This window comes from Corythoichthys intestinalis, chromosome 14 (assembly GCF_030265065.1).
Source record: "Corythoichthys intestinalis isolate RoL2023-P3 chromosome 14, ASM3026506v1, whole genome shotgun sequence".
Lineage (NCBI taxonomy): Eukaryota > Metazoa > Chordata > Actinopteri > Syngnathiformes > Syngnathidae > Corythoichthys > Corythoichthys intestinalis.
The window spans coordinates 7,848,100-8,407,018 of NC_080408.1; the positions used below are offsets into that span (position 1 = coordinate 7,848,100).

General features: G+C 39.5%; 5 protein-coding genes across 8 annotated transcripts; 4 read left to right on the forward strand and 1 right to left on the reverse strand.

Moving 5' to 3' along the window:
* The first annotated feature begins 7,822 nt into the window (after positions 1–7,822).
* Positions 7,823–35,520, forward strand: LOC130929855 (vimentin A2-like). 2 transcript variants are annotated; one of them, XM_057857448.1, is made up of 9 exons: positions 7,823–8,420; positions 12,036–12,096; positions 19,929–20,024; positions 23,217–23,381; positions 25,253–25,378; positions 25,457–25,677; positions 29,202–29,245; positions 29,316–29,398; positions 32,508–35,520. In XM_057857448.1, the coding sequence occupies exons 1-9, from the start codon at positions 7,882–7,884 to the stop codon at positions 32,547–32,549; spliced, it is 1,377 nt and encodes a 458-aa protein (XP_057713431.1). In that variant the 5' UTR covers positions 7,823–7,881; the 3' UTR covers positions 32,550–35,520. The 2 variants fall into 2 exon arrangements, with proteins under 2 accessions (XP_057713431.1, XP_057713430.1); XM_057857447.1 differs by having other exon boundaries at positions 7,826–8,420; positions 29,313–29,398.
* A 4,804-nt stretch (positions 35,521–40,324) lies between these two features.
* Positions 40,325–346,529, forward strand: LOC130929512 (dual specificity calcium/calmodulin-dependent 3',5'-cyclic nucleotide phosphodiesterase 1C). 3 transcript variants are annotated; one of them, XM_057856685.1, is made up of 18 exons: positions 40,325–48,294; positions 112,713–112,763; positions 118,830–118,995; positions 267,909–268,022; positions 271,905–272,087; positions 277,130–277,196; positions 277,335–277,451; positions 285,340–285,480; positions 301,624–301,724; positions 308,308–308,436; positions 311,719–311,820; positions 318,994–319,114; positions 324,347–324,428; positions 326,973–327,093; positions 332,354–332,529; positions 335,147–335,353; positions 339,937–339,999; positions 340,481–346,529. In XM_057856685.1, the coding sequence occupies exons 1-18, from the start codon at positions 47,988–47,990 to the stop codon at positions 340,498–340,500; spliced, it is 2,268 nt and encodes a 755-aa protein (XP_057712668.1). In that variant the 5' UTR covers positions 40,325–47,987; the 3' UTR covers positions 340,501–346,529. The 3 variants fall into 3 exon arrangements, with proteins under 3 accessions (XP_057712668.1, XP_057712670.1, XP_057712671.1); XM_057856687.1 differs by lacking the exon at positions 40,325–48,294 and adding an exon at positions 94,156–94,521; XM_057856688.1 differs by lacking the exons at positions 40,325–48,294; positions 112,713–112,763; positions 118,830–118,995 and adding exons at positions 157,146–158,051; positions 186,013–186,039.
* Positions 346,530–386,465: 39,936 nt separating this feature from the next.
* On the forward strand, positions 386,466–388,617 carry LOC130930094 (neurogenic differentiation factor 6-B-like). The gene is made up of 2 exons (XM_057857817.1): positions 386,466–386,609; positions 386,782–388,617. The coding sequence occupies exon 2, from the start codon at positions 386,787–386,789 to the stop codon at positions 387,831–387,833; it is 1,047 nt and encodes a 348-aa protein (XP_057713800.1). The 5' UTR covers positions 386,466–386,609; positions 386,782–386,786; the 3' UTR covers positions 387,834–388,617.
* Positions 388,618–443,204: 54,587 nt separating this feature from the next.
* On the reverse strand, positions 443,205–444,281 carry LOC130929903 (chemokine XC receptor 1-like). Its single transcript, XM_057857522.1, has one exon. The coding sequence runs from the start codon at positions 444,279–444,281 to the stop codon at positions 443,205–443,207; it is 1,077 nt and encodes a 358-aa protein (XP_057713505.1).
* A 5,911-nt stretch (positions 444,282–450,192) lies between these two features.
* fyco1b (FYVE and coiled-coil domain autophagy adaptor 1b) lies at positions 450,193–492,986 on the forward strand. Its single transcript, XM_057857929.1, has 18 exons — positions 450,193–450,422; positions 450,700–450,775; positions 454,414–454,520; positions 455,589–455,714; positions 457,198–457,304; positions 457,947–458,090; positions 464,946–465,024; positions 465,106–467,520; positions 467,606–467,698; positions 469,388–469,506; positions 469,761–469,928; positions 473,145–473,285; positions 476,419–476,627; positions 476,705–476,840; positions 479,353–479,460; positions 479,843–480,053; positions 483,098–483,207; positions 483,280–492,986. Exons 1-18 carry the CDS (start codon positions 450,420–450,422, stop codon positions 483,335–483,337), a joined length of 4,410 nt encoding a protein of 1,469 aa, XP_057713912.1. The 5' UTR covers positions 450,193–450,419; the 3' UTR covers positions 483,338–492,986.
* Positions 492,987–558,919: the final 65,933 nt, after the last annotated feature.

Below are 558,919 nucleotides of genomic sequence, written 5' to 3' on the forward strand. Positions count from 1 at the left end.
TTGGGCAACACGGACTTTCAACTCCCTCCACAGATTTTCTATGGGGTTGAGATCTGGAGACTGGCTAGGCCACTCCAGGACCTTGAAATGCTTCTTACGAAGCCACTCCTTTGTTGCCCTGGCTGTGTGTTTGGGTTCATTGTCACGCTAAAAGACCCAGCAACGTCTCATCTTCAATGCCCTTGCTGGTGGAAGGAGATTTTGACTCAAAATCTCTCGATACATGGCCCCATTCATTATTTCCTTTACACAGATCAGTCGTCCAGGTCCCTTTGCAGACAAACAGCCCCAAAGCATGATGTTTCCACTCCCATGCTTCACAGTGGGTATGGTACAATTCAGTATTCTTTCTCCCCCAAACAGGAGAACCTGTGTTTCTACTAGAGCTGAAACGAATACTCGAGCAACTCGAGTAACTCGAGTTTAAAAACTGATCCGAGTAATTTTATTCACCTCGAGTAATCGTTTATTTTGACAGCTCTAAGCATCACGTTTTGCTCGGACTACTTTTAATGCGGGACAACGCGCTAATGTCACGTGCTTAGAGGAAGAAGCAAAAAAAAAAAAAAAAAACTTACTGCAGCCGACAACCGCTACAAGCGACGCCGACGTTGCTAAATACTAGCCCGCACATGCTACGTTAGTTGCAGCTATCGTCTGATGAGTCTCATAGAGATCACATGTATGTTGAACTAGATGCACAATGACAGACTAGGCTGCGTCTGGGCAGCGTTAGCAAACCGCCGCCATCTTAAAGCAGTAGAGCGCTAAGCGCTAATAAAGAGCGCTAAGCGCTAATATATAAGATTAACGTTACTGTCACTACTAGCTCATCTTACATTAGCCCTGCGGAGGGCTAGGTTTCAATTAACTACCACCACTTTCGATGCGTGGCTAACGTGTCTTACATACAGGCTTTAACATAACATAGTGTTGTGGAGTGATGAGGGTGTCAAATAAAAACTCAATAATGCTAACTATCAATTTTAGCTCAGTAGTCATTGCTGGATAAAACACCAAGTAGCAGTAGCACTGGTCCCTAATGTGCTCCAATACAGCCTGTATCATACATTTATTTTGAACGCTGCAAAAACTTAAAAACTTATCAGGACTTACAGTTTAGACTAACTTAAAACTTAACTAGAACTTAAAAATGGCTTGACACAAATAGAAATTCAATTGAAAAACGTGGGAAAAAATCCTAACTTTTAAGTGATGTGTGTTATCAAATGTAAAGGCATTTTTAGGTGTGTATATATATATATATTTTTTTTAAAATAAGATCTAAAGGTTTTTTGAGTGACAGCAGTGAATTAGTCTTTTTTTTTTTTTTTTTTAATTCTAGTTACATCTGAGATGCAATTGTTGGCTGTTTTCAACAATATACATAAAAAATAAAGACATTGATTGACTGAATTAGTCTTTTTTTTTTTTTTTTTAATTCTAGTTACATCTGAGATGCAATTGTTGGCTGTTTTCAACAATATACATAAAAAATAAAGACATTGATTGACTGAAAATGATAAAATGTCTTGTTTTTTCATGTATATCTATAATTGCTCTTCACCTAAAAATGAATTTGTTTTATCCGATTACTCGATTAATCGATAGAATTTTCAGTCGATTACTCGAATACTAAAATATTCGATAGCTGCAGCCCTAGTTTCTACCAAAAAGTTCTATTTTGGTTTCATCTGCCCATAACACATTCTCCCAGTCCTCTTCTGGATCATCCAAATGCTCTCTAGCGAAACGCAGACGGGCCTGGACGTGTATTGGCTTCAGCAGGGGGACACGTCTGGCAGTGCAGGATTTGAGTCCCTGGCGGTGCATTGTGTTACTGATAGTAGCCTTTGTTACTGTGGTCCCAGCTCTCTGTAGGTCATTCACTAGATCCCCCCGTGTGGTTCTATACCTCTAGTAGTCTTTGTTACTGTGGTCCCAGCTCTCTGTAGGTCATTCACTAGATCCCCCCGTGTGGTTCTGGGATTTTTGCTCTCCGTTCTTGTTATCATTTTGACGCCACGGTGTGGGGAGGGAGTTGAAAGTCCGTGTTGCCCAACGACAGCCCTAAAACATCACTGCTCTAGAGGAGATCTGCATGGTTGAATGGGCCAAAATACCAGCAACAGTGTGTGAAAAGCTTGTGAAGAGTTACAGAAAACGTTTGGCCTCCATTATTGCCAACAAAGCATTGAGATGAACTTTTGGTATTGACCAAATACTTATTTTCCACCATGATTTGCAAATAAGTTCTTTAAAAATGAAACAATGTGATTTTATGTTTTTTTTTTTCCACATTCTGTCTCTCATGGTTGAGGTTTACCCATGTTGACAATTACAGGCCTCTCTAATATTTTCAAGTGGGAGAACTTGCACAATTAGTGGTTGACTAAATACTTATTTGCCCCACTGTATTTATATATTAACTTTATATTATCACACCCATAGTATGAAGAGCGCAAGTTGGCGTTAACGGCCGACTAGATCCAGGTGGCTATGTAAATTCTAGACAAAATTACAGCTTCATTCTTCTAAAATGTTGAATTTATGTAAAGTCAAGTTTGTGTACGTGGTGCTTCCACTACAGTCCTACCCATACCAAAGCCCTTTACAGAAAATATAACATATAAATAACAAGACAAAAAGCAAGTGATTTTATTTATGTAAAATTATGACAATTCTCTGAACAATTCTTTTCTTCAACCTTAGGCAGAAAAATAGTGTAAAATTTCACTGCACCCACCTTTTTTTCTTAAAAATGTGTGCCAATTATACAAAATATGACTTGATTCTTTTGTAGATAGTCTCTTTCTTTGAAAATTTGTTTTTCTATTGTATATATTTTGGCAATCTTCAGAAAAGTTTCATTTGAGTCTCATGAAATGAAGTCATTTGATAGTTTTTGTAAAATTTCGACTTTGCATTTAAAATTACAGCTTTTATTATAATGTTTTTTTTTTTTTTACTGATATATGACTTATGATGCAAACAACTACAGTGCAGTGAACACAGGGGCTTACCATCAGGAAAAAACAAGCTATTGCCTCAGGTAGTGGGATTGCTTGTCTGATAAAAGCTATATAATTAGTCTTCTTTGATTAACAGCACTTTTTAAAAAGCCTTTATTCACACAGTTGAGAAAAAACCCCATCAAAATTCTACCATGATGTCATATAATAATGTACCAAATTCCTAACTGGTCGTGCTCTGCTTTGATGAAATTAATAAAAAAAAAAAAAAAAAGCAAATCAAAGACACACATTGGCGCATTGTGAAGAAAATGGTAATTGCCCATATATTGCACAGAAGTGTTCATTTGAAAATGAGAACGATTGGCTGATAGTTATAGGAAACCTGTTGTATATTGATATTTATGTTTCCTACTTTGATTGTACATTGTTTAAGGAGCAGTGTTGTTAATTTTACTTTAAAAAAGTAATTCATTACAGTTAAAAATTACTTCTCCCAAAAAGTAATTGCGTTAGTAACACCTGAATGTAAGAGTAATTAGTTACTTGTCAAAGTAACTAGTGATAATTTTCATGTTTTTTTTTTTTTCTCAAAAAAAAAAAAAAAAAAAAAAAAAAAAAAAAAAAAAAAAAAAGGTCACACAATGTAAAGTTTAAAGCGTTTTGGGGACAATTGGCCCTAGCCCAATTCTTTACCCTCCACTTAACTAGACACAAGGGTATTGCGATAACTAGATAGTAACCTTTGCGATGTGTGGAAGTCATTCAAAGTTGTGAATCAACCGTTAAAGTTGTAAAATTAGTAAGTAAAATTGCTCCCGTTATTGCATTAGTTCCCTTCTGTCTACTTTCAACACGTGTAAGTTTTAAAACTGTTTCATCATTAAAGGATAGATTTAAGTCAAGATTTTGCCGATTTAGGAGCATTTTAGATAAAAAAATAGGAATAAAAAAAAAGTTACTTAGGTTCGCTAGGAAGGATCTCTACAACAGAGCCTTCCTGAGAGGTATACTGCTTTAAGATGGCGGCTGTTTACTAACGCATGTAGTCCTTAAAACATGTTGCCAATGCAGCTGTGCCTGTCATTTGCATTTAGTTCTATAATGTGTGATATCTACGTATCGCAAGGTTCCCAGCGCCTTTGGAAACGCAACAGCCCCACAATCTTGGTCTCATCTGACCAAAGCACACGGTCCCAGCCTGGGAGCTGAGCCTGGGAGCTGAGCTTTTTGGCAACAAACACTCTAATACCCCTTTCCCACTGGCAAAAAAACCCCGTGTCAACCCGCTAACAATCGGCTTTTGGTGGCAGTGGGAAAGGTGCAGCGACCCGTGTCAATCAACCCGCCAAGTGACCCGCGTTAAAATCACCTCGGCTCTGATCGCCATGCAGTGTGAAAGCAAAACCCCGGGTCAACAGTCAACACCCTAATTTACGTGGCGACGTAGGCTAGTACGTGATGCGTCATAACAAAAAACTAAAACCATGTGCTCTAGCCCGGATCCACATACGGTGAACAGTCGCTGTAGCAGCGTTAGCAATAGCCATAACAGATGAAACAAAGGCTCTTCTCCTCCTTCTGTGACGTACACGACTCCTTTCAATTTCAAACCAAAATTTACGTCGCCTACGTTGCCTCAGCACAAGAACAGTGTTGATCCTTTGTTGCATTTCGACCATTTTGCGGGCAGTAAAAAAGCATGAAAACAGAGAAAACAAACGGAAAGGAGGCTTCCATGTTGCTTTGCATTGTTAACTTCCTTGAACTGAATGAATTCGGTTGCACTTGTCGAAGCGCATCTTAGCGTGTTGACGTCACGCACCTTACGCACGGCTGAGGAGGGGTGGGGGTTAGACGGGTGAAAAAAAAAAAAGACACGGCTTTTTTCGTCAATGGGAAAGGTGCCAAATGCCAATTGCTAGTGGGATGCATCGGCTTGGAAAAACGCGCGTTGACCCACTAGTTTCAGTGGGAAAGGGGTATAAGTGGGTCTGGCGTGCCACGAAAGATGCGCATGCTGAAAAGCACCTCATACCCACTGTGAAGTATGGGGGTGGGTCAGTGATGCTGTGGGGCTGTATGGCTTCCAAAGGCCCTGGGAACCTTGTTAGGGTGCATGGCATCATGAATGCTTTGAAATACCAGGACATTTTAAATGAAAATCTGTTGCCCTCTGCCCGAAAGCTGAAGATCGGTCGTCACTGGGTCTTTCAGCAAGACAATGACCCTAAGCATATGGTCAAATCTACACAGAAATGGTTCACCAGACACAAAATCAAGCTCCTCCCATGGCCATCTCAGTCCCCAGACCTTGTTTTGTTGGCAAAAGGGGGTTGTACAAAGGATTAACACCAGGGGTGCTAATAATTGTGACACACATTATTTGATGTCAAATAATTATTTCTTTATGTGTAGAGGCGCGCGAAATTTCCGATTCTGAGATTATTCGCGATTCGGCCGTGGAAGATTCGAGAACGATTCACAAAAATCCATATTCCGATTATTGAATTATACAAGGTAAAGCAGACCTAAAACACAGTCAGCGCAGTCTTTGGGACGCAATGAGAAACGGACCGAGAGTAAATATCATGTTCAACTCATGCCGCTAGATAAAAAAAACAATAATACCTGACTGCGGCCGACAGCTGCTTCAAACAACGCCCAGTTGCTAGTTGCTACAAACATACGGCCACATACGGCTATAGTAGATATCACATATATGCAGAACTAGATGCAAAATGACAGACGACGGCACCGGTAGAATATGTAAAAAGAACTAGATGCACAATGACAGACTTGCCGTTTAGGAGTTGCCGCGTTGTTAACAGCCGCCATCTTAAAGCAGTGGACTTCTCTAGAAGGCTCTGCTGTAGCGAACCTAATTAACTTTTTATCTAAAATACTTCTAAATCGGCAAAATCTTAACTTGAATCCATCTTTAAATGATGAAACAGTTTTAAAACTTTGACTTGTCAAAAGTAGACAGAATGGAAATTATGGAATAACGGGAGAATTTTAACAACTTTAACGGTTGATTCACATCATTAAATTAATTGAATGTAGTTTAAAGTTGCTGATACAGACTGGGACTTGAGTATTTTATTTACTGTTTTAAACTGTTAACATTATACTGAAATATTAGTTTGGTGTAGCCTGAGAGGATTTTTGAACAATTTTGAAACTAATGTACAAAACATTAAAAGCACGGGGGTGGGGGGGGGGGGCGGGTAACATTAATAATCGATTTATAATCGAATCAGAGCCTCTGAATCGTAATCGTAATCGAATCGTTAGGTGCCAAAAGACTTCCACCTCTATTTATGTGGGATTTTCCCCCCACTGAATAAATGCACTTGTATTGAATGTTGGATTTTTCTCTTTTTTTCCATTAGGGTCCCATATTATTTGAATTAAAAAAAAATATTAGAAGCTAAAAAACTTTTCTCAAACAAAATAATAATTAAATGGTGACGGTTATTGGGCCGGCCGGTTACCGGCCGGCTCTTCCAATGAGGTGTCACTTATTTTTTCAGGGAGTTGGCAACCCTACTTTTAAATCTCGCGAGAAATGACGAGACTGTTGCAATTGGTTGGAAAGGCACGTTAACATTATGTTGCATCAACATGATCTAATCTAGCTACTCATTCATTGTTCATGTTTATGTATGGACTGCATGATTTAATCATGCTCACCTTGGAAACATGATGTGTTCTTGCTGAAAATGCACATTGTCTTTTAGTAAACATTACAACTAGAGATGTCCCGATCGATCGATGGGGTCCGATCACGTCATTTTCAAAGTATCGGAATCGTCAAAAAAATATCGGCCATGCCTTTTTTAAAAAAAAAAATTTTTTTTTTTTTTTATTAAATCATTTTCTAATTGTATTTAACATTACAGACATAATATGTTACACTTATCCAGAGTCTTTAGTCTAGGCTTGAGGTAGGGTTATCAAATTTATCCCAATAACGGCAGCAATTAATTTTTGAAAAAATGTATCATATTAAAATATTTAACGCAATTAATGCATGCGCTGCACGACCCACTCACGCACCCATCTGAAATGGCGCCACTTTGCCTATATAGAGAGCTAAAAGGCAGCGTGAATTGAGTAGAGTGAATTTTGGCAGCCTTTGGAACCTTATTTTAATTAGCTAAAGCCTTACAATCCCTCTCCCTACGATTAGAAATATCATGGGAAGAAATGTGGGGAAGCAAGGTAGCATCGGGAAATATCAGGATCGGCAGATACTCAAACTAAAACGATCGGGATCGGATCGGGAGAAAAAAACCTGATCGGAACAACCCTAATTACAACCTACCGGAGTCATTTTTTGAGTGTCTGATAATAAAACCGAGGAACCACAATAGGTTACCTAAAAAAAACATTGTCACTTTAATGTCCATACTGTTCAATTATGAATGTGTTCAAAGTCAAATAAAATCAAAACAACTTTTATTTATTTAGACCAAATCACCACAACAGTTATCTCAAGGAGAAAACAAAACATGTTTTAAAGTGCAGTAGCCCTACGCTGGATTTCGACCTACTTGAGCATTGTAGCTTCCCCCCCCAGGTAAAAGTAATGCTCTCCCACACCTGGCATCCTGGTAACACCACTGTTGAGGGCCCATGACTGGGTTTGACTAAATCCGCCCCTGGTTGCACATTTGCTCGTCTATTAAGCTGCTTGAAAAAATGAGGGGGGGGGGGGGCTGAATGCAGATCTAGAAAGGAGGGGGGGATAGGAGGCTTGGTTCTATGACGTGATAGAGCGCTTTTACTGTCGCTCCAAACCACGTCGCCTCATCTGCATAGGGAAACTATAAATGCGCAGGCGCGAGTGGGATGATGCGGTTTCGTTGGGACGCGCGTGCAGCATCAAACTCGGGACAGCAGCATGTCTACTTACAGATCTCCTCATAGCTCCTATAGGAAGATGTTCGGCGGAGATAGAACCACGGTGAGAAGCAGCTACTCCAGCCGCCAGTATTCCGCGCCCATGCGCACTACCCGGGTTCTGTCCTACGGAGCCCCGGGGGGCTCTGGCGGCATGGTGTACGCCACCAAGACGCAGCGTTTGCGCAGTAGCAACGCGGCTATGCCCCGGCTCGCCTCGGAGCAGCTGGACTTTTCGCTGTCCGACGCTATCAACAGCGAATTCATCGCCAACCGCACCAGCGAGAAGGCGCAAATGCAGTCACTCAACGACCGCTTCGCAAGCTACATCGAGAAGGTGCGCTTCTTGGAGCAGCAGAATAAGATCCTGCTGGCCGAGCTGGAGCAGCTCCGAGGCAAGGGCACGTCGCGAGTCGGCGACCTGTACGAGGACCAGATGCGAGAGCTCAGGCGCCAGGTGGACCAGCTGAGCAACGAGAAGGCCCGAGTGGAGGTCCACCGGGACAACCTGGCCGATGACATTGGGAGGCTCCGAGATAAGTAAGTTTTGGGGGTAGGAGGCTCACTCAAATGTTCCATTCATTAGGTACACTTGAAAGCAGCTATTATCATATCTGGACAGTTACAAGGACAACTTACCACCATCATGACCAACATTAAAGTACACGAGTAGGCCATCATAAACAAGGCAAAAGTATCATTTATCCAGGGGCGTCACTAGGTTTTAAGAACGGGGGGGGCTTAGCCCCCAGGAGATGATTTATGATCATATATAAGTTAATAATCATACGTTACATAATTATTAGGGCTGTCAAACGATTAAAATTTTTAATTGAGTTAATTACAGCTTAAAAATTAATTAATCGTAATTAATCGCAATTCAAACCATCTATAAAATATGCCATATTTTTCTGTAAATTATTTTTGGAATGGAAAAATAAGACACAAAATGGATATATTCATTCAACATACGGTACATAAGTACTGTATTTGCTTATTATAACAAATCAACAAGATGGCATTAACATTAACATTCTGTTAAAGCGATCCATGGATAGAAAGATTTGTAGTTCTTAAAAGAAAAATGTTAGTAAAAGTTATAGAAATTTTATATTAAAACCCCTCTTAATGTTTTCGTTTTAATAAAATAAGTAAAATTTTAAATAAAAAAATTAACTAGTAGCCCGCCATTGTTGATGTCAATAATTACTTACACAATGCTCATGGGTGCTGAAGCCTATAAAATCAGTAGCACCCAAGCGCCAGCAGAGGGCATCAAAACTCCATAAAACACAATTAACAAGTACTCACATTTAATCTGTCTGAGCGGGACATGTGCGTTAATTGCGTCAAATATTTTAACGTGATTAATTTAAAAAATTAATTAACGCCCGTTAACGCGATCATTTTGACAGCCCTAATTAAAGCCCCTGTTAATGTTTTCGTTTTAATAAAATTTGTAAAGTTTTCGATCAAAAAATAAACTACTAGCCCGCCATTGTTGATGTCAATAATTACACAATGCTCATGGGTGCTTAAGTTCATAAAATCAGTCGCACCCAAGCGCCAGCAGAGGGCGACAAAACTCCAAAAAACACAAGTTAACAAGTGAAGATTGCAATGTGCTGTCATTTTAATCTGTGTGAGCGGGGCATGTGCGTAAATTGCTTCAAATATTTTAACGTGATTATTAAAAAAAAAAAAAATTACCGCCCGTTAACGCGATAATTTTGACAGCCCTAATAATTAGATTTAAACTAATATTCTGGCAACTTCATAGTGACAATGTGAATATGTCAGCATTTTTTGGTAATTTTTTTTTCAAATAAAACTACACCAAATTATTTAGGAGGGGCTTGAGAATATTTTTTTTTGGGGGGGGGGGGGGGGGGCTGATGACGACGCCACTGATTATCTCTCTGTATTTTTTTCAGCAGCTTGAACATTTATTTATAAAGCATCATAGTGACCTTGTTAGCACATGAATCTTGCTTTTCTGTTTTTCTCCCATATACTTGGGATACCACCCACATCAAATTCATACAGTACTTTGTTGAGTCACGTGTATTGCATCGTTCATGGCTTTCATAGGTGAGGATGATGATGCAACACAGGCGTTTGCTTGTGACTTAAGAGATGTTTTAGGGCAATCTGTGCCACTTTAAACTGCTCCTGTCTGTTAATGTGAGAGGACAATAGTATATTATTCATTCATGTGATTAATGCTTGTAAATGAAGACAAACAGCCTAAAACGTATACATTCCTTTGTGCATGGAAAATTATGGTGTCCAGGCCTGTTAAAATATTGTAGTGTGGTAGGCCTAATTGTTCTTTATTCCTTAAAAAAAACAAAAACAAGAAATTTATTGGGAACATCCCTATTGGATCTCTTATTACCGTCATTGGCAGCCAATGAGTTAATTTATAAAATAAAATGAAAGCCGTTATAACAGTGGAATGTTGTGAAACTGTTTACTTAAATGCTAATGTGCCAAAGGTAATTTGTGATCAGTGTAAAAAAAGTTAATTACAGTAACTCTGCTACAGTGGGGCAAATAAGTATTTAGTCAACCACCAATTGTGCAAGTTCTCCTACTTGAAAAGATTAGAGAGGCCTGTAATTGTCAACATGGGTAAACCTCAACCATGAGAGACAAAATGTGGGGAAAAAAAACAGAAAATCACATTGTTTGATTTTTAAAGAATTTATTTGCAAATCATGGTGGAAAATAAGTATTTGGTCAATACCAAAAGTTCATCTCAATACTTTGTTATGTACCCTTTGTTGGCGATAATGGAGGCCAAACGTTTTCTGTAACTGTTCACTCTTCGCTTGGTGTAAAGAAATCAACTGTGGGAGCAATTGTTAGAAAATGGAAGACATACAAGACCACTGATAATCTCCCTCGATCTGGGGCTCCATGCAAGATCTCACCCCGTGGCTTCAAAATGATAACAAGAACGGTGAGCAAAAATCCCAAAACCACATGGGGGGAGCTAGTGAATGGCCTACAGAGAGCTGGGACCACAGTAACAAAGGCTACTATCAGTAACACAATGCGCCGCCAGGGACTGAAATCCTGCACTGCCAGACGTGTCCCCTTGCTGAAGAAAGTACACATCCAGGCCCATCTGCGGTTCACTAGAGAGCATTTGGATGATCCAGAAGAGGACCTCCGCCCTGATGAACTCGTCTGTGCCCTTGAGCAAGACACTGAACCCCATTTTGCTCCTGGTGCTGCGTCACCAGTAGATGGATGGCGAGATAGTGTAAAGCGCTTTGAGTGCCTTGAAAGGTGGAAAAGCGCTATATAAGTATAACACCATTTACCATCTCGTGTTTGGAGGAGAAAGAATACTGAATTGCATCCAAAGAACTCCATACTCACTGTGAAGCATGGGGGTGGAAACATCATCCTTTGGGGCTGTTTTTCTGCAAAGGGAACAGGGCGACTTATCTGTTTAAAGGAAAGAATGAATGGGGCCATGTATCGAGAGATTTTAAGTGAAAATCCCCTTCCATCAGCAAGGGCAACAATGGAGTGGCTTCGTGAGAAGCATTTTAAGGTGGCCTACCCAGTCTCCAGATCTCAACCCCATAGAAAATCTGTGGAGGGGGTTGAAAATCCGTGTTGCCCAATGACAGCCCCAAAACATCACTGCTCTAGAGGAGATCTGCATGGAGGAATGGGCCAAAATACCAACAACAGTGAGTGAAAAGCTTGTGAAGAGTTACTGAAAATGTTTGGCCTCCGTTATTGCCAAAAAAAAAAAGGGTACATAACAAAGTGTTGAGATGAACTTTTGGTATTGGCCAAATACTTATTGTCCACCATGATTTGCAAATAAATTCTTTAAAAATCAAACAATGTGATTTTCTTTTTTTTTTTTTTTTTTTCACATTCCGTCTCTCATGGTTGAGGTTTACCCATGTTGACAATTACAGGCCTCTCTAATATTTTCAAGTGGGAGAACTTGCACAACTAGTGGTTGACTAAATACTTATTTGCCCCACTGCACCCTTGAACAAAGCTTAATTTGCTAATTCGCTGGAGCTCTCGTGAGGATAAGCAGTAATGAAGATGAACTAATGAAATGAGTTACAAGCTTGAACCTATCCAACGTCTGGCTTAATGTATTGTCTTTCTTCCCAGGTTGCAGGATGAGATGTCACAGAGAGAAGAGGCTGAAGCTAACCTGCAGAGCTTCCGGCAGGTAACAGTATGATCTGACACGACACACTTCGCCACACCTGTTTCAGTAATAGTTTATTTAAAAGTATAATTTTGAGACGTTTGTCTTCTGAAGTTACACGGTGGGGCGATTTAAACCTAATGCTAAGATCCTGAATAATCACGAGTCTCTCATTCATCCCTATGACTCTCTTTTCTCCCTGGCTAGACAGGAATGTGTCCCTGTTGTGGTACAACAGCGGATTGTAGCCATGATCCCAAATAGCCAGAGAGCAGGGCCTGCTAGGACAAGACAAGCTTGGACGCTTGGTTGGTTGAGTTGTGTTCAATCAGGCTTGCAAGGAGAAAGATCTTTCTAAGTCTGACTGGTCACACTGAATAAGCCGGTTTCTGACAACAACAGTGTTGGCTCCATGTGGTTATCAGAGCGAGAGGACAAGCCACCGTGAGATCCGGCCGCCTGGCAACGGCAGCCTTTTCGTGTTGGGGATTAATGTCAAATCAAAGGCATGATGACGATGACGAGTACAAGCCACAACATTAGGTTATTTTCATTGACAGATGCTCAAAATGATGGTACAAGTTGGACGTCCCATTATGTTGCGTTGGCAAAAAAAATGCTTTGGATGTTGTGGTTCTGTCCTAGTTTTCATACTGATGGATTTTCAGACCAAGGTGGTGGTGATATTTTTTAAAAAGCAGGATTAGAGAATGTGATTCCAACTATAGGTGGATGACACCCCACTGGAAAGTTGTGGTTTTCGTCCTGGTTGGGGGACAGAAGTCCTGCTCTAGAAGTCCCGCTTTCCACCCTCAACAGGGTTCTTAAGGGTGCATGGGAGTTTGTCCAATTACCGTCATTTTCGCACTATAAGGCGCACCTGACTATAAGCCGCCACCCACCAAATTTGGCACTGTTGGAATTTAGTCCCCCTGGCCAAAGCTGCACGGAAATGGGGGCAGCCGAACGGAAATGGTGCTCCGCTGTTTACCGCCCCCGCGAGCCAAACCGGGAGGAAGCAAAACTCCGCGCGTTCCTGTGTTAACCCTATGTACTGACTCTATGTTCCAAAAGTTTGAAGAAGACTCACCGAAAGCAGGTTGACAATTTATTCGTCGACAATGGTCAAAAAACAAGGCAAAAACAGACGACGGAGGGACAATTCTGGATCCAAAACAAGGCTACATAGAAATTGTTTCAGAGCAGCAAATCTGTGTTATCTCAGTGTCCAGTGTTTTTTAAGTCCGTGGTGAAGTAGGCCGGGCCAAAGGTGTGTCCGGGCATTGCTTTTGGGACCTTCCTTCTGGGGCCGGATTTGGGCGGTTTAGGTTCGTGCGCGGATGGGATGTGGTTCCCACAGCGACTGACGCTGGTCTTGATGTCCCAAGCGCCCACTATCAACTCTGTTACCCGGGCTGGCGCGACTTGTTTTAGGACAAAGCGCGCTGGTCTTTGTCCTTGTTCATTGTCGGGAGAACTGATTGCCAGAGTTGGTGCGTCAACCTTGCTCGTGACGCACACGTTGGGCTTCTGTGATAAGATGGCGTTGTGTATCTATTCTGCTTCTTTAAACTATGGTGTGCTATTTATTTTATATTAGGTGTGTTAGTCCTACAGTAAGTATGAGAAATAATACTGTTCCCTAATTAATTATATTACGTGTGTTCGAGTAATGCAAACAGTTAGACGGTACTTACGAGAAACTGTATCATTTTTTAATGTTCCCCTCATGAGCTCAGATAAGGTTATTCACTTTACTGTGTCAAGGGCATGGAGTGAAGTCTGCCTAAACTATAGTTAGATGAATGTGTTAGACTAATGTAAACAATTATATGGTGTTTGTGAGAACGGTACCTATTCCCTTCAGCACCAAAACTGCATTTGTTCATAGATAAGCCGCACAGGACTATAAGCTGCAGCTGTCCTCACTGTATTATTGGATATTCACACCAAAAGATATTAACTGGTAACATAAGCGGCTCGGACAATGAAAGAATGATACTATTTGACAGCGGCATCACATGACTGTCATAAGACCTAAAAAACCACCATTAAGCTTTGAACCAATTGGCTGCAAAACTTTATTGCTTCAAAAAGCTTCATTGGTTATCACTGCTCCCTTGAGAGAGACAGTAAACCTCTGCTGCCACCTGCTGTCAACACTGTTATTATCCAACATGCCTCCTAGCATGCATTGCAGCACTGCAGATGTAAATAACAATTAAAATTTATGTGCTCCGGTAATTATTTCTTCAGTTACTGTTCCGATTGTTTCATCATTTTTTAGAAAGGCTGTCAAACGATTTAAATTTTTAATCGAGTTTATTACAGCTTCAAAATTAATCGTAATTAATAGCAATTCAAACCATCTATAAAATATGCCAAATTTTTCTGTAAAATATTGTTGGAATGGAAAGATAAGACACAAGATGGATATATACATTCAACATATGGTACATATGTACTATATTTGTTATAACAATAAATCAACAAGATGGCATTAACATTATTAACATTCTGTTAAAGCGATCCATGGATAGAAAGACTTGTAGTTCTTAAAAGATAAATGTTAGTACAAGTTATAAATTGTATTAAAACCCCTCTTAATGTTTTTGTTTTAATAGAATTTGTAAAATTTTAATCAAAAAATAAACTAGTAGCCCACCATTGTTGATGTCAATAATTACACAATGCTCATGGATGCTTAAGCCCATAAAATCAGTCGCACCCAAGCGCCAGCAGAGGGCGACAAAACTCCAAAAAACACAAGTAACAAGTTGGCATTGCACTGTCTGTCATTTTAATCTGTTTGAGCAGGTCATGTGCGTTAATTACGTCAAATATTTTAACGTGATTAATTTAAAAAATTACCGCCCGTTAATGCGATAATTTTGACAGCCCTAGTTTCAAGTTTTTGTGTGTAACGTTTGGCATTTCTATCTATTCAGGTTAAGAAATGCCGTTCACTTCAAAAGAAAAGGCGTTTTGATAAGACATTTTGCAGGCAGCGCTCATGTTGCACATTTATGAAAATCTGCCATAGAACCAACAAATATTTGTACTTTTCTTTGTATATTCAACCAATAAAACCTATGACCTTCAACATAAAGTGTATACAGTTTTATTAAGATCCATCAACTAGCAGGGGCAATTAGAATGGGGTCAACCATATTGGAACACCCTGTAAATGCTTAACAAACTGTTAACAAATACTTCACAAATCAACAATAAATCATTTATTCAACAGTTACTAATGATCTATTAACTAGTAAAACGGATAGTTATCATAAAGTGTTACCAACTTTTTTTTTTAAACCAAGTGTTAAATTGTTTAGTTAAAAAAAAAAAAAAAAAACGTTTTCATTTTGATGCATTCTCTTCTTGTTGGAGTAGATATATTAAACAGTTGTGGATAAAGAGCTCACTTTTTTAGGTAAAAGTACAGAAAAATGGGCAAAACAAACCTACTTAGGTACAAGTATCTAAGAAAAAATTGACTCAAGTACAAAAATACTGGCTTTAAAATTTACAAGTAAAAAGTAAAAGTATTTTCTCCGAATACAAAAATGTGATGAGAGATCTGAGCATATGTTCAAAGAAATAAACAGAAAATTCCCTGACAGCTCAATTTTATTTAAAACTGTGCAGAATGGAAAAATCAAGGGGAAAAAATGACTGTACTGTAAACAGAAGCTTAACAAGTTCACAACTATCAGGTGCATCCCCCACCTACTGCACAAGAGTGTGCAGAACCCATCTGAAGGCGCGCTGCTCTCACTGTTGGTTTTTATTTGTTTTGCTGCCTCTAGTGGTCAGTTGAGGTATATTTGCACCGGGCTTGTCGATTGAGCCGGAGGCATGAAAACAAAACTATTACTTCACTGTGAGAAAAAACCCCAAAAGTAACGTGTAACACAAGCGACAATTTGAAAAGTAGTGAAGTAAAAAGTACAGATAGGTGCTGTAAAATGTAGTCAGGTAAAAAGTACTAGTACTGCAACGATGAATCAATTAACTCGAGTAATTTGATAAGACAAAAGTTTCGAATCAAATTTTGTAAATAAATTCTTTAAAAATCAAACAATGTGATTTTCTGTTTTTTTTCCCACATTCTGTCTCTCATGGTCGAGGTTTACCCATGTTGACAATTACTGGCCTCTCTAATATTTCAAAGTGGGAGAACTTTCATAATTAGTGGTTGACTAAATACTTATTTGCCCCACTGTATATCCCCGGCCTCAGGTGGAAGGAATCGTTGCTTTTTTGAAAGCATATACTTTTCCGAAAGAAAATAAAATCTTTGCGCTTTTAGTATTGCGAATCAAAAAGAGTAATCCATTTTAAAAATAGATTGGTCACTAATTTGTAAAACTTGACGACAAACTCACTTTGGACTGATGAATAATCGAGAAAAAAATTAGATTGACCAAATTTAGGCATGAAGTTAAAACACTTCTACAGTGGATGCTTGCGTGGGCAGACCATACACTACCTTACATAAGAATGACAGGAAGGAACTTGGTGTGACATGCCAACAATGAGGGGTTTGCTGCCTGCACGTTGGCCCGCTCAGTCAGGCAGACAGTCACCCTCCGAGCCCACGAAACGTTTGGGATACCAGGGCTGAATAGCGCGCTTTGTTTGCGGCATTAGCGGAGGGCAAAGCCGCTTCATTTGCTGATACCTCATTTGATGGCCTGCCAACGTCCAGAGGACAAAGCTTGGCAGTGTGGCGTCACCACAACAATTCCGAAACCAACACTAATTGATAATAGGCAATGGTTTAATCCTCAGTTGAGATCCGCAAGGGCAACATAAAATAAGCTAATTTAATAAGTATTTTACGCCGATGTGAACTAAGGGTGGGAACCACTGGGTACCTCACGGTACGATTTGCGATACAACGCTCACGATAACGATGATCTCACAGTATGGTGACATAACAATGATTCAACATTATTCTACAACAAACTCATGTCGTTTCCTGGTCATTTTCGGTCACCTCCTTTTCCTTTTGGGGAATTTACGATACACTTCTTGTTGATTTTGAGTTACTGAAAAGGACCTGACTAAAGAATGTCCCCAAATAATTAGGAAGTGACTCAAAATCAATAGGAAGTAACTAGTACTGCAACGATTCATCGATTAACACTAGAAAACCCAGTCGAGGCCGACTTGGCCTTTCCCAAGACGAACACTCCTAATATTCCCTCGCAATGGCCGATTTGGCCTCTCCTCCGTGACTCCTATGATAGTTTGTGCCAGTTCAAGTCAAGCTACATTTATTTAATTACATTTATTTATGAAGTTTGACACTTTGTACACATTTTTTAATTCACTTCTCCTATACTCCACACATAACGACAAAAAGAATGGCCCAAATGTGTACATTGTTTTGAAGAAAAAAAAAAAAAGCGTTTTAGAACTGGAATTTGATTGTAAAGCAGGAATTGTGTCTATAGTTTAGAAGGACTGAATCAGGGGCATGGAGTATGGATTGTGGTCATTGTGTCTGAAAATGTATGACTAGTGGTTGCATTTCCATATGAACGGCTGTTGTCTGTCCGACAACGACTTGCCAATTTAAAAGCACTTGGGTCATTTTTGCCACCTCTGGGTTTTCCGGGGGAGAGGCCATATCGGCCATTGTTTGGGAATTGTAGGAGTACCAGAATTCTCTGGGACTTCTAGTAGGGTTGTTCCAATCATGTTTTTTTGCTCCAGATCCGATCCCGATCGTTTTAGTTTGAGTATCTGCAGATCCCGATATGTCCCGATCCGAGTGCTTTTTTTTTTTGCTCCCGATTCAATTCCAATCATTCCCGATAATTTTTCCCGATCATATACATTTTGGCAATGCATTAAGAAAAAAATGAATAAAACTCGGACGAATATATACATTCAACATACAGTACATAAGTACTGTATTTGTTTATTATGACAATAAATCCTCAAGATGGCATTTACATTTTTAACATTCTTTCTGTGAGAGGGATCCACGGATAGAAAGACTTGTAATTCTTAAAGGATAAATGTGACTTTGTATATTGTGACTAAATATTGCCATCTAGTGTATTTGTTGAGCTTTCAGTAAATGATACTGTAGCCATCCATGCCCAAATGCATGATGGGAAGTGCAACCATGACTGTGCGTAGTGCTACCAATTGATACATCTTCTCTGCGTTGGGAAATAAATACGGTGTTAAGAAAAAGATCAATTACTACCTTGCTTCCCCACATTGCTTCCCACGATATTTCTAATCGTAGGGAGAGGGATTGTAAGGCTTTAGCCAACTTCAAAAAGGCTCCAAAGGCTGCCAAAATTCACTCTACTCATCTTACGCTGCCTTTTAGCTCTCTATATAGGTAAAACGGCCCCATTACAGATTGAGCGCGACAATTCGTGAGTGGGTCGTGCAGCGCATACATTAACTGCGTAAAATATTTTATCGTGATACATTTTTTAAAAAATTAATTACCGCCGTTATCGGGATAAATTCGATAACCCTACCTTAAACCTAAACTAAAGACTCTGGATGAGTGTAACATATTATGTCTGTAACGTTAAATACAATTAGAAAACGATTTAATAAAAAAAAAAATATATATATAAAAAGGCATGTCCGATATTTTTTTGCCGATTCCGATACTTTGAAAATGACGTGATCGGACCCGATCGATCGGCATCATCTCTAACTTCTAGTGTTAACTCGAGTATTCGATTAGAAAAAAAATATTCAAATTAAATTTTGTTGCTTCGAGTATTCGTTTAATTGAAGTGGCATTGTAATGGTTTATTTTGAAAGTGTTCGGTCTGCCTCATTTCACATGGCTTAATCCAGCTGCTGCCTGGTAAGACCAACGTAAGCTAAGTTTTTGTTTAAGCTAATGTTTTTTTAATGCATTTGTAATTTAGTTTAGAGCTATATTGCCTGAACCATTTGTTAAGAGCATTGTAAAAAAAAAAAAAAAAGTTAGCATTTTATAGCATTTAAGCTAGCGGACTTTTGCTCAGCAAGTTAGCAAATTGTTCTTTTGTTGTAGTTAGATCCTTATTTATTAATTTTTTTACCGTTTGAGGCTCAGCTCAGGTATCTTAATTTTTTATGTTCCTTATCCGATTACTCGATTATTCGAACTAACTAGTTCATCGATTAATCGACTACTAAAATAATCGATAGCTGCAGCCCTATAAGTAACCTGTAAATGCCCTAAAATGAATAGGTAGTGACCTGTAAATGGCGACAAAACAATAGTTGTGAATGCTCTGGTTCCAGTGCCATTGTCGCCGCTAGTGTCCAATCCAGTCAACATCAATGCCAGCCAGTGAGCTAACATAGGCACTATTCAAATGGAAGATTTTGGTAGCAACCTGTTGGTTCTTCTTTAAAGTGACACTTTTTAAAAAAGATATACCGATTCTTGGTGGGAACATATTAAGAACCTTTAGGGCTACAAATTATTGCAATATATTACCTTTTTGATATATTGTCTGAACCCAAATGTGAACAATGATGAAACATGGCAACTTTGTAAAATGAAGATCTGACTTAAAGACTTGTAGGCTCTAAAGAGCCACAATTGTTCTCTTTTACTAAAATGTTATTAGAAACACATAAAATATTGCTATTGATTTAAAAAATCTATAATATTTAGTACATGTTTTGACCTACAGAGTGCGCCGTGGTTTTATACCTGCAATGGACGCTCGGGGTGATGACGTAGATTGTCACTGTCACTCGACGATATTATATATGTTATATTCAGGAAATTACGGTATTTAAGAAACATTTTTTTTTACAATTCATGTCATATTTAAAAGTTCTCTAAGTCTGTGGGTGTCATGGTGCAGGATGTGGACAATGCTGCTCTGACCAGATTGGACCTGGAGAGGAAGGTGGAGTCCCTCCAGGAGGAAATCGACTTCCTCAAGAAGCTACATGATGAGGTAAGCGTGATTTTTGTGTAACTACTGAGGAAATGCTCATATGTGGTACTATAAAAGGATCTAGTGTTTATCTTCGGAGAATTCAAATCACTGCAGGAATAGAAATTGTAATGTGATATTTGGACTAGTGATGTCAAACGATTAAAAAGTTTAATCTTGTTAATCATATGTCAATTGTGTGATTAATCATGATTAATCACATTTGCCTCGGGATGAATTAAGTTGCTCTTCAGGAAAAAAAAATCTAGGAAAATACTATAATTGACTTAAAATTTGTTTTAAGATGAAATGTATAATGTGTGAATGAATTAATAATTAACCAAATAGAGTTTTAAACTTTTATTTAACAACTCAGCTCGTATAAAATAAAAAATAAAATAAATTGTCGGTATTATACAGCAAAGAGTTTTCACAGATTAAAGTACCTCAGACTAACAATGTGGCTCAAGTACCGTTTGGCATATTACCCAAAATTGACTGCCAATTTAAAGAGCAGACAAGCACATTACAGTAACAATAGCTAGTGTTTCAAAAAATGTGTAAACAACTTGTCTGTTAAATTGAACATTTCACACAAATAAATGCAGCATTTGCAGTTTTACACTAAATGGCCTGAAAGCTGTGTGAGATATTAAAAAAAAAAAAAAAAAAATTCACACACTTAACTGAAAAACATTACACTAAACTGTGTGCAAAGGTGTTTAGAAACACTGCTTAAGTTAGCCATACTCTTATTTTTTTTTTAACCAACTTCTCAGGCAAACTAGCTTGTTGACATTTTCAGATAACTGAGCAGACCTTTTCTTTTGAACAATGTACCCTGTCAAAGAAAACAGTCTCTCGCAAGGAACGGTTGTGGCAGGTGTGACCAGATACTTTTTTTGCAAGGTGGGCCAGCTAACTGTGGGCACTATTGTGTGCAGACCACCACTGTAGTGGACATGAGTCCATGCTGGCACTGCCTTGTACCTGTCTAGTGGTTTGTCATTGGTTGTTGTTGTTTGTTGTCATTGGATTTTCAAGGCCCTCGTCTTCGACTATGTTAAAGGGTCTACACTCTACAGTCTCTGGCTACCCATGTAGCGATAGCAGTAGTCAACCTACTTGGTTTCTTTTTGTTGACAAGTCCGAGTCCGCACTCTGCCAGTGTAGCTTGATGACTGCTGCTTGTTTCCACAGTGTTAGCGTCATTGCTAACACTAGCGAAGATATGCTTTGCCCGAAGGTGGTACTTTAGGCTGGTTGAGCTTCGATCGAAGGACAGTTCATCACAGCAGTATGTGCACACAACTTTGGTTTTATCCAGGTTTCCATTAGGCAGCTTTTTAAAACGGAATTCGGTCATCATCCTCACTCATCGTTGCTGGCATTATGTCCTGCATTGCCGAGCGGAGAATGTAAACATCAGCGTGTGGGACTACAGGAGGCAGTTGTGGCCAAGCTTAGTGTGAGCGGTAAATTGCGTTATTTTTTTTTATGCGTTAATATTTCCAGATTAATCATGGTCGTTAACGCGTTATTGTTGACAGGCCTAATTTGGACATAATGTGGACTGCAGGACAATGTTTTTGTTAGCCTTTTTATTTTTCGTCTTGGTATTAGTATTTAGGACGAAAATGCTTATTAGTCTTATTATACTTATTAGTCTTAGCGTTATTTAGTTACTTCAAAATGTGTTCGTGTTCATCTAGTTTTAGTCAACGATTACTGAAAATGTTTTTGTCTGTAAAATTCAAAAGTTTTAGTCTAAAAATAAAAGATTTCCAACAATTTCAAAAGAACATTGACAAACGAGCACATATTATAGCATCTACAAGGACAACGCCAACTTGATGATGATGATATACACTCAGAAGTATTTTTTAAAAAATTGTGGGAAAGCTTAAGCTGACACTCGACTCGCTAATGCGGATGCTATGCTAATGCTACGAGTTACATTTAGTGTGTGATGATCACTCAGCACAGACGTTTAAAGGCTAAAGTAACATTGCATATTCTTTCTTGCCAAGATAAGAAAACAAATCTTACCATTTGTTTCAAAACAAGCAAGCCAGTGTGGACACTGGTGAGTGGGGGGCGCAGCCCGTCACGGGTGACACACCTAAACACTGTTACGATTAGGGGTGTGACAATATATCGAAATGGTGATATGTCGTGATACTTTGTATCCCAAAAGGTTATTGATATGCTCCTGCCAAGAATCGAAATATCATTCTAAAAAGGTGTCAATGTCTAAAAAAAAAATTTAAAATGAACCAACAAGTTGCTACCAAAATCTTCCACCATAATTGTGTCTCAATTAACTCTAAGGCTGCATCGACGATGCTTGACGCCCAATCCATTTAGAATGGCGGACAGTCATTCTGTTCGATTTTCAGGGCATTTAGAGGTCACTTGCTGTTCGTTTTTGGGCATTTACAGGTAATTTCCTGTTGAGTTTTAGTCACTGCCTATTCATTTGGCTGATTCCCAGGTCACTTCCTGTTCTGTAACTCAAAATAAACAGGAAGTGACCCATAAAATACCCCAAAATCAACAGGAGGTAACTGAAAATCAACAGGTAAATGACCTTTAATGGCCCAAAATTACCTCATTGCCTGGCATTGGCTGCCACTGACGGCCATAGATGTTCAATCCGTTTGAAGTGGGAGGGATGGCAGCGAATGAACGAATGTTCATTCGCTGCCACCCTCCCAGTTCAAAAGGATTGGACATCTACTAGTGATAACGTCATTCCAGTTCCAAGCAGAAGCTTGTTTTTCTGTTTATTAGTTGTTTGGAGAATATCATAGAATGATTTCCTGACCAATGTATCGATAATCGTTGTATCGCCATATCGTCAGATCATCGTTATCGTGAGCTTTGTATCGCAAATCGTATCGTATTGTGAGGTACCAAGAGGCTCCCACTCCTAGTTACGATGCAGGCCAACTACACATACAATAAGAATATGTCACACATTGTTAGAGTATGACGGAAATTTGCTCATTTCCGTCTTGTTCTCGTCTTGTCAGACGAAAACTAGCATTCATCTCGTTACGTTCTAGTCTCCCAAGACAGGTTTTTAGTTATCGTCCGTCATCATGAAAAAATTGTTAGTCGACGAAATAGTTTGGAAATGTCATGATTGACGAAAACAACAACGCTGCAGGAATACAAATTCTAATGTGATATTTGGACATACTGTGGCAGGAAATGCTGGAGCTGCAGACCCAGATCCACATGCAGCAGCACGTGCAAGTGGACATGGAAGTGGCCAAGCCGGACCTGACAGCTGCTCTGAGGGACGTACGCTTGCAGTACGAGAATCTGGCCTCCAAGAACATCCAGGAGTCTGAGGATTGGTACAAGTCCAAGGTTGGGATTTTAAGCTAAGCAGCTGGACTGTGTTTACACCTCCAAAACATTTTTCATTTTAGAGAATTCTCCTAATTTTACAAGATCAAAATTATATACTGGTACAATACTTAATCAAAATTTTTCCTTTTTTGAGAATTGTTATTTTACTCAAATACAGTATATTAATTATTACAAAGGTTGAAACTATTCTATTAAAGTTGCTGTATTTTTCGGACTAGTACAGTGCCCTCCATAATTATTGGCACCCCTGAAAAAGAAAAAATTTAAATTAAAAAATTTTTTTTTTAAAAATTCAAATAATATGGGACCTTAATGGAAAAAAAGAGAAAAATCCAACCTTCAATACAAGTGCATTCATTCAGTGGGGAAAAAATCCCACATAAAGAAAAAAGTATTTGACATCAAATAATGTGTGTCACAATTATTAGCACCCCTGTTGGTAATACTTTGTACAACCCCCTTTTGCCAACAAAACAAGGTCTGGGGACTGAGATGGCCATGGGAGGAGCTTGATTTTGTGTCTGGTGAACCATTTCTGTGTAGATTTGGCCATATGTTTAGGGTCATTGTCTTGCTGAAAGACCCAGTGTTGACCCATCTTCAGCTTTCGGGCTGAGGGCAACAGATTTTGATTTGAAATGTCCTGGTATTTCAAAGCATTCATGATGCCATGCGCCCTGAAAAGGTTCCCAGGGCCTTTGGAAGCGACCCATCCCCATACTTCGCAGTGGGTATGAGGTGCTTTTCAGCATGCACATCTTTCGTGGCAAGCCAGACCCACTTAGAGTCTGCGAGTAAATAATTTTTTGAAGTCGTTTTTTTTTTTTTTTTTTTAAACTAAATATTAGACATCAAGTAATGATTCTAAGCTAAAAATGACATTTTGAATAATAAATATAATTAATTACCTTTGTTTTATGGCTGGGTTGCAACAAAAGCGGTTGCGCGACGTCTGTAAACGGGGGTTTCCAGGGTAAAACGGACACATTAAAAATAGCTCGGGGGCTTAATGCGCCATGAATCTGCTATGGCAGCATATATTGTTCTATCAAACACAACAGTGCTTAAAATACATCTGTTTATTTTAAAGAGTGCAAGAGCAGAAACTGCTTTTTCAGCCTTGTCTGTGTTTCCCGCCATATCGTATCCTAGAATTGTTGTAAAAGAATAGTCAAATTAGCAATTTTGAAGTATAAGAAGTTGCAATCAACCAAACATTTTTCCCAAAAAGTTGTATACAGAACAGGTCATAATTTTGTATGAACAAAGACCTACTATTAAAGTTGCACATTTTTTGATAATTGACACCTATAAAAAAAAAAGTCAATTTAAAGCACATTTTTTGATAATTAACAGCTATAAAAAGTCAATTTACAAGAACAGTGATATTTTCCAGCACATCAGTGAACTTTTCTTCTGATTAAAGAATTACTGTAAGCATTTTACCAAAAATATTTCAGTTGAGAATTGCTGTAGTTTTACAAGATTTTCTCCAGAATTTATATCTAATGAGGATAGTCATTCTAGGAGTCATTAGTATTATAAACTATAGTCATTTTTATAAGAGTTAAATTATTTTTGGAAAAAATAAACTGCTTTACACCATTCATAATGCCGTTTCTTGTGATACAAACGCTTGGTTCTTTAGCATTTGAACTGATGATCATGCGGGTCAATGTAGTCTCACCACAGAGGACAATGCAGAAAAGCTAGTTTCTGCTGCCCTCTGTGGGTCATAGATATTACTGCAGTTTAAACAGCTCTCTCCCTAAGCGTAAAAGCAGTTTTTCCTCACACTAATTGATGTCTATTTTTCCATTATGACCACATTTACTGTCTCTCAACTGACTCACATTATTTACTCTCAGTTTGCAGACCTCACTGAAGCGGCCGCCCGCAACAATGATGCTCTGAGGCAGGCCAAGCAGGAGGCCAATGACTACAGACGCCAGGTTCAGGCCCTCACCTGTGAAGTGGACGCCCTAAAAGGAACCGTGAGTGCCCATATACTATGGCCTTGGGAGGTAACGGCGGAAGATCCTCAACCCCAACGCTCAATCGCTTGTCCCCAGAATGAGTCGATGGAGCGGCAGATGCGAGAGATGGAGGAGAACTTCTCTACTGAAATGGCCGGCTATCAGGATACCATTGCTCGCCTGGAGGACGACATTCACAACATGAAGGACGAGATGGCTCGCCACCTTCGGGAGTATCAGGATCTCCTCAATGTCAAGATGGCTCTTGACATCGAGATCGCCACCTACAGGAAACTGCTGGAAGGAGAGGAGAGCAGGTGATGTTGATTTCACTATTTCATCTGTATAAAGTCGGAAAAAAAATCAACAATTGAATATTTGTTTTATTTTGGAGCAAAAAAAGGACACTAACATTATACACTCACCGGCCACTTTATTAGGTACACCTGTCCAACTGCTCGGTAACACTTAATTTCTAATCAGCCAATCACATGGCGGCAACTCAGTGTATATAGGCATGTAGACATGGTGCAGTTCAAACTGAGCATCAGTATAGGGAAGAAAGGTGATTTGAGTGACTTTGAACGTGACATGGTTGTTGGTGCCTGAAGGGCTGGTCTGAGTATTTCAGAAACTGCTGATCTACTTGGATTTTCACGCACAACCATCTCTAGGGTTTACAGAGAATGGTCCGAAAAAGAAAAAATATCAATTGAGCGGCAGTTCTGTGGGCGGAAATGCCTTGTTGATGCCAGAGGTCAGAGGAGAATGGCCAGACTGGTTCAAGCTGATAGAAAGGCAACAGTTACTCAAATAAACCGCCTGTTACAACCAAGGTAGGCAGAAGAGCATCGCTGATTGCACAGTACGTCGAACTTTGAGGCAATGGGCTACAGCAGTAGAAGACCACGCCGGGTGCCACTCCTTTCAGCTAAGAACAGGAAACTGAGGCTACAATTTGCACATGCTCATCGAAATTGGACAATAGAAGATTGGAAAAACGTTGCCTGGTCTGATGAGTCTCGATTTCTGCTGCGACATTCGGATGGTAGGGTCACAATTTGGCGTCAACAACATGAAAGCATGGATCCATCCTGCCTTGTATCAACGGTTCAGGCTGGTGGTGGTGGTGTAATGGTGTGGGGAATTTTTTTTTGGCACTCTTTGGGCCCTTTGGTACCAATTGAGCATCGTTGGAACACCACAGCCTACCTGAGTATTGTTGCTGACCATGTCCATCCCTTTATGACCACAATGTACCCAACTTGTGATGGCTACTTTCAGCAGGATAATGTGCCATGTCATAAAGCTGGAATCATCTCAGACTGGTTTCTTGAACATGACAATGAGTTCACTGTACTCAAATGGCCTCCACAGTCACCAGATCTCCATCCAATAGAGCAGCTTTGGGATGTGGTGGAACGGGAGATTCGCATCATGGATGTGCAGCCGACAAATCTACACCAACTGTGTGATGCCATCATGTCAATATGGACCAAACTCTCTGAGGAATGCTTGCAGCACCTTGTTGAATCGATGCCACAAAGAATTGAGGCAGTTCTGAAGGCAAAAGGGGGTCCAACCCGTTACTAGCATGGTGTACCTAATAAAGTGGCCGGTGAGTGTATATGTTAGTATAAAACATAGTTTATTTTATACAAAATGTATTTCTCACCAAACGTGTTCATTTTTCCTTATGTTCAGCTATTTTTGGACAATTTCCACTTTTATTATTTTCAAACATCCGGCAGTTTTCGCTTATCGGTCTTAATATTTATTTACTTCTGTTTTTGTTACTTGTATCCAAATTTCGTATGCATTTTCTGCAATATTGTAGTATTTACCCTTAAAATGTCTTGAATATTTTTTTGTCTAAACAATGTGAATCTGTTTTTTGATTTCTTATTTTGTCCCTTATCTGAATAGCATTGATAAAATATGTGTTATTTTAATTAGAGATGTCCCGACCCGATATTTGGATTGGATCAGACGCCGATATGGGCAAAAAAATGCGCATCGGTATCGGATCGGAACACGGAAAAATTCCGATCCAGACTTCCGATCCAGTTTTTTTTTTTAGAAATCCGGTCCAGGTTTTCCAGTGCACCGATTTACATAATCCATTCCAGTTTTTGCTTCGGTTTCCCTAAAACCCGGTCCGCATTTTACGGGACACCTTCAATACACTACATTTACATTACCGTCTCCCAATTTACCGATAGACTTTATCGGTATAAATGTCAGCTGTGTGGGATCATTTCACCTTAAAGGACTACAAGACGACGAGGCAGAGTGCAACATATGCCACAATAAAGTCAAGCGTAGTGGTAAAGCTGTAAGAAGTTTTAATACAACCAAGCTAATCAAGCATTTAGCGAAATACCACCACAAACAATATGAAGAGTATGTTAAGAAAACCGAAGACAAAAGGAAAGGTCCTACACAACTAACACTGGCAGAAACTTTTGCTATGCGTGACAAACTGGCACCCAATAGTCCCAAAGCCCAGGGAATAACGAGTCATTGCCAAAGAATTACTTCTGGATGACGAGCCATTATCTCTCGTGAGTAAAGACGAACCATCCAACACTTAGGCCACGGTACAACATGCCCAGCCGTCATTACATCCTTGAGCGATTCGGCCATGAAATATGTCAAGTAAAGCGGAACTAATACACAGCGCGGTCTTCGGGACGCAATGTGGCCAGTTTCTCAGCTGACAGCCGCTACAAACTACGTCAACGTCGTTTTACTGGAGATAATAGATATAATATGTATATAGAACTAGATGCAAAACGACAGACTCGACTGCGTTAGCAACATTGAAGTATTGAAAACCAGATGCATTCGTAAACAGCCGCCATCTTAAAGCAGAAGACTTCCCTAGTAGGCTGTTGTGAACCTTCCAAGCAAACCTAATTAACTTTTTATCTAAAATACTAAATCGGCAAAATCTTGACTTGAATCTATCTTCAAAACAGTTTTAAAACTTTCACATGTCGAAAGTAGAAAGGAAATTATGGAATAACGGGAGCAATTTTAACAACTTTAACAGTTGATTTGCAAAATTAAATGAATTGAATGTAGTTTAAAGCTGCTGATACAGAATGGGGACTTGAGTATTTCATTTACTGTTTTAAAATGTTAACTTGATCCTGAAATAGTTGTTTATTTAAACCTGAGAGGCTTTTTATACAATTTTTGTAACTAATGCAAGAAACATTAAAAGCCTCTAATAGCTTGGGGGATTTGTGGGATTTTCCACTGAGGTTGTTGGTGTGTTTTGCTTTTTTAAGACAGTTTACAATATTATTTGCACGTTTTACTGACTGACTATGCCATTTCTGTTTGTTATTTATAATGTTTTGTGTTTGTCACTGAATAAACAGGTCAGTTTCTTGTTACGAACTGTTGAGTGTTATTCAAACTCACCTAATTCAGCTGGCCAGTTGTTATCAAGAGTACTAAAACCTTTTTCAACATGAGTCTGACAACTAAGTAAGGAGGTTAAATAACTTTAAACTTTAACACATGCTCAGATAGGTCGGTATCGGTATCGGCCAGTATCGGTATCGGATCGGAAGTGCAAAACAATATCGGTATCGGATTGGAAGTGCAAAAACCTGGATCGGGACATCCCTAATTTTAATTAAGTTGTATTTTTCAATAATTATTTGATCATATTTTGTGTGATTTCATATCTTTTGAATTTTTCTGCTTTTAATTTGTGGTTTTATATTAATATTGTGTTATTTTCCCTAATATTTTGGAATCATTTTAATTTGTGAGCGCAGAATAGTAATTGCTTTCAGTAGTATTCTCATTGTTGAGCACTTTACAGAATCTCCACCCCAATGCCAAACTTCTCAGCTCTCAACCTGAGAGGTAAGTTTAGTTTTACATTTTTTTTTAACCACAAAAATGACATAAATCAACTTTACAATTTTTCCAGAAGCCATGGTGGAATACAAACCTCAAGTGGAAACTGCAACCACCAAGAAGGTTCTCATCAAGACCATCGAGACCAGAGATGGTCAGGTACAAGGCCCGCAAATTATTCGTAATGACTTCGTATAGGGTGACCCCAAAAAAAGGGAACTTTTTAACTATACCATAAAACTAAAAGTAATGGAAGAAAATATTTTATTCATAGTACTTGAAACCTTCAAACATGCCATTTAAGAAAAAAAAAAAAAAAAACATTCTTGAAATCTACTGTTGAGATTCCTCATTGACCGCTGCAACATCTCAGCTGGGATACCGTGAATTTCATCCGGAATTCACTATGGTTACTTAAATTACACAGTTGCTTAAGGTACTTGCTTAAGGTCACCGTCTTGCTGTGCTGCCACTTGCTTATGTCGGCACTTCAATAATTACCGTAATTTTCAGACTATAAGCCGCTACTTTTTTTCCCCTCATTTTGAATCCTGCAGCTTATGGTTCAGTTCGGCTTATTTTTGATTTATTTGGGTTAATAGGTAACACTTTATTTGACAGCGGCGTCATAAGACTCATTATCAGATAGATAACATTAAATGTCATCCGGTAAATTATGTCACTAACTCCATTTACAGTATGTCCAGCTCGGATCTTCAACATCCATTCAAAATGGAGATAATTTGCCAGATGACAGAAAATGACATCTGTCATAAGCATTCATTAATGCTCATGGCAGTGTCATGTCATAATTATGAGCCAAATAAAGTGTTACCAAGTGCAGTGCCCTCCATAATTATTGGCACCCCTGGTTAAGATGTTTTTTAGCTTCTAATAATTTTTTTTTTTTTTAATTTAATATGGGACCTTAATGGAAAAAAAGAGAAAAATCCAACCTTCAATACAAGTGCATTTATTCAGTGGGGAAAAATCCCACATAAAGAAATAATTATTCGACATCAAATAATGTGTGTCACAATTATTAGCACCCCTGGTGTTAATACTTTGTACAACCCCCTTTTGGCAACAAAACAAGGACTGGGCACTGAGATGGCCATGGGAGGAGCTTGATTTTGTGTCTGGTGAACCATTTCTGTGTAGATTTGGCCATATGTTTAAGGTCATTGTCTTGCTGAAAGACCCAGTGACGACCCATCTTCAGCTTTCGGGCAGAGGGCAACAGATTTTGATTTAAAATGTCCTGGCAATTCAAAGCATTCATGATGCCATGCACCCTAACAAGGTTCCCAGGGCCTTTGGAAGCGAAACAGCCCCACAGCATCACTGACCCACCCCCATACTTCACAGTGGGTATGAGGTGCTTTTCAGCATGCGCATCTTTCGTGGCACGCCAGACCCACTTAGAGCGTTTGTTTCCAAAAAGCTCAATCTTGGTCTCATCTGACCAAAGCACACGGTCCCAGTTGAAGTCATTATGGAAAGAACAGTTGAAGCCTGGGACCGTGTGCTTGGGTCAGATGAGACCAAGATTGAGCTTTTGGCAACAAACACTCTAAGTGGGTCTGGCGTGCCACGAAAGATGCGCATGCTGAAAAGCACCTGTTTTCTGAAATTTCCAGGTTCGCGGTGAATCAGTAACAGGCACACTTTTGCTAAACTAGACGATGTTTATTGATTAGAAAATGCAGAATAAATGAGATTTATTGATCACAATCCCACAAAAGCAAGCGAACAGATATCAAAAACAAGCAAACAAATGGTAACCTGATGCTAGATTTGAGTTTGAGATTTGAGTCCCCGCGTTACGTTACAGCACAACTAGTTGTCCCTTAGAAATGAAAATCGCTTACCGTGACAAACGAGTGGGAAGCCAACAACACTCCAGTAAAGCGGCAAAGGGACAAAGGCCAGGCGATCCATACGTGACCCGCTGGTAGACCTCACTGGTCGCCCGGAAATGTTGAGAGGCCAACTTCCGCCCCCGAGCGGCACGGCCCCGTCCAATCACAAACATTTAAGCTACTTTTGGTTCAGCCCCCTTGAAAAAGGGCTTTTCACATGGGACAAATGAGCTGTACTGCAACAGATGCCAACAAGTGGTAAATATTATGGGTGCAAAACAAGTTATCTCTATGGGACCCAGGCGTGTAACTATGGGACCCAGGCGTGTAGTAAAACAATACTCTGGTGCAAAACAAGTTATCTTGTGAGATTCTCAAGTGCGTCTCCTAACTATGGGAACAAGGTGAAAAACAATAGAAGTTGTTACAATCTGTCACAGAAGCAATCATACGTCACAAAAGCATAATGTAATATTTTCCCCAATCAGCACCTCATACCCACTGTGAAGTCTGGGGATGGGTCAGTAATGCTGTGGGGCTGTTTCACTTCCAAAGGCCCTGGGAACCTTGTTAGGGTGCATGGCATCATGAATGCTTTGAAAAACCAGTACATTTTAAATCAAAATCTGTTGCCCTCTGCCCGAAAGCTGAAGATGGGTCGTCACTGGGTCTTTCAGCAAGACAATGACCCTAAACATAAGGCCAAATCTACACAGAAATAGTTCACCAGACACAAAATCAAGCTCCTTCCATGGCCATCTCAGTCCCCAGACCTTGTTTTGTTGGCAAAAGGGGGTTGTACAAAGGATTAACACCAGGGGTGCTAATAATTGTGACACACATTATTTGATGTCAAATAATTATTTCTTTATGTGGGATTTTATCCCCACTGAATAAATGCACTTGTATTGAAGGTTGGATTTGTCTCTTTTTTCCATTTGGGTCCCATATTATTGGAATAGAAAAGAAAAAAAAAAAAAAAAAAAAAAACAGAAGCTAAAAAACACATCTTAACCAGGGGCGCCAATAATTATGGAGGGCACTTTACATCTAAAATAGACATTGATTGACTGAAAGTGGTTCAATATTAGATGAAATGTCTTGTTTTCTCATGTATATTTATAATTGCTCTTAACCTAAAAAAAAAAAAAAAAAAATGCTTTATCCGATTACTCCATTAATCGATAGAATTTTCAGTCGATTACTCGATTACTAAAATATTCGATAGCTGCAGCCCTAGAATACAGTATATACTTTCTTCCATCAGCCTTGATTTTTTTATTGTAGTGCTAAAAAGTTCCCTTTTTTTGGGGGGGGGGGGGGGGTCACCCTGTATGTAGTGTAACTTTACATTCATTGTAATGGTTCTCTTTTAAGGCGATTGATTGTAATGGTTCTCTTTTAAGGTAATTAACGAGTCGACCCAGAACCACGATGACATGGAGTAATAAGGCCCTTGTCGAAAACAACACACACAAGCAATACGACAATAGTCACTGGCTCTACACTCAAAGACACACATAGCTTCAAAAAGTGCCTTTTTCAATGTAATGATTCGGTATGCTAGTTAGTTTAAAAACACAATGTATCTAGCTTGCATTTGTGTTGTTTTTTGTTGTTGTTGAAGAAACAATAGTTAACTATTATAACACAACTTTTTGATAGATTCAAAAGTAGGGATGGGAATCGAAACCCGATTCCAATTCCGAACCGGTTCCTAGTGTTTCGAGGCCTCGACATCACAATGAAAAAGCCTTAACGATCTCTTTCACGATTCCTAAAGACACATATTGCGTCGTGACGTGTCTTGTTGTCCAGACGTATCAAACTAGCATGGCGCCAAGAACCACTCGCTCCAAAGTTTGGCTACACTTCACCAGGAAAGAGGGTGAAAATAAAAGGTTAGGATGGTTTAGCACAACGTGGCAGGCGTAAACATAACAATGACAGCACGTAGGTTCAAACGCTTGAAAGTGTGTCTTCACTTCACGAGGAAAAATTTGAACAAAGCGACTTACAGTCATTGCAAGGTGGAGATAAGTGCGTCGGGAGGGAATACGACTGTAGTGTCCTCACCAAGACGCCAAGTCTCAGTCCTGGCTTTACAGCGGGCTAAACTCCCAAATGACAATGCAGAAGACATTGGTATAATTTGCTGACTTTATTCAACCATCACTTGAAGAATGAAACTAAAAATAGATATGAAACAAATCAATTTCATCCCAAATAACAAACAGGTTTGCATCAACGTAAATATGCGATGATTAGCTGCTAATACAATAACAACACAAATGGTTAGCATACGTTCGCTAGAGTTAGCACATCGTTCAAACCACTACACAACTGGATTTAAGTATTCGATCGCGAGTGGAAACACACAACAACAACACAAAAGATGATACATACAGGCGTTGCCTCGAGATATTTTACAAACATTACAAACTCACTCGCTTGGATGCAGCACTTCTTCGCGTGTAAGTGCCCTCTTCACACGAGCGCGTTCTTCTTCATGTGAGGAAGCACAAGGGCGCCCCCACTTGAGCGTGAAAGCACCATAAAAACTAAATGCATTTCAATATAATGGTAAATAATACACTTAAACACATGGGTCCCCAAACTACGGCCCCCGGGCCGGATAGGGCCCGCCTCCAAATTTGGTCCGGCCCCCTGAACAATACCAGAGAGCATTTTGATTTTTTTTTTTCTCAATAGTGTTATTTATTTCCTGGCCTTTTTCTGTGAGGAAGTCGGAGAGGGCTATTTAATTAATAGTGTTATTATTATTTATTACTATTATATTATTATTTTTATTTTATTTACTTTTGTTCCATGAAGGTTCCAGAAAGGGTTATTTGATTGTGGCTTTCTGAAAAACAAATAATTTTTCACTAGGGTTGTTCCGATCATGTTTTTTTGCTCCCGATCCGATCCCGATCATTTTAGTTTGAGTATCTGCCGATCCCGATATTTCCCGATCCGATTGCTTTTTTTTTGGCTCCCAATTCAATTCCAATCATTCCCGATAATTTTTCCCGATCATATACATTTTGGCAATGCATTAAGAAAAAAATGAATAAAACTCGGACAAATATATACATTCAACATACAGTACATAAGAACTGTATTTGTTAATTATGACAATAAATCCTCAAGATGGCATTTACATTATTAACATTGTTTCTGTGAGAGGGAGCCACGGATAGAAAGACTTGTGACTTTGTATATTGTGACTAAATATTGCCATCTAGTGTATTTGTTGAGCTTTCAGTAAATGATACTGTAGCCATGCCCAAATGCAGGATGGGAAGTGGAACCATGACTGTGCGTAGTGCTACCAATTGATATATGTTCTCTGCGTTGGGAAATAACATAAGGTGTTCAGAAAAAGATCAATTGCTACCTTGCTTCCCCACATTGCCTCCCATGATATTTCTAATCAAAGGGAGAGGGATTGTAAGGCTAGCCAATTAAAAAAAGGCTCCAAAGGCTGCCAAAATTCACTCTACTCATTTTACGCTGCCTTTTATCTCTCTAGATAGGTAAAATGGCGCCATTACAGATTGAGCGCGATAATGCGTGTGTGGGTCATGCAGTGCATGCATTAATTGCGTTAAATATTTTAACGTGATACATTTTTTTAAAAATTTAGTAGCGCCGTTATCGGGATAAATTTGATAACCCTACCTTTAGCCTAAACTAAAGACTCTGGATGAGTGTAACATATTATGTCTGTCACGTTAAATACAATTAGAAAACAATTTAATAAAAAAAAAAAAAATATATATATATATATATTAAAAAAAGGCATGGCCGATATTTTTTTGCTGATTCCGATACTCTGAAAATGACGTGATCGGACCCGATCGATTGGGATGCCGATCGATCGGGACATCTCTATTTTATACATTTAGGCACTCCTGCAATCGTCACACTTTTTCTGTTACAAACTGACCCCGGCCCCTCATCAGAGAAGGGAAAAGTTATGTGGCCCTCACAGGAAAAAGTTTGGGGACCCTTGCTTTAACACATATTACAAAAGGCAGAACAACGACCTACATGCCAATATATACCAATATTTATTTCTATTAAAAAAATGTTTCAGTAAAATGTTACACATTCTTGTGCATTTGCCACTTATTGCCACAGTTAACATTGAGGCTTTGGGCCTCTTTTGACCTCGTTGTGAGTTTGTAAGGTTGTGACTTCTGATTAAACAAACTCGATGCCAATCAAAATGATTGTTCTTCTTTTCCCCCAAATTAGAATCGATAAGAGAATCGAATCGTTAAGCAATATCGATAATGGAATCGGAATCGTAAAAATTGTATCAATTCCCATCCCTATTCAAAAGGCACATGGTCAGATGCTAAACATGGTTACCACTGTCCTCTTTGCAGCAATAAACTAATGAAACTGTGAGCGACGTGTGATGCTTTTGTGGTTGCTCTTTCATTGTCAAATGCTAAGAATAAATGTACCAGTCATCGAACCCATTGACGTTTTCCAAGAAAGTGTCCCTAATGGACTCCTCCCTCTCTCATTAACACCTGTTTTCCCCACAGTGTCATGTCAAAATGTGTTAAACAACTTAGTAATGATGATCACACAGGTGTGAATGCCTGATAAAAAGCTATGGAGCAAGCAATTAAAAAAACAACCTGGAAATGTTGCAGGTTGGTTCTCGGTTAATTGCTTTTTAAACCATTTAAGATGGATTTGTTATCTAAAAAGTAGGGCTGTCAAATGATGAAAAATTTCAATCGAGTTAATCACAGCTTCAAATTTTTTCTGTAAACTATTGTTGGAATAGAAAGACAAGACGGATGTATACATTCAACATACTGTACATAAGTACTGTATTTGTTTATTATAACAATAAATCCACAAGATGGCATGAACATTATAAACTTTCTTTCTGTGAAAAAGATCCACGGAGAGAAAGACTTGTAATTCTTAAAAGATAAATGTGAGTACAAGTTACAGTAATTTTGATAGTTTGTATATTGTGACTAAATATTGCCATCTAGTGTATTTGTTGAGCTAAACGAAATGTTTGAATAGTTTGTGAGTATTAGCTACTTTGATTGGGAATGCCAGTTCTCTTTGCATTGAGCGCTTTTCTTTTGGTGAACATTATTTTTTTAAGAGATAGGAATATTATTTTTGTTCTTTCCATAATGATACTGTAGCGACTTAACTGTTCTTAACTGCCCAAATGCATGATGGGAAGTTGGGAAACCATGACTGTCAGTGGTGGCTGCCAATGGTATATCTTCTCTGCGTCGTGTACAATACAAGGTGTTAAGAAAAAGATAATATCCTGTCATTCCTGTAATGCCAACTTGTTGACTCACTTATAACATTGTTTTCGATTTAAATGGCATGTTCGAGTCAATCCAATTTGACTGGGAAGGTTGGCAACGATCGATCACTGCCAAACCTTCAAAATCCAATCTGATTGAACCTCTATCGCAGCCAATGGCAGTGAAACATGATCATTCAATCTCAGCCATTCCATTGCAAATGGATTTGAAGTATATCACGATCAATGTGTAATTTAATAGTTTTAGTTCTATCCTTTTCATGCGCAAGTTTTACGTTCATATTGGACCTTGGGATTGGACCTTGGTCTCAAACGTGTGTCCCAAGGGCCAATTGAGGCCCGCGGGACAGTATTTTGAAGCCCCCTTTGACATCCAATTGTAGTATTTGTGTTGCCCGGTGTTCCGCTAAAATGTCCTACATCGGCGAGACGTCCTACAACAGGCGAAATTCAAAATGTAAAAAATACAAAATGTAAATAATCGAAAAAAGAAAAATTATTAATAAAGAGTAGCTCAGTGTTTCCCCTAGGATTTTTTGAAGCTGTGGTGGTGGGCTGCATCGGAGTCGGACAGCCTCACCATGTCGTGCCACAGCGAATTTTTTTTTCTTCATTTTTTCCCCCAAGAAGAACCATAACAAAGATATATTTGAAATATTTCATTAGCCAGGCTAATGTTGTACCTCTCAGCTACAGTACATGTATGTAAAATGCGTAGCTGATTACAGCTACGTTACCCGATGTACTAATGCGACTTTTTTTCTCGTGGCAATAGTACGACTTACATCTCGTAGTGACTCAGGGTTGGCAACCCAAACTGTTGAAAGAGCCATATTTGACCCCCAAAAAAACAAAAAAAAAACTGATACAGTATGTCTGGAGCCACAAAAAATTAAAAGCCTTTTACAAGCCTTATAATTATCGATACTAGCTATATTAGCCTACTATAGAAATAGCCTTCATGATTAAATGTTTGTTTTCCCTGCAGTGGATCCTATAGAGAATGACGCACCACGTGACTACTCTGTTGTACTATGCCACCACAAGTTTAACTTCATTACAATATTAATGAATTGAAAGAATGTTTGTGTCATGTTTGTCCTCCTAGAAATCCTATTAAAACAAAAAAATATATTTCCCTCCCCCATCTTTTTCCATTTAAAAAAAAAAAAAAAAAAAGCTCCGAAGCATCGCTAAAGAGCCGCATGCGGCCCGAGAGCCGCGGGTTGCAGACCACCGTCGTAGTCCTCCTTTTTCCTTTTATTTGACCCTCATAAGTACTACATTACCACAACAATAACAGTCCTTCTGTCAACTGACCCATTTAGAGCACTGGGGGAATTCTAATAGCCGTGTAAAGAGTTTTACTTGATTCGGTGAGAAGGTGAATAGTTTTTTCCCCGTTGTTCGTAAACTAAATTTCCACACAAAGGCACGTCGAGGTACCATTAACTTAGCAAGGAGAGGTATGAGAGTCATTTTTCGAGTGTCCCAGAGCTCGCGAAATTTGGGTGGGGGGGCGCATTTATCAAAGTTTCGTCAGCCGTAATTGTCTGAAGTTGGCGCGCCGGTGTTGTGCCGAAAAATAGCCACTCCACGTGAAATGTCCCCCCTGACGGGAGCGCCCACACGTCACTCGTACAAACAGCCTTTTCTTACCAATCGATGGACACAGAAACGACGTTCTTGTACCGTGAATATGTATCATTTTACTCTGCTTGAACTGATGAATCGTTTACTACTGTGACCAACGCTCTGAAAATAGAGCAAGGCTTTATTTTGGGCCCCGCCTCTCCGCAGTCTCTCAGCGCAAGTTAGTCAAAGTTTGCTTTCCGTCCAAGACGGCCGTCCACCGCTCACTTTCGCCGAAAAGTCCGATCCAAATTATTGTAATGCCCCGGATATGGGCAAGAAGGAGAGAAGTCTGGATTTGCTTACCCACTTTATTGTGGTAACAATAATAAAGAAAAACAATAACAAAATAACAGCGGGCTGCTACAACATGCGACCGCTATCTCTCGCTATCTCGCTCGTTCTCCCATTCTTACTACTCGTTCCCCTTGCGTCTCTTAAGGGGGGGCCTGCATAGTTACGAACATTAGGCTACAATACACAATGAATAGGTGTCCGCTGAACTCCTCCCACTCGGCTGCCGCTAGTTTGAAGCGGCCTTAAAAATTTTTTTTAATTTAAATAAATAAATAAAATACATCTCATTTGCCAGGCGTGGCGGCTTTCATTTTAGTGTGGCGGTGCGCCACAATCTGTTGAATATAGGGGAATCCCTGTAGCTTGTATTTTGCCGTTTTTTTTTTGTTTCGCGTCTTTAACAATAGACATCCAATCCACTTTCAGCCCCTGCCAATTGGACGTCTCTTTTACCAACTACCAGTGGCGTCGTTAGGCCTATTTTAGGGGGGCTTATTTGGTGTTTTATTAAAAAATATATATATATATACAAAAAATGCTGATATATTCACTATAAAGTTGCCAGAATATTAGTTATACAAACTGTCGTTACTAACTTAAATATAATAACAAACCTGTCAGTTTCCCTTACAATACTTCATATAGTAAGGTAGAGAGCCCCTTCAGTGCGTCGCTATCCAATCCATTCCACATGTTAATATAGAGAACGCCCACATCTCTGAAAATCCAGTCCGCGTTTTCCCTGTGACCGACCTTGCTCACAGTCGGTCTCTGCGCACGTCTTACTTTCGTTTCTGGGTCAAAAGTTACATCCCAGCTCTCAAAGAACATTGCTACTTAGCTGCTGCTAGCTAGTTCGTCTGAAATGCATTGTGAAGGTTCTAGTAGAGTTAGGTGTGCACTCTTGCTGTGGCTATCTTTGTGGTGACTTCCTACTGGAGCATCAGCTGTGTTTCTCACTTTACGCATTATGATAAATATTGATTGAGTACAGGAGATGAGCTAATTCAGGTATGATTATCATTAGCGGATAGTCATAATAATACACTAATATAATAACTCCACCACCTTTATCACTAGAAGGAACCAGGGGTTTTGGTGCTCCCTAATATTACCAAGGGTGTCCCATTTTGGGAAACCCTGGGATCCGCCGCCAAGCCGAGCCTAGCCTTTGTTTTGTAAATGGGGCCATTACTTATGCACCACCGGCCGCATCCCATTTCTATTTTTCTTCCCTCACCCCTTGGCCCTTAAGTGCACTTGTGCGTTTAGCAAAACTGAAAAACAAAACAAACATTACAAATGAAGAAACACAATGAACAATGAACTAGGATTACAATTACTGGTGTCGATTTTTTATTTATTACACCCCTAAATAGTGCACTTTTTATCGTGATTAATCTTTTTTAACTATTACTTTTCTGACTGAAGAAAACACATTGAGAGTAGATAATACTGGTTGTCAGCTGTTAGAGTATTATTTGGATGTATCAAGGTTGTTTTATTTAATTTAAGCAAAGCAAACAAAATAAACGCTTGTAATTAACGGAAGGGTCCACAACACATGCACATAGATGTGGAGCGCTAGTTCAGTTTAATTTAATTTGGTTTCAAATTCAATGTAATATTTACACCATTGTATGAAACCTGAATGATAGTTTGTTTCTGAACCAAGAGTGGTATTTACTAGTCTTGCATATTTTTTTCCAGCCATTTCATGTGAGGTGCTTTTTTTGTTACCACTGTTGCTTGGTGTGCTTAGTTCTAGTATTTCTGAATATCTTTGTATATCAATGTATATCCACAGCATAATGTTAACTGATCTTTTCAAAAATGTTTTTTAACATGTAGAGGGTATTCAAACAAATACATCCGAATAAAGTAGAATTATTATAATACTGTTAAAAAATCCTCAGAAGTTTAGCAGTTTATTGTCAAGTAAGAAGTAACAGTGTCTGAAAGTAGCCTGACGCCCAACTCCCTTCCACAGCTAATGGCTGAAATTTTTTTTTGATTAGAAATTACTCACAGCTTTGAGGTTGATAAATTTGTGGCTAGATTTGTTTATTTATTGGTCAAGCCAAACAAAAAAGTTGAATCAAAATATACTTTTTCAATCGAGAAAAAAAAAGTCACTTGAATGAAAGCAAAATGTGTTTGAATGCGAAAGTAAGGGCGAAACCTTGGTCATGCTGCTTTTTCTTTACTGGCAAATTCAGCCATTAGCTGTGGAAGGGGGTTGGGGGAAAATGTTCACCCATTATCTGTGGAAGGGGGTTGGGCGTCAGGCTACTTTCAGACACTGTTACTTCTTACTTGACAATAAACTGCTAAACTTCTGAGGATTTTTTAACAGTATTATAATAATTCTAATTTATTCGGATGTATTTGTTTGAATACCCTCAACATGTTAAAAAGCATTTTTGAAAAGATCAGTTAACAATATGCTGCGAATATACATTGATTTACATAGATAATTCAGAAATACTACAACTAAGCACACCAAGCAACAGTGGTAACAAGAAAAGCAAAAGAGCTGGCCACATCACACATCAATGCGAAGGAGTCACGCAAAGAGAACGAGCTTTGTCAGGAGCCCCTCACACCCAGTTCCAGTAAAAGAGCCAAGTGTCGAGTTGAATGCTCACGCAACCAGCAGATGTGTTCACTGCTACAGGTACACCTGTGGCAAATGCAAGAATGAGCTAGCAATGGAGTGCCAACCCTGTTATGACAGCCCAGACAATACGCAACCACCACCGCTGAGACAACATGTATTTTGCATGATGACTACAATGAAAACTATGGACAAAAAAAATTGTTGTGTTGGCATATTTTGCTTTTGATAGACGTTTTTATCTCCAGGGTGTCCCCAAATGGGACACCCATGGTACTTCTAGTGTTATTGACCTGTAGTAGTCAGAGCAGAGGGGCAAAGAGGGTGAGGGGGAAGAGACCTCTACTAGAAAGTGGAGAAAGCCAAGATGTTTATACATAGCATATACACACACATATACAGTACTGGCCAAAAGTTTGGACACACCTTCTCACTGGTGCAATTTATTTATTTTCATGACTATATACATTTGTAAATTCTCACTGAAGGTAATAAAACTTTGAATGCATATGTGTGGAGTTATGTACTTAGCAAAAAAAGGTGGAATAATTAAAACCATGTATAATATTCAACTATCCTCAAAGTAGCCACCCTTTGCTCTGACTACTTTTTTGCACACTCCTGCCATTCTCTCGATGAGCTTCTTCAGAGAGTCACCTAGGATGTTTTTTTTTTTAATTCAAAGGTATGCCTTTTCAGGGTTAATTAGTTGAATTTATTGCAATGGGGTTGTAACCTTCATTTGTGTTGTATAGAATGAGGTGTGTCCAAACTTTTGGCCTGTACTGTATGTAAATATGTTATGTATAATGTTTGGATATATGTTTTTGTGTATGTGTGTAAGGGAAATTAGACTGACCCAGATATTACTTATATTCAAGTAACTATTTCTCAGGGTTTGAAATTACAGCCATTCGTGTTACACGTGTGCCCGAAATGTTATTTGTGCGACTTACAAATATTTGGGAACAAACTATTACTGTGTTGTAAGTCAAAGTCGTGGCATTAGTCTCTTTACATGGCGACTCTGCAACACAAAGACGCAATGACTGAGCAGCGGAATCGCCTCGCGTGCATATGGTGTCGGCGAAGACGAAAAATTCTGAATCCTGCCTCCAAGGTGGAAGAATTCAATTGCGGGGGGTTGAGGGGGGCTTACTCTGCATGAATATCAAAAGCTCCCGCGGCGCAAGACCCCGCCGATAACGTCAGCACTCGTACAAGTCACATTGGGCGTGCGCAGCGGTGCTACTAAATTTTAATATTTTTAAATTAAATCTGTTGATTATTTCCATTTTTTGTGCCTTTTTGAACAAAAGAAAAATGCCATTGCTTCGAGTGGGCGGGCATTTTTTTTTTTTTGGAGCTTGTTGGGGCAAAGTGCATCATTCGCTGTCGCCTTGTAAATCTGTACTGCCCTCTAGTGCCTGGCATGAATACTACATCGTTTTCATGCGGAATTTCAACATTGTTCGAATGGAGACGGGCCCATATAAATGCAAATTTGAAATTTTTCGTATTCTCGGAGAGTCACCATGTAAACGGTCCCATAGTTTTGTGCTTGGATGCTACGTTCACTTACATCATGTGTACTCCCGGGGGCTAAGCCCTCCTGTTCTTAAAACTTAGTGACACCCCTGCTAACTACTATAACACTTTTAGCCTAACTGTGACCTGAGCTGACAGTGAATTAGTTAAGTTATTGATAACTATTGAATAGAGGTCAACTGTACCTGAAACAGCTAATATTTGTTCAAGTATAAATGTATTTTCCAACTTTTTCATTCTCATTCATTCAAGGGCTCCGTAAATAGACTATATCCTACCTATTTAACAAACTACTGCACTCAATTTGAGGCAATACAAAGTCTCGCGATCATAAGCGGATTTTAGGGGGGGCCCCTCTGGTGTCCGAAAATTGTCATTGCATGTAATTGACTTTCCTATATAGATAAAAGTTGCAAAGCAATAAAACTGCAACAAAAATGAATGAAATGAACAAGACGGTTACTTGCATTGCATATAATAAAAAAAAAAAAGACATTTGAAAAAAAAAAAATTTGAAAAATGATTTTTTTCTTTGACCGAATTTTTTTTTTTTTTTTTGATTGATTGAAGCAACCGTTTTGGGGGATTGAATGATTTAGACACAAATGTCCTGATCATAATATTGCCCAAACACAAAAATGATTCCTTCAATCAAAGAAAACTTTTTCAATGAAAAATTAAGTGTTCAAATGCAAATTTTTCAATCTCAAATATTTTTTTTCGCATTCAACAACTTTTTCTATGCTTCAATAAAAAAAAAAAAAAACGATTTCAATTAAAAATAGATAAATAAAAAAATAATAATAATACAATAGAAGTAATATAGCGTTCACATGCATTTTTAAAGAGTTTTTTTAAAATTCATTTTTGCATTCAAACACATTGAGTTTCCAATTTATTTTTGCATTCACTTTTTTTTTTTTTTTTTTAATTGAAGCGACATTTTTTTTGGTTGAATAATAAAGACACAAATCTACCTCCATATGGCTCCGCCCAGAGGATACAATTTTTGACTGGGATAACTACATTGGCACGACACCGGCGTACCATATTCAATGGATGAGGATCTTGGCGAAAAGTATTGCCTAAGCAGCCTGATTTAGAATTCCCCTCAAGAATGATGGGCACCAAAAGACGCTCATTGTCAACTGATTATTATAAATATTCTTGTAAGTTAATTTTATTGCCGACACTGCGTTTCGGGGTCATCAACATGTTGTGCCCCCCCTGCCCAAGTGGCGCCGTGGTTGGCCACCCCACTGGCCACCCCACTTGCCGGTATATTGTTAGATTGTTGTAGCATCAGTTATGCATTTCATCTCAAATAATGCATTTATTTTGTTTTGTTAAATGTAGGGCTGTCAAATTTATCGCATTAACAGGCAGTAAATAAATTTTTAAAATTAATCACATGAAAATATTTATCGCAATTAACGCATTCGCAGTATGACCCATTCACGCATTGCCTCAAACGGTCTACAATGGCGTCGTTTTACTTCTATACAGATATGAGGCAGTGTTAAGTGAGTGGAGTAGATAAAAGCGTTTATTGGGGCCGTGCATTTAATTGGCAAAAGCTTTGTCATCTCTCCCACAGCAACTATAAATATTGTGGGAAGCGACGTGGGGAAGAATGACAGGAGTCGATCTTTGCCTTAACACCTTGTAGTGTACCCAACGCAGAGAAGATATAGCATTTGCAGCCACCACACAGTCATGGTTGCACCACTTCCCATCATGCATTTGGGCAGAACAGTTAAGTCGCTACAGTATCATTTACTGAAAGCTCAACAAATACACTAGATGGCAATATTTAGTCACAATATACAAACTCACATTTATCCTTTAAGAATTACAAGTCTTTCTATCTGTGGATCCCTTTCACAAAGAGAATGTTAATCATGTTAATGCCATCTTGTGGATTTATTGTTATAATAAACAAATACAGTACTTATGTACAGTATGTTGAATGTATATATCCGTCTTATCTTTCCATTCCAACAATAATTTACAGAAAAATTTGGCATATTTTAGAGATGGTTTGAATTGCGATTAATTATGATTAATAAATTTTTAAGCTGTGATTAACTTGATTAAAAATTTTAATCGTTTGACAGCCCTAGTTAAATGTACACCTTATGTCCAAGGGTGAAGAAAGTGGGCCTTAACGGTCAGGAACGCAGTTCCGGTATAAGATTCAGGGGTGGAACGCAGTTCTGGTATAAAGTGCTTTGATTCCGAAAATATGACGGCAACTGTCAAAACGCTATGTTTAAAAAAAAAATGGAACAACAACAAGCAATGCAACAGAAAATCAAATCTTTAAGAGCAAAGAAAGAGTTGCATGCATTTCATCTCCAAGAAGAAAACAATCTACCAACATCAGATTTACATACACAAGTGTTAACAACAAGCATAATAAAGTGCTTAGCGTAATCCGTTTCCACCTATATTTATTATTTATTTTATTCCACGGACGGCATGGAGGTTTCCCCAGCTGCTGCAGTTGAGTCTGACGATGATGAGTCACGTCAATGTACGAATGCACGCAGCAAAGCAAAACGCCTGGACTCATTTATCCGTTCAATTGGCTGACATACTGACATGTGATCACCAGAGATGGTTAGCTCTGATTGGTTCAAATGTGCATGTTTTCTGATTGGTTCAAATGTGCATGTTTTCTGAAACAGTACCCAAAAAAAAAAAAAAAAAAAAAAAAATGGAACAACAACAAGCAATGCAACAGAAAATCAAATCTTTAAGAGCAAAGAAAGTGTTAAGTTGGCTTATTTATTATATTTTGTTTTATTTGCTCTGATGGGGAGGTTCAGAACATCTTAGCTGTCAATGTGCACTTTAGACTATTTGTTCATTTACATTAGGCTACTTATTCATTTCCTTATGATTTAAGAAGTCAAGTCAGTTAAGCGCAATTTTCAAAATACCTTCCATTTCACTCTGCATAATATAAGTCATTTGTACTTATTTTTCTGAATGTATGTTACTTATATCTTTATTATTAAAAAACAACAAAAAGTAAGTGTTTACATTATCTTCAATTTTAATATCCATCCTATGTTCTTAAGTAGATAAAATTGAGATTTGGCATTTAGTATGTGAGGAAATGAGGGAAAATAAAAAAATAGGAGATGGAGGTTGGGGTTATAGCTGTTTTTGTTAACTTTTATTTTGGAAATCATTGGAAAAAATACAATTTTGAAGGGAAATCAATTTTTGTATGTGTTACCCCCCCCCCCCCCCCCCCAAAAAAAAATAAAATAAAATAAAATAAAAAAATAAAATTTCTGGCTCCGTGGCGACCTTCACGTTGGGGACTTCCGGCAAGAAATTCAAACCACTTTCACCCCTGCTTATGCCTAATATATACATAACACAATAAAACAGAATTGTTGTGGAACTCAAAATGTTGACTGGACAGTTACGGACTATGCACATTAAATCTTTAGTCACATCAAGTATTACACAATACACCAAAGTATATCAGTAGCCATGTCCTTAAGTCTTTCTGATCGTTTTCCCCTGACCTTTTTACTAAGCTTGAGAATGATAAACCGATACGACCGGATATCCGGTTTTACAGGTGAGAGATACAGATGTATCAATAGTAAAGTTACCATTCGACAGTAATTAGCCATTAAATATTCAATGAACCGATAGTAGAAATAGAATTCGGCTATCGTGAGCACAAGAATCGGCTTCTAATGCCTAGCTCAATGCATTGCTTAATATTTTACTTCACATGCTGCGCTTGTGTCATTCACCACACAGCGCACTTGGATCGAGACCGCATGCATGATATAATATGGACAAGCACTACTCACGGTCGTGGTTGCCTCAACTTCCCATGCATTTCGGCAGAACCGCTACTAGACGCCGTCATTACCCAATCGTCACGTGCATGTCATAACAACGCGAGAGCTAACGAAACCGCTAATGCACGCTCCGTAGCATTTTCTTCACAGCCGAAAACGAAACTAGTAGTGGCAACGAAGCAACATGCTAAAACAATGGACAGTGTGATCACCGATGCCAGCGACGTGCAGCGATTGATTTTCAACGCAACCAGGAAAACGAAAGTCCGACTTTGAAGTGATGAAGGCAGCCAGATATGTTTGCATGGGACTGAGCTTGTGTGAAGCGGTACAGAGATCTTGAGTTTTTAATCCTGAAAAATAACCCACTACAATGGTGGAAAGGGTGGCATATTGTCTCCACGAAACGCAGTCTACTTAAACATGAAGATGTGAATTAGTTGATCTTCCTCAAGAAAAATCTGCCCTTCAAAAACGATATGGACAGTGATGAGGAATAAAAAATGAGGAAGCACAGGCATAATTGAATGACTTTGCTGTGTATTAGGTTAAAGTAATGATTATTGACCTGTCTAAAATGCCTTGTTTTTATTCCCCCAATTATACCAGTCGCAAAGCATAATTCATTATTTATTTATGATAACACTAGCAGGTTTAATTTTTTTTTTTCTAGAGCTGCCCGCATATAATTAATATTTTTTGTTTGTAAGATGTTTACGTTGAAAGTTTGCACTTAAATTACTTACCTCTTGTGTTCAAAACACCAGGAAATACAGTAATTGAATTACTGCACTTAATTGTTGTCTGTCACTGGAGTTTTATTATCAATCCCATCCAACAAAATGACGGTCATATAGTAAGCCTTAATTTTTTTTTTTTGGATAAAAAAATTTAAACATAACATTGGTATGAAATTTTGTTTATTTTACTATTAGAAATGTGGTCTTTTTTATGTTTAAAATATTGTACGAACACACAACAAATGTTTACTATCGTATTGTTTTCACTCTGTATCGAACCGTATCGTTTTTAAACTGTATCGAATCGCATCGAATCACTCGGCCATAAAAATGTATCGTTTTTGAATCGAATCGTAACCTGTATCTAGATACATATCGAATCGGCTTCATGCCAGAGATTCCCAACCCTACTTTTTACTGCAATAATATAATGAAAACCTGAAATTATAGCTTTTAGTTTTGTCCACCAGAAGATTTTAAGTGGCCCCATCTAGCCACCCCTATGAAAAATTTCTGGAGGCGCCACTGAAATCAAAACTCCGCCTATGCTCGTGATGTCTACCTAAAAGGCGACTCACAGGTGTCTAATGAAGTTGTTTGTTCATGTTAATTATGACACTTACTGGTGAATAAAATTGACTTGCTTTCGGAGCGGGATGCCCCCTTGAGAGCGGGGTTGTTGACGGGGCAACTTTCTCCGCGAGTGACGCGTATGCGACGGAAAAGCACAACGAGGGAGTCGCCGACATGACCCTGCTGAACTTGCTTTAAAACGCGCGCCGCCGCCATTAGCGAAATATCACGGTAGAGATTTTGACTCACCTCTCAGGGAAATAATTGAACGTCAGGTGTTTTAGCGAAAGCTGGGCATCCTTTTTCTTTCCCACCCCCCGGCGATGGGATCCGTGACTTCCGCCCTGACGAGGACACGCCACGCGCTGGTCAAAGTGGGCTCGGAGCCGCAGAGTCACGAAGCGGAGAGGAGCCACTCGGCGCTGGAGTCCGCCAGGAAAAGGAATCACAAGCCGTCCGGCTTAGCCGCTCGACAGACTTCCCGGCAGTTGTTCGCGGAAGTCCTGAGCCGACAGGACTCGGACGAAGTCAAGAAGTCAGCCGAGGTCCACTCGAGCAAACCGAGTCGTGAGTTGGAACGATGCCCACCTGTTGCCCATCAAAGGTCGCCTCATCGTTCTCGACGCAGGGGTGGGCAAACTTTTGCTTGTTTAAAATAAGCACCTATTTATTATTATTATTTTTTAAAAATCTTAATAATAGTACCTGTTCCAATTAATTAAATCACAATTTAATGAACAGAATTATGAAATTAACAAAATGTAAAATGATTATTTTTATACTTAATTCACGGAGAAAGACGTAACTTCTTAATTAAAACAATAGGGTCATTTGGAAAAAAAAAAAAAAAGGGTACATTTGTGTCCCCAGCATTAATAAAGCAACACTAGGTAACTTTTCAACCGTTAAAAAATCTTTTCATAACATTTGTGATATGTCGATCAGTGTTGGGCACGTTACTTTAAAAAAGTAATTAGTTACATTACTCACTACTTCTTCCAAAAAGTAACTGAGTTAGTAACTGAATTACTCTATAGTAAAAGTAACTAGTTACCAGGGAAAGTAACTATTTCCGTTACTTTAAAAACTTGTTGTATGTCAAAGAATTTGAAATTTTCTGAGCAGTATTCGAGTCAGTGGAATAGAGAAGAACAGACAGGTAGTTAACTTGTTAGGTGCTTCAGCAGATTTGAATTGCTTACCACAGATGTCGACAAAAGCTTTGCCCCGGGACATAAATTACACATTACATGCAGGTTCTTTCCTTTAATTTCGATAAACTTAAAATCGTGTCTATATCTCCACATCTTAAAGGACAATTTTTCTTCTGACTGCTCTGTCATCCCGATTCCCGACCCTGTGCATCTGTTTTGTGTGTGTGTGTGTTTGCCGCACGCGCTGTTCCGGTTTGCTCGTGAAATCACTGGCTCTGATTGGCTTACTACGACACATGACTCTAACCCTCACCAATCACAATCACTTCCATCGCATCTCTCGAGGGGCTGCATTCAGGTAGGCTAGTTTCCCGACAATTCACGTCACCTTCAAAGCGTCTGCCGTCCTCAAGATGGAAGCAGAATTATTGCTGGCTGACAGTGGGAGATTGGAATGAGGCTAGCATCAGGTGTAGCAAACACAGAAACGTTACCAAACTTTGGAAAGCATTGTCCAATTGAATGAGCAGGGACAAACAGCTTGGAGTCAGAAGTACGTGCGCTATTCTCGAACCTGAACGCACCCAAAGTCTTGGATGACAAATCAACAGAGCAGAGAGTCGACTCGACACGGCTGGTAGTTTCTTCATTTTATTCAGAGTAAGTAACGCACCGCTTTTGACCTTCAGTAATGGTAACTGCGTTGTAACGGCGGAAAAAGTAATTAGTTAGATTACCCCGTTACTGAAAAAATAACGCCGTTACGTAACGGCGTGATTTATAACGGCGTTACTCCCAACACTGATGTCGATTGACACCTAGTTGAATGACACCTCTTTTAAATGTTGAGGGGGTCTGTATTGCTTTCACCGACACTAATTAACTTTGAGGAGGGTGGCAGCAACCTTTCCACTCACACAAAAAAAAACTACAAATGTGCTGACTGCGATACGGCATATTTACAGCGAACGCTTTCGCGAGAATTCTACAAAGAGGGCAGAGCAACAAGAGACAAAAAGTTTTGTCTTGGGGGTAAAAAACAGGGAGGCTACCAAGGATAAAAGGATGTTTAAAAATAAACATTGACCTGGCTTTCACTCGCTGGTGTGACAACCCCCCCATCCCGAACTCAGGGGAGGGGGGGTTGTAGCCACACTAAGCCACACGGTTGCTAACCGTCACATGCTATTGTTTAGCCATAACTGGATTTATTACCTTATTACAATTCATCCTTCACACAGACGCTGGAAACAAGAAATGCTGTTTAATCCATCTGCAGGCGATCGGGAGATCGGGATTTTACGACAGTTTGCGCGTGTGTGCTGGTCCTTCCTCAAGGCAAAACACTACCGCTTTTGTCCACCGGCGTCGCTAAAACCGACCAAAACTGAAAGGTTACCTAGTGTTGCTTTATGCTGTATTTTCACAAAAGTTGGACAAATACTCATTCAAGTTATTTTTGGGGTGTATTATCAATTGCTATCTATTATAAGTTCAAGGATACAGACTCCTAAATTCATTAAAAAATATATTTTTTTTTAAAAATAAGGTTGTTGTGGAATTTTTCTGTGTCCATATTGTGTTTCGTTCAAATTCAGTCTATAAAATAACAAATATAAGTAGAAAAAAATTCCAAAATAATTATGATTTCATTGTCCTGGATACACTATCTTTAATCACGTGTTGCTTTTAAATTAAAATGTATTACTTAAATTTAAAAAAATTTTTTTTTTCAGTTCCTCCTTAGTATCACTGTCCACTCTTGTGTTAGTATCCCTTTAAGAAAAGAAAATACCCCATTTAATAATGACATCACTCATCTGCGATAACATCACACCAATTCGCGGGAAATTCAGCTGTGGTAAGCAGTTTTCTTTTAAATTGAAATTTTTACTTATTTTAAATCAGATTTTGCAGTTTCATAAAGTCTGTTCAATGTGGTTTATCAAACGGGTCCACTCTGTCAAAGCTATCTACCAACAAATTAATTGAATCATTTCAAAAGCTTAATTTAGAAAATTATAGATTTCTCATGAAGTATCCAAAGTCTTGTTAGCCAATAAAGGTAGTCCCCGGGTTACGACGTACTTGACTTACGTGATTTCGACTTTATGACACCGGAGTCTGGTCCGGCATGTTGTCTCCAGCCGTTTTTTTTTTTTTTAGTCACATAAACGGTACCTTATTGTACCTCAGAGTTCAATGCTAAGAATGCTAAAGTATTTAGAATTCTCATAGCAAATCGCTCACACATAACTCCACAAACTGTAGCTGTAAACTTAATTACAAATGCATTCACAAACATATATGAGCTGAAACAACTTACAGCCTTATATGGGCCAAACCAGAACAGAGCTCGTTCATAACCCGGGGACTACCTGTATGCTAGTTGAGCTAGGCTGAGGGCTTACTTTAGCACAAAATCTCCCCTCTGTTAGCGTCTACTTTGTTACGTCCAAATGGCACTTTATTAAAAAATACCCTAAAATAAACATGTTTATGAACACATTTGGGTATTAAGGGATAAGCAAAGGTGTGTCACAGGGCATGTTTTGCTACAAATCCTGTTTAACGTTGACTATCGTAAAACCAGTGTTGTCAGTAACGCGTTAGTAACGCGTAACTGTAATCTGATTATTTTTCAGTAACGAGTAATCTAACGCGTTCATTTTTCTACACCAGTAATCTGATTAAAGTTAGTTTCCTTAGTGTTTCTGCGTTACTATTTTATCATTGCCTCATAACGTACGTAGAATGAAGAATATTGTAGTCATGTACGAAGAGCATTTTGAATAGAAAATGCTAAAATAAAAGGTTCGCGGTATGTGTTTCCATGACAATCCCTTAGCTATTTCCTGTTTTGGTCTCGCGTCATGTGTTGTGGGACTGAGGCGGGTGGACATTCGCGCCGAGTGTTGAGCTGTTGCGAGGGAATGTTGATCTGTGGTTATCCATGAATGAAGGTGAGTATTTTTCCTTCATTCTGGAGCGTATCAGCAAAAGGTTGGACCCCCTACATGCGCGGCCGTTTCGTAGCTTTGCCGTATCAACGACGGGCAGTCGTCGCTCCAAGTTTGCAAGCTTTGTTTACATCATATGCGTGTTGCACATTTATGCCGTGAGGTGATGTGTTCGTTTAGCATCTGTGGGATGTGTTGTAAGTCTGATTGAGTGTAAAGTGCTTAGTTGCCGCCACGTTTTGTGGCCCAATTGACCGCGTGTGTGTTGAGAGGAGTACTTTCGGGTTGTGCATGGCGTCCCTCAGGGTTGTGCACGCGCATCCGCGCCCGCCACCACCTTTGCAATTTTGTGCAGTCAGTTTGCATTGTTTTACATTGGCACTGATATGCTGTTAACCATAACCCGAAATTCAGAAGTCTTGACATTAGGCTCAATCTTAGAGTTAGCGGGGTTTAATTGGTCGGTGGAGTTGATTTCAACAAATTTCAAGCAGTTTGTCAGATATTTATTAGTTTCAGGGCTCCGGAGTGGCTGAGATAGCGCGAAATTCTGATATTCCCCTTTAAATTCAATCATTGGAAAATCAATTACATGTGATGACATTTTTCTGTTGTCATTCTTATGTTGAGGCGGCTAAGGGAGAAAAATGGGCAAAAAGTAACTGATAGATTACTTTTAAAGTAACTTAGTTACTTTGATAATGAAGTAATCAGTAAATAGATTACTTTTTTGAGGCGTAATCAGTAATTAAATTACTTTTTCAAGTAATCTGTGACAACACTGAGTAAAACACATGGCCGATAAAGACTATTTTCAAATTCCCAGTGCTTAAAACACACATGCAAAAAAAAAAAAAAAAAGAGTGTATAATGGTAAAATGGTGACAGTAGAGCCAAACAACCAGTATCTTGTTGTTGCTAAAATGATCCCATAGTGTAACTATTACGATTGATCTTGCTCGTGGTGTGCCCATTGTTTCCTAGTTCCTTCCCCAGTTGTTTAAGCCCTTCTTGCTGCTGTCGCTCTTCAACTAATCTTCGACCCTCAACGCTGTCTCTCCATCTCAACCCAAATGGCCCAGATAGATTCTGTTTAAGCGTTTTTCTGTAGAAGTTTTGTTTTCTTCTTTCAGTATTTGCTAATATTTGGAGAAATTGGTTTTAAATGTAATGCTCTAGCTTAAAGCGGTAGTTTTAGTCAAATACTGTATATGAGAAAGAGGTTAATGTATTTCTGAATCGGCATTGAAAACTGTTATAATTTGGGCAATCATTAGAATACTTTGCAATTAAAATGTGTAAAATGAACATTCGTTTTTGTCCTCAGAAGTGTTGTGTGAGTGTCAAACTGGGCACGTGCGAAGTAATTCCATCTCATGATGAGAAGCATCCTTTTAGCGTCGGCATAGCAACAAAGTGTTTGTTTGCGACACAAGGTATTAAAGAAGTACATCATCGGCTGCATTGAATGCAAAGCTTCATTTGCTACAAGACATGATGTGGCCTTTTTTGCGTGTGGCTTCAGATTATTTTGGGGCTGTCAAACGATTAAAATTTTTAATCGAGTTCATCACAGCTTAAAAATTAATTGTAATTGCTATTCAAACCATCTATAAATATCTATAAAATATGCCATTTTTTTGTAAATTATTGTTGGAATGGAAAGATAAGACAAGACGGATATATACATTCAACATACTGTACATAAGTACTGTATTTGTTTATTATAACAATAAATCAACAAGATGGCATTAACATTACCATTCTGTTGAAGCGATCCATGGATAAAAAGTTTTGTAGTTCTTAAAAGATAAATTTTAGTACAAGTTATAGAAATTTTACATTAAAACCCCTGTTAATGTTTTCATTTGAATAAAATCTGTAAAATTTTCAATCAAAAAAATAAACTAGTAGCTCACCATTATTGATGTCAATAATTACACAATGCTCATGGTGCATAAAATCAGTCGCACCCAAGCGCCAGCAGAGGGAGACAAAAAACAGAAGTAATAAGTGGACATGACACTGCTGTCATTTTAATCTGTTTGAGCGGGGCTTGTGCGTTAATTGCGTCAAATATTTTAACGTGATTAATTAAAAAAATTAATTACCGCCGGTTAACGCGATCATTTTGACAGCCTGAGATAATTTCTTCTGTTGATTCAGTCTTTTCATCAGTTGGATGGTCACATATGCAGCAGTACTAATGTTAGTGTTATGCAGTGTTGTTAATCTTACTGAAAAAAAGTAATTAATTATAGTTACAAATTACTTCTCCCCAAAAGTAATTGCGTTAGTAACTCAATTACCTGAATGTAAGAGTAATTAGTTACTTGGCAAAGTAATTGGTGATAATTACTTTTTTTTTCCCTCCAAAAAAAAAAAACAAAAAAAAACATTGGCCACATTATGTGAAGTTTTTTGTGAAGGTATTTGGTAAAATTTGCCCGAGCCCAATTCTTTACCCTAATTTACCCTTTACCCTGAATCAACTGTTAAAAGTTGTTAAAATTGCTCCCATTATTGCATTAGTTCCCTTCTCTCTACTTTCGACATATGAAAGTTTTAAAACTGTTTCATCATTTAAAGATAGATTCAAGTCAAGATTTTGCCGATTTAGAAGTATTTTAGATAAAAAGTTACTTGGGTTCGCTAGGAAGGTTCTCTACAACAGAGCCGTCCTAAAAAGTACTGCTTTAAGATGGCGCTGTCTACTAACGCATTTAGTGCCATGTCTGTCATTTTGCATCTAGTTATATCTATATACAGTACATGTGATATATACCATATCTACCATAACATGCGGGCGCAGTTTGTAGGCTATCGGCTACAACATGTATTATTGGAGCTACCTAGCATCGCGTTTGCTCGGCGTCACAACTTTCTAGCCTCCTCCCCACTCCTGCTCTGCTCTGTCGTCTCGGTGAGTCCGTCTCCCTCAGACTTTTCGACCAATATAGTAACGCATAGTAACGCATGCCTTTCCGTCCTCAGTAACGGTAACGGCGTTGCTAAGATGAGAAAAGTAATTAATTAGATTACCCACTACTGAAAAAAATAACGCCGTTAGTAACGCCGTTATATTGTAACGCCGTTATTAACAACACTGGTGTTATGTAGTGTAAATAAAACTGGGTTGTTTCACATTTGTAAATTTGAATGAAATCCTGGTTTGTTTGTAAAATATAGTGTTGTTGCATGATTAACATTCCTTATGCTGTTTAACTACTGAATGTATGTAAAGGTATTATATGCTTGTGTTTTTGATCTAGCGATATTTAATAGTAGCATTAGGGCTGCAACTACCGAATATTTATTAATAATTGATTAAACGATTATCGGATAAGTTTCACTTGTTCAACTACCTTCACAGTTTAACTTGAAGTTGTTTTCGTCATGTTGTAGTAACATTGAAGACAAAATCCAATTTCAAAGCACACTCTCTTGTATGACAATTTACAGTTTGAATGGGAGTTTATGATGAGACTCTAAGCTGTTCTACGAATGGGTTCATGTGTGTGGTTTCTTTATTTTAAAAAAAATAAATAAAACTTTCAACTTTACTATCTAACAATAACTCAAGCGCCAATATGCTGCTCCAAAACACAATACAAACGGACGCTTAGAACACTGATTAGCTGATCACTAACTATATTAGCGTTCCATGCTAAGTTTTAACGTCTCTTCAACATAGAATACAAACAATGCAAATAGCTTCATTGTGGTTAATGCTGGTGCCGCTGTCAAATAAAGGGTTCCCGGTTAATATCTTATGGTCTAAACATCCCGTGAAGACAGTTGGGGCCTATGGTCCAGTACTGCTTATCTGTGAACAGATGCCATTTTCGTGTCACATTTTGTGGGTGGCGGCTTATAGTCAGGTGCGAAAATTACGGTATAATTTCAAGAATTAGACAAGTTTAAGGTTAAGAAGGTCCTAAATGATTAATTGGTTATCAATCATTTGCTAATCGATTTGTTGTTCCACCTCTAAATAGCATCATCTTTTACATTTAGAAAGCTCATATAGTGCAGGTTATTTAAAAGGGCCAACATTCTCTCTGAGTGGCAATGCTTGACAAAGAAGCACTTACATGTTTTTGTTGTTTACTCATCAGCTGAAGGTCATGTAGAGGTTTCCCTTCAAATGAAAGCATCACAATTATCGAGTGCCAAAACTGTTATCATGGAAACAGGAAGAGGACCTTCACAGGAGACGAGCCCAAGAGCTCAGCTCCTTTGCACTACACTTATTACTTTGCAATAGAAGACACCTTTTGACACGACGATTCACATATGTTTTTCTCCCATATGCAGCTGTTGTGCTATTTCCGGTGGCAAGCTGGTTGCATGCTTGTATCCGCAGATGAGAGAAAATGTTCACTTCAGAGGTTGGGTTTTGCATATTCTCCTTGAAAGTAGCTATTCACCTGATGAATGCCGCACTCCTTTTGAAGGCCAACCTCAATCGATCGTAAAAAAGCGAGACTGGAATTTGCTAAAACATAGGACATTTTCCCTGAGACTTGGTGGCTTGTCAACATGCGGTTTGGCAAATTCCAGTCTCAGGCCATGTCTACATGTAGCAGGGTATTTGGCAAAAAGAAGAACTTTTCCCACGGTTCAGACTACAATCCACAAGCATACAGACATTTAAACGAGGGTTCTTGAAAACTGCGCCCAGAGTGAAGATTTTTTGCCATATGGACATTGATAACCGAAGATTTAACTGTGGAAACGTCACAGACTGCAACAAACTTTGTCCCTACGTCACACATGAGAGCAATGTTTACATTTGGAGTAAATTAGACAAGTGCTTTTTTGCTTCCATTTATTTACAAAATCTTGCAGTGCTTCGTATTGAAGAACACATGCGAAGGATGGAGGGTATTATGGACAATAATTTTACGTGAATTATGTACCGTATTGGTTCGAATACAAGATGGGCCTGATTATAAAACAACCCCCTCTTTTTCAAGACTCAAGTTTGAAAAAAGACTTTTTGAACACCAAATTAATTCTTATACAGAAAATAATTATAGTACATCCAAAACAAATGATTATAACAATATACAGTGGGGCAAATAAGTATTTAGTCAACCACTAATTGTGCAAGTTCTCCCACTTAAAAATATTAGAGAGGCCTGTAATTGTCAATATGGTTAAACCTCAACCATGAGAGACAGAATGTGGGAAGAAAAAAAAAACAGAAAATCACATTGTTTGATTTTTAAATAATTTATTTGCAAATCATGGTGGAAAATAAGTATTTGGTCAACACCAAAAGTTCATCTCAATACTTTGTTATGTATCCTTTGTTGGCAATAACAGAGGCCAAACGTTTTCTGTAACTCTTCACAAGCTTTTCACACACTGTTGCTGGTATTTTGGCCCATTCCTCCATGCAGGTCTCCTCTTGAGCAGTGATACTTTGGGGCTGTCGTTGGGGAGCACGGACTTTCTAGATACTCTACTACTCTAGATATAATACTACGGGATAGATTAGAATGTTGTCATAGAAATCCATTGATTGACCACCAGTCCCATTGGCAGCAAAACAGCCCCACAGCATAATACTACCACCACCGTGCTTGACGGTAGGCATGGTGTACTTGGGGTTAAAGGCCTCACCTTTTCTCCTCCAAACATAGTGCTGGGCATTGTGGCCAAACAGCTCAATTTTTGTTTCGTCTGACCACAGAACTTTCCTCCAGAAGGTCTTATCTTTGTCCATGTGATCAGCAGCAAACTTCAGTCGAGCCTTAAGGTGCCACTTTTGGAGCAAGGGCTTCCTTCTTGCACGGCAGCCTCTCAGTCCATGGAGCAAAACACGCTTGACTGTGGACACTGACACTTGTGTTCCAGCAGCTTCTAATTCTTGGCAAATCTGCTTTTTGGTGATTTTTTTCGGTTGAATCTTCACCCTCCTGACCAATTTTCTCTCAGCAGCAGGTTATAGCTTGCGTTTTCTTCCTAATCGTGGCAGTGACAAAACAGTGCCATGCACTTTATACTTACAAACAATTGTTTGCACTGTTGCTCTTGGGACCTGCAGCTGCTTTGAAATGGCTCCAAGTGACTTTCCTGACTTGTTCAAGTCAACCATTGTTCAAGTCAATAATCACTCACAAGAAATTGCTAATTCGTGTTGCTGTATGTATATTTTTGACCCAGCAGATTTGATCACTTTTTCTGTTAACCCATAATAAAGAAAATAGAACCAAACTTCATGAATATTTTTTGTGACAAAGAAGTATCTGTTCCAATCACTCTATCGGAGAAAAATCCGAGTTGTAGAAATAACTGGAAACTCAAGAGAGCCATGACATTATGTTCCTCACAATTGTATGTAAACTTTTGACCACAACTGTAGAGTTGGTATAATTTGCTACTTAATGCGTCGTATATGTTCTGATTTCAGGATTAGAGATTTAGACTTGTATATGTTAAATTATCATGTACTGTGTTTAATTCGAGATGTCTCTGGTTGCACTATGAAATGCACTTTTCCGCACATGCCGTGTGTCCATCTGACTTTGTCACCTTTTTCACCCCTAACCAGTTTGCATGCCTGGTTGTGGTGCATATTTAGTCAATGACCTTTACATGCGACATTTAAACTTTTGTCTACAAAAAATTAAGTTGTTGTTTTCCTTCTGCTTGTTTACAATGAATTCACTCAATGGTTTGTCGCAACCTCCAACGCCCTCAGGTCCAAAGGGGAAAGCCTCTCCCCAGATGAGTCCTAAAATACAGTCTCCGCATTGGTGTTTCCATGACTATCGCATCGTAGACTCCCGATGAGTTCATCCTCTCCTGAGAGCGGTGATGTTCTTGTGTATTGAGTGAGGTGTCTACTTCCTTAAGCTTGGTGTCAGACAGTCTCTGTGGTGTTGTTCTATCTCGACATGAGACACTGTTCACTGATTTTGTGACTGTTTATGCAAGATGTTTTTTTTTTTTTTTTTTTAACAATTTTGGTGTTTTGAAGAACAAATCTAGGTTCTCGCCAGTGGCGGATGTTGGTCTTTCAGTGAGGGGAAGCTCAAAGTTTGCAAAGTGTATGTTGGTGCTTTGTGACGGTGGAGAGGCTCAGCGGCACCCGCTGCTCAGTAGGGAAAGAAACAAGAGTGCCGAAAGTCAAGTCTCCAAACTACAATGGAGGATTGGGGCCAAATAAAGCAGAAGGAAAAAAAAGGAATACAAGATTAAAGTCGTACTGGTACTACGAGAAAACACGTCTTATTATTACATAGGGTAATACACGCTACACACTTTATGTACATGTATCGTAGCTGAGAGCTATGACGAAGCATCAATATAAAGCCGTTTATTGATTATAATTTGATGTACTACATTAGCCAAAAGATAAATGATTTCCTTATTTTTGAAGCAGATTCTAAAATATAGACTCAGGAGATGCACAATGTTGTTCGAATTCGCTATGACATCACTTACGTCGTAAAGCTACTATGTACCTGGGAGCTATGACAAAGCCTATTAATCATTCTTCATTCAATTCATTCATTCATTCAACTTTTTTGATTCAAGTAATGTTGATTTGTGTTCGGGCCACATTTTTGCTATGAAATTTGTGTCTTTATTATTAAAAAAACTAAGTTTCTTCAAAAAAATATATATTTTCCAAGAGAAAAATCACCTCAATCAAAAAAAATTTTCATAGAATTTTTTTTTTTCATATATATATTTTTTTGAAAATTTTATGCAAAGCGAATGACCGTCTAAGGTACTCAAAAAATAATTTTGATAAAAATAGATGTTTTTGTTCATTTCATTCATTTTTGTTGCAGTTTTCTTGCTTTACAACTTATATATATATATATATATATATATATATAAAGGAAAGTCAATTACATGCAATGACACTTTTCGGCCACTGGATTTTAAGGGGGGGCCAGTGGGGCCAGGCCCCCCCGACCTCCCTTAAAATCCGCTCATTTCCCTTTACAGTGAAGATAAGTTAAAATCTCAAAAGTGACTTGCAAGTATAAAAGTATCAAATCTAAATACATATAAATGTGTATGAGATAGTCCTATGTTCAGGCAGTGCATATAATCGAAGTGAAGTAGCAGCAGTTTGACAGTGAAGGCATTGAATATTGCACGTTAATATTGAACGTAGTAGGTATTGCACATATAATATTGCATGTAAATGAATAGTGGACATTGGGTAATGTGGTTTTAATATGGCAGTTCTGGGTGGAGATGGCTTTAGCAATTAATAGAAAATACTGGTAGCAATTGTTTTTTTTCTCTTCGCACATAAGATATGCATGTTTTTATTTGCATTTTTCATTTTACTCTGTTGTGAATTGAAGTATCAAACTCTCTCTTTTTTTTTTTTTAAGCGAAGCATTAAACCCCTACATTTTGTTAACAAGCAACTTCTACTCAGCAAGTTTTTTTTTTTCTTGATAAATTAAAAAACACCAGAATTTGCAGTTACTTTGCAGTGTTTGAAGTCTCTATGGGAGAAGGCATCTGCTCATTAGTCAGACGGTTTTGGCGTCATCCAAACGTGACGGATTAACATGCATTTTAAGTCTGCCCGGGAAGCAAGCGTGTGATGTTTTGGCAGACTCCCTCTTCCAAGAAAGTATTTTCATTTTTATTTTTCTCTTTAGCCAAGACTGCCGAGTCTCAGTGTCTTTTTGAGCATGCTGGTCATTTGCAAAAAAATTCATAAGCCATCCTTGACATTTGTTTGGCAATGTTTCCATCAGGATGTTGCTGCTTCTGGTGCCACACGTGGCTGCTTGTCAGATATTTCCCTAAGGCTCCTAACATTACCTTTTTAAGGGTGCCTCTAATGAGCATTTAGCAGGGGAAAAGGAAGTTGCCCGGTCTCTTGGTGTCTTAATTACACGACTGTGTCACTGTGGTGACAGCGGTGTGGGGACTTAAAAGACTTGTGCCATTCCACCATTTTAGAGGAACCTCTAATAAGCTTATTTTTGCTATTTGATTGTTTTTATCATGTTAAGTCATTTACTCTTGTGATGCTTTACAAACTTTCAGTTGATTCATGGATGTATCACGTTCAAAACCTTTACCTTTTAATACATTTTTTTTTAGCATTTTCATCCTCCCAAAACTATCCATGCATCTACGAAAACACACAAACTGAGTGATATATGCCATATTTAACCCCTTGTGGCTGTCCTGAAGTAACACGCGTTATGTCTGCACGGCCCTGCTATCTCCTAGCAACAGGGATGTTGCCCCCTCCGTAATGACCCTGAGGGAAAAAAAAAAGATATTGAAAAGGATTTGGCAGATGTACAGCTGCATGCGACACCTCTGAGCAAGTTTCATATTTCTTTGAAAATGGACTGAAGCGCTAAAGGCAATTAATGAGGCAGGAAGCACCACTGTCTATAAGCAAGTTTATTTTAAAGATGTAATACTGTATGCAATACTGCATTATGAAGAAATTGTTATTGTCTACTTAAATGCCTGTAATAACTGTAGGTCAGAGTCTCAAACAGCAGTCTCAATTATATTTAGACATGTCCAAAGTCCGGGCCGGGGGCCAAATGCGGCCCATGATCAAATTTCATCTGGCCCCCAGCCTCTGTCATAAAATCAATAACGTCTGGTAAGCCTGTCGCAATATGCAATAATTCCATTTATCGCACGATAAATAAAAATGAAGGCGGTAATTTTTCCGCTGCGATTTATCGCCTCGCATGCCAGTGCGTGCGCGCGTGCGGCAGACGTGCTGTTAAAAGTTTTGATTCCTTGTTACCAACTGTGCAAAATGCATCTTCATTCCAGGTCTGGCAAAAAATAGCGCCGGAGCCAATAGTTCCCATTATATCCAATTGTTCAATGTATACCGGCCGCGCCAGTGCTCCTGATTGACTGCGGACCATCTCAGGCGTGCAGGTGTTGTTGACGTGTGGGCGCTCCCGTCAGGGATGACATTTCACGCGGGGCGGCTATTTTTCGGCACAACACCAGATATTTGAGTGGCAAATTAAGAGCGCTGTGCTTCAAACTCGTCCTGTTTATGAAAGTCGATTGTCATATGCTGGTGTTGTGTAGTAATGAGCAGACATGACTTCAGCGGCGCTTGCTAACTTTTTTAATGTGCGCACACACTAGATATCATGAAATGGCAAACTAGATGTGCTACGTTCCATGCCATTGGCTACGTGAGCCCAGAGTGATTATGGGACACGTAGTCCATATACTACATCGATGAATTCTAAACTGTCATGACTGAATGGAAGTTAAGAAGGCCAAATCAATCCATACCAGTGACTATAAATAATGTTGCAAATATTGTTAATTCAGCACGTGACACAGATGGATTCGGACCACAAATAGGATGTCTTGCTCATGTAGTAAACCTAGCTGCTAAGAGAGCTGTAGCAATCAACAGTGTGCCCTGCCTCACTTTACAAACAGTAAAGATTGTTCTCAGCACTTTTATACAATTTTTTTTCAGATCAGTAAAAAGTAAGCACATAAATATTATGCACTAAAAGGCATGTTTATATGTGCAATTTAATTTTTGCTCGTTAGCAAAAAAAAAAAAAAAAAAAAGTAACAAAAAATATAATTGTTATTTTTTTTACAGAGCATTAAATGTATTGAATCGGATCGAAAATCGTGTCCCCCATATCAAAAATTATACCGGACCATGACTTAACTGTATCGTTGCATCCCTATGGAACACCATTGCAGAAGCTATGACGGGAAAAGTTTTCATTTGCCTAAATGCTTAAGTTATTAAGTGCAATTTTTTTTTTTTTAAAAACACATTTTATTTATTCTGTTTCTGTGCGGTATCAATATTGTTGTTTTTTACTTAAGAGGTATGGTCTATTGTTTTTAGTTGTGATTTCTTAAAAAGTATTTTTCAGTTTAAGAGTAAATATTTATCGCGTTTAAATGGGTGTACTTGATCTATTAATATACACAGTATTCTCAGTGTGTTATTGTAAATTGGTTAAAAAAAAAAGGGGGGGGGGCGCAATAATTTCGCATATCGCAATAATTTATGAGAATAATTATCGCACACTAAAATTTGTTATCGTGACAGGCCTAGTCAGCAGTACTGCTACCAGCATATGAAGTAGCTTACACACTAAATGCTGCTCCTCATTTACCCACTAAAAGGCAGCAGCACTCTAAGCAAGATTACCCCGTGTGACCCTTTACTCCCAATTTTCTAAAATGGCGACAATCGACAAAAGAAAGTTGACTGCGACGGCCGACGCTTCAAGGATAGGTGAAAATTGGACTATTTCTTTGCTAAAATACGCAACAACTGTGTCTGCCTCATTTGCAAGAGACAGTCGCTGTTTATAAAAAGTTCAATGTGAGGCGATATTACCAAACAAGACATGCTTACATGTACGACAAGATTACAGGGAAGATATTTAGCGAGAAATTGAAGCAACTTAAAGCTAGTTTAATTTCACAGCAGAAGTATTTTGCAAGAGCCCGAGAGTCGAAAGAGAATGCCACTAAGGCTAGTTGCGAGATCGTTGAAATTATTAATAAAAAAAAAAAATAAAAAAGAAAATGTGACACACTGAATGGCTTGCTAAAATTTGCTTAAATATATTGTTCTACGTAAAGGACGTCAGCCAAGGTCGGCCCCCCTCATTTTTACCACACCAAATCTGGCCCCCTATGCAAAAAGTTTGGACACCCCTGCGTTAGGCCAGCGAAGACATAAATGTTTCGTGCCTGGAGGTTTTAGCGTCTAATGACCACTCAGCACAGACTTTTAACTCATTCACTCCCAGCCATTTTCACCGGAGCAACCCCTTTCGCTCCGGGCCGTTTTACTGGATTTCGACTGATTTTGCAAGGCCCGCAGAAAATATTGTTCAATTGCCATATAAACACGGTACCCACCAAAAGAAAGATTAGACTCTCTTCTGTCAGCAGGAAAAAAAAGTTAGTTCATATCTCTTTCCATTATTTAGAAATCAGCATTAGAAAATAGCTTAGGTAGAGCAATTTTCCAATTTTTGATGAAAAAAAAACAGAGAAATTGAGCTTTTTGTAAAAGCATACATTTCAAACAAAACTTAGACTTTAACACAGCTATTTTTTGCTTATGTGACATCCCAAACATCTGAATAATGTTTTCCTTCTACAAAATAACATAAAGAACAAGAAAAATAGAGCTTTTGATAGCAAAGTAACAATTTGTTTACACATAACTAAACTATTGAACTGAGAGATGACGCTGTTGTGGCCGCGGCTGCATCAGCAGACAGGATGAATTTTTCCCTGATAGATCAACAAGATATATTTTTTTGAATTTTTCTTTTCCAGTGACCACTACCTCATAACAGAATTCACCTAGGGAACTGGTGTGGGGCATGTGCCTTGTGTTTTTACATCGTTCTCCACATTTTTCTCACGCTGCTTACTTCTTCCAACTTCCGTTTCCTGACTATTTCTCTTCGTTCATTTCCTTTCATGGTCCGATATGAGTTCTTACCAAATGCACTACTGCCCTCCAGTGGCCACTTTTATTGCTTTAAAATGGATTTTGAGCGTTGTGCTTTGGAGCAAAGTTGCATCAGAACCTAGAGATGTCTCTTGTGAAAACCCCCCACAAAAGACGTATAAATACGTTTTTGGGACACTGAAACAATTAAAAATAAAATGTATTTATATGTTTTTGGGAGCAAATGAGTTAAAGACTAAAGCAGCATTGAATATTCTGTCTTGCCAATTGGTCTTTAAGTCTTCTTAGGCAGTAGGTTCACTTATTTTCCCCCCTTCTGTCATTGTTTGCATGCTATCCTCATTAAAATACAAAAACCTATAAATATTTGGGTGTTTTTAGTTAAAGTAGACACTGTTTTTACATCTGTGTGATTTTGAAAAAGATCAGATCACATTTGATGGTGATTTTATGCAGAAATGTGAAAAATTCCAAAAGCTTCAGACTTTAAACTTTTTCATACCACTGTACAATATGAAAATGTCCCGCATTGTCAACATATGAGTGAAACTGTCGCATTTTCCTATCATTGTCGTCTCAAAGAAAAAAAATGGCATTTGTCTTGTTGCGTTCTAGTCTCCCAAGCCACGTTTTAAGTTCGTCATTGTCATGAAAAATTTGTTCGTCAACGAAATATTTTAGTTATCCTCACTGTTGACGAAAACAACACTGACAGGAAGCGACCAATAATTGCCCAATAAGTGACCCAATACCAAGAGTAACCCTAAAATATTTAGGAAGTGTCTTTGCATAAAAGCTACCATCGCAGTTTCTCCAGAAATGGCATCTTTTTAGTTTGTTCCTAAAGTCTCTTAGAATACTTGCATCACATTCAGATAGTTGTGCCAGCGCACTACAGTAATGTGGTTACTAGGGTTGTTCCGATCATGTTTTTTTGCTCCCGATCCGATCCCGATCATTTTAGTTTGAGTATCTGCCGATCCCGATATTTCCCGATCCGATTGCTTTTTTTTTTTTTTGCTCCCAATTCAATTCCAATCATTCCCGATAATTTTTCCGGATCATATACATTTTGGCAATGCATTAAGAAAAAAATGAAATAAAACTCGGACGAATATATACATTCAACATACAGTACATGAGTACTGTATTTGTTTATTATGACAATAAATCCTCAAGATGGCATTTACATTATTAACATTCTTTCTGTGAGAGGGATCCACAGATAGAAAGACTTGTGACCTTGTACATTGTGACTAAATATTGCCATCTAGTGTATTTGTTGAGCTTTCATTAAATGATACTGAAGGCCATGCCCAAATGCATGATGGGAATTGGAACCATGTCTGTGCGTAGTGCTACCAATGGATATATCTTCTCTGCGTTTGGAAATAACATAAGGTGTTAAGAAAAAGATAAATTGCTACCTTGCTTCCCCACATTGCTTCCCATGATATTTCTAATCGAAGGGAGAGGGATTGTAAGGCTTTAACCAATTAAAATAAGGTTCCTAAGGCTGCCAAAATTCACTCATTTTACGTTGCCTTTTAGCTCTCTATGTAGGCAAAACGGCGCCATTACAGACGGAGCGTGACAATGCGTGAGTGGGTCGTGCAGCGCATGCATTAATTGCGTTAAATATTTTAACGAGATACATTTTTTAAAAAATTTATTACCGCCGTTATTGGGATAAATTTGATAACCCTACCTTAAGCCTAAACTAAAGACTCTGGATAAGTGTAACATTAAATACAATTAGAAAACTATTTAATTAAAAAATATATATATATATATATTAAAAAAAGGCATGGCCGATATTTTTTTGCCGATTCCGATACTTTGAAAATGATGTGATCGGACCCGATCGCCGATCGATCAGGACATCTCAAGTGGTTACATATTTTACAAAGACTAAAAGTTAAGAATGAAACATGTACAGTGCCTTGCAAAAGTATTCGGCCCCCTTGAACCTTGCAACCTTTCGCCACATTTCAGGCTTCAAAAATAAAGATATAAAATTTTAATTTTTTTGTCAAGAATCAACAACAAGTGGGACACAATCATGAAGTGGAACAAAATTTATTGGATAATTTAAACTTTTTTAACAAATAAAAAACTGAAAAGTGGGGCGTGCAATATTATTCGGCCCCCTTGCGTTAATACTTTGTAGCGCCACCTTTTGCTCCAATTACAGCTGCAAGTCGCTTGGGGTATGTTTCTATCAGTTTTGCACATCGAGAGACTGACATTCTTGCCCATTCTTCCTTGCAAAACAGCTCGAGCTCAGTGAGGTTGGATGGAGAGTGTTTGTGAACAGCAGTCTTCAGCTCTTTCCACAGATTCTCCATTGGATTCAGGTCTGGACTTTGACTTGGCCATTCTAACACCTGGATACGTTTATTTTTGAACCATTCCATTGTAGATTTGGCATTATGTTTTGGATCATTGTCCTGTTGGAAGATAAATCTCCGTCCCAGTCTCAGGTCTTGTGCAGATACCAACAGGTTTTCTTCCAGAATGTTCCTGTATTTGGCTGCATCCATCTTCCCGTCAATTTTAACCATCTTCTGTCAGGGACGCGGGCAGGCAGGCAGGTTGTGTGGACCCAATTGCAGGGAAACAAAAGCGGCAAGGCAGGTGAACTCAAAAAACGTTTAATGATATCTAACAAAAACACAAAGTACAACTGAAAGCACTGAGGATCAAAAGGGCAAGATTCAAACAAAACTTACTTAAATCGGAGGGACTGGTACACGAGGGCTTGGACCGGACTTGAAATTGACGTAGACATAGACGTAGACAATGACGCAACAAGGGGTGACAAGGAACTGGGTCATTATATACACACACGCAGACAAGGGGTAACGAGACGAGGAACAGCTGGGTAACACAGGTGGATGCAGATTGCAAGATACGCTGGGAGAACACACACAGGTGAAATCAATGGGTAATCACAGAGACAAGTCACACTAGGAAAAACCCAACACAAAACCTAACAGTACCCCCCCTCAAAGGACGGATCCCAGACGTCCTGAAGAAACAAAAAGTCAGAAGGTTGCTCGGGGGAGGGAGCAACACCAGCCCGTCAGGGCCATTCAGGCGGGCGTCCAGGACGCCAGACATGGGTTGACCGCAAGGGTCGATCTGGAGGGCGTCCAGGGCGCCAGACGTTGGGCGACCGCACGGGCCGATCAGGTGGGCGTCCCAGACGAGGCAGTGCTCGGTCTTTCATGCCGCCAAGCCGTGGCAAGAAGCGGGGAGCAGCATCGTCGGGGCGAGGGCCAGGAACTTCGGCGTCTGCTGGCGGGACAGCAGCGGTGTCGTCTGCTGGCGGGACAGCAGCGGAGTCGTCTGCTGGCGGGACAGCAGCGGAGTCGTCTGCTGGCGGGACAGCAGCGGAGTCGTCTGCTGGCGGGACAGCAGCGGAGTCGTCTGCGTCTGCTGGCGGGACAGCGCCTGAGTCGTTGTCGTCGTCGTCTGCCGGCGTGACAGCAGCGGAGTCGTCGTCGTCTGCCGGCGTGACAGCAGCGGAGTCGTCGTCGTCTGCCGGCGTGACAGCAGCGGAGTCGTCGTCGTCTGCCGGCGTGACAGCAGCGGAGTCGTCGTCGTCTGCCGGCGTGACAGCAGCGGAGTCGTCGTCGTCTGCCGGCGGGACAGCAGCGGAGTCGTCGTCGTCTGCCGGCGGGACAGCAGCGGAGTCGTCGTCGTCTGCCGGCGGGACAGCAGCGGAGTCGTCGTCGTCTGCCGGCGGGACAGCAGCGGAGTCGTCGTCGTCTGCCGGCGGGACAGCAGCGGAGTCGTCGTCGTCTGCCGGCGGGACAGCAGCGGAGTCGTCGTCGTCTGCCGGCGGGACAGCAGCGGAGTCGTCGTCGTCTGCCGGCGGGACAGCAGCGGAGTCGTCGTCGTCTGCCGGCGGGACAGCAGCGGAGTCGTCGTCGTCTGCCGGCGGGACAGCAGCGGAGTCGCAGGAGTCTGCTGGCGGGACAGCGGCGTAGTCGCAGGAGTCTGCTGGCGGGACAGCGGCGGAGTCGTCGTCGTCGTCTGCTGGCGGGACAGCGGCGGAGTCGTCGTCGTCGTCTGCTGGCGGGACAGCGGCGGAGTCGTCGTCGTCGTCTGCTGGCGGGACAGCGGCGGAGTCATCGTCGTCGTCTGCTGGCGGGACAGCAGCGGAGTCGTCGTCGTCGTCTGCTGGCGGGACAGCAGCGCAGTCGTCGTCGTCTGCTGCTGGCGGGACAGCAGTGCAGTCGTCGTCGTCTGCTGGCGGGACAGCAGCGCAGTCGTCGTCGTCTGCTGGCGGGACAGCAGCGCAGTCGTCGTCGTCGTCGTCTGCTGGCGGGACAGCAGCGCAGTCGTTGTCGTCGTCTGCTGGCGGGACAGCAGCGCTGTCGTCGTCGTCTGCTGGCGGGACAGCAGCGGAGTCGTCGTCGTCGTCGTCTGCTGGCGGGACAGCAGCGGAGTCGTCGTCGTCGTCGTCTGCTGGCGGGACAGCAGCGGAGTCGCAGGGGAAAACAGGAGTGGTCGGCGCGGGCAAAAGACTGCAGGGAGTCGGCGCGGGCACTGGAACGAAGGTCAGACGGCGAGGTGCCGGGACAGGGAGTAGGCGACGAGGCGCCGGGACGGGCACCTCGGGCAGCTTGGACGTTGGCGCGGGCACTGGACTGCGTGGAGTCAGCGCGGGCACTGGAACGGAGGCCAGACGGCGAGGTGCCGGGACAGGGACTAGGCGACGAGGCACCGGGAGGGGCACCTCGGGCAGCTTGGACGTCGGCGCAGGCACTGGACTGCGGGGAGTCGGCGCGGGCACTGGAACGGAGGCCAGACGGCGAGGTGCCGGGACAGGGACTAGGCGACGAGGCGCCGGGACGGGCACCTCGGGCAGCTTGGACGTCGGCGCGGGCACTGGACTGCGGGGAGTCGGCGCGGGCACTGGAACGGAGGCCAGACGGCGAGGTGCCGGGACAGGGACTAGGCGACGAGGCGCCGGGACGGGCACCTCGGGCAGCTTGGACGTCGGCGCGGGCACTGGACTGCGGGGAGTCGGCGCGGGCACTGGAACGGAGGCCAGACGGCGAGGTGCCGGGACAGGGACTAGGCGACGAGGCGCCGGGACTGGCACCTCGGGCAGCTTGGACGTCGGCGCGGGCACTTGACCGCGGGGAGTCGGCGCTGGAGGAACTTGACTGCGGGGAGTCGGCGCTGGAGGAACTTGACTGCGGGGAGTCGGCGCTGGAGGAACTTGACTGCGGGGAGCCGGCGCTGGAGGAACTTGACTGCGGGGAGCCGGCGCTGGAGGAACTTGACTGCGGGGAGCCGGCGCTGGAGGAACTTGACTGCGGGGAGTCGGGGCGGGAACCTGACTGCGGGGAGCCGGCGCGGGAAGAACTTGACTGCAGGGAGCCGGCGCGGGAAGAACTTGACTGCAGGGAGCCGGCGCGGGAAGAACTTGACTGCGGGGAGTCGGCGCGGAAGGAACCGCCGCACGCCGTCGGCGTTGATGACCACGCCGAGGCCTTTGGTGAGCGCCTTCAGGTGGCAGGGGCGGCAGAACGGCCTCATTAGGCTGCCTTGTCCCAGGGCGACCCCGCAGACCACCCCGGGGGGGTCCCCGATAGATGGCCCAACGGGACCCCAGGTAGGAGTCTCTGGCCAGGAGCTCTGAACGGGACACAGTGGTAGGGGGGTAGAAAGAAAAACGATCAGAGGAAACAGAGGCTGTGAAATCAAAATCCGGGTCAGAGTCAGAATCAGAAAATAGGAGATCGTATAAATTATGATCCTCCTCAAAATCAGAAAAATCAGAGTCTAACAAAATGTGCTGTGGTCGGGTTCGGGTTGATGGCCGTCGGCGTGCCTGCCGAAAATGAGTTTTTCCCGCTGGGTCCACAGTTTGTTGCGTCATTCTGTCAGGGACGCGGGCAGGCAGGCAGGTTGTGTGGACCCAATTGCAGGGAAACAAAAGCGGCAAGGCAGGTGAACTCAAAAAACGTTTAATGATATCTAACAAAAACACAAAGTACAACTGAAAGCACTGAGGATCAAAAGGGCAAGATTCAAACAAAACTTACTTAAATCGGAGGGACTGGTACACGAGGGCTTGGACCGGACTTGAAATTGACGTAGACATAGACGTAGACAATGACGCAACAAGGGGTGACAAGGAACTGGGTCATTATATACACACACGCAGACAAGGGGTAACGAGACGAGGAACAGCTGGGTAACACAGGTGGATGCAGATTGCAAGATACGCTGGGAGAACACACACAGGTGAAATCAATGGGTAATCACAGAGACAAGTCACACTAGGAAAAACCCAACACAAAACCTAACATCTTCCCTGTCCCTGCTGAAGAAAAGCAGGCCCAAACCATGATGATGCCACCACCATGTTTGACAGTGGGGATGGTGTGTTCAGGGTGATGAGCTGTGTTGCTTTTACGCCAAACATATCGTTTTGCATTGTGGCCAAAAAGTTCAATTTTGGTTTCATCTGACCAGAGCACCTTTTACCACATGTTTGGTGTGTCTCCCAGGCGGCTTGTGGCAAACTTTAGACGAGACTTTTTATGGATATCTTTGAGAAATGGCTTTCTTCATGCCACTCTTCCATAAAGGCCAGATTTGTGCAGTGTACGACTGATTGTTGTCCTATGAACAGACTCGCCCACCTCAGCTGTAGATCTCTGCAGTTCATCCAGAGTGATCATGGGCCTCTTGGCTGCATCTCTGATCAGTTTTCTCCTTGTTTGAGAAGAAAGTTTGGAAGGACGGCCGGGTCTTGGTAGATTTGCAGTGGTCTGATGCTCCTTCCATTTCAATATGATGGCTTGCACAGTGCTCCTTGAGATGTTTAAAGCTTGGGAAATCTTTTTGTATCCAAATCCGGCTTTAAACTTCTCCACAACAGTATCTCGGACCTGCCTGGTGTGTTCCTTGGTTTTCATAATGCTCTCTGCACTTTAAACAGAACCCTGAGACTATCACAGAGCAGGTGCATTTATACGGAGACTTGATTACACACAGGTAGATTCTATTTATCATCATCGGTCATTTAGGACAACATTGGATCATTCAGAGATCCTCACTGAACTTCTGGAGTGAGTTTGCTGCACTGAAAGTAAAGGGGCCGAATAATATTGCACGCCCCACTTTTCAGTTTTTTATTTGTTAAAAAAGTTTAAATTATCCAATAAATGTTGTTCCACTTCACGATTGTGTCCCACGTGTTGTTGATTCTTGACAAAAAAATTAAATTTCATATCTTTATGTTTGAAGCCTGAAATGTGGCGAAAGGTTGCAAGATTCAAGGGGGCCGAATACTTTTGCAAGGCACTGTATATTTTTGAAAATTACCGTAATTTAGCACTATAAGGAACACCTTACTATAAGCCGCCACCCACCAAATTTTACACGAAAACAGCACTTGGGCATAGATAAACCGCATTGGACTATAAGCCGCAGCTGTCCTCACTGTATTATGGGATATTTACACCAAAAGATATCAATCGGTAACACTTTATTTGACAGCGATATCACAAGACTGTCATTAGAACAAATGAACCACCTTGAAGCTTTGAACCAATTGGCTGCAAAGCTTAATTGCTTCAAAAAGCTTCATTTGGCCATTCTCTTGGAGGAGCAGGAAACCTCTGCTGTCAAGACTGCTGTCGTCCAACACCCCTGCTAGTATGCATTGCAGCATTACAGATGTAAATAACAAAATTCGTGTTCTATGCTAATTATTTCTTCAGTTACTGTTCTAGTTGTTTCTTTAATTGCTATTTATTAGGGCTGTCAAAATTATCGCGTTAACGCGCGGTAATTAATTTTTAAAATTAATCACGTTAAAATATTTGACGCAATTAACGCACATGTCCCGCTCAGAAAGTATTCTGCCTTTTGGTAAGTTTTACAGCAAGACATTTTGTGCTGTCCAACAGCGAACTCTTGTGGTCGCTTTGCGACATGGTGTGTTTTCTTTCCAGTTAATTATGGCTGCACGACGTCTCGGGCTGATAATGTTGTGCTTATATGATCCTTGGACAAGATTTGTCCGTAAGTGTGGTTGTTGTAAAGAATGTACATACTATGTTAGTAAGCGAAATGTTATATTTTTTGTATGAGACGCTTTTTGTTTATGTTGAGTGAACCTGTATAGCGTGCTAAGCTAACGTTGTTGCTAATGCAATGCTTGTGTACTTTTTTTTTGTAGTTTTATGACGGTCTAAAGAGGACAATGGTTTGAGGACATTTTATTAATAAATCAGATGAAAAAGGAAGAAGTCTAATTATTAAGGCGTCGTTCACTAGCTGTCTAGCTTTGGAAAAAGTAGACGCTTCGGAGTGAGGACAGCATAGACCAGGGGTGTCCAAACTTTTTGCAAAGGGGGCCAGATTTGGTGTGGTAAAAATGTGGGGGGCCGACCTCGGCTGACGTCCTTTACGTAGAACAATATATTCAAGCAAATTTTAGCAAGCCATTCTGTGTGTCACATTTACTTTATAATTTTTTTAAATCAATAATTTCAACTATCTCGCAACTAGCCTTTGTGGCGTTCTTTCGATTCTCGGGCTCTTGCAAAATACTGCTGCTGTGAAATTAAACTAGCTTGAAGTTGCTTCAATTTCTCGCTGCGTATCTTCCCTGTCGTACATGTCAGCGTGTCTTGTTTGGTAATATCGCCTCACATTGAACTCTCTAAAAACAGCGACTATCTCTTTGCAAATGAGGCAGACACAAATGTTGCGTATTTTAGTGAAAAAAATAGTCCATTTCCACCAATCCTTGAAGCGTTGGCCGTCGCAGTCAACTTTCTTTTTTTTGTTGTTGATTGTCGCCATTTTAGAAAATTGGAAGTCAAGGGTCACACGGAGCAATGTTGCTTAGAGTACTGCTGCCTTTTAGTGGGTAAATGAGGAGCAGCATTTAGTATGGAAGCTACTTCATTTTCTGGTAGCAGTACTGTTGACCAATTTATTAAGTCTGTGTGCGGGCCAGACGTTATTGATCTTATGACAGAGGCTGGGGGCCGGATGAAATTTGACCACGGGCCGCATTTGGCCTCTGGGCCGCACTTTGGACATGCCTGGCATAGACAGATTTAAATGACAGTAGAGTGAAATGCCCACTACAGTCCTTTTGTACCGTATCTTGAATGTATATATCCATCTTGTGTCTTATCTTTCCATTCCAACAATTTATTTGACAGAATATATATATAATTTACAGAAAAATATGGCATATTTTATAGATGGTTTGAATTGCGATTAATTGCGATTAATTACGATTAATTAATTTTTAAGCTGTAATTAACTCGATTAAAAATTTTAATCGTTTGACAGCCCTACTATTTATTAAAATTTGGTAACTCTTTATTTGACAGTGGCGCCATAAGACTGTCACAAGACCATCGTAATTATGACATGACACTGCCATGATCATTAATGAATGCTTATGACTGATGTCATTTTGTTTCATCCGGCAAATGATCTCCCATTTGAATGGATGTAAAAGATCCAAGCTGGACATAAATGTGACATAAAGTGACATAATTTGTGACATCATTAATAAAGTGTTACCTATTAACCCAAATAAATCAACAAATAAGCCGCACTGGACTATAACACGCAGGATTCAAAATGAGGGGAAAAAAGTAGCGGCTTACATTCCGAAAATCACGGTAAATAATTGAAATGCGCAACATGAGTGGCTTCTAACTTGGGGAAGCCGCAGCCCTACAGTGCAGAGCAGGGAGCATTCAAAACGACAACACAAACTTCTATTTTCTTTTCTTTTTTTGTGTGTACTACATCAGTGAGCCGCAGAATTACACTTGCCAATTAGTGTAGCGGGTCTGATAGCTGTTATTTCACACTTGATGGGTGGGCAGGCACTCAAGTCTCCAACTATTAGTATAAAAGCAATTACCAAGTCCATTTTCAAGGTAAAAACAAAGGTAGTGTCTTTCTACAGAGGAAAATGAACACATGCTCTTGTACTAATCTAATAAAGAAATCTGTATTGTAATAAAATAATCAGGCGTGAAAATCTCTCAGCTTTCGGCAAGGGTTGGGGGGTTACACTGTTATGGCCTTTCTCTTCAATGCCAAGCATGGCTGCACGTGGGCCGTGAATGAACACCTAAAGCGCCGTCGCCCAGTTGTAATTTTGGAAGACTACAGGAGACAATTACTATAAAATGACGAGCTGTCAAATGACTTTGTAAACGCTGTCTTTATTTTCGGCTAAACAAAATACGTATCATGAACGATACAGCTCAGATGGGGATGCGAGCTCCCACAATGGCCTAATCGTACTGCTGTGTATCTGCTTAGCTGCCGTAAAGCAAGTGTCATGAGTGTTGCAAATGTAAACAAAGTGCTGCACAAAGGATACATGACAAGTGCAAGCTGGCAGATTGTAAGTCCATCTAACTTACGACATGTTTTATTGAAGTTGCTAAGCCTGTCGCGATATGCAATGAGTTCATTTATCGCACAGTAAATAAAAATGAGGGCATTAATTTTTACAGCTGGATTTTATCCCCACGCGCGCGTGCCTGCTGATGGCATATAAGACTCCAGTTCTTTTCACAGATGTTTATTGGTCATCAACAAGCCGTAGAATTAAAGTTCAGACATACAAAATAAGGAAACACATCTATATGAAACACTGTAAAAGTGAGCATTGCTAAATTGAAGCCAATGGGGAAAAAAAGACAACCTACTTTAGCCTGCTATAAAACATTGGCAGTCTTCTCCAAAATTCAAACTTGTGGTTAAAAGGTCACACTTCAAACATGAAAAATCGCTGATTAACAGCATTTGCAAACGAAAAAAAAAAAAGAAATAAAATAAATTGTTTACTGACACCACATGCAATGGCAAACAGAGCTTTTTTTGCAGAGTGTAAAGCTTCATGTTAGCGGTTAATCGAACGTACTTCCGGTGAACATTTCAAAATAAAATTACAGTGGGGCAAATAAGTATTTAGTCAAACACTAATTGTGCAAGTTCTCCCACTTGAAAATATTAGCGAGGCCGTTCGACATGGGTAAACCTCAACCATGAGAGACAGAATGTGGGAAAACCCAGAAAATCACATTTTTTGATTTTTAAAGAATTTATTTGCAAATCATGGTGGAAAATAAGTTTTTGGTCAATACCAAAAATTAATCTCAATACTTTGTTGTGTACCCTTTGTTGGCAACAATGGAGGCCAAACGTTTTCTGTAACTCTTCACAAGCTTTTCACACTCTGTTGCTAGTATTTTGACCCATTCCTCCATGCAGATCTCCTCTAGAGCAGTGATGTTTTGGGGCTGTCATTGGGCAACGCAAACTTTCAACTCCCCCCACAGATTTTCTCGGGGGTTGAGATCTGGAGACTAGCTATGCCACTCCAGGACCTTGAAATGCTTCTTATGAAGCCACTCTTTTGTTGCCCTGGCTATGTGTGTGGGATCATTGTCATGCTGAAAGACCCAGCCACCTCTCATCTTCCATGCCCTTGCTGATGGAAGGAGATTTTCACTCAAAATCTCTCGATACATGGCCCCATTCTTTCTTTCCTTCACACAGATCAGTCGTCCTGGTCCCTATGCAGAAAAACAGCCCCAAAGCATGACGTTTCCACCCCCGTGCTTCACAGTGGGTATGGTGCAATTCAGTATTCTTTTTCCTCCAAACACCAGAACCTGTGTTTCTACCAAAAAGTTGTATTTTTGGTTTCATCTGACCAAAACACATTCTCCCAGTCCTCTTCTGAATCATCCAAATGCTCTCTAGCGAACCGCAGACGGGCCTGGACGTGTACTTTCTTCAGCAGGGGAACACGTCTGGCAGTGCAGGATTTGAGTCCCTGGCGGCGCATTGTGTTACTGATAGTAGCCTTTGCTACTGTGGACCCAGCTCTCTGTAGGTCATTCACTAGGTCCCCCGTGTGGTTCTGGGATTTTTGCTCACCGTTCTTGTTATCATTTTGACGCCACGGGGTGAGGAGGGAGTTGAAAGTCCGTGTTGCCCAACAACAGCCCCAAAACATCACTGCTCTAAAGGAGATCTGCATGGAGGAATGGTCCAAAATACCAGCAACAGTGTGTGAAAAGCTTGTGAAGAGTTACAGAAAACGTTTGGGCTCGGTTATTGCCAACAAAGGGTAAATAACAAAGTATTGAGATGAACTTTTGGTATTGACCAAATACTTATTTTCCACCATGATTTGCAAATAAATTCTTTAAAAATCAAACAATGTGATTTTCTGTTTTTTAACACATTCTGTCTCTTATGGTTGAGGTTTACCCATGTTGACAGTTACAGGCCTCTCTAATATTTTCAAGTGGGAGAACTTGCACAATTAGTGGTTGACTAAATACTTATTTACCCCACTGTATGTCATGTTATAAGTAACGATTTCTGGAGTTAATCCTACGTAATTCAGAATTCAGATTCTACACTAAGAGTAGCTGTAAAATGACACCCTTTATGAAAAATCTGATTGGCAATGGTTATAATACTATTATATATAGTATAATACAATAATATTAACGCGAGATTTGTTTTGTTTTGAATCATGTTGGAAAGGCGAAGTCAGTGTTCTGAATCTGTTTACATTCCATTCTTTTGCACTAGTTAATGCTATGAGAATTTGACCTCATTGTTTATTTGTGATTTATTATTGTTATTTACATGTTTATTTGTACTTTAATAAAGAATTTATTTTCCAAAATGGTTTTGTGAATGAATAAGCATCAAAATTTTCATTGCTAAATTAGTTTAAAAAAAAAAAAGGGGGGGGGGGGTATTATTAGATCAGTCGACTAATCGTAAAAATATTCGGCTGACTAATTGGGAGAAAATTAGTCATTTGGGACAGCCCTAGTTGTAAAGTGTACCGGAACATATTTCCTCCACCCCTTTCTCACCTTTTTTACCCCTGATCCATATTATCCATCCTAACTGCTTAATGATGACATACTTCTCCAACTGTGTATTATGTACTTCTCCAACATTTGATGGCTTTTGACTTTTTTTTTTTTTTTTTTAATATGATCACAGTCCAATGTTAATCCACATCACACAGAACTAAAGTGTGATAAAAACAAAACCCTCTGAGTTGAGTATGTTACGTAACGCCCTCTGCAACTTGTGCACTATGCCATAACAGGGTTTCTACAGGTATTAGCAAATCTCATTTAATGCTTTTTAATGCCACTTTAAACTACCGTAATGCTCACCCCAAATTTACTTGTAAAATCTAGGGAAAATTATTGTACCCGTATATTAGGGTGACCATATTATGATTTCCAAAAAAGAGGACATTTGGCCCGGCCTCAAGATACTTGAATTTTACTCTAAGTTCACTCAAAGATGCCTATATCACTTCAATATATTTAAAGTGTGCCTCCTCCGTCTGGACAGAAAAACTCTGTTTTATAAAAGAAAAAAAGTATATATCCATATAGTATATGTTATATACTATATGGAAAAAAGTTTTTTACTCAACAGGCTTTATTCTTACTAAAAAACAAACAATAAAAATGGGGGAAAAAAACACGGATTAAATAATGACAAAAAAAATATCACGCAGTCCAGTGGAAATATCGTACAGTCAATACAGACACACAGTAGGCTATGTGCCATATAAATATTTTTCATTTACTATCACGACAATTGTTATTCTCATCCAATGTTCTAGATTGCACGCAAACAATAACCAAAATAAACAGACAAACTATTGAACCAGAATGTTTCCAAACACAGCAGTTCAAAACTACATTTCCCATAATGCCGAGCCCGGCTTAACTCACTGATAGCTACCCTATTACCGAGTAACGGGAGATGAGGCAAAATCGGACTCTGCTATAAAATTTTACAATCATCGGCAACGCAATGATGCGACACCAAACAGGATTTTACAGTCACGCCAGTACAAAGCTCCGACAGAAGTCAACAGTTGCCATTATATACGTGTTTATCGTTAAAAAAAAACTTAACAACTGGGAAGAACGCAGAACAATGAATCCAAGACTAATACAACATACTGCATCTCTTTGTACACATACAACCCAATATACAACAGAAGACACATGAGCGACATTAACAAGAGTTAAACTTACAGAAAGGTGTACGGAGCACTAGAAACGTCTCTTAGAACTACTCCTTATTGTAGTCTGTAACTGTCTGTTTTAGTGTTCTCTTGCCAAACCGTCAACCCAGTAGATGGCGGTAGTGCCCCATAATACAAAGGTTAAACTGTACTCCTTCTCCCGCCCCTACTAGTAGGAGCCACGTCAACACGGGCAAGCGCTGCCCCCCATCGGCCGGAGGGATTCTCTTCAAATTGGTCCCGTGAAAAATCATAAAAACCCGGACATTTTCATGAATTTATAAAACCCGGCCGGATGACGAGGACACGACGTGAAAGGTGGACATGTCCGGGCAAAAGAGGACGTTTGGTCACCCTACCGTATATAACGCGCACCCTAATTTTAGCACCAATAAATAGAAGAATACAAGAAAACAGAGCTCGTGTACGGATACAGAAATGTCATTTTACTGACTGGTGAAACACAGCACAAGCATAGCACATTGGTTGTTCAAAACATTACCATAAACTGACAATATGTACGGTAATAATATGATTTGACAAATTCTCCAACTTACCAGAATCTAGGAGAAAACAAAACAGATGTGAGTTTTCTTTTAAGGCTGCTGTATAACATGCTCGTTTCATCATGATGAATCAGTTTCTTCCACGGATTGATACGGTAAAATGAAAGTGAGAACGTAAGTCGGAAAACCGAGAGAGCTCGTAGCTGTCGACACGACAGTAACAATAGGAACTATCGTTATTTGGGTTTGAGTTTCCCGAGGGACAGCTATAGTTGACGGACACACACAGGAAGTCTGTGTTGTTACGTTTGTTATGGTCAGAGTTGCGGAGCTGCAATAAACGTTGACTCAAATGAGTTCAAGAAACTAAATTCTTTGCTTTATGAAGAGTGACAAAAGCAGAATTTAACACAGACGAAATCATTCGGCCGATCAGAATGAAGTGTTACCGAAACAAAATGGTGACGTCACGTACCGTAATGGTCGGCAATGGATCGCCGCATACGTTTCTTAAAAACAAAGTGGCCGTGTCAATAAAAATAAAAATCTGTTTACATACAGTATATATATATATTATATATATATATATATATATATAATATATATATATACATGGTTTATTGTTTTCTTGCCATTTCATTATGGCTGCACGACGTCTCGGGCTGATAATGTTGTGCTTATATGATCCTTGGACAAGATTTGTCCGTAACTATGGTTGTTGTAAAGAATGTACATATTATGTTAGTAAGCGAAATGTTCTATTTTGTGTATGAGACGCTTTTTGTCTATGTTTAGTGAACCTGTATAGCGTGCTAAGCTAACGTTGTTGCTAATGCAATGCTTGTGTACTTTTATTTAGTAGTTTTATGACGGTCTAAAGAGGACAATGGTTTGAGGCCATTTTATTAATAAATCAGATGAAAAAGGAAGAAGTGTAATTATTAAGGCGTCGTTCACTAGCTGTCTAGCTTTGGAAAAAGTAGACGCTTCGGAGTGAGGACAGCATAGACAGATTTAAATGACAGTAGAGTGAAATGCCCACTACAGTCCTTATGTACCGTATGTTGAATGTATAGATCCATCTTGTGTCTTATCTTTCCATTCCAACAATTTATTTTACAGAATATATATATAATTTACAGAAAAATATGGCATATTTTATAGATGGTTTGAATTGCGATTAATTACGATTAATTTTTTAAGCTGTAATTAACTCGATTAAAAATTTAAATTGTTTGACAGCCCTAATATATATATATATATATATTCTGTATACGTATTTCTGTCTCCATCCACGTACCTGTTTATAATGCGCACCATGAATTTACAAGTTGATTTTGGGGAAAAAAAGTCTGCGTTTTATTCAGGAAATTACGGTATTATAGCAGAGAAGACAGCAGTAAATCAACAAAGACAAGTCAACTTTGCCCCGATCTACCACTCAAGAGATCTTATGGCCTCAAAAAGTGGGTTACGATTGCATATTAGTTTGAAAATCGACCGGATCCACCGTATTTTCACACGAGTGACTTCCGGTCTGCCCGATCCTAGGTAGTAGTATTGACGCAGGAGGGCCGCGTCTCGTGTCAAATAATAATCTCTGCCGTTCTTTTTGCGTGCGTCGCGTTGAACCGGTTCTGGGACGCGTTGAACACGCGGCCGCACTGCGACTGGTGTGCATTGGCTGATTGACTTTAACGCCCGTGTTTCACTTTGTTCTCGCGGCGGCCATGTTGTCGCGCCGTTGACGTTTCTGGGTTATATACTGTCCTACCGTGTTGGTCCTCGTTATAGTAGAGAAGACGGAGTAAATATAATCTACACAAAGAAACTGCAACCCTATTGACTCTAGGGCTGCAGCTATCGAATATTTTAGTAATCGAGTAATCGACTGAAAATTCTATCGATTAATCGAGTAATCGGATAAAACAAATATATTTTTAGGTGAAGAGCAATTATAAATATACATGAGAAAACAAGACATTTCATCTAATCTTGAACCATTTTCAGTCAATCAATGTCTTTATTTTCGATGTATATTGTTGAAAACAGCCAACAATTGCATCTCAGATATAAATAGAATTTAAAAAGACTAATTCACTGCTTTCACTCAAAAAACTTTTAGATCTTATTAAAAAAAAAAAAAAAATATATATATATATATATATATATATATATATATATATCTTACCTAAAAATGCCGTTACGCTTGATAACACACATCACTTAAAAGTTAGGATTTTTTCCCACGTGTTTCAATTGAATTTCTCTTTGTGTCAAGCCAGATTTAAGTTCTAGTTAAGTTTTAAGTTGGTCTAAACTGTAAGTCCTGATAGGATTTTGAGTTTTTGCAGTGTTCAAAATAAATGTATGATGCAGGCTTTTTTGGAGCACATTAGGGACCAGTGCTACTTGGTGTTTTATCCAGCAATGACTACTGAGCTAAAACTGATAGGTAGCGTGATTAAGTTTTTATTTTACACCCTCATCACTCCACAATGCTATGTTATGTTAAAGCCTGTATGTAAGACACGTTAGCCACGCATCGACAGTGGTCATAATTAATTGAAACCTAGCACTCCGCAGGGCTAACGTTACGTGACCTAGTAGCGACAGTAACGTTAATCTTATTTATTAGCGCTTAGAGCTCTTTATTAGCGCTTAGCGCTCTACTGCTTTAAGATGGCGGCTGTTAACTAACGCTGCCCAGACGCGGCCGAGTCTGTGATTTCGCATCTCGTTCAACATACATGTGATCTCTATGAGACGCATCAGACGCTACGTTTTACCAACGTAGCATCGTGCGGGCTAGTATTTAGCAACGTCGGCGTCGTTTGTGGCGGCTGTCGGCTGCAGTAAGTTTTTTTTTTTCCCCTTCTTCCTCTCCGCACGTGACAGCGCGTTGTCCCGCATTAAAAGTAGTCCGAGCAAAACGTGGTGCTTAGAGCTGTCAAAATAAACGATTACTCGAGGTGAATAAAATTACTCGGATCAGTTTTTAAACTCGAGTTACTCGAGTTGCTCGAGTACTCGTTTCAGCTCTAATTGACTCACAGCCTCGAAAAGTAAGGGTTACATTACGTCAGAAACTCGTTCGGTACGCCTCTGTTCCGACTCAAGCACGAAACGGTTCAATACAAATACATGTACCGTTACACCCTTAATAAATAAGTCGTTTACATGATTTTTAAAGCCTCAAACATTTAATATAATGCTTTTTAAGGCCTGAATTTTGACAGAATCCATTTAATGCCTTTATATACTTTTTAATGACTTGCACAAACCCTGCTTAAGCATTGATTGGGATCATGTACAGCAAATGTAATGGAAATGTACTAGAACAAAATGTTATGTTATAGCAGAAAAACTGGAATCGAATTCCCTATCAATTTTCTTCAAAGTGTAATGGCCCAGTAGCGTTGCATGATGACAAGGTGATAAAATGAGGATGATCACACATGGACTATCATTGGAGGCTGGGAGCTTTCAGAGCCTTAGTGGTGCTGGGTGTCAAAATGAGCCAGAGGATAATTATCTAACAAGTGGCAGTCATAATGTGTATCCTGGAGATGTGGTGGCATACTCTGGCTTATAGTTGTAATTGGATAGATGTCTTTATTGTGATGGATATCCATTTCCGGAGACACAAGCATACAGGCATCACCCAGTGTCTAAGGGACAGTTATGTCTTATGATTGCACCCCCTGTCTGACACCTTGCATATTGTACAATAACAGGTTATCACTCAGAAGACACTTACCACACCGTGCCTCTGCTCTGTGTGTGTTAGCATCAGAAATTTTTCGGAGGAGATTCATACACCACAGAGGGTCCCAAAATTGAGTTTTTAATGTTTATTTTAGAAAGACACTTCTACATCTACACCTGCTATTGCAAGCAATGTGTGCTGAAGAGACATCTTTACATTTTTACTTTCTCAACATGGACTATAAAGGTTGTAAGTAAAGATGTGGTCCGATGACGTCATTTTCAAAGTATCGGAATCGGCAAAAAAATATCGGACATGCCTTTTTTTAATATACTGTATATGTTTTTTATTTAAATCGTTTTCTAATTGTATTTAACATTACAGACAAAATGTCTTACACTCATCTAGAGTAGTTTTGGCTTAAAGTAGGGCTATCAAATTTATTGCGCTGACGGCGGTAATTAATTTTTTTAAATTAATCACGTTAATATTTTTGACCCAATTAACACACATGCCCCGCATGCCACTTGTTACTTGCGTTTTTGGGAGTTTTGTCGCCCTCTGCTGGCGCTTGGGTGCGGTTTAGGGTTAGGCGCTGCACGACTCACTCACGTATTGTCGCGCTCAATCTTTAAAGACGCCGTTTTACCTATAGATAGCGGTAAAAGGCAGCGTATAATGAGCAGCAAGAATTTTGACAGCCTTTGGAGCCATTGTTTATGTGATTAAAGCCTTACAATACCTCTCTCAGCGATTAGAAATATCATGGGAGGCAATGTGGGGAAGAAAGATAGTAGTTGATCATTTTCTTAACACCCTATGTTCTTTCCCAACGCAGAGAAGATATATCAATTGGTGCCCCTACGCACAGTCATGGTTGCACTTCCCATCATGCATTTGGGCAGAAGTTAAATGGCTGCAGTATCATTTACTGAAAGCTCAACAAATACACTAGATGGCAATACTTAGTCACAATATACAAAGTCACATTTATCCTTTAAGAATTACAAGTCTTTCTATCCGTGGATCCCTCTCACAGAAAGAATGTTAATAATGTAAATGTCATCTTGAGGATTTATTGTCATAATAAACAAATACAGTACTTATGTACTGTTTGTTGAATGTGTATATTCGTCCGAGTTTTATTCATTTTTTTCTTAATGCATTGCCAAAATGTATATGATCGGGAAAAATTATCAGGAATGATTGGAATTGAATCGGGAGCAAAAAAAAAAGGAAAAGCAATCGGATCGGGAAATATCGGGATCGGCAGATACTCAAACTAAAATGATCGGATCGGGAGCAAAAAAACATGATCGGAACAACCCTAGTTGGAAGCTTGTTAAATTGCTGGACATTTTCGCTGTGGTGTGCTGGGGTGGTGGTCTTAAAACTGTTGAGATGGTCTGACCCGGTAAACCTGGGGGTTTCTGAAGCGGCACCTTTCAAACTCAATTTCTCGAGCCATCGTAGAACATTTTGGAAGATATTTGAGTGCTTGTGAGAAGGCATGATATTTTATTTCTGCCTCATCGTAAAAACACAAAACTGGGATAACATTTAAAAGATTGTAGAAAACTGGAAAATTGGTCTTGAAAGTCCTTAATTTTAAATTCTTAAATTTGGCCATGAAAAAGGTGTACGAACCCTAAGTGAGAATAAAGACTGAAGGATTCAAAGAGAGAAGTTGGAAGTAAGAGACCCTTGTTACCAACTGCATGGGTGGAAATTGAAAAATCTGCATTACATTGCAGTTTTTTTTCTAGCCGAGATTTATAAATCTATACTTGGCTATACATTTTGCCAGTAAAAACAGGTAGTGCCCGGATAACGCGATTTCCACTTTACGACGCCGGAGTCTCAAGGCTTTTTTTTTTTTTTTTCATATGTCACGTAACTGTTTTCTACCTCACAATAGCAATAGCAATATTTTTGACTTTATTAAACATGAGGTTGTTCAGCTTGACTGACAGCAAACAAGGTAATTGTGTTTTTTTTAAGCTTTTTACTTCCTACAGTTTTGAAAATTTATAAATCTCGAACACCCATACAGTGGGGCAAATAAGTATTTAGTCAACCACTAATTGTGCAAGTTCTCCCACTTGAAAATATTAGAGAGGCCTGCAATTGTCAACATGGGTAAACCTAAACCATGAGAGACAGAATGTGGACAAAAAAACAACTACAGAAAATCCCATTGTTTGATTTTTAAAGAATTTATTTGCAAATCATGGTGGAAAAAAAGTATTTGGTCAATGCCAAAAGTTCATCTCAATACTTTGTTATGTACCCTTTGTTGGCAATAATAGGCCAAACGTTTTCTGTAACTCTTCACAAGCTTTTCACACACTGTTGCTGGTATTTTGGCCCATTCCCCATGCAGATCTCCTCTAGAGCAGTGATGTTTTGGGGCTGTCGTTGGCCAACACGGACTTTCAACTCCCTCCACAGATTCTCTATGGGGTGGAGATCTGGAGACTAGCTAAGCCACTCCAGGACCTTGAAATGCTTCTTACGAAGCCACTCCTTTGTTGCCCTGGCTGTGTGTTTGGGAGCATTGTCAAGCTGAAAGACCCAGCCACGACTCATCTTCACTGCCCTTGCTGATGGAAGGAGATTTTCACTCAAAATCTCTCGATACGTGGCCCCAATCATTCTTTCCTTTACACAGATCAGTCGTCCTGGTCCCTTTGCAGAAAAACAGCCCCAAAGCATGATGTTTCCAGCCCCATGCTTCACAGTGGGTATGGTTTTCATCGGATGCAATTCAGTATTCTTTCTCCTCCAAACACGAGAACCTGTGTTTCTACCAAAAAGTTATATTTTGGTTTCATCTGACCTTAACACATTCTCCCAGTCCTCTTCTGGATCATCCAAATGCTCTCTAGCGAACCGCAGACGGGCCTGGACGTGTACAGGCTTCAGCGGGGGGACATGTCTGGCAGTGCAGGATTTGAGTCCCTGGCGGCGCATTGTGTTACTGATAGTAGCCTTTGTTACTGTGGTCCCAGCTCTCTGTAGGTCATTCACTAGGTCCCCCCCGTGTGGTTCTGGGATTTTGGCTCACCGTTCTTGTTATCATTTTGACGCCACGGGTGGAGCTCTTGCATGGAGCCCCAGAGCGAGGGAGATTATCAGTGGTCTTCCATTTTCTAATAATTGCTCCCACACAGAGGTTGCGCTAGACTTTTTTGTTGTCTGTCATTTTGACTGACAGGGTCATAAAAATCCGGTCATAATCTATTTTTACCCGTCACTTAAATTTTTAAAATGAGAATAATGACATATTCAATAGCAGTGTTGGTCAAAAGCGGTGCGTTACTCAACTCTGAATAAATTGAAGAAACTACCAGCCATGTTGTGTCTACTCTCTGCTCTGTTGATTTGTCATCCAAGACTCGGGGTGCGTTCAGATTTGAGAATAGCGCACGTACTTCTGACTCCAAGCTGTTTGTCCCTGCTCATTCAATTAGGCTACGTTCATACTACAGGTCTTAATGCACAAATCCGATTTTTTGTCATTTCCGTTTTTTTGGCGTGCCCGTTCAGACTGCTTTTGTCCATTGAGACCATTCAAGTATTACGCATGCGCTCTAATTCGCAGTCCGACACGCGCCGGTGCGCAGAAGCATCAAAACAAATGACACACGTCATCCGTCATTCCAGGGATATCATATTTTGCTTTTCAAAAGGAGGAGACAAATAACAGACATAAATAATCCCCGTTTAGGCTTATATTCACAGTTTATATGGATCGATAGCATGCACGCACTGTCCGTGCATGTCACACACACACACATACGGGCAGTTTGCCCCGACTCTCTAAGACGGGCTGCAGCCAGACCCCTCTCCCGACTCTCGGCCGTGTACGAAATGTTGAAATATAGCTCACATAGAGCAGAGAGAAAACCGATCATTCTCATGCTCATCCTCAACCCATTTTAATTTTTTTATGACTGTTGTCAAGCCCGGCCCTTCCCCAAAAGCTGTGTTCACTGCAAGCTAGGCGCTAATAACGCACAGCTGAAATCGGATTTGGGACACTGGACGGTACAGACCGCCGCGAAAGTCTGGGAAAAATGTGGCCCAGATCGAATTTGAACCACATACAAAAATGACCCAGATCGGATTTGAAATGGTCCACTTCTATGCGACTTGTCCCGTTCAGACCGCCAAATTAATGCCTGACTCGAGTCGGAAAAACACGAAAAAATTGGATTCGTGCATTAAGACCTGTAGAATGAACGTAGCCTTAGACAATGCTCTCAAAGCTTCCTAACGTTTCCGTGTTTGCTACACCTGAATGCTTGTTCGGACATTTTTCCGAGTAAGGCCAACGACGTCATGCATCAAGAGAGACAATAGCTAATTAATATGCTCACTCGCCATCCTGTGGTCTGGGGTGTGAATTGCAACCTGTCAAAATGACGGATGGACTTCAGTTTTTTCCGTCACCGTTTTGAAAAACCGGTCAACAACGGAAAATATTCGGTTAACGCGACCCCTGCTCCCACAGTTGATTTCTTTACACCAAGCGATTTACCTATTGCAGATTCAGTCTTCCCAGCCTGGTGCAGGTCTACAATTTTGTCTCTGGTGTCCTACGACAGCTCTTTGGTCTTGGCCATAGTGGAGTTTGGAGTGTGACTGACTGAGATTGTGGACAGGTGTCTTTTATACCGTTAATGAGTTAAAACAGGTGCCATTAATACAGGTAGCGAGTGGAGCCTCATTAGACCTCGTTAGAAGAAGTTAGACCTCTCTGACAGCCAGAAATCTTGCTCTTTTGTAGGTGACCAAATTAGGAGTGGGAACCTCAGGGCACCTCACGATACGATACGATACGATTCGCGATACAAGGCTCACGATAACGATTATATCACGATACATCGATTATCGATATATTGGTCAGAAATTGGATACATGACATTCTATGATACAACTGTTGAAAAAAAAAAAAAGCTATTTAAAAATAGAAAAAATACTGTTTAAGTCATTTATTAAACAGTGACACCTTTTCTGTGCAACATTGCTGTAAAATATAAATCTACTGCAGATTGTGCCCCTGCACATATAGAGGAAACCAACCACGATCACTGATATCGCTTGGAGAGATCATGATGAATGGCACCCTTAATTTCATTAAAGTTTTAAATCTTTAAAAAAAAAAATAAATAAAAAGTGCCGTAGGTGACAGCAGTTGAGCTTGGAGTGGGGCAATGATAAAATTGGTGGGTCTTTTCTTCGTATATGACCTTTGTTGCTTGGTTTGAGCACTTCCGCTATCTGCTTCAGCATTTAAGATGTCAGACTTGCTCAGTCACAGTCTTCCTCACCTTAAAAACAACAAAATAAAACAAAAAATATTAGCTACTTCATAGCGTTTGAGTTGAAATCCCGATTTTTGTTGTTGTTGGAAGTATTGAATTTAAAAAAATATGAATTGAATGTATAGAAATTAAAAATTCAATAATTACCTATTTTTAATATGTAGGCTACATTAATTATCATGCACATCACTTTATATATCTTGGAACCTATTCAAACCATTTTTATAGCTTATTGTATCAAAATGACAGTAATAACAGTTTGTGTAGTAAACTAGATAGAAATTTGTTCTCAAATAATATCAAATAAATGGGTAAATTCATGTGGGCTTGTTCGATATTCATTTTCATCCAGTTTAGGGTCCTGGTTTATTTTATATCATTCAACACCAAATGTCATCAAAATAATACATGTAAATTAAAAAGTCAATTACATTGCAAAACTTTCTTACCTCAAGTGATGAAAGCGAAGCTCACAAACTCCCGTGTCCACTACGTCACCAGCTCCCAGTGAAACTTATTTTTCTTAGACAATTCTTGCATACAGCAAAGTCCTTGTTCCCCTTACTTCCTTTCTTGTTGGTGTAAAATGTAAAGTGTGTCCCCATGTGTGATTTGTAGCAATATTTTTCTCATTTTTTCCTCCACCGTTCTCACGGAGCTTTTTTATTTTTTCAACCCACTTGGAGCTTCCTCTCTTCTTCTCTAGACAACTTGTGCGCACTTTACCCTCACCGCCACTCCCGAGCGCTCCTAGTGGACCGCCAAGGAATTGCTCAACAAACATTGAGCAGTTTTCAGCATCCATACTCCATTGTATGGTCAATATGTTAAATAAAAGTATCGATTCTTGGCGGGAGCATATCGATAACCCATCAGGTTGCAAAATATCGCGATATATCGCTGTATTGAGATATTGTCACACTCTTAGACCAAATACTTATTTTCCAATGTAATTAGGAAATCTTTAAAAATTAAACAATGTCATTTCTGTTTTTTTTCCCACATTCTGTCTCATGGTTGAGATTTAACCATGTTGACATTTACAGACCTCTCTAATCTTTTCAAGTTGGAGAACTTGGACAATTGGAGGTTGACTAAATACTTATTTGCCCCACTGTATGTACCGTATTTTTCGAACTATAAGTCGCGTTTTTTTTTCATATTTTGGCTGGGGGTGCGACTTATACTCAGGAGCGACTTATGTGTGGAATTATTAACACATTATGATATAATTTCACATGTTATTTTGGTGTTTTGCAGTGACACTGATGGTTTTGTAAAGTTGTTAGCATGTTCTTATGCTATAGTTATCTGAATAACTCTTTATAGCTATGGCCACGTTCGCGTTCTGCCTTTGGCAGTGTATGTTCAATTGTATTATTGACTTTTTTCTCTTGAAATGGATGCATTTAATTTGTGGCGCTTTCACGCCCACGTGAGGGCGCACTTGCACTTGTTTACGTGACACGCCAGAAGAAGACGAACAGCTACGTAGCTCTGAGTGAGTGAGTGGGCGAGTTAGCTAGAGAGTAGACGGATGCGAACCTACTTTCATTGTTCATGCTTTTAAATCATCTCTACAGAAGCAACGCCTGCGTGTATCATCTTTTCTGTTGTTGTGTGTTTTTCATCCGCGATCGGACACTTAGAGCCAGTTGTGTGGTTGTTTGAACGATGTGCTAATGATAGCGAACGCATGCTAACCTGTTACTTATTACCAATAGTACCTAATTATCATTTATTTACGTTGATGCGAACCTGTTTTCTATCGAGGACCAAATTGATTCAGCAAATTATACGGACGTCCAGCATTGTCTTTTGGGAGTTCGCTGGATAGCTAGGACAGGCCGTAGCGTAGGACAGTATATTCACATTTCGTTGGTCATGCACTGTACACTGTACATTTATTTAGCATGTTGTTCTCTATTGTATTTTTATGTTAAATTGCCTTTCAAGATGACATGTCTGTTCTCTGTGTTGGATTTTATCAAGTAAATTTCCCCCAAAAATTCGACTTATACTCCGGTGCGACTTGTATATGTTTTTTTTCTCTTCATTGGGCATTTTATGGCTGGATCGACTTATACTCAGAAGCGACTTGTAGTCCGAAAAATACGGTACTTAGCGTTCCGGCACCTTACGATTTACAAATTAAGCACTGAGTAAACTAGATCGTTGGCCTTCGCCACAAAACAGAAGAATTATTTTATTCTTCAGTCTACACTGACTGTTCGTGTGCAGTGTTGGTGTTTTAGTTAGCAACAAAGAGAATCAGAGAGTAACTCTTGTGAAAAATAGCTTCCACTGTATGGGCTGAGATAATTACCTGCTGCGTTTCGTGATGGGTGTCTATTTGAGGGGACGTTTATCTCAAGTGGATGACGCACCTGGTGACCCCAGCATTTATTATAGGGAACATAGCCTCCATTGAAGGAAACAATACGTAACTAGCCCTGCAAGCAGGACTCAACGGGCCCTCGGGAGTCCTGTGTTGATTCCTCCAATTTGTTTTCGGTGATTTTTTGGGGGGATCATTAGGGTTTTTTTTCCCTTCAAAGAGGAGTCGGTCTCGTAAAAAAGGCAATTTCCTGATCCCAGCAGGGGGCGCCAGGCCTAATAGGTGATATTTCAATGAAGTCGAGTTCAGGCTGGGATACATCACGTACATGCCAAATATGAACAAGATTGAACGTAGTATGGGGGAGTTATTAGTCATTTTCTGAATTTGGTGTTTTGTCAAATAATGTCCAACTTTGGTATCCCATCGACTTTGGCACGATGAAAAATATATCGTATCTTTTTTTCTCCTACAGATGAAGTAGCAGAGTGTGAAGCAACAGCCTTAATGAGTCAAAGCAGTTCTTCACTGCTGTCGTCAGATGAACCAATTTATCCCTAATATATTTCATTGAAAAGTACATAGTATTTTTTTCTCCCACAGGAGAAGTAGTTTTATCCCTAATATATTTCATTAAAAAATACAAAGTATTTTTTCTCCCACAGAAGAAGTAGCAGAGTGTGAACCCTAAGCCCTAACCCTAAACCCTAACACACACAAAAAAAAACGCCCCTCACAGGTCAGTCATGAATGAAAACTCACCATTTTGATATGTGCAAATTTTGATATGTGCAAATTTTGGTGAGTTTTCGAGCATGTTCAGGACTTCAAATTGGCCATTTTTATTTGCCCTGAAGAAGCCCCAACCCTAACCCTAATCCCCAAATAAACCCGACTGGTACTCGGCCCAGGTCAGGCCCGTGAATGAAAACTCACCATTTTGATAACATCTCATGTGTCTCATGAAGAGTCCCACCAATTTTGAGGAGGATCCAACTAACTGCCTTGGCGCAATGGTCTCAAACGTGCACCCTGGTTTTCGACAAAAATGGCATGTTTTTCGATATTCAATCCAAAATACCCGATTTCCTGTTGGGTTTGGAATGTGGGTGCAAGAGACTTTTAAAAGCATTTTTGCACAAGGTATTGACTCTGCAAATTTCATGGCTCTACGTTGAAAAAACCTAAATGGAGAGGCCTTTGTTTAAAAATTCCAGGGGGTGCCAATAAGCCATTTTTTGACATTTTTTCACAACGTTGCCAAATCATCGAAATTTTTGCGAATCCGCATGTTTGTGCAAATTTTGGTGGGTTTTTGAGCATTTTAAGACCTCCAAATGGGCAATTTTCATTTGCCATGAAAAAAGAATAATAACCAGGCGTAATGGGTGATATTTCAATGAAGTCGAGTTCAGGCTGGGATACATCACGTACATGCCAAATATGAAAAAGATTGAACGTTGTATGGGGGAGTTATTAGTCATTTTCTGAATTTGGTATTTTGTCAAAAAAAAATGTCCGACTTTGGCACCCCATCGACTTCAGCACGATGAAAAATACACCGTATCTTTTTTTCTCCTACAGATGAAGTAGCAGAGTGTGAAGCAACAGCCTTAATGACTCAAAGTAGTTCTTCACTGCAGTCATCAGATGAACCAATTTATCCCTAATATATGTCATTGAAGAGTACATAGTATTTTTTTCCCCACAGAACTAGTTTTATCCCTAATATATTTCATTTAAAAGTACAAAGTATTTTTTTCTCCCACAGAAGAAGTAGCAGAGTGTGAACCCTAAGCCCTAACCCTAAACCCTATCATTGGTGAGTTTTCGAGCATGTTCAGAACTTCAAATTGGCCATTTTCATTTGCCCTGAAGAAGCCCTAACCCCAAATAAGCCCGACAAGTTATCAAAACTGACCATTTTGATAACTTAACATCTCATATGTCTCATGAAGAGTCTCACCAATTTTGAGGAGGATCCAACTAACTGCCTCGGCGCAAAGGTCTCAAACGTGCACCCTGGTTTTCGACAGAAATGGCATGTTTTTCAATATTCAATTCAAAATACCCGATTTCCTGTTGGGTTTGGAATATGGGTGCAAGAGACTTTTTAAAGCATTTTTACTAGGGCTGTCAAAATTATCGCGTTAACGCGCGGTAATTAATTTTTTAAATTAATCACGTTAAAATATTTGACGCAATTAATGCACATGTCCCGCTCAGACAGTATTCTGCCTTTTGGTAAGTTTTACAGCAAGGTTTTTTGTGCTGTCTAACAGCGAACTCTTGTGGTCGCTTTGCGACATGGTTTATTGCTTTCTTGCCAGTTCAATATGGCTGCACGACGTCTCGGGCTGACGCCTACGTTGTAATGTTGTGCTTATATGATCCTTGGACAAGACTTGTCCGTAAGTATGGTTGTTGTAAAGAATGTACATATTATGTTAGGAAGCGAAATGTTATATTTTTTGTATGAGACGCTTTTTGTTTGTTCAGTGAACCTGTATAGCGTGCTAAGCTAACGTTGTTGCTAATGCAATGCTTGTGTACTTTTTTTTTGTAATTTCACTACGGTCTAAAGAGGACAGTGGTTTGAGGCCATTTTATTAATAAATCAGATGAAAAAGGAAGAAGTCTGATTATTAAGGCGTCGTTCACTAGCTGTCTAGCTTTGGAAAAAGTAGACGCTTCGGAGTGAGGACAGCATAGACAGATTTAAATGACAGTAGAGTGAAATGCCCACTACAGTCCTTATGTACCGGATGTTGAATGCATATATCCATCTTGTGTTTTATCTTTCCATTCCAACAAATTATTTTACAGAATATGTATATAATTTACAGAAAAATATGGCATATTTTATAGATGGTTTTAATTGCGATTAATTGTGATTAATTACGATTAATTAATTTTTAAGCTGTAATTAACTCGATTAAAAATTTTAATCGTTTGACAGCCCTAATTTTTACACAAGGTATTGACTCTGCAAATTTCATCGCTCTACGTTGAAAAAACCTAAATGGAGAGGCCTTTTTTAAAAATTCCAGGGGGCACCAATAAGCCATTTTTTGACATTTTTTCACAACGTTGCCAAATTATCGAATTTTTTTCGAATCCGCATGTTTGTGCAAGTTTTGGTGAGTTTTTGAACATGTTAAGACCTCCAAATGGGCCATTTTCATTTGCCATGAAAAAAAGAAAAATAATACTCCTTTGCAGAACAATAGGGCTTTCGCACCTGTTGGTGCTTGGGCCCTAATAATTTGTTTTTCTGCTCGTATTACATTATAGTATATAATGCTCCAAAAAATTGCATTCCTTAATACGAAGTGACATTTAAGAAATGCCACGTGATGTTTTAAAAATCAGCGCTTGATTACACGTGATTGGACTAAGAAATGAATGAGAGGGGAGCGCTAAATGTCAGGTGGCATTAATAAGGAGAACATCCATTTGCTTATACCGTGCGTGTGTTCACTTTCACATAATAGTCAAAAAGTAATAAAGAAAACCCTGCCCTAGCTCTGACGTGAATTCATTAGGATGGCTTTTGTGTACTCATACAAATACTACATAACCACTGGAGCGGGAACACTCTGTCTATTCCTCGGAACAAAGCTTTTGTGCAAGTGTGTGTGTGTCTTCATGTGTGCTCATAATGGGCTTCGGCGTTCTGCGCCTGGTAAATAAGCGTCTACAAAATGAAAAGGTAGCGGCATTGATTTAATGACTCGTCGGCACTCGATGCACAAAATCACTCTTGTAAAGCAAAACCAGCATATATTCCAACCAGAGTTTGTCATGCCAACTCTGAGCCTCCGATGCTGAAAATTCTTCCTAGTAGGAGGAGTCATGTGCTTTTAAATATCTCTAGAGATGTCCTCCCTTCCCACCTCCCACTATACACCTACCATACCTCTTAGGGGTAGAGAGAGAGAAAGCGAGAGAAAAAATCTAGAGAGAGTCAAGAGCCATAAGTTGAAATGAGCTTGGTTAGGTGTGAGAGAGCTTCAAGAGGAAGAGAGAAGATAAAGTCAGGGGGACGGGAAGTGTCAGCAATACGAGGTTCTGTGTCTGGGAAGGTTCTCTACCAGCTCTGAGCATCAAGGGGGTGTGACGACCATCCCCTCGAAAAGGATAGTCACTAAACTGAAGGAAAAGATTCAACAACTAAAAGAGCTGATTAGAGGCGCCCACGTGCCCGAGCCATGGAGGCGAACTCTAAAAAGCATCGCTTCCGAAAGGGTCGCAGCGCCACTTTCAGCATCGACGGTTTCAACATCACCATAGGTAAGACTTTGCGTGCATGTCACATTTGAGCTCTGCCGCACAACTCGGCGCATTAGTCTAGTCGACTGAAGTTGATACTTGCCGCTGCACTGCAAGTCCTCCATGGAAACAAGCGTGCTATCAAACCGCTGCTGACGTCACCTGGGAATCATGCTATTGTCCTGACAACCTAAGTGTGGATGAACTTATGTGCTTGGGGGAAAACAACTGGAGAAAATTAAGAAACAAGCCAATGCAAAGATGTTGTGAAATAAAGCATCAGTTCTAAAAGGGGTGGTTTTCCAGTTTTGTTAAGTGGCTTTGCCATCGTACAATGGAATTGCTGAAAAATCTTCCAAGTTACTTTGTGGGAAAAAGTAAGTTTTGTGCACTGGTGTCTAGGGGTGTAACGGTACACAAAAATCTTGGTTCGGTACGTACCTCGGTTTTGAGGTTACGGTTCGGTTCATTTTCGGTACAGTAAGAATGCAAAACAATAAATGTGCTAGTTGTTTATTACACACCTGTGTGCTTTCAACAATAGGAACATTAGCGTATACAAAGCTAGAATTCTGCTCAAAAAGTGGCGGATATGTAAAGATAATCCAACAACAATTTGCCTTTCAGACCCCGCATATTGGTCAGCTTTCTTTCTGAAAGAAATAAAAAAAGAAGTCCTGTGCTTAAGAGAAAAAAAATCACAATGACAAAGATTTTAACATGTATTTTACAAATGAAATGCCTCAATGAATCTTTTTTCTTATGAACGGTTTTCAAACGCTTTATTGGTGGATTTTCTCAAGTTAAAGCGCCACACAGAAATTAATAAATGTAATTGTGCAAGCAGGATCTGTGTATTATTCTTATTATTTAATTACAGGTGTTTTAGCTCATTTCAATTTATTTTATTTAAACGGGCTATTATTTATTTTATTATGTGTTTATATTTTACAAATGTGATTTAGTATTCATTTATATTGTATATTTTATGTTGTATAACTTTAGTTCCTATGTGAATATTAGTTCCTACTTGTTTTGTTGTGGTAGGAGGGTTTTGTATTGAACACTGGGCCGTGTTGGTTATTATTATAGCAGAGAAGACAGCAGTAAATACACAAAGACAAGTCAACTGTTCCCCGATGTATCAATCAAGAGATTTGGTGGACTCAAAAAGTGGGTTACGATTGCATATTAGTTTGAAAATCGACCGGATCCACCGTATTTTTACACGAGTGACTTCCGGTCTGCCCGATCCTAGCTACCGGTAGTAGTATTGACGCACCTCGCGTGAAATAGTAAACTCTGCCAGTCTTTTCGCGTGCGTCGTGTTGAGCTGCTTCTGGGACGCATCTAACACGCAGCCACACTGCGACTGGTGTGCATTGACTGATTGACTTTAAAGCCCGCGTTTCACTGTGTTCTTGCGGCGGCCACATTGTGGCGCCGTTGACGTTTCTGGGTTATACTGTCCTACTGTGTTGGTCCACATTATAGTAGAGAAAACGGAGTAAATATAATCTACACAAAGACACTGTAACCCGATCGACTCACAGCCTCGAAAAGTAAGGGTTACATTACGTCAGAAACTCGTTCGGTACGCCTCCGTTCCGAACCGAGCACCACGTACCGAAACGGTTCAATACAAATACATGTACCCTTACACCCTTACTGGTGTCAGAAAATCAATTTATCAAATGACCAGTTTTGAAAATAGGCTGTGCAATCAACCAGAAATAATTTGGCATTCAGTGTTCAGTTTTTGAGGAAAGGTTGTCGCAGGATGACTTGTGGCAGTTTTATCATTACAGTGTGCCTGCTCACAATACCCTGAGCATCCTGCTGTTTTTAATCAACTGGAGAAACCAGCCTAAATATTTGACTTGTCTTTTGGAGACTTTAACCTTTTTTTTCTCGATTCTTCAATTTTTCTAAGCTTAAAGGGGAAGTTCAGAATTTTTGACATCAGGATTAATCTTTGAGTTAGCGACACTAGAACTACCAAGAGTGGATCAGTTGATACAAATCCCTTTTGTATCCAGAAAAAGGTCATCTCATCCTAACCAAAATATCTTTTGTGAGCATTGAGGTCCTCATTAGTTATTCCCATTTACACTCGCAAAACCACAGGGTTGGATTGCTCTAATTATCATCTTGAGTGTTTGCAGATCAGGGCTGCCTTGGCCTTGTCGGGCAGTGGACCGCTCAGGGAGGCAATCGGGCGGACAACCATTTTTACATATTCCAAAAGCTGCAGTTTGCCTACAGCAGGGGTCCCCAACCTTTTTTGCACCACGGACCGGTGTTATTTGGGTCTTTTTTTCACGGACCGGTGTTCTGAGAAATTTTGCAACCCATCAAAAATTGCAACGATGCAGTTCTTCGCATGCGCGTAACGTTAACCATAGCTGCAAAATGCGCAAATGCAGCGATTCCAAAGTAAACACTACAAACTTTCTTGAAAGAAAGGAATATTCTCCTCTGGATTGGAATGTTCTCCTCAGATACATCATGCCATCTAAGCTGCACACAACAACTGCACACCGCTCTCACCATTAACGACTTCACCTTGTCGTTAAACATTAAGAAGCCCGCTTCACAAAGATACGATTATGGAAATTGTAGCAAGGTTTTCAAAGCTCTCGTAGCGATGTCAGGATATTCCAGAATGACTTTAATCCAGAACCTCGGTAGAGTTGTTGTCTCAAATGTACGTTTAATAAGGTCGCCGTCATTTGCGAGCTCTACAAGTTGATCTTCCTGTTGCACAGATATGCTCGAATCACTCGGTTTATTCACAAATGGGTCACAAATCCACTCCTTCGCCGTTCATGGGTCTTCGAGGTTGTAGGCTCGTCATGTGCCCTTTTCGCCGTAAAAATATCTCCAAAGACGTCTGTTTTCCAGTCATCTTCGCTCGTGTTGGGGCTAATTATTTCCGGGAACAAATGTGCTGCGCCTGCGGCCTAGCAATATGTTATTATCGAGGACAAGCGCACATAGATATATTATATGCACAAACAAGATGTACTGCTTGCAGTCCAATCAGTGGATTTCTATGACGAATTTCTAATCTATCCCGTAGTATTGTATCTAGAGTAGACAGGGATATTGGTGTGTTAAGCAGGAGCACAGGGTTAATTCAGCCAGAATGCGGTCGTTATTAAATTATTTCTATGCGGCCCGGGAGCAAATGTGCCACGGACCGGTACCGGTCCACAGCCCGGCAGATGGGGACCTACAGTCGGCCTACAGTACAAGGGACGGTGTAATAAAGAACAAAACATTTTTTATGTGGTGACATTTGACACTTCGCCGTTTTCCAAGGGCTTGGTGTTGGAGGTTGTTGCCGAAGCAATTTTTCCTTGTGCGTCTTCTTTTCGCCCACATGAGAGTGAGCCAATTCCTTTGGAAGACCCACCAAGAAGTCCACCCATCTCTCTTGCCTTCCAGTGCATGCCTGATACAACACATATGCATTCAGTGCTGCCATGTCAATCATATAGAGCACGGCGACTGGCCATCTCCGTGTTTGACAAAGCCAAGAAAGTCCTGGATTTGCAAATATTCAAGGTGCTAATTGCAGCTATCCAGAGTGAAACCACCCCTTCACACCTAGATCGCTTGATTGCTTCTTCTTCCTGCCACTGACGAGGGCGGACGTGTTTTTCCTCCCAGCTGCTGCTTGCTGTTTTCTTCTTCTTTGTCAGTCTGTTGGTCTAATTTTTTTCCTCTGTAGATAAACCGCGCTGGACTCTCATACAAAATTGATCTGATTAGTTGGTCTATTAGCGCAACTGACAAGATTTTCTCAAGATGACAAGGTGCTCCAGAAGAGCCGTCTTGCCCAGACAGGACCTTCGCCGCTGGTTAAGTGAGAGATTTATGGGATCATTGGAAACCAGCGAGTCTTACTGTCCTGTCCGTGGAAGATATCGAGGATATTTGGCTGTTTGGCGTGACGGTTTTAGGGTTCCTTCTGTTTGGCTTTGGAGGTGCCCTGCTCTGCCGGAAAGTTTCCAAGACAGCAGCTTTCAAGGAAATCAACAAATTGACCATGGATCAAACGGTGCGTTTCAAGACATTGGAAGATCGTGTCGAGGCTCGGACCGAGAACTGGCTCTGTGGACTCAAGGTTCGGTTCGAGGACGGATGGAGAAAAGTGGATACTATCTTTCGCCAGGTGACGGAACTGTCGAGGCAGACCGTGACTAATGGCAATGACTTAAGGGACCTGAGATCTCGCCTACGCCATGAGGAGTGCGAATTTGACTGAAGACCAGCAGTATCTGGGCATATTAAATTCCTTATTCTGCTTGATTTGATTATAATTTTCCTTTCCCGAACACCCTTGTGAGAGCTGGTGTCAATGACAAATAAAATCTCTGAATCTGAATGGTCTATTTTTTGACAAAGCCAATTAGTCAGTTTGGTATCTGGGTCATTTAACGCCTTTCTGGTCTTTCTTCATAGCCCAAAAAACCCGGGACTTCCAGTGTTAATTAGTAGGTGGAGTTGATTTCAACAAATTCTTTGTAGTTTGTTAGTTATTTGTTAGTTTCACATCTCCGGAGTGGCTAAGCTAGCGCGAGTCAATTGGGCTGACTTAGCATGCCAATAAAAAACAAGATATGCACATATGAAAATCATGGATGGCCCATGCAATCAATAGTGTTGGCTCTGTTTTCAGGATAAAGTTATTAAAACTTACCATTGCCTGTCAATAATTGCAGTATGAACAGCATCATTAGTAATCCAGCAGCTCTGCACAGGAGCAGAGCGGAGTGATATCACATTGGTTTTTTCCACTGCTGATTTTATATGTAAATTACCAGTTTATATTGTTCCTCATTCTTCATAGGGAATTTGTTGAAACTTGGCTTTGCCCATTTCTTCTGTCTGTTTCCACACCCTCTAAATGCACATTTTGCCATGTTGCCGGCTGCCAGTCAACTGGTACCATCCGAGTGGGATAAATCCGACTTTCCCGAAGCACTTCTATCGTGTTTTTATCATGCATCTAAAAAAATTAGTCCTGCAGAATAAAATGAATTACGGCAGTTTCGTGTGACACTGTTTTGGTTGCAATTGGAACAATGATCTGCATTTTTAATTTATTTGACTATGTTGGATCTGTTTGTAGATCTGTATTGTTTTTTTATTGCCATGGTAAGTCAGCCCATTTGATTCGCGCTAGCTTAGCCACCCCCGACACCTGATTCTAACAAATAACTTATAAACTGCACCGAATTTGTTGAAATCAACTCCACCAGCTAATTAATTCAGTCTGGGCACCGCATATGGTATCCCATTCATATAGTACTGATGTATTCCAAGTTTGAACCTCTCCGTTGTTACCCCCTCTTTCACCTTAAGGTAACACTTTATAATAACAATCCGTTTTACTAGTTAATAGATCATTAGTAAACTGTTGATAAATGATTTATTGTTGATTTGTGAAGTATTTGTTAACAGTTTGTAAAGCATTTACAGGGTGTTCTTAACCCGAAACACAGCTTGTGTAGAAACGTTTCAAGTTTTTGTGTGTAACGTTTAGCATTTCTATCTTTTCAGGTTAAGAAATGCCGTTCACTTCAAAAGAATAGGCATTTTGATGAGGCATTTCTCAGGCAGCGCTCATGATGCACATTTATGAAAATCTGCCATAGAACCAACACATATTTGTACTTTTCTTTGTATATTTAACCAATAAAACTTATGACTTTCAACATAAAGTGTATATAGTTTTATTTAGGGCTGTCAAAATTATTTAATAAATAAAATAATTAAAAAATTATAGCGGACAGCCGGAAGCCAGATCAATTAAGACACCACTTAAAGACATTAGACCCCAATCTCATTGATAAGCCGCTTGATTGTTTTTTAGCGAAAACGGGGCGAATATTGCCAACAATCGTCCCGCTTTGTCCGTTTTATATCAGTAAACCAGTGAGCACTGTTAGCATGCTCAGTGCTAAATAACCCCACACCTTTGCAAATGAGGTGATACTGTGAGCAGCGAAAATAAAAAATGTCCAAACCTTCTGTCCAAAGACACTCTTCCTTTTGTCCAAAGACACTTTTTTTTTTTTTTTTTTTTTTCTATTCAGTTTTGTTTTTTTCGGTCAAATTTTTTGGCATATTGTCTTCATGAGTTAATGTTTCTTATCAATTTGATTTAAAAAAAATTATTTACTGATTTTATTACATTTTATTTTTCAGTATCTAATGGTCAAAAATGTACCTCGAGTGTGTTTTTACAATTTGGATGTGACTTTTTTTTTTAATTCAGGCAAATTGATGCGCGTTAAGGCTTTTCTGTTACAAACAAAACATTGTTAATAATTTTATACTTTATTCTAAGTTCATTTATATTACAATGTTTTCTTTAGTAGAAAAAAGGACACAATGTTAGGCAGATGCGTACTTATAATAATAATTTTATAGACAAATGATACTATTTACACTGGCGGCAGAGAGTTTGGGGGGGGCGCGAAATATTTACGTCTTCCTTGGGGGGGCGTACCAGAAAATAATTGAGAAGCTCTGCTCTAGAGGAAGTGACGTCGGTTCACTCATGCGCATCAGCAATCCATCGCGATTCGGTAGCCCGTCATGATCGGGCAGTCTGCATTTAAAATTTTATGAAATCTTTACTTGATCTATACTGACAACTCTAATCGATGCCAGGGTGTTCACATGAAACGCATCTCTATTTACATACTTCATCTAAATGTGCTTTACATGATTAACTCATTCAGTGTCAAGATGTGTCTTTTATGTTTTGTTTTTTTCTCCGAGAGTGGGGTTTAGGAATGTACTATGTCTCAAGCTGCTGTACTGTGAAGTACAAGTTTGTAGACTAGGTTAAAAGCTATTTCATGCATCATGCTACACTCCTCACCTCCTCATTCATATGCAGCTTCCCGTCAGACCAAACTTTCACAGTGTCAGAGTTCCACTGGTGTTTAGGCCTGTCTAAAACTACAAAACCAGGTTGCTACAATTTATGAAGAAATAACAAAATCCAATTTACCTTCACTTTTTGGCTTACAGTGTACAGTCCTCTTAAAATCTGATCATTAATATAATAATTTTAGGGCTGTCAAACAAGTAAAATTTTTAATAGAGTTAATCACAGCTTAAAAATAAATTAATCGCAATTCAAACCATCTCTAAAATACATAAGCGGATTTTAAGGGGAGGCTAAGGGGGCCAGGCCCCCCCCAGTGGCCAAAAATTGTCATTGCATGAAATTGACTTTCCTACATATATAAAAGTTGTAAAGCAATAAAACTACAACAAAAATGAAATGAACACAATTTTTAAAAAATTTTTTATAATGGTTCCAAATTATTTTTCGAACAGATCATGTGACTGGCACCTTAGACGGTCATTTGCTTTGCATATAATTTTCCCAAAAATAAAAAAAATTCAATATCAAATATTTTTTCGCATTCAAAAACGTTTTCTATGATTGAAATTTTTCTTTTTTGATTAGTTTTTTGAAAATATATAGGTTTTTTGAAGCAACTTATTTTTTGATTGAATAATAAAGACAAAAACATCCTAGCCAAAATGTGGCCCAAACACAAACCAACATTACTTCAATCAAAAAAGTTGCTTTAATAAAAAATAAAAAAAAGTCAAAGAAAAATAGCTTTCACATGCATTTTTTTGTTTCAAATTTATTTTTGCGTTTAAACACTTTTTTTTTTTTAAATTGAAGCCACTTTTTTTTAATTGAAAATATATATTTTGATTAAAGCTACTTTTTTTTTTTTTTTTTGATTGAAGCAACTTTTTTTGATTGAATAATAAAGACACAAATTTACTTCCATATGGCTCCGCCCAGGGGATACAATTTTTGACTGGGGTAACTACATTGGCACAACACCGGCGGACATACCATATTCAATGGATGACGATCTTGGCGAAAAGTATTGCCAAAGCAGCCTGATTTAGAATTCCCCTCAAGAATGATGGGAAACAAAAAACACTCATTGTCAACTTATTATTATAAATATTCTTGTAAGTCATTTTTATTGCTGACACTGCGTTTTGGGGTCATCAACATGTTGTGCCCCCCTTGCCCCAAAAGTCAAACTCCGCCTATGCTAAAATATGCCATATTTTTCTGTAAATTATTTTTGGAATGATAAGATAAGACAAATACTTGTTCTCCCCACTGCATATACATTCAACATACTGTACATAAGTACTGTATTTGTTTATTATATCAATAAATCCACAAGATGGCATTTACATTATTAACATTCTTTCTGTAAAAGGGATCCACGGATAGAAAGACTTGTAATTCTTAAATGATAAATGTGAGTACAAGTTATAGTAATTTTATATTAAAACCCCTCTGTATGTTTTCGTATTCATAAAATTTGTAAAATTTTCCAGTCAAAAAATAAACTAATAGCTCGCCATTGTGGAAGGTAGTGATTGAAATACACCACAAGGTGTCAAGGGCGAGTTTTAAATTAATTAGAGATCTAGCCAAGTTTTTCTAGTGCGTTTTGCCCCTCGACTGACGCCGTAGTTTCCGGGTTCATTGTACCTTACGTTCATTTGAGGGTTGACTTCACAACGTACGAGACCTGTGATAGTTTGTATATTGTGACTAAATATTGCCATCTACTGTGTTTGTTGAGCTAAACAAAATGTTTGAATAGAGTTTGACCAAAGTCTGAGTATTATTTTGCATAGCTATTTTGATTGGGAATGCCAGTTCTCTTTGAGACATAGGAATACTATTTTTGTTGTGCTTTCAGTAAATGATACTGTAGCGACTTAACTGTTCTGCCCAAATGCATGATGGGAAGTTGGGCAACCATGACTGTCAATGGTGGCTGCAAATGGTATATCTTCTCTGCGTGTTGTGTTCAATACAGGGTGTTAAGAAAAAGATTATCTCCTGTCATTTTACCCCACGTCACTGGCCACAATACTTATAATTACGGTTGTTCTGATCATGTTTTTTTGCTCCCGATCTGATCCCGATCGTTTTAGTTTGAGTATCTGCCGATCCCGATATTTCCAGATCCGATTGATTTTTAAATTTTTTTTGCTCCCGATTCAATTCCAATCATTCCCGATAATTTTTCCCGATCATTTACATTTTGGCAATGCATTAAGAAAAAAATGAATAAAACTCGGACGGATATATACATTCAACATACAGAACATAAGTACTGTATTTGTTTATTATGACAATACATCCTCAAGATGGCATTTAGATTATTAACATTCTTTCTGTGAGAGGGATCCACGGATAGAAAGACTTGTAATTCTTAAAGGATAAATGTGACTTTGTATATTGTGACTAAATATTGCCATCTAGTGTATTTGTTGAGCTTTCAGTAAATGATACTGTAGCCATTTAACGTCTGCCCAAATGCATGATGGGAAGTGCAACCATGACTGTGCGTCGTGGTACCAATTGATATATCTTCTCTGCGTTGGGAAATAACATAGGGTGTTAAGAAAAAGATCAACTACTACCTTTCTTCCCCACATTGCTTCCCACGATTATTCTAATTGCTGGGAGAGGGATTGTAAGGCTTTAGCCATTTAAAAAAAGGCTCCAAAGGCTGCCAAAATTCACTCTTCTCATTTTACGCTGCCTTTTAGCGCGATAAACTGTATGGGTAAAACGGCGCCATTATAGAATGAACGCGACAATGCGTGAGTGGGTCGTGCAGCGCATGCGTTAATTGCGTTAAATATTGTAACGTGATAAATGTACAAAATTTTATTCTCGCCGTTAACGCGATAAATTTGATAACCCTACCTTAAGCTTAAACTAAAGACTCTGGAAGAGTGTAACACATTATGTCTGTAACGTTAAATAGATTGAATTAAAAAAAATAAAAAAATTAAAAAAGGCCTGTCCGATACTTTTTTGCCGATTCCGATACTTTGAAAATGACGTGATCGGACCCGATCGATCGGGACATCTCGAGTTATAATTGTTGTGGAAGAGATGCCAAAGCTTATTCCAATAAATAGCGCGACTCCAAAGAATGCCTGAGTTCACTCCTCTCACTTGTCTCTGCCTCTTAGCTCTCAATATACATAAAACGGCGCCATTGTAGTCTGCTTGCGGCAATGCATGAGTGTGTCGTCCCGTGCATGCGTTAAATATTTTAACGTGATTAATTTTTAAAAAGTGACAGCCCTAATATCATTTACATTGAAATGTTTTTATTTTATTTCGTTTGTGCTTCCTGTTGTTAAATGAAGGGATAGTTTTGAAACTTTTTGTTCGCTGTGGCCCTGTAAGGGAACGCAGTCGAGCCACCTTTACAAGAGCTTGCTCGCACGTGGGAAGAGAGCAAAATAAGTATCCAAAGCTGGAAAGGCAACCTGGTAGCCCTGTTTTTAACTCAAAGGGAGCATGAAGAGAAAGTATCGAAAGTTCCGGGTGTTGTTCTCCTGAAAATTCGAATGGCTCAACTGAGTCAATACGTCCTCATTTACTGCTCGAGTGCACTGGAAGAGAAATGAAGAAGCGTTGGGAGATTGCCGCCGAAGAAAGACTATTCGCCTCAAACTCCAGGTCTCACAAGTACAGTTGTCATGTCCCTGAAAAATAAATAAGGGACTCCTCACTTGTCAAGCTGGCCGGCCTGATAACTGTCACCCTTTAAGTTTTATTTTTTTGTACATGAAAAGTGATTTTTTTTTTACATTGACAGAACATATAAATATAATAACAATTCGTGAAATTAAAGTACACATAGAAGAACAAGAAATCAAATGATTATCATTTTGAACATGCTTTTTACTCAAGCTTCACTCAAACGTCTTATTTCTCACATTCTTGTGTTGTCTTCCGTTATCATCATGGCAAGCGACACTACCTCGACCAATGAGAAGAGTGGGATTCCGTTTTGCCATTGTTTTGTCAGCTCATTGGACGAAAAGCGGGAAAGGTGGGGAATGTGTTTCTCTACATAAGCATGTTTTTTTGCTCCCGATCCGATCCCGATCCTTTTTAGTTTGAGTATCTGCCGATCCCGATATTTCCCGATCTGATTGCTTTTTTTTTTGCTCCCGATTCAATTCCAATCATTCCCGATAATTTTTCCCAATCATATACATTTTGGCAATGCATTAAGAAAAAAATGAATAAAACTCGGACGAATATATACATTCAACATACAGTACATAAATACTGTATTCGTTTATTATGACAATAAATCCTCAAGATGGCATTTACATTATTAACATTATTTCTGTGAGAGGGATCCACGGATAGAAAGACTTGTAATTCTTAAAGGATAAATGTGACTTTGTATTTTGTGACTAAATATTGCCATCGAGTGTATTTGTTGAGCAGTAGCCATTTAACTGTTCTGCCCAAATGCATGATGGGAAGTGCAAACATGACTGTGCGTAGTCGTACCAATTGATATATCTTCTCTGCGTTGGGAAATAAAATAGGGTGTTAAGAAAAAGATCAATTACTACCTTTCTTCCCCACATTGCTTCCCACGATATTTCTAACCATAGGGAGAGGGATTGTAGGGCTTTAGCCAATTAAAAAACGGCTCCAAAGGCTGCCAAAATTCACTGTACTCATTTTACGCTGCCTTTTAGCTCTGTATATAGGTAAAACGACGCCATTACAGATTGAACGCGACAATGCGTGAGTGGGTCGTGCAGTGCATGCGTTAATTGCATTAAATATTTTAATGTGATACATTTAAAAAAAATTAATGACTGCCATTTACGGGATAAATTTGATAACCCTACCTTAAGCCTGAACTAAAGACTCTGGATGAGTGTAACATATTATGTCTGTAACGTTAAATACAATTAGAAAACGATTTAATTAAAATATGTATATATATATATATTAAAAAAAGGCATGTCCGATATTTTTTTGCCGATTCCGATACTTTGAAAATGACGTGATCGGACCCGATCGATCGGATAAGCACCGTACAAATATTCGATTGTTCTACAAATAAGACACTATTTTCGAGTTGCATAATACGGGACAAAGCGCGTCCCTTGAAAGCTTAATATGGGACGTGTAGTTTGTTTCTGAATATGGGATGTTTCCATTTTTCAAATGACTGTTGGCAACCCTACTGACAAGCCATCAAGTTTTTGCGAGTTGATGGGCTCTTGTAAATTGACTCTGTTTGCATGAGAGTAGATCTCAAAATCTTGTCACATGCAGCCTACAATTCAAGGCCAGCTCTTGCAAGCATATGTAGTTGTCATGGCGACCCAGAAGAATCACAATCATTGGCTACACTGGACTGGGGTTTGCGCTGCCTGTATAGTGTTTTTTGCCAATCACCTCAACTGAAGCGTGACTGCGAAGCACCACTCCCTCATTGTCCCTTACGTTCAGTGCTGTATTACACATGGAGTCCAGCCACTGATGTTTAGACTCCCAACTGTGTTGTTCTGTCTTGAAACAAGCTTGTTACCGCGGCAGTGTCTCTACTGATGAGTTTTTCTTTTTTCTGTGTTTATATCAAGTGTGTTTAATATTTCATTCTTATTTTCCCGACACAACACAGTGAGCCTGTTTTCTTTCCCACATCAATATAAGCAGTACTGTACAAGCATATAAGCGGCTTGCTTTTCATTTATTCGCGCATCTTCGCAGTCCTTTAAACAGTGTGGACGCTGTGCGTCTCCAGATTTGAGAGTGCATTGTTCCACGACAGTGAAACGAGACGAGTCGTTGTTTAAAGGCTGGGATTATCCCGCCCTTCAGGCGCTGTGCATCTCTAGGGGTTTATGGGCAGTGGGCGGGGCTCGGCTGGCCTGGACGCTCTGCTTCTCTGCATGATGATTGGATTATCTGTCTGAGGCTGAATCCATAAGCGGATTTTAAGGGGGCCAGGCCCCCCTGATGGCCGATAAGGGTCATTGCATGTAATTGACTTTCCAATAAAAAAGTTGTAAAGCAATAAAACTGCTACAAAAATGAATGAAATGAACAAAACATTTTTTTTATAATGGGACAATTTTGTGACCAGCACCTTAGACAGTTTTGCTTTGCATGTAATTAAAAAAAAAAAAAAAATCGGGGAGGGCAATTTTATTTTTCAAATTATTTTTTTCTTTGATTGAAAATATTTTTTTTCATTGAAGGAACTTTTTTTGGGATTGAATAATTTAGACACAAACCTCCTACCTATAATATGGCCTAAACACAAAAAGGATTGCTTGAACCAAAGAAAAAAATTTCAATCTAAAATATTTTTTCGCATTCAAAAACTTTTTCTATGATTGAAATTTTTCTTTTTTTCATTCAAGTGATTTTTCTTTTGGAAAATTATATATATTTTTTGAAGCAACTTGTATTTTGATTGAATAATAAAGAGAAACATGTCCTAACCAAAATGTGGCCCAAACACATATCAACATTACCTCAATCAAAAAAGTTGCTTCAATCCCAAAAAAAAAAAAAAATCTTATCAAAGAAAATTCGCTTTCACGTGCATTTTTTTTTAGCTCTTTGAGTTTCAAATTTATTTTTGCATTCAAACATTTTTTTTTTTTTTTGGATTGAAGTGACTTTTTTTTGGGTTGAAAATATATATTTTGATTGAAGCTACTTTTTTTGGATTGAATAATAAAGGACAAATCTACCTCCATATGGCTCCGCCCAGGGGATACAATTTTTGACTGGGGTAACTACATTGGCACGACACCGGCAGGTCTACCATATTCAATGGATGACTATCTTGGCGAAAAGTATTGCCTAAGCAGCCTGATTTAGAATTCCCCTCAAGAATGATGGGAAACAAAAGCACTTATTGTCAACTTATTATTATAAATATTCTTGTAAGTTAATTTCATTACTGACACTGCATTTCGGGATCATCAACATGTTGTGCCCCCCCCGCCCCAAAAGTCAAACTCCTTCTATGGGTGAATCCCTTTTTGATTGCCAGCGAAATGAGCGAATCAGTGATTATGTCATATTAACGTCCACGGGAGGTATTTTTAAATTTTCATTCCGATGTTCTGAGTTGAACCGAACTTTCATAATCGTCCTAGCGACACTTGCTTTGTTAAAAAAAAAAAAAAAAAAAAACAAGCAAAAAATTTAGCTTCAATTTCTAGTGTTTTTTTTTTTTTTTTTTTTTTTTTTTTTTTTTTTTTTTTTTTTTTGTAGCTGCCTGCGTTTGGAGACTTCTGGCACTGTAGTTTCTTTCCCTCCCGAGCAACGGGTGCCGCTGAGACCCTCCACTGTGACAAAGCACTCACAGGTTGACACGCTTTGAGCTTCCTCTCATTGAAAGACAAGAATGCGCCTGGTCCTGTAATTTTCGGACTATTAAGGCGCACCTGATTAAAAGCTGCCACCCACCAAATTTGACATGAAAATGGTATTTGTTCATAGATAATCTGCAATCGACTATAAACCGCAGTTGTGCTCACTGTACTATGGGATATTTACACCAAAATATATGAAATGGTAAAAATGTATTTGTCAGTGGCAAAATAAGACTAAGACCAAATGAACCACCATGAAGCTTTGAACCAATTGGCTGCAAAGCTTAATTGCTTCAATGGCCATGGGGAAGACAGTCAACCTCTGCTGCCACCTGCTGTCGACACTGTTGTCGTCTAACATGCCTCCCAGCATCCATCGAAGCGCTACAGATGTAAATTACAATCAAAATTCATGTTCTGTGCCGATTATTTCTTTAGTTACTGTTCCATTTGTTTCATTAATTGCTACCTTTGGTATTTGGTAACACTTTATTTGACTGGTGTGCCATAAAACTGTCATAAGACCATCATAATTATGACATGACCATGCCATGACCATTAATGAATGCTTATGACAAATGTAATTTTGTGTCATTTGGCAAATTATCTCACTTTTGAATGGATGTAAAAGATCCGAGCTGGACATAAATTGTGTGAGTGAAATAATTTGCCGGATGATACTTATTGACATCTGTCATAAGAATGCATTAATGCCCATGATAGTGTCATGCCATATGCCATTTTATGACACCGCCGTCAAATAAAGTGTTACCTATTAACCCAAATAAATCAACAAATAAGCCGCACTGGACTATAAGCCGCAGGATTCAAAATGAGGGGAAAAAGTAGCGGCTTATAGTCATAAAATTACGGAAAATATGTACTATGTATGTACGTATGTATATATACATATATCTATATATATACACACACACACACCCATATACACATATATATATATATATATATATATATATATATATATATATATATATATATATATTTAATCCTGTCCTACTCAGTTGCTTAGATAAAATGATAAATCTGTTTATTTGGAGATTATTTTGTGAGCTACAGTTACACGCAAAACTCTTGGAGTCCGAAATATAATTTTGACAGGGACAAGTTTGAAAAGCCCGTTTTCGAGTGCCCCAAAGTTTCCTGTAGGACACTCTAAATGTGCCATTTGTCAAGGTATAGGGTGACCCCCAAAAACTGATTTGGAAAAGCCAATAAAAACGTATTATCTACCATCTACAGTGGGGCAAATAAGTATTTAGTCAACCACTAATTGTGCAAGTTCTCCCACTTGGAAATATTAGAGAGGCTTGTAATTGTCAACATGGGTAAACCTCAACCATGAGAGACAGAATGTGGGGAAAAAAACAGAAAATCACATAGTTTGATTTTTAAAGAATTTATTTGCAAATCATGGTGGAAAATAAGTATTTGGTCAATACCAAAAGTTCATCTCAATGCTTTGTTATGTACCCTTTGTTAGCAATAAGGGAGGCCAAACGTTTTCTGTAGCTCTTCACAAGCTTTTCACACACTGTTGCTGGTATTTTGGCCCATTCCTCCATGCAGATCTCCTCTAGAGCAGTGATGTTTTGGGGCTGTCGTTGGGCAACACGGACTTTCAACTCCCTCCACAGATTTTCTATGGGGTTGCGATCTGGAGACTGGCTAGGCCACTCCAGGACCTTGAAATGCTTCTTACGAAGCCACTCCTTTGTTGCCCTGGCTGTGTGTTTGGGATCATTGTCATGCTGAAAGACCCAGCCGCGTCTCATTTTCAATGCCCTTGCTGATGGAAGGACATTTTCACTCAAAATCTCTCGATACATGGCCCCATTCATTCTTTCCTTTACACAGATCAGTGGTCCTGGTCCCTTTGCAGAAAAACAGCCCCAAAGCATGATGTTTCCACCTCCATGCTTCACAGTGGGTATGGTGTTCTTCAGATGCAATTCAGTATTCTTTCTCCTCCAAACACGAGAACCTGTGTTTCTACCAAAAAGTTCTATTTTGGTTTAATCTGACCATAACACATTCTCCTAGTCCTCTTCTGGCTCATCCAAATGCTCTCTAGCGAACCGCAGACGGGCCTGGACGTGTACTGGCGTCAGCAGGGGGACACGTCTGGCAGTGCAGGATTTGAGTCCCTGGCGGTGCATTGTGTTACTGTGGTCCCAGCTCTCTGTAGGTCATTCACTAGGTCCCCCGATGCGGTTCTGGGATTTTTGCTCACCGTTCTTGTTATCAGGTCGATCCCCAGATCGAGGGAGATTATCAGTGGTTTTGTATGTCTTCCATTTTCTAATAATTGCTCCCACGGTTGATTTCTTTACACCAAGCGTTTTACCGATTGCAGATTCAGTCTTCCCAGCCTGGTGCAGGTCTACAATTTTGTGTTTGGTGTCCTTCGACAGCTCTTTGGTCTTGACCATAGTGGAGTTTGGAGTGTAACTGACTGAGTTGTGGACAGGTGTCTTTTATACCGATAATGAGTTAAAACAGGTGCCATTAATACAGGTAACGAGTGGAGCCTCGTTAGACCTCGTTAGAAGAAGCGAGACCTCTTTGACAGCCAGAAATCTTGTTGTTTGTAGGTGACCAAATACTTATTTTCCACCATGATTTGCAAATGAATTCTTTAAAAATCAAACAATGTGATTTTATGTTTTTTTTTTTTTTTTTCCACATTCTGTCTCTCATGGTTGAGGTTTACCCATGTTTTCAATTACAGGCCTCTCTAATATTTTCAAGTGGGAGAACTTGCACAATTAGTGGTTGACTAAATACCTATTTGCCCCACTGTACCTGTTGATTTTCAGTTACTTTCTTTTAGTTTTTGGGTATTTTATGGGTCTCTTCCTGTTTATTTTGAGTTACAGAACAAGAAATGACCTGGGAATCATCCAAATGAATAGGCAATGACTCAAACTCAACAGAAAATGACCTGTAAATGCCCTGAAAATCGGACAGAATGACTGTGTATGCTCTGGTTTCGAATGAACGAACGTTCCCAGTCTAAATGGATTGGGCGTCGAGCACCGTCAATGCAGCCTTAGAGTTAACTGAGACACTATTATGGTGGAAGATTTTGGTAGCAATTTGTTGGTTCATTTTTTTTGGTTTTCTTTTTTTTTTTTTTTTTTTTTGACATTGACACTTTTTCAAAACGATATCTCGATTCTTGGCAGGAGCATATCGATAACCTTTTGGGATACAAAGTATCACGATACATCACCATTTCGATATTTTGTCACACCCCTCCTATCATTGCGCCTTGGTGTCGCGGCGTCACCATGTAAACGGCCCCTAAGATATTTGCGGTTTACATACTTAAACACTTTTGACTGTCTTGACCTTTGAACTGTCTTTTACAAGAAAGTCGTTTGCACTCGGTGTTGTCTTTCCCTTTAAAAATGTTTCTATGTTTGGTTTCAGTGTAATTTCAATGTTTCTTCACCTCTCACTCTGAATTTATTCTTTCCTAGGCTCAATGATACATGCACACATACACATAAACAAAAACGCTCACTGCCCCTTGCCAAAAGAATGCACAATCCCCTTTCCAAAAAGACTCAAATAGCCTGTAGATATGTTGTAATAAAGCACACCTGAACTGCTAGGTTTATCTTCATATGAAGCTGGCTCACTTTCCAGCTAACCACATCACCATGGTTACTTAAGCCTCTAGCGTGGCCTGCTCTGTAATAGGTTAGGATAGGAAACAAGACTTAGAAGGACATTAAAGGGCAGCTCATTAGTTTTCCTCAATGAACTGTTGGATTGTTTAAACATAAGAACTTCACTTTGAGCCATGGTTTCTATGACACAGCAGATCTTTGTCAGGTTTCTTATGAATCATTCTTTTTGTTTTTTCATCGCCCCCGTCCACTTACTTGTGTTTACTCACCTGGCTGTATCCATTTCTTGTCTTCCAGTGGCAAATGAAGACGGTGAAAGCTCAAGTCGACCACAGGCCAGTTTTGCACGTAAGTATATGAAAGGCATAACCGTCCAGATTGTTATCAGTAAAGTTACGAAGTCTAAAAGCCAGCATTTGTGATGACATGAGGATGTGTTTGCGTCATGACATGGCTAACTTGCACATTTGCAACAACACTATTCATGCTGAAAAATACAGTGCCTTGCAAAAGTATTCGGCCCCCTTGAATCTTGCAACCTTTCGCCACATTTCAGGCTTCAAACATAAAGATATGAAATTTAATTTTTTTGTCAAGAATCAACAACAAGTGGGACACAATCGTGAAGTGGAACAACATTTATTGGATAATTTAAACTTTTTTAACAAATAAAAAACTGAAAAGTGGGGCGTGCAATATTATTCGACCCCTTTACTTTCAGTGCAGCAAACTCACTCCAGAAGTTCAGTGAGGATCTCTGAATGATCCAATGTTGTCCTAAATGACCGATGATGATAAATAGAATCCAACTGTGTGTAATCAAGTCTCCGTATAAATGCACCTGCTCTGTGATAGTCCCAGGGTTCTGTTTAAAGTGCAGAGAAAACCAAGGAACACACCTCACTGAGCTCGAGCTGTTTTGCAAGGAAGAATGGGCAAGAATGTCAGTCTCTCGATGTGCAAAACTGATAGAAACATACCCCAAGCGACTTGCAGCTGTAATTGGAGCAAAAGGTGGCGCTACAAAGTATTAACGCAAGGGGGCCGAATAATATTGCACGCCCCCCTTTTCAGTTTTTTATTTGTTAAAAAAGTTTAAATTATCCAATAAATTTTGTTCCACTTCACGATTGTGTCCCACTTGTTGTTGATTCTTGACAAAAAATTAAAATTTTATATCTTTATGTTTGAAGCCTGAAATGTGGCGAAAGGTTGCAAGGTTCAAGGGGGCCGAATACTTTTGCAAGGCACTGTACATTAAGCTTTCAGAGCAATATTCATACAGTGGTATGAAGAGGTATCTGAACCTTTTGGAATTTCTCACATTTCTGCATAAAATCACAGTCAAATGTGATCTGATCTTTGTCAGAACCACACAGATGAAAATACAGTGTCTGCTATAACTAAAACCTCCCAAACATTTATAGGGTTTTATGTTTTAATGAGGATAGCATGCAAACAATGACAGAAGGGGGACAAATAAGTAAGTGAACCCTTTGCCTAAGGAGACTTAAAGAGCAATTGAAACCAATTTTTACCAAACCTTTTAAGTCAGGTGTGTGCCCAATCACTGATGAGTGGTTTAAAGCTGCCCTGCCCACTATAAAACACGCACCTGGTAAGAATTGTCTTGATAAGAAGCATTTTCTGATGTGCATCATGCCTCAGTCAAAAGAGCTGTCTGAAGACCTGTGATCAAGGATTGTTTATTTGTATAAAGCTGGGAAAAACAAAACAATCTCTAAAAGTCATCAATTGACAGTCAGAGAAGTTGTCTACAAATGGAGCGAGTTTGGCACTGTTGCTTCTCTCCCAAAGACTGGCCATCCACCAAAAATGATGCCAAGAGTTCAGTGCAGAATACTCAGAGAGGTAAAAAAGAACCCTAGAGTGTCTGCTAAAGACTTACAGAAATCACTGGCACAGTCCAATATCTCTGTACAAACGCCAACTATATGAAAAACTATGGCCAAGAATGGTGTGCATTGAAGGACTCTACGGAGGAAGCCACTGCTGTCTAAAAAAAAAACATCATTCCTCGTTTAATGTTCGCAAAAAGGCACTTGGTCGATGCACAGAAGTTTTGGCAAAATATTTTGTGGACTGATGAAACCAAAGTTGAATTGTTTTTGAGTAACACACAGCATCATATGTGGAGGCAAAATGGAACCACTCACCAACATCCACACCTCATCAGCACCGTGGAGCATGGTGGAGGGAGCATCATGATTTGGGGCTGTTTTGCTTCCTCAGGGCCTGGACAACTTGCAATCATTAATAGAAGAATGATTTCAAAAGTTTTGCAGAAAAACCTGAGGCCGTCTGTCAGACAGTTGAAGCTAAAAAGAGGATGGATGATACAACAAGACAATGATCCAATACACAGAAGTAAATCAACTTCAGAATGGTTTCAGAAGAACAAAATACGCGTTCTGGAGTGGCCAAGTCAAAGTCCAGACTTGAACCCTATTTAGATGCTGTGGCATGACCTAAAGACAGAGATTCATGCCAGACATCCCAGGAATTTGACTGAACTACAGCAGTTTTGTAAATAAGAATGTGCCAAGATTAGTCCTCATCGATGTGCCAGACTGATCTGCAGCTACAGGAAGCGTCTGGTTGAAGTTATTGCTGCCAAAGGGGGGGGGCAAAAAATATTGAATGTGATAGTTCACTCAGTTATTTTCCCCCTAGTGTCATTGTTTGCCTGCTATCCTCATTAAAATGTGAAAACCTATCAATGTTTGGTTGGTTTTAGTTAAAGCAGACACTGTTTTTACATCTGTGTGATTTTGAAAAAGATCAGCTCACATTTGGGGGTGATTTTATGCAGAAATGTGAGAAATACCAAAAGATTCAGATAATTTTTCATAACACTGTTTGTTGCCATCGAAGCAGCGTAATTTTCGGGGACATCTCGGCCTATTTCAGCAGGATAATCCTGAGCCACTTTCTGCTTGTGTTTGAGTGTGCCAGCTAAAATTGCCTGCTAGAAGTACATACTGTATTTGAAAATGCTTAAACATATGGCCATGCTCTGGACTATGGTGCAACTGAAGTTATAGATATAAAATGTGAATGAATGTTCAAGGGAACCACGAACAGAAAGAGTTGTAGTTCTTAACAGATTAATGTTAGTATGAGTTATAATTGATATTCAAACCCCTCTTAATGTTTTCGTTTTTATAAAATTTGAAAAATTACTTTAACTAGTAGGTTGCCATTGTTGTTGACGACGCAATGCATTCTAGGTGGTAACGTCACTGGGCAGTGCTGCCGTACTTCCACAGTGTTACTCGTTAGCAACATAAACATCGTCAGTTCTGCCCTTTCAATTTGAACCCGAAAGGAAAAGCGATGAGCAGGATAGCACAGTTAATATTTCATAATGATTTCATTAGTCATGATTTCCCTTATAAAGCAATCCCAACCCACAATGTCTGTGCGGTTAAACCTGAAAGGGAAACACAACTGTGAAAAGAAAGTGGGGCTGGCTTGACCACGGAATTAGAAAAGGCAGCTTGTTCGGCGGTACTCCCCGACTGCTTCCCCGGCGAGCTCTCCTGTCCGTAGCAGGGGAACGAGCTATAAGTTGCTCGCCGCCGGGTGGTTTGCCGATCGGTCAAGACCATCAACAACCCCGCTGTCGTGTGAAATGATCCGGGCTAGTCATGTGTGATTTTTCGCTTCGAAGACTTTGAAACATTACTCGGTTCGGGTTAGCATGTCGGCTAGCTGTCACGCCTCTTGGTTTGTTTACATTCTCCGAAGCTGGGGAACGGAAGTGACAGTGAAGCCCGACTAACTATGGTGGCATAAAATATCGTTCGTGAGGTGAGAGACTAAAGGTGAAGTCGATAGTTTTGACCATTATGGAGTAATTTTGCCATGTTGTACTGAATAAATGCATTTTTATTATTTCATATTCCATTCAGCACAAGACTGTTATTTGTCATGATTGTTACCACTTATTTTCAGTGGGGCAAACACGTATTTAGTCAACCACTAATTGTGCAAGTTCTTCCACTTTAAAATATTAGAGAGGCCTGTAATTGTCAACATGGGTAAACCTCAACCATGAGAGACAGGACGTGGAGAAAAACCCAGAAAATAACATTGTTTGATTTTTAAAGAATTTATTTGCAAATCATGGTGGAAAATAAGTATTTGGTCAATACCAAAAGTTCATCTCAATACTTTGTTATGTACCCTTTGTTGGCAATAACGGAGGTCAAACGTTTTCTGTAACTCTTCACCAGCTTTTCACACACTGTTGCTGGTATTTTGGCCCATTCCTCCATGCAGATCTCCTCTAGAGCAGTGATGTTTTGGGGCTGTCGTTGGGCAACACGGACTTTCAACTCCCTCCTCACCCCGTGGCGTCAAAATGATAACAAGAATGGTGAGCAAAAATCCCAGAACCACACGGGGGGACCTAGTGAATGACCTACAGAGAGCTGGGACCACAGTAACAAAGGCTACTATCAGTAACACAATGCGCCGCCAGGGACTGCTGGGGAAAGTACACGTCCAGGCTCATTTGCGGTTCGCTAGAGAGCATTTGGAAAATCCAGAAGAGGACTGGGAGAATGTGTTAGATGAAAACAAAATAGAACTTTTTGGTTGAAACACAGGTTCTCGTGTTTGGAAGAAAAAGAATACTGAATTGCACCATACCCACTGTGAAGCATGGGGGTGGAAACATCATGCTTTGGGGCTGTTTTTCTGCAAAGGGACGAGGACGACTGATCCATGTAAAGGAAAGAATGAATGGGGCGACGTATCGAGAGATTTTGAGTTAAAATCTCCTTCCATCAGCAAGGGCATTGAAAATGAGACGTGGCTGGGTCTTTCAGCACGACAATGATCCCAAACACACAGCCAGGGCAACAAAGGAGTGGCTTCGTAAGAAGCATTTCAAGGTCCTGGAATGGCCTAGCCAGTCTCCAGATCTCAACCCCATAGAAAATCTGTGTAGGGAGTTGAAAGTCAGTGTTGCCCAACGACAGCCCCAAGATACTGCTCTTGAGGAAATCTGCATTGTGGAATGGGCCAAAATACCAGCAACAGTGTGTGAAAAGCTTGTGAAGAGTTACAGAAAACGTTTGGCCTCCGTTATTGCCAACAAATGGTACATAACAAAGTATTGAGATGAACTTTTAGTATGACAAAATACTTATTTTCCACCATGATTTGCAAATAAATTCTTTAAAAATCAATCAATGTGATTTTCTGGGATTTTTTCCACATTCTGTCTCTCGTGGTTGAGGTTTACCCATGTTGACAAATACAGGCCTCTCTAATATTTTCAAGAGGGAGATCTTGCACAATTAGTGGTTGACTAAATACTTATTTTCCCCAATGAATTTTAGTCCAAGAGAACAAATGGGGTTTATTAGAGCCTACATGTCTTTAAGATCGAGGATCCCTTTAAGTCCAATGGTCCCACAGTTGTCGGACTTGTTTTGGCCAATCTCGGGGTGAACGGGAACTTTTTGAAACTCAAAAAGGCTCACATGCCTCTTCCTGGTGCAGCAACAAAACCCTGCAGCACATTTGGCTGTAAAGATGCGAAATTAATCGGCTGAATCCGCAGTCCATCTGCATGCTATAAAGCAATGCTGTATTGTGAGATGCTGACCCGGTTGACGTCACATTAGCCTTCCTCCTCAATCCAGGAAGTCACTCATTTTCATGGCGCGGATTCCGAAAATTGAATAAATAAAACGATCGCTTCCACACACATCCAAGTGCTCCATTTCATTCAGGAGCATAAAATACTGCGTGAAATATGAAATAAACATGCTTTTTGCTGTCATAGGCACTTTAAACATGGACTAAAACTAGACTAAATTAGTCTTAAATTTTCCTCAACAAAAACGTGACGAAGACCAACACATTGAAGACCAACACATTTTTAAAAGAGTAAAATATCACTGGCTAATAAGTATTATCGTCCAAAAGACTAAGACGAAAATTAAAAGGGCTGCCAAAAACGACAGAGTAATATTTTTTTATTACATTAGCTGACTGATTGGTGAAACGTATTATCTTAGCTTACGTTTTAGGTTTTACAAAAATAGTAATTTTGCAGTCAAACAAATTTACATCAGATCGAGGTATTTTAATTCTTGTTGATCATTCTTTGTGACACGCCACTTTGGCTCAAAATTGATTCAAGTTGCATTTACCTGAGAAAGACTGATTTCCTTAGAGATTCATGCTCTACCAACCAAACTCATTTTAAGCAAAGAAAGTGTTTTTTTAGTGTGATTTAGTGTCACTGGCTGTGTTACATCATATACCCACATGATGGCAGTATGAGAATGCTCCTTCAGGCCACCTTTTTGTCGTTTGACTTATTTCCATTAAACAAACAGAAGCTTGTTTTTACATCTCTTTTTGTGTCTGCAGGTTCCAAGTCTCAGAGTGCTTTATGGAATGCTATCACAGCAGGGATTGGTATCAAAGGCAAAGAGCAGAGACCCCCTCAGAATGACCCCCGGAGTCCTGCGGAGATTCTTGCAGATGAGCTCCCCCTGACAGACGAGGCAGATGCCACAGAGAAGACAGCCATCAGGTTTGATACTTGTTAGGCAGCTTTCTCCGCCAAAGTGAAATGATGTGAAAAAATATTCTCGAAACATCAGCTCAGTGGGCATCCGAACACCTCACTTTCTGTGTGTTTTTTTTTAATGATGTTGCCTTAAAGTTGACAGCTGAGGAACACTGCTTGTCCTCGTTAGAGTAATTTGCATCATTTCCTGACCAAGTTTGGATGATGCCAGCCAGTCCGAAGGCACATATTAAACAAACAACCGTTTGTACTGACATTCACACCTAAGGAACATTTTGTATTTGATTTTAAAAAAGACCTTCCATGGGGTGTTGAGGAATGGGATCACCCTATAATTAGAACACACCTTCTGGTCCCTGTTTTCAAAAAGGCAGAGGTGTGTCAACCAAGACAACCCCACAACATTCAGAGCCTTTTTAAACTCTGGGGGGGGGGATCTTATCCATCGCTGGGGCCTTGCCACCGTGGAGATTTTTTTTTAACCCATCAATGACTTGAGTTCAACCCGAGATATACAGTGCCTTGCAAAAGTATTCGGCCCCCTTGAATCTTGCAACCTTTTGCCACATTTCAGGCTTCAAACATAAAGATATGAAATTTAATTTTTTTGTCAAGAATCAACAACAAGTGGGACACAATCGTGAAGTGGAACAACATTTATTGGATAATTTAAACTTTTTTAACAAATAAAAAACTGAAAAGTGGGGCGTGCAATATTATTCGGCCCCTTTACTTTCAGTGCAGCAAACTCACTCCAGAAGTTCAGTGAGGATCTCTGAATGATCCAATGTTGTCCTAAATGACCGATGATGATAAATAGAATCCACCTGTGTGTAATCAAGTCTCCGTATAAATGCACCTGCTCTGTGACAGTCTCAGGGTTCTGTTTAAAGTGCAGAGAGCATTATGAAAACCAAGGAACACACCAGGCAGGTCCGAGATACTGTTGTGGAGAAGTTTAAAGCCGGATTTGGATACAAAAAGATTTCCCAAGCTTTAAACATCTCAAGGAGCACTGTGCAAACCATCATATTGAAATGGAAGGAGCATCAGACCACTGCAAATCTACCAAGACCCGGCCGTCCTTCCAAACTTTCTTCTCAAACAAGGAGAAAACTGATCAGAGATGCAGCCAAGAGGCCCATGATCACTCTGGATGAACTGCAGAGATCTACAGCTGAGGTGGGAGAGTCTGTCCATAGGACAACAATCAGTCGTACACTGCACAAATCTGGCCTTTATGGAAGAGTGGCAAGAAGAAAGCCATTTCTCAAAGATATCCATAAAAAGTCTCGTTTAAAGTTTGCCACAAGCCACCTGGGAGACACACCAAACATGTGGAAGAAGGTGCTCTGGTCAGATGAAACCAAAATTGAACTTTTTGGCCACAATGCAAAACGATATGTTTGGTGTAAAAGCAACACAGCTCATCACCCTGAACACACCATCCCCACTGTCAAACATGGTGGTGGCAGCATCATGGTTTGGGCCTGCTTTTCTTCAGCAGGGACAGGGAAGATGGTTAAAATTGACGGGAAGATGGATGCAGCCAAATACAGGAACATTCTGGAAGAAAACCTGTTGGTATCTGCACAAGACCTGAGACTGGGACGGAGATTTATCTTCCAACAGGAAAATGATTGATTCTTGACAAAAAATTAAAATTGTATATCTTTATGTTTGATGCCTGAAATGTGGCGAAAGGTTGCAAGGTTCAAGGGGGCCGAATACTTTTGCAAGGCACTGTATATATAAAATGCAGACCCATAGAAATGTAGTCCAGTCAATACACATACACACAGTAGGCTACGTGCCAACTAAACATTTTTTTAAATTACTATCACGACAATTGTCCTTGACAAATTGTTATTCCCATTCAATTGATGTTCTCATTCAATGTTCTAGATTGCACACAAACAAAAACCGAAATAAACTGACAAACTATTCAATCAGCATGTTTCCAAACGTAGCAGTTCAAAACTACGTTTCCCATAATGCCTAGCGCGGTTTAGCTTACTGATAGCGAGCTGAGGCAAAAATCAAACTTTTCTATAAAAGTTCACAATCATCGGTCAAAGCTCCGACAGAAGTCAATAGTTGCCATCATATATGTATTTATCATTAAAAAAAAAAAGATTAAAAAAAAACTTCAGGCATTGTGGCCAAATCGTCAACCCAGTAGATGGCGGTAATGCCTCATGATAGGGGTAAACTGCCAACAAAAACAAGAAGAACTACTACTTCCCTCCATTCTCGTAGGAGCCATGTCAACTGCTGCCACCCAGCGGTCGGAGGGATTCTCTTCAAATTGGTCCCGTGAAAAATCATAAAAAAATAATAAAAGCCGGACATTTTTATGAATTTATAAAACCCGCCCGGACCATGAGGACACTACGTGAAAGTAGGACTTGTCCGGGCAAAAGAGAACGTTTGGTCACCCTATTATATGACTTGAACAATGTACAACATTACAAATATCAACATGCCCACTTTGCAAAAATTGTAACACAAATGACTTATTGCAAGGGGGCTTGAACAGTACACTTTAAACAGAGGACCGAGTATCAGACAACTCATTGTTAATGGCTGTTGTGACATGATTACTCAACACAAGTGTTTACTTTAAGGTTTCAGGTTTTTTTTTTTCCCCAGAGCATTTTCCGAAATTCATGCACGCACACAAGCACCCCCCCACACACACATTAAGCTATACTGCTCTAACTCTTATGCAATTAAATATTTAAAGTTTTATGATGGCAGTAATGACATTGAATAAAGCAAGCACATACAGAAAAACAGCTGTGGCCATTAAACGGTCATATTATAGGCTCGCCTGGTATACCAGACTCACCGCTGTTCCAGCGATTGAGTCTGGCGACCGTCCGGCGGATCAAATTCCGAGGGCGGAGCAAGCCACAGCAAACAGACAGCGGAGTGGACCAATCAGCGAAGGGCAGACATGACGTTGTTAAAGCGACAAGTAATTAGCGTGAGAGGAGAATGGAGAAGTTTATTCAACATGGCTAGCGCGAGCCATGTTGACTGTTGTCAGTGACTTGTTTCGATGTGTTTTTGGTAATTTAAAACTGGTTTTACCGCGGATTTGAACACATTCTTGGCTCTCCCGTTCGCCATCTGTGTTGTTGTAGAGGCGAATTTCGGCACGCAAGAGTGACTTTACTTGTTAAGAACACGTCACACAAATTGACGAATCTGATTGGACGGTTGATTTTGTTACTTGCTCGAGAGGCCGTTAATGGGCTGGGTCCCAGACTATTACTCACAGTGTTTGAAAAATACAGGGAGAATAGTCTGGTTGTGCCAGGCAAATTATAGGCTACACTCTTGGATTTTACTTTATGCTGAATGCTTTACCATCATTAAAAGCTATCAGAGATATCACAAACACATACAAAATAAGGCCACATACTGATTGCGAGATGCAGTCCGTGCCCAATCCACTCATTTAGTTTAGCCGCTTTGACAAGGTTAGAGCCGCTGTCACGTGCTGATGGCGACTTCACGTCCCAGGCAGAGAGCATTTTTTTTTTTCAGGGCCTGAGCGGTCATTTCACCGTTTGTTCGTCCGAGAAATAGGCTGTATCCAGCAGCTCCCATGTGATGATGTTGTCTATTAAATGGACCGTCAAACTGACGCAGGGCTCCATGGTTTGTCGTCCTTTTCGAATCCAAATTTTTTTTTGTTCCAGCCAGCCGGCGTTGAGTTCTTTCTTAGCACCAACACAACACAATGAGCATTCACAGCGACCAGTGGCTGTTTTACTATTATCCGACTCTGTCACGTTCACTTCTAGCGTTAGCCGCTAGCGTTAGCATACCAGACTGCTGTTTGTTTGATTTCCTAATAGCCACGTGACTTGCTGTGACTGCTTTCTTAAGGGGAAATGAGCATAGCTGAACAACACATAGTCAAAGTGGTCTGAAAAGACTTCATTTTTTTCGTTTCATTAAAAAAATGATTTTACCGACATGGTGGAAATTACGTCTGTCATCGTGAACCATCTCGGTAATGGTACATTTTTGGTAAACCGCCCGGCTCTACCTCAGAGGCTGTGCTTCCTCATGGGAAGATTTGTGGTTGGAGTTGATGATGTCTTCAAAGTATTTGGCCCACTGAGTCACAATATCCGGGGTCAAGGTCAGCAGTGCCCCATCCACACTATAGAAAGTGTAAGTGGTGCACTGCTTCCCTTCCCTGAGACGCTGGATGGTGGGCCAGAATTTCTTTCAAGCCGTCCGGAAGTCATTCTCCATGGACTTACCCAACTTCTCCCATACCCGGACATTTACCTTAGTGACCACCACAGCTGCATGCCGCTTGGCTAGCCGGTACCCGTCAGCTGTCTCTGGAGTCCCGCAGGTCAAAAAGGACTCCTTCTTCAGCTTTACTGCATCCCTCATTAATGTTGTCCAACAGTGGGCTCTTGGATTGACACCATGGTAGGCACAGACCACCTATCAGCCACAACTCAGTCAGCAGCCTCAGCAATAGAGGTGCGGAACATTGTCCACTCAGACTCAATGCGCCCTGCCTCACGCTGGACTTGGGCGAAGCTCTGCCAGAGATGGGAGTTGAAGTTCCATCTGACAGGGGACTCAGTTAGGCATTCCCAGCAGACACTCACAAATAAGCTCAACAACAGTCAGGACCCATCCTCCCAACAAAAGGCGAAGGGAGGCTACCCTCTCGTCTACCGGGGTGAACCAAAGCCCGAGCTGTGCGTAGTGGTGAGCCCGACTAAATCTAGTCGGAACTTCTCAACCTCGCACACTAGCTCAGGGTCCTTCCCAACCAAATAGGTGACATTCCATACCCCAAAAGCCAGCTTCTTCCTGTGCACCCAACCTCTTTGGATCCTCCGTCAGGGTAGGGGATCCCACCTTGTCTCTTCGGGTTGTGCCTGGGTGGGCCCCATATGTGTAGGCCACCCGGCAATCACCGTCATGCCCCACCTCCAGGCCTGGCTCCAGAGAGGGGCCCTAGTGACCCATGTCCGGCCAAGTGAAAATAAAGTACGTTGTTATTCCTCATTGTAAGAGGTCTTTTGAGCCATTCTTTGTGTGGTCCTCCACCTTGGACTTGTTTGCCATGGTTGACCCTACAAGGATCACAAAGCCCCAGATAACATGGCTCCTAGGATCATTGGGACACCTATCCACGATAAGATTATGACTCATCGATTCCGTTTCGCACAAAAATATACACACAAAGCAAACCGACAGGTGTCACAGAACAAGGCTCTTATGCAAAGATATTTTTGCACACCTTTTAACCATCTACTATTTTCAATTTATTTACTGGCCCAAATAAATGATAAAACTCCAAACACACTTTGAGCTGCCAACTTTCGAGGTTTTATGAGGCTGGTGTGGCTCAGTGATAGAGTAGTTATCCCCCAGCCCAGAGGTTGTGGGTTCGATTCTCAGCCCTGATGAACTCGTCTAAGTGTCCTTGAGCAAGATTCTGAACCCCACGTTGCTCATGGTCCTGCGTCACCAGTAGGTGGATGGCAAGATGGTGTAAAGTGCTTTGAGGGCCTTGAAAGGTGGAAAGGCGCTATAACAGTATAACACCATAACACCATATGATGTACTAACCACTAGTCTGTCATCACTTCGCAACCACCAATGTAGCAAGAGGGGTAATACATGCACCTGTCAAGCAGAAATGTTACTAATCCTGCATGTAGGGGACTGATGCTCCCTTCCCCCGTTCCGTTTCTCATTGCTAATCTCACACCCAGTTGTTAGCGAACCATGGAAGAGATTTTTAAATGTACTTTTCAAGAGGTGGGTGTTCGGAAATAGATTCTACAAAGCACCTGACTAGCTTTGGGTGTGCAGAGCAAATAGACATCTCATCAGTCACGCTTCCTGCCTCTCTGGTTAGGTGTCAGTCTTTTGTCATTTGTTTCTTGGATATACCTTACAGTTTCTTTATACTTGTACAACTTAGAAACCTTGCTTGAACAGATAATTCATTCACTGCCATTGATAGTAATAGAAGTCAAATCCATTTGAACTCATGTTTCAGTGCAATTGATGAATGATCTCCGCCACCCCTCCCATTCAAAAATGGATTGGATGTCTATTACCGTCAATGACAGCCAATGAGTTAATAAAAGATATGTTTAGTCATTTGCTTACTCCATCGTTTGCTACCGACAATTTACTTCACAAGTTCCACTGTATATATTTTAAGGGTGCAATGATCCTTAGGGCAGTCACGTGACACTTGAGTGCATTCACTTGAGGGATAATGGCTAGAGGAGTAGCATACTTAAACGGGTTTCATTAGCATAGGGTCATTGTACCATAGTTACAGTGTGCACACTCAGTTAGTGTCTGTGATTGGCATTCTGTGCTCATTTTGTGTGAATTTTACAGCGAATTATGAATAAAGGGGCCGCCATTTGAAGATCCATCCTCACTCTATGAAGATGATCTGACATTTTATCCTTGCTGCATACACACGCACACAACTGTGCTAATTGCATATATGAACGCTGACCTCAAGGGATGCGGCCGAGATTGATTCCACCTTGATAACAAGGACTTCAAATGTCTATTAACATAATGTCTTGTCACTTTTGGAATATTGAACCGTTTTACCCGTCTGATTCCAATTAACCTTGATGGCTCCGGAGAAAAAAATTGCCGCAGGTGGCGAGCGGCGAGCATTTCCAGGCGTATCGGTGAAATGCATTAGGGTGATTGTTTGCAAGATTTGAATTGGAGATGAACACATTCTGTTTTCTTATCCTTCTACAATATCAGTTTTTGTCTGGCAATGCTAATAATCAGTCTTTGTGATGCAAACCTTTATATCACAGAGAAGATTTTAAAAAATGTTTCTAGGACTGAGACTTCAACTTCATTTTAGGACATTGACTGTTTACAATCACCACTGAAGAAACTCTGAAGATACACGACTGCAGTAGCCAGATCATCCTTGCAGATCGGAGCCTTGCTGTGGGCCATATATTTCAATTTCCACCACAGGTTATCAATAGGGTTGAGATCTGGGCTATTTGCAGGCCACGCCATTGACTGGATGAGTCTTTCTCCAAGGAATGCTTTAAAACTTTTAGCTCTGTGGCATGATGCATTGTCATCATGGAAAATGATAAACATATTTTCAATTGAAGGGATAAGAAAGCTGTCTAAAATTTCAATGTAAACTTGTGTATTTATTGAAGATTTAACCACTGCCATCTCCCTAGTGCCTCTGCCTGACATGCAGCCCTATATCATCACAGACTGAGGGAATTCTGATGTTTTCTTCAGGCAGTCATCTTTGTAAATCTCACTGGAACAGCACCAAACAAAAGTTCCAGCATTATCACTGTAATCAAAGAGAGTTGGCACCAAATTGATAAAAAATACTCATCAAGTCCATGCCTTGGACTCTACAAGCTCTCACAAAAGCCAGAGGTGGTGCTACTAAATACTAGAGATGTGTTTTGATTGTTTTTTCTTTGTTAGTTTCTAATGATTCCACATTTTTCTCCTCAGAATGGAGTGATTCCATATAGGCATGTGCCGGTCTGAGATTTTGACGGTACGATAACCGTGGGCAAAAATACCGCGGTTTCACGGTATCACGGTATTGCAATTATAGCTCCAAAATGTCTTATTTTGAGATGCATGGGTTAAAAAAAATAATAATAAAAAATTCCATTGAACAGGATTTTTAAAAAAAATTCAGAACATAGTTGCAAATTGGAACATGAATATATTGTTAAAATTATTAAAATTATCAATAAAAAAAAAACAAATATTTTAAATAAAATTGAAATAAATATAACTTATAGACTATACCCAGAGCTACAGCTCAAGTTGCTCAAGATTAGAGCAAGAACAAAATAATTTCCATAAAAAAGTAAAAACACTTCTGAATAAATTTTTTTTAAAATTCTACTGAATGGCTTTTTTATTGAGGGTGGAAAAGCTCAAGTGAAGATTTGCCATTTTCAGCCACTGTGTCAGCTCTAGTCTACATGATGTCATGCCTATGTGTTAAAAAACAAAGAATTCATAAGTTTATAAGTTAAAAATGTATAAGTTAGTTTAAAGTGTAAATATTGTTGTGGAAAGATTTCATCTGAACAAACAAACAAACAAAAAACATTGGGAGTGAGACCCATCCTTGATCCAGCGAACGTGGATTTGTACTTAGGGCAAGAGCATCTTTCGCAATTAGCGATCTTTGATGCTATCCCATTTTCCCCTTCATTCAAGCGAATCAAGCTTGTTTTCTCACTCTGCGGCTGTAACACTCGACAAAGTTGCTCTCCCAGCTAAGCCTAGACTAACATTCGTCTTTGTAAGCTTTAGTTTGTATATTGAATTTGAAAGGAAAATGTGTGTTTTGTTTTTGGCAAACTTTTCATGGTGCTGATCTGTTGAAGCTACTCACACATGGAAAAATACAATTGTACAATGTTTTTAATATATTCATTTTGTGTATTCCACTTACTATGAGAGCTCAATAAATTGAAGAAAAGTACGCCTTATGTTTGGAGTATTTGTTTTTGGGTTCACTGGCTGTCTAGCCGATAGCATCACTTTCACACACAGCAACAAACGGGAGGGTGAGCGCTGCCGCGCCAAGCCACTGCTAGCTGCATTTTTGACACATGAAAAATAGCGAATACCGTACTACGGTCTGACAGAAAATTTTAGTGGCTTTGAAACCGCGACGTTTTCACACCACGGTAAACCGTGAAACCGGTAACCGGCACATGCCTAATTCCATATGTATTTCCCCGCACTTGCTCTATAAAATTAACATTTACTGACCACCACAATGTTTTTTATTCATTTCTTTTAGTGTTTCTGAATGCTAAAGAGTTGCCTTTTTCGAACTAATTCATTATTTTTTTCAAGCTTTTTATCTGAGTTTGTTCTACATGATAAAATGCCTTTGTGAGTGCTCGTCCGAGACGGGTGATTCCATGCTGTTTGCCAGGGGTTGTATTGCTATATCCAGTAAGTAATTCACTGTGAATAGGGCTTAATTTGTTCAAACTACTGCTCACATTGCAGCTGCTAAAAATGTTGAATAGTTGCCCTCGCCGCATGTTCAAGTGCATCAGTGAGAGTGAGTCACCGTAAACAATATGGAGCCATTAGTGTCTTAACACTCGCTGACTCATCTACCCAACTGGTGTCGTGCTCCTCTTGCCTTTTATGTTTTAAAGAGCTGGGCAGTGATTTGATGGCCTTTTGCTAAGGGTGATTTTTTTATTTGAATGGCTTTGGAGTATGTACAACAAGTGACCCACTGTGCGCGGCACTATTTCACAACAACTGGAGGAGGTGTTTGCAGTGTTAGTGTTTGAGTATGAAATAATATTTACAATCGATAATATTGTATTATTTTTTATTATTATATTATTATTATTATTATTAATATTTCAAATAATATTTATAATCGATATTTCACAAAACGAGCAGCAATAGCAAAATGAACAGGATGAGACGAGAGTAGCGGTCATGTGTCAAGTTCACTAGTGACAGCTCTCTGCTGCTTTGCTGATGGAGCAGGAGAGTGTTTGATGTCAACAAATGTTTGCAGATCTTCACGGTAAACTATTGTGTGATCCAACTTATTCCGATATTATTATGGAGATAGTTAGCATCCAGAGCTATCGTGTGCTTTACATATGATTCGGGTATACAGTGAAACACAGCAGTTTGATTATTTTTTTGCAGATATCCCGTACATCACAGCACACGGAAATGCCAGTGTCGAGAAAATGCTGGCTTACCTTAATTTTCGCCCGTAAAAACGCTGTCCAGATTGATGATCATCCTGCTGGTGTTCTCAGATTCATCAAACGTATCAGATGTTGCTCCCGAAGCTTGCGTGGCGGTGAATAAGCGACACGAAAAACGAATGAATACATGTATTACACTTAGCTTGATTGCTGGCTATTCGTATCATTTTCTGCCCAACAGATAATAATGACGCCTTATTATGCACATTGAGAAATAAGAGGACTGTCGTGTACTTTATTTGTACTGAAAACACGTGAAACACATTGTGAGCAAACATGATTCTCTTTTTATTCCACTCCGCACTGGCGCTACATTAAGGGAGCGTTCAAGACCACACTTTTGGCAACATTAAGAAACACCACAAGGACCATGTTATTTTTTTCCCACATCAATAGTAGGTGTATTCATCAATCATCGATCAATCAGTAACTCAACTCCTCAGATGAAAAACAACAAACAGTCCGCAAATGTGGAAGCAAGGCTTGACCACAAAGCAGACAACAATATCAGAGGGGTTGCGTACAAGGGTTTAGTGAACACACACACAAAAAATACGTGATCGCGAAAAGGGAGGCAAAAAAAAAGGGGTCAGTGACAGCAGGTCGGGATTAAAAAAAAAAAAAAAAAAAAAAAGAGGCAAAAACACGGTAAGAGTCTGTAAAAGCAAGGCAAAAGCAAATAACTGACTCAAATACCTGCATATTGTAGGGGATTCCAAAAACCATGGCAGCAGAGAAATGAAAAAACCAAGGCAAAGATGCAACTCGCAATGAAGGCGTCAAGAATACAAACTGTCAAATGGCAGCAAGTCAATCTCGGCAAGCCGCCTAGGATCGGCTTAAAGATACTGCTGATTAGCTGGAATTGAATGCGGGCACGACGTTAGGATCTCATCCAACAGCTCTGTAACAAAATCATGCCAGTCATCATACTAGCTACGCTTGCTAGCTAGCACAGCTATTTTTCCAGTCCAGCCCAACCGCGTCATCACTCACAGCGTGCATTGCACGTGTAAAACATGGCGCCCTCTGCAGGTCAAAACATGTACTAAATATTATAGATTTTTAAATCAATGGCAGTAACATATATGTTTCTCATAACATATTTTAGTAATAGAGAACAGTTGTGGCTAATTAGAGCCTACATGTCTTTAGGACCGAAGTTCCATTTAAGTCCTCACACATCAATAAATGATCATCATATTTGGATTGTAAAATTCACTGTATCCAATGATGACGATAAAGTGTTAAAAATTGATGAATGGTTGTTAAATCTGTTTGTACTGGCTCAATTTCAGGACCTAATGTGAACTGAAACATGAACTTAATAACAAAGTTACCTCCCTTTCAGCCTGTTTCTGTCATCATTAAATTCTTGATTTTGCCTATTTAAGTTCACTATCCTGGACAAAAATAATTCCAGTAACTTCCCAGTACAGGTGCATGATAATTATCGGTCCGATAATAGGAATTATGACGTCATCCCAATAAATCCAATAACATTATATATTATCAGGCCTATCGATATTAATTTTGGCACGGTGTCGGTGGATTGGGATGTGTGCGTTTGAGTTGTTTCATGGACCAAGACCACAAAAGTCTCCTCTTGCACCAAATGTTTAATCTGCTGACAAAGCACAATACCTGTTGGGTTTATATTTGTTTTAGTTCAGCGCTTATTGTTCACGGGAACACATCATCAATAATATTTACTTTTATTTTATTTATTTGAAAAAATAAATATGGGCACTCTATTTGAAGTCAAAACTGTTCTTGTCTTTGTTTTTTTTCATTATAATAACGTTCATGTCATCATGAAAATTCTGGTTAGCTCCAGTGGTGAAAGTGGGCCGAAACGCACCGGATCGGCGTTCCGCCATGAGATACGATGTCGGAACGCCGTTCCGGCATACGGTGCTTTGATCCCGAAAATATGACAGCAACTGTCAAAACCCAATGTTTAAAAAAAAAATTACAAAAATAAAAAAAACTGCCTCGCTGCCACACACGTATCTCCAACAATCTACTAATGTCAGATTTACATACACAAGTGTTAACAATACAAGCCTAATAAAGAGCTTGCTTAGCGTCATCCATTTCCACTGATTTTTATTATTCATTTATTCTACGTAGTTCTCCCCAGCGTCTCTCTCTACCTGACAAGTCGCATTGCCTATAGCCCTTTTCACATATATTACCAGGGAATTTCCCGTATCAGGTAATGCAGGATTTACTCTCGTCATTGCTTTCATGCGTGATAAGATTCCGAGAATGAAGCCGGTTGGACGCTTTCACAGACTTGTCCTGTGTTGCCCACTGGCACTCTCTGTGCGTGGAAGGGTGCTGGGCGATTTTATAACCTGGACATTACGTCATTTTTGGTCAGCATTGTCACAATGTTGGTCAAATCCTGTCATGTTTTGTTCCGGAGGGAGCGTTCCCAGACGTGTAACTGCAAACCAATTTAAAGTCATCAAGAGGTAAGATCGGGCCTAAAAAAATCCAGCCCGACCCGACCCGGGTCCGCTGGTATTAATGCACGACCCGCCCGAGCTCAATCAATTAACTTGATTTGCAGGCCCGAAAAAACCCCAAAATGTTATGTTTTATTTGTAGGCCCGAGCCCGGAAAAAACCCCCCGAAATGTTACATTTTATTCGTAGGCCCAAGCACGAGAAAAAAATTTGTGAGGAGGAGAGGGAAGGGATGCTCCAGTCAGACCTGGACAGATCACTGCTTGCTGCCTGGAAAAACGACTAGTTGCGTTTTGCGAGATCACATTTGGTGACAATGCCTGTGCATTAAAGCCTGTCTTTTGTAAAGAATTCTCAGTTGGCAGAAAAAAACCGCAACTTTTCTTAATGTTTAAATAGTCTACATATTTTTATGATTATTTTAAATGCATTTACACAACGAAATAACGCTGGAAAAGTTTGTTAAATGTAAATAAACAGATGCGGTTTTGCATCGCAGAGGAGAAAGAGTAAAAAGAGGGCGGATGCCACGCTCTGTCTCTGCAATGACTATACAGCGCCTTGTCTTTTTTATCCAAATTATTTATTTGATAACAAGTATTCCTTTGTTTAACATCCATACATCGTTTTGGTATACGTATATAAATATATATTTATTTTAAAAATTTAGCGAGAACCCCGGCCCGACCCGAATGTAATAATTGACATTTTAATTTCGTTATGTTTTCAGTTTAATTTAGCCATTTCCAGATTGCCCTGTTTATAGCCCTGCTTTCACACACACCAGGAGAAAACCAACGCAGGCATGGTGAGAACATGCAAACTTCACACTGGAAGGCCGGAGCCCGGGATTGAACCCTTGATATCAGAACTGTGAGGGGAACGTGCTAACCACTGTGAAACCTGTTGTGTTTTATGGTGTGGTATATTTATAGCTGTGCCAAAAGTTCTTGCATTTTGGTGGTTTTAGGAGGTTTGAGCTGCCCCACACACACACACACACAAACAGGAAAAAAAAAGGGGCTCTGTGCTGAACTTTATGTTAGGGAGTTCCGGAAAGAAATTCTAGCCACTTTCACCCCTGGTTAGGTCAAAGGCAAGTCTATGCTGAATCCACCAGTAGTATTTTTGGCCTACACGTGTTCAAAAACCCATGTTGATATACATTTAAAAAAAAAAAAAAATATATATATATATATATATATATATATATATATATGTATATATATATATATATGTATATACAGTGCCTTGCAAAAGTATTCGGCCCCCTTGAACCTTGCAACCTTTCGCCACATTTCAGGCTTCAAACATAAAGATATAAAATTTTAATTTTTTGTCAAGAATCAACAACAAGTGGGACACAATCGTGAAGTGGAACAAAATTTATTGGATAATTTAAACTTTTTTAACAAATAAAAAACTAAAAAGTGGGGCGTGCAATATTATTCGGCCCCCTTGCGTTAATACTTTGTAGCGCCACCTTTTGCTCCAATTACAGCTGCAAGTCGCTTGGGGTATGTTTCTATCAGTTTTGCACATCGAGAGACTGACATTCTTGCCCATTCTTCCTTGCAAAACAGCTCGAGCTCCGTGAGGTTGGATGGAGAGTGTTTGTGAACAGCAGTCTTCAGCTCTTTCCACAGATTCTCGATTGGATTCAGGTCTGGACTTTGACTTGGCTATTCTAACACCTGGATACGTTTATTTTTTAACCATTCCATTGTAGATTTGGCTTTATGTTTTGGATCATTGTCCTGTTGGAAGATAAATCTCTGTCCCAGTCTCAGGTCTTGTGCAGATACCAACAGGTTTTCTTCCAGAATGTTCCTGTATTTGGCTGCATCCATCTTCCCGTCAATTTTAACCATCTTCCCTGTCCCTGCTGAAGAAAAGCAGGCCCAAACCATGATGCTGCCACCACCATGTTTGACAGTGGGGATGGTGTGTTCAGGGTGATGAGCTGTGTTGCTTTTACGCCAAACATATCGTTTTGCATTGTGGCCAAAAAGTTCAATTTTGGTTTCATCTGACCAGAGCACCTTCTTCCACATGTTTGGTGTGTCTCCCAGGTGGCTTGTGGCAAACTTTAAACGAGACTTTTTATGGATATCTTTGAGAAATGGCTTTCTTCTTGCCACTCTTCCATAAAGGCCAGATTTGTGCAGTGTACGACTGATTGTTGTCCTATGGACAGACTCTCCCACCTCAGCTGTAGATCTCTGCAGTTCATCCAGAGTGATCATGAGCCTCTTGGCTGCATCTGTGATCAGTTTTCTCCTTGTTTGAGAAGAAAGTTTGGAAGGACGGCCGGGTCTTGGTAGATTTGCAGTGGTCTGATGCGCCTTCCATTTCAATATGATGGCTTGCACAGTGCTCCTTGAGATGTTTAAAGCTTGGGAAATCTTTTTGTATCCAAATCCGGCTTTAAACTTCTCCACAACAGTATCTCGGACCTGCCTGGTGTGTTCCTTGGTTTTCATAATGCTCTCTGCACTTTAAACAGAACCCTGAGACTATCACAAAGCAGGTGCATATATACGGAGACTTGATTACACACAGGTGGATTCTATTTATCATCATCGGTCATTTAGGACAACATTGGATCATTCAGAGATCCTCACTGAACTTCTGGAGTGAGTTTGCTGCACTGAAAGTAAAGGGGCCGAATAACATTGCACGCCCCACTTTTCAGTTTTTTGTTAAAAAAGTTTAAATTATCCAATAAATGTTGTTCCACTTCACGATTGTGTCCCACTTGTTGTTGATTCTTGACAAAAAAATTAAATTTCATATCTTTATGTTTGAAGCCTGAAATGTGGCGAAAGGTTGCAAGATTCAAGGGGGCTGAATACTTTTGCAAGGCACTGTATATATATTATCGGTTATAGTATCGGTATCGCCTTGAGGAGCAGGAAGTTATCGATATCGGTTTCAAAAAATGGATATCGTGCACCCCTGCTTCCCAGTCTAACCTAAATCCTGTCCATTTTAGATTTCTAGATCTGCGATTTGTTTAAAACGAACAAAGGTTTGTTTCTTGGTGTCTTTGTTTTAATTGGACCTCACCAAAAGTCCATTTATCCTGCAAGTGATGGATTGAATCAATGTCACATGAACAACAATATCGAATTCAAAACATCGTCGAATCTTTGGCCCGAAATTCACACGGCCATATGTTTGACTTTGGAGGCCCGATGTGATTTATCCACCAGCTAATTGGATGCTATGCACTGCAGTTGATTAAAGCGGTCGTCTCTGTGGCAGCTCCCGGTTTCGTTGGCCGACCCCTCCTTTGGCTACCACTGCTTTCATCACGAACCGACTAATGAGTCTCTACTTGTGTGAGAATGCGAATGTGTGCGTGAGTGACTGAGTGCTTGGACATCGACCGACTGCAACGCCATCTCGTCGTTCTGATGTTAAAAACCACCTGCCTTAGGCGGCGTCATTTTGGCTATGGCTTTTAATACATTTGCGCTACATTAACTGACTGTGTTGCTGTGTCGAGCTGCCAAAAATCACCGTACTCACTATTGTTTTGTTTTACATAAATTTCATCAATGCTGTTAGAGAAAGGCTTTTAACCTTAGCTTAGATCAATATGTTTGTCCTGTGTATGTAGCCTCTAAAGCCCCACTAATTACATTTTGGTAACAGATTGAAAATACACATCAGTGAAGCCTTATTGGAGTGTTGAGATTATTTATAAGCATCCTGTTGTTGGCAAACATACAATACAAAGCACACTGATAATCAGTAGCTCTATCAGAGGGATTGCTCCTAAAACTGCAAGGGATAGATACTCGGCTTCCCTCAAAATGTTAGAGCCGTTTCATGTACCATTAATGTACAAGTAAACGTTAAATCAGAAACAATGTAAGGAAAGCATAAAATGAGTTAACATGTTGTGCAATTTCTTTGCAATAATGCTGCAGCTCTACTGTAGTTGTCTCCCAACTTAAAAAGTTTGTGTTTGATCCTGAGCTCTTTTTTGTTTTTTTACCAAGTTAGAATGTCTTTGAGTGAGATACTAAACACTAGGTTATGAGTTAGTGAGTGAGGAAACACTTTAAAGGTGGAAGTTCACGATACAATTCAGAATATTTAACACTTACCTAACACTTATCCAGTGTTTTTTTTTTTTTTTTTTTTTTAAGTTCTTATGGTTTCTTATTGAATTCTGGTTTGGTTGTGTAAAGGTTAATACAATCTGGTCATGGTATTCTTCCTACTCCATTCACTGTGCCCTTGCTACTGCCTTTTATTAAACTTTGCTGAGCTGCCTAACCATTATTATTGTGCATTGAAGTGCATTGAGTACATTTCAGCAACAGAATGTTAACCCAATTATCATTTTTGTGAATTTAAAAATGTGAGGCAACAAATTGATTTCATTATTTTTTTCGACCCATGATACATTTCCTCATATTGGGGACACTATAGTTGAGCATCCATCATCCTGGGCAGAGAGGCATTTCAGGTGAAAGGTGTAAATCTGCAGGGATCTTTGTCACTTTTACATGTTTTGAGTTACCACCATTGCTCAGCTTGCCAAAACCTTGACCCTGAAATGAACTCTGATGAAAGAAAATGGATGAGAGTTTCTCCCCGTGAGGGCCATAAGGGTTGACGACATATATATGAGTCAGGTTGGGAAGTGTTGCTTGGTTCTGGTTCTAAATTACTAGGGCACAAACCAATGACAGTTAAGACACCTGCTGAGTGATGCCATTTATAGGTTGCATTAATCTAAACCAGTGCAATAGAGGAAGACCTACAGTATGACTGCTACTTGTATTGAATGAACTGTTTTTGGAAATTTCTTTTCAATCTGGGATGCAGTTTTTTTGTCATTCTTTTACAATACATACTGGTTTTAAGGGTAAAATTTTAGTTTGCAGCTATTACGAGTATAGCTAGATGTGGTTGAGTTATCACAGTATAATACAGTGTAGCATAGTATAGCGTTGTATAAAAGAGCTTTACCTACACCCAGACGATTGCACGAGACACTATGATCAGCGTCACAGCTAAGTCCCGAGTCTGTTCTGGGCAAGTCGAGTCGAGTCACGAGGTCACGTCGAGTCGAGTCACGAGGTCACGTCGAGTCGAGTCACGAGGTCACGTCGAGTCGAGTCACGAGGTCACGTCGAGTCGAGTCACGAGGTCACGTCGAGTCGGGTCACGAGGACTAGTCGAGTCGGGTCACGAGGACTAGTCGAGTCGGGTCACGAGGACTAGTCGAGTCGGGTCACGAGGACTAGTCGAGTCGGGTCACGAGGTCGAGACACGAGGTCGAGTCACGAGGTCACGTCGAGTCACGAGGTCACGTCGAGTCACGAGGTCACGTCGAGTCACGAGGTTACGTCAATTCGAGTCACGAGGTTACGTCGATTCGAGTCACGAGGTTACGTCGAGTCACGAGGTTACGTCGAGTCACGAGGTCACGTTGAGTCACGAAGTCGAGTCACGGAGTCGAGTCACGAGGACAAGTCGAGTCGGGTCACGAGGTCATGTCGAGTCGGGTCACGAGGTCATCTCGAGTCGGGTCACGAGGTCATCTCGAGTCGGGTCACGAGGTCATCTCGAGTCACGAGGTCATCTCGAGTCACGAAGTCATGCGGAGTCACGAGGTCGAGTCAGGAGAATTGTCGAGTCTAGACACGGGGTCACGTCGAGCCACTAGGTCATGTAAGGTCGAGTCACAAGGTCATGTTGAGTCGGGTCACGAGGTCATGTCGAGTCGGGTCACGAGGTCGAGACACGAGGTCGAGTCACGAGGTTACGTCGAGTCACGAGGTCACGTTGAGTCACGAAGTCGAGTCACGGAGTCGAGTCACGAGGACAAGTCGAGTCGGGTCACGAGGACAAGTCGAGTCGGGTCACGAGGTCACGTCGAGTCGGGTCACGAGAACTAGTCGAGTCGGGTCACGAGGTCATGTCGAGTCGGGTCACGAGGTCGAGAGACGAGGTCGAGTCACGAGGTCAAGTCGAGTCACGAGGTCAAGTCGAGTCACGAGGTTACGTCGATTCGAGTCACGAGGTTACGTCGATTCGAGTCACGAGGTTACGTCGAGTCACGAGGTTACGTCGAGTCACGAGGTCACGTTGAGTCACGAAGTCGAGTCACGGAGTCGAGTCACGAGGACAAGTCGAGTCGGGTCACGAGGTCATGTCGAGTCGGGTCACGAGGTCATCTCGAGTCGGGTCACGAGGTCATCTCGAGTCACGAGGTCATCTCGAGTCACGAAGTCATGCGGAGTCACGAGGTCGAGTCAGGAGAATTGTCGAGTCTAGACACGGGGTCACGTCGAGCCACTAGGTCATGTAAGGTCGAGTCACAAGGTCATGTTGAGTCGATTCACCAGGTCATGTCGAGTCGAGTCACAGGTTAGTCAAGGCATTCACCATTGTTCCTCAGCCCACCAGCAAAGCGCCCAGGTTCATCTTTGAGGGAAACCTTACTATCAATGCCCATTAAAAAAAATAATAAAAATTTTGCTGTTGTACCTTAAATTTTCCAAATATTGGCGTTGCCTGGTCTTGCATGCTGCCTTTCTCTGTTTTCCATTTGAATGGAAGTTTTTATAGGGAAAATTAATCATCAATTAACCTTGGGAACAGGCACTGCTAAACTAGCAATGGTGTGGCTGCCATCTCAGTCTGCACTCAATTGATTTCCATGATGTTCTATGAGGGTGAGGCGAGTACGCCCAATGCGACTAAGAAGATCACTGGCAGATGGGAACCAATCTACGATCCAAGTTTTTCGAGTCAGCCTGCTGAGTCTCAAGTCATTGTCTCAAGAGTCGAGTCAAGTCTCGAGTTATTGCTTCACAAGTAGAGTCGAGTCTAGAGTCACGGACCCTCCCAGCTCAAGCAAGTCAAGTCTGAGTCTGTGTTTTTTTTTTTCTTCGAGTCCGAGTCAAGTTGTGAATCATAAAATTTGGGATGCGAGTCCACTCGGGTCAGAGTCCCTGTGACTCAAGTCCAATTGTCTATAGCATAGCATAATTATTTTGGTGTTCAAAAAGTTGTTTTTCAAACTTGAGTCTTGAAAAAGAGGGGGTCGTCTTATAATCAGGGCCGTCTTGTATTCAGGCCAATACGGTAATATAATGTAATATAATAGAATAACACTTAATTAAATAGATAATAGCCACATAACCCTCTCTGGATTCTTCACAGTACAATACGGTAATATAATGTAAAATATAATAATAATAAATAATAATAACACTACTAATTAAATAGATAATAGCCAAATAACTTCCCTGGATTCTTCACAGAAAAATGCCAGGAAATAAATAACACTATTGAGAAAAAAAAAAAAAGAATCAAAATGCTCTCTGGTATTGTTCAGGGGGCCGGACCAAATTTGGAGGTGGGCCGTATCCGGTCCGCGGGCCGTAGTTTGGGGACCACTGTTATAAACCTACGTATACTATTATACTATAATTTACCTATAACTTTAAAATGTGCATACTGTTTTTAAGCCGACATTTTAAACACTGATCAAAAACACAAAGGAAATCTACTGCACTTTTTCTGATGATGGACGGCAAAAATAATGGGACTTCGGACCCTCGTTTTGATCAATTATGGAAAATTACTACTACCACCCCACCCCACAGTATTGCATCTAGTTCCCCTTTCCCACCAATAGAACAAGTGAGCGTTCCGTGCTAGTGCTGTACTTTGTCAGTTCGTATCACATGCTTCCCAAGAGCAGGTTTGGTTTTCCATCGGCGGAGTTAAGTTGGAGCTCAAACACTACATATTATATACATATAAATATTTTAAGTGAAAGTTTCTGAGGTGTAAGTTTATTTAAATTTGATTCTTTGACCAATTTTTTTTTTTTTTTAAGTCAATCCTTGTGGCAGCACAACAAAACAAGTCCTGCCACAAAAATGGAAAGTGATTGCTACATTTAAAAAAGAAATAGTGTCCCTGTTTTTTGATATATATTTTTTTTGTTTTACCTCCATTCTCTTAAACATCCTGTAACTGGATGCTCAAGAACTACCCTTATGCAGGAAGAGATGTGACGTCAAGATGGGAAATTACATTTTATGACGGATACCAAAATGAGACTATTACTGGCACCCGCAATTACTATTTCGATGCATAGATATCCTTATCGACTTGCTTGGAAATTTTAATGACATCTGAATTTTTTATGTACCTCCAAATGGCTGCCGCCCGCTAATGTCGTGATTATGTTACGAGAGCTTTAAGGCGCCGGGGTGCAGTGACCAGAATAGCTTCGACGAGTGCGATTGTCACGATGACGGAGCTCAGTGACGTTTTGAGCTTTTGTCACAGTCGTTTGAGAAATTCGTTTTGGGACGTCTTGATTGTTTAGACAGTTTTTTCTCCGAACCAGCAAACCAACTTTGACAGGCATTTACAAAGTAATTCGGTAGGCAAAGCCTTAGAAATGAAATGAAATGCAATGAAATCATGTAAATTCCACTGTGTCATAATAACTCACTCAGATGTATGTCTCCCCAGAAGGCCAAACTTTGATTCATCTTGCACTGTGTTTTGTTTATACACTGTTGTATAGTTCAATCTTCATTTCACTTTCACTTTGCTTGAAAGTATTTGATTTACAATTAAAGCCAGAGGCAAAAATGAAACGATCCAAGTAAACACAGCCAAGTGTTTAGTCATTTATTTATTTTTGTACAATATCTCAATTAGCTGCATCATTACAGTTGTCCTGGGGAGATTTCGAAACTCATGCAACTCTTAGTGGTCCAGATAGAGGAAAAAAATGGCTGCCATGTTACATTTGAGGTTCCACGCTGAAATGTCTGCTAAGAGCTGAATATGCTTAAAAGGACAGAGAACACCTTTATTTTGTAATCCCAGTGAAAAGAATATTTCTTAGCTGACTGAAGAAAACACATAATTTCATTTTCTGATGTGTAATAGTGGGGAAAAATATTTTTAAAAGCCAATATTTCCATGAGGTAGCAGCTCAGACATTTTATAATTGTTGGCATTATTTTGGCCAATAAAGTGCGGGTATCCCGGATTGCCTGTCCATAGACTTCAATATCAGTTGATTGGACACGGGGCCGATCCGTAGGGGGCCTATTTTCAAAAACTTAAAATTCAAATATTTTCAAAACCAAAGCCACTAGCGACTTAAAAGTAAAACGGGAACCTCCCTTAGGCATATTTGAGACTCCATGAGCAGCGACATCAAAAAATTCAGTCGTTCCCTAATAAAATCCAAATTTAAAATTTTTTTTTTTATATAAGTGTAACAAAACCTAAAATTAGGGTTGTTCCGATCATGTTTTTTTGCTCCCGATCGTTTTAGTTTGAGTATCTGCCGATCCCGATATTTCCCGATCCAATTGCTTTTTTTTTTTTGTGCTCCCGATTCAATTCCAATCATTCCCGATAATTTTTCCTGATCATATACATTTTGGCAATGCATTAAGAAAAAAATGAATAAAACTCGGACGAATATATACATTCAACATACAGTACAAAAGTACTGTATTTGTTTATTATGGCAATAAATCCTCAAGATGGCATTTACATTATTAACATTCTGTCTGTGAGAGGGATCCACGGATAGAAAGACTTGTAATTCTTAAAGGATAAATTTGACTTAGTATATTATGACTAAATATTGCCATCTAGTATGTATTTGTTGAGCTTTCAGTAAATGATACTGTAGCCATTTAACTGTTCTGCCCAAATGCATGATGGGAAGTGCAACCATGACTGTGCGTAGTGGCACCAATTGATGTATCTTCTCTGCGTTGAGAAATAACATAGGAGATCAACTATTACATTTCTTCCCCACAAGCTTCCCATGATATTTCTAATTGTTGAGAGAGGGACTGTAAGGCTTTAGCCAATTAAAACAAGGCTCCAAAGGCTGCCAAAAATCACTACTCATTATACGCTGCCTTTTAGCTCTATATTTAGGTAAGACGGCGCCATTATAGATTGAACGCGACAATGCGTGAGTGGGTCGTGCAGCGCATGCATTAATTACGTTAAATATTTTTAACGTGATTGATTTAAAATAAAATTAATTACCGCCATTAACGCGACAAATTTGATAGCCTTACTTTAACCCAAAACTAAAGACTCTGGATGAGTGTAAGACATTTTGTCTGTAACGTTAAATACAATTAGAAAATGATTTAATTAATAAATATACGTATGTAAAAAGGCATGTCCGATATTTTTTTTGCCGATTCCGATACTTTGAAAATGACGTGATCCCGATGCCGATCGATCGGGACATCTTTACTTAAAATGGCTATGAAATTCTAAAATTTTACGCTAGATGCACACAAATCACCAAATTCAGAGATAATCACCTATATTTTGAGGCTCAATAGCAGTATTTAACATATCATATACGTTTTTGCCCAAAATAGCAACTTAATATTTTCTTAATTTAAGTTTCAACAGCTAATAAATCACTCAATTTTCACATCAGAAGCTTAATACTTGAGGAAAGCATGTTGAATCATCTTAATTTTATTCAACAAAAGCAAAGTTTTCATTTTTCTACATACAGTCACAACTTAGTTAGGTTGAATTCCGCTATTGTGTGGAGATACAAAGTCAAACATGGCGGCTGTCACGAAACAAAGAGCTTTTTCAGTTGAAAATTCTAATAAATGCTTAAATTGCAAAATTTCTATAGATATGAACATAAAACAGTCTAGATTCTTAGTTTAAAGCAAAAACGGGCAGCTATCGTCCTTTTTATGTAAATATTTCAAGCAAAACTTACAGTATTGTGTAATCCAACATGGCGGCTGTCAAGAAACAAAGAGCTTTTTAAGTTGAAAATTCTTATAAATTCATGCTTAAATCGTGAAATTTTTATAGAAATGAATGTAAAACGGTCTTGATTCTTCATTAAAAGCAAACAACGGGCAGTTATCGTTCATTTCACGTGAAAATTTCAAGCAAAAGTTACAGTATTGTGTAATCCAACATGGCGACCGTCATGAAACAAAGAGCTTTTTAAGTTGAAAATTCTTATAAATTCATGCTTAAATCGTGAAAATTTTATAGAAATGAATGTAAAACAGTCTAGATTTTTCATTAAAAGCAAAAAACGGGCAGTTATCGTTCATTTCACGTGAAAATTTCAAGCAAAAGTTACAGTATTGTGTAATCCAGCATGGCGGCTGTCACGAAACAAAGAGCTTTTTAAGTTGAAAATTCTTGTAAATAAATGCTTAAATCGCGGAATTTATACAGATATGAATGTAAAACAGTTTAGATTCTAGGTTAAAAGCAAAAAAGGGGCAGTTATCGTTTATTTTACGTAAATATTTCAAGCAAAAGTTACGGTATAGTGTAATCCAACATGGCGGCCGTCACGAAAAAAAGAGCTTTTTAAGTTGAAAATTCTTATAAATAAATGGTTAAATCGCAAAATTTCTAGAGATATGAACGTAAAACAGTCTAGATTATTGGTTAAAAGCCCAAAAAAAAAAAAAAAAAAAAACGGGCAGTTTTCATTCACTTTACGTAAATATTTCAAGCTAAAGTTGGGCTCATTTTTTCCATTCCTTTCATTATACACACGTTTCAAAGTGCATGCATGGTGCACAAAATATAATAATTACATTGAATCCTCGACCAAATCAATCGTGAGAGACTCCTGCCTGCTTGTATATGTGAAAGAAGTTTTATTCATGCTTATAAAACACATAACTGGTGTGATGCTATATTCATTTGTGAGACTGTATCAAAGCATAATACATGGCTGTGTTTGTATGCTCCAAACATTCCTTTGAACATCCACAATGGGTGTCTGTGGACCCCCTTATCAGATATGACTCACTCTCTACCAGCCGGGACCAGTGCTCATGGTCTCAGCTCAAAGATGTTTTTGTATGGAAAAATACCCAGGTTTGCGAGATGATGAGTTTCGTTTCTTAGTAAGTTTCGTTTCGCGGTGAGCTTCAGCACCGCCCTTTCAGTGATATATACAGACTTGCTCGATGTTGCCTCTTTGTACCTCTGGATGATCACAGCTCCTGGCTGAATCACATCATTTTATACCCTTGATATACATCTTGTTTATAAACCAATCCTTGTTCGGTCTAATTCTCTCATTGAGCTATCGAGTTGACACTTGTCTTGGAGTTCAAAGTTCAATTTCCATGACAGTATGCAGTAAAACATTCGTCCTATTTCCACTTAAATCCGGCGTTAGAACGCAGCGTGTTTGAGTTTATCACAGTGAAAGCCAACTCAAGTTCTGCCTGGGTCCGGCCCCCTACAGGAAGGCGTGACGCAATCTCTGTGGGAGCTGTCTTGTCAACTGATGGTGGAGTCTATGGCCTGTCATTCCTAGTTACATCAGTAGAACCCATTTTCCCATGCACCGTACTCAAGTCTATGAGCATGGTTAAGTTAGTCGATGTAAACAGATAAACGCAACAATGTGAGAACATTTGAAGACAGATGGTATTGGTTAACGCAAGCAACACTAGGTAACTTCAGTTTTGGTCGATTTTAGCGACGCCAGTGGACAAAAGCGGTAGTGTTTTGCCTTAAGGAAAACTGTGTTTCCCATGCGGACCAGTGCACCTACGCACAATGTCGTAAAATCATGATCTTCCGGTAGCCTGCAGATGGAATAAACAACATTTCTGTTTCCAGTGGCTGTGTGAAGGACGAATAGATAAAATAAAATACATTTAAAAAAACAAAAAAATGTAAAAAGATAAAACATAATGAATCCAGTTGTGGCTAAACAGTAGCATTTGACGGTTAGCAACTGTGTGGCTAAGCCCCCCACCCCACCCAAACTCGTCAGCACCGACCAGTTCGGTTGGCGTGTTGTCACGCCAATGAGTCAAAGCCAGGCCAAAGTTTATTCTTGAGTATCTTTTTATCCTGGTAGCCTTTTTTTTCCCTCCTCGGACAAAACTTTTTGTCTCTTTTGTTGCTCTGCCATCTTTGCAGAATTTGCATGAAACCGTAATAAAAAATCAAGCAATCAAGGAATGTATATTGTGTGTACATGTATGCGCTACAACGCGCTCAACTTTTGTTCTGAATTAGCTTATGGTTGTGGTTATTATGGTTACGATGTGGCTCGCTTTTCATTCATTCAAGCAGCTTCAGTCTTTTAAACCAGTGATCCCCATCCCCCGGGCCGCGGACCGGTGCTGGTCCATGGCACATTTGCTACCAGGCTGCAGAGAAATCATTAATTTGTTAATGACCGCAATCTGGCATGTGCCTCTTGACACATCAATATGCCTGTTTACTCGACTAATCCGAGTTGAGTTTTGTGTATGTTGCCCTCTATGGTTGGCCACCATTACTGGAGTGTTTGCACACCTATAGCAGCCTAGCGTGGCAGCGTCAGTCAATGTAAACGGGAAAGTTCGCTGCCTTGGCTGGCTGAATCAATCTCGCTTGCTTGGTTAAAAACAACCAGCGAAAAATTGAGCTTCTACTTCTGGTGTTTTTTTTAATGGCGTACCGCAAGCAACACGTCTCTTCCACTCATTAATATTCATGACATTAGCTACTGTTGCTAAGTTGGGACAAGCCACCGTTTGTCCCTAATAGGAAATGAATGGAAATCGTGTATGAAGGAAATGTTTACAGAGCTAAACCTACCAATTCTCTCCGAAAATGATGTCCCTGTTGCCAAATTCACTGGCAAAGATGTCGAAGAACATAAAAATGTTCTGTTAGAGATGGCTTGAGTGTCGAAGGCTGAAAAAGACGGAAAAAAACGAGCCGACCTAAGCATAGCCTTAGCATTTTTATTGACGCGACTGACAATGACATTCTCCTGTTTCAACAAGCTATCCTTTACCATCAGCCCTGTCTTTCTTCTATGTCCTCTGGTTGTCCTACTTCTCTTACCGTTCTTGGGGGTAATTTAGTTAGCTTTGTGTAGCGATCGCAAATGCTACTCTGTGACTGCCAACAAACACTTTTAATTTTTTCTATTGTTAACAAATCTTAATTCTATAACTTATTTACACTTCCCCCTTACTAATGTTGTTTTTTTACAACAGAAAATGTAACAGTGGCAGTCAGACACCATTTTAATTCTTCTTTGGTCATTCATTGTCAGACAGAAGCACCATTTCATCCCAAATGACGCCAGGCTATTGTTGGATTTAACTCGGCTGTCAGGAGGTGGGCGGGGTCGCCACTGACCAGTAACGCTATGGTAACGCATATTTAAACACACCGGGGTTTGATTGCAGTACAAATCAGCAGTGCTCGTCACCAGCATGACCACACTGGTAAGCCACTTTAAGTTCATGAATTAGATTCATGCCATTTGTTTTAGATGCCTGCTTGATTGATCACTCCTTTTCAATATCTACTTTGCTTAGTGTGCGTGACACTACATTGATAGTTCACTGTTGTTAGAGCCACGTGAGAATGTAAAAATATAAAAATGGCTTACCTCTTTGTCCTCTGAAAGACCATGCCAACCCAACATAATGTTTACTGCATATGAAACGTGAATGGATTCGCCGAGCTGTTGTTAAAGTCCGCGCAAGTTGATCCAGTCTTCACATTTTTTCCTCCCGAGTTTTTGGTTTCCGGAAACGTATGAAGAAAACATCCTTCATGTGTCGTAATGTCTAGAGTTGTTTTTACAAGTTACAAAAAAGCAATCCGTGATCGGCCTGTTCATTTTTGAAAAATTACCGGAGAAAAGTAGCACAAATTACGCTGTGTCTATGCGAGGGCGAGTCTATAATGTCCCACTTCGGCTTTACTTCTGCTTTACGATGCGACGTCACGGTCTAAAAATAGCCTGCGTGCGGTACGCCATTTCACGATAGTATGTGTAGTTCCGCTGACAGCCACCAGTCTGTGCTATTGTACGGTGTTTGCTTGTATTTCCTATTATTTTTGACTACGGAGTTCATTATAAATGGTAGATGAATTTTCTTTTATGACAAGCGAACTACATGTACGTAAATCACATATGTAAATATGTTTGATGATGTTATATGATAAGTTTAACATGATTATCATCATGTATTTATACTATACATTCATGTTTACATATCATATATTTAACATGAGAAATACCCGGTAATAATTACTGGTGACAATAGTAATACGTAATCCTAAAATCAATGTGTTGTAGTAGTAAAATCATACTATGTTATGAATATATTGTAGTTTATATCAGTTATAATAATAATAAGTGAAGTTGTGCTTATTTGTTGCATTTTATTTAATTTTGTATCTTTTTTTTTTTTTTTTACATTTTGTTTATTGTACTCAAGTTTTACTTTAGGTTATTACCTGCTGTGTGCTGCTGTGCCCAATAAAGTATGAAAAGTGTGCGTAGCGAGTAATCCTTTTTGTGCTGAGTGACGAACCCTATTCAGACAGCCATGAAAAACGGAATAAACTGAACAACTATGTACTATGGATTATGGAATATGCACATTAAATCATTAGTAAAATAAAATATTACACAATACACCAAAGTATATCAGTAACCGTTTCCTTAAGTCTTTCTGTTAGTTTTCCCCTGAACTTTTTACTGCAATAATATAATGAAAACCTGAAATTATGGCTTTTAGTTTTGGTGTGCCATCCCAAGATTTTAAGTGACCCCATCTGGCCACCCCATGAAAAATTTCTGGAGGTGCCACTGCGGTTAATGGGAACCAGAACCCGCCGCGATGAGAGAAAACCGCTAACTTGCGCACCCCCCCTCAATTTTTTTTTTTGTTTGTTGTGCGTGTTCAATGTATTTATTCAGATTTGACATTGGAAAAAGTTACATATAAGACATGTTTTTTCCCTTTTTTCCCCCCAAAGTTTAACTATGAAAAATGTATGTATATACGTATATGAATAAATGTTTTTTTAAGATCTTCAAATGTAATAATTATGACAATTTTAAAAATGTTACTGTCCCACCGAATTATTTTTAAACAACAAAGTAGTAGGAAAATGCTTGGCTTTATTAAATGCTTCATATTGAGTCTACTCAAACCCTCTCAAGCTGCTCACTTAGTTAAACGATGATTGACGCATGCGCACTTTTTCTATGATTGATTTTTTTTTTTTTTTTAAGTGGTTTTTCTTTTGAAAAATTTTTGTTTGTTTGTTTGAAGCAACTTATTTTTTTGGATGAATAATAAAGACACAAATGTCCTAGCCAAAATGTGGCCCAAACAAAAAACATTTCTTCAATCAAAAAAGTTGTTTCAATCAAAAAAAAAAAAACATTTCAAAGAAAAATAATTTTCAAATGCTTTTTTTTTTGGTCTCAAACTTATTTTTGTATTCAAACATTTTTTTCAATTGAAGTGACTTTTTTATTGAAAATATATATTTTGATTGTAGCAACTTTTTTGGGATTGAATAGTAAAGACACACATCTACAGTATGAGCACCTGCCCCTCCACTGGTCTCTGCACGGCCCTGGAAATGCACTAAAAGGATAGTTTTTACTCTATTGGGCTAGTGTGATATAATCTGGCAATTTTAATTGCCTTTTACATCTATAGCGTTGCAATACTTTTTGCTCGCAATCAGGGGTGTGACTTTGGTGTGCAAATTCAAGGGATGGTTGAAATTTTATTTTGTGCGTGAGAGACTGAGACGACACAACTGAGTCAGGTGACCACGCCATATGCTGCACATTTCAAATATAAATCATTTTTAGCTTCCTAAGCAATCTTGATTTGTTATAATGAAGTTGAGGTGCACAAACGTTGTGACCTTTGCAACAAATTCCTCAGCAGAATGTTTATTTGAACTTGTGGCCTTCCAATCCCGGGTGACGCAGTATTCCACTTTTGGGGAAATTTCAAGTGATTTATTTTGGAGCAATACCAATGCGACATATTCCAGATTGAGGCAAAAGAGTTTCAAATATGCGGGGGGGGGGTTATATTGAAAATAAGGCTGCAGCTAATGATTATTTCAGTAGTCGATTAATCGATTAGTTAGTTCAAATAATCGAGTAATCGGATAAAGAACATGAAAAAAATAAAATACCTGAGCTGAGCCTCAAACAGTATTAAAAGGGAAAAAAAAAGAGGATCTATGTACAACAAAAGAACAATTGGCTAGCTTACATAGCAGAAGTCCGCTAGTTTTAAATGCTATAAAATGCAAACTTTTTTTTTTTTTTTTACACAATGCTCTTAAAAAATGGTTCGGGCACATATTCCCACAAAAAACGACTAAATATGCCCGTAAACTAAATTATTAATGCATAAAAAACATTAGCTGAAACAAAAACAGGGAGTAGTTGGATTCAGCCATGTGAAATAACGCAGACCAGAGGGCAATGTATCCACCCTAATCAATAAAACTAAATGCAAACACTTTGAAAATAAACCATTACAACGCCACTTTAATTAAACGAATACTCGAAGAAATAAAATATGATTTTTTTTTTTCTAATCGAATACTCGAGTTAATCGATTAATCGTTGCAGCACTAATTGAAAATATAGATTGTAACAAGCTATTGTGGCAAAAGCGTACAGGTTCAACACTTACAGCCAAGCAAAGGGTTGGGAAACTAAAGTGTCGGTTCACAAAATGTTACATGAAGAAATAAAAACAAAATATGTTCAATGCTCTTATTAGGGCTACTTAAAAAGAGGAAGCATTGCTTTATTGTTAGCACACTCAAAGAATGGACTGCGAACGAAGTCATGAAGTGAAATAACTTGAGGTCCGAATGAAACACTTGTACAGTGGTATGAAAAAGTATCTGAACCTTTTGGAATTTCTCACATTTGTGCGTAAAATCACCATCAAATGTGATCTGATCTTTGTCAAAATCACACAGATGAAAAAACTGCCGGCTTTGACTAAAACCTCACAAGCATTTATAGGTTTTCATATCTTATTGAGGATAGTATGCAATGACAGAAGGGGGAAAAAAGAGGTAAGTGAGCCATCACATTTAATATTTTGTTGCCCCTCATTTTGGCAGCAATAACTTTTCAACCAGACGCTTCCTGTAGCTGCAAATCGATCAGGACTAATCTTGGCCCATTCTTCTCTCCAAAACTGCTGTAGTTCAGTCAGTCCTCGGATGTCTGGCGCTAATCGCTGTCTTTAGGTCATGCACAGCATCTCAATGTTGTTCGAGTCTGGCCTTTGACTTGGCCACTCCAGAATGTGTATTTTCTTCTTCTGAAACCATACTGAAGTTGATTTACATCTATGTTTTGCATCATTGTCTTGTTGAAGCATCCATTCTCTTTTTAGCTTCAACTGTCTGATAGACGGCCTCAGGTTTTCCTGCAAAAATCCTGATAAACTTTAAAATTAATTCTTCAATTAATGATTGCAAGTTGTCCAGGCCCTGAGGGAGCAAAACAGCCCCAAATCATGATGCTCCCTCAACCATGCTTCATGGTGGGGATGAAGTGTTGATGTTGGTGAGCTTTTCCATTTTTCCTCCACACATGGCGTTGTGTGCTACTCCCAAACAGTTCAATTTTGGTTTCATCAGTCCACAACATATTTTGCCAAAACTTCTGTGGAGTGTCCAAGTGCCTTTTTACGAACATTAAACAAGCAACAATGTTTTTTGTTTAGACAGCAGTGGTTTCCTCTGTGGAGTCCTCCCATGAACACCATTCTTGGCCATAGTTTTACTTACAGTTTATGTGTGCACAGAGATAATGGACTGTGCCAGTGATTTCTGTAAGTCTTGAGGGTTCTTTTAACCTCTCTGGGTATTCTGGACTAAACTCTTCGCGCCATCTTTGGTGGATGGCCACTCCTTGGGAGAGAAGCAACAGTGCCAAACTCTCTCCATTTGTAGGCAACTTCTCTGACTGTCGATTGACGACTTATAGAGATGGTTTTGTATCCTTTTCCAGTTTTATAAAAATCAATAGTCCTTGATAGCAGGTCTTCAGACAGCTCTTTTGACCGAGCCATGATGCACATCCGGCAATGCTTCTTATCAAGACAATTCTTACCAGCTGTGTGTTTTATGGTGGGCAAGGCAGCTTTTTAAACCACTCATCAGTGATTGGGCACACACCTGACTTAATTTGTTTGGTAAAAATTGGTTTCAGTGTACCTTTAAGTCTCCTTAGGCAGAGGGTTCACTTACTTATTTTCCCCCTTCTGTCATTGTTTGCACGCTATCCTCATTAAAATATGAAAACCAATAAATGTTTGGGTGGTTTTAGTGACAGCAGACTGTTTTTTTCATCTGTGTGATTTTGACAAAGATCAGATCACCGTTGATGGTGATTGTATGCAGAAATGTAATTCCAAAAGGTTCAGATACTATTTAATACCACTGTGGATGTTAAAGACGTTATAGTGATGACATCCTTGTAAGATATAATATTGGATAACAGTAACTACAACTTTGATATCCAGTTTTACAAATGCCCTTGCTCCGACTAAGGCATTTAGGCAAGACGGCTCATTAGTTCGCCTCTGGCGTTAGCTAAATCTTATCATAAAACATGAAACAGTCCTTCTCAAAATACTGTCTTGCATTAGCTGTGTTGTACAAGGCAGTCTGAATGGAGACCGCTACTTTTAATGCTATGTCAAAATCATGTTTCTGTTCATTGTTGTCACTTATCTATCCCGAACCCCCAAAAAGCCTTTCATACATAAAAATAAAGGAAGATCATACATAAACAACAAATAGGCACCCTATCCTGACTCTTTCACATTTTATATTTTTGCAATCAGATTGAGATGATAACGCGCCACAATGCCACTTGAGTTTGGGCCGCCCATGTGGGATGTTGAAACACTCTCATTGGATCAGCATAATCTCGGTCAAATCAGCGCCAACGCCACCATCTGCATGTTATTTAATCCTGCTTGGCCCGGTGTTTAATATGCGGTGCTGCAAATGTATTATCTGTATGTTCAGATGACATCATTTAAACAGGTGATCTGTGATTACATCATTTCACCGTCAATCCATAGCATGCTTGTTTATTTTCTCCCTGCTGTGCTTGGAAAACTTTCACATATTATTATTTGCTTTATTTTATTTATATTTTTTTCCCCTGATGTAGTCTCTGCCACTTTTTCTTATTTTACATTTATTTCATTGGTTGTCATCCAGCCCAATGACAATAATTCAATTCCTGTTTCTTATTGTGGAATACATACATCATAACATATTGAATTGATTGAAAGACTTGAATCGAATCATAGCAGACTTACTGTCAGCAAATATCATCATGTTGTCCAAAGGATCAATATCATATTGTGTCATCGTGAAATTGGTGATTTACACCCCTAGTATATACTGAAGCAGGAGTTGATAAAGGCTATAATGCTACCCAAGGGGTTTGAAGTATTTTTTAAGATGCAGACTTTTGTCCATGAAAACATGCGAAGCAGTGAAAGTGAGCAAAATGTAGCGAGAAAGAAGTGAAGATTAAATGGACCGAATGTAACCCCCCCCCCCCCCCCCCCCATAACTATTTAATTCTTAACATTCTTTTTAGAGAAATTACAAAATAAAAGCAATTGAGTTATATTTGGTTTGAGATATGACCTTGGTCACGGAACGAATTAAAATTAATCTAATTCATTTTAATTTCATTTGAAACTTAGCCTACAGTACCGAGACTATACAGTACCCAGACTATGTGCCATACAATTGCACGAGTCACTATGAGCAGAGTCACAGGTACGTCCAGAGTCTTACCTGTTGTGATCAAGTCGAGTCGTGTCACGAGGTCGAGTAATGAGGTCTAGTCAAGTCACGAGGTCAAGTCAACTCGAGACACGAGGTCGGGTCGAGTCACGAGGTCTAAATCACGGGGTCGAGTTGAGTCATGAGGTCAGGTCTAGAGTCACAAGGTCTAGTCGAGTCACGAGGTCTAGTCTAATCACGAGGTTGAGTCACTAGGTCGAGTCATGAGGTTGAGTCACGAGGTTGAGTCACGAGGTCTAGTCGAGTCACGAGGTCTGGTCAAGTCACGAGGTCTGGTCAAGTCACGAGGTCGAGTCGAATTGAGACACGAGGTCGGGTCGAGTCACAAGGTCGAGTCACGAGGTCGAGTCGAGTCATGAGGTTGAAATCACGGGGTCGAGTCGAGTCACGAGGTTGAGTCAGGTCACGAGGTTGAGTCAAGTCACGAGGTTGAGTCGAGTCATGAGGTTGAGTCAAGTCATTTGGTCTAGTCAAGCCGAGTCACGGTCGAGTCACGAGGTCAAGTCTAGTCGAGTCACGAGGTCTAGTCGAATCGAGTTACAAGGTCGTCATGAAGTCTAATCGAGTCGAGTCATGAAGTCGAGTCAAGTCACGAGGTCGAGTCACGAGGTTGAGTCACCAGGTCAAGTCACGAGGTCGAGTCACGAGGTTGAGTCACCAGGTCAATTCACGAGGTCTGGTCGAGTCACGAGGTCGCGTGGAGTCACGAGGTATGGTCGAGTCACAAGGTCTGGTCGAGTCACGAGGTCTGGTCGAGTCGAGTCACGAGGTCGAGTCGAGTCACGAGGTACGGTCGGGTCGCGAGGTATGGTCGAGTCACGAGGTCTGGTCGAGTTGAGTCATGAGGTCTAGTCGAGTCGAGTCACAAGGTTGAGTCTAGTCACAAGGTCGAGTCTCGTTGAGTCACGAGGTCGATCAGTCACGAGGTCGAGTCTCGTCGAGTTGCAAGGTCGAATCACGGTCGAATCGAGTCACACGGTCGAGTCGAGTCACGAAGTCAACTTGAGTCTAGTCACGAGGTCGAGTTGAGTCACGAGGCCGAGTCGAGTCACGAGGTCAGTCAAAGGCTTCACCATTGTTCCCAGCCCACCCACAAAGCACTCATTTTTATCTTTGATGGAAACCTTACTGTGGTTCAATGTAAAGAAAAAGAAAAAAGTATACAGTATAGTCTGCAGGAAATTTGATAGTTGTTTTTATCGCCATAATGTTCCGTTAGGGCTTTGCTAGCACGGCCAGGGCGATCAAGTGGATCACTGACATTTGGCAACCAATTTATGATCCAAGTTTTTTTGAGTTGGCTTGTAGAGTCTCGAGTCATTGTCTCACGTATCAAGTTGAGTCGAGTCTTGAGTAATTGCCTCAGAAGTCTAGTCAGGTCCCGAGTTCTGACATCCCCAGCTCAAGCGAGTCAAATCTGAGTCTGCGTTTTTTTTAGTTGAGTTGCGAGGTTGCGACTCAAATCAGAGTCCCTGTGACCTGAGTCCTATTATCTGTTGTTTATGCAATATTTGCACAGTTAGATGATAGCATTTTTGCACTGTTACATCACTATCTATGCACAACCTGTCATTTGCACTATCCCATCAAGCCAGCTGTCTGCCTCCTTGTATGAGTACTGTAAATTGTCATACACACACTGTTGCGCTGTTATATTACAGCTACATCACTACTTGCTGCTTGTCACTTATTCCCAATCTGTGTACACTGTAACCTGTGTTTTTATATTAGCCTGATTGTACTTTTGCTTTTAAATTATATGGTGCACATTAGGAGTGGGAACCTCTTGATACCTCACGATACGATACGATTTGCGATACAAAGCTCACGATAACGATGATCTGACGATAAGGCGATACAACGATTATCGATACATTGGTCAGGAAATCATTCTAGGATAGTACAAACAACTAATAAACAGAAAAAAAGTTACTGCTGTGAATTAGAATGAGTTTATCACTAGTAGACGTCCAATCCATTTGAACTGGGAGGGTGGCAGCGAATGAACATTCGTTCATTCGCTGCCATCCCTCCCACTTCAAACGGATTGAACGTCTATGGCTGTCGGTGGCAGTCAATGCCAGGCAGTTAGGTAATTTTGGGCCATTTAAGGTCTCACTGGAACAGGTTCTTCAGGCAACAATCTTTGTAAATCTCACTGGGATGGCACCAAACAAAAGTTCCAGCATCATCACCTTGTCAAGAGTCAAGAATCTGCATTGGACAAGGAGTCAAGAATCTGCATTGGACAAGATGTCAAGAGCCAAGAATCTGCATTGGACAAGGTGATGATGCTGGAACTTTTGTTTGGTGCCATTCCAGTGAGATTTACAAAGATGGTTGCCTGAAGAAGACATCAAAATTCCCTCAGTCCTTGATGATGTAGGGCTGCATGTTAGGCAAAGGCACTGGGGAGATGGCTGTGGTTAAATCTTCAATAAATTTCAAGAGTTTACATTGGAATTTTAGACATTTTAGATTTCTTATCCCTTCAATTGAAAATGTCATTTTCCAAGATGACAATGCATCATACCACAGAGCTAAAACCGTTAAAGCAGTCCTTGGAGAAAGACTTATCCAGTCAATGTCATGGCCTACAAATAACCCAGATCCCAACCCTATTGATAACCTGTGGTGGAAACATGAACACCTTTTTGAACGACATCTCGATTCTTGGCTGGAGCATGTCGATAACCTTTTGGGATACAAAGTATCACGATATATCACCATTTCGATATTTTGTCACACCTCTAGCGCACATTGTGACTAAGCTTTAAAGAGCATACGACACGAGAAAAAAAGTCTTAAATGGCATTATTATGTGAATTAGAATCGTATTTTGAGACGATTTGACTATATACAATAATTTAGCAAAGCGCAGATGACGAGAAATTAGTCTTTTAATCTGCCGGTTAGCCACGCCTACCATTATAGGGCTTTAGCGTCCCCAACAAGTGGATGACATCAGCGGGAGACTGGGTTCATCCGTTTTACTATTCAGCCCATTGAGGGGGAATTATTCAGAACGAGGAAAATGTGACGAAGAGAGCCGCAAAATGTCATTGTTTCAGTCTCTCTACTCCAATAATTTTACAGGATATTTTTTTTATCGAAGTATTTTTCCCCAATAGCTATATAAATGGCTTGAGAAGGACCAGTCAGCCCGTCGAGGGGGAACTATTCACAACGAGGAAAACGTGATGAAGAGAGCTGCAAAATGTCATTATTTCTGTCTCTTTACTTCAATATTCTTTTTATCCAAGTATTTTCCCAAATTGCTAAATAAATGGCATGGTCATGACAAATAACAGTCTTGTGCTAAATGGAATATGAAAAATAAAAATGCATTTATTCAGGACGACATGGCAAAATTACTCCATAATGGTCAGAACTATCGACTTCACCTTTATTGTCGCACCTGCGAAACCATATTTTATGACACCTAAATCGGACATATGTCCATGTGTCATTTCCCTTCCCCGGCTTCGGAGAATGTAAAATAAACCAAAAGGCGTGACAACTAGCTGACATGCTAACCCGAACCGAGTGATGTTTCAAAGTCTTCGATTCGTAAAATCACACATAACTAGCCTGGATTATTTGACATGACGACTGTGTTGTCGATTGTCTTCGCGGACCAGCAAACCGCCCGGCAGAGAGTAATTTATAGCTAGTTCCCCGGAGGAGGGCGGCTGCAGTTGTTCTGCTGCTAACGTGCAACTAATGTGCATGAGGAGAGCTTTTTACATGCCCATCAATGATCAAACGTAAGTAGTCCTTTTTATTTAAAGAAAGTTTGTTGTGTTTACTTTGTAAACGCTGTATTAATATTTGACATAATACTAAACAAGATGTTTACTCACTTCCTCGTAAGTGCAATGCTCCCACTGTAGTCGAGCTTGTTTTGGCCAATATCCACGGTGAATGGGAACCTTTTGAAACTCCAAAAACGCGCATACGCCTCTCCCTCATACAGAATGATTTTTTTGCAGCCGTTTGGCTGGCGTGATGCGAAAAATAAACGTATTAATCCCCAAAATCATCTGAATCCTTCGTCCTCATACACAACAGTACGCTGTATAGTGAAGAGGATGCCTTCTACCGTACACGTCACAGCGCCCTCCTCCTCAATGCAAGACCGAAGCCGTAAGTCACTCATTTTCATGGAGCGGGATTCAAAAAACTAAATGAATATAGTAGGGCTGTCAAAATTATCGCGTTAACGCGCGGTAATTAATTTTTTAAATTAATCACGTTAAAATATTTGACGCAATTAACGCACATGTCCCGCTCAGAAAGTATTCTGCCTTTTGGGAAGTTTTACAGCAAAGCTTTTTATGCTGTCCAACAGCGAACTCTTGTGGTCGCTTTGCGACATGGTTTATTGTTTTCTTACCAGTTCATTATGGCTGCACGACGTCTCGGGCTGATAATGTTGTGCTTATATGATCCTTGGACAAGATTTGTCCGTAAGTATGGTTGTTGTAAAGAATGTACATATTATGTTAGTAAGCGAAATGTTATATTTTTTGTATGAGACGCTTTTTGTTTATGTTTAGTGAACCTGTATAGCGTGCTAAGCTAACGTTGATGCTAATGCAATGCTTGTGTACTTTTATTTTGTAGTTTTACGACGGTCTAAAGAGGACAATGGTTTGAGGCCATTTTATTAATAAATCAGATGAAAAAGGAAGAAGAATTATTAAGGCGTCGTTCACTAGCTGTCTAGCTTTGGAAAAAGACGCTTCGGAGTGAGGACAGCATAGACAGATTTAAATGACAGTAGAGTGAAATGCCCACTACAGTCCTTATGTACCGTATGTTGAATGTATATATCCATCTTGTGTCTTATCTTTCCATTCCAACAATTTGTTTTACAGAATATATTTATAATTTACAGAAAAATATGGCATATTTTATAGACGGTTTGAATTGCGATTAATTGCGATTAATTACGATTAATTTTTAGGCTGTAATTAACTCGATTAAAAATTTTAATCATTTGACAGCCCTAGAATATAGCGATTGCTTCCACACACATCCAAGCGGTCCATATCATTCAGGAGCATAAAATACATGCTTATTCGTGTGACATGCACTTTAAATCCCGTTGTACAGTGACAATAAGGGTTTTCTGTTTTATTCTACTTTATTCGATTCTAAACTTCTAAATTTGGATATTGCGACTTTTTATGACATCTGTTATGCTGTGAGATTTTTGCTCCTGCAAAATATGATCCTTGGCTAGATGAAAGTTTGTAAACAATAGCCTTGGGTATGTACTCTGATTAATATTTCAAATAACAAATTACTCTTCTATTTTTCTCCCTGGGGGAAACCCATTCATTTCTTACTACGACTTTAAAGAGTTGTTTTTGTTGTCATCCTGTGAAAAATGTCCTAATAATCCCCTTCGTTCAATACCATCATCCACTCTTATTTATCCCCTCTCCATCCTTGTCTGCCATGGTTTCCAGCGGATGAAACGGAACATGGTTTCTCATTATCAGTCGTGACTCCTCCCTCCCTCTTTGACTGCCGCTGTTCCTCCCCTCTCTCCCTTGTGTGTGTAAAGAGCTCGGCAGTAGTGTGCGTTAATCCCGGATTGCGCTGCCCTGCCGTCTGCATCCCGTCGTTGCTCTGCGAGCGTGGAATGGCTCCAGGACTCCTGTACTCACGCAGCGTTCCGGACAGTTTGGAAAGCGTGCAACTGCTTCTGCATTTTAGACTCTCTCTCAGAATTTAACAAGAGAGGACAGGAGAGATTAAAAAAAAAAAAAAAAAAAGAAAAGGAAAAAAAAAAAAAAGGGGGACGGAATCATGACATCGCAGCAGTGGGCGCCAGTGTGACTAAAAAGAGGCTACCTTGGATCACACTTTGCCATCTTGCCCTCTCTGGCACGTGAGGGATTAAACTTTTTCTTCTTGTCCGCTGATCTCCCGCTGGCACGAGTGTCGTCACTCGTGAGTGAGTGTGTGTGTGTGACATGGAGTCTCCCACCAAAGAAATCGAGGAGTTTGAAAGCACGGCCCTCAAGTACCTCCAGCCGGAACAAATTGAGAAAATTTGGCTCAGGCTCAGAGGACTGTGAGTATAGCCACTTTTACTCTTGTCAACAAGTGTGCGAGTGTGTGTCAGTGACGTATGAGTGATGCTAGACGGAGCTTACGAATCATAACAATTGAGATGAATAATGGAGTGTGTTTGGTGTGCTTCAGCAAAGGTAGACAGAAGGAAATATGGGGACTTTAGGAATAACCTCGGGGATGCTGAGAAGGTTGTTGATGCAAAAATCCCCAAACAAAGGGATTGCTTAAGAGGTGTAGATGTGTTTAAAGTATCTTAGCTGATACCCTCTTACTGTAAACCTTGAACAAAATGGCTACTCCAACATTCACTTTTACATCCAGGTAGTCCATGAGGTTACAAACGAGTTCCGTTCCTACGCTGACGACGTAACCCGAATTTCCTCATAAATCAGAATACACCCTTTAACTACCCCTAAATACCCCTATCTTTAAAAAATAACTAAACAAAAACATGTAATATTCGTCATATTAATAGAATAAAGTAAAAAAATAAGATACTGCACTTACCATCAATGCTGAGAGGTGGCTGGATGTGACACTATCTCCTTTCAGACATATGCTGAACTCCCGTTAATTCCCGGAATTTAAACAGGTAGCCCTTACAGCAGTACTTCTCAAATAGTGGGGCGCGCCCCCCCAGGGGGGCACAGAGTGATGCCAAGGGTGGCGCGTGTGACCTCGGGGAACATTCTTTTTTTTTCTTCTTTTTTTGCCGTACTAGAATAAAGTGTACTTGCACCAGGGGTCGTGTTAACCGAATATTTTCCGTCGTTGACCGGTTTTTTAAAACGGTGACGGAAAAAACTGAAGTCCATCCGTCATTTTGACAGGTTGCAATTCACACCCCAGACCACAGGGTGGCGATTGAGCATATTAATTAGCTATTGTCTCTCTTGATGCATGACGTCGTTGGCCTTACTCGGAAAAATGTCAAGGCAACTGAGCGTCCGAACTAAGGCTACGTTCATACTACAGGTCTTAATGCACGAATCCGATTTTTTCGTGTTTTTCCGACTCGAGTGAGGCATTAACTTGACGGTCTGAACGTGACAAGTCGCATAGAACGGGACCATTTCAAATCCGATCTGGGTCACTTTCGTATGTGGTCTAAATCCAATCTGGGCCACATTTTTCCAGACTGTCGCGGCGGTCTGTACTGTCCAGTCCCGCAAATCGGATTTAATGCAGCAATTACGTCATCAAAAAGCGAGAGACGGTACGGTAGCTACTGTAGCGATGCAGCAGTGCGTTATTAGCGCCTAGCTTGCCTTGAACACGGCTTTTTAGGAAGGGTTGGACTTGACAACGGTCATAAAAAAATAAAAATAGGTTTGAGGATAAGCCTGACAATGATCGGTTTTCTCTCTGCTCCATATAAACAATATTTCAACATTGCTTACACGGCCGAGAGTCGGGGCAAACTGCCCGTATGTGTGTGTGACATGCACGAACAGTGCGTGCATGCTATCGATCCATATACTTTGAATATAAGCCTAAACGGGGTTTATACAGTGCCTTGCAAAAGTATTCGGCCCCCTTGAACCTTGCAACCTTTCGCCACATTTCAGGCTTCAAACATAAAGATATGAAATTTCATTTTTTTGTCAAGAATCAACAACAAGTGGGACACAATCGTGAAGTGGAACAACATTTATTGGATAATTTAAACTTTTTTAACAAATAAAAAACTGAAAAGTGGGGCGTGCAATATTATTCGGCCCCTTTACTTTCAGTGCAGCAAACTCACTCCAGAAGTTCAGTGAGGATCTCTGAATGATCCAATATTGTCCTAAATGGCCGATGATGATAAATAGAATCCAAATGTGTGTAATCAAGTCTCCGTATAAATGCACCTGCTCTGTGATAGTCTCAGGGTTCTGTTTAAAGTGCAGAGAGCATTATGAAAACCAAGGAACACACCAGGCAGGTCCGAGATACTGTTGTGGAGAAGTTTAAAGCCGGATTTGGATACAAAAAGATTTCCCAAGCTTTAAACATCTCAAGGAGCACTGTGCAAGCCATCATATTGAAATGGAAGGAGCATCAGACCACTGCAAATCTACCAAGACCCGGCCGTCCTTCCAAACTTTCTTCTCAAACAAGGAGAAAACTGATCAGAGATGCAGCCAAGAGGCCCATGATCACTCTGGATGAACTGCAGAGATCTACTGCTGAGGTGGGAGAGTCTGTCCATAGGACAACAATCAGTCGTACACTGCACAAATCTGGCCTTTATGGAAGAGTGGCAAGAAGAAAGCCATTTCTCAAAGATATCCATAAAAAGTCTTGTTTAAAGTTTGCCACAAGCCACCTGGGAGACACGCCAAACATGTGGAAGAAGGTGCTCTGGTCAGATTATTGATGACAGGGAAGATTGTTAAAATTGACAGGAAGATGGATGCAGCCAAATACAGGAACATTCTGGAAGAAAACCTGTTGGTATCTGCACAAGACCTGAGACTGGGACGGAGATTTATCTTCCAACAGGACAATGATCCAAAACATAAAGCCAAATCTACAATGGAATGGTTCAAAAATAAACGTATCCAGGTGTTAGAATGGCCAAGTCAAAGTCCAGACCTGAATCCAATCGAGAATCTGTGGAAAGAGCTGAAGACTGCTGTTCACAAACACTCTCCATCCAACCTCACTGAGCTCGAGCTGTTTTGCAAGGAAGAATGGGCAAGAATGTCAGTCTCTCGATGTGCAAAACTGATAGAAATATACCCCCTAGCGACTTGCAGCTGTAATTGGAGCAAAAGGTGGCGCTACAAAGTATTAACGCAAGGGGGCCAAATAATATTGCACGCCCCACTTTTCAGTTTTTTATTTGTTAAAAAAGTTTAAAATTTTGTTCCACTTCACGATTGTGTCCCACTTGTTGTTGATTCTTGACAAAAAATTAAAATTTTATATCTTTATGTTTGAAGCCTGAAATGTGGCGAAAGGTTGCAAGGTTCAAGGGGGCCGAATACTTTTGCAAGGCACTGTATATGCATGTTATTTGTGTCCTCTTTTTAACAGCAACAAGCCTATGGCTACGTTTATACTACAGGTCTTAATGCACGAATCCGTTTTTTTGTCATATCTGCGCACTAATTCGCAGTCCGACATGCGCTGAGCAAGACGACCCGCATGCGTGGAACCATCAAAACAAATGACCATACGATCACACATGCTGGCTGTCATCCGTCATTCCAGGGAAATCATATTTTGCTTATTAAAAAGTGGACACAAATAACAGGCATGAATAATCCCTGTACAGGTTTATATTCAAAGTATATGGATCGATAGCATGCACGCACTGTTCGTGCATGTCACACACACATACGAGCAGTTTGCCCCGACTCTCGGCCGTGTAAGCAATGTTGAAATATTGCTTATATGGAGCAGAGAGAAAACCGATCATTCTCAGGCTTATGCTCAAACCCCTTTTTTTTTTTTTTTTTTAATGACTTGTCAAGTCCGACCCTTCCTAAAAAGCCGTGTTCAAGGCAAGCTAGGCGCTAATAACGCACAGCTGCTTGATGTGTGATGGCGTGGTGTGGATTCTCTGTTAAGCTTGTTCGGACAGAATATTAATTAAAGATGAATGAAAACTAAATACTATTGAATATGTCATTATTAACATTTTAAAAATTTAAGTGACGGGTAAAAATAGATTATGACCGGATTTTTATGACCCTGTGAGTCAAAACGACAGACAATGAAAAAGTCTAGCGCAACCTCTGACTTGCGCATCCACTCAGTGGGTGGCAGTGGCGCTCTCATTTTCAAAGTGCGCGCAGTATTTTTGAAGTAAGCAAGAGCACTCAGCACATGGAAGAGACTCACGAAGAGCTGGAGACCTGTGCGCCGTTTTCGAAAGCCGTTTTCCGGCCGGACTCACGCAGTGACCCACTGTCTTCTCCGGTTCTCACGTGTCCGCCCGAGAAGTGCCATTTTCAGCTTGGGATCGTCACGACGACCGCCCTCACCTACGGTTCTCCCTCGGCCGCCGAGAGTGCGCTTTTTTCAGGCTGTTTGCCTTTTGGCTTTGACATTTAATACAGTGCTAGACGAGGAAAGACCACTGTTTACTGTGTCTAAAAATGATTATAGCGGACAGCCGGAAGCCAAATCAATTAAGACGGCACTTAAAGACATTAGACCCCAATCTCATTGATAAACCGCTTGGTTGTTTTTCAGCGAAAACGTGCCGAATATTGCCAACAATCGTCCCGCTTTGTCAGTGTTATATCAGTAAACCAGAGAGCACTGTTAGCATGCTCAGTGCAAAATAACCCCACACCATTGCAAACTGGAGGTGATTCTGGGAGCAGCGAAAATAAAAACTGTCCTTCTGTCCAAAGACATTTTTTTTCTTCTTCTATTCAGTTTTGTTTTTTCGGTCAAATTTTTTGGCATATTGTCCTCATGAAATTTGTTATTATTTACTGATTTCATTTTTCAGTATCAAATGGTCAAAAATGTACCTTGAGTGTATTTTTACAGTTTGGATGTGACGTTTTTTTTTTTAATTCAGGCAAATTGACGCGCGTTAAGTCTTTTCTGTTACAAACAAAACAATGTTGATAAAGTTATACTTTATAAGTTCATCTCTGTTATTTTCTCTAATAGAAAAAAAGGATACAATGTGAGGCAGAGGCGTACTTATAATAGTAAAATTATAGACAAATGATACTATTTACAGTGGCGGCAGAGTTTGGGGGGGCGCGAAACATGTATGTCTTCCTTGGGGGGGCGTAACAGAAAATAATTGAGAAGCACTGCCTTACAGTATCTCTAAAAGTAGTTTCCAGGGTTGACTGACACAGATATTAACTGGGTCGTGTCCTAGTATAATAATAATAATCATTATTATTATTATGATTAACCAGGACGCAACATGTATGAAAGCAGCCGGTTAATTTCTGGGTGACAGCACGAAGGCTGATGACGTATACAGTGATCTCTCATTTTTCGTGGTTAATGAGGACCAGAACCCGCCGCGATAAGTGAAAAAACGCGAAGTAGCCCCCCGCAAAAAAAAGTGTTTTCAATGTGTTTATTCAAATTTTAGCATTGGAAAGAGATACAGATTAAGATGTGGGTTTTGTTTGTTTACTTTTTTTCCCAAAAGTATAATTAGGAAAAAAAAAACTTTTATGGATATATGTATTTTAATAAATGGTTGACACAGTGGCCGAGTGGTTAGCACGTCCGCCTCACAGTTCTGAGATCATGGGTTCATGTTCTCCCCGTGCCTGCGTGGGTTTTCTCCAGGGACTCCGGTTTCCTCCCACATCCCTAAAACGTGTGGTAGGCTGATTGAACACTATAAATTGTCCGTAAGTATGAGTGTGTGTGCGTGAATGGTTGTATGTCTCTTGTATTGCGCCCTGCGATTGGCTTACAACCAATTCAGGGTGTACCCCGTCTACTGCCCGTAGTTAGGTGGGATAGGCTCCCGCACCCCTGTGATCCACGTAAGCAAAAGCATTATGGAAAATGAATGGAAGAATGAATGGTTTTCAAGCTCTTCAAATGTAATAATTATGATGTTTTAATCATGTTACTGTCCCACCAAATTGTTTTTAAAGAATAAAGTAGAAAAATGATTGTTTTTATTAAATGCTCCATTGAATCAGTCCACTCAAATCTGCTCAAGATGCTCGCTTACACACAATGAGTTGCCACAGCAACTGTTTAACAAGTTAAACGATGATTGACGCATGCAGCGCTTTGAAGCTTTGGCTTCCAAGCATCTGTAGCAACATCAAGCTTAACATCTGTCAATCATCGTTGATTTTGATAAGCAACTCCATTGCTTGACCAACAAAGAGCAGCAGGAGGGAAAGTGAGACTACGTCATAGGCTCTGGATGGCTCATCTGTTTTATTTATTTGAAAAAAAATCAGTGGTGGACTGAAGGAGTCGAGGAAGAAACAGTCCAGCGTCCTACTTTGGAAATGCGTGGTTTATTTTGTTACGTATGCTGACCAAAAATGACGTAATGTCCGGATTATAAAATCCTGTCCTCCCGCTCTCTCCGCATAGAGAGCGCTGAGACTGAAAGTGTCCAACCCGGGTAATTCTCGGTAAATCTCCCCATGTCTGAAAACCATGACACGGGTAAATCCTGCGTCACATTTCACGGTAATTTAGCGAGATTAAAGTCTGAATGGGGCTAGTGTTATGCGACAAAAACACAAAAAAAGTACTGAAGACCAAATGGCAGACGAGACTCTTGCGGCGTAAAGTCGAAATAATGTAAGTCGGGTATATCGTAACCCGGGGACAACCTGTATTTCCCATTGTACTGTATATCTGACGCCAGGGTTGGGGTTCGAGCATCGACGGGATCCAGGACTAACGCCCCGGTTCTCCCTGAACCGTTCGAATTTTTAAAATTTTGATTCCAAGTTTTGATGACCTGACCGCCGACCGAAAGAAATATTTGCGGAATAACACGAAGGTGAAACCACATGAAGACTTGCGGCGTTATGAGCAAATCAAATAAAGTGGCTAATTTACCCTGGCACAAAAACGTGTTACTTCGGTTTTCATAAATGACAACAAAGTAACAGAATAAACACACCGAAATGATATCAAACCCTCTGTTTAAACGTGCAAACTTACATATTTTGTTTTATCAAGGGTTCCCAATGATGTGTAGTGTCTGTACACCACGATTCGTTTCCAGTTAAAGTAATAATTCTTTTTGCCTGTTGCTTCCAGTTAGTCACCACACGGGGAAGTCAAGCGCACATAGCAAAACCAAAAGAAAACTGTTGAGTCCTGAGTTTCAATAATGACATCTTGTGGACGGATGAACAATATATCAGTTTAGAAAGAAATTAAACTTAAAAAGTAGTCAATTTAAGATCAAGGGACAGAACACTCCCTGCCTGACATCTGCAAGATGTCAGCCCTTAACTAACTTGTAGAAAAAAAAACACCTAAAACAAACGATGCAATACAATAAATTCCTGCAGCATAAGACACTCTAAAACATAGGCAAAAGAATATCTGTAAACGTTTTCTCTTTGAGCTTTTGAAAAATAAACTTCTTTGTGAAAGTGCACTCCTGTGGAAAGAAACTTCATTATTCAAGTTCAAAGATTGATATTTATATACCAATCATATACCAAATATTAGAAATAGCCATGTTACAAATTCATAGCAAAGTTAAATGAAAGTTCATATAATTTAAAAAATAATCAAGAAGTTAAGAACTTAATATAAACTATGCAATTTTTTGGACCCTGCCTATTAAAAGAATCTGAATCGAGAATCGTTTGGAGCCGGAATCGAAATGTGGAATCAGGTTCGGAACCGTTCAAATTAAAATGATGCCCAACCCTTGTTGTAATATAAACTAAGATTAGTGCAGTCATGGTCTTTAGTAAGCAGGCCAGTGTTTCCAATTATTTATTTATTTTCATTTTTTCCCCCAAGCGAGAGCATCTATCATTCTCACAAATACAACTTGCATGCTGTGCAACGACTACAGAGGTAGTGAGACCTACAGTTTTCGGGAGCAGCCGCAGAGTTGATAAATAAATTTCACGTGTCACTGGAGTGAAGTATGTGAAAATAACTTAATGATGCACGTTGATACGACACACATAAAGGCAACTTAAAAAAAAAATGTCATTAGTTAGTTACAGTATATGAACTTACGATCTGCCAGCTTGTTGTCTCCTGTCGTCTTCCGAAATTACAAACGGGTGATGGCGCTTCAGGTGTTCATTCACGGCTGAAGTGCTGCCGCGGTATTCAAGCTTGACAATGCAGACTGCACACGACAGTGTACCCTCCTTTGTTTCTTTGAAATAAGTCCATGCTTTGGCCACTCTTGTGCGCTTTTTTGGTTTCGTACCACTTTCCACGCTTGAATCCCGAGCGTCCGCCATTCTCAACTTTCCATGCATATATTTTTTTTAACCCTTCATTAACCGTCGGCGGGATGGTGTGCTCGTCAACCAGTGTTGTTAATAACGGCGTTACTAACGGCGTTATTTTTTTCATTCGTGAGTAATCTTAATTAATTACTTTTCTCATCTTGGCAACGCCGTTACCGTTACTGAGGATGGAAAGGCGTGCGTTACTATATTGGTTGAATGACGCGAGAAAAGTGGAGACGGACTCACCGAGACGACAGAGCACAGCAGGAGTGTGGAGGAGCCAAAGAAGTTGTGACGCCGAGCAAACGCGATGCTAGGTGGCTCCGATAATACCTGACTGTAGCCGATAGCCTACAAACTACGCCCACATGATATGGTAGACATGGTAGATATCACATATATATAGGACTAGATTCGAAATGACAGACACAGCGGCATTAGCAACATGTACAGGAAAGGAACTAGATGCATTAGTAAACAGCCGCCATCTTAAAGCAGTAGATTTCTTTGGAAGGCTCTGTTGCAGAGAACTTTCCTAGCGAACCTAAGTAACTTTTTTTTTATCTAAAATACTTATCGGCAAAGTCTTGACTTGAATCTATCTTTAAATGATGAAACAATTATAAATGTCAAAAGTCGACAGAAGGGAACTAATGCAATCATGGGAGCAATTTTACTTTTAACGGTTGATTCAGGGTAAAGGGTAAATTAGGGTAAAGAATTGGGTTAGGGCCAATTGTCCCAGAAACCTTTTAAACTTCACAAAGTGCGACCTATGTTTTTTTTTTTTGAGGGGGAAAAAAAAAAACATGAAAATTATCACCAGTTACTTTGCCAAGTAACTAATTACCCTTACATTCAGGTAACTGGGTTACTAACGCAATTACTTTTTGGGAGAAGTAATTTGTAACTGTAATTAATTAATTTTTTAAAGTAAGATTAACAACACTGTCGTCAACATATTTACGTCATCGATGACATCGACTACGTCAACTAGTCGGGTCAGCTCTGGTTTATATACTAACTTTTTAGTGGGGGACGATTGCGTTTTGAACAAAGGGATAGAAAAATGCAACACTGGGCACTTAGGGTGTAACGGTACATGTAATAGTATTGAACCGTTTCAGTGCGTGGTAGTCGGTTCGGAAAGGATGCGTACCGAACGGGTTTCTGACGTAATGTAACCCATTCTTTTCGAGGCTGTGAGTCGATCGGGTTACAGTTTCTTTGTGTAGATTACAGTGCCTTGCAAAAGTATTCGGCCCCCTTGAATTTTGCAACCTTTCGCTACATTTCAGGCTTCACACATAAAGATATGAAATTTAATTTTTTTGTCAAGAATCAACAACAAGTGGGACACAATCGTGAAGTGGAACAACATTTATTGGATAATTAAACTTTTTTAACAAATAAAAGACTGAAAAGTGGGGCGTGCAATATTATTCGGCCCCTTTACTTTCAGTGCAGCAAACTCACTCCAGAAGTTCAGTGAGGATCTCCGAATGATCCAATGTTGTCCTAAATGACCGATGATGATAAATAGAATCCACCTTTGTGTAATCAAGTCTCCGTATAAATGCACCTGCTCTGTGATAGTCTCAGGGTTCTGTTTAAAGTGCAGAGAGCATTATGAAAACCAAGGAACACACCAGGCAGGTCCGAGATACTGTTGTGGAGAAGTTTAAAGCCGGATTTGGATACAAAAAGATTTCCCAAGCTTTAAACATCTCAAGGAGCACTGTGCAAGCCATCATATTGAAATGGAAGGAGCATCAGACCACTGCAAATCTACCAAGACCCGGCCGTCCTTCCAAACTTTCTTCTCAAACAAGGAGAAAACTGATCAGAGATGCAGCCAAGAGGCCCATGATCACTCTGGATGAACTGCAGAGATCTACAGCTGAGGTGGGAGAGTCTGTCCATAGGACAACAATCAGTCGTAAACTGCACAAATCTGGCCTTTATGGAAGAGTGGCAAGAAGAAAGCCATTTCTCAAAGATATCCATAAAAAGTCTCGTTTAAAGTTTGCCACAAGCCACCTGGGAGACACACCAAACATGTGGAAGAAGGTGCTCTGGTCAGATGAAACCAAAATTGAACTTTTTGGCCACAATGCAAAACGATATGTTTGGCGTAAAGGCAACACAGCTCATCACCCTGAACACACCATCCCCACTGTCAAACATGGTGGTGGCAGCATCATGGTTTGGGCCTGCTTTTCTTCAGCAGGTACAGGGAAGATGGTTAAAATTGACGGGAAGATGAATGCAGCCAAATACAGGAACATTCTGGAAGAAAACCTGTTGGTATCTGCACAAGACCTGAGACTGGGAAGGAGATTTATCTTCCAACAGGACAATGATCCAAAACATAAAGCCAAATCTACAATGGAATGGTTCAAAAATAAACGTATCCAGGTGTTAGAATGGCCAAGTCAAAGTCCAGACCTGAATCCAATCGAGAATCTGTGGAAAGAGCTGAAGACTGCTGTTCACAAACACTCTCCATCCAACCTCACTGAGCTCGAGCTGTTTCGCAAGGAAGAATGGGCAAGAATGTCAGTCTCTCGATGTGCAAAACTGATAGAAACATACCCCAAGCGACTTGCAGCTGTAATTGGAGAAAAAGGTGGCGCTACAAAGTATTAATGCAAGGGGGCCGAATAATATTGCACGCCCCACTTTTCAGTTTTTTATTTGTTAAAAAAGTTTAAATTATCCAATAAATTTTGTTCCACTTCACGATTGTGTCCCACTTGTTGTTGATTCTTGACAAAAAAAATAAAATTTTATATCTTTATATTTGAAGCCTGAAATGTGGCGAAAGGTTGCAAGGTTCAAGGGGGCCGAATACTTTTGCAAGGCACTGTATATTTAATCCGTCTTCTCTACTATAATGAGGACCAACACGGTAGGACAGTCCAGAAACGTCAACGGCGCAACAACGCGGCCGCCGCGAGAACGCAGTGAAATGCAGGCGTTAGAGTCGATCAGCCAATGCACACCAGTCGCAGTGCGGCCGTGTGTTAGATGTGTCCCAGAAGCAGCTCAACACTACGCACGTGAAAAAAAACGGCAGAGTTTATTATTTGACGCGAGACGCGACCCTCCTGTGTGAATACTACTAGCTAGGATCGGGCCGGAAGTCACTCGTGTAATAATACGGTGGATCCGGGCGATTTTCAAACTAATATGCAATCGTAACTTACTTTCTGAGTCCATCAGATCTCTTGAGTGGTAGATCGGGGCACAGTTGACTTGTCTTTGTTGATTTACTGCTGTCTTCTCTGCTATAATAACAACCAACACGGCCCCGTGGGCAATAGAAAACCCTCCTACCACAACAAAACAAGTCGGAACTAATATTCACATAGGAACTAAAGTTATACAACATAAAATATACAATATAAATGGATACTGCATGACATTTGTAAAATATAAACACATAATAAAATAAATAATTGCCCATTTAGACAAAATAAATTGAAATGTACTAAAATACCTGTAATTAAATAATAAGAATAATACACACATCTTGCTAACACAATTAAATGTATTAATTTGTGTGGCGCCTAAACTTGAGAAAATCCACCAATAAAGCTTTTGAAAGCCGTTCATAAGAAAAAAAATGTTTCATTGACGCATTTCATTTGTAAAATACATGTTAAAATCTTTGTCATTGGGATTGCTTTTCTCTTTTGCACAGGACTTCTTTTTCTTCTTCTTTCAGAAAGAAAGTTTTGGATGTTGGATTATCTTTAATTACCTGCTACTTTTTGAGCAGAATTCTAGCTTTGTATAGGCGAATGTTCCTAGTGTTGAAAGCACAAAAGTGTTTAATAAACAACTAGCACATTTATATTTAGCATTTGGTTTTTTTACTGTACCGAAAATGAACCGAACCGTGACCTCATAACCGAGGTACGTACCGAACCGAGATTTTTGTGTACAGTTACACCCCTACTGGGCACTTATTATTATTATTATTATTACCCACAAAATGCTGTCCTAAATTAACTCCTTCACTCCCAGCCATTTTCACCGGTGCAACCCCCTTCACTCCCGGCCATTTTACTGGATTTTGACTGATTTTGCAAGGCCAACAGAAAATTCTGTTCTATTGCTATATAAACATGGAACCCACCAAAAGAAAGATTAGACTCTTCTCTTTCATCAGGAAAAAAAAGTTAGGTCATATCTTTTTCCATTCTTTAGTAATCAGCCTTAGAAAATAGCTTAGTTGGAGCAATTTTCCAATTTCTGATGAAAAAACAAGAAATTGAGCTTTTTGTAAAAGCATACATTTCAAACATAACTTTGACTTTAACACAGCTATTTTTTGCTTTGGTGACATCCCAAACATCTGAATGTTTTCCTTCTACAAAATAACATAGACAACAAGACAAATAGAGCTTTTGATAGCAAAGTAAATTTATTTGCACATGTCTGGAGTGTTTGGCTAGGAGATGTTGTTGCCGCCGCGGCTGTCTCGGCGGACAGGGTGGGCTTTTCCCTCGTCATCACCTCTAGTGTCTCACCAAGACGGATTTTTTTTGTCTTTCTTTTGTGGTGACCACTGCCTCGTGGCGGAGTTCGCCTGGGGAACTTGTAGGGGGGTTAGGGTTCAGGTTCCTGGGGGGGAACTGGTTTGGCCGTGCATGTTTCCGGTTGAGTCGCGGGACACTGGAGGGTACGGGGGATGCGAGCGGCCGAGCATGGCGCCACAGGCTCTGCTCGGCGAGCAACACGGACTCAATGGCATCGTACTCTGCAGTAGTGGTCGCGGTCGTTCTGCTCGGTTGTCCGCCACCTGGCATCCTGGACGCCCTCCTGGTCATCGCACTTGGTCGTTCGTCGCCTGGCGTCCCGAACGTCCTCCCAATCGTCCTGCTGGGACTTCCCGCACCTGGCGTCCTGGTCGTCTATTCGGTCGTCTTCCGCCTGCGCCGCGTGCCGTTGAGTCGGGTTGTGGGTCTTACCAAATGCGCTACTGCCCTCCAGTGGCCAGTTTTATTGCTTTAAAATGGATTTTCAGCATTGTGCTTTGGAGCAAAGTTGCAACAGAACCTAAAAAAAACATAAAAGACGAATAAATATGTTTTTGGGACACTGAAACAATTAAAAATAGAATGTATTCATACGTTTTTGGGAGCAAATGAGTTAAAAAAAAAATCCATGGCTTGATTTTGCACGGTTCCATGTCAGTTGTTGTGACACAGAATAGCAACACAGGCCAAAAACAGCTTTATAAACAGCCGCTATACTGTTATGCGATTGCGACGCAGGAAATTTTACTGACTGCTTATTCAGTTCGCCTTCACCCTTGTCTCTTTTGGTGCTATTTTTTCTCTTAATAACACAAGAGAAGCTCTATGAGCGCTGACATTTTTACAAGATATTTTAAAACCATTGCGTGAGCGCCAACCAATCAACACCTTCACTGACCTCTCTTGGCTCCCAGAACGCATCGTCACGTTGTACCGCTGAGATTGAGTGGCAATTAGCTTTTATGTACTTTTCGCTCTTGTCATTGCGACCCAGCAACAAGGGCTGTTTAGCTTTTGTATTGCTATAAGTTATCACGCTAAAAGTCATGTTGTTTATTGTATTTTAATCCTTTTATGTGGATTAGACTGTCTATTCAGGGCCCTTCAGTGACCTCGAACATCCCCTGCCACGTTGAGATTCCTCAGCTCAGTTCCATTTTGTCACCGTCCCAAATTTGCCTTCACAACCATCCAGATATTTGACATTTGACAGTCAGCCCTGATATTGACCTACAGGAGTCCTCTGAGTGTCAGAGATTAAATTAGCCTCTATCTGATGTAAGGGTGTTGACTGTGATTGGCATGGAAGCAGTTGACCCTACGCACTCGGCTAGTTATGTTGACGCGAAACCACATTAACTGAGACGGAGTACAGAACAAGACCAATGGGTTGCGCTAACTGATTGCTGGCTATTTTTAGTCACAACTGGTCTTAATAAAGCTCGGGTGCCTAAGATAAAATACAATTGAGTCAGACAGACAAGTAGACATGCTGCGTGCTGTCCCAGTTTAAAACCAGTTTTTTTCACGCAGGTTTTTTGTGTGTGAAAATACAATAGGATAAACCAGAAAATACAGCTTGCGTCCACACTACTTTCCTTTAACGTGGTTTGCAGGGGCAGTCCTGTCTAATGCTGACCAATGTCTTTAGGGCCAGTGCCAAGTACGACTTCCATTACGTACCTTGTGGTAGGTTATGGGGTTACAATGAATTGGTTCAAACCGCAGGTCTTAAAGGGATCCTCTGTTTTCAAGACAAGTAATTCTTAAAAGATGAAAATGTTTGTATGAGTTGTAGTAATTTGATATTAAAACCCCTCTTAATGTTTTTGTTTTAATAAAGTTTGTAAAATTATTTTAAGTGATAAGTCGCCATTCTTGTTACGTCGCTGTGCGTGACATCACTGGTCCCGTTGCCGAAATTCCAGCGTGTCACTCGTTAGCTTTCCCAACATGTCGTCAGTTCTACCCTTCCTATTTGAACCAGATCTGAAAAGTGAAGAGCAGGACAGCACTGTCGGTCAATCACAAGACGAGCTTCAGGGAAAAATGCGTGCAGCAAATACCTGATAAGACAAAAGTTGGGCAAAACTGGTGATGCGAGAGTTTACGATGTTTGGAACTCCGGTTGGGAGCGAGAGTGTACGCTGTCCGGTTTTATTAGCAGATATTCAAGGTAAGCATTTTGCGTTTTCAAACTTATCCCAATATAATTATGTAGATTGTTAGCATCCAGAGCTGTTGTATGCTTTACATACAGTACACGCCAAAGAGCACACCTTGTGTAATCCATGTCATGTACATTGCAACGCGTGGTAGCTAGGATACGTGTATAAAAGTACCAAAAAGGGGAGAAGCTTCCACTATGCACATTTATTCACAAAAAAATAATATTTCCACTTTGACCACTCTTCACTCGGGAGCTCAGCAGTAAGCAAACACGCGTTCCCTGACGAACTCCAACATTGTTGTGAGGTCCACGTCAGAGTCACTGTCGTCACTGTAGCGTGCCATAGTGCTTTGATTATTTAGTATGATTTGGGGAAAACTCCCACGAAGAATAGTCAACATAAAAGATAGCAATAGTAATCCAAATCCGCGTTTTTTACTCACTCAAAATCCAGGAATTAGACCAATCCCACGGCAATGTCGTAGCCGTCGGTTCCACAAAATAGACTGACCCGAAAAGCCGCTGTGGGACCGACGCATCAAAAAAATGGACAGATCCGAAACCAATATTGCAGACGTGGTGGGACCGTCGGATCCAGAAAATAGACAGATCCCTTACTTGACTGAGGATCCAGGAAAAATGTTCGGGCGCCAGTTGTAACGAGTGGTGGGTAGGGTACGTGCATACAGGGACCAAAAAGGGGGAGAAGCTTCCACTTATGCACATTTATTCACTAAAAATAATAATTCAACCTTGACCACTCACTTCACTCCCCTTGTTTCCATTTGACTGGAAATTGCCTCCAAAAGCAGCACATCGTGGCATTTTACTTGGCGAGTTTAGGCAGCAATAAGCAAGTGTTGAACACGCTACACATTTGGAAAGATACCAATGACGTCATCACTGCGAGCCCGCAAACCATGGCGCCAACTAATGGTCAAAATATGGACTAAATATTATAAAATATTGCCATTGATTTAACATTTTATGTGTTTCTAACAACATATTTTAGTACAAGAGAACAATTGTGGGTTATTAGAGCATGCATGTATTTAAGTTAGAGGATCACTTTAATGCATAAATTCATGTTTCATGTTTTTCAGACTCGAGTGAGAAATTAACTTGATGAACTTGAAATCGCATAGAAGTGAACCATTTTGAAACCGATCTACAGTAGGTCACCTTGATGTGTGGCTTTAAATCCGATCCGCGGCAACATTTTTCCAGAACTTGACTGCGGTTTGAACTCTCAAGTCTCCCTAAACGCGCGATGAAGTAGACACAGCTGCCAATTCTCAACAAAACGACATGAAAAAAATCCTCCTCCAACTCTAGACGTCTGTGCAAGCATTCGGCTACTTCCATAGCTCAAGAGTTTTAACTCAAATCCCTGAAAGCGACATCATAGAGCTCTATGTTTATGACACTAGCATATTTTGGTGCCTCTTTCTTGTGACGTGTTTTTTAGGGGTTTGCCATGTTGGGCACCCCACGATTCAATTCAATTACGATTCAGAGTGCTACGATTCGATTATTGAACGATGATCACGGTATTGACGATGATCATGGCTATCACGGTTATCGCGATTATCACAATTATCGATGCATCATATATTACTAATTCACTCATTTGGTCCCAAATACGTATAAATACGTTCTATTTTTAATTGTTTCAGTGACCCAAAGACGTATTTATACATCTCTGGCTTCTGATTCAATTGAGCCCAGGGCCTTTGGAAGCGACCCACCCCCATACTTCACAGTGGGTATGAGGTGCTTTTCAGCATGCGCATCTTTCGTGGCACGCCAGACCCACTTAGAGTGTTTGTTGCCAAAAAGCTCAATCTTGGTCTCATCTGACCAAAGCAAACGGTCCGGGCTCTGGGAACCTTGTTAGGGTGCATTGCATCATGAATGCTTTGAAATACCAGCACATTTTAAATCAAAATCTGTTGCCCTCTGTCCGAAAGCTGAAGATGGGTCGTCACTGGGTCTTTCAGCAAGACAATGACCTTAAACATATGGCCAAATCTACACAGAAATGGTTCACCAGACACAAAATCAAGCTCCTCCCATGACCATCTCAGTCCCCAGACCTTGTTTGGTTGGCAAAAGGGGCTTGTACAAAGTATTAACACCAGGGGTGCTAATAATTGTGACACACATTATTTGATGTCAAATAATTATTTCTTTATGTGGGATTTTTTCCCCACTGAATAAATGCACTTGTATTGAAGGTTGGATTTTTCTCTTTTTTCCATTAAGGTCCCATATTATTTGAATTAAAAAAAATATACATTAGAAGCTAAAAAACACTTACCTGGTACACCAGATTCACCGCTGTTCCAGCTATTGAGTCTGGCCACCATTCAGCAGATACAATTTCCAGGGCGGAGCAAGCCACAGCAAACAGACAGCGGAGTGGACCAATCAGCGACGGGCAGACGTGACGTTAGTAAAACGACGAGGGCAGGACGAGGGACTTGCGCGCGAAAGGAAACATACGAGGAGAGCGGAGTTTATTCGACATACAGTGCCTTGCAAAAGTATTCGGCCCCCTTGAACCTTTCGTCACATTTCAGGCTTCAAACATAAAGATATAAAATTTTAATTTTTTGTCAAGAATCAACAACCAGTGGGACACAATCGTGAAGTGGAACAAAATTTATTGGATAATTTAAACTTTTTTAACAAATAAAAAACTGAAAAGTGGAGCGTGCAATATTATTCGGCCCCCTTGCGTTAATACTTTGTAGCGCCACCTTTTGCTACAATTACAGCTGCAAGTCACTTGGGGTATGTTTCTATCAGTTTTGCACATCGAGAGACTGACATTCTTGCCCATTCTTCCTTGCAAAACAGCTCGAGTTCAGTGAGGTTGGATGGAGAGTGTTTGTGAACAGCAGTCTTCAGCTCTTTCCACAGATTCTCGATTGGATTCAGGTCTGGACTTTGACTTGGCCATTCTAACACCTGGATATGTTTATTTTTTAACCATTCCATTGTAGATTTGGCTTTATGTTTTGGATCATTGTCCTGTTGGAAGATAAATCTCCGTCCCAGTCTCAGGTCTTGTGCAGATACCAACAGGTTTTCTTCCAGAATGTTCCTGTATTTGGCTGCATCCATTTTCCCCTCAATTTTAACCATCTTCCCTGTCCCTGCTGTAGAAAAGCAGGCCCAAACCATGATGCTGCCACCACCATGTTTGACAGTGGGGATGGTGTGTTCAGGGTGATGAGCTGTGTTGCTTTTACGCCAAACATATCGTTTTGCATTGTGGCCAAAAAGTTCAATTTTGGTTTCATCTGACCAGTGCACCTTCTTCCACATGTTTGGTGTGTTTCCCAGGTGGCTTGTTGCAAACTTTAAACGAGGCTTTTTATGGATATCTTTGAGAAATGGCTTTCTTCTTGCCACTCTTCCATAAAGGCCAGATTTGTGCAGTGTACGACTGATTGTTGTCCTATGGACAGACTCTCCCACCTCAGCTGTAGATCTCTGCAGTTCATCCAGAGTGATCATGGGCCTCTTGGCTGCATCTCTGATCAGTTTTCTCCTTGTTTGAGAAGAAAGTTTGGAAGGACGGCCGGGTCTTGGTAGATTTGCAGTGGTCTGATGCTCCTTCCATTTCAATATGATGGCTTGCAGAGTGCTCCTTGAGATGTTTAAAGCTTGGGAAATCTTTTTGTATCCAAATCCGGCTTTAAACTTCTCCACAACAGTATCTCGGACCTGCCTGGTGTGTTCCTTGGTTTTCATAATGCTCTCTGCACTTTAAACAGAACCCTGAGACTATCACAGAGCAGGTGCATTTATACGGAGACTTGATTACACACAGGTGGATTCTATTTTTCATCATCGGTCATTTAGGACAACATTGGATCATTCAGAGATCCTCACTGAACTTCTGGAGTGAGTTTGCTGCACTGAAAGTATAGGGGCCGAATAACATTGCACGCCCCACTTTTCAGTTTTTTATTTGTTAAAAAAGTTTAAATTATCCAATAAATGTTGTTCCACTTCACGATTGTGTCCCACTTGTTGTTGATTCTTGACAAAAAAATTAAATTTCATATCTTTATGTTTGAGTCCTGAAATGTGGCGAAAGGTTGCAAGATTCAAGGGGGCCGAATACTTTTGCAAGGCACTGTAGCTAGCGCGAGACAGACTGTTGTCAATGACTCGTGTCGATGTGTTTTTGGTAATTTCAAACTGATTTTACCGTGGATTGGAACATATTCTCGGCTCTGCTGTTCACCATCTGTGTTGTTGTGAAGACGACTTCCGACGCGCAAGAGTGACGTTGCTCGTTAAGAACACGTCACGCAAATAAACGAATCTGATTTGTCTATTGATTTTGTACCTGCTCGAGAGGCCGTTAATGGGATGGTTTCCAGACTTTTATCTCAGTGTTTGAAAAATACAGAGAGAAAAGTCTGGCCGTGCCAGGCAAAAAAACCACATCTTAACCAGGGGTGCCAATGATTATGGAGGGCACTGTAACCTATAGTGTTTCTACATCGCTTTAAATTGAACCATGACTTTTTTCTTTTTAAACTGTCTCTAACGCTGATTTAAACCTGTTTGATGTGTGTATCCCACTCAAAATGGGTTCAAAATATGGAAGAGCTTACAAATTCACTTAAAAAATAGTTTAAGAATCATCTTAATCTTAGAATTGGGCTAATTTTGGTGTGTCCCTTGTCTTTCATGGTGACATTTACCATATGTGCAGTCTACTGCCATACAACTGCGTGACTGGCATGGCTGTCACAACACTGAATATCCCACAGGGTGCACAAATCACCCGTAGATGGACGGCAAGTGTGCTGGCTTTCGACACTTCTTGTCCTTGCTCTGCAATTACGCAACGTCAAGCCATGCGACATTCCCTTAACAAAGGCACAAGCGACGTGTCGTGTGTTTTACCACACTACCACCTCTTGAAAAATTGTCCCTTTGTGTTTGCATGGTTTCCAATGGAGTTCCATGAATAAATTAAATGTCCGCCACGTCTTGACTTCGCTGCCGCATGCCCTTATTAATGGAAATCGATGAATTATTTAATTACTTTATCAAGAGTTTATCACGTAGAGCTCCCTGAAGGGAAAGGCGACTTTAGCTGAAGGTGGAAAGGTGGACCACCTGACGACAACATTAATTTATAATTTGGAAGCAGTGTCCTAAAAATGCAGCTAATAATTTGACATGAAATTTACAAGTCTGGTTATTCTACCGTATTTTTCGGACTGTAAGTCACACTTGCTAAAAAATGTGCAATTAAGATGGAAAAAAACATAAATAGTCGCACCGGAGTCGAATTTGCATTTTTGGTGGATATTTGATCAAATCCAACACCAAGAACCAGGGGCGCCATATAGGGGTGAAAAGTGATACTGATTCTAAGGGCCCATGCCCTGATGGGGGCCCACAAAGAAAATTAGAACATTAGGTAATCGTTTGAAAATTTAAATATTAATCATTATAATTTTAATAGGAATAAAACGAAGGGAGCATATGTATTACCACCCCAACGCGCCCCCCACCCCCTGTATTTTCATTAAATGATTTGGTCCGCCCTTCCTTCGATCAGACCGGGAGCAGCGGTGCGCATTTACACTGAGAGGGGCACCAGTCAATGAGTGCGCAGTAGTGCAGAAATATTTTCAAAACAAAAATTGGGTTTTCAAAAGAGGAAAGAAAACAAAACGAGATGGGTAGAAAAGGCCAGCAGGATGTGACAAAGTACATCACAAAGGAAGGTTGGTGTCTTGTGTCAGGGTAGTGCTGAAAATTAACCTGTTATCTTAGCGCCGAAGCGAGGTCCCAGCTCACTCCGTAAGAAATACGGGATTTTCCCGGCCTCAATGAGCGACATGCACCTATTCGAAAACATGAATTCCAAATAATGACAGCATTTTTGGTGTCCTACAGATATTGAAAGTTGGTGTGGAAATGTTGTTTATTAAAATCGGCTTGAATCCATGTTGTCAAGAATATATTGAATTTAGTTTGTCATCAATTGAATTTAGTTTGTTAACAAGGGAGCTAGTGCTGCAACGATTAATCGGTTAACTCGAGTATTCGATTAGAAAAACAAAGATTCAAATTAAATTATGCTGCTTCGACTATTCGTTTAATTAAAGAGGCGTTGTAGTTTGCTTTGAAAGTGTTTGCAGTCAATTTTATTGATTTGGGTGGATACACTGCCCTCTAGTCTGCCTCATTTCACGTGGCTGAATCAAGCTGGTCCCTGTTAAGACCAACATAAGTTTTTGTTTGAGGTAATGTTTTTTTAATGCATTTATCCATTTAGTTTATTGGAATATTCTGCCGTTTTTTGTGGGATATGCGTCTGAACAATTTAAGAGCCTTGAAAAAAATAAAAAACGTTAGCATTTTATAGCATTTAAAGAGCATACGACACGAGAAAAAAAGTCTTAAATGGCATTATTATGTGAATTAGAATCATATTTTGAGACAATTCGACTATATACAACAATTTAGCAAAGCACAGATGACGAGAAATTAGTCTTTTAATCTGCCGGTTAGCCACGGCTACCATTTTAGGACTTTAGCGTCCCCAACAGGTGGATGACGTCAGCGGTAGACTGGGCTCATCGATTTTACTATTCAGCCCATTGAGGGGGAATTATTCAGAACGAGGAAAACGCGACGAATTAAGCCGCAAAATGTCATTGTTTCAGTCTCTCTACTCCAATATTTTTACAGGATATTCTTTTTATCCAAGTATTTTTCCCCAATAGATATATAAATGGCTTGAGAAGGACCAGTCAGCCCGTCAAGGGGGAACTATTCACAACGAGGAAAACGCGACGAAGAGAGTGGCAAAATGTCATTGTTTCTGTCTCTTTACTTCAATATTTTTACAGGATATTCTTTTTATCCAAGTATTTTCCCCAATTGCTAAATAAATGGCATGGTCATGACAAATAACAGTCTTGTGCTGAATGGAATATGAAATAATAAAAATGCATTTATTCAGGACGACACGGGAAAATTACTCCATAATGTTCAAAACTGTCGACTTCACCTTCACTGTCGCACCTCCCGAACGATATTTTATGACACCTAAATCGGACATATGTCATTTCCCTTCCCCGGCTTCGGAGAATGTAAACAAACCAGAAGGCGTGACAGCTAGCCGACATGCTAACCCGAACCGAGTGATGTTTCAAAGCGGAAAATCACACATAACTATCCTGGATTATTTGACATGACGACCCGGTTGTCGATTGTTTTCACGGATCGGCAAACCGCCCGGCGGAGAGCAATTTACAGTTCGTTCCCCGGAGGAGGGTGGTTGGAGTTGTTGTGCAGCTAACGTGCTGCTGCTAATGAGCATTAGGAGAGCTTTTTACATGCCTATCAATGATCAAACGTAAGTAGTCCTTCATTTAAAGGAAGTTTGTAGTGTTTACTTTGTAATCGCTGTATTCGTATTTGACATAATACAAAACAAGATGTTTACTCACTTCCTCGTAAGTCCAATGGTCCCACAGTAAATATCCACGGTGAATGGGAACCTTTTGAAACTCCAAAAAGGCGCATACGCCTCTCCCTCATACAGAATGATTTTTCTGCAGCCGTTTGGATGGCGTGATGCGAAAAATAAACGTGGTAATCCGCAAAATCAGCTGAATCCTTCGTCCTCATACACAACAGTACACTGTAGCGTGAAGAGGACGTCTTCTACCGTACACGTCACAGCGCCCTCCTCCTCAATGCAAGACCGAAGCCGGAAGTCACTCATTTTCATGGCGCGGGATTAGAAAAACTAAATAAAAATAGCGATCGCTTCCACACACATCCAAGCGGCCCATATCATTCAGGGGCATAAAATACCGCGTGTATTATGAAATAAACATGCTTTTTCGTGTCACATGCACTTTAAGCTAGCGAAGTTTTGCTATGTAGTTGGCCAATTGTTCTTTTATTGTGCATAGATGCTCATTTATTTATTTTTTTATACCCTTTTAGGCTCACCTCTGGTATTTAAATTTTTGTTCCCTATCCGATTACTCGATTATTCGAACTAACTGGTTCATCGAATAATCGATAGCTGCAGCCATAAAGGGACCTCGCTTGAGAGCTGTAGCCTATAGTGGAGATCGCGAGTTTCCAGATGAGGCTAAGCGTACTCCATAATGAAATACTGTAATTGTTTGCTAGCTAGTGTTTGCCCCACTTTTAGCTTACATTTAATCAGTACAGCAGGCAAACCCTTAGCAGTCTCAACATACTAAAACAGTTGTATACTGTAATGCACACTGTAGTATATTTAAATTCAAACAAAACATTCTAAGTCATTCATTATGGTATTTGCTTTGAGAATATTTCTAATAAAAATATATTTAGATTGTAAAAGATGGCCTTCAGTACATTTCTTATAGATTATATCAGTCTATTCATAATTGCTTTATACGCTGTATGTTTACATAAATATATTTTCATCTTAAATTAATGCAGAAAATGTACAAATTAGTGTGTAAAGATTCACCAGAATGCAGGAAATTACATAGTTGATTCTCTAAATGTGTGTGTGTCCCCCGGCACTGGTGTTGGGGCCCAAAGTGATATATTTTCATGGGACCCAAAATCCCTGGCAGCGCCCCTGCCAAGAACGGACATGTATGTCATCTTGAAAGGCAATTTAAAATAAAAATAGTAGGGATGTACCTGAAGCAAAATTCTTGGCCGAAACCGAATATTGGAAACACTTGGCCGAAAAACAGAAAGGCCGAAAAAATACACATGCATATAATTCCATTTATATTTCAATAATTTTTTTTTTTTTTTAATCATTATTTTCTGATGACTGCCCTTTGCCTTGGCATTGGTTCTACAACTCTGGAGGCTCGAGAAATTTAGTTTGAAACGTGCTGATTCTGAAATCCCATGGGAGGGCGCAAGGTGGTTCTAGGATTTTTCTCAAATGGGCCAAGAAGGGGCTCCGTGTAATCCTCCGGGGCCAAGTGTCGCTGCCATTTTTGTTCAATGTTTGTTTTGTTCAACAAGGCAGTACACAGATTACCCAGCATGACCCTGAAAAACATACGCACCTGACTATAAGCCGCCAGCCACCAAATTTGACATGAAAACGGCATTTGTTCATAGATAAGCCACAATTGTCCCATTGTATTATGGGATATTTACACCAAAAGATATTAACTGGTAACACTTCATATGACAATGGCACCATAAGACTGTCATGAGACCAAATGAACCACCATTAAGCTTTGAACCAATTGGCTGCAAAGCCTTATTGTCACTAAAAGCTTCATTTGGCCATAACTGCTTCCTTGGGGTAGACAGTCAACCTCTGCTGCCACCTGCTATCAACACTGTTGTCATCCAACATTCCTCCTAGCATGCATGGCGGCGCTACAGATGTAAATAACAGTCATGTTCTGTGCTAATTATTTCTTCAGTTACTGTTCCAGTTGTTTCATTAATTGCTAGTTATGGGATTTGGTAACATTTTCTTGGATAGTGGTGCCATAATACTGTCATAAAACAGTCATAATTATTACACGACACTGTCATAAGCATTAATGAATGCTTATAAAAGATGTTGGTTAATGTTATCCAGCAAATTATCTCACTTTTGACTGGACGTAAAAGATCTGAGCTGGACATAAATGGATTTAGTGACATAATATGCCACATGACACATATTGACATCTGTTATAAGCATTCAGTAATACCCATGATAGTGTCATGTCATAGTTATGATGTTCTTATGAGTCTTATGATGCCACTGTTAAATAAGGTGTTACCTATTAACCCAAATAAATCAACAAATAAGCCACACTGGACTATAAGCAGCAGGATTCAAAATGAGGGAAAAAAGTAGCGGCTTATAGTCCGAAAACTATTGGTAAACACCGGTCAAGTTTGTAATAATTCGAATTTAATCAATGTGTGCAAGTAGGGATGGAATGACATGGAACAATAAATATATTCACTTTTCTGACAAGCGATTTTAACTCATTCACTCCCAGCAATTTTCACCGGTGCAACCCCATTCACCCCTGGCCGTTTTACTGGATTTAGACTGATTTTGCAAGGCCCAAAGAAAATTCTGTTCTATTGTTATATAAACATGGAACCCACTAAAAGACAGATTAGACTCTCTTCTTTATGCAGGAAAAAAAGTTAGCTCATATCTTTTTCCATTTTTTAGAAATCAGCATTAGAAAATAGCTTAATTTGAGCAATTTTCCCATTTCTGATAAAAAAAACAGAGAAATTGCGCTTTTTGTAAAAGCATACATTTCAAACATAACTTTGACTTTAACACAGCTATTTTTTGCTTTTGTGACATCCCAAACATCTGAATAATGTTTTCCCTCGACAAAATAACAAACAACAAGACAAATAAAGCTTTTGATAGCAAAGTAATTTATTTACACATAACTAAATTATTGAACTGAGAGATGACGCTGTTGTGGTGCGACAGCCGGGGTAAACTTTTCCCTCATCACCGCCTGTCTCATCAAGATGGATTTTTTTTAGTCATTCTTTTGTGGTGACCACTGCCTCGTGGCGTACTTCGTCTGGGGATTTGTGTGGGGCATGTCGTGTTCCTGGGGGGCAACTGGTATGGACGTGCGCGTTTCCGGCTGAGTCACGGGACACTGGAGGGTAGCGGGGCACGTGAGTGGCTGAGCACACCGGCGCGGGCTCTGCTCGGCGAGCAGCACGGACTCAACGGCATCGTCCTCTGTACTGGTACTCCCGGTCATTCTGCTCCGTCGTCCAGCGCCTGGCATCTCGGATGTCCTCCCTGTTGTTCTGCTCGGTCGTCCGCCGCATGGCATCCTGGACATCCTCCTGGTCGTCGCACTTGGTCGTTCGTCGCCTGGCGTCCTGGACATCCTCCTGGTCGTCCATTCAGTCTTCTTCCGCTGGTGGCCCGGCTATTCGTTCCGTTGAATCGGGTTGCGGGTCTGCTAAATGTCATTGTTTCTGTCTCTTTACTTCAATATTTTGACAGGATATTCTTTTTATCCAAGTATTTTCCCCAACTGCTAAATAAATGCCATGGTCATGACAAATAACAGTCTGAAATAATAAAAATGCACTTATTCAGGATGACATGGCAAAATTACTCCATAATGGTCAAAACTGTCGACTTCACCTTTACTGTCGCACCTCCCGAACGATATTTTATGACACCTAAATCGGACATATGTCATTTCCCTTCCCCGGCTTCGGAGATTGTAAACAAACCAAGAGGCGTGACAGCTAGCCGACATGCTAACCCGAACTTCAAAGTCTTCGAAGTGGAAAATCACACATAACTAGCCCGGATTATTTGACATGATGACTGGGTTGTCGATTGTCTTTGCGGATCGGCAAACCGCCCGGCGGAGAGCAATTTACAGCTCGTTCCCCGTAAGAGGGCGGCTGCAGTTGTTGTGCAGCTAACGTGCAGCTAATGTGCATGAGGAGAGCTTTTTACATGCCTATCAATGATCAAACGTTAGTCCTTTATTTAAAGAAAGTTTGTAGTGTTTACTTTGTAATCGCTGTATTCGTATTTGACATAATACAAAACAAGATGTTTACTCACTTCCTCGCAAGTCCAGTGGTCCCACAGTAGTAGGGCTTATTTTGGCCAATATCCACGGTGAATGGGAACCTTTTGAAACTCTAAAAAGGTGCACATGCCTCTCCCTCATACAGCAAGATTTTTCTGCAGCCATTTAGCTGGCGTGATGCGAAAAATTAACGTATTAATCCGAAAAACCAGCTGCATCCTTAGTCCTCATACACAACAGTAGGCTGTATAGTAAAGAGGAGTTGTTCTCCCGTACACGCCACAGCGCCCTCCTCCTCAATGCAAGACCGAAGCCGGAAGTCACTCATTTTCATGGCGCGGGATTAAAAAAACTAAATATACATAGCGATCGCTTCCACACACATCCAAGCGGTCCATATCATTCAGGAACATAAAATTCCGCATGTATTATGAAATAAACATGCTTTTTCGTGTCACATGCACTTTGAGAACATGCTAACAGATTTACAAAACCATCAGTGTCGCTCCAAATCACTAAATCCAATAAAATCTTCATCCTTGGTGTGGCTTTTAAACAACTCCGTCAACTCCGAAGGTAGAAGCTTCGGCGCTTACTCTGCTACGTGGCTTCTGTCAGACTCATCGTCAATCCATCCAATGACTTCCCAGAAAGTTAGAAGAGTAACTTCTGCATTTCTCCAGTCCCTTACAAGTTTTTCCCTAACTCCAAACTTTCTTTCTGATGCTCGAGTAGCATTTCAGCTGCATATTTCACTACTTTTCGTTGTTATTTTGTTCAGTCCTCTTCAGTTGTTTTTGCTTTTAGAAGTTACCGCCAATGTTAAATCGCGGGCCTTGAGCAGCCTCTTGTGGTTTAGTGCGAAAATAATCTGTGGAATTAATTTGAAGCGTAAATCGCTCCTGTGTATAAGTCACACCCCTGTCCAAACTATGAAAAAAACTCTTTTAGAGAAATACGTTACATTTTAACCTATATTCTGCAGATTGATGACAGTTTTGGAAGCTGGGATGAAGGTCATATCTTCTGTTTATCCATTTAGTCACCCCATTCTTTCAATATTATTTAACCTCTGTCACAACTCAAACAAGGTTTGCATCCATAAACCCGACAGTCGTTTTAATCGCTGGATGCCGGCCAGATCATTGAAAATTTTTATTTTTATGGAGTTCTTCAGATATACTGAGAAGGACTGAGAAACAAATCAAACTAAGTGCCGTCAATTGTGCCTGAGCGGAATTTCAATCCACGCCTGCGTGTTTTCGGACTGAAGTGCCCCCCCCCAACGTACCAGATGAAGAGTGCCTTAAGTGTGTGTATGCATTTGGTTTTTAGAGGAACGCTGTAGGCTCCAGGTGGAGTCGTGGGTGTTTGTTTTCGGCCAAATGTTAGCATAAGTGATAGTAGGTGTGTGTGGGCTCCCTTGTATTAAAGTAGGTAGGATGTCAGAGGGTGGAGTGGATGTGTGCATGTGTTTGTGTGAGTGAATGCTCATCTTTTATTCATGTTTTTCTCCTAAATCATCTGCCTAAGTAATTGCTAAGTTAACAGCGCCTACTTGATGGCTTATGCTATTTCTGTTATGTAAATAAATTCATCTCAATAAATGCCATGAAGAATTGCCTTTGTATTCTTAGAATGAATCTTTTGTCTGTGTTTGCAGTTATTGTTTGGTTATTGAATTGTGTTATAGATATTTTTTATGTAGACTTAAATAGAATTTCACTAAGTTAGATTCATTTTTCAGTCAATACAAATGTAACCTGATGTTTATCTCTGGCAGGCGGAAGTATAAGAAGACATCCCAAAGGTAAGACTTTGATGAAGGGACATGGCAGGTTGTCCTCGCTTTCCAAATTACTTTCCCTACACAACATTCATCACTTAGTTATCAAGAAATACTCGGGCAACAGTTTTTTTCTCTCATGTCTGTACAATTTCTTCTAAAACACAATGTTACAAATCTATTACAATTATCTTGTATTTTTGTTGTAATTAGTAAAAATTAGGGCTTTCAAAATTATCGCGTTAACGGGCGTTAATTAATTTTTTAAATTAATCACATTAAAATATTTGACGCATTTAACGCACATGCCCCGCTCAAACAGATTAAAATGACAGCAAAGTGTCATTTCTACTTGTTACTTGTGTTTTTTTGGTGTTTTGCCGCCCTCTGCTGGTGCTTGGATGCGACTGATTTTATGGGTGTCAGCACCATGAGCATTGTGTAATTATTGACATCAACAATGGCGACTAGTTTATTTTTTGACTGAAAATTTTACAAACTTTATTAAAACGAAAACATTCAGAGGGGTTTTATTATAAAATTTCTAGAACTTGTACTAACATTTATCTTTTAAAAACTACAAGTCTTTCTATCCATTCATCGCTTTAACAGAATGTTAGTAATGTTAATGCCATCTTGTTGATTTATTATTATAATAAACAAATACATTACTTACGTATGTACAGTATGTTGAATGTATATATCCGTCTTGTGTCTTATGTTTCCATTCCAACAATAATATACAGAAAAATATGGCATATTTTATAGATGGTTTCAATTGCGATTAATTACAATTAATTAATTTTTAAGCTGTGATTTACTTAATTAAAAATTTTAATCGTTTGACAGCCCTAGTAAAAAGTATACCTCCCTGAAGGAATCTGACCTTTAACCCAGATTGCCGTAATCACGCCAGCCGAACCGCCGGACCCGCGCTGCTGGCGCAGCTCCAACTGTTAGGGGTGCGTGAGCAGGAGGGGATCCCAGTGCAGACAAACTGGTTGTGGCGAGTAATATTTTATTTGCGAGCACCAGAAAGAGCGTGACGGGTAGAAGTTGCTTTGCTTGGGGTAGCTGAGCCGGCGTGAGACGTGGAAGCTCGGGAGGAGGCAGGCGTGAAAACTTGGAAGGAGGCAGGCGTAGAGTCCGACAGGGAGCGCGCAAAAGACAGGACCTGGGGCAAGAGCAAAACAGTCGTGAGCCGGGAATCAGGGAAATCATATAAGAATGCGAGAAGCAACTGACGGCGAAACCAGACGAGTTGATCGGGCGACGAGGTGGCGGCGTCCACTGGCTTTTATGGATGGTTGATTGGCATTGCTAGCACCTGTGGCCGCTCCACCCGTCTGTCGTCCAACCTGCAATCAATAAAAACATGCACACCTGCCTGAGGTGGGCCGGTCTCAGAAGGAAGGGGAAGAGGACCTAACACCAACGACCCCGGCCGGCGAAATCCGGCGAAAAGGCCAAACTCCGCGCGGTCACTGTAGTCTTAAGCCCTTGTACTGACTCAATTTTGAAAGCTGGAAAAAGGCTTCGAAATACAAGTTGACAATTTATTCAGGTCGACAATGATCAAACGGCAAGGCAAAACAGCAACAGACCCAGGCGAGGAAGCAGACTGGTTCCAGGGTCACCATATAACAAGTCGACAAAAGATTCCTGTGAAAAGTGATTACGATTAGTTAAATATTCAGTCTTTTTGGAGGCTCTCGCTGGGCGGGCTTTTTGCAGGAAGAAGGGTGTGTTTGGGTCTTCTTCTGTTGCAGATTTGGTCAAGTTCGGCATTTTTAGGTATATCTATATTAGGGCTGCAGCTATCGAATATTTTAGTAATCGAGTAATCGACTGAAAATTCTATCGATTAATCGAGTAATCGGATAAAACAAATATATTTTGTACATGAGAAAACAAGACATTTTATCATTTTCAGTCAATCAATGTCTTTATTTTTGATGTATATTGTTGAAAACAGCCAACAATGAAAACAACAAAAACAACACAACAAAAACAGATGTAACTAGAATTTTAAAAAATGACTAATTCACTGCTTTCACTCAAAAAACCTTTAGATCTTATTTTAAAAAAGTATATACACCTAAAAATGCGTTTACGCTTGATAACACACATCACTTAAAAGTTAGGATTTTTTCCCTCGTTTTTCAATTGAATTTCTATTTGTGTCAAGCCATTTTTAAGTTCTAGTTAAGTTTTAAGTTAGTCTAAACTGTAAGTCCTGATAGGATTTTGAGTTTTTCACTGTTCAAAATAAATGTATGATACAGGCACATTAGGGACTAGTCCTACTTGGTGTTTTATCCAGCAATGACTACTGAGCTAAAATTGATAGTTAGCATTATTGAGTTTTTATTTGACACCCTCATCACTCCACAACGCTATGTTATGTTAGAGCCTGTATGTAAGACACGTTAGCCACGCATCGAAAGTGGTCTTAATTAATTGAAACCTAGCCCTCCGCAGGGCTAACGTAAGGTGAGCTAGTAGTGACAGTAACGTTAATCTTATATATTAGCGCTTAGCGCTCTTTATTAGCGCTTAGTGCTCTACTGCTTTAAGATGGTGGCTGTTTGCTAACGGAGCCCAGACGGGGCCGAGTCTGTCATTTCGCATCTAGTTCAACATACATGTGATCTCTATGAGACTCATTGGACGCTACCTGCAACTGACGTAGCATGTGCGGGCTAGTATTTAGCAACGTCGGCGTCGTTTGTAACGGTTGTCGGCTGCAGTAAGTTATTTTTTTTGCTTCTTCCTCTACGCACGTGACATCAGCGCGTTGTCCCGCATTAAAAGTAGTCCGAGCAAAACGTGATGCTTAGAGCTGTCAAAATAAACGATTACTCGAGGTGAATAAAATTACTCGGATCAGTTTTTAAACTCGAGTTACTCGAGTTGCTCGAGTATTCGTTTCAGCTCTAATATATATATATATATATATATATTAGATATATTTTTATTTTATTTTTTTGTGTGTGTGTGTGTTTTTTTGTTTTGTTTTTTTTGTTTAATAAGATCTAAATGTTTTTTGAGTGAAAGCAGTGAATTAGTCTTTTTTTTTTTTTTAATTCTCGTTACATCTGAGATGCAATTGTTGGCTGTTTTCAACAATATACATCGAAAATAAAGATATTGATTGACTGAAAATGGTTCAAAATTAGATGAAATGTCTTGTTTTCTCATGGATATTTATAATTGCTCTTCACCTAAAAATATATTTGTTTTATCCGATTACTCGATTAATCGATAGAATTTTCAGTCGATTACTCGATTACTAAAATATTCGATAGCTGCAGCCCTACATTAGAGTAATACAAACACTCAAACAGTAAACAGTAGGCATCATGAATGCTTTGAAATACCAGGACATTTTAAAATTAAATCTGTTGCCCGAAAGCTGAAGACGGGTCGTCAATGGGTCTTTTAACAAGACAATGACCCTAAACATATTGCCAAATCTACACAGGAATGGTTCACCAGACACAAAATCAAGCTCCTCCCAAGGCCATCTCAGTCCCCAGACCTTATTTTGTTGGCAAAAGGGGGTTGTACAAAGTATTAAGACCAGGGGTGCTCATAATTGTGACACACATTATTTGATGTCAAATTATTTTTTCTTTATGTGGGATTTTTTCCCCACTGAATGAATGCACTTGTATTGAAGGTTGGATTTTTCTCTTTTTTTCCATTAAGGTCCCATAGTATTGGAATAAAAAAAAAAAAATCTTTTTCAGAGGTGCCAATAATTATGGAGGGCACTGTACATGTCGGTTCGCCCTCCTCTAAGCTGTGGCCGTCTTTAACTTTTCTGTAGCTGAAGTATTCTCATACCAGCGATTTCATTTTCTTCGATGGGGGAAAAAGTGTAGCATCGTGTAGCACAGCTGACACCTAATACATTAGGGACGGTATCAATCAAGACGGAAAATTTTTGCAGTTTTGAAACCTTGATGTTTTCATACCACGGTATGGGTATACTTTGCAATTGGTAATCGGCACATGGCTGGTTGCAATGTTATGAAAAAGGTCTCGGACAGGTTATCACGTGAAAAGCTGTAGGGCAATGAGATTAATCGTTTGTTACAACAAATTCTTAATCCTTGGTAATGTATGACAACAGCAAGTGCTCCCCGATGATCTGTGTTAAACGGATGCTCCTTCCTCATGTTGGTCGTTAATACTGTGCTGTTAGCTGTGTCAAATACACCTGGACATCCTTGAGTGCATTCAGAATCACTCTGTCTTCTCCCCGTGCCTCCGTTCAATTTCCCTCGTGATGGATGACTCCTTGTTGGGCAGACGTTAATAGGCTGTATTTATCTATGTGCCAAAGTCGACCTCACCCAAGCCTGACAACAAATAACTCTCGTGCCACGTTATCGACGTCAATCTGAAACTTTCATTTATTTACCCCCTCCTGTTGGAAATGCTCTGGGGAAATCATGCCCTCTATTTACTTGACTTAAATGCATTGAGTTGCAAGCAGAATTGTGAAGGTTTTAATTAATGCCACAGAATGGGTGGCTAATGGATATTTAAGTATCATTTATAAAGACTGTGTCTTTATTGATCTCAAACAAGCCATCGGAGGCCATTATTCTTTACAAGCCTCTCTAGCGATTATTTGCTCAGAGCAAATTGCATGGATTGAGGACCCTTTTCAAGTTGGGATGTTTTAATACTCCACAATACGTTGCGTTACAGGGCCTGCGACACCATAAAAAAAATCTTAAATAGCATTAATAATATGTTTAAAAAATTCATATTTTGAGACGATTCAACTTTATACAACAATTGGGCAAAGTGCAGATGACAAGAAATGAGTCTTTCAATCTGCCGTTTAGCTACTCCTGTCATTATGGCGCTCAGGCACCTCCATCTGGGTGATTATGTCAGCGGAGTAACAATTTCTGCTGATTTAGAATTCGGAGGAGGAAGATTCAGAACGAGGAAAACGGACAGAGAGCAGCAAAATGTCATCATTGTTTTTATCCCTACTACAATATTTTTACAGGATAATCTTTTTATGTAAGTATTTTCCCCAATTGTTAAATAATGTTAATGGTCATAACTAATAGCAGTCTTGTGCTAAATGCAGTGCTTAATTTGTAAATCATAAGGTGCCAGAACGCAAAGTACATATGACAGCGCAGGGATGGCGAGACGGGCACAGGTCCCGAAACATACGCAGAAAATGGTGCTGAAAACGACATGCAAATGCCCACCTGCCATTTTACAAGCCTCAATTGCAGATAATATCCATGGTATAAAAGTTATGACGACAATTTACATATATTTAGGCTATACTCTGCACAGCACGGGCAATTGCCCACATAACCACAGGTGGGGCTTACAGTAACGTACAGTCTAAAAAAATTATTATTTTTTTAAATCAGACATTACAATAAATGACACAAACCCATTCTTGTTATAGTTTCATCCCCCCGTCTTCTTTGGCCACAAAGTTCCCACCGCCTTACAAATTGTGCTGCCCGAACCAGAATTTCCCGTAAGGGTACTGGTCTGTTGCTCTGGCTGTTGGCGGTCCTCCTGGCTGACTGTTGGCACTGTAACTGGCCCCACAACATGCAATTCTTGGGATTTGTTCTGTATATGAATTTATGCATATTATTATTTTATTTTATACTGTAATGTCCGTAACTACGCATTGTCCCTTAAGAGACGCTGGGACTGGAGAGCTGTGAGGTAGTAGGAAGCAAGGGGGGGACAGGCAGGAAGCAAAAGTTCGCGGTCGAATGTGGTGGCAGTCCACTGTTATTTTATTATTTTCTTATGGTTGCCACGATAAAGTGGAGAAAGTCATCAACGACTCCGGTGGGAGGGAGGTGCGGGATCTTGTTCTGGCAAGATCCGGCACAAGTTAACCCCTGGCTAAATGGAATACGAAATATTAAAAAGGAATTTATTCAGTACGACAGGGCTAAATTACTGCATAATGGTCAAAACTGCCGACTTCTTAAACCTCCCGAACGGCATTTTATACCACCGGAGTTAGTCCGGTTTTTGTCATTTCCCGTCCTCAGTTTCGGAGAGGGAGGAAAGAGCGTAAATGGGACATCAGTTGACCATTGCGGGGCATTGCTGCCACCTGCTGATCAGAATAATTCGCTGCATCTATTTTTGTTACAGTAGTTTGGTTCATTCGCTTACACATTGCAGTGACTAGTGGTAGCATTGACAATCATGAGTGCTTTCTGATATGTTTCCACCTCAGAAATATATGTCTGCAAGTATTTTATGTTTACTATAACATATGGATGTGCAATATACAGTATGTTTACTTCTGTGGTAAAGGGTCATATGTACAGAACTTCATAAGTTGTTGTTTTATAGAAGCCAGCCAATGCTTTAGTAGCTCAAGCTATTGTGCTATGCTATACATATAATAGTTGTGTATATAAGTGTCTTGTGCTGTTTGTTGTATATTGAATATTGAATATGTGTGGCACGCCAGACCCACTTAGAGTATTTGTTGCCAAAAAGCTCAATCTTGGTCTCATCTGACCAAAGCACACGGTCCCAATTGAAGCCTGGGACCATGTGTATTTTTGTGTGAGAATGCCACGAAAGATGCGCATGCTGAAAAGCACCTCATACCCACTGTGAAGTATGGGGGTGGGTCAGTGATGCTGTGGGGCTGTTTCGCTTCCAAAGGCCCTGGGAACCTTGTTAAGGTGCATGGCATCATGAATGCTTTGAAATACCAGGACATTTTAAATCTAAATCTGTTGCCCTCTGCCCGAAAGCTGAAGATGGGTCGTCACTGGGTCTTTCAGCAAGACAATGACCCTAAACATGTGGCCAAATCTACACAGAAATGGTTCACCAGACACAAAATCAAGCTCCTACCATGGCCATCTCAGTCCCCAGACCTTGTTTTGTTGGCAAAAGGGGGTTGTACAAAGTATTAACACCAGGGGTGCTAATAATTGTGACACACATTATTTGATGTCAAATAATTTTTTCTTTACGTGGGATTTTTTCCCCTCTGAATGAATGCACTTGTATTGAAGGTTGGATTTTTCTCTCTTTTTCCATTAAGGTCCCATATTATTTGAATTAAAAAAGAAATATTAGAAGCTAAAAAACACATCTTTTTCAGGGGTGCCAATAATTATGAAGGGCACTGTATGTCCCTATTGTCCCTCAGCAAACTTTATTGTGAGAATGATTATTCCGCTGAAATCACATTCGGCTTCTTCCTCAATCCAGACTCTGGCAGCAAGTCACTCATTTTCATGGTGCGAGATTTAAAAAATCGAATAAATATATATCGATCGCTTCCATACACATCCAAGCGGTCCATTTCATTCAGGAGCATAAAATACAATGTGTAATATGAAATAAACATGTTTTTTTTGTGTGTCACAGGCTCTTCAAAGTAGCAGTAAACTATGATAGACTTAAAAACTCCTGCTGCAAGAAAATGATACCGCTTCCCCTCGTAATAGAATTTAATATACTCCCTCCAGAATAGATATCTATAGAATATGACATCGTTGTTGTGCTCCTGTTACAAACTGAATCTGCTCCCGGCTGCCATCTGGAGAGTGCGTTGGCTCAAAGTGTATTAAGCGAGTAAACAGGACATCGTAAGCAGTCCATAATGCCGGCGCCAAACAAATAAAGGTTTGCGAGGCACCATCCGAAGCCGTTTTGAATGTGAGCCGTGGGATTGCTCGTGCAGTTAAGGGTAATTGAGTGACATGCTACTGGTTGGCACAGTCTGTGGTCTCACTCGCTCTCTCTTGGTGGCGGGAGGGGCAGGTGGGTGAGTTCCTCTGTGGAGGAGCGGCGTGATTGACAGCTCCACATGTGTCCGTGTAATTACGGCCGGGCTAATTGGCAGAGAGGAACACTGGGACATTGTCATTACTGACACACCAGGACAGCCTCTCATGCAGATGGAGAAAGAGAATGAGAAAGCACTCCTTGCAGTGATGGAAAGAAAGGGAAGAGGAATTGTGTGGAGGTCTATGTGGGTTGGGTGTTGGCGGAATAGAAACTGTTTACCGGTTGCTATTTTGGCGCGTGTTTGATCACATGGTCACGATTGTTGTCTTATGTCATTATTATTTACCAGTTTTCAAAGCTGTGAATTAAAGATGGATCGGGTCCGATCACGTCATTTTCAAAGTATCGGAATCGGCAAAAAAATATAGGACATGCCTTTTTTTTAATATACAGCGCCTTGCAAAAGTATTCGGCCCCCTTGAACCTTGCAACCTTTCGCCACATTTCAGGCTTCAAACATAAAGATATGAAATTTAATTTTTTTGTCAAGAATCAACAACAAATGGGACACAATCGTGAAGTGGAACAACATTTATTGGATAATTTAAACTTTTTTAACAAATAAAAAACTGAAAAGTGGGGCGTGCAATATTATTCGGCCCCTTTACTTTCAGTGCAGCAAACTCACTCCAGAAGTTCAGTGAGGATCTCTGAATGATCCAATGTTGTCCTAAATGACCGATGATGATAAATAGAATCCACCTGTGTGTAATCAAGTCTCCGTATAAATGCACCTGCTCTGTGATAGTCTCAGGGTTCTGTTTAAAGTGCAGAGAGCATTATGAAAACCAAGGAACACACCAGGCAGGTCCGAGATACTGTTGTGGAGAAGTTTAAAGCTGTATTTTGATACAAAAAGATTTCCCAAGCTTTAAGCATCTCAAGGAGCACTGTGCAAGCCATCATATTGAAATGGAAGGAGCATCAGACCACTGCAAATCTACCAAGACCCGGCCGTCCTTCCAAACTTTCTTCTCAAACAAGGAGAAAACTGATCAGAGATGCAGCCAAGAGGCCCATGATCACTCTGGATGAACTGCAGAGATCTACAGCTGAGGTGGGAGAGTCTGTCCATAGGACAACTATCAGTCGTACACTGCACAAATCTGGCCTTTATGGAAGAGTGGCAAGAAGAAAGCCATTTCTCAAAGATATCCATAAAAAGTCTCGTTTAAAGTTTGCCACAAGCCACCTGGGAGACACACCAAACATGTGGAAGAAGGTGCTCTGGTCAGATGAAACCAAAATTGAACTTTTTGGCCGCAACGCAAAACGATATGTTTGGCGTAAAAGCAACACAGCTCATCACCCTGAACACACCATCCCCACTGTCAAACATGGCGGTGGCAGCATCATGGTTTGGGCCTGCTCTTCTTCAGCAGGGACAGGGAAGATGGTTAAAATTGACAGGAAGATGGATGCAGCCAAATACAGGAACATTCTGGAAGAAAACCTGTTGGTATCTGCACAAGACCTGAGACTGGGACGGAGATTTATCTTCCAACAGGACAATGATCCAAAACATAAAGCCAAATCTACAATGGAATGGTTCAAAAATAAACGTATCCAGGTGTTAGAATGGCCAAGTCTAAGTCCAGACCTGAATCCAATCGAGAATCTGTGGAAAGAGCTGAAGACTGCTGTTCACAAACACTCTCCATCCAACCTCACTGAGCTCGAGCTGTTTTGCTAGGAAGAATGGGTAAGAATGTCAGTCTCTCGATGTGCAAAACTGATAGAAACATACCCCAAGCGACTTGCAGCTGTATTTGGATCAAAAGGTGGCGCTACAAAGTATTAACTCAAGGGGGCCGAATAATATTGCACGCCCCACTTTTCAGTTTTTTATTTGTTAAAAAAGTTTAAATTATCCAATATATGTTGTTCCACTTCACGATTGTGTCCCACTTGTTGTTGATTCTTGACAAAAAATTAAAATTTTATATCTTTATGTTTGAAGCCTGAAATGTGGCGAAAGGTTGCAAGGTTCAAGGGGGCCGAATACTTTTGCAAGGCACTCTAGCTGTACATACGATTTGCGATGCAAAGTGATCTCACGATATGACGATGCAACAATTATCAATACATGGATCAGTAAATCATTCTAAGATATTGTACAAAAGAACTAATAAACAGAAAAACAAGACATTTTCAACCATCTGCTGTGACTTGGAACGGGTTTATAATTAATAGACAGTGTTGTTCTTGTCAACAATGGTGATAATGAAAATATTTCGTCAACGAACACTTTTTTTTCATGACAATGACAAGACGATAACGAGCTAAAAACACGTTTTGGGAGACTAAAACGTAATGAGGCAGATGCCAGTTTTGGTCTGACGACACAAAATTAGGCAATAGTTTCTGTCATGTTCAGAATGTGTGACATTTTATGTGTAGTTAGCCTGCATTGTAGCAGTGTCTGGTTGTGTCACTCATGACGAGCTTTGCCCCTTCCCCCATCCCGACTCACCAGTGTTGTCTCCAGACACTCCAGCTTGCACACACGGTAAGATTTGTTTTCTTATTTTGGCCAGAGAGAATATACAATGTTGCTTTAGCCTTTAAAGGTCTGTGCTGAGTGATCATCACACACGAAATGTAACCTCTAGCGAAGTGGTTCTTAACCTGGGTTCGATCGAACCTCAGGGGTTCGGTGAGTAAGTCTAAGGGGTTCGGCGAAGGTAAACAAACGCAGAGCCCTATTTTCGTAAGCTGATTAAATCTAGGCAAAGTGGCTTTTTAGACCAAGTTTTGCACTGGTTTGCTTCCAACTTACATTTCTTTTAACTGCAAGTCCTCGAACTGATGGGAGGAGGAACTGGTTTGCTCAGTGGAAGGTTGACTCGCACTTGGTATGAGGGAATACAACAGACCAGTGGGCAGCGTGGTCTCAAATTTTGAACAGTTTATAAAACATGCTGTTAAAATGAGAAGAAATTTGAGCAAGAATTTGCTAGTTTTTTAACTTGCTACCTTAGATATACTGGTTTTGAATTTGAAAAAAAATTGCTTTATTATCTAATGCCGAAGGGTTCGGTGAATCCACATGGGAAACTTTTGGGGTTCGGTACCTTTAGCAAGGTTAAGAACCACTGCTGTAGCGTTAGCATAGCATTCACGTTATTATTGGAGTAATTCTAACGGCGACCGTCCTCTTAAACTCTCGGACAACTATTTTTGTTGCATACAGTTTGTGGCGTACAGGTGGCTATAATTAACTCATTCACTCCCAGACAATTTCACCGGAGCAGGCACAACGCTCCCGGCCGTTTTACTGGATTTTGACTGATTTTGCAAGGCCGACAGAAAATTCTGTTCTATTACTATATAAACATGGAACCCACCAAAAGTAAGATTAGACTCTCTTCTTTCAGCACAAAAAAAAAGTTAGTTCATATCTTTTTCCATTCTTTAGAAAACAGCATTAAAAAATAGCTTAGTTTGAGCAATTTTCCAATTTATGATGGAAAAAAAACTGAGAAATTGAGCTTTTTGTAAAAGCATATATTTCAAACATAACTTTGACTTCAACACAGCTATTTTTCGCTTTTGTGACATCCCAAACATCTGAATAATGTTTTCGTTCAACAATAAAAACACAAACAACAAGACAAATAGAGCTTTTGATCGCAAAGTAACAATTTGTGTGTTTGTGTTCAATAGTTTAGCTTTGTGTAAAAACACATTGCTAAACTACTGAACTAATGAACTATTTGCGCACATAACAACGGGGAAGGCTCTCAGCTGCTCCCGGTTGAATGAGGTGGCTCCCAGTAATCTGATGAGTCCGGATCAAGATCGGTCTCACTTTTTTCATCATCTTAATCGTTGGGCTCAGGAGTAACGCAACGTGAGCTCTGCAGAACGCGTGTGGAACCTGACGCTGTTGTGGCCGTCACCGTCTGTCTCATCAAGATAGATTTTCTTGAATCCTTCTTTGACGATGGTTTTGTTTTCTTTTCAAAACACACCTCCAGTGTCGTTCGCCTTTTATTTATTTATTTATTTATTTTTGATCGTTCTCCACATTTTTCTCAAAGTCTTGCGTGTCTTCACAAAATCCCTACAACTTCTGTTTCCTGACTATTTTTCTTCACTTCCTTTCTTGGCCCGAGATGAGTTCTTACAAAATGCGCTACTGCCCTCCATTGGCCAGTTTTATTGCTTTGAAATGAGTTTCGAGCATTGTGCATTACAGTTTAGGTGCAACAGAAAAAAAAAAAAAAAAAAAAAAACGTAAAAGACGCATAAATACGTTTTTGGGACACTGAAACAATTAAAAATAGAACCTATTTATACGTTTTTGGGAGCAAATTAATTAATTGGAAATACTGTACTGTTTTCCTGCTGAGTGTGTAATATTACCAGGTTGGCGTTGTCCTTGTAGAAGCTTCAATGTGTGATCGTCTGACAATGTTCATTCAAAACAGTTTATTTATTTTTACTTTTTTTTTTTTTACTTTACAGACGAAAATATTTTGAGTCAACATTGACTAAAACTAGACGGAATTAGTCTTGAGTTTTCGTCAACAAAAACTAGACGGAGACAAACACATTTTAAGATGACTAAAATCTCACTAAGACTAATAAGTATTATCGTCCAAAAGACTAAGACAAAAATTAAAAAAGGCTGCCAAAAACAACACTGCTAACAGACGTCCAATCCGTTTGAACTCGGATGAATGAATGTTCATTCGCTGCCATCACTTCAAACTGATTGGACGTCTATGGCCGTCAATGGCAGGCAACGGCAGGCAATGAGTTCATTTAACGTCATTTTCTGTTGATTTTTGTCTTTTCCTTTTGGGTTATTGATAGAGGTAGAGCTAGAGATCGATCGGCATCCCGGGATGCCGATCGATCGAGTCCGATCACGTCATTTTCAAAGTATCGGAATCAACAAAAAAATATCGGCCATGCCTTTTTTTAATATATATATTATTTAATTAAATCGTTTTTTAATTGTACTTAACGTTACAGACATAATATGTTACACTCATCCAGAGTCTTTAGTTTAGGCTTAAGGTAGGGTTATCAAATTTATCCCAATAACGGCGGAAAATAATTTTTTAAAAAATGTATCACGTTGAAATATTTAACGCAATTAATGCATGCGCTGCACGGCCCACTCACGCATTGTCGCGCCCAATCTGTAATGGCGCCGTTTTATCTATATAGAGAGATAAAAGCCAGCGTAATATAAGTAGAGTGAATTTTGGCAGCCTTTGGAGCCGTTTTTTTATTTGGCTAAAGCTTTACAATCCCTCTCCCTACGATTAGAAATATCATGGGGAGCAATGTGGGGAAGCAAGGTAACAATTGATCTTTTTCTTAACACCTTATGTTATTTCCCAACTCAGAGAAGATATATCAATTGGTAGCACTACGCACAGTCATGGTTCCACTTCCCATCATGCATTTGGGCATGGCTGCAGTATCATTCACTGAAAGCTAAAAAAATACACTAGATGGCAATATTTAGTCACAATATACAAAGTCACAAGTCTTTCTATCCGTGGATCCCTCTCACAGAAAGAATGTTAATAATGTAAATGCCATCATGAGGATTTATTGTCACAATAAACAAATACAGTACTTTTGTACTGTATGTTGAATGTATATATTCGTCCGAGTTTTATTCATTTTTTTCTTAACGCATTGCCAAAATGTATATGATCGGGAAAAATTATCAGGAATGATTGGAACTGAATCGGGAGCAAAAAAAAAAAAAAAGCATCGGATCGGGAAATATCGGGATCGGCAGATACTCAAACTAAAACGATCGGGATCGGATCGGGAGCAAAAAAACATGATCGGAACAACCCTAGTTATTGGTTTTGGATTACTGAATAGGAAGTGACTTGAGAATGTCCCCAAATTAATAGGAAGGGACTCAAAATCAACAGGAAGTAATCTGCAATTGCCTTGAAATGAACAGGAAGTGACCTATAAATGCCCACAAAACCAGGAAGACTGGCTGTGAATGCTCTGGTTTCAGTGCCATTGACGGCGCTAGACGTCCAATCTAGCCAAAATGGATTGGACGTCTAGCGCCGTCAATGGCAGCCAGTGCGTTGACGTAGATCCTTACATTGTTTGATTTTTATAAATGTTGATCTCTATACAGTACATACTGTAGATCCGTCATAAACATTCAGCCTGAAGAGATTTCCTTCGCCAATGGTTTTCTTTTTACGTAGTGCAAATGTCACACACCAAATGACAGAGTTGGTATGCTTTTAATAAACGTGTTTTGACAGGACATCCATTTTAGCTCGCGGACTGGGAATTTTTGTGTCTCAGTGCCCCCCTTTGGGCGTCTAACGCTTGTTCCCAGTGATGGTGACGGGCTTTTTTCAGAGAGGAGTCGTGACTGCTCTCTTGTATTTCCAGTCGACTTCACTCAATCTTTGTAATTATGTGTTTTGCACTGGCAGGGTTATATTGAGAATTGGAGGTGTGTGTTACAGTGTGTGAGTGATTTGTCTTTGACATTTGAGCCGGCGCTGTTGCATCTGTGTCAAGTGGCGTCAAAACCAGTCCAACTCTAAGTTAGGTTGCGCATCCCAATCAAGTAGCATTTTCAGGAGGATTGCCATTATTTATTAGTGAGTTGGTTGACCTCTACTGCCTCATGGTGTGATTTCCAATCTTTATTAAGCCAAGCCAAATACTTCGTTTCACATTAGAATGAATGTCCCGGCACTTGATACAGATGGAATTCTTCAGTTCTAACAGAACTGGGGTAGTTCAGCTGAGGTTCAAGGCGGCATATTCCCATCTACCAATAGTGTCATTATTATAGAAATCAGGTAGGACCTCTCCAAAACACTGACTTTGTAGCTTAGAGTGTCATCTTGTGCCGTTTGACCACCAAGGCTTATGTTGCTATGAAAACTAACAGTGGTGACTTGTGAATGTTTTTCTTTGATTTGTGACCGTAACCTTGGCGGTGGCAGTAGGAACATCAAATCATCGCAAACAGGGAACGCGATATAATTGTAACCAATTATGTGCTATATGCCATCCAGTAGTACAGTCCCTGGAAAAAGTCTTGTCGCTTATCCATTTTGTAGAAACCATTGCTAATAACCTGACTTTTAACTATTCAATTGGTTTCAGAAATGGCTCATATGAAAGCTAAGACCCTCCCAAATGATGTTGAATGTACAAAAATAGGAATGTAAGAGGCAGCTAAGATTTGTTGATATTTCAGACTATTTATGTTGCCTTCCACCCTGCAGATCTCTCGCACACCCCCATACTGGATGTAACCCCAGACCATGATTTTTCCACCACCGCACTTCTCGATTCCATGCGGGCTCCAGTAGGTCTCCTGCAATATTTGCGGCGACTGGTGGTGTAGTTCAATGAAAGATTCATCTGAAAAATCCACCTTTTGCAACTTTTCCAGTGGCCGTCCTTTTGACAGGCTGTGGGCCTTGGCAAATGTCACACGGTTTTTTAATTGTCTGCACCCTGAGAGATAAATCGTCTGTAATATCAACAAATCTTAGCTGCCTCTGACATTCCTAACCATAAAAAGGGACAAATTCCTAAGCAGGATGGTGCTCCATCGCATACTTCAATCTCTACCTGAAAGTTCCTCAAGGCAAAGAAGATCAAGATCCTCCAGGACTGGCCAGCCCAGTCACCATACATGAACGTCATTGATCATAACTGGGGTAGGATGAAAGAGGAAGCATGGAAGACGAAACCCAAGAATGTTGATGAACTCTGGGAGGCATGCAAGACTGCTTTCTTTGATGTTCTTGATGTCGTCATCAATAAATTGCATGAATCCTTGCCGAACCACATGGATGCAGTCCTTCGAGCCCATGGAAGTCATACAAAATATTAAATTTGGATCTCACAGCACTACTTAATTCGCTTAGGTTGTACTGTCCTCACCAGGACGCTGCGGCTCGGTCCTGGCTATACAACGAGCTAAACTGTTAAATGACGATGCTGGACGTCCGTGTAATAACACAAATCAACTTCGTCCCCAATAACAAACATGTCCGCATCAACGTAAATAAATGATAATTAGCTTCTAATACAACAATAACATAAATGGTTATCATGCGTTCGCTAGCATAAGCATCCTTCAAACAACTGCACAACTGTCTCTAAATGTCCGATCGCGAGTGGAAAACACAACAACAACAACAACAGAAATAAATCATACATACAGGCATTGCTTCTGTAGAGGTACCTTAAAAGCACCAACAATGAACGTAGGTTCGTGGCTGTATTTTTCTCACTCGAACTCGCCCACTCGCTAGATGCTTCGTAGCTGTCTGTCTTCCTCTGGCGTGAGCGCTCTTCTTCGCGTGCAAGGCAGAACATATGTTATGTAACATATTTTTGTATTTGAAGTACATTTTTTGTTCAATTTTCACACTACTTTCTGTCGGCGACAAAACTTTTGTCTTGCCAAAATTGGACCTTTATATCTTCATTAAATGATACATCTTTTTTCAGTGAAACAAATATATTTTTGTACATTCAACATCATTTGGGAGGGTCTTAGCTTTCATATGAGCCATTTCTGAAACCAATTGAATAATTAAAAGTCAGGTTATTAGCAAATGTTTCTACAAAATGGATAAGCGACAAGACTTTTGTCAGGGACTGTACATCCATGCGCCTGTTGGTCTGTTCTATTCATTTGGTCTTTCTTGCAAGAAAAACCCTTCAAAAGCTGTTCAGTAACTTTCATTTCAACATGGAGCATTACTGTTGCACGATAATTATTAGTCCGATAATAGGAATTATGACGTCATCCCAATAAATCCAATAACATAATTAATAGGACCGGTAATACAGTATGAACTGTGCTCGCTGGCTGGGAAATCAGTTGACCATTTGCGGGGCATTGCTGCCACCTACCGGTCAGAATAATTGGCTGCATCTATAATTTGGCCCACAAACTCATTCACTTTACACAGTGCTGTGTCTAGCGTTAGCATTTGACAATCGTGAATGCTTTCTGTTACTTACGTTTCCGCCTCGGAAATATATGTCTGTAAGTATTTATGTTTACTCTAACATATGGATGTGCAATATATGTTTACTTCGGTGGTGAAGGGTCATATGTACTGAACTTCATAAGTTGTTGTGTTATTGAAGCCAGCCAATGCTTAAGGCTAGTAGCTCAAGCTAGTGTGCTATGCTATACATACATATAGTAGTTGTCGTGTAATGTTAGTCCTGTTAGCATGCTTGGTAGGATTTTATACTATGCAGAGAATAAACCTCATACTTTATTGAATATGGGTTCACTCACTGCCGTTTATATTGATTATTATAAGGCAAGTCATTAATCCTTTTTGTTCTACCATATTTTTGTTATGAGGAATGAGTGATAAACCTTACTATATAATGTTTACAGTGTTAGTTATAAGTTAGTAAGTTATTGAGAGGCCTTTTGGTTATTGATAGGCTTGCTGTCCTAACCTGTCTCCCAGGTTAAGAAAGTTGTTTCATGGACCAAGACCACAACAGTCTCCTGTAGCACCAAATATTTTTATCTGATGACAAAACACAATACCTGTTGGGTTTGTTTTAGTTCAGTGCTCATTGTTCAGGAAACACATCTTCAATTATATTGACTAATTGATTGTGATTAGAGATGTCGGACCCGATCGATCGGGTCCGATCACGTCATTTTTCAAAGTATCGGAATCAGCAAAAAAATATCGGCCATGCCTTTTTTAAATATATATATACAGTGGTACCTCTACATACGATCGCTTCGACACACGAACTTTTCGACATCCGACGTAAAATTTGACTCGCCATTTGTTTCTACATCCGACGACATGCTCGAAATACGATGACAATGGCAGCACCGCAGACGAATGCATGGCGGATTTTCTTGTGTGACAAATCAACACAGGTTTCAGAAAAGGTTGGTACAGGTGGTGAAACAAGGAAAAAGTTGACGCTTACCTTCTAAATGAAGATGCAAATGACAGAAAAATATGAGCGTAGGGTGGGCATCCGTGAAATGGCTCAACAATACATCTCCACGGTCCTCCTCCGACCATCGTTCGCCAGTCTTTATAAGTTAAGCTGACAATTCTTATTGTGGTAACATCTCCAGAGAAATCGCCAGCTTCGCCATGTTTTCATCATTTCTTTCACAACTTATTCAACACAAAACGCCTGCTGTCTGCCGCAATTGACGATGTTCTCAAGAAAGCATTGAAAGCGAAAGTAAACTTTCACCCGCTCCCCTCCCTCTTTGTCACGTCAGCGCCGCGGTGCCTTCAGGTACAGAAAAAAACGTCCGCCTTATTAGAACCCGTTTCGTTACACTATTACAGGAATTATTATTATTATTATACTATTAATCCGATTTTTATTTATTATTTATTTGTTTTGCTATATGTAATTGCCATTTGTAATAGTACCAGCAGTATTTTTTAAGGATTTAGTGCAGGTTTTTGGGCTGTGGAACGAATTAATGGAATTGTAATGTATTCCTATGGGAAAATCCTGCTCGACATACGACCATTTCGACTTACAAACAAGCTCCTGGAACGGATTAACTTCGTATGTAGAGGTACCACTGTATATATATATATGTTTTAATTAAATCGTTTTGTAATTGTATTTAACGTTACAGACATAATATATGTTACACTTATCCAGAGTCTTTAGTTCAGGCTTGAGGTAGGGTAATTAAATTTATCCCAATAATGGCAGTAATCAATTTTTGTTAAAAATGTATCACGTTAAAATATTTATCACAATCATTGCATGCACTGCACGATCCACTCATGCATTGTCGCGCTCCATCTGCAATGGCGCCGTTTTGCCAATATAGAGAGCTAAAAGGCAGCGTAAATTGAATTTAGTGAGTTTTCGCAGCCTTTGGAGCCTTATTTTAATTGGCTAAAGCCTTACAATCCCTCTCCCTACGATTACAAAATATCATGGGAAGCAATGTGGGGAAGCAAGGTAGCAATTGATCTTTTTCTTAACACGTTATTTCCCAACGCAGAGAAGATATATCCATTGGTAGCACTACGCACAGTCATGGTTCCACTTCCCATCATGCATTTGGGTTGAATGGCTGCAGTATTATTTACTGAAAGCTCAACAAATACACTAGATGGCAATATTTAGTCACAATATACAAAGTCACATGTCTTTCTATCCGTGGATCCCTCTCACAGAAAGAATGTTAATAATGTAAATGCCATCTTGAGGATTTATTGTCATAATAAACAAATACAGTACTTATGTACTGTATGTTGAATGTATATATTCGAGTTTTATTCATTTTTTTCTTAATGCATTGCCAAAATGTATATGATTGGGAAAAATTATCGGGAATGATTGGAATTGAATCGGGAGGAAAAAAAAGCAATCGGATCGGGAAATATCGGGATCGGCAGATACTCAAACTAATACGATCGATATCGGATCGGGAGCAAAAAAACATGATCGGAACAACCCTAATTGTGATCGACTCAAATTATATTTATTTGAAAAAATAAATATTGCCACTTTATTTGAAGTCAAGACTGTTCTTGTCTTTGTTTTGTTCATTATCATAATGTTCATGTCATTATGAAAATTCTGGTGAGATCAAAGACAAATCCATGTTGAATCCATCATTATTTTTTTTTTTAAACCTCCAGGTGTTCAAAACTCGGGTGAATATACATTTAAAAAATTATATATTTATTATCGGTTATCGATATTGGTTTTGAGGAGCAGGAAGTTATCGATATCGGTTTCAAAAAATGGATATCGTGCACCCCGATGGAGAATTTTACTCTTTGGCATACGATTAGCATAAAAATAGCAACAAGAGGGCAATGAATAAATCAAGACGTTGTCAGAGACAAGTGTGATGGGGGGAGCAGGAAAACAACTCTCTGGGGAGAATTGAACTCTAGCTAATGTCAGTAATCAAGGAGAAAATCTTGCAAACATTGGCTGCCTTCAGGAGCGGCCCATTAGATGCCATTAGCCAATGCCTCTTGTGTCTCCTCGCCATTCATCAGTCACTGCAGCTACCGGGGCTATTTGCTAGAGAGCGTTCATTAACAATGCCATATTGTCTTGTTTGTTGTTTTCGCTCTCTCACGTTTAGTTAAACTGGTAGTGCCTTCTAATACGTTGTAAAGCAGATACATAATTGCTGAGCATGAATGACATTCAACTTAAAGGCGATGATATGCACCATTAACAAAGGAGGTAATTCAGATATGCGATTTTTTTTTTTTGTCATCTATTGCTCGGCAGGGTGAAATATGTTTTTTTTTTTTTTTTTTCAGATGAACAGCACTTTTTGTTTTTTTTTTTAATTGGAGAAACATTCCTGATCCAGGTGGGAGCTTTTTGCATATTGCACAGTTGATTAAGACAGGGATGAGCATGATAAATTGATCTCAGATGACTAATTCTTACAATTACTGCCGAATTGAATCCAATATTTGTTTTAAACTGGCTATATTTTACTCATGACTATAGTTGGTTCCTGTAGGTGGCAGTGGCGCACATTTCAACCTTGTGTCAACTCAGAATGCTAATGCTAAGAGCCAGGTTTACAGCAAAGTCACATATGAAAGCGCAAGACAAGACCTTGGTCAAGTGCAGTTCTATGAAAGTGAAAAGACACTTAATTTAATGTTTCTGATGTGTATCAGTGGAGAACAATGTAAATAATTGCCAATATTTTAGGGCTGCAGCTATCGATTATTTTAGTTGTCGATTAATCGATGAACTAGTTAGTTTGAATAATCAAGTAATCGGATAAACATAAAAAAATTAAAATACCTGAGCTGAGCCTCAAACGGTATAAAAAAAAAAAAAAAAAGTATCTATGTACAACAAAAGAACAATTGGCTAACTTACATAGCAAAAGTCCGCTAGCTTAAATGGTATAAAATACTTTTTTTTTTTTTTTTACAGTGCTCTTAACAAATGGTCCAGACACATATTCCCACAAAAATTGGCTAAATACACCTTTAAAATAAATTACGAATGCATTACAAAAATACATTAGCTCAAACAAAAACATAGCTTAACAGGGAGCAGCTGGATTTGGCCATGTAAAATGAGGCAGACTAGAGGGCAGTGTATCGACCAGAATCAATAAAACTAATTGCAAACACTTTCAAAAACAAACCATTACAACGCCACTTTAATTAAACGAATACTCGAAACAGCAAAATTTATTTATTTTTTTTCTAATAGAATACTGGAGTTAATCGATAAATCGTTGCAGCAGTACAATATTTCACGGAAGTAGGCAAAATAGCTGTTGTCAGACATTTTTAAATACCAGTACAGTTTTAGCTAATCAAATGCAAGTATCTCAGATTTTCCCGCCTACTCATCACGCATTGGCTAACCACTGTGCTATGTGCCATCAATTAATTGACAGAAGTAGTAGAGCAGGCTTTGTCTGATTCTCAGACAGAACATAGACTTGATAATGATATTGACGGGTCGGATTCGACCTTCAGTGCGCCACGCCTTCAAGTAGGGGGCCATCCCACAATCCGCTTCAGTTATTCGCAGTCGGTTGCTGCGACACATCCAGCGGTCCAACGCCGGATTTAAGTTGGAAAAAGTACGAAAGCTGTACAGCATACAAACAGGGAGGATTTTCTCAGGAGTGATTTTTTTTCTAGAATTCAAGGTAATTATTATATTTTTCGTAACATGCATGCATTTTGAAATGTGAAAAAAAAATCAATGGGAGAAATTAGCCACTACAGCGTTGGCATTATACTCTGCAATATTTATGTAAAAAATGCGTTACGTTTTTTTTTTTTTGCTTTTAACCAAGAATCGACTTTTTTACGTCTATATCTATAAAGAATTCAGGGATTTAAGCATTTATTCACAAAAACTTTCAACGGAAAAAGCCCGCAAACAGTGCTGAAGATACATCAACAAAGCACATAGATTACTGGAACCATGTCCTATGGTCTAATGAGACGGGCGGGCTTTCTTGTGTATCGTCTTCAGAATAGGCTTCCTCCTGGGGTGATAGCCATGCACACCAATTTGATGTAGAGTGTGGCATATGGTCTGAGCACTAACAGGCTGACCCCCCACCTTTTCAACCCTGCAGCAATGCTTACAGCACTCCTGTAACAAATCACACAACATTTTGGAGGGAAACTGACAAGCAGTACTCAATTTGGACATTTAGGGATGTAGTTTCTAAGGGGTGTACTCACTTTTGTTGCCAGGGGTTTAGATATAAAAGCCTATATTTTGAGTTTTTTTGAGGGGAAAATAAATTAACTCTATTATATAAGCTGTACACAGACTACTTTTGATTGTGTCAAAGTGTCATTTTGTCATTGTTGGCCCTATGAAAAGAAATACTGTATTTTTTGCACTATAAGTTGCAGTTCTTTTCATAGTTTGGCTGGGGGTGCGACCTATACTCAGGAGCAACTTATGTGTGAAATTATTAAAACATTATGATATCATTTCACATGTTATTTTGGTGTTTTGGAATGACACTGATGGTTTGGTAAACTTGTTAGCATATTCTTTATGCTATTGTTATTGGAATAACTCTTAATAGCTATGGCCACATTTGCGTTCTGCCTTTGGTAATGTGTGTTCAATTGTATTATTGACTTTTTTATATCGAAATGCATGCTTTTAGTTTGTGGTGCTTTCACGCCGACTTGAGGGCGCACTCGCACTTATTTACGTGAAGAAGACCGCTCACAAGCCAGAAGAAAACGTACAGCTATGCAGCTTGAGTGAGTGGGCGAGTTAGTGAGGGAGAAACACGGCTGCGAACCTACGTTCTTCGTTTATGCTTGTAAAATATCTCTACAGAGGCAATGCCTGTGTGTATCATCTTTTCTGTTGTTGTTGTGTGTTTTCCACCCGCGATCGGACACCTAAAGCCAGTTGTGTGGTTGTTTGAACGATGTGCTAATGCTAGCGAACGCATGCTAACAATTTGTGTCATTGCTGTAACAACACCAAATTATCATTTATTTACGTTGATGCGAACCTGTTTAGTATCAAGGACGAAATTGATTCGGCAAATTATACGGACTTCAAGCATCGTCCTTTGGGAGTTTAGCTCGCTGTATAGCCAGGACAGAGCCGTAGCGTCCTGGTGAGGACAGTATATTCGCATTTCGTTGTTCATGCACTGTACACTTATTCAGGATCTTGTTCTCTATTGTATTTTTATATTAAATTGCCTTTCAAGCTGACAGACAGACCAGCCATTAAAAAAAAAAAAAAAAAAAAAACATATATAAGTCACATTTTGGGGGACATTTACTTGATAAAATCCGACTTATATATGTTTTTTTTTTTTTTTTTTTTTTATGGCTGGTGCCACTTGTAGTCCGAAAAATACGGTACTTAAATACCTGCAGAAATGCAAGGGGTGTACTCACTTTTGTGATACACTGTAACTGTGATACTGGAATGAAAGTTTTTGCCATCGAAAATGAATATCAAACTCACTGATGTGGCATTTATTCTGCTATGCTATAGATTGCATGTGATGAGAAATCTAAAAAGACAGGAGAAATACTCAGGAAGCTCAAAACCTCAATTTCAGCCATGACTGGCTTTCTGTCCTTTCTGTAATTGTTTTAATGAATAATGAAAGTGTCAGGCTCTGGCCCTGATTCCACAATATTATTCAGTTTTTTTTTCTCACCCAAAAAAGTCTCATGGTAGTAAACATTGTTTTCTTTTTGAACTCCTGAAAATGCTTTTATCTTGGAAATTGTTTTGCAACACTGATGAGGATTCATTTCTGCCATTTCTTTTGTCGCCTGTGTTTTTATCCATTTATTTCTTCCTCTTTTTGCCACATCTCCTCCTCTCCCCTACCACCTGATGATTACTGGGGTAATTGCTCTTTTCACACCAACCACAGCGCTCCTGATAATTATATCGTTTTTCTCCCTCCCTTAACCACCTTTTTCCTTCCTTCTCTTCATTTTATTTTCCTGGGGATGGCTCACGATTTTTTGCTTCTAGCAAGGAACAATTTGCAATACAGGATAGTGTTTTCATTGTACATATGTAAAAGCAATGGAATGGGCAACCTATGTATTGTAGCATAGGGGATCATTTAATGGTACACACAAGTCACGGTTCGGTACGTACCTCGGTACGGTGGTCAGGGTTCGGTACAACAGGGAAAACAAAAAGGTTAAAGTGCCTGAGACACCATAAAAAATCTTAAATAGCATTATTATGTGAATTAAAATCATATTTTGAGACTATTCGCCTATATACAACAATTTGGCAACGCGCAGATGACGACAAATGAGTCTTTCATTCTGCCGTTTAGCTACTCCTGTCATTATAGCGCTCTGGCGCCGTCATCTGGGTGGTGATGTCGGCAGAGTAATGATTTTAGCTGATTTAGAATTCAGCCCAATGGAGGAGGAAGATTCAGAACGATGAAACTGCGACAGAGAGCAGCAAAATGTCATCATTGTTTTTATCGCTCTACTCCAATATTTTTCGAGGATATTCTTTTTATTTAAGTATTTTTCCCTGATTGCTAAATAAATTGTATAGTCATGACTAGATGTGGGAATCTTTGGGCACCTAACGATTCGATTACGATTCAGAGACAATGATTCGATTATAAATCGATTATTGATGACACCCACAAACCCCCCAAGTTTTTAGCTGCTGTTTTCCGAAATTTCCAGGTTCGCGGTGAATCAGTAACAGGCACACTTTTGCTCAATAGACAATGGGTATTTATTAGAAAATGCAGAATAAATTAGATTTATTGATTACAATCCCACAAGAGCAAGCAAGCAAGCATAAAAAACAAGCATAACAAGGGTAACGATGACGCTAGATTTGAGTTTGTCAATCCCAGAATCTCCGCGTTACCGTTACAGCAAAACAAAATGTCCCTTAGCAATGAAAATCGCTTACCGTGACAAATGAGCGGGGAGCCAAAACACTCCGGCAAAGCGGCAAAGGAAGTCCACCAGCGGGTCACGTACGGCTCACCTGGCTTTGTTCCTTCGCCGCCTTACCGGAGCGTTGGCTCCCGCTCATTTGTCACGGTAAGCGATTTTCATTGCTAAGGGACACCTGGTTGTGCTGTAACGTAGCGCGGGGATTCTGGGATTGACAAACTAAGCTGTCTAGCGTCATCGTTACCCTTGGTATGCTTGTTTTTTATGCTTGTTGCTTGCTCTTGTGGGATTGTAATCAATAAATCTCATTTATTCTGCGTTTTCTAATCAATAACCATTGTCTATTGAGCAAAAGTGTGCCTGTTACTGATTCACCGCGAACCTGGAAATTTCGGAAAACAGCTGCTTTCAATGTTTCTTACATTAGTTACAAAAATTGTACAAAAAGCCTCTCAGGCTTGAATAAATGACTATTTCAGTGTCAAGTTAACAGTTCAAAACAGTAAATAAAATATTCAAGTCCCCATTCTGTATCAGCAGCTTTAAACTACATTTAATTAATGTTGTGAATCAACCGTTAAAGTTGTTTAAATTGCTCCCATTATTCCATAATTTCCCTTCCACTTTAGAAATGTGAAAGTTTTAAAACTGTTTTAAAGATAGTTTCAAGTTAAGATTTTGCCGATTTCTGAGTATTTTAGATAAAAAGTTAATTAAATATGCTACCACAGAGCCTTCTAGAGAAGTCTCCTGCTTTAAGATGGCGGCTGTTTACCAACGCCCGCAAGTCTGTCATTTCGCATCTAGTTTCAATACATGTGCTGCTAACACCATTGAGTCTGTCATTTTGTATCTAGTTCTGTATACATATGAGATCTATTATCTACCGTAACATGATATGGACGCAGCTTGTAGCGGCTGTCGGCAGAAGTCGGGTATTATTTTTTTTTTTATCTAGCGGCATGAGTTGAGCCAGAGCCGTGAGTTGAGCGTTGTCATTAGCCGGGTAATGACAAGCATGATGTTTACTCTCGGGACGCAATGTGGTCCGTTCCTCATTGCGTCCCGACGATCGCGCTGACTGTGTTTTAGTTCCGCTTTACTTGACATATTTCAATAATCGGAATTTGGATGTTTTGCGAATAATCTAAGAATCGGAAATTGCGCACACCTCTAGTCATGACAAATAACAATCTTGTGCTAAATGGAATTTGAAATATTAAAAATGCATTTATTCAGTACGACGGGGCTAAATTACTGCATAATTGTTAAAACTGCCGACATCTTAAACCTCCCGAACGGTATTTTATGCCACCCGAGTTACTTCGGCTTTTGTCATTTCCCTGCCCGTCTTGCGGGAAAACGAAATTAGGACGCTGTCGTATCGCGAGCAGAGAGATGACGTGTCAAATTTTACATCATGTGTCGAAAAAATCGAATGTCGATGTGTTCGCATGTCGAGGTACTACCATTTTCAATATTGGATTACATACAGTTAACTTTAAACCAATAGAAGTGAAGATACACTCCCACGTAAGATATATTTTTATATTAGCTAAAATCAAATGTTCAAATCGTTCCAAAACTGAAAAATCATCTCTTGAAATAATGCAAAAATAAATACCGTAATTTTCAGACTATAAGGCGCACCTGAGTATGAGCCGCCACCCACCGCATTTGACACGAAAACGGCATTTGTTCATAGATAAGCAGCACTAGACTATAAGCCGCAGCTGTCCTCACTGTATTATGAGATATTTACACCAAAAGATATTAACCGGTAACACTTTATTAGACAGCGGCACCATACAACTGTCATAAGACTAGAGCTGCAACGATTAATCGATTAACTCGAGCATTCGATTCGAAAAAAATATTCGAATTAAATGTTGCTGATTCAAGTATTCGTTTAATTAATGACGTTGTAATGGTTTATTTTGAAAGTGTTTGCATTTAGTTTTATTGATTTGGGTGGATACACTGCCTTCTATTCAGCTTCAATTCACATGGTTGAATCCAGGTGCTCCCTGTTAAGACCAACATAAGCTAAATTTTGTTTGAGCTAATGTTTTTTATTTTTAATGCATTCGTAATTTAGTTTATAGGTATATTTAGCCTATTTTTGTGGGAATATGTGTCTGAACCATTTGTTAAGAGCATTATAAAAGAGTTTTAGCATTTTTTAGCATTTGAATTAGCGGACTTTTGCGATGTAAGTTAGCCAATTGATCGTTTGTTGTTTTATTTATTTTTATACCTTTTGAGGCACAGCTCAGTTTATTTAGTTTTTCATGTTCCTTATCCGATTACTCGATTATTCGAACTAATGGTTTATCGATTAATCGACTACTAAAATAATTGATAGCTGCAGCCCTACATAAGACCAAATGAACCACCATGAAGCTTTGAAACAATTAACTGCGAAACCTCATTGCTTCAAGAAGCTTCATTTGGCCATCACTGCTCCCTTGGGAGGCACGGTCAACCTCTGCTGCCTCTTGCTGCCAACACTGTTGTTGTCCAACATGCCTCCTAGCATGCATTGCAGATGCTAAAGATGTACATAACAATCAAAATTCAAGTTCTGTGCTGATTATTACTTCTGTTACTGTTACAGATGTTTCGTTAGTTGCTAGTTATGGTATTTGGTAACACTTTATTTGACAGTGGCGCCATAAGACTCATTAGATCATCATAATTATGACCTGACACTGTAATGAGCATTAAAGAATGCTTATAACAGATGTCATTCAGTGTTATCTGGCAAATGATCTCACTTTTGAATGGATGTAAAAGATCCGAGCTGGACATAAATGGAGTTAGTGACATAATTTGCCGGATGACACTTATTGACATCTGTCATAAGCATTCAGTAATGCCCATGATAGTGTCATGAATTATGACCGTCTTATGATGCCTCTGTCAAATAAAGTGTTACCTATCAAGCCAAATAAATCCACAAATAAGCCACACTGGACTACAAACCGCAGGATTCAAAATGAAGTTTAAAAGTAGCGGTTTATAGTCTGAAAATTACGGTACTTAGTGCTTCAATTGGTTTCTACTTTCTTACTATTTCCTGTATATAAATAGCAATACACCTCAAAAGGTGTTAGTAATACTCAGTAGCGCAGGAAGTGGGGTTCTGAGGATGCTCCCCTGGTTTTGGGAGAGAAAAAAAGTTTTCGGGTCATTTTTTATTGTTGTAAATCAAAAAGTAAAACATTGAAACAATAGTGTAATTAACTTTACTGATGGAGGATACACTGCCCTCTGGTGGCACCGTTGAGTCTGGCTGGACTGTTGCCTTATGACTAGGGTTGGGCATCATTTAAATTTGAACGGTTCCGATTCCACATTTCGATTCCGGTTCCAAATAATTCTCGATTCCGATTCTTTTAAATATATATGTTGATTTTTTTTTTTTGTGTGTGTGTTAATAACATGCTCCCAACATGATACCATGTTTGCTACCAGGTCACGTTGGATAAGGCGCTATTGGAGCGGAAAAGTTAACTGTTGCCAGAGGAGGCGTCAATATGGTGCCAAAATGACTTAGCAATTTTTTTCTTTACAAAAACAGCGAAGCCCGCTGCACTGGTGGTCCCGGTTGTTCTGCTCGGTCGTCCGCCGCCTGGCATCATTCCTCCAGCGCTCCGACCGTGTGGGACGGCCGTTCGTTGCTGTTGAATCAGGTTGCCGGTCTTACCTAATGCTCTACTGCCCTCCAGTGGCCAGTTTTATTGCTTTAAAATGGATTTCCAGCTTTGTGCTTTGGAGCTCAGTTGAATCAGGACCGAGAGATGTCTTTAATGAAAAAAAAAACGTATAAATACATCTTTGGGACACTGAAACATTTAAAAATAGGATGTATTTATATGTTTTTGGCAGCAAATGAGTTAATATCAGTACTTTGGCATTGGAGATACCAACCATACATTGAGTACAAAATATTACTATGTGTACTCAACGTCTTTGCACGTTCAAGTGCATGTGTAAGTATGCACAAGTATTTGCATTCCCTCCTGCTGCTGATTGCTTCCACGCTGATCATATCCCCTCTTTAACCATCCTCAGAAAGCATTATTGAGCCAAGTGTATGCAGCCGTTCTCGTGATTGATTCCAAGGCTTTCAAGTGTTCATCCCCAAGTTGAGGCTACGGCCGGCGATAATAAAACATCACAGGCCGCTCTTGGTGCCAGTCCAACTCTCTGAGCTTCCTCTTTCCGCCGCCCGCAGCAGATAATATTGCAGATTTATGGTGGAGATTGTCTGCTTAATCTGGTTGTTTATATCTACCAAGCCCTGCCGCTCCATCCCATAACTACTGTGGATTCCCGCTGGCTGTTTGTCCAGAATTTATTGGACCCCCACTATCCCAACATACCCAGGTTAAAGGATGATGATTTTGGGAGAGGAAGAACAAGAAATATGTCACAGTTTGTGATAATTTGAGGCGGGAAATAAAGCTGTGAGCTCTTGTTTAGTATGCTGAATGTGTGTAGTTTTGTGCGCGATGCCCAAGAGCCATCTGCTCGCATGTGTGTTTCCATTCAGCTATCTGTCAGCTCACCTCATTCATCTCCAGCTAACTCAGTACTTTCAGTTCTAGTCAGTCGCAGTTTCTTATATAGTGTATTTATTCAAAGTGTTTGGCATCTTTGCCTTCAAAATGGCAAACACAGTTGAGTAGAATAGACGAGGCCTTTAGAATGCATTTTTTATGCAGCACAAACCAAATAATCACAGCCATAAATCTTCGAGTGGCTTAGTTTTTTGTGTGTTAATCAAAAGCAAATAAACGTCAATCTGGCTGTAGTTTTCTGAATTTGGTTCAAAATTAACCTATTTTACTCCCACTTTTCCGTCTCATATGCATTTGCAGCAACTTTTAAATGTCAGTGTTAGCTGCAGGTTTGAGTGTTTATTCCAAGCAAGGAATCAGAAAGGCTATCCACCAAAATGTGACTCCCCTGAACCCCCAAAACAGAGGTGGGTAACGCGTTACATGTACTCCGTTACATTTACTTGAGTAACTTTTTGAGAAAAATGTTTTTCTAAGAGTAGTTTTACTAAGCCATCCCTTTTACCTTTATTTGAGTAGATTTGTGAAGAAAAAACACTACTCTTACTCCGCGTCAAGCTTGGCGGGTTGTGTGGACCCAAGTGCAGGGAAAAGAAAGCGGATGACACTGACAATAACGCAACAAGTTGTGAAAAGAAACTGGGAGCTTATATACACACACAGACAAGGGGTAAAGAGACAACGAGGAACAGGTGAGTGACACAGAAGGATGCAGGTTGGAGGATACACTAGGAGCAGGTACTAGAGATGTCCCGATCCGATATTTGGATAGGATCGGACGCCGATATGGGCAAGAAAATGTGCATCGGTATCGGATCGGCCGACACGGAAAAATTCCGATCCAGACTTCCGATCCAGTTTTTTTGAAAGTCCGGTTCCAGCGCACAGATTTACATACTGAATTCCAGTTTTTGCTTCGGTTTCCTTAAAATCCGGTCCGCATTTTACGGCACACCTTCAACACACTACATTACCCTCTCCCAATTTACCGAGAGACTTTATCGGTAAAAATGTCAGCTGTGTGGGATCATTTTACCTTAAAGGACGACAAAGACGAAGAGGCGCAGCGCAACATATGCCACAATAAAGTCAAGCGTGGTGGTAAAGCTGTAAGAAGTTTTAATTCAACCAAACTAATCAAGCATTTAGCGAAATACCACCACAAACAATAGAGTTTGTTAAGAAAACCGAAGACAAAAAGAAAGGTCCTACGCAACTAACACTTGCAGAAACTTTTGCTATGCGTGACAAGCTGGCACTCGAGAGTCCCAAAGCCCAGGGAATAACAAGAGTCATTGCCGAAGAATTCATTCTAGATGACGAGCCGTTATCTGTCGTGAGTAAAGACGCACCATCCAACGCTTAGAACCACGGTACAACATGCCCAGCCGTCATTACATCCTTGAGCGATTCGGCTGTGGAAGATTCGAGAACGATTCACAAACATCCAAACTCTGTTTATTGAAATATGTCAAGTAAGGCGGAACTAAAACACAGCGCGGTCTTTTGGACGCAATGAGAAACTGACCGCATTGCGTCCCGAAAGTAAACATCACGCTTGTCATAAACCTGGGTAATGCCAATGCTCAACTCATGGCTTTAGCTCAACTCATGCCGCTGGATAAAAAACACAAGAATACCTGACTGCTGCTGACAGCCGCTACAAACTACGTCAACGTCGTTTTACTGGAGAGAATAGATATCATTAAAGATACACGATAATATCGGTCACCGATAATTATCGGCCGATAATGGCAATTATGACGTCACACAGATAATCCAGATATTAAAAAATTCAACCGATAATGCAATCCGATAATTATATACTTGATTTAGCCTCCAAATTTGCGCAACCGAAGAATTCAGCACGCTGCCTCCTCAACCCCTCCCCTCTCTGAAGCCCCTGAGGGAGGAGGGGTTGAGGAGGCGGAGTTACACGACAAGAAGTAGTTGAATATTATGGCGGCTGTTACAAAAAAAACGACGCTCTCGCCATCTGCGAAACGTACCGTAGAAGTTCCACGAGGCAGAAAGAAAACGTCCTCATTCAAAACCACTAACCCAGCAGCCATTTAAAACTGCATCACAAAGATTTTTGGAACGAATACGAGGCTGCTGCTAGCGGGAATGCTAAAGCTATTGTAAACACTAACTAAGTTAAACTACAGGGCTTGTGACGATACAGAGTCGGGCTGTTTGGGAATGCAGCCCAAAGCAGGTGGTAAATTCGCATCTAAGGCTAAACACCGGCACGACTGGAGACCGATAGTCGGCAAGTAGCCGTCTTCCGACGGAGCCCGCCGCTCTGGCCGGTCCGGCAGGTCGCCGCCGCCTCGCCGTAGCCCGGTTCCCCGGCTTCGGGACCTCCGGCGAACACCCCGGTTTCTCGAGCGTTCCCCCACGGCGTGCGAGCAGAGCCAGGACCCAAATACGCCGCGGCGAACCGGCTGGGGTGGGCGGATTATCCGGTACGAACGTAGCTGCCGCCGCCGAGACAAGACATGTTTTTTTTTTTTTTTTTTTTTTTACCAAAATGACCCGAGAACCAAAGCCCTGGATAAAAAAAGATAATGCAGTTTATATGACCACCATTCTTCATGAAAATGTGATGTCCAGTAAGCAAGCTTATCATGACGGCACAGTGGTTAGATGATAATTTAAACATGGAGAAAACGAAGTCAGACAGTCAATAATGCATTCAGTATGTAAAATGACGAGCGGTCAGATGACTTTGTAACGCTGCCTTTATTTTCGGCTTAACAAAATTCAGGCACAAAACAACACGCACGCGGATGCGAGCTCCAACTCCGTCCAAATAGGACTGCCGTGTATCAGTATAGCTGCTGTAAAGCAAATGTCGTGAAAGCCGCAAATGTAAACAAAGCGCTGCAGAATGGGTACATGACATCTCGCTGTTTTGAGTGAATCATTTTCACAGTGTGCAACAAAGCATATAACATTAGCAATCACTTTTCAAATTATTTAACGTATTTCTCTGATCAATTACAGTCACAGTAGATAATCAAATTCTTAAATCAATATTCTGTAGCCACAAATATTATTCAAAATCTTTCCTTCTTCCAAGTTTTTTTTTTTTTTTTTTTTTTTTTTTTTAGGATTACGTATAATAATGTATTGCTTAAAACAAGGCTGTTAAGATTATTTTCAGCAAGCAGTTTTTCTTCCAAGAAATCTGACAGAAATACACTTGAAGCGATGGCAGATAATTTCACTTATTGCCAATAGATTTACACTTAAAACTGACGAGTTTTAAGGAGGTGTGTTTTGCAGTGTATTAATGTTATATACGTTAGTAATGGCTTACTTTTAAAGGCATTTTTGTGCAACTTAGGTATTTACTCTAAGTAATTGTTGCCAAAAGTTTACCATGACACAATGTCAGACAATCTTTCATTATTTAGATGTTTGAATTGACGACTTGTTCATATTTTATGCTGAAAAAAAGAGCAATAAATTATATTTTTGCACAGTAATATTTTCTTTTGTGTATACTTTAAAATTTTACATAAATCTTTTAATAGAATTTTCGGCTTGACATTATCGGTTATCGGTTGGAATGAGGAGAAAATTATCGGTTATCGGTATCGGTTGAAAAATGTATTATCATGCATCGCTAGATATCATATGTATACAGAACTAGATGCAAATGACAGACTCGACTGCGTTAGCAACATTGAAGTATTGAAAACTAGAAGCGTTAGTAAACAGTCGCCATCTTAAAGCAGAAGACTTCCCTAGTAGGCTGTTTCGAACCTAATTAACTTTTTATCTAAAATACTCCTAAATCGGCAAAATCTTGACTTGAATCTATCTTCAAAACAGTTTTAAAACTTTCACATGTCGAAAGTAGACAGAAGGGAAATTATGGAATAATGGGAGCAATTTTAACAACTTTAACAGTTGATTCGCAAAATTAAATAAATTGAATGTAGTTTAAAGCTGATGATACAGAATTCGGACTTGAGTATTTTATTTGTTTTAAAATGTTAACTTGATACTAGGGCTGTCAAAATTATCGCGTTAACGCGCTGTAATTATTTTTTTTAATTAACCACGTTAAAATATTTGACGCAATTAACGCACATGTCCCGCTCAGAAAGTATTCTACCTTTTGGTAAGTTTTACAGCAAGGCTTTTTGTGCTGTCCAACAGCGAACTCTTGTGGTCGCTTTGCAACATGGTTTGTTTTCTTGCCAGTTCATTATGGCTGCACGACGTCTCGGGCTGATAATGTTGTGCTTATATGATCCTTGGACAAGATTTGTCCGTAAGTATGGTTGTTGTAAAGAATGTACATATTATGTTAGTAAGCGAAATGTTATATTTTTTGTATGAGACGCTTTTTGTTTATCTTTAGTGAACCTGTATAGCGTGCTAAGCTAACGTTGTTGCTAATGCAATGCTTGTGTACTTTTGTTTTGTAGTTTTACGACGGTCTAAAGAGGACAATGGTTGAGGCCATTTTATTAATAAATCAGATGAAAAAGGAAGAAGTCTAATTATTAAGGCGTCGTTCACTAGCTGTCTAGCTTTGGAAAAAGTCGACACTTCAGAGTGAGGACAGCATAGACAGATTTCAATGACAGTAGAGTGAAATGCCCACTACAGTCCTTATGTACCGTATGTTGAATGTATATATATATATATATATCCATCTTGTGTCTTATCTTTCCATTCCAACAATTTATTTTACAGAATATATATATAATTTACAGAAAAATATGGCATATTTTATAGATGGTTTGAATTGCGATTAATTGCGATTAATTACGATTAATTGATTTTTAAGCTGTAATTAACTCGATTAAAAATTTTAATCGTTTGACAGCCCTACTTGATACTGAAATAGTCGTTTATTTAAACCTGAAAGGCTTTTTATACAATTATTGTAACTAATGCACGAAACATTAAACACATCTAATAGCTTGGGGGGTTTGTGGGATTTTCCACTGAGGTTGTTTGTGTGTTTTGCTTTTTTAAGACAGTTTACAATATTATTTGCACGTTTTACTGACTGACTATGCCATTTCTCTTTGTTATTTATAATTTTTTGTGTTTGTCATTGAATAAACAGGTCCGTTTCTTGTCACCAACCGTTGTGTGTTATTCAAACTCACCTAGTTCAGCTGGCTTGTTGTTATCAAGAGTACTAAAACCCTTTTCAAAATGAGTCTGACAACTAAGTAAGGAGGCTAGATAACTTTAAACTTTAATACATGTTTGGTATCGGCCAGTATCGGTATCGGATCGGAAGTGCAAAACAATATCGGTATCGGATCGGAAGTGCAAAAACCTGGATCAGGACATCCTTAGTTATGACAACAGTTTAGAATTATTTACGCTATACTCTGCACAACACGGGCAATTGCCCTCATAACCACAGGTGGGACTTACAGTACATAGTCAGCAATTAGTTTCTCAACAGGTCTAACTTGTAAAACATAAAAAAAGATTGGCACGGCGGCCTATTTAGCTTACCATATTTAGTTGTCCAAAACATTCCTAGTTGTCATTGTTGCTTTTCTGACTCATTTGTCCGTCTTTTAGGCATGTTGAAATACCGTTTGATCCTAAAGTTTTTTCTAATTGGTCAGGGGCTGATTTGTTGGTCCGATTAGTGGACTGCATAGCCACCTGCCAGTGAATTGTTGTTTGTTTTGCATTGGGGTGGTGGAAAGAAGAATGAAATGAGGGGGTAAAAAGCGTCAAGGTTCCTGTGTTTTCGCTGCCAAGCTTTCACTTGGAAAGCGTTACAATTTAAAGCGACTGTTTTCTGTTCAGCCCAAATGCTTGATGAAAAGTTTGGGCAACCATGACTTAGAGTGGTGGTTTCCAGTGTTATCTAATTTGTGCTCTCATCGGTAAAGCGTGCTGATTCTTGGCGTTATTTAATGTAGGGGGCACTAGCGTAACAAGTGATGATGATGAGTTCATCTCCTCTGATTCCCCTCCACGTCGCTCGCTACAATATTATCAATAATGTTTGTACACAAGAGGTGCCGGATCGGACTAAATAAGTCCCCGGAACACATGAAGCCCAAAATCAACAAGTACCGGAAAATGTTCCGGCATGATCCGGCTCAAATTAACCCCTGATCCTAACCCAAAACTATAATCCTAAACCTTCAGCCTTAGTAACCACAATGCTGTTAGGGGTTATCCCAACCCCTAACACTAAAATCCCAAATTTCCTAACCTTAACCCCTATGCCTTGCTATAATCTGTAACCACTACAGCATTTTTAATCCCATTTCTAAACCCTAACTGTGACCAAAATGCTTTACACTAAACCCTGACATGAGCACCCTACTCCTGAGTTTGACACAAAATAACGATTCTATAAGGCTTTAATTTGTGATTGCAAGCTTCTCGTATGTGCAGATGATCCGGTTTATGGTGCACACTATATTAGCATTCTCCCGCTAACGTTTCTCTTCGCACACTCGGACAAAGACAGTAAATTGGATTGAAAGTCGTGAGCGGTCTCAACCACGCTCTTGTCTCTCGTGCACTGTTCCTGCATAGCATAATAAAGCATAATCAAGACGTAAATGCTACATTTATTTTAAAGTCTTCTCTAATGGACTCTTGGTTACAAGGAAGCGAATGAGCTTGTAATTTGAGGAAAGTTCCTCTACTTTGCAACCAAGCTATTATATTCAGTAGGATGGAAATATCTTGGAGGGTTATGAATGAAAAATGATGCCCACTTGGCTCTGATTCATTAACAGAGTTCAATTTAGTAGCAATTTTGCAATCTCCAGAGTTAATTTATCTTTCTTTTCCTGAATTTATGAAGCTCCAAACAATAGGTCTTCTCATGGCTGTATCTAATGCTCATTTTCATTAACGACATTAACTGAATTGTTAATGATGATTAAAAATGATTGCAGATTTTTATCCTGACAACGAACAAAAGCATGGGTATGTGCAGCTCTTGTAAAATGACGTACAAGTTGTGGAAGAAAAAAAAAGGCCTTTACTCTCTTGAATTGGTTTGATTAAAGTAACTTTTGGGAAAAATTGTTCTTGTCTGCACACGGTAGTTTTAGCTCTACAGTATTTGTACTATACATGAGTTTGTACTATACATGAGCACCGGTTGTTGCTCAGTGTCAGTGTGTGAGCTGTGCTACACGATGGCTAGAGGAGATGAAACTCCTGAACTTTTTCCTTCATCGAAGAAAACAAAATCGCTGGTATGGGAATACTTTGGCTACAGAGAAGAGAGGGCCAAACGACATGTAAAACATGTTTGCGGAGGGTGGCTGCCGAGCAGGCAATACCTTCAATATGATCATGCATTTATACAAAATTAAAGGTTAGTAAACACTGTCATTAACGTTTCTCACCAGCTACGAGAGTTAACTCCAGCTTGTCTAGTGTGTCTAGCGGTGGTAAAGCGTGTTTTTTATTTTTCTGTCTGGCAACTGTCTGTGTTGAGCAGGCATGAAAATCTATCACCTTTTGGCAAAATTAGCTGTTTTGAAGTCGAAAGGGGTGACCTATGTAAACTGTGTAGATCCGAGGAGAAACTTTTTAAAAGGGGGGGGGGGGGGTAGCCATGTGCCGGTTACCAGTGTCACGGTTTACCATGGTATGAAAACGTTGCGGTTTCAAAACTACTAAAATGATCTGTCACATCGTAGTACGGGATTCGCTTTTATTTTTCCAGTGTCAAAAATGCAGCCAAAACTGGCGCTGCAGCGCTCACCCCTTACCCCGTTTTTTTGCGGTGTGTGTCAGTGACGCTAATTTAGCGAACCCAAAAACAAAACACAAGAAGTACTGTCCTTCAATTTATTGAGCTCTCAAATCAACCGAAATAAACAAAATGAATACATTTAAAACGTTGTACAAAAGTATTTTTCCATGTGTGAGTAGCTTCAACAGATTAGGCAAGGCAAATTTATTTATATAGCACAATTCAACACAAGGCAATACAAAGTGCTTTACGTCACATGAAGATCATAAAAATCACATTTAAATCAATACAACGTAAAAACCAAGACAAAAGATCGCATTTAATCACAAATAGAATAAAAATAAATAAATAAAAATAAAACAAAAATATAACAAAAACTACTACTAATAATAATCATAATTGAAATCAGCAATGGAGATAAGCACAAGAGGAATAGAAAGCAGGTAGATTGAAATATATAGCCAGTTATGGATATGCAGTGCTAAACAAAAGCGTTTTTAGCCCTGATTTAAAAGAGCTAACAGTTTGAGCATACTTCAGACGTTCAGGTAACTTGTTCCAGAGGTGAGGAGCATAATAATTAAATGCTGCCTCACCCTGCTTGGTTCTTGTTCTTGGAATATGCAGAAGACCCGTTCCAGACGACCTTAGGGGTCTAGATGTCTCATAGGAATCTAACAAGTCAAGCATGTATTTCGGTCCAAGGCCATTAAGTGTTTTGTAGACGAGCAGCAGTATTTTATAGTCTATCCTTTGACTCACTGGAAGCCATTGTAGCGATTTCAAAACTGGTGTAATGTGGTCCAGCTTCCTTGTATTTGTGAGGACTCTGGCTGCAGCATTCTGTACCAGCTGCAGCTTACTGACTGATTTTTTATCGAGACCCGTAAATATACCGTTGCAATAGTCCAATCTGCTGAAAATGAATGCATACATAAATTTTTCCATGTCTTGTTGAGTCAGAAGCCCCTTAATTCTGGTTATATTTTTTAGGTGGTAATAAGCGGATTTAGTGACGGACTTAAGATGGCTATCAAATTTTAGGTCTGAGTCAATAATTACGCCAAGGTTTCTGACTTGATTTGTAGCTGTAAGTGACATTGTGCTAAGTTGGCTGCTTATCTTTGACCTTTCCTTTTTTGGCCCAAAAATGACCACCTCTGTCTTCTCCACATTTAACTGGAGAAAATTCTAGCACATCCATTCATTGATTTGATGAATGCATTTACTCAGGGAGACTAAGGGACTATAATCATGTGGGGACACAGAAATGTACAGTTGTGTGTCATCTGCATAGGCGTGATAGGAGATGTCATACTGTTCCATTATCTGAGCTAACGGAAGATTAGCATCATGGAAAAGTTCGCCAAAAACAAAACACATTTTCCTTTCAAATTCAATATAAAAATTAATGAAAAACTTACAAAGACGAGTGTTAGCCTAGGCCAGGGGTGGGCAAACTATTCCACAAAGGGCCGCTGTGAGTGCGGGTTTTTGTTCATACCCATCATGAGGACAGCCTTTCACCAATCTGGTTTCTTACAAGTACAATCAGTTGATTGCAGTCAGGTGCTTCTTGTTTCCACTGAAACCTCATTGGTTAAACTGTCTGTGCTGAATCAGTTGGAACAAAGACCAGGACCCACTGCGGCCCTCGAGGACCGGTTTGCCCACCCCTGGCCTAGGCCTAGCGAGGAGGCAACTTCGTCGGGGTTTTAATTTAGGTCTCACAGCCGCTGAGTGAGGAACAAGCTTGAAGTGGAAAAAAGGATAGTGTTAAAGATCGCTAATTGCGACAGATGATCTTGCCCTAAGCACAAATTCACGTTCGCTACGTTGGCTCACTCCCAATATTTTTTTAGATGAATGCATTTGCCAGCATATTGAATTTGGTGGGTAATGGTTTCAATCCTTTTCATATTGTGCGGTACAACAAAGTTACTGCCGTTTGTTGCAGCTTGTGTCGAACACTGCCACAGCTAGCCAAATCTCCGGTGAAAAAATAACTCCCGTTAAGTTGGCGTCAAGCTTGTGTATTTAACGGTAATTTAAAAGAAGAAACACAAGCTTCTTTCTAATATCACTGTAATTGGTATTTCAGGGACGTGTGGCGCCTTTTTTTCAGTGCGACATTCGTGCAGTGTTGAACACCTAACTCGTTTAGCTTCAAAGTAAACTTTGTTTCTGAATAAAACATGGCCAGCACAAGGTATACAGTGCCTTGCAAAAGTATTCGGCCCCCTTGAATCTTGCAACCTTTCGCCACATTTCAGGCTTCAAACCTAAAGATATGAAATGTAATTTTTTTGTCAAGAATCAACAACAAGTGGGACACAATCGTGAAGTGGAACAACATTTATTGGATAATTTAAACTTTTTTAACAAATAAAAAACTGAAAAGTGGGGCGTGCAATATTATTCGGCCCCTTTACTTTCAGTGCAGCAAACTCACTCCAGAACTTCAGTGAGGATCTCTGAATGATCCAATGTTGTCCTAAATGACCGATGATGATAAATAGAATCCACTTGTGTGTAATCAAGTCCCCGTATAAATGCACCTGCTATGTGATAGTCTCAGGGTTCTGTTCAAAGTGCAGAGAGCATTATGAAAACCAAGGAACACACCAGGCAGGTCCGAGATACTGTTGTGGAGAAGTTTAAAGCCGGATTTGGATACAAAAAGATTTCCCAAGCTTTAAACATCTCAAGGAGCACTGTGCAAGCCATCATATTGAAATGGAAGGAGCATCAGACTACTGCAAATCTACCAAGACCCGGCCGTCCTTCCAAACTTTCTTCTCAAACAAGGAGAAAACTGATCAAAGATGCAGCCAAGAGGCCCATGATCACTCTGGATGAACTGCAGAGATCTACAGCTGAGGTGGGAGAGTCTGTCCATAGGACAACAATCAGTCGTACACTGCACAAATCTGGCCTTTATGGAAGAGTCGCAAGAAGAAAGCCATTTCTCAAAGATATCCATAAAAAGTCTCGTTTAAAGTTTGCCACAAGCCACCTGGGAGACACACCAAACATGTGGAAGAAGGTGCTCTGGTCAGATGAAACCAAAATTGAACTTTTTGGCCACAATGCAAAACGATATGTTTGGCGTAAAAGCAACACAGCTCATCACCCTGATCACACCATCCCCAATGTCAAACATGGTGGTGGCAGCATCATGGTTTGGGCCTGTTTTTCTTCAGCAGGGACAGGGAAGATGGTTAAAATTGACGGGAAGATGGATGCAGCCAAATACAGGAACATTCTGGAAGAAAACCTGTTGGTATCTGCACAAGACCTGAGACTGGGACGGAGATTTATCTTCCAACAGGACAATGATCCAAAACGTAAAGCCAAATCTACAATGGAATGGTTCAAAAATAAACGTATCCAGGTGTTAGAATGGCCAAGTCAATGTCCAGACCTGAATCCAATTGAGAATCTGTGGAAAGAGCTGAAGACTGCTGTTCACAAACACTCTCCATCCAACCTCACTGAGCTCGAGCTGTTTTGCAAGGAAGAATGGGCAAGAATGTCAGTCTCTCGATGTGCAAAACTGATAGAAACATACCCCAAGCGACTTGCAGCTGTAATTGGAGCAAAAGGTGGTGCTACAAAGTATTAACGCAAGGGGGCCGAATAATATTGCACGCCCCACTTTTCAGTTTTTTATTTGTTAAAAAAGTTTAAATTATCCAATAAATTTTGTTCCACTTCACGATTGTGTCCCACTTGTTGTTGATTCTTGACAAAAAATTAAAATTTTATATCTTTATGTTTGAAGCCTGAAATGTGGCGAAAGGTTGCAAGGTTCAAGGGGGCCGAATACTTTTGCAAGGCACTGTATGTTTCTGTGGGGCCTCCTGCAGATTACTGAAACCCAATGTGGTTCGACTGAGCTCAATACAGTATTTTGTCGGGTTGTACAGTGTACCGGTGTTCGGCAATTCCTTGCTACGCGGCGAAACGTCCTACACAATGCTCAGTGCTCTTGCGCAAACATTCGCACGCATGCGCACATCAGTTAAAATTGGCGAGTACTCACTATTTTTGTTTTTATTGAGTTTTTTATTACCTTTTCATTCCCTCAAAAATACTTTTTGCATTTATTACCCTTCCACACTTTTAACCATTGTGTTTTTTTGTGGTAGCTTTAAAGCAGTTGACCACATTAGTCACGTAGCGTATTTAAACCGTCCTTATTTGATATAACTACATTTAAGTCTTTTATTTAGGTATTTTTAGTGCGTTCTGCCTATATGCATCTAAACAAAACAAGTTGAGAGTGCACGGTAGTACTTTGGTTGTCAAATTCGCCTCATATCGGACGTTTCGCCAATGTAGACATTTTGGCAGAACGGCGGAACATACTGTATGTCCTCCACACCCTTCTCACCTTTTTAACCCCTGACCCATTTTCATGCCTGGTTGAGAAAGAGAGTGTATTTTTATGTAAGCATGATAGGAGTCCAGGGGTCGCGTTAACCGAATATTTTCCGTCGTTGACCGATTTTTTAAAACGGTGACGGAAAAAACTGAAATCCATCCGTCATTTTGACCGGTTGCAATTCACACCCCAGACCACAGGGTGGCGAGTGAGCTTATTAAGTAGCTATTGTCTCTCTTGATGCATGACGTCGTTGGCCTTACTCTGAAAAATGTCAAGGCAACTGAGTGTCTGAAGTTTCTTCAAAAAGCCCCAAAACGACGATGGTGTTGATAAAAGAGGTGAAAAAACAGGGACTGCACAAGCGGGCACGCAATTCAAGTCCATGCGCACCAGGAGGAAAGTGTGAGACTACGTTCAGGCCACAGCAGGTGAACTGTTAATTTCATTGTTCCATATGCTACATATGGTAGGCTACCTAACTAATGGGGCCACAGTTAGCTGTTTTTGTCACTGCGGAGAAAAAGTTACATATCTGCTTGATGTGTGATGGCACGGTGTGGATTCTCTGTTAAGCTTGTTCGGACAGAATATTAATTTAAAATGAATGAAAACTAAATACTATTGAATATGTTGAAGCGGTATGCAATGTTAAGAGTCTTGTTAGCTGTAGGCGCACTATCCTAGACCCCTCACTATCCACTCGCGGGGGCCTGCGCTTGTCAGTGACGTTCCTTATTCTCGCTATATGATTATACAACTTTAACATTTGTTAATAATACGCTCTGTGTGTAGTATCATCCATCGCTTTTCCTTTTTAAATGGGCACTTATAAGCGAACGCAAGAAGTCACAACGGGAACATTTTTAAACGGGCATTTCACGGGAGAGCATTTCGACTCTTCGGCCAATCATATAGCTAGAGCGAGTGGATAGTGAGGGGACCGCGCGCGGCTCTTAAGTGTCTCTGTCACGTGACTGTCGTAGCCGGTAACGCGCTCGGCCAAATGGACACACAAGTACGGAAGGTGAATTATGCCAAACAAAGGGTCACCACAATGTCATTATCATCATTTTGAAAATTTAAGTGACGGGTAAAAATAGATTATGACCGGATTTTTATGACCCTGTCAGTCAAAATGACAGACAACGAAAAAGTCTAGCGCAACCTCTGGTCATGACAGGACATTGCTTCAATGATATCCGGCGCCATCTAGCGTCGTGAATGGGTATAGCGTCTAGAACGCAAATATAAGACGACCCCCTCTTTTCCAGTCTTATTTCAATGCAAAAAACATCACAAAGATGTAAAAAATTGTTGCCTGCGAGACGTTGCCCCTAGTGAGAGAACAAATATTTTTGTGGCCTGAGTGGCTGCCACTGATCATTTCCGGATGTCAGCCCAACCTCTGCGAGTGAGATTGGCTTGATTTAATCTAATAGTACTCGAGTTTCAATACAACTTTTGTGTAAAATTGATTTTTTAGATCTGGACCCTTTAAGGTAATGAGTGGGGCTCCTTATGTATGGGGAGTCCCACTCACCACAGCACTTTAGTTTTTATTGATTTATTAGCGTGTATGCATGTCTATGTGTGTGTTGGTGTGTGTTTCCATTCATGTGATAGCTGCGGTTTTGTTCTTCCAGGCTCTTGCGTCTCACTCTGTTGATTTTGCAATTAGCCACCTGAATCATCTTTCCTGTGCACTTTTGAACGAATCTATCTGCTATCACTGTACCTCAGCCTAAGAGGATCAGCCTCTGTATATGTTCATGCTCTGATGGACCGGCTGTTTCACCACTGGCCGCTCCCAGCTACCTGGATTACCTCTGTAATAATCTGATAGCCTCACAGAATTTATTCACTATCTTTTATTGCATTTCTGGGATCAGCATCAAACCGCTAATCTCATTGATGGTACAGATTTATCTCTCTGGTCCTCGGGTGAGTGGCCAACATCTTTGACAAATGCAGTTATCTTTAAGTAGCCATTCAGGCTATGCACCTATTTGTTCTATAACCTTCATATTGCATCGGCTTCAAGGCCTTCCTAGAGACACTTTTCTACCAAGCGCCTACAGCTCTGTTCAATAAGAAACATTATGGCTTCCAGTGTGAGATTGTGATAGCAACGAGATACGATATGGTGGTACATATACAACGGTGCCTTGACTTTCAAGTTGAATTCCTTGTGGTGTGACAAAATATCGAAATGGTGCTATATTGTGATACTTTGTATCCCGAAAGGTTATCGATGTGCTCCTGCCTAGAATCAAGATATCATTTTAAAACGGTGTCAGTGTTTAAAAGGTAATATTTTACAATAAGGGTCCCTCAATTGACATTACCTAATTCATTTTTAGACAATAACAAATGTTTAAGCAACATTATAATAATTCATATAATCCCTTACCCCTTATCCCTTATATATACACCAGACACTCTAGGGTTCTTTTTTTACCTCTGAGTATTCTGCGCTGAACTCTTGGCATCATCTTTGGTGGACGGCCGCTCCTTGGAAGAGAAGCAACAGTACCAAACTCTCTCCATTTGTAGACAACTTCTCTAACTGCCGATTGATGAACATCCAGATTTTTGAGATGGTTTGGTATCCTTTCCCAGCTTTATACAAATCAACTAGGGCTGCAGCTATCGATTATTTTAGTAGTCGATTAATCGATGAACTAGTTAGTTCGAATAATCGGATAAGGAACACGAAAAATTAAAAAAACCTTAGCTGAGCCTCAAACGTTAAAATAAATAAATAAAGATCAATGTACAAAAAAAGAACAATGGGTAACTTACATAGCAAAAGTCCACTAGCCTAAATGCTAGAAAACTCTGTTTTTTCTTTACCAATGCTCTTAACAAATGGTTCAGACACATTTTCCCACACAAATGGCGAAATATACCTATAAACTAAATTACAAATGCATTAAAAAAAAACAAACAAAAAAACATTAGCTCAAAAACTTCGCTCATGTTGGTCTTAACATGGAGCAGCTGGATTCAGCCATGTGAAATGAGGCAGACTAGCTAGCATTGTATCCACCCAAATCAATAAAACTAAATGCAAACAATTTCAAAATAAACCATTACAACGCCACTTTAATTAAACGAATACTCGAAGCAGCAAATTTGAATTCAAATCTTTTTTTCTAATCGAATACAAAAAAAAAATTGGTTTCAATTGCTCTTTAAGCCTCCTTAGGCAGAGGGTTCGCTTATTAAATTTGTTCCCCTTCTGTCATTGTTTACATGCTATCCTCATTAAAATATGAAAACCTATAAATGTTTGGGTGGTTTTAGTTAAAACACTGTTTTTATATCTGTGTGATTTTGACAAAGCTCAGATCACATTTGATGGTGATTTTATGCAGAAATGTGAGAAATTCCAAAAGGTTCAGATACTTTTTCATACCACTGTACACTTAACACTAAGGGTCCAAACAGTATCTACAAGTTGCTAACCAGTGTTGGGCACGTTACTTTAAAAAAGTAATTAGTTACATTACTCACTACTTCTTCCAAAAAGTAACTGAGTTAGTAACTAAATTACCCTATTGTAGAAGTAACTAGTTACCAGGGAAAGTAACTATTTCCGTTACTTTAAAAAGAACTTGTTGTATGTCAAAGAATTTGAAATTTTCTGAGCAGTATTCGAGTCAGTGGAATAGAGAAGAATAGACAGGTAGTTAACTTCTTAGGTGCTTCAGCAGATTTGAATTGCTTACCACAGATGTCGACAAAAGCTTTGCCCCGGGACATAAATTACACATTACATGCAGGTTCTTTCCTTTAATTTCGACAAACTTGAAATAGTGTCTATATCTCCACCTCTTAAAGGACAATTTTTCTTCTGAATGCTCTGCCATCCCGACCCTGTGCATCTGTTTTGCGTGTGTGTGTTTGCCGCACGCGCTGTTCCGGTTTGCTTGTGAAATCACCGGCTCTGATTGGCTTACCACGACACATGACTCTCACCCTCAGCCAATCACAATCACTTCCATCGCATCTCTCGAGGGGCTGCATTCAGGTAGGATCGTTTCCCGACAATTCACGTCACCTTCAAAGCGTCTGCCGTCCTCAAGATGGAAGCAGAATTATTGCTGGCTGACAGTGGGCGACGGGAACGAGGCTAGCATCAGGTGTAGCAAACACAGAAACGTTACAGAACTTTGGAAAGTATTGTCTAATTGAATGAGCAGGGACAAACAGCTTGGAGTCAGAAGTACGTGCGCTATTCTCGAACCTGAATGTACCCCAAGTCTTGGATGACAAATCAACAGAGCAGAGAGTCGACTTGACACGGCTGGTAGTTTCTTCAATTTATTTATTCAGAGTAAGTAACGCACCGCTTTTGACCGTCAGTAACGGTAACGGCGTTGTAACGGCGGAAAAAGTAATTAGTTAGATTACCCCGTTACTGAAAAAATAACGCCGTTACGTAACGGAGTTATTTATAACGGCATTATTCCCAACACTGTTGCTAACTATGGTTAAGTAATACTTATGAGGCATCTGTACGCATATTTTAAGATTAATATTAGGTAAATATCATTAAGTAATACCGTACTGAAAGTTAGGTTCGCAGTACCTAATGACTCACAGAGCAACGATTCCCAATTTGGAAAAATATATTCACTTACTCGGCCCAGTATACATTAATAACTGTGTATTAATTCACTAATGCATATGTGTATTAATGTTAAGTATTGCAGCATGTTAATTTTTTTCAATGGTACTAAACCATTAGTTCAGTTACTGTCTGTTTATGCATTACTAGTGTTAATAAATATATTAATTGTTAGAGAAAGGATTTATTAAGTATTATAATGTTACTTAAACATTTGTTTTTTTCTAAAAATGCATTTACTAAAATTAAGGGACCTTTATTGTTGTTAGGTTTTGTGTTGGTTTTCTCCTAGTGTGACTTGTCCCTGTGTTTGCCCATTGATTTCACCTGTTGTACCTGCTCCGAGTGTATCCTCCAATCTGCATCCTCCTGTGCTCACCTGTTCCTCGTTGTGTCGTTACCCCTTGTCTATGTCCATGTGCACGTCCGAACCTGTTCTCGCCAGTTTTCTCCAAGCCCTCGCGTTCCCCTCAGTAAGTTCTTTGATACCCAGCCTTTTGTTAGTAACCTAGTTAGTTTTGTTTGCCGCAGTGTTTTTTGGGATCTCATCATTATTTGTTGGTACTTTGTTTTTTGCTTGCCTTAATTAAATCTTTTTTGCACCGTCAATCTGCCTCGCCTCCCTTTTCCTGCATTTGGGTCACCACACCACCTGCCGCCCGTTTCCTGACAATTGTGAAGCGTTATTGTTTAAAAAAAAAAAAAAAAAACTTGACGCTTAATCCATATAGACTTGGAGGGGCGAATAAACGTTTGTTCATTCAAAACCATAGCATTCACACTCTTTCAGATTTTCAGGTCATTTACAGGTCACTTTCTGTTGAGTTCGAGTCATTTCCTGCTCTGTAACCCAAAATTAACAGGAAGTGACCCATAAAACGCTCGAGAAGAAATCAACAAGAAATGTCCCAGAAATCTCCCAAAATCCAGAGGAAGTGACTGAAAATCAACAGGTAAATGACCTGAAATACCACAAAATTACCTAGTTGCCTGGCTTTGGCTGCCACTGACGGCCATAGACGTCCAATCCATTTGAGCTGTGTGGTTGGCAGCAAATGAAGCTTGTTTTTCTGTTTATTAGATGTTTTGTAGAATATTTTAGGATGATTTCCTTACCAATGTATTGATAATCGTTGTATCGCCCTATCCTGAGATCCTTATTAGGGATGGGAATTGATAGGATTTTTACGATTCCTGTTCCATTATCGATATTGCTTAACGATTCGATTCTTTATCGATTCTCTTATCGATTCTAATTTGGGGAAAAAGAAGAACAAACGTTTTGATTGGCATCGAGTTTGTCTAATCAGAAGTCACCTTACAAACTCACAACGAGATCAAAAGAGGCCCAAAGCCTCAATGTTAACTGTGGCAATAAGTGGCAAATACACAAGAATGTGTAACATTTTACTGAAACATTTATCTAATAGAAATAAAAAATATTGGTATATATGGGCAGATAGGTTGTTGTTCTGCCTTTGGCAATATGTGTTAAAGCAGGGGTCCCCGAACTTTTTCCTGTGAGGGCCACATAACTTTTCCCTTCTCTGATGAGGGGCCGGGGTCAGTTTGTAACAGAAAAAGTGTGACAATTGCAGAAGTGCATAAATGTAAAAAGTTATTGTTTTTCAGAAAGCCACAATCAAATAACCCTTTCTGGATTCTTTATAATAATAATAATAATAATTGGTAATAAAAACACTCTTAATTAAATAGATAATAACCAAATAACCCTCTCTGAATTCTTCAAGGAAAAGGCCAGGAAATAAATAACACGATTGAGAAAAAAATACATTCAAAATGGCCGGACCAAATGTGGAGGCGGGCCGTATTTGGGCCGCGGGCAGCAGTTTGGGTCAACGTGTATTATTTTACCATTACATTGAATTGCATGCCTTTTAGTTTTTGTGGCGCTTACACGCTCAAGTGGGGGCGCCCTTGCGCTTCCTCACGCGAAGGAGAAGGCGCTCACGTGAAGAAGAGCGCGCTTACACCCAAAGAAGAAATGCCGCATCCATATGAGTGAGCGAGTTAGTGAGAGAGGGAAACACTTCTACGAGCCTACGTTCTTTGTTAATGTTAATATCTACAGAGGCAACGCCTGTATGTATCATCTTTTGTGTTGTTGTTGTTGTTGTTGTTGTTGTGTTTCCACTCGCGATCGGACACTTAAATCCAGTTGTGTAGTGGTTTGAACGATGTGCTAATGCTAGCGAACAAATGCTAACCATTTCTTATTACTGTTATTAGCAGCTAATCATCGCTGATTTACGTTGATGCAAACCTGTTTGTTATTGGGGACAGCGCAGTCGCATTCCCTCCCGATGCAGTTATCTCCACCTTGCAATGACTGCAAGTCGCTTTGTTGTAATTTTTCCTCGTGAAGTGAAGACACACGTTCAAGCGTTTGAACCTACGTGCTGTCATTGTTATGTTTATGGCTGCAATGCTCGTGCTTACCCGTCGTAACCTTTCATTTTCACACTCTTTCCTGGTGAAGTGTAGTCAAACTTTGGAGCGAGTGGTTCTTGGCGCCATGCTAGCTTGATGCGTCTGGACAACAACACACGTCACGACGCAATACGCGTCTTTAGGAATCGTTAAAGGGATTGTTAAGGCTTTTTCATTGTGATGTCCAGGCCTCGAAACACTCGGAACCGGTTCCGAATTGGAATCGGATTTCAATTCCCATCCCTAATCCTTATAGTAAGCTTTGTATAGCAAATCGTATCATATCATGAAGTACCAAGAGGGTCCCACCCCTAATGCCAATTGCCAGAAATTCTTGCATGTTGAATCTTTTCCCATGGGAAAAAATGTAAAAGACATTAATCTGTGCCTAACCTACTAAAATAACCTAATACGGTAAATACAAGGACGCCACTGATCAAATTGTAGTGACATCACTAAAGCAAAAAACATTCAAAGTTTCTCCTTGTTTGACGTCAAATACTGTATGTTTTAAAAGTAGAATATGGATTTCAATCGTCAGCATTATTTTGACATGTCCACTAAACTTGGCATCCCTACTCTACACTAAAGGCTCTTATCGTGATCATTAAATGATTTCATTATTATATTTCTTAGTGGATTGGGACTATTGGATAATTGACAAGGGGATCATCTGTTCTCAGACAAATATGACAATTTGATTCGTAGCGCTTTCAGAATGACTCATATTTGACTTTGGAGAAATGCCTGCCTCCCCCTCAACACCCCCATGCCCTGTCCATACAAACACACCCATTCCACCTGCTCACTTGGACTTGACTCATTGCCATTTCGCCATTCATTCTCAAAACTGCTCAACGTGGACTGTGAACACTTTGAGCTTCCTCTCATTAAAAGACCAGCATCTGCCACTGTTCAGGTTGTACCATGCATCCTGCCTGTTGTTAGCTAGGATAGGCTCCAGCACATTGCTATGGGATCGGTCTAATTCCTGGCTCTTCGAGTGAGTAAAAAACGTGGAATTGGATAACTATTGCTATCTTTTATGTTCCCCCACCCCCGTCAAAAGACAGACAGACGACAGAGACGTCACCGGAGCTACCGAAAAAAAGGACTTTTGCTGAAAAGTGGCTACAGGAGGTACCATAGCTAGAAACAAATGATGCTCGCATGGAAATGCGGTACAAAATGTGCCGTGAGAATGTCGCCGATAAGAGCAGCGCATTTTATGTAGGGTCAAAGAATTTCAGCCATTCAAACTTTGAAAAGCACAAAAAAAACAGAGCATGTGGCAATTAAGCAAACTATCGATGTCAAACAGGACCCCACTCGCCCTATGGACAAGTGGCGGAATAGGGCAGAATAAAGGTAATGAACAGCGACATGCACTGACAAACGTGTTTTTGCTCGCATTTTACAAAGCGAAACATGCACGTTCAATGAGGTCTTATGAGGAGGACATCCCACTTTTGAAAAGGCTTGGAGTTAATGTGGGAGCCACATAATGCCCTTTATTTTGAATTGGTGCTTTTTATTTCTTTACATTTCACTTCAAAGTAATGTCAATTTTGTTGTGCCAGTTGATGTTAATCAAGCATTAATTGTTTTTTTTTTTTTTTTTTTTTTTTTTTTTTAAAACCTGTCCTGTTCAGCTGTTTGACACAGAGAATGGAAGTCTAAGTGCCCGGATTCTGAACAGTTTTAATGTTTCACATGGAGAGTCTGACATACTCCCATTGTGATCATTCAAAATACCTTTTTATTATGACAAAGCAGCGAACAGGAAGGGATTATGGGGGGACAGAAGAAAAGAAATACAAGAGAAGAAAGAAAAGAAACACATACACAAACAACAACAAGAAATACATTGAACATCTAAACTAGTTACTAATATGCTGGTGCTATCGTCAGCGAGATGTATTTCCGGTTTACACCATCTGGGGGCCAATTGGCCAGTGAAAGAGGAGAATGGGGGTGGGGGTGGCTATAAGACTATAAGCTAAGTGATTGAAAGGGGTAGAGTGTACACAAATCAGTTCTGTGATCTAGAACCCAGTAATCGTGTGAATCTCTTATGAGTGTAAGCCCGTTGGCGACCAACCCTACGCCGCCGCATCGCCAATCCCGGCACCGGAACCCCCAACCCGAGCATGCCCTACCACATCCAGCAGCACGCAAGCCCCACCGGGCGCGCGACAGCCACGCAGACGGGCGGAGAGATCAATCAAGCATTAATTGTTAATATAATTAATTAAAGTTAATTGGCTCTAAGTAAAGCTTGTCATAAATTTATCGCATCAGCCGGGTCGGCTCTCAAGCTCAATGAGGACCAAGTCACATCTCCAGGTCCTCCTCTGAGAACCTGGGCAAAAAAATTATGTGCACCCCTGTATATATATATATATATATATATATATAAGGGCTGTCAAACGATTAAAATTTTTAATCGAGTTAATTACAGCTTGACAATTAATCGTAATTAATCGCAATTCAAACCATCTATAAAATATGCCATATTTTTCTGTAAATTATATATATATATATTCTGTAAAATAAATCGTTGGAATGGAAAGATAAGACACAAGATGGATATATACATTCAACATACGGTACATAAGGACTGTATTTGTTTATTATAACAATAAATCAACAAGATGGCATTAACATTATTAACATTCTGTTAAAGCGGTCCATGGATAGAAAGACTTGTAGTTCTTAAAAGATAAATTTTAGTACAAGTTGTAGAAATTTTATATTAAAACCCCTCTTGAATGTTTTCGTTTTAATAAAATTTGTAAAATTTTCAATCAAAAAATAAACTCGTAGCCCGCCATTGTTGATGTCAATAATTACTTACACAATGCTCATGGGTGCTGAAGCCTATAAAATCAGTTGCACCCAAGTGCCAGCAGAGGGCGGCAAAACTCCATAAAACACAATTAACAAGTCGGCATTTCACTCTACTGTCATTTAAATCTGTCTGAGAGGGACGTGTGTTAATTGCATCAAATATTTTAACGTGATTAATTAAAAAAAATAATTACTGCCCGTTAATGCGATAATTTTGACAGACCTATTATATATATATATATATATATATTTATATATATATATATATATATATATATATGTTATTGCTTACATAAAAGTCCTGTACTTATATGATCGGTCAAAACGACTGACAATGCTCTTCAGCTTTTACAGTCTCTGATTGGTTATTCTTCCTCGCACTGAGTCTGTTTTAAAACAATTTAAATTAACATTAGAGACATACATTGTTGGCATAGAGTGGGTTTTTTCCAAAGATATTCTACTGTCAGTCGTAAGCCACCTGCATTGTCTTGCGCAATCAGTCAAATAAAATGGCTGCATTGTTAGTTGGTCTTTCTATCCTTGACTTGACGATCATGTTAATAATTCCAGCCGGTTGTGAAAAAGCTTTTCAAATGAGAGCAGAGACATTTCCCGCAGCAAAAGCTCAACTTTCCTTGTTTTGAATTCAGATCACTGCGGACCACTGAGAGTCCTAATGGCCACATTGGGCTGAAATGACTTGCTCGGGGTCATTGATGGGCCATTTTGCGAATGAGAAAGCAATTTCTACACCCTGATATGTCAAAACATTGCTTGAATTTCTATCAGTGAAATGCATTTCTTGAAAATGGCTTTTTGTCTGTGCCGCAGTATTCGAATGTTTGCCTTTGGGACATGTAGGCTGGAGTTGTTGTTCCTGCTATCAAATTGTGAAGCGATGGGTTTAAAGCATCCTTTAAAATTCTGTTTATGACTATGACCATGAACTTGGACTTGGAACCATTGACCACACTGGGAAAAAAAGCAACTTTTAAAACGAGTTAAAAAATGTTCAACATAAGATAAAATTTGCTTAGAACAGGTTAAAAAAATTCGGCTTTTAGTACAAGTACCCGCAAGTACAGGTACAGTATTTGTAGAACAAGTTTACGCAAGTACACGTAATTGTAGAACAAGTACACGCAAGTTCACATGTTTTTCGTACCAGTACATGCAAGTACACATGTTTGTAGTTCAAGTGTTTGTAGTACAAGTACATGCAATTACACCTACTTGTAGTACACGTACATGTACTTGTATTACACATACTTGTAGTATACACACAAGTACTTTTAATACAGTATGTGTATTTGTATTACAACTACACTCACTTGTAATACAAGTATACACAAATACATGTACTTGTAGTTAGGCATGTGCCGGTGTGAGATTTTGACGGTATGATAACCATGAGCCAAAATACCGCGGTTTCACGGTATCACGGTATTGCAATTATAGCTCCATAATTTTTTAGATGTATGGGGTTTTAAAAAAAAAAAAAAAATTTTTTTTCCATTGAACAGGTTTTTTTTTTCAGAACATATTTGCAAATTGGAACATGAATATAATGTGAAAATAAATTAATGTGAAAATAAATAAATTAACAAAAAATAACAAATATTTTATATAAAATTAAAATAAATAGAACCTAGACTATACCCACAGCCACAGCTCAAGTTGCTCAATAATAGAGCAAGAACAAAATAATTGCTATAAAAAAGTAAAAACACTTCTAAATAAAATTAAAAATATATACTGTATGACTTTTTTTGAGGGGGAGAAGCTGAAGTTTCGCCATTTTCAGCCACTGTGTCAATTCTACATGATGTCATGCCTTTGTGTTAAAAAGAACAAAGAATTCATAAGTTAATAAGTTAGTTAAAAATGTATAAGTTAGTTAAAATGTAAATATTGTTGTGGTTTCAAGGTTTCATCTAAAACAAAAAGTGAGCAATTAGCGATCTTTGATGCGATCCTTTTTTTTTTCTCCCCCCCTCCATTCAAGCTTGTTTCTCACTCAGCGGCTGTGAGACATAAAACGTCGACGAAGCTGCTCTCCCAGCTTAGCCTAGGCTAACATTCGTCTTTGTAAATTTTAGTTAGTTTGTATATTGAATTTGTACGGAGCCCCCTGGGTGCCAGGGTAGAATTTTTTTTAAAAAAACCATAGCTAATCTGTACCCACAGATTACTAATCGGTACCCACAGTTTACTAATCTGTACCCACAGTTTAGCAATCTGTGGCCACAGATTAGTAAACTGTGCCCACAGATTACTAAACTGTACCCACAGATTACTAAACTGTACCCACAGATTAGCAATGACCCGGAAACTGTAGTCGCCAATGTTTGGCGGGGACTCCAAACGCAGCGGGACCGACCGAACAAGCACCTGCACCTTTTGCCCTCGGCGAACAAAGGGGTTTTAAAAGGTAACTATTGCACATTTTCTTTGGTAGCCGTCTACATTTTCAGGTGTCATCAATCAATATGGCATGTTGTGTGTTAGTAGCCGCATTAGCGGCTACTAAAAATAGCTAACTGACAAATGAACACTACTTGAATGAAGCACGCACGGACACGACAGCAGCAGAGAAAATTTGCAAACAACATGCCATATTCATTGATGACACCTGAAAGACGCCTACCAAAGAAAACGTGAAATAGTTAACTTTTAAAACACCTTTGTTCGCCGAGGGCAAATGGTGCAGAGGCTTGCTCGGTCGAACCCTCGGCGTTTGGACTCGGAGTCCCCGCCAAACATTGGTGACTACTGTTTCCGGATCATTGCTAAACTGTGGGTACAGATTAGTAAACTGTGGGTACAGTTCACTAATCTGTGGGTACAGTTTAGTAATCTGTGAGTACAGTTTAGTAAACTGTGGGTACAGATTGCTAATCTGTGGGTACAGTTTAGTAATCTGTGTGAGATTAGTAAACAGTGGGTAGTTTAGTAATCTGTACCCTAGATTACTAAACTGCACCCACAGATTAGTAATCTGTGGGTACAGATTACTAAACTACCCACTGTTTACTAATCTGTGGGTACAGATTACTAAACTGTACCCACAGATTAGTAAACCATGGGTACAGATTAGCTATGATTTTTTATTTTTTCTATCCTGGCACCCGGGGGGCTCCGTAAAGTGACTTAAAAAGGTCTGCAAATGAATAAGAAGTGACTCAACATCAACAGGAATTGACCTGTAAATGCCCACAAAAGACTGGCTGCGAATGCTCTGATTCAATGTCACTGATGGCGCGAGACATTTGTTTACTCATTGCCATCCCTCACACTTCAAACAGATTGGACGTCTATGGCCGGCAGTGGCGGCCGATGCCAGGCAATGAGGAAATTTTGGGGCAATTCATGTCATTTCCTGATGATTTTTGGCCTTTTCCTTTTGGGGCATTTACAGGTCACTTGCTGTTGATTTTGAGTCATTTCCTGTTGATTTTGGGGCATTTACAGATCACCTCCTTTTGATTTTGAGTGACTGAAAAGGAAGTGACTCAAAACCAACAACAAGTAACCTGTAAATGCCCTAAAATCAATGGGAAGTGACCCGTAAATGCCCGCAAAAGACTGTGAATGCTTTGTTTCAGTGCCATTGATGGCGCTAGGCGTCCAATTGGATGTCTAGCCCCGTCAATCACAGCCAGTGAGTTAACGTAGACACTATTCTAATAAAATATTTTTTCTAGCAACCTGTTGGTTCCTTTATTTTTTATTTTTTAAACAATGACACCTTTTTAAAAATATGTATATATTCTTGGTTGGAGCATATCAGTAACCTTTTGGGTGCAAAGTATCTACAGTAGATATATCACCTTTTCTAATATATCGTCACTTGTTACAACCTGGACCTTACTTTGGTTTGATGTTTTCCATGTCTACTCAACTTGCTTTATGCAATTTAATTTTCTTGCTCACTGTCATAATTTTTCTCCTCATGCACTGTGGAAAATATGGTGAAAGACTATGAATAAGGTGCTTATTACCCGGTAGGCTCATCTTGTCCCAGTTTGAATAGTTGAAGAGATGCGAAATGTGTTGCTGGGTCAATTAGTGCAGTCGGTTTACTTTGTGTCAGGCCACTGAACTGAACAGATTAAACACTGAGCTAGTCTATCAATTCTACTATTTATCCTTTCCTGTAATTTGACAGTCTGTTGCATTTGAATGGACTCCAGTTTTTCCCTCTGCTTGCTTTGCAAACTTGCAACAGACGCCAGCAAAAAATAGATGAAAATGTGAAATGGTAATATTTTTTTTTTGGAGCTGGGGGTGTGTTTCCTGTGTAATAAGTTGGAAAGGAGGGCTATAACAGCGTTGGTTCCAGTTCAGCTCCGACGCAATTTGCCGGCACTCATACAAAGGCATCATAAAACTGTTGTTTTTGGCCCTCCTTTTTAATTTTTGTCTTAGTCTTTTGGACGATAATACTTATTAGGCTACGTCATATTTTAGTCGTTTCAAAACGTGTTTGTCTTTCTCTAGTTTTAGTCGACCTTTACTTAAAATTTTTTCGTCTGTAAAATTTAAAGGTTTTAGTCAGTAAATAAATAAATAATACTGTTTCCAACAATATCAAATGAACATTGACAGACGAGGACATACAGTGGGGCAAATAAGTATTTAGTCAATCACTAATTGTGCAAGTTCTCCAACTTGAAAATATTAGCGAGGCCTGTAATTTTCAACATGGGTAAACCTCAACCATGGGAGACAGAATGTGGAAAAAAACCCAGAAAATCTCATTGTTTGATTTTTAAAGAATTTATTTGCAAATCATGGTGGAAAATAAGTATTTGGTCAATACCAGAACTTCTTCTTAATACTTTGTTATGTACCCTTTGTTGGCAATAACGGAGGCCAAATGTTTTCTGTAACTCTTCACAAACTTTTCACACACTGTTGCTGGTATTTTGGCCCATTCCTCCATGCAGATCTCCTCTAGAGCATTGATGTTTTGGGGCTGTCGTTGGGCAACACGGACTTTCAACTCCCTCCAGAGATTTTCTATGGGGTTGAGATCTGGAGACTGGCTACGCCACTCCAGGACCTTGAAATGCTTCTTACGAAGCCACTCCTTTGTTGCCTGGCTGTGTGTTGGGATCGTTGTCATGCTGAAAGACCCAGCCACGTCTCACAGACACTGTTTTTTTTCTTTAACTCAGTTTTGTTTTTTTGGTCAAAATTTTTTGCCATATTGTCCTGACGTTTCTAATCAATTTGAATTTGTTATTTTCTGATATTATTACATTTTTCTGTATCAGGTGGTCAAAAATGTACCTTGAGTGTATTTTACAGTTTGGATGTGACTTTTTTTTTTTAAATTCAGGCAAATTGATGCGTGTTAAGTCTTTCCTGTTACAAACAAAACATTGTTAATAAAGTTATACTTTATTATAAGTTGATCTATGTTACTTTTTTCTTTAATAGAAAAAAAGGACAATGTTAGGCAGAGGTGTACTTATTATTGTAATTTTATAGACAAATTATACTATTTACAGTGGCGGCAGAGAGTTGGGGGGGCGCGGAACATTTATGTCTTCTTTGGGGGGGCGTAACAGAAAATAATTGAGAAGCACTGAATTAGTGAGAAAAACATTGTTTAAACTTATTTTATTTTATTTTTGTGTGTTTTTTTTTTTTTTATGTGCACACAATATTAGAATTATTGTTTGGCTACACAAACAGGTAACTGTGACAAGTGATTGACTCACAAACAGTAGTGCAAAATGATAAAGAAGCAAAATGTCCCAAATTTTAGAGCGCTAATTTTTTCCCATTAAAAACTGTGTAATGGAATTCCCATTAATTTTAATATAATATATAACTTTTCAACTTAATATAACTTTTGTACATACTGTGCTTGACTTGACATCATCAACTACATTTTCCTGACGTCAGTTTGCCCCTGCTATTGTTGTTCTGCCAGACCGTGACACCGACCGATTGTGCTCCATTAAGCTCTCGGCTGTTTTATTTCCCTTGCAGAACAAATGACTTTTTCCCCCCCCAGAACAGGCAAATTGCTCACCGGGATTAAAGAAAACATAGTCGGGGATTTGAAGACAAATGGATTCACACGAATGCAACAGAAGTGGCAGAACTGTAAACACTTGGAATAAAACAGTGAACAAATAACTTTTGCTGTTATTTTGCGGCCGATGGCTGTTTCATTCTTTTTGGCCTTTCTGGATATTAAACCCCAGAATACTCGGGGCGTCATCAAAATTTATGTGGCTTTCTTTTACATGGAAATGGCTGTAGAATTGAGCATGATGGTAAAAGCCCATCTGTCAGATGAACGCTTAGACCTTTTAGAACAATGACTTGGCTACTGCTGAATCAAATACGGAAACGGCCCATTGCTTTTCATCGACTTGCACGGGCAAGAATTTTGCTAATGTTAATTATTTCCCTACCAACTACCAGCTTGGCTGGACATGTGTCACGGATAAGACTAGATATAGTTAATTTTTGTCATGCCACTCCCTTTAATTAAAAAAACTTTGCAACGTTGTTGTGTCAAATAAAGGTTTTGATTTTAAGATAATTTAAGCCTTTCAGAGAATCCTAATGTTATGCAGAGTGCATACCAGGGTAGGAAGGGAGGGAAGCTCCAAGTGTGTCCGTGACGGTGGAGGGGCTCAGCGGCACCCGCTGCACTGTAGGGAAAGAAACTAGAGTGCCAGAAGTCAAGTCTCTAAACACAAGCAGCGACAATAAACAAACAAACAAACAAAAAACACACCAAAAATAGACGTTTCTCTAATCGTTTTTAACGAAGCAAGTGCTGCTAAGATGATTATGAACCAAAAAAACCAGAGTTTTTTTTTTTTCTTTTCTTCTTCTTGTGAACTCATTCACTCCCAGCCATTTTCACTGGAGCAAAGCCCTTCGCTCCCGGCCGTTTTACTGGATTTTGACTGATTTTGTAAGGCCCACAGAAAAGTCTGTTCTATTGCTATATAAACATGGAACCCACCAAAAGAAAGATTAGACTCTTTTGCTTCAGCACGAAAAAAAAGTAAGTTCATATCTAGGGATGGGAATCGAAATCCGATTCCAATTAGGAACTGGTTCCGAGTGTTTCGAGGCCTCGACATCACAAAGAAAAAGCCTTAACGATCCCTTTAACGATTCCTAAAGACGCGTATTGCGTCATGACGTGTCTTGTTGTCCAGACGCATCAAACTAGCATGGCGCCAAGAACCACTCGCTTCAAAGTTTGACTACACTTCACCAGGAAAGAGTGTGAAAATGAAAGGTTACGACGGGTAAGCACGAGCATTGCAGCCATAAACATAACAATGACAGCACGTAGGTTCAAACGCTCGAAAGTGTGTCTTCACTTCACGAGGAAAAATTACAACAAAGCGACTTGCAGTCATTGCAAGGTGGAGATAACTGCATCGGGAGGGAATACGACTGCGCTGTCCTCACAGAGAGGCTAAGGCTCAGTCCTGGCTATACAGCTAGCTAAACTCCCAAATGACGATGCAGAAGACGTTGGTATAATTTGCTGACTTTATTCAACCATCACTTCAAGAGTGAAACTAAGAATAGAAATGAAACAAATCAATTTCGTCCCCAATAACAAACAGGTTTGCATCAACGTAAATCAGCGATGACTAGCTGCTAATAACAGTATGGTTAGCATTCGTTCGCTAGCATTAGCACATCGTTCAAACCACTACACAACTGGATTTAAGTGTCCGATTGCGAGTGAAAACAACAACAACAACACAAAAGATGATACATACAGGCGTTGCCTCTGTAGATATTAACATTAACAAAGAACGTAGGCTCGTAGAAGTGTTTCCCTCTCTCACTAACTCGCTCACTCGCTTGGATGCGGCATTTCTTCTTCGGGTGTAAGCGCGCTCTTCTTCACGTGAGCGTGTTCTTCTTCGCGTGAGGAAGCGCAAGGGCGCCCCCACTTGAGCGTGTAAGCGCCACAAAAACTAAAAGGCATGCATTTCAATGTACTGGTAAATAATACACGTTAACCCAAACTGCGGCCAGCGGCCCAAATACGGCCCGCCTCCACATTTGGTCCGGCCATTTTGAATTTTTTTTTTTTTCTCAATCGTGTTATTTATTTCCTGGCCTTTTCCTTGAAGAGAGAGAGGGTTATTTGGTTATTATCTATTTAATTAATTGTTTTTATTATTAATTATTATTATTATTATTATTATATTATGTTATTATTTTTATTTTATTTACTTTCATTCCATGAAGAATCCAGAAAGGGTTATTTGATTGTGGCTTTCTGAAAAACAATAATTTTTTACATTTATGCACTTCTGCAATCGTCACACTTTTTCTGTTACAAACTGACCCCGGCCCCTCATCAGAGAAGGGAAAAGTTATGTGGCCCTCACAGGAAAAAGTTCGGGGACCCCTGCTTTAACACATATTGCCAAAGGCAGAACAACAACCTATCTGCCAATATATACCAATATTTTTTATTTCTATTAGATAAATGTTTCAGTAAAATGTTACACATTCTTGTGTATTTGCCACTTATTGCCACAGTTAACATTGAGGCTTTGGGCCTCTTTTGATCGCGTTGTGAGTTTGTAAGGTTGTGACTTCTGATTAAACAAACTCGATGCCAATCAAAACGTTTGTTCTTCTTTTTCCCCAAATTAGAATCGATAAGAGAATCGATAAAGAATCGAATCGTTAAGCAATATTGATAATGGAATCGGAATCGCAAAAATCCTATCAATTCTCATTCCTATTCATATATTTTTCCAGTCTTTAGAAATCAGCATTAGAAAATAGCTTAGTTTGAGCAATTTTCCAATTTATGATGAAAAAAAAAAACAGAGAAATTGAGCTTTTTGTGAAAGCATACATTTGCTTCGTAAGAAGCATTTCAAGGTCCTGGAGTGGCCTAACCAGTCTCCAGATCTCAACCCCATAGAAAATCTGCGGAGGGAGTTGAAAGTCTGTGTTGCCCAACGACAGCCCCAAAACATCACTGCTCTAGAGGAGATCTGCATGGAGGAATGGGCCAAAATACCAGCAACAGTGTGTGAAAAGCTTGGGACAGAAAAAGTTTGGCCTCCGTTATTCCCAACATAGGGTACATAACAAAGTATTGAGATTAACTTTTGGTATTGACCAAATACTTATTTTCCACCATGATTTGCAAATAAATTCTTTAAAAATCAAACAATATTATTTTCTGTTTTTTTTTTCACATTGTCTCTCATGGTTGAGGTTTACCCATGTTGACAATTACAGGCGCCTCTAATATTTTCAAGTGGGAGAATTTGCACAATTAGTGGTGGACTAAATACTTATTTGCCCCACTGTATTTTCGGGATCAAAGCACCTTTCCGGTCCGTTCCGGCCCTGAATCTTATACCGGATTGGCGTTCCGGACTATTCCGGCCCACTTTCACCCCTGATCTTGGAGTAATCGCCACTGGTACATCCAAAGTCTCTCACAAATTCATTTAATTTAAGCAATAGATATTTGAACACAAAAGGTGCTGGGACTTGTTACCAGATATAATAACTATTGATACCTTCCTTGTTTTTTGTGAAGAACGACCATTATTGCAGCTTTTTGAGGAATGAAGACTACATGTACAGTCTCACTAGAACGAGAAGCAATGCGTTCAATATCATACAGTGCTAGTTATTATACATAAAAAAGTAAACACCGTAGACACAATTTTATTGGGAGTTCTGCAAACAGGAAGCTGCCTTATAACTCATGATTTCTAATCATATTGGCAAAAGAAACATACCACCGCTGCGAGTGCAGTCTGTTTTCATTTATTTTGGACATGCTGCTGCATTGTAATTGAAATAAAAGGCTATTCATTCCTTCAAGGCTCCACGGAAAGTCGGCTGTTGTCAACAGTAGCTGGCTACTGTTCCCATAATGCTGCCTGGTTCAAAATGCACAATTTAGTTTGCTTTTTATAATGATATTCATACCAGAACATTTGTTCTGTGCCTTTTCAGTTGATAGGTTATGTCTTTCTCGAGATGTCCCGATCCGATATTTGGATCGGATCGAACGCCGATATGGGCAAAAAAATGCGCATTGGTATCGGATCGGCCGACACGGAAAAATTCCGATGCAGACTTCCGATCCAGTTTTTTTTTTTTTTTTTTTGAAGTCCGGTCCGGGTTTTCCAGCGCACCAATTTACATAATCCATTCCAGTTTTTGCTTTGGTTTCCCTAAAATCCGGTCCACATTTTATGCCAAACCTTCAACACACTACATTACCGTCTCCCAATTTACCGAGAGACTTTATCGGTAAAAATGTCAGCTGTGTGGGATCATTTCACCTTAAAGGACGACAAAGACGAAGAGGCAGAGTGCAACATATGCCACAATAAAGGTGGTAAAGCTGTAAGAAGTTTTAATACAACCAACCTAATCAAGCATTTACTGAAATACCACCACAAACAATATAAGGAGTATCATGTTAAGAAAACCGAAGACAAAAAGAAAGGTCCTACGCAACTAACACTGGCAGAAACTTTTGCTATGCGTGACACTCGACAGTCCCAAAGCCCAGGGAATAACAAGAGTCATTGCCGAAGAATTCATTCTGGATGACGAGCCATTATCTCTCGTGAGTAAAGACGCACCATCCAACACATAGAACCACGGTACAACATGCCCAGCCGTCATTACATCCTTGAGCGATTCGGCCGTGGAAGATTCGAGAACGATTCACAAACATCCAAATTCCGATTATTGAAATATGTCGAGTAAAGCGGAACTAATACACAGCGCTGTCTTTGGGACGCAATGAGAAACGGACCGCATTGCGTCCCAGGAGTAAACATCATGCTTGTCATAGACCCGGGTAATGCCAACGCTCAACTCACGGCTTTAGCTCAACTCATGCCGCTGGATAAAAAAACACAAGAATACCTGACTGCTGCTGACAGCCGCTACAAACTACGTCAATATCATTTTACTGTAGATAATAGATATCATATGTATATAGAACTAGATGCAAAACGACAGACTCAACGGCGTTAGCAACATTGAAGTATGGAAAACTAGATGCGTTAGTAAACGGCCGCCATCTTAAAGCAGGAGACTTCCCTAGTAGGCTGTTGTGAACAGAGACGTCGCGTCCCATTAGGCAAACCAGGCAATTGCCTAGGGCCCCCAGCCAGCAGGGGCCCCCAGACGGGCCAGCAGATTTAGCACACGCAGCTTTACTGCACTGTCGCAGCGACAAGTGTGACAGTACCAGTGAAAGCCTTGTGTCTGAGTTCCCTGAAGGGGCCCCTTCACTTGCTCTAAACCCCCCTCTCCCTTATGTGACTCAGAGTGAGAGTGAGCGGCGATTCGGCTTTTTTTTAATTGGCGTATATCCAAAATGAAAACTTATCCTTCTGGAAGCGACAAAAGAAAGAAAAAAAAAACAAGAGGCGAAAAGGAAGCAAGACAGCGGTGAGTGTACAATGTTACTGTAGTTTTATGTCCTAATGTAGTAGAAGCCGGGCACTTTGAGTGTCCTAAAAAGCGCTCTGTGAAACTGAGCCATTATTTTACTTTTATTAAATATGCTATTGCTCCAAGTCCAACTGTCCCCCTTCCTTGCACACGCTCGAAGGGCCCCATGTTGCTTGCTGCCTTGCTAGGCCTCTGGTTGTGAACCTTCCAAGCAAACCTAATTAACTTTTTATCTAAAATACTCCTAAATCGGCAAAATCTTGACTTGAATCTATTTTCAAAACAGTTTTAAAAACTTTCACATGTCGAAAGTAGACAGAAGGGAAATTGTGGAATAGGCCTAACGGGCGCAATTTTAACAACTTTAACAGTTGTTTTGCAAAATTAAATGAATTGAATGTAGTTTAAAGCTGCTGATACAGAATGGGGACTTGAGTATTTTTTTTACTGTTTTAAAATGTTAACTTGATACTGAAATAGTCGTTTATTTAAACCTGAGAGGCTTTTTATACAATTATTGTAACTAATGCACGAAACATTAAAAGCACTGAGGGTGTTTGTGTGTTTTGCTTTTTTAAGACAGTTTACAATATTATTTGCACGTTTTACTGACTGACTATGCCATTTCTGTTTGTTATTTATAATGTTTTGTGTTTGTCACTGAATAAACAGGTCAGTTTCTTGTTACCAACCGTTGTGTGTTATTTAAACTCACCTAATTCAGCTGGCTAGTTGTCATCAAGAGTACTAAAACCCCTTTCAAAAATGAGTCTGACAACTAAGTAAGGAGACTAAATAATTTTAAACTTTAACACATGCTCAGATAGGCCGGTATCAGTATCGGCCATTATCGGTATCGGATCGGAAGTGCAAAACAATATCGGTATCGGATCGGAAGTGCAAAAACCTGGATCGGGACATCCCTAGTCTTAGCAATTGTCATCTAGTGTTGTGTGGCGATTAAGTGATTTGAAGTGACAGTGACTGGAAGTGACCTGTAAATGTCCTAAAAAAGACAGGAAATGACCTGGAAATGCCCCAAAATCAACAGTTATAATCATAGATGTGACCTTAAAAAGCAAGGGACCTACTGAACTGTAATTTTTGAATTTACATTACACCTTTAGTAAGTTGTCTTTGCACTGCAACTCATTTCAGCAGATGAAAATACCTAGCGTGTAGTAAGATATGAAAAAGAGCACACACATGACCCCGATCATCGCATGGCATTAATACACATTTCTTTTGGTTTCTCTAATATTTAAATCTGTCTCCCCGTCTTCATCTTTAACTCCTTTAGGTGCATTTGATTGAGACGTTGACACAAGTGGGCCGCGTTCAGCCGAGTGCTGATCTTTTTTAAGGATTCTTCTGTCGCCCGCCGCTCTCGTCACATCTGTCACGCGCCGCCTCCCACGGGAAAGGCTTTGTTTAGAAACACGTATTGGAAATTTTCAAGGAGTCGCCACTATTGTTCAATGAAGCGCGCACAAAAAAGTCATTTAATTAGAGGGATGGAAGCATTTCACTCCAAACAACAGCTGGTCTCCTCCCGAAACTCAAGTGTGGGTGTCACTTTATCATGTTTATTTACGTAACACCACGCCGAATGAATTCCCGGTTCCGCTAGGCTGATCGTACTATTATTATTTTATTTTATTTTTTTGCTGATCACACAGTAATTTGAGATTAAATCACATTTCTTTGCTGGTTCTTCACATATGTGTAGTTACAAATCAGTGTGCAGGCGACAGGTACTCACCTTAGACATTTTTTTTAACAGTTCTTGTGCAGTTTGTCTTATGATAAAACAGCTCTGTGTGTTCCCATAGCAAGCATGCTAATCTCTGCGGGTGATTACATTGACCTCAGGTCATTGATTACACACTGTCGAGGCAAGACTGTCATCGGAAAATGCCAGCGGTGACCAATTGCTGCATCTGCTTCCCCACCTTCTTTTCTTTCCATTGTGGTGAAAATACAAATCAAGGCTGGAAATAACCTGTGGCTGTTATTAGAGATGTCCCGATCAATCGGCATTCCGATCGATCGGGTCCGATCACGTCATTTTCAAAGTATCGGAATCGGCAAAAAAATATTAGACATGCGTTTTTTTAATATATATATATTTTTTAATTAAATCGTTTTCTAATTGTATTTAACATTACAGACATAATGTGTTACACTCTTCCACAGTCTTTAGTTTAAGGTTAAGGTAGGGTTATCAAATTTATCGCGTTAACGGCGAGAATTAATATTTTTTATATTTATCACGTTACAATATTTAACGCAATTAACGCATGCGCTGCACGACCCACTAAAATAATATATAATGGCGCCGTTTTACCCATACAGTATATAGAGCTAAAAGGCAGTGTAAAATGAGTAAAGTGAATTTTGGTAGCCTTTGGAGCCTTTTTTTAAATGGCTAAAACCTTACAAACCCTCTCCTAACGATTAAAATAATCGTGGGAAGGAATGTGGGGAAGAAAGGTAGTAGTTGATCTTTTTCTTAACACCCTATGTTATTTCCCAACGCAAAGATATATCAATTGGTACTACGACGCACAGTCATGGTTGCACTTCCCATCATGCATTTGGGCAGAAGTTAAATGGCTACAGTATCATTTACTGAAAGCTCAACAAATACACTAGATGGCAATATTTAGTCACAATATACAAGGTCACATTTATCCTTTAAGAATTACAAGTCTTTCTATCCGTGGATCCCTCTCACAGAAAGAATGTTAATAATGTAAATGCCATCTTGAGGATTTATTGTCATAATAAACAAATACAGTACTTATGTAATGTATGTTGAATGTCTATATTCGTCCGAGTTTTATTCATTTTTTTCTTAATGCACTGCCAAAATGTATATGATTGGGAAAAATTATCGGGAATGATTGGAATTGAATCGGGAACACAAAAAAAAAAAAGCAATCGGATCGGGAAATATCGGGATCGGCAGATACTCAAACTAAAACGATCGGGATCGGATCGGGAGCAAAAAAACATGATCGGAACAACCCTAGTTGTTATTATAAGTTGGGAACAAATGCAGCACATTTTCTTGGTGAGAGTTAACTTGAAAGGTTGAACACGATCCTCTGCACCTTGTCCTATTGTAGTGAATATTCTCAGCTCACAAACAGCTCACAGCTCATTCATGTCGAGCGATCCGACCGGTTCCTAATTTAAGATTACGGGTTGGCGGAGAGCCAGTTGCGATCATCAAAAGAGCCAGATATGGATCGCAAGACATAGATTCCCGAACCCTGTCCTAGACTATTGAAATGGCAATGATGTTTACATTTAAATTAGGGCTGTCCCAAACGACTATTTTTCTCCCGATTAGTCAGCAGACTTTTTTTAACGAATAGTCGACCTTTCTAATATTATTATTATTTTTTTTTAAGTAATCTAGCAGATACATCTTGTTGACGCATGTTAATTCATAAAAACTAGGGCTGTCAAACGATTAAAATGTTAAATCGAGTTAATTACAGCTTAAAAATTAATTAAACATAATTAATCGCAATTAATCGCAATTCAAACCATCTATAAAATATGCCATATTTTTCTGTAAATTATTGTTGGAATGGAAAGATAAGACACAAGATGGATATATACATTCAACATACGGGACAAAAGGACTGTATTTGTTTATTATAACAAGATGGTATTAACAATATTAACATTCTGTTAAAGCGATCCATGGATAGAAAGACTTGTAGTTTTTAAAAGATAAATGTTAGTACAAGATATAGAAGTTTTATATTAAAACCCCTCTTAATGTTTTCGTTTTAATAAAATTTGTAAAGTTTTCAATCAAAAAATAAACTAGTAGCCCGCCATTGTTGATGTCAATATTTACTTACACAATGCTCATGGGTGCTGAAGCCTATAAAATCAGTCGAACCCAAGCGCCAGCAGAGGGCGGCAAAACTCCATAAATTCACTGTACTGTCATTTAAATCTGTCTGAGCGGGGCATGAGCGTTAATTGCGTCAAATATTTTAACGTGACTAATTTAAAAAATTAATTACCGCCCGTTAACGCAATCATTTTGACAGCCCTACTATATACATAATAATACGTTAAAATATAAAGTAAGTAGGCAAAAGTAAGTATGCCAGTGTTGCAATTTTTAAAAAAAATAGAGTATATATAATTTTTATGGTTTTTTTTCCCTAAGCAGGAGCATCCATCATTCTATCAAATACAATATGCATGCTGTGAAAAGACTACAGAGACTGTGAGACCTACAGCTTTCGGGAGCAGAAGCAGAGTAGATAAATAAATGTCATGTGTCACTGCAGTGCAATACGTGAAAATAACTTAAAGATGCACGTTGATACGACACACATAAAGGCAACTTCAATTAAAAAAATGTCGTTAGTTATATTGACTTACGATCTGCCAGCGAGTTGTCTCCTGTCGTCTTCCAAAATTACAACTGCGTGACGGCGCTTCAGATATTCATTCACGTCCGACGTGCTGCCTTGATATGCAAGCTTGTGTTGCAGAGACTGCACACAACAGCGTACCCTTCTTTGTTTCGTTGAAATAAATCCACACTTTGGCCACTCTTGAGCGCTTTTTTCGGCTTTGTGCCGCTTTCCCCGCTTGCATACTGGGTGTTAGCCATTCTCAGCTATGCACGCTTATATATTTTTTTAAACCCTTCATTAACCATCGACGGGATTGTGTGCTCGTCGACGCATTTACGCCATCGATGACGACGACTACATCAACTAGTTGGGACAGCTTTAATTTGAATTGTCACTTAAATAGTCGTATGCAGATATGACTTTTGTTCAGAGGAAAGAAGGAAGAATGTTGTATATTTTGTCCTACTTTTGTTGCTGTCGGCTGGTGTATGCTGCCATTGGCTGGTGTACAGTGCCTTGCAAAAGTATTCGGCCCCCTTGAATCTTGCAACCTTTCGCCACATTTCAGGCTTCAAACATAAAGATATGAAATTTAATTTTTTTGTCAAGAATCAACAACAAGTGGGACACAATCGTGAAGTGGAACAACATTTATTGGATAATTTAAACTTTTTTAACAAATAAAAAACTGAAAAGTGGGGCGTGCAATATTATTCGGCCCCTTTACTTTCAGTGCAGCAAACTCACTCCAGAAGTTCAGTGACGATCTCTGAATGATCCAATGTTGTCCTAAATGACCGATGATGATAAATAGAATCCAGCTGTGTGTAATCAAGTCTCCGTATAAATGCACCTGCTCTGTGATAGTCTCAGGGTTCTGTTTAAAGTGCAGAGAGCATTATGAAAACCAAGGAACACACCAGGCAGGTCCGAGATACTGTTGTGGAGAAGTTTAAAGCCGGATTTGGATACAAAAAGATTTCCCAAGCTTTAAACATCTCAAGGAGCACTGTGCAAGCCATCATATTGAAATGGAAGGAGCATCAGACCACTGCAAATCTACCAAGACCCGGCCGTCCTTCCAAACTTTCTTCTCAAACAAGGAGAAAACTGATCAGAGATGCAGCCAAGAGGCCCATGATCACTCTGGATGAACTGCAGAGATCTACAGCTTAGGTGGGAGAGTCTGTCCATAGGACAACAATCAGTCGTACACTGCACAAATCTGGCCTTTATGGAAGAGTGGCAAGAAGAAAGCCATTTCTCAAAGATATCCATAAAAAGTCTCGTTTAAAGTTTGCCACAAGCCACCTGGGAGACACACCAAACATGTGGAAGAAGGTGCTCTGGTCAGATGAAACCAAAATTGAACTTTTTGGCCACAATGCAAAACGATATGTTTGGCGTAAAAGTAACACAGCTCATCACCCTGAACACACCATCCCCACTGTCAAACATGGTGGTGGCAGCATCATGGTTTGGGCCTGCTTTTCTCCAGCAGGGACAGGGAAGATGGTTAAAAATTGACGGGAATATGGATGCAGCCAAATACAGGAACATTCTGGAGGAAAACCTGTTGGTATCTGCGCAAGACCTGAGACTGGGACGGAGATGTATTTTCCAACAGGACAATGATCCAAAACAAAGCCAAATCTACAATGGAATGGTTCAAAAATAAACATATCCAGGTGTTAGAATGGCCAAGTCAAAGTCCAGACCTGAATCCAATCGAGAATCTGTGGAAAGAGCTGAAGACTGCTGTTCACAAATACTCTCCATCCAACCTCACTGAGCTCAAGCTGTTTTGCAAGGAAGAATGGGCAAGAATGTCAGTCTCTCGATGTGCAAAACTGATAGAAACATACCCCAAGCGACTTGCAGCTGTAATTGGAGCAAAAGGTGGCGCTACAAAGTATTAACGCAAGGGGGCTGAATAATATTGCACGCCCCACTTTTCAGTTTTTTATTTGTTAAAAAAGTTTAAATTATCCAATAAATGTTATTCCACTTCACGATTGTGTCCCACTTGTTGTTGATTCTTGACAAAAAATTAAAATTTTATATCTTTATGTTTGAAGCCTGAAATGTGGCGAAAGGTTGCAAGGTTCAAGGGGGCCGAATACTTTTGCAAGGCACTGTATTTTGCCATAGTTCGGTTCAGTGTGACATATCTTCGGTTCCCAGTCTGCTGCTCTTCTGTGCTAATGTATGGAAATGCCAATGATCGAGCCTGACAAAAACACCAACAAAAATTTTTTAATGCTTTTGTAATTGCATAAAAGAACTCCACAGTACTACGTGAAAACATACTTTAATAACACAAGTGGATACAATAGTATCTCAAATAAGTCCTATACCTTGCACAAGTACAACTGTACTGTATATACTTTTCATTAGAAAATCATAGTTTTATAGTAAAGTACGCTGAAGTCTCATGAGATTCGTGCAACGTTGCACTAATGTTGGACGTCTGTTTGTGAGCACAGGCCGGTGACGCATGATAAAAACACATCTTCAGAGGGTCAAACTCTTCCAGTCCACTGTGCCTGACCTCAGCTGTCAGAGCCATATTGACCACAAACACAAACACACACAGGAGTTGCACAAATATTAAAGACCTCAAACCCTTTTGTTGTTGTGTTCAACCACTCGTACAACATTCAGCGTATTTCATTATTGAGACAGTGATATGCCCGAAGGTCCAATTTGTACATGTGAACTTAAAGTGCGTATGACACCAAAAAGCATGTTTGTTTCATATTTCACGCGGTGTTTTAGCTTTTGTGTTGTCAACTGTTTCGACGTTGATGACTAGGAGGAGCGTTTTCACGATTTCCGTTCTGGAAGGTGTTTTCAAATTTTCGCCTTTTCAATCCCGTAAAACATTGTCGCCATGTCAACGACAGGGCTCTCTGGAAAAGTTTTTGCGTTGTCACCCCTGTTGCCGTTGTCGTGTAAAGGGCTCTTTAATTATGTTCATATTACTATTAGGGCTGTCAAATTTATCGCGATAACGTGCGGTAATTCATTTTTAAAATTAATCACGTTAAAATATTTGACGCAATTAACGCACATGTCCCGCTCAGACAGTATTCTGCCTTTTGGTAAGTTTTACAGCAAGGCTTTTTGTGCTGTCTAATAGCGAACTCTTGAGGTCGCTTTGCGACATGGTTTATTGTTTTCTTGCCAGTTCAGCATGGCTGCACGACATCTCGGGCTAACGCCTGCGTTGTAATGTTGTGCTTATATGATCCTTGGACAAGATTTGTCCGTAAGTATGGTTGTTGTAAAGAATGTACATATTATGTTAGTAGGCGAAATGTTCTATTTTTTGTATGAGACGCTTTTTGTTTATGTTTAGTGAACCTGTATAGCGTGCTAAGCTAACGTTGTTGCTAATGCAATGCTTGTGTACTTTTTTTTGTAGTTTTACGACGGTCTAAAGAGGACAATGGTTTGAGGCCATTTTATTAATAAATCAGATGAAAAAGGAAGAAGTCTGATTATTAAGGTGTCGTTCACTAGCTGTCTAGATTTGGGAAAAGTAGACGCTTCGGAGTGAGGACAGCATAGACAGATTTAAATGACAGTAGAGTGAAATGCCCACTACAGTCCTTATGTACCATATGTTGAATGTATATATCCATCTTGTGTCTTATCTTTCCATTCCAACAATTTATTTTACAAAATAAATATATAATTTACAGAAAAATATGACATATTTTATAGATGGTTTGAATTGCGATTAATTGCGATTAATTTTTAAGCTGTAATTAACTCGATTAAAAAATTCAATCGTTTGACAGCCCTAATTACGATCTTAATATAATGTGTATAAAGTTCCATGATAAGAACTTAAGAATTCATTGTCTACTTAAAATTAGGGCTGTCAAAATTATCGCGTTAATGGGCGTTAATTAATTTTTTAAATGAATCACGTTAAAATATTTGATGCAATTAACACAGATGCCCCGCTCAGGCTGATTTAAATGACAGTACAGTGAAACGCTCACTTGTTGTGTTTTATGGAGTTTTGCCGCCCTCTGCTGACGCTTGGGTGCGACTGATTTTATAGGCTTCAGCACCCATGAGCATTGTGTAATTATTGACATCAACAATGGCGGGTTACTAGTTTATTTTTTGATTGAAAATTTTACAAATTTTATTAAAATGAAAATATTCAGAGGGGTTTTAATATAAAATTTCTATAACTTGTTCTAACATTTTTCTTTTAAGAACTACAAGTCTTTCTATCCCCGGATCACTTTAACAGAATGTTAATAATGTTAATGCCATCTTGTTGATTTATTGTTATAATAAACAAATACAGTCCTTATGTACCATATGTTGAATGTATATATCCATCTTGTGTCTTATCTTTTCATTCCAACAATAATTTACAGAAAAATATGGCATATTTTATAGATGGTTTGAATTGCGATTAATTGCGATTAATTAATTTTTAAGCTGTAATTAACTCGATTAAAATGTTTAATCGTTTGACAGCCCTACTTAAAATATTAAGTTCTAAGTGGAATTCAATGAATATGAAAGATTGCCAATGGTGTACCCTTCCTTTGAGCTATTGTCAGCTGGACTAGCCTTCAGCACATCCATGTTTAGCCTATACTTCATTCGGTATAACGTATATTGGCGCACACGCAATTTATACTATACGGTAAATGCCGACTTTAAATAGACTGGATGTTTCCCTATTTTAATATGGGTTGGAAGGCAATAGCACACAGCTGCTCTTACTTAATAACCATCATTAGCTCACCCAAATCACATGTACTGACACTGCTTTTATCCAATCACTTCCTCATAATGCTTAAAATAGCCTTATGAGCACAACACAGGAAACAATCATAGGTTTTGGGCCTGATTGTTTAAATCCAGTACTAAATATTTAATTTAAATCTTAAACTTTTATCCTATATCATAAATGTTGTATCAGGAAATGGTCGTGAATAAATATTTAGCTTAATATGCAAATTCACATGACTGGAGACCGGAAGTAACAAAATAAAAGCTGGTGGAGCAGCTCAGACTGTCTGTTTACATTGCTTGAAAATTAATAAAACCTACTCAATGGTGGTAGTCTGCTCTTGGACAGGAGTCATTGTGATAATAACAATATATAGGTAAAACACATATTTAGGAGAAGCTATTGAAAGAGTATTTTGTGTGCTCCAGCTTTTATTTTGTTACTTCCGGTCTCCAATCATGTGAATTTGCATATTAGGCTAAATATTTAGTTCCACCCGTTTTCAGATTTAGCATTTAGGACAGACATGTCCAAAGTCCGGCCCGTGGTCAAATTTCATCCGGCCCCCAGCCTCTGTCATAAAAGCAATCACGTCTGGCCCGAACACAGACGTAATAAATTGGTCAGCAGTACTGCTACCAGCACATGAATTAGCTTACACACTAAATGCTGCTCCTCTTTTACCCACTAAAATGCAGCAGCACTCTAAGCAACAGTACCCCGTGTGACCCGTTACTCCCAATTTTCTAAAATGGCGACAATCAACAACAACAACAAAAAGTTGACTGCGACGGCCGACGCTTCAAGGATAGGTAGAAATTTGACGATTACTTCACTAAAATACGCAACAACTGTGTCTGCATCATTTGCAAAGAGAGAGTCGCTGTTTTTAAAGAGTTCAATGCGTGGCGATATTACCAAACAAGACACGTTGACATGCAAGACAAGATTACAGGGAAGGTACGTAGCGAGAAATTGAAGCTAGTTTAATTTTACAGCAGCAGTATTTCACAAGAGCCCGACAGTCGAAAGAGAACGCCACAAAGGCTAGTTGCAAAATTGTTGAAATTATTAATTTTGAAAAAATACCGTATTAGGCCGAAAATAAGACAGTGGTTTTTTTGCATTGAAATAACACTGAAAACTAGGGGGTCGTCTTATATTCGCGGTCTAGACATTATACCCATTCACGACACTAGATGGCGCCAGATATCATTGAAGCGATGTTCTGTCATGACAGATCTCAGCTAGCTTCAAGTTTAACCAGTTAGCATTATTTTATTGCAATGCTTTTCCTTATTCAGATTTGTTTCAAGACTACAGTTACAGTTAGACTTCACTTTGATGGTTAATGCAGTTATTGCAATTTTGTTGTTTTATCACAATAAATTGGTTTTTTAACATTTCAAAAACCAGAAGCCATTCATTTACGAATGTGATTGCACTTTAGTTTACATATTTAAATGTTCAGATATTAAGATTTGAATGAAGCAAAATAACATGCTTTTTCTCTCAAATATATTGTTATAATCATTTGTTTCGGATGTACTGTAATTATTTTCTGTATAAAAATTAATTTGGTGTTCAAAAAGTATTTTTTCAAACTTGAGTCTTATAAAAGAGGGGGTCGTCTAATAATCGGGGCCGTCTAATATTCAGGCCGATACGGTAATAAAGCAAATGTGACACACAGAATGGCTAAAATTTGCTTAAATATATTGTTCTACGTAAAGGATGTCAGCCAAGGTCGGCCCCTCACATTTTTACCACACCAAATCTGGCCCCCTTTGCAAAAAGTTTGGACACTCCTGATTTAGGATATAGGGTATAAATTTAAACATTCAGGCCCAAAACTTCTTATTTAAAAAAAAAATGAATATTTAGGTTGCTAAATAATGTTGTAAATGTGCAAAAATAAGTGACGCAAAAAATTTCACACCACGTTTTCAACACTGTGTGGCGCTAAATGTGAGAAAATGTCGTAATTTTGAGCATGTGCTGCTTTACCAACGGCGCCCCATTGGGGTCATATCATTTTGGCTGCTCTGATGAGAATAGAGTACCGTAATCTTCGGACGATAACCCGCTACTTTTTTCCCTCATTTGGAATCCTGCGGCGTCTATAGTCTATTGTGGCTTATTTGTTGATTTATTTGGGTTAATAGGTAGCACTCTATTTGACAGTGGCATCATAAGACTGCCATAACAATGTCATAATAATGACATGACATTATCATGGATATCAACGGGCGGTAATTAATTTTTTTTAATTAATCATGTTAAAATATATGATGCAATTAACGCACATGCCCCGCTTAAACAGACTAAAATGACAGCAGAGTGTAATGTCCGCTTGTTTCTTGTTTTCGGTGTTTGGCGCCCTCTTCTGGCGCTTGGGTCCAACTAATGGCAACTTTATGGCTTTCAGCACCATGAGTGAGCATGGTGTAATTATTGACATCAACGATGGCGAGCTACTAGTTTATTTTTTTGATTGAAAATTTTACAAATTTTAATAAAGTGAAAACATTAAGAGGGGTTTTAATATAAAATTTGTATAACCTGTACTAAAATTTATCTTTTAAGAACTACAAGTCTTTCTATCCATGGATCGCTTTAAGAGAATGTTAATAATGTTAATGCCATCTTGTTGATTTATTGTTATAATTAACTAATACAGTAATTATGTACCGTATGTTGAATGTATATATCCGTCTTGTGTCTTACCTTTCCATTCCAACAATAATTTACAGAAAAATATGGCATATTTTATAGATGGTTTGAATTGCGATTAATTATGATTAATTGATTTTTAAGCTGTAATTAACTTGATTAAAGATTTTAATCATTTGACAGCCCTAATATTAATGAATGCTTATGCTTAATTTCATCCGGAAAATTATGTCACTAACTCCATTTATAATCCAGCTCGGATCTTTTACATCCATTCAAAAGTGAGGTAATTTACTGGATGGCATTCAATAACATCTGTTATAAGCATTCATTAATGCTTGTGGCAATGTCATGTCATAATTATAATGGTCTTATGACAGTCTTATGGCGCCACTGTCAAGTAAAGTGTTACCAAATACCATATATAGCAATTTATGAAACAACTGGAACAGAAATAATTAGTACAGAACATTAATTTTCATTGCTATTTACACCTGTAGCGCTGCAATCCATGCCAGGAGGCATGTTGGATGACAGCATTGTTGCCAGCAGGTGGCAGCAGAGGTTGACTGTCTCTCCCAAAGGAGCAGCGATGGCCAAGTGACGTTTCCTGAAGCCAATTGGTTCAAAGCTTCATGGTGTTTCTTTTGATTTGATGACAGTCGTAACATGCCGCTGTCAAATAGAGTGTTACCGGTTAATATATTTTGGTGTAAATATAGTCCAATGCGGCTTATTTTTTAAACAAATGCTGTTTTCGGTCCAATTTGGTGGGTAACGGCTTATACTCAGGTGCGCCTTATAGTCCGAAAATTACACTACTGTCTTTCTAAATCTGCAGTACACCTTCAAACGTATGATTAATTAGCAGCCACCACACATGAGTCTGGTTAAATAACGTAAAACACCGATTGCCTGCCATTTCACTTAATAAATCCCTTCTTGCGGGGGTTTGGACCATTTCCATGTGTTGCAACAGTCTGAACTTAGTGGTAAATAATGATTCACGTGAAGCAAGAAACTTGGCTGATCCCGAGCTAAATTTCCGTCTAGAAACCATGTTACATGATTGCCACTAGGGGTGTGACAAAATATCGAAATGGTGATATATCGTGATACTTTGTATCCCAAAAGGTTATTGGGATATAGTTTTTAAAATGTGCCAATGTTTAAAAAAAAAAAAAAAAAAAGGGTTTAAAAAGGAACCAAGGCGTTGTTATCAAAATCTTCCACCATAATACAACCCCTAGCAAAAAGTATGCAATCACCAGTCTCGGACGAGCACTCACTCAGACATTTCATCATGTAGAACAAACTCAGATAAAAAGCTTGAAAAAAAATGAATTCAAAAGTGCAACTCTTTAGCATTCAGAAACACTAAAATAAATGAATAGAAAACATTGTGGTGGTCAGTAAATGTTACTTTCAGAGAGCAAATGCAGGGAAATATATAAGGAATCACTCCATTCTGAGGAAAAAAATATGGAATCATAAACAAACAAAGAAACAGTCAAAACACATCTCTCATATGTTGATTCATCACACAATGTCTCAATACTTTTCCACCAAGCTACTTTGAGTCCAAATGTGTGTTCAAAACAAAGTTATCTTTCTCGCTCAAGAGTGTGACTGTTAATTTAATCAATGAGTGTGACTGTTAATTTAATCAATGACTAGAATAAGGAACTTGCCCGATCGAAACTGCCACGTTGGACAACAGATTTGTAACTATATTCTGCCCAGCAACAAGCCCTCAATAAAAGTCAGCAGCGCGGGGAGCTCTGAGAGAGACTTCGATGAGACGCTCTTGGTCACGTTACCCGATCTCAGACCTCTCCCCATACTGCAGTTAGTAAAAGTCCACTCTCTGACTCCTGCCTCCTTGTGTCCTGCCTTTGTCACCTAGCTCTGGATCAACAGCTAAATTGAAGAAGGTGTTTTAGACCCAACAATAAACTTGTGCATTTATTGAAGATTTAAACACAGCCATCTACCCAGTGCCCTTGCCTGACATGCAGCCCCATATCATCAAGGACTGAGGGAATTTTGAGGTGTTTTTCAGGCAATCATCTTTGTAAATCTCACTGAAACGGCTCCGAACAAAAGTTCCAGCATCATCACCTCGTCAAGAGTCAAGAATCTGCATTGGACAAGGTGTCAAGAGTCAAAAATCTGCATTGGACAAGGTGATGATGCTGGAAGTTTTGTTTGGTGCTGTTCCAGTGAGACCTTAAATGGCCCAAAGTTACCTAATTGCCTGGCATTGACTGTCACTGACAGCCATAGACGTTCAATCCGTTTAAAGTGGGAGTTCAAATGGATTGGACGTCTACTAGTGATAAACTCATTCCAATTCACAGCAGAAGCTTGTTTGTCTGTTTATTAGTTTTTGTAGAATATCCTAGAATGATTTCCAGACCAATGTATCGAAAATCGTTGTATCTCTATATCGTCAAATCATCGTTATCGTGAGCAAATCGTATCGTGAGGTACCAAGAGGTTCCCACTTCTAATTGCCACTGAACCACTGTGCGGCGAAAGAAAATACCACCACTGTCTCTTCAAAGGATGTTTTATTAGTCACCGTTTTCTCTGGCCTTCGGCGCGACTATCATCCTGAAGCTTGACATGATGGATCGGTGAGATGATAAGCCAGAATTCTCAGGGGTCCTTCTGCTTTTTCAAGGTTAATTTGTTCACCCATTTGTTCCGGGGAAAACAATAAACGGATAAGAATCAGCCGCCAACGTTGGTTAAATGTCCTCCCGCCATCAGGCACTGGCGGTCAAATTATAATCGTAAAGCCAACAGTAATGTGCTGCAGAATGCTGGGAAGGGTTACAGCATTCAACATATGAATTTCAATCTGGTGACACTTTCACTTGTTTGAACAGCAAATATTTGTTGCATGGAGAAGCCTTTCATTATACGGGTAAAATATAGCCACTTGCCAGGGCACCTAATCAATGAAAGCATCTGAAACCTTTCGTCTTAATAATTCAGCAACATGCGTCGCCTGCATTGGCAATCACTGTGAGTGATCACATGACCCTCCGGCTCAGCAGCAGGCAGCAGGCGGTATCCTGCAAGAGGTTTCCTGTATGCAATATACCAATTAGGTTCTTTATCTTTGTGTTTGCCATACCTTGAACTAGGGATGTCCCGATCAAGGTTTTTGCACTTCCGATCCGATACCGATATTGTTTTGCACTTCCGATCCAATACCAATACTGGCCAATACCGATACCGACCTTTCTGAGCATGTGTTAAAGTTTAAAGTTATTTAGCCTCCTTACTTAGTTGTCAGACTCATGTTGAAAAAGGTTTTTAGTACTCTTGATAACAACTAGCCAGCTGAATTAGGTGAGTTTAAATAACACACAACGGTTGGTAACAAGAAACTGACCTGTTTATTCAGTGACAAACACAAAATATTATAAATAACAAACAGAAATGGCTTAGTCAGTCAGTAAAACGTGCAAATAATATTGTCTGTCTTAAAAAAGCAAAACTAGCAAGCTATTTAGTAACTAACTAGTAAATAACTAGAGATGTCCCGATCGATCGATGGGTCCGATCACGTCATTTTCAAAGTATCGGAATCGGCAAAAAAATATCGGACATGCCTTTTTTTAATATATATATCTTTTTTAATTAAATCATTTTCTAATTGTATTTAACGTTACAGACATAATATGTTACACTCATCCAGAGTCTTTAGTTTAGGCTTAAGGTAGGGTTATCAAATTTATCCCGATAACGGCGGTAATTACTTTTTTTTTTTTAAATGTATCACGTTAAAATATTTAACGCAATTAATGCATGCGCTGCACGACCCACTCACGCATTGTCACGCTCGATCTGTAATGGCGCCGTTTGACCTATATAGAGAGATAAAAAGCATCGTAAAATGAGTAGAGGGAATTTTGGCAACCTTTGGAGCCTTTTTTTTAATTGGCTAAAGCCTTACAATCCCTCTCTCTACGATTAGAAATATCATGGGAACAATGTGGGGAAGAAAGGTCGCAATTGATCTTTATCTTAATCCACTTCCCATCATGCATTTGGGCATGGCTACATTATCATTTACTGAAAGCTCAACAAATACACTAGATGGCTATATTTAGTCACAATATACAAAGTCACTAGTCTTTCTATCCGTGGATCCCTCTCACGAAAGAATGTTAATAATGTAAATGCCATCTTGAGGATTTATTGTCATAATAAACAAATACAGTACTTATGTACTGTATGTTGAATGTATATATTCGTCTGAGTTTTATTATTATTTCTTGCCAAAATGTATATGATCGGGAAAAATTATCTGGAATGATTGGAATTGAATCTGGAGCAAAAAAAAAAGGAATTGGATCGGGAAATATCGGGATCGGCAGATACTCAAACTAAAACGAACGTGATCGGATCGGCGGCAAAAAAACATGATCGGAAAAACCCTAGTAAAATGTTTTATCAGGTTCAAAGTAGGGCTGTCAAAATTATCGCGTTAACGGGGAGTAATTAATTTTTTTAAATAATCACATTAAAATATTTGACGCAATTAACGAACGTGCCCCGCTCAAAAAAATTAAAATGTACAGTACAGTGTAATGTCCGCTTGTTACTTGTTTTTTTGGTGTTTGGCGCCCTCTGCTGGCGTTTGGGTCCGACTGATTTTATGGGTTATTACCATGAGTGAGCATAGTGTAATTATTGACATCAACAATGGTGAGCTACTAGTTTATTTTTTGATTGAAAGTTTTACAAATTTTAATAAAACGAAAACATTAAGAGGGGTTTTAATATAAAATTTCTATAACTTGTACTCACATTTATCTTTTAAGAACTACACGTCTTTCTATCCATGGATCCCTTTAACAGAAAAAATGTTAATAATGTTAATGCCATCTTGTTGATTTAATGTTATAATAAACAAATACAGTACTTATGTACCGTCTGTTGAATGTACAGTACTGTATATTTTTATTATATTATGTATATACAGGATATACTGTATGTATATATTTTCCCCAAGTGGAAGCTTCCATGATCCTAATAAATAAATAAATAAATAAATATGAGACTGTGCAAAGGTTTTAGGCAGGTGTCCTGCCTAAAACTTTTGCACAGTACTGTATATATCCGTCTTGTCTTATCTTTCCATTCCAACAATAATTTACAGAAAAATATGGCATTTTTATAGATGGTTTGAATTGCGATTAATTCTAATTAATTGATTTTTAAGCTGTAATTAACTCGATTTTAAATTTTAATCGTTTGACAGCCCTAGTTCAAAGTATTGAAAGTGGCCGAACTCCACCTCTCAAAACTTTCAGGCCGCGTATCTTGCATGCAGCCATTGTACTCGACGGAGTTTCTATGCTGAAATATTCGCAGACCGCCGACATTTTCTTCTCCTGGTTTGTTTTTCCTCCATATGAAAAAGCTGCCCTGGCATTGGTTAAGATTGGCTATTGGCCCGCTCTCATTGGTCTGAAGCAGGCCAATAGCAATAGCTGCTTGGCATGCAAAGTGATCACGTGTGATCACACAACATAGAGTGTAGTGAGTGTCAGGAGAAAGAAGGCCGCGTTCAAGTGATACAGGTACTGTAATTTTCGGACTATAAGCCGCTACTTTTTTCCTTCATTTTAAATCATGCGGCTTATAATCCAGTGCGGCTTGTTTGTTGATTTACAGTATTTGGGTTAATAGGTAGCACTTCAATTGACAGCGGCGTCATGAGACTGTCATAGGACCGTCATAAGACCGTCATAATTATGACATGACAATATCATGGACATTACTAAATGCTTGTGTCATCCAGCGAATTATGTCACAAACCCCATTTAAGTCCAGTTTGGATCTTTTACATCCATTCAAAAGTGAAATAATTTGCCGGATAACACTAAATGCCGTCTGTTATAAGCATTCATTAATGCTCATTACAGTTTAACGTCATAATTATGATTGTCTAATGACAGTCTTATGGCACCACTGTCAACTAAAGTGTTACCAAATACTATAACTAGCAGTTAATGAAACAAGCGGAACAGTAACTGAAAAAATAATTACCACAGAACGTGAATTTTGTTATTTACATCTATAGCGCTGCAACGCATGCTAAGAGGCATGTTGCACAACAACAGTGTTGACAGCAGATGGCAGCAGAGGTTGACTGTCTACCCCAAGGGAGCGGTGATGGCCATATGAAGCGTCTTGAAGCAATTAAGCTTTGCAGCCAATTGGTTCAAAGCTTCATGGTGGTTCATTTGGTCTTACGACAGTCATGTGATGCCGCTGTCAAATAGTGTTACTGGTTAATATCTTTTGGTGTAGATATCCCATAATACACTGAGGGCAGCTGCGGCTTATAGTCCAGTGCGGCTTATCTGTGAAAAAATGCATTTTTTGTGCCAAATTTGATGGGTGGCGGCTTATAGTCAGGTGCGCCTTATAGTGCGAAAATTATGATAAATGGTATGGTATACCTATTTGATGGTACTCGCCGATACCGATAGCACCTTTTTAGTGCCGTATCGGCCCCTCAGCCTACACTGGTTCCGGTATCGGTGCAACATTAGTTATCTGTTTCATTGTTGATCAAGGAAGTGATGAAATGCCTATTCCTACCATGATAAAGCCAATGCAAATATAGGTCTAATGTCAGAAACGTAGCTATTCTTAGATTGATAAGCACAGTTTGAGGAAGTTAACAAAGGACATGCCCATCAAGTGTGACTATCAAAGTCGTCTACCTGGATCTGACAGTGGCAGATGGAAGGCAGCTATATTTGATGTTGGTAATTACCTCTTGTATGACCTGTGAGTGTCCCTGCAGGGATGTCATTTTAACATGACTTTGACCTAACCTAAACCACTTGGCATAGTTCTTTCATAGCAATTAGATACGAGGTGAGAATGGAGGCGTAAGAATTTGTGAGAATATGAAGGAAGTCTTCAACATGTGACTGTTTATAGGCTTCAGGAGGTTCTGCTATTTAGGTTAGCATTTAAATTAGCTCACCGGAAAAGGGAGGCAACTGTCTTTGGCTGTCACTGTCGCTGACATTTATCATTGGTGACTGTCACAAAGAAAACAAGAAGTCCAGGCAAACCATATAAATCTAATATCAGTTGTCGCCAAACGGATCATGTCGAAATGGCAGACGGATTAATCCACTATAATTGGCTTGTTGAATGTCTGTTTTAGATTAAGATGTCTGGTGAAACAGCTGGAGAGAGGCGAAGCTTCCCTTGCCGATCTGAAGAAGAACCTCGAGTATGCGGCATCTGTGCTGGAGTCGGTCTACATTGAGGAGACGAGGTGAGTCAAATTGATATTCATCAGTGTATTGCCATGTGCTACATTTTCATGTGGGGTAAATATAAAATGATATGAACTGTACATATCAGGACTACAGTAAAGTAAATGGTAACACTTTACAATAAGGGTCCCTTAATTAACATTAGTTAATGAATTTTTAGACAATAACTCATGTGTAAGTAACATGACAATAATTCATTTAATCACTTATCAAACATTTATTAATATATCAATTAACATGAATTAAGGCATTAGTTAATGCATTTTAAGACAATCACTGATGTTTAAGTAACATTACAATAATTCATATAATCCCTTATTTAACATTTAGTAATGTATAAATTAACATTAGTTAATGCATTAGTTAATGCATAACCAGAGAGTAACTATTAGTTTGGTAAAATTAAAAATATAGATCGGCCTATATAGAGTTAGGTTTTAGGGTTAGGGTTTGTTAACTTAAACATTTATAATTTCTTAGTTAAGGGACACATGTGCTACACTTTTCAATAAGGGTCCAAAAAACATACAGTAATGGTTAATAAAGGTTAAGGGGGGGGGGGGGGGGGGGTGACTTAAGCATTTATAATTCCTTAGTTAAGGGACATACACTTTACAATAAGGGTGCAAAAAACATTCAATTATGGTTATTTAAGGTTTAGTAATACTCATGAAGTACGTTCACGTCAAATAATACCATACATAGGGTTAGGTTAGCAGCACCCAAGGACTCACAGAGCAATGTTTCTCATTTTAAAATAACAATACCTTACTAGTACCAGTACCTTCACGTGAAATAATACCACACTTAAGGTTAGGTTATAATATATATATAATTAGGGCTGTCAAAATTATCGCGTTAACGGGCGGTAATTAATTTTAAAAATTAATCACGTTAAAATATTTGACGCAATTAACGCACATGCCCCGCTCAAACAGATTAAAATGACAGCACAGTGTAATGTCCTCTTGTTACTTGTGTTTTTTGGTGTTTTGTCGCCCTCTGCTGGCGCTTGGGTGCGATGGATTTTATGGGTTTCAGCACCCATGAGCATTGTGTAGTTATTGACATCAACAATGGCGAGCTACTATTTTATTTTTTTGATTGAAAATTTTACAAATTGGGGTGTTAGCTGGGATAGGCTCCAGCACCTCCGCGACCCTCGTGAGGAATAAGCGGCATGGAAAATGAATGAATGAATATAACATTTCTATAACTTGTACTAACATTTATCTTTTAAGAGCTACAAGTCTTTCTATCCATGGATAACTTTAACAGAATGTTGATAATGTTAATGCCATCTTGTTGATTTATTGTTATGATAAACAAATACAGAACTTTTATGTACAGTATGTTGAATGTATATATCGGTCTTGTGTCTTATCTTTCCATTCCAACAATAATTTACAGAAAAATATGCCATATTTTATAGATGGTTTGAACTGCGATTAAGTACGATTAATTAATTTTTTAAGTTGTAGTTAACTGGATTAAAAATTTTAATCGTTTGACAGCCCTATAAATAATACATAACATTAATTCACATATACATTAGTGCATTAATAAATAGTTATTAATGTATACTGGTACTAGTAAGATATTGTTATTTTAAGATGAGAAACATTGCTCTCTGAGTCCTTGGGTGCTGCTAACCTAACCTTAAGTATGGTATTATTTCACGTGAACGTACCTCATAAGTATTACTTAACCTTAATTAACCATTATTGAATGTTTTTTGGACCCTTATTGTAAAGTGTAGCACATGTGTCCCTTAACTAAGAAATTATAAATAATAAGTTTACCAACCATAACCCTATATAGGCCTATATTTTTTATTTTTATTTTACCAAACCATTAGCTACTGTCTGGTTATGCATTAACTAATGGTTTAACTCGTGTTAATTATTATATTAATAAATGTTAGATAAGCAATTATATTAATTATTGTAATGTTACTTAAACATTACTTATTGTCTAAAAATGCATTAACTAATGTTAATTAAGGGACCCTTATTGTAAAGTGTTACCAAGTAAATGATTACAGTTAACATTATTTTTCTAATATGGTGAAAAGAATTACCGTATTTTTCGGACTATAAATTGCAGTTTTTTTCATACTTTGGCTGTGGGTGCGACTTATACTCTAAAGCGACTTATGTGTGAAATTAGAAAAACAGTAGGTAACAAGATTAAATGTATGCAAATATTTAAAACATACAATCAGAAAAACAGCCTTCGGTCACAATTCTCTCTCTGTAAAGGCGAGTAAAATCTGGAGCAGTTTACCACTCGCCATCAGGCAATGTCCCACAATACGAACTTTCAAAACAGTGGTTGAAAGTAAATCAGTCTTGCAATCACTGACTTTTAAGTTCTTAGTAATGTATTGTATTGTGTTGTTTTATTGTAATCTTTTGTTATTTCTTTTCTTTTTGTATCTTTGTGTCACATGTTTAGGGACTACAGATGTAAATTAGCATATTCTTGCTACAATCTGGCGTATTTACATCTTTTTAGATGTTCATCAATGTGCACTGTCCCTATTAAATAAAAAATAAATAAATAAAATAAAATATTAACACATTATTATATCATTTCACATGTTATTTTGGTGTTTGGTGAGACTGATGGTTTGGTAAACTTGTTAGCATGTTCTTTATAATATCTGAATAACTCTTAATAGCTATGTTACGTTAACACACTGGCCACATTAGCATTTCGTTGTTCATGCATCATGTAACATTATCATACTGTACACTTATTCAGCATGTTGTTCTCTATTGTATTTTTATTTTAAATTGCCTTTCAAGATGACATATCTGTTCTATGTGTTGGATTTTATCAAGTAAATTTCCCACAAATATGCGACTTATATTGGTTTTTTTCCTCTTCGTTGCGCATTTTTGGGCTGGTGAGACTTACTCCGGTGCAACTTATAGTCCGAAAAATACGGTAGGGTATTTTTCAGACTATAAATCGTGCCTTATATAAGTTGCAACAGCCAAGAATGCACATTGAAGAGGTAAAAAACATATAAGTCGCACGTATAACTTTTGAACAACTGCACAAACTTGAAGTAGAGGTCATGCCTCGAGTGTAAGTATCAATGTATAAGTCGCAGGCTCAGCCAAATTATGTAAAACAAAAAAAAAGTGCAACTTATTTCCCGGAAATATTCTACATCTGGGACTGCCTTATTGTAGTTAATAACATAACTATTTGGGCGCACGACCAATCATGTTCAAAATTTCACAAGGAATAGGTAACAAAGATTAAATATATGCAAATATTTAAAACATACAAATAATATTTCAAGAAAACCTTTTAAAATATAATGTAAAATATCACCGTTACCATGCATAATTAAAGTTGTCACTGTGTCACGAATACTACTTTGTATTATTTTTTTCTAAGCACAGCTTATTGGAAATTAGTTTTATCTCTAATGTGGGATAAACTCAGGTGAGAGAACATGTTAGTGTATGCCAACAGTTGATTGTAGGTCCAGTGTATGAGATATGTCCAGGATTATAGAATTATGTAAGTCTCTTCGTCACGTGGACGCAAGCAGCTTAGGGCTGGCTAGCAAGACCACCCCAGAATGGCGGTTGGTGAAACTGTCCGATGTGTTGGAACAAGATTGTTGCCTGTGATGTGGTTTCTGTCACCTTGCCATTACAACTTGTGCCTGGTTCAGAGGCTTTGACCGTACACGTCAACCAAAATGCTGTCACACAATTGGATCTGAACGGCTCATCATGACGGTTTTTATGAAGCCGTGTTACGTAATATGTGATGATATTTGATGGTTTATCGCTAGGATTTGGCTTTGATCCTCTTGTCAGACAGCCGAAATGAACACTCCCCCCTTCTCCTTTCAGGCGTTTGGTGGACACAGAAGATGAGCTTAGCGACATCCAATCCGAGTCGGTACCGTCGGAGGTGCGGGACTGGCTGGCGTCCACCTTTACCCGCCAGATGGGTCTGATGCTGCGACGCAACGAGGAGAAACCTCGCTTCAGAAGCATCGTCCATGCCGTCCAGGCGGGAATATTTGTTGAAAGGTAAAGCAAAGTCAAGTGTCTCACTTGCATACACGTGATTGGCAGATTCATATTAAGTGAAATATGATTTGTAGGGGTGTAATAGTATAAACAAGTATGTACTGTACCTCAGTACGGGGGTCACGGTTCAGTCCAGTTTTGGTACAAAAGAGAAAACAAAAAGTTTTTTTTTTTTTTTTTATAGCATTTGAATGTTAAAGTTTGTTCTATTGGCTAAAACTAAAAAGCAGCTCATATTAAAGTGCAAAATAAATGGAAGAAAACCTCAAACTTGTGAATTGACATTCTTTGATTCACTGTTTATGTGCAAAAATAGACAGCACACCCTTTTTTGTAGGGATCGACTGAGGTAATCGTTAAAGTCAGGTAGCACTCGCTAGCTGGCAACTTTTTCATAAAATAAGATACCCTTTTTCTATGTTGGAATACAAACGGTTAACTTGTGAAAATACACTCCCATATAAGATAATATTTTTCAATTGGCTAAAATGCAATAAAACATGTTAATAGTTCCAAATTGAAAAAGCATTTCTTCACATTGTGCCAGTATGATGTTCTGATGGTATGATGACTTTAAGCCAAAATATCACGGTTTAACGGTATCGCGGTATTGCGATGGCAGCTCAAAATGTGTTACTTTGAGATATCTGGGTTTAAAAGAACATATCAAAACATATCAGCAAATTGTGACATAAGTATAATGTTAAGGTAAAATAAATTAAACATACAGTGGTATGAAAAAGTATCTGAACCTTTTGGAATTTCTCGCATTTCTGCATAAGATCACCATCAAATCTGATCTTATCTTTGTCAAAATCACACAGATGAAAAAAACAGTGTCTGCTTTAACTAAAACAACCCAAACATTTGTAGGTTTTCATGTTTTAATTGTCCCAAAAACCCTTTAAACTGTGTTTTTCGTTTTGTTTTGTTTTTGAGGAAAAAAAAAAAAAGAAAATTACCACCAGTTACTTTGCTGGAGTGGACCACACATACGAGGACACTGGTGTTTAAACTTAGGTGAGAATTCAATTTAATAAAAGTCACAAAAGAAACAGTTAAACAAAATATATTAGGCCCAACATAAAAAAGGCCAACATAACAAATGGCTTCAACCAAACTCACCTGACCTCCAGACACATCTCTGTGGCCGTTTAAATCAGGGCGGACTCTACTAACGACCAGCTGAAGGAGGTAAGACAAATTAACCAAACATTGTCAACTAAATAAAACAACAACAGATGGAAAATATACATATATTCAAACAATGATTAACTAATGTGCATTTAAACAAACAGTAAAAACTTTACTCCAAACAATCATAATTGAATCAACTTAAATAACCCCCCTTTCAGAATGGAAGGTGCCAGATCTTACACAGCTGAGGTTGTTACCTAAAATTGTCAAATAAAATCTAATAAGCATTCAGACAAATATTAACTAACGTGTGCACCCATTAGAAAATACATGTCCAAAAAAATAATCACATAAATAATTAACTAAATCTTGAAACACTAAATTGCGGTGGTAGTGGTAGCCACCACATTTGCCAAGTAACTAATAACTCTTACATTCAGGTAACTGAGTTTCTAATGCAATTACTTTTTGGGAGAAGTAATTTATAACTGTAATTAATTACTTTTTTAAAGTAAGATTAACAACACTGCCCGTACCGTGACAGTATGGGACAAAGACAAATACCGTTATACTCTTAATGATTTGGTCTGTCCGCTCTCATGATAACAAACCAAAGAGACATACTAGTGTCAGCTGACCAAAATCCGATTTTCTTACAGAATACAACCTTACTAACGATTAGGGGTGTGACAATATATCGAAATGGTGATATATCGTGATACTTTGCATCCCAAAAGGTTATCGATACGCTCATGCCAAGAATTGAGATATCGTTTTAAGAAGGGATCAATGTTTATATTAAAAAAATATATATATTAGGGCTGTCAAACGATTAAAATTTTTAATCGAGTTAATTACAGCTTAAAAATTAACTAATCGTAATTAATCGCAATTAATCGCAATTCAAAACATCTCTAAAATATGCCATATTTTTATGTAAATTATTGTTGGAATGGAAAGATAAGACACACGATGGATATATACATACAACATACTGTACATCAGTACTGTATTTGTTTATTGTAACAATCAATCCACAAATGGCATTATTAACATTCTTTCTGTTAAAGTGATCCATGCATAGAAAGACTTGTAGTTCTTAAACGATAAATGTTATAGTTACAAGTTATAGTAATTTTATATTAAAACCCCTCTTCATGTTTTCGTTTTAATAAAATTTGTAAAATTTTCAATCAAAAGTAGAGTTAATATACTAATAAGAAGAATAAAAATAACAATAATAAAAATAGAGTGAAAAATTTTACATGTATTTTGCATAGCTAAATTGATATGGAATGCCAGTTCATTTTGCATTGTTGTTTAACTGTGTGTCAGAATAGGGCCTCATTACTATAGACTGAAGTGCTTTTCTCTCTGAGAACATTATTTTTTTTTTTTGAGAGATAGGAATATTATTTTTGTTCTGCTTTCACTAAACGATACTTATGTTTGTTGTGAAGGAGAAGCTTATGCCAATAAACGGCGCGGTCCAAAGAACGCCTGTGTCCACTCGCCTTTACTGTATAACATATACATATCTGTACATATCTTACCCAAAATAAAACAAGAGACACATAATTGCCACTAAAAGAAAGAAAACTTACCGAAATGTGTGTGGAGCACAAATAGCAATTTGCATTGCATTGTGAATACAGCATAAACGTCTCACAACTACTAATTTTCCCACGTTTAGAAGACATAACATGAGTATGGAACGCCGCTGCCCCCAAGCGGCCGGTGACATTCTCTTCACTCTTAATGTCCATAAACGGCCTCATTGTAATGTTTGAGGCAATATGCCAGCGGGTCATTCATTGCATGCGTTAATTGCGTCAAATATTTTAACGTGATTAATTTAAAAAATTAATTAACGCCCGTTAACGCGATAATTTTGACAGCCCTAATATCTAATATCCTAATATCACGGGTCGCGTTAACCGAATATTTTCAAAAACTTAAGTCCATCTGTCATTTTGACAGGTTGCAATTAACACCCCAGACCACAGGGTGGCGAGTGAGCATATTAATTAGCTATTGTCTCTCTTGATGCATGACGTCGTTGGCCTTACTCGGAAAAATGTCAAGGCAACTGAGTGTCCGAAGTTTCTTCAAAAAGCCCCAAAACGACGATGGTGTTGATAAAAGAGGTGAATAAAGAGGGACTGATGCAGTGAAGGATGACAACGAATCAAGTGAATCGCCGGTTCACTCCTCACTGCGGCGAGCAGTTGAAAACACGGTGAAAGTGGCATAAAGCCAAAAAAGCGGACCAGACTAGCCAGAGCCTGAAATTATTTCAAGGAAAATATGGAGGGTGCCAACACTGTGTGTACTCTTTTTGCTAAGCTGAGCTTGCATACCACGGTAGCACGTCGGCTATGAACGAACACTTGACGCGCCGTCACCCAGGCGTATTTCGGAAGACAAAAGGACACAACAAGCTAGCGGATTGTAAGTCCATACAACTTTCTAAATTTTTTAAAAAATTGGAAGTTGCCTTTATGTGGGTCGTATCAACGTGCATTTTTATTTAATAATAATAATAAATTTAAAAAATATACATAATAGAATTATATAATATTTTATTATTGTTAAATGTATTAGGATCATGGAAGGTCCCACTTGGGGGTAAAAAAAAAAAAAATATATATATATATATATATATCTCCTGTATATACGTAATATAATAAAAATATATATGGAAACACAGTACTGGCCTGCTTACTGTAATCCATGACTGCACTAATGTTAGTTACTTTATATTATATTGTATTATTGTGTATATACATATAGTGACTGCATCAAGATATAGTCATTTAAAAAATTTAAGTGATGGGTAAAAATAGATTATGACCGGATTTTTATGACCCTGTCAGTCAAAATGACAGACAACCAAAAAGTCTAGCGCAACCTCTGATATATATATATACATATATATAGATATATATATATAAAAGAAGGAACCAACAGGTTGCTACCAAAATCTTACTACATAATAGTGTTTCAGTTAACTAATTGGCACCCATTGAAAGTCACTCTTTCCTATTCTCAGGGCATTTTCAGGTCACTTTCTGTTGATTTTAGAGCATTTACAGGTAACTTCCTTTTGAGTTTGAGTCACTGCCTGTTCATTTGTGTGATTCCCGGCTCACTTCCTGTTCTGTAACCCAAAATATAACAGGAATTGCCCATAAAATGCCCCAAAATCAAAAGGAAGTGACTGAACATCAACAGGTAATGACCTGAAATGGCCCAAAATGATTCTTTGCCTGGCATTAATTGGCTGCCACTCATGACTTTAGAAGTGGGAGGGGCTTGCTTGAAGTGGGAGGGGTTCATTTGATGCCACCCTCCCAGTTCAAATGGATTGGACTTAAACTTAAAGCAGAAGGATGAAGATAGCTTGTTTTTCTGTTTATTAGTTGTTTTGTAGAATGATTTCCTGTCGTGAGATCATCGTTATCGTGAGATTCATATCGGAAATCATATCGTATCGTGAGGTACCAAGAGGTTCCCACCCCGACTAACGATGTACACATCAAGTTGCATTTTAATCGGCAGTTTCTGATCCATGTATCACCTTATCACTCTCGTCATTGTATTGATTTTCCCTTTCAAAATGTCCACAGATACATACTTGTGCTATTATCCCACCTGTAGTTGTGACTGATTGTTTTGACAACAGCAGTTGCGAGTGTTAGGCGACACGCAGAGTTAATATGCCGCACAGGAAAAAAATTAATATGCCGCGTTAATAACAATCAAATAAAAAACACTAAGTAAAACAGTGCCAGAAGCATGTCATGTGTTTTTCTTTAAATGTTCACGGGTTCTTGTATATCATGCTTTGGTGATACTTGTTTACTCTTTTTTATTTCTACTGACGTTTTATCTCATCCACACAGGATGTACCGACGCACCTCCAATTTGGTGGGACTCAGCTACCCCCCTTCTGTAATATCTGTGCTTAAGGTATTAACACAAGCCCTCCAAAACCAAGCACAAGCAGATAAGAAATAATACACTTTAAACAAACAGAAGTTATTTCATTTTTTTAAATAGGTGAAGTATAAATATCAAACAATGCATCTTTTTTTCTCTCCCTCACAGAATGTTGACAAGTGGTCATTTGATGTGTTCGCTTTGAACGAGGCCAGCGGAGACCACGCGCTAAAATTCATTTTTTACGAATTGCTCACCAGATATGACCTCATTAGCCGTTTCAAGGTAAAGACACCGCACAGCTTTTTTGTTTGCATATAAAAAGAAACAGAAAACAAACCCCCCAAAAATGACATGGACTGTACAAAAAAGATATTACGTACAAAATGCACACAGATTCGGGGAAAACTATACATTTGTCACTAAGTATGACAGCATCAAAGTTAATAAAGTTCATATACTGTGCTGGCCAAAAGTATTGGCACCCCTGCAATTCTGTCAGACAATGCTCAATTTCTCCCAGAAAATAATTGCAATTACCGTGCAAATGCTTTGGTAGTAGGATCTTCATTTATTTTGCATGCAATGAAAAAACACAAAAGAGAATGGGGAAAAAAATCATTATCATTTTACACAAAACTCCAAAAATGGGCCGGACAAAAGTATTGGCACCCTCAGCCTAATACTTTGTAGCACAACCTTTAGACAAAATAACTGCGAACAACCACTTCCGGTATCCATCGATGAGTTTCTTACAATGCTCAGCTGGAATTTTAGACCATTCTTCTTTGGCCAACTGCTCCAGGCCTCTGATATTTGAAGGGTGCCTTCTCCAAACTGCCATTTTCAGATCTCTCCACAGGTGATCTATGGGATTTAGGTCTTGACTCATTGCTGGCCACTTTAGAAGTCTCCAGTGCTTTCTCTGAAACCATTTTCTTGTGCTTTATGAAGTGTGTTTTGGGTCATTGTCCTGCTGGAAGACCCATGATCTCTGGGGGAGACACAGCTTTCTTACCATGGGCCTTACATTATGCAGCAAAATTTGTTGGTAGTCTTCAGAATTCATAATGCCATGCACACGGTCAAGCAGTCCAGTGCCAGAGGAAGCAAAGCAACCCCAAAACATCAGGGAACCTCCGCCATGTTTGACTGTGGGGACCGTGTTCTTTTCTTTTAAGGTCTTGTTTTTGTCCCTGTAAACTCTATATTGATGCCTTTTCCCAAAAGGCTCTACTTTTGTCTCATCTGACCAGAGAAAATTCTTCCAAAACATTTTGGCTTTCTAAGGTAAGTTTTGGCAAACTGCAGCCTGGCTTTTTTATGTCTCTGGTTCAGAAGTGGGGTCTTCCTGGTTATCCTACCAATCGAGTCCCTTTTCATTCAGATGCCAACGGATAGTACAGGTTGACAGTGTTGTACCGTCTAGGGAGGTTAGCCACAGTGCCGTGGGCTTTACACTTATTGATGACACTGCGCACAGTAGACACAGGAACATTAAGGTCTTTGGAGATGGGCTTGTAGCCTTGAAATTGCCCATCCTTCCTCACAATTTTGCTTCTCAAATCCTCAGACTGTTCTTTGGTCTTCTTTTTTTGTTTGTTTGTTTGTTTTTCAGCGAACAGGAAGGGGTTATGGGGTAACAGAAGAAAAGAAACACTAGAGAAGAAGGAAAAGAAACACAAACTACAACAAGAAATACACTGAACGTCTACACTACTAATATGTTGGTGCTATCGTCAACTAGATGTATTTCCGGTTGACAGCATGTGGGGGGCCTGTTGACCAGGGAAAGAGGGGGGTTGGGGTGGGGGAGTCTATAAGCTAAGTGATTGAAAGGAGTAGAGTGTACCAGAGGTTGCGCTAGACTTTTTCGTTGTCTGTCATTTTGACTGACAGGGTCATAAAAATCCGGTCATAATCTATTTTTACCCGTCACTTAAATTTTTAAAATGATGATAATGACATTGTGGTGACCCTTTGTTTAGCATAATTCACTTTCTGTACTTGTGTGTCCATTTGGCCGAGCGCGTTACCGGCTACGACACAGTCACGTGACAGAGACACTTAAGAGCCACGCGCGTTCCGGCTTGAATAGAGAGTTCACAGAGAGCAGCAGAGCTACAGCGGCTGGACACAGCAATTCGAGCTAACAAGACTCTTAACATTGCATACCACTTCAACATATTCAATAGTGTTTAGTTTTCATTCATTTTAAATTAATATTCTGTCCGAACAAGCTTAACAGAGAATCCACACTGTGCCATCACACATCAAGCAGATGAATATGTAACTTTTTCTCCGCAGTGATAAAAACAGCTGACTGTGGCCCCAGTAGGTAGGCTACATATGGAACAATGAAATTAACAGTTCACCTGCTGTGGCCTGGTGCAGTCCCTCTTTTTTCACCTCTTTTATCAACACCATCGTCGTTTTGGGGCTTTTTGAAGAAACTTCGGACACTCAGTTGCCTTGACATTTTTCCGAGTAAGGCCAACGACGTCATGCATCAAGAGAGACAATAGCTAATTAATATGCTCACTCGCCACCCTGTGGTCTGGGGTGTGGATTACAACCTGTCAAAATGACAGATGGACTTCAGTTTTTTCCGTCACCGTTTTTAAAAAATCGGTCAATGACGGAAAATATTCGGTTGACGCGACCCCTGGAGTGTACACAAATCAGCTCTGTGATCTAGAACCCAGTAATCGTGTGAATCCCTTGTGAGTGTAAGCCCGTTGGCGACCGATCCTACGCCGCCCAATCGCCAATCCCGGCACCGGGACCCCCCACCCAAGCGCGCCCTATCACATCCAGCCGCACATGAGCCCCACCAGGCAGACAGCCATGCAGACGAGCGGAGACATCACGCGGGTGCCAACACAGGGCCACGGCCCCCAGCCAGCCAGCTCAGGGAGGGAGGGCGGACGGGGGGGTTAGCGCAGTCCATCCCTCCTCCCGCAGCCCAGCAAAGGAGCCATCGTCCCCCCCGGGATCCAGGGTGGTCCCCCGGGCCACCCGCGCACCCATCAACGGGCCTTCAGGGATGGCAAGAGGGATGGTCTTCTTTCTTTTCTCCATGCTCAATGTGGTACACACAAGGACACAGGGCAGAGGTTGAGTCAACTTTAGTCCGTTTTAACTGGCTGCAAGTGTGATTTAGTTATTGCCATCACCTGTTATGTGCCACAGGTAAGTAACAAGTGCTGTTAATTACACAAATTAGAGAAGCATCACATGATTTTTCAAAGGGTGCCAATACTTGTGTCCTATCCATTTTTGGAGTTTTGTGTAAACTGATAATGATTTAATTTTTTTTTTCATTCTCTTTTGCGTTTTTTCATTGCCAGCAAAATAAATGAAGATATTACAACCAAAGCATTTGTAATTGCAATCATTTTCTGGGAGAAATTGAGCATTATCTGACAGAATTGCAGGGGTGCCAATAAATCTGCCCAGCACTGTATATGTCACGAAACAAAACAAGGAGATGTCACTTGTTCTTTGGAGCGCATCACTGACTCTATTATTCACTATACATTAGTTATGTGATTTTTTTTCTTGCTGTCTAATAGCAGAGGACACTGCATTTTGAGTAGTGACAGCTTGTGAGCGTAAATGATGGAGCCAATGAAGCACGCATGAATATGTAATCACAGTCCAAATGTTGCACAATCTATTTTACGGCACCAGCCTTACTTGCCGTTGGGCAACAATATATAATGTGATTTGTGTACTAGTTGAATGAATCAGGAAATCTGTCTTTCAGTTACCCCTAGCAACATAATATTTGGTTTGTCATAAGTACAGTGAAGAAAATAAGTATTTGAACACTCAGCTATATTGCAAATTCTCCCTCTTGGAAATCATGCAGGGGTCTGAATTTTTCATCGTACTGTAGGTGTATGTCCACTGTGAGAGATTATCTAAAAGGGAAAATCCAGAAATCACAATGTATGAATTTTTAACGATTTGTTTGTGTGATACAGCTGCAAATGAGTATTTAAAGACCTGAAAAAAACGAATGTTAATATTCGGTACAGTAGCCTTTTTTTGCAATTAAAGAGGTCAAACGTTTCCTGTACTTTTTCACCAGGTTTGCACACACTGCAGGAGGTACAGTGGGCCAAATAAGTATTTAGTCAACCACTAATTATGCAAGTTCTCCCACTTGAAAATATTAGAGAGGCCTGTAACTGTCAACATGGGTAAACCTCGACCATGAGAGACCGAATTTGGAAAAAAAAAAAAACTGAAAATCACATTGTTTGTTTTTTAAAGAATTTATTTGCAAATCATGGTGGAAAATAAGTATTTGGTCAATACCAAAAGTTCATCTCAATTCAATGTTATGTACCCTTTGTTGGCAATAATCGAGGCCAAACATTTTCTGTAACTTTTCACAAGCTTTTCACACACTATTGCTGGTATTTTGGCCCATTCCTCCATGCAGATCCCCTCTAGAGCAGTGATGTTTTGGGGGTGTAGGTGGGCAACATGGACTTTCAACTCCCTCCACAGATTTTCTATGGCTACGTTCATACTACAGGTCTTAATGCACGAATCCGATTTTTTCGTCTTATTCCGACTCGAGTGAGGCATTAACTTGACGGTCTGAACGTGACAAGTCGCATAGAACTGGACCATTTCAAATCCGATCTGGGCCACATTTTTCCATTCTGTCGCGGCGGTCTGTACTGTCCACTCTCCCTAATCGGATTTCATGCAGCAATTACGTCATCAAATAGCGAGAGAGACGCTTACCGTAGTGGTGCCGCTGTGCGTTATTAGCGCCTACCTTGCAGTGAACACGGCTTTTGGGGAAGGGCTGGGCTTGACAACAGTCATAAAAAAATAAAAATGGGTTGAGGATAAGCCTGAGAATGCTCAGTTTTCTCTCTACTCCAAGTGAGCAATATTTCAACATTGCCTACACGGCCGCGAGTAGGAGCAAACTGCCCGTATGTGTGTGTGACGTGCACGGACCGTGCGTGCATGCTATCGATCCATATAAACTTTGAATATAAGCCTAAACGGGGATTATTTCTGTTCTGTTGTCTATTATTTGTGTCCTCCTTTTGAAAAGCAAAATATGATATCCCTGGAATGACGGATGACGTGTGTCATTTGTTTTGATGCTTCTGCGCATGCGGGTCGTCTTGCTCAGCGCGTGTCGGACTGCGAATTAGTGCCCATGCGTAATACTTGAATGGTCTCAATGGACAAAGGCAGTCTGAACAGGCATGCCAAAAAAACAGATATGACAAAAAATCGGATTTGTGCATTAAGACCTGTAGTATGAACGTAGCCTAAGGGATTGAGATCTGGAGACTGGCTAGGCCACTCCAGGACCTTGAAATGCTTCTTACGAAGCCACTCCTTTGTTGCCCTGGCTGTGTGTTTGGGATCATTGTCATGCTGAAAGCCCCAGCCAAATCTCATCTTCAATGCCCTTGCTGATGGAAGGAGATTTTCACTCAAAATCTCTCAATACATGGCCCAATTCATTCTTTCCTTTACACAGATCAGTCGTCCTGGTCCCTTTGCAGAAAAACAGCCCCAAAGCATGATGTTTCCACCCCCATGCTTCACAGTGGGTATGGTGTTCTTCAGATGCGATTCAGTATTCTTTCTCTTCCAAACACGAGAACCTGTGTTTTTACCAAAAAGTTCTATTTTGGTTTCATCTGACCATAACACATTCTCCCAGTCCTCTTCTGGATCATCCAAATGCTCTTTAGCGAACCGCAGACGGGCCTGGACGTGTAATTTCTTCAGCAGGGGGACATGTCTGGCAGTGCAGGTTTTGAGTCCCTGGTGGCGCATTGTGTTACAGATAGTAATAGTAGTCTTTGTTACTGTGGTCCCAGCTCTCTGTAGGTCATTCACTAGGTCCCTCCGTGTGGTTCTGGGATTTTTTGCTCACCGTTCTTGTTATCATTTTGACGCCACGGGGTGAGATCCTGCATTGAGCCCCAGATCGAAGTTTATCAGTGGTCCTGTATGTCTTCCATTTTCTAATAATTGCTCCCACAGTTGAATTCATCACACCAAGCGTTTTACCTATTGCAGAGATTCAGTCTTCCCAGCCTGGTGCAGGTCTACAATTTTCTCTCTGGTGTCCTTCGACAGCTCTTTGGTCTTGGCCATAGTGGAGTTTGGAGTGTGACTGACTGAGCTTGTGGACAGGTGTTTTTTATATCGATAATGAGTTAAAACAGGTGCCATTAATACAGGTAACGAGGGGAGCCTCATTAGACCTCGTCAGAAGAAGTTAGACCTCTTTGACAGCCAGAAATCTTGCCTGTTTGTAGGTGACTAAATACTTATTTTCCACTCTAATCTGGAAATAAATTCTTTAAAAATCAAACAATGTGATTTTCTGTTTTGTTTTTTTTCCACATTCTGTCTCTCATGGTTGAGGTTCACCCATGTTGACAATTACAGGTCTATCTAATCTTTTCAAGTAGGAGAACTTGCACAATTGTTGGTTGACTAAATACTTATTTGCCCCACTGTATCTTGGCCCATCTATCAGTTAGGTTTCTGGGCTGTCTATACATATATATATATATATATATATATATATATATATATATATATATATATATATATATATATATATATATATATATATATATATATATATATATATATATATTGGCTGATTCCTCACCTTTCTTAGGATCATTGAGACCCCACGAGGTGATATCTTACATGGGGCTCCACTCCGATTGAGATTGACCGTCATGTTTAGCTTCTTCCGTTTTCTAATGATTGCTCCAGTAGTGGGCCTTTTTTCACCAAGTTGCTTGGCAACTGCTCCGTAGTCCAGTCCAGCCTTGTAGAGGTGAACAATTTTGTCCCTGATGTGTTTAGACAGCTCTTTGGCCAAGACCATGTTACAAGTTTGAGTCTTAGTGATTGTATGGGGTGGACAGGTGTCTTTATGCTGCTATCGACCTCAAACAAGTGTATCTGATTCAAGATGATACATGGAGTGGAGGTGGACTTTTAATAGGCAACTAACAGGGCTTTCTTTGTCAGAATTCTAGCTGATAGACAGGTGTTTAAATACTCATTTGCAGCTGTATCACACAAATAAATTGATTAAAAAAATCATGCATTTTGATTTCTGGATTTTTGCTTTTAGATTATCTCTCTCACAGTGGACATGCACCTACGATGAAAATTTCAGACTCTTCCATGAGTTCTAAGATGGAGAACTTCCAAAATAGCATTGCGGTCAAATACTTATTTTCTTCACAGTATATGCACAAAACAGCTCAAGAAATCTGGTGCATATAGTAGAATGCACGACCCTGTTATTTTTGACAGCCTTTTTAATTTTCATCTTAGTCTTTTGGACGAAAATACTTATTAGTCTTAGTCATATCTAGTTTTAGTCGACGATTACTCAAAATGTTTTTGTCTGTAAAATTAAAACGTTTGAGTCTAAAAATAAATATTTCCAACAATTTCAAAAGAACATTGACAAACGAGCACATATTTTAGGTCTACAAGGACGCTAACTTGGTGATGATATTACACACTCAGCAGGGGAAAAAAAGTACATTATTTCATTATTTTCAATAATGATACCCACCTTTACGCCATGAACTGTGTGATTTAAAAAAAAAAAGTCCTAGTGTAAGACGACGCTCGCCACGCTAAATTCTAACGTGTATGCTACGCTAATGCTACGAGTTACATTTAATGTATTATGATCAGGACAGACTTTTAAAGGCTAAAGTAACATTGCATATGCTGTCTTGCAAATATAAGAAAACAAATCTTACCATTGTTTTTCCAATTTTTGAGAGGACACCGGTAATTGGGGGAGGGGGACCCCATCATGTCGCAAGAGTGATATAACCAAACACTGTTAAGATGCAGGCTAACTACTCGTACAATAAGAAAATGTCATACATTGTTAGCATATGACGGAAACTATGGTGCATTTTCGTCCTGTAAAAAAATTGTTCGTCGACGAAATATTATCGTTACAGTCATTGTTGATGAAAACAACAAGGATTCGCGAAAATAATCCTAATTACCCATTTACAAAATTTAACATGAGACAATATTTTTACTTTAAAGCGCAGCATTTTACCAGGGTTAAACATTTTATCAGGGATGAGAGACCATTGATTTTGTCCTCTTTGCTTCCCAGATCCCAATTTCCGCAGTGGTGTCATTTGTCGAAGCCTTGGAAGTGGGATACAGCAAGCATAAAAACCCCTACCACAACCTGATGCATGCTGCTGATGTCACACAGACTGTTCATTACCTGCTACTTAAAACTGGCATGGTGGTGAGTATTATGGAGTTATAAAGTACCTGTTGCTGTTTCAAGGAGCAAAACATTACAATTAAGTGGAAATAGTGAACGTTCAATTATTTTTTGGGGGGCTTAAGATACAGTCCCGCAAGGGGCGGTGCTTAGGAGGGTGTGTCAGCACCCTGGCCCGGGCCTCTAGGGGGCCCAGCTTGCTGGTGTAAAGTGGGCGTGGTGGGGAAATACGGCCCAAAAGCAAACATTTCTTATTGTCAACATTGTCATATGCTATTGTTTAGCCACAACTGGATTCATCACTCCATCGCCATTCATCCTTTACACTGCTGCTCAAAACACAAATGTCGTTTAATCCATCTACAGCGACCGGGAGATCAGGATTTTATGACGCTGTGTGCTGGTCCTCATGGTAAACGCAGTCTTCCTCAAGGCAAAACACTATGTCCACTTATGTCCACCTGTGTCGCTAAAATTGACTAAAACTGAAAGGTTAACTAGTGTTGCTTTAATCTGAAAATTCCGTCTGTAAAAACATTCATAAGTAGAGGTACCACTGTATCTCCTACTTGGCTAGTTATCTGGAGGGGCCTGCAGAAAATTTTCCACTAGTACTGTCCCCGCCCCACACATCGGACGGTTGTCTTAACTTTTTTGCTCCCAAAAACGTATAAATCTGTTCTATTTTTATTTGTTTCAGTGTCCCAAAAACGTATTTATACATCTTTTACGTTTTTTTTTCCACAAAAGACATCTCTAGGTTCTGATGCAACTTGGCTCCAAAGCACAATGTTCAAAATCCATTTTAAACCAATAAAACTGGCCACTGGAGGGCAGTAGCGCATTTGGTAAGAACTAAAGATGTCCCAAAGATGTCGGCATCCCGATCGATCGGGTCCGACCAAGTCATTTTCAAAGTATCGGAATCGGCAAAAGAATATCGGACATGCCTTTTTTTTATATATATATATATATTTTAATTAAATCGTTTTCTAATTGTATTTAACGTTACAGACAAAATGTCTTACACTCATCCAGAATCTTTAGTTTTGGCTTAAAGTAGGGCTATCCAATTCAACGCGTTAATTAATTTTTTTTTAATTAATCACGTTAAAATATCTAACGCAATTAACGCATGCGCTGCACGACCCACTCACGCATTGTCGCGTTCAATCTATAATGGCGGCGTTTAACCTATATATAGAGCTAAAAGGCAGCGTAAAATGAGTAGAGTGAATTTTGGCAGTCTTTGGAGCCTTTTTTAGTTGGCTAAAGCCTTAAAATCCCTCTCTCAACAATTAGAAATATCGTGGGAAGCAATGTGGGGAAGAAAGGTAGTAGTTGATCTTTTTCTTAACACCCTATGTTATTTCCCAACGCAGAGAAGATATATCAATTGGTGCCACTATGCACAGTCATGGTTGCACTTCTCATCATGCATTTGGGCAGAACAGTTAAATGGCTACAGTGTCATTTACTGAAAGCTCAACAAATACACTAGATGGGAATATTTAGTCACAATATACAAAGTCAAGTTAAAGTTTATCCTTTAAGAATTACAAGTCTTTCTATCCGTGGAGCCCTCTCAGAGAAAGAATGTTAATAGTGTAAATGCCATCTTGAGGATTTATTGTCATAATAAACAAATACAGTACTTATGTATTGTATGTTGAATGTATATATTCGTCCGAGTTTTATTCTTTTTTTTCTTAATGCATTACCAAAATGCGTATGATCGGGAAAAATTATCGGGAATGATTGCAATTGAATCGGGAGCAAAAAAATAAGCAATCGGATCGGGAAATATCAGGATCGGCAGATACTCAAATTAAAACGATCGGGATCGGATCGGGAGCAAAAAAACATGATCGGAACAACCCTAGTAAGAACTCATATCTGACAATGAAATGAAATGAAGAGAAATAGTCAGGAAACTGAAGTTGGAAGAAGTAAGAAGCGTGAGAAAAATGTGGGGAACGATGTAAAACACAAGGCACATGCCCCACACAAGTTCCTTAGGTGAATTCTGTTATGAGATAGTGGTCACTACAAAAGAAAGATTAAAAAAAAAAATCTATCTTGATGAGACAGGCAGTGATGAGTGAAAAATTTACCCCGTCTGCCGATACAGCTGCGGCCACAACAGTGTCATCTCTCAGTTCAATAGTTTATATGTGTAAATAAATTGTTACTTTGCTATCAAAAACTCTATTTGTCTTGTTGTTTATGTTATTTTGTAGAAGGAAAACATTCAGAATGTTTGGGGAAAATAGCTGTGTGAAAGTCAGTTATGTTTGAAATGTATGCTTTTAAATAAAGCTCAATTTCTCAGTTTTTTCATCAGAAATTGGAAAATTGCTCAAACTAAGCTATTTTCTAATGCTGATTTCTAAAGAATAGAAAATATCTGAACTTTTTTTTCTTGCTCAAAGAACAGAGTCTAATCTTTCTTTAGGTGGGTTCCATGTTTATATAGCAATAGAATAGAATTTTCTGTGGGCCTTGCAAAATCAGTCAAAATCCACTAAAACGGCCGGGAGCGAAGGGGGTTGCTCCGGTGAAAATGGCTGGGAATGAATGAGTTAAAGGGCTTGCAAAAGTGTGGCGGGGCCTGCAAATGGTAATCTACTAGGACATCCACCCGCCGGACGTTCACCTCGGAGGACTTGTTTATCCTCATTGCACTCGGGTCATGGTCACATTTGTTCCGCCACTGAGTCCCATAGTGAAGAGCAAGTTCGTGAACTTGTAAAGAATTGAATTGACAGCCCTTCCCTCCCCCACGAAATAAAAAGGAATTCACTTATTTCCAGTGGTCTGTTACAATACAAAGCCTTGTCAACAAAGCATGCACAGAATGCATCTAGCATGCACATCCTGTAGACATGGACCCAATGACTGTATTGAGTACTGTATTTTAGAACTATAGACGGGGGTGCACATAAGTGGTCCGCATGCACGCATGCGTACTGGACGTAGACAAATGCGCTGGCCCTCAACGGCTTCCATACGCTTTTGCGTACCGATGGCTGACCACTGTATTTGCGGCGGACACGAGAAAATAACTTCTCAAAATTTTGAAGAGGCAGGCCACACTGAGTAATTACTTTAGTTATGGGGACGAAATGAGCCGAGGTTCCGAAGCTTGTGTCGAGTAATGGGAGGGGGGTTTCCACGAAGCTTGTAGCGAGGCGCGCTTCATTTCGGCAAAACCCGGAAATGATGACGTGGGAAGCCTCGCCGGCGGCTGAATCTCGTGAGTGCTTCGGAAGTGATCCAACGTTTGGCGCACATTGCAAAAACAGGACAGACTACGGTGTAAATTGGTTGCAAAACGCAATGGCGATCGCCTGTTATCTCCCATTTTGTGGATTTCGGGCTCCTGTACTTGTTACATCTGTGCGCAACAGTGCAACCAGTGCAATCTTTTTTCGAGCCTTGTCCTTTGCTTGCGATGGAACCTGCGCGAAAAGAGCGATCCCCCCCTGTATGGGAACATTTTGATTTGATTGCTTTCAATAAGGTAAGGGAGAAAAACTACTTTAATATAAATGTGAGTGTGTGTGTGTGTGTGTGTGTGTGTGTGTGTGTGTGTGTGTGTGTGTGTGTGTGTGTGTGTGTGTGTGTGTGTGTGTGTGTGTGTGTGTACCTATCTGAACCAAACATCAATAGAATGAACAATCCATTAGTGTACTGGGAGGCACAAAAGAATACCTACCCAAATTTATATAAACTGGCACTCACATTTCTCTGCACCCCAGCTTCATCTGTGCCTTGTGAAAGAATATTTTCTAAAGCTGGTGAAATATTTTCCCAAAAAAAAGAAACTGTTTAAAGCCAGCCACTGTGGGAAAGCTATTGTTTCTAAATAAAAATGAATAACAAATTACCCTTAGCACTTGTTGTATTTTGTTCACATACTAAATTACTAACACAAGCACATTCATATCTTTGTCTTAAGCAAATAGCCATTGAATTCTTAACAATGTTCACCTCTTGGGCTTCTAGACCACTTGATGGCGCCATAGGGTAAATGAAGCACCATGAAGCTTTGCTACATGTGCAAACCAATTGGCTGCAAAGCTTCATTGCTTCATGAGGCTTCATTTGGCCGTCACTAAATTAGTTCCGTGTTCCCCCACCCCCGTCAAAAGACAGACAGATGACAGAGACGTCACCGGAGCTACCGAAAAAAAGGAATTTTGCTGAAAAGTGGCTACAGGAGGTACCATGGCTAGAAGCAAATGATGCTCGCACGGAAATGCGGTACAAAATGTGCCGTGAGAATCCCAATGTCGCCGATAAGAGCAGCGCATTTTATGTAGGGTCAAAGAATTTCAGCCATCCAAACTTTGAAAAGCACGAAAAAAACTGAGAGCATGTGGCAATTAAGCAAACTATCGATGTTAAACAGGACCCCACTCGCCCTATGGACAAGTGGCGGAATAAAGGTTATGAACAGCGACATGCACTGACAAACGTGTTTTTGCTCGCATTTTACAAAGCTAAACATGCACGTTCAATGAGGTCTTATGAGGAGGATATCCCACTTTTAAAAAGGCTTGGAGTTAATGTGGGAGCAGCATAATGCCCTTTGTTTTGAATTGGTGCTTATTTCTTTACATTTCACTTTCAAAGTAATGGCAATTTTGTTGTGCCAGTTGATGTTAATCAAGCATTAATTGTTAATATAATTAATTAAAGTTAATTGGCTCTAAGTAAAGCTTGTCATAAATTTATCGCATCAGGCGGGTCGGCTCTCAAGCTCAATGAGGACCAAGTCACATCTCCAGGTCCTCCTCTGAGAACCTGGGCAAAAAAATTATGTGCACCCCTGACTATAGAACTAGAACTCGCACCAGGCAAAAAATAAGGAAGAGGGAAAAAAAACATGGCGGAAAACACAGACAAGACTGAAAAAGTAGTTTCTGCTCTTGCACTCCTCTTTAAAATTGCTGTATTATAAGCCAAAACAACTATTGTGTTTGATAGAACAATATGTCTATATGCTGCCATAGCAGATTCATGGAGCATTAAACCCCCGAACTATTTTTAATTTGTCCGTTTTACCCTGAAAACACCCGTTTACAGACGTCACGCAACCGCTTTTATTTCAACCCAGCCATAAAACGAAGGTAATTAATTATATTAATAATTCAAAATGTCTGTCGTTTTTAGCTTAGAATCATTAACTGATGTCTCGTATTTCGTTTTAGAAAAAAAAACGACTTTTAAAAAATTATTCACTCACATATTTTAAACTTTTAAACAAATTATGTGACAATGAAAAAAAATGTCGTCTGTAAAAAAGTCACGGATATCTACCTCATACCTCTCGCTTAATTGTATTTTTTTTGTTACTGTCGCATTTTCTCCGATATGTTAGATGATAAATAATCGATCCAAACAAAGAAAAATTGAAAAAAAAAAAAAAAAAAAAAAACATTTTAAAGGGTGAATATATGAAAAAGAAAATTTCGACCACTCCTTGATGTCTGCGATTTCTGCATCGCGGCTCTTGTTATATGACCATGTTTCACCCGTGAAATCTCCAAAAAATCCAGCTGTGGCCATTCACAGCTGTGTCTTGACACTGAGTGATACATGCTACATGAAGTTTTTGGATCGAAACAAGGTAAGTATGCGATAATATCTCTTAAAATCATGGCGTCTGTAATTCTGCTCTCGCATGCTCTCACCTCCAGATAGGGTTTTGCTGTTTAAAAAGGGTTAGGGTTGCCCTCCTGTTCAAAATTTGCCCAAATTGGGGGTCTCAAAGCAGAACTTCAAGTCACCTGAGTGTTTTCCGCTATATATAAGTCACACCGGACTATATGTCTCTTTTTTTAGGGAAAATTTATTTGATAAAATAACACACCAAGAACAAACATAATATACAGAACAAAATGTGATTTTCTTTTCGGTGCCATTTTGTTCAGCCCTTCTCAGTTGTTTTTATTTGTTTTTAATAGTTACTGCCAATGTTACACGTTACCTTGAGCGTCCGCTTGCAATTTAGTGTGAAGATAACATGTGAAATGACATAGGCTACGTTCATACTACAGGTCTTAATGCACGAATCCGATTTTTCGTGTTTTTCCGACTCGAGTAAGGCATTAACTCGACCGTCTGAACGTGACAAGTCGCATAGAACTGGACCATTTCAAATCCGATCTGGGTCACTTTCGTATGTGGTTCAAATCCGATCCGGGCCACATTTTTCTAGACTGTCGCGGCAATCTGTACTGTCCACTCTCTCAAATCGGAATTCATGCAGCAATTACGTCATCAAAAAGTGAGAGAAACGCTACGGTAGCTGTGCATTATTAGCGCGTAGCTTGCCCTGGTCACGGCTTTTTAGGAAGGGTCGGACTTGACAACAGTCATTAAAAAAAATAAAAATGGGTTGAGGATAAGCCCGAGAATGATCGGTTTTCTGTCTGCTCTATATAAGCAATATTTCAACATTGCTTACACGGCCGAGAGTCGGGGCAAACTGCCAGTTTGTGTGTGTGACATGCACGGACAGTGCGTGCATGCTATCGATCCATATACTTTGAATATAAGCCTAGATGGGGATTATTTATGTCTGTTATTTGTGTCCTCTTTTTAAAAAGCAAAATATAATAAAAATAATAATACACTCAATCCTAATTGACATACCAGGGCAAAAATACAGTTGTATGAAAAAGTATACATTTCTGCATAAAATCAGCATCAAATGTGATCTGATCTTTGTCAAAATCACACGTATGGAAATACAGTGTCTGCTTTAACGAAAACCACCCAAAAATTTATAGGTTTTCAAATTTTAATGAGGATAGCATGCAAACAATGACAGAAGGAGGAAAGGAAGTAAGTAAACCCTCTGCTTAAGGAGACTTGAAGAGCAATTGAAACCAATTTTTAACAAACATTTTAAGTCAGGTATGTGCCCAATCACTGATGAGTGGTTTAAAGCTGCCCTGCCCACTATAAAACACACACCTGGTAACAAATGTCTTGATGAGAAGCATTGTCTGATGTGCATCATGTTTCGGTCAAAAGAGCTGTCTGAAGACCTGCGATCAAGGATTGTTGATTTGTATAAAGCTGGGAAAGGATACAAAACCATCTCTAAAAGTCTGGATGTTCATCAATGGACAGTTAGAGAACTTGTTTACAAATGGAGAGAGTCTGGCACTGTTGCTTCTCTCCCAAGGAGTGGCCATCCACCAAAGATGACGCCAAGAGCTCAGCGCAGAATACTCATGCAGGTAAAAACGGAACCCTAGAGTGTCTGCTAAAGACTTTCAGAAATCACTGGTACAGTCCAATATCTCTGTGGACACATCAACTATATGTACAACTATGGCCAAGAATGGTTATCATGGGAGGACTCCACGAAGGAAGCCACTGCTGTCTAAGTAAAACATTGTTGCTCATTTAATGTTTGCAAAAAGGCACATGGACACTCCACAGAAGTTTTGGCAAAATATTTTGTGGACTGATAAAAACCAAAGTTGAATTGTTTGGGAGTAACACACAACGTCACGTGGGGAAAAAATGGAGCAGCTCACCAACATCAACACCTCATCCCCAACGTGAAGCATGGTGGAGGAGCATCATGATTTGGGGCTGTTATGCTGCCTCAGGGCCTGGACAACTTGCAATCAGTAATGGAAGAATGAATTCAAAAGTTTATCAGGATATTTTGCAGGAAAACCTGAGGCCGGCTGTCAGACAGTTGAAGCTAAAAATAGGATGGATGCTGCAACAAGACAATGATCCAAAACACAGAAATAAATCAACTTCAGAATGGTTTCAAAAGAACAAAATACACGGGCTGGAGTTCCCAAGTCAAAGTCCAGACTTGAACCCCATTGAGATGCTGTGGCATGACCTAAAGACATCAATTGATGTCAGACATCCCAAAAATCTGATTGAACTACAACAGTTTTGTCAAGAAGAATGGGCCAAGATTAGTCCTGATCGATGTGCCAGACTGACCTGCAGCTACAGGAAGTGTCTGGTTGAAGTTATTGCTGCCAAAGGGGAGGCCACAAAATATTAAATGTGATGGTTCCCTTCCTTTTTCCCCACTTCTGCCTTGTTTGCATACTATCCTCATTCAAAAATGAACACCTATAAATTAGGGCTGTCAAACGATTAAAATTTTTAATCGAGTTAATTACAGCTTGAAAATTAATTAATCATAATCAATCGCAATTCAAACCATCTATAAAATATGCCATATTTTTCTGTAAATTATTGTTGGAACGAAAAGATAAGACACAAGACGGATATATACATTCAACATACGGTACATAAGTACTGTATTTGTTTATTATAACAATAAATCAACAAGATGGCATTAACATTATTAACATTCTCTTAAAGAGATCCATGGATAGAAAAACTTGTACTTCTTAAAAGATAAATGCTGGTACTAGTTATAGAAATTTTATATTAAAACCCCTCTTAATGTTTTCGTTTTATTAAAATTTGTAAAATTTTCAATCAAAAAATAAACTAGTAGCTCGTCATTGTTGATGTCATGACACCAAGCTCACTCCCCAAACCCATAAAATCATTTGGACCCAAGCGCCAGCAGAGGGCGCCAAACAACAAAAAACAAGTAACAAGCGGACATTACACTGCTGTCATTTTAATCTGAGCGATGCATGTGCGTTAATTGCGTCAAATATTATAACTTGATTAATTTAAAAAATTAATTACCGCCTGTTAACGCGATAATTTTGACAGCCCTACTATAAATGTTTGGGTGGTTTTAGTTAAAGCAGACACTGTTTTTTCATCTGTGTGATTTTGACAAATATCAGATCAGATTTGATGGGGATTTTATGCAGAATTGTGACAAATTCCAAAAGGTTCAGATACTTTTTCATACCACTGTAAGTTCCAAAAAGGTCCATATACAAACTGTATGTAATTAAATGTACATTTTGGTATTACAGTACATACAAGTATGCAAACAAGGAATGTGAGCAAATTCACTTTAAAGCATTAAAGTCATCCATGTCGAAGTTGGAACAAATCCACTTGACCTTTTTACATTTTCCTCCACCTAGAGCCCCCCAAAAACAACAAAAAAAACAGCACAAGACTTTCCACACACCCAGATTATATCCAGTCACCCCTTGCTTTCACAGTGTTTTTCTTTAATCACATTTAAATGGATGGCCGTGACAGCCGGCGACATGCTACCTTTTCCACAGGCTGTGCCTCACACTGAAAAGCACATTACTGCCGTGACCATGGTGCTCCTGGGAGAGCTGCGTAAAGGACATTTGTCATTCCGCACGCCCTCCAGACTCCATTAAAACAACAATCAACAGGTCATTCATAAAGCAAGTGCACTGAGGAACGTATTGACCATTTTGTTCCCTCCTCTTAAATGTATGTGTGCGGGAATGAAAATGCTATGTAGTAATGATGAATTATATGCATAATAGTTCTATAGTGTTTGTGTGTTTCCTTTGCTTTCCTTTCAATATGCTAATTAAGCCATTGTTTTTAAGGTGAAATATACGTCAAACTGAGTTTTTAATAGCTTGTGTAAACATACTTGGTCTCGGAAGTGTGTTGCGAACCGTTAAGTTGAAATGAAAATTAATGAGGTGAAATTTTTTGTGAGCTGGCGATCGAAGAGTGAGGTTGCAGTTTTGAAATACTAGTACATAAAGCACTTTTATGTCAGAGATAAAATCTTAGCACAGCTCCATTGGCAACATGCAATGGCGTGGGCGCTGGGCCATTATGGGAGGTATTTGTGTTTACCGATGTGTGCACTGCATACAACACAAACAGCGATCTGTTTCACAATTTGACAAATACAGTGCCTTGCAAAAGTATTCGGCCCCCTTGAACCTTGCAACCTTTCGCCACATTTCAGGCTTCAAACATAAAGATATAAAATTTTAATTTTTTTGTCAAGAATCAACAACAAGTGGGACACAATCGTGAAGTGGAACAAAATTTATTGGATAATTTAAACTTTTTTAACAAATAAAAAACTGAAAAGTGGGGCGTGCAATATTATTCGGCCCCCTTGCATTAATACTTTGTAGCGCCACCTTTTGCTCCAATTACAGCTGCAAGTCGCTTGGGGTATGTTTCTATCAGTTTTGCACATCGAGAGACTGACATTGTTGCCCATTCTTCCTTGCAAAACAGCTCAAGCTCAGTGAGGTTGGATGGAGAGTGTTTGTGAACAGCAGTCTTCAGCTCTTTCCACAGGTTCTCGATTGGATTCAGGTCTGGACTTTGATTTGGCCATTCTAACACCTGGATACGTTTATTTTTGAACCATTCCATTGTAGATTTGGCTTTATGTTTTGGATCATTGTCCTGTTGGAAGATAAATCTCCGTCCCAGTCTCAGGTCTTGTGCAGATACCAACAGGTTTTCTTCCAGAATGTTCCTGTATTTGGCTGCATCCATCTTCCCATCAATTTTAACCATCCTCCCTGTCCCTGCTGAAGAAAAGTAGTCCCAAACCATGATGCTGCCACCACCATGTTTGACAGTGGGGATGGTGTGTTCAGGGTGATGAGCTGTGTTGCTTTTACGCCAAACACATCGTTTTGCATTGTGGCCAAAAAGTTCAATTTTGGTTTCATCTGACCAGAGCACCTTCTTCCACATGTTTGGTGTGTCTCCCAGGTGGCTTGTGGCAAACTTTGAACGAGACTTTTTATGGATATCTCTGAGAAATGGCTTTCTTCTTGCCACTCTTCCATAAAGGCCAGATTTGTGCAATGTACGACTGATTGTTGTTCTATGGACAGACTCTCCCACCTCAGCTGTAGATCTCTGCAGTTCATCCAGAGTGATCATGGGCCTCTTGGCTGCATCTCTGATCAGTTTTCTCCTTGTTTGAGAAGAAAGTTTGGAAGGACGGCCGGGTCTTGGTAGATTTGCAGTGGTCTGATGCTCCTTCCATTTCAATATGATGGCTTGCACAGTGCTCCTTGAGATGTTTAAAGCTTGGGAAATCTTTTTGTATCCAAATCCGGCTTTAAACTTCTCCACAACTGTATCTCGGACCTGCCTGGTGTGTTCCTTGGTTTTCATAATGCTCTCTGCACTTTAAACAGAACCCTGAGACTATCACAGAGCAGGTGCATTTATACGGAGACTTGATTGCACACAGGTGGATTTATTTATCATCAGCGGTCATTTAGGACAACATTGGATCATTCAGAGATCCTCACTGAACTTCTGGAGTGAGTTTGCTGCACTGAAAGTAAAGGGCCCGAATAATATTGCACGCCCCACTATTCAGTTTTTTATTTGTTAAAAAAGTTTAAATTATCCAATAAATGTTGTTCCACTTCACGATTGTGTCCCACTTGTTGTTGATTCTTGACAAAAAAATTAAATTTCATATCTTTATGTTTGAAGCCTGAAATGTGGCGAAAGGTTGCAAGATTCAAGGGGGACGAATACTTTTGCAAGGTACTGTATAAGTCAATGGCTGGGTGATGAAGAGCTGTTCCATGAGTGAAAATGCAATGTTTTTATGGTTTAACATTTTTATTTTCAGCGCCATTCATGTCAGTAGACGTACAATCCAATTGTAATGGTAGAGGCTGGCAGGGATCATTTTAATGATTGGACGTATATCGTCGTCAGTAGCAGGTAGGGTTGCCAACTCCCTGAAAAACAATAAGGGACACCTCATTGGCTGGCCCGATAACCGTCACCCTTGAATTACTTTTTTTTTTGTATTTGAAAAGTTTTCTTTGTTTTTTTTTTTTTGTTTTTTTTTTTTAATACCGTATTGGCCCGAACATAAGACGGCCCTGATAATAAGACGACCCCCTCTTTTTCAACACTCAAGTTTGAAAAAAACTTTTTGAACACCAAATTAATTTTTATACAGAAAATAATTGCAATACATCTGAAACAAATGAAATGGTTCTTTTGTCTCATTCAAATCTTAATATCTGAACATTTATAGATGTAAACTAAATTGCAATCATCGTAAATGAATGGCTTCTGCTTTTTGAAATGTAAATAAACCAATCTATTGTGATAAAACAACAAAATTGCAATAATTGCATTAACCATCAAAGTGAAGTCTTAACTGTAACTGTAGTCTTGAAGCAAATCTGAATAAGGAAAAACATTGCAATAAAATAATCCAAACTGGTTAAACTTGAGACTAGCTGAGATCTCTCATGACAGAACATTGCTTCAATGATATCTGGCGCCATCTAGCGTCGTGGATGGGTATTATGTCTAGACCGCGAATATAAGACGACCCCTACTTTTTCAGTCTTATTTCAATGCAAAAAACACTGTCTTACATTCGGGCCAATGCAGTACTTTAATTTTACTCAAACCCTACAGACATTGCACCATGGCTTCCAGTAGAGGGCCGGACCAGGCAGAGCGTCGAGGTGGTTTTCACTGCGATAAACTCTACACACGCTGCTATCTAACGCCAAATTTAAGTGGAAACAGGATAAAATTTTTTGTGCAAACAAGCAGGCAAGAGTGTCTCGAAAGAGAGATTTGGTCGAGGATTAAAGGTAATTGTTATGCAAAATAGCACCATGCATGCAATTTGACACGTTGTGAAAAAAAATAAATGAATGGAGCGTAACTTTAGCTTGGAATATTTACGTAAAATGAATGATAACTGCCGGGTTTTTTGCTTATAACCAAGATTGTAGACTGTTTTACGTTCATATCTATAGAAATTTTGGGATTTACGCATTTACTTACAATAATTTTCAACTTAAAAAGCTCTTTGTTTTGTGACGGCCAACATGTTGGATTTTTTTTATCTCTACACATGACATTTAAGTTGCTATTTATGGCAAAAACTTGCTATGATTTGTTAAATATTGCTATTGATCCTTGAAAATATGGTGATTATCTGGATCTGGATTATCTTGGATTTTGTATCTATACACAATAGCGCTATATACACTTTACATTCAAATAATCAGCTAACTTTCGGCCAACTGCCCGTTTTTGTGCAAGAAACTAGTAATATAAACATTTCTGCATCCGTAGAAAAAACAAATTTGGCTTTTACCTACTTTATTTTTTTGTAACATTTCAATCTAAAAACGACGAGGGCCAGATAGCCAGCAAGACGGGCTGAGACAATAGTGACATTATAATTCAAGCTAAATAAGTTGTGATTGTATATGGCGGAAAACACTCAGGTGACTTGAAGTTCTGCTCTGAGACCCCCAAAATGGCCAACTTTCAAAATTGTCCGATATGCGTGTGTGATACATAATTGGAAAGCTTAAAATATCAATTTTCTGGGGGAAGACATTTTTTTAACAGGAGGGCATTTAAAAACACAAACAAAAAATTAAAACAGCGAAACCCTATCTGGAGATGAGAGCATGAAAGAGCCGAATTAAAGACGCCACGACTTTAACGAGCTATTATCGCGTACTTACCTTGTTTCGATCCAAAAACTCCATGTAGCATGTATCACTGAGTGTCAAGACAGAGCTGTGAATGGCCACAGCTATATTTATGGGGATTTTATGGGTAAAACATGGTGGTATAACAAATGTCGCGATGCAGAAACCTTGTCAAGAGTCAAGAATCTGCATTGGAAAAGGTGATGATGCTGGAACTTTGGTTTGGTGCTGTTCCAGTGAGATTTACAAAGATGACTGCTGAAGAAGACATCAAAATTCCCTCAGTGTTTGATGCTATGGGGCTGCATGTCAGGCAAAGGCACTGGGGAGATGGCTGTGGTTAAATCTTCAATAAATGTACAAGTTTATATTGAAGTTTTAGACTGCTTTCTTATCCCTTCAATGGCGTACCGCACGCAGGCTATTTTTAGACCGTGACGTCGCATCGTAAAGCGGAAGTAAAGCCGAAGTGGGACATTATAGACCCGCCCTCGCATAGACCCAACGTAAAAAGTGCTACTTTTCTCCGGTAATCTTTCAAAAACGAACATGCCGATCACGCATTGCTTTTTTGGAACTTGTAGAAACGACTCTAGACATTACGACACATGTTTTCTTCATACGTTTCCGGAAACCAAAAACTCGAGAGGAAAAAATGTGAAGACCGAATCAACTTGCGCGGACTTCAACACCAGCTCGGCGAATCCATTCACGTTTCATATGCAGTAAACTTTATGTTGGGTTGGCATGGTCTTTCAGAGGACAAAGAGGTAAGCCATTTTTATATTTTGAACTTATTTTTTTAGCGTAACGTTGTGCCGTACTGCTTCTGTCTGACAATGAATAACCTGAAAAGAATTACAATGGTATCTGACTGCCACTGTTACCGTTTCTGTATATATATAAAAAACAACTTTAGTAAGGGGGAAGTGTAAATAAATTATAGGATTAAGATGTGTTATCAATGAAAAAATTAAAAGTGTTCGTTGGCTGTCACTGAGTAGCATTTGCGATCGCTACACAAAGCTAACTAAATTACCCCCAAGACCGGTAAGAGATGTAGGACAACCAGAGGATATATAAGAAAGACAGGGCTGATGGTAAAGGATAGCTTGTTGAAACAGGAGAATGTCATTGTCAGTCGCGTCGATGAAAAAGCTAAAGCTATGCTTAGGTCGGCTCGTTTTTTTTCGTCTTTTTCAGCCTTCGACACGAAAGCCATCTCTTTAACTGAACATTTTTATGTTCTTCCACATCTTTGCCAGTGAATTTGGCACTAGGCACATCATTTTCGGAGAGAATTGGTAGGTTTAACTCTGTAAACATCTCCTTCGTACACGATTTCCATTAATTTCCTATTAGGGACAAACGGTGGCTTGTCCTTACTTAGCAACAGTAGCTAATGTCATGAATATTAATGAGCGGAAGTGACGTGTTGCTTGCGGTACGCCATTGAAAATATGTTTGTCATTTTCCAAGATGACAATGCATCATGCCACAGAGCTAAAACTGTTAAAGCATTCCTTGGAGAAAGACTCATCCAGTCAATGTCATTGCCTGCAAATAGCCCAGATCTCAACCCTATTGAAAACCTGTGGTGGAAATTGAATAAAAATGTCCACAGCAATGCTCCAACCTGCAAGGACGATCTGGCAACTGCAATCAAAGAGAGTTGGCACCAAATTGATGAAGAATACTCATCAAGTCCATGCCTCAGAGACTGCATGCTGTCATAAAAGTCAGAGGTGGTGCTATTAAATACCAAAAATGTGTTTTGATTGTTATTTCTTTGTTTCTAATGTTTCAATATTATTTCCTCAGAATGGAGTGATTCCATATATATATTTCCTTGCACTTGCTCTATAAAATTAACATTTACTGACCACCACATCTGAGTTTGTTCTACATGATAAAATGTCTGAGTGAGTGCTCGTCCGAGACTGGTGATTCCATACTTTTTGCTAGGGGTTGTATTTTTGTTTCTGAATACGGGCAGTGTTGCCAACTTGGCGACTTTCATGCGAAATCTGGCGACTCTTTTTGTCAAAAGCAACTAGCAACAAATGTAGCGACTTGTTTTTTTTGTGTGGGGGGGGGGGGTGCGGGTACTTACTTTTTGCTTCTGCAATGGCGTTATTCTGCTCTCCTACAGCATCCATTACAATTACATGCAAATTTACAACTATGTAAATTAGGTGATTACGTCATCTCACGACTTCAACCAATTTTTAAGACAGCCAATAGCTACTTTCTTTACTGGGGAGTTGGCAACACTGAATATGGGACAATTCGGTTTTTCAAGGGACTGTTGGCAACCCGAGTTGCAGCCAATGAGTTAAGGCGAGTCACCCTTTTAAGAAATTAATCTCTTTTAAAAAGTTGCTGTTGTATAACCACATGACTTTGTATGAACAAGTTTACAGAAAAAAATGCAAGATGTGTATTTTCAGCTTGTCCCTTCAACAGAATGTAAAATTGACACTTCGTGTTTAACTTGTCTTTTCTAAACTTTGCTTTTTGCTCTCCTCTTTCTCCCCATCCCCCATTTTTTCCATTCATCCCAAACATAATGTAATCCCTCCTACACATCTTGGTAATGCAATCTTCCATGCAACCCCTCTTTTCCATTCCCTGCCTTTCCATTTCTCATCACTTAATTCCTGTCTATTATCCTCTCCTCTGTGCATTCTTTCTCATCCATGGATGCCCTTTTCAATTGTATCATCCTCCTTTTGTTGTCTTCATTTGAACCCCCCCTCCCACCCAGCACTGGTTAACTGAGCTGGAGATCTTTGCCATGATCTTTGCCGCGGCAGTGCACGACTATGAGCACACGGGGACCACAAACAACTTCCACATTCAGACAAGGTAATGGATCATAAAATCAAAAGCGCTCAGCTCTTGACTCGAAGATCGATGCCCTCATTTACAAAGGCGGGAGGGGGCTTTACGCACTAGGGCACTGTTGCAGAAATAAATGAGAGGAAGGACAAGAGACAAAATAGAACTTCACAGTCTTAAAAATAGAATTATTTCACTGTGTTGGGTTATGAGAGGACTTTCAAAGGAATGTGCTTGCTATATTTACCATATTATAGCGCAATATTTACCTTTCCGCTATATACAGTGGACAAAATAGGTATTTGAACACCCTGCTATTTTGCAAGTTCTCCAACTTAGAAATCATGGAGGGGTCTGAAATTTTCATTGTAGGTGCATGTCAACTGTGAGATCTAAAAAGAAAAAAACCCAGATATCTCAATGCATGATTTTTTTTAGCAATTTATTTGTGTGATACAGCTGCTAATAAGTATATGAAAAACTATTAGCTTGAATTCTGACCCTGAAAGACCTGTTAGTCCGCCTATTAAAGGTCCACCTCCACTCCATGTATTATCTTGTATGAGATGCACTTGTTTGAGGTCGATAGCTGCATAAAGACACCTGTCCACCCCATACAATCAGTAAGTATAACATGGTCAAGACCAAAGAGCTGTCCAAAAACATCAGAGACAAAATTGTTCACGTCCACAAGGCTGGAAAGGTCTACGGCGCAATGGCCAAGCAGCTTGGTGAAAAAAAGGTCCACTGTTGGAGCAATCATTAAAAAACTTGATACATTTTAAAACTTTTTTTTGTTTACCATTAAAAATGAATGGGCAAGTTTTTGTCAAATTTCCAGTAAACCGTACATTTTTTCCAAAAAAATTCTCTCTGTGACTTCTATGCACCTCGCCGTCCCGGAATTTTTGATGCCCAAATTATGTGTTTTGGTCAAAAATTGAAGGACTACATACATTTTGAAACTTTTCTTTTTTCCCATTAAGAATGAATGGGCAATTTTTTGGCAAATTTCCGGGGAACCGTAAATCTGTTCCAAAATCTGTGTATAAATTTTATGCCCCTATTAAAGGTCCACCTCCACTCCATGTATTATCTTGAATCAGATGCACTTGTTTGAGGTCGATAGCTGCATAAAGACACCTGTCCATCCCATACAATCAGTAAGTATAACATGGTCAAGACCAAAGAGCTGTCCAAAAACATCAGAGACAAAATTGTTCACGTCCACAAGGCTGGAAAGGGCTACGGAGCAATGGCCGAGCAGCTTGGTGAAAAAAGGTCCACTGTTGCAGCAATCATTAGAAACTAGATACATTTTGAAACTTTTTTTTGTTTCCCATTAAAAATGAATGGGCAAGTTTTTGTCATATTTCCGGGAAACCGTACATTTTTTCCCAAAAATTCTCTTTGTGACTTCGATGCCCCTCGCCGTACCGAAATTTTTGATGCCCAAATTGTGTGTTTTGGTCAAAAATTGAAGGACTACATACATTTTGAAACTTTTCTTTTTTACCATTAAAAATGAATGGGCAAGTTTTTGGCAAATTTCCGGGGAAACGTAAATCTGTTCCAAAATCTGTGTGTGTAACTTTTATGCCTCTCACCCTCCTGTAATTTTTTATGCCCAAATTGTGTGATTTGGTCAAAAATTGTAGGACTAGATACATTTTGAAACTCTTTTTTTTTTTTTTTTTTCTCATTAAAAATGAATGGGCAAGTTTTTGTCAAATTTCAGGGGAACCGTAAATTTTTTCCAAATTCTGTATACAACTTTTATGCCCCTCCCCGTCCCGGAATTTTTTATACCTAAATTATGTAATTTGGTCAAAAATTGTAGGACGAGATAAGTTTTGAAAATGGATTTTTTTTTTTTCTCTCTGAAAATTGCCGTTTGTGGCGCAACGGAAAGTTTTTCGGAGCCCTGCCTCGCGCAAAAATTCCGAACGTGTCGATACTTGAACGGTGCCGAGCGGTGTAGCAGTTTGGGCTGCGCGGCACGCCGAACGAAATCCCATTCAAAAAAAAAAAAAAAAAAAAAAAAAAACAGAATAACACAATCTGGGTCTTTTTTTACAGACCCAGATAATGAAAGAAGTTAAACATGGCGGTCAATCTCAATTGGAGTGGAGCCCCATGTAAGATATCACCTCGTGGGGTCTCAGTGATCCTAAGAAAGGTGAGGAATCAGCCCAGAACTACACGACAGGAGATGGTCACTGACCTGAAAAGAGCTGGGACCCTTACTCCATGGGGGAGCTCCAGCAAGGGACAGTGGGACCGGCGGCTGGGTAGAATTTCCTTGCAGCGGTCCCACTGCCCCAAGTCGAGCTCTCCTATTTTAATGCATACATTGCACTACCCTCCCCACACAAACCCATCACGGTGCTGGGTAATGGCTGCCAGCCGGGGACCTGGCAGCCACAGAAATAAGGTGGGAGGTGGGTCCCACACTTTCTCTCTATGGCACAGCTCACGGGGCGTGGCCTCTTCTCTGCCTGGGCTGCCAGCCGCGGGAGTAGGGGGAGGTCAGGGCTCCGATCTCACGTCGCCCCAAGGCAGCTCCTCGGCGTTCTCCGATTCCGCCTTCCCATCTCCTCTCTGCCTGGGTATCCGCCCTGCGTTCCGTCGCTGGTCGCTGGCTGGACGCCGGTGTATCGGCTGGGTGCCGCCTGCTCCGGCGGGGGACCCTGCCTTGCCCTGGGCTATGTGGGCCGTTTGGGGTCCCGTGGCGTGCTGTGCCGTTTGGGGGGCTGCGGCTCATGGGCAGGATGGGCAGACGGGTGCGGGTGGGAGTGAGGTTGGTGGTGCGTCCCCTCTTCCCATCCCTGAAAGCCGGTTGATGGGGGCGCGAGTGGCCCGAGGGACCACACTGGATCCCGGGGGGGGTGACGATGGCTCCTTTGCTGGGATGCGGGAGGAGGGATGGGCTGTGAATTTCTGCCTCCTGTTTGAACTTTTATGGTAAAATCTCCCAGGAATCATGTTCTTCGGGACTTACTTCCTCCTCTGACCCACTTTCGATTTCGCATTGTGACCCGCAGCACAATAAAGTCAAGGAGTCTCAACTACTGTTTTATATTGAGTCATATGCCTTCTGCCTGTGACTACATCATCGGACTTGACTATCAGTTGACGGGACACGGTTCTCGGGGCCGATCCGTGGGGGGCCTATTTTCAAAAAGTTAAATTCAAATATTTTTAAAACCAAAGCCGCTAGCGACCTAAGAGCAAAACAGGCACCTCTCTTAGGCATGTATGAGTCTCCATGAGCAGCGACATTAAAAAATTCAAAGTTGTTTTCCCGAATTTATTATTATTTAGGCATGTCAAACGATTATAATTTTTAATTTAGTTAATTACAGATTAAAAATTAATTAATCGCAGTTCAAACCATCTATAAAATATGCCGTATTTTTCTGTAAATTATTGTTTATAATGGAAAGATAAGACACAAGACGGATATATACATTCAACATACGCTACATAAGTACTGTATTTGTTTATTATAACAACAAATCAACAAGATGGCATTAACATGATTAACATTCTGTTAAAGCGATCAACGGATAGAAAGACTTGTAGTTCTTAAAAGATAAATGTAAGTACAAGTTATAGAAATTTGATATTAAAACCCCTCTTAATGTTTTCTTTTTAATAAAATTTGTAAAATTTTCAATCAAAAAATAAACTAGTAGCCTAACCCACAATGCCAAAACTCCAGAAAACACAAGTAGCAAGTGTACATTACACTGTTCTGTCATTTTAATCTGTTTGAGCGGGGCATGAGCGTTTATTGCGTCAAATATTTTAACGTGATTAATTTTAAAAAATTAATTACCGCCCGTTAACGCGATAATTTTAACAGCCCTATTATTATAAAAAAATATATATATATTTTTTAACACAAGTATAATATAACTTAAAATGACTTTAAAGTTGTCTAATTTTACGCGAGATGCACAAAAATCAGGATCAATCGTAATATTTAACATATATAAGTTTTTGCCTTAATTTTTGTTTTTTATTTAGTGCAAGTTTTCAACAGCTAATAAATTTTCACATCAGAAACTTAATACTTGAGGAAAGCATACAGATTACTCAACAAAAGCAAAATTAGCATTTTCTATCTACAGTCACAATTTATTTAGGTTGAATTCCGATGTTACTATTCCCTCAGCACATCTTGCCGGCTATCTGGCCCTTGTTGTTTTTAGATTGAAATGTTACATAAAATAAAACGCGTAAAAGCCCAAAAATTTGGATGCAGAAATGTCTTAATTACTACTGTTTTTGCCCCAAAAGTTGCCTGATCATTTGACTGTAAAGGCTACTGTGTATGGATACAACATGGCGGCCATCACAAAACGAGCTCTGTAAGTTGAAAATTCTTGTAAATAAATGCTTAAATCGAGGAAATTCTAATGATTCGAACGTAAAACAGTCTACATTCTTGATTAAAAGCAAAAATTTCACGCAAATATTTCAAGCTAAAAATACGCTATTGTGTAATCCAACGTGGCGGCCGTCACAAAACAAAGAGCTTTTTAAGTTGAAAATTCTTCTAAAAAAATGTGTACATCCCAGAATTTCTATAGATATGAACATAGAACAGTCTAGATTTTTGGTTAAATGCAAAAAACGGGCAGTTACCATTCATTTTACGTAAATATTTCGAGCTAAAGTTGCGCTAATTTTTTCCGTGCTTTTTTTTTTTTTTTAATGTTTCAAAGTGCATGTATGGGTATATTTCACATGATAACTACTAGAGATGTCCCGATCGATCGGGTCCGATCACGTGATTTTCAAAGTATCGGAATCTGCAAAAAAATATTGGCCATGCCTTTTTTAATATATATATATTTTTCATTAAATCGTTTTGTAATTGTATTTAACGTTACAGACATAATATGCTACACTCATCCAGAGTCTTTAGTTTAGGCTTAAGGTAGGTTTATCAAAATTATCCCGATAAAGGCGGTAATTAATTTTTTAAAAAATGTATCACGTTAAAATATTTAACGCAATTAATGCATGTGCTGCACGACCCATTCACGCATTGTCGCGCTCAATCTGTAACGGCGCCGTTTTACGTATATAGAGGGATAAAAGGCAGCGTAAAATGAGTAGAGTGAATTTTGAAATCCTTTGGAGCCTTTTTTAATTGGCTAAAGGCTTACAATCCCTCTCCCAATGATTAGAAATATCATGGGAAGCAATGTGGGGAAGCAAGGTAGCAATTGATCTTTTTCTTAACACCTTATGTTTTTTCCCAACGCAGAGAAGATATATCAATTGGTAGCACTACGCACAGTCGTGGTTCCACATCCCATCATGCATTTGGGCATGGCTACAGTATCATTTACTGAAAGCTCAACAAATACACTAGATGGCAATATTTAGTCACAATATACAAAGTCACAAGTCTTTCTATCCGTGGATCCCTCTCACAGAAAGAATATTAATAATGTAAATGCCATCTTGAGGATTTATTGTCATAATAAACAAATACAGTACTTATGTACTGTATGTTGAATGTATATATTCGTCCGAGTTTTATTCATTTTTTTCTTAATGAATTGCCAAAGTGTATATGATCGGGAAAAATTATCGGGAATGATTGGAATTGAATCGGGAGCAAAAAAAAGCAATCGGATTGGGAAATATCGGGATAGGCAGATACTCAAACTAAAACGATCCGGATCGGGAGCAAAAAAACATGATCGGAACAACCCTAATAACTACCTTGAATACTCGACCAAATCACTCCTAAGACACCCCTGCCTGCTTATATGCAGTACAATATGCTAGTGTGGGGTGACGTGGCTCAGTTGATTTAAAACATCTGTCATTTTTCCATCTAAACCCGGCATTTGAACGCAGCGTGTGTTTGAGTTTATCACAGTTAAAGCCAAACTCTCTGCCTGGGTCGACCCCCAACGGGAAGGCGTGGAGCTATGTTTGTGGGAGCGGTCTTGTCAACTGGTAGTGAAGTCTATGGATGTAGAGGCAAACCGTTGTAGATTGTAGAAATTATTTTTTTTATAGCACAATTTCATTAGTGTGTCTTGATAATTGATTTTTGAATACTCTTTGACAAGATTCAATCATTTAATTAGAAATAACCGCTAAAGGAAGTTACCGGTACATTTATTCAGTGTTGCCTCATGAAGTCATTACACATATGACTGACATAGTCTGTAATTATTTCTCACACTCCTTATCAATAATAACCACCTTGTCTAATAGAAATGCATGAATTAACTCGACAATAAAAATGAACCACTCGACTCAAGATAAGCCACAATCAGGGACATTACAGTAATGCAGTGTGGTATCACAAAATGATTTCAATTTTGGCAGCAAACTAGGCTTGAATATGAATCCATTATGCTTTCACACAATTTAACCTCATTGATAGGAACATTAGACTGATCTAATTCCACTTGGACGATAAAATTCCCTAACAACCAAAAATGCTAAGATTGCTTTCAAATTTCATCAAAGCCATCTCTCTAATTATACTGATTAAAATGAGAAGCGGCTACATTAGGCGGCTGCCGACACTCATAAAAGGCCATAATGGACTATTCACTGGGCTTTTTCCCAGGTCTGACACGGCTATCCTTTACAACGACCGCTCAGTGTTGGAGAGCCACCACGTGAGCGCGGCCTACCGCCTTCTGCAGGACGACGACGAGATGAACATCCTGTACAACCTCTCCAAGGATGACTGGAGGTCAGTGGAAAGGAGAGAGAACATGTTGACAGCAGTAAGGAAATAAAATACAGTAATGTCTTGATTTATTCGTGTTGCAGCTTGCAAGTTTTCCAAGTTTTTTTGTTATTTTTAAAGGGCAAGTTTTTTTTTTTTTTTTAACATTCTCTTGTTTGGTTTAGAGTTTAGTTTGGAGATATTTTTCTTTATTCATCCATTGTCAAAGAAAGGTACTCATCATCTGGAATCCAAACGTTCACGATAGGGGTGTAACAATATTTCGAAAAGGTGAGATATCGCGATACTTTGTAGTCCAAAAGGTTATCGCTATGCTTGTTGTTTTAAAAAGATGCCATTAGAACAGTATCTATCTTATCTCACTGGCCTTGCCTCCCTGCCTTGCTCCGCATTTGTTTTCCTGCTTTTGGGTCCACACCGCTGGCCCGGCCTAGTTCCGCGACAGTATAAAACCTTCTGTCCAAGAACATTAAGATTTAAAGAGCCAATCAGAACATTTTAAGAGAAAAGGAATATCTGAATGTGAAGTGTGGTTAGTGTGTGTGACCATCACAGAGACAAGTCACACTAGGAGGAAACAAACACAAAACCTAACAAGAACATCGGAATAAAAATTGAAAAATGCCTCCTCTGGATGTTAATCCGACAAGATCACTGATTTGCTCATTTCGCTGTCAATCAAAAAGGGATTCAGCCTCAGACAGATCATCATACAGAGAAGCAAAGCGTCCGGGCCAGCCGATCCCCACCCACTGCTCATCGACCCTCAGAGATGCACAGCATCCGATGGGCCGGATGAACCCAGGTTTTGGCCAATTACTGGTCTCGTTTCGCTGTAGTGGAATAATGCACTCTCAACTCTGGAGACACCACAGCGTCCACACTGTTTAAAGAACTGTGAATGAAAAGCAAGTAGCTTCATAACAGTGATAAGGCAAGGCAAGGCAAATTTATTTATATAGCACAATTCAACACAAGGCAATTCAAAGTGCTTTACATCACATGAAGATCATAAAAATCACACTGAAATCAATACAACGTAAAAACCAAGACATTCAAAATAGGAAATGAAATAATACATAAAAATCGCATTTAATCACAAATCGAATAAAATAAATAAAAATAAAACAAAAACTACTACTAATAATAATAATTGAAATCAGCAATGGAGATAAGCACAAGAGGAATAGAAAGCAAGTAGATTGAAAAATATAGACAGTTATGGATATGCAGTGCTAAACAAAAGCGTTTTTAGCCCTGATTTAAAAGAGCTAACAGTTTGAGCATACTTCAGACGTTCAGGTAACTTGTTTCAGAGGTGAGGAGCATAATGACTAAATGCTGCCTCACCCTGCTTGGTTCTTGTTCTTGGAACATGCAGGAAACCGGTTCCAGACGACCTTAGGGGTCTAGAATCTGTCTCATAGGAATGTAACAAATCAAGCATGTATTTTGGTCCAAGGCCATTAAGTGTTTTGTAGACGAGCAGTAGTATTTTATAGTCTATCCTTTGACTCACTGGAAGCCAGTGTAGCGATTTCGAAACGGGTGTAATGTGGTCCAGCTTCCTTGTATTTGTGAGGACTCTGGCAGCAGCATTCTGTACTAGCTGCAGCTTCCTAACTGATTTTTTTATCAAGACCCGTAAATATACCGTTTCAATGGTCCAATCTGCTGAAAATGAATGCATGCATAAGTTTTTCCATGTCTTGTTGAGTCAGAAGCCCCTTAATTCTGGCTATATTTTTTAGGTGGTAATAAGCAGATTTAGTGACGGACTTTAGATGGCAATCAAATTTTAGGTCTGAGTCAATAATTACGCCAAGGTTTTCCTACTTGATTTGTAGCTGTAAGTGACATTGTGCTAAGGTGCCTGCTTATCTTTGACCTTTCCTTTTTTGACCCAAAAATGATCACTTCTGTCTTCTCCACATTTAACTGGAGAAAATTCTGGCACATCCATTCATTGATTTGATGAATGCATTTACTCAGGGAGACTAAGGGACTATAATCATGTGGGGAGACAGAAATGTTCCGTTGTGTGTCATCGGCATAGGTGTGATAGGAGATGTCATACTGTTCCATAATCTGAGCTAAGGGAAGCATATAGATGTTAAACAAGAGTGGTCCAAGAATTGACCCTTGAGGGACTCCACACGTGAATTTGGTTCGTTCTGACTGATAGTTTCCGATTGACACAAAGAAATCCCTATCATGTAAATAGGATGTGAACCACTGAAGAATAGTGTCAGTAAGCCCTACCCACTGTTCCAATCTGCTGAGTAGTATGTTGTGATCAACCGTGTAGAATGCGGCGCAGAGATCCAATAGTAGCAGAACAGATGATTTGCCTGCATCGGTATTCCGACGAATATCATTTAGGACTTTGATAAGCTAAGCACCCTTTCGATAATTTCCCCCAGGAATGTCAGATTTGATATTGGCCTGTAATTACTAATGGTTGAGGCATCCAGATTAGTTTTTTTAGGGGAGATTTTATTACTGCAGTTTTTAAAGTCTGTGGAAGCTCTCCTGTTTGGAGAGAAGTATTTATAATCTGAAGTATGTCTGGGGCTATGCAATGAAAAACAGTTTTGAAAAAGTTTGACGGAAGGATGTCAAAGCAGCATGTTGTGGGCTTTAATTTTGACACAATTTCTGTTAAAGTGGCATAGTCCAAGAGGCTAAACTGTCTAAGATTGACGTTGGGGACATTTTGGGAGGCATTTAGTGTGACAATTGTTAATCTGGAGTTGCACACAGTCTGTATAATCTTAAATACCTAGGAGAAAATTCTGAACAAAAATTGAGTGCATTGTAGTGCATATTTAGTCAATGACGTGTACACACTACAGTATACATTTTATTTTTTCATTTTGGGGGAAGCCGAGCTTCCCTTAAAGTCTTAGAGGTATCGCCACTGCACTGTACTCAATAAAATCTAAAGTGAAACAAAAGTTCAGGCTAGTGACCTTCGTGAACGCGATACACATTCATCGTGAACCCCCCTTTTGTTCTATGGGAAAATGACAAGTGCTTTCAAGGTCCAACAGTTCTGCACTCAGTGAAACAGTGATAATACATTAAAGCAGACAGCCCCAATCCAATTTTCATAGCATGAGCCCGGACCTGTCAAAGCAAGACATATATAAATAGCTCTCGCAGTCTGTGCCGGCTGCCTGCTTTTTGCTCCAGCAAGCTTTTAATTCCTTTTATTTATTTAATTTTTTTCACCTAGGTGTGTAGAGGTATGACAATTCATTTTCTCTTGTCTTCTTCTGCCAGAGAACTGCGTGCTCTGGTGGTGGAGATGGTGCTGGCCACCGACATGTCCTGCCACTTCCAGCAGGTGAAGGCTATGAAGAACTTTCTGCAACAGCCTGAGGGGTCAGTTGAGAAAAATTGTTTCCACCTTACCGAATTTAGTTAAGAAATGCAAGAATTTGGAATTTGCACCTAAACAAGCGCGCGTGTGCTATAGCACGCTACAGGCTGAAGGTTGGTCACGCAAGCCTTCTGTTAGCTAATTAGTAGCCTAAAGCAAACATTAAATATTTTTTTGCAAATGTAATGATCAGCCCTGACATAATTTAACAAGTACAGATAAACCTCTACTTACGAACATCTCTACAAACAGAATTTTTAGGTTACGACGCGCCACAGCGGGAAAATATTGCCTCTTGTTAAGAAAGAAATTTCAGGATACGAGAGGCAAAAATACAGTATGGGCTGCTCCTCGCATCTCCCAAAGTTTACTGAACATACGTAGCATACATATAGCTGCTGTGCTATTGGCTATTGCCTAGCATCTTCCTGGCATCCATTTGGCTAAGAAAACCTCTACTAGGGATGCAACGATACAGTTGAGTCATGGTTTGGTATGATTTTTGATACGAGGGACATATTTTTCGATTCGATATAATACATTTAATGCTCTGAAAGAAAAAATACAAGTGTTTTTATGTTTTTTTTATTTTGCTAACAAGCAAAAATAACAATGCCATCATATAAACATGCATTGTACTGCATAATATTTACAGTGGAGAAAATAAGTATTTAGTCAACCACTAATTGTGCAAGTTCTCCCACTTGAAAATATTAGAGAGGCCTGTAATTGTCAACATGGGTAAACCTCAACCATGACAGACAGAATGTGGAAAAAAAAAAACAGAAAATCACAGTGTTTGATTTTTAAAGAAATTATTTGCAAATCATGGTGGAAAATAAGTATTCGGTCAATACCTTCTCAATACTTTGTTATGTACCCTTTGTTGGCAATAACGGAGGCCAAACGTTTTCTGTAACTCTCCACAAGCTTTTCACACACTGTTGCTGGTATTTTGGCCCATTCCTCCATGCAGATCTCCTCTAGAGCAGTGATGTTTTGGGGCTGTCGTTGGGCAACACGGACTTTCAACTCCCTCCACAGATTTTCTATGGGGTTGAGATCTGGAGACTGGCTAGGCCACTCCAGGACCTTGAAATGCTTCTTAAGAAGCCACTCCTTTGTTGCCCTGGCTGTGTGTTTGGGATCATTGTCATGCTGAAAGACCCAGCCACGTCTCATCTTCAATGCCCTTGCTGACGGAAGGAGATTTTCACTCAAAATCTCTCGATACATGGCCCCATTCATTCTTTCCTTTACTAAGATCAGTCATCCAGGTCCTTTTGCAGAAAAACAGCCCCAAAGCATGATGTTTCCACCCCCATGCTTCACAGTGTGTATGGTGTTCTTCGGATGCAATTCAGTATTCTTTTTCCTCCAAACACAAGAACCTGTGTTTCTCCCAAAAAGTTCTATTTTGGTTTCATCTGACCATAACACATTCTCCCAGTCCTCTTCTGGATCTTGCAAATGCTCTCTAGCGAACCGCAGACGGGTCTGGACATGTACTGGCTTCAGCAGGGGGACACCTCTGGCAGTGCAGGATTTGAGTCCCTGGTGGCGCATTGTGTGATAGTGGCCTTTGTTACTGTGGTCCCAGCTCTCTGTAGGTCATTCACTAGGTCCCCCCGTGTGGTTCTGGGATTTTTGCTCACCGCTCTTGTTATCATTTTGACACCACGGGGTGAGATCTTGCATAGAGCCCCAGATCGAGGGAGATTATCAGTGGTCTTGTATGTCCTCCATTTTCTAATATTTGCTCCCACAGTTGATTTCTTTACACCAAGCGTTTTACCTATTGCAGATCCAGTCTTCCCAGCCTGGTGCAGGTCTACAATTTTGTCTCTGGTGTCCTTCGACAGCTCTTTGGTCTTGGCCGTAGTGGAGTTTGGAGTGTGACTGACTGAGCTTGTGGACAAGTGTCCTTTATACCGATAATGAGGTAAAACAGGTGCCGTTAACACAGGTAACGAGTGGAGCCTCGTTAGATCTCGTTAGACCTCGTTAGAAGAGGTTAGACCTCTTTGACAGCCAGAAATCATGCTCTTTTGTGTGTGACCAAATACTTATTTTCCACTCTAATTTGGAAATAAATTATTTCAAAGTCAAACAATGTGATTTTCTGTTTTTTTTCCCACATTCTGTTTCTCATGGTTGAGGTTTACCCATGTTGACAATTACAGGCCTCTCTAATCTTTTCAAGTAGGAGAACTTGCACAATTGGTGGTTGACTAAATACTTATTTGCCCCACTGTATGTGCTTACTTCTTACTGATCTGTAGAAATTTTGGATAAAAGTGCTGGGAACAAGCTTTACTCTTTGTAAAGTGAGGCGGGGCACACTGTTGATTGCTATTACTCTCTTAGCAGGTATGCTTACCACATTAGATTCATTGATGTAGTATATGGACTGCACGTCCCATGATCACTCTGGGCTGCTGCAGCCAATGGCATGGGACTTGGGGGGATCTAACGTAGCACTTCTAGGTTGCTATTTGCTGATATCTAGTGTGTGCGCGCGAGTGTTGTCAGGCATTTTAAAAAGTTAACAAACGCCACAAAAGTCACGCCTGCTCATTACTGCACAACACTAGCATTTGACAATCGACTTTCATAAACAGGACGGGTTTGAAGTACAGCGCTTTTAATTTGCAACTCATTGTTCATCATGTAACTGTGAGTTAGCTCTCTGTGACCCACGGTCTTAACCTGTCTGTTGTTAAAGCGGGGTCATTCGTAGCAGCCAAGTCGTCATCAATATATTGGCAGACTTTGTTGAATGTATCTGTAAAGGCAGTGTTTGTTTATGTTGGGTCTAAAACACCTTCTTCAATTTCGCTGTTGACCCAGAGCGAGTTGACAAAGGCATGACACAAGGAGGCAGGAGTCAGAGAGTGGACTTTTACCAACTGCAGTTTGGGGAGAGGTCTGAGATCGGGCAACGTGACTAAGAGCGTTTCATAGAAGTCTCTCTCAGAGCTCCCTGCGCTGCTGACTTTTATTGAGGGCTTGTTGCTAGGCAGAATATAATTACAACACTGTTGTCCAACGTGGCAGTTTCGATCAGGCAAGTTTCTTATTCTAGTCATTGATTAAATTTATCAAATCAAATCAAATTTATTTATATAGCCCTTTACAAAACCCAAAAGGTCCTCAAAGTGCTTTACAACAAAGACAAACATGGCACATAGTAAATAAAAGGCAGGAAAGTATTATACAATGACATTAGGAAGAAAAAAAGAAAAAAGAAACAAAACAACGCATCACGATTAAAGTCAGACAGCAAATAAAACAATAAAACAGATAAAATCCGAAAACATTAAAAACCCTAAAGAAATAAAACCAGGCTAAACTAATCTTGGGGAAAGGCGAGTCTAAAAAGGTGTGTCTTTGAACGAGATTTAAAAAAGGCCCAAATTTGTAATGGTGTGGATTTCAGGAAGACTATTCCATAACCTGGGAACAGCAACCGCAAAAGATCGGTCTCCCCACTGTTTGAGTTTGGACCTCGGGACTTGCAAATGAAGTTGGCTGGTAGAGCGAAGAGTCCTTGCCAGAGTTACGGATGGTTAAAATTTCTGATAAGTAAGAAGGAGCCTGGCCATTAATAGAATTAAAAACAAACAGTTAAAGTTTAAAATCAATTCTAAAATGGACTGGAAGCCAGTGGAGCGATGATAGCACGGGGGTAATATGTTCTCGTCTAGGTGTATCTGTTAAAAATCGAGCAGCAGCATTTTGAACAAGTTGGAGACGAGAAATTGAGGACTTGGGGAGACCAACATAAAGTAACTAAATTAAATAAATAATAAATAATAAATTAACAGTCACACTCATTGATTAAATTAACAGTCACACTCTTGAGCGAGCAAGATAACTTTGTTTTGAACACACATTTGCACTCGAAGTAGCTTGGTGGAAAAGTACTGAGACGTTGTGTGATGAATCAACATATGTGTGTATCTATTTATCAGCAGAATGTGAGCAATTGCCGGTAATAAAAATGTAAGCATATGATTATGGGCTAAAACTGTATTCTTCATAATAGCTGTGGGAGAGCAAACTTGTATAACCCGCAGATTATAATGGTCATACAATCAAGCATATTTTACAGTTTAATATCTACGAATGGGGATAGCATATCAGCTCACCCAAAATGTTGCTAAACAACGGAACTGTACGATATTGAAGCCGACAAGCCACCTCCTTGAGTTTCTGTCTTTCCTCACGAGCAATGATCCTCGTGCGCCACAGCTCCTACCTTTCATGCAGTTTGAGGGAGGAGTGGAGGATGGGGGCTGCTAGTGGCAGAGTTTGTTTATTCAAGGCAAAGCTGCGCCGGACATTTTAGCGAAAGAGACGACAAAAATAAATTCGGAAAATACATTTTGGGAGCTTTTCATTTGGATCGAATGTTTTTGCGTTTTGGATTGAAGAGGGCATAACAAACGGTTCAATATTAAGTACACTATGGGAGCTGCGAGAAGCAGCCCGTACTGTATTTTTGCCTCTCGTATCCTGAAGTTTCAAGAAGCAATATTTTCCCCTTGAGGCGTGTCGTAACATGAAAATTCCGTTTGTAAAGCTGTTTGTGAGTGGAGGTACAACTGTATTTAAAGAATTCATTCTGTCCCATTTGCTCTTCCATAGGCACCGTTAATGGCAGCCTATGATTTAAATGACCACTGTTGTCACAGATTCCTTGAAAAAGTAATTTAATTACTGATTACGCCTCAAAAAAGTATTCTAGTTACTTTACTGATTACTTCATTAGCAAAGTAACTAAGTTACTTTAAAAGTAATCTATCTTCTCCCTTTGCCGCCTCAACATAAGAATGACAACAGAAAAATGTCATCACATGTAATTGACTTTCCGATGATTGAATTTAAAGGGGAATGTCAGAATTTCGCGCTAGCTTAGCCACTCCGGAGCCCTGAAACTAAGAAATATCTGACAAACTGCTTGGAATTTGTTGAAATCAACTCCACCGACCAATTTAACCCCGCTAACTCCAAGATTAAGCCTAATGTCAAAACTTCTGAATTTCGGGTTATGGTTAACAGCATATCAGTGCCAATGTAAAACAATGCAAACTGACGGCACAATAATCAACAACACAGCGGCTTCTCCGCCCGTCTGCGTAGCTGTCGCGCGCCCGGTGGGGCTCGCGTGCTGCTGGATGTGGTAGGGCATGCTCGGGTAGGGGGTCCTGGTGGCGGGATTGGTGATGGGGCGGCGTAGGGTTGGTCGCCAACGGGCTTACATTCATAAGAGATTCACACAATTACTGGGTTCTAGATCACAGAACTGATATGTGTACACTCTACCCCTTTCAATCACTTAGCTTATAGACACCCCCACCCCCGTCCCCCTCTTTCACTGGTCAATAAGCCCCCACATGGTGTAAACTGGAAATACATCTCGCTGACGATGGCACCAGCATATTAGTAATTAGTCTAGATGTTCAATGTATTTCTTGTTGTTGTTTGTGTATGTGTTTCTTTTCTTTCTTCTCTTGTGTTTCTTTTCTTCTGTCCCCCCATAATCCCTTCCTGTTCGCTGCTTTGTCATAATAAAAAGGTATTTTGAATGATCACAATGGGAGTATGTCAGACTCTCAATGTGAAACATTAAAACTGTTCAGACTATCCGGGCACTTAGACTTCCATTCTCTGTGTCAAACAGCTGAACAGGACAGGTTAAAAAAAAAAAAACAATAATAATCAACAACACACAAGGGTATTTTACAGTGCAATAAATACAAAGGTGGTGGCGGGCGCGGATGCGCGTGCAGCCGTGCACATTAACAACCCGGAAGTTCTCCTCTCAACACACACGCGGTGAACTTGGCCACAAAACGTGGCGGCAACTTTACACTCAGTCGGACTTACAACACATCCCACAGATGCTAAACGAACACATCACCTCACGGCATGAATGTGCAACACGCATATGATGTAAACAAAGCTTGCCAACTTGGAGCGATGACTGCTACGGCAAAGCTACGAAACGGCCGCGCATGTAGGGGGTCCAACCTTTTGCTGATACCCTCCAGAATGAAGGAAAAATACTCACCTTCATTCATGGATATCCACAGATCAACATTCCCTCGCAACGTCTCAATACTCGGCGCGAATGTCCACCCGCCTCAGTCCCACAACACGTGACGCAAGACCAAAATAGGAAATAGCTAAGAGGTTGTCATGGAAACACGTACTGGGAACCTTTTATTTTAGCATTTTCTATTCAAAATGCTCTTCATACATGACTACAATATTCTTCATTCTACATACTTTATGAGGCAATGAAAAAATCGTAACGCAGAGACACTAAGGAAACTAACTTTCATCAGATTACTGGTGTAGAAAAATGAACGCGTTAGATTACTCGTTTCTGAAAAAAGTAATCAGATTACAGTAACGCGTTAGTGACAACACTGTAAATGACTGCCCGACAAGGGGTTAATCTTTTGTTGATTTCTACTCTTAAGCCAAGTTAAGCAATCATTCGAGATATTGAATTATCCAAGCTTGTGTAGCCGGTAGCTTGATAAGAAAAGGTCAATAGGCGTGGAGGCAACCTGTTGACCTTCAATGTGTCATTTCCAAAGTGCCCTGAAAGCACTGATAGCAGATAGAGGCGGCTTTAGATCGGCTCACCCAGATGTGTGCGTGTGTGCGAGTACCACACAAGAGTGCTGACTGGAGGGTATTGTTCCATGCACACGCATGTGAGATTGTAGTGTGTAATGCTGAATGGACTGTAATGTAATTCGACTACTGCAGGCCCGACGCAAATGGGATGAGGAGGAGAAATGCGAGCCGGTCTTTCGCACCCCCCGTGTTTAACCTTCTGTGTGTTTTTGTTAGTCTCCTTCCTGTTTTTGTGTCGGTGCGCATCCGTTTGTTAAGTGTGACGGGTTTTTAATGCTATCAGTGATGCCTGGTAATGCGGAATGATCTTCACAGCAAATTTTGGTGAAACGAACAATTAGTCTTAAGTGGACAATCTTGTTAAACGAGAAATAAATTTAGATTTGAGGATTTTTCCTCACGGGATGATGACTGCATAGTGGATAGAGGAGTTGCCCATTGGTTTCCATTGACTGCAATAGATGTCTAATCAATGTTGAAAGTGTGTATTGATGGGATTTTCCATTTGCTATCATTTGTAGCATTGATAAGCCCAAAGCCCTCTCTTTACTGCTGCACACTGCTGACATCAGTCACCCAGCCAAAAGTTGGGACCTCCACCACCGTTGGACCACCTCTCTGCTGGAGGAGTTCTTTAGACAGGTAAGCATTTAAAGCAAGACTAGGTAACCGTTCAACCTTCAACCAAGCAGCTAACACAAGCCAACTAGCTTCTAGTGATGCAGACCCCCTGCATCTCAGCCCAGCTACGACTGCTAGTGAATTTGCGAGAGTGTATCTACTAGAGGTGTGCATCGGCACTCCCCTCACGATTCGATTCGATTACGATTCGGAGGGCCACAATTCGATTCGATTCGATTCGATTCAGAGGGTCACGATTCGATTTGGTTCGATTCGGCAATGCATCGCGATGCATTAAAGCCTGGGATGCATTAAAATTCTAAAGCAAAGCATATTTTTCGTGAATCTTGAGGCAACACAAGCGGTCAGACATTAAACAACTTTTTATTGGCTCTTGTGTCACTCCTGGTTGAAGTCAAATGAAAATACTTTCAGATATATATATTTAAAAAAAAAAAAACAGATACAGCATTTAATTAGTGCTTTGAATGAGACCAGGGCTTTCTCTTTTTTTACACACAGTGGCAGCCTTTCACACAGTGCAACATCTGAACTGCTGTGCAAAATCAGTAAAAACAATTACTGTATTTTAGTCACAACGACCCATCAATAAAAATATTCAAGTAAATATTCAAGTAAATATTAAAGAAAACGACAAAGAAAATATTGTAGTGCAGCAGCATCTTTATCACAATATCAATCCAGGGATCAGTTCAGTTGCAAACAAAACATCAACTAAATTAGAACAAAAGTAAAATGTAGGCCTAGCCCACTATAGAGCCTACCCACGTACCACGTGCTCGCTGTATGGTTCCGCCCACTTGTCCGTCAAAACATAGTGTTAACCTGTTACGGCTACGTACATTTCTCCTATTTACGGCGTGTTTTTCTGCTCCTTAACATTAATAATCAAAATGGTGAAGGCGTGAGTGGCTGTTGGTTGCACTAACAGAGAAGATGGAAGGAGAGACTTGAAGTTTTACCGTATTCCGAGGGATCCAAAGAGGAGAGCGAAATGGACGGCTGCAATTCGACGTGAAAACTGGACACCAAAAAATCACCACAGACTATGTAGTAGTCATTTTATATCCGGTAAGATGCATTTAATATATATTTAGAGGGTTATGGCCTGACAACCACAATTAAGATCATTGCTAGGCTAATCGCCGACAACATACGACGTAGTACGACATAGTTTCAAATTCAAGATGTTTGTGACTTCCCTTTCTTCCACCATCGTTATTTTTTGAATAATATTTAGCTGGTACCAAGTGAAAGAAACTGGCCTCGTCTACGGGGCTGACAAATAACCACAATTAAGATCATTGCGAGGCTAATCGCCGACAACATACGACGTAGTACGACATAGTTTCAAATTCAAGATGTTTGTGACTTCCCTTTCTTCCACCATCGTTATTTTTTGAATAATATTTAGCTGGTACCAAGTGAAAGAAACTGGCCTCGTCTACGGGGCTGACAAATAACCACAATTAAGATCATTGCTAGGCTAATCGCCGACAACATACACGTATGTATGTAGTGAGTGCTATCGCTAAACCATATAAACATTAAAAGCCCTAGCTCCATTGACAAATGACATGAAATACATTAGACTTGACAGTGGATGTTAGCAAGAACAAAAGATTTTGAATTGAAAATTTCGTAACTCACCTTCCGAGCGCAAGATTCCTGCCGAATTTTCGTGTACGAGGACCTGTTTCACCCAACCAGCAACGTAGCATTTATAAGCCTCCAAGCTCTTAAAGTTTTTCAAACTTTCGTGAGAATCGGCTGATTTTGTGTGGACAAGATAGTTGTAAATATCAGGGTCAGGCAGAGACGGTGAAGGCAGCCGGTCAAAAATCATCGATCTAGGCATCAAATATGGATCTGGCGACTGTATAGAACGAAGCTTTTCCACATAACGCCTTTTATGCAACAGATCCAGTGAGTTTGCGGCATCAGAAAGCACCGGGTCTTCCATGAAATGCATTTTAAATTCTGCCATCAATTGAAAACAATGCTAATACAGAGTCAAAATGACGGACAAGTGGGCGGAACCATACAGCGAGCACGTGGTACGTGGGTAGGTTCTATTGGCAGTGTATCAAATACTTGTTCTCCCCACTGTATATGTACAATAGAGGTTAGATCGGGCCTAAAAAATCCAGCCCGACCCGACACGGCCTGCTGGTATTGAAGCCCGACCCGACCTGGCCCGAGCCCGATCAATTAACTAGATTTGCAGGCCCAGACCGAAAAATCCGAATTTTTTTTTTTTTTTTTTGGAGTGACGCAAAAAAAAAAAAAAAACGCAGCAGCAGCAATTTCTTTTCATTTCGTCGAGTTGGCAGAAAAAAACGCAAGTTTTCTTAATGTTTAAATAGTCTACATATTTTTACGATCATTATAAAAGCATTTACACAACTAAATACCGCTGAGAAAGTTTAATATTAAAAAAAAAAAGAAAAACCTTCGGTTTTGCAGACACACAGAGGAGAAGATTCAAAAGGATCACATTTATGTTGCCTTTGTGTGCATAGATAAAAGTGTCCTTCGTGACGAATTCTCAGTTGGCAGAAAAAAAACGCATGTTTTCTTAATGTTTAAATAGTCTACATATTCTTATGATCATTATAAAAGCATTTACACAACGAATTAACGCTGGGAAAGTTTAATTAAAAAAAAAAAAAAACATGCTGGCCACGGCGTTCATGTGCGTGCACAAGCAAATGCACAATACAGAGAGCCTGCTCTCGGTTTTATCCTATTTTTTTTTTTTTTTTTTTTTTTTTTATAATTTATTAGTCCGGCGCGGCGGCCCGACCCGAACGTGAATACTTAACATTTTGGGCCCAAAATGTTAATCGGGTTCGGGCACAAGATCTAACCTCTAAGAGATAGGACATAACATAACAATGGCTGAAGCGGAGAAAGAGGGAGCGAGAAAGATTATTGATGCACCTAAGACATTGAAAGCAGACATCTGGAGACATTTTCGCTTCTACGAGCTTTGTGGGAAACTTGACCAGAGTTATGCGGTGTGTAAAAAATGAAACATGAGAATAATAATACAAATGGGGAAACCAAATCCGTTGCATCACCGGAATTGCGCAGGGAAAATTTTTTAACGTTCTTATATATTTTATAATACGCTGAATCGATTCGGCTTGTTGCCCGCATCGAATCGAATCGTCCATGCCCCGCATCGGGATGCATCGCCACATCGATTATTGTTGACACCACTAGTATCTACGCACATCGTTTAGGTCCACAGCAACCATGAAAGCAGAGGTGTTGTGGTTCCCCGAGAGTTTTAGATTACGCTCGCCATGCTAAATGCTAATGCTAATGAGAATGCCTCTTCTTGGCCTGTGGTTTGTGTCTGCGCTGTGGTGGTGTCGCATGAGTAGCCTATTTATTATGCTGCATTCTTACATCCTGCACACATTCTGCACCTAACCCTAACCCACAATTCCACTTTCGAGAAATAAATTACCACAAATTCACAGATTTTGTTTTTCATCGTCGATATGGCTGTGAAATAGGTATTAAGTTTTTAAAAAAGGAAACCTTTAGGAACTCTGGATAGGGTGGTCTATTTGTGGGTAAAAAGTTGTTTAGACTCCTCATGAGGTGTTGGAGCTTTGTAGTGAGCTTTTGGTGCTCTCAAAGCGGGTAAAAAAGGTGAAAAGTAACACTGAATATCCCCTCAGAGGTGCTGGAGGTGTTTGGTAGGAATAGAGTGTTCCATATTCGGGTTTAAAAAAAAAAAAAAAAAAAAAAAAGGTTAAAATTCCCCTGGAGGTTGTGAAGGTTTGTAGCGGGCTTTGGGTGCTCTCAAAGTGGATAAAAATGGGGAAAAATACCACTGAAAAGGACCCGGGAGGTCCTCTTGTTTAAACTCCCCCGTGAGACTGGAGAGACAACAAGGTAAGAGGCTGGGCGGGGCTGCGATGGAAAGCAGCCAATCAGCTCATGGGATGAAACCACTCTTATCGTCTTGTTGGTTGATAATAATGGTAGAGGATGCAATGGTGCTCATTGGTGCTGTCATTTGTCAATCTTTCAGCAGGTAAATCAATCCCACGCATTGTAACAGCGCTCAAGTGGCGCGGTGGCAGAGTGGTTAGCACGTCCGCCTCACAGTTCTGAGAGCAAGGGTTCAATCCCTGGCTTCGGCCTTTCTGTTTGGAGTTTGCATGTTCTCCCCTGTGCGAGTTTTCTTCGGGGGACTCCGATATCCCTAAAACATGCATGGTAGGCTGATTGAACACTCTAAATCAGGGGTCAGCAACCCTGGTCCTCGAGTGCCACTATCCAGCTTGTTTTCCATGCCAGGGAGATCATGATCGTTGGAGGCATGGAAAACAAGCTGGATAGTGGCACTCGAGGACCAGGGTTGCTGACCCCTGCTCTAAATTGTCCATTGTACGTGAATGGTTGTACAGTGGGGAGAACAAGTATTTCATACACTGTCAATGGATTGGCAGTGTATCAAATACTTGTTCTCCACACTGTATGTCTGAACCACTGCCCATAGTTAGCTGGGATAGGCTCCAGCACGTCAGCGACCCTCGTGAGGAAAAGCGGCATGGAAAATGAATGGATAAATGAATGGTATGTACAAATCCCCTGAGTTAAGTTTGCCTTGCTGTGAAACAATCTCTTGTACCTTAAAATGAAAAAAACGTTGTTTGTTTTGGATACTTTTAAAACCCCGGGTGCACTGAATCTGCGAAGCATAAACCACGAAGTCATGAAGGATCACTGTATTTGTTTGCTTGCATAATGTGCACCAAGCAGAGTTTCTTTTAGTGTTATTGTAAAATTCTTCATATGTTATTACCAATAGTTGAAATTTGGAGTTCAACTCTACCCAATTATTAGTAAACCTTTGAAATGCAAGCTTTTTTTTGGAGAGGATCGTAAGATTCAGATGGAATACAAAAGATCATAGCCCTTCAATAGAAACGTGTGCCTTCTCTCAAGAAAACCTTGACAAAGATCAGTCACGTACTTCCTCCCATTTTGAACAATGTTGTTGTCATTGTCGCTGCTTTTGTTATTGCACTCGCTATCACTAGGATTGTTCTATCCCGAGGGATGCGCTTTGTCAATAAACAGCTTCTGTGCACGACGCTCGCTCCCACCTTCATATCTCGAGTGTTCAGGGGAAAATGAAACGCGTTTGGTCCCCAAAGGCAGTGTAAGAAGATCGGGGGTCTTCACCGGTGACTTTGTGTTTCCCAGGGGGACAAAGAGGCCGAGCTCGGCCTTTCATTTTCGCCACTCTGCGACCGAAAGTCAACACTGGTGGCGCAGTCCCAGATCGGTGAGTCACAATAGCACCATCACAACATAATGACTCTATGGAAAGTTGACCCAGCAACAGTGCATTGCTTTTATTTAGGCTGTAATTCGCACATTGTTTGTGTTCAAATATCTGTTGGTGAAAGGGCCGGAGGACAGTTCAGTTTTCTGTTTTGGTGTAAATCACATCTACAGTGGAGCAAATAAGTATTTAGTCAACCACCAATTGTGCAAGTTCTCCTACTTGAAAAGATTAGAGAGGCCTGTAATTGTCAACATGGGTAAAACTCAACCATGACAGACAGAATGTGGGAAAAAAAAAAAATCACACTGATTGATTTTTAAAGAATTTATTTCCAAATTAGAGTGGAAAATAAGTATTTGGTCACCTACAAACAAGCAAGATTTCTGGCTGTCAAAGAGGTTTAACTTCTTCTAACGAGGTCTAACAAGGCTCCACTCGTTACCTGTATTAGTTGCACCTGTTTTAACTCATTATCGGTATAAAAGACACCTGTCCACACACTAAGTCAGTCACACTCCAAACTCCACTATGGCCAAAACCAAAGAGCAGTCGAAGGACACCAGAGAAAAAATTGTAGACCTGTACCAGGCTGGGAAGACTGAGGCCATGTCCACACGTAGCAGGGTTTTTAAAAAACGAGGATTCTGCCCTCATACGTCGGCGAAAAATAATTGCGTCAACACCTGCACGTTTGTGTAGAAAAAAAAAAAAACTTCCACAGCCAACCGCTTTCATTCATTTTTAAGTACATTCAAAACAATTATTGTCCAAAATACCCATTATTCAATAAGAAGCACAGCAAGAGTTTGTAAAAAAAAAAATGGAAGCAAAAATTAATATACTCCAAAAGTAAAAATTGGTTAAAATTGGATGTATGACGTGAGGACAAAATTTGTCGCAGCCAGTGACGTAAATCTGGTTATCCGGTTATCAGTTCCACGTGATGGAACCACAAACGCAGAATTCGCAAATCTTCACCTTCCCCATTGTTTTTAAGAACCCTGGTTTAAATCTGCGTGCGCGTGTGGATGATAGGTCAAACCGTAAAAAAATATCTTCTTTTTTCCAAATACCCTGCTACGTGTGGACATGGCCGAAATCTGCAATAGGTAAAACGCTTGGTGTAAAGAAATCAACTGTGGGATCAATTATTAGAAAATGGAAGACATACAAGAACACTGATAATCTCCCTCGATCTGGGGCTCCATCCAAGATCTCACCGCGTGGCGTCAAAATGATAACAAGAACGGTGAGCAAAAATCCCAAAACCACACGGAGGGACTGAGTGAATGACCTACAGAGAGCTGGGACCAAAGTAACAAAAGCTACTATCAGTAACACAATATGCCGCCAGGGACTCAAATCCTGCACTGCCAGTGGTTGACCAAATACTTATTTGCCCCACTGTATCTTAAAGAGCATACGACAGGAGAAAAAAAGTCTTAAATAGCATTATTATGTGAATTAGAATCATATTTTGAGACGATTCGACTATATAATTTAGCAAAGCGCAGATGACAAGAAATTAGTCTTTTAATCTGCCGGTTAGCCACGCCTACCATTATAGGGCTCTAGCGTCCCCAACAGGTGGATTACGTCAGCGGGCGAACGGGCTCATCGGTTTTACTATTCAGCCCATTGAGGGGGAATTATTCAGAACGAGGAAAACGCGACGAAGAGAGCCGCAAAATGTCATTGTTTCAGTCCCTCTACTCCAATATTTTTACAGGATATTCTTTTTATCCAAGTATTTTCCCCAATTGCTAAATAAATGGCATGGTCATGACAAATAACAGTCTTGTGCTAAATGGAATATGAAATGATAAAAATGCACTTATTCAGGACGACATGGCAAAATTACTCCATAATGGTCAAAACTGTCGACTTCACCTTTACTGTCGCACCTCCCGAACGATATTTTATGCCACCTAAATCGGGCTGATGTCATTTCCCTTCCCCGGCTTTGGAGAATGTAAACAAACCAAGAGGCGCTACAGCTAGCCGACATGCTAACCCCAACCGAGTGATGTTTCAAAGTCTTCGAAGCGGAAAATCACACATAACTAGCCCGGCTTATTTGACATGATGACTGGGTTGTCGATTGTCTTCACGGATCGGCAAACCGCCCGGCGGAGAGCAATTTACAGTTCGTTCCCCGGAGGAGGGCGGCTACAGTTGTTGTGCAGCTAACTTGCAGCTAATGTGCACGAGGAGAGCTTTTTATATGCCTATCAATGATCAAACGTAAGTAGTCCTTTATTTAAAGAAAGTTTGTAGTGTTTACTTTGTAATCGCTGTTTTCGTATTTGACATAATACAAAACAAGATGTTTACTCACTTCCTCGTAAGTCCAATGGTCCCATAGTAGTAGGGTTTGTTTTGGCCAATATCCACGGTGAATGGGAACCTTTTGAAACTCGCGTGTATTCTGAAATAAACATGCTTTTTCATGTCACATGCACGTTAAAGCATGACTGTATATCGAAATTCTAATAACTGTTCAGGACAAATCTATGAATGTGTTTTCATTTGGTTGCGCAGGCTTCATCGACTTCATCGTTGTGCCCACCTTTACCGTACTGACTGACATGATGGAGCGTATCGTCACACCGCTCATCGATGAAGCATCGCACTCGGGTCTGGCAGGCTTCCGGCGCTCCAGGTGGGCTTCGTGCATCATACCGGCACAATATTCTAGGGATTGTTCCATTGTCTTAACCCTTCATTCAGCTCAGCCATTTTACTTGAAATAAATTTTAGTTAGACTGCTCAGTTTTGGCTCTGCATTCAGGATCAACAACAGGCCTCGAATCTATTTAACGACTAACAGCGCTAATGAAAAAGTTTGTCCGTGTAAAGTGAGTATTAAAGCTCCCCTCAGCCTGCACATCAATATCAGCCTGCTTATCAGCGTGCTCAGCAGCTGCCATTAGCATCGCTCAATGGGGAGGAGCGTTGGGGTTGCTCACATCCGAGCTAACCGAGCGGAAATCTCACACTGTCGTGGAGATTTCTGTTCACCTGATGGGCTGAATCGCACCAGGCCTCTTCATCTTCTATCACGCCGCTTATTGACGCTTTCGGTTATCTGTAAGCATCCGGCTGTTATCGCTGTCCTCTCATCGCTCAGATGGACACTTTAGTCCAAAGTGAATCATCTCAACGTGTGCCGGATGGATTGCTTTGCCTCGCGCGCGTTCATATATTCCCTTTCCCCGAAGGATGAATGCTGCTGACTTTAGTGACATCCCATCTTCTCTAATCCCATCACAGAGCTGTCACATGATGGGCCTCTACTCTTACTAATCTATTCTATTGATGTTAGGGGAGCAGGGAAAGAGATATAATCTAATCACAAGGTAATAGGAAATTGTCCAAGTTATGCACTGTGTTTGCTTGGTGTAGGAGCATTTGGTCCATCAAGAAGGATATTCGTCGAAACCGGTGCTTTTCAAATAGTGGTTGTGATTTCTGGGTGGTCGCATATGACCCTTTTTGTTGGCCATACTAGAATTAGGTGTGATTGCATATCTGCTGCTCTAAACTAAAATGCACACAATTTTATTTGTCATCACCGGGTGGCTTGTGTCAAGATTAAGAATGACAGTAGGTGGATCCCACACTGTTCTGTATGGCGGGGTGTCAGGAAATAAAACACAACCAAAAGTATTCTATTCTAATGACAGTCACAAGGAGAGGAGCCTCCCACCTAATTGGGGATAAAATCACTTGCAGTCAGGAAACATTCGAGTCTCGTTCAAGATTTAACTCGTGCAAGGGGGTTCAGAAGATGTGTTCCTCTCCACCTTCTGGAGCCCGTGCAACCCTTTTTATTGACAAAGTCACATGATCAGTTACATGTCTTAACAGTGGGCATGTGGTGAGCGATAATTGGCTAGTTCAGAGTGAGTTGGCTCTAACTGCTTCTCCTTATTTGGTATTGTTTCTCCAAACTGGATGCTTACTGTGAAACAGAAGTGAAACTTATTACAGCCTGACTTGGGAATTTTCCACAGAAAAGCATGCTGGAAAAAGAGGGAGTCAAAACTTGATAAGGCAGTCAACTGGCGTCCTTTTGGAAGTTCGAAGGAATACATGAAGCACACATATTTGGAATGCACGAACCTGAATACAGTCTCACATGCAAGCACAGTTTTCACAGCAGTCAATTATCGTGTTTTATTAGCATGAATAAAATATATTCTTTCACACGGGGATCCCGGGGCGGGGGGGGCCTGGCCTTTGTCTGGGCTGTCGTTGCATGGGGAGGCAGTCGATTGGTGTTCTCCTGCTTCCGCCTTGGGCCCGGGTGTGGATCGTTGGCTGGGCAGCGGGGTGCCACCCCCTCCAAGTGGGATCCTCTCCTACCCCAAGCCTAGTGAGCCGTGCGGGTCCTGCAGTGTGCCGCTTCGGGCGGGGGATTGTTATGGTGGCGTAGGCGTTGGGCACGGTGGCGCGTCTCCTTGTCCTTACCCTGAGGGCGGGGATCACTGACTGGGCGTTGGCTGGGCAGCAGGGTGCCATCCCCTCCAGGTGGGATCCTCTCCTACCAAGAGCCATAGACTTCATAATATATTGATTAGGGGTGTGCCATCTTAGGCACCCCACGATTCAATTCAATTACGATTCAGGGCGCTCTGATTCGGTTTTTTTTTAACGATGATCGCGGTATCGACAATGATTGAGGTCATCGCGATTATCGATGCATCGTGCAGTACTGATTAATAAAGTAGCCAAACAAATTTATGTCCATTATTTATTTAAAATATCCTTATGATTCAACAGGAAAGATGGAAACATGCCCGTACATAATTTTTTTTTTTTTTTTTTTACAATAAAGTGCAAAAACATTAACCATATTAAAGGGAGTACTTATTTCTCTCAACAATACAATAAAACTTACACTGGTGAAATGATTTCCATATTTTCTGGACACAAACAAAGTCTCTTTAGAAAAAAGACTTCTTTTAACCAATATACTTTGTTTTCACAGTGTTACAGGTGGAAATCACAACTGCTCTTGACACCGCCACGCACACTCATTACATAGGGTGACCAAACGTCCTCTTTTGCCCGGACAAGTCCTACTTTCACGTAGTATCCTCGTCGTCCGGGCGGGTTTTATAAATTCATAAAAATGTACGGTTTTTATGATTTTTCACGGGACCAATTTGAAGAGAATTTCTCCAGCCGCTGGGTGGCAGCAGTTGACATGGCTCCTACTAGAAGGGAGGGAAGGAGTAGTTCATGTTTTTGTTGGCAGTTTACCCCTATCATGAGGCATTACCGCCATCTACTGGGTTGACGATTTGGCCACAACGCCTGCCCGGTTGTTAAGTTTTTCATGATAAATACGTATATAATGGCAACTGTTGACTTCTTTCGGAGCTTTGACTGTAAAATCCCGTTTGGTGTCGCATCGTTGCGTTGCCGATGATTGTAAACTTTTATAGCAAAGTTTGATTTTTGCCTCAGCTAGCTATCAGTAAGCTAAACCACGCTAGGCATTATGGGAAATGTAGTTTTGAACTGCTACGTTTGGAAACATGCTGGTTGAATAGTTTGTCAGTTTACTTCGGTTATTGTGTGTGTGCAATCTAGAACATTGAATGAGAATATCAATTGAATGGGAATAACAATTTGTCAAGGACAATTGTCGTGATAGTAATTTATAAAAATGTTTAGTTGGCACATAGCCTACTGTGTGTATGTGTATTGACTGGACTACATTTCCATGGGTCTGCATTATCTATAATATATACGTATGTATGTATATATATATATATATATATATATATATATATATATATATATATATATATATATATATATATATATATATATATATATATATATATATATATATATATATATTAGTCATTATTATTATTATTTTTTTTCAAACTGCATTTTTCCATCCAGAGTGCGGGGGCACACTTTGAATATTTTAAAGTGATATAGACATTTTTGATTGATCTTCGAGTAAAATTCAAGTATCTTGAGGCCGGGCTGAGTGTCCTCTTTTTTGGAAATCAAAATATGTCAAATGTTTCCCCTTCATTTTCAATGGCAGGAAAACAGTTTTTTATTTATTTATTTTTTTGACCCCCGCTTACCATTACAGCCCATTGACCTTCAACTGGTGTCCAAGTACAGTGGGGAGAACAAGTATTTGATACACTGCCGATTTTGCTGGGTTTCCCACTTGCAAAGCATGTAGAGGTCTGTAATTTGTATCATAAGTTCTCTTCAACTGTGAGGGACGGAATCTAATACAAAAAAACAGAAAATCCCGTTGTATGATTTTTAAATAATAAATTTGCATTTAATTGCATGAAATAAGTATTTGATACATAGCAAAAATCAAACTTAATATTTGGTACAGAAACCTTTGTTTGCTATTACGGATACCAAACGTTTCCTGTAGTCCTTGACAAGGTTTGCCCACACTGCAGCAGGGATTTTGGCCCACTCCTCCATGCAGATCTCTCCATGCAGATTTCGGGGCTGCTGCCGGGCAACACGGACTTTCAGCTCCCTCTATAGATTTTCTATCGGGTTCAGATCTGGTGACTGGCTAGGCCACTCCAGGACCTTAAGATGCTTCTTACGGAGCCACTCTTTAGTTGCATTGGCTGTGTGCTTTGGGTCGTTGTCATGCTGGAAGACCCAGCCACGACCCATCTTCAGGGCTCTCACTGAAGGAAGGGGGTTGTCAGCCAAGATCTGGCTCAATACGGTGCAGTCGTCCTGTACCCTTGGCAGAGAAGCACCCCCAAAAAATGATGTTTCCTCCTCCATGTTTCATGGTTGGGATGGTGTTCTTGGGGTTGTACTCATCCTTCTTTTTCCTCCAAACACGACGAGCCGGGTTTAGACCAAAAAGTTCAATTTTGGTCTCATCCGACCACATGACCTTCTCCCATTGCTCCTCTGGATCATCCCAGATGGTCAGTGGCAAACTTCAGACGTGTCTGGACATGCACTGGCTTCAGCAGCGGGACCTTGCGTGCGCTGTCGGATTTTAATCCGTGACGGCGTAATGTGTTTCCGATGGTTTTCTTCGAGACTGTGGTTCCAGCTCTCTTCAGGTCATTGACCAGGTCCTGCCGTTTAGTTCTGGGCTGATCCCTCACCTTCCTCATGATCAGTGATGCCCCACGAGGTGAGATCTTGCATGGAGCCCCAGAACGAGGCAGATTGACCATCAACTTTAACTTCTTCCATTTTCTAATAATCGCTCCAACAGTTGTTACCTTCTCACCAAGCTGCTTGCTTATTTTCCTGTAGCCCATCCCAGCCTTGTGCAGGTCTATTATTTTATACCTGATGTCCTTACACAGCTCTTTGGTCTTGGCCATTGTGGAGAGGTTGGAGTTTGTTTGTTTGAGCATGTGAACAGGTGTCTTTTATACAGGTAACAAGTTCAAACAGATGCAGTTACTTCCGGTAATGAGTGGAGAACAGGAGGCGTTCTTGAAAAAGAACTGAGAGCCGAAATATTTATTAGTTGGTAATGTATCAAATACTTATTTCATGTAGTTAAATACAAATTTAATATTTAAAAATTATACAATGTGATTTTCTGGATTTTTGTATTGGATTCCGTCCCTCACAGTTAAAGAGAACTTATGATACAAATTACAGACCTCTACATGGCTTGCAAGTGGGAAAACCAGCAAAATCGGCAAATACTTGTTCTCCCCGTCCAATCCATTATGAGCAGGAGTTTTGGCAACAAATAATCGTTGCCACCTCTAGTGTTAAAAATTATTTAGAAGGTTATCACCATCACAGAAAGGACATCACTCTTCTTCTTGCATGGAAAATACTGGAAAGTCAACACTTTGTGTTTTTCTAAAACTCAAAATTTTTAAATGGTTGTTTGTACTCTGAGCTTCAGTCCTTTGTCTTTCCACCAGTCTGAACAGTATTAGCTCAGAGGAGGCCAAGAGGCACAGCGTGAAGAGCATAGCCTCCGACAGCTGCTCGTCGGGCCAGAATTCACTGCTGGCTGTGGACATCAAGAACTTCAAGGCGCTGTGGAATGAGGAAGTCTACCAAAACAGGGAGCGCTGGAAAGCTCAAGCCACCAAAGGTATGGGACAAAATCCCGTTTTCGAAATGCCAGACTTTCAATCCACTTTGAAACACGTCAAATTTATGTTTTCTTAATTTATTCGCATGACAAGTTTTTACATGTGTAGCATCTGCGCACACCCACGCAAGCCACACACTTCTTTTTCAGCTCCTTTCAAATCTACTGTAAACAAATCACAAGCCTAATTTCAATTCACTTCCCACTTAGTTAAAAAGCTGACTGACATTTATGGCTTCCAAAACTAGACATAATGAGATTGCTACTTGGCCTTTATCAATCAAATATGAGTTTACAGTCTACTTGAATTGTCATAACGATTTATAGCAACATTCACATTCGCCCAGCTTTGGTGATGTTCAAATACTCACTGTGACATGAAGGAAAATGTAGGGACAAAAATTCTGTACATTTATTTATGAAGAGTAACATAGTTTTATTTGGCTGTATGGTCACGGTATGGGGGCGAATATGTTTGAGTAAAAAAAAAATCCATGTCGCAGTTAGTCCTCCTACAATCCAGCAGCTTGTCACACACCATGGTCACTTCCACCCCCTCGGTGCTCTTCGTGTGCCAGCCAATAGACCACTATCCTCAACTTGGGCACGGGAACCCACGCGCTCCTCCGACGTCGGCTGGTTTGTCCGGCGGTCATTCTCCAGCTGCTTGCTCGCAGCAGGGAAACGACAAGCCAAAACTTGCTCCCCGCCTGGAGGTGGCCGATCGGTAAAGCCTGTCATCATCGCCGCTGTGTGTGACATGAATCGGGGTAGTTTTGTGTGATTTTTAGTTTTCGAAAGGCGAGACAAAGACTTGGAGAAGCCGCCCAGTTCGGGTTAGAACGTCGGCTAGCTGTCACGCCTCCTGTTTTGTCTACGCCAGACGTGTCCAAAGTCCGGCCCGGGGGCCAAATGCGGCCCGTGGTCAAATTTCATCCGGCCCCCAGCCTCTGTCATAAAATCAATATGGTCTGGCCCGCACACAGACTTAATAAATTGGTCAGCAGTACTGCTACCAGCATATGAAGTAGCTTACACACTAAATGCTGCTCCTCATTTACCCACTTAAAGGCAGCAGCACTCTAAACAACATTACCTCGTGTGACCCTTTACTTCCAATTTTCTAAAATGGCGACAATCAACAACAAAAAAGTTGACTGCGACGGCCGACGCCTCAAGGTTAGGTGGAAATTGGACTATTTCTTTACTAAAATACGCAACAACTGTGTCTGCCTCATTTGCAAAGAGACAGTCGCTGTTTTTAAACAGTTCAATGTAAGGCGATATTACCAAACAAGACACGCTGACATGTACGCCAAGATTACAGGGAAGAAACGCAGCAAGAAATTGAAGCAACTTGAAGCTAGTTTAATTTCACAGCAGCGTTATTTCGCAAGAGCCTGAGAGTCGAAAGAGAACACCACAAAGGCTAGTTGCGAGATTGTTGAAATTATTGATTTAAAAAAATAATAAACCAAATGTGACACACAGAATGGCTTGCTAAAATGTGCATAAATATATTGTTCTACGTGAAGGATGTCAGCCAAGGTCGGCCCCCCACATTTTTACCACACCAAATCTGGCCCCCTTTGCAAAAAGTTTGGACACCTCTGGTCTACGATCTTTCCTCCCTCTCCGAAGCTTGGGCAGAGAAATGACAAAAGCTGGACTAACTCCGGTGGCATAAAATACCGTTCGGGAGGTTTAAGAAGTCGGCAGTTTTGACTATTATGCAGTAATTTAGCCCGGCCGTAACAGAATTAATGCATTTTTAATATATTTCATATTCCATTTAGCACAAGACTGTTATTTGTCATGACCATACCATTTATTTAGCAATTGGGGTAAAATACTTAGAGAAAAAAGAATATCCTGTAAACATATTGGAGTTGAGAGATTGAAACAATGTTGACATTTTGCGGCTCTATCACATTTTCCTCGTTCTGAATCTTCCCCCTCAATGGGCTGAATTCTAAATCAGCGGAAATCGTTACCCTGCCAACGTCATTCTAGAGCAGGGGTCAGCAACCCTGGTCCTCGAGTGCCACTATCCAGCTTGTTTTCCATGCCTCCCTCCTTTAACACACCTGGATCAAATAATCATGATCGTTATCAGGCTCCTGCAGAGCTTGCTGATGAGCTGATCATTTGATTCAGGTGTGTCAAAGGAGGGAGAGATGGAAAACAAGCTGGATAGTGGCACTCGAGGACCAGGGTTGCTGACCCCTGTTCTAGAGCGCTATGATGACAGGCGCCGTTAAACGGGAGATTAAAAGACTAATTTCTCATCATCTGCGCTTTGCCATATTGTGTACATAGTCGAATTGTCTCAAAATATGATTTTAATTCACATAATAATGCTATTTATGATTTTTTTATGCTGTCACAGGCACTTTAACCCCTACAGGCTGTTTAGCTGGTCAACATTTCTATTATTACTGTATATATCGGTTTCTTTTAAATGTGTCTATTTTAAACGTGGTTACAGTTTGTTCAATGGTAAAAAAAAACAATTTGGTGGTTTCATGGTTATATCATGAAGATAAATTAAATGAATGAATCGATCATGTTCTCTGACCTGTTCTCTAACATTGGCGTTTCCTGTGTCGAACCTCAGAAGCAGAGGAGCGAGCCAAAAAGGACGCAGAGGAGCGAGCCCAACAGGGAGACGCCATGGAGCCTCAGGAAGTCCCAGACGACTCCACCGAGCCCAAAGACGGAGAACGGGAGGCGGCTGACCAGGAGGCAGAAACCAAGTCCGATACCGATGAATCGCCGTTGCCATCAGGGGACGCCGCACATAAAAGTCCCTCACTGCAGAACGGTACACTTGTCTTTATCATTATAGCAAGGGTATAGGTTTGGTCTCAACATTGGTATGGACGATATAACACCATAACCTGCATGCACACTTTTTGCTCAGAAGGGCCACATTCCTCACTAATATGAACATCAATAATTGATATGCTAAATCAGGGGTGCTCATTAAGTCCATCACGATCGACCACAATAATTGATATGCTAAATCAGGGGTGCTCATTAAGTCCATCACGATCGACCATTTGATCACAACGCTAGTGTGGGTAGCTCGCGGCATCCAATATACAGTATATATATATATATATATATTTTTTAGGGCTGTCAAAATTATCACATTAACGGAAAGTAATTAATTTTTTAAATTAATCACGTTAAAATATTTGACGCATTTAACGCACAAGCCCCGCTCAAACAGATTAAAATGACAGCACAATTTCATGTGCACTTGTTACTGGTGTTTTGTCACCCTCTGCTGGCGCTTGGGTGCGACTGATTTTATGGGTTTCAGCACCATTGTGTAATTATTGTAGGGCTGTTAAACGATTAAAATTTTTAATCGAGTTAATCACAGCTTAAAAATTAATTAATCGCAATTCAAACCATCTATAAAATATGCCATATTTTTCTTTAAATTATTGTTGGAATGGAAAGATAAGACACAAGACGGATATATACGTTCAACATACTGTACATAAGTACTGTATGTGTTTATTATAACAATAAATCAACGAGATGGCACTAACATTAACATTCTGTTAAAGCGATCCATGGATAGAAAGACTTGTAGTTCTTAAAATATAAATGTTAGTACAAGTTATAGAAATTGTATATTAAAACCCCTCTTAATGTTTTCGTTTTAATAAAATTTGCAAAACATTTCAATCAAGAAATAAACTAGTAGCTCGCCATTGTTGATGTCAATAATTACACAATTCTCATGGTCATAAAATCAGTCGCACCCAAGCGCCAGCAGAGGGCGACAAAACTCCAAAAAACACAAGTAACAAGTGCACATGACCCTGTGCTGTCATTTCAATCTGTTTGAGCGGGGCATGTGCGTTAATTACGTCAAATATTTTAACGCGATTAATTTTAAAAAAATTAATTACCGCCCGTTAACGCGATAATTTTGACAGCCCTAAATTATTGACATCAACAATGGCAAGCTACTAGTTTATTTTTTGATTGAAAGTTTTACAAATTTCATTAAAACGAAAACATTAAGAGGGGTTTTAATATAAAACTTCTATAACTTGTACTAACAGTTATCTTTTAAGAACTACAAGTCTTTCTATCCATGGATCGCTTTAACAGTTAATAATGTTAATGCCATCTTGTAGCTTTATTGTTATAATAAACAAATACAGTACTTATGTACAGTATGTTGAATATATATATAGCCGTCTTGTCTTATCTTTCCAGTCCAACAATAATTTACAGAAAAATATGGCATATTCTATAAATGCTTTGAATTGCGATTAATTACAATTAATTAATTTTTAAGCTGTGATTAACTCGGTTAAAAATTTTAATTTGTTTGACAGCCCTAATATTTTTTAAATGTAGATAGGTAATTATGATTCTTTTGTGTGTGTGTGTGTGTGTTGTGTTGTGTGAGCAACATATGAGGTTATGCAGCACCTTTCTCTCTCTAAGCAACTTCATGCTCACGGTTTTCTAGTTCTATAGTTTCTAGCAGAGTTCACTACATTTCTCAAAGTTTAATTAACATTAACAGAACACATACAGGAGGACACTTCTTAGCAGCTTCCTACTCAAGTTTTGCGGGTTAGCAAGTTCACACAGTTTAATGTTACGCTAACTCTGATGCAAGTCAGACTTTCAGTAGCAAAATTAGTGGTGTGTTTCCTGCCTCCACAACATTGGCATCTTTTTAGATTACTTAAAGTGGCTGCTGCTGCTGGACGAAAAATCTTTTTTAATATTGCTCCTCTTTGAAGGGGGCACAGGAGGCGGCATGTTTTCGACATGTATTTCTGTCGGAGCTGTGTGATCGTGAACATGCGTGTGTATGTCGGGGGTGGGTCAAGTCATCAGCCAATCAAAAAAGGGGGGGGGGGACGTGAAAAAAAAATGAAAAGGGGTAAATCTAATTTTGAACTTAATGAAAGTAATTAATTTAATAATGGTAGGGTCAATTCTAGCCTTACAACATATGGGAAGACAATTTAAATCACCTTTATAACTGAACCCATTATATCATGCATATAAGGTTGCTTAAAAGTTGGTGGGGACAATTTGAGCATTCTGAAAAGTTGGTCGTGTTATGACCCTACCGTCCCCATGCAAACCTACGCCCTTGCTTTATAGGGTACTCATTTAACTCCATTGGGGGACAAAACTAGAGTGTATTTCTGCTTTTATTCATTTATCCATGCTATTGTCATAATTGTGTTTTTATTAACATTTTATTAATTTATAATTGTACTTGTTCATCGATATAAAGCGGCTCACATTGATAATTTTATTTCCTCAGTTTTTTAGATTTTTTTTCTGTTTGAAGCAAATGGATTCACTTTAGTGCTGCAACGATTAATCGATTAACTCGAGTATTCGATTAGAAAAAAAGATTCAAATTAAATTTTGCTGCTTCCAGTATTCGTTTAATTAAAGTGGCGTTGTAATGGTTTGTTTTTGAAAGTGTTTGCATTTAGTTTTATTGATTTGGGTGGATACACTGCCCTTTAGTCCGCCTCATTTTACATGGCCAAATCCAGCTGTGCCCTGTTAATACCAACAGAAGCTAGGTTTTTGTTTGAGCTAGTGTTTTTTTAATGCTTTCATAATTTAGTTTAGAGGTGCAATATTTAGCCAATTTTTGTGGGAATATGTGTCTGAACCATTTGTTAAGAGCATTGTAAAAAAAAAAAAAAAAATGTTAGTATTTTATAGCATTTAAGCTAGTCGACTTTTGTTATGTAAGTTAGCCAATTGTTCTTTTGTTGTACATATGTAGATTGTTATTTTTATTTTTTAATTTTTTTAATACCGTTTGCGGCCCAGCTCTGGTATTTAAATTTTTTCATGTTTATCCGATTACTTGATTTTTCGAACTAACTAGTTCATCGATTAATCAACTACTAAAATAATCGATAGCTTCAGCCCCAGTGCGTTATATAGCGTAATGAAATGTTTAGGTAGGAAATAAGATTTTTATTTATTTATTTTTTTATTTTATTTTTTTATAAGACCTTGTTTTTGAGTGAAAACAGTGAAAAAGTTTTTTTTTCTAGTGCATCGAAAATAAAGACATTGACTAAAAAAGGTTCAATATTAGATGAAATGTCTTGTTTTCTCATGTACATTTATAATTGCTCCTTACCAAAAAAAAAAAAAGTTTTATCCGATTACTCGATTAATCGATAGAATTTTCAGTCGAATACTCGATTACTGAAATATTCGATAGCTGCAGCCCTAATTCACTTGAAAACATTGTGTATACAGTAGGGCTGTCAAAATTATCGCCTTAACGCGCGGTAATTAATTTTTTTAATTAATCTCGTGAAAATATTTAACGCAATTAACGCACATGGTGTTATGGTGTTATACTTATATAGCGCTTTTCCACATGTCCCGCTCAGACAGTATTCTGCCTTTTGGTAAGTTTTACAGCAGGCTTTTTGTGCTGTCTAACAGCGAACTCTTGTGGTCGCTTTGCGACATGGTTTTTTTTTTTTCTTGCCAGTTCAATATGGCTGCACGACGCCTACGTTATAATGTTGTGCTTATATGATCCTTGGACAAGATTTGTCCGTAAGTATGGTTGTTGTAAAGAATGTACATATTATGTTAGTAAGCGAAATGTTCTATTTTTTGTATGAGACGCTTTTTGTTTATGTTTAGTGAACCTGTATAGCGTGCTAAGCTAACGTTGTTGCTATTGCAATGCTTGTGTACTTTTTTTTGTTGTAGTTTTACGACGGTCTAAAGAGGACAATGGTTTGAGGCTATTTTATTAATAAATCAGATGAAAAAGGGAGAAGTCTGATTATTAAGGCGTCGTTCACTAGCTGTCTAGCTTTGGAAAAAGTAGACGCTTCCGAGTGAGGACAGCATAGACAGATTTAAATGACAGTAGAGTGAAATGCCCACTACAGTCCTTATGTACCGTATGTTGAATGTACAGTGGGGAGAACAAGTATTTGGGGAATGGGAAAACCCATTGGCAGTGTATCAAATACTTGTTCTCCCCACTGTATATATCCATCTTGTGTCTTATCTTTCCATTCCAACAATTTATTTTACAGAATATGTATATAATTTACAGAAAAATATGGCATATTTTATAGATGGTTTGAATTGCGATTAATTGTGATTAATTACGATTAATTAATTTTTAAGCTGTAATTAACTCGATTAAAAATTTTAATCGTTTGACAGCCCTAATATACAGTGGTCCTAGTGACAGCAAGTCACTGTAACTGCTTCAATGCCATTGATAGCAATAGACGTCCAGTCCATTTGTAATGGATAATTGATTGCCAACCCCCGCCCCACAGTTATTTAGGGCTATTTTCTTTCTTTATTTTTATTTTTTTACTAACATGGAGTCTTTTGACCGTTCAGGGGAGTTGTCTGAAGGCCCAGAATCTCCAGAAAGTGAAGAGACGAAACACACAGTGATTGATGGTGAGTTTACACGAACACACTCAACACCATTTTTCAAACATTTAAGAGATTTTCAAACACCCCAAGATGTAACTCAACTGGTCTCTTAAAATGAAAAAAGTTTTTTTCCCCCCAATTATAAAGTCTTCCCCATTCATGGCAACAATTTTATTCAAATCTTCCTTGTCTTGAGAGTCACCCAACTTGTAAATTTCAACATTTTTGTTTGTTTTTCCTTTTTTTTTTTTTTTTAAATTTCTTCCTGACTTACTCATTTACTCACTATTGTGTTTATTATGGTTTTAATAGAAAATGTTTTCATATGAAGTTGAAGATTTATTCCTAGAAGTCTCTGAAATCATGTTACAGGATACATTAGAATGAAATTCAAACACAAATAATGACTGTTTTGAATGTATAGCTTTAAATGTTCTCTGTCGGCGTCAGCATTCATCGGACTCTTTATGCTCTTCACATGTTTATTATGATAACTCTAATGCAGGTGAGGTTGCTATGGAATGAAATCCAAGGGCCTTGAATGGGAGCCAAACTGTTGGACTTTGGCACCCCCTGCAGGAAACCGAGAAACTGACACTTTCACTTCTTTCGTCTTCAGTCTTCTTTGTGACTTTTTCTTTTGACCGTAATGTACATACTATACCACCACGCTCCTGTTGTTGTCTTCCAGTATACTGGATGGCTTAACAGCATTTCATTTGTGCTTTTCCATCATTTCAGCCTGTGTGAAATTGGGGAGAAATGTTAATGATTTCTGTTGTCAAGCTTAGAATGCAAACACAAGCCTGTGGAATGTTTGTCACTTTTTTTGTTTTATTTTTTTAAGAAAAAACAAATATTCCGTGTTTTTGTTCTTCTCGATGCCTTCTGGCGTGTTTTGGGGCCGTAGCAAAGCATCTTTTGACTGCCCTGCTTTTCCCCCCGCACTGCAAATAGAAACTGCAAATATTGCTAGCTGTGCATTTGTAAAATATTGTAGTAAACCTCCACTTTGGCTTTAATTGTACATGCATACTTGCAGTTAAGAGCGAGAGAACTGGGCAGTATTTGCAATTTCTTTACTAATGTCTTTGTGTACTTGTGCATTATTATTTGGGTATTAATTCATAGTGCCAACATGTTGGCAGTTGATGTGCTTCTTCTTCTTCTAAAAGAAAATGTCTATATATATTTATATATTTATATATATATATGAGGGGGAGCCCGAGCCACCTCAGCCAATGCTACTCCACATCGAGAGGAGCCAGATGAGGTGGCTTGGGCATCTGATCAGGATGCTTCCCGAACATCTCCGTAGTGCAGTGTTCCAGGCACGTCCTACAAGCAGGAGACCACAGAGCCGACCCAGAAGACACCAGGGAGACTATTGTCTCGGCTGGCCTGAGAATCCCCTGAAAGCGCTGGATGAAGTGGCTGGGGAGAGGGAAGTCTGGGCTTCCCCTCTGGTGAGCAGGAGAAAATGGATGGATAGGTTGTAGGGTAGTATATGTGTCATCCTCAAGGTTGGGTCAGCTATCAGAGACATCGGAGTTTGAGGGTTCTGCGCAGTATCTTAGCTGTTCCTAGGACTGCACTCTTTTCGACTGAGGCTTCAGATGTTTTTCCTGGAATCTGCTGCAGCCTTCTCCCAGCTTGGGGGTTACTGCCCCAAGTGTTCCCACTACCACAGGAACCACGCTAGCCTTCAGCTTCAACTGTTCTTTCATCCCTTATTACTTCTCCACCATTCTTCCTGACGTTGGTGTCAGCTGGTATTGCTACATCTATCACTGTCTCTCTCTTCTGCTCTTTGTTCACCAATGTCTAATTGGTTAGCCTAGAGCTGTTTGTTCAGTCTGGAACAGTGGTTCTTAACCTTGCTAAAGGTACTGAAGCCCACGAGTTTCACATGTGCATTCACCGAATACTTCAGAATTAGATAACAAAGCAATTTAAAAAAGTTTCTAAACCTGTTATAGCTCAGCGAGAAAGCTAATAACTAAGTGAATTCTGCTTCAGGTATTGTCACATTAGTCACATTGTCACAAGTATGCTTTAAAATAGGTCAAAATTTGAGTCCATGCTGACCATAAGTCTGCTTTACTTCCCCATACCCAGTGCGAGTCAACTTTCCACTGAGCAAACCAGTTTTTTTAATACCATTAAATAGAAGGCTAGCAGTTGAAAGAAATGGAATACAGCCTGTAAATTGGAGGCAAACCAGTCCAAAACCTGGTCTAAAACATCACTTTGCTGAGATTAAGTCAGTGTACGAAAATAGGGCCCTTTGCAGAAACCCTTAAACTTACTCACCGAACCCGTGGGGTTCCACTGAACCCAGGTTAAGAACCTCTGGTCTGGAAGCTGAAGTCCCACAGAACCTTGGTTACCCTCTGTGGAATGGCCCATTGGGATCTGGGCACTTCAATTCCAGACTAGGCACAGTTGTTCCTTGGTTGTGCCTCTCAATATACGCTGATCCAGCTAGCATCTTACACCCTGCCACGATGTGACACTGGAGAATATTTGCATCGAGTCTGATCTGCTCTGGTAGATCTTGGCCTCTGCGGCTCTTGTACCTACTCTTGTGGAGCCATGATTAGAGTCTTTGCTATCTGTCAGTCCAGCGTACTCTAGCCACTGGTAGGATTTTTTGATGTCAGCCACTTTTTTAACTTGCAGGTGGAACATTTCATGTAGGGGCTTGTCTCTCCAGGTTGTTTGTCTCTGCTGCCTGAGACATTCACTTACCAGCTTATCTTTCGGAGCCATCTTGATGTATTATAGGGTTTTTTATGTTTAATCTCAGACTGTGGACTTGACGCTAGCTTTCTGTATAGTCTCAGGGTGCTGGAATAGGATTGGCCAGCTTATTAAACCACCTAGGTATCTGATGACTGGTAGTGCGTACATGTTGATGGCCTGGATCTTGTTCTTACCATTTGCTGACTCTTCAGGACTTGCCTTACTCTAGGAAGGAACTTGATTGTGACTGACTTCCTTGTGACCTCCTCGTGGTTTCCATTGGCCTGCGGGATACCAAGGTTCTTGTAGCTGTCTTGGATATCACCTATTTTGCCCTGCGGTAGTTCAACCCCATCAGTTCTGACAATGTTTCCTCTCTTTGAAACCACCTGGCCACACTTTCCCAGTCGGAATTACATCCCTATGTCATTGCTGTAGATCCTGGTTGTGCAATTCGATTTCTCGCTCATTCCTAGCGTACCGCTTGAGTCCATCCATGTAGAATAGGTGGCTGATTGTTGCTCTACTGGTATCCTGAGCCACTCTTTGTGCAGATTTGACTGAGGTGGTTCAAACCTCAGCAGTGGTGATAACGCATCTACTTGGTATATAACACACTTGATGTTGACTTTGGCAATTGACTTTTGAGTCTGCTTCTATGGTAGTCTTCCACATCCACACTGAGATGAAGGTTCTGAGCTCTCACTTCTTCCTGTTGGTCTTATACATTTTCAGGCATTCTAGTATCAATGTGTGTGGCATTGAGTCGCAAGGCTTTCTTTTAGTCAATCCATGTAGTGCTAAAGTTGGTCTATTTTTGCAATCCCTGGTGACAGCTCTATCAACCAGTAGCTGATGTTTGGCTCCTCTGGTGTTATTGCCAATTCCATTCTGAGACCTGCTCATGTATTGATTGATTTGGTCGTTCAACCCATCACTTATGACAATGTTGCCTCTCTTTGAGACCATCTGGCCGCACTTGTCCAATCCAAATGATATCCCTATGTCATTGCTGTACATCCTGATTGCGCAATTCGATTTCTTGCTCATTCCTAGCGTACAGCTTGAGTCCATCCATGTAGAATAGGTGGCTGATTGTTGCTCTACAGGTTCCCGGAGCCAGTCTTTGTGCGGATTTGACTGAGGGGGTTCAAACGTCAGCAGTGGTGATAACACATCTCCTTGGTATATAACACACTTGATGTTGACTTTGGCAATTGACTTTTGAGTCTGCTTCTATGGTAGTCTTCCACATCCACACTGAGATGAAGGTTCTTAGTTCTTACTTCTTCCTGTTGATCTTATACATTTTCAGGCATTCTAGTATCAATGTGTGTGGCATTGAGTCACAAGGCTTTCTTTTAGTCAATCCAGGTAGTGCTAAAGTTGGTCTATTTTTGCAATCCCTGGTGACAGATCTATCAACCAGTAGCTGATGTTTGGCTCCTCTGGTGTTATTGCCAATTCCATTCTGAGACCTGCTCATGTATTGATTGATTTGGTCGTTCAACCCATCAGTTCTGACAATGTTGCCTCTCTTTGAGACCATCCGGCCACACTTGTCCAATCCAAATTATATCCCTATGTCATTGCTGTAGATCCTGGTTGTGCGAGTTGAATTCTCGCTCATTCCTAGCGTACAGCTTGATGCCATCTATGTAGAGTAGGTGTCTGATTGTTGCTCTACAGCTTCCCTGAGCCACTCTTTGTGTGGGTTTGACTGAGGAGGTTCAAACCTCAGCAGTGGTGATAACGCATCTCCTTAGTATATAATACACTTGATGTTTGGCAATTGACTTTGAGTTGGCTTCGGTGGTAGTCTTCCGCATCCACATCGGGTTCTGGATGAAGGTTCGTAGTTCTTGCTTCTCCCGTGATCTTCTAGATTCTAGTATCCGTGTGTGGCATCGAGTCGCAAGGCTTTCTTGCAGTCAAGTGCAAAAGTTGGACTGTCTATTTTTGCTGTCTCTGGCGACTGCTCTATCAACCATTAGCTGATGTTTGGCTTCTCTGGTGTTATTGCCAATTCCATTCTGATCCCTGCTTATGTATGTATACATGCTTACTCATCTTCGCCACATTGATGCCTGATAGGGCCTTCCATGTTGTGCAGAGACAGGTTATTGGCTGGTAGTTGGATGGGAAGTTCTTTTCTGAGGGTCCTTCATATATATATATATATTTACACATAAAGGGAGAATTTAACTACAAATATCTAGAACTGAGAAAGAACACATGGATGTTTAGGGAAGTTTTTCGAAGTTTGACAATTTTTTGTTTTAGATTTTTATGATAGGGCGACATTATGTTCTGTGAGAAAGTTTTCTCTCTACCTGTGTGCCTCTTACTCTAAATGTAACTGCACCTGTAGGAACCAGTCGTCATTGTTCCTGCAACCTGCTGATAATGTTTGATGTGCTCTTTTTGTGCTGTAACTTTTTGTCTGTTCTTTTCCTCAGCCAGTGGTTTTCATTTATTTGATATTTTTCCCCTAAATGCACATCCCTTTCCCATTAAAAAGAAAATATATATATACATTTTTGAAAGAAATCTTTTTTGTTATCTTTACTGCACGATGATTTTTTTCTTTCATTATGTTGCATTTGCTTTAGTTTGCCCACTTTAATTTGGTGGGTTAAAATATTCAGTTTTTCTTTCCCGCCACATTTTGTAATATTGTTTCTTGGTAAAATGATTTGGAGGGTTTTTATTATTGTTTTGTTTTGTTTTTTTAATCCGAAATAACCGTTGCTTTGTTGAATAAGCCATTTTTTATGCTGCCCTCCCCAAAGCACACTTTCATTAGTTGTTTTAGTGGATAACTTTTGGGGTAATGTTTTTTTTTCTGTTTTTGTTGTTGTCTGCTATTATAGTTGCTCATTTTTTTTGCTTTTTGTTTGTATTTATCTCACACTGTTTTGCACAGTTAGTCCACTTAGGTATCCTCCTGAGACCCTGCATACTCATTTGAGGACATTAGATTTCTGCCTCTGAGACCCATTAAACGTCATTATTTAAAACCTTTTTGACTACTTTGGCACATTTAGGCATGTTGGCAGCACCCTCTTGTGGTGTCTAAACTACTTTAGACCTTTTTAAATGAATGAAGAACGGGCTTCAAAATCTGTTTAAGGTTTCTCCAGTAGCTCAGTGAAGAAAACTTGAAAAGGTAACCTCTACATCCAAGTTTTGTGAACAAATAGTATATTTATGTTAAATAACATCTGTAGTTTGATGTAACATAGAAAATTGACATTAATTTGTAAAACCTACAAACAGTCAAACAGTAAATATGAGAAAATATACTATTCCATGATTGATTATATTAAGTATGTTGGAGTAAAACAAACAGTCGATCAGAAAATACCAGAAAAGATGCTATTCCCTTCACAGGTTAGCAAGTTCACACAGTTTAATGTTATGCTAACGGTGATGTAGGTCAGACTATCAGTAGCTAAATTAGTGGTGTGTTCCCCACTTCCCCAACATTGACGTTTCTTTACATTTCTTACAGTGGCTGCTGCTGGCTGGAAAAAAACGTGTATTCCTAATATCCAATTTCTGTGTGTGTGTATTTGCGGTCAAGTCATCAGCCAATCCAATGTGCGTTTACGAGGAAAAAAATGGGCCGGCACATTCAGGAAGTGAAAAGAGGTACCTGTAAGTCTGAACATAATGAATATAATTCACTTAATAATGGTGGTGTCAATTACAACAATTAACACATAGGGGAAGACAAGCTAAATGGTAAATGGTGTTACTGAAGTCATTATACAGTGGGGCAAATAAGTATTTGGTCAACCACCAATTCTGCAAGTTCTCCTACTTGAAAAGATTAGAGAGGCCTGTAATTGTTAACATAGATAAACCTCAACCATGAGAGACAGAATGTGAAAAAAAACCCCAGAAAATCACATTGTTTGATTTTAGAAGAATTTATTTGCAAATCATGGTGGAAAATAAGTATTTGATCAATACCAAAAGTTCATCTCAATACTTTGTTATGTACCCTTTGTTGGAAATAACGGAGGCCAAACATTTTCTGTAACTCTTCACTCTTCGCTTGGTGTAAAGAAATCAACTGTGGGAGCAATAATTAAAAAATGGAAGACATACAAGACCACTGATAATCTCCCTCGATCTGGGGCTCCATACAAGATCTCACCCCGTGGCGTCAAAATGATAACAAGAACTGTGAGCAAAAATCCCAGAACCACACGGACCTAGTGAATGACGTACATAGAGCTGGGACCACAGTAACAAAGGCTACTATCAGTAACACAATGCGCCACCAAGGACTCAAATCCTGCACTGCCAGACGTGTCCCCCTGCTGAAGCCAGTACACGTCCAGGCCCGTCTGCGGTTCGCTAGAGAGCGTTTGGATGATTCAGATGAGGCCTGGGCGAATGTGTTATGGTCAGATGAAACCAAAATAGAACTTTTTGGTAGAGACACAGGTTCTCGTGTTTGGAGGAGACAGAATACTGAATTGCATCCGAAGAACACCATACCCACTGTGAAGCATGGGGGTGGAAACATCATGCTTTGGGGATGTTTTTCTGCAAAGGGACCAGGACGACTGATCTGTGTAAAGGAAAGAATGAATGGGGCCATTTATCGAGAGATTTTGAGTGAAAATCTCCTTCCATCAGCAAGGGCATTGAAGATGAGACGTGGCTGGGTCTTTCAGCATGACAATGATCCCAAACACACAGCCATGGCAACAAAGGAGTGGCTTCATAAGAAGCATTTCAAGGTCCCGCAGTGGCCTAGCCAGTCCCCAGATCTCAACCCCATAGAAAATCTGTGGAGGGAGTTGAAAGTCCGTGTTGCCCAACGACAGCCCCAAAACATCACTGCTCTAGAGGAGATCTGCATGGAGGAATGGGCCAAAATACCAGCAACAGTGTGTGAAAAGCTTGTGAAGAGTTACAGAAAATGTTTGGCCTCCGTTATTGCCAACAAAGGGTACCTAATATTGTATTGAGATGAACTTTTGGTATTGACCAAATACTTATTTTCCACCATGATTTGCAAATAAATTCTTTAAAAATCAAACAACGTAATTTTCTGCTTGTTGTTTTTTTTTTCATTCTGTCTCTCATGGTTGAGGTTTACCCATGTTGACAATTACAGGCCTCTCTAATATTTTCAAGTGGGAGAACTTGCACAATTAGTGGTTGACTAAATACTTATTTGCCCCACTGTATACCGCAAATAAGGTTGCTTAAAAATTTCAGCATCCTGAAAAGTTGGTAGTGTTTTGTCCCTACCGTATGCAAACCTATGCCCTTGACAAAAAAACATATTTTGTCATGAAATTTACTCATCTTAAATAGCACAGAGAAATGAAAAATGCATTGCCATAAAATTCTCGGGTCTCAGCAGTAGATACATTATTTTCTTTTTCGTCTTTTCAAAAAAAAGTTTGTACATCTTGAATTCACATTCCCCCCCCCCCCCCCCCCCCCCCGATTCGATGTGTTTTATCTTGTCCACTTAAGAAATAATGGGTGACTTGAATTTTCTTGTTCATTATTATATTGTGAATTTTCTTTTTTTTTTTAAAAAGGTTTTTGTTTGTTTGTTTTTCTCCACCCAATTTTTTAAATGATGTATGTAAGGTTTCCGATGCTGTAACAATGTGTATTTTGTTTATTTTGAAACATGTAACTTTATTGTGCACTGTATAATTTTTCTCCCAAGTGTTTAGAACAAAACATTTGCTTGCGATGTCAAGTAGCCTCTTTCTGCTTTCACGCGCTGTTGCTGTTACAGCATATTTAGCAGGCGTCGTCGAAAACATGACCCTATTTTCTTTTCCGGTGGTGTTTTTGTAATAATTTGTCATTCTATGTTCCTCCCAACCGCCTTCAATCTTAGACGACTGATCTCAAGTGTGTCGAGGTCAGCTGGATGTAAAAAAAAAAAAAAAAAAAAAAATCAAAAAAAAAAAAAAGTGTGAAAGGTTTAGGAAGATAAAAAAATGTCAGAAAATAGTGACTGTGGTTTTCTGATCTCTTCACTGTGACCTGCTCAGATGATGAATGTGTGTGAATGGGTGTGTTGTGTGAGATATGGTGGACTGAGTAACATTTAGTTACAGAGTCAATAGAAACACTGTTTTGCCTTTCAATTTGGTTTTCTTCTCAAGCCATTTATATTTTCTAGCAGTGTTCATTTTTCGTCTTTAAATTTGTACAAAACAAGTCAAGCCTTTCTTTTTAATCCCTTAAATGCAACGTAATTAGTTATGTGTACCGGATTTGCCCACTAGGTGGCTCAATAGGAACACTATTCAAAGCATGCAGCACTATGTCACACTTTCATCCTTTTCCATTCATATTGCAATCTTTTGGAAAAAAAAAATATGAAAATTATAGATTTATTTTGTGGCTTTGAGACAAAAGTTAGGGTCAAATGCTTAGAAACAGGTGGATCCTTGATTATTATTGACTGAAAGCATAACAACAGGATGACAGGATGGATGCCACCAAATCTCTTGTGTGAGTGTGATGCAATGGGTGTATGCAAGGGTGTGTGTATGTGTGTGTCACTGTTCCGTTGCGGCTGCGTGTGTGTGCCACCATGCTATGTGACTGCACAGCTGTATCAATAAAGTGAACTCAAAGGGCTCAGATCATGTCACTGTGTCTTCATTCCTAATTTTGTTGTATCACTTAAGTCGATTTGCTGCGAATACAGGTAAGAAACCTGCAAGCATGACATTTTTCTTGAATTTTGCAATCATACATACACACACACACGCACCCACGCACACCCACCCACCCACACACACACACACATACATGTATATATATATATATTAGTATTAATATTTTAGTAATCGACTGAAAATTCTATCGATTAGTCGAGTAATCGGATAAAACAAATATATTTTTAGGTGAAGAGCAATTATAAATATACATGAGAAAACAAGACATTTCATCTAATCTTGAACCATTTTCAGTCAATCAATGTCTTTATTTTCGATGTATATTGTTGAAAACAGCCAACAATTGCATCTCAGATGTAACTAGAATTAAAAAAAAAAAAAAAAAGACTAATTCACTGCTTTCACTCCAAAAACTTTTAGATCTTATTTAAAAATAATATATATATATCTTACCTAAAAATGCCGTTACGCTTGATAACACACATCACTTAAAAGTTAGGAGTTTTTCCCACGTGTTTCAATTGAATTTCTCTTTGTGTCAAGCCATTTTTAAGTTCTAGTTAAGTTTTAAGTTAGTCTAAACTGTAAGTCCTGATAGGATTTTGAGTTTTTGCAGTGTTCAAAATAAATGTAGGATACAGGCTGTATTGGAGCACATTAGGGACCAGTGCTACTTAGAGTTTTATCCAGCAATGACTACTGAGCTAAAATTGATAGTTAGCATGATTAAGTTTTTATTTTACACCCTCATCACTCCACAATGCTATGTTATGTTAAAGCCTGTATGTAAGACACGTTAGCCACGCATCGACAGTGGTCATAATTAATTGAAACCTAGCCCTCCGCAGGGCTAACGTTACGTGAGCTAGTAGCGACAGTAACGTTAATCATATTTATTAGCGCTTAGCGCTCTTTATTAGCGCTCAGCGCTCTACTGCTTTAAGATGGCGGCTGTTTACTAACGCTGCCCAGACGCGTCCGAGTCTGTCATTGTGCATCTAGTTCAACATACATGTGATCTCTATGAGACGCATCAGACGCTACCTGTACCAACGTAGCATCGTGCGGGCTAGTATTTAGCAACGTCGGCGTCGTTTGTGGCGGCTGTCGGCTGCACTGTTTTTTTTTTTCCTTCTTCCTCTCCGCTCGTGACAGCGCGTTGTCCCTCATTAAAAGTAGTCCGAGGAAAACGTGATGCTTAGAGCTGTCAAAATAAATGATTACTCGAGGTGAATAAAATTACTCGGATCAGTTTTTAAACTCGAGTTACTCGAGTTGCTCGAGTACTTTGCACAAGCTCATCGAAATTGAACAATAGAAGATTGGAAAAATGTTGCCTGGTCTGATGAGTCTCGATTTCTACTGCGACATTCGGATGGTATGGTCAGAATTTGGCGTCAACAACATGAAAGCATGGATCCATCCTGCCTTGTATCAACGGTTCAGGCTGGTGGTGGTGGTGTAATGGTGTGGGGAATATTTTCTTGGCACTCTTTGGGCCCCAATTGAGCATCGTTGGAACGCCACAGCCTACCTGAGTATTGTTGCTGACCATGTCCATCCCTTTATGACCACAATGTACCCAACTTCTGATGGCTACTTTCAGCAGGATAATGCGCCATGTCATTAAGCTGGAATCATCTCATCATCTCAGACTGGTTTCTTGAACATGACAATGAGTTCACTGTACTCAAATGGCCTCCACAGTCATCAGATCTCAATCCAATAGAGCACCTTTGGGATGTGGTGGAACGGGAGATTCGCATCATGGATGTGCAGCCGACAAATCTGCACCAACTGTGTGTTGCCATCATGTCAATAAATATATATATATATATATATATATATATATACATAGCGGAAAACAGACTGAAAAAGCAGTTTCTTTTCTTGCACCCCTCTTTGAAATAAACTGCTGTATTTTAAGCCAAAAGAACTGTTGTGTTGGATAGAACAATATGTCCGTATGCTGCCATAGCAGATTCATGGCGCATTAAGCCCCGAAGCTATTTTTAATTCGTCCGTTTTACCCTGGAAACCCCCGTTTACAGATGCTGCGCACCCGCTTTTGTTTCAACCCAGCCATAAAAAGAAGGTAAGTAATTATATTTATTATTCAAAATGTCTGTCATTTTTAGCTTAGAATCTTTAATCGATGTCTAATATTTGGTTTGAAAACAAAATGACTTTAAAATATTATTCACTCGCATATTTTAAACTTAAACAAATTAAGTCACAATGAAAAAAATGGCGTCTGTAAATAGGTCACGGATATCGACCTCATAACTATCGCTTAATTGTATTTTTTTTTTTTTTCTGTCGCATTTTTTCTGATATGTTAGATGATACATAATCGATCCAGACAAAGACAAATTGGAAAAAAAAAAAAACGTTTGAAAGGATAAATATATGATCTCGAAAGATAAAATCTCGACGACTCCTTGTTGTCTGAGATTTCTGCATCGCGACCCTTCTTACATTACCATGTTTCACCCATAAAATCTCCCAAAAATCCAGCTGTGACCATTCACAGCTGTGTCTTGACACTCGTTGGTACATGCTACATGGAGTTTTTGGATCCAAACAAGGTAAGTACGCGATCATATCTCGTTAAAAATCATGGCGTCTTTAATTATGCTCTCTCATGTTCTCACCTCCAGTTAGGTTTCACTGTTTATTTATTTTTTTTCTATAAATGCCCTCCTTTTCAAAAAAAAAAATTCCCCAGAAAATTGAGATTTTAAGCTTTCCAATAATGTATCATGCATATCGGACAATTTTGAAATTTGGCCTAATTGGGGATCCCAGAGCGGAACTTCAAGTCACCTGAGTTTTTCCGCCATATATATATACTGTATATATAACATATATATTAGGCATGTGCCGGTATGATATTCTGACGGTATTTTTAAAAACTTTTCCATTGAAAATACAGTGCCTTGCAAAAGTATTCGGCCCCCTTGAATCTTGCAACCTTTCGCCACATTTCAGGCTTCAAACATAAAGATATGAAATTTAATTTTTTTGTCAAGAATCAACAACAAGTGGGACACAATCGTGAAGTGGAACAACATTTATTGGATAATTTAAACTTTTTTAACAAATAAAAAACTGAAAAGTGGGGCGTGCAATATTATTCGGCCCCTTTACTTTCAGTGCAGCAAACTCACTCCAGAAGTTCAGTGAGGATCTCTGAATGATCCAATGTTGTCCTAGATGACCGATGATGATAAATAGAATCCCCCTGTGTGTAATCAAGTCTCCGTATAAATGCACCTGCTCTGTGATAGTCTCAGGATTCTGTTTAAAGTGCAGAGAGCATTATGAAAACCAAGGAACACACCAGGCAGGTCCGAGATACTGTTGTGGAGAAGTTTAAAGCTGGATTTGGATACAAAAAGATTTCCCAAGCTTTAAACATCTCAAGGAGCACTGTGCAAGCCATCATATTGAAATGGAAGGAGCATCAGACCACTGCAAATCTACCAAGACCCGGCCGTCCTTCCAAACTTTCTTCTCAAACAAGGAGAAAACTGATCAGAGATGCAGCCAAGAGGCCCATGATCACTCTGGATGAACTGCAGAGATCTACAGCTGAGGTGGGAGAGTCTGTCTATCGGACAACAATCAGTCGTACACTGCACAAATCTGGCCTTTATGGAAGAGTGGAAAGAAGAAAGCCATTTCTCAAAGATATCCATAAAAAGTGTCGTTTAAAGTTTGCCACAAGCCACCTGGGAGACACACCAAACATGTGGAAGAAGGTGCTCTGGTCAGATGAAACCAAAATTGAACTTTTTGGCCACAATGCAAAACGATATGTTTGGCGTAAAAGCAACACAGCTCATCACCCTGAACACACCATCCCCACTGTCAAACATGGTGGTGGCAGCATCATGGTTTGGGCCTGCTTTTCTTCAGCAGAGACAGGGAAGATGGTTAAAATTGACGGGAAGATGGATGCAGCCAAATACAGGAACATTCTGGAAGAAAACCTGTTGGTATCTGCACGAGACCTGAGACTGGGATGGAGATTTATCTTCCAACAGGACAATGATCCAAAACATAAAGCCAAATCTACAATGGAATGGTTCAAAAATAAACGTATCCAGGTGTTAGAATGGCCAAGTCAAAGTCCAGACCTGAATCCAATCGAGAATCTGTGGAAAGAGCTGAAGACTGATGTTCACAAACACTCTCCATCCAACCTCACTGAGCTCGAGCTGTATTGCAAGGAAGAATGGGCAAGAATGTCAGTCTCTCGATGTGCAAAACTGATAGAAACATACCCCAAGCGACTTGCAGCTGTAATTGGAGCAAAAGGTGGCGCTACAAAGTATTAACGCAAGGGGGCCGAATAATATTGCACGCCCCACTTTTCACTTTTTTATTTGTTAAAAAAAGTTTAAATTATCCAATAAATTTTGTTCCACTTCACGATTGTGTCCCACTTGTTGTTGATTCTTGACAAAAAATTAAAATTTTATATCTTTATGTTTGAAGCCTGAAATGTGGCGAAAGGTTGCAAGGTTCAAGGGGGCCGAATACTTTTGCAAGGCACTGTAGATTTTTTACGTCCATTCAAAAGTGAGATAATTTGCTTAATGACATTCAGTAACATCCGTTATAAGCATTCATTAATGCTCATGACAGTGTCATGTCATAATTATGATTGTCTTATGACGCCATTGTCAAATAAAGTGTTACCAAAAACTTGCAATTAATGATACAACTCGAACAGTAACTGAAGAAATAATTAACACAGAACATGAATTTTGATTGTAATTGACATCTGTAGCGCTGCAATGCATGCCAGGAGGCATGTTGGATGACAACATTGTTGACAGCAGGTGGCAGCAGAGGTTGACTCTCTCTCCCAAGGAAGCAGTGATGGTCAAAAGAAGCTTTTTGAAGCAATGAAGCTTTGCAGCCAATCGTTTCAAAGCTCCATGGTGGTTCATTTGGTCTTATGACAGTCTGATGATGCCGCTGTCAAATAAAGTGTTACCGGTAAATATGTTGTCGTGTAAATATCTCTTTATACAGTGAGGACAGCTGTGACTTATAGTCCAGTACGGCTTATATATGAACAAATGTTGTTGTCGTGTCAAATTTGGTGTGTGCTGACTTATGCGCTTTATAGTACGAAAATTACGATAAATGTAAGTTTTTTTTGTTTGTTTTGTTGTTGTTTTTTTATAATAATAATAATTATTATTATTATACTTTGGGGGAGGGGGATGGCGGGGGTACATGTCATCTGTATCTCTTACCAATGCCTTTAAATCTGAATAAATACATTGAACACACCCAAAATATATATATATTTTTTAATGCAAATAACTCGGCCTCTACTTTGCGGATTTTCAATTTTTGCAGGAGGGGGAAAGAGGCGGTTCCCCTGAACCGCGAAAAACGTGGGATCACTGACAATTACAAGCATGTTATTTTTTCAAGAAAACATAACAGTGTCATTCAAATCCACTAGATGTCACTGTTGATCTAAAAAAACTGATTTGGTCACGGAAGTGTCAGGACCTCACTCCTGCAACATGTGAAACACCAAAGAAAGCTTCAAACACATTTTATATATAAAACATTATAATACAGTAGCTTAGGAGGTCTAAGTGTTCATCAAAAACTGGTTTCATTTTTTTTACAAGTTTTACCTTTATTTATTTTCCAAACTCATTGGCCGCTAGTGATGACGATAGACTGCTTAATTCGTAAATTATAAGGTGCCGGGACGCAAAGTACATATGACAGAGCAGGGATGACGGATGGGCACAGGTCCCGGAACATACGCAAAAAATGGTGCTGAAAACAACACGCAAATACCCACTTGCCATGCAGTGGGATTTACAAGTGTCAATTTCAGATAATATCCATGCTATATATGTAATGGCAACAATTTACAATTATTTTGGCTATACTCTGCACAGCATCGGCAATTGCCCACATAACCATAGGTGGGGCTTACAGTAACATACAGTCTAACTTGTAAAACACAACAAAAAATCTGAGATTACAATAAATAACACAAACCCATTCTTTTGCGAGTTTCTCCGCCCCCATCTTGTCTGGCTCCAAACTCCACACCGCCTTACAAATTGTGCAGCTCAAACACGAATTTCTCATAAGGGTACTGACCTGTTTCTCCGGCTGTTTGTAATCCACTTGGCTGACTTCTGGTGCTGTAGCTGGCCCTCACTACGGGTGGCGCTGAACCTGACCAGCTGCTGCCACGGTAGCCGCCTCCTTCCCCGACTTGGCTGGCTTTCCGTGAACCTGGCTAGCTGCTGCGGCGCTAGCCTCCTGCTTCACTCGGTCCTGCCGTTTGTTGCTTTTCTGACTCGTTCTGAACCATCTACCAGTAAATGTAGACTTTTTCGTTGTCTGTCATTTTAACTGACAGGGTCATAAAAATCCGGTCATAATCTATTTTTACCCGTCACTTAAATTTTCAAAATGACTATATCTTGATGCAGTCACTATATGTACATACACAATAATACAATAATACTTTATAATATAAAGTAACTAACATTAGTGCAGTCATGGATTACAGTAAGCAGGCCAGTACTGTGTTTCCATATATATTTTTATTACATTATGTATATACAGGATATATATATAAATATGTATATTTTTCCCCCCAAGTGGGACCTTCCATGATGCTAATAGATTTAATAATAATAAAATATTATATAATTCCATTATATATGTATATATATATATTATATTAGTGCTGCAACGATTAATCGATTAACTCGAGTATTCGATTAGAAAAAAAAGATTCAAATTAAATTTTGCTGCTTCGAGTATTCGTTTAATTAAAGTGTCGTTGTAATGGTTCATTTTGAAAGTGTTTGCATTTAGTTTTATTGATTTGGGTGGACACACTGTCCTCTAATCTGCCTAATTTCAAATGGTTTTATCCATCTGCTCCCTGTTAATACCAACATAAGCTAAGATTTTGTTCGACCTTTATCTTTTTTCATGCATTTGTAATTTATTTTATAGGTATATTTAGCCGTTTTTTTGTGGGAATATGTTTCTCAACCATTTGTTAAGAGCATTGTAAAAAATATAAAAAATAAAAAAAATTTGCATTTTATAGCATTTAAGCTAGCGGAATGTTGCTAAGTTAGCCAATTGTTCTTTTGTTATACATAGATCCTCATTTATTTTTTTCTTATCCTGTTTCAGGCTCAGCTCAGGTATTTTAATTTTTCATGTTCCTTAGCCGATTACTCGATTATTCGAACTAACTAGTTCATCGATTAATCGACTAACACACAAACCATACAGCGAGCACGTGATTTTGTGACGTCGGTGGGTAGGGTCTATATAGTGAGATAAAAGGCAGCGTAAAATGAATAGAGTGAATTTTGACAGCCTTTAGAGACATGTTTTAATAGGCTAAAGCCTTACAATCCTTTTCCCTACGATTAAAAGTCATGGGAAGCAACGAGGGGAAGCTAGGTAGCAATTGATCTTTTTCTTAACACTTTATGCTATTTCCCAACTTAGAGAAGATATATGAATTGGTAGCACTACGCACAGTTATGGTTCCACTTCCCATCATGCATTTGGGTTGAATGGCTGCAGTATCATTTACTGAAAGCTCAACAAATACACTAGATGGCAATATTTAGTCACAATATACAAAGTCACAAGTCTTTCTATCCGTGGATCCCTCTCACAGAAAGAATGTTAATAATGTAAAGGCCATCTTGAGGATTTATTGTCATAATAAACAAATACAGTACTTATGTACTGTATGTTGAATGTATATATTCGTCCGAGTTTTATTCATTTTTTTCTTAATGCATTGCCAAAATGTATATGATCGGGAAAAATTATCGGGAATGATTGGAATTAAATCGGGAGCAAAAAAAAAAACAATTGGATCGGGAAATATCGGGATCAGCAGATACTCAAACTAAAATGATCGGGATCGGATCGGGAGCAAAAAAACATGATCGGAACAACCCTAATTGTATTTATTCATCTTTGTTTACGTCATTTGCTGTTTCTGACTGTGTATCATATTGCCTCTGCAAAGCCCTTTGAGACAACCTTGTTGTGATTTAGGGCTATACAAATAAAATTGAATTGAATATTTTTATTATTTTCTAGACACATGAGGTGCCGGATCTGCCCAAATAAGTCCTGGAACACAGGGAGGCCAAAATCAAGAGGTGCCGGATCTTGTTCCGGCAGGATCCGGCACAAATTAACCCCTGGCGGTAGATGTTCGGGCCATTTTGACCATTCGGACGGAATGGACGTCTAGCGCTTGTAGTGCTTCTTTTTCCTAGCACAAGAGGGACCTCATACACAAGAAGTAGTATGCATATTTGAACACACAGGACAGTCGTTAAGCCACACTTCGCAACAATCAATAGCCATCCGCATGCATATTCATGTTGATGCGCGGCGACGGCCGAGGCCGACAAGCAGAAGGCCAATGTTAATTCAATTACACGCCAGCTGTTCCCCTAAAAGCCCATGTTTGCACTGGAACTCACTCCTCATATTAGGCCGGGAGCCCCCGCAGCATTAGAACGCTGCCAGGATGCCGCCACTTCTTCTCTTCTTATTTTCTTCTTCTTCTTTAGGCTTGCAGCTGATTTACCGAGCCTTTGTTTTGCACCATTACTCTATTTAATAGTCAATCTGCTCGCAAGTGAGATGTGCAAATGAGCTTGTACGCTTCATTCCAGAAATACTATGTGTGTAAGTGTGTGTGTGTATGTCTTCAACTCACACACACGCACATTTTACACGGATGTGAGTTCACTCGCTTTATCCTTTCCACGCTTAATAAAGCAAACACATATTTCACAGCCGACGTTGCTGTTTTACATGTGCAATTGCACTCCATCCATCCATGCACGTGTGTGTGGGTGTGAGTGTGTGTGTTGGTATTTGTGCTCCACCCCACCTCCTGTCCCAGCTCGGGCGGAGCTCCAGCCTGCATGTAGTGCTTGCTGGAGGAAAAGGAGGGATGGCGAGTGCAAAGAAAGTGTCCTCTGCCAGTCTGTCCTTCTGTTCCACTAATGTGTGTATGTGTGCTTGTCCCTATAGCTTTGTGCAGGCTAAGTGTTGACGTACTACTTTTCATTTGTTGTTGCAGGATAATTTGCCTCCAAAATGACAGGACGATATACAGGTCGACAGGGGAGGGTCAACCGGGTATGTTGTCCCGGGCCTCAGACACCTGAATGACTCTTAGAGTGGGGCAAATAAGTATTTAGTCAAACACCAATTGTGCAAGTTCTCCTACTTGAAAAGATTAGAGAGGCCTGTAATTGTCAACATGGGTAAACCTCAACCATGAGAGACAGAGAGTGGAAAAAAAAAAAAACTGAAAATCACATTGTTTCATTTTGAAAGAATTAGTATTCCGTCACCTACAAACAAGATTTCTGTCTGTCAAAGAGGTCTAACTTCTTCTAACGAGGTCTAACGAGGCTCCACTCGTTACCTGTATTAATGGTACCTGTTTTAACTCATCAAAGGCTACTATCAGTAACACAATGCGCCTCCAGGGACTCAAATCCTGCACTGCCAGACGTGTCCCCCTGCTGAAGCCAGTACACGTCCAGGTCCGTCTGCGGTTCACTAGAAAGCATTTAGATAATCCAGAAGAGGACTGGGAGAATGTGTTATGGTCAGATGAAACCAAAATAGAACTTTTTGGTAGAAACACAGGTTCTCGTGTTTGGAGGAGAAAGAATACTGAATTGCATCCGAAGAACACCATACCCACTGTGAAGCATGGGGGTGGAAACATCCTGCTTTGGGGCTGTTTTTCTGCAAAGGGACCAGGACGACTGATCTGTGTAAAGGAAAGAATGAATGGGGCCATGTATCAAGAGATTTTGAGTGAAAATCTCCTTCCGTCAGCAAGGGCATTGAAGATTAGACGTGGCTGGGTCTTTCAGCATGACAATGATCCCAAACACACAGCCAGGGCAACAAAGGAGTGGCTTCGTAAGAAGCATTTCAAGGTCCTGGAGTGACCCTAGCCAGTCTCCAGATCTCAACCCCATAGAAAATCTGTGGAGGGAGTTGAAAGTCCGCGTTGCCCAACGACAGCCCCAAAACATCACTGCTCTAGAGGAGATCTGCATGGAGGAATGGGCCAAAATACCAGCAACAACGTGTGAAAAGCTTGTGAAGAGTTACAGAAAACGTTTGCCCTCCGTTATTTTCAACAAAGGGTACATAACAAAGTATTGAGATGAACTTGGTATTGACCAAATACTTATTTTCCACCATGATTTGCAAATAAATTCATTAAAAAATCAAACAATGTGATTTTTTTTTTTCCCCACACTCTGTCTCTCATGGTTGAGGTTTACCTTTGTTGACAATTACAGGCCTGTCTAACATTTTCAAGTGGGAGAACTTGCATAATTAGAGGTTGACTAAATAGTTATTTGCCCCACTGTATGTGTGCAAGCAAATACACACGAGTTTTTTTTTATTAAAATCCAAATTATTGAAAATGTATGATTTAATACGTTTTAAAACTGTACAGATAATGTACAAGGCGTCTAAAAATAGCCTTCCGTATAACTTACAAATTCGCTTCCAGGCTAGGGAATCGAAATATGATTTGAGGAGGAAAATTTTATTAACTTTAGCTATGCTAGAACAACACTAAAATCATTTTCGATCCCTTTCACTGGTCTTCAACTTTGGGATAAGTTGGATTCTGGAGTGACCAGCTCAGGGTCGTTGGCTGTTTAAGAGGAAATATAAACAACTTATACCGTATTGGCCCGAATATAAGACGGTGTTTTTTTGCATTGAAATAAGACTGAAAAAGTGGGGGTCGTCATATTGTCACAGTGTAGACGTTATACCCATTCACGACGCTAGATGGCGCCAAATATAATTGAAGCGATGTTCTGCCATGACAGATCTCAGCTATTCTCAAGTTTAACCAGTTTGCATTATTTTATTGCAATGTTTTTCCTTATTCAGATTTGTTTCAAGACTACAGTTACTGTTAGACTTCACTCTGATGGTTAATGCAGTTAGGTGATGCAGTTGGGGTGGCATGGCTCAGTGGTAGAGTAGTTGTCCCCCAACCCAGAGGTTGTGGGTTCGATTCTCTGCTCTCGTGAATTTGTCTAACTGTCCTTGGGCAAGATACTGAACCCCACGTTGCTCCTGGTGCTGCGTCAGATTGCGAGATAGTGTAAAGTGCTTTGAGAGGTGGAAAAGCCCTATATTAGTATAACACCGTTTATTGCAATTTTGTTGTTTTATCACAATAGATTGGTTTATTTATATTTCAAAAACCAGAAGCCATTCATTTACAATGTGATTGCACTTTAGTTTACATATTTAAATGTTCATATATTAAGATTAGAATTAGGCAAAATAACATGCTTTTTCTCTATATTGTTATAATCATTTGTTTCAGATGTATTGTAATTATTTTCTGTGTAAAAATCAATTTTGTGTTCAAAAAGTCTTTTTTCAAACTTGAGTCTTGAAAAAGAGGGGGTTGTCTTATAATCAGGGCCGTCTTATATTCAGGCCAGTACGGTAACTGATGTTATAGATGATTTTGCTGTCAAAAAATCTAGGCGCATCACTGCTTGAGGGCTTGATAACCCCAGGCATGTGGAGGGGGCAGGCACAGGATGTTTAGTTGTACTGTTTTGTTGCTTAGCAGGCAGGCATAGCACTCTCAGTTGTATTGTATTGTTGCCTACATGGGACAATAGATGGAAATTGTTTGTTTGTATTGTGTAAGATCACATTATGGTCTGTTAAATTTAACTGTCCAACTCAATTTGAAAATTTACACTGTCATTGCTTGCAAAGCGTTAAAAGTACTGCCTATGTTGTAGTGACAAGCCGGTGGCAGGGGTGGGGTGGGGGGGCCCTATAATGGTCTCTTGTTCCCGGGCCCCTGCAAGTCTGTTGACAGGCCTGATACAGGTAGTCCCCAGGTTACGAACAAGTTCCGTTCCTACGCTAGCGACGCAACCTGAATTTCCGCATAAGTCGGAATTAACCCTTCAAGTAGCCCTAAATACCCTCTAAGTACCCATAAATACCCTCTAAGTATCAAAATAAAGATCCAAAAACATGTATTATACGTCATTTTACTGTCCTCGCTAAGACGTTAAAGGGAAGTCCTACCTAGACAGCGAGCTAAACTGATATCTTTCCACTGTCTCTTTCATTCGGATGTGCGACTTCTTCGTGTGTGCAAATACGTTCTTCGTGTGTACAATGCCCTCTTACGTGCGTGCGGAAGCAAGTGTACTACCTGCTCTACACTTCCTGCACCAAAATAAAAGCATGCATCACAAAACAGTCAACATTATAATCAAATACACAAAGGGTAGAACAGTGATATTAATAACAAAGTAAAAAATGGTTCATGGAGAGTACTTGGTTACCATGCACAAAGCGCTTTACATTAGCACACATTTACCCTTTCACACACCCATTCACACATCAATGTGTGTGCTGCTGCCATGCAAGGGGCTGCCAACCCATTGGGGACAAATTTGGGTTCAGTGCTTTGCCCAAGGGCACTTCTACAGTGGGCAGTTGTAGCCAGGAATTGAACCGCGGACCATTTGGTCCCAAGACAACTCGAGCTACAAACTGCACCACGGCTGGCTGCCCGTAAATAAGGTGTTGGGAGGTACAATAAGCTAATGTTTGCTCGACTAAAAAAAGAAAATGGTAGACGAAACTCCATAAATATTTCATTGGATTAGTCCTTCCTCGATTAGCGACCGGACCACGGCACACCTCTCTGCGGACTCGGAGCAAATGGCACTTTTTCAAAAATAATAAAGTAAAATAAAAAAACGCTACTATTATATCGCTGAATTCTGTTTCATTTTTAGTCAAATATCTTCCATGTTCCCACTTCTGTTGTCATCTCTATGTGCTGATTGGCAGAGAGAGCGTGCATGGATGTGCTGATTGGCTGAGAGAGCGTGCATGGATGCGCTGATTGGCTGAGAGAGCCTGCATGGATGCGCTGATTGGCTGAGAGAGCCTGCATGCTACTAGCTAGCATACGTACCCGGCACTTTTTAATCCCAGTAGAAGACATAATCTTACAAAATGGCATGCTCAAAGTTGACCAAGAGAAGAAAAGTGGACAATGAAAATCGCCGTTTCAATGAGTAATGGACTGACAAATATGCGTCCATTTTACCAACTGCAAGTACCAAACCTATGTGCTTAATATGCTTCAAGACAGTTGCTCTCATGAAAATCTGACACGCCATTATGTTAAAGAGCACAGCTCTTTTGAAGATAGGTTTCCTCCTAAATCAGAATTGAGAAGGCAAGAAATAAACAGGTTGAAGCAGTCATATCAAGATTCAAGCAAGGTTATTGTTAAATCTATGACACAACAACAAATTGCAACGGAGTGCTCACTCAGAGCGTCGTGGGTGTTGGCCAAACATAAGAAGCCGTTCTCTAATGAACATGTACTGTACATTGGCACATTTTATTTTTTGTCCAGCAGTGGTTTACAGTTACAAATGTACTGTCCATAGTTACTGTTTGCACCTTAATGACAGATCGCCAATTATTTAGTGTATATGTGTAAACATTGTACCTGCAGTTATTGTTTTTTTTTTTTGTATTTTTATTTCAAGTCAAGAAAATGTTTTGTTAATTTATTACTATTTAATCAGAATGTGCATTGCATTTTTTTTTGGGGGGGGGGGGGGGGGGGGTCAAATGAAAACCACCTTTACCACCTTCAACCTGCCTTGTACTTGACCAACATTAATAAATGGACCCATGCTTGTATGAAAAAAATAACTTTGCACCTTCAAGATTTGTATTTGAGGACCCCTGGATTAGTCTGAAGAACTGTGCTCCATTTGAGTGCACAAATTGGAAGGAAAAAATATGAAAAGCTGCACTTTTTTCAGATACACTAGGGTGGTGTAAAGTCGCTTGAAGCAATCGAAAGTGAAAACTTTGTTCCAAACGCATTGAGGCCATGTCGCATCCATTTTATATCAGGTATGAACATTTATTATCCTTCCCCAAGGTTAATGGCCACTTTTTGAGTACCAAGTGGTGTTTAATGAGTGAAATGAAGCAAAACTTTCCTTGTTTTGTGTGCAGTATTTTGGCTGTACCAGAGGTGATTGCTTTAAGACTGCAAGGGAAGCTCAGCTTTTATGGTGCTAAATCAAGGTCAAAAGTATTGTAATCTGAAAAAAAAAGAATTAAAAACCATACCATTTATTTATTTTTTTTCTATAATTTTTCAAAAGCATGAAAAACTTTATTTTTTTCAGTTACAAAGTTGATATTTTCAGGGTCAAAGATTTTTTTTCCCACTTTCCAATCCTATTTTTTCAGTTTGAAATTTTTTTTTCACATTCAAAGTTTTTTTTTCCTAGCTTGCTTTGTTAAAAACAACTAGCAAAAAATCATGCTTGTTTCGTTTTTTTTTTTTTTTTTTTTTCTCTATTGTAGCTGCTAGTGGTTGAGAGACTTGACATCCAGCACTCTAGTTTCTTTCCTTATTAATCAGCAAAAAACAGTAATTGATGCGACAAAAAAGAGCAATGCAACATAAAATGTATCAAATCTTTGAGAGCAATGAAAAAGTTGAGGAGGCTTATTTATCATATTTATTTTTATTTGTTCTGATGGGGAGGTTCAGAACATCTTAGCTGTCAATGTGCACTTTGGACTTCTATTTGTCCATTTATGTTAGGCTACTTATTCATTTCCTTATGATTAAAAAAAGTCAATGTTTGCTCGATCTTTAAAATATATTCTATTTCACTCTGCATACTATAAGTCATTTGTACTTATTTTTCTGAATGTTACTTATATCTTTGTTATTAAAAAAACAAACATTGACTTCAAGTTTAATATACATCCAATGTTCTTAAGTAGTTAAAATTGAGATTTGGCATTTAGCATGAAAGGAAATGAGGGGAAATAAAAATTTGGAGATGGAGGTTGGGGTTATTGATGTTTTTGTTGACTTTTATTTTGCAAATCATTGAAAAAATGCAATTTTGAATGAAAATGAGTTTTTGTATGTGTTATAGAAATAACTGTGCTGAAACAGTTTTCTTTGCATTTCAGTAGTTTAAGAGGTTTGACACCCCCCCCCCCCCCCCCCAGGGGGTGAAAGTGGTTAGAATTTCTTGCCGGAACTCCCCGACGTGAAGGTCTCCACAGAGCCAGAAATGTTATTTTATTTTATTTTTTTTTCCATTTTGGGTGGCGGTCTGGGGGGGTCTAACCTCCTAAGCTACTGAAATGCAAAGAAAACTGTTTTAGCACAGTTATTTCTATAACACATACAAGAACTGATTTTTCACTCAAAATTGTATTTTTTCAATGATTTGCAAAATAAAAGTTGACACAATCAGCAACAACCCCAACCTCCATCTCCTAATTTTTATTTTCCCTCATTTTCTCACATACTAAATGCCAAATCTCAATTTTAACTACTTAAGAACATAGGATGTATAATAAAATTGAAGTTAATGTAAACATTTTTTTTAATAATAATAAAGATGTAAGTAACATACATTCAGAAAAATAAGTACAAATGACTTATATTATGCAGAGTGAAATGGAATATATTTTGAAGATCGCGCAAACATTGACTTTTTTAAATCATAAGGAAATGAATAAGTAGCCTAACATAAATGAAATGAAGTTCAAAGTGCACATTGACAGCGAAGTTGTTCTGAACCTCCCCATCAGAGCAAATAAAACTAAATATTAAAGATACACGATAATATCGGTCGCCGATAATTATCGGCCGATAATGGCAATTATGACGTCACACAGATAATCCAGATAATAATAAAAAATCAGCCGATAATGCAAGCCGATAATTATATACTTGATTTAGCCTCCAAATGTGCACAACCGAAGAATTCAGCACACCGCCTCCTCAACCCCTCCCCTCTCTGAAGCGCCTGAGGGAGGAGGGGTTGAGGAGGCGGAGTTACACGGCAAGAAATAGTTGAATATTATGGCGGCTGTTACTAAAAAAAACAACGCTCTCGCCATCTGCGAAACATGTACCACAGAAGTTCCACGAGGCCGAAAGAAAGCGTCCTCATTCAAAACCACTAACCCAGCATCCATTTAAAACTGCATCACAAAGATTTTTGGAACGACTACGAGGCTTAACAAAACTCAGGCACAAAACAACACGCACGGAGACGCGAGCTCCAACTCCATTTAAATCGTACTGCCGCGTATCAGTTTAGCTGCTGTAAAGCAAATGTCGTGAGTGCCGCAAAAGTTAGCAAAGCGCTGCAGAATGGGTACATGACATCTCGCTCTTTGAGTTAATCACAGTGCGCAATAAAGCATATACCGTTAGCAATCACTTTTCAAATTAATCTAACTTATTTGTCTGCTCAATTACAGTCACAGTAGATAATCAAAACTTATTGGCACTTATTAACACTTATCAATTTAAATATGCACATTCCTGTTGTAATGAAATAACAATAATATTCTGTAGCCACAAATATTATTCAAAATATTTTCTTCTTCCAAGTTTTTTTAGGATTAAGTCTAATAATGTATTGCTTAAAATATGGCTGTTAAGATTGTTTTCAGCTAGCTATTTTTCTTCTAAGAAATCTGAGAGAAATACACTTGAAGCGCTGGCAGATAATTTCACTTATTTCCAATAGATTTACACTTAAAACTGACTAGTTTTAAGGAGGTGTGTTTTGCAGTGTATTAATGCTATATATGTTAGGAATGGCTTACTTTTAAAGGCATTTTTGTGCAACTTCGGTATTTACTCTGTAAGTAATTGTTGCCAAAAGTTTACCATGACACAATGTCAGACAATCTGTCATTATTTAGATGTTGAAATTGAATACTTGATCAGATTTTATGTTGAAAAAAAGAGCAATAAATTATATTTTTGCACAGTAATATTTTCTTTTCTGTAAACTTTAAAATTTTACATAAATCTTTTAATAGAATTATCGGCTTGACATTATCGGTTATCGGTTGGAACGAGGAGGAAATTATCGGTTATCGGTATCGGCTGAAAAATGCATTATCGTGCATCACTACTAAATAGGATAAATAAGCCTCCTCAACTCTTTCGTTGTTCTTAAAGATTCGATCCATTTTATGTTGCATTGCCCTTTTTTGTCGCATTAATTCAACAACTTTTTTTTTCTTTTTTTTTTTTGCTGTTCCAGAAAACATGCACATTTGAACCAATCAGAGCTAACTATCTCTGCTGATCACATGTCAATGTCAGTATGTCAGCCAATTGAACGAATAAATGACTCCAGGCGTTTTGCTTTGCTGCGTGCATTCGCACATTGACGTGACTGACAGATAACTGCACCAGCTGGGGAAACCTCCATGCCGTCCGTGGAATAAAATAAATAATAAATATTGGTGGAAACGGATGACGCTACACAGGCACTTTATTATGCTTGTTGTAAACACTTGTGTATGTAAATCTGATGTTGGTAGATTGTTTTCTTCTTGGAGATAAAATGCATGTGTGGCAGCTTAGCATATATGTATATATATATTTTTTTTACATAGAGTTTTGACAGTTGCCGTCATATTTTTTGGAATCAAAGCACCGTGTACCAGAACAGCATTCTGGCCCTGAATCTTATACCAGAACTGCGTTCCTGACCGTTCTGGCCCACTTTCACCCCCCCCCCCCAATAAAAAGAAAGAAAAATAAATAAATAAATAAAATAACATAATTTCTGGGTCCGTGGCAACCTTCACGTCGGGGAGTTCCGTCAAGAAATTCTAGCCACTTTCACCCATGGGTATAGGTATAACTGTGCCAAGAGCAGTTTACAAAAAAAAAAGAAAAAAAAAAAAAAAAATTCTGGCTCTGTGGCAACCTTTATGTCAGCGAGTTCCAGCAAGAAATTCTAGCCACTTTCATCCCTGGGGATCACCGAATTTGAACTGAGCGACAGAAGCTGTTTTCATGCATGTGTATGTGTGATTTGGCTTCGCTATTAAACAGGCGAGCTCGTGTCGATAGAGTGGGGGGAATGACCCCTCCAGAAATGGGAAAGTGCTTCCATTGGCAGACGAGCATTTACTTCTTGGGAGCTTGTCAAGTTGGAGAGTGGTTGCCTGCCAACTATAAACCAAAGCTTGTGGCAAGGAAAAACCCCATCTAAAGACCCCATCTCACTTCTCATGTTATAAATGTTAGAACGCATAATTCTATGTGATCATTGATTGACCCCATGTCTGTTGCATCAGCACCACTTAAATTATATGTGATATTTTTCACAAATTTTATCACTGAGGAAAAAAAAAACGTTTATTTCAAGGAGTGCTTTGCAAAAATACAGTGCTTAAATTTTATTTAAAAAGTGAATGGAAATTCATTTTTTATTTACAATGAAGAGTGAAAAAATATATATATTAGGGTTGTTCCGATCATGTTTTTTTGCTCCCGATCCGATCCCGATCGTTTTAGTTTGAGTATCTGCCGATCCCGATATTTCCCAATCCGATTTCTTTTTTTTTTTTGCTCCCGATTCAATTCCAATCATTCCCGATAATTTTTCCCGATCATATACATTTTGGCAATGCATTAAGAAAAAAAACGAATAAAACTCAAACGAATATATACATTCAACATACAGTACATAAGTACTGTATTTGTTTATTATGACAATAAATCCTCAAGATGGCATTTACATTATTAACATTCTTTCTGTGAGAGGGATCCACGGATAGAAAGACTTGTAATTCTTAAAGGATAAATGTGACCTTGTAAATTGTGACTAAATATTGCCATCTAGTGTATTTGTTGAGCTTACAGTAAATGATACTGTAGCCATTTAACTTCTGCCCAAATGCATGATGGGAAGTGCAACCATGACTGTGCGTCGTGGTACCAATTGATATATCTTCTCTGCGTTGGTTGGGAAATAAAATAGGGTGTTAAGAAAAAGATCAACTACTACCTTTCTTCCCCACATTGCTTCCCACGATATTTCTAATTTTTGACAGAGGGATTTTAAGGCTTTGGCCAATTAAAAAAAAGCTTCAAAGGCTGCCAAAATTCACTCTAGTCATTTAACGTTGCCTTTTAACTCTATGTATACGTAAAACGGTGCCATTATAGACTGACCGCAACATGATAACCCTAGTTTAAGCCACAACTAAAGACTCTGGATGAGTGTAAGACATTTTGTCTGTAACGTTAAATACAATTAGAAAACGATTTAATTAAAAAAAAATATATATATATATATATATATAAATTAAAAAAGGCATGTCCGATGTTTTTTTGCCAATTCCGATACATTGAAAATGACGTGATCGGACATCTCTAATACATATATATATACAGTATATATATATATATATAAGTCACATTTTGGGGGAAATTTATTTGATTGAATTCAACGCCAAGAAAAGACACGTCATCTTGAAAGGCAATTGAGAGCAACACTAGGTAACTTTTCAACCTTCATAAAATAGTTTCATAACATTTGTGACGATATGTCGACTGACAAATACAATGATCCCTCGTTTTTCGCAGTTAATGGGGACCAGCACCTGCCGCGATAAATGAAAAAAGTAGCACCCTCCCCACCCAAAACGAAAAAAACAATTGTTTTGTGTGTGTTCAACGTATTTATTCAGATTTAGCATTGGAAAGAGATACATTTAAGCAAGGGCATAGGTTTGCATAGGGACGGTAGGGACATAACACTACCAACTTTTCAAGACCGAAAGATTAGGATTTTACGGCACTGTGCGTAGGTCTTCATGCAAAATGCTGTCATCCTCAAGGCAAAACAATACCGCTTTTGTCCACTTGTGTCACTAAAATCAACCAAAACTGAAAAGTTACATAGTGTTGCTTTAAAATAATAATCTTATTTTTTACATTTTATTTGTTTTTATAGGTTACCGCTGATGTTGAAACACAGAACTTGAGCGCCCTCTTGCCATTTAGTGTTAAAACAACATGTGAAATGATATAATTATGTGCTAATGATTTTACACAGAAATTGCACTAGAGCAGGGGTCATGAATTAAAAATCCTCTGGGTCTGAAATCAAAAAATTACAACAATCTCGGGTCCGGAAATATTTTTAATGCTTCTTTTTTTCCAAAAAATACAAACGTATCTTTAAGTGGCCATGCTGATAATTAAAACATTCAAAAATGTAAATAAAATATAAAAAATAAATTTATAGTAAGTAACAAATAATATTTGATAATAATTAATTAGTAATAAATAATAAAGCGATCATATTGAGCCCTTAATTCCGCTATTTTTTGTGAACAGATGGCAGAGTTCATAGGGAAATTTTGCGAAAAAGCTGCGTGCTTCGTTTTATAGTGGCTTTTCAAATGGCTGCTTTTTACAAGGGCTTCCTTTGTTCGGCCATTCCATACTACGCGGCGAAACGTCTACACAATGCTCAGCGCGGTTGCGCAAGCATCCGCACGCATGCGCACATCAGTTAGAAGCGGTGAGTACTCACTATTTATGTTTTTATTTAATTTTTTAGAACCTTTTCATTGCCTGAAAAATACTTTTTGCATGTATTACCCTCTCATACTTTTAACCATTGTGGTTTTTTGTGTTAGCTTTGAAGCAGTTGACCACATTAGTCACGTAGTGTATTTAAACAGTCCTTATTTGGTATAACTGCATTTAAGTATTGTCTTAAGGCATTTTTTTAGTACGTTCTGCCTGTATGCATCCAAACAAAACAAGTTTAGCGCACACGGTAGTACTTTGGGTGTCAAATTCAACTATTGTAGGACGTTTCGCCGATGTAGCAGATTTTGGCAAAACACCGTCTCTGAACATAGCGGTGTTGTGCTGCCGCCAGGTAAAATGAACAAAAAAGTGTTGGTCTACTCCTCCGTAAACACTCTGTTTTCTGCCTCAATCTTGCGAGGTTTTGAGCACGCCATTTGCCGTACCTTTTCGCCTCTTCCTCCAACTTCATTCGGCTCAGTTTTTGGCTGTCACTCCGCGGAGTCTGGAAAGCGAGTGTGAGACATGCTGTTCTAAAAATAACTTTCAAATGCTTCACTCCCACTGGCTGGCTCACGCGCGTCACCTCCGCTCTGCAAACCCGCAGAAAAAAATGATTTTTGTTGTTGCAAGGTGTATTAGTCCGGACAGCTTGAGACCCGGTCCAGACGGCTTGGGGGTCTGGAACCGGACCGAGGTCCGCGGTTCCGTGACCTATGCGCTAGAGTATAAGTGGCACCCCCGACCAAACTATGAAAATAAATGTGACTTATAGTCCAAAAAATACGGTTTGGTTTCCGTCATGTAGAAACGCACAAAAAAAAAAAAGAAGACTAAATATACCGTATTATAAAATAATTTACTATTCATATTTGGTTCTCAATTCCATTCTTACAAAGAAAATGTACATAAATTCATCTAAATATTATTTATAGCAGCTACATTAATTTCCAACACGTGGCATGGAGCAAGTGCACTGTTTCCAACAGTGTCACCGAGGTACGAACTACGAAGGCTAGCACGTGGCTTCATTAATGGCCTCTTAAAGAGAGTGTGCCTGACGCTAAAACCTCACTTGATGTCACACTTCTAATCCGAGCAGGAAAAAGAGGAAAATGAGGAGGAGGACACTTGATGAGAAGCGAGGAGGGAGAAGGGGATCATCGTATCAACACCCAGAGTGTCGATGAGGTGAGAAAACACCATTGCGGCACCTGTCAATCATCTCAGCATCATTAAGAAAAAATTGAATTGACATTTTAAAAGTTCTGATAAAGTTAATTTAGAGCTCTTTGTTCTCAAAGTGAAGGGAACTTCAAGAGAAATCACACCAGCGACTCTCGTACTTCTCTAAGATAAGCAGGGGTGAAAGTGGCTAGAATTTCTTGCCGGAACTCCCCGACGTGAAGGTTGCCACGGAGCCAGAAATTTTCTTTATTTTTCTTTCTTTATTTTTTTTAAGGGGTGCGGGGGGGTTAAAACCTCTTAAACTACTGAAATGCAAAGAAAACTGTTTTAGCACAGGTTTTTCTATACAACATACAAAAACTGATTTTCATTCAAAATTGTATTTTTCAATGATTTGCAAAATAAAAGTTAACAAAAACAGCAGTAACCCAAACCATCTCCTAATTTTTATTTTCCCTCATTTCCTCATATACTAAATGCCAAATCTCAATTTTAACTACTTAAGTGGACGAACTTTACTCATTGTCTGCGTAGTCCAGCTCTTTTTCTGTCACGTAGTGCGGGGCAGGCGGCAGGTATGTGGACCCAAATGCAGGGAAATCTAGGCGAGGCAGATGAACGGTGCAAAAATATTATTATAAAGAATCCAGAAAGGGTTATTTGATTGTGGCTTTTTGAAAAACAATAATTTTTTACATTTATGCACTTCTGCAATCGTCACACTTTTTCTGTTACAAACTGACCCCGGCCCCTCATCAGAGAAGGCAAAAGTTATGTGGCCCTCACAGGAAAAAGTTTGGGGACCCCTGCTTTAACACATATTGCCAAAGGCAGAACAAAAACCTATCTGCCAATATATACCAATATTTTTGTATTTCTATTAGATAAATGTTTCAGTAAAATGTTACACAATCTTGTGTATTTGCCACTTATTGCCACAGTTAACATTGAGGCTTTGGGCCTCTTTTGATCTCGTTGTGAGTTTGTAAGGTTGTCACTTCTGATTAAACAAACTCGATGCCAATCAAAACGTTTGTTCTTCTTTTTCCCCAAATTAGAATCGATAAGAGAATCGATAAAGAATCGAATCGTTAAGCAATATCGATAATGGAATCGGAATCGTAAAAATCCTATTAATTCCCATCCCTACACATAACGGTTCTATTGATATCTCACAGCCCCTGAGTATTATAATACCCTTTAACCTGGGGTTTTGACAGTTAATTGCTGTCACATTCTCAGGTTCAAAGCACCGTTTCGGCACCGAATCTTTTATCGGAACGGCGTACCGTTGCGACGTTCACCTCTGCCTATTAGTGAGATAAACATCTCGTGTTGCATTAACACTTTATTTGCAAGATTTTCTTCGGAAATCATTGTGTGACTTGCATTAAATAGGGGATTTCAACATTTTGAACACGCGGTATGATGATGATGAAGGGTTGTGTTTGCTACCGGAGGTCTTCAGGACTCCAAACATCAAGTGTACCCTGCGGATGTCAAAAAAAAAAAAAAAAAAAAAAAAGGAAAAACGGCCTGGTGGCAGGCTGCCAACACCACACCGGGGGCACAGCTGGCACTTGATATGGCTGTATGCACTCCTCAGTTATGCGGAACACACACACACGTATGCCAGCCAATGACCTTGTTACAAGGAGAATCAATTAAAGCCCAGTATCAATCTTGCCGTATTGGACATTACAAGACGTGAGGACAAAGACATACCTTCATACAGATACAATGCGTGTGTGTATACACTAGAAAACAATACACACGCAATATATATACCTCAGTTGCTCACACACATATACACACACAAAAACCCGCACGCGATGAGTCCCCATCTCAGACTAATCAGTCGACTGCACTAATTGCAAATGCAAATATGCAAATTTATATTAATTAATTACTTCGCTAATTAGTTCTCTTGTCTGTTCAGGTAATAAATCACGGTGTGCTCGAGAAGAGGGGGAAGAGAGCGTGAGAGACTGATCTTTTTCTTTCGCCTTCGGACCGGCTTCGTTAGTGCCAGGTCGACAGCTGTCAGTCACAAAAAGTGACGCCGCCGCTTTAAGGAGGTGTCACACGTGGAGGGGGGTGGCGCTTCTGGAGGACGCGTTTCCCACCTGTCAGCGCTTTTAATTATCACATTATCAGCTTTTACATCGCATTTTTCTCTTATTGGATGTCAGCGCCAAGGGGGTTTGGCGTGGGGCGTGAAGCGGCACGGTGGAGTTAGCAAGTCAGCAAAAACTCCAAGGAAAATGATTTTCTCATGTTTTTTTGTAAAAGATGTCACTGGAGTAGTGGTTCACGCATCACAGGAAGTTGCTAGTGGTGTGATAATCTTTTATTACAGACTAAACGTTTGGATTGAAAGTTCAGAAGTTCAATTCAATTTTATTTGTACAGCTCTAAATCACAACAAGGTTGTCTCAAAGGGCTTTGCAAAGGCAATATGATACACAGTCAGAAACAGCAAATGAAGCAACAAAGATGAATAAATAAATTCAAGTCCTGGGCATCCCCCATCCTTGGACCCTCCATGTGGGCAACAAAAAACTCCAAAAACTCCAAGCTCTTTGTGAGAAAATGAGAAACCATGGGGAGTACCACAGTCAGGACAGATCCACTCCCAGGACGGATAGACAGAATTCACCAGGACTGCTAATGGGAATTAGCAGACGTGGTTACAGTCTGTTAAGATGCGGTACAGTAAAGCAGTACTTCTCAATTAGTGGGGCGTGCCCCCCCAGGGGGGCGCAGAGCGATGCCAGGGGAACATTTTTTTTTTCGCCGTACTAGAATAAAGTGTACTTGCACATCCACTCAGTGGGTGGCAGTGGCGCTCTCATTTTCAAAGTGCGTGCAATATTTTTGAAGTAAGCAAGAGCAAGAGCACACGGATTCACGGAAGAGACTCATGAAGAGCTGGAGAGCTGTGCGCCGTTTTCAAAAGCCGTTTTCTGGCCAGATTCACGCAGCGACCCACTGCCTTCTCCGGTTCTCACGTGTCCGCCCGAGAAGTGCCATTTTCGGCTTGGGATCGTCACGACGGCCGCCCTCACCTACGGTTCTCCCTCGGTCGCTGAGAATGCGCTTTTTTTCGGGCCGTTTGCCTTTTGGCTTTGACATTTAATACAGTGGTAGACGAGGAAAGACCACTTTTTACTGTGTCTAAAAATGATTATAGCGGACAGCCGGAAGCCAAATCAATTAAGATGCCACTTAAAGACATTAGACCCCAATCTCATTGATAAGCCGCTTGGTTGTTTTTCAGCGAAAACGTGCCGAATATTGCCAACAATCGTCCCGCTTTGTCAGTGTGATATCAGTAAACCAATGAGCACTGTTAGCATGCTCAGTGCAAAATAACCCTTAATCATTGCAAACTGGAGGTGATACTGGGAGCAGCGAAAATAAAAACTGTCCTTCTGTCCAAAGACACTTTTTTTTCTTCTTCTTCTATTCAGTTTTGTTTTTTCGGTCAATTTTTTTTAGGCATATTGTCCTCATGAGTTAATGTCAATTTGAATTTGTTATTTTTTACTTATTTTATTTTTCAGTATCAAATGGTCAAAAATGTACCTTGAGTGTATTTTTACAGTTTGGATGTGACTTTTTTTTTTTTTTTTTTTTAATTCAGGCAAATTGATGCAAGTTAAGTCTTTTCTGTTACAAACAAATCAATGTTAATAAAGTTATACTTTGTAAGTTGATCTCCGTTATTTTCTCTAATAGAAAAAAAAGGATACAATGTGAGGCAGAGGCTTACTTATAATAGTAATATTATAGACAAGTGATACTATTTACAGTGGCGGCAGAGTTGGGGGGGGCGCGAAACATTTACGTCTTCCTTGGGGGGGGCGTAACAGAAAATAATTGAGAAGCATTGAACTAACCCATTATCGGTATAAAAGACAGCTGTCCACAACCTCAGTCAGTCACACTCCAAACTCCACTATGGCCAAGACCAAAGAGCTGTCGAAGAATACCAGAGACAAAATTGTAGACCTGCACCAGGCTCGGAAGATGGAATCTGCAATCGAAAAAACGCCTGGTGTAAAGAAATCAACTGTGGGAGCAATAATTACAAAATGGAAGACATACAAGACTACTGATAATCTCCCTCGATCTGGGGCTCCATGCAAGATCTCACCTCGTGGCGTCTAAATGATAACAAGAACGGTGAGCCAAAATCCCAGAACCACATGGGGGGACCTAGTGAATGACCTACAGAAGGCTGACACCACAGTAACAAAGGCTACTATCAGTAACACAATGCGCCGCCAGGTATTCAAATCCTGCACTGCCAGACGTGTCCCCCTGCTGAAGAAAGTACACGTCCAGGCCCGTCTGCGGTTCGCTAGAGAGCATTTGGATGATCCAGAAGAGGACTGCGAGAATGTGTTATGGCCAGATGAAACCAAAATAGAACCTTTTGGTAGAAACACAGGTTCTCGTGTTTGGAGGAGAAAGAATACTGAATTGCATCCGAAGAACACCATACCCACTGTGAAGCATGGGGGTGGAAACATCATGCTTTGGGGATGTTTTTCTGCAAAGGGACCAGGATGACTGATCTGTGTAAAGGAAAGAATGAATGGGGCCATGTATCGAGAGATTTTGAGTGAAAATCTCCTTCCATCAGCAAGGGCATTGAAGATGAGACGTGGCTGGTCTTTCAGCATGACAATGATCTCAAACACACAGCCAGGGCAACAAAGGAGTGGCTTCGTAAGAAGCATTTCAAGGTCCTGGAGTGGCCTAGCCAGTCTCCAGATCTCAACCCCATAGAAATTCTGTGGAGGGAGTTGAAAGTCTGTGTTGCCCAACGACAGCCCCAAAACATCATTGCTCTAGAGGAGATCTGCATGGTGGAATGGGCCAAAATAACAGCAACAGTGTGTGAAAAGCTTATGAAGAGTTACATAAAACGTTTGGCCTCCATTATTGCCAACAAAGGGTATATAATGGATATAACGGATATATGAAGGATGGCCAAAACAACACTGGCCTTTTTCATGCACTCATATTTTAGATATGGCGGAAAACACAGACAAGACTGAAAAAGCAGTTTCTACTCTTGCACTCTTCTTAAAATAAACTGCAGTATTTTAAGCCAAAACAACTGTTGTGTTTGATAGAACAATATGTCTATATGCTGCCATGGCAGATTCATGGCGCATTAAGCCCCTGAACTATTTTTAATCTGTCCGTTTTACCCTGGAAACCCACGTTTACAGACGTCGCGCAACCGCTTTTGTTTCAACCCAGCCATAAAACGAAGGCAATTAATTATATTCATTATTCAAAATGTCTGTCATTTTTAGCTTAGAATCATTAATTGATGTGTAATATTTTGTTTAAAAAAACAACAACACAACTTTAAAAGATTATTCACTCGCATATTTTAAACTTTTAAACAAATTACGTCACAATGAAAAAAAATGGTGTCTGTAAAAAAGTCACGGATATCTACCTCATAACTATCGCTTTATTGTATTTTTTTTTTTTTTTGTTAATGTCCCATTTTCTCCGATATGTTAGATGATAAATAATCAATCCAAACAAATTCTTAAAATAAATAAATAAACGTTTAAAAGGGTAAATATATGAAAAAGAAAATCTCGACCACTCCTTGATGTGTCACACTTGGATGGAATGGAGCGGACTCACGTGCAGAATTCAGTTCAGTCTTTTATTTAACACAAACAATAAGAAGCAGGAACAAACTGAGGGCGCTCCAGAAGGAGGAAATAACGAGCTATAAAATAAAATGATACAAACGAGAAACAAGAGAGCCAGGTAAAATGCACTGGAGTTTACAACTACAACGAAGGGCTATGCATGAGGCACAAAATAACAAAGAGCAATGGCAAAATACTATGAGCAACTTACAACTTAGAATATCTTGGCTATGGTCTGGCTTTGGTGGCAACGAAGGGCGAAGACACTTTGGCACGAGACTAGGGAGTAACAAACAATTTAAGCACATGAGGAATGGGGCACAGGTGGGAACAATAGGTATTGTAATTTTCGCACTTTAAGGCGCACCTGACTATAAGCCGCCGCCCACCAAATTTGGCACGAAAACTGCATTTGTTCATAGATAAGCCGCACCGGACTGTAAGCCGCAGCTGTCCTCAGTGTATTATTGGATATTCACACCAAAAGATATTAACTGGTAACATAAGCGGCTCGGACAATGAAAGAATGATACTATTTGACAGCGGCATCACATGACTGTCATAAGACCTAATAAACCACCATGAAGCTTTGAACCAATTGGCTGCAAAGCTTTATTGCTTCAAGAAGCTTCGTTTGGCTATCACTACTCCCTTGTGAGAGACAGTCAACCTCTGCTGCCACCTGCTGTCAACACTGTTATTGTCCAACATACCTCCTAGCATGCATTGCAGCGCTGCAGATGTAAATAACAATTTAAATTTATGTTCTCTGGTAATTATTTCTTCAGTTACTGTTCCGCTTGTTTCATCCATTTTTAGTTGTGGTATTTGATAACACTTTATTTGACAGTGGCGCCATAAGACTATCATTAGACAATCATAATTATGACATAACACTATCATGAGCATTAATGAATGCTTATAACAGATGTCATTTGGTGTTATCTGGCAAATTATCTCACTTTTGAATGGATGTTAAAGATCCAAGCTGGAAAGCTGGAAATAATGGAGTTAGTGACATAATTTGCCAGATGACACCTACTGACATAAGCATTCAGTAATGCCCACGGTAATGTCATGTCATATTTATGACGGTCTTATGACAGTATTATGACAAATGAAGCGTTACCTATTAACCCAGTACTTCTCAAATAGTGGGATGCGCCCCCCTGGGGGGGGGGCGCAGAGCGATGCCAGGGGGGGCGCATGTGACCTCGGGGAACATGCTTTTTTTTCTTTTTTTTTTGCCGTACTGGAATAAAGCGTACTTGCACATCCACTCAGTGGGTGGCAGTGGCGCCCTCATTTTCAGAGTGCGCGCAGTATTTTTGAACTAAGGAAGAGCACTCAGCACACAGAAAACAGATATGAAGAGCAGTGTGCCGCCGCCGTTTTCGAAAGCCGTTTTACGACCAGACTCACTCACGCAGCGACCCATTGTCTTGTCCGGTTCCCACTTCGCCGCCCGAGAAGTGCCATTTTCGGCTTGGGATCGTCATGACGACCTCACCTACGGTTCTACCTCGGCCGCCAAGAAAGCGCTTTTTTCATGCCGTTTGCCTTTTAGCTTTGACTTTTAATACAGTGGGTGATGAGGAAAGACCACTGTTTACGGTGTCTAAAAACAATTATAGCGGACAGCCAGAAGCCAAATCAATTAAGACGCCACTTAAAGACATTAGACCCCAGTCTCATCGATAAGCCGCTTGACTGTTTTTCAGCGAAAACGTGCCAAATATTGCCAACAATCATCCCGCTTTGTCCGTGTTATATGAGTAAACCAGTGAGCATTGTTAGCATGCTCATTACAAAATAACGCCACACCATTGCATAAGAGGTAATACTGTGAGCAGCAAAAATAAAAACTGTCCTTCTGTCCAAGGACACTCTTTTTTTCTTTTATTCAGTTTTGTTTTTTTGGTCAAAATTTTTGGCATATTGTCCTCATGAGTGAATGTTTCTAATCAATTTGAATTTGTTATTATTTACTGATTTTATTACATTTTATTTTTCTGTATCAAATGGTCAAAAATGTACCTTGAGTGTATTTTTACAGTTCGGATGTGACTTTTTTTTTTAATTCAGGCAAATTGATGCGCGTCAAGTCTTCTCTATTACAGACAAAACAATGTTAATAAAGTTATACTTTATTATATGTTGATCTATGTTACTTTTTTTCTTTATTAGAAAAAAAGGACACAATCTTTGGCAGATGCGTATTCATAATAGTAATTTTATAGACAAATGATACTATTTACAGTGGCGACAGAGTTTGGGGGGGGCGCGAAACATTTACGTCTTCCTTGGGGGGGCGTAACAGAAAATAATTGAGAAGCACTGTATTAACCCAAATAAATCAACAAATAAGCCGCACTGGACTATAAGCCGCAGGATTCAAAATGAAGGAAAAAAGTAGCGGCTTATAGTCCGAAAATTACGGTAATCATAATCAGTGACAGGTGAGACGGCAGGAAGGGTGGGTGAGTGGTGGAAACAGGAGGGTGAGGCTTCAAAATAAAGCAGGAAGCGACAATATACCAGGACACGACATGATGTCTGCGATTTCTGCATCGTGACCCTTGTTATATTACCATGTTTCACCCATAAAATCATCAAAAAATCCAGCTGTGGCTCAGTGATACATGCTACATGGAGTTTTGGGATCAAAACAAAGTAAGTACGCGATATCTCATTGAAGTCATAGCGTCTGTAATTCTGACCTCCACCTCTCACCTCCAAAAATGGTTTTGCTGTTTAAATTTTTATTTATTTTTTTTTAAATGCCCTCCTGTTCAAAATTTTTCTTCCCCCAGAAAATTGAGATTTTAAGCTTTCCAATGATGTATCACACATGCATATCGGACAATTTTGAAATTTGGCCAAATTGGGGGTCTCAGAGCGGAACTTCAAGTCACCTGTGTGTTTTCCGCCATATATTTTATTATTGGTTACACTATGGTGGTAATGTCTTTATTATATTTAGTACTAAAACAGTAGGGGCAGGCATGTCTACGATTATCGATTAGCATGTTAGCAAAAAATAGCATTTGCCTCCAAGCACAGGAGTGGTTTTTGGTGGTGGCGTTTTTTTGTTGTTGTTTTTTTTATCGCACCCTGACACCCACCCACCCACTGGCGCAACAGTGAGGATTTCGGGAATGATTAGCAGTGGGTCAGGGCCCGCGCTGCTCTGGTGTCGTCCAGCTGTGCTGTTCTAGCCAATTAGAAGCTCCATATGCTGCTGCACGCGATCTGGCCACACCTCCCACTCACAAACACACACACTCGCATACACACAATTTCTATATGACAATGGAGTTGATCGCAGTCAGGTATTTCCGTGGGTGTGTGGCAGCCTGGCATCATGAATAATAGATGTGTTGTTGAAAATGTAGAATGTAAAGATGTTTGTCACAAGACGTGTGAGATGTTGCCGGGGGCGTGGGGTCCTCTTTTTTTTTTTTTTTCTCCCCCAAAGTGAAAGCAATCTGTTCGCACACTCTCAATCTGTCGCAACGCCGAGTGACAAGATAAATTCATTTTATTTTTTTTGCTAAAACGTGTCAGTTCTCATATTTATGTGAGTTTTGGTAATGAGTTTTATGCACTGATTTCATAAAGTCGATGATAAATTGCCAGGACTAAAACATAAATGCTCATAAACAAGCGCAGAGCTTGAAGGGGACATACTGTACATGTTATGGAAAAGCGGCTTTAATTTGACTTCTATACAAATAGTTGGTCTAAGGAGTGCCTGCTTGTCCATCAAGTGTGAATTTAAGTCATTTTTCAGTCACTTGATTATTCCTGAAAATGTGTCCGAGGCCATTCCGCGCTCCTGTGGCCTAGCAGTGGGGCTCTTTTAAAGGGATCCTCTACTGTATTTTAAAGACAAGTAATTCTGAAAAGATAAATGTTAGTATGAGTTATAATTAGGGTTGTTCCGATCATGTTTTTTCGCTCCCGATCCGATCCCGATCGTTTTAGTTTGAGTATCTGCCGATCCCGATATTTCCCGATCCGATTGCTTTTTTTTTGCTCCCGATTCAATTCCAATCATTCCCGATAATTTTTCCCAATCATATACATTTTGGCAATGCATTAAGAAAAAAATGAATAAAACTCGGACGAATATATACATTCAACATACAGTACATAAGTATTGTATTTGTTTATTATGACAATTAATCCTCAAGATGGAATTTACATTATTAACATTCTTTCTGTGAGAGGGATCCACGGATAGAAAGACTTGTAATTCTTAAAGGATGAATGTGACTTTGTATATTGTGACTAAATATTGCCATCTTGTGTATTTGTTGAGCTTTCAGTAAATGATACTGTAGCCATTTAACTTCTGCCCAAATGCATGATGGGAAGTGCAACCATTACTGTGCGTCGTGGTACCAATTGATATATCTTCTCTGCGTTGGGAAAGAACATAGGGTGTTAAGAAAATGAGAAAAGTTAAGAAAAGCTGCCTATTAGCTCTATATACTGTGTGGGTAAAACGGTGCCATTATAGATTGAATGCGACAATGCGTGAGTGGGTCGTGCAGCGCATGCGTTAACTGCGTTAAATATTGTAACGTGATAAATGTAAAAAATAGTAATTCTCACCGTTAACGCGATAAATTTGATAACCCTACCTTAAGCTTAAACTAAAGACTCTGGAAGAGTGTAACACATTATGTCTGTAACGTTCAATACAATTAGAAAAAGATTTAATTAAAAAATATATATATATTAAAAAAAGGCATGTCCGATATTTTTTTGCCGATTCCGATACTTTGAAAATGACGTGATCGGACCCGATCGATCGATCGGGACATCTCTAGTTATAATAATTTGATATTAAAACCCCTTTTAATGTTTTTGTTTTAATAAAGTTTGTAAAATTATTTAAGGTGATAGGTCGCCATTCTTGTTACGTTGCAGTGCGTGGCATCACCGGGCCCGTTGCCGAAATTCCAGCGTGTCACTCGTTAGCTTTCCCAACATGTCGTCGGTTCTACCCTTCCTATTTGAACCAGATCTGAAAAGTGAGGAGCAGGACAGCACTGTCGGTCGTTCACAAGAGAGCTTCAGGGAAAAATGCGTGCAGCAAACAGTGGCGCCTCCAGAATTTTTTTATAGGGGTGGCCAGATGGGGCCACTTAAAATCTTGGGGTGGCACACCAAAACTAAAAGGCATAATTTCACGTTTTCATTATATTATTGCAGTAAAAAGGTCAGGGGAAAACTATCAGAAAGACTTAAGGACACGGCTACTGATATTATTTGGTGTATTGTGTAATATTTGATGTTACTAATGATTTAATGTGCATAGTCCATAACTGTCCAGTCAGCATTTTGAGTTCCACAACAATTCTGTTTTATTGTGTTATGTATATATTAGGCATAAGGTGTAAATTTAACTAGGGCTGTCAAACGATTAAAATTTTTAATCGAGTTAATCACAGCTTAAAAATTAATTAATCGTAATTAATCGCAATTCAAACCATCTCTAAAATATGCCATATTTTTCTGTAAATTATTGTTGGAATCGAAAGATAAGACAAGACGGATATATACATTCAACATACTGTACATACAGTAAGTACTGTATTTGTTTATTATAACAATAAATCCACAAGATGGCATCAACTTTATGAACATTCTTTCTTTAAAAGGGATCCACGGATAGAAAGACTTAATTCTTAAAGGATAAATGTGAGTTTGTATATTGTGACTAAATATTGCCATCTAGTGTAGTAGTTGAGCTTTTAGTAAATGATACCGTAGCGACTTAACTGTTCTGCCCAAATGCATGATTGGAAGTGGTGCGACCATGACTGTGTGTGGTGGCTGCAAATGCTATATCTTCTCCCCGTTGGGTACACTATAGGGTGTTACGAAAAAGATCGACTCCTGTCATTCTTCCCAAAGTCGCTTCCCACAATATTTATAGTTGCTGTGGGAGAGATGACAAAGCTTTTGCCAATTAAAAGCACGGCCCCAATGAATGCCTGTATCTACTCCACTCTGCCTCTTGTCTCTGTATATAAGTATAACAGCGCCATTGTAGGCTGTTTGCGGCAATGGGTGAATGAGTCGTATCAGGAATGCGTTAATTGCAATAAATATTTTCACGTGATTAATTTAAAAAAATTAATTACTGCCTGTTAATCTGATAAATTTGACACCCCTACATTTAACAAAACAAAATAAATGCATTCATTTGGGAAGTAATGCATAACTGATGCTACAACAATCTAACGATATACTGGCAAGCGGGGTGGCCAGTGGGGTGGCCAACCAATTTATAGAGGTGGCCGTGGCCACCCCTGGCCACCCCCTGGTGGCGCCACTTGCAGCAAATACCTGATAAGACAAAAGTTGGCAAAAGTCTCAATGACAACAGAGCGAGAGAGCGTATGCTGTTGGGAACTCCGGTTGGGAGCGAGAGTGTATGCTGTTGGGAACTCCGGTTTTATTAGCAGATATTCAAGGTAAGCATATTGCGTTTTCAAACTTATCCCAATATAATTATGTAGATTGTTAGCATCCAGAGCTGTCGTGCGCTTTACATACAGTACAGGCCAAAGAGCACTCCTTGTGTAATCCATGTCTTGTACATTGTAACGCGTGGTAGCTAGGATACGTGTATAAAAGTACCAAAGAGGGGAGAAGCTTCCACTTATGCAAATTTTATTCACAAAAAATTATATTTCCACCTTGACCACTCTTCACAGCTCAGCAGTATGCAAACACACGTTCCCTGATGAACTCCAACATTTTGTAAGGTCCATGTCAGAGTCACTGTCGTCACTGTAGCGTGCCATAGTGCGTTGATTATTTGGTATGATTTGGGGAAAACTCCCACGAAGAATAGTCAACAAAAAAGATAGCAATAGTAAACCAAATCCGCGTTTTTTACTCACTCGAAGATCCAGGAATTAGACCGATCCCATGGCAATGTCGCAGCCGTCGATTCCACAAAATAGACTGATCCGAAAAGCCGCTGTGGGACCGACGAATGAAAAAAATAGACAGATCCGAAACGAATACTGAAGACGCGGTGGGACCATCGGATCCAGAAAATAGACGGATCCCTCACTTGACTGAGGTTCCAGGGAAAATGTTCAGGCGCCAGTTGTAACGCGTGGTGGGTAGGATACGTGCATACAGGGACCGAAAAGGGGGAGAAGCTTCTACTTATGCACATTTATTCACTAAAAATAATAATTCCACCTTGACCACTCACTTCACTCCCCTTGTTTCCATTTGACTGGAAATTGCATCAAAAGCAGCACATCGTGGCATTTTACTTCGCGAGTTTAGGCAGCAATAAGCAATTGTTGAACACGCTACACATTTGGAAAGATCCCAATGACATCATCACTGCGAGCCCGCAAACCATGGCGCCAACTAATGGTCAAAATATGTAGTAAATATTATAAAATATTGCCATTGATTTAACATTTTATGTGTTTCTAACAACATATTTTAGTACAAGAGAACAATTGTGGTTTATTAGAGCCTACATGTATATAAGGTAGAGGATCACTTTAAATAGTCCTGTAATCATTCAACCGTCGGTTTCTCCACTTTCAAAGGAGATCATTGATTGTTGTATAAAATCAATTTGTAGTTGTATAAAATTACTTGCAGTTATAGAAAATGTCATTTGTACATAGAAAATGTGACTTTTTGTTGCCAGTCAATATTACGTGCTGTGATTTCATTCTCCAAACACATTACTTATGCACCTAAAGGGGTACAAAAGTCATTTGTACTCATAGCATCAAGGCTAGTTCTAAAGACAAAGGGTTAATATTAATATGGTGTCGACTTGGACAGTGTCCAAATAAAACAAAATGGATGAGCTTTGAGAAGCCTCGAGTTGTTCTGATTGGCCCAAATGAACGGTAATTATGAAATGGAAAGGAAAAAACAATTCTGATTGTACGTATTTCTACACATCAGGCTTAGAATTTACTTAAATACTCCAACTCGAAATAATATTTTGTGTTAAAAGTTGCTCTTGCAACAACTATCGTTTTACAAATAGAAGTTTGTTTGGCCATAGGCAGAGTTTGACTTTTGGGGCAGGGAGGCACAACATGTTGATAATTTACTTCCAAATTAGAGTGGAAAAAGAGTATTTGGTCACCTACAAACAAGCAAGATTTCTGGCTGTCAAAGAGGTCTAACTTCTAACGAGGTCTAACGAGGCTCCACTCGTTACCTGTATTAATGGCACCTGTTTTAACTCATTATCGGAATAAACGACACATGTCCACAATGCCAATCAGTCAGTCACACTCCACACTCCACTATGGCCAATACCAAAGAGCTGTGGAAGGACACCGGAGACAAATTTGAAGGCCTGCACCAGGTTGGGAAGACTGAATCTGCAATAGGTAAAACGCTTGGTGTAAAGAAATCAACTGTGGGAGCAATTATTAGAAAATGGCAGACATACAAGACCACTGATAATCTCCCTCGATCTGGGGCTCCATACAAGATCTCACCCCATGGCGTCAAAATGATAAGAACGGTGAGCAAAAATCCCAGAACCACAAGGGGCGACCTGGCGAATGACCTACAGAGACCTGGGACCACAGTAACAAAGGCTACTATAAGTAACACAATGCACCGGCTGGGACTCAAATCCTGCACTGCCAGATGTGTCCCCCTGCTGAAGAAAGTGCACGTCCAGGCCCGTCTGCGGTTCGCTACAGAGCATTTGGATGATCCAGAAGAGGACTGGGAGAACGTGTTATGGTCAGATGAAACCAAAATAGAACTTTTTGGTAGGAACACAGGTTCTCGTGTTTGGAGGGGAAAAAAACACAATTTCATCCGAAGAACACCGTACCCTTGGAGTGCCAGTCTCCAGATCTCAACCCAATAGAAAATCTGTGGAGGGAGTTGAAAGTCCATGTTGCCCAATGACAGCCCCAAAACATCACTGCTCTAGAGGAGATCTGCATGGAGGAATGGGCCAAAATACCAACAACAGTGTGTGAAAAGCTAGTGAAGAGTTACAGAAAATGTTTGGCCTCAGTTACTGCCAACAAAGCGTACATAACAAAGTATTGAGATGAACTTTTGGTATTGACCAAATATTTATTTTCCACCATGATTTGCAAATAAATCCTTTAAAAATCAAACAATGTGATTTTCTGTTTTTTTGTTTCACATTCTGTCTCTCATGGTTGAGGTTTACCCATGTTGACAATTAAAGGCCTCGCTAATATTTTCAAGTGGGAGAACTTACCCCACTGTATATATGATACAGATATATACAGTATATTATTATTACATTTAGATGAACGATGTAACAATGCTTTAGTTTATGCCGACCATTATTTGAGAGACAAAAATTCATATAGGTTACTACCAGTGTTTACGGCAGTAAAAGTTTGCTTTTCACATTTACATGCATGAGCAAACGTTCCTATATACACCTGTTGACAATGCATAAACAAGCATGAATTCTTCATTTCCATGCCTCTTTCTTGTTATCGCCTCTTTCCTGTTCTGCGCCATCCAGGAGGGTCCTTAGGGACCCGCGGAGCACGTGGTCAGGTCTGCCATGAGACGTCAGCGGCAGATGGCACCACCACCACCATGCATACCGGCTGCTGGCACCAGTGGCAGACAGTCCTGTAAGAAGAGGAGGAGGAGGAGGAGCTGCAGGGAGAAGAGAGGAAGGCTGCGTGTGTTCTTGTCATTACTGTTGTCACATTTTTTGGGGTGCAGACAGGAGCTAGAGGAGGTTTGGGAACATGCAGGCTGCACGTTGACTCCCCTATGGTGAGTTGTCTTATTCTTTTGCTTTTTGGCATCTTTAACAAGAGTTTTTAGGGGCCTTTAGGGTGCAAATATGACTGCCAATAAGTTTTTCTCATGGGAGGAATTAAAGGATAATTGAGTCGAAACCTTCATAGCACGTTTTAAACATGATTTGTTTTCCCTGTCTGAGCAGGAAGTATGTTGACTCTGCCATTCGAGGACGCGCACACCATGTGCGAGCCACGCTTCGGTGCCGGTTTCCCTCGCGGAGGCGCCCCGGAAGATCGACCCTCACCTCACTCTCATCACCACCATCACCACCACCGCCTCCACGACGACGACGATGACGACGACGACGAGGGGCCCTGCAGGTCCACCGGGGATGACGCCGCCTCCTCGGACCGGGACTACGAGCAGGACGACGCCGGCGGCCTCCTCCACAAGAAGCGTGGCCCGCGGAAGAAGAAGGCCGCCAAGGAGCCGCACGAGCGCTCCAGGCTGCGGCGGCAGGAGGCCAACGCGCGGGAGAGGAGCCGCATGCACGGCCTCAACGCAGCGCTGGAGAGCCTCCGTAAAGTGGTGCCGTGCTACTCCAAAACGCAAAAGCTGTCTAAAATTGAAACCCTACGTCTAGCCAAGAACTACATCTGGGCTTTATCCGAGACGCTCAGCGCCGGGAAGAGACCCGACCTCCTGGCGTTTGTGCAGACCCTCTGCAAAGGATTATCGCAGCCGACCACCAACCTGGTGGCGGGGTGCCTGCAACTCAACGCCCGGAACTTCCTTACTGACCACAACGGGGAGGTGGTGTTCTCCGGGCGGCCTCCGTACGACCCCCTGTACTCGTCGTCCTCCGCCTACCCGGGCTCCGAGGTGAGCGCCTCGCTCGGACACGCCGGCTCCGGCCCGTCGGACCCGGCCAAGCCGTTCCGTCATTACGGCTACTCCGCCGCCTACGAGCCGTCTTACGCTTCCCCGGAGGCCGCCAGCCCGCACTTTGAGAGCCAGCTGAGCCCGCCTGTCAACCTGAACGGCATTTTCTCCTTCAAGCACGACGAGCCGCCGGACTACGGCAAGGGGGGACACCACTACGGGGTGCGTTACTGCGGCGGCCCCGGACGAGCGGGCCTGCCGCACGGCTCCGTCTACAGGGTGGCCCCGGAGGGCCGCTACCCGTACGACCTCCACGTCCGCGGCCAGTCCTTCCAAACCCAGGCGGAGCTCAACGCCTCATACCACAATTAAGCTGCGAAAACTCATTTTTACATAAGCTAGGGAAAAAAAACAAAAAAAAAAACTTCTTCTCCCTTAGTCTGCACTTCCAACTTGGCTCAAGCACAACAAACTTTGCCATTTGCAGACATGAGTTAATTAAAGTGTCAAAAAACAACCACACTAGAATTCGTTCAAAATGCATTATCATACTGATTTAAATGTTATTTTGCGCTTATGAAATTTGGACTGAGCAATAAAATGGCAAATTAGCTATGCAAGGCGATCGTTAAAAATCCCAGATGGTTTACAGACATTGAAGAACGTTGATTTTTCATCAAAATCATCATGGTTGACATCGAAATTTTGGACGTCAAGTGACGTGGAAACAACGTTGTACTATGGTATGTCAGACGATGGTTGGGTTAACATTGTTTTAGAACATATGAACTAATGTTGACAAATAGTTGATTTATGATTGACGGGGAAATATGATTGAAAAGTCATTGAATTATGGATGAGCGGGCGTTTTGGTCGAAAACATAACATTGATTCAGCGTTTTTTCAATATTGTTATTAATCGAAATGACGTTTAGGTTTTGTAAGGATTTCAACGTTGAAACAACATTAATTGAGGGTGTATCTGGACCGACGTTGAAAAGATGTTGGATCAAAATTCTGTTATCGAATTTATATCGTTGAATCAACTTCACTTTTGCACCCTCAACTAAAGTTGTTTCAATTTGAAATCCTTACAAAACCTAAACATCATTTCGATTACGAATAATATTGGAACAACGTTGAATCAATGTTATGTTTTCGACCAAAACGTCCGCTCATCCACAATTCAATGACTTTTCAATCATATTTCCCGTTCAATCATAAATCAACTATTTGTCAACATTAATTCATAAACTATAAAACAATGTTAACCCAACCATCGCCTGAAATACCACAGAACAACGTTGTTTCAACGTCACTTGACGTCGAAATTTTCGATGTCAACCATACTGATGATTTTGATGGAAAAGCAACGTTTATTCAATGTCGGTCTGCTATCTGGGATTAATAGTCAAAACCATCGAAATTGGTCCTATGGGAGTAGAAAACAAAACTGCATGAGTGTAAAGTAAATTGTGTTTTAATCAGGTGGATGTAAATTATGATTATGTATTTATTTAAGCTTATTTATTGACAGTGGATAATATATGATAGAATATTGTATTTTAAAAAATGTCATGTGAAAGATTTTGTTATTGTTGTCATTCATTATTGGCTTAAGAGGGGCTTATTATTCCCATGCGTCTCATTGCCTTAAACAGGGACCAGCATTATTATGCAATGACATTTTACTTTTTTTAAATGGACTTTTTAAGCATTCTGTGAGATATTCTGTCATTTTTGGGGTGGTGGCTAAAAAAATCCGGCCAACTCGTTATGGATACGAACTTTTGTGAAGTCATGTTTGTGTTCTGTAATGAGCTGTATCATTGACAGCAGATCAGAATTAAATGAGTAAATTAACATAAGGGGCGAGTCGGAAATTATTTATTGAAGTATTGAGGGAGGGAAATTCAAATATTCGTTTTCGAGTTGTGCTCCTTCTGCCAACCAGGCTTGTTCCATGCACTTGGATGAGTTGAAGTTGTTGGAATGGGGGCAAAACGCTCAGATTGTGACGCCCAGTCTGCAGTTTGCATCAGAACAAAAGGTAATAATTGTCTTCTACATTTTTCGAACCTATTGATTGACAATTTTTCGTGTTTGAATGCAAGAACTGTAGAATTTGTGATGTCGTGACACACTCAAGTGAACATTTTAAAAATACATATGTAGTTTAGACTAACCTAAACGCTCTTTCAGATAAGTAATAAAAACATTATCTAGAAGCAAGGTTAAAAAATATAAAGAAATGTCCTTATTGGAAAAGTTCCTCTAGTTCTTTGGAATTAAAAAGTGGCCTCCCATCTGACGAGTAATTTTATGATAATAATGTGATTTTAGATAGAATATATTTTTCATCTTTGTAGATTTTTTCACGACAACTACACAAACAGCCAGATTAATTTGATTATTTTCGCCGATATCCGTCCCCTGAATTTTTTCAACTATTGATTGATTTATTTCATCTATATTTATTTTTAATTTGTGCATATTTTACATTTTTGTTCATTTGATTGTTACTGTCACTATTGTCATGTAACGAATTTTAAACTTTTATGTAAAATTTCTAGATTATTTTATGTCAAGTAATTTGATTTGAAGGTATTTCTTGCCAAATAATATGTATGTTTTATTAAGGTCTTTAACTTTTTTTAGGCCAATATATTTCATATAATGTATTGACATAGTTTGTTATTATAGAGCTATTTGGCAATTTCAAAACAAAATTAATATTTTACAAGATTAATAAAATACGAACTCCTATATTTGCTTTTTTTTTAAATCCTATTTTTCTTTTATTTGCTCTTTTTCAGACTGAAAAGAAATACAATTGAAACGATGAAATTCCTATTGGATGATTTAGGTGACATGGCAGCTTAAAAAAACCCTTCTATCACCTTTTCCTCATTATAAAAAGTTGTGGTCTCTCGAGGGTCGTACCTATTTAAACTCCCTCCCTTCACATACACGCATCCGCCACATGCAGAGTCACCCTCTGTCTTGTTACTTGTTTGGACAGAAGAAGTGAGATTTGATTCCCTGGGTGGGGTCGGTTAAGTGGGTGGTTTGCGTGCGCGCAGGTGTCTGGCTGGTGTGGGGCTTGGCTCGACGCTGACGCCCACGTGGTCCACGAGCAGGCATGCGACAGTTTAAACACGGGGTCAAACGTGTACGCTTGCCCCACTCCTCATGGATTCACATGCTCATTATTAATGAAGCATCTGGACCACTTGTGTGGGCGCTGCAGAAAAACAAATACGTTTTACACACGTTTGCTATACATTCGATTAGGGGTGGAGGGTGGTTTGAAACTTTTTAAATTAACATATTGAAGGGGAGAAGACTATAAAGACGATATATAGACAAAATATATATATATATAAAAAAAGGAAGGAACGATGGGCGGGGAGGAATGAATTATAGTCATAAGGCAATATGTAGGATGGAAGGTAGAAAGGGAGGATAAAATGAAGGAAGAAAGGATGGGATGGGATGGAATGAAGGAAGGAACGAAGTAGTGCTGCAACGATTAATCGATTAACTCGAGTATTCGATTAGAAAAAAAGATGCGAATTAAATTTTGCTGCTTCGAGTATTCAGTTAATTAAAGTGGTGTTGTAATAGTCAATTTTGAAAGTGTTTGTATTTACTTTTATTGATTTGGGTGGATACACTGCCCTCTAGTCTGCCTCATTTGTCTCACTGAATCCCGCTGCTCCATGTTAAGACCAACATAAGTTTTTGTTTGAGCTAGTTTTTTTGTTTTTTTTAATGCATTCTTATTTAATTTATATGTATATTTAGCTGTTTTTTTGTAGGAATATGTGTCTGAACCATTTGTCAAGAGCATTGTTAAAAAAAAAAAAAAATAGGGCTGTCAAAATTATCGCGTTAACGGTCGTTAATTAATTTTTTTCAATTAATCACGTTAAAATATTTGACGCAATTAACGCAGATGCCCCGCTCAGACAGATTTAAATGACAGTACAGTGAAACGCTCACTTGTTGTGTTTTATGGAGTTTTGCCGCCCTCTGCTGGCGCTTGGGTGCGACTGATTTTATAGGCTTCAGCACCCATGAGCATTGTGTAAGTAATTATTGACATCAACAATGGCGGGCTACTAGTTTATTTTTTGACTGAAAATTTTACAAATTTTATTAAAACGAAAACATTAAGAGGGGTTTTAATATAAAATTTCTATAACTTGTACTAACATTTTTCTTTTAAGAACTACAAGTCTTTCTATCCATGGATCGCTAACAGAATGTTAATAATGTTAATGCCATTTTGTTGATTTATTGTTATAATAAACAAATACAGTCCTTATGTACCGTATGTTGAATGTATATATCCATCTTGTGTCTTATCTTTCCATTCCAACAATAATTTACAGAAAAATATGGCATATTTTATAGATGGTTTGAATTGCGATTAATTGCGATTAATTAATTTTTTAGGTGTAATTAACTCGATTAAAAATTTTAATCGTTTGACAGCCCTAAAAAAATATATAAAAATGAAGCGTTTTATAGCATTTAAGCTAGCGGCGTTATGCTATGTAAGTTAGCCAATTTTTCTTTTGTTGTACATAGATCCTTATTTATTTATATTTCTATACCGTTTGAGGCTCACCTCAGGTATTTTAATTTTTCATGGCTCTTATCCGATTACTCGATTATTCGAACTAACTAGTTCATCGATTAATCAACTACTAAAATAATCGATTGCTGCAGCCCTAGAAGGAAGAAAGGCATAAACGAACGATACACGAGTATCCTCCTTGGGCCCCGGCACAAATCACCAGTTGGGTGCCAGCCAGTGTTGTTTTCGTCACGAAAATATTTCTTCAACGAACAATTTTGTCACGACTATGACGTCACGATGACGTGCTGAAAGCGTGTCTTCGGAGACTAAAACATAACGAGATGGATGCCAGTTGTCGTCTGATGACACGAGAACGAGATGAAAATTTGCCATAGTTTCTGTCATAAATTTACTATGTGTGAACTTTGTTATTATTGTATGTGTAGTTAGAAAGCATTTAGCAGTGTTGGGTCGTGTCACTCATGTGACGTGCTGCGCCTCCTCGTGGAAATCTCCATGCCGGGAGAGCGCTATACTCGGCTTATTGCCCTCATCGTGTGCCCGGTAATCTGTCAAATTTTTCACCCCATCAGAAATTGCAACTTTGTGTTAAAAATGGCCGCGAATACAGCGATTACAAAGTAAACACTACAAACTTTCTTTAAGTAAAGGAATATTTACTTACGTTTGATCATGGACAGACATGTAGAAAAGTTCTCCCAAGACACATCTTGCCATGTTAGCTGCACAACAACTGCGCGCCACTCTCTGTTTTACGTCTTCGCCGTGTAGTAAAGCATTATTATACGCCATATTCGTGTTGACCATGTGGCAGCTACACGCTTCTCCGACGTCCGTTGGTTTGTCCGACGGTATTCTCCAGCTGCTTCCTCGGCGAGCTCTCCTGTCCGTAGCAGGGGAATGAGCTGAAACTTGCTCGCCGCCGGGTGGGTTGCCGATCAGCAAGGACAATCGACCACCCCGCCGCTGTGTGACATGATTCCGGGTAGTTTTGGGTGATTTTTTGCTTCAAAAGCCGAGAATTGACTTTGAAACATCACTCAATTCGAGTTAGCATGTCGGCTATGTCGGGGCGGCCATGGCGCAGTTGGTAGCTTGAGTTGTCCTGGGACCAAAGGGTCAGCGGTTCGATTCCTGGCTATGACTGTCCACTGTCGAAGTGCCCTTGGGCAAGGCACCGAACCCTAACTTGCCCCCAATGGGTTGGCAGCACTTTGAAAGGCAGCAGCACCATTGGTGTGTGAATGTGTGTGTGAAAGGGTAAATGTGTGCTAATGTAAAGCTCTTTGGGCATTGTAACAATGTAGAATAAAGTGCTATATAAGTACTCTCCATTTGGTTTGTTGACATTCTCTGAAGCCGGGGCAGGGAAATGACAAAAGCCTGACTCTGACAAGGATGCACTAAAGGACCCAAATGCTCAACAGTTCAATCCAAATAAAGATTTATTTTCCAGTTCATAAAGTTCAAAAAAAGGAAGTTAACAAAAATTCACAGCATCGGCTACACATTAATCAACAAAAATTCACAGCAACAGCTGGACATCAATCAACTGAGTAGATTTCACTAGAAACAAAAAAGGTATTTGTTCAAAAAAACTTGAATCGTTCTCAAAAAGGGGCTTACACAAGGACATGGTGTACGACGTGGCAGGATAGCAGACAAACCGACACTGGGCAAGGTTAGAAGCAGGCTATTTATACAGAGGGTCACAGGTGGACACAATCAGCCTGATTGGCAATAGCAGGAAGTAAAGTTAACTCTAGGAGGCACGCCACTACCAAAATAAAAGAATCTGACATGAATCAACACAAAACATTAACAAGACTTCCGAGATGTGACAGACTTACTACGGTGGCATAAAATATCATTCGGGAGGTGTGACAGTAAAGGTGAAGTCGACAGTTTTGACCATTATGGAGTAATTTTGCCATGTCGTACTGAATAAATGCATTTTTATTATTTCACATTCCATTCAGTAAAGGACTTTTATTTGACATGACCGTACCACTCATTTAGCAATTGGGGAAAAATACTTGGATGAAAAGAATATCCTGTAAAAATATTGGAGAAGAGAGACTGAAACAATGACATTTTGCAGCACTCTTCGCATTTTCCTCGTTCTAAATAATTCCCCCTCATTGGGTTGAATTCTAAATCAGATGAAACCATGATGCTGCCGACGTCATCCTCCTGTTGGAGACATTAGAGCCCTATAATGGTAGGCGTGGCTAAACGGCGGATTAAAAGAATAATTTCTCGTCATCTGCGCTTTGCCAAATTGTTTTCTATAGTCGAATCGTCTCAAAACATGATTCTAATTCATATAATAATTCTATTTAAGACTTTTTTTATCCTGTCGTACGCACTTTAAGGATCAAACATGTCAAGGTGCCCGTATATGGCATAATAACCAGATACAGTGGGGCAAATAAGTATTTAGTCGACCACTAATTGTGCAAGTTCTCCCACTTGAAAATACTAGAGAGGCCTGTAATTGTCAACATGAGTAAACCTCAACCATGAGAGACGGAATGTGGGGGAAAAAACACCCAGAAAATCACATTGTTTGATTTTTAAAGACTTTATTTGCAAATCATGGTGGAAAAGAAGTATTTGGTCAATACCAAAAGTTCATCTCAATACTTTGTTGTGTACCCTTTGTTGGCAATAACAGAAGCCAAACGTTTTCTGTAACTCTTCACAAGCTTTTCACACACTTTTGCTGGTATTTTGGCCCATTCCTCCATGCAGATCTCCTCTAGAGCAATGATGTTTTGGGGCTGTCGTTGGGCAACACAGACTTTCCACCCCAATGCTTCACAGTGGGTATGGTGTTCTTCAGATGCAAATCAGTATTCTTTCTCCTCCAAACACGAGAACCTGTGTTTCTACCAAAAAGTTCTATTTTGGTTTCATCTGACCATAACACATTCTTCCGGTCGTCTTCTGGATCATCCAAATGCTCTCTAGCGAACAGCAGACGGGCCTGGACGTTTACTTTTTTGAGCAGGGGGACACGTCTAGCAGTGCAGGATTTGAGTCCCTGGCGGCGCATTGTGTTACTGTGGTCCCAGCTCTCTGTAGGTCATTCACTAGGTGTCCCCGTGTGGTTCTGGGATTTTTCCTCACAGTTCTTGAAAATCCGCGTTGTCCAATGACAGCCCCAAAACATCACTGCTCTAGAGGAGCTCTGCATGGAGGAATGGGCCAAAATACCAGCAACAGTGTGTGAAAAGCTTGTGAAGAGTTACAGAAAACGTTTGGCCTCTGTTATTGCCAACAAAGGGTACATAACAAAGTATTTAGATGAACTTTTGGTATGGACCAAATACTTATTTTCCACCATGATTTGCAAATAAATTCTTTAAAAATCAAACAAAACGATTTTCTGTTTTTTTTTTCCCACATTCTGTCTCTCATGGTTGAGGTTTACCCATGTTGACAATTACAGGCCTCTCTAATATTTTCAAGTGGGAGAACTTGCACAATTAGTGGTTGACTAAATACTTATTTGCCCCACTGTATGTATTTTGACCATATTCTCGAGCATTCATCCCTTAATAGGCATCCATCACTCAATCAACAAGAATCTTCCAAATTCCTTTCCATTCCCAAGCCGCAGATGGCGATGGTGGCAGGACGGGGAAACGTTTCCCCATTAAATTCCTAATAATCGTTTGGAATCAAGGATGGGAGGAGTAGGTGCATACGTATGTGTGTATGGAGTGGGACTTGGAAGTGAGGAAGGGGGCTGCTGGGTGAGGGGAGAGGAGGGATTTGGTGCTTTAATTAGACAGATTTAAGGAGATGAACCCCCAATGCCACAATCCCCCTACCAACCCATCCTCCCAATGTGTGGATGCATGTGTGAAAGAATGAAACATTGGTGTGTGTGTGTGTGTATGTGTCAGGTCAGGGTGACGCAGTGCAGAGGGGGTTCGACACCGGTCCAGGATCTCATTAAGGTGTCAGATTGGCGGATCGGCCTTTGGCGTCTGGCCCGAAGCCTTCTCTGGCTTGCTTGGCTATGGTTGGACGATGGCAAGCATTCATGATTATATTTGGTCAGATTAGGCGGTGAAGGATGATGCTTTGAGAAGGTTAATATTCATGTGTGCTCTTTGTTTACAGGCATTGAGAACGAGGGGTGGGAGAAATAGAGATTTAACATCTAAACCAGACATCTTTCAGGTAAACGTGTATATAGTGAGCCCTTGCTACTTCGCGATTCAAACTTCGCACCCTTAGTCCATCGCGGATTTTTTTTCAATAAGAAAAAAACAAAAATACAGATGAGCTGTCCCGAGCTGATCGCGTAGTCTCACTCTTGCTCCCTCTCTCCCTCTTCCTGCTCTCTGTTGGTTAGGCAGTGACTGCACTGGAGTTGCTTATTAAAGTTAACAATGATTGACAGACATTTAATGTTTGAACTAGCCAAAGAAGCGGACTTCAAAGCGCCGAATGTGTCAATCATCGTTTAACTTGTTAAACAGTTGCTGGGGCAACTCATTGTGTGTAAGTGAGCAGCTTGAGCGGATTTGAGTGGACTCACTCAATGAAGCATTTAATAAAGCCAAGTATTGTTCTGCTTTATTCATGTTTAAAAACATGTTGGTGGGACAGTAACATGTTTAAAACGTATCATAATTTTTACATTTGAAGTGCTTGAAAACCATTTATTAAAAATAAAAAATATATATACATATATACAGTATGTAAATATATATATATGTGTGTGTGTATATATATATATATATATATACATACATTTTTTTTTTAATTTAAATTATGCTTTGGGGTAAAAAGTGACAAAAAATTTCATATATACATAAAGTGGGGCAAATAAGTATTTAGTCAACCACCAATTGTGCAAGTTCTCCTACTTGAAAAGATTAGAGAGGCCTGTCAACATGGGTAAACCTCAACCACGAGAGACAGAATGTGAAAAAAAAAAAACAGAAAATCACATTGTTTGATTTTTAAAGAATTTATTTCCAAATTAAAGTGGGAAATGAGTATTTGGTCACATACAAACAAGCTAGATTTATGGCTGTCAAAGAGGTCTAACTTCTAACGAGGTCTAACGAGGCTCCACTCGTTACCTGTATTAATAGCACCTGTTTTTACTCATTATCAGTATAAAAGACACCTGTCCACAACCCTCAGTCAGTCACATTCCAAACCCCACTATGGCCAACACCAAAGAGCTGTCGAAGGACACCAGAGACAAAATTGTAGACCTGCACCATGCTGGGAAGACTGAATCTGCAATAGGTAAAATACTTGGTGTAAAGAAATCAACTGTGGGAGCAGTTATTAGAAAATGGAAGACATACAAGACCACTGATAATCTCCCTCGATTTGGGGCTCCATGCTAGATCTCACCCCGTGGCGTCAAAATGAATAACAAGAACGGTGAGCAAAAATCCCAGAACCACATAGGGGGGACCTAGTGAATGACCTACAGAGAGCTGGGACCACAATAACAAAGGCTACTATCAGTAACATAATGCACCGCCAGGGACCCAAATCCTGAACTGCCAGACGTGTCCCCCTGCTGAAGAAAGTACACGTCCAGGCCCATCTGCGGTTCACTAGAGAGCATTTGGATGATCCAGAAGAGGACTGGGAGAATGGATTATGGTTAGATGAAACCAAAATAGAACTTTTTGGTAGAAGCACAGGTTCACGTGTTTGGAGGAGAAAGAATACTGAATTGCATCCGAAGAACACCATACCCACTGTGAAGCATGGGGGTGGAAACATCATGCTTTGGGGCTGTTTTTCTGCAAAGGGACCGGGATGATTGATCTGTGTAAAGGAAAGAATGAATGGGGCCATGTATCGAGAGATTTTGAGTCAAAATCTCCTTTCATCAGCAAGGGCAATGAAGTTGAGACGTGGCTGGATCTTTCAGCACGACAATGATCCCAAACACATAGCCACTGTATTTTGTCGACCTAACTGATTTACTAGTAAACTACAACTTCGGAAACTTCCGTTTCATAGTTTAAATTTGAAAGTTTTTCAGCTAGATTTTGTTGACTGACTCATCCATCTGAAGCAATGAGGAAACAGCTTTGTTGCCTGTCTTCGAGAATCTTTCATGATGTTTGCAGACGTCCTATGCTGAATGTGACACCCTTAGCAACAACAAAAAAGTTTTAAGAGGCTGTCAAAACGCAATAGGGGCAGTCAAAAAGGTCATTGGCAATTTTTGACCTAACTTGTTTTGGTCGAATGGCTCACAGTGAACCAGTACACTACCCAATGTCACCTGAAATTTGAAATTGAATGTGAATGGATGTCTTAATATTTAAAAAAAAAATATATATATATAATATATACAGTTGTACCTTGACGTACAATCCTTTTGACATCTGACATAAAATTTGTCATTTTGTCATTTGTTTCAACATATGATTTGCTCGAAACATGCTCGAAATAGGACGATTTATGACAGCGACACAATTTCATTGTGTCCTCGTAAGACGGATCCACGTGGGACTTTCTGGTGAGAGAAATCAACATGGGTCCCATGAAGATTAGTGCAGATGGTGAAAAAAAGGAAAAAGGTGACGCTTAGCATTGAAATTGAGATAGAAATGATACAAAAATATGAGTGTGGTCTGCGCATCAGTGAACAGGCTCGACAATACGGCCGGAATATGTCTATGATCTCGTTGCTAGCACCCCCCCCACACACACTTTTTTCTGTTTTGTTGCCTTGCCATCTTTGCAGAATTCAAGCGAAAGCGTTCGCCTCGACTTCAGTCTTTATAATGCATGTGTGACGGGTACACGCTGGTCTTCGTGTGTGAGGCGGTGCGTCACGTGGAAAACCTTCTCTCTGATGCCTTCAAGTAGGGACGCATGTACACTTTTTGCTCAGGATGGGACATTAATAAGACCAAACCGATTGTGTAAACGGGGGTCAGGGGTACATTTCAGGGGTGCTCATGACGTCGATCACGATTGACCAGTCAATCGCAAAGCTTGTGTGGGTAGCTCGCGGCATCCCCCCAAAACTTTTTTTAATGTACATAATTAATTATGATTTTTGTGTGTTTGTTGTGGTGTGTGAGCTACATATTTGGTTATGCAGCACCCCTCTCTCTCCAAGCAGTTTCTTGCTAACGTTTTTCAAGTTCCATAGCTTCCAGCAGAGTTCACTACATTTCTCACAGTTTATTTAATGTTAGCAGTAGAAAACACAAAGAGAGGGACACTTCTCTCAAAGCAGCTTCCTACTTGAGTTTTGCAGGTTAGCAAGTTCACATGTTCACATGTTATGCTAACACTGATGCAGGTCGGACCTACAAAAGCAAAATTAATGGTGTGTTCCTCACTTCCAAAGTAACGTTGTCTTTTTACATTTCTAACAGTGGCTGCTGCTGGCTGAAAAAAAAACAAAAACTTGTCATATATCTAATATGTGGTGACCATATTTTGATTTCCAAAAAAGAGGACACTTTGCCCGGCCTCGAGATACTTGAGTTTTACTCGAAGTTCACTCTATATCATTTTAATATATTTAAAGTGTGCCTCCTCCGTCTGGACAGAAAATTCAGTTTTGTTAAAAAAAAAAAATGCCATATAGTATATATTGTATACTATATGGAAATATCTTTTTTACTCAACAGGCTTAATTTTTTACTAAAAAAATAATCAAACAAACAAACAAACAAACAAAAAAACGCAAAAAAAAAACGCAAAAAAAAAAAAAAAAAAAATGACCAAAAAAAAAATGCTGACCAGTGGAAATATGGTACAGTCAATACAGACACACAGTAGGCTTGTGCCACAAAAACATTTTTATAAATTATTATCACGACAATTGTCGTTGAGAAATTGTTTTTCCCACTCATTTTTTATTCTCATTAATTGTTCTAGATTGCGTGCAAACAATAAATAAAATAAACTGACAAACTATTCTACCGGCATGTTTCCAGTTCAAAACTACGTTTCCCATAATGCCTAGTGTGGCTTAGTTAGCTCACTGATAGCTACCCTATTAGCGAGTACCGGGAGACGAGGCAAAATCAAACTTTGCTATTTAAGTTTACAATCATCTGTAGCACAACGATGCGACACCAAACGGAATTTTACAGATCACGCCAGTACAAAACTCAGACATAAGTCAACAGTTGCCAATATATACGTATTTATTGTAAAAAACTTAACAACTGTACAGGTGCTCCCTTTTAGAATATAATACTAACATTTAACCAAATACACAAACGCAGAACAATTAATACAAGACTAATAGAACATACTGCATCTCTTTGTACCCATATATTGTATAATATATAACAGAAGACACATGAGCGACATTAACAGAAGATAAACTTACAGAAAGGTGTACGGAGCACTATAAAAGTCTCTTAAAAGTACTCTTTATGTAGTCTGTAACTGCCTGTTTTCTTGCCAAACCGTCAACCCAGTAGATGGCGGTAATGCCCCATAATACAAGGGGTAAACTGTACTCCTTCTCCCGCCCCTACTAGTAGGAGTCACGACAACGCAGGCAAGCGCTGCCCCCCAGCGGCCGGAGGGATTCTCTTCAAATTGGTCCCATGAAAAATCATAAAAACCGGACATTTTCATGAATTTATAAAACCCGGCCGGATGACGAGGACACGACGTGAAAGGTGGACATGTCCGGGCAAAAGAGGACGTTTGGTCACCCTAATCTAATATCTAATGTGCGTGTGTGTGAGGGTCAACTCATTCGCCAATCAAATGTGTGTTTAGGAGGAAAAAATATGGACAGGCACATTCAGCAAGTGAAAAGATGTACATGTAAATGTTGGAGGCAGTCTTTCAGGTCCTCCGCATGTTCGTTTTCAATTCAGGTGAGACGGCTAGACTGGATTGCTAAATAAAAGACTGGAGGCAAGAGAGCAAAACTGCGCAGGTTTAATTTCAGAAATTTCTGGGTGCATTTGATGACAGAACAAAAACTGTGTAGAGAAATGCACACTGAACATAGCTCGGCGTTGCTCATTAGCTGTACAGAGAAGGAGGTGTGCCTCATCATGCAAAATAGGTCATGAGCCTTGCTAGTTGGCAGTTAAAAGTCCATGATTATTGTTGGCAGTTAAAGTCCATGATTATCTGAGGCAAAACCAACTGTCTGTTTTCTGTAAAAAACAACTCCATTCATGGACATGATTGCATTAGGCGAGATGCATACTGACTTCAAAATCTAAACATAAAGAAAATACAGGGTGTCCATAAAGTCTGGTGGCCGAAAAGTGTCATTGCATGAAATTGACTTTCCTATATGTATATAAAAGTTGTAAAGCACTAAAACTGCAACAAAAATGAATGAAATGAACAAAAAAATATATTTTTATAATGGGTCAAAATTATTTTTCGAACAAATCATGTGACTAGCACCTTAGACGGTTATTTGCTTTGCATATAATTTTCACACACAAAAAATTGGGGAGGGCAATTTTATTTTTCAAATGATTTTTTTTTTTCTTTGATTGAAAATATTTTATATTTTTGATTGGAGCAACTTTTTGGGGGATTGAATGATAGATAATATAATATTATATAATATAGCTAGGATATGTGTATAAAAGTACCAAAAAGGGGAGAAGCTTCCACCTATGCGAATTTTATTCACATAAAAATAATATTTCCACCTTGACCACTCTTCACTCGGGAGCTCAGCAGTACGCAAACACGCGTTCTCTGACGAACTCCAACATTGTTGTAAGGTCCATGTCAGAGTCACTGTCGTCACTGTAGCGTGCCATAGTGCTTTGATTATTTGGTATGATTTGGGGAAAACTCCCACGAAGAATAGTCAACAAAAAAGATAGCAATAGTAATCCAAATCCGCGTTTTTTACTCACTCGAAGATCCTGGAATTAGACCGATCCCATGGCAATGTTGCAGCCGTGATCAGGCCGTCGATTCCACAAAATAGACTGATCCGAAAAGCTGCTGTGTGACCGACGAATCAAAAAAATAGACAGATCCGAAACCAATATTGCAGACGCGGTGGGACCGTCGGATCCAGAAAATAGACGGATCCCTTATTTGACTGAGGATCCAGGAAAAATGTTCGGGCGCCAGTTGTAACACGTGGTGGGTAGGATACGAACATACAGGGACCCAAAAGGGGGAGAAGCTTCTACTAATGCACATTTATTCACTAAAAATAATAATTCCACCTTGACCACTCACTTCACTCCCCTTGTTTCCATTTGACTGGAAATTGCATCCAAAAGCAGCACATCGTGGCATTTTACTTTGCGAGTTTAGGCAGCAATAAGCAATTGTTGTACACGCTACACATTTGGAAAGATCCCAATGACGTCATCACTGCGAGCCCGCAAACCATGGCGCCAACTAACGGTCAAAATATGGACTAAATATTATAAAATATTGCCATTGATTTAACATTTTATGTGTTTCTAACAACATATTTTAGTACAAGAGAACAATTGTGGTTTATTAGAGCCTACATGTATTTAAGGTAGTGTTGCACCGATACCATTTTTTGGCCCCGATACAGATACCTGGCTGGGCTGTGCAGTATCGGCCGATACCGATAGCATACCGATACCACCCCGTATATATATATATATATATATATATATTTTTTTTTTTTTTTTTTTCCCAAAGAGCTACATAATTGGATGTGAAATCATTGCTATCAAGGCTTTGTCAGGCTGTTGCTTACCTTTCCAAAATAGGAAAAGGACTAGTACAAAGTGAATAGTCTACTAAACCCTAGTAGACAATAGTTGAATAAACCTTTGGCTGTCGAAGGCCAAAATAGTGCTACATTTGTGAAATTAATAAAAAACTATAATGTTAGCTCAACAGTAAGAAAGTAAAAATAAATTCATAATAATAAACTCTGAATGAACTGAATAAACTTTTTTAAACCTTTCAAAGTCCAAACAGTGCAACTTTCATGAAATTATTGTCACATTCTGCTGCTGGTTAGATTGTGTTTTGTTGCTGGGCTGGCGTCGCACCTGAATCCAATGCAGGCTCTTCAGCGCAGCATTTAAGCACGGGTGATCTCAAAGATATTTGCCTTGCTGATTGCCATTTGACATCTCGCACTAGAGTCTCGCTACATTTGCTTGTTACGCCCCTGCATTGGGTTTTTTTCTGTTAGTGTGCTGCTCTCGTTTGTAACCTCTACTCTGTGCAGGTATTTGAGTGTTTTTATTTTGGCTTTTTGGCTCGCTGCCTATTGTCTTAGTTAACATTCGAGTTTGTAGTATTGAGCTCCGTCGACCTGCTGTCACGGACTCCTTTTGTTATTTCTTCTATCCTGCGATCGCGTGTTATTTTTTGTTTGCAATCATTAAACCCTTGTACGTATCCCCCGCTTGTTGTTTGCTTCGAGTTCCAACCTTGTTTCCACATTTGCGGACGCTAACAATTATAAGTAATAATTGACCACAGCATCCCGTCTCGCTATTAGCCTCCTTTTTTTCGGGAGGGGGGAGTCCCTTATTTCTATTTCTGAAAGGTGGCAACCCTACTTTGGAAACAGTTTCCAAATTACTGCGGCATTTCTTTCAGTAAAACACAATAAAAGTAAAGTAGACGTAGTGAACTGACCAGAGATTGTTGCTCCGGTCCAGCGCCCATCCTCTGGATAGCAGTCCTGCTATTGCAGGCTCAAACTCGTTGTGTTCGTTCACTTTTCGTCTTCAAATGTTTTATCAGGTTCGAGGTATTGAAATTGGCCGATTTAATTCCACACTTCGAAACTTTCAGGCTGCAAATCTTGCATGCAGCCATTGATTTTAATCGACGGGATTTCTATTTTGAAATACTTCCCGACCGCCGCCATTTCTCCTGGTTTGTTTTTCCTCCATATGAAAAAGCAGCCTTGTCGTTGGTTAGGAGTTGCTATTGGCCCGCTCTCATTGGTCTAGAGCAGGCCAATAGCGATAGCTGCTTGGTGTTCACGTGTCATCACACAACACAGAGACAGAGTGTAGTGAGCGCCAGGAGGAAAAAAAGGCTGCGGTCAAATGTTATGATAATGGACCGGTAAATGGTATTTGTTGGTACTCGCCGATACCGATACCACCATTTCGGGCTGGATCGGCGCCCCCTACCGATACTAGTATCGGTATCGGTGCATCTTTAATTTAAGGTAGAGGATCACTTTAAATAAAAGGGAATTTATATCTACAACCCCTAATATATTTCTATATATACTTTATATATGAAATAAATGACAATAATTTAAAATCGAAGGGAGTTGTCGCCCCCCAAAAATGATGGCACAAGCTATAGAAAAAACTGTGGCATCACAGTTAGATCTATTTCCATTTTAGAAATGAGAAATGGACGACATTAAACATGTAACGACAAGTAGAAGAACTTTCCTAGACTAATAAGACAGGGCTTTGCGAGGAGCCATTAGCTCCATAATTAACTCCGTATTAGCACGGAGAAAGAATCCATTCGTAACATCCACTCTTCTTTTGTGCTCCAATGACATATCGTTCCATAATCACGCCGCCCTCGGATTAATAAGAATCTCCTTCGCCCATTCGATTTATCAATTGTCTATCTATCACATGGCTGGCATGTCAGCGTTTTTAGTACAGAACAGTACAGTCAAGGCACGGCAACAAACGTCCCGCGCACAACACTTTTCTCTTTATTATTCATCTTCACTGTGCGCAATCACCAATCTGTCCCTTACTGCCTTTCAACCATTTCCTGTGGGACTCATGCTGCGTTCACGCACGCGCTCATGTGCACGCACACTCACACAGAGGGAAAGTGAGCTGTCTGCCGAGGGTTGAAATGTTGGTGCCGGTCCAAAAATGTGTCACCGGGGACACGCGTGGCCTGCTGTAGGCTGGGATTCTGTCGCTAATGGGCCCCGCAGCCGTCAGCACCACCTGGGGATACATGCAGGCAAGACACTGTGGATGGAAGGAGGGGTTCAAGGAAGAAGAGGAAGATGGGGGATACTATCTATTTGTCTCTCCGTCGATCTGTCTGTCTCTTTCTGTCTGTCCGTCCATCCGTCTGTCTGTAGTATCGATCTAGCGTCCATCCATAACAAATTATAAAATATTCTGCTCTAGCTGTAATACACATCGAAATTAAGATGGAGATGATTGAAAAATATGAGCACGGTGTGCGCGTCAGTTAAGTGGCTCAACAATAGTGCCGGAATATGGCTACGATCTCGACTGTCCTCCTCTGACCTCCGTTCGCCAGTTTTTATAGACAAGTTTCCTGTTTGCTCCGAACTTCCCGTTTAGAAAAATACAACATGAATTGCGGTTGAAGTAAGTAGTGTGTTGACAAAACTGCAAAATGAAGCCAGAGGAACCCACGGAATCTCCAAAAAATGGATTCAGCACGGCGTAGATGAGACGTAAATGAGATTTTATGATTGTTCTTATCAATTCGTTGATCATTCGAGGACAAAATTATAACAACCTATCAGCCTGTGTTGACGTGAGGTACAGATTGATACGCCGGCCACTTGAGTGATCAAAATGAGGTGAAACGAATGCAGAAGGGCTGACACGAATTTTGTTGTTACAAGGAAATACTACAAGATATGTACAGTGGGGCAAATAAGTATTTAGTCAACCACTAATTTTGCAAGTTCTCCCACTTGAAAATATTAAGAGAGGCCTGTAATTGTCAACATGGGTGAACCTCAACCATGACAGACAGAATGTGGAAGAAAAAAACAACAGAAAATCACATTGTTTGATTTTTAAAGAATTTATTTGCAAATCATGGTGGAAAATAAGTATTTGGTCAATACCAAAATTTCATCTCAATACTTTGTTGTTTACCCTTTGTTGGCAATAACGGAGGCCAAACGTCTTCTGTAACTCTACACCAGATTTTCACACACTGTTGCTGGTATTTTGGCCCATTCCTCCATGTAGATCTCCTCTAGAGCTGTGATGTTTTGGGGCTGTCGTTGGGCAACACGGACTCTCAACTCCCTCCACAGATTTTCTATGGAGTTGAGATCTGGAGACTGGCTAGGCCTCTCCAGGACCTTGAAATGCTTCTTACGAAGCCACTCCTTTGTTGCCCTGGCTGTGTGTTTGGGATCATTGTCATGCTGAAAGACCCAGCCACATCTCATCTTCAATGCCCTTGCTGATGGAAGGAGATTTTCACTCAAAATCTCTCGATACATGGCGCCATTCATTCTTTCCTTTACACAGATCAGTCGTCCTGGTCCCTTTGCAGAAAAACAGCCCCAAAGCATGATGTTTCCACCCAAATGCTTCACACTGGGTATGGTTTTCTTCGGATGCTATTCAGTATTCTTTCTCTTCCAAACACGAGAACCTGTGTTTCTACCAAAAAGTTCTATTTTGGTTTTATCTGACCATAACACATTCACCCAGTCCTCTTCTGGATCATCCAAATGCTCTCTAGCGAACCGCAGACGGGCCTGGACGTGTACTGGCTTCAGCAGGGGGATACGTCTGGCAGTGCATGATTTGAGTCCCTGGCGGCGCATTGTGTTACTGATAGTAACCTTTGTTACTATGGTCTCAGCTCTCTGTAGGTCATTCACTAGGTCCCCCTGTGTGGTTCTAGGATTTTTCTCACCGTTCTTATCATTTTGACGCCACGGGGTGAGATCTTGCATGGAGCCCCAGATCGAGGGAGATTATCAGTGGTTTTGTATGTCTTCCATTTTCTAATAATTGCTCCCACAGTTGATTTCTTTACACCAAGCGAAGAGTGAAGAGTTACAGAAAACGTTTGGCCTCCGTTATTGCCAATAAAGGGTACATAACAAAGTAAAGATGTCCGATCACGTCATTTTCAAAGTATCGGAATCGGCAAAAAAACATTGGACATGCCTTTTTTTAATATATATATTTTTTTATTAAATTGTTTTGTAATTGTATTAACGTTACAGACAAAATGTCTTACACTCATCCAGAGTTTTGGCTTAAAGTAGTATTATCAAATTTATCGCGTTAACGGCGGTAATCAATTTTTAAAAAATATTAATTGGCTAAAGCCTTACAATCCCTCTCTCAACAATTAGAAATATCGTTGGAAGCAATGTGGGGAAGAAAGGTAGTAGTTGATCATTTTCTTAACACACTATGTCATTTCCCAACGCAGAGAAGATAAATCAATTGGTGCCACTTTGCACAGTCATGGTTGCACTTCTCATCATTCATTTGGGCAGAACAGTTAAATGGCTACAGTATCATTTACTGAAAGCTCAACAAATACACTAGATGGCAATATTTAGTCACAATATACAAAGTCACATTTATCCTTTAAGAATTACAAGTCTTTCTATCCGTGGATCCCTCTCACAGAAAGAATGTTAATAATGTAAATGCCATCTTGAGGATTTATTGTCATAATAAACAAATACAGTACTTATGTACTGTATGCTGAATGTATATATTCGTCCGAGTTTTATTCATTTTTTTCTTAATGCATTGCCAAAATGTATATGATCGCGAAAAATTATTGGAAATGATTGGAATTGAATCGGGAGCAAAAAAAAAGCAATCGGATCGGAAAATATCCGGATCGGCAGATACTAAAACTAGGGCTGTCAAAATTATCGCGTTAACGGTCGGTAATTAATTTTTTAAAATTAATCACGTTAAAATATTTAACGCAATTAACGCACATGTCCCGCTCAGACAGATTAAAATGACAGTAAAGTGAAATGCTCACTTGTTAATTGTGTTTTATGGAGTTTTGCCGCCCTCTGCTGGCACTTGGGTGCGACTGATTTTATAGGCTTCAGCACCCATGAGCATTGTGTAAGTAATTATTGACATCAACAATGGCGGGCTACTAGTTTATTTTTGTATTAAAAATTTTACAAATTTTATTAAAACGAAAACATTAAGAGGGGTTTTAATATAAAATTTCTATAACTTGTACTAACAATTATCTTTTAAGAACTACAAGTCTTTCTATCCATGGATCACTTTAACAGAATGTTAAAAATGTTAATGCCATCTTGTTGATTTTTAATATAAAATTTCTATAACTTGTACTAACAATTATCTTTTAAGAACTACAAGTCTTTCTATCCATGGATCACTTTAACAGAATGTTAAAAATGTTAATGCCATCTTGTTGATTTATTGTCATAATAAACAAATACAGTCCTTATGTACCGTATGTTGAATGTATATATCCATCTTGTGTCTTATCTTTCCATTCCAACAATTTATTTTACAGAAAATATATATAATTTACAGAAAAATATAGCATATTTTATAGATGGTTTGAATTGCGATTAATTGTGATTAATTACGATTAATTAATTTTTAAGCTGTAATTAAATCGATTAAAAATTTTAATCGTTTGACAGCCCTAACTCAAACTAAAACGATCGGGATCGGATCGGGAGCAAAAAACATGACCGGAACAACCCTATAACAAAGTATTGAGATGAACTTTTGGTATAGACCAAATTCTTATTTTCCACCATGATTTGCAAATAAATTCTTTAAAAATCAAATAATGTGATTTTCTTTTTTTTTTTTCAAACATTCTGTCTCTCATGGTTGAGGTTTACCCATGTAGTTGACTAAATACCTATTTGTCCCACTGTAGATGACCTTTATTTTCCCATGGGGAAATTCATTTTCACAGTCTGTCATCACCAACATTAATATAAAACCACATCACTATACAGACAGCACTTAAGAATGACAAGGAGAAAAACTCATAGTAATAGTCAATACATTAAAATGAAGATCCATAAAAAGGAAGACTGCAAAAGTGTATTCACTATCAAAGGAATTGTTTGTATGCAATGTGTTGTGTGAACTTGTGGAACTAATGCATTTAGCAGGAAAAGTCAATGATGCTTTCTGGCAGCCATGAAAGTCATCTTAAGAAAAACAAGAAAAGGAAAAGAAGAAGGAGAAGAAGTGAAGGCATAAACAGGCGGGGCAGGTGTTGACGATGCAAATGAAACGGATGACAGATGGCGAGCCTCGCGATTGCTCACTGTGCAGATAATGGATGGAGGTAATCAAATTCCTCCGAGGCTTTGGGACTTTTCTTCGCAACTCGCCCATCAATTGCACCATCAAACGGCGCCGTCGTCAAATGAAGCACCCCCTCTCAACCCACCTCAAAAGATGCCCTACAAAGAACTTACAAGATGTTTTCTCATCAACAAGAATTTGGTCACAATTCCTACAAAAACTTCCTATCACTCGCACCACTTTAAACTTTGTGTGCAAATATGCCACGTGCGGGGGGAAAAAAATGTACGACATTATATGCGTTGGAAAACACAAAATCTTAAAGCCTGATTTACTAACATTAGTTTTAAATGTGAAGCCTTCAGTTTGCGGGAAGTTCAAATTTTAATCACTAATAGTCTGTCACAATTGTTGAATTTTGGGAAACTTCCCATGAATAGTCTCGCTTGGATGACATGTTGGAGCACGTATGAGTCTGCTGTTTTCCACATATATCTGTTGTAGGCGCTGTCTTGTTTTACGCGTAAACAAGCGTGCGTCTTATTAATAACGCGTCTGCTGACAGGAAGCGGTGCTCCCACTGCATATCTGCAGGAGGGCGCCTGAATAGCGCCCCCCCCCCCCAACACACACACACACAAACTTTTTCATGTTCTCTGATCTGTCGCTGTGGTATGCTGTCTTGTGTCTATGCTTTGATCACACTTATGCATGAATATACTTTAGTTGGTACTTAAAACTTTTCAAGGTCATTGGTGGCAATAGATGTCCAATCCAGTTTATCTCAGTTGCTTTGGTACATTTCCTTTTTTAAAAAAAATTTTTTTAATTATTTTTTTTTTATTTTATTCTATTTTTTTTTTTTTTTTTTTTTTTAATTAATTAATTAATTAATTTTTTTTTTTTTTTTTTTTTTTCTTTGGTACATTTCTAAAATCAACCATTCCATTTGCCACACAATTGCACGAGTCACTATGACATGTGTCACAATTACAGTGCTGGCCAAAAGTATTGGCACCCCTGCAATTCTGTCAGGTAATACTCAATTTCTCCCAGAAAATGATTGGAATGGCATACCGCCATCAACACATCACTTCCGCTCATTAATATTCATGACGTTAGCTACTGTTGCTAAGGAGTGACACGCTACCGTTTGTCCCCAATATGAAATGAACTGAAATCGTGTGTGAAGATGTTTACAGAGCTAAACCTACCAATTCTCTCCGAAAATTATGTCCCTGGTGCCAAATTCACCTCATACCCACTGTGAAGTATGGGGGTGGGTCAGTGATGCTGTGGGGCTGTTTTGCTTCCAAAGGCCCTGGGAACCTTGTTAGGGTGCATGGTAATCATGAATGCTTTGAAATGCCAGGACATTTTGAATCAAAATCTGTTGCCCTCTGCCCGAAAGCTGAAGATGGGTCGTCACTGGGTCTTTCAGCAAGACAGTGACCCTAAACATATGGCCAAATCTACACAGAAATGCTTCACCAGACAAAAAAATCAAGCTTGTGAAACATGATAGGGGAAGATTAGGTGCTGTTTTGCTGGCAAAAGGGGGTTGTACAAAGTATTAACACCAGTGGTGCTAATAATTGCGACACACATTATTTGATGTCAAATAATTATTTCTTTATGTGGTATTTTTGTCCCCACTGAATAAATGAGCTTGTATTGAAGGTTGGATTTTTCTCTTTTTTCCATTAAGGTCCCATATTATTTGAATAAAAAACAAAATACTAGAAGCTAAAAAACACATCTTAACCAGGGGTGCCAATAATTATGGAGGGCACTGTATATTAGCTGAAACAACTTACAGATTCATGTGGGCCAAACCAGATTACAGCTATCCTTTATTAATGTCAGACATCTGAGTCTGATTCTGTCATGCAAGGCGACAGTCCAGCCAGACCAAACGCTGCAACCAGAGGGCAGTGGATAATTATTTGTTTTTTTTTCTTCAAGTCCGAGTCGAGTTGCGAGTCATCAAATTTGCGACTTGGACTCGACTAGAGTCTGAGTCCCTGCGACTCAAGTCCAATTTTCTGCCATGTACTAAAACACCATGGATTACCTGCAAAAGCTAGTTCTTAGCTTAAACCCGAACCTAAATGAAGTGCTTGCTGCAGTTAGTAATATATTGATAATAAATATGATTTCAGGCTAAATTCTCTGGAGACCAAATTGACTGACAACCGTTGTTTCCCGCCACTGCCCATGTCATCACAGCCGTGACAGCCCGTTGATGTTCAGGTGAAGTCTGAAGGTCAGTTTAATGGCCCATCGGCGTGTTTCCGCTCGTCTCGCTTCATCGAAAGCCACCAAACAAACGAGTGGCGAATTGCGTCGTAAACGAGTCAAACGTGTCATTAAAAACAACTTCCGCCGAGCGTGAAATCCGCGGCCATCTCGGGTGAAACGGTCCTCCTTCACACTTTTTGGCAGCCGCGCGTACCACGGGGAGAAAGCGTCACACCGTGTATCACAAGGACCGAGCGATGAAAGAAAGTTGTTAGGGTTGATGCTATTTTCTTCTGAAATATAACTACATTTTTGCATGCATCAATGTGTTAATTGCAAGTGGCAATTCTCAGGACAGCCGTGAACCATATTGCTCACGTTTGAGGTGTGAAAAAAGTGCCGGTGTTCCTTTTTTTGGCTGCGATGAGGATGGCGTTAATGGCGGATCATTGGCAGAGAGGCATGCCAAGCTGCTGTGTAGTGACAACACTCGCACTCACCACAATGAAAGCAAAAACATCCGTTATGCTCCTCACAAACGTGGCCTTTGAATATCATACCGATTACAAGACACAAAAACATGACCAGAAACATCTCAAAACACCTTGTTCAAGTAGACGCTTACTTTTTCCTGGTAGGTAATTTATTGAGATGCAGAACTAACTGCAGCTAACCGAAATAGCAGCAGCAGTGCTTGTAAAAAGCTAGGGAACACAATATTTGAAAGTTAAAAAAAAATAAAGCAGCAGTTATTAAAGTGCAAAACAAATAGAAGTAAGCATCAAACTTGTGAATTTGTGTTTTTATTGTTCTAACTAGATCTGTCCCGATCCGATATTTGGATCGGATCGGACGCCGATATGGGCAAAAAAATGCGCATCGGGTCGGCCGACACGGTAAAATTCCGATCCAGACTTCCGATCCAGTTTTTTTGAAAATCCTGTCCGGGTTTTCCAGCGCACCGATTTACATAATCCATTCCAGTTTTTGCTTCGGTTTCCCTAAAATCCGGTCCGCATTTTACGGCACACCTTCAACACACTACATTACCGTCTCCCAATTTACCGAGAGACTTTATCGGTAAAAATGTCAGCTGTGTGGGATTATTTCACCTTAAAGAACGACAAAGACAAAGAGGCAGAGTGCAACATATGCCACAATAAAGTCAAGCGTGGTAGTAAAGCTGTAAGAAGTTTTAATACAACCAACCTAATCAAGCATTTAGCGAAATACCACCACAAACAATATGAGGAGTATGTTAAGAAAACCAAAGACAAAAAGAAAGGTCCTACGCAACTAACACTGGCAGAAACTTTTGCTATGCGTGACAAACTGGCACTCGACAGTCCCAAAGCCCCGGGAATAACAAGAGTCATCGCCGAAGAATTCATTCTGGATGACACGCCATTATCTCTTGTGAGTAAAGACGAACCATCCAACACTTAGAACTACAGTACAACATGCCCAGCCGTCATTTCATCCTTGAGCGATTCGGCCGTGGAAGATTCGAGAACGATTCACAAACATCCAAATTCCGATTATTGAAATATGTCAAGTAAAGCGGAACTAATACACAGCGCGGTCAATGAGAAACTGACCGCATTGCGTCCCGAGAGTAAACATCATGCTTGTCATAGACCCGGGTAATGCCAATGCTCGACTCACGGCTTTAGCTCAACTCATGCCGTAGGATAAAAAACACAAGAATACCTGACTGCTGCTGACAGCCGCTACAAACTATGTCAACATCGTTTTACTGTAGATAACAGATATCATGTGTATAGAACTAGATGCAAAATGACAGACTCGACGGCGTTAGCAACACTGAAGTATGGAAAACTATATGCGTTAGTAAACAGCCGCCATCTTAAAGCAGGAGACTTCCCTAGTAGGCTGTTGTGAACCTTCCAAGCGAACCTAATTAACTTTTTATCTAAAATACTCCTAAATCGGCAAAATCTTGACTTGAATCTATCTTCAAAACAGTTTTAAAACTTTCACATGTCCAAAGTAGACAGAAGGGAATTTATGGAATAACGGGAGCAATTTTAACAACTTTAACAGTTGATTCGCAAAATTAAATGAATTGAATGTAGTTTAAAGCTGCTGATACAGAATGGGGACTTGAGTATTTTATTTACTGTTTTAAATGTTAACTTGATACTGAAATAGTCGTTTATTTAAACCTGAGAGGCTTTTTATACAATTATTGTAACTAATGCACGAAACATTAAAAGCATCTAATAGCTTGGGGGGTTTGTGGGATTTCCCACTGTTGTTTTTTTAAGACAGTTTACAATATTATTTGCACGTTTTACTGACTGACTATGCCATTTCTGTTTGTTATTTATAATGTTTTGTGTTTGTCACTGAATAAACAGGTCAGTTTCTTGTTACCAACTGTTTTGTGTTATTCAAACTCACCTAATTCAGCTGGCTAGTTGTTATCAAGAGTACTAAAACCCTTTCCAACATGAGTCTGACAACTAAGTAAGGAGGCTAAATAACTTAAAACTTTAACACATGCTCAGATAGGCCGGTATCGGTATCGAACAGTATCGGTATCGGATCGGAAGTGCAAAACAATATCAGTATCGGATCAGAAGTGCAAAAACCTGGATCGGGACATCCCTAGTTCTAACATTCTTTATTCACAGTTTATGTGCAAAAATAGACAACAAACCGATTTTTGTAGGGATTGACTGAGGAAACAGTTAAAGTCCGCTAGCACTCGCCAGCTACTATTACTGCCATTTTCAGCGCTGGATTACATACAGTTAACTGTAAACCATTACAAGTGAACTTAAACTCCTACATAAGATATATTTTTTATATTGGATAAGACAAAATAAATAGTGCAAATAGTCCCAAAACTGAGAAAGCATCTCTTGGTTCGCATCTTATTTACATGATAGGGATTTCTTTATGTTAATCGGAAACCATCAGTCAGAACAATCAAATCCACATGTGGGGTTCCTCAAGGGTCCGTTCTTGAACCACTTTTATTTAACATCTATATGCTTCTTCTAGCTCAGATCATGGAACAGTATGACATCTCCTATCACACCTATGCAGATGACACTCAATTCTAAATTTCTGTGTCCCCGCATGATTATAATCCCTTAGTCTCCCTGAGTAATGCATTCATCAAATCAAGGAATGGATGTGCCAGAATTTTCTCCGGCTAAATGTGGGTAAGACAGAGGTGATAATTTTTTTGGCCAAAAAAGGAAAGGTCAAACATCAGCACGCATCTTGGCACAATGTCACTTACAGCTACAAATCAAGTCAAAGTCAAGTTGCGACTCATCAAATTTGCGACTCAAGTTGACTCAAGTCGACTCAAGTCCGAGTCTCTGTGACTCAACTCCAATTAATGGCTGCTTGCATTTGGAGATTTGATTTCTGGAACCCGAGTTTCTTTCATTACTGGGCAGCGGGTACTGTTGAGCCCCTCCACTGTCACAAAGCACTCAGAGGCAGACAAACTTTGAGCTTCCCCTCATTGAAAGGCCAGCATCGCCACTGATCACATCAATGGTGGTTGAGAGAAACCTTAAGTGCCATGTGGCTCTCAACAAAATTGAGTTTGCCACACCTGCCCTATTTGAAATCCTAGTGTACATTTCAAACGTAACCTTTGCAAAAAATTTCAACACAACAACTACTGCAAACATGATCATAAAGGCCTCGAATCATCGAGGTTCGATGAGTGAGTCTAAGGGGTTCGGCAAAGGTAAAGAAATGCAGAACCTGATGTTCGTACGCTGATTAAATGTAAGCAAAGTGGCTTTTTAGACCAGATTTTGGACTGGTTTGCTCCCAATTTACAGGCTTAATCCATTGATAAGATAATTATTAAATGGTTATTAAATATTTTCTTTTTCCAATGAAGGTTCATAATAAAGTATTGATTGCTATAATAGGATGTTCCATGATTGATTGCAATAAGAGACATTTTTAAAATTGATAACTATAGACATGTTTAGCTCTTGATAATACTGCCTTGGCATTCCGACCGGTTTAAACCGGCCTAGGTTCCACAGGTCAACTTCAGTACATTTAAGGACTCATATTGTTGCATTTTATTACTTACCAAATGCTATTGCTTCATGAAATGTATTTGATGAGATAGTTACTAAGTTGTTATTACATATTTGCTTTTATCAATTGCTGCTCGCAATGAAGAAATGCTTTTGCTTATATCTGCCCGCAATGAAGAAATGCTTTTGCTTATTATTATTGTTCACAAAGAAAGAATGTTTTGTCTTGCCTGGTCAAGGTCAGAAGAGGCTGATTTGCTTTGCTGAAATCTGCCGACACATATGTATAAAATTCCACCTACATGCACATACATAGCCAAACAAAGACAAGTGGTGTCGCCAGCTTGCGTACGCTTTTTCCCTTTTAGGGCAAGACACCCGTCTGTTGCTAGGGACATCCCAAATAAAAAGTGAGGTGAAGGAGGCAAGGCAAGGCAAGGAAATTTTATTTATATAGCACAATTCAACACAAGGCAATTCAAAGTGCTTTGCAACACATGAAGACCATAAAAATCACATTTAAATAAACACAACTTAAAAACCAAGACAAAAGATCACATTTAATCACAGAATAAAAATAAACTAGGCCTGCAAGCAGGACTGAACGGGCCCTCGCAGTTTGGCGCAACTCGGACGCCACGCAAACTCGGACGGCATGCAGGTCGGGGTGGTGGCAGACAGCCCCCCTCTACATCTCCCAAGTTATCACTGTTCAAAATATGTGGAGAGAGAAAATGATGACAGTCATAATCACTTTCCTTTTGGACCCTTCTGCTTTACCCAAACCTCAATAATTTTCATCAGCCATCTCAGCACGTCTTAAGGCTTCCCTTATGCAGGTTTGAGGTTGATTGATTTTTTTTTCCCTTAGAGGAGGAGTGTGTCCCGTAAAAAAGTGCATTTCCTGTTCCCACTAGGAGGCGCCAGGCACAATTGGTAATATTTCAATCCGGTCCTGTTCAGGCTGGGATACCTCACACACATGCCAGATTTAAAAGAGATTGAACGTTGTATGAGGGAGTTATCAGTCATTATCTGAATTTGGCGTTTAGCCGAAAAAATGGACGACTTTGGCACCTCGCCTAGGTCAGGCCCGTGAATGAAAACACACCATTTTGATAAATTAAGATTTCATTTGTCTCATGAACAGTCACGCCAATTTTGAGGATGATCAAACTAATTCCCTCCGTGCCAAGGTCTCAAATGTGCACACTGTAAATCGATAAAAATTTCACATTCAATCCAAAATACCCGATTTCCTGTAGGATTTGGAATGTGTGTGCAAGAGACTTTTTGGAGCAGTTTTGCACAAGGTTTTGACTCGCTGAATTTCATCACTCTATGTTAAAAAAACCTAAATGGAGAGGCCTTTTTGAAAAATTCAAGGGGGCGCCACTGAGCCATTTTGTTACATTTTTTCGTAACATTGCAAGATTATCGAACATTATCCAAAGCCACATGTATGTGCAAATTTTGGTGAGTTTTTGTGCATATTCAAGCCTCCAAATTTAAACTCCTACTGTGAACCCATGAAAATTTCACATTCGATCCAAAATACCCGATTTCCTGTAGGATTTGGATTACGGGTGCAAGGGACTTTTTGGAGCAGTTTTGCATAAGGTATCTACTCCCCAAATTTCCTCGCTCTATGTTGAAAAAACCCAATAGGAAAGGCCTTTTTTAAAACTTCTTTCTGTCGCCACTAGTTGGCACTGTAGAGTTGATGCAAATGACCTCTACAAGAACCTTCAGGGTATGACTCTCAACAAACACGGGAAGTTTGGCGCCGATATGTTGTATATATATAGGCCAATTTTAAAATTTCAAGGGGGCGCCACTGAGCCATTTTGTTACATTTTTTTGCAACGTTGCAAAATTATCGAAATTTACAATTTTCCACACGTATGTGCAAATTTTGGTGACTTTTCATGCATGTTCAGGCCTCCAAATTGGCCGTTTTCATTTGCCCTGAAAAAAAATAAAAATAAAAAAAATAATCCTTTGCAAAACAATAGGGCCTTCGCACGCTTAGTGCTCGGGCCCTAATAAATAAAAATAAAACAAAAATAAAAATAAAACAAAAACTACTACTAATAATAATAATTGAAATCAGCAATGGAGATAAGCACATGAGGAATAGAAAGCAGATAGATTGAAATATATAGACAGTTATGGATATGCAGTGCTAAACAAAAGCGTTTTTAGCCCTGATTTAAAGGAGCTCACAGTTTGAGCATACTTCAGACGTTCGGGTAACTTGTTCCAGAGGTGAGGAGCATAATAACTAAATGCTGCCTCACCCTGCTTGGTTCTTGTTCTTGGAACATGCAGAAGACCCGTTCCAGAGGGGCTAGTTACAACGACTGCGGAAGCTGTATAGTTTCCCCTCTTTCTCCTTGCAAGCTTTTCAACCAAATTGATTGCCTTCTCTCCTTATTTTGGGTAATATTATAAATGTCTACCTAAGGATTCGTATTTGAACTGGACAACCATTTCTTTTAACTGTTAGTCCTTGATCTGGTGGAAAGAGGAACTGGTTTGCTCAGTGGAAGGTTGACTCGCACTTGGTATGAGGGAATACAAATGACCAATGGGCAACGTGGTCTCAAATTCTGACCTGTTTATAAAACATGCTGTCAAAATGAGAAGAATTTTGAACGGAAATTTGCTAAATTATCAGCTTGCTAGCTTAGATATGGCGAAAAACACAGACAAGACTGAAAAAACAGTTTCTGCTCTTGCACTCCTCTTTAAAAGAAACTGCTGTATTTTAAGCCAAAACAACAGTTGTGTTTGATAGAAAAATAGGTCTATATGCTGTCATATTCATGGCGCATTAAGCCCTCGAAATATTTTTAATTTGTCCGTTTTACCCTGAAAACCCCCGTTTACAGACGTCGCGCAACCGCTTTTGTTTCAATCCAGCCATAAAAAGAAGGTAAGTAATTATATTTATTATTCAAAATGTCTATCATTTTTAGCTTAGAATCATTAATTGATGTCTAATATTTAGTAAAAAAAAAAAAAAAGTCTGTAAAAAAGTCACAGATATCTACCTCATAACTATCACTTATTGTATTTTTTTGTTACTGCCGCATTTTCTCCGATGTTAGATGATAAATAATCGATCCAAACAAAGAAAAATTATTATTTTTTAAACGTTTAAAAGGGTAAATATTAGGGCTGTCAAACGATTAAAATTCTTAATCGAGTTAATTACAGTTTAAAAATTAATTAATCGTAATTAATCGCAATTCAAACCATCTTTAAAATATACCATATTTTTCTGTAAATTATTGTTGGAATGGAAAGATAAGACACAAGATGGATATGTACATTCAACATACGGTACATAAGTACTGTATTTGTTTATTATAACAATAAATCCACAAGATGGCATTAACATTATTAACATTCTGTTAAAGCGATCCATGGATAGAAAGACTTGTAGTTCTTAAAAGATAAATGTTAGTACAAGGTATTGAAATTTTATATTAAAACCCCTCAATGTTTTCGTTTTAACAAAATTTGTAAAATTTTCAATCAAAAACTAAACTAGTAGCCCGCCATTGTTGATGTCAATAATTACACAATGCTCATGGGTGCTTAAGCCCATAAAATCAGTCGCACCCAAACGCCAGCAGAGGGCGACAAAACTCCAAAAAACACAAATAACAAGTTGGCAATGCACTGTGCTGTCATTTTAATCTGCTTGAGCGGGGCATGTGCTTTAATTGCGTCAAATATTTTAACGTGATTATTTTTAAAAATTAATTACCGCCCGTTAACGCGATAATTTTGACAGCCCTAGTAAATATATGAAAAAGAACATCTCGACCACTCCTTGATGTCTGCGATTTCTGCATCGCGACCCTTGTTATATTATCATGTTTCACCCATAAAATCCCCCAAAAATCCAGCTGCGGCCATTCACAGCTGTGTCTTGATACTCAGTGATACATGCTATATGGAGTTTTTGGATTAAAACAAGGTAAGTACGTGATTTCGTTAAAGTCATAGCGTCTGTAATTCTACTCTCGCGTGCTCTCACCTCCAGATAGGGTTTTGCTGTTTAAAAAATATATTTTTTTAAATTTGCCTTCCAGTTCAAAATTGTTATTCCCCCAGAAAATTGAGATTTTAAGCTTTCCAATGATGTATCACATATGCACAGGGCCGGCCCAGCCTATACGCATACTATGCAGCTGCTTAGGGCCCCTGACCACTAGGGGGGCTCCCAATCTGGCAATTGTTTAATTTATATTCTATTTTGTTTACTACAGTTTGCTTTATCTGACTTTTGTGAGTTTTGATACTTGATTACAAGCTTAAAAAAATAAAAGTTCTTCCTTAACTTCTTTCTTTCCTCTTTTAGAAAAAGGTTTGGCGCTATCTACTGTAAGTACTGACAATCATTTGGGGTGAGAAGTTTGAAGTATGCAGTGCAACAAAGTCTGATTAATATACAAACTATGGACGTATGGGTTGGGTTGCATGTATGGGTTTCACAGTACACGGTGACGAAATGGTGGGCCAAAAATATGGGCACCTTTGCATTATTTTGCTTAGGGCCCCCAAATGGCCTGGGAAGGCCCTGCATATGCATATCTGACAATTTTAAATGTTGGCCAAATTGGGGGTCTCAGAGCGGAACTTCAAGTCACCTGAGTGTTCTCCGCCATATATTGGTTTTGAATTTGACAAAAATAGCTTTATAATCTAATTCCGAACTCCGGTGCATCCACATGTGAAACTTGTGGGGTTTGGTATCTTAAGCAAGGTTAAGAACCACTGATCTAAAGTAAAGTCACCCCCTAAAATCCACTTGATCAAGACAAAAAGCCACTCGAGAGGTTCTGAGATTTTGTGTGAGACAGGCACATGGGAGGGAGGCGACCATGGGGGCCCGCGCCTCAGTGCCCGCTCACGGCTGACGGAGCGCCGCCGTCCTCAGGCCGCCAGTCTGTCCCGTCACACCTTGCCGCTTTTAAAGATTGCCCTGCAGAGACACAGAGGGGCACCGGAGTGGGGGTGGGAAGCGGGTACCCAGGAGGTGGGGGGCGGCAAGGTTTTTAACAGGCTGGCAGCCCAGGAGAGTTTACGAGGCGGGATGGGTGCCAAGAAAGACATGGTGAAGGGGGATGCGGGGGTCAGCGTGTGTCACATTGATCTTCGTGGGCATGAATATGTAGGGTGGGGGAGGCAGCTGGGGCTCAAATTGGGGTGCGCGGCCAACAAACGGCCATGTCAAATCAATTCAACCAGCTCGTGTGTTAAGAAAACGAGTGGCTTGTGCACGCCTTTCCACGCCACGCGCGCCCGCCTCTCCCCCAGTATTGCGCGCAAATGGCGCTGGATGGCAGATTGTAAATGAGCTGGTTATTACACAGCAGCGTTCATCAAGCTGAGCTGGAAAGACTTCAATGGCCCTGATGAATATGCATGCAAATTTGTTAATTAAGTTAATTATTCTGCTGAAAATTCATTTGTCTTCCCAAGGACGTTTCCGCGATGATTTTTTAACACGTTTCCATTAGTTATGCACGCCGCCGCGGAAAATAACTCCGCGGCTCACCTTTCGCAAAGTTAAGGCCAAAAAAAGAAGGTAGGGTACCGACAAAAGAGGAGGAGGAAAACAGGTAGAGGACGCCATTTCAGGGTGCGTGGAATGTGCTTGCAAGTAGACAGCAGCTGGTGCAGCCTGAGGAAAAGAAGGGCCAAGCCAAAAAAAATGGCACAGTCTGCAGAATAGCTGGGGGGTGATAACGCCATGTCCTGGTGGGTCCGTTGCCATTAGACTCGCCCGTCCCGGAAATATTTGTACTCAAATAGGTACGTAATGGGCCATATGCACAGCAATATTTCCGGTGGAAAGGTCACCGTATGACAGTGTGAAAAAAACTCATTTTTTATCTCATTGACGGCAATAGATTTTAACTGTGAGGCCTGACAGTATAACTTAATAACCAAAATCTGTCCTGAAAACCTGGAGAAGTTATGGAGGAAGTCGGCGTGATGTCACAATGACGTCACCTCACTTAGCAACGTGTCGCCATTTTCTGAAGGGGGAACGCACAGCTAAACATTCCATAGACAAACGTCTGAAATTCATATATATCAGGTGTGTTTTGCGTCATTTTTCCTAAAAACGTCTTAAACGTGGCTTACTATTATCTCGAGTCACTGCCGACAGACGCGAGGAGGCGATGCAATTTAAAATTAGCGTTTATTGGCTTACAAAGCTGCCGATACAAAGTCGCAGCTGATAGCTGAATAAACAAAGGAATGGCCTGCAGTGGAGTTCGGAAACATCTACAACTACCTCATAAAGTTACCCAGTAAGTTGACTTTTATCATTTACGTGGAATATGTTCTGTGTGGAACTGAAAAAGATTGGTAGTATATGCGAAGTGATTATTTCTGCCGTAACCGGTAATTCGCCTCCAAGCGTTATTTAGCCGTGAGCAAGTCACGGCAAAATAACCAATTCCCACCAGGCAAATAATATACCGATTGACTAATCAGAGCAGTTCAGGGCAAGAGAAAAATAACGTTTTGCGAGTTGCCGGTTACTAGAGATATCCCGATTGATCGGGTCCGATCACGTCATTTTCGGCAAAAAAATATCGGACATACCCTTTTTCATATATATACGTATATTTTTTAATTAAATCGTTTTCTAATTGTATTTAACGTTACAGACATAATATGTTACACTCATCCAGAGTCTTTAGTTTAGGCTTAAGGTAGGGTTATCAGATTTATCCCAATAACGGTGGTAATTAATTTTAAAAAATATATATATCACGTTAAAATATTTAACGCAATTAATGCACGCGCTGCACGACCCACTCACGCATTGTCGTGCTCAATCTGTAATGGCGGAGATTTACCTATATAGAGAGATAAAAGGCAGCGTAAAATAAGTGAATTTTGGCAGCCTTTGGAGCCCTTTTTTAATTGGCTAAAGCCTTACAATCCGTCTCCCTACGTTTAGAAATATCATGGGAAGCAATGTGGGGAAGCAAGGTACAATTGATCTTTTTCTTAACACCTTATGTTATTTCCCAACGCAGAGAAGATACAGTGCCTTGCAAAAGTATTCGGCCCCCTTGAACCTTGCAACCTTTCGCCACATTTCAGGCTTCAAACATAAAGATATCAAATTTAAATTTGTTGTCAAGAATCAACAACAAGTGGGACACAATCTTGAAGTGGAACAAAACTTATTGGATAATTTAAACTTTTTTAACAAATAAAAAACTGAAAAGTGGGGCGTGCAATATTATTCGGCCCCCTTGCGTTAATACTTTGTAGCGCCACCTTTTGCTCCAATTACAGCTGCAAATAGCTTAAAGGTATGTTTCTATCAGTTTTGCACATCGAGAGACTGACATTCTTGCCCATTCTTCCTTGCAAAACAGCTCGAGCTCAGTGAGGTTGGGTGGAGAGTGTTTGTAAACAGCAGTCTTCAGCTCTTTCCACAGATTCTTGATTGGATTCAGGTCTGGACTTTGACTTGGCCATTCTAACACCTGGATACGTTTATTTTTTAACCATTCCATTGTAGATTTGGCTTTATGTTTTGGATCATTGTCCTGTTGGAAGATAAATCTCCGTCCCAGTCTCAGGTCTTGTGCAGATACCAACAGGTTTTCTTCCAGAATGTTCCTGTATTTGGCTGCATCCATCTTCCCGTCAATTTTAACCATCTTCCCTGTCCCTGCTGAAGAAAAGCAGGCCCAAACCATGATGCTGCCACCACCATGTTTGCTAGTGGGGATGGTGTGTTCAGGGTGATGAGCTGTGTTGCTTTTACGCCAAACATATCGTTTTGAATTGTGGCCAAAAAGTTCAATTTTGGTTTCATCTGACCAGAGCACCTTCTTCCACATGTTTGGTGTGTCTCCCAGGTGGCTTGTGGCAAACTTTAAACGAGACTTTTTATGGATATCTTTGAGAAATGGCTTTCTTCTTGCCACTCTTCCATAAAGGCCAGATTTGTGCAGTGTACGACTGATTGTTGTCCTATGGACAGACTCTCCCACCTCAGCTGTAGATCTCTGCAGTTCATCCAGAGTGATCATGGGCCTCTTGGCTGCATCTCTGATCAGTTTTCTCCTTGTTTGAGAAGAAAGTTTGGAAGGACGACCGGGTCTTGGTATATTTGCAGTGGTCTGATGCTCCTTCCATTTCAATATGATGGCTTGCACAGTGCTCCTTGAGATGTTTAAAGCTTGGGAAATCTTTTTGTATCCAAATCCGGCTTTAAACGTCTCCACAACAGTATCTCGGACCTGCCTGGTGTGTTCCTTGGTTTTCATAATGCTCTCTGCACTTTAAACAGAACCCTGAGACTATCACAGAGCAGGTGCATTTATACCGAGACTTGATTACACAAAGGTGGATTCTATTTATCATCATCGTTCATTTAGGACAACATTGGATCATTCAGAGATCCTCACTCAACTTCTGGAGGGAGTTTGCTGCACTGAAAGTAAAAGGGCCGAATAATATTGCACGCCCCACTTTTCAGTTTTTTATTTGTTAAAAACGTTTAAATTATCCAATAAATGTTGTTCCACTTCACGATTGTGTCCCACTTGTTGTTGATTCTTGACAAAAAAATTAAATTTCATATCTTTATGTTTGAAGCCTGAAATGTGGCGAAAGGTTGCAAGATTCAAGGGGGCCGAATACTTTTGCAAGGCACTGTACATGCAATCAAGCTTCTCGAACACTCATCTTCATAAAAATCGAAAAGATTATAGTGAAGTAAAAATATATATAACATTGAAAAAAGTATTTTCAAAAATATTGACCAGTAGTTCAGTTCAATTCAAAATTTTCTGGCATACGACCCAATAAAGTTTTGTTGTTGTTGTTGTTGTTGCAAACTCAATAAAGCTTTTGCATGAACAGATCATGGAGCTGCGTCACACACAACGTCACACAGCCTACTCTTTCGCCGTTTGCGGACTTTGCGCGCTGCTGTCAGCCTGTCACTTCTACTCGCCGAGACGCCGACTCATCCCAGAAAAACAACGACACATACAGCTCATCTTCTTCCTTGAGTTAATGAAATAATGCATTAGCTTGCGCTAAATTTAGTTTTAGATTCATTCTGCACGTTTCAAAGTCGCTCGCTCAAACCAACCGGCCGTTGCTTGCCTCGCATGTCTCCTTTTCCTTAGTTGGCGCCTTGCACGGAAATTTATAAAAAATGTCCACATTCGGGTCGTCCATCTTGACATCACAACGGCTCTTGGGATATGTAGTTTTTTGTGCTGCTTTCGGTTTTGAAAAAGAACAAGAAATGATGGAAATATAGGGATAGATACATGGTCCATGCAGCGTTTTAATGCATATTTATGAGTGCAATAAAACTATAAAACTCAAATGACATTATCTCCCGTTTTTCTTGGTCGATTGACTTCAAATAAAAACTGGTGTGGACATCAACTTCCGTACTTTCAAATGAGAGCAACCAGCGGCAGGTGGGTGACGTAATTACAGCGTGAGGAAGCTTCAAAGACGACATGCGTAAACGCGTTGCTGCCGATACGTTCGGTGTTAAAGTGTTAAGAGACGCTGGGACTGGAGAGCTGTGAGTAGTAGGAGACGAGGGGGAGATGAGCAAGAAGCAAAACTTTGCGGTTGAATGTGGCGGAAGTCCGCTATTATTTTGTTTTCTTATTGTTGCCACAATAAAGTGGAGAAAGCCATCAACGACTCATCTCCTTCTTTCCCCCCAACGTTTTTATATTATTATTTTCTATGCACGAGAGCTGCCGGATCTGCCAAAATGAACATGAAGTCTGATTGTTATTTTCTTAAACAATGTCATCGGATAAACAAAAACATAAAATTATGTGCAAATGCCTGCATCTTCAAATCATGAAAATAATTACAGCCTATATCTTACCAATCTTGTAATCTCGATGGGTCTTATTTCCATTCCATGTCAGGTAGTCCAGGCACATTGTTTGCATCCTGATTAGCGTCTGGCTAATACATGTTAGGTCCAACATCAAATTCCAACCTCCTCTTCTTCCTCCAACTCTTCAAAAACTTGGATCTCCACCCTTGCAATCGATCTATCGCTTATATCGCTGTTTGAATCATTGTTTGAAGGGCTTTGTATGGCGGCCGTATGTATGGAGCTGCCATCGCTGTTCCCGGTGTGACGTATCACTTCCGGGTTCGTCCCCTTTCAGGCTCGAACTTCGGAAACGCGATTATTTTGTCAAATATACAACATATAAATTATTTTTTCATGCTTTATTTGTTGGACAATGTTTAATTACTTTAATTGTGACCCTATTTGGCATGTTATGAAATTACTTCACATTTGGTCTTTAAACATTATGTCAAGTTAATTTTGGTTGTTTTGAACATTACATTGCACAGTCACTGCATTTTCCACCCAGCTTTGTGTCTTCACGCTGTCGATATGTGATCTTAAATTATGTTGCAGCATGTATTGTTATGAAAAGTAGAAAAAAAATATGAGAAGGGAGGGGCGTTACATAAAGTAATGTTATGTTATATTATCCTCTGTACTCATGACTGCATATTCTTATCTTAATTCATGTTGTGTTAAAAAACAAAAATCATAAATTCAATAGTTAAAAAAAAAAACTGCATTTACAGGATTTTTTTTTTTTTTTTTTTTTTAATCAAGAGATCAAATAAAAAAAGTGAAAAAGAAAAACAAGCCAGATGGGGATATTTTGTATTCAGGATGCCGTGTTTGATACATCACATAACCAATCTTACAAAAGGCGTCTAAGCCTACTGGCCATGTCCAGATGTTTGATTTGTTAATTAAATCTCCATGGTAGTTAATCGCTGTAGTTTTTTTTTTTTTTTTTTAATGTGTGACAACAGCAGGTAAGTATAAGAACGACCCTGAAATGGAGACGTTTGATGCAGGAGCTGCATTTCTTTTTTTAGGCTGCACCAAATGTTTCCTAAAAGTGGGAAGTTGACCAAAACTCACATACTATAAATTGTCCTGTCAATCAACTGACAGCAACATAGTAAGGCATCTTGTTTCCCTCTAGTGGTTCAACGTGCTTCTGCACCTCAAATCAAAATAGGAAAAAAAAAAAACAGTCGTCTGTCAGTTGTACCTTCAAAATTGCAAAATTAAGGGCGTAGGTTTGAATCAGGACGGTAAGGACATAACAGTACCAACTTTTCAGAATGCTGAAATTGTCCCCACAAACTTTTAAGCAACCTTATTTGCATTATATAATGAGTTCAGTTAAATAGGTCGTTTAAATCGTCTTCCCATATGTTATAAGGATAGAACTGACCCTACCATTATTATGTGGAATATACTTAAATTATGTTCAGACTTACATTGACCCGTTTTCACTTGCTAAATGTGCCAGTCCATTTTTTTTCCCTCAAACGCACGTTTGATTGGCTGATGACTTGACCCCCACCCCCCCCCCCCACACACACACACGCAATCACAGCCCGAGTCCCGACACAAATACAACATGTCGCCTCCTCAGCCCCTTTCAAAAACAAGGAATATTACAAGTTTTTTTCAGCCAGTAGTTGCCACTTGAAGTAATGTAAAGACATCAATGTTGTGGAGGTTGGGAGCACACCACTAATTTTGCTACTGAAAGTCCTACCTGCATCAGAGTTAGCAAAACATTAACTCACATTAATTGACTGATTTTGCAAGGCCCACAGAAAATTCTGTTCTATCGCTATATAAACATGGAACCCACCAAAAAAAAGATTAGACTCTCCTTTCAGCAGAAAAAAGTGATTTCATATCTTTTTCCATTTTTTAGAAATCTGCATTAGAAAATAGCTTGGTTTGAGCAAATTTCCAATTACTGATTTAAAAACGGAGAAATTGAGCTTTTTGTGAAAGCATACATTTCAAACATAACTTTGACTTATACACAGCTATTTTTTGCTTTAGTTACATTTCAAACATCTGAATTAGGGCTGCAGCTATCAATTATTTTAGTAGTCGATTAATCGATGAACTAGTTAGTTTGAATAATCGAGTAATCGGTTAAGGAACATGAAAAATTGAAATACGTGAGCTGAGCCTCAACCGGTATTAAAAAATAAATAAATGAGGATCTATGTACAACAAAGGAACAACTGGCTAACTTACATAGCAAAATTCCGCTAGCTTAAATGCTATAAATTGCTAACTTCTTTTTTTTTTTTACAATGCTCTTAACTAGAGATGTCCCGGTCGATCAGGTCCGATCATGTCATTTTCAAAGTATCGGAATCAGCAAAAAATATCGGACATGCCTTTTTTAATATATATACTGTATATATATATATATATATATATATATATATATATATATATATATATATATATATATATATATATATATATATACATTTTTTTTTTTTTAATTAAATCATTTTCTATTTGTATTTAACGTTACAGACAAAATGTGTTACACTCATCCAGAGTCTTTAGTTGTGGCTTAAAGTGGGGCTGTTAAATTTAACGCGTCATCAGCGGTAATAACATCAAAATATTCAACATATGCGCTGCACTACCCACTCCTGCATTGTCGCGTTCAATTTATAATGGCACCATATTATGTATACATAGAACTAAAAGGCAATGTAAATTGAGTAGAGAGAATTTTGGCAGCCTTTGAAACCTTTTTTTAATTGGCTAAAGCCTTACAATCCCTCTTTCAGCAATCAGAAATATTGTGGGAAGCAATATGTGGCAGAATGGTAGTAGTTGATCTTTTTCCTAACTCCTTAAATCAGCCCCAACGTAGAGAAGATATATCAATTGGTACCATTATGCACAGTCATGGTTGCACTTCCCATCATGTATTTGGGCAGAAGTTAACCCTTTAACACCGAACGTGTCGGCAGCAACACGTTTACGCATATCGTGTTTGAAGCTTCGTCACGCTGTAATTACGTCACCCACGTGCCGCTGGTTGGTCTCATTTGGAAGTGCGGAAGTTGATGTCCACACCAGTTTTTATTTGAAGTCCATCGACCAAGAAAAACGGGAGATAATGTCATTTGAGTTTTATAGTTTTATTGCACTCATAAATATGCATTCAAACGCTGCATGGACCATGTATCCATCTCCATATTTCCATCATTTCTTGTCCTTTTTCAAAACCGAAAGCAGCACAAAAGACTTCATATCCCAAGAGCCGTTCTGATGTGAAGAAGGACGAACCGAATGTGATCATTTTTAATACATTTCCGAACGAGGCGCCAACTAATGAAAGGGAGGCATGCAACGCAAGCAACGGCCGCTTTGTTTGAGCGAGCGACTTTGAAACGTGCAGAATGAATATAAAACTACATTTAGCGCAAGCTAATGCATTATTTCATTAACTCAAGGAAGAAGATGAGCCGTATTTGTCGTTGATTTCCTGGGATGAGTCGGCGTCTCGGCGAGTAGAAGTGACAGCAGCGCGCAAACGGCGAAAGAGTAGGCTGTGTGACGTTGTGTGTGATGCAGCTCCGTGACCTGTTCAAGCTTTATTGAGTGCGCAAAAAAAAAAAAAAAAAAAAAAAAAAAAAACTTTATTGGGTCGCATGCCTGAAAATTTTGAATTGAACTGAACTACTTGTCAATATTTTTTAAAATACTTTTTTTCAGTTATATATATTTTTTATTTACTATAATCTTTTCAAATTTTATGTAGATGTGTGTTCAAGAAGCTTGATTGCATGTAGGTATATACTTTTGATAAGGTGATGGGTACAACACCTAACTCTTCCAAACCTTTCTTGTGTTAATGATATATATGATTTTTTTTCTCACTATTTTGCACTGTATATAACCTGTTTTGACCATAGTATGTGTCAAGGCCAAAAAACGCCTATGACCATACCTGCTGTTTGTGTTGAATTGTCAAACATAAAACTATTCAATTTTATTTTTTTCTATTGAATGTTTATCCTAACAAGTTGAATAAATATGATCAAGCTTCAAAACGGTTGGTCGAGCATGTTTGGTTGTCAGTGGGACGTCAACATTACAAATTTTGAAAAAAGATTTTGGGATTTTTTTTGTCTTTTTGGGTCCAAAATGTGGATTAAAATTGGTCAATGAAGAAAACAACAGTTTGGACATGAAGTTCAAGGTGTCCTGAAAAATGGGACCCAACTTGGCCATTGTAAACAATTTTTTCTTTGAAATACAGTATAAAGGCAACATCAAATGCATGCAAATTTGGCCAAAATAGGCTTAGGTGTTAAAGGGTTAAATGGCTGAATTATCATTTACTGAAAGCTCATAAAAATCCACTAGATAGCAATATTTAGTCACAATATACACAAGTCACATTTGTCCTTTAAGAATCACAAGTCTTTCTATCCGTGGATCCCTCTCACGGAAAGAATGTTAATAATGTAAATGCCATCTTGAAGATTTATTGTCATAATAAACAAATACTGTACTTATGTACTGTATGTTGAATGTATATATTCGTCAGAGTTTTATTCATTTTTTTCTTAATGCATTGCCAAAATGGATATGATCGGGAAAAACTATCGGGAATGATTGGAATTGAATCGGGAACAACAACAAAAAAGCAATCGGATCGGGAAATATCGGGATCGGCAGATACTCAAACTAAAACGATCGGGATCGGATCAGGAGCAAAAAAACATGATCGGAACAACCCTAGTAAGCACATTGGTCAACTCCTGTGCTATTAAGTGTAGTTAAAAATTTAAATATATAGTTTTTGCATTAACAAAAATGCCACTAATCACGAGTCAACTATTGACAGCATGACATTAATCGAGATTAAAACATTTTAATCGTTTGACAGCACAATTATTATTACAAAATTCTAATACGGTAGGCCGATATAAAGTGGGCCGGTCTGTGGCATGAAACTCCCGGACTGAAAATGAATCCCATTCAGCCCTCATGGCAGCCATTAGTTAACCACAAAAAATATGAGTATTGAACAGATTTTGGAGTTTCATATTCCTCTGACAAATTCATTCATTCATTCTATTAAGGAAATGTCATGAAATGAAGCCATACCTATTTGTTGACTAAAGCACTTCTTTTCATCCACGAGGAGAGTGACGTGAGTAATCGATTTGAATGCACATTAACATGCGACAAGATACGATCAGTAATGCACACATTTCGCCGGGCATCCGTTCAAGTGGCATATGGTGCCACTAATGACTGTTACGGATATCTGGGGGGTATGAAAGTGAGGAAAAAGAGGAGCAGGGAGTGGATGGTACGAGCCGGGCTAAGGCCCGGTAGTCCTCGTCGTCGTCATCCTCATCTGCGTGGCGAGAAAACAACAACAGCTGTTTAGCTCGTGGCTAAAAAGCGATACGGAACAACAATGTCGTTTGCTGAGAAAACGATCTGGGGAACAACACAAGGAAGGTAACAAAATAGGATGCCTTTCATTGGCGTCACTGCAGGGTGGATGAACAAAAGCTCCAGGGACACTTGGCCTTAACAGTTACAACTTACAAGAAGTAAGAAAAATATGTCTTTAATCTCCTTTCTTTGATGAGGTTGTTTTTCCTCACCAAACTCATTCGAGTATAACTTTATAGACTTTGTTTTATGCTCTTCTGGAGCCATGTAATAGTCAAAAACTTTTCAGGGCAACTGAGGCAAAGTTTAACTCCTGATTTATAGATGATTTAAACTAAGGTTGTTCCGATCATGTTTTTTTGCTCCCGATCCGATCCCGATCGTTTTAGTTTGAGTATCTGCCGATCCCGATATTTTCCGATCCGATTGCTTTTTTTTGCTCCCGATTCAATTCCAATCATTCCCGATAATTTTTCCCAATCATATATATTTTGGCAATGCATTAAGAAGAAAATGAATAAAACTCGGACGAATATATACATTCAACATACAGTACATAAGTACTGTATTTGTTTATTATGACAATAAATCCTCAAGATGGCATTTACATTATTAACATTCTTTCTGTGAGAGGGATCCACAGATAGAAAGACTTGTAATTCTTAAAGGATAAATGTGACTTTGTATATTGTGACTAAATATTGCCATCTAGTGTATTTGTTGAGCTTTCAGTAAATGATACTGTAGCCATTTAACAATTCTGCCCAAATGCATGATGGGAAGTGCAACCATGACTCTGCGTAGTGGCACCAATTGATATATCTTCTCTGCGTTGGGAAGTAACATAGGGTGTTAAGGAAAAGATCAACCACTACCGTTCTTCCCCACATTGCTTCCCACGATATTTGTAATTGTTGAGAGAGGGATTTTAAGGCGATAGCCAATTAAAAAGAGGCTCCAAAGACTGCCAAAATTCACTCTACTCTTTATACGCTGCCTGTTAGCTCTATATATAGGTAAAACGGCGCCATTATAGATTGAACGCGACAATGCGTGAGTAGGTCGTGCAGCGCATGCGTTAATTGCATGAAATATTTTAACGTGATAAATTTTTTAAAAATTAATTACCGCCGTTTACGCGATAAATTTGATAGCCCTACTTTAAGCCAAAACTAAAGACTCTGGATGAATGTAAGACATTTTGTCTGTAATGTTAAATACAATTAGAAAACGATTTAATTAAAAAATATATATACAGTGCCTTGCAAAAGTATTCGGCCCCCTTGAATCTTGCAACCTTTTGCCACATTTCAGGCTTCAAACATAAAGATATGAAATTTAATTTTTTTGTCAAGAATCAACAACAAGTGGGACACAATTGTGAAGTGGAACAACATTTATTGTGTAATTGAAACTTTTTTAACAAATAAAAAACTGAAAAGTGGGGCGTGCAATATTATTCGGCCCCTTTACTTTCAGTGCAGCAAACTCACTCCAGAAGTTCAGTGAGGATCTCTGAATGATCCAATGTTGTCCTAAATGACTGATGATGATAAATAGAATCCACCTGTGTGTAATCAAGTCTCCGTATGAATGCACCTGCTCTGTGATCGTCTCAGGGTTCTGTTTAAAGTGCAGAGGGCATTATGAAAACCAAGGAACACACCAGGCAGGTCCGAGATACTGTTGTGGAGAAGTTTAAAGCCGGATTTGGATACAAAAAGATTCCCAAGCTTTAAACATCTCAAGGAGCACTGTGCAAGCCATCATATTGAAATGGAAGGAGCATCAGACCACTGCAAATCTACCAAGACCCGGCCGTCCTTCCAAACTTTCTTCTCAAACAAGGAGAAAACTGATCAGAGATGCAGCCAAGAGGCCCATGATCACTCTGGATGAACTGCAGAGATCTACAGCTGAGGTGGGAGAGTCTGTCCATAGGACTACAATCAGTCGTACACTGCACAAATCTGGCCTTTATGGAAGAGTGGCAAGAAGAAAGCCATTTCTCAAAGATATCCATAAAAAGTCTCGTTTAAAGTTTGCCACAAGCCACCTGGGAGACACACCAAACATGTGGAAGAAGGTGCTCTGGTCAGATGAAACCAAAATTGAACTTTTTGGCCACAATGCAAAACGATATGTTTGGCGTAAAAGCAACACAGCTCATCACCCTGAACACACCATCCCCACTGTCAAACATGGTGGTGGCAGCATCATGTTTTGGGCCTGCTTTTCTTCAGCAGGGACAGGGAAGATGGTTAAAATTGCCGGGAAGATGGATGCAGCCAAATACAGGAACATTCTGGAAGAAAACCTGTTGGTATCTGCACAAGACCTGAGACTGGGACGGAGATTTATCTTCCAACAGGACAATGATCCAAAACATAAAGCCAAATCTACAATGGAATGGTTCAATAATAAACGTATCCAGGTGTTAGAATGGCCAAGTCAAAGTCCAGACCTGAATCCAATCGAGAATCTGTGGAAAGAGCTGAAGACTGCTGTTCACAAACACTCTCCATCCAACCTCACTCGCTCGAGCTGTTTTGCAAGGAAGAATGGGCAAGATTGTCAGTCTCTCGATGTGCAAAACTGATAGAAACATACCCCAAGCGACTTGCAGCTGTAATTGGAGCAAAAGGTGGCGCTACAAAGAATTAACGCAAGGGGGCCGAATAATATTGCACGCCCCACTTTTCAGTTTTTTTATTTGTTAAAAAAGTTTAAATTATCCAATAAGTTTTGTTCCACTTCACGATTGTGTCCCACTTGTTGATTCTTGACAAAAAAATAAAATTTGATATCTTTATGTTTGAAGCCTGAAATGTGGCGAAAGGTTGCAAGGTTCAAGGGGGCCGAATACTTTTGCAAGGCACTGTATATATTAAAAAAAAGGCATGTCCGCTATTTTTTTGCCGATTCCGATACTTTTGAAAATGACGTAATCGGACCCGATCGATCGGCATCATCTTTAATTAAAAGGATCCTCAATGACACCACTACTTAACTGATGGCAGTTACCGAGAGACAATTTAGAGTGTTCAATCAACCTGCCACGCATGGTTTTTGGGATATGGAGGGAAACCGGAGTACCTGGAGAAAACCCATGCAGCAACAGCACCATGCAAACTCCACACAGGTAGGCCGGAGCCTACCAGGGATTGAACTTTTGATCTCAGAAATGTGGGGCGGATGTGCTAACCACTCCTCCACCATGCCACCCATAAAATAAAATTTGACACATTTTATTACATTTCACTGAAAACATATTTTGGTGGAGTTCCCACAAGAGTGGAATGTGGTCACACTGTCACACTGCCAGGCAATGTGTGACTGCTCTGCCCTTGACTTGTATCAATTCATCCGAGCGTGCTGGATGGTTTAGTTAATTAAGCTTAATCTACCCCCGGAGATGCATATAGGAATGCTGTTACTGTGTCCTCGTCCCCCTCCCTCTCCGCACCTCACACACACACACACACTTTACACATAACCACACCTCTGTGGACCCCCTACAAAGCCGCCAGGGCCGCCAACAGCCCGAAACACGAGGCTACAGAGACATGCATTAATGTTAAAAAATCTTAAAAGGTGAACAAAAAGCCTTGGCGCTATTTTAATTACAGATATCTGTTTTTTTACATGTCTTACAAGCTCATTTTCACCCCAAAAAGAAATAAAAAGGAGGACATGGCCCAGTGAGCTGGTTTCACTCTACTGATTTTAATCACAAATATCCAGTTTGTTATGGATTACATTTTTATGGATCCTGCTGCTCAGAGCTAATTTGTTTATTCTGAGTCACATGTACAAGGTCAATCCAGGAAGGGTGAGTGATGTTCATAGGAAACAGAGAAAAGGGATAAATTAAAATAATGATCCGCAAAAGTGAGGAGCACAAAACCGACATAGATGTGGACAAAAAAAGTCAAACTTGGAAAGTAGAAATGTCACTTTATAATAAAAATTAGGCCTGTCAAACGATTAAAATGTTTGATCGAGTTAATCACAGCTTAAAAATTAATATATCGTAATTAATCGCAATTCAAACCATCTCTAAAATATGCCATATTTTGCTGTAAGTTATTGTTGGAATGGAAAGATAAGACACAAGACGGACATAAACACTCAACATACTGTACATAAGTACTGCATTTGTTTATTATAACAATAAATCCTCAAGATGGCATTAACATTATTAACATTCTTTCTGTTAAAGGGATCCACGGATAGAAAGACTTGTTGTTCCTAAAAGATAAATCTGAGTACAAGTTATAGTAATTTTATATTAAAACCCCTCTTAATGTTTTCGTTTTAATAAAATTTGTAAAATTTTGGGCAACCATGACTGTCAGTGGTGGCTGCAAATGGTATAGAGTATGTTCTGCGTTGTGTTCAATTAGGCGTGTTAATAAAAACAATGTCTCTTGCCCCCCCCAAATGCATGATGGGAAGTTGGGCAACCATGACTGTCAGTGGTGGCTGCAAATGGTTTACAGTATGTTCTGCGTTGTGATCAATTAGGCGTGTTAAGAAAAAGAATGTCTCCTCCGCCTAAATGCATGATGGGAAGTTGGGCAACCAGGACTGTCAGTGGTGGCTCCAAATGTTATACAGTATGTTCTGCATGGTGTTCAATTAGGCATGTTAAGAAAACGATCGTTTTCTGCTCCGCCTAAATGCATGATGGGAAGTTGGGCAACCATGACTGTTAATAGTGGCTGCCAAAGCTGAAGCCAATAAAAGGCACGGTCCAATGAACGCCTGTGTCCACTCGCATTTTTCTGCCTTTATGCTCTCAATGTGCTAAAATGGAGTCATTGAAAACTGTTTGAGACATGCATGAACGGGTCATTCCGTGCAAGCCTTAATTGCGTCAAATATTTTAACGTGATTAATTTAAAAAAATAAGTAATGCCCATTAACACGATACATTTAACAGCCCTAATAAAAATACACATAAGCATTATTCACACATTGAATATACCGTATTGGCCCGAATATAAGACGACCCCGATTATAAGACGACCCCCTCTTTTTCAAGACTTAAGTTTGAAAAAAGACTTTTTGAACACCAAATTAATTTTTATACAGAAACGACCACGGAAAGCTTTTCTCTGACTGAGCATTTTTTAGGCGATCTTTTTGAGCTCTCCATCTCCGTACATTACACTCTGTGACACCATATTTCACAGCCGCTTTGCAGTTGTTTGAAGACACCGCCTCATTTATCACCATCAACTTGAAGTTTGCGTCATAACTTCTCCTCAGCTGCCGGTGTTCTGCCAAAATGTCCTACATCGGCGAAACGTCCTACATTAGTCGAATTTGACACCTAAATTACTACCGTGCGCTCTAAACTTGTTTTGTTTAGATGCATACAGGAATAACGTACTAAAGAAATGCCTGCAGAAAATACTTAAATGTAGTTATGTCAAATAAGGACGATTTAAATACGCTACGTGACTAATGTGGTCAACTGCTTCAAAGCTAACACAAAAAAACACAATGGTTAAAAGTATGAGAGGGTAATACATGCAAAAAGTATCTTTGAGGCTGTGAAAAGGTTCTAAATAACTAAATAAAAACAAAAATAGTGAGTACTCGCCGCTTCCAACGGATGTGCGCATGCGTGTGAATGCATATGCAAGCGCCCTGAGCATTGTGTAGGACGTTTCGCCGCGTAGTAAGGAATGGCCAAACACCGGTTAACCTGGCCAATCTTCGACCCACTTTTCTCCAAATTGTCGCGAAGTTTCTCCATTTTCGGTTATCTCTTCTATTACCGGTATTTTCTTCTCTTTTCCTTCTTACCACTTTCTTCTTCGTGTCAGGGGTTCGCTTTGGCCGCCCGAGTCGCGTTCAGCATTCGATTCATTGATGACTGGCGCCATCAAGCGTCGTGAATGGGTATATGTCTAGGCCGCAGTTTTTTTTTTTTTTTTTTTTTTTTTTTAGACCGCAGTTATAAGACGACCTCCTCTTTTTCAATCTTATTTCAGTGCAAAAAACATCGTCTTATATTCGGGCCAATACGGTATATGTTCAATCAACAACTCAGGAGTATGGCACACAAACATGTTAGGGGCAATACATGCGTTTTTTTTTTTTTTTTTTTTTAATCAGTGATCACAGAGCAAACTAATCAAAACAAGCCCCACTTTAGCGGTTTTTTTTGGGTTTTGTTTTTAAATAATCAGTGATCACAGAGCAAACTAATCAAAACAAGCCCCACTTTAGCGGGTTTTTTTTTGGTTTTGTTTTTAAATAATCAGTGATCACAGAGCAAACTAATCAAAACAAGCCCCACTTTAGTTTAATAATTTGTTTATCGAGACAAACTATCAAATATACCCTAATTTTTGTACTCCAAGTGCACCTGACTATAGGCCACCACCCACCAAATTTGACATGAAAACGACATTTGTTCATAGATAAGCCGCACTGGACAATTAGCAAAAAGATATTAACATTTTATTTGACAGCGGCATCATATGACTGTCATAAGACCAAATGAACCACCATGAAGCTTTGAACCAAATGGCTGCAAAGCTTCTTGGCTTCAAGAACTGCTCCCTTGGGGGAGACAGTCAACCTCTACTGCCAAATGCTGTCAGCACTGTTGTTGTCCAACATGCCTCCTAGCATGCATTGCAGCGCTAAAGATGTAAATAACAATAAAAATCATGTTCTGTGCTAATTATTTCTTCAGTTACTGTTCTAGTTGTTTCATTAGATGCTAATTATGGTATTTGGTAAGACTTTATTTTACCATGACGCCCAAAGACTATCATAATTATGACATGACAAGGCCACAAGCAGTAATGAATGCTTATGACAGATGTCATTTTGTGTCATCCGGCTAATTATCTCACATTGGAAATGTAAAACATCCGAGCTGGACATTAATGGAGTTAGTGACATAATTTGCCGGATGACACTTAATGACATCTGTCATAAGCATTCAGTGATGTCCTTGATAGTGTCATGTCACAGTTATGATGGTCTTATCATGCTGCTGTCAAATAAAGTGTAACCTATTAACCCAAATGAATCAACAAATAAGCCCCATTAGACTATAAGCCGCAAGATTCAAAATGAAGGAAAAAAGTAGCGGCTTATAGTACAAATATTTATGATGTAAAATATAAATTGAGAAAGACAATACAATTAAAACTTTGAGATTTTATTAAAAAATACAGTTGGTTCAAATTATCAGCTGCAAAATTGCCTATTTAACTTTTATTTTAGCATTTATTCTGTCTAATGGTCAATTACAGTATTTTATAATAAAGCCATACTGAAAAAGAGTGAAGATTGCAGCAGTTTGCAACTTTGCAAGCACTGTAAAATGAGTTTCAGATATGACCTCTAAACGCGTAAAATTGACAGATCGCCTTGCACGTCACATATTGTGTTGTTCAGAATAGTAAAATATATCTTTTAAAGGGTATAGGTAAGTTAATCTGATACCACCTCTGGATCAACTGCATCCCTTACTCTGTGTCAATTAAAAAACAGTGAGACAGAACAATAAGAGTTTATACAAGCATTGCAAAAGGGGCTTGAAAATTGCCAGGTCGACTTCATTTTTTGTTGTACTTGCCAATAAATGAGAAAATGACTACGTATGTAGGCAGCTGGGAAAATTATATCTTTAACCGGCAGTATAAATGTTGCTTCTGACTCTACCTTAGAAATGTGCCTTGTTGATGTGATGTGTTGGAGTTGTTGCATCAAAAATAGGTTCTGATATGACCAGGATCTGGAAAGTTGGTAAAGTGACTTGGTAAACAGTAAGAGTTGTCCGATATTTTCGACTACAGAGGTCGACAACCCAAAATGTTGAAAGAGCCATATTGGACCAAAAAAAAAAACAAATATATCTGAAAACACCAAAAAATTAAAAGCCTTATAATGAAGGCAACACATGCTGTATGTATCTACAGGGGTTGGACAAAATAATAGAAACACCTAACATTTTGGCATCATAATCATTTAACATAATTGTTAAAAAATGGCATGAGGAACATTCTAATGAAGTTGAGCATCTTGTATGGCCGGCACAATCCCCAGACCTCAACATTATTGAGCATTTATGGTCAGTTTTAGAGAATAAAGACGTCAATTTCCACCTCCATCGTCTCTAAAAGAGTTTGAAGTATTCTAATTGAAGAATGGCTTAAAATTCCTTTGGAAACAATTCACAAGTTGTATGAATCAATACCTCGGAGAATTGAGGCTGTAACTGCCGCAAAAGGCGGACCTACGCCAAATTAAATTAGTTTTAGTTGATTTTTTAAAGGTGTTTCTGTCCAACCGCTGTAAATTACCCTACTATCAAAATTAATAAATTGGCAACAAATACATAATGACTATTCATGTTTAAATGTTTTTTGAAAAATCTCCAGGGAGCCACTAGGGCAGCGCTACAGAGCCGCAGGTTGCTGACCCCCAGGCTACCCGATAATATCGGCTGATAAAGGCATTTTAAAATGATATCGGATAATATCGACATCGGTTTCTCATGATCGGTTTTGGACCAAATATGCATTTTTGTGAATTCCGTACTCTAAAGGATGGACAGGGAGCTGACAAACTTAAAGAAAAAACTGTTGCTGCGTTTGAGGATGAAGATTCGTCGGTGATAAGTAAGTTATGGTATTCTTCATGTATACTGCAATTATATAGAGTGGTATGATTTCTTCATAAAATCACCATCAAATCTGATCTGATCTTTGTCAAAATCAAACAGATAAAAAAAACTGTCTGCTTTGACTAAAATCACCCAAGCATTTATAGGTTTTCATATTTTATTGAGGATAGCGTGCAAATAATGTTTGCAAAAAGGCACTTGGACACTCCACAAAAGTTTTGGCAAAATATTTTACGGACTGATGAAAACAAAGTGGAATTGTTTGGTAGTAACACACAAGTGTGGAGGAAAAATGGAACAGCTCACCAACATCAACACCTCATCCCCACCGCGAAGCATGGTGGAGGGAGCATCATTATTTGGGGCTGTTTTGCTGCCTCAGGGACTGGAAAACTTGCAATCATTAATGGAAGAATGAATTCAAAAGTTTAACAGGATGTTAAGCAGGAAACTGTCAGACAGTTGAAGCTAAAAAGAGGATGGCTGATGCAACAAGACAATGATCCAAAACACAGAAGTAAATCAACTTCAGAATGGTTTCAGAAGTGCAAAATACATGTTCTGGAGTGGCCAAGTCAAAGTCCAGACTTGAACCCCATTGAGATTGTGTGGTATTTCCTAAAGACAGAGATTCAGGCCAGACATCCCTGGAATCTGACTGAACTGCAGCAGTTTTGTAGAGAAGAATGGGCCAAGATTATTCCTGATTGATGTGCCAGACTGATTTGCAGTGACAGGAAGCGTCTGGTTGAAGTTATTGCTGCCAAAAATATTAAAAGTGATGGTTCACTTACTTATTTTCCCCCTTCTGTCATTGTTTGCATATTATCCTCATTAAAATATGAAAACCTATAAATGTTTGGGTGGTGTTAGTTAAAGCAGACACTGTTTTTTCATCTGTGTGATTTTGAAAAAGATCAGATCACATTTGATGGTGATTTTAGGCAGAAATGTGAGAAATTCCAAAAGGTTCAAAGACTTTTTCATACCAATGTATGTGATGCTTGTGCCACTCGTTCTTATTTTTGTAGCTCGTAGCATTTTAGCTTCGCTCGTAGCATACCATTGCTAACGTAGTGCCTATTGCGGGATGATATACTGTACATACGTAGTTACACGGTATTATATCGCTCATTTGTTCGTTCCTAAATTAATCTTACTCGATGAGCATAGCCTAAAACTATGACAGTCCTTTTGATCATGTGACCTCCCATTTAGCACTGTGTACTTATCGTTTGTCCAATGCTTACACCGAGCGGTCATTTCTTTATTAACATAATGTTACGTTAATATCATTTCATTATAACTAGTAGTTTATTGTTATTATCCCTTTCAGAAACACAAACTACACATGTACAAATACAATCAAACTGCACAGTGGATGAGAACAACTGGAAGAGAACAACAGGAATTAAAATTCATCAAACCAAAGGACGTTGCTGTGTCTTCTCTGACCTGAGGATTAGACCAATTATACACAGTCAGCACAGTCATAGTTACCACAGTTGCCTTTAAAGTTAATGTAGAAGCATTCTGCCTTTGTACATGAAGTAGTCACAGCTTAGCACAGCAGTTATGTTTATTGACCAGTAAATGTCTCCAAACTAAGACGCTTGGGATTTGTTATGTGAGCATTGTCATGATTAAAGCATCAAGTGAGGCATCACAATACAATGAGCCCTAATATGTTAGGTCCACGACCTCATATATTTGTATGGGTTTGGTATCGGTATCAGATTTTTTGAGTTGGACATTATCGGGATATCGATTAAAATGTCAGAGAAATCAGACAACTCTAGTAAATACCAATATACTGTACTGGCCCGAATATAAGATGGCCCTGATTATAATACGACCCCCTCTTTTTCAAGACTCAAGTTTGAAAAAAGACTTTTTGAACACCAAATTAATTTTTATACAGAAAATAATTACAGTACATCTGAAACAAAGGATTATAACAATATATTTAAGAGAAAAAGCATGTTATTTTGCCTCATTCAAACCTTAATATCTGAACCTTTAAATAGTTAAACTAAAGTGCAATCACATTCGTAAATGAATGGCTTCTGGTTTTTGAAATGTAAATAAACCAATCTATTGTGATAAAACAACAAAATTGCAATAACTGCATTAACCATCAAAGTGAAGTGTAACTGTAACTGTAGTCTTGAAACAAATCTGAATTAGGCATGTGCCGGTATGAGATTTTGACGGTACGATAACCGTGAGCAAAAATACCACGGTTTCACGGTATCATGGTATTGCAATTATAGCGACAAAATATGTTATTTTGAGATGTATGGGTTAAAAAAAACTTTTTTCCATTGAACAGGATTTTTTATTTTTCAGAACATAGTTGCAAATTGGAACATGAATATATTGTTAAAATAAATAAATTATCAATAATAAAAAATTAAAAAAAATTCAAAGAAAATTAAAATATAACTTATAGACTATACCCACAGCCACAGCTCAAGTTGCTCAAGATTAGAGCAAGAACAAAAAAATTTCTATAAAAAAGTAAAAACACTTCTGGATAAAATTTTTTAAAATTTATACTGCATGACTTTTTTTTTTTTGAGGGTGGAAAAGCTCAAGTGAAGTTTTGCCATTTTCAGCCACTGTGTCAAATCTAGTCTACATGATGTCATGCCTTTGTGTTAAAAACAACATAAAGAATTCATAAGTTAATAAGTTAGTTAAGAATGTACAAGTTGGTATAAGTTAGTAAAAAATGTGAAAGTTAGTTAAAATGTAAATATTGTTATGGAAAGGTTTCATCTCAAAAAAAAAAAAAAAACATTGGGGGTGAGACCTCTCCTTAAGCTAACGAACGTGGATTTGTGCTTAGGGCAAAGTCATCTTTCGCAATTAACGATCTTTGATGCTATCCTTTTTTCCCCTTCATTCAAGCGAATCAAGCTTGTTTTCTCACTCTGCGGCTGTAATACACGACTAAGTTGCTCTCCAAGCTAAACCTAGGCTAACATTCATCTTTGTAAGCTTTTAATTGGTGTGTATATCGAATTTGAAAAGAAAATGTGTGTTTTGTTTTTGGCGAACTTTTCCCATGGTGCTAATCTGTTGAAGCTACTCACACATGGAAAAATACAATTGTACAACGTTTGAAATGTATTCATTTTGTATATTATACTTACCACGATTTGAGAGCTCAATAAATTGAAGAAAAGAATGCCTTATGTTTGGAGTATTTGTTTTTAGGTTCGCTGGCTGTCTAGCGGATAGTGTCACTTTCTTTCACACACAGAAACAAACGGGAGGGGGTGAGCGCTGTCGTGCCACGCCACTTCTGGCTGCATTTTTGACACATGAAAAATGGCGAATACCATACTACGGTCTGACGGAAAATTTGTGTGGTTTTGAATCCGCGACGTTTTCACACCACGGTAAACCGTGAAACCGGTAACCGGCACATGCCTAATCTGAATAAGGAAAAACATTGCAATAAAATAATGCTAACTGGTTAAACTTGAGAGTAGCTGAGATCTGTCATGAAAGCACATCGCTTCAAGGATATCTGGCGCCATCTAGCGTCGTGAATGGGTATAACATCTAGACAGCGAATATAAGACGACCCCCACTTTTCCAGTATTATTTCAATGCAAAAAACACCGTCTTATATTCGGGCCAATACGGTACTCAATGAATAACCTTTTGGCTGTTAAAATTGCACCTATTTGTTTTTGTCCTATGTGCTTTTGTGTCTGTTAGAAGGAAATACTGACTTGGACTAACTGAAGAGAGAAGCTTCACTTAGTCAGTCTTGTCTTGTCTAAAAGAAAACAGCGCTTAACTGGCCTTCTAAGAACCTGACATTTATCAGGGGTACAGGGTGTGGCAAAGTGGCTGAGCTACACGCAGAGGTCATCCCCACTAGACAGGGATGTGATCACCCGTCGGCTACGTCGTCTGTATTCTCCCTCGCTGTGATGCCGGCATCCCATCATCTTCTTCAAGTGGCATTTGAACTTGGAGCCCACAAACACATAGAAGACAGGGTTGAGGCAGCAGTGCGAGAAAGCTAAAAGTCTGCTGATATGAAAGGTAAACTCCAGAAGGTTGTGGTTATTGCAGCTTTTGGCCACAGTCTCAGAATCTGCAGGCGTTTGGGGCCAAAAGCGAAAAGATTTAAGGAAAAGCGTTGCGTTATATGGAGCCCAACCGATGAAGAAGAGCATCACTAAAGTAAATATCAGCCTCAAGGTCTTGTGCTTGCGTCTCCTTGCCAAAGGGCTAAGCAGCCTGCATAGGATCTGAGAGTAACAGAAGAGGAACACGCCGGAGATGAGCACAAAAAGGAAGTTCTGCTGGTAAATTCCCCACCTGCCGCTTGTAGAATCGTCGTATTCGCAGTGAATTTTGCCGCTCTGTTCGACGATGGAGGTTAGGAGGAAGGTCGGAACAGCCAAAAAGATACTGGCGACCCATATGAGCACTGATGCCAGCAAGCTGTAGAGGCCACTCGCAGACACCAGGCCCGACAGGGGGTTGAGCACGGCTGCGTGGCGCTGGGCCGTCATGGTGATGAGGAACAGACCGCTGCTGTAGAATCCAACGTTAAATACGAAGCTCACCAGTTTACACGCATTCTCCCCCAAAGCCCAGCCCCAGGCATAGTAGTACGCCCAGAAGGGTAGCGCCGCCGCGAACAGGAGGTCCGACACGGCCAGGTTCAGGATAAGAGCATTGGTTAGGGATTTGACATTCTCGTATTTGAGTACAATTACTACGACCGGGATGTTGCCTAGCAGGCTAAGCACCGTCACCACAGACAAGAATAATGGACTGGAGATCTTGGCAAAGTGCGACAAGGAGGTCGCATTACACAATTCATCTTGGTAGTCATCCTCATCATAATAAACATATTCCCAGGTAGTCGTCATGTTCTGTGTTGCCGTGATAGTGGTGGCTTCTTCAGATGAGGTCATTTTTACTGTGGTGAGAAGATGACATGTGCAATTTAGTGAGAACCAAGAGACTGTCTGATAATGTATGATTATGCCCACACAAACCACTATAGTTTGGTGGTCTTTTGATATACAATTGCATCAAACTTGTGCAGATTAAATACTGGAGCTCAGTCAATTTTGTTTTGCTTTGCATTGCAACTCAAAACTAAACGTAATGTACAAGGCAGTACAGGTAGCCCCCGGTTTATGAACGGGTTCCGTTTCTGCCCTGCGCTGGCGATGTAACCTGGATTTCTGCGTATATTGGAATGAACCCTTTAAACCAGACATGTCCAAAGTCAGGCCCGGGGGCCAAATGCGGCCCGTGGTCAAATTTCATCCGGCCCCCAGCCTCTGTCATAAAATCAATAACGTCTGGCCCGCACACAGACTTAATAAATTGGTCAGCAGTACTGCTACCAGCATATGAAGTAGCTTACACACTAAATTCTGCTCCTCATTTACCCACTAAAAGGCAGCAGCACTCTAAGAAATATTACCCCATGTGACCCTTTCAATTTTCTAAAATGGCGATAATCAACAAAAAAAAAGAAAGTTGGCTTCAAGGATAGGTGGAAATTGGACTATTTCTTCAGTAAAATATCCAACAACTGTGTATGCCTCATTTGCAAAAACACAGTCGCTGTTTTTAACCCTTTATTGCCAAATGTATCACATTTGATACACCTAAAATTTCATGATTCTGAGAGTAATTCAGAATTTTGACATTTTTTTGAAAAAAAAAAAAAAAAAAAAAAATGGATGCAACACGTGCATCTGCAGATTCCATGAGAAAAAAAAACAGGATTTAGCAAGGGTTATAGATATTAGAGTGCTTATGACACATATTCATTTTGACATTTCTTTTTACAAATTTGAAAAAAAGGTTTTATTAGGACCTTTTTTTTTTCAAATTTTGGGATTTTCTGATAGTTGCTTCATGTTGCAGGTCTTTAAAGGTTAAAGAGTTCAATGTGAGGAGATATTATAAAACAAGACACACTGACATGTACGGCAAGATTACAGGGAAGATACGCAGCGAGAAATTGAAGCAACTTGAAGCTAGTTTAATTTCAGAGCAGCAGTATTTGCATGAGTCAAATGAGAACGCCAAAAAGGCTAGTTGCGAGATTGTTGAAATTATTAATTTGAAAAAATAATAAAGCAAATGTAACACACAGAATGGCTTGCTAAAATTTGCTTAAATATATTGTTCTACGTAAAGGACGTCAGCCAAGGTCGGCCCCCCACATTTTTATCACACCAAATCGCAAAAAGTTTGGACACCCCTGCTTTAAATACCTCAAAACACCCTCTAAATAGGAAAAAAAAATAGATCCAAAAACCTGTATTATACGTCATTGTACTGTCCTCGCCAAGACGTTGGAGCTAAGTCCTAGCTAGACAGTTAGCTAAGCTCCAAATTGACGATGTGGTTTGCTGACTTTATTCAGCTGCTCATGACATCAATACTTGCAGAATGAAACGAATATAAAATGAAATGAAATCAGTCTCATCTTCCATAACAACAATTCAAATTTGCGTTTACAAGTAGGTGCTGATACAGCAATAACGATGATTAACTAATGATTAGCTCGATCAGTTAGCGTCCGCACATCATCAAAAGAAATCACATTAACTCGCCCCAAGTATTCGACCACAATTGAAAACGCCCTATAAACAGTACAAAAAGAGGTTATATACAGCCGTCGCCCGTGGATGTTTTACAAGCAACAAATGTGCGCGCAGGCTGTCACCTCTGCCACTTGACTGCTCTGTATATGCGTGTGTGGTGGGCGGGCATGTCTGTACATGCGTTTACTTCCAGTTTTATGCTTCCTGTGCCAAAATAAAGGCATACATAACAAAACAATAGTCAACATTTAAAAAAAAAAAAAAAAAAGGAAGAAAAAAAAAAGTCGAAATCGCCTAAGTCAGGGCTGTCCTAACCCGGGGAGTACCTGTACATACACACTGGGTGCCACTAGACTAAAGTCACTTCGTTTTTTTTTCTTTAAGCAGCCATGAGGTCACAAGCGTTTAATATCTAAAGAATGTTCAGTAGTGCTCCACTGTAAAAATAAATAAATAATTAAATAAATAAATGAAATAAAATGACAATTACAAAAAAAAAAAAACCTACAGGCTGAAGGATGTGACGAACACCGCGTGTGCCCTCTATTGGCTAATTTGTAACTTACAGCAATAATAAAGCCACAATTACCGTAATGTTTGGACTATTAGTCACAATTTGTTTTTGTTTTTTTACAGTTTGGCTGGGGGTGTGACTTATGTGTGAAATTATTAACACATTATTATATCATTTCACATGCTATTTTCACACTAAACGTAATGTAACGTAAATCGTAGAAGAGGTAGCACCGCACCTTCTACCTCAGGAGTTGGCGCAGTTGTTTAAAAGTGACACAGAGGATTAAGATTTTATCTGATTTAGTGATTTTGAGTGGCACTGATGGTTTAGTAAACTTGTTAGCATGTTCTTTATGGTATAGTTATCTGAATAACTCTTAATAGGTACTGTATGTTACGTTAACATAACACTTTCTAAATTTGTTGTTTATGCGACATGTAACGTTAGCATACCGTATACCTATTTAGCCTGTTGTTCCCTATTCTATTTCTATTTTAAATTGCCTTTAAAGTAGGGCTGTCAAACGATTAAAATTTTTAATCGAGTTAATTACAGCTTAAAAATAAATTAATCGTAATTAATCATATTTAATCGCAATTCAAACCATCTTTAAAATATGCCAAATTTTTCTGTAAATTATTGTTGGAATGGAAAGATAAGACACAAGTTGGATATATACATTCAACATATGGTACATAAGTACTGTATTTGTTTATTATAACAATAAATCAACAAGATGGCATTAACATTATTAACATTCTGATAAAGCGATCCATCGATAGAAGGACTTGTAGTTCTTAAAAGATAAATGTTAGTACAAGTTATAGAAATTTTATATCAAAACCCCTCTTAATGTTTTCGTTTTAATAAAATTTGTAAAATTTTCAATCAAAAAATAAACTAGTAGGCCGCCATTGTTGATGTAAATAATTACACAATGCTCATGAGTCCTGAAGACCATAAAATCAGTCACACCCAAGCGCCAGCAGAGGGCGACAAAACTCCAAAAAACACAAGAAACAAGTTGGCATTGTACTGTGCTGTAATTTAAATCTGTTTGAGCGGGACATGTGCGTTACTTGCGTCAAATATTTTAACGTGATTAATTAAAAAAAATAATTACCGCCCGTTAACGCGATAATTTTGACAGCCCTACTTTAAAGATTACATGTCTGCTCTTGATTTGGATTTTCTCAAATAAATGTCCCCCAAATGCGACATTAACTCCAGTGTATCCTCCCGTATAAGTGTTTTGTCATCATTGATGTCATCGCTGTTACCATAGCTGTTGTTGCCATTATTGTTGTGGCCATAACTGTCATTTTCATCGTTGGTGTTGTCACTATTGCTCTAATCTGATTGAGTCCAGATTTTATCGTTATGAACAATTCTTTGAGTAAAATAGAATGCCAGTGCTGATGGTGATAGTTAAAGGGTTATGCATATCTATGTAGATGAACTAGAATGCAAACATGTTTATATGTCTACACATTCAATAGAACTAGGCGTATAGGGCTGGCAAGTGGGTTCTCTGTTGCTGGAGGCTAACCCCTTGGCACAGGTTCCCAAATCTTGTCTTTTAATGCACAGCTAGGACACGTAGCAATGAGTGGTTCTGTTGCCTGGGGGTTGTTTCCCTCTGGCTGCAGGTCCACAAATAACATTGGATAATGAATATTCCACATTTTCAACAATTATCACCATGAGCACCAGTAAAGCTGTTATTACATATATTATGACTTTTGAATGTACAATCAATATATGGGGACAAAAGTGATGACGACGATGATGGCGGTGGTGATAGTGCGGTGATGATGACAATGTACGGACCTGACTGTACACACTGCCAATGGGTTTTCAATGGGTATCAAATACTTGTTCTCCCCACTGTATATTGAATTTTTGGGGCAGGAATTGCGGGTGGTACCCAAAAAAGCTCGGCTTCTTCCCTTTCCTTTTCAAGCTACGTATGTACCGTATGTATTTGTTATTATTTTTTGTCATAATCAGCTACTGTTATTATCGTTATTTGTTTTCCCCTCTCCCCCTTTTTTTTTTTTATTACTGCTCGAAATCAATCAATCAATCAAAAATTAATCAATCAGTGCTACTTAAATGTTTTTTTGTTTTTGTTTTGTTTATTACTGCGCATTTTTTGGCTGGTGCAACTTATATGCAATTTATAATCCGAAAAATTTGGTAATTAATCAGCCCTAAACAAAACAAAAAAAATTTAAATTTGGGTTCCAACGATCAATAGATACTGGCCCCATGCTCAAAACTACCACGTTTCAAGAGAATTAGTTCCCAAATAACAGAGGAGTAGGACTTCAAAGTTAGTGTCCACAAGGACAAAAAAACAAAAATTACTTGAGTGGGGTTCATTGTAAAAGTCAAATTATTTTCACTTGTAAATTATTGCAAGTAATCAAAAACTCAAAACTTTAAGTTTGACAATTTAATGGTGGTAACTTGATTAGTTACGTATCATATTCAATATAAGTTTAAAAAAAAATACTTACCAACACTAACTTAAAATCGTTTTTAAAATCTTAAAAGTTTTTATTTATTTATTTTTTTTACAGTGTACTATTGATTTTCAAACATACACATTCGAGATTTATGGTATTTTGCGAATTTGAGTTTTGAATTGTGGGATTTGTGAATATGCTATTTAGCCAATGCTGCCCATATGTTCTGCATTTGAACTGAAAATCAACATAAGCTCCATTCAGCTTCATACTATCATAAAGAATCTTTAGGTATTTGAGCATCATATATTTCCATTTATTTTAAAGTCTTTACACCAGCCATTTTACGTAAAATAATGTATTCATATTGAATATTTGATAGACTGTAATACTACTGCAATGCATACTTAAATGTAAGTTTTTTGCTGTTAAAATTGAATGGGTAAATGTGGCAAAGGAGTCATAATAATAGGAATTAATAGTTTGAAATCAATTTACACTTGAAAGCAGGGTCCCTGTCCATTAAAAAATAATATAAACAATTATAAATGCTATTCGTCAAAATGTCCCAATGTCAAGATGAACGTACCATTACTTATTGACAGTGTTGCAGACTTAATAGTTATAAAATACTTTAAAAAAAAAAAAACATCATGACAAAATCAATAAAAATGAAAAAACAAATTAATATATCTGAAATATAAATAATGTCGAAAATACTGCACCTGCACAAATGCTAGTACAAACACCGTAGTCCCTTGGTAATTTCTTTATTTCTGAGTGACACACAAAGTTTTGAACATCAATTTCATATCAACCACACCTACCCAATAGTTTCCCTTCTGCCATTTTTGTGGCAACTTTTATTTTTTTTCCACATCAAATACATTCAACAACTTAATAAATACAAAAAATATATAATAGTGTTCTACTAAAAAAAATAATCAAGAGAAAAGAAATAATCACTGATAGTCCTTTTTTTTTTTTTTTTTTTTTTTTTTTTTTTTTTTTTTTGGGTCAATAAGATTAAGACTGCCATGCAATTAATGTGCTGTTCCTGTTAACGTACACGGTTACAGAGAAAGTAACTGAAAACTGGATTCTTTTTTGTTTGTTTTGATATTTCAAATCTTATAAAAGTGCGTTTTGGTTGTTTATCCTTTTTCTTTTTTCTCTCAACCAAACTTGAATAGCGGTTACGAGTCTCAGCTCTCAGTTGGTCAAAATACCTGTCAGTCATGTGGTCATACCCGCCCACAACAGGAGCACGTTTCGGTATAGAAAAAAACACAGGCTAGTGTGGCCAGACTGAGCAATTTTAAGTCAAGTAAGTCGGACTGTAAACGTTTATGGGCTAAGGTATGTTTGTTTTCTACTCTTTTCCACCAGCCTGACCGCCACTTTGCGTGTATTGACGTTTTCGGGACCCGGAAGTGGGCGGCGATAGCAGGTGGCTGTACTATAAATAGCATTGGGACGTACCGTAACACGTTGATGGTTTGTTAATAGCCGTACATTAATAACATTAAAACATTGTAACAACAGTTTTGAAGTGATAAAAGACACGTGCCTGTGAAATGCGTTGTTCTAAAGTGTCTGTTTTGGAACTCTGCTGAAAAGAACGCTGCTTATTCCACTGTGTTTGCTCGGTTTGACCCTCTGTCAATCAAGTGTCAAAAAAAAAAAGTGTCAAACTAAAACAAAACAATGTAATACTGTATTGAAATGCATTGTAGTGTGGGAGTAAGATTTATTTTGGATTTTCCTCCTGTAGAACTGGTCCACAATGGCCTCTTCTGCCGCCTCAGTTGACCAGAATCAGCTGCAGAGAATCATCAGAGATCTCTATGGTAATTAAGATACGCAGCATCATTACATTACAACACCATCTTAACCAGTGATAGAATTTGGGGTCGCTCCCAATTTTCCAGCGTGTTCGATAATTATCGAGAACAGAATAAAAATGACTCACGCACTGATGGCAATTTGTTCTTTGTCTATTGACATTCCAGAGATATTGACAAACAAGATACAGGAACTAATTGCCTGGCATTGGCTGCCACTGACGGCAATAGACGTTCAGTCCATTTAAAGTGGGTGGGATGTTAACAGATAAACAAATTCACTGCCATCCCGCCCACTTCAAATGGACTAGTGATAAACTCATTCCAATTCACAGCAGAAGGATGAAAATAGTTTTTCTGAAGAATATCTAGAATATTTCTTGACCTATGCATTGAAGGAATCTGACCTTTTAGCCAGATTGCCAGAATCATGCTAGCCGAACCGCCGGACCTGCGCTTGCGCAGCTCCAACTACCCGGGCCGGCGAAAAACCAACAACCAGGCCAAAAGGCCAAACTCCGCGCGTTCACATTAGTCTTAACCCCTTGTACTGACTCCATTTTGAAAGTTGGAAAAGGCTTCGAAACACAAGTTGACAATTGATTTAGATCGGCAGTAGGGCTGCAGCTATCGAATATTTTAGTAATCGAGTAATCAACTGAAAATTATATCGATTAATCGAGTAATCGGATAAAACATTTTTTTTAGGTAAAGAGCAATTATAAATATACATGAGAAAAAAAGACATTTAATCCAATATTGAACCATTTTCAGTCAATCAATGTCTTTATTTTGATGTACATTGTCGAAAACAGCCAGCAATTGCATCTCAGATGTGACTAGAAAAAAAAATTAGCTGCTTTCACTCAAAAAACTTCTAGATCTTATAAAAAAAACAACAACATATTTCTTACCTAAACATGTAATTACGCTTGATAACACACATCACTTGAAAGCTATGTGTTTTTCCCACGTGTTTCAATTGAATTTCTATTTGTGTCAAGCTATTTTTAAGTTCTAGTTAAGTTTTAAGTTAGTCTAAACTGTAAGTGCTGATAGGATTTTGAGTTTTTGCAGTGTTCAAAATAAATGTATGATACCTGCTGTATAGGAGCACATTAGGGACCAGTGCTACTTGGTGTTTTATTCAGCAATGACTGCTGAGCTAAAACTGACAGTTAGGTTTATTATGTTTTAATTTTACACCCTCATCACTCTACAGCGCTGTGTTTTTAGAGATTAAATAAAGCCTGTATGTAAGACACGTTAGCCACTCATTGACAGTGGTCATAATCAATAGAAACCTAGCCCTCCGAAGAGCTAACGTCACGTGACCGAGTGACAGTAACGTTATATTTATTAGCGCTTAGAAGTCTACTGCTTAAAGATGGCGGCTGTTTACTAACGCTGCCCAGACGTGGCCGAGTCTGTCATTTCGCATCTAGTCCTAAATGCATTCGATATCTATGAGACGCATCGGACACTACCTGCTACCACACTAGCATCATGCGGGGGTAGTTTTTAGCAACGTCGGCGTAGTGTGTAGCGGCTGTCGGCTACAGTAAGTTTTTTTTTTTTTTTTTTTTATTGCTTCTTCCTCTACACACATGACGTCAGCGCGTTGTCCTGCATTAAAAGTAGTCCGGGCAAAACGTGATGCTTAGAGCTGGCAAAATTAAACGATTCCTTGAGGTGAATAAAATTACTCGGATCAGTTTTTAAACTCAAGTTACTCGAGTTGCTCGAGTATTCGTTTCCGCTCTAGTCGGCAGTGATCAAACGGCAAGGCGGAAAAGCAACAGACCCAGGCGAGAAGGCAGACTCGTTCCAGGATCACTATATCACAAGGCAACAAAAAGTTCCTGAGAAAAATGACCACGATTAGTTAAACATTCAGTCTTTTTGAAGGCTCGTGCGGGCCGTGGGCAGGAAGAGGGGTGTGTTTGGGTCTTCCTCTGTTGCAGATTTGGTCGATCAAGTTCGTATGTCACCGTTGCTGGGTCATGCTTAATGAGGCAACTGAGGTGGGAGGTTCGGCGTGCCTCACTGTCTGAGAGGCGCCGAGCTATCAAACTAAGAGTTGTTTTTGTTATTGGGTGTTGTGGTAGTACAGGACGTTTGTATTGGACTGTCCTGAAGAGCTGATGGCAGGATTTGGTGTTGCAGATGTGGGCTTGTAGATGTCTTGCCTATCACCTGTTAGTCAGCGTCAATCTTGCTCAGTCAGCTGCGTGACGCACACGTCGGGCTTCCGTGGTCAGAAGGTGTCATGTATGTCTTATGTCCTATGTCAAATATATTCTGCTTGTTTTTCTTAAACTATGATATAAATGCTATTTATTTACAGTCAAACAGTAAATACCAGAAAAGATACTATTCCCTGAGTGATAGAGTAATACAAACAGTCGATCGGTAAATACGAGAAACGCCAAGCTTTCAAAAACGCTAAAATTTTCCGTCATACCGTCCCTAAGGTATTAGCTATTTTTTATGTGAGAATAATGCATGGAGAAATCTCTCGCTTGCGGCTGTAAGGCTCAACCCTCCCCCACCGGTTGTTTCTCAGTGTCAGTGAATCAGCTGTGCTACATGATGGCTGGAGGAGGTGAAAGTCCTGAACTTTTTCCCCCATCGAAGGAAACAAAATCGCTGGTATGGGAATACTTCCGCTACAGAAAAGTTATACAGCAGCGGCTTAGAGGAGGAGGGTCAACCGGCATGTAAAATATGTTTGCGGAAGGTAGCTGCCGAGGAGGCAATGATTTCGCATTTATACAGAAATTAAGGTTAGTAAAAACTCATGAACGTTTCCCACCAACTCCAGCGTGTTTAGTGTGTCTAGCAGTGGTACAACGTGTTGTTTTTTTTTTCTCCCTGGCAACTGTCTGTGTTAAGAGAGTGTGTGTATACTGTAAAAATGATACGAGTCATACACACATGCTTTTTATGGAAATAAGTCAATTATTTTTGTCGTGATGCAATAATGTTGAGCTGTGGCTGTGGGTTTAGGCTCGGCTAAAGTACTGGATTTATTTTGATTTTATTTAGAATATTTTTTTTTTGTTTTTGTTTTTGTTTTTAATACATATATTTTAACTTATTATACTTATGTTCCAATTTGCTAATATGTTTTGAAAATCAAAAATCTGTTCAATAGAATTTTTTTTTTTTTTTTAACCTAGATATTTCAAAGTACCACATTTTAGAGCTGTAATTGCAATACCTTGAAACTGATATTTTGGCTTAAGATTATCATACCATCAGAATATCATATCACATGCCTAATCGTAAAGTATCCAGAGGTTCCCCCTCAAAATCAGACAGCGTTGATAATTTTCACCGAAGCAAGCTACACCATGGTCAGATCCACTTAGCTAGCCAGCTAATGGTGACGCGTAGCCTCCTGATTTGCAATGGCTGTTCTCACATCATTCAAGTCTGCTAATATTGATTGACTGCAGACAAACCAAGCTCCACTCAAAAAGTCAAGCTAGCTGCCTCAACACTTTCATACAATACCGCCAGCTTCAATACAATGGACATGAATGCCTTGTTATTTTTATTAACCTTACTGTATTTTCTAATTGTTTTTTTCCCATTTAAGAAACGGCAAACAATTGTAACCCCTCTTTTTCTATTTATAGATGCCGTTTTTCAGCTAAGTCAAGCGCACAAAGAATATTTGGAGCCTGTGACTGATGACAGCATCATCCTGCACAAATTTTTCTACAAACTTGAGTACCTGCTACAGGTATGGTGCTAGTTTGGGCAAAGAAAAGGGAGAGGCTTAAACTTTGAGTGATTTACATGAGACAGGGCCACGCCCAGAGAATAGGCTAATTTAAGCAAGGCTATGTAAAGGGTGAGAGGAATACTCTTTTGACAAAAATGTCGAAGAAATCTGGGAATAATGTTTTACATTGTGTGAAAAAAAAAGTACAATATGGCTACGTTCATACTACAGGTCTTAATGCACGAATCCGATTTTTTCGTGTTTTTCCGACTAGAGTGACGCATTAACTTGACGGTCTGAACGTGACAAGTCGCATAGAACTGGACCATTTCAAATCCGATTTGGGTCACTTTTGTATGTGGTTCAAATCCGATCTGGGCCACATTTTTCCAGACTGTCGCGGCGGTCTGTACTTTCTAGTCTCTCAAATCGGAATTCATGCAGCAATTACGTCATCAAAAAGCGAGAGAGACGCCACAGTAACTGTGCAGCTGTGCGTTATTCGCGCCTAGCTTGCCTTGAACACTGCTTTTTAGGAAGGGTCGGACGTGACAACAGTCATTAAAAAAAAAAAAATGGGTTGAGGATAAGCCTGAGAATGATCGGTTTTCTGTCTGCTCCATCTAAGCAATATTTCAACATTGCTTACACCGCCGAGAGTCGGGGCAAACTGCGCGTATGTGTGTGTGACATGCACGGACAGTGCGTGCATGCTATCGATCCATATACTTTGAATATAAGCCTAAACTGGGATTATTTATGTCTGTTATTTTTGTCCTCATTTTAAAAAGCAAAATATGATATCCCTGGAATGACGGATGACAGCCAGCATGTGTGGTCATTTGTTTTGGTGCTTCTGCGCATGCGGGTCGTCTTGCTCAGCGCTTGTCGGACTGCGAATTAGTGCGCATGCGTAATACTTGAATGGTCTCAATGGACAAAGGCAGTCTGAACGGGCACGCCAAAAAAACAGATATGACAAAAAATCGCATTCGTGCATTAAGACCTGTAGTATGAACGTAGCCTTTGACTTGTTGAGCTAGTAATTGGCCATAAATTATTTGATACAACCCCATGGTTTTCCAGTTTGACCTGAAGGAGAAGACAACCTTTCTCGGCCAGAGAAAAGACTACTGGGATTACTTCTGTGACTGCCTGATTAAGATCAAGGGTGCTAATGATGGCATCCGTTTTGTAAAGTCCATCCCCGAGGTAATCCTCCTCTGCAACACACACTACCTGAGACGCACTATGCCGTGTGAGACGAGCACAGACACAAATACACAAAGCGTATTATCATGTAACTAATCCTCCGGCCAGTCACTCAGGACCGATTCACTCGTCTTCTTTCACCCGTGAGTATTCTTTCTTCCTCTGCTCGTTCCCGGGAATCAAAAGTGGTGAGCTACTCAATATCAAACGTAGCTGTAGTCAAAATTGGTTGATCTTTTGACAAGTTAAGACAGTTTGATAGGATGCTTATTTGGCTCTTTAATGCACTTTATAAGAAGGGAAACTTGCTTAACAGATCCAATTGTTTCCCCGTCAAGACGTTTAGATCTGATATTTGTACATTTTATACCCCGACCCTCAAAATGCAAGAAATGGTTGTCCAATGTTAAAAGGGTATCTGATAATATCGGCCGATAAAAGCATTTTAAAATGATTTCGGAACAATATTTACTGCTGTTTTCAATATCGTTTTTGGGCTAATATGCGTGTTGCCTTCAAAGTCAATGTAGAAGCCTTCGACCTCTGTACAAGGGCTGGTCACAGCTTAGCACTGCAGTTATGCTTGTTGATATAGTGATGCAATATAGGTACTTCAGTTAAAGTTGCTCTTTAATTTTTGACAGAATGCTAATTTGTAAAACCTTGAAGTTGTTACATTTATCATTATTAAAGCATTCAGTGGGGCATCACAATACAATTAGCCATATTATGTTAAATCCAATAAGTCCACGACCACATATTTCGGTATTAGTTTGATATCAGTATCAGATTTTTGGAGTTGGACAATATCGGTTATCGGTCAAAAAGTCATTATCGAACCACTCTAGCAAAAAACCATGATTGGTAATGGATACAAACTGTCATTCAATGCTATACTATGGCACACATGCACAAAAGTACATTCTTGTACTATTCTTGGTGACTTTACGTTAAAAGTCATTATTTTTCTCAGTCAGTGTTTTATAATCGGTTCATTTTTTGTTACATTATTATAAATATATATATGTGTGTATATATATATATGTGTGTGTATGTATATACATATATATGTGTATATACATATATGTATATATATATATATATATATATTTTTTTTTCACAAATGTTGTAATGAATATTTTGAGGCAGATTTTTCATTTCACTGGTCTGCTTTGCATTAGAAAAAAAGGCCTGTATTTTTGTGACTATCATCCATCTGCTAATGCACCAGAGATGTCGAATTACAGACGGATGGACATGGCAGTTTATGGCTACTGTTGGTTCTCTGGTCACACTTGTTTTAAGGCATTTTTTTATACCTTGTCTCAGTGATCTGTTGCACACAAGCACATAGGGTTCATCTAAGATGACAGTTCATTGGATTAGTCACTTTGGATTATTGACGGGACGCCATTTTGTCATCTGTTGTCAAAAGACCGGCATGTCGGACAATAATTTTGAATAACTGTTTGTGTGTTCTCAGTTAAAAACCTCATTGGGTAAAGGAAGGGCCTTCATTCGTTACTCGCTTGTTCACCAGCGCCTTGCTGACACGCTGCAGCAGTGTCTCATCAATCAAAAAGTCACAAGGTGAGTAGTTGTTTTATATGTATCATGTTTTGGTCTCATTTGTCAGGAAGCGTAACTTTCACTACCTGATTTCTGTCCTGGTTCTGTTTTCACTGAAAAAAAGACACTATTTGCCTCCTACAGTCAAATTAGTGTGCTTAATTCGACGTTTAACCTGACGAATGGAAACTGTAAAATCAACCATCTTCCAGTGGAAGCTTTCTCCTGTATATATCTGTACAAGGGTCATCGATTTACTGAACCTCAACACAAAAGGGATGTGTGGCTTTTGATTTGATTGGTTTATAGTCATGGGTGAAAATAGGTTTTGTTTTAGTTTTTTTCAAACTGATATTTACCATATTATTGCATTAAAAATTGTTTCTTTGCCCAGAAAAATGTCATGAATTCCAAGAAAAAAAAATTGTTTTTTGTATTATTACTGTACAAATATAATTCCCGAACAGAATAGACAGGAATGTGATCACCCGTTGATTATAATTTTGTCATAAAGTGAAGACTCCCTGTGTTCTGTATATTGAATAGACCAGACTCAATCTTTAGGCAACGTAACCAATTGCCCATTCAAAACATACATTTCCTCATAAATTCCCTTTGTACTTGTTCATTTTGAAGTAATGGCCACATTTCTTTCTTCCTTAGTGACTGGTATTATGCCCGGAGTCCCTTCCTTGACCCAACCCTTACCTCGGACATTATAAACCACCTGTATGAGCTTAACCAGATCCAATTTGATGTCGCAGCCCGAGGTTACGATCTCGACATCGATTGGCCAGCCTTTGCCAGGTAACCAATGAATGCTTGCAGATTCTTTTTTATTTTCCGCATGGAAACATTGAGTGCGAGATTACAACTTTTCACATCCTAAAGACCCTATAAAGTGAATTCGAAAATGTACTTCTAAATACATTACACATTTGAAGACACTTATAACCTACTACTGCTAAGCCGGTGGCAATATGCAATAATTCCATTTATCGCACGGTAAATAAAAATGAAGACGGTAATTTTTACGCTGCGATGTATCGCCTGGCGTGCACGTGTGTGCGCGCGTGCGGCTGACGTGCTGTTAAAAGTTCGGCTTCCTTGTTACCAACTACGCAAAATGCATCTTCGTTCAGGGTCCGGCAAAAAATAGCGCTGGAGCCAATCTGTTCCCATTATATCCTATTGTTCAACATATACTAGCTGCGTCAGAGCTCCAGATTGACTGCGGACCATCTCCGGCATTCCGGAGCCCGCCGTATTGCTTATAGGGCTGCAGCTATCGAATATTTTAGTAATCGACTGAAAATTCTATCGATTAATCGAGTAATCGGATAAAACAAATATATTCTTGGGTGAAGAGCAATTATAAATATACATGAGAAAACAAGACATTTCATCTAATCTTGAACAATTTTCAGTCAATCAGTGTCTTTATTTTCGATGTATATTGTTGAGAACAGCCAACAATTGCATCTCAGATGTAACTAGGAAAAAAAAAAAGACTAATTCACTGCTTTCACTCAAAAACCTTTAGATCTTATTAAAAAAAAAAAAAAAAAAATATATATATATATATATATATATATATATATATATATATATATATATATATATATATATTTGTATACCTAAAATGCCATTACGCTTGATAACACACATTACTTAAAAGTTAGGATTTTTTCCCACGTGTTTCAATTGAATTTCTATTTGTGTCAAGCCATTTTTAAGTTCTAGTTAAGTTTTAAGTTAGTCTAAACTGTAAGTCCTGATAGGATTTTGAGTTTTTGCACTGTTCAAAATAAATGTACGATACAGGCTGTATTGGAGCACATTAGAGACCAGTGCTACTTGGTGTTTTATCCAGCAATGACTACTGAGCTAAAATTGATAGTTAGCATTATTGAGTTTTTATTTTACACACTCATCACTCCACAACGCTATGTTATGTTAAAGCCTGTATGTAAGACACGTTAGCCACGCATCGACAGTGGTCATGATTAATAGAAACCTAGCCCTCCGCAGGGCTAACGTAACTTGAGTTAGTGACAGTAACGTTAATCTTTATTTATTAGCGCTTAGCGTCCTTTATTAGCGCTTAGCGCTGTACTGCTTTAAGATGGCGGCTGTTTACTAACGCTGCCCAGACGCGGCTGAGTCTGTCATTGCGCATCTAGTTCAACATACATGTGATCTCTATGAGACTCATCAGACGCTACTTACCAACGTAGCATCGTGCGGGCTAGTATTTAGCAACGTCGGCGTCGTTTGTAGCGGCTGTCGGTTGCAGTGTTTTTTTTTTTTTTTTTGCTTATTCCTCTACGCACGTGACATCAGCGCGTTGTCCCGCATTAAAAGTACTCCAAGCAAAACGTGATGCTTAGAGCTGTCAAAATAAACGATTACTCGAGGTGAATAAAATTACTTGGATCAGTTTTTAAACTCGAGTTGCTCGAGTATTCGTTTCAGCTCTAATTGCTTAGGCTATTTTTTATTTTTGCCGGAGACGCATCCATCAAAATCGGCGCCGAGCCTTGAGTCAACAGCCCGGTTGCTTATTCACGGTTTAACCAGCGAACATGGACGAAGAACACTCCGTCATGGAGGTGGAAAATCACAAAGTGATATCTGATGCAGCAGACCATCATTATAAGGACAAAATTAAAAAGGAAGCTGTATGGTGTACTATTGTGTTTTTCTGGCAATGATATCAAACACACGATATGCTGACAACTTTTTATCAACACACGGCGCTAATAACACTTCCTCAACCTGTAGCATTCGGCAGGCTGTGCGAGTAGAGACACTGCCTCTCTCACTGCCGTGTCACATGAACAAAACTACGTCACCGTTGCGTGTGCTTCATGGTGCCTCGGAAAACATCCAATCACAATATTACACATGGTACGCCATAGCAGAAGCTATGAGGGGGAAAGTTTTCATTTGCCTAGATGCTTAAGTTATTAAGTGCAAATTAATTTTTTTCTTGAAAAAGACATTTTATTTATTTTGTGTTTCTGTGCGGTATTAATATTGTTGTCTTTTACTTAAAAGAGGCATGGTCTATTGTTATTAGTTGTGATTTCTTAAAAAGTATTTTTGAATTTAAGAGCAAACATTTATCGCGTTTAAATGGGTGTACTTGATCTATTAATATATAGTGAATTCTCACTGTGTTATTGTAAATTGGTTTTAAAAAAAAATGGGGGGGGTGCAATAATATCGCATATCGCAATAATTTATGAGATAAATTATCGCACACTAAAATTTGTTATTGCGACAGGCCTAACTAATGCTATTGGCGACTTGACGCAATTGCGAGCTACTTTTCTGTAATTAGTTGGCCATTCAATACCAGTGTAGCATGCAGTTAGGTATCTTAAAATGCCAGCTCCCCCCAAAAAGATCTTCCCTAAATACCAGAATGTGCAGAATAGTCCAAGCATGGCTGTACTATTGTCAGACTCTGAAGGCATTTTAACAACAGGGAAGTCCATAGTTTGTTTTCTTTGGTCCGGTCAAAAACACATTTGGTCCAGACTTTTTTGATGCAGTTCCTTTTCACATTGCAATTTGAGCAAGCGACCCATGATTGGCAACAAACCTACACATGTGCAAAATCGTTCAATGATTGGACAAAACGATTTGGGCTGGGTAACACGCTAAAATAATGAAATAAAACTGCCGAGTACTGCAAACATGCTCATAATGATTTGTTTTATCCAATTATAAGCATTCATGGGAAATTTGGAGAATCAGAGGCCTTTGATTTCACTTTCATTTTTCAAGGACAGTAGGAAATCCGCTCCTCATTGCTTTACGTTGAACCCTGACTCATATTAGCCGACATACTGCTAACCGCAGACTGTGATGCTATCAAAACAACATTTCCTGGCTACGGAAGCATGTTACGTGCAAAAAGCTGTGTGATTTTAGCTATAAGCTGGACACGGTGCGGTCACTTTTAGAGGTGGGAATCTTTGGGCACCTAACGATTCGATTAAGATTACGATTCAGAGGCTATGATTCGATTATAAATCGATTATTGATGCCCCCCCCTTTAATGTTTTGTACATTAGTTCAAAAATTGTTCAAATATCCTCTCAGGCGAAACCAAACTACTATTTCAGTATCAGGTTAACAGTTAAAAACAGTAAATAAAATACTCAAGTCCCATTCTGTGTCAGCAGCTTTAAACTACATTCAATTAATTTAATGTTGTGAATCAACCGTTAGTTGTTAAAATTGCTCCTGTTATTCCATAATTTCCCTTCTGTCTAATTTCGACATGTGAAAGTTTTAAAACTGTTTCATCATTTAAAGATAGATTCAACCGATTAAAGAGTATTTTAGATAAAAAGTTAATTAGGTTCGCTACAACAGAGCCTTCCAGTGAAGTCTACTGCTTCAAGATGGCAGCTGTTTACTAACGCCGGCAAGTCTGTCATTTCGCATCTAGTTCTCTATAGAGATTCCATTATGATTACGATTCAGAGTCTCCGATTCGATTATAAAACGATTATTGATGCACCCCCCACTTTTTTTTTTTTTTTTTGTACATTAGTTCCAAAATTGTTCAAAAATCCTCTCAGGCTAAACCAAACTACTATTTCAGTATCAAGTTAACATATAACAGTAAACAAATATACGAAAATAACAGTAAATAAAAAACTCCAGTCCCCATTCTGCATCAGCAGCTTTAAACTACATTCAGTTAATTTAATGATGTGAATCAACTGTTACAGTTGTTAAAATGCTCCCGTTATTCGATAATTTCCCTTCTGTCTACTTTTGTCAAAGTTTTAAAACTATTTCATCGTTTAAAGATAGATTCAAGACAAGATTCTGCCGATTTAGTTAGGAGTATTTTAGATAAAAAGTTAATTAGGTTCGCTACAACAGAGTCTTCTAGAGAGGTCTACTGCTTTAAGATGGCGGCTGTTTACTTACGCCGGAAAGTCTGTCATTTCGCATCTCTGTTCAATAATACAAGTTCTAACACCAACGTCGTCTGTCATTTTGCATATAGTTCTAGATATATATGATATCTACTCTAACCGTATGTTTGTAGCAACTAGCAAATGGGTGTTGTTTGTAGCGTCTGTCAGCCGCAGTCAGGTATTACTGTTTTTTTTATCTAGCGGCATGAGTTGAACATGATATTTACTCTCGGTCTGTTCCTCATTGCGTCCCAAAGACCGCGCTGACTGTGTTTTACTTCCGCTTTACCTGGTATAATTCAATAATCGGAATTTGGATATTTGTGAATCGTTCTCGAATCTTCCACTCAATCACAAATTTCGCACGCCTCTAGTTCTCTATACATGTTCGAACACCGCTGTCAAGTCATGTCGAATCGCGAATAATCTAAGAATCGGAAATTTCGCACGACTAGTCACTTTCACACCTATAGCAGACCGCATGATGGTCCGCTTGTAAGCCAACAGAGACCACAGGTCTCGGACCGGCTGTTTGGTCCACACCAGAGTTCGCTGGTTTGTATTCACACCAGCCCAAAAGGTGCGCACCCCTGAACTTTTTTGGTTTGGTCCGAACTAGGCATGTGCCGGTATTAGATTCTGACGGTATGAGAACCTAAAGCCCAAATATCACAGTTTCACTCTATCACGGTATTGCTATTATTTTTATTTATTTTTTTATTTATTTAATAGGGACAGTGCACATTGATGAACATCTGAAAGATGTAAATATGCCAGATTGTGGCAGAAAATGCTAATTTGCATTCGCAGTCCCTAGGCTGGTAACACAAAGACACTAAACAACAACAAAAAGAACAAAAGATTACAATAAAACAGCACAGTACAAAAGGTAACTAAGAAGTTAAAAGTCAAAAGATTGCAGGACTGGTTTGCTTTCAACCACTGAGCTGAGTTTTGAAGGTTCGTATTGTTGGAGACTCCCTGATGGCGAGTGGTAAACTGTTCCAGATTTTGCTGGCCTTAACAAAGAGAGAATTGTGACCGAAGGCTGTTTTTCTGATTGGGACCCCACAGTCCCCTCCAGAGGAGACCCTGGTCCTGAGACCGCCATGAGCCCTTTTTTAAATTTTTTTATTTTTTGGTCTAAGTCCGACATGGAGTTGGGGCGAGTCCATGTAACACCTTGTACATTAGACAAGCCGTTTTAAGGTTTTTTTTTTTAATTCTGAAGGCTCAATAAAATTACGGCTCTAAAATGTGTTACTTTGAGATATCTGGGTTTAAAAAAAAGAAAAAAAACTTTTTCTCCATTGAACAGGATTTTTATTTTCCAAAACATATTAGCAAATTGGAACATATGTATAATGTTGAAATATAGCAAATTGGAACATATGTATAATGTTAAGTTGAAATAAATTAAAAAAACAAAAAAACAAAAACAAAACTGAAACATACTAAATAAATTTAAAATAAATGCCGTCCTTTAGGTGAGATAAACCCACAGCCATACTGCAACATTATTACCATCAGAACAAAAATAATTGATTTATTTTCCATAAAAAGCATGTGTCTAAGACTCGTATCATGTTTACATTATACACACACTCTCTTTCTCAACACAGACAGTTGCCAGAGAGAAAAAAACACGTTTTACCTGTTAAGGTGCGCTAAGAATTGGACCCCAAAGCAGACAAGGGAGAATTCCGTTATTATTTACAAGGTTTATTTTCAGGGGCGCGTCAAGGGTTGTATCAGCACACGTGCACGTCGTGTGGTCGCTGGCAGGCGTAGAGGTGATATCAGGCAACGGTACAGGTCAGGTAGCAGGCACGGGGAATCCTGGGACGGAACAAAGGTCAGGTTAGCCGGGTGTATTTATGTAGCGAATAGCTGAGTGCTGGATGTGACTGACGGAATGTCGAAAGAGTTGGTCTGGCGACGAGCGGCAACGATGATCAGGCTTTTGTCGGCGGCTGATGTTAATGGCTCACAGCTGTCGTCACTTCCCCCCGTCTGGTCTCCAGCCTGCAATCAAGGAGCCCTAACATTATCACCGCTAGACACACTTAACACGCTGGAGTTAACTGTTGTAGCTGGTGGGAAACGTTCATGACAGTGTTTACTAACTTTTAATTTTGTATAAATGTGAAATCATATTAGAGTTATTGCGTCCTCGGCAGCCACCCTCCGCAAACATGTTTTACATGTCGGTTGGCCCTCATCCTCTAAGCCGCTGCCGTCTGTAACTTTTCTGTAGCCAAAGTATTCCCATACAAGCAATTTTGTTTTTTTCAATGGGGGAAAAAGTTCAGGAGTTTCACCTCCTCCAGCCATGGTGTTGCACAGCTGACGCACTGACACTGAGCAACAACCAGTGGGGGAGGGTTGAGCCTTACAGCTGCAGGCGAGGGATTTCTCCATTTTTTTTGCGACATAAAAAATATGTAATACAGTAGGGACGATATGACGAAAAATTTTTGCGGTTTTGAAACCGTGACGTTCTCATACCATGGTATACTTTGAAACCGGTAATTGACACATGTCTAGTCCGGACCTAACAGGGCAGGTGTGAATACGACTTAAGACGATAGATTTTCAATACTTAAAAATGGTGAGATGCATAGGCATAAGAAAGATTTTGCATGTATAGATTTTGAAATATTGTCACTGACACATTAACCATAAAATGTTTTTTTTTTTTGTGGTCACATGGAAGACGGACACTAGGGTGTGGCTCATCATCACTCTTGTGGAGACCGCCCAGTCGTTGCTCCAGTGTGAACAGCCTGGTACAGGTATAAAGTACTAGGAATGAAATCGCTTTATTATAAAATTCAGATATGATTTGAAGTATTTCTTTCATATTTCCCTTCCAGTTTCAGGAGGTACCAATTCCAGAATTGAGTCTTCTCGGACACCTTGCCCCTGGAGACTCATCCAGTCGCGGCTCTGCAGAAAATCTTCGCTTTGCGCTCGATCAATCTGAACTCAGGCAGCAAGAGCTTCTGAGACAGGTGGATGAATTGGGCAGAGAGGCGGCTGAGCTGAAAGATGTTATTAAGGATCTTAAGGACCAGTTGCTAGCAGCTCAGAAGGCCATCAGCTCGCCGTGCCATTCGAAAGTCACGGCAAGCATGGATGTCCGTAACCACTATCAAACGTGTTGGGAAGAAAAAAACTGTGACCTTCAAGACAGACTCACTGCTACTGAGAACAAAAACATGGAGCTTCTCTCTAAACTGGATGAGACTATTAATAAAAAGGGCAAACAAGCAACAAGCTTCTGCGACTCTGCCTGGAAGATCCATGAACTCCTGGAAAAACTTAAGTCAACAGAGGAGAAAAGGTTGGAAGCCAAGATGGAAGCCGAGGACTGGGCCAGGAACTGTGAGCGTGTTTCTCAGGAGCTCAAACTTAGGGAAGAGGAGTTAAGGAACTGCACAGAAAAACTGGCCGATGTCAAATCCCGGGGCCAGGTTGAGCGTGATGAAACCCTAAAGCGCTTAGAGGAGCTCCAGGGTGCAGTCGGTCGTATTCAGGGTGCGTTGACATTAAAAGAAAAGGAGAGCGGGAATTTGCGAGCCCAGCTTCAGGGGCTGCAGTCTTCGTTGGAGTGCAGAGAACGTCAGGCGGAAGAACTTCGAAGGAGGCTTCAGGAAGAGCGCGACGAGATTGAGCGCCGATGTACCGATAGGGATAGCCAGAATGAAACCCTGGAGGTTCAGTTGTTGGACTTGCGAAAAACCCTAAAAAGCAGAGACACCGAGCTTTCCATCAGCTCTGAGAGAATCAAGCATTTGGAAGAACATCTAGAAAAATTGAAAGTAGAGAAACATAGTCTCATTTCTAAACTTGATGAAAATGATGTGAAGGCCTGCGAGGGAACCGGAAACTTCAACAACTACAACTCTCATTACTGTGAGCTTAAAGGGATCAATGCCACGCTACTGCAAGCAATCAAGAAAAGCGAGGAGAGCATCGCCGAGATGACTCAGGGCAGAGAAGCCATGTTAGTCCAACTCGCCACTCTTAAGGCTTCCGAGAAGCACTTGAAGGGAAGGGTGGAAGCTGCCGATCTGTGCGTAAAAGACCGTGAGAAGAAGCTCCTTGACGAAAATAAGCATTTGGAGGAGCTTGTCCAGAAGATTCTTCTTGAGAAGGAGCAATTAGAAGCTCAAAAAAAGAGCACTGAGCATGAAAACAAGGAACTCGTTGAGGGCCAGTCCTCATTGAAAAAACAACTCGCAGATGCCCATGAAGAATTGAACTTGCTCAATGCCAAAGTTTCAAACTTGGACGAGAATCTCACAGAGTCCCAAAGAAGCCACGCAGAACTGCTCGTAAAACTCCAGCAAACGGAGGTCAAGCTCAAAGAACAGATGACTAAATGTGGTCTTCTGCAATCTCGAGCTGAGGAGCTGGAGAGCAGAACCTTGGAGCAACATCATGAAAAAGGAGCGGCAGAGAGCAATGAAAAAATGCCAAAACTTCATGAAGATCATTTACCCACTGAGAGCAAAGAGGCACCGTTTAGGTTGGTGCTCGCTGAGGCTCAGCTAGAGCTCAACCTGAGGGAAGTTCACCGCCTCAGAGAGGAGGTAGTTGAGCTCAGGGCTCAGCTGCTTGCTGGGACGGAGGAAAAACTCAAAGCTCAGGCCTGTCAGGAGGTAACAGAGGCCTCCAGAGAGGACCTGCGAATCTTGGCAGAACAGCTCAAGGGTCAAGTTGAGGAGCTCAACAGACGGCATGTAGACGAAATCCTGCGTTCTCGTGAGCGCGAGGAGGCGTTGACTCGTGAGCGAGACTGTGAGGCTCTGGCTCGTGCTGGCCTAGCTGCGGAGGTGACGGCTTGCAGGGAGGAGATGCATGCTCTCAAGCAACGCTATGACGCCTTGTGCCAAGAGAACTGTGACTCCGGCGAAGCCCTACACCGGGCCAATACTGAAACGGCGGAACTTGGCGTTCGCGTCTGTATGCTGACAGCTGAAAATGAAGAGGCTCGTCTGCGGTGGGAGAGCCTCTCTAAGAGGCAGAAAGCACTGGAGGAGGAGGCAGCGCAAGAGGCGTCTAGGCTGGACGCTTGCACAGAGCAGCTCCGCCGGGAGAATCAGCAGCTCCTCAGCAAGCTCCGTCACCAGGACGACCTTTGGACAACAATGCACAAGCTGCAGGAGGACCTGGCCAAGGCACATGAAGAGGCGGAGACATTGCAGGAGAGGAGCCGACAGGAGATAGAGGCGCTCAATTTGGAGCTTAGCAACCAGGCTATCAGCCACAGCAGCCAAATGCAGGTCAGAATACCAAATCACAGTTCTTTTAGGTTATTAATGACATTATTGCTATCATAATAGTCATGATAAATTTATGTTGTTTCAGAGTGTCAACGAAGAATTAATGGATGAGAGGTTACAGATGATGAGCGAGCAGGAGAAAGCATTTGAGGTGGAGAGAAAGCTAAAGGGCTTGGAGGTGATATCACACACCTAAACATGGATTTCTTTCAGTTTAACAATTGTTATTCTGGACTACTATTATTTGCGTTATGCAAAAATAAAAATAAAAAATAACGAAATGAAAAACCCGTTTATAAAATTAGCAGACAATGATTCGCAGGCCCCTCAAGATGATCGCCCGGTCTGTGTGTGTTGGGTGCAAGTTTTTTTTCGCGGGCCACTCCAGACAGGGGGTTGGGGGGCTGGCAGAGGTATTTTAACCCCTAAAACACAGCTTCACATGTGATCTTACCGTTTTGTTTGACCCTCCCCTCGCCCAATCACGGCCACATTTTGCCCGCAAACGGGCCCCTTGGTGGCCCAGGTGCGGTCGCACCCGCATACGTTCTGCCCCTATACATATATAGACATACAGTGGTACCTCTACATACGAAGTTAATTCGTTCCAGGACCTTGTTTGTAAGTCGAAATTGTCATATAGTGCTGGCCAAAAGTATTGGCACCCCTGCAAATCTTTCAGATAATCCTCAATTTCTCCCAGAAAATGATTAGAATTACAAATGTTTTGGTAGCAATATCTTCAGGTGGACACAGCTTCCTACTCGAGTTTTGCAGGTCAAGTTCACACATGTTATTGTTATACTAATTATGTTAACTCTGATGCAGGTCGGACTTTCAGCAGCAAAATTAGTGGTGTGTTCCCCACTTCCACAACATTGATGTCTTTTTACATTTCTTACAGTGGCTGCTGCTGGCAGAAAAAACATACTTATAATATCCCTAATATCTCTAATACCTAATGTGTGTGTGGGTGGGTTTGTATCGGGTGGGGGTGGTCAAGTCATTAGCCAATCAAATGTGCGCTTAGATGGGAAACAAATGGACCGGCACATTCAGCAAGTGGAAACAGGTACATGTAAGTCTGAACATACTAAAAATAATATGTGACTTAATAACGGTAGGCGCAATTCTATCCTGACAACATATGGGAAGACAATCTGAATGACCTATATAACTGAAGTCATTATACTGGATAACGCAAATAAGGTTGCTTAAAATTTGATGGGGACAATGTGAGCATCCTGAAAAGTTGGTAGTGTTTTGTCCCTGCCGTCCCTTTGCAAACCTACGCCCTTGGCTGGCGCTGTCATAAATCATCGTATTTCGAGCATGTCGTCGGACGTAGAAACAAATGGGGAGTCAAATTGTTCATTGGATGTTGAAAAGATCGTGTGTCGAAGCGATTGTATGTCGAGGTACCACTGTATATGTACAGTATATACCTATATATGATATAATTACAATGTTTTCAGGTTCAGGTGTACAATCGTAGTTTAACACATATGGTATGTTAAAAAAAGCTGATTGCACTTGCAAAGAGATATTTATTAAACACCACCAGGATACAATGGATTTACACAGTGCAGTAGTTTCCCCTAAGATTTTTGGGGAACATTTTGTGAGTTTACTTTCAGCCAGTAGTAATTAAAAATTTAAGTATATGAGCGTTTTAAAATAAAGTTCTCGGTAATATGCAGGACACTAAAACGGCAATAAGTGACATTTTCGATAAACAGCCATCTGACCATGTCAATCAAAACTGAGCATTGTTGCCTTTATAAAGACAATTGTGGATGCATGTCTCTGCAGGTGTTTCATTGATCTTTGCATTGAAACATCCTGTATTTTATGCGATTGTTGCTAGGCTGACACGCAGAGATACCGACAGCAACTCACTGAGAAAACCATCCAGATGGCCCAGTCGGAAAATCTTCTTCAGCAAAAAGAGGACGAGCTAATCCATCTGAGAAAGAATTTATCAAGGCGAGACATTGTTTGTATATACTATACACATAATCCATTCTGGATGGAATTAAAGCTGCTACTATTTTTTTTCTTAACCGTGTGTATTGAGAGGTAATGCTTGTTTTCAGTCATCACTGTTTAGTTATTCCTCTAGGATTTTCTTTTCATAAATCTAGCGTATACAAACAACATTTGCACGGAAGCCTATTGGGAATTCCTGTAAATAGATTTTTTTATTTGTTGTCACTAATCGACCATTATTTTGCACATAGATGCCAAGAGGAGTTGGATAAGGCTCAGCGGGCGTGTCAGGAGCTGAGGGACACTCTGCGGAGGGTCACCCTGGACAAACAGAATTTTGACCTGAGGACAGCTGCTGAACTTGACGATCTCTACCGCACCAAGGTCAACCTGGAAGAAAGGCTGGTGGAGCTCATCAGGTACCTATAAATCGTTTAATGTGCTTGAAAACTGTACTTCTGTGTACTGTAAAACTTAACTGTGTTCATTCAAAAAAATTGAATGCTTTGTTATATGTAAGGTGGCCATATTTTGATTTCCAAAAAAGAGGACACTCTGCTCGGACTTAAGATACCTAAAATTTACTCAAAGTTCACTCAACAATGCCTTATCACTTTAATATATTTAAAAGTGTACCTCCTTCGTCTGGATATGAAAATTCAGTTTTATTTGTACATTTTTTCTTTGATTTTTTTTTTTTTTTTTGAGACCTCCATATAATCAGTCGGCAACGTCATCATTACGCTGAAATTTTTTCAAAAACTAATAGCTAAATATTTTATGATTATAATTAGAGATGGATCGGGTCCGATCACGTCATTTTCAAAGTATCGAAATCGGCAAAAAAATATCGGCCATGCCTTTTTTTAACATATATATTTTTTTTAATTAAATTGTTTTCTAATTGTATTTACTGTTACAGCCATAATATGTTACACTCATTCAGAGTCTTTAGTGTAGGCTTAAGGTAGAGTTATCAAATTTATCCCAATAACGGCGGTAATTAATTTTTTTATAAATGTATCATGTTAAAATATTTAACGCAATTAATGCATGCGCTGCACGAGACACTAACGCATTGTCGCGCTCCATCTGCAATGGCGCTGTTTTGCCTATATAGAGAGCTAAAAGGCAGCGTAAAATGAGTAGAGTGAATTTTGGCAGCCTTTGGAGCCTTATTTTAATTGGCTAAAGCCTTACAATCCCTCTGCTTTCGATTAGAAATATCATGGGAAGCAATGTGGGGAAGCAAGGTAGAAATTGACCTTTTTCTTAACACCTTATGTTATTTCCCAACGCAGAGAATATATAGCAATTGGTAGCACTGCGCACAGTCATGGTTCCACTTCCCATCATGCATTTGGGCATGGCCTTCAGTATCATTTACTGAAAGCTCAACAAATACACTAGATGGCAATATTTAGTCACAATATACAAAGTCACAAGTCTTTCTATCCGTGGATCCCTCTCACAGAAAGAATGTTAATAATGTAAATGCCATCTTGAGGATTTATTGTCATAATAAACAAATACAGTACTTATGTACTGTATGTTGAATGTATATATTCGTCCGAGTTTTATTCATTTTTTTCTTAATGCATTGCCAAAATGTAAATGATCGGTGAAAATTATCGGGAATGATTGGAATTGAATCGGGAGCAAAAAAAAAAGCAATCGGATCTGGAAATATCGGGATCGGCAGATAATCAAACTAAAACGATTGGGATCGGATCGGGAGCAAAAAAACATGATCGGAACAACCCTAATTATAATGTAGACCTATGGAAATGCAGTCCAGTCAGACAGTAGGCTACGTGACAATTAAAGATTTTTAGAAATTACTATCAATACAATTGTCGTTGACAAATTGTTATTCCCACTCAAGTATTATCCTCATTCAATGTTCTAGAATGCATGCAAACAATGACCGAAATAAGCTGACAAACAATTCAACCAGCTTGTTTCCAAACGCAGCAGTTCAAAACTACATTTCTCATAATGCCTAGGATTTTACAGATCACACCAGTACAAAGCTCCAACAGAAGTCAACAGTTGTCGAAAGGTAAATTTAGCAAGTGTACATACTTATAGCTTGGGAGCTCCTTGTGTGATGAAGGCTTGTTTGGGAATAATGCCTTGACAAAGCCAGTCTATGACTGTGCACGCATGTGCAAATTGGTATCAGAAGTAGAATAAATATATTTTCGACTTAATAACTCTTTTGGGTACATGAGCATTTGATTATACTGTATACCTATTGATCTTAATAAAAGCCTTTAACAACTGGGCAGGCTCTCTGGGAACACATCACAGGCAGCACAGTACCGTAGTATTCTGTGCAGTGTCAGTCAATTTCAACATGGTCATGTGAAAAATAATGAAAACCAGACATTTTCATGAATTTAAAAAAAAAAACAGCACCGGAGGCCACGTACAGGATTTAAAAAGTGGACATGTCCAGGCAAAAGAGGACGTTTTGTCACCCTAGTTGTATGGGCATGTACAGTAATTTGAAAGAAAGTGCACAGATAAATCAAAAAGATCTATGCTCTTAAACAGCAGGCTAATTTTGTTTAGAGCAGGGGTGCTCAAGTCCAGTCCTCGAGAGCCCCTATCCAGCTTGCTTTCCATTTCTCCCTCCTCCAACACACCTGACTCAAATAATCAGGATCATTATCATGCTCCTGCAGAGCTTGCTGATGAGCTGATCATTTGATTTAGGTGTGTTCAAGGAGGAGACATGGAAAACAAGCTGGATAGGGGTTCTCGAGGACCGGACTTGGGCACCCCTGGTTTAGAGCGACTATTTACTAGGCAGTTGAATTAAAGTGGCAACATCGTATCACTTTTACCTATCTAGTAATCGGTTGGAGAAGGGTGTCAGTGTTTGATCATATTGAACATTGACCATGAAAAAGTGCCAGAACTACCACTATTTACAGCATTATTCAACATTTACCATATTTTCAGGAGAATAAGGCAAACTTTTTTTTCAGTTTGGCTGGGCCTGAGACTTAAAATCAGGTGTGACTTCTATGTTGATACACATACTCGAAGCGTGCCCTCTACTTCAAGTTGGTGCAGTTGTTCAAAACTAATCCTGAAGATGAAGACTTGAATAGATTTGGTAGTGATTTGCAAAGAGATCGAGAGTTTGTTTTGTTTATCGTTATTTGAATAACTTATCATATTAACAGATACCTATTTAGCTCTTTGTTGTCAGTTTTATTACAGCTATAATGTATATTTGTGCTAGGTCTCTGATTAAATGAAATGACCTCCCCAAAATTCGACTTATAGTCGGAAAAATATGGTATTCAGATTTTAACAAAATTGCCTCACAGATGGGGGTTGGATTTTATCAGTTTCTTAAAAAAAAAAAAAGATTGATGATGATTGATATGTTTTTATACTTTTCTAGGTGTTTTCATAACATGTAGAAGCACAGTTATCATTTTCCACTCACTTAACTCATTGGCTGCCATTGATGGCAATATATGTCAAATTGATTGGATGTCTACTAGTCGATTGAAATTCACAGCAAAGGAATGGAAAGAGCCACATTCACAGCCAGCCATTTAGTTTCATGTCACACAGGCGCTATGTACTAGAATTTAAAAGTTCTATCTTTATAGGGACAAAGACGTGCTGTGGCAGAAGACAGACGCGCTGGAATTTGAGCAGAAGCTGCGCGATGAGGAGACGGACCGCGACCTCAACTACTGCCTTAGCTGCCACACCCCATTTGGCTGGTGGCTCCGCAAACACAACTGCAGGTCAGACAGATTCCACATCAGTGGCAGACTCCACACACTGTGCATTTGATGTTCAATTAAGCATTAAAGTTAGCCTTTAATGTGCTTAAAAATCCACCAACATTGTCCTTGGGTGAATATGATCTGATGTATATTTAATCATCAAAACATTTAAATAAAACAATGAAAAGCATTTTTCCAATTATAAAAAAACAAAAAACAAAACGACCGCAGAGTATTTATGTTATTGTTTGAAATATATAGTATGTGTTCTGTATACGATCATTTCAAATGTTAAGATCTACAATTTGTATCCTAATAAAAAAATAATTATTAGTTAATATTTAATAAGACAAAATTAATAGGGCTGTCAAAATTATCGCGTTAAAGCGCGGTAATTAATTTTTTAAATTAATCACGTTAAAATATTTGACGCAATTAACGCACGTGTCCCGCTCAGACAGTATTCTGCGTTTTGGTATGTTTTACAGCAAGGTTTTTTATGCTGTGTAACAGCGAACTCTTGTGGTTGCTTTGCGACATGGTTTATTGCTTTCTTGCCAGTTCAATACGGCTGCACGACGTCTCGGGCTGACGCCTACGTTGTAATGTTGTGCTTATATGATCCTTGGACAAGATTTGTCCGTAAGTATGGTTGTTGTAAAGAATGTACATATTATGTTAGTAAGCGAAATGTTATATATTTTGTATGAGACGCTATTTGTTTATGTTTAGTGAACCTGTATAGCGTGCTAAGCTAACGTTGTTGCTAATGCAATGCGTGTGTACTTTTTTTTTGTAGTTTTACTACGGTCTAAAGAGGACAATGGTTTGAGGCCATTTTATTAATAAATCAGATGAAAAAGGAAGAAGTCTGATTATTAAGGCGTCGTTCACTAGCTGTCTAGCTTTGGAAAAAGTAGACGCTTCGGAGTGAGGACAGCATAGACAGATTTAAATGACAGTAGAGTGAAATGCCCACTGCAGTCCTTATGTACCGTATGTTGAATGTATATAGCCATCTTGTGTCTTATCTTTCCATTCCAACAATTTATTTTACAGAATATATATATAATTTACAGAAAAATATGGCATCTTTTATAGATGGTTTGAATTGCGATTAATTGCGATTAATTACGATTAATTAATTTTTAAGCTGTAATTAACTCGATTAAAAAATTTTAATTGTTTGACAGCCCTAAAAATTAATCAAACTTTCATCATAACACAGGGTTCAACTAATAAGTAATAATATAATTGTGTTTTTATTTGTATAGATTAACATATACCATACAATAATTGGCATGTATTACCATAGTGTAAGGTGCTAGTAGAATATTTTATTTTTCAGTGCTTATGAAAACCTACAGAAGCGTATTGCTGTCACCCCAAAAGAAGTCCAGTACCACATGATAGTTAAGACATTTTTACATATTATCATGTAAAAACGTGATAATTATCATGTAAATATATGATAGTACCATGTAAAAATGTGATTTCATGTAGAAACGTGATAACTATCATGTAAAAGTTTGATAACATGTAAAAATGTGATACTTTCATGCAAAACGTGATAATTATCATGTAAAAATGTGATAGTATCATGTAAACGCGTGATTTCACTCATATAAAAATTTGATAACATGTAAAAATCTGACATCATGTAAAAACGTGATACTATGTAAAACTGCAATAATTATCATGTAAAAAATGATGTTATCATGTAAAAACGTGATAATTATGTAAAAATGTGATAATTATCATATAAAAATGTTATAATTATGTACAAATTTGATACTACCATGCAAAAATGTGATAACTATCATGTAAAAATGTGATACTATCATGTAAAAATGTGATACTGTCGTGTAAAAACGTGATACTTATCATGTAAAAATGTGTGATAATTCTCATGTAAAAATGTGATCATTATAGATAGCATCATGTAAAAACGTGATTTAATGTAAAAATGTGATAACGTAAAAAATTGATAACGTAAAAATATGATACTTTCATGCAAAAACGCGATAAATATAATGTAAAAATGTGATAGTATCATGTAAACGCGTGACTTCATGTAAAAACGTGATAATTATCATGTAAAAATTTGATAACATGTATAAATGTAATATCATGTAAAAACGTGATACTATGTAAAACTGCAATAATTATCATGTAAAAAAAAAAATGATGTTATCATGTAAAAACGTGATAATTATGTAAAAATGTGATAGTTATCATATAAAAATGTTATAATTATGTACAAATTTGATACTACCATGCAAAAATGTGATAACTATCATGTAAAAATGTGATACTATCATGTAAAAATGTGAAACTGTCGTGTAAAAACTGGATACTTATCATGTAAAAATGTGTGATAATTCTCATGTAAAAACGTGATCATTATAGATAGTATAATGTAAAAACGTGATTTCATGTAAAAATGTGATAACATGTAAAAATTTGATAACGTAAAAATATGATACTTTTATGCAAAAACGCGATAAATATAATGTAAAAATGTGATAGTATCATGTAAACGTGTGACTTCATGTAAAAACGTGATAATTATCATGTAAAAATTTGATAACATGTAGAAATGTAATATCATGTAAAAACGTGATACTATGTAAAACTGCAATAATTATCATGTAAAAAATGATGTTATCATGTAAAAACATGATAGTTTTAATGTAAAAATGTGATGATTATCATATAAAAATGTTAAAATTATGTACAAATGTTATACTACCATGCAAAAATGCGATAACTATCAAGTAAATTGTAATTTGATAACATGTAAAAATGTGATACTATCATGTAAAAATGTGATACTGTCGTGTAAAAACGTGATAATTATGATTTATTAACATGATATTTATCATGTAAAAACGTGATAATTATCATGTAAAAGCATAATAATTATTCACAAATGCGATACTATCATGTAAAAACACAATAACTATCATGTAAAAATGTGATAACTATCATGTTAAAATGTGATACTGTCATGTAAAAAAAATTTGATACTATCATGTAAAAATGTAATAGTATCATGTAAAAACCTGATAATTATGTAAAACCTGATAATTGTTATGTAAAAACCTGATAACTATCATGTAATAACGTAATACTGGACTGATTCCCACAGATTTTGTGGTCGCCCCTTTTGCCACTATTGCCTGGGAAATGCGACGAGCAACCAGCCGGGAGGCATCAGAGAGCGTTGCTGCCGGGACTGCTCCAAACAGCATGGCACGGAGGCTGAGCACCCCCCACAGGAGGATACTTTCACCAGCATGCCAAGCTCAGCACTGAGCCGTTTGCTGCAGCCTCTGAGAGCCGTGACAGGCGTTTTGGGTAAATGTGGATTCCATTTTTTTTTGTAATAAACGACATACTGTGAAAATATTTTGAATTTGGTGTGTATTTTCCAGAAGCAGGTGAAGGCAACAAATTGGAGGATGGCGTGTTTGACATCATCACAGAGGAGGAAGTGAGCGGTGTCTCAGAGAGTGACTCGTTTGCCACGGCCTGCTCTTCTGGATTTGGACAGCAGGAGGCAGCACAACTGTATGTATCCAATTATTAGCCTTAGTTATTAACTTATGGATTTCCCTTCTCAGAAGCTCACTATTAACAATTTATGAGGAGAAATGAATACAATTAAATTGCAGTTTGAAGGCCTGACCTAATAAATATATATCTATAGTAAGTACTAGGACAACATAAGGCAATTATTCAGAGGGATAATAGCAGAGGTGGGTAGAGTAGCCAAAAACTGTACTCAAGTAAGAGTACTAGTACTTCAAAATAATATTACTTAAGTAAAAGTAAAAGTAGTCACCCAAATACAGTGGGGAGAACAAGTATTTGATACACAGTCAATGGGAAAACCCATTGGCAGTGTATCAAATACTTGTTCTCCCCACCGTATGTACTAAAGTACAAGTAAAAAAGTATTTGGTAAAAAAAAAGAATACTCAATGAGTAACATTATGAGTAACTGCTAAAGATGTTTGATTTTTTTACATTTTTTTTTAAACAATGCAATTTTCTTTCTCAACACAGTTATCTATATAAATTGTTCTTATTACACTGTACTATAACATATTACATAACCACATTAAGCCAAAGAAATATAACAACAACAACAAAACATTGAATTCAGGCGAGGGGAAAAAAAATCTACAGATATCAAGCATTATTCGTCCAACGAGCATGACTGCCCTCTAGTGGAGAGAACTTATTTCCGATTATGAAACTAAAAGAATTATATCTCCGGTTTTATGTGCTCAATCGGTGCCAAATAAAAACTGGGAGTGAGATTAAAATCTGCGCTTTCGAGTCATGTTGATGGTGGAAGTTAGTAAAAAAGTATTTGGTGAAAAGAATACTCAAGTAGTGAGTAACATTGTGAGCAGCTGCTTATGAAGTTTTTTTTTTTTTAATGTTTCTCTCAGCACAATTTTGATTGATATATTTATTAGGGCTGTCAAAATTATCGCGTTAACGGGCGGTAATTAATTTTTTAAATTAATCACGTTAAAATATTTGAGGCAATTAACGCACATGCCTCGCTCAGACGGATTTAAATGACAGTACAGTGAAATGCCCACTTGTTAATTGTGTTTTATGGAGTTTTGCCGCCCTCTGCTGGCGCTTGGGTGCGACTGATTTTATAGGCTTCAGCACCCATGAGCATTGTGTAAGTAATTATTGACATCAACAATGGCGGGCCACTAGTTTATTTTTTGATTAAAATTTTTACAAATTTTATTAAAACGAAAACATTAAGAGGGGTTTAAATATAAAATTTCTATAACTTGTACTAACATTTATCTTTTAAGAACTACAAGTCTTTCTATCCATGGATCGCTTTAACAGAATGTTAATAATGTTAATGCCATCTTGTTGATTTATTGTTATAATAAACAAATACAGTGCTTATGTACCATATGTTGAATGTATATATCCATCTTGTGTCTTATCTTTCCATTCCAACAATAATTTACAGAAAAATATGGCATATTTTATAGATGGTTTGAATTGCGATTAATTACGATTAATTAATTTTTAAGCTGTAATTAACTCGATTAAAAATTTTAATCGTTTGACAGCCCTAATATTTATGTTATTTTTTGAAAATATATTATATTTTTGTTTATTGATATTATTTATATTTGATTGATAGATTTGATTCAATTTTTGAAGAAGAAGACTATAACCTATTACATAACTACATTAAGCCAAATGAAAAAAAAATCATTGAATTCCGGCAAGTGAAAAAATGCTTACAAAAATGAAGCATCATCCGTCCAAAGAGCATGAGTGCCCTCTAATGGAGAAAACATATTTCCTATTACAAATTTTTTTTAAAATCCTATCTCCGGTTTTCCGTGGTCAATCGGTGCCAAACAAAAACTGGGATGGAGGTTAAAATCCGCGCTTTTGAGTCAAGCAGACGGCAGCACGCTATGTCAAATACTTAAAAATTTTTTTACAGTAGTTTAAAGACGCCATGTGATTGAACAAGAGGCCGGTGTGATCATAGAACAGCAAGTTAGAGTCTGATTAGTATATTGGAGTCATGTGATTATTGTGATGGCTCATTGGTGAAATTGGTTGAGCCACTTTTGGCGTCTCTGTCAAAAAAAAAAAAAAAAAAAGTAAAATCAAATATGTACAATAAAGAGGAAAAATGTAAGGACTAGTGTAGCACAAAGTAGCGGAGTAAGAGTAGCGTTTCTTCACAAATCTACTCAAGTAAAAAGTATGGCTTAGTGAAACTACTCTTAGAAGTACATTTTCCTCCAAAACTTACTCAAGTTACTCAAGTAAATATAACGGAGTCAATGGCATGATGTCGCTGGAGTTCTTTGGGAACAGAAAATGTTCTCTTGTCAAATGGTTCCTACAAATTGGAAGCAAACAATTGTCTACAGAGTCTTGAGGATTTAGTTCTAAACGTGCACATTTAGCCGGTACACACATACTGATTAAGAACACATCAAATGATTTATAAAAAGTATGAGAGCTCCAATTTGTCCCTGAATATTGGGACATGTCTGTTTTTCCTCTGCAGAAACAACAGCAGCACTAGTGCAGGAGACGTCTCATCTGAAGACCCCGAGGATCACCCTGGCACTGTGCAGGACGCTGAGATCTGCCTGCTGAAATCGGGCGAACTGACGTAAACTTGACACTTTTTTTTTAACACCTCCTCCTCCTGTTTACATGCTGTCACATGGTTTCCTATGTTTCGGGATATGTTCCATGTCCAAACAGGAAGTGAGAACTGAAGTGAAAAAACTAACTATTTTGCATTAAATGCCATGGCATGGTAAAAAAAACTTTGCAAAGAGAAGTATCTCCTTGCTTGAACTAAAGTAACACTCATTGGGCAAATTTAGTTAACTGATAGAGTTTACAGTGAATTAAAACAAAAAACAGAGTTAAGAACAGTCAAAACAAAAGCAGTGGCATAGCTCAACAGAACCATTCATTTTGTCTGCCTTCATGACTACTGGCACCTGCTCACGTGGTATTTCAATTTTATAATTTGTGCTCTTCAGCTTGGCAGCCCACTTCAAGGTGGATGATATCTCTAGCTTCGGGGACAGCTCTCGGGAGCTCTTCATCAAGTCGAGCTGTTACAGCACTGTACCCATCAGTGCGGGCTGGCCAGGCGCCACTGTCACATGGACATTCACCTCGGAACCCAAAGGCATATCCTTCAGCGTAGTTTTCCGGGAGAGTACGCAGACACCGCTGGAGCAGGCTAAGGTGCATACAAACACACCCATTCACAAAATATACAATATATATTTTGGAAAATCGGGTGCTCAAAAAATATTATGACTAACTGACTGTCAAATTGCTTGTTTACACACATACAGTGGGGCAAATAAGTATTTAGTCAACCACTAATTGTGCAGATTCTCCCACTTGAAAATGTTAGAGACGGGCTGTAATTGTCAACATGTGTGAACCTCAACCATGAGAGACAGAATGTGGTTTTAAAAAAAAACAGAAAATCACATTGTTTGATTTTTAAAGAATTTATTTGCGAATCACGGTGGAAAATAAGTATTTGGTCACTACCAAAAGTTCATCTTAATACTTTGTTATTTACCCTTTGTTGGCAATAACGGAGGCCAAACATTTTCTGTAACTCTTCACAAGCTTTTCACACACTGTTGCTGGTATTTTGGCCCATTCCTCCATGCAGATCTCCTCTAGAGCAGTGATGTTTTGGGGTTGTCATTGGGCAACACGGACTTTCAACTCCCTCCACAGATTTTCTATGGGGTTGAGATATGGAGACTGGCTAGGCCACTCCAGGACCTTGAAATATTCTTACGAAGCCACTCCTTTGTTGCCCTGGCTGTGTGTTTGGGATCATTGTCATGCTGAAAGACCAAGCCACGTCTCATCTTCAATGCCCTTGCTGATGGAAGGAGATTTTCACTCAAAATCTCTCGAAACATTGCCCCATTCATTTTTTCCTTTACACAGATCAGCCGTCCTGGTCTCTTTGCAGAAAAACAACCCCAAAGCATGATGTTCCCACCCCCATGCTTCACAGTTGGTATGGTGTATGGTGTCTTTCGGATGCAATTCAGTATTCACAGAACCTGTGTTTCTACCAAAAAGTTCTATTTTGGTTTCATCTGACCGTAACACATTCTCCCAGTCCTCTTCTGCATCATCCAAATGCTCTCTAGTGAACCGCAGACGGGCCTGGATGTGTACTTTCTTCAGTAGGGGGACACGTCTGGCAGTGTAGGATTTGAGTCCCTGGCTGCACATTGTGTTACTGATAGTAGTCTTTCTTACTGTGGGCCCAGCTCTCTGTAGGTCATTCACTAGGTCCCCCGTGTGGTTCGGGGATTTTTGCTCACTGTTCTTGTTATCATTTTGACGCCACGGGGTATATTGAAAGTCCGTGTTTCCCAACGACAGCCCCAAAACATCACTGCTCTAGAGGAGATCTGCATGGAGGAATGGGCCAAAATACCAGCAACAGTATGTGAAAAGCTTGTGAAGAGTTACAGAAAACGTTTGGCCTCCGTTATTGCCAACAAAGTGTACATAACAAAGTATTGGGATGAACTTTTGGTATTGACCAAATACTTATTTTCCACCATGATTTGCAAATAAATTCTTTAAAAATCAAACAATGTGATTTTCTGTTTTTTTACCCACATTCTGTCTCTCATGGTTGAGGTTTACCCATGTTGACAACTACAGGCCTCTCTTATATTTTCAAGTGGGAGAACTTGCACAATTAGTGGTTGACTAAATACTAATTTGCCCCACTGTATATGGATCTCTTGCGTGCCAGGTGAAACCCATCTAAGCTTGCCAACTCCTTGAAAAATAAGGAAAACCCCCATTGGTAGAGTCGGCGGACCTGATAACAAGTCACTCTTGAATTATTTTTTTTTGTACTCTATATGAAAAATACAATTTAAAATTAATACAGGTAGTCCCCAGGATACGAACGGGTTCCATTCCTAGGCTGGCGATGTAACCCGGATTTCCGCGTAAGTTGGAATTAACCCTTTAAATACCCTGAAATACCCCTTAAACCTCAACATAGCTGTCCAAAAACATGTATTATACGTCATACTAATAAAACAAAGTAAAAAATAAGTGAGGTACGTTGTGTTCAATTCCGTCATATTCAATCAATGTCTGTTCTGAATTTCTAAAAAAATAAAATAAAATAAAAAAATCAATTCGGGCTTCACTCGTGAGCTAGTCACCTTGGTGAGAGAAAAGAGGAGTTGCATGAGCAACAGCATGAGAACAAGGAAGTGGGACCTGACGCCATCAGGAACTGCAGTACGGCGGCGACGCTGCTAGGGTGGTAGGGGATTAGGATCCATTACATGGCAAAAACTAGGTACTGTTTACACGTCTTTTAAAAAAAAAAAAAAAAAAAAAGTCCTGTTCCGTCAGCTCATTGCTCAAAAAGCAGGAGAGGTGCAGGGAATGCGTTTCCCTACATATTCTTGTAAAGCACAATACCAGAATTCGTTCGTTCTAAAAATAAGACACTATTTTAGAATTTCATGATAATACGGGACGGAGCATGTCCCTTGAAAGCTCAATACATGATGCATACTTTTGTTTCTGAATACGGGATGATTGGCAACCCTTAGCGCATCAAGTATGACATTACACACTGATATCAACTATTTTTTTGGTTAAAAAATGTCCTTTTGTTGACCCATTCTTATTTTTACTGTTACTCACAGTGTGGGTTAACTTAACTTAGATCAGCACTGACTTTTTCCACCCATGACAGAACAAAAAGATGCAATTTTCTTATTTCTCTAATGATGAATGGATAACAGTCAACCTCCACTATTTGTATGGCTACCAGTAAAAGACGTTCAATCCAAAAACATTTGTACTGGAGTATGGATTCCACATGATGGTGACATAACCACTTTTTCAAATTCGACTAAGCAATAGACTCACAGAATACTGTGCATCCTTACCCCAGTTCAACATTCACTGCTGGTCAAAAGTATTGGCACCCCTGCAATTCTGTCAGATAATGCTCAATTTCTCTCAGAAAATGATTGCAATTACAAATGCTTTATAGAGTGCCCATTGGCTGCCATGTATGGCACTAGATATCCAATCCCTGTTGACCGGAGAGTGCGAATGAAAACCCCAAAATAGTTATAAAACATATATAGTAAAATAAATAAACAGAAAAACAGTTTGAGTCAAATATTATTTTTCCCTTTAATCCATACATTTCTGTTTTGAAATTTTCGGAAGTAGTATAATGTCTCTCCCTTTTTTGTCAGGTCTTGATTCCGCTGACGCGCTGCAATTCTCACAAGGAGACAATAAGGGGTGAAATGAAAGTCCGTAAAGCAGGAGAATACGTACTTATCTTTGATAACTCCTTTTCGAGGTTAGTCCTCATTTTTTTGAATGAATTGTTTTTTTTCCCCCACAAAGCTTATGACATGCCTTTATCATTTAGGTTCATCTCCAAGCGAGTGATGTATCATCTGGCTGTGGATGTGGATAACCTCCCATGAAAGGAAATGCATGTCAAACAGGTTTCCGTCAATGCTGTCTGGAGCGTATGGTAACTTGAAGCAGAGTCTATTTGACACATGAAAGCTCAGTAAAATGTGAGGGCACTTTAGGAACATCATTGACTAAGGCACATAGAAGGATGTAATCGTAGGCCACAGGGGAAATACATTGTATTTGTTATTAATCCACTGAATTAGAGCATGTATTTTTATATCAGTGGTAGAATTAAGCTTAAGGACACTCAGTGGGACAAATTTGTGACTAGAATCCACGCAAGATCATTAAGAAAAAAAAACTAGCAAAACAGTGGCTTCAATTACTTGTAGACAATATTCGGGTTAAGTAGTCAGTGTTCAGTATTTTTTTAGACATTTGGAATAATCTCTACATTTTTTTTTTTGCTCATCTTGTTGTAAATCTCGTTACTCATCCTCACACCTAAAGCATTGTGTGAAGGTTTTTTCTTTTTTTTCTTGCCATGTACTCTTTTAGACAGCAACAAGTACTCCGTGTACTCAAGACCAAGAATTCTTATTAATGTAGCATACACAGAAGCTCCTTTCAAAGAGGCTACATGGCCAGATGTTCCCTTCAGAAAAGGTTTAACTCAGGGGGAGTAATCAGGTTAAAAAAATAAATAAATAAATGAATATGAGCATATTCTTACTTAAGCTATTACAATAGGAAATATGCCCAAAGATACTGGAGAACATTTCCCACTATGTATCGGGATCCATCAGAGTTAAGTGAACGCAATTCAGTATTGCCTGAAATTCCTGTTATCATCTTTATTGTTCCATAAAAAAATAATATGATGGTAACACTAGGGAAATGTATTTGTTGTCAAATCAACATTGTTCATCACATTGATGCAATAAGCTTACTTGTTTGATTGAAATTACTAACATAAGATGTGGAATTGGTATTTTTGATGTAACATAATTGTGTTATAAGCCTTTATTGGAGAAGCACTCACTATTTATATCCTAAACATGTTTTCTTAATGTATGCATTTCTTTATGGTTGCCTTTTATTAATGTCGACAGTGATTACAAATGGGATTGTTGTGATGCAATCATGATTACCCATAAATGTGCTTGATTTTCTCCTTTAAAACTATGACCATTCACCTCAAGTCGGTTATAATTTTAATGCTTGGTAATGTTCAGAATGTGTACTTTCTGTAACTCAAATGTTAAAAAATGAAGGGTTGAAAAAGAAAATAGGGTGTCAAAATGTGCTTTAATTTTATGATATTTTAAACTTGAGATAACACTTAAAGTATGATTAAGAAAGTCTCGGTAGAATATAATGTATGAATGTGATGTATAATGTAAAATCAGTCATGGTTTGAGGAAACAGGGCATTTTGACAGTGACCGATCACATTTTTTCCACCCTTAGTCACTTATGGGTGGTCGACTGTTTTGGCTATTAATGAGGACAGTGTGTTTCATTGGGCTTCATTCATTATGAAACCACTTTGTGGTGCTGTTTTTTTTTTCTTCCGCTTCTTCGTCTGTCCACATATTGCATATTTATTGATCTGTGGAAAGTTGGGTTAGTCTCATGTGTCATTCAGTGAAGCTAATAATAGATGATGATCCCTTTATGCAGCAATGCTACGCTGCAGTGAGAATGTTAAAATGTGAATACTAAAATCCAAAATAGTCAGTTACTCCTATTAAGTAAAGCAGGTGGATCAGCATTTAGTTGGCAGGGCTGCAGCACATGCTTTAAATTCCCCGAATAGGCTTTGACACGAGTCTGATCCGATCAGGGGTGAATCCCGCAGGTAAGGGCTATTCTTATAAATCCCTGGCTGCAATCAAGCATAATGAATGACTTGATACTTGAGTATTTTTTGGGGGGAGGGTCAAAGTTAGTAAACCTTTCATGTCCAGGAATCAACTTGAAGTCACCATGCTCATTTGCAACCACTAGGAGGGAATACAACTTAAAGCAACACTAGGTACCTTTTCAGTTTTGGTCGATTTTAGCGACACCGGTGGACAAAAATGGTAGTTTTTTGTTTTAAAGTGCCTGTGACACAAAAAAGCATGTTCATTTCATAATACACGCGGTGCTTTATGCTCCTGAATGAATTGGACGACTTGGATGTGTGGGGAAGCGATCGCTATATTTATTTAGTTTTTTTTAATCCCGCGCCATGAAAATGAGTGACTTCTGGCAACCGTCTTGAGTTGAGAAAGAGGGCGTTGTGACGTGAACGGAGGAAGGAGTCCTCTTCACTATACAGCCGTACTGTTGTATGAGAAGGACTAAGGATTCAGCTGATTTTGCGGATTAATACGTTTATTTTTCGCATCATGACAGCCAAGCGGCTGCAGAAAAATCTTGCTGTAACGAGGGAGAGGCGTGTGCGCCTGTTTGGGGTTTCAAAAGGTTACCATTCACCGGTGGATATTGGCCAAAACAAGCCCTACTACTGTTGGACCATGAATTACGAGGAAGTGAGTAAACATCGTGTTTTGTATTATGTCAAATACTGGGATCATTTTAATATGTAGGTGGCTAGCATTTTGTGGCTTACATGCTCTTTGTCCCCTCGGCCGACTACCAGCGGCTTGTCGAACATCCCCCCGCCGGGAGAGCACTATACTCGGCTTATTCCCCTCTTCATGTGCCCGGTGTTCTGTCAAATTTTCCGAACGATCAGAAATTGCAACTTTGTGTTAAAAATAGCCACGAATACAGCGATTAAAAAGTAAACACTACAAACTTTCTTTAAATAAAGGACTACTTACGTTTGATCATGGATTGGCATGTACTGTAAAAAGCTCTCCTCATACACATTAGCTGCACATGTTAGCTGCACAACAACTGCAGCCGCCCTCCTCCACCGAGTGTCTCGCTGTTTACGACTTCGCCGTGTAGTAAAGCATTATTTTGCCATATTCGTGTTGACCAATTGGCAGCTACATGCTCCTCAGACGTCGGCCGGTTTGTTCGGTGGTAATTGTCCAGCTGCTTCCCCGGCGAGCTCTCCTGTCGGTAGTACCAGAGGAACGAGCTGTAAATTGCTCTCCGCCGGGCGGTTTGCCAAGCGTCTAAGACAGTCGAAAACTCAGTCATCATGTGAAATGATCCGGGCTAGTTAGGTGTGAATTTCCGCTTCAAAGACTTTGAAACATCACTCGGTTCGGGTTAACATGTCGGCTAGCTGTCACGCCTCTTGGATTGTTTACATTCTCCGAAGCCGGGGAAGGGAAATGACATAAGCCCAATTTAGTTGGCATAAAATATCATTCGGGAGGTGCGACAGTAAAGGTGAAGTCGACAGTTTTGACCATTGTGGAGTAATTTTACCATGTCGTCTTGAATAAATGCATTTTTATTATTTCACATTCCATTTAGCACATTTTCACATAATAATCCTATTTAAGACTTTTTTTCTCCTGTCGTAAGCACTTTTAAAGTAAAGTAAATTAGCATGTCGCCTAGCTCTCACGCCTCCTGTTTTGTTTACGCTCTTTCCTCCGTCTCCGAAGGGAAATGACAAAAGCCGGACTATCTCTGGTGGCATAAAATACCGTTCGAGAGGTTTACGAAGTCGGCAATTTTGACCATTATGCAGTAATTTAGCCCAGTCGTACTGAATAAATGCTTTTTTTTTTTTTTATATATTTCATAATCCATTTTGCACACATTTATTAGTCATGACCATACCATGTATTTAGCAATTAAGGAAAATACTTCTGAATATTCCCCCTCAATGGGCTGAAATCTTAAATCAGCTGAAATCGTTACTCTGCCAACGTCATCACCCAGATGGAGGCGCTAGAGCGCTATAATGACAGGCGAGGCTAAACAGCAGATTAAAAGACTAATTTCTCGTCATCTACGCATTGCCAAATTGTTGTATATAGTTGAATCGTCTCAAAATATGATTTTAATTCACATGATAATGCTATTTAAGCATTTTTTATCGTGTCACAGGCACTTTTAAGTAAGAGTGCATTTCCTATGAGCACCAGCGCACAACCCCATGGTGTTGTAAATTCATCAATCAATCAAAAATCAATCTCCTGGTCATAATTGTAATATAATACAATTAGTAATAAGGTAATGTATCAAGTTGTGGCTAAACATAGCATATGACGGTTAGCAATACGTATGGCTAACCCCCCCACCCCAACCGAACTCGTCAGCGCTGATGAGTTCATTTAAGGGGGGGGTCACAGCAGAGAGCGAAAGTCAGGCCAATGTTTATTCTGTATATTCTAGTAGCCTCCCTTTTTTTCCTCTTCAGACAAAACTTTTTGCCTCTTTGTTGCTCTGCCATCCTTGCAGAATCGCATTGACCTCCATCTTTTTAATGAATGGGGAAAGGGGGAAGTGATGTTTGCTGCAAAGCAGTCAGCACTTTTGTAGTTTTTTTTTTGTGTGTGGCAGAGTTCCTGCAACCTCCTCAAAGTTAATAAGTGCCGGTAAAAGCGATACAGACAGACCCTTTCAAGATGTAAAAGAGGTGTCATTCAACTAGGTGTCAGTTGACATATTATCACAAATGTTATGAAAATATAAAGGTTAAAAGGTTACCTAGTGTTGCAAGGTTCAGTTGGTTCATGGACCCAAAACTGATCAACTTTTCATCCTAAATCTAAAATCATTTAATCAAGCGGTTGTCTTTTGTCCTAGAGGAAAGGTGCCAAACTCGAGGCCCAGGGTCAGATCTGACCCAGCACATTATTTTGTGTGGCCCGCGAAAGTAAACTATGCAGATCAAAATACTGTTTCTCGCTACAATAAAAAAGAATCAAATTTCTGTAGCCCTTGATGAAAGATTGAGAACTACAGAAATTGGAGAATAGTCAGTTTTTTTCTTTATAAAATTAATGATTAAATAAACTTTTTTTAAATTAAAAAAAAACAAAAAACATAATATTTACTGTCATTGATATTTTTTTAATTAAAAAAAACACTTATTGAAAAGAGAATATTTGCAATTTACATAGTAATTTTTTACTGCTTTTTCCTTTTTTTTTTTAAATACAGAAAAAAAACCTTTTGGGGGGGATTTTGAATGCATGTAGTTTTAAAACACAGAGAATATCGGCTATTAAGAATTTAGTATAAATTAAATAGTATATGCAACATATTAGCAGAGGTGCACCAATTAATCGATTAATCGACAACTAATCAATTAACAAATGAATCGACACCTATTTTGATAACCGATTAATTGTGTAGAATCTTCTTCACCTTTAACGTGTCTAAATTCTTTGAAATTATAACATAAATATAACATCAGTTGTAAATATTATCAGATTTCCTCATTATATTTTTGTCAAGTCAAAGTAGGACATGATCAAAAATATGCTTTTACTTTGGAAGACAACAATTCACATTTCTGCCAATTTTTTGACTTATTACTGTCTATACTACCTTCTTAATAAGGCTGCAACAACTAATCAATTAAATTGATTAATAAATAAGTTGCCAACGAATTTGATCATCGGTATTGTAGACTACAGTTAAGTCAGGAAGCTGTAATAAAGTATTGTTTTTGAAAGAAATAGTCATCCAGTTTGTCCTCATTGCTACTTACAACATGCCGAAAACAACTTTAAGTTAAGTTTTGGAGGTAAATTAATATAGTGACATTTATCCAATAATTTATTAATCATTAATTAGTTGTCCGATTAATCAATTATGAAAATAATCGTCAGTTGCAGCCCATAATATATAAATATACAGTGCTGCTCGAAAGTTTGTGAACCCCACAGCGATGGTCAGATTTTTTGTAAAAAAAACTAAAATAACCTTATTAAATGTTAAGTTATACCCAAATCCACAATACTGACATTCCAAATAATGGACTGAAACAAAAGAAATAGTTATATTGTCATTCTTTATTTAACAAAAGTGGTTGATTTAAGAAAAACTCAGATATCATGTGTGCAAAAGTATGTGAACCCCTTCAGTTAATAGGATATTGCGCCTCCTTTTGCAGAGATTACCTCAACCAAACGGTTTCTGTAGTGACTAATCAGCCTCTCACATCTACTTTGGGGGATTTTTGCCCATTCTTCCTTGCAGAACGCAGTCAGTTGAGAGAGGTTTGATGGGCGTCTGGCATGAACTGCTCGCTTCAGGTCCCGCCACAGCATTTCAATGGGATTTAGGTCAGGACTTTGACTGGGCCAGTCCAGAACACGAATCTTCTTCTTTTTCAGCCATTCCTTGGTTGTATTGCTGGAATGCTTTGGATCATTATCATGTTGCATGATCCACCTTCTGCCAAGCTTTAACTTCAAAACAGATGGCGTCAGGTTATGTTCTAGGATTTGACAATATTCCTCAGAATTCATGATTCCCTGGACTATGTGGAGTTGTCCAGGTCCTGAGGATGAAAAGCAAGCCCAGATCTTGACATTCCCACCTCCATGCTTCACTGTTGGGAGAAGGTTCTTTTGGTGGTATGCAGTGTTGACTTTTCGCCAGACATGGCGGTTTTGGTTGTGACCAAACAGTTCAATTTTGCACCTACATCAGTTGATGAAAACTCTTTTTAATTTAGTCTCGACAACACAACTGTTAAAAAAACAAAAAAAAACTACTGAATTGATTGATTAGGAAATCAGGTTGAAATAATAGAAAATTCCAAAATGTTGAGGGGGTTCACAAACTTTTGAGCAGCACTGTATATTAGGATTAGAATTTAGAATAAAAGAATTTAGGTCAACATCGCCTAAAATAGTTGTCGATTTCGTTGCTAAGAGATTAGTTGATGATTAGTTAATGAATCGTGGCAGCACTACTTGGCCGATATAATAGCCCTCCGAAGGAAACCATCAATACAAATGTGGCCTCTGACAATGATGAGTTTGACCTAGAGAAAGTCCCTTTCAAAGCACCTGGCAGACCATCCAAACCACGCTAGCGTCTATGAATTCCAGTCAAGACGCAGGACTTGACCCATCTCAGGGTTAGAAGGGCTATTAGATCTTTGGTGATAAGGTAATTAGTAGGAATTAGCACTGTTATCAAACGCCGTGAAATCCAAAAGATAAAGCTGTCATGCAAGCCATTGTTGCCACAGAGGAAAATAGGACTCAAGGGGTAGGCAGGTAGGTAGGCTGGCTGATACTTGATCATAAATCAAATGAAATGGATTATGCCAGAAATTGGAACACTAATTGACCACCATACATGCTATTTTGGGCTTGAGGCATTCTTGACTACAAGGGAGACCCAAGGATTGGTAGGTAGCAGTGGCGGATGATGGTTTTTCAATTAGGGGAAGCTCAAAGTGTGTCCACCTGTGAGTGCTTTGTGACAGTGGAGGGGCTCAGCGGCACCCACTGCTTGGCAGGGAAAGAAACTACAGGGCCAGAAGTCAAGTCTCCAAACACAAGCAGCTACAAAACAAAGAGAGATTAATGTACATCTCAGAAGCTAATCATGTAGCTACAGTGGGGCAAATAAGTATTTAGTCAATCACTAATTGTGCAAGTTCTCCCACTTGGAATTATTAGAGAGGCCTGTAATTGTCAACATGGGTAAACCTCACTCATGAGAGACAGAATGTGGAAAAAAAACAGAAAATCACATTGTTTGATTTTTAAAGAATTTATTTGCAAATCATGGTGGAAAATAAGTATTTGGTCAATACCAAAAGTTCATCTCAATACTTTGTTATGTACCCTTTGTTGGCGATAACGGAGGCCAAACGTTTTCTTTAACTCTTCACAAGCTTTTCACACACTGTTGCTGGTATTTTGGCCCATTCCTCCATTGAGATCTCCTCTAGAGCAGTGATGTTTTGGGGCTGTCGTTGGGCAACACGGACTTTCACCTCCCTCCACAGATTTTCTATGGGGTTGAGATGTGGAGACTGGCTAGGTCACTCCAGGACCTTGAAATGCTTCTTACGAAGCCACTCCTTTGTTGCCCTGGCTGTGTGTTTGGGATCATTGTCATGCTGAAAGACCCAGCCACGTCTCATCTTCAATGCCCTTGCTGATGGAAGGAGATTTTCTCTCAAAATCTCTCGATACATGGCCCCATTCATTCTTTCCTTTACACAGATCAGTCGTCCTGGTCCCTTTGCAGAAAAACAGCCCCAAAGCATGATGTTTCCACCCCCATGCTTCACAGTGGGTATGGTGTTCTTCGGATGCAATTCAGTATTCTTTCTCCTCCAAACACGAGAACCTGTTTTCTACAAAAAAAAAAGTTCTATTCTGGTTTTATCTGACCATAACACATTCTCCCAGTCCTCTTCTGGATCATCCAAATGCTTTCTAGCGAACCACAGACGGGCCTGGACATGTAATTTCTTCAGGAGGGGGACACGTCTGGCAGTGCAGGATTTGAGTCCCTGGCGGCGCATTGTGTTACTGATAGTAGCCTTTGTTACTGTGGTCCCAGCTCTCTGTAGGTCATTCACTAGGTCCCCCCGTGTGGTTCTGGGATTTTTGCTCACCGTTCTTGTTATCATTTTGACGCCACGGGGTGAGATCTTGCATGGAGCCCCAGATCGAGGGAGATTATCAGTGGTCTTGTATGTCTTCCATTTGCTCCCACAGTTGATTTGTTTACACCAAGTGTTTTACCTATTGCAGATTCAGTCTTCCCAGCCTGGTGCAGATCTACAATTTTGTCTCAGGTGTCTTTCGGAAGCTCTTTGGTCTTGGCCATAGTGGAGTTTGGAGTGTGACTGAATGAGGTTGTGGACAGATGTCTTTTATATCGATAATGAGTTAAAACAGGTGCCATTAATACAGGTAACAAATGGAGCCTCGTTAGACCTCGTTAGAAGAAGTTAGACCTCTTTGACAACCAGAAATCTTGCTCGTTTGTTGGTGACCAAATACTTATTTTCCACTTTAATTTTTTTCCACATTCTGTCTCTCATGGTTGAGGTTTTCCCATGTTGACAATTACAGGCCTCTCTAATCTTTTCAAGTAGGAGAACTTGCACAATTGGTGGTTAACTAAATACTTATTTGCCCCACTGTAGGTGTGTTAATGATAGGTAGCAATAAGAATTTAGAGAATTTTCAAACCCAATTTTGGATTGGTCACATTTCTTATTAGGGACGTACAAGATTGTAACAATAGTTAAGGAGGAGGATTGCATGATGGGAAGCGCAGTAGTATGAGCATCCTTGGATCTTTTGTTGGTTGGTGTTTGTACTACGGAGTTAGTTTGGAAGATTCGTATTTTAACTAGAAATAATCATAAAGGGGTATCCTGGAATGGTGGGAGAAGGAAGTTGGTATCTACTTTGTAGATACCTACTGCATAATGTGCTTTTAATGTGCATATATAATGTGCAACAATCCTCAAATCTCATTATGTTCAGATACCTTTATTCCATGCCTGTAACATTTTTTGTAACAGAATTTATCTCTGTATACTGCCAAATCGATGAAACTTGACTTGGAAAAATGTAAATATTCTATTTAAGAGAATAATGAGTGGTCAAAAGAAGTTTAATTTTGTCATTGTACCACATTTACGCGTATGTGACAGCTGAAAACGGCACATTTTCTTACTCTTCCATGGTACCACATGTAGTGGTAGTTTACAGAGGCCATAGCAATCATTGTTTACTGGACTGTATTGAAATGTTTACAAGCTCGACATTTATTGTAGAATGGATTAATAAAAAGACTTTATGTGTACAGGTGTGATTTATGTATGTACAGTCGTTACAAGCCTTTTCACTTGACATACAGATCAAGCAATGGACCTATTGACTTGCACCAGACACTCCGGATTGTGCATCGTTTGTTTTCCAGCTTTTCTATTCCATGGTGTGTTTTTGCTTTGTATATTGCGTGTGTGTAATGTGTTGTTTTAGCTAGGTGTCAGTCTAACAGAGACTGCTGCCGTTCCTCAAGGTTAATGTTCTCATTGCAAATCATGTCACAATCACCCGTCCGCGACCGCGCTCTGTTCTCCTTTCCTTCCGTCTCCTCCGTGCGTGTGCGTATGTGTGTGCGCTGCATGCTAATGCTGGTGCTCCATTTGCAGACTGGCCTGTTCGCACATGCACACATGATGTTAAAACCCTTGACCGAATGTACTTAATGTACATTTATTTTAATATACTGTATTATCTTTAACTATTAAGTCATAGAGTATATCAAACGCCAACAGAATGTGACAGCCGATGCTGACCAAAAATGACGTAATGTCCAGGAAATAAAATCTTGCCAGCCGCCCTCCCCGCACAGAAAACGCCGAGATGCCAACCCAGGATAAATCAAGCCACTTTTATACATACAACCCGGTTTATTCCTGGGACATTTCCTCATGTGTGAAAGCCATGACATGGCTAAATCCGCCACATCTTACACGGGAATCTACCGGGATATACTATGTCTGAAATGGGCTAAAGACAACTCGTGCTTCATTCAACCGTCTAGTAACATGCCCCTTCGCATCCTCAGTAACGGTAACGGCGTTGCAAAGATGGGAAAAATAATTAATTAGAGCACTCACGACTGAAAAATATACTATACTATACTATTCTATACTATACTATATACATTACTAACACTGGCTATAAATAAGGATTCCAAACTTTTTTTGTTTTCCGCAAAAAGGCTTCAGCTATCAATTATTTTAGTAGTCGATTAATCGATGAACTAATTAGTTCAAATAATCGAGTAATCGGATGAGGAACATAAAAAAATACAATCCCTGAGCTGACCCTCAAACGGTATGACAAAATAAATAAAAGAGGATCTAAGTACAACAAAATATTCGCAAACTTGTATAGCAAAAGTCCACTAGCTTAAATGCTATAGATAGCTGGCTAAAAGTATTGGCACCCCTGCAATTCTGTCAGATAATGCTCAATTTCTCCCAGAAAATGTTTGCAATTACAAATGCTTTGGTACTAATATCTTCATTTACTTTGCTTGCTATGAAAAACCACAAAAGAGATTGGGGAAAAAAATTAAATCATTATCATTTAACACAAAACTCCAAAAATGGGCCGGACAAAGTATTGGCACCCTTTGAAAAATTATGTGATGCTTCTCTAATTTGTGTAATTAACAGCACCTGTTACTTACCTGTGGCACATAACAGGTGGTGGCACAAACTAAATCACATTTGCAGCCAGTTAAAATGGATTAAAGTTGACTCAACCTCTGTCCTGTCTCCTTGTGTGTGCCACATTGAGCATGGAGAAAAGAAGAAAGACCAAAGAATTGTCTGAGGACTTGAGAAACAAGATTATTAGGAAGCATGGGCAATCTCAAGGCTACAAGTCCATCTCCAAAGACCTGAAAGTTCCTGTGTCTATCGTGCGTAGTGTCATCAATTAGTCTAAAGCCCATGGCACTGTGACTAACCTCCCTAGATGTAGACGCAAAAAAAAAATTGACGAGAGATTTCAACCAAAGATTGTGCGGTTGGTGGGTAAAGAACCTCGACTAACATCCAAACACGTTCAAGCTGTCTTGCAGTCTGAGGGTACAACAGTGTCAGCCCGTACTAGCCGTCGGTGTCTAAATGAAAACAGACTCTATTGTATGATACTTAGGAAGACCCCACTTCTGACCCAGAGACATGTAAAAGCCAGGTTGGAGTTTGCCAAAATTTACCTGAGAAAGCCAAAAGCATTTTGGAAGAATGTTCTCTGGTCAGATGAGACAAACGTAGAGCTTTTTGGGAAAAGGCATCAACATTGAGTTTACAGGGGGAAAAAACGAGGCCTTCAAAGTAAAGAACACGATCCCCCAGTCAAACATGGTGGAGGTTCCCTGATGTTTTGCGGTTGCTTTGCTGACTCCGGCACTGGACTGCTTGACCGTGTGTACAGCATTATGAAGTCTGAAGACTACCAACAAATTTTGCAGCACAATGTAGGGCCCAGTGTGAGAAAGCTGGGTCTCCCTCAGAGGTCATGGGTCTTCCAGCAGGATAATGACCCAAAACACATTTCCAAAAGCACTAGAAAATGGTTTGAGAGAAAGCATTGGAGACTTCTAAAGTGGCCAGCATCGAGTCCAGACCTGAATCCCATAGAATACCTTTGGAGAGATCTGAAAATGGCAGTTTGGAGAAGGCACCCTCCAAATCTCAGAGACTTGGAGCAGTTGGCCAAAGAAGAATGGTCTAAAATTCCAGCAGAGCAATGTAAGAAACTCATTGATGGATACCGGAAGTGGTTGTTCGCAGTTATTTTGTCTAAAGGCTGTGCTAGCAAGTATTAGGCTGAAAGTGCTAATGCTTTTGTCCGGCCCATTTTTGGAGTTTTGTGTGAAATGATAATAATTTAATTTTTTTTCCAATCTCTTTTGTGTTTTTTCATGACAAGCAAATTAAATAAAGATATTACTACCAAAAAATTTGTAATTGCAATCATTTTCTGGGAGAAATTGAGCATTATCTGACAGACTTGCAGGGATGCCAATACTTTTGGCCAGCACTGTAATTTTTTTTTTCTTTTTTTTTACACAATGTTCCTAATAAGTGGTTCAAACACATATTCCCACAAAAAATGGCTAAAAGTAACTATAAACTAAATCACGAATGCATTAAAAAAAAAAAAAAACTCAAACAAAAACTTAGCTTATGTTGGTCTTAACAGGGAGCAGCTGGATTCAGCCATGTGAAATGATATGAGGTCATATCCACTGTTGCCACTAAAGGGCAATGTATTCATTCAAAGCAATAAAACTAAATGCAAACACTTTCAAAACAAACTATTAAAACGCCGCTTTAATTAAATAAATACTCGAAGCAGCAAAATTTAATTTGAGTTTAATTCTAATCAAATTACTTGAATTAATCGATTGCAACACTAGTGCAAATTAATCAAACATTTGAAGAGTATTTATTAGTAATTATTGATTATTGTTTAAAATTTTGTTTCAAATGAGTTTCAAATAAGTCTACATCTACATTAACTTAGAATTACCTAACATGCAGAGCAATGTGTGAGTGCATCTATATCTTCCATCTGTCTGCAGGCTGTTATGTGTGTGTCACCTCTTCTGAGGCCAAGCCCCCTGTAGTGGTAATGTCATTGTGCTGTCAAACAAATAATGGTTTCAAGTGCTGATTGACAAGGTCCATTTAGCACTTACTGAATTCTAAATGGTGACACCCAGTAAGTTCATTTGTGGCAATCAATAGTCAAATAACAGAATAAGTGGAATATCATTTTCTTTCATTTGATCTGCAACATCATCCGCCAGGTGAGTTCTTTAGTCGTAGTGCTGTAGTGAAAGTAGCTCTTATAGAAGTAGTAATTTATAAACTTTTTGAAGCAGCGACAATCAAGCACAACTTTCAGTAATCAACTGATAATCATTTACTAATTAATTGTACAAGAGGGAGAATAAGAATTGTTTCAGTTAAAGGAAAGCAAGAGGTCATCATGCGCTGTTTGTAGAACGACAGGCTACATGCAATGTAAATTTTCAAAATGTGTTTACAGGATGTAATGAAAATGCTAAATTGAATCTATAACAAAATATATTAAATGTGCATTTCCAATGTTTGTATTGTTAAAAATGAATCCAAAGTAACTGCGGTCTTTCACACTAAATAAAAATAATTTTTGTAGTATATACAGTGCCCTCCATAATTATTGGCACCCCTTAAAAAGATGTGTTTTTTTAGCTTCTAATATACAGTATATATATTTTTTAGGGCTGTCAAACGATTAAAATTTTTAATCGAGTTAATTACAGCTTAAAAATTAATCATAATTAATCGCAATTAATCACAATTCAAACCAGCTATAAAATATGCCATATTTTTCTGTAAATTATATATATATTCTGTAAAATAAATTGTTGGAATGGAAAGATAAGACACAAGATGGATATATACATTCAACATACGGTACATAAGGACTGTATTTGTTTATTATGACAATAAATCAACAAGATGGCATTAACATTATTAACATTGTGTTAAAGCGATCCATGGATAGAAAGACTTGTAGTTCTTAAAAGATAAATGTTAGTACAAGTTATAGAAATTTTATATTAAAACCCCTCTTAAAGTTTTCGTTTTAATAAAATTTGTAAAATTTTCAATCAAAAAAACTAGTAGCCAGCCATTGTTGATGTCAATAATTACTTACACAATGCTCATGGGTGCTGAAGCCTATAAAATTAGTCGCACCCAAGCGCCAGCAGAGGGCGGCAAAACTCCATAAATCACAATTAACAAGTGGGCATTTCACTCTACTGACATTTAAATCTGTCCGAGCAGGACATGTGCATTAATTGCGTCAAATATTTTAACGTGATTAATTTGAAAAATTAATTACCGCCCATTAACACAATAATTTTGACAGCCCTAATATTTTTTATTCAAATAATATGGACATTTTAGATCAAAATCTGTTGCCTTCTGCCCGAAAGCTGAAGATGGGTCGTCACTGGGTCTTTCAGCAAGACAATGACCCTAAACAAATGGCCAGATCTACACAGAAATGGTTCACCAGACACAAAATCAAGCTCCTCCCATGGCCATCTCAGTCCCCAGACCTTGTTTTGTTGGCAAAAGGGGGTTGTACAAAGTATTAACACCAGGGGTGCTAATAATTGTGACACACATTATTTGATGTCAAATAATTTTTTCTTTATGTGGGATGTTTTCCCCACTGAATGAATGCACTTGTATTGAAGGTTGGATTTTTCTCTTTTTTCCATTAAGGTCCCATATTATTTGAATTAAAAAACATATATATAAATATATATATTAGAAGCTAAAAAACACATCTTTTTCAGGGGTGCCAATAATTATGGAGGGCACTGTAATTGCCATAGAATTAGACACATTTTTATAGAACAAATCAAGACAAGTTACAAATCCCTATACAGGTAGTCCCCAGGTTACGAACGAGTCCTGTTCCTACGTTGGCGACGTAAACCGAATTTCCGCAAGTCCATGATTGCATATATGTGCATTGGATTGATATCGGTATCAGATTTGTGGAGTTGAACAATATCGGTTATCGGTTAAAAAGTCATTATTGGATAACTCGACTCCAGCTGACAGGCGATGTCTCAAATAAAAACAATTAAACGGCCAGGGCCATCACACTATTTATTACTGTAATCAGTGTTGTCAGTTACGCGTCACTGTAATCTGATTACTTTTTTTCAGTCAAGAGTAATCTTATGCGGGGTGGGGTGGCTCAGGGGTAGAGTAGTTGTCCCCCAACCCAGAGGTTGTGGGTTCGATTCTCCGCCCTGATGAACTCGTCTAAGTGTCCTTGAGCAAGATACTGAACCCCATGTTGCTCCTGGTGCTGCGTCACCAGTAGGAGGATGGAGAGATAATGTAAAGCGCTTTGAGCACCTTGAAAGGTGGAAAAGCGCTGTATAACACCATTTATGCATTAATTTTTCCAAACCAGTAATCTAATTAAAGTTCGTTTCCTTAGTGTCTTTGCGTTACTATACTGTTATTGCTTCATCATGTATGTGGAATGAAGAATATTGTAGTCATGTACGAAGAGCATTTTGGAATAGAAAATGCTAGAAAGGTTCACGTTATGTGTTCGTTTCCATGGTAGCAGCTGACAGTCACTTCCTGTTTTGGTCTCGAGTCACACGCGCTAAGTGTTTTGGGACTGAGAAAGGCGTGTGGAGCGAGGGTGCACATTCGAGCCAAGTGCAGCCACATGTTAAGATGTGCGAGGGAATGTTGATCTGTGTACGTCCATGAATGAACGTATTTTTCCATCATCCTGGAGGGTTCCAGCGATAGGTTGGACTCCCTACATGCGCAGCCGTTTTGTAGCTTCACCGTTGCAACGACGGGTAGTCATCGCTCCAAGTTGGCAAGCATTGTTTACATCATATTCGTGTTGCACATTTATGCCGTGAGGTGACGTGTTCGTTCTTTGGGATGTGTTGTAAGTCCGACTTAGTGTAAAGTGCTTAGTTGCCGCCACATTTTGTGGTCAAATTGACCGCGTGTGTACGGCGTACTTCCGGGTTATGCGCTCACATCCGCACACGCCTCCACTTTTGTGTTTTTGCACTGAGCAATTCATTTGTGTGCTGTTGATTATTGTGCAGTCAATTTGCATTGTTTTACATTGGCACTGATATGCTGTTAACCCTAACCCGAAATTCAGAATTTTTTACATTAGGCTTATTCGAGTTAGCGGGGTTTATTTAGTCGGTGGAGTTGATTTCAACAAATTCCCTGCAGTTTGTCAGTTATTTCTTAGTTCCAGGGTTCCGGAGGGGCTAAGCTAGCGTGAGTCAATGATGGTTGAAATCAGCTCCATCGACTAATTAAACCTCCGCTAACTCGAAGATTAGCCTTATGTAGGCACGTGCCAGTTACCGGTTTCACAGTTACCGTGGTGTGAAAACGTCGCGGTTTCAAAACCACTAAAATTTTCCGTCAGACCGTAGTACGGTATTCGCTATTTTTCATGTGACAAAAATGCAGCCAGAAGCGGGTTGGTGCGGCAGCGCTCACCCCCTCCCGTTTATTACTGTGTGTGAAAGTGACGCTATCGGCTAGACAGCCAGTGAACCCAAAAACAAATACTCCAAACATGAGGCGTAATTTCCTTCAATTTATTGAGCTATCAAATCGTGGTAAGTGGAATATACAAAATGATACATTTAAAACGTTGTACAATTGTATTTTTCCATGTGTGAGTAGCTTCAACAGATTAGCACCATGAAAAAGTTCGCCAAAAACAAAACACACATTTCCTTTCAAATTCAATATACAAACTAACTAAAAGCTTACAAAGACGAATGTTAGCCTAGGCTTAGCAGGGAGAGCAACTTCGTCGAGTGTTACAGCCGCAGAGTGAGAAAACAAGCTTGTTCGCTTGAATGAAGGGGAAAAGGGGATAGCATCAAAGATCGCTAATCGTGAAAGATGCTCTTGCCCTAAGCACAAATCCACGCTCGCTGGATCAAGGTGAGGTCTCACTCCCACATTTTTTTGTTTGTTTGTTTAGATGAAACCTTTCCACAACAATATTTACACTTTAAACTAACTTGTACATTTTTAACTAAGTTATTAACTTATGAATTCTTTGTTTTTTAACACATAGGCATGACATCATATAGACTAGAGCTGACACAGTGGCTGAAAATGGCGAAACTTCACTTGAGCTTTTCCACCCTCAAAAAAAAGTCATGCAGTAGAATATTTAAAATTTTTTATTCAGAAGTGTTTTTACTTTTTTATATAAATTATTTTGTTCTTGCTCTAATCTTGAGCAACTTGAGCTGTGGCTGTGGGTATAGTCTATAAGTTTATTTTAATTTTATTTAAAATATTTGTTTTTTTTTATTGATCATTTATTTTAACAATATATTCATGTTCCAATTTGCAACTATGTTCTGAAGAAGAAAAAAAAAATCCTGATCAATGAAAAAAAAAAATTTTTTTTTTAACCGATACATCTCAAAATAACACATTTTGGAGCTATAATTGCAATACCGTGACACCGTGAAACCGCGGTATTTTTGCCCACGGTTATCATACCGTCAAAATCTCATACCGGCACATGCCTGGAATTATGCAACAAATTCTGATCTTCCCCTTTAAATTCAAATTATTGGAAAGTCAATTAAATGCAAGGACATTTTTCTGTTGTCATTCTTATGTTGTGACGGCAAAGTGAGAAAAATTGGTGAAAAGCAACTGATAAATTACTTTTAAAGTAATTCAGTTACTTTGATAATAAAGTACCGGATTGCCCCGAATATAAGACGGTGTTTTTTGCACTGAAATAAGACTGAAAAAGTGGTAGTCGTCTTATATTCGGGGTCTAGACATTATACCCATTCACAACGCTAGATGGCGCAAGATATCATTGAAACGAATGCTGAACTTGAGACATGTTCTGTCATGACAGATCTCAGCTACTCTCAAGTTTAACCAGTTTGCATTATTTTATTGCAATGTTTTTCCTTATTCAGATTTGTTTCAAGACTACAGTTACAGTAAGACTTCACTTTGATGGTTAATGCAGTTATTGCAATTTTGTTGTTTTATCACAATAGATTGGTTTATTTACATTTCAAAAACTAAAAGCCATTCATTTACGATTGTGATTGCACTTTAGTTCACATATTTAAATGTTCAGATATTAAGATTTGAATGACACAAAATAACATGATTTTTCTCTCAAATATATTGTTATAATCATTTGTTTCGGATGTACTGTAATTATTTTCTGTATAAAAATTAATTTGGTGTTCAAAAAGTCTTTTTTTCAAACTTGAGTCTTGAAAAAGAGGGGGTCGTCTTATAATCAGGGCCGTCTTATATTCGGGCCAATACGGTAATCAGTAAGGTTGTTCCGATCATGTTTTTTTTTTTGCTCCCGATCCGATCCCGATCGTTTTAGTTTGAGTATCTGCCGATCCCGATATTTCCCGATCCGATTGCTTTTTTTTTTTTGCTCCCGATTCAATTCCAATCATTCCCGATAATTTTTCCCGATCATATACATATTGGCAATGCATTAAGAAAAAAATGAATAAAACTCGGACGAATATATTTGAATGAATGAATGAATTCTATTGTCATTGTCATCATCATCATCATAACCATTGACAGTTTCAGAGTGTGGAATTTGCCCGAAAGAAAGACGATGACAGACAAAGGAAAGACGGGAAAAAGCAAATGCTTATCGATACCCATCCCCCAACAGCCCTGGACGCACAGTCAAGCATGTTTATGTTACAGTCCAGTTATCATCAGTTTTTGTTTGTTTTTTTTTCACATTCAAAAGTCATTGATTGCCACGGAATTTCACATATTGTCAATTTGAGTGGGTTCGTTGTATCAGTTGATGTCCAGTTTAGCTTATTTCTATATTTCTTAAACTTCTCCTCGCAGGCCCTGTCCTTGGGAGATAAAATACTCATACGGCGCTGTTTTATTTTTGCAAGCGTTGATAAGCGTCTTGGTCATCCAAGGTTCGTTTTGCATTCTTTGTCTCGTGGGTTTGCATTGTAAACATCATTCCAGTCTTGAGTTTAGAGATCTTTTTTCATGTTTTCAATGTTTTGATCAGTTCTGATTCTTTTATACACTGTCTTTGTCGGATTTACGCAGTGGTTGCGTGGAGTGTAGTTTGTGAAGATGGTCGGTGATATCACAGCAATGTTGTATCCGTGCTAGCGGCCTCGGCATATGATCTGGGCGTCAGTTGTAATCCAGAGATGATGAGATCATTTGCGCGTCTTCCCTGGTCGAGATCATCAGCCAGAATTTCCAGCCTTTTGATGCGAGCCTCCTTCTCCTCAACCACTTGCTTGAGCTTCTCATTTTTTAGTGCGCTTTAGCTGTAATTCTTTCATGACATCCCGATTCTGGCTTTGAATCAGGTTAGTCAGAGAAGCCTCCAGGTTGGTCAGAGAGGCCACTATTTTCTGGATGGAGGATTTGACTTCATCCAGATCCTCAGGTTTCAGAGTTTTCCGAGTCATACTGGAGTCGTATTTTTCAGAGCGCTTATCAGTTAAGATGGGAGCGTGCTTTCAGGAGCTCAGAATGTGCGTCTGTACACTTCGAGCGGTTAGACAGCAAAGATAGCAATATACATTCAACATACAGTACATAAGTACTGTATTTGTTTATTATGACAATAAATCCTCAAGATGGCATTTACATCATTAACATTCTTTCTGTGAGAGGGATCCACAGATAAAAAGACTTGTGACTTTGTATATTGTGACTAAATATTGCCATCTAGTGTATTTGTTGAGCTTTCAGTAAATGATACTGAAGGCCATGCCCAAATGCATGATGGGAAGTGGAACCATGACTGTGCGTAGTGCTACCAATTGATATATCTTCTCTGCGTTGGGAAATAACATAAGGTGTTAAGGAAAAGATCAATTGCTACCTTGCTTCGCCACATTGCTTTCCATGATATTTCTAATCGTAGGGAGAGGGATGGTAAGGCTTTAGCCAATTGAAAAAAGGTTCCAAAGCCTGCCAAAATTCTCTCTACTCATTTTACGCTGCCTTTTATCTCTCTATATAGGTAAAACGACGCCATTACAGATTGAGCGCGTCAATGCGTGAGTGGGTAGTGCAGCGCATGCATTATTTGCGTTAAATTTATTAACGTGATACATTTTTTTAAAAATTAATTACCGCCGTTATCGTGATTATTTTGATAACCCTACCTTAAGCCTAAACTAAAGACTCTGGATGAGTGTAACATATTATGTCTGTAACATTGAATACAATTAGAAAACGATTTAATTAAAAAATATATAAATATTAAAAAAAGGCATGGCCGATATTTTTTTGCCGATTCCGATGCTTTGAAAATGACGTGATCGGACCTGATCGATCGGGATGCCGATCGATCGGGACAGCTCTAGTAATCAGTAAAGTAACTAGATGACTTTTTTGAGGTTTAATCAGTAAATAAATTACCTTTTCAAGTAAACTGTGACAACACTGACTGTAATAAGGTTGAAACAAATGCCTCTTGACTCTGCTACGTGATTATATTCCTTTTGTATTTTTCTGCAATACATGACATTTTCCTTCAAACTAACATATAGATATGCATAGACGGGAATGTACATATGTATGTTTTGGTAAAAGAAAAGCAAAAAATATATATATAAATTAGAGATGTCCAATCACTTCATTTTCAAAGTATTGGAATTGGCAAAAAAATATCGGCCATGCCTTTTTTTAATAAATATTTTTTTTTAATTAAATCGTTTTCTAATTGTATTTAACGTTACAGACATAATATGTTACACTTATCCAGAGTCTTTAGGCTTAAAGTAGGGTTATCAAATTTATCCCCATAACTGCGGTATTTTTTTTTTTGTTAATGTATCACGTTAAAATATTTAACGCAATTAATGCATGCGCTGCACGACCCACTCACGCAATGTTGCGCTCAATCTGTAATGGCACCGTTTTACCTATATAGAGAGATAAAAGGCAGCGTAAAATGAGTAGAGTGAATTTTGGCAGCCTTTGGAGCCTTTTTTTAATTGGCTAAAGCCTTACAATCTCCCTCTCTACGATAAGAAATATCGTAGAGAGAGGGTATCGTGTTAAGGTTTCTTAACACCTTATGTTATTTCCCAACACAGAGACGATATATAAATTGGTAGCACTACGCAGAGTCATGGTTCCGCTTCCCATCATGCATTTGGGCATGGCCTTCAGTATCATTTACTGAAAGCTCAACAAATACACTAGATGGCAATATTTAGTCACAATATACAAAGTCACAAGTCTTTCTATCCGTGGATCCCTCTCACAGAAAGAATGTTAATAATGTAAATGCCATCTTGAGGATTTATTGTCATAATAAACAAATACAGTACTTATGTACTGTATGTTGAATGTATATATTCGTCTGAGTTTTATTCATTTTTTTCTTAATGCATTGCCAAAATGTATATGATCAGGAAAAATTATCGGGAATAATTGGAATTGAATCGGGAGCAAAAAAAAGCAATCGGATCGGGAAATATCGGGATCTGCAGATACTCAAACTAAAACGATCGTGATCGGCTTGGGAGCAAAAAAACCTGATCGGAACAACCCTAATATAAATGCAGTCTATAACTAATAATGACTTCTAATCCCTCACATGGTGTCTGATGGAAGCCTTGTTCCCACAGAGACACGCTTTCACTTTCATCCAAATTTGGAACGTACGCCTATCCACAAGCGTCGCATGGTTTCATCTCCTCAAGCTGTTAATGAGCCATCACAATACATTGTTATAATACAGCCACTCGTCCCCATGTAGTTCATCTATCTTCAGTTTTTTTCCACCATTTGCGCCAAATCCCTCCATTTTAAACCTCGTAAAAATTGCAAAGCACTAAGAGTAGAAAAAGAAGGGGAGGGGAAGGGGGGTGGGGTCACAGTTCACAGCAGCCAGTCTTCTGTCTGGAGGTAAATAGCGAAATGGTCGCTTAATGGCTGCTGTTTCCATGGCGACGCGGCCAGAGCATCGTGGGCCCACAGCGTCTTCTAAGATCAGGAGTGTTATTTTTAAAGTGACATAAGCCAGGAGATGGAGATTCTCCACTGGATGGCTGCATTTAAGTTGGGGTTGTGCTGAGCGCAGGGCTGATGCGCAAACGCAGAAACAGGACAACAAAATTAAATCACTACAACATTCGGATGTTGGGAGGGCAACATGACGGAATTCTGTTGGTAATTAGACAACCATTCACACCGACATTACTCCTGAGAAATGAACAGTAGCCTATACATTGAACCTACAATGCACGTTTTAGAGATCTGGGATGGGAGGACGAGGACAAACCCCATGTAAGCACAGGGAGAACAAAAAAGTATTGGCACCCCTGCAATTCTGTCAGATAATGCTCAATTTCTCCCAGAAAATGATTGCAATTACAAATGCTTTGGTAGTAATATCTTCATTTATTTTGCTTGCAATGAAAAACACAAAAGAGAATGAAATTAAATCATTTTCATTTTACACAAAATGGGCCGGAAAAAAGTATTTGGACCCTTCGAAAAATCATGTGATGCTTCTCTAATTTGTGTAATTAGCAGCACCTGTTACTTACCTATGGCACATAACAGGTGGTGGCAATAACTAAATCACACTTGCAACTAGTTAAAATGGATTAAAGTTGACTTAACCTCTGTCCTTGTGTGTACCACATTGAGCATGGAGAAAATAAAGAAGACCAAAGAACTGTGTGAGGACTTGAGAAGCAAAATTGTGAGGAAGCATGTGCAATCTCAAGGTCCATCTCCAAAGACCTGAATGTTCCTGTGTCTACCGTGCGCAATGTCATCAATAAGAGTAAAGCCCATGGCACTGTGGCTAACTTCGCTAGATGTGGACGGAAAATAAAAATTGCCGAGAAATTTCAACGAAAGATTGTGCGGATGATGGATAAAGAACCTCGACTAACATCCAAAGAAGTGCAAGCTGTCCTGCAGTCCGAGGGTACAACAGTGTCAACCCAAACTATTCGTCGGCATCTGAACGAAAAGGGACTCTATGGTAGGATACCCAGGAAGACCCCGCTTCTGACCCAGAGACATAAAAAAAGCCAGGCTGGAGTTTGCCAAAACTTACCTGAGAATGTCAAACACATTTCGGAAGAATGTTCTCTGGTCAGATGAGACAAAAGTAGAGCTTTTTGGGGAGAGGCATCAACATAGTTTACAGCGAAAAAACCAGGCCTCTGAAGAAAAGAACACGGTCCCCACAGTCAAACATGGCAGAGGTTCCCTGATGTTTTGGGGTTGCTTTGCTTCCTCTGGCACTGGACTGCTTGACTGTGTGCATGGCATTATGATTTTGCAGCATAATGTAGGGCCCAGTGTGAAAAAGCTGGGTCTCCCTCAGAGGTTATGGTTGTTCCAGCAGGACAATGACCCAAAACACACTTCAAAAAGCAATAGAAAATGGTTTGAGAGAAAGAGCACTGGAGACTTCGAAAGTGACCAGCAATGAGTCCAGACCTAAATCCCGTAGAACACCTGTGGACAGATCTGAAAACGGAAGTTTGGAGAAGGCACTCTTCGAATCTCAGAGAGCTGGAGCAGTTGGCCAAAGAAGAATGGTCTAAAATTCCAGCAGAGCATTGTAAGAGTCTCATTGATGGAAACCGGAAGCGGCTGTTTGCAGTTTTTTTGTCTAAAGGTTGTGCTACAAAGTATTAGGCTGAGGGTGCCAATACTTTTGTCCGGCCCATTTTTGGAGTTTTGTGTAAAATGATAATATACAGTATATATATTTTTTTCATTCTCTTTTGTGTTTTTTTCATTGCAAGCTAAATAAATGAAGATATTACTACCAAAGCTTTGTCATTGCAATCATTTTATGGGAGAAATTGAGCATTATCTGAAAGAATTGCAGGGGCGCCAACACTTTTGGCCAGCACTGTAGCTGTCATTTATGTGTTGAAATATATATTCCATTGAAAAATGAAATTAAGCAGAATTTTGATATATTTAAGAATGCTCCGATAAAGACTTTTTAACTGATAACCAATATCATAATATTGTCCAACTCCAAAAATCCAATACCGATATATGGATAAACATATTATGGCTAATTGTATTGTGATGCTTTAAAGCAGGGGTCCCCAAACTTTTTCCTGTGAGGGCCACATAACTTTTCCCTTCTCTGATGAGGGGCCGGGTCAGTTTGTAACAGAAAAAGTGTGACGATTGCAGGAATGCCTAAATGTAAAAATTTGTTGTTTTTCAGAAAGCCACAATAAAATAACCCTTTCTGGATTCTTCACAGAACAAAAGTAAATCAAATAATAATAATATAATAATAATAAATAGTAATAACACTATTAATTAAATAGATAATAACCAAATAACCCCCTCTGGGGTCTTCATAGAAAAAAGCCAAGAAATAAATAACACTATTGAAAAAAAAATGTTCAGGGGGCTGGACTAAATGTGGAGGCGGGCCTTGTATGGCCCGCGGGCCGTAGTTTGGGGACCTCTGCTTTAAAGCAACACTAGGAAACTTTTCAAACTTTATGAAATATTTTCATAACATTTGTGATGATGTCGACTGACAACTAGTTGAATGACACCTGTTTTATATCTTAAGAGGGTCTGTCTTGCTTTCACCAGTACTCGTTACCTATTTTTGTAACGAGTGCAAAAAAACAAAAAAACTACAAATGTGCTGACTTCTTTACAACATCCTCACTTTCCCCCCATTAATTATAAAGACGAAAGTCAATGCGAACGCTTTCACGCAAATGCTGCGAAGATGGCAGAGCAACAAAAGAAACAAAAAGTTTTGTCTGAAGAAGGACAAAAGGGGGTGCTATCAGATATACAGAATAAACATTGGCCAGGCTTTCACTCGCTGGCAGGACGCCCCCACCAACCAAACTCGTCAGCGCTGACGAGTTCTTAGCCACACGGTTGCTAACCGTCATATGCTATTAATTAGCCACAACTGGATTAATTACCTTATACCTATTCATACGTCATACAGCCGCTAGAAAAAGAAATGTTGTTTAATCCATCAACAGGCGGCTGGGAGATTGATTTTTGATTGTTTGATAATTTTACGACACTGTGCCGCTGTACGCTGGTCCTTATGGGAAACGCAGTCTTACTTCAGGCAAAACACTACCGCTTTTGTCCACCGGTGTCGCTTAAATCAACCAAAACTGAAAAATTACCAACTGTTTCTTTAACAATGATAATTGTGGATAAACAAATGCCAACATGCGTATTGGTCCAAAACCGAAAATGAAAAACCATTGTTGATATAATAATAAAATAATAATGATGCCTACTGAATACAAATACTGTTACACTCTAATTAGCAATGTAGAGCAGCCATTTATTCACAGGTCAAATCTCCTGTGAATATGAATGAGTCAAAATGTAATGGTTGTGACTTCTTTCTGAACAGTACCTTCTTGAGCTGCTTCCCCAACATGAAAGTTTTTTTTCCCCAGCTATGACATTTTTTATTGTTACGTTTCCATGGCAATCCCTTCGCGCATCTGTGTGTGGTTGACTTCAATTAGTACAGAAGGCCACTTTGCCCACAAGCACATACTACGTACTTATGTGCTGAGAGCCGTCTCAAAGGTTCGCGCTGAAGACCTGAGAGCTGTGGCATGTCAGTGTCGCGACAATAGCCATTTTCTCTGTGTTGGGTTTGAACTGCATAGGGATAGGATGATAAATCTACTGTCTTTTCTTTCAGATTTGATGCAGCCATTTTTGCTGAATTTTAGTGTAAAAGAATGACTTGTTTAGGTGTGAAAGCACACACAATTTTTCAATATCCAACCCATTGTTGTTTTCGTCAACAATGACGATAACGAAAATATATCAGCAGTGTTTTCACTAACGTGTTATTGTAATCCGATTACCAAAAGCGGTGGCCGAAAAGTGTCATTTGCATGTAATTGACTTTCCTATATATATATATATATATATATAGATATAGATATATATATGTTTATTTATATATATGTATATTTATATATAAGTTGTAAAGCAATAAAACTGCAACAAAAATGAATGAAATGAACAAAAAAAACATTTCTATAATGGGTTGAAATTATTTTTCGAGCACCTTAGACAGTCATTTGCTTTGCATATAATTTAAAAAATGTATTTTTTAGAGGAAAAAATGTTTTTAAAAATATTTTTTTCCTTGATTGAAAATATTTTATTATGATTGAAGCAACTTTTTGGGGGATTGAATGATTTGGAAACAAATGTCCTAATCTTAATATGGTCCAAACACAAAAAGGATTGCTTCAATCAAAGAAAACTTTTTCAATGAAAAATGAAGTGTTCAAATGCAAATTTTTCAATCTCAAATATTTTTTTGCATTCAAAAACTTTTTTCTATGATTGAAATTTTTCTTTTTTTGATTAAAGTGATTTTTCTTTTTGAAAATTTATATTTTTTTGAAGCAACTTATTTTTTGATTGAATAATAGAGAAAAATGTATTAGCCAAAATGTGGCCCAAACACAAATCAACATTACTTCAATCAGAAAAAAAAATTAAATTAAAAATTAATCAAAGAAAAATAGCTTTCACATGCATTGTTTTAGTTTTTTGAGTTTCAAATTTATTTTTGCATTCAAACAATTTTTTTTTTTTTTTTTGGTTGAAGCGACTATTTTTTTGGTTGAAAATATATATTTTGATAGAAGCAACTTTTTCTTTTTTTTTTTAATTGAAGCAACTTTTTTTTTTGATTGAATAATAAAGACACAAATCTACCTCCATATGGCTCCGCCCAGGGGATACAATTTTTGACTGGGGTAACTACATTGGCACGACACTGGCGAGCGTACTAAATTCAATGGATGACGATCTTGGCGAAAAGTATAGCTGTCCTAAGGAGCCTGATTTAGAATTCCCCTCAAGAATAATGGGGAAACAAAACAAACAAAAAAACACTCATTTTCAACTTATTATTATAAATATTCTTGTAAGTTAATTTGATTGCTGACACTGCGTTTTGGGTCATCAACATGTTGTGCCCCCCCTGCCCCAAAAGTCAGACTCCGCCTATGCCGATTACTTTCATTCAGTAACGAGCAATCTAACGCCTTCTCTTTTCCCAAACCACTAATCTGATTAAAGTTTGTTTCCTTAGTGTCTGTGCATTACTATTTTGTTATTGCCTCATTATGTATGTGGAATAAAGAATATTGTAGTCATGATCGAAGATCATTTTGACTAGAAAATATTAGAAAAGTTCCCACTAAGCGTTTGTTTCCAGGGTAACCGCTCATAGTTACTTCCTGTTTCGGTCTTGAGTCACACGCGCCAAGTGTTTTGGGACTGAAACAAACAATAATATGGCTACAATGCAAGTATGTCTTAGCTATCTGAAGACACCAAAGGACAATAGTCTTCATTTTCGACCTCGAATGGAATTTTAGAAAATGTTGCTGCTTTTTTGTGCCATGTTAACGTGCCATGTTAACTTTTCTGTTCCAATAGCACCTTATTCAACGTGACTCGGTAAGCAAGCAAGGTGTCAGGTGGTGTAATTAACAAAAAAAAATTTCAACATATTTAGTTAATCCCCAAAGTTAAATACGCCATTGTTTCAATATGTTTTATTTATTTTTAATCAACACAAAAAAGGATCAGCCAAAAGTTTTTTTCTCCCCAACACCAGGGGGTACCGTCGCACCCTCAGCACCCCACTTCCTGTGCCACTGGACTAAGATGAGTCTGAACATAGCAGGGTATTTTGTAGGGTTGTTCCGATCATGTTTTTTTGCTCCCGATCCGATCCCGATCGTTTTAGTTTGAGTATCTGCCGATCCCGATATTTCCCGATCCAATTGCTTTCTTTTTTGCTCCCGATTCAATTCCAATCATTCCCGATAATTTTCCCGATCATATACATTTTAGCAATGCATAAAAAAAAAATTAATAAAACTCGGATGAATATATACATTCAACATATGTACAGTATTTGTTTATTATGACAATAAATCCTCAAGATTTACATTATTTCTGTGAGAGGGATCCACGGATAGAAAGACTTGTAATTCTTAAAGGATAAATGTGACTTTGTATATTGTGACTAAATATTGCCATCTAGTGTATTTGTTGAGCTTTCAGTAAATGATACTGCAGCCATTTAACTTCTGCCCAAATGCATGATGGGAAGTGCAACCATGACTGTGCGTAGGGGCACCAATTAATATATCTTCTCTGCGTTGGGAAAGAACATAGGGTGTTAAGAAAATGATCAACTACTACCTTTCTTCCCCACATTGCCTCCCACGTTATTTTTAATAGCTGAGAGAGGTATTGTAAGGCTTTAGCCACATAAAAAATGGCTCCAAAGGCTGTCAAAATTCTCTCTACCCATTATACGCTGCCTTTTAGCGCTATCTATAGGTAAAACGGCGTCTTTATAGATTGAATTCGACAATGCGTGAGTGGGTCGTGAAGCTCATGCGGTAATTATTTAACGTGATTAATTTTAAAAAATTAATTACCGCCGTTAATTCAATAAATTTTATAGCCCTACTTTAAGCCAAAACTACTCTGGATGAGTGTAAGACATTTTCTCTGTAATGTTAAATACAATTAGAAAACGATTTAAATAAATATATATATATATTTAAAAAAGGCATGTCCGATATTTTTTTGCCGATTCCGATACTTTGGAAATGACGTGATTGGCACATCTTTAGTATTCGGCAAAAAAAATACTTTTTCAACGTTTTGCCCTATCATTCAGACACACATTCAATCAAGGGTTCTTGAAAACTGCGCCCAAAGTGAAGATGTGCAAGTTATGCGTTTATCGTGCCATCATGTGGACACTGTAAACCGAAGATTTACCTGTGGAAACGTCACTGACTGCGACAAACTTACGTCATACATGAGACCAATGTTTAAATTTGGAGTGAATTAGGCAGGTGCTTTTTTGCTTCGATTTATTTACAAACTCTTGTAGTATTGAAGAACACATGCAAAGGATGGGGTATTATGAACAATTATTTTTTGCGTATTGTTCTGAATGTACCTTTTTTTTCTCCTTCAAACGTGCTGGTGTGGACGTAATTAATTTTCCCGACGTACTAGGGCAAGATTTTTCCCTTTTAAAAAACCATGCTAGTTGTAGACATGGCCTAAGACGATAAAGTATTTTTGTCCAAAAGGCTTAGACTGAGACGAAAATTAAAAATGGATGCCAAAAACAACACTGAACTGCTATATTTAACTGGGTTCCATGTCAAACTTAAAGCAGTCCAAAAGACCATAATGATCTTGTATGTGAACATTTTGTTCTGAGTCTTCTAAAGTGGGGCAAAGCATCAGTGGCATCAGTGATTCTTTGCACGTTAAAATGAGCTAGTCGCTCCAGTCCTGACTCGTTGTTTCCAATCAGAAGCATTAGTGCTAAAGTGGCGGGATGTGCCTTTAAAGCGATTTAACCTTGGCTATGGCAGCTCATTACAGGCGCTGCACGGCTAATTACAGCGAACAGGTGCATCGTTCAGCCAGCATAGACATGCAGTCACAGTTTTCATTTAGAAATGCTGCCCGGGATATTAACCTTGCTAATTGCGACGGGAAAAGCTCCCAGCCCGCAACGCCCCAATGGAGCAACTCCGACCTAGAGGAGAGAACGCAAACGCTTACAATTACTTTTCGTCGTATTATGAGGGGAGTGTATGTTTACAATGCGTAAACGCTCTAAAACAGTGTAAAGATTTTTGGAGTGAGGGTTTTCTTGTCTGAAAAGTGCCTGACGGTTCTGTGTTTCAGGGTCAAGTGTTGTTGTTTTTTTTCCCAACTAAATCAATTAATGATTCTAAGCTAAAAATGACAGACATCTCGAATAATAAATACGTTTACTTACATTCTTTTTATGGCTAGGTTGAAACAAAAGCAGTTGCGCGACGTCTGTAAACGGGGGTTTCCAGGGTAAAACAGACAAATTAAAAATAGTTCAGGGGCTTAATGCGCCATGTATCTGCTATGGCAGCATAGAAACATATTATCAAACACAACAGTTCTTTTGGCTTAATATACAACAGTGTATTTTAACTCATTTGCTCCCAAAAACGTATAAATTAGGGCTGTCAAAATTATCGCGTTAACGAGCGGTAATTGATTTTTTTAATTAATCCCGTTAAAATATTTGACGCAATTAACGCACATGTCCCGCTCAGACAGTATTCTGCCTTTTGGTAAGTTTCACAGCAAGGTTTTTTGTGCTGTCTACCAGCGAACTCTTGTGGTCGCTTTGCGACATGGTTTATTGCTTTCTTGCCAGTTCAATATGGCTGCACGACGTCTCGGGCTGACGCCTACGTTGTAATGTTGTGCTTATATGATCCTTGGACAAGATTTGTCCATAAGTATGGTTGTTGTAAAGAATGTACATATTATGTTAGTAAGCGAAATGTTATATTTTTTGTATGAGACGCTTTTTGTTTATGTTTAGTGAACCTGTATAGCGTGCTAAGCTAACGTTGTTGCTAATGCAATGCTTGTGTACTTTTTTTTTGTAGTTTCACTATTGTCTAAAGAGGACAGTGGTTTGAGGCCATTATATTAATAAATCAGATGAAAAAGGAAGAAGTCTGATTGTTAAGGCGTCGTTCACTAGCTGTCTAGCTTTGGAAAAAGTAGACGCTTCGGAGTGAGAACAGCATAGACAGATTTAAATGACAGTAGAGTGAAACGCCCACTACAGTCCTTATGTTGAATGTATATATCCATCTTGTGTCTTATCTTTCCATTCCAACAAATTATTTTACAGAATATATATATAATTTACAGAAAAATATGGCATATTTTATAGATGGTTTGAATTGCGATTAATTGCGATTAATTACGATTAATTAATTTTTAAGCTGTAATTAACTCGATTAAAAATTTTAATCGTTTGACAGCCCTAGTATAAATACGTTCTTTTTTTAATTGTTTCCGTGTCCCAAAGACGTATTTATAAATCTTTTTTTTGTTTTTCTTGTTTTTTTCCACAAGAGACATCTCTAGGTTATGATTGGAGATGTCCGATCACGTCATTTTCAAAGCACCGGAATCGGCAAAAAAATATCGGCCATGCCTTTTTTTAATATATATATATATATATATATAATATATATATATATATATATATGTATATATATATATATATTTTTTTTTTTAAATTAAATAGTTTTCTAATTGTATTTAACATTACAGACATAATATGTTACACTCATCCAGGGTCTTTAGTTTAGGCTTAAGGTAGGGTTATCAAATTTATCCCGATAACGGCGGTAATTAATTTTTTAAAAATGTATCACGTTAAAATATTTAACACAATTAATGCATGCACTGCACGACCCACTCACGCATTGTTGCGCTCAATCTGTAATGGCGCCGTTTTACCTACTGTATATAGAGAGATAAAAGATGAAAATGAGTAGAGTGAATTTTAGCAGCCTTTGGAGCCTTTTTTTAATTGGCTAAAGCCTTACAATCCCTCTCCCTACGATTAGAATTATCATGGGAAGCAATGTGGGGAAGCAAGGTAGCAATTGATTTTTTTCTTAACACCTTGTGTTATTTCCCAACGCAGAGAAGATATATCAATTGGTAGCACTACGCACAGTCATGGTTCCACTTCCCATCATGCATTTGGGCATGGCTACAGTATCATTTACTGAAAAACAAATACACTAGATGGCAATATTTAGTCACAATATACAAAGTCACAAGTCTTTCTATCCGTGGATCCCTCTCACAGAAAGAATGTTAATAATGTAAATGCCATCTTGAGGATTTATTGTCATAATAAACAAATACAGTACTTATGTACTGTATGTTGAAGGTATATATTCGAGTTTTATTCATTTTTCTCTTAATGCATTGCCAAAATGTATATGATCGGGAAAAATTATGGGGAATGATTGGAATTGAATCGGGAGCAAAAAAAGCAATCGGATCGGGAAATATCGGGATCGGCACATACTCAAACTAAAACAATCGGATCGGGAGCAAAAAAACCTGACCGGAACAACCCTAGTTTTTATGCAACTTAGCTCCAAAACACAATACTGAAAATCCATTTTAAAGCAATAAAATTGGCCACTGGAGGGCAGTAGTGCATTTGGTAAGACCCGCAACACGATTCAACGAAACGAACGGCCTCGTCGCACGGCCGGGGCGCCGGCGGAAGACGACCGAATGGATGTCCAGGATGCCAGGCGCGGGAAGTCCGAGAAGGACGAACAGGTGTAAGTCCAGGATGCCAGGCGCTGGACGACCGAGCAGAACGACTGGGACCACCTGTGCAGCGGATGATGCCAATGAGTCCGTGCTGCCCGCCTAACAGAGCCCGCACCGCCGTGCTCGTCCGCTCGCGTCCCCCGCACTCTCCAGTGTCCCGCGACTCAACCGGAAACGCGCACGGGCAAACCTGTTCCCCCCCAGGAATACAACATGCCCCACACATGTTTCCCAGGCGAGCTCCGCCATGAGGCAGTGGTCACTACAAAAGAAAGACTCAAAAAAATCCATCTTGATGAGACACTACAGGCGGTGACGAGGGAAAAGCCCACCCCGTGCGCCGAGACAGCCGCGGCGGCCACAACAGCGCCATCTCCCAGCCCAACACTCCAGCCATGTGCAAATAAATTGTTACTTTGCTATCAAAAGCTCTATTTGTCTTGTTGTTTATGTTATTTTGTAGAAGGAAAACATTATTCAGATGTTTGGGATGTCACAAAAGCAAAAAAATAGCTGTATTAAAGTCAAAGTTATGTTTGAAATGCATCTTTTTACAAAAAGCTCAATTTCTCTGTTTTTTTCTTCAGAAATTGGAAAATTGCTCAAACTAAGCTATTTTCTAATGCTGATTTCTAAAGAATGGAAAAAGATATAAACTTTTTTTTTTCCTGCTGAAAAAAGAGAGTCTAATCTTTCTTTTGGCTGGTTTCATGTTTATATAGCAATAGAACAGAATTTTCTGTGGGCCTTGCAAAATCAGTCAAAATCCAGTAAAACAGCCGGGAGCAAAGGGCCTTGCTCTGGTGAAAATGGCTGGGAGTGAATGAGTTAAAGAGGCGTGCAAGAGCAGAAACTGTTTTTTTCTGCCTTGTTTGTGTTTTCCGCCATATATATATACTGTATATTCGGGCTGTCAAACGATAAAAATTTTTAATCGAGTTAATTACAGCTTAAAAATTAATTAATCGCAATGCATCGCAATTCAAACCGTCTATAAAATATGCCATATTTTTCTGTAAATTATTGTTGGAATGGAAAGATAAGACACAAGATGGATATATACATTCAAGATACGGTACATAAGTACTGTATTTGTTTATTATAACAATAAATCAACAAGATGGCATTAACATTATTAACATTCTGTTAAAGTGATCCATGGATAGAAAGACTTGTAGTTCTTAAAAGATAAATGTTAGTACAAGTTATAGAAATTTTATATTAAAACCCCTCTTAATGTTTTCGTTTTAATAAAATATGTAAAATTTTCATTTAAAAAATAAACTAGTAGCCCGCCATTGTTGATGTCAATAATTACACAATGCTCATGGGTGCTTAAGCCCATAAAATCAGTCGCATCTAAGCGCCAGCAGAGGGCGACAAAACTCCAAAAAACACAAGTAACTGTCAGGAAACGGGCAGGCAGGTGGTGTGTGGACCCAAATGCAGGGAAAGGAGGCGAGGCAGATTGACAGTGCAAAATGATTTAATTATGGCAAGCGAAAAACAAAGTACCAACAAATAATGACGAGATTCCAAAAAACACAACGGCAAACAAAACTCAGGTTACTACAAAAGGCTGGGTATCAAAACTTACTGAGGGGAACACGAGGGCGTGGAGAGACGCGAGAATGCTTACCAGAACGTGGACATGGACGTCGACAGACTTTGACAATGACGCAACAAGGAGTGAAAAGAAAATGGGAGCTTATATACACACACGCAGACAAGGGGTAACGAGACAACAAGGAACAGGTGAGCACAGTAGGATACACTAGGAGAAGTCACATCAGGTGAAATCAATAGGCAATCACAGGGACAAGTCACACTAGGAGAAAACAAACACAAAACCTAACAGTAACAGTGCTGTCATTTTAATCTGAGCGGGGCATGTGCGTTAATTGCGTCAAATATTTTTACGTGATTAATTTAAAATCAATCAATCAAAATTTATTTATATAGCCCTTTACAAAACCCGAAAGGCCCTCAAAGTGCTTTACAACAAAACATGGCTCAAGATAAATAAAAGGCAGGAAAATATTATACAATGACATTTAAAAAAATAAAATAAAACAAAGAGCGCATCGCAATAACATTCCAGCAAGTAAAACAATAAAACCGATAAAATCGGAAAAACATTAAAAAAGCCCTTAAGCTAATAAAACCAGGCTATCCTAATCTTTGTAAAAGGCGAGTCTAAAAAGGTGTGTTTTTAGCCGAGACTTAAAAAAACCTACATCCGTGGTGGGGCGGATTTCGGGGGGAAGGCTGTTCCACAGCCTGGGGGCAGCAACCGCAAAGGATCGGTCTCCCCACTGTTTAAGTTTTGACCTTGGAACATCTAAAAGAAGCTGGCCGGTCGAAATTAAAAATTTCGGTAATTTCGGCGGTAATTAAAAAATTAATTACCGCCCGTTAACGCGATAATTTTGACAGCCCTAATATACCGTATATATACTGTATATTTTATCGAAGTGATATCCGTATGGTATCGGTATCGGCCGATATTGTACAGCCAGGTATCGGTATCGGGGCCAAAAAATGGTATCGGTGCCACACTAACAATAACTCAAATTCAAAGGTTTGATGTTATCTTGTAATTATTTTGCACTTTAATAAGTGCTGCTTTTTAGATTTAGCCAATTGAATTTTTCCTATTGTACCAAACCGTGATCCCTGGACCAAGGTATGTACCATACCGTTACGTAAACATTGTTTACACATACTAGGTAAGAGATAGGAAGTCTACCATCTCTTCTTTTCTGTAGTTGTCTTTTTCTTGATTTTTAGTAAAAGTGGGTCATGACTTTGCATTAAGGAAAATTTTTGGTTCTAGGTTGAGGTGTACAGTATTACTACAGTTAGTGAAATGCTTGTTAAACTGAACATGAAGAACCTTTGTGCTATAAGAGATATATCCGTGACTAGCCTGTCGTGCCTTTTCATTTGGTATGCATGTTTGTTGGTGACTGAACAGCAAAATGAGCTTGTGATGCCCCCCATTGATCTTTAATTCATCACGTATTTGTCCTGTTCTCCTCACTCCTCGCCTCCGCACCAGGGAGCTTTTGCAGGCCGTTCATGTAAACCACCAGCTGGACTGACAAGCAAGAAATAGAGACTAAAGTAAGATGTTTGTGTTTTACGTGTGTGTGTAGGTGTGTGTTGGGGGGGGTGAAAGAGAGAGAGTGTCACAATGTGCTGACAGCCGCTTCCTCAGCAGATGGTTAAGACAAGACGGGATGGAGCTGCTCTGGGGACATTGGGGACGTTCGGACTAAACTTTGGTGGGATAAATTGCTGAATTTTAGCATAAGCCACACAGTTGTTAACCGTCGTATGCTATTGTTTAGCCACAACTGGATTCATTACCTTTCTCGTTTCATCCTTCGCACAGCCGCTGGAAACAGAAATGTTGTTTTATCCATCTGCAGACGACCATCGTGATTTTACGACACTATGTGGGTGTGCGCTGGTCCTCATGGGAAATGCAGCTCTGGTCAACATGGGAAACGCAGTCTTTCTTAAAGTGCGTACGACAGGATAAAAAAAAAAAGTCTTAAATAGCATTATTATGTGAATTACAATAATATTTTGACACGATTTGACGATACACAACAATTTGGCAAAGTGCAGATGACAAGAAATTAGTGTTTTAATCCACCGTCTCACCACGCCTACCATTATAGGGCTCTAGCGTCCCCAACAGGTGGATGACGTCAGCGGGAGAACGGTTTCATCTGATTTAGTATATGTAGCCCATTGAGGGGGAATTATTCATAACGAGGAAAATGCGACGAAGAGAGCCGCCAAATGTCATTGTTTCAGTCTCTCTACTCCAATATTTTTAAAGGATATTCTTTTTATCGAAGCATTTTTTTCCAATTGCTAAATAAATGGTATGGTCATGACAAATAACAATCTTGTGCTAAATGGAATATGAAATGATAAAAATGCATTTATTCAGTACGACATGGCAAAATTACTCCATAATGGTCAAAACTCTCCCTCTCACAGAAAGAATGTTAATAATGTAAATGCCATCTTGAGGATTTATTGTCATAATAAACAAATACAGTACTTATGTACTGTATGTTGAATGTATATATTCGTCTGAGTTTTATTCATTTTTTTCTTAATGCATTACCAAAATGTATATGATCGGGAAAAATTATCGGGAATGATTGGAATTGAATCGGGAGCAAAAAAAAAAGCAATCGGATCGGGAAATATCGGGATCGGCAGATACTCAAACTGAAACGATTGGATCGGGAGCAAAAAAAAACATGATCGGAACAACCCTAATTATTATCTTTAAATACCCGCTACTTTTTTAGCTGAATTCTAGCTTTGTATAGGCTACTGTTCCAATTGTTGAAAACACAAAACTGTGTAATAAAGAACTAGCACATTTATATTTTGACATTTTGTTTTCATACTGTACCGAAAATGAACTGAACCGTGACCTCAAGACCGAGGTACGTACCGAACTGAGATTTTACCCTGCGTACCGTTACACCCCTAAAATATAGTGATCGCTTCCACACACATCCAAGCGGACCATTTCATTCAGGAGCACAAAATACCAGGGAAAATATGAAAAAAAACATGCTTTTTGCTGTCATAGGCACTTCAAAGCAAAACACTACTACATTTGTCCACCGCTGTCGCTAAAATCGACTAAAACTGAAAAGTGTTCCTTTAAGAAACCTTGGCCCCAACAACTCAGCACATGTAGTATGCCTGGCCACTCCTGGTCATACTGTTGGTAGAGACTTAAATTGCAATCAGCAAAGCACAGACTCCTACTAAGTGATTTGTGTTGTTATTTTTAGTTTTTTTGTGAGGCAGGGTCTGGTGGATGCTCAAAAATTAGCTGGATAACAGAACCAGTACAGGTCGATTAGATTTGCGCCAAGAACTCATGGCTCGTCCCCCGATCCTTTTCACAAGCATCTAACGTTGCCTTTGTCACGTGTCTTGCCTTTTCTTGTCTTCCTGGAAGAAAAGAGCACACGCTGCTCTGACTCCATGTTGCCATGACGACCTGGTGGTGTGGCGTTATGATTGAGTGTGGCTTGAGTGAACCGCATAGCTACGACGTTTGATTGTCACACCACGGGCGCACTCTCAGACTCTAGTCGTGTTAGACATGATGGAATTGAGGTTAAATTACTTATGTATCATTCTTTTATGGCAAAACGTCCACTGTTGACTGGTATTTATTAGTAGCATTTAGTTCCTTAAGTGACTTTGTTTTGGTTTTTTGAGCCTGTCCTGTTCAGCTGTTTGACATGGAGAATGGAAATCTAAGTGTCCGGATAGTCTGAACAGTTTTAATGTTTCACATTGAGAGTCTGACATACTCCCATTGTGATCATTCAACATACCTCATTTATTAAGACAAAGCAGCGAACAGGAAGGGGTTATGGGGGAACAGAAGAAAAACACAAGAGAAGAAAGAAAAACACAAACTACAGCAAGAAATATATTGAACATCTAGACCAATTACTAATATGTTGGTGCTATCGTCAGCTAGTATTTCCGGTTGACACCATGTGGGGGGCCTGTTGACCAGGGAAAGAGGGGGACGGGGGCGGGGGAGCCTATAAACTAAATGGCTGAAAGGGGTAGAGTGTACACAAATCAGCTCTGTGAACTAGAACCCAGTAATCGTGTGAGTCACTTGTGAGTGTAAGCCCGTTGGCGACAAGCCCTACGCCGCCCCATCGCCAATCCCGGCACCGGGACACCCCACCTATCACATCCAGCCGCACGCGAGCCCCACAGCGACAGCCACACAGACGAGCGGAGATGCCACACGGGTACCAATCCAGGGCCACGGCCCCCACCCAGCCAGCCCGGGGAGGGAGGGCGGGCGTTGGGGGTGTGGGGGGGGGTGGGTCAAGCGCAGCCCATTCCTTCTCCCGCAGTCCACCCACCCGGACCACGAGCCGCAGCCCCCCAACCGGCACGCCACGCCACGCCACGGGACCCCCAGCAGCCCACCAAGCCCAGGGCAGGGCAGGGTCCCCCGCCGATGCAGGCAACACCCAGCCGATACACCGGCGCCCAGCCAGCAACCCGCGACGGAGCACAGGGTGGATATCCAGTCAGAGAAGAGAGGGAAAGGCGCAGGCAGGAGAACGCTGAGGAACCGCTACGGGGCGATAAAAAATCGGTGCCCCCCCCGCCCCCCCCGCCCCCCCCACTTCCGCGGCCGGCAGCCCAGGCAGAGGGGAGGCAATGCCCCAGAAAAGACGTGTTAGGGTGTGCGTGAGCAGGACGAGTTGATTGGGCGACGAGGTGGCGGCGTCCACTGACTTTTATGGATGGCTGATTGGCATTGCCAGCACCTGTGGCCGCTCCACCTGTCTGTCGTCCAACCTGCAATCAATAAAAACATGCACACCTGCCGGAGGTGGCCCAGGTCTCAGGAGGAAGGGGCAGAGGCCCTAACACCACGCCATAGGGAAAAAGTGTGGGACCCACCTACCACCCTATTATTGTGGCTGCCAGGTTCCCGGGTGGCAGCCATCACCCAGTACCATGATCGGATTGTGAGGGGAGGGTAGTGCAATGTATGCATTAAAATAGGAGAGCTTGGCTTGGGGCAGTGGGACCGCAGCATGGAATTTCTACCCTGCCGCCCGTCCCACCGCCCTTTGCCGGAGCTCTCCTGTGGAGTATGGTGTGTGTGGTGCGTTAAAAAAACTGCAGGGATGGCAGGGCCTGTCGTGAGGAGGTAACCGTGAAGCACCCCCCACAACAGGTCCCAACCATCCCACAACCTTGGTGTGTGATGCATTAAAGACGAGGGAGCCGGGACTGTAAAGCCCCGTCCCAACTCTCCTCAGAGAAATATATGAGTATGTAAGTGCCAGGGTGGAAGATATTTACAGTGCCGAGGTGAGAAGTGCGTGAGTTAAGAGGCAGGCTCCCGCGGGCGTGGGCCCCATCCACTGGAACCACCGTTTTTTGATGAGTGCAAACAAAAAAGTTTACTGGCAGGGGGTCATTGATGCGACATTGCATCATCGGCACTACATTGTGGGACGTGTAAGATGGTCTCAGTTAATAGCTAAATGGGTTTTACGTTAGCTAAAAGATTATCATTTAAAAATCATCAGAAAAATCCAGAAATCACAATGCATTATATTTTTTAAGTTTATTTGTGTGATACAGCTGCAAATAAGTATTTGAACACCTGTCTATCAGAATTCTGACCCTGAAAGACCTGTTAGTCCGTGTATTGAAAGTCCACCTCCACTCCATGTATTATCCTGAATCAGATGCACTTGTTTCAGGTCGATGGCACCAAAAAAGACACCTGTCCACCCCATACAATCAGTAAGACTCAAACTTGTAACATGGTCAAGACCAAAGAGCTATCCAAAGACACCAGAGACAAAATTGTTCACCTCCACAAGGCTGGAAAGGGCTATGGAGCAATTGCCAAGCAGCTTGGTGAAAAAAGGTCCACTGTTGGAAGCTTAACATGACGGTCAATCTCAATCGGAGTGGTGCCCCATTTAAGATATCAACTTTTGGGGTCTCAATGATCTTAAGAAAGTGAGGAATCAGCCCAAAACTACATGACAGGACTTGGTCAATGACCTGAAAAGAGCTGGAACCACAGTTTCCAAGATTACTGATGGTAATACACTAGACATCATAGTATGAAATCACGCATGGCACGGAAGGTTCCCCTGCTTAAACTAAGGCCTGTCTTAAGTTTGCCAATGACCATTTGGATGATGCAGAGGAGTCATGGGAGCAAGTTTTGTGGTCAGATGAGAGTGAAATACACCTTTTTGGTCATAATTCCACTAACTGTGTTTGCAGGAAAAAGAATGATGAGTACTATCTCAAGAACACCATCCCTACTGTGAAGAATGGGGTGGAAGCATCATGCTTCGGGGGAGTTTTTCTGCGCATGGGACAGGACAAGTGCACTTATTAAAGAGAGGATGACTGGGCTTCTATATTGTGAGATTTTAGGGAACAAACTCCTTCCTTCAGTCAGAGCATGGAAGATGGGTCGTGCCCGGGTCTTCCAAAATGAAAATGACCGGCAGAACACAGCCAGGAAAACCAAAGAGTGGCTCCGTATGAAGCATAACAAGGTTCTAGCATGGCCTAGCCGGTCTCCAGACCTAAACCCAATAGAAAACCTTTGGAGGGAGTTCAAACTCTGTGTTTCTTAGCGATAGCCCAGAAAACTGACTGATGGGTGGGCCAAGATCCCTCCTCCAGTGTGTGCAAACCTGGTTAAAAACCAATGGAATCATTTGACCTCTGTAATTGCAAACAAAGGCTACTGTACCAAATATTAACATTATACCGTATTGGCCCGAATATAAGACGGTGTATTTTTGCATTGAAATAAGACTGAAAAAGTTGGGGTCGTCTTATATTCGTGGTCTAGGCATTATACCCATTCACGGCGCTAGATGGCGGCAGATATCATTGAAGTGATGTTCTATCATGACAGATCTCAGCTACTCTCAAGTTTAACCAGTTTGCATTATTTTATTGCAGTGTTTTTCCTTTTTCAGATTTGTTTTAAGACTACAGTTACAATTAGACTTCACTTTGATGGTTAATGCAGTTATTGCAATTTTGTTGTTTTATCACAATAGTTTGGTTTATTTACATTTCAAAAACCAGAAGCCATTGTTTTACGAATGTGATTGTACTTTAGTTTACATATTTAAATGTTCAGATTAGGGCTGTCAAATGATTAAAATTTTTAATCGAGTAAATCACAGCTTAAAAATTAATTAATCGTAATTAATCGCAATTCAAACCATCTATAAAATATGCCATATTTTTCTGTAAATTATTGTTGGAATGGAAAGATAAGACACAAGACAGATATATACATTCAACATACGGTACATAAGTACTGTATTTGTTTATTATAACAATAAATCAACAAGATGGCATTAACATTAACATTCTGTTAAAGCGATCCATGGATAGAAAGACTTGTAGTTCTTAAAAGATAAATGTTAGTACAAGTTATAGAAATTTTATATTAAAATCCCTCTTAATGTTTTCATTTTAATAAAATTTGTAAAATTTTCAATCAAAAAAATAAACTAGTAGCTCGCCATTGTTGATGTCAATAATTACACAATGCTCATGGTGCTGAAACCCATAAAATCAGTCGCACCCAAGCCCTAGCAGAGGGCGACAAAACACCAAAAGCACAAGTAACAAGTGGACATGACCTGTCATTTTAATCTGTTTGAGCGGGGCATGTGCATTAATTGCGTCAAATATTTTAACGTGATTAATTAAAAAAAATAATAATAATAATAATAAATTACCGCCCGTTAATGCGATAATTTTGACAGCCCTAGTTCAGCTATTAAGATTTGACTGAGGCAAAATAACATGCTTTTTCCCTCAAATATATTGTTATAATCATGTTTTACATGAACTGTAATTATTTTCTGTATGAAAATTAATTTGGTGTTCAAAAAGTCTTTCTTTCAAACTTGAGTCTTGAAAAAGAGGGGGTCGTCTTATAATCAGGGCCGTCTTATATTCGGGCCAATACGGTAAATAAAATGTTATGTCAAATACTTATTTTCAGCTCTATCACACAAATAAATTGTTTTAGAAAATCATACATTGTGATTTCTGGATTTTTCTTTTTAGATTATCTCTCTCACAAAATTTCAGACCCCTCCATGATTTCTAAGTGGGAGCACATGCAAAATAGCAGGGTGTTCAAATACGTGATTAATTTAAAAAAATAATAATAATAATAAATTACCGCCCGTTAATGCAATAATTTTGACAGCCCTAGTTCAGCTATTAAGATTTGAATGAGGCAAAATAACATGCTTTTTCCCTCAAATATATTGTTACAATCATGTTTTACATGAACTGTAATTATTTTCTGTATGAAAATTAATTTGGTGTTCAAAAAGTCTTTCTTTCAAACTTGAGTCTTGAAAAAGAGGGGGTCGTCTTATAATCAGGGCCGTCTTATATTCGGGCCAATACGGTAAATAAAATGTTATGTCAAATACTTATTTTCAGCTCTATCACACAAATAAATTGTTTTAGAAAATCATACATTGTGATTTCTGGATTTTTCTTTTTAGATTATCTCTCTCACAAAATTTCAGACCCCTCCATGATTTCTAAGTGGGAGCACATGCAAAATAGCAGGGTGTTCAAATACTTATTTACTTCACTGTAAATGAAAATGCCTCTTCACTTGAACATGTTTTTTTTTGGCTACTCTTTGCATCTTTTGAGTGCCTCTCAAAAATTCATAGGAATCATTCAATATTTCATCCAGCATTTTATTTTTCTGAGCCATGCAGTGGAATGGCCGACTGTTTCGACACTGTGACGTGACATTTCCTCGGGACTGTATTGGCCTTTGCTTGACATCAGTTGGGCTGGGACAGCCTTCTGATCGTTATTTCTAAAACTAATGTGTTGGCTAGCATTCTGCCTGTTGTACCGTTCAATATTGAGAAAATACCCGAACATTCTACTTCACGTTGCCCAGAGATAGTCGTCGGCTATTCGTCCTCGTTCCTTTCCTCCCACAAAGGCCGAGGGGAGGCAGTGACGACATGTGTCATCCATTACAGAACATTTCTGTTTCTCTGACAACCTGCAATTACATCACAAAGTGGCGGTCTCTCGCTCTGAAGCCAATCAGCAGCTTTTCAAAGGCTGACTGACTCACTGCCGCTCTGTGGAGCTTCACAAAAGACCCTCGTCGGGACACACGTGTACATATTCAGGACTACATTTTCTCATTATTGAATAAATAGCCCCATTGTGTGGGTGACATTTTATTGAAGTGTGATACAGCTTAGGTTTAAGATATACAGTATGTAAAGATGGTTAGTGTGATTTGGCAAATTTGGACACCCCATTTAGTATTTAGCTCTTTATCTATAGAATAGAATAGAATAGAATAGAATAGAATAGAATAGAATAGAATAGAATAGAATAGAATAGAATAGAACTTAATGTTCACATACCAATGCCTGATCTTGGTTTTTCTTTATCTCTGGAAAAGAAAGTGATTTAATTGCAGGTAAAGAACAAAAATTAACATTGTTTTACTCATTAAACCAAATATATCAACAAAAATGCATATTCTAACTGAGGAAAAAGTTAGACACCCTACCACCTAATAGCTAGTGTTACCCCCTTTGGCTGAAATAACTTCCGTGAGACGCTTTTTGTAGCCATCTACCAGTATTTGACATCGGTCTGAAGTAAATTTGCCGTACTCCTCTACACAGAATACTTTCAGCTGTGAGATGTTTGAGGGGTTTCCTGCATGTACAGCCCGTTTCAAGTCACTTCACAACATGTGAATGTGATTAAGATCTGGGATTTGTCTTGCCCATTCCAGGACTCTCCATTTCTTCCTTTTCAGTCAGTCCTTGGTGGATTTACTGGTATGTTTTGGGTCATTGTCTTGTTGCAGGGTCCAGTTTCGCTACAGGTTTAATTTTTTTCACAGATGTTCTCTCGTGTTCCCCGAGCGCCCTCTGATACACGATAGAATTCATGGTGGACTAGCAAAGCATCCCCAAACCATGACACCTCCACTTCGACCTCCATGCTTCACAGTCGGTATGAGGTTCTTTTTCTCGAATACTGTATTTGGTTTACGCCAATCAGGGCTGTAATCAGACTTGCAGGGGGCCCGGGGACAAGAGACCATTATAGAGCCCCCTCACCCCACCCCTGCCACCAGCTTGTCACGACAACATACGCAGTACTTTTAACGCTTTGCAAGCAATGACTGTAAATTTTAAAATTATTTGAGATGGACAGTTAAATTTAACAGACCATAATGTGATGTGACACAATATAAACAATTTCCATCTATTGTTCCACATAGGCTACAATACAATACAACTGAGAGTGCTATGCCTGCCTGCTAAGAAACAAAACAGTATAACTAAACATCCTGTGCCTGCCCTCTCCACATCCCTTGGGTTATCCAGCCCTTAAACAGTAATGCGTCTAGATTTTTTGACTGCAAAGTCATTTATAACATCAGTGAAATCCAGTTGTGGGGCTGTCATGGCTGACACGCCTCTACAACATTGCGTGGACATCGGGGACAGTGCCTCTGGATTGGCAGACCGGGGTGGTGGTCCCCCTTTTTAAAAAGGGGGACCGGAGGGTGTGTTCCAACTATAGAGGGATCACACTCCTCAGCCTCCCCGGTAAAGTCTATTCAGGGGTGCTGGAGAGGAGGGTCCGTCGGGAAGTCGAATCTCGGATTCAGGAGGAGCAGTGTGGTTTTCGTCCCGGCCGTGGAACAGTGGACCAGCTCTACACCCTCGGCAGGGTCCTCGAGGGTGCATGGGAGTTCGCCCAACCAGTCCACATGTGTTTTGTGGATTTGGAGAAGGCGTTCGACCGTGTGCCTAGGGGAGTCCTGTGGAGGGTGCTCCGGGAGTACGGGGTACCGAGCCCACTGGTAAGGGCTGTTCGGTCCCTGTACGACCGGTGTCAGAGTCTGGTCCGCATTGCCGGCAGTAAGTCGAATTCGTTCCCAGTGAGGATTGGACTCCGCCAAGGCTGCCCTTTGTCACCGATTCTGTTCATAATTTTTATGGACAGAATTTCTAGGCGCAGCCGAAGCGTTGAGGGTGTCCGGTTTGGTGGCCTCAGCATTGCATCTCTGCTTTTTGCAGATGATGTGGTGCTGTTGGCTTCATCAAGCCGTGACCTCCAACTCTCACTGGGGCGGTTCGCGGCCGAGTGTGAAGCGGTTGGGATGAAGATCAGCACCTCCAAATCCGAGACCATGGTCCTCAGCCGGAAAAGGGTGGAGTGCCCTCTCCGGGTCGGGGATGAGATCCTGCCCCAAGTGGAGGAGTTCAAGTATCTTGGGGTCTTGTTCACGAGTGAGGGTAGGAGGGAGCGGGAGATTGACAGGCGGATCGGTGCAGCGTCTGCAGTGATGCGGACTCTGCACCGGTCCGTTGTGGTGAAGAAGGAGCTGAGCCAAAAGGCGAAGCTCTCAATTTACCAGTCGATCTACGTTCCTACCCTCACCTATGGTCACGAGCTGTGGGTCGTGACCGAAAGAACAAGATCCCGGATACAAGCGGCCGAAATGAGTTTCCTCCGCAGGGTGTCCGGGCTCTCCCTTAGAGATAGGGTGAGAAGCTCGGTCATCCGGGAGGGGCTTGGTGTCGAGCCGCTACTCCTCCGCGTTGAGAGGAGCCAGTTGAGGTGGCTCGGACATTTGGTTCGGATGCCTCCTGGACGCCTCCCTGGAGGGGTGTTCCGGGCATGTCCCACCGGTAGGAGGCCCCGGGGTCGACCCAGGACACGCTGGAGAGACTATGTCGCTCGGCTGGCCTGGGAACGCCTTGGAATCCCGCCGGAGGAGCTGGCTGAAGTGGCTGGGGAGAGGGAAGTCTGGGCTTCCCTGCTAAAGCTGCTGCCCCCGCGACCCGACCCCGGACTAAGCGGAAGATAATGGATGGATGGATGGATGGATGGATGGATGGATGGATGGATGGATGGATGGATGAAATCCAGTTTTTGAGCAAGCTAACGCTCAATGGCGAGCACGGCTAGGTTGTTAAGCCTGCCCTGTGATATGGCGGAGCGTAGGTTTACTGAAGGCTCGCTCTCCTCCAGCTACAGTCACTGGCAAAGACAAGAAAATGCGTAGCAGTGTGCAGAAAGCCTCGTGCATCTGCTCCACACAGACTAACATATATCCCTAATCTCCAATCACCTTCTCTCTCCCCAGCTTAACGTAAGCAGCATGTCTTGTCATACCGCAGCTCAATAGGCTACTAGCGGCCGGTGATAGACTCGAATCTGGCTTTGGGCACGGTGATCGCGAATGTAAACGTTCAGTGTTTGGTTAGCGGCTGTTGTTCACTTACCGACATCACCGTTCATGGCCAACTCTAGCCCTAATTCTCTGGCTTCTTGTCCCCCTTTTAAAAACGTCACCATTTTTTCTCGTTCACCTCTATGATCTTAATCTCTTTTTCTTTTTTATTTCATTAACTGCACACCCGATTTATGACAACTCGCCATGTTTAGAGTTTATAACAATGACAGATTTTAATTTCCCGCTTCAGGGCACGTACGTAGTGTAGCCTTGAGTGCGCCAGAGTGGGGTCAAACCATTCTCTGCTAAGATAGAAAGGGTGGGGGTGGGGCGTGTGCAAAAAAAGGAAAAACATATATTATTTGAAATATTTAAGGTACATATCGAGTAGAAAATAATATTTAATCAGACAATGATTAAATGAAAAATAAATATTTGAATGTAAAGTAAAAATAAATTCAGGGGCCCCCATGATCCTGAGGCTTAGGACCACATACCCGGTTGCCCCCCCTGTCGACGGGCTTGACGCCATTCATGTCCTATGATCAAGTGTCCAAATAACATTATTCCAGGGTTAGCCCTGAATGCTCACAAAAGATAGGCTGATTAGGGTCATATCACCCTTCTCTGGATACAAAAGGGACTGGTATCAAGTGATCTACCCTTGGTAGTTATAGTTTTCGCAGATGATCTCACATGTTCCCCAAGCACCTTCTGCTACATGATTGAATTCACGGCGGATTCTATGATAGCGAGCTGGCCAGGTCCTGCAGTAGCAAAGCATCCCCAAACCATGACACTTCCACCTCCATGCATCACAGTTGGTATGAGGTTCTTTTCCTGGAATTCCTGGTTCACGCCGAACATGTCCTCTGTTCTGGTGTTCAAATAATTTAATTCTAGAATCATCCGTCCAGACAACATTATTCCAAAAGTCCTGGTCTTTGTCTACATTCACTCTGGGAAACTTCAGTCTGGCCTTCGTGTTCCTCTTAGAGAGCAAAGATTTCCTCCTTGCACATCTGCCATGAAGGTTAAACTTGTGAAGTCTCTTTCTGATTGTAGAGGCATGCACTTTCACATCAACAATAGGAAGAGGTCCCTCGATTACATTTTTAGGGTTTCTGGAGACTTCTTTTAGCATCTTGCAGTCTGCTCTCGAAGTGAACTTGCTAGGACGGCCTGAATGTCCTCCACTTGTAGACTATTTTCCAGACAGTGGAATTGCTGTTTTTATATTCTTTTGAGATCTTTTGAAATCCCTGGTATGTTATGGGTCATTGTCATGTTGCAGGGCCCAGTTTCGTTTCAGCTTTTAACTTTTTTCACGGTTGATCTCACGTGTGCCTCAAGCACCCTCTGATACACGATAGGATTCATGGTGGATTCTATGATGGTGAGCTGGCCAGGTCCTGCTGCAGGAAAGCATCCCAAAACCATGACTCCTCCACCTCCATGCTTCACAGTTGGTATGAGGTTCTTTTCCTGGAATTCCTGGTGTCCGAATAATTCAATTTTAGATTCATCTGTCCAAGAACATTATTCCACAAGTCCTGGTCTTTGTCTACATTCACTATGGCAAACTTCAGTCTGGCCTTCATGTTCTTCATGGAGAACAAAGATTTCCTCCTTGCACATCTGCCATGAAGGTTAAACTTGTGAAGTCTGTCTCTGATTGTAGAGGCTTGCACTTTCACATGTACTGGGAGAGGTCCCTGGATGACATTTTAGGGTTTCTGGAGACTTCTTTTAGCATCTTGCAGTCTGCTCTCGAAGTAAACTTGCTTGGACGACCAGACCTAGCAATGTTGGCAGTTGTTTTGAATGTCCTGCACTTATAGTTTATTTTCCAGACAGTGGAATGGAGGATTTTATATTCTTTTGAGATCTTTTAAAATCCCTGACCAGACTCAGAAGCATCTACAATCTTCTTTTTGAAGGCCTCAGACAACTCCTTTGATCTCACCATGGTGTTTTCTCTCACTTCAACTGTCAGGGGCACATTAAACTAAATGTTGGGCTTAAATAAGGCAAGCCGACTTCAAAACACTGGGAAATGATGTTCTAATCATGTGCACCTGATGTGATACACCTGTGTGTGATTTTATCCATTTTAAGTGGGATTGAAGGTGAAGGTGTCCTAATTTATTCCTCAACAGAAATTGCATTTATTCAAAATTACATATTACTGAAGGTTATAAAAAAAAAATCTTGTTTTTCAGTTTTAATTGTTCTGTTCTATTACTTGAAACAACACAGAGGCTTCCATAGGCTGTCCTAATTTTTTCACATGACTGTATGCTGTAGACCAGTGGTGTCAAACTCATTTTGGTTCGTGGGCCACATTTAGGGCAATTCGATCTCATGTGGGCTGGACCTATTTATTTTTCACCTAATAAGCTAACTCACTGGCTGTTGGTTTAGGCCAGGCATGAAAATCTCTCACCTTTCGGCGAAATTCGCCGTTTTGAAGTCAAAAAGGATGACCTACGTGAATCGTGTAGATCCGAGGAGAAAAATTTTTAAGGGGGGGGTCGTTTGTAGGCATGTGCCAGTTACCTTCACGGATTACCATGCTATGAAAACGTCGCGGTTACAAAACCACTAAAATTTTCCGTCATACAGTAGTACGTATTCGTTATTTTTCATGTGTCGAAAATGCAGCCAGAATTAGCTTGGCGCGGCAGCGCTTACCCCTTCCCCTGTTTGATGCTGCGTGTGTCAGTGACGCTATTCCAGCAAACCCAAAAACAAGCACTCCAAACGCAAGGCGTAAATTCTTCAATTTATTGATCTCTCAAATCGTGGTAACTGAAATATACCAAATGAATACATTTAAAATGTTGTACACTCGTATTTTTCCACATGTGAGTAGCTTCAACAGTTTAGCTTCATGAAAAAGTTCGTCAAAAACAAAACACACATTTTCCTTTCAAATTCAATACACAAAGTTACTAAAAACTTACAAAGACGAATGATAGGCAAGGCTTAGCTAGGACAGCAACTTCATTGAGGTTAATCACAGCCGCTGAGAGAGAAACAAGTTTGTATGCGGGGAGGAAAAAAAAAAAAAAAGAGCGTCAAAGATCGCTAATTGCGACAGATGATCTTGTACTAAGCACAAATTCACATTCGCTGGAGGAGGTAAAGTATCACTCCCAATTGTTTTTAGATGAATGCATTTGCCAGCATATTGAATTTAGTGAGTAATGGTTTTCGTTTTCATATTTTGTGGTATGACAAAGTTACTGCCGTTCGTTGCAGCTTGCGTTGAACACTGCCGGAGCGTCCGATGAAAAAATAGCTCCCGTTAAGGTAGCGTCAAGCTTGTGCATTTAACGGTAATATAAAAGCAGTGTTGTCAATAACGCGGTATCGTAATGCGTAACTAATCTGATTACTTTCTTTCAGTAAAGAACAATCTAACGCGTTCATTTTTCTAAATCGGTAATCTGAGTAAAATTACTTTCCTTGATGCCTGTGCGTTACTATTTTGTTATTGCCCCATAATGTGTGTAGAATGAAGAATACTGTAGTCATGGGAGTGACATCACATGTCACATTTTTTAATCGGGGATGGAACAAAAAGGGTCACGTGTATTACCATGATGCGTGAGCGCTGGGAGTTTGCGGCCAAAACAACATAGCCTTGCTACCTCGCCAGGATGCAATGAAATAGGCAGGAGATATACTACAAACGGCTGCATTTGCACACTGGAAACACAGCCATTACTTCACATTTTTGTCCAGTAAAGATAACAAAAATATCTCCGTGCGCTGCAAACTTTGCGCTGGCTCAAAAAGACTGTCCACCGCTATAAGCATCCAATTCAAGCACCACTTGGAATTACAGCACAACAGGTAACACGACAGCCAGGACTTTTTGGATACTGCTCGTGCTCAATCCTCGGTTCAAGCTCAGTTGTTGTTGAGGGTTTTGAAAGCTTAGGTTTAAAGAAATTCTAAATATCCATCTTGCCTCCTCAGCTGTAGTTTTTGCTAAGCAATGCAAACGGCTGTCTCTAAGGTTCTATAGTCACATGATCTGTTCGAAAAATAATTTGGACCCATTATGAAATACTTTGAAGGATTCCTGTTCATTTTATTCATTTGTGTTGTTTGTTTTATTGCTCTAAAACTTTTATAGACAACATTTTAAGGGCCATATTCAATGGTCTTTATTTTAAAGGGGAAGTTCAGAATTTTTTACATTAGGCTTAATCTTTGAGTTAGCCGGGGTTTAATTAGTCGTTGGAAATGATTTGAACACATTCTGTGCAGTTTGACAGTTATTTGTTAGTTTCAGGGCTCCGGAGTGGCTAAGGTAGCGCGAGTCAATGGTGGTTGAAATCAACTCCTTCATCTAATTAAACCCCCGTTAACTCGAATATTAAGCCTTATGTGAAAAATTAAAATGGTCAAATTCGCCACATGTAGGACGTTTTACCGACGGCGGACATTTTGGCTGAACGCCGGAACATATTTCCTCCACACCTTTCTCACCTTTTTAACCCCTGACCCATTTTCATACCTGTTAGGCGCATTACTTCTACCGCCCCCTGGATTGGAGGAGGACTAACTCTGACATGGATTTTTTTCTTAACTTAAACGTATTCGCCGACTGACTGCGTGCACCGAACCGTGATGCCTGCACTGTCACAAATACAAATACCGTTACACTCTTAATCTTTACGTGTTCTTTATGGCTTCTATGTTGTACAGCGTGAGTTACCATAAACTGTATATGATTTATACAGTGGGGAGAAAAAGTATTTGATACACTGTCGATTTTATTGGTTTTCCCACTTGCAAAGCATGTAGAGGTCTGTAATTTGTATCATAAGTTCTCCTCAACTGTGAGGGACGGAATTTAATACAAAAAAAAACAGAAAATCACGTTGTATGATTTTTAAATAATAAATCTGCATTTAATTGCATGAAATAAGTATTTGATACATCACAAAAATCAAACTTAATATTTGGTACAGAAACCTATGTTTGCTATTACAGATACCAAACGTTTCCTGTAGTCCTTGACAAGGTTTGCACACACTGCAGCAGGGATTTTGGCCCACTTCTCCATGCAGATCTTCTTCAGAGCCTTCAGGTTTCGGGTCTGCTGCTGGGCAACACCAACTTTCAGCTCCCTTCATAGATTTTCTGTCGGGCTCAGATCTGGTGACTGGCTAGGCCACTCCAGGACCTTAAGATGCTTCTTACGGAGCCACTCTTTAGTTGCCTTGGCTGTGTGCTTTGGGTCGTTGTCATGCTGGAAGACCCAGCTACGACCCATCTTCAGGGCTCTCACTGAAGGAAGGAGCTTGTCAGCCAAGATCTGGCGATACATAGCCCCATCAATCCTCTCCTCAATACGGTGCAGTCGTCCTGTACCCTTGGCAGAGAAGCAGCCCCAAAAAATGACATTTCCTCCTCCATGTTTCACGGTTGGGATGGTGTTCTTGGGGTTGTACTCATCCTTCTTTTTCCTCCAAACACGACGAGCCGAGTTTAGACCAAAAAGTTCAGTTTTGGTCTCATCTGACCACGTGACCTTCTCCCATTGCTCCTCTGGATCATCCAGATGGTCAGTGGCAAACTTCAGACGTGTCTGGACATGCACTGGCTTCAGCAGTGGGACCTTGCGTGCGCCGTAGGATTTTAATCCATGACGGCGTGATGTGTTTCCGATGGTTTTCTTCGAGACTGTGGTTCCAGCTCTCTTCAGGTCATTGACCAGGTCCTGCCGTGCAGTTCTGGGCTGATCCCTCACCTTCCTCATGATCAGTGATGCCCCACGAGGTGAGATCTTGCATGAAGCCCCAAAACGAGGCAGATTGACCGTCAACTTGAACTTCTTCCATTTTCTAATAACCGCTCCAACACCAAGCTGCTTACTTATTTTCCTATAGCCCATCCCAGCCTTGTGCAGGTCTATTATTTTATCCCTGATGTCTTTACACAGCTCTTTGGTCTTGGCCATTGTTGAGAGGTTGGAGTTTGTTTGTTTGTTTGTTTGTTTGTTTGAGCATGTGAACAGGTGTCTTTTATACAGGTAACAAGTTCAAACAGGTGCAGTTACTTCCAGTAATGAGTGGAGAAGAGGAGGGGTTCTCAAAAAAGAACTGAGAGCCGAAATATTTACTAGTTGGTAATGTATCAAAGACTTATTTCATGCAGTTAAATACAAATTTATTATTTAAACATTATACAATGTGGTTTTCTGGATTTTTGTATTAGATTCCGTCCCTCACAGTTGAGGAGAACTTATGATACAAATTACAGACCTCTACATGGCTTGCAAGTGGGAAAACCAGCAAAATCGGCAGTGTATCAAATACTTGTTCTGCCCACTGTATACAGTATTCTAATAATTGAAATAATAAGAATACGTGATTTTACCAAAGTGGTTGCTAGTGTCTCAACATTCTAAAAGGAGGACAGAGGGCGCTATCATAAAAATGTTCAAATTTCATCAGCTTTTCATTCATTCCACCATCTTGTCACTGTGAGAAAACATCCTCTCCTGCCTTCTGCGTTGCGGGAAGTGCAGCTGGCCTCTTGCTTTGGTGTGAGTAGATTTTTTTTTTTTTTTTTAATGGTAGCCTTCTTAATGGCCTCCAAACTGCTTGATGTCACCATAGAAATACTTAAGCACCACACTGCTTGTATGCTGGACCAGAAATTTTCAGCATGTCATGAGTGTTGAAGCCAAACTGAAGAGGAACTAAAAATGTGACTGCAAGAGTGATGTCGTATTGGGATGTTATTATTTTGTTTGAATATTATTTATTGATTTAAGGATAATATCGATGGGATAAATTTTTCTTTTTAGTCTTGGAGGTGAAAAGTTTTTTTTTTTTTTTCTCACTGGAACAGCACCAAACAAAAGTTCCAGAGTCATCACCTTGTCCAATGCAGATTCTTGACTTTTGACACCTTGTCCAATGCAGATTCTTGAGTCTTGACAAGGTGATGATGCTGGAACTTTTGTGTGGTGCTGTTCCAGTGAGATTTACAAAGCCTGAATAAAACAAAATTCCCTCAGTCCTTGATGATATGGGGCTGCATGTCAGGCAAAGGCATTGGGGAGATGGCTGTTATTAAATCTTCAATAAATGCACAAGTTTACAGTGGGGCAAATAAGTATTTAGTCAACCACTAATTGTGCAAGTTCTCCCACTTGAAAATATTAGAGAGGCCTGTAATTGTTAACATGGGTAGACCTCAACCATGAGAGACAGAATGTGGAAAAAAAAACAGAAAATCAAATTGTTTGATTTTTTTTTAAAGAATGTATTTGCAAATCATGGTGGAAAATAAGTATTTGGTTTATACTAAAAGTTCATTTCAATACTTTGTTCTGTACTCATTGTTGGCAATAACGGAGGCCAAACGTTTTCTGTAACTCTTCATAAGCTTTTCACGCACTGTTGCTGGTATTTTGGCCCATTCATCCATGCAGATCTCCTCTAGAGCAGTGATGTTCTGGGGCTGTCGTTAGGCAACACGGACTTTCAACTCCCTCCTCACCCCATGGCGTGAAAATGATAACAAGAACGGTGAGCAAAAATCCCAGAACCACACGGGGGGATCTAGTGAATGACCTACAGAGAGCTGGGACCACAGAAACAAAGGCTACTATCAGTAACACAATGCGCCGCTAGGGACTCAAATCCTGCACTGCCAGACGTGTCCACCTGCTGAAGAAAGTACACGTCCAGGCGGTTCACTAGAGAGCATTTGAATGATCCAGAAGAGGACTGGGAGAATGTGTTGTGGTCAGATGAAACCAAAATAGAATTTTTGGTAGAAACACAGGTTCTCTTGTTTGTTTGGAGGAAAAAGAATACTGAATTGCACCATACCCACTGTGAAGCATGGGGGTGGAAACATCATGCTTTGGGGCTGTTTTTCTGCAAAGGGACCAGGACGACTGATCTGTGTAAAGGAAAGAATGAATGGGGCCATGTATCGAGAGATTTTGAGTGAAAATCTCCTTCCATCAGCAAGGGCATTGAAGATGAGACGTGGCTGGATCTTTCAGCATGAAAATGATCCCAAACACACAGCTAGGGCAACAAAGGAGTGGCTTCGTAAGGTTTTTTTTTTTTTTTTTAATTGGGAAAAAGTCTGCGATGGACTGAGGGTGTGAAGTTTGAAGCGTGAAGTAGCGAGGGATAACTGTATATACAGTATCAGTGGCGTCCGCCTGTGAGTGCTTTGTGACAGTGGAGAGGCTCAGCAGCACCCGCTGCTGGGTAGGGAAAGATACAAGAGTGCCAGAAGTCAAATCTTCAAACACAAGTAGCTACAATTGAAAAGAAAACCCACCCAAATAGAAGCTCAATTTTTCACAGATTTGTTTTTTTTTCTTTCTTTTTTTTTTTTTTTTTTAAAGTGTCGCTAGGACTCTGAATCTTCTGCCTCCCCTGTCTTTGCTCTAGTTGTTTTGATTAAAAACAAAAAAATATCTCAAAAGGTTTATGGATATGTATTCAAGTTTAGGGCATGTGACTATTTTTGGTAATTTAGAAAAAAAATAAAAAAAAAAACTAATTATGATTATATTGTAGCATTTACAAGGACAACACCAACTTGGGGATGATAATACACACTCAGCAGGAAAACAGTACATTATTTTCAATTAATTGTACCCGCCTGGATGCCTCGAACTGTATGTAAAAAAAAAAAAATGTCCGAGAGTTTAAGATGACGTTCACCACGCTAAATGCTAACGCTAAGTAGAACTCGACTGATGTGCTATAGCTCCGAGCCACCTAGCCGGTCATCATTGCGTTTACAATGGCGTTACAAGCCCTTCCCCTCTCCTGCTCTACTCTCCAGGGCAGGCAGGCAGGCAAGCGGATGTGTGAAAAAACCAGACAACATGCGCTTCATTCAACCAAATTGTTGTAACTCGCCCCTTCACATCCTCAGTAACGGTAATAGCGTAGCAAAGATGGGAAAAGTAATTAATGAAATTACTCACTAGTGAAAAAAATAACGTCAATAGAAGCGCCGTTGAAACAAAGAACATGTTTCAACTAGGGCTGTCAAACGATTAAAATTTTTAATCGAGTTCATCACAGCTTCAAAATTAATTAATCGTAATTAATCACAATTCAAACCATCGACAAAATATGCCATATTTTTCTGTAAATCATTGTTGAAATGGAAAGATAAAACACAATACGGATATTTACATTCAACATACTGTACATAAGTACTGTATTTGTTTATTATAACAATACAGTAAATCAACAAGATGGCATTAACATTAACATTCTGTTAAAGCAATCCATGGGTAGAAAGACTTGTAGTTCTTAAAAGATAAATGTTAGTACAAGTTATAGAAATTTTATATTAAAACCCCTCTTAATGTTTTAGTTTTTGTTAGGTTTTGTGTTAGTTTTCTCCTAGTGTGACTTGTCCCTGTGATTGCCCATTGATTTCACCTGTTGTGCCTCCTAGTGTATCCTCCAACCTGAATCCTCCTGTGCTCACCTGTTCCTCGTTGTGTCGTTACCCCTTGTCTGTCTGTGTATATATAAGCTCCCAGTTTCTTTTCAGTCCTTGTTGCGTCATTGTCTATGTCAATGTAGATGTCGAAGTCCTGTCCAAGCCCTCGTGTATTAGTTCCTCCGATAAAGTAAGGTTTGTTTGAACCTTGCCTTTTTGATCCCTAGTCCTTTTGGTTGTACTTTGTGCTTTTTGTTAGTCATAATTAAAACCTTTTTTGAGTTCTCTGCCACCTGCCTTGCATTATTGATTCCCTGCATTTGGGTCCACACAGCCTGCCTGCCCACGCATTTCCTGACAGATTCAGGAACACAGACAAGGTTTAACGACACAACGAGGAACAGGTGAGCACAGGAGGATGCAGATTGGAGGATACACTAGGAGGTACAACAGGTGAAATCAGTGGGCAATCACAAGGACAAGTCACACTAGGAGAAAACCAACACAAAACCTAACAGTTTTAATAACATTTGTAAAATTTTCAATCAAAAAATTAACTAGTAGCTCGCCATTGTCGATGGTGCTGAAACCCATAAAATCAGTCGCACCCAAGCGCCAGCAGAGGGCGACAAAACACCAAAAAACACAAATAACAAGTGGACATGACACTGTCATTTTAATCTGTTTGAGCGGGGCATGTGCGTTAATTGCGTCAAATATTTTAATGTGATTAATTTAAAAAATGAATTACCGCCCGTTAACGCGATAATTTTGACAGCCCTTATTTCTACATAAATCAAATTTGAATTTTGACTTTGTCTATAAAAAATCTATTTTTTAATACAATTTAAACTTTACTAGCATTCTCTTGCATTCGCGTAATACTACAAATTTTTGGACCCTCAAAAACTCCCAACAACTAATTCTAACAAAATTCCAACTTTTTTTTTAATAAACATTCCCCAAAAAAATCCTCTCTACGTGAGGTTCTCAGTAGGAGACAAGTGGAGGTTGAGGACGGAACGGGTGCCACGCAGCCCCCGCTGCCAATTCCGCTTAGAGGCGAAGCGGGTGGGCGGGTTGTTAGCGCAAGGCCACGGGATGCCTCCTTCTCACGTTGTGGCCAAGAAGAGACACGGCGACTGCCTGGATGGGGGGCTGAGTGGACCTGTGGAGAGCCTCATTGAGTGGAGATGCACTGGAGCACACATCACATTCTATCAATATTTCCGCTATGTGCAACAAATAACCTCTGACTGCAGACTAAAATAAACTATATCCTTATCAGATACATCAGTGGTCTCCAACCCAGTCTTCAAAGGCTTGCTGTGGGTCGTGGTTGTTGTTCCTGCCGATCCACCACAGATAGATGAACCAATAAGGTTTCTGCTAAAACAAGCAGCACCAGACTGCAATCAACTGATCGCACTTGAAAAGCACCAGATTGGTGAAAAAATGTTGTCATTTGTCTGGTTGGAATGAAATCCTTCTCCCACAACAGAATATTGAACAAATATTAGGAATATTTAGCTTTAGATTAGGGCTGTCTAACGATTAAAATTTTTAATCGAGTTAATCACAGCTTAGAAATTAATTAATCGCAATTCAAACCATCTATAAAATATGCCATATTTTTCTGTAAATTATTGTTGGAATGGAAAGATAAGACACAAGACGGGTGTATACATTCAACATACTGTACATAAGTACTGTATTTCTTTATTATAACCATAAATCAACAAGATGGCATTAACATTAACAATCTGTTAAAGTGATACATGGATAGAAAGACTTGTAGTTCTTAAAAGATAAATGTTAGTACAAGTTCAAAAATCCCAGAACCACACGGGGGGACCTAGTGATTGACCTACGGAGAGCTGGGACCACAGTAATAAAGGCTACTATCAGTAACACAATGCGCCGCCAGGGACTCAAATCCTGCACTGCCAGACGTGTCCCCCTGCTGAAGAAAGTACACGTCCAGGCCCGTCTGCGATTCGCTAGAGAGCATTTGGATGATCCAGAAGAGGACTGGGAGAATGTGTTATGGTCAGATGAAACCAAAATAGAACTTTTTGGTAGATACACAGGTTCTCGTGTTTGGAGGAGAAACAATACTGAATTGCATCCGAAGAACACCATACCCACTGTGAAGCATGGGGGTGGAAACATCATGCTTTGGGGCTGTTTTTCTGCAAAGGGACCAGGACGACTTATCTGTGTAAAGGAAAGAATAAATGGGGCCATGTATCGAGAGTTTTGAGTGAATATCTCCTTCCATCAGCAAGGGCATTGAAGATGAGACGTGGCTGGGTCTTTCAGCATGAAAATGATCCCAAACACACAGCCAAGGCAACAAAGGAGTGGCTTCGTAAGAAGCATTTCAAGGTCCTGGAGTGGCCTAGCCAGTCTCCAGATCTCAACCCCATAGAAAATCTGTGGAGGGAGTTGAAAGTCTGTGTTGCCCAACGACAGCCCCAAAACATCACTGCTCTAGAGGAGATCTGCATGGAGGAATGGGCCAAAATACCAGCAACAGTGTGTGAAAAGCATGCGAAGAGTTACAGAAAATGTTTGGCCTCCGTTAAGGGTACTAAGGGTACATAAGACGTATTGAGATGAACTTTTGGTATTGACCAAATACTTATTTTCCACCATGATTTGCAAATAAATTCTTTAAAATTCAAAATGTGATTTTCTGGGTTTTTTTCCACATTCTGTCTCTCATGGTTGAGGTTTACCCATATTGATAATTACAGGCCTCTCTAATATTTTTAAGTGGGAGAACTTGCACAATTAGTGGTTGACTAAATACTTATTTGCCCCACTGTAACTTGACGATGATTGTGTTTAAAGTAGGGCTGTCAAACGATTAAAATTTTTATTGGAGTTAATTACAGCGTAAAAATGAATTAATCCCAATTCAAACCATCCATAAAATATGCCATATTTTTCTGTAAATTATTGTTGGAATGGAAAGATAAGACACAAGACGGATATATACATTCAACATACTGTACATAAGTACAGTATTTTTTAATTATAACAAATCAACAAGATGGCATTAACATTAACATTCTTTTAAAGCGATCCATGGATAGAAAGACTTGTTGTTCTTAAAAGATAAATGTTAGCAGAAGTTATATAAATTTTATATTAAAACCCCTCTTAATGTTTTCGTTTTAATAAAATTTGAAAATTTTCAATCAAAAAATAAACTAGTAGCTCACCATTGTTGATGTCAATAATTACACAATGCTCATGGTGCTTAAACCCATAAAATCAGTCGCACCCAAGCGCCAGCAGAGGGTGATAAAATACCAAAAAAACACAAGTAACAAGTGGCTATGACACTTTGCTGTCATTTTAATCTGTTTGAGCGGGGAATGTGCGTTAATTGCGTCAAAAATTTTAACGTGATTAATTCAAAAAATTAATTACCGCCCGTTAACGCGATAATTTTGACAGCCCTACTTTAGATATGAACATTTCTAACTAAGATGAAGGCTATATTGTACATTTTCATAAATACCTGTTGTACAAACCTGCATTTCACCATTTACCGTACTTTTTGGACTATAAGGCACACCTAACTATAAGCCGCCACCCACCAAATTTGACACGAAAATGGCATTTGTTCAAAGATTAGCCGAACTGGACTGTAAGCCGCAGCTGTCCTCACTATGTTATGGGATATTTACACCTAAAGATGTTAACCGGTAAAACTTCAAAAATCACAAGTAGAGCAGCACGCGCTCAAAGTAGGCTACATTGTTGAATGTAACTTTAGTGATAGCATTCCCGAGGCTACGTTTGTGCTAATAAATTTTCCTTTAAAGTTTACAATATATTGATGACCCATTATTGTGTACGTAACCTACTGACAGTTAGTTAATTTTTCAGTGCAGTTAATTTTTCAGTGTAACTAATTTGAGGAAACTATTGATTGCATGAAGGCCAACGTTAATAGGCTTAGGGTTATACTACCGTAATTTTTGCACTAATAGGCGCACCTGACAATAAGCCGCCACCCACCAAATTTGACATGAAAACGGCATTTGTTCATAGATAAACCGCACTGGACTATAAACTGGTGACACTTTATTTGACAGCGGCATCATAAGCCTGTCATATGAACGACCATGAAGCCTTGAACCAATTGGCTGCAAAGCTTCATTGCTTCAAGAAGCTTTGTTTGGCCATCACTGCTCTCTTGAGGGAGACAGTCACCCTCTGCTGCCACCTGCTGTCAACACTATTGTCATCCAACATGCCTCTTAGCATGCATTGCAGCGCTACAGATGTAAATAACATGCCTCTTAGCATGCATTGCAGCGCTACAGATGTAAATAACAATCAAAATTCATGTTCTTGTTAGGTTTTGTGTTGGTTTTCTCCTAGTGTGACTTGTCCCTGGCCCATTGATTTCACCTGTTGTGCCTCCTCCCAGTGTGTCCTCCAAACTACATCCTCCTGTGCTCACCTGTTCCTCATTGTGTCGTTACCCTTTGTCTGTGTGTGTACAGTATACAGTATAAGTTCCCAGTTTCTTTTCACTCCTGGTTGCGTCATTGTCTATGTCAATGTCTATATGCCAGTGTCAATTCTTGCCCGTTCCTACGTCACAGCCCTCGTGTTTCTCTCCCTAGGTAAGTTTTTTATACCCAGCCTTTTGTTAGTAACCTGAGTTTTGTTAGCTACTGTGTTGTTTGGGATCACATCAGTTTTGGTTTGTACTTTGTTTTTCTGTCGGCCTTAATTAAATTACTTTTGCACCGCCTTTTTGCCTCGCTTCCCTGTTCCTGCACTTGGGTCCACACACCACCTACCTGTCCCACGTCCCTGACAGTTCTGTGCTAATTATTTCTTCAGTTACTGTTCTAGTTGTTTCATTAATTGCTAGCTATGGTATTTGGTAACACTTTATTTGACAGTGGGGCCATGAAACTGCCATAAAACCATCATCATTGATCCGCTGCTCAGCCTTCATCGTGTACAGACGCACTCTGAGCTACTGAAGCACTCTCTTATCTTAACCGATAAGCGCTCAGGGCCAGCAAGCTCGACTCCCAGTATGGCTCCAAAGAATTTGAAACCTGGAGACTTGGATAAAATAAAATCCTCCAGACAGAAGTTGGAGGTCTCCTTGACTGGGTTGATTCAAAACCAGAATCATGAAATCGTCAGAGAGCTCCAATTAATTCGCGCTGAAAACGAGAAACTCAAGCAGGCGGTCGAGGAGAGAGATGTTCGCATAAAGAAGCTGGAAATTTTGGCTGACAATCTCGACCAATGCATTGTACAGTTTTGATGTATGTTCCATGCCTGAATGTGCGTCTTTAGTTGTATGGGGGACGGGAAACTGATAAGCATATGCTTCATCCCGTCCGCCTTTGTCTTCTTCCTCGGTTCCTTCAGGCAAATCATATCACATTTTGTAATTGTCAATCATACCGATGATGATGACAATAAAATTCCATTCCAATCCATAATTATGACATGACACTGAAGTTTTCATTGAAAAAGATTTCTTTGATTGAATTAATCCTTTTTGTGTTGGGGCCATATTATGATTAGGACATTTGTGTCTAAATCATTCAATCCCCCAAAAAGTTGCTTCAGTCAAAAACAGTGGGACCATAAAACTGCCATAAAACCATCATAATTATGACATAACAATTAAGTTTTCATTGAAAAAGATTTCTTTGATTGAATTAATCCTTTTTGTGTTGGGGCCATATTATGATTAGGACATTTGTGTCTAAATAAATCATTCAATCCCCAAAAAAGTTGCTTCAATCAAAAAAAAAAAAATATATATATATATATATATATATATATATATATATATATATATATATATATATATATATATATATATATATTAAATCAAAGAAAAAACATGTTTAAAAAAATATTTTTTCTCTAATATTTTAAATATATTTTAAATATATTTTATATTTTGAATTATATGCAAAGCAAATGACTAAGTTGCTCGAAAAATAATTTCAACCCATTATAAAAATGTTTTTTTGTTAATTTCATTCATTTTTGTTGCAGTTTCATTGCTTTACAACTTTTATATATACTGTATATAGGAAAGTCAATAACATGCAATGACACTTTTCGGACACCGGGTGGGGCCTGGAACCCCCTTAAAATCCGCTTATGCTTGTTGTAGCTATAGACATATACACAAATGGTGTTGCAGCACATGTAGACAAACAAATAACAATGTATTAGGTAGTCATCTCTATCTTCTGAAAAATTACATTTTTACGGTTATTACCTTAATGTAACGCTTCTAAGAAGAAAAAAAAACATTTAATTGAATCAAACATGTTTGCGTAAAACATTTTGACTTTGGTTATGTTAGAAATTTCTTTTACAAATTCCTATTTTATTCCTACAGAACCAGTGTGCCATGACAAAGTCTGCAAGCAACTGACTCTCACATAAAGCAGCTAAACATCAATGCATCCGGTTGACAACTGCTTGACCTAGTTGTCAAACAGGCACATTGGTGACCAAGTCTGCCAATCAGCTGCGGGGGAAGGGGTTCCGGTTCAAAGCAGCTTCTGAGTGGGTGTTGAACATCAACGGTAACACTCAGTGTGAAATTTAAACCAAAACTACCCAGAAAAAAACAAATGAGTCACACTTGTGCACTGGGTGCAAATTGCACCCAGCAGGGAGGCAGAGTTTCCTCTTCTGGAGCGTTACACATGGACATTGACTGTCTATCTGCCAGCCTGACTGTCTGTCCACTTATTTTCCTGTCTGCCCCCGTTGTCCCTTTCTTTTTGAGTTGTCAGTCTTTTTGTCCCTTATAAGCTAAATGATTTTTTTTGGGCCAATCTACTCTTTGCTCTTATGCTTTTCTGATGTTCTCACCACCAACAGTGGTATTAAAAAAGTATCTGAAACTTTTGGAATTTCTCACATTTCTGTATAAAATCACAATCAAATGTTATCTGATCTTTGTCAAAATCCCATGCCTCTTAGCATGCATTGCGGCGCTACAGATGTAAATAACAGTCAAAATTCATGTTCTGTGCTAATTATTTCTCCAGTTGCTGTTCTAGTTGTTTCATTAATTGCTAGTTGTGGTATTTGGTAAAACTTTATTTGACAGTGGGGCTATAAAACTGTCATAAGACCATCATAATTATGACATTACACTGTCAGGAGCATTAATAGATGCTTATGACAGAAGTCATTTTGTGTCATCTGGCAAAGTATCTCACTTTTGAATGGATGTAAAAAATCTAAGCTTGACATAAATGGAGTTAGTGACATAATTTGCCGGATGATATTTAATGACATCCGTCATAAGCATTCATTAATGCCCTTGATAGTGTCATGTCATAATTATAAAGGAATAATGGCAGTCTTATGACGCTGCATTCCAATAAAGTGTTACCTAATAACCCAAGTAAATCAACAAATAAGCCGCACTGGACTATAAGCCACAGGATTCAAAATGAGGGGAAAAAGTAGTGGCTTATAGTGCGAAAATTACGGTATATGGTTTAATTTGACTAATAAATTGTAGCTCAGTATTACCTTGAATTAGGGTAACCTAAATTCTTTTGAGCTGTTGATCGGACCATTTTTTTTTTGTCTTGAGCTGTGAGCAAAATTTGATCTTCACAATAGACTAAAAGACTTCATAATATATTGACATGACACGGGGCGCAGGGCCGATCCGTAGGGTGCCTATTTTCAAAAACAAGTTCAAATATTTTCAAAACCAAAGCTGCTACCGACCTAAAACCTTCTCACCCCCTACAGTGGTATGAAAAAGTATCTGAACCTTTTGGAATCAAAATTCACATTTCTGTATAAAATCACCATCAAATGTGATCTGATCTTTGTCAAAATCACATGCCTCTTAGCATGCATTGCGGCGCTACAGATGTAAATAATCAAAATTCATGTTCTGTGCTAATTATTTCTCCAGTTGCTGTTCTAGGTGTTTCATTAATTGCTAGTTATGGTATTTGGTAACACTTTATTTGACAGTGGGGCCATAAAACTGTCATAAGACCATCATAATTATGACATTATACTGTCAGGAGCATTAATGGATGCTTATGACAGATGTCATTAAGTGTCATCCGGCAAATTATGTCACTAACTCCATTTCTTGCCAGCTCGGCTCTTTTACATCCATTCAACAGTGAGGTAATTTGCCAGATGACAAAAAATGACATCTGTCTTAAGCATTCATTAATGCTCATGGCAGTGTCATTTCATAATTATGATGGTCTTATGACAGTTTTGTCGCGCCACTGTCAAATAAAGTGTTACCAACTATCATAACTAGCAATTAATGAAACAACTGGAACAGTAACTGAAGAAATAATTAGCACAAAATATGAATTTTGATTATTATTTTCATCTGTAGCGCTGCAATGCATGCTCGGAGGAATGTTGGACGACAGCAGTGTTGAAAGCAGGTGGCAGCAGAGGTTGACTATTTCCCCCAAGGGAGCAGTGATGGCCAAATGAAGATTCTTGAAGCAATGAAGCTTTGAACGAATTGGCTGCAAATGTGGTGGTTCATTTGGTATTATGACAATCTTATGATGCTGCTGTCGAATAAAGTGTTACTGGTTATAATCTTTTGGTGTAAAAATGCCATAATACATTGAGGACGGTTGCGGCTTATCTATGAACAAATGCAGTTTTCGTGTCAAATTTGGTGGGTGCCGGCTTATAGTCAGGTGCGCCTTATTGTCCAAAAATTACGGTAGTTCAGTGATACCTTGAATTAGGGCAGTACTTCTCAAATAGTGGGGGGGCGCAGAGCGATGCCGGGGGGGCGCATGTGACCTCGGGGAACATGCTTTTTTTTTTTTTTTTTTTTTTTTTTTTTTGCCGTACTGGAATAAAGTGTACTTGCACATCCACTCAGTGGGTGGCAGTGGCGCTCTCATTTTCAGAGTGCACGCAGTATTTTTGAACTAAGGAAGAGCATTAAGCACACACACACACACAGAAAACAGGTATAAAGAGCAGTGTCCCGCCGCCGTTTTCCGACCGGACTCACTCACGCAGCGACCCACTGTCTTGTCCGGTTCTCACGTCGCCGCCCAAGAAGTGCCATTTTCGGCTTGGGATCGTCACGACGACCGCCCTCACCTACGGTTCTACCTCGGCCGCCGAGAATGCGCTTTTTTTGTGCTGTTTGCCTTTTAGAACGTGCCGAATATTGCCAACAATCGTCCTGCTTTGTCAGTGTTATATCAGTAAACCAGTGAGCATTGTTAGCATGCTCATTACAAAATAACTCCACACCATTTCAAAGAAGGTAAATACTGTGAGCAGCAAAAATAAAAACTGTCCTTCTGTCCAAGGACACTCTTTTTTTTCTTTTATTCAGTTTTGTTTTTTCGGTCAAATTTTTTGGCATATTGTCCTCATGAGTGAATGTTTCTAATCAATTTTAATTTTTTATTATTTACTGATTTTATTACATTTTATTTTTCTGTATCAAATGGTCAAAAATGTACCTTGAGTGTATTTTTTAGTTTGGATGTGACTTTTTTTAAAATTCAGGCTAACTGATGCGCGTCAAGTCTTCTCTGGTACAAACAAAACAATGTTAATAAGGTTATACTTTATTATAAGCTGATCTATGTTACTTTTTGTCTTTATTAGAAAAAAAGGACACAATGTTAGGCAGATGCGTATTTATAATAGTAATTTTATGGACAAATGATACTATTTACAGCGGCGGCAGAGAGTTTGGGGGGGCGCGAAACATTTACGTCTTCCTTGGGGGGGCGTAACAGAAAATAATTGAGAAGCACTGAATTAGGGTAACCTAAATTCTTTTGAGCCGTTGATCGGACCTTTTTTTTTTTTTGTCTTGAGCTGTGAGCAAAATTTGAGCTTCACAACAAGAAACGAAGCAAGTGTGTACTTCAATCATAGACTTTATAATATATTGACATGAAAGGGGGCGCAGGGCCGATCCGTTGGGTGCCTATTTTCAAAAACTTCAAGTTCAAATATTTTCAAAACCAAAGCTGCTACTGACCTAAAACCTTCTCACCACCTACTTTGGTATGAAAAAGTATCTGAACCTTTTGGAATTTTTCACATTTCTGTGTAAAATCACCATCAAATGTGATCTGATCTTTGTCAAAATCACACAGAGGAAAAAAACGGTGTCTGCTTTAACTAAAACCACTCAAACATTTATAGGTTTTCATTAAAGATGTCCCGATCGATCGGGATGCCGATTGATCGGGTCCGATCCCGTCATTTTCAAAATATTGGAATTGGCAAAAAAATATCGGACATGCCTTTTTTTTATGTATATATATATATATATATATATATATTTTTTTTTTTTTTTTTTTTTAATTGTTTTCCAATTGTATATAACGTTACAGACATTATGTCTTACACTCATCCAGAGTAGTTTTGGCTTAAAGTAGGGATATCAAATGTATTGTGTTAACGGCGGTAATTATTTTTTCTTAATTAATCACGTTAAATAATTAACGCATGCGCTGCACGACCCACTCACTCATTGGCGCGTTCAATCTATAAAGGTGCCGTTTTACCAATATATAGAGCTAAACGCAGCGTATATTGAATAGAAAGAATTTTGACAGCCTTTGGAGGCTTTTTTTATTTGGCTAAAGCCTTACGTTCCCTCTCCCAGCAATTAAAATTAACGTGGGAGGCAATGTGGGGAAGAAAGGTAGTTTTTGATCATTTTCTTAACACCCTATGTTCTTTCCCAACGCAGAGAAGCTATATCAATTGGTGCCCCTACGCACAGTCATGGTTGCACTTCCCATCATGCATTTGGGTTGAATGGCTGCAGTATCATTTACTGAAAGCTCAACAAATACACTAGATGGCAATATTTAGTCACAATATACAAAGTCACATTTCTCCTTTAAGAATTACAAGTCTTTCTATCCGTGGATCTCTCTCACAGAAAGAACGTTAATAATGTAAATGCCATCTTGAGGATTTATTGTCATAATAAACAAATACAGTACTTATGTACTGTATGTTGAATGTATATATTCGCCCGAGTTTTATTCATTTTTTTCTTAATGGATTGCCAAAAAGTAAAGTATCGTGAATGATTGGAATTGAATCGGGAGAAGAAAAAAAAAGCAATCGAATCGGGAAATATCGGGATTGGCGGATACTCAAACTAAAACGATCGGGATCGGGAGCAAAAAAACATGATCGGAACAACCCTAGTTATCATATTTTAATGAGGATAGTATGCAAACAGTGACAGAATGGGGAAACATAAATACCGTATTGGCCCAAATATAGGACGGTGTTTTTTGTATTGAAATAAGACTGAAAAAGTGGGGGTCGTCTTATATTCGCGGTCTAGACATTATACTCATTCATGACGCTAGATGGTGCCAGATATCATTGAAGGGATGTTCTGTCATGACAGATCTCAGCTACTCTCAAGTTTAACCATGACCTCCTAGTGTTTCCAACACTCATACTCCTTATGTTCTCCGTATCCGTTGTGTGCTTGTCTTTCTGCCTTAGCAGTCCGTCTTTCTGTCTGCCAGTCCCCCAACAATTCATCAACGTTTTCTTTCAATTCATGCCTGTCTGTCATATTGTTTCTTTGTCTGCTTGACCCACTGTTCATATTGGTGTCTGGTGTTTCTCCAACTTCCTGCTGGGCTCTTTTTGTGCATTTATATACACTTTTCTGTGTAACACCCAACATTAAGTCCATGAAACAGTGAAACGCTTTACAGAACAATGTCAAAGTAGTATTAGAACACTCAACAGGCAGATGCTGCAGGCATTCTCTCCATGGAAACAAGGCTCTCACTGCTATTACCAGCCTAAACAGACCTACCATTACTGACTGACTGTGTTCATGTGACCTCCCCTCCCATTTGCGTCCAAGTGCTTGAGGCAAGTCCAGTAAAGCCATCCTGTAAATGAAAGGGTGCGTGTGACAAAGGCGTCATCCATTCACGCCAAGTCTTCTTTTCCTATCAGCTACAGTGGGGCAAATAAGTATTTAGTCAACCTCTAATTGTGCAAGTTCTCCCACTTGAAAATATTAGAGAGGCCTGTAATTGTCAACATGGTTAAACCTCAACCATGAGAGACAGAATGTGAAAAAAAAAACAGAAAATCACATTGTTTGATTTTTAAAGAATTTATTTGCAAATCATGGTGGAAAATAAGTATTTGGTCAGTACCAAAAGTTTATCTCAATACTTTGTTATGTACCCTTTGTTGGCAATAACGGAGGCCAAACGTTTTCTATAACTCTTCACAAGCTTTTCACACACTGTTGCTGGTATTTTGGCCCGTTCCTCCATGCAGATCTCCTCTAGAACAATGATGTTTTGGGGCTGTCGTTGGGCAACACAGACTTTCAACTCCCTCCATAGATTTTCTATGGGGTTGAGATCTGGAGACTGACTAGGCCACTCCAGGACCTTGAAATGCTTCTTACGAAGCCACTCCTTTGTTGCCTTGACTGTGTGTTTGGGATCATTGTCATGCTGAAAGACCCAGCCACGTCTCATCTTCAATGCCCTTGCTGATGGAAGGAGATTTTCACTCAAAATCTCTCGATACATGGCCCCATTAGTTCTTTCCTTTACACAGATCAGTCGTCCTGGTCCCTTTGCAGAAAAACAGCCCCAAAGCATGATATTTCCACCCTCATGCTTCACAGTGGGTGTGGTGTTGTTCAGATGCAATTCAGTATTCTTTCTCCTCCAAACACGAGAACCTGTGTTTCTACCAAAAAGCTCTATTTTGGTTTCATCTGAGCATAACACATTCTCCCAGTCCTCTTCTGGATCATCCAAATGCTCTCTAGCGAACCGCAGACGGGCCTGGACATGTACTGGCTTCAGCAGGGGGACACATCTGGCAGTGCAGGATTTGAGTCCCTGGCGGCGCATTGTGTTACTGATAGTAGACTTTGTTACTGTGGTCCCAGCTCTCTGTAGGTCATTCACTAGGTCCCCCCGTCTGGTTCTGGGATTTTTGACGCCATGGGGTGATGAGGGAGTTGAAAGTCCGTGTTGCCCAACGACAGCCCCAAAACATCATTGCTCTAGAGGAGATCTGCATGGAAGAATGGGCCAAAATACCAGCAACAGTGTGTGAAAAGCTTGTGAAAAGTTACAGAAAACGTTTGGCCTCCGTTATTACCAACAAAGGGTACATAACAAAGTATTGAGATCAACTTTTGGTATTGACCAAATACTTATTTTCCACTATGATTTGCAATTAAATTCTTTAAAAATCAAACAATGTGATTTTCTGGGGGGGTTCCACATTCTGTCTCTCATGGTTGAGGTTTACCCACGTTGACAAGTACAGGCCTCTCTAATATTTTCAAGTGGGAGAACTTGCACAATTAGTGGTTGACTAAATACTTATTTGCACCACTGTAGATGTTTCGGTCAGACAATACAGTGCTACCGCTACTTACAACATTAATTGGTTCTGGAAGTAGTCTTGTAACCCTAAAATTCTGTAAGTAGAGACTCATTTTTCATGTTAATGAACTTAATGCCCTAATCCGTTACAAGGACTACTGAAACACTACATTAAATTTAATAATCGGGATAAAACCATAATAAAACAACAGTCAAGCACATTTGAATCATTCAATATACCTAACATAACAATAATGCATGGCAAGGGCGTATGTTTGCATAGGGACGGTAGTGACATAACACTAGCAACTTTTCAGGATCCTCAAATTGTCCCAACCAACTTTTAGGCAACCTTATTTGGATTATATAATGACTTCAGTTTAGGGCTGCAGCTATCGATTATTTTAGCTGTCGATTAATTGATGAACTAGTTAGTTCGAATAATCGAGTAATCGGATAAGGAACATGAAAAATTAAAATACCTGAGCTGAGCCTTAAACGGTATAAAAACATAAATAAGGATCTATGTACAACAAAAGAACAATGGCAAACTTACATAGCAAAAGTGCGCTAGCTTAAATGGTATAAAACACTAATGCTTTTTTTTTTTAACAATGCTCTTAACAAATGGTTCAGACACATATTCCCACAAAAAAATAATACAAAAAAAAAAGGCTGAATACACCATTAATCTAAATTACGAATGCATTAGAAAAAATATTAGCTCAAACAAAAACTTGGCTTATGTTGGTCTTAACATGGAGCAGCTGGGTTCATCCATGTGAAATGAGGCAGACTAGAATAAAATAATAAGAAGAATAAGAATAAAACTAAATGCAAACACTTTCGAAATAAACCATTGCAACGCCACTTTAATTAAACGACTACTCGAAGCAGCAAAATTTAATCCGAATAATTTTTTTCTAATCGAATACTCGAGTTAATCGATTAATCGTTGCAGCACTACTTCAGTTATATAGCTCATTTAGATTTTCTTCTTATATGTTGTAAGGATAGAATTGACCCTACTATTAAGTGAATTACTGTATTTTCATTCTGGTCAGACTTACATTTACCCCTTTTCACTTGCTGAATGCGCCGGTCCATTTTTTTCCCCGTCAAACGCACGTTTGATTGGCTGATTCCTAGAAAACACAAACACTTACACTCACACAACTCCGACAGAAATACATATCGAGCACATGTCACCTCCTCCACCCCCTTTAAAGATGAGGGATATTAGATTTATTTCCGGCCAGCGGCAGCAGCACCCACTGTAAGTAATGTAAAAAGACGTCAATGTTGTGGAGGTGTGGAACACGCCACTAATGCTAGGTTTAGAGCGCAGGTCTTAATGCAGGTCTTAATGCATGAAATTTTTCGTGTTTTTCCGACTCGAGTGAGGTGAGGTACAAGGGGTTAAGACTAGGGGTGAAAGTGGGCCAGAACGGCCAGGAGCGCAGTTCCGGTATAAGATTCAGGGCCGGATTGCTGTTCCGACACATGGTGCTTTGATTCCGAAAATATGACAGCAACTGTCAAAACGCTATGTTAAAAAAAAAAAAAAAAATTAACTTCATCTCCAAGAACGAAACAATCTACCAACATCAGATTTACACAAGTGTTAACAACAAGCATAATAAAGAAGCTTGTGTAGCGTAATCCGTTTCCACCGATATTTATTATTTATTCTATTCCACGTGGTTAAAATGTGCATGTTTTCTGGAACAGGCAAAAAACAAAAAAAGAAAAAAAAGGTTGTTGAATTGATGCGACAAAAAAAGGGCAATGCAACATAAAATGGATCAAATCTTTAAAAGCAACGAAATTGTTGAGGAGGCTTATTTATCATATCTAGTTTTATTTGCTCTGATGGGGAGGTCCAGAACATCTTAGCTGTCAATGAGCACTTTGGACTTGGATTTGTTCATTTATGCTAGGCTACTTAGTCATTTCCTTATGATTTTAAAAAAAAAGTCAATGTTTGCGCAATCTTCAAAATATATTCCATTTCACTCTGCATTATATAAATCATTTGTACTTATTTTTCTGAATGTATGTTACTTATATATTTGTTATTAATAAATTTTTTGGGGTTAGGGTTAGGGTTAAAAAAGTTTACATTAACTTCAAATTTAATATACATCCTATGTTCTTAAGTACCGTAATTTCCGGACTATAAGCTGCTACTTTTTTCGTTCATTTTGAATCCTGCGGCTTACAGTCCAGTGTGGCTTATTTGTTGATTTATTTGTGTTAATAGGCAACCCATGCCTCCTAGCATGCATTGCAGCACTACACATGTAAGTAAGAATCAAAATTCATGTTCTTTGCTAATTATTTATTCATTTACTGTTCCAGTTGTTTCATTAATTGCTTGGTATGGTATTTGCTAACACTTTATTTGACAGCGGCGTCGTAAGACTGTCATAAGACCATCATAATTATGACATGACGCTATCATGGGCATTACTGAATGCTTATAACAAATGTCATTAAGTGTCATCCAGTAAATTATGTAGAGCTGAAACGAATACTCGAGCAACTCGAGCAACTCGAGTTTAAAAACTGATCCGAGTAATTTTATTCCCCTCGAGTATTCTTTTATTTTGACAGCTCTGAGCATCACGTTTTGCTCGGACTACTTTTAATGCGGGACAACTCGCTGATGTTACGTGCGTAGAGGACGAAGCAAAAAAACAACAACAACAAAACTTACTGCAGCAGACAGCCGCTACACACGACGCCCACATTGCTAAATACTTGCCCGCACAATGCTAGTTGGTAGCAGGTAACGTCTGATGCGTCTCATAGAGATCACATGTATGTTAAACTAGATGCGCAATGACAGACTCGGCCGCGTCTGGGCAGCGTTAGTAAACCGCCGCCATCTTAAAGCAGTAGAGCGCTAAGCGCTAATAAAGAGTGCTAAGCGCTAATAAATAAGATTAACGTTACTGTCACAAGCTCACGTAACGTTAGCCCTGCGGAGGGCTATGTTTCTATTAATTATGACCACTGTCGATGCGTGGCTAACGTGTCTTACATACAGGTTTTAACATAACATAGCGTTATTGAGTAATGAGGGTGTAAAATAAAAACTCAATAATGCTAACTATCAATTTTAGCTAAGTAGTCATTGCTGGATAAAACACCAAGTAGCACTGGTCCCTAATGTATACAGCCTGTATCATACATTTATTTTGAGCACTCCAAAAACTCAAAATCCTATCAGGACTTACAGCTTAGACTAACTTAAAACTTAACTAGAAGTTAAAAATGGCTTGACACAAATAGAAATTCAATTGAAACACGTGGGGAAAAAATCCTAACTTTTAAGTAATGTGTGTTATCAAGCGTAACGGCATTTTTAGGTAAGATATTTATAATTTTTTTTTTTTAATAAGATCTAAATGTTTTTTGAGTGAAAGCAGTGAATTAGTCTTTTTTTTTGTAATTCTAGTTACATCTGAGATGCAATTGTTGGCTGTTTTCAACAATATACATAGAAAATAAAGACATTGATTGACTAAAAATGGATCAAGATTAGATGAAATGTCTTGTTTTCTCATGTATATTTATATTTGCTCTTCACCTAAAAATATATTTGTTTTATCCGATTACTCGATTAATCGATAGAATTTTCAGTTGATTACTCGATTACTAAAATATTCGATAGCTGCCAACTCCATTTATGTCCAGCTCGGATCTTTTACATCCATTCAAAAGTGAGATCATTTGCCGAATAAAACTGAATGATAACTGTTATAAGCATTCATTAATGCTCATGACAGTGTCATGTCATAATTGTGTCTAATTGTCTAATGACAGTGTTATGGCGCCACTGTCAAATAACGTGTTACCAAATACCAAAACTAGCAATTATTTAAACAAACAGGAACAGCAACCGAATAAATAATTAGCAAAGAACCTGAATTTTGATTGTTATTTACGTCTGTTGCGATGCAATGCATGCTAGGAGGCATGATGGACAACAACAAAGTTGACAGCAGGTGGCATAAAAGCTTGACTGTCTCCCCCCAAGGAAGCAGTGATGGCCAAATGAAGCTTCTCGAAGCAATGAAGCTTTGCAGCCAATTGGTTAAAAGCTTCATAGTGGTTCATTTGGTCTTCTGACCATCATATGATGCCGCTGTCTAATGAAGTGTTACCGGCTAATATCTTTTGGTGTAAATATCGTATAATACAGTGAGGACAGCTGCGGCTTATAGTCCAGTGTGGCTTATCTATGAACATATGCTGTTTTTGTGTCACATTTGGTGAGTGGCGGCTTATAGTCAGGTGCGCCTTATAGTGCAAAAATTACGGTAGTTAAAATTGAGATATGGCATTTCGTACGTAAATGAGGGTGGGGGAATTAGGAGATGGAGGTTGGGGTTATTGCTGTTTTTGTTAACTTTTATTTTGCAAATTGAAAAAAATAAAATTTGGAATGGAAATCAGATTTTATATCTGTTATAGCTGTTATATACAGTTTATATATATATATATATTGTTTATATATATATATATATATATATATATATATATATATATATATATATATATATATATATATATGTTATATAACATATTAGGGCTGTCAAAATTGTCGCGTTAACGGGCGTTAGTTAATTTTTTAAATTAATCACGTTAAAATATTTGACGCAATTAACGCACATGCCCCGCTCAGAGAGATTTAAATGACAGTACACAGTGAAACGCTCACTTGTTGTGTTTTATGGAGTTTTGCCGCCCTCTGCTGGCGCTTGGGTGCGACTGATTTTATAGGCTTCAGCATCCATGAGCATTGTGTAAGTAATTATTGACATCAACAATGGCGGGTTTATTTTTTCATTGAAAATTTAACAAATTTTATTAAAACGAAAACTAAGAGGGGTTTTAATGTAAAATTTCTCTAACTTGTACTAACATTTTTCTTTTAAGAACTACAAGTCTTTCTATCCATGGATCGCTTTAACAGAATGTTAATAATGTTAATGCCATCTTGTTGATTTATTGTTATATTAAACAAATACAGTCTTTATGTACCGTATGTTGAATGTATATATCCATCTTGTGTCTTATCCTTCCATTCCAAAAATAATTTACAGAAAAACATGGCATATTTTATTGATTATTTGAATTGCGATGAATTACGATTAATTAATTTTTAAGCTGTAATTAACTCGAATACAAATTTTAATCATTTGACAGCCCTTATATATATATATATATATATATATATATATATATATATATATATATATATATATATATATATATATATATATATATATATATATATATATATATATATATAATAATATATATATTTTTAGTATAGTTTAGTATAGTTTTCTTTGCATTTCAGTAGTTTGAGGTTTAACCCCCCCCCCCAAAAAAAACAAGAAAGAAAAAAAATTACAAAATAAATAAAATTTCTTGCTCCGGGGCGACCTTCACGTCGGGGAGTTCCGGCAAGAAATTCTAGCCACTTTCACCCTAGGTTAAGACTAAGGTGAACGTGCGGAGTTTGGCCTTTTGGCCGGGTTTTGGAGTCTTGCCGGCCCGGGTCGTTGCAGTAGCCCCAGCGCTGGTCCGGCGGTTCGGCTGGCTTCAAATTATTTCACGCTATACTGTGAGATCATCGTTATTGTAAGTTTTTGTCTATGTGCATGTTTTTGAGCGTGAGCTTGTTGGCCTGTGCAGTTGTCTGTACATGTGTTTGTGCATGTGGTCATTAATTTCTATACGCAAGTGAACGGAATCCCCCCAAATTCCAATCAAATAGTCAAATTAATAGCTGATACACATAGATGTGTCCTGATACTTTTGTCCATCTAATGTTGCCTGAGGCTTCAGGCGTGGGTTGCTGTCCGTGGTGCTGAAGCCAGACAAGCAACAGGGCCGCAGCTCACCTCACCCTCGACGCGCTCGTGTCCATCTTTTCTATTTTATTGTGCGTCCGTTGTCGCTTATAGCAGGAAGACGAACAGGAGGTAGAGATCCAGTGTGAGCTGAGTCACGCACCCGCTCGGCGGCCTCGTGAATTACGCCCAGTAGGGAAGCGAACCTGCTGCCTGGCGGGGGCGTCTGGAAAATGTCAGCATGGCACTGTTTTATGAATCGTTTCCCTTTTTCTGTGTGCACGTCCTATTAGCCTGAAGTTTTTTTTATTTTTTTTTTATAACTTTTTTCCAGAAATGCTTGTTAAAAGTGTTTTTTCCCCTTTTTCTCCCCCAAAAAAACTGGCAACTAGGTTGTAAGGCTATCATTATGCGCCGTCAGTGGCACTGAAAGATGATCATTCATAGCTAGTCCTCCCAGTTTAAATGATTTGGACATTTAGAAGGCATAGTAGGATAGAGTGTGGTGATTTTTTTCAGTTTCTTTAAAACAAGAGGATGACAGCAATGCCTCAAACTGAAATATGTTGATTTAGTTTAGAATGTGGTGCATCTTTTGGTATGATCACATTGGATCATAAATCAACTGTGTGTGAAATACAGTGTGAAGGAGGTGTGTTTGCATTATTCTAACACAATATAATCAATCAGGGAATAGTATCGTTTCTTATATTTACTGTTTGACTGTTTGTTTTACTCGAACACACCCAATATCAAATAAATAGCACTCAT

Excerpts from the sequence above, each read along its gene's own strand:
- LOC130929855 (XM_057857447.1), top strand. The coding sequence starts at position 7,882 with ATGTCTACTTACAGATCTCCTCATAGCTCCTATAGGAAGATGTTCGGC. Across the intron at positions 8,421-12,035 it reads ATTGGGAGGCTCCGAGATAA|GTTGCAGGATGAGATGTCAC; the intron begins GTAAGTTTTGGG and ends CTTTCTTCCCAG. Across the intron at positions 20,025-23,216 it reads TCAAGAAGCTACATGATGAG|GAAATGCTGGAGCTGCAGAC; the intron begins GTAAGCGTGATT and ends ATACTGTGGCAG.
- LOC130929512 (XM_057856685.1), top strand. The coding sequence starts at position 47,988 with ATGGGATCCGTGACTTCCGCCCTGACGAGGACACGCCACGCGCTGGTC. Across the intron at positions 285,481-301,623 it reads TACTTAAAACTGGCATGGTG|CACTGGTTAACTGAGCTGGA; the intron begins GTGAGTATTATG and ends CCTCCCACCCAG. Across the intron at positions 332,530-335,146 it reads GAAAGCTCAAGCCACCAAAG|AAGCAGAGGAGCGAGCCAAA; the intron begins GTATGGGACAAA and ends GTCGAACCTCAG.
- LOC130930094 (XM_057857817.1), top strand. The coding sequence starts at position 386,787 with ATGTTGACTCTGCCATTCGAGGACGCGCACACCATGTGCGAGCCACGC.
- LOC130929903 (XM_057857522.1), bottom strand. The coding sequence starts at position 444,281 with ATGACCTCATCTGAAGAAGCCACCACTATCACGGCAACACAGAACATG.
- fyco1b (XM_057857929.1), top strand. Across the intron at positions 457,305-457,946 it reads ATCAATCAAAAAGTCACAAG|TGACTGGTATTATGCCCGGA; the intron begins GTGAGTAGTTGT and ends TTTCTTCCTTAG. Across the intron at positions 476,841-479,352 it reads CAGCAGGAGGCAGCACAACT|AAACAACAGCAGCACTAGTG; the intron begins GTATGTATCCAA and ends TTTCCTCTGCAG.